The 468688-nt window shown below is 49.6% G+C and overlaps 2 protein-coding genes across 5 annotated transcripts; both read left to right on the top strand.

Annotated features, from left to right (window-relative positions):
- The first annotated feature begins 29881 nt into the window (after window positions 1-29881).
- On the top strand, window positions 29882-293440 carry MYLK (myosin light chain kinase). 4 transcript variants are annotated; one of them, XM_062208961.1, is made up of 33 exons: window positions 29882-29909; window positions 80587-80738; window positions 115457-115624; window positions 164113-164320; window positions 175738-175786; window positions 176560-176725; window positions 177978-178143; window positions 179859-179880; window positions 180998-181521; window positions 182612-182818; window positions 188734-188868; window positions 190494-190646; window positions 201817-201954; window positions 203028-203225; window positions 203885-204134; window positions 208269-208340; window positions 208730-210135; window positions 216317-216433; window positions 224478-224564; window positions 239479-239529; window positions 241468-241595; window positions 243733-243886; window positions 250362-250664; window positions 257208-257243; window positions 257335-257428; window positions 259301-259504; window positions 267835-268052; window positions 269939-270062; window positions 277435-277587; window positions 280930-281053; window positions 286442-286571; window positions 288116-288247; window positions 291346-293440. In XM_062208961.1, the coding sequence occupies exons 3-33, from the start codon at window positions 115460-115462 to the stop codon at window positions 291594-291596; spliced, it is 6165 nt and encodes a 2054-aa protein (XP_062064945.1). In that variant the 5' UTR covers window positions 29882-29909; window positions 80587-80738; window positions 115457-115459; the 3' UTR covers window positions 291597-293440. The 4 variants fall into 4 exon arrangements, with proteins under 4 accessions (XP_062064945.1, XP_062064954.1, XP_062064938.1 ...); XM_062208970.1 differs by lacking the exons at window positions 29882-29909; window positions 80587-80738 and adding an exon at window positions 109650-109823 and having other exon boundaries at window positions 288119-288247; XM_062208954.1 differs by lacking the exons at window positions 29882-29909; window positions 80587-80738 and adding an exon at window positions 109650-109823.
- Window positions 293441-317189: 23749 nt separating this feature from the next.
- On the top strand, window positions 317190-422561 carry HACD2 (3-hydroxyacyl-CoA dehydratase 2). Its single transcript, XM_062208941.1, has 7 exons — window positions 317190-317381; window positions 320053-320170; window positions 336963-336981; window positions 386813-386901; window positions 411897-412018; window positions 413887-414065; window positions 419355-422561. The coding sequence occupies exons 1-7, from the start codon at window positions 317230-317232 to the stop codon at window positions 419435-419437; spliced, it is 762 nt and encodes a 253-aa protein (XP_062064925.1). The 5' UTR covers window positions 317190-317229; the 3' UTR covers window positions 419438-422561.
- The last annotated feature ends 46127 nt before the right edge of the window (window positions 422562-468688 follow it).

Below are 468688 nucleotides of genomic sequence, written 5' to 3'. Positions count from 1 at the left end.
AGAAGTATGGAAGAATCGGGTTAAATTTCAAGTAGAACATGACCTTGGTCAAATGGATGGAATAGACAGTTTCATGGAAGTTTAAAACAAAAGGAAGCCAAGAAATAGTAGAGGAAGACCTAGAAGGGAAGAAACTTCATTTTGATCTTGAAGAATGTATAATCCTCAAATGTGAATATAATTAATCTTCAAAAATGACTATTTTTAAATGTTTACCCCATAGAAAGTGTGATCAAAACATGGGAACTGATTGAGTCTGGTGTATTAAGAGGATGGTGATAGGTGACCTTGGTTGAAAAAAAGGTGTCGAGAGGGGGTAATAATAAATGATGACACAATTAGAATATCTTGAACTCCGTGCCACGGAATAGCCATTGAACATTGGGAAGTCGTTGAAGTGTTTGGGTATCTTTGGTGGTGGTGTTGGGATTTTTGTTTTTAAATTAAGAATCACCAGATGAAATTGGGTGTTCTTAAAATTTCAGAGTGATGATAAATAGGAGGGATTAGGAGAGGCATATGATAATCCTTTGACAATAAAGGTGGAAAAGGAGGGGCAGATTGAAGATCATTTTTAAATAGGTCTGATGAGTTAATAGGAAATAAAAGAGAAGGAAAAACTAAAGATGACACTAAGATCCCCGGTTTGAGAGAGATTGAGCATTGTCTGAAATGAAAACTGAGGGAAAGCATTTGGCACACAGAAGCCACTTGGGACTCCTGCACCTCCTATTGGAGTCCCTGGGTCTGAGCCCGGCCCTGCTCTAGATTCCACCTTCCTGCTGATGTGCAACCTGGGTAGCAGCGGTGATGGCTCAAGAGGTTGGGTTGCTGACAGGCATGTGGAAAATGGATTGAGTTTATGGGTTCCTGGTTCGTTTGGGGAGTGAAGTAGCAATGGGAGATTTCTCTGATTTCTATCTCTTTGTCTCTACTACCTCTCAAATAAATTAATTTTTAAACATAATGAAGTTCTTGATTGACTTCTAAATTAAGTTCCAAGTTAAGGCTTGATAATAGCACTGATAATGAAGAATGGAATCAAAAGAGGAGAGAGTGCCCATTTTCGGTAATCTTTAGATCATCACACCAGGAGTTTTGTTGCCTCATCATAGCCTCAGAAAGGTCATTCTGGTCACAAAGTCCAGCCACTCCTTGGGGCCTTTCCAGACGTTCCAGAGTGTGAAAAGCCGATTAGGAGGGTACCCCCAATATCTGGCAGAGTAAACTCAACATTTCCCTATAGATACTGCGTATAGAATGAGAAAGAACCATGCTCTAGCATTTTGACACTATTTTACTGTCCTGGTCCATGGAGGTGATATACACATTTTTTAATGAGTTTTGTATTTGTGAATACCATTGAAAATGAAAGAATAATTCTGTTTGATCCAGGTGTAGAGAGCCTACAGGCTGAGTTAAAGAACCAGAGAAGTACTTGGCACACAGTTTCCCCTTATTCCTTCTACCATTGAAATTTATTAATAATATTCTTCCCAAAATCTTTACTCTTCATTAGTCGTGGGATTTTATTTTTGCCAAGTGTTTTGAAAGTTACAAAGCCATGATTCATCTACATGGGAAGAAGGGCAGAATTACAAAGCCTGCTTAGGTAGAACAGACATGGCAGCCGAATCACAACAAAGTATGTATCTAATGCACATATGTGCAGTGAGCCCTTCAGCTAAAAACTCATTCATTCATTCATTCAGTACATGAAATAAAAGCTCTAACATAATAGTGACTGTTACAGGCTTGAAAATACAACAGTGAACAAGACAGACATTTTCTGTCCTCAAGGAGCTTGCAGTGGGACACAAGGGACAATAAAGTGATAGGTGCTAAGAAGAAAAGTAAAGCAAGGTAAGGGAACAGTTATTGACAGAATTGGCTTAAGTTTTATTTATTATTGTAAGAGGCTTCTCAAAAATTCTGATTAGGAATCCAGAATTTAAGCATACCACTAGGAAAAATAGATTTGATTTGTGAGCTAACACTGTTAATTTTTCTTATCTGATGATTTCTAGATGTTGCATAAACGAGTGGTTTCTAAGACTATAGCACACCTTACAAACTGCAAAGTCTCTCATTTTTCTGGGATGTTTTAATATTCCATTTGTACAGAACTGAGCATGATTTTATGAAAGCAGTTGGCTTGAGCTGGACTTCCCAGAGAATCGCCAGAGATTGTACAGTCTTATTAGAGACTGCGAAAGGTCTTAAAGGTTCAATTTTCAACTCTTGTTAAATTCTGAAGCATCTGTCTCTCGTACCTGAGACACACTTCCACAGCAGTACCTACTACTGGTAAGATCACAAACATATGACATGTATTCCTTTTGCCTGTCCTACTCCTCACAAATTCTTACTCATTCTTCAAACCCACTGGTCTACCTCTATGCCTTGTATATAGCCCTGTTGATGCATGTATCCGTTTACATAGGCTGTCCTCCTACCCTGCATGCGTTTAAGGCAAGAACTAGATTTTATTCATCTTTGATTCTACCTGTGACACTTGGTGGCTATCACATAGCAAGAACTTAGTAACTATTGTTAGACTTAACTAAATCTCTGACAAATGATCATCTAGGCCTCACTCAATTTTCTCTTGTTATTGGGAAGTTCATGCAACAGCTTTTTCATGGTTTTATTACACATACCTAAGTTCCTAGTACTAGCCTCCATATAAATTTTATTTTTTTAAGATTTATTTATATTTATTGTCTGTAGAGTTACAGGCACAGAAAGAGAGAGACAGAGAGGTCTTTCATCTGCTGGTTCACTCCCCAAATATGCTCAATGGCTGGAGTAAGGCTGATCTGAAGCCAGAAGCCTTCTCTGGGCCTCCCTCAGGGGCGCAGGGCCCAAGCACTTGGGCCATCTTCTACTGCTTTCCCAGGCCATCAGCAGGCAGCTGGTTCGGAAGTGGAGCAGCCAGGGTTCAATCCTGCATAGATATGGATGCCAGTGCTGCAGGCGGAGGCTTAACCTGCCAACTTCAGGTCTTATTCCTTACAAATTTCGGGAGCAAAATTCACTTTTTTAGTAGACATTTATGCTCTACTGCTTGTGCTTGGAGAGACCTTAGATTATTAAATATTTAGAAAGGGAAACAGGACAGGAACTTCTTTTTCCAACTTTTATTTAATATAAATTTCCAAAGTACAATATTTGGATTATAGCGGCATTTCCCCCCATAAACTCCCTCCCACCCACAACCATCCCATCTCCCACTCCTCTCCCATCCCATTCTTCATCAAGATTCATTTATCTTTATATACAGAAATCAACTTAGTATATACTAAGTAAAGATTTCAACAGACTGCACCACTCAGACACACAAAGTATAGAAGTACTGTTTGAGTAGTAGTTTTACCGTTAATTCGCATAGTACAAGACATTAAGGACAGAGATCCTTCGTAGCGAGTAAGTGCACAGTGACTCCTGTTGTTGATTTAACAATGGACACTCTTATTTATGACGTCAGTAATCACCCAAGGCTCTTTTCATGAGCTGCCAGGGCTATGGAAGCCTTTTGAGTTCGCCAACTCTGATCTTGTTTAGACAAGGCCATAGTCGAAGTGGAAGTTCTCTCCTCCCTTCAGAGAAAGATACCTCCTTCTTTGATGGCCTGTTCTTTCTGCTGGGATCTCACACACAGAGATCCTTTATTTAGGTCATTCTTTATTTATTTATTTTTTTTTTTTTGCCAGAGTGTCTTGGCTTTCCATGCCTGAAATATGCTCATGTGCTTTTTAGCCAGATCCAAATGCCTTAAGAGCTGATTCTGAGGCCAGAGTGCTGTTTAGGGCATCTGCCATTCTATGAGTCTGCTGTGTATCCCACTTCCCGTGTTGGATCATCTTCTCCTTTTTAATTCTATCAGTTAGTATTAACAGACACTAGTCTTGTTTATGTGTTCCCCCCTTTTTTTTTTTTAATTCACAGGCTTTTATTGGGGTTCCGCTCCCGGGCGAGGTTCCCCAGTCCCAACAGAGCAACAGAGTGGGGGCCGGGGAAGTCGCGCGTCAGAGATTGGGAGAGCTCCTTTTATAGATTCAGGGCATGGGGGTTAAAGGTTGAGGTGGGTCTGATCCTCATTGGTTGACCTTTAGGCACCTGCAGGGACCTTGACAAGGACTTTCTTCCCCAGAAGTAGGCCTCTCCATTCCCGGAAGTGTAGGCCTTCCCTCCTTGTGGGTCCCAAAGCTACCATCCCAACCTTTTGATGATAGGAAAGGGGGCGACGATGAGTCTCTCTGGCTACTTCCTGCTGACTAGGGACGACGTCTACAGGGGCCCACTGAGCGTATCTTGGGGCTCCGCAGGGACAGGCATGTATGGATGGAGAAGCATCTGGTTGACTGCCTGGTTGCTGAAGGCCTTGGTTCATTCCATTATCACCTGCTGTAAACACTTAAACAGACACTGTAGTATACAAGTCAGGGTGAGAATAGCAACTGATGATCCTAAGAGTGGCATTAACCAGGTAATGAAAGGATTTCATAGAGGAGAGGAAATGGGGGGCCCCTGGACTCTTATGAGGATTGTTTGATGGATGTGGTTTAAATCTGATCTCAGCCAAGACTGGGAGAAAGGCCACTCAACTTTTGCAGATAGAGGGGTTTGTCTGTAGAGAAATTCTGAATAATCATACACATTAAGTGGAGGAGAGGACCATCAATACACACAGGTTGGGAGCAGAGTCAATTAAGTTTTCTGAGAGGCAAATAGAACCTGACAGAAGGGGCTTGATAATAATCTGGTGGGCTTTAGGCCTTGTAAGTTAAGAGGCCCAGACCTATCTCTTCACATAAGGTACATCCTAAGGGAGGTGTGAACCTCCTTGGGGAAGGCACCCTGTTGACTTCCATTACCTAGCTGGCCTGGGAGGAGAGCTGGCCAGGTAAAGGCAGGGGGCATCTCTAACAAGAAATTTACAGTTCTGCCTGTAATGTTGCTGACCCTACTTGACCATACCCTCAGCTGCAGTGGTCACTTTGGAAGCTGGGCCGAGTGAAAGGGCTTTTCAGCTTAGAGCCAATAAGATCTGTGGCTCTGACCTGAAGTCCTTCGACTCCAGGGCAGATCCATTTCCAGTGATCCAACTTTTGGCTGGCAGAGCTGCCAGGGCTCTTCACAAGCTGATTTCTGTTGAAGTCCAGGCTTACCACATTAAAAGCCACTGCAATGGACTGGCCTGTTGGGTCTCCTTGAGGGCAGATCACTGTACAGAACAGCCATTAATAGGTCTGCCACCCATCTTTCTGATGCCTAGCTTTTTTTTTTCCTCCTGGTTTTTGTTAAAGCAGACCAGAGGATGCAAGTCAAAGGGGTGCTCAAATCCCAGATCACTTACTGACAATAGCAATATCAAATGAAAATTTAGAAAGCAGCTTAAATCATTAGATAACAAATATAGCAGTTTCAATACTAGCTTTTTAAAACTTTCACTGTTTTGGCCGGCGCCGCGGCTCACTAAGCTAATCCTCCGCCTTGCGGTGCCGGCACACCGGGTTCTAGTCCCGGTCGGGGCACCGATCCTGTCCCGGTTGCCCCTCTTCCAGGCCAGCTCTCTGCTGTGGCCAGGGAGTGCAGTGGAGGATGGCCCAAGTGCTTGGGCCCTGCACCCCATGGGAGACCAGGAGAAGCACCTGGCTCCTGCCATCGGATCAGCGCAGTGCGCCGGCCGCAGCGCGCCTACCGCTTTGGCCATTGGAGGGTGAACCAACGGCAAAAGGAAGACCTTTCTCTCTGTCTCTCTCTCACTGTCCACTCTGCCTGTCAAAAAAAAAAAAAAACTTTCACTGTTTTTTAATTTACCAGTTGATTCGAATTACTTTCTGCTCTTAGTAACCTCAGCTAACCATGCTTTAAGTTGGTAACCATAATACATTATTGGCTTCATCTGTTTATAGCACCGCCCCAAAGTACTGAATACGATAGAAGTGGCTGGAAAAAGTCCATCAGAACCTGTAAGAGGACAGCTAAACACAGAACCAACAACACTTTAGTTTTATGAGCAGCAAATCTGATATATAAAACTGTGGATGACAAAAGACTTTCAGTTGCCACGTTTAAAATTATAAACTCATTATAAACTCAACAAGAGGCACTTGCTTATTTCACATAGGCTTTTACAGAACATTTAACTCTTTAGGCCTCTGTGGCTTTCTCATTAAGATCCAAGATTTCTTTCTTTCATAACCTTCTGTGACTTCCACACACCCTCTTCAACTTACTTGAAACATTCCATCATTTCCATTCCAGTCTAGAGTAAACTAGCCATCAGGATGAAGTCAATCTTACAAACTTTGTCCTTTCTTTATTTAAAATAACTTTCCTTTTAACCGTCCTTACCAAATGCACATTTCTATAACATTTTTAACACAAACTTAACATGCTGAGTATACAAGAGTTTACAATAAATTAGCAGTTACACCTAAATGACTTAAGATGCTGATATTAAATATCACTATCTGAATTCAATTAAAATTAAAATTGCATTCATCTAAAACAAGTACTAATTACCCATTGTTTCATTGAGTACTGATTACCCGGAAACCTGTTAAAATAAATTGCAAAAATAAGTTCAGCAAATTACAAAGCAATATTTTCAAAGGTAGTGTGGTCTTCCTAGATTCAAAGAAAGGAAACCAGAGGAGGAGGCTAGAGAGCCACGTGTCAGGAACAGGTCCTTTTAAAACTTTGCCGGAGGGCGGCCAGGGAAGCAGGAGCAGCAAATCCCATTAGGATGGGGGTGGGGAGCTTGACACTGGTGGTTGGGCCACGTGGCTACCTGGCTTCCAGCAATGGCAGCAGGGAGAGGCAGGACCCAGGGTGGGGTAGGGCAGAAGAATGCACATATGGGGGTGGGAGGTTCTTGGCTAGCTGTGGGTCCCCAGGAATTCAGGAGGGTCTGAAAAGGTGGAGAGTGGAGAGTTTGGCAGTAACACAGAAGAGGCGCCCTTAGGAGGTGGGGGCCCAATCTTGGCCAGCAAGACCTGGGCTGTGGAGCAGGCAGAGAGGAAAGTGGGAGAGAAGGGAGTAGGACGGGAGCGGAGGTTTCAGAAAGCCTGGACATATGGGACCTCTAGCCGTTTTCTCTCCCTGCGGCAGAAATTCTCAAGGTAATTAGGCCATGCCTGGGTGGAGTAGAAGATTAGGCGTTTACTCCGTAGGTCCTGGGCCAGTCCCAGTTTCTTCAAGTTCTTTAGGAGGCAGGCCAGAGGGCATTTTGAGTCCCACCCTCAGGATTGGCCAGTCCCATGGTCTCCCCAGCAGCCCGGATCTACTGAAATTCGGTCAAGGCGTCCCCTGTCCTGGACTTCAGTAGACGGATTAGAGGTCAGTCCTCTACGGGGCCAAGCCAGTGGCGGGACGTCTCCAACAGCCGCTGGGAGGCTATACAGTGGAGAACAGAGCCCACGTGCCCATGATTTGGAGGTCTCTGTCCGGACGGAGAGCTAGCCGGTGATCGCAGAGACTGGGCCAACCCAGAGGAGGGAGGGAGAGCAAGGGAGGAGTTACTTACGGTTGGTTGAGCGTGGTCCGTAGTCAGCCTGGGGCACCAGACAGGTTCAAGGAACGAGGGGGCCTGGAACCCAGAAAGGGGAGGCACCAACCTCAGCTCCCAGGTTTCGGCACCATCTGTAAGGTGTCCAGCACATAACAAATCTTCCCAGGCAGACGAATCAATTAATTCACAGGCTTTTATTGGGTTCCGCTCCCGGGCGAGGTTCCCCGGTCCCAACAGAGCAACAGCGCAGGGGCCAGGGAAGTCGCTATGTGTTCCCTTTGACACTTAATCCTATCATTATGATCAATTAGGAACTTAAACTGATCACTTTGACTAGTAAGATGGCATTGGTACATGCCAACTAATGGGATTTGGGATACAATGGCACGTTTCTAGCTCAACCATTAAGGGTAAGTCCGAGTGAGCATGTGCCAAACTGTACATCTCCCTTTCTTATTCCCACTCTTATATTTAACAGGAATCACTTTTCAGTTAAATTTAAATGCCTAAGAATAATTGTGTGTTAATTAAAGAGTTCAACCAATGGTATTAAGTAGAACAAAAAAAATACAGGACAGGAAATTTTTAAAACCAAGTCACCAGTGCAGAGTAATCTATCCCATCATCTTGTGGGAGGAATAAATGTAGCAGAGCATTTGAAAACTTAGGGCACTACACAGTCCTGATTGTACTCTTCTGAGGGCTGCCAGTTTGTCAATGACTGTCTTGAAATTAAATATGCCAATAAACAGTGAATTCCAGATGTGATTTGATCAAGCAGAATACAGTTAGATTATCTCCTATAATCTTTTAGAATTGTTTTTAAATGGATGAGATTGAATTGGCTATCTTTGCCATCATATTTTATTACAGATCATATTAGGGCTGTAGTTACTTCCCAGGTAATATTCACATTGTCATTCTTGGTGTTGAGTGGCATCATTTTAGGGCAGCTCAGGAGCTCAGGTCCTGTCCAGCTAGACACGAGCATTTCCTCAAAGACCAAGGTTCTGACCAAATAAGTAGTCTCAGCTGCCCTTAATGGAGGAGCTCACATTTTACCACTAGCTCAAAAGCATTGTTTCTCCTTGAACCCAGGTCTGCTCCTAAAGCCCATTAGCAGTGGAAATAAGAAAACCAGGATGTGGAAACCGAAATAAAAAGTAATAAGGACACTTGCTCAAGGCAATAAACTGAACACCTAAAACCAGATACTGTGGTTGTCAGTTCTTCATTATATTATCTTCCTGATGACAGCTAAATCTTATGACCACTTGAATTCTTGGAGCCCCACATCTGTCACCAGAACCCAGCTCTATGCCATTGTCTTTCTACTACTAGATCTAATAAGAAATTCCCTCTGGGGGTTGTTGTGAAGATTAAATAAGATAATGTAAAAATACTTTGTGAGCTATAAACACTAGATTATAATGATTACTAATTATGTGTAGTTGGTTTATGTATATATGTGTTATATGCATTGTACCATGCACTGTTGAATGCTTTATGAAAGACACATGGTATTTTTTAACATCTCTACTTACCAAGTGACATAGTGCTAGTAAACCAACTTTTTCATCTGACACTTGGCCAGTTCCATCAAAAGTCATTCCTGAAACTTGTTTTTAAACTGAAAATGTGGGTTTTTGTGTGTGTGTGTGTGTGTGTGTCTCCCATTGACACCATTCAAAGTAAATTGTGACAATTTCAGGACCCCAGTACTATCTTCTACTCAGCTCAAGGATAAGAGAGCTCCCTTCTCTTGGAAGATCTTCATGCATGCAGAGGTATCACAAACTATCCAGGAGGAGAGCCTGGTCCTAAATGGACGAGGAGACTGACATTTGTTCATATCTTTTACAAGGAATGTTGTCAGCTGCTCAGTAGGGAACACATAGCCAAGGTACATATTTTCAGCCCACCATCTCTTCCAGATTATTCTGCACTTGGCTATGAGCTCTGGGTCTAAAGTAGGGTAGGAGACCAGAATCAAATATTTTTATAAGTGTGCAGCTCCAAAACAAGCAAAAACAGACCCTCTTGGAGGGTAGTTGTTTGTGGTTTGGCGAAAATTAAGGAGAAAAGAAAAAATAACTCCCAAACCCAGAACTTCAGTGGATGGAGCAAAAATTTTTTTATTAGGTCAGTCAATACTATCAGACTTGATGGTGTTGTGGAAGATGAGAGAGAAACTAGAGCAAGTCAATAAATACATATTTGAATAAGTAGCTCTTCACTGTTCAGAGCAGTGAGCTTTATTCTACCACTCTGCCCTTCCCCCACCATAAACTGATTTTTTAAAATTTTGTTTTGTGGTTTTTTTTTTTTTGCCAGAGAGTCCATTGTTACCACCTCTTCCCTCCACATCCAACCAGTCTAAAAATCTGGTCAAATTTTTGTCATGATAGATGGCTGAACACGCAAAGCAACTCCTTTCAACCACCACATACCCAGGAAGGGTATGAGAATTTAAACTGAAGTGTCATGGATTTGGCCAAAATTTGAGAAAAGGTCATGGTATGTTATTGATGTTTTAAGTCTAGGGGAAAGTTCATTGGAATACCTTGGTACATCAGAAGAACAAGAATCTCTGCCTTCATATGGAAGTGACCTTCATTGGTGTACAGTTTTTTAGCTTTCTGTTGTGTGCTACATACTGAGCATCTAATGACAAGACAAAATGGATCTTTTAAGGGTCAGCATTTGCCAAGTGAGGAGACATGATCTCAAAGACTGCCCAGCTCAAAATGCTACACCAAAGGAGCGATGCACATATCTCTGACCTACACTCCTACCACATTGGTGTCATATAGAATTCTGTCTTTGGATTGCTGTTTCTGCTGTCTGTCTTTTTTTAATACTTATATCTTGGATACCCTTTTTGTATTTATTTTTTCTTTTGGTTGATGTTAATTTCAAAGAATATATTTGTGTGGTAACCCTCTGAGAACTTAAATATTTTAATTTCACCCTCATACTTAAGTGATAGTTTACATTGGTTTTCAATGTGAAGATATAAACTTACCCCTTTCCCCATTCTTTTGTAGAACCCAACAAAAAGAGTACAAATTCCATTTGTGGCTCTAAAACCAAGCCAAAAAGTAGCTAGGAGGATTGCCAAAAGCAGTATTTAGCAAGCAGTAGTGCAAGTGAGAAAACAGAGGGGATGCTATGGCTCTAGACAGCAGGAATAACTAGCAGAATGCACTTCTCAAAGATGAGCAGGTTACCCAGAGAGGGAACTTCTTATACCCTTAGTTTGTAACATTGGGAAGAAGATCAGAGGCTTTACTTCGTGTGGTGGCGGTGGTGGTGGTGAGATGACCATAGCGGTGTACTGCCACGTGGAGAAGTAAATATTAAACATACTAATGCCCAATTCTGGATATTAAGGGAAACTCCAGTCCTTACACATAAGCCTTCTATAAATAGCTGGGCTAGGAAAACCTTTCTTATCTGCTTTAAAAAAAAATCATCAAAGAAGACCAGCAGAAGATCTATACTATTTTAAGAGGAAAAAGAAGAGAGAAATAGAAAAGTAAAACTATGCAAGAAATACTTTCAGAGAAACATTAACATAGAGTAGATGAAAGTTGTGACAAAATATTTGCCCAGGAATTTTCATAGCTGAATGACTAGCTATTTATTGAAATCAAAAGCATTGAGTAGAGAAGCAGGAGCTTAGGGACAAGGTGGTGAGGTAAGAGGAGGAAATGAACCAGGAGCCTGTAGAACTTAGGAAAGAAACACAAGGAAAAATTGAACCATCTCAGGCATGAAGGCAAAACTGAAAGGAAGACAATAACAAATTTAATTGTATTTTTCATCTAACATTCTAGGTTCAAATTTGTTTTCTTTTGGTGCCATATTTTCTGTACCATTGTCTTCCAGCTCACAGCAGGGCTTGAAGTCTGTTCTAGAGCAGACAGGAACTTGTTTCTTTCAAGATGGTGCAAGTTTTCTCTCTAGAAGCCTTTACTCTTTTCTGGCTGTATTTCTCTTAAATTTCACTCTAAGGAGCATAGGTGGGTTTTTCTGTTTGGTTTGGTTTGGTTTGGTTTTTTGTTTGTTTCTAATGTCTCCTGTTAGTGCTCTGTGAGCTCTTTAAATCAATGGTTTTTTTCTGTCTAATTCTGGAAACTTGTCAGTCATTATTTCTACAAATTTGTCCTTCTTATAATTTGTTTTTTTTCTCCTTCTGATTTGTATTACACTTCAGCTTAATCTCTTAGCTTTCATTTTTTCCTTTTTCTGTTCTTAACACCTCTATAAGTTTCTTGATCTGATCTTTCACCTCACTAATTTTTTTTTTTTTTTTTTTTTTTTTTTGGACAGCAGATTGGACAGTGAGAGAGAGAGAGACAGAGAGAAAGGTCTTCCTTTTGCCATTGGTTCACCCTCCAATGGCCGCTGCGGCCAGCGTGCTGCCGCCGGCACACTGCACTGATCCGAAGGCAAGAGCCAGGTGCTTCTCCTGGTCTCCCGTGGGGTGCAGGGCCCAAGCACATCCTCCACTGCACTCCCGGGCCATAGCAGAGAGCTGGACTGGAAGAGGAACAACCAGGACAGAATCCAGCGCCCCGACAAGGACTAGAACCTAGGGTGCTGGCGCTGCAGGTGGAGGATTAGCCTATTGAGCTGCGGCGCCAGCCTCACCTCACTAATTTATCCTTCAGCTGTATCTATTCTGCTAATATATTCACTTATTCAGTTCTTAATTTCAACTGTTGAATTGTTGTTTGTTCTATATAATTTCTTATTCCTACTTCATGTTTCCAATTGTTTCCCTTATACTATTAAACATTTATTACATGTGCTTTAAATTCCTGTCTATCTGGCCCATTGATTCTACTTCCTTTAGTGTGGACAGCTAAACAATTGCACCTTCCCCCTGTGAGCTCATATGATTGGGGAGTATTAGCTCCCACACAGATAATGTCTCTCTAGGAGTGGACACTGAAATCCAGATTGTTCTGATGAGTTTATTGAGTGTGTGATGATGTGGGATGTCTGTAGTGGTGGGAGTTGCTCCTTAGGGTGGTGACCTCTGTAATTTGAGTCAGGGCTTGATCAATCCCTCTTTCCTGTATCTTTTTCCTGAGCTCTGCTGTTTATCATAACTCCTCCCTTAGGATTGGAATAGGGGTTAGAACTGACTGTTCAGGGTTCAAGACACTGGTCTGTACCTGTTGCTAGCTGACCCCTTTACCAGCTAGATGCTAGTTCTATCCTAACACTGTTCCTATATTCAGTGACTCAGGGCTGATGGTGCTCTGCCTCTGCCCCACAGAGATGAGGTGAGCAGCGACTCACCTGGAACCCTGTGTGAAAGAGAACACAAGGAGAAGTTCTTGCCAACCCATCCCTTGCATGGCCATCTATTCTATGCTGATGCTTCCTGTATATCCACTGATACCCAGCTACTTCCTGTCTCCCCAGAGATTTCTTGATTCTTTTTATTTTACTGATGTGTTTGAAAGGCAGAGTAACAAAGAAAGATCTTCCATCTGTTGGTTCACTCCCCAAATGGCTATAACAGCCAGGTCTAGGCCAGGCCAAAGCCAGGAACCAGGGAGCCCATCCTGGTCTCCCATGTAGGAGGCAGGACCCAAGTACTTAGATCATCCTCTGCTGCCTTCTCAGGTGCGTTAGCAGGAAATCAGATCAGAAGGAAAGCAGCTAGGACTCAAACCAGCCTAGGATGTCAGTATCACAAGCCTTGGCCACAAACACTGGCCCCTCAATGCCTTTTTTTTTTCTTTGATTAAAAATTTTCACAACTTTCATTTATTTGACAGGCAAGGAAACAGATTGCCATCTGCTGTTTCACTCTCCTAATGTGCTCAATAGCTGGGACAGGGCAGGTCAAAGGCCCAGAACTCAGTCTGGTTCTCCCACCTGGGTGGTAGGGACTCCTAGAACCATCATCTGGTGTCTCCCAAGATGCACATTAGCAGGGAAGCTAGAATCAGGAAAGGAGCTAAGACTCAAACCCTGGCACCCTGATAGGGTGTGTGGATGTCCCAAGCAGCATTGTGACTACTACACCAAAGGCCTGCCCCTCAGTGTGTTTACATTATATTCTGTCTTCTGTTCACCTGCCTGTCACTTGTGTAGCATTTCCAGGGTGGGTTCTGAAGGAAGGCCAGCAAGCTATGTTTATTTACTCTCTTGTCCCCTCCCCACCACCACTAATGTGTAATGTCACCTCTGTCACCAGATACATTCCCCCGTATCTGTGGGTCTGTTTATACACTCTCTAGTCTGTTTCTTGTATGTTAGCTGTTTCTATGCAGAGCCACACTGTTTGAGTTGTAGATTTAGAACATCTTGATATCTGATAGGGTCATCTTTTCTCCTTATTCATCTCTGAAATTGTCCTGTCTGTTGAGCCCTTCACTCTTCTATGTGCATTCAGGGACTAGTTTGTCAAGTTCTGTGAAAAGTTCTCTTAAGATTTTATTAGGCTTGCCTTGAATTTATAGGTTAATTTGGAGAATTGCCATCTTTATTATATTGGAGACCTCTAATCCATTAATATTGTATAATGCTCCATTTACTTAGCCTGTAAAGATCTTGTTAAACTTTTATAGAATTTATTCCTAAGTACCCTATCACTTTTGTTACTATCATAGATTTCAGGAAGTTTTTTTTTTTGTTTTGTTTTTTTTTTTTTTGCTTTTTCCACAATGAAAATACTTTCATTTTCTTCTTGGTCTTATAAAATCTGACCATTATATTAACATGCAAGTATAAAAAAAGGAAATAAATGTCACCGTCCCTGGATTACCAAATTGGTTGTTCTTTCAAGCATTCCTTACACATACATGTACACAAGGGTACTTTAGAAAATTTGTGGAGGGGCAGGCATTTGGCTTAGCAGTTCAGATGCCTGCAGTTCCTATCGGAGTGCCTGGGTTCAGTATCCAACTCCGGCTCCTGACTCCAGCCTCCTGCAGTGCAGACTTTGAGCGGCACCATGTGATGGCTCAAGTCATTGGGTTTCTGCTGTTTAGGATACCTGGATTAAGTTTTCATCTGCCTTTGGCCCAGTCCAGCGCCTGCCATTGGGAATATTTGGGGAAGGATCCAGTGGATAAAATTGTTATGTTTCTCTGTCTCTCAAATAAGTAAATAAAATTTTAAAATTTGTGGAAAATAGAATTAAAAGATAAGTTTGGAGTGGGCATTTAGCCTAGTGGTTAGATGTTCTAAAGCATCCCGTATCAGAGTGCCTGAGTTCAAGTTCAGTCTCTGCTCCCAATTCCAGCTTTTTGCTGATGCATAGCCTGGGAGGCATGAGGTGATGGCTCAAGTAGTTGAATCCCTGCCACCTACATGGGAGACCTGAGTTGAGTTCTTGGCTCCTGGCTTTGACCTGGTCTAGCCTGGGCTGTTACAGGCATTTTGGGAGTAAACTAGTGAATAGGAGTGTTTTCGCTGTCTCTCTCTGCCTCTGAAATAATTAACATATTAATAATAAGTTTATTTTGGTGCCAGAAAATTAAAATACATGCATATAAAAGAGTCTTTAAGAAATTTATTTTTAAAATGCCCATTAAAAAAACTAGAATGGGGGGCCAGCGCTGTGGCATAGTGGGTAAAGCCGCCACCTGCAGTGCTGGCATCCTATATGGGTGACAGTTGGAGTCCCAGCTGCTCCACTTCCAGTTCAGCTCTCTGCTATGGCCTGGGGAAGCAGTAAAAGATGAGCCAAGTCCTTGGCCTCTGCACCCGCATGGGAGACCTGGAAGAAGCTCCTGGCTCCTGGCTTTGGATCAGCAGAGCTCCAGTCGTTGCAGCCATCTGGGGAGTGAACCAGTGGATAGAAGATCTCTCTGTCTCTCTCTCTCTCTGCCTCTGCCTCTCTGTAATTCTGTCTTTCAAATAAATAAATAAATCTTTAAAAAAAACTAGAATGGATTTTAATTAACTTTTTGAATCAATAAATGTATCTTTTAAGTCACATTTTGAGGTACCCTCATACATGTCTAAGTAATTCTATATATATAGATTCATATAATTATTGCTATTTTTTTAATCAGCACTTTCTCCCTATACCTTCTCTCCCCCTACTTAGTCCCTGTCCTACAACGTAGGCACACAACTGAACTGTAGCCCAGATTCATAATCTAGTGTGTTAATTTCAGTATTTCTCTTACTCATAAAATCCTTTTTAGATCTGTGCACTTATCAAACTTTAGGAAGCTGGTCATTGTTTTACAAAAAAAAGAGAACCATATGCTTACTTTTCTGTATTCTTATTTTCTCATAAGTACCTCATGAAAATCTCTGGATGACTTAGGAAGTCACCTAGTTCTTTTCAATGGCTATTTAATATCCCATGCTATGAAAATAGAACACACGGTGTTTTCACATGTTTAGTCCAGTTCTGTGATAGAACAAAGTAGTAACCATAACTAGAAAGGGACTTAATGTAGGGACTTTGGGGCTTACATAGCCATTGCAAGGGCCCAAGTAGCAGGCTTCAGGTTGGGCCTCCAGGAGTCATGCCCACAACAGTCCTGCGGTACCTGTTCCCTGGGAGAACTGCAACCTTTGCCACATCCTGGAAGCTGCTGTTCCAGCTGCTGGCTCCTGGAACGTGTGATCTTTGCTGCAGGTGATCAGGAAGCTACCAACAGAACTTTGTTTTTTTTTTTTTTTTAACTTTTATTTAATGAATATAAATTTCCAGTGTACAGCTTATGGATTACAATGGCTTCCCCCTCCCATAACTTCCCTCCCACCCGCAACCCTCCCCTCTCCCACTCCCTCTCCCCTTCCATTTGCATCAAGATTCATTTTCAATTCTCTCTATATACAGAAGATCAATATAGTATAAAGATTTCAACAGTTTGCACCCACACAGAAACACAAAGTGAAACATACTGTTTGAGTACTAGTTATAGCATTAAATCACAATGTACAGCACATTAAGGACAGAGATCCCACATGAGGAGCAACTGCACAGTGGCTCCTGTTGTTGACCCAACAAATTGACACTCCAGTTTATGGTGCCAGTAACCATCCTAGGCTGTCGTCATGAGTTGCCAAGGCTATGGAAGCCTTCCAAGTTTGCCGACTTTGATCATATTTAGACAAGGTCATAAAAGACAGAGTGAGGATAGTAACCAATGATCCTAAGAGTGCCATTTACCAGGTTTGAACAATTATACAGCATTAAGTGGGGAAGAGGACCATCAGTACACACAGGTTGGGAGTAGAGCCATTGGCTACCAACAGAACTTTGACACCTGACCCACACTGAATCTGCTGTCAGATCTGCACTGAGGCATCTGGCTGCTGAAATTAAATCACAACCTAGAACCCCTACTTCAAGGCAGACTGAGAAATATGTCTTTGGCACCCAGCCTCTGCAGAAACACACAGAAAGGGCCTAACTAGAGAGTATGTGGGTCAGTCTACCAAAGCTGCTGTGAGGGTTCACTTCATGCACAGTTTGAGATCCCCTATGTGTAAAACATTTGTCTACTGCCTTCAGGAACTTCTAATTCTATTTCCAGGGAATAGAATCCCAGGAGTTGGATTGCTGGATCAAGAGATGAGTGTTTTTATAACTAGGTCCTGCCAAATTGCCTTCTAAAAAGCTTGTAACTGTCAGGAGTCAGGTGATGTCTGTGTGAGAATTCCTTTCACAAGTACCACCAGATATAAGCAGTAGTTACTATGGCTCCCTCTGTGTGTGTATGTGTGTGTGTGTGTGTGTGTGTAAAATAATAAACAGAGTCTAGTGAGCTCCATGTATCCAATAATCTTCAACCCATGGTCAGTCCTGCTCTATCCACTTCTCTCTGCTCCATATTATTGTTTGTTTTTAAGATTTATTTATTATTTATTTGAAAGACCAAGAGAGGGAGAGACAGAGAGTGAGAGAGAGATCTTCCTTCTGCTGGTTCACTCTCCAAATGGCTGCTGGGCTAGGCCAAAACCAGGAGGGTGGAACTCCATCCAGGTTTCCCATATTGATGGCAGGGGCCCAAGTACTTGGGCCATCATCTGCCGCTTCCCAGACCATGTGAGCAGGGAGCTGGATCGGAAGCAGAGCAGCTGGGACTCTAACTGGCACTATAATATGGAATGCCGGCTTCTTAGGCAGTGACTGAATGCATGGCACCACAACACCAGCCCCAACTGAAGTCTTTAATATCTCTTTTAATGTAGTTTCATCCATCATTTTCCACATAATTTATTTGTTGAAGGAGTTAATTTTTTGGTGCTATGAGACATTCCACTAATTCCCATTAGTTCTCTAGGGTTGCAAAGTGGTGATGGTCTCCATCTACCTCTTTTCATTTGTGATGTGGGCTGTATCTACAAAGAAAAGCTTCCTCAGTTCCACTATTTGGTTACCTGATGGTACAGTTCATACATATATAAAGGGCGGCACTAATGTGTGATTCTTCACTGTTACTTACCAGTCCTTGAAATAATGAACTCTCTCCTTAGCCTCCTTCAATGGGAGCTTGTGTTTTTAGTATCACTATGAAGTAATGGCTTAACTTGTTTGATATTTTCATTCTGCAGCAGTCAAGATTTTCATTGACATTTATGAGTATTGTGTCCTGTGTTTGATCAGTGGAGATTTTGCTACAGTAAAATCTTATGTTTGTCAGTGTGATGGGTGTCAAGTGATTCATTCCTTTAATTTTTATTTCCCTGATTTCTAGTGCATCTGAGCATATTCATATGTTTGTTAGCACTACTTGGTGAATTGTTTTTGTATCTTTTGTGAAATTTTCTACCTAGTAGTTGGTCATTATCAATTTTGAGTTTGTTTTGTATTGAAGTAATTCTTTGTGTGATTATAGTGGCACACACATTTTTCCAGACATATTGACCCTTGCTAATTGTTTATGGTAATTTTTGCCAGACACACCCCCACCAAAAAAAAAAAAGTTTATTTGTATGGTCTAAGATGCCTGAGTTTTATTTTATAGTTCCTTGGTTCTTAGTAAGGAAAGTCTCCCTAAATCATTGGTTGTAAATATTTTTCTTCAAGTTTAAAAATTACTCTTATTTTTATTTAAACCTTTAATTCATTTTTAATTTATTGTAAGATAGTAATCTGTCACTTTTCTTTCTTTCAGATGGGTAACCAGTTGTGTCTATGTATTTTTTTTTGAACAGTTAATCTTTTTCCTGTTGAACTACCACTTTGGCACACAAGCATTTCTAACAACCACTGTAACGTAACTATCAATTGTTTATTCTGTTCCACAAGTATATTTTGTATATCCTTACTAATACCATATTGACTTGAATTCATGCTTCATAGTATAACTGATACCTTAATAAGTTCTCCTACACACACATTGTCTCTTCTTACATTTTTTATGGTTTTACATACTTTATATGAACTTGAGATTGATTTTATCTAATTCTCAGAAAAAATCTGCTGGAATTCTAATTGGAACAACACTAAATTCATACATTAAAATTTAGAATTAGCAGTTTTATCTTAGTATTAAGTTTTCCCTCCCAGGAACATGGCATGATTCTCAATTTATTCAAATCCTATTTTGTATCCTCAAATAGATTTTTACTAGTTTCAGAATATGGATTCTGAGTCTATATTGTCATGTTTATTTATAAATACTTAGACCTCTAGCGACTATCAGAACCTGAATAGACTTTCTTTTAGCAGCACGATTCCATAAGCAAGAGAAAGAACACCCCAGACCCTGTCGGGTCACTGGAATACATAACTGAGTTGAAGGCTCCTTCTCGGACAGCCGGAAAGGAAAGGTGGATATGCACCTGTGGCCAGGTAAGTAAGTGTGGTCTTGCTGAGAGGGAGGGGCAAGAACCAGATGAGCCCTGGGACACACCCAAGAAAGAGGAATCTGGATGACTGATGTTTTAGCCAAGCCTCTCAAGTCAGGCTTCTGTTCACATGAGAGCTGTTGACTTAGTTTTCCTGGTGGGCACATAGATAATGGGAGACCATCATAAAACATGCTGGGAGAATCCAGAGCAAACATTTCTTCCGGAACAAAAATTTCACAAGAAAAGATTTCTTTTTTCCTCTCAAGTGTTTCATGTTGTAGTTATGATAGTGTCTGGTAGTTGTAAATTTTTTGCAATTAATATATTTTTTGTAATTTCCACAGATAACTAATGCAATAAATGTATTTATTTGCTCACTTTGTGTCTAGTTGTCAGATCATTGTCAGGATATATAGAAAAAGCCAGACTCAATCTTTGTCCTCAAGGCTTGCAGTCTGCTTGGGGTACACAAACGTTACTTAATATGAACCACTGGTTGTTGGAGCAAAGGGAGGACATTTAAATCAGACTGCTGACATTCAGTCAGTTTCACAGACCAGGGGTCATTAGAGTTTGGCAAAGACTAATGAGTCCTGAACAAGAAGAGGATAATGTGGAACACCCTGGAGTTGATGTTATGAGTAGTAGCTAGAGAAGAGCCCAGGAAACAGGTCAGGAGTTTGGACCACCGCAGCTGTTTCCAGAGGACACGTCTGGTAACAATATTATGCTGAGGAAGTCCCTCTGTCTGTGGACTACGGATTAGAGGGGTGAGAGATAGCAGAAAGCCCAGCAGGAAGGCTGCCACAATAGCCTAATGGACAGCGAAGGCAAGTGGAGGTGAGAACTAAGGGAGAAGAGTTTGCCATCTGCAGAGGTAAGAAATCCGAAGGCCAACAGATGAGGCAGAGAGAGTAAGGTGACTTAGGTTTCTGGCCTAGGTAGCTGGATGAGTGTCAGTGTTGTTAACCTGGGAGTCCAGAGGCTGAGCATGTCAAGGGGAAGGGGACAGTATTGAACATGAATTCCAAGTGAAGAACTGCAATAGCTGGGTGAGGGTCTGGAGCCCGGAAGAGAGAGACGAGATCCACATTTGGGGATTGGTGGTGGCAGCTGAAGCCACGTGAGTGGGTGAGAGAGGTTAGGACATTGGTAGATCCAAGAATAGAGTATACAAGGCTTAGTTCATATTCTCCCAAACCAACAGTGGTTACCAAGGGCAGCTTAAGCTAACAGAGGAATGCTTTCTACAACAGAATGACACTTGGAACACTGTTCAGTTTTTAATTTGGAATCTAAACTAATTAAACAGTAAATATGTCTTAAAATCAGAAAAGTTAATAAACTAGTTCTTTCCATTTACATGTCTACTCAAAATATTTTAAAGTAAATTCTGAATTTGTTAATAAATAATTGTAAAAATGAATGAAGGAAATCACAAAAACATTGGGAAATTCACAGGTGCTGTGGGTTTGAACTTAAATTTCTCCATTCATATCTGATCAGGATCTGGCAGATGTAGATAGTCTGTACTGTCACCTCAACCTTCCACTCCTATGGGTCCCCTGGGTTTATTTCTCCTCTCCTGCCACCACCCATCAAATCTGCCTTGATCTGAGACCCTGAGTCTCAGCTCACAGGCTCTCCAACCTGGTGTTTAATGAAGATCACATGAGTAAAGTTTCCCAAAAAAGAGGCAGCACAGAATAATGAAAGAATTTCAGTCCACCAGGGCCCAACATATTGAGTTGATTGAGCCTGATTAATGAGATACTCCATACAAATGAATGTCAACTACTCTGTGTATGTCATGCACTTTGCAGTGTATATTCTCATTCAGCCCTCAAAACAACTCTATGGGGTGGATTGGATTTATCCTGTCTGCATCTTTTTTTTTTTAAGTTAAGAAATTAAGATCAGAAAAAACTAAGTCATTTATCCAAGGTCATACAACTTTGATGACAAAGTGTCAATGCAAACCAAGTGGCTAATTCAGCAGATCTTACCACTATACTGCACATGCTCCACCCAAGGAGCCTGAGGTAGAAACGTATAGCTTACTCTCTACCTTCCGTTTCCTTTTCTGCAAAACAAGGAATCTTTCATAGATGGTATCTGGCTATAGGTTCTCAGTAAGCAGAAAACTGGGTTTATAAAATTTACATAAATAAAAGGTCTTAAATATAAGATACTTTCAATTTGGACACACAAGTTGACAGTATTTTTGTCCAGGTAAATTTATTATTTCCTGGAACACTGTGTAAATGCTTTTGGTCTCTAGTCACTAGCTGGAGTTTAAAGGGACTAGTGTAATCCAGCCTCCAGGAGCTCTTGAAACTGACCAGTCAGGGCTCCTTTTCAAGACAAGACTTCACAGTAAAGAGAAATTTTTTAAATGCTATAAAATTTATGAACTATGGCAAGGTACAAAACCAACACACACAAATCAGCTGTATTTCTGTACAGTAGCAGTGACAATCTGAAAAACAAGTTAGGAAAACAATTCCATTTTCAATAGCACTAAAAGTAATAAAATTCTTGCAAATAAATTTAACCAAGGAGGTGGAAGATTTGTACACTAAAACTATAAAACATTGCTGAAAAGAAATTAGAGGAGACTTGAATAAATGAAAAGACATTGTGTTTATGGTTTGTAAGACAACATGGTTTGTAATACTACCCAAAGTGATCCACAGATTCAATGCAATCCCTATTAAAATTCCAATGGCAGTTTTTGCAGAAATAGAAAAACCCATCCTAAAATTATGGAATCTTGAAGGACCTTAAGTAGCTCTACCCCTCTCCCCAAATCTTGGAAAAGAACAAAGGTAGAAGTCTCATACCTCCTGATGCAAAAACTATTACACAGATGCAGCAATCAAAACAATGTGATACTGGATAAGGACTGACAAATGGACCAATGGCCTGGTTACACCTGTGCCCTAAGACACCTGTGTCTCACATCATAGTGCTTGAAATCAGATCCAGCCCCTGGCTCCTGATTTCAGCTTCCTGCTAATGCAAACCCTGGGAGGCAGTAATGATGGTTCAAGTAATTGGTTTCCTTAATCCACTTGGATTAAGTTCCCAGCTCCTGGCAGCCTGGGCCAGTCTTGCCATTGTGAGCATTTGGAGTTTAAAGCAACAGATGGGAGCTGTGTTTGTCTCTCCCCACTTCTCAAATAAATTGTAAATTAAAAAATCAGCAGATAGTCACAGACATCCTCTATTTCTAGCTTAATACTGTCTTGCTCTAGTATTAATAAAGAAGGAATTTACCTTTTTTTTTTTTTTTTTAAAAAAAAAAGGAGAGACCAGCCTTGTGGCATAGTGCTTAAACCCACTGGCTGCAACACTGGCATCCCCTGTGGGCACTGGCTTGTGTCCCAGCTACTCCACTTCTGATCCAACTCCCTGCTAATGCACCTGGGAAAAGCAGTGGAAGATGGCCCAAGGGCTTGGGTCCCTGCCACCCACATGGGAAACATGGATGAAACTCCTGGCTCCTGGTTTCTACCTGGCTCAGCCTTGGCTCTTATAGCCATCTGGGGAGTGAACCAGCAGATGGAAGATTCTGTCTCCCACTCTGTTTCAGTGAATCTGACATTCAAATAAATAAATAAACCTTACAAATCATATCTCAAAGAGGATTAATCCAGAATACATAAAGAACTCTACAGCTCAACAGTAAAAAACAAACAGCCCAACTTAAAAATGGGCCAAAAAAAAAAAAATGGGTCAAGGAATTAAGCACTTTTCCAAAGATGCAGCAATAAGCATGTGAAATGGTGCTCAACAGTTTTAGTCGTCAGGGAACGGCAAATCAGAATCACAATCACATAGCACCGCATACCAGCTAACATGGCTATTATCAAAAAGCAGAAAATAAGCATTAATGAGGATGTGGAGAAATTGAAACACTTTTGTATTGCTAGTGAGAATGTAAAAAAAAAAAATGGCACAGTCACTATGGAAACAGATTGGTGGTTCCTCAAAAACATAAAAACAGGAGGAGGCAATTATGATTTCAGGTGGTCCGCCTGCATCCCATATTAGAATCTTGGTTCTTAGGAGGCAGCATCTGAAGAGTGAACCAGCAGATGGGAGCTCTTTGTCTATCTGTCTTGCTGCATCTATCTTTTTTTAAAGAGAGTTATTTATTTATTTGAAAGTCAGAATTAGAGGGAGAGACAAAGAGAGAGATCTATCCACTGGTTCACTCCCCAAATGGCCACAATGCCTAGGGCTGTACCAGGCCCAAGCTGGGAGCCAAGGGCTTCATCTGGGTATCCCCCATGGGTGCAGGGGCCCAAGCGCTTGGGCCATCCTCTGCTACTTTCCCAGGCACAGGGAGCTGGATTGGAAGTGGAGCAGCCAGGACTCAAACTGGCACCCATGTGGGATGCTGGCACTGCAGACGGCAACTTGACCCGCTGTGCCACAGCACCAGCATCCCTGCTGCCTCTAAAAATAAATTTTAAAAATGTTTAAGTTCATGGAAAAAATGGAATTATAAGATGTTTATTTTATTTTACAAAAAAAGTAAAAAATAGACAAGATTCAGCAATTCCACTCCTAGGTATATAACCAATAGCCACAGATGCATGCATGCCAACATTCATAATAGCACTATTCACAATAGCCAAATGGTGAAAGTAACCCACGTATCCATCAACACGTGACTATATCAACAAAATGTGCTATACATGAGTGTTATACAGACATAAAGTTTTGATACAATATAAATGAATCTTGAAAACATGCTTTTTAATGAAATGAGGTAGACATAAAAGGACAAATGTGTTACTATACTTATATGAATTATCTAGATTGGGCAAATTGATAAAATGAATAATATAGAGATTATCAGGGGGAAAGGGAAGAGGGAATGAGCATTATTGCTTCATGGATGCAGTTTCTATTGGGGATAATGGAAAGGTCTGGAAAGGAAAGGTTGGGATGGTTACACAACAGTGAATGTACTCAATGTCACTTCATTGTATACTTAAAGTCAATTAAAATGGTAAATTCCAGGTTATGCAGATTTTGCCACAATTAAAAAAAGTGGGAAAAATTCATGAAAAAATAAAGTTGAGAGAAAATAGGAGTTGGATAGAAGTGAGTGAGGAAAGCACAGACAGGAAATCTCAGAAATTCAGCCATCATACTTTATAAAATAATTACCCAGAGGCTGGCGCCGCGGCTCAATAGGCTAATCCTCCACCTTGCGGCGCCAGCACACCGGGCTCTAGTCCCGGTCGGGGTGCCGGATTCTGTTCCGGTTGCCCCTCTTCCAGGCCAGCTCTCTGTTGTGGCCTGGGAGTGCAGTGGAGGATGGCCCAAGTATTTGGGCCCTGCACCCCATGGGAGACCAGGAGAAGCACCTGGCTCCTGCCATTGGATCAGCACAGTGCGCCAGCCGCGGCAGCCATTGGAGGGTGAACCAATGGCAAAGGAAGACCTTTCTCTCTGTCTCTCTCATTGTCCACTCTGCCTGTCAAAACTAATAATAATAGCCGGCGCCGCGGCTCACTAGGCTAATCCTCTGCCTCGCGGCGCCGGCACACCGGGTTCTAGTCCCGGTCGGGGCACCGATCCTGTCCCGGTTGCCCCTCTTCCAGGCCATCTCTCTGCTGTGGCCAGGGAGTGCAGTGGAGGATGGCCCAAGTGCTTGGGCCCTGCACCCCATGGGAGACCAGGAGAAGCACCTGGCTCCTGCCATCGGATCAGCGCAGTGCGCCGGCCGCAGCGCGCCTACCGCGGCGTCCATTGGAGGGTGAGCCAACGGCAAAAAGGAAGACCTTTCTCTCTGTCTCTCTCTCTCACTGTCCACTCTGCCTGTCAAAAATAATAATAATAATAATAATAATAATTACCCAGAAGCAACAAAACAGGGACTTTGTGATGTGAACCAAACCTCCTAAAAGTTCAGGAAAGCAAAGTTCATGTAAAAATTATCAACAGAAAAATACTGAAGTCAATTGTCTTGCAAAGTTACTATAAGAGAAAAGTGGGAGCCAGCATTGTGGCACAGTGGGTTAAGCCGCCACCTGTAAGGTCAGCACCCCATATGGGCATTGATTTGAGTCCTGGCTTCTCCACTTACATCCAGCTCCCTGCTAGAAAGTAGCAGAAGATAACCCACATGGGAGACCTGGATGCAGTTCCAGGCTCCTGGTTTTGGCCTGGCCCAACCATGGCCATTTCTGCCATTTGGGAATTGAACCAGTGAATCAGAGATTCATTCTCTCTCTCTCTCTCTCTCTCTCTCTCCCCCTTCCTCCCTTCTTTTGTCACTCTGAATTTCAAATAAATAAACAAATAAATAAATCTTTTTAAAAAATCTTGAAATAGAAGATGAAAAGGAAAGTTACAAAATCAACAAGAAATGAGATTAAAAATATATGCAGAAAAGTATTAAATATTGAAGATAAAAGAGTCCAACAGACAGATAACAGAAGTCTCTAGGGAAAGCAGTCTTAAAGCAATCCAAAACAGGACAATTATTAGAAACCATAATTGAAGAAACTTTCTTGAAATTAAATATATGTATGTATTTGAAACTACATTTTGAAAGAACACACTGTGTACCTGAGAAATAACAAACCAGCATGACAGCAGATGTTCTAGTAAAGTTACTGGATTTCAAAACACTGTGTAAAGTTCTCTAGGGATCTAGGCAGAGAAAAGTTACCTTCTGAGAACCAGAACCTCACTAGATTTTGTATATTTAAAAAAAATTACACCCAGAGAAACTGTATATGTTTAGTTTTCTTCTTTATTTTCATTTATTTGAAAGTCCAAGAGAGAGAGAGAAAGAGAAAGAGAGAGAGAGAGAGATCTTCCATCTACTATTTTATTCCTGGCTGTCCCAGCCCCCGCCGTTGTGAGCATCTAGGGAGTGAACCAGTGGATGGAAGATCTCTGTGTGCATGTGTGTGTGTGTGTGTCTTCCTCTTTCTGTATCACTAGCTTTAAAATAAATAAGTTGTTAGAAAATAAAAAATTAGAGTTATAGATTAAAACCCACCAACTACACATAAATTCATGAATTTATAATGACATTAAGAAACAATAAATATTTTTCTGAGGATGACAGAGAACCAATGCATTATTTTGAAAACTGGATAAATGAAAGAACCAATTATTTATCCTGTCTTTTTTTTTTTTTTTGACAGGCAGAATGGACAGTGAGAGAGAGACAGAGAGAAAGGTCTTCCTTTTGCCGTTGGTTCACCCTCCAATGGACGCCGCGGTAGGCGCGCTGCGGCCGGCGCACCGCGCTGATCCGATGGCAGGAGCCAGGTGCTTCTCCTGGTCTCCCATGGGGTGCAGGGCCCAAGCACTTGGGCCATCCTCCACTGCACTCCCTGGCCACAGCAGAGAGCTGGCCTGGAAGAGGGGCAACCGGGACAGGATCGGTGCCCCGACCGGGACTAGAACCCGGTGTGCCGGCGCCGCAAGGTGGAGGATTAGCCTAGTGAGCCACGGCGCCGGCTATCCTGTCTTTCTTACATGAACTTATTTCATTTCAGAGTAATCACATAGTTAATTACAAACATCTCCTTATAAACTTAGTTCACCTAATGAGTCAAACTAAAGTGATTAGAGTGCCACCATTTTTAAGCCCTCAATTAAAGGACCTAGGAATTGAGTATCAATAGCTGTAACCTCAAAGAGGAGCAAAAGTCAAAGATGTTGTGACTTTTGATGAAAGAACTTACACCTATAATATTACACACACACACACACACAAAAAAAAAACTTTGGTGAGATGAAGACTTGGGATCCACTGCCAATTCACAGTAAATGCAAGGGACAGAGGAATATGCTGAACTCCATGAATATGCAACTCCCAAATGGTGGATGCCTCCACAGGTCAACAGGATTAAGTTCTTCAACAAATAAGTGTAAGGAAAAGACTTAAAAGGCACATCAGGTTAAAAAAACACACACACAATGCACCCATGGGGATAATCCTGGTAAAGAAACTAACAGAAATGACTACATGAAAGTCAAGTTAGTGGCTACTTTGGAGAGGAAAGAGGAGGGACACGTGGAAAGACTTCTGGGGTAGATGTCAGAGTCTGCTTCTTGGCCTGGGTACTGATTACAAGGGTGTTTCCTTCACAATGATTCACTAGTCTATATATTTGTGTTGTATGGTTTTCTATACTTTCATGTTTATTTAAAAGATTATTTCAGTTGTTCATATCTATGGAGTACAGCGTGATAATTTGATACATGTATTCAGTGGGTGGTTACCAAGTCATATTAGCATTTTCATCTCCTGAAATGTACTTACATTTTTTTTATAGTAAAAAGCCTGAAAAGCAGTGCTTGGGTTTGATTCCTGGCTCTGCTTTCTGACTCCAGCTTCCTGCTAATGCAGACCCTGAGAGTCAACAAGTCATGGCTCCCGGAATCTGTTTTCTACCCCCAGCATGGGAGACCTGGTCTGAGCTCTCCGCTCCAGGCTATGGCCAGGCCTGGCCTAAGCTGTTGCAAGCATTTGGGGAATTAACTAACAGATGGGAGCTTTTGCTCTGTTTTTGTCTCCATCTCTCTGCCATCAAAATAATTAAATAAATATGAAAAATGTTGAGTAAGCTGCTTAAAAAGGGGGCCAAGTGAAGAGATCAGGAAATTACAAATATTTTATACCAAGTGCAAATTCAATATAAGGCAAGCCCAAAAGAAAAGAATTTCAAAAAGACCATGTGGGTACCTTCAAAATCAGTAAGAAATTGTTACTGAACAAAGGGAAGATGTCAGAGGAAGTGTGGGACTCAAGTCTCAGAGCTGGAAGATGCTGGAAGAGCATCCATTGAGAATCTTGCAGCTCTGGAAAGTTTAGCTTCTTGGCTCCATGACCATTGTCATTTTACACAGTGGGGAACTCAGACCTGGAGACCTCAAGTGTTAATAACAGCTCACAAAGATAGTCTCAGAACCCACTGCACACCCAGGGCTCCCGTTCTGAGACGCCATCAGCAACAGCTCCAGCTCCTACACTCTAACCCTCTCTATCTCCTCCCACCTCAACTCCCTTCCTTTCTCGCTCCCTCTCACTTCTTCCAAGGACAAGTTCTGTTTTTCCAGAACATCCCCAAGTCAGTGTTGCAAAGAGGCATTCAAGGTTGAATTTTTGGGGGGAGAAAGGCAACACAGAACTGGACCAGGTTAGCATGTGGGGTTGCGTGGAAAAGGCTGGTCTCAACTTTCTGGGGCCCTCTGCTGTCTTGGTGATTCCCCTCTGCCCACTGCAGCCCCTCCCCTGCCTCACCTGGATGGGGAAGTCTCTCCGGTAGACTTGGATCATATCTGCCCATCTCAGATGTAAGAGTAAGGCATCCTGTGTGCACGGAGCCCTCCCATTCCTTGATCTGCTTAGACATGTTCATTTTAGAGCCAAGAAAGCCATGAACTTGCCTGATGTTCTGCAGCTAGAATCTAAGAGGTAGAGTTCTCACCTCCAGAGCTCCCCTATTTAAGGACTGTAATATCCTGGCCACATACATTTTTTATATTTCTTCAGTTGAGAAGAAATTTCGATTCATACATTGCATATATGTATTCTTAATTTTGAATGTGAACAGTATTTTTTAAAGATTATTTATTTGAAAGAGTTACAGAGTAGGAGAGGCAGACACACACACACACACACAGAGAGAGAGAGAGAGAGAGAGAGAGAGAGAGAATCTTCCATCCTCTGGTTCATCTGCAAAAGGCTGAAATAGGGCTGGGCCAGGCCAAAGCCAGGAACCAGGAGCTTCTTCTGGGTCTCCTACTTAGGTACATGGGCCCAAGCACTTGGACCATCCTCCACTGCTCTCCAGGTGCCTTAGCAGGGAGCTGAATTGGAAGTAGAGCAGCCGGGTCTGGAACTGGCGCCCATGAGATGCTGGTGCTGTAGGCGGCCCCACAAGCTTTTTACTCTGCTTTGTCCAGGAAACAGAACCAGTAGCCATTTGGGGAGATCTTTAGGACTCGTTGCGTTTGATAGCTACACTAAAGAAGAAGTCAATTTTAAGGTTTACACTGCAATTGAGCACGGTTTTCCAGCGCGTGGTCCTCTTTCGTCGTGTGGCGAGGGGTCTTCAGTGGAAAATAAAAAATAAAATTTAAAAACCACCAGACCCAGACCCAGTGGGGCGCTCGAGGAGAAACCGGGACTGCGCCGAGAAGGTCCAGGTGCACTGGAGCCTGGCGCAGGGCCGCGCGGCGGGTCCAGCGCTCGCAGCGCCGGGCCGAGCGCGGTGGGCGTGGCGGGAGAGCGGCAGGTCCATTCCCCGAGCGCTATGCAAATAGTATGCAAATCAGCGCGTGCGAGTCGGAGTCCGCGGTTGAGTAGGGACCCGAGCGCCGCCGCGCTCTCGCTCTCACCGGCCGGTTCGCTCCTCGCTTGACCACTTGCTGGCTCTCTCGCCCGGTCACTCACCCGGCCCCGCCCGGGCCTCGCCGCGCCTCGCGGGCTGACCAGCGCCGCGCGGGCCTCAGCCGGCAGCACAGCAAGCGCCGAGCCCGCGCCGCGCGCCTGCGGCCGGTGCGCCCTCGCCGAGCGCCGGTGCCCCGGTCCCAGGCCGCTTTCGCTGCGCTGGTGAGTGAGCCCGCCCCACGCTTTTGTCCCGGCGCGGACCCCGGAGTCCAGTGTCCGAGGGGTGGGGGTGGGGTCCCGGTGAGGGCCGCTGCCCCCAGGCTCCCGTGTGGGAGAGGGGATCCCAGTTGCTGCGAGGAGTCTGAGGAAGAAAGGGGCGACCCGTGACGCCGGGCAACCAGGCTTTCTTTCCACAAGTGAGGTACTTGGGGACAGTGATGCGACTGTAGCTACAGGAATCGTCCGATTGGGGTGCCTTTGACTTGAGAGTTGGGAACCGCCGCTAGCTCCCAAAGAGGAGAAGCGCGCCCTTCTTCCAGCGCCCCGCCCGGGGCAGGGGGCCCTCTCACCCCAGTGCGGTCCGGGGAAGGCAGGGCAGCGAGAGCGCCCGCGGAGCCGGGGCCTGGCTGCCCCAGGAGGACGCGGCGCGGGCTTCCTACACTCGCCCCTAGCTCGCGCCCCGGCCCAAGCCTCGCCCGCGCTACCTCCGTGCTTTGAACCGGGGTGCAGCTGTCAGGGACCCTGTGCGCAGATCGCTGCTGTTGCAAAGTTTTTGGTAAACTGATTCCCCGCAGGCGTGAGCTGTCAGTGATTGAGGTAGCGCCCATGGAGACCCAAAGGGCTGGGTTTCTAGGAGTGGAATTGCAGAAGGGAAGACAGGCTTTGGGGAGAGGGGTGTGGGGAGGCAGGGGCGGGACACCTTTTGTGTCCTGGGAGGAAGGAGAAACACTCAACTCCTTTGGGGTCCAGGGGCAGTAAACTTAGCAGTTGAGATTCAGGGAGCTGGGTGGGATGGGGTACACCTGGACAGTTGGCATGGTGCCAGGGCTCAGGCTACTGGTTCTCAGCATGGGTCCTCCCCTAAGTGCGACCAGCAGAGTGTCTGCACTGTCCCCAGCCTCCCGCCTTCCAGAGTCTGCCTTAGAGCTGCACCCCCTTCCAAGTGGGGCAGTCATCTTCCCTCGTCTGGAGTCCTTCTTGTCAAAATGCACAACTTGTCAGTAAATTAATGCCAAATTGGGGGGGGGGGGGCTTGAGAGGACTCCTTAGGGAACCTCACACACTTCAAAGCTTCAGGAATCCATCATGCAAGTTCTCTCCGGGGTAAGTGGAGGTGTTTATAGTAACTTTATTGGGTTCTGAAAAGGCATTTTGGCTTCCAGAACTGCTTTTGTTTTGCTCACTTTCTTGCCCTCGACTATCTCTTGACTTTGTTCTCAACTTCCTGACCTCCCTCCCTTCTGTCTCCTCTGATCCTCTGTGTTAACCTTGGCCTGCACACTGTAGGGGTTGTGTAGGGGGAGGCTGCTGGCAGTGCCCTAGGCCAGCATGGACTGTTCCCTCGTGCTGCCCAATGGGCCAAGACCTCGAGCCAGGGCAGGTAGGAGCCTGAGCAGTTGGTCCTGCATAGGTGGGGAGTGTTGGGTTCTGGAGGCTGGATTGGGTAGTGGGTCCTCTGGGGGACATGCACAAGAGCCTTTCACCAAGAGGTCAGATCTGTGCCCTCATTCTCCGATGAGACAGAAGGATGGTGGTCTTCATCCACCACTAGGCATGAGTGTGGAGAAGCATCCCACAGTGGGGAAGGATTCTTGCTGGTCTGTCCTCCACTGCTCAGGTTTTTTTGTGCAATAATTGGCCAGCAAGAGGAGGGGTAGCTGCGGCCTTGGAGTACAATTTCTTTGTGTGAGGTTTGCTACTCCCTTCAGCAGGACACTGTTTGCTCAGGGTCTAGATCATAGAGAGAACAGACCAGGCTGTTGGGAAGTTCCTGATCTAACTGGCAAGGGCAGGTGGGCCCACCAGCAGCCTGGAGCTGGGTAGACAGCTGAAGTCACTACAGAGTTGGGACTTCCTGATGGCAGGTGGCGAGGGGCAGTCTGCTCAGAAGGCGTGTCCTACAGGGAGGCTGGCCCTGATGGGGCAGAGGGGAGGACGACCTTTGCAAGGCCCAAGATAGGGGAGGGGTCTTGATCCCACCTTGAGGGGTAGAGACCAGCTAGCACTGGAGGCATAGATTGACTGCAGTGGGGTCCCCAAGCACTCAGTGTCTATGAGAATGACCCCTTGCTTTTTCCCTCAGAATACAAGATGAGCCCCAAAGCTGTGAAACTCAGCTAATTAGTTGGTTTATGGTCTCTTTGCCTTTAAGAGTTGCCTAAGGTGGGGATTTGAGAATGCAGCTCTGCCAGGAGGTAGGGGTTCAGAGTTCCGTGGCTAGGGGGGTCTTATTTAGTATGTTTCTGAGAACATTCCTTGGTGTTCTGGAAAATATACACCAATGCCACTTGGCAGTCCAGCTGCCACTCCCCCAAATCAAACCAACACACACAGGTTGTGAAATCGCTCATTCTTAAAAGCTTCCTGCCGTATCCTTTCTGCACATGTAGTGAAGTTTAGGGAACAATGCTTAAAAAGTAACCTTTCCTGACAGAAGAGAAGAGAGACATTGTCCTAGCTCAGCATGGGACTGGGCCATTTCCATGGAGAATGGGTCGACAGCATGGCATGGGGCTCGGAATCAAGGAGCCATCAGCAGTAATCCTGAGTGAGGACACAGCAGTGTCACCGTGGTGAGCTCTCATGCCATGGGACTTCTGCCCCTTCTCTGTGCATCCCCAGCCTCCTGCTCCACCAGCATGGAGAGCTGAACATACCAGCAGCAGTGTGTTTTAGGAACCACACCCCTTACACCTGTGCCATTCCAAAGGCCAGTTTTCTTGTGCCTTTCTTTAGCCCTGACTGTAATTTTTCCCCTCTGGGCTAAAGGTTGAGCAATTTTTCCCCTCTGGGCTAAAGGTTGAGCTCAGGCCATTCTCCTTACACACTCAAGGTGAGTGGACTTTGGCATTTATCACTCTGGGCCAACAGAGGCATCCCTTTTGCCTGGTTGCATGCAGCTGGGGTACCAGGGCTAGAGCCTTTGTGAAATTTGCCACAGCCAGCCAATGGGGCTGGGGCAGGAGAGGGGCTGGCGAGAGTTTGTTTGCAGCTGGAGTGGGGAAGGCCGAGTTTCCTCTTCATCCCAGTCCTGGTCACCACCCCAGAGTGTCTCACAATGGGGTGCTCACAATGGGCACCCCACCAGGGAGCTATGGGAATTTCTCAGTGTTGTGCCCCTCCCCCCACTGCTGGTACTTCCTTGCCCTCCCCTTTCTCCCATGCCCCTCCCCTCCTCCCCCTGGGTCTTGAGTGCAGAGCCCTCTGGAGACAGAAAGCCCCTCTGGAGACAAAAGAAAAGGGCCCAGGAGAGGATTTCCTTTTCTTTCAGATCTGCTGCTTGATTTTTTTTCCCCCTCCTGACTCTGGGCTCTCAGATCTGATGCTAATGTGTTAATCTAGGACCTTGTGAGTTATTTCTCAGAATCTTTGGGGAAGCAAACACCTGTAGCTGGGGCTTTCCTAGCCAAGGAGTGGGCATTTCTGGGAGAGAGCAGCTGGGCTTCAGGTTCCTGGCAGGAGGGAGCAGTGGGGTGAAATGTGGCCTGTGGGGTTCACCTTGGGTTCAGAGCCATGCTGTTCCCTCACTGGCTGGGTGTGCTGGGCATGGTACTTAACCTTCCTGAGCTGGCTTCAGTTTGCTCACCTGTCAAGGAGGGTGGCTATAAAAATTAAATGAAGATGCGACTATAAATAGTAGGGAGAAAACAAGGAATAGCTACTCCTATGCACATCAGGTAGCATTCTCTGCATCTGGGAGATGACCTTTGCATCCACCAAGAAACATTAAATGTGGACCTCCTCTCCTCCCAGCTCTGTGCAAGGGTAGGGGACAAAGGTATTACACACAAGAGACTGGTCTATATGGGGAAACCACTAACACATTAGAAGACAGGGACAGCACGCAATTCCCAAGTCCTGTGGTACAGACTCCAGAGAATAAGAGGGTGGCAAGAAATTCAGGGGCCGCAGTGACGGAATAAGGTCTCTCCTGGCCTCAGGGCTCTCAGCTCCTCCTATGCTGGAGCCCAGTGCATGCCTTGGACCCTGCACGGCACTCCCAGCCCTGCTGGTCTGCTCGCCTGAGACCTTTTAGGGGGTGCTTTTCATCTCTGGGTTTGTTTTTCCTCTGCTGCCCAGAATGTTCCTGGAACAGATTTGTTGAAATTTTATTCTAACTCAAAAATAATGAGAAACAACTCAACAGCCAGAGTGACAGCCCGGTCCCCAGTGAGGGCTGTTGGCTTCCTGGGGCTTTGTGCTCTCTTTGGGTCTCATTGTGATGGCTCATTTTCCTGGTTCTGGAATTGCAGGGCCTTTGGGAGGAGACGAGTCCACCATTGCTCTGGACTGAGTGCAAAGAAGAAAGTCTGGCCTAAGAGGCCAGGCAGTAGAGTCAGACCAGCCAGAGTTCTTCCCTCCTGCCTGTGCTGGCCAAGGGTGGCCGTGGGGTGAGAAGGTGAATGATCTGACCTGGGCCGTGGAATGATACAAATTGGTACTGTCTTGTTCTCTGGTCCCTGCAGGCTGTCCTCTGTAGTCTGAGGCTGCCGCGGGGAGCAGGGTGAGTGTCCCTTCCTTTATCTGGGCTATGAGCAATGTCCTCTGTGCTGCCAGGGCCCTGGTATCTGGTCTCTGCCCACACACGTTCCCTTAAAGTCCCATCCCACTGAATAGCCAGACTCACTACCTGTGGCCGATGCTGTGTTCCAGCTCAGCCCGGCCTCTGGAATGCACCATCCTTCACAGACATTTTCGCCCTTGTGGTCACTTCGGGGCTCTCACCATGCCCACTGACCCTGGCAGGAATACTGTTCTCCTTCCTGGAGCCAGACTAAGTTGGATGTCTTCCTCGACTGGGTGAAAAGCTAGGAGGATGCCTGAGGTTTGAGGTCCAACTCCGGTGCTGTTCCCTGCTACGTGACTTCATCATTCCGGGTCTCTGCTTGTGCATCTGGTGAGGCTGTGGAGAGGTGAACAAGTGCTCTGTGACCTTTACTTGCAACACAATTGTACGAGGTGGCGTCCCTCCAGGCCATGAGCTCCTGGAGGTCAAAGGCATGTTCGTCTTTGTGTCCTGACGCATAGCCTGGGCCAGCCCACTGCAGGTGCCGGCTACACCTGAGTCGAAGGACTGGCTGATGGGAGAAAACATGCTAGGAGATTTGCATCTCTGCTCGCTGAGAAGGTGCTTTCTCTCATTCGCCTCATTTCCTCAGCTATGAAATCTGAGGGGCAGATGTGACCCCATTCTAACTTTCCTCCTGAACTTTCTGCGTCTTCCCAGCTCCGAACTGAGCCTATCCATGCAGCAGGCCTAAAGCAGAGCTGCTTCTCACCTGCCCTGTCATCCAGGTTTAAGTCCCCAGCTCGTTATTTTCCTATCAGAGCCAGCAGTGTGATCATTTTTGCTTGCAGTCAGTTGGTTGCTAACCTTGTGGAAATTAGTGTGTTAATGACGAGGCATCGGATTGTTTCCAAGTGTGCCGGGGTGGACCCAGGGGTTACCTTGCAACGTGTGTCTGATTGCCACCAGAGCTTCCTTCTTTTCAGTAGTGACTTGGTGGGGAGGGGGGCATAATACAGTTAGTGGAATGGCTAACGGCTTTACCCAGTGGCCTGCCCAGCAGGCTTTTTGTCACGTGGAGGCCTGTGTGGGTGTTCACTTTCACATTGCCATCCCTCCTGACCAGGCCTTCAGTGGCTTACACTTGGAGGTATTAATCATGGCCTCTTGGGCCCAAGCACATCATACACTGGATTGCTTTGTTAATCTTATAGCACCCTCTGACTGTCACTCCACCTCCCTAAACCTCCAGTGCCTGTGTTTCTTACAGGGCAACCCTGGCCTGAAGTTGAAGGGCCCCCATCAGCTGACCTGCAGGCCCACTCTCACAGCAGCAACCAATATACTCCTCCAGCTAGACTTGTCCCTCAGCCCATCTGATGGCCTCCTGTCTCAGGCTTTGACTGGGCGTTCACCTGGAACATTCTTCATTTATCTCTTTGGCAAGTTCCTCCAACCTTAGATACAGGGATAGGGAACAGGTTAAGTTCCTAGTACCTGTCAGGTGTGCTCCCCAAACAGGTGTGCTGACTCATACCTCCTGAGCTTCAACTTCTGGAGCAAGCAATCCCAGTAAAATTCTTTCTAAGGAGACAAGTCATATATATAATGGAATGTCTCAGTCTTTTATTTAATTTCTTCTCATGCAGAAGTTATATCTGTAATGACATTGAAACGACTTGAATGGAGGACATGCCTAGTGCCTCTATTTCCTTATAGCAGTGAGTCCAAAACCAGTTGATCATAAAACTCCATTTGGGAGCCTTGTTTGAAAAATAAGCCAGGATCGGGGCTGGCGCCATGGCTCACTTGGTTAATCCTCCGCCTGCGGTGCCGGCATCCCATATGGGCTCCGGGTTCTAGTCCCAGTTGCTCCTCTTCCAGTCCAGCTCTCTGCTGTGGCCCTGGAGGGCAGTGGAGGATGGCCCAAGTGCTTGGGCTCCTGCACCCACGTGGATGATCTGAAAGAAGCACCTGGCTCCTGGCTTCAGATTGGCGCAGCACCGGCCATGGCGGCCATTTGGGGAGTGAACCAACGGAAGCAAGACCTTTCTCTCTCTCTCTCTCTCTCTCTCTCTCTCTCTGTCTATAACTCTACATGACAAATTAAAAAAAAAAAAAAAAAAGAAAAGAAAAGAAAAAGAAGCCAGGCTCTCCAGGCCCCAGCCCAGCCTGCCTCAGTGGTAGGGATTCTGTGTCTACAAAGCTCTGCCATCAACCAGATTTCGGAATCAATCTTGGTTGATTTTTTTCACTATGTAATTATTTCTTTCACTTGTTTATTAGGAAGGACTCTTCAAAACTGACAGAAACCAGCTCAGGCTAGCTGAAGAGAAAAAGCAAAGGTAGCAATTGTGTGGTAAAAGATGTTGAAATTCTCATATTTTCTTGATTCTAAATTATCATAGGCTATAAGATTCATATCACTATAGTTTTTCAGGAAAAAAAAACACTTCTTGTTTATATACATAATTATAGAAAGTTTTTCTAAATTATCCACTATTCACAAAATTACATGCCAGTTTATTCATCATTATCACAATCAAAATATAAAGATCTTTCTAAACTGGGTTTGTTTATCAGTATTACACTCTATTTCAAGACAAAATACTATTTTTCATAACTTGTGCTCATGATTTTAAAATTTTGATCCATCTTTGTATTCCTTGGATAAACACTTCATCATTATGTTTAGTTTTTTTTTTTTTTTTTAGGTACTCTGCTGGGGGTGGGCATTGTGGTACAGTGTGTTAAGCTGCCACTTGGGATTCCTCAGTCTCATATTGGAAGGCCTGTTCAAGTCTTAGCTCCTTCGCTTTCTATCCAGTTTCCCGTTAATGCACTTAGGAAGGTACTGGATGATAGCTCAAGTGCTGGTTTCCTGTTACCCATGCAGGAGACCTGGCTGGAGCACCTGGCGTCTGGCCCAGCCCTGGTTATTGCGGCCATCTGGGGGGTGAGCCAGTGGATGGAAGACCTCTCTCTGTCTTTCCCTCTCTATGTGTCACTCTGCCAGATAGATAGCTGATCGATAATCTTTTAAAATACCCCACTGGCTTTGGTTTTCTAGTGTTTTATTTGGGCCTTTCTATCTGTAGTCCTAAGTGAGCTCTATTAGCTATCTTGGCTTTCCTTGGCTAGTTTTGTCTGTGTCCACGTAACTGGCACCTTGAGCACCTGTGGCTGATGAATTCTGAGGAATATTAAAATGCACTGGGCTTTACCTACATTTCTTATTGTTCCGGTTTTTCTATGGGTAAATAATATTGCTAAAAGTTAACCAACTTTTTCTGAAGGTTAACTGGGAGATTTGAAAAAGTAGTTATTCAGAACACAGATAGTTGTCTGTTTGTCATGAGTCAGTCACAGTAACTTTTCCTAGTGTTCAAAACCCTGTGCTCTATTCTAATAAATCGAGTAATTTCCACTGCCTTTTGATGTTATTTCTTGACAGGCGATAGGCATTCTTCTGGCTAGACAATAGCTTTTCAGTGATGCATCATTGAAATTTTTTTGGAAAGCTTGTCCTTCCTTATTAAAAAGATGAAAGATTATATGAAGTAAAATTCACCCATTTTAATGCACAATTGTGAGTTTTGACAAATACAGCAGTATATAGTTGCAAAGCACCAGCACAGTTGAGATACAGGACAGTTCCATCATCCCCCAGGATTGTCTTTTGTACTTTTTAACTCACTTTTCCACCACCTGCAGGCCTTGGCAGTCACAGAGCAGTTCTCTGTCCCTGTGGTTCTGCGTTTTTCAGAGGTCATGTATGTGGGAGCAAGTGTGTGCTCTGTAGCCTTTTCCCCATGCCCTCTTGAACACAACATAATGCACTGGAAGACTCTCCCCTCTGGTGGGTCCATCAGTGGGTCCTTCCTTTTGGTTGCTATCATGTCAGCGTTTGGGCCTGTCACAGTGTGTCTTCCTGTTCACTCATGAAGGACATGTGTTTCCAGATTGAGGTGCTAATGAAAAGTTCACTGTGAATGTTTGTGTACAGGTTTTCATATGAACATAGATTTCACTTGGGTAAACACCTGGGAGAAGGATTGCTGGGTGGCATATAAGTGTATTACAACAAATTGCCAAACTCTTTTGCACAGTGACTGTTCTGTTCTGCATTCCTACTAATAAAGTGTGAGAGTTATAGTTTTTACATCCTTGTCAGCACTTGGTATTGTCAGTTTTTTTTTTACTTAGACATTTTTATAGATATAATTTCATCATATTGTTGTTTTAACTTGAATTTTGTTAATGACCAATACTGTTGAACATCTTTTTTACTTTTTTTGTCTAATAAAGTATTACTTTGGTTTAAGTCTTTTGGCTAGGTTTTGTTGGATTATTCCCTTTTGATTGAGATTTAAGGGTTCTTTTTACATTCTGGACATGAATCTTTTATTAGGTGCATGTTTGGCACATAATTTCTTACTGTCTGTGGCTTGTCTTTTTCTTTTTTAAAATTTTTCTGGCTTGTCTTTTCATTCTGTTAAAAAAAAGAGATTTATTTATTTTGAAAGTCAGAGACAGGGAAAGACAGAGAGAGAGAATGAGAGAGATCTTCTGTCTGCTGGTTCATCCCCCTGATGGTTACAAGGGCTAGCCCTGGGCCAGGCTGAAGCCAGGAGCTTCATCTAGTTTCCCACATAGTTAGCAGTGACCCAAGCACTTGAGCCATCTTCCACTGCTTTCCCCCAGCCATTAGTAGGGAACTGGAGCAGCTGGGATATGAACCAGCACCCATATGGGATGCCAGTGGGTGTTGCAGGTGGCAGCTTAACATGCTATACCACAATGTTGGCCTCCCCAGAGCAGTAATCTTTAATATTGATGAAGTCTAATTTACCAATTTTAAAAATGTATTATACTTTTGATGTTGTGTCTATGAAATATTTACCGAATATGAGGTCATTAGTTAATTAATATGAGGTCATTAAGAGTTTCTCCAATGCTTTCTTCTAGATGTTTTAGTTTTAGGTTTTACATTTGAGTCTGATCCAATTTGTTTTATTTTTGTATATGGTACAAGGTATAGAGGCCTCTGAAGGTCTGATTGTCCTAACATGATGTTGAAAAGACAAACTTTTCCCTATTGGTTTGCCTTTATACCTTTGTTTAAAATCAATTGAGGGGCCGGTGCTGTGGCATAGTGAGTAAAGTCACTGCCTGCAGTGCTAGCATCCTACATGAGTACCAGTTCCAGTCCTGGCTGCTCCACTTCCGATCCAGCTCCCTGCTGATGTGCCTGGGAAAGCAGTGGAAGATGACCAAATGCTTGGGCCCCTGCACCCACATGGGAGACCCAGAAGAAGCTCCTGGCTCCTGGCTTTGGATCAATCCAGATCTGGCTGTTGTGGCCTTTTGGAGAGTGAATTAGCAGCTAGAAGACCTTTCTCTCTGTCTCTCCCTCTCTGTGTCTGTAACTCCACCTTTCAAATAAATAAACAAATCTTAAAAAAGGAAAGAAAAAGAAAAAAAGGAAATCGATAGAACATGTTCATGTAGTCTGTTTCTGAATATTCTATTTCATTTGTGTTTTTATCCTTTTAATAATACCACATTGTGTTGATTATTGTAGCTGTAGCTTTACCATAAGTTTGGGAACCAGAAAGTGTGAGTCCTTCAACTTAGTTCTTCCTTTTCAAAATTGTTTTGAATCATTTGCCTTTTGATCTTTTGCTTTTCATAGAACTTTAAAATCATTTTGATGGCTTCTGCACAGTTATACTGGAAGTTTGAACGGCATTGCATTTAATCCGGAGATCAGTTTGGGGGAAAATTGATGTCTTACCAGTATTGTGTCTTCTGTTACATAAAGAAGCTGTAAGTCTCCATTAATTTAGATTTCGATTTTTCATCAATGTCATAATTTTTTTTATTTATTTAATTTTTTTTGACAGGTAGAGTGGACAGTGAGAGAGAGAGACAGAGAGAAAGGTCTTCCTTTGCCGTTGGTTCACCCTCCAATGGCCGCCATGGCTGGCGCGCTGCGGCCAGCACACCATGCTGATCCAAAGGCAGGATCCAGGTGCTTATCCTGGTCTCCCATGGGATGCAGGGTCCAAGCACTTGGGCCATCCTCCACTGCACTCCCTGGCCACAGCAGAGAGCTGGCCTGGAAGAGGGGCAACCGGGACAGAATCCGGCGCCCCGACCGGGACTAGAACCCGGTGTGCCAGCGCCACAAGGCGGAGTATTAGCCTATTGAGCCGTGGCGCCGGCCCAATGTCATAATTTTTAGCATATATATATTGAACATAGTTTATTAGATTTCTAACAATTTCAATATTTGGTGCAATGCATTTGTTAAAATTCTGTTTTCTATTTGCTTATTGTTAGTATATATGAATACAATTGATTTATTATTTTTAATTAATCTTTTAAAATCTAAATCAGGGGGTCAGTGCTGTGGCTTAGTGGGTAAAACCACCACCTGCAGTGCCAGCATCCCATATGAGTACTGGTTTGGGTCCCAGCTGCTCCACTTCCAATTCGGCTCCCTGCTAATGTGCCTGGGAAGGCAGCTGAAGATGGCCCAAGTTCTTGGAAACCTGTACCCAATTGGGAGACCTGGAAGAAGCTCCAGCTTCCTGGCTTCGTATCAGTGTAGCTGTGGCCATTGCAGCCATTTGGGGATTGAACCAGAAAATGGAAGACCTCTCTCTCTCTTTGCCTCTCCTTCTCTCTCTGTGTAACGCTGCCTTTCAAATAAATAAATAAATAAATCTTTTTAAACAAATCTAAATCAGAATTAAAATACAGCAAAATATCCAACTATAGAATTTAAAATGTAATATAATTAGCATTTAATTGTAGTTAACAAAAAAATATATGTAAGTCAAACAGTCTAGGAAGATGGTATACAGAACCAATTTTTAGCCTCATCTGTCTTTAAGCTATTTTCCTTAGCTTTTCTAATTTTTAAACAATTGATTTTTGCTTATTGATCTTAGATCTTGTGACCTTTCTAAATCTGATCAGTTCTAGTAGCTTTTTTTGTAGGTTCTTTGAGGTTTTGATTATAATAATATCCTCTCTTAATGAAGACTTTTTTATTCCCAACCAATTTCTGTGGTATTTATTCATTTTTCTTGCCTTATTGTGTTGGCTAGGATCTCTAATTAAACAGGAGTGATGACAATAGATTCCAGGGCAATCATTCAGTCTTGTATCATTGTTGTCATGTAGGCATTTTTGTAGATGTCTTTCATCAACTTGAGGAAGTTCCCTTCTACTCTTAGTTAGCTAAGGGATTTTTTAAAAAAAACATGAATGGCTAATTATTTTTTTTCCCAAGTGAGTGTTCATTTTTGGATCTGTTGGGCTCATCATATTTTTTTTTCTTTTATCCATGAATTGGCAAACTTTCTAGTAAAGGGCCAGTGTGATATTGTGATATAATAAAAATGTGCATTTGGTCTTTGGCCCCAGTTCTTGGCACAGAGCTTCTAAAACTGGAAATTGTCTTAGTGGTAGAAATGAGGGGAGGGTTTTTGATGATCAAAACAAGCCCCTTTCAGCTATAGTTGAGTTGAGTTTATGCTGATAAGGGGACTCCAGATAGATCCCTCCGTATCTTCAGCATGGGAGCTGGTTGTTGGAGGAGCCAACAATGTGATTAGAAAGTTGGAACTTTCAGCCCACCCCAGCCCCCAAAGCCTCCAGAGAGGGGTAGGAGCTGAAGATTGAGCCAATCACCAATGGCTGGTGATCTAATCAATTGTTCCTATGTAATGGGACCTCCATAAGAGCCCTGAAATGCAGGGTTTGGAGAGCACACTGAGGTATTGGCAAGGTGGTACACCTGGGGACAGCCTAGAAGTGCCATGCCTTTTCTCACATACCTCCTCTTGGGCATTGCTCCCATTTGGCTGACCTTGAGTTTTATAAAGGCTGATCCTTTATACCAAACTGGTCAATGTGGACTCAGAGTGTTCCTGAATTCTATGAACCATTCTAGCAAATTATCAAACCCAAGGAAGGAGTTGTAGAAACCCCATCAGCCAGAAATATGGGAGGTCCAGGGCTTGGGATTGACCTCTGTGTGACTTAACCCTTGCCTTGTGGAATCTGATGTTAACTCTAGATAGACAATCTCAGAATTGAATTGAATCGTAGGAAACCCAGTTGGTGACTGGATTGTTAGAGACTTCACTGGTGTGAGGGGAGTCAGAATTTGCTGTCAGAATTGTGGTCAGCCAGATATTTTAGACTTTGAGAGCCATAACTTCTCTATTCAATTCATTACTCAACTCTCATACAGCTCTGCTCAGTGATTCAACTGTGTGGTGTAGTGTGACAGCAGCCATAGATGATACATGAATGAGTGGGTGTGACTGAGCTCCAGTGACCTTTATTGACAAAAATAGGCTGCAGATTCTATTTGGCCTTCCAGTCATTGTTGACTGACTCCTGCCTTCGTCTACTGATAGGCTGAATTTCATGAACTGATTTTCCAGTATTGAACCAGCCTTCCATTCCTCTAATAAACTTCATTTGGTCAAGATGTATTATTAATCTTTTTATGTGCTGCTGAATTTGGCTTTGCTAGCATTTTGATGGTGTGTGTGCGTGTGTGTGCATGCGTGTATCCATATTTATGAAGGATACTGATTTAAGATTTTTTTCTTATAATGTCCTTTTTAAATTTTGATGTCAGGGTATAGATTACCTCATAATATTAGTTAAAATGTAATTCATCCTCTTCTACTTTCCCAAAGAGTTTATAAAGTATTGTTATTACTTATTGCTTGAATTGTCCAATTTGCTAGTGAAGCCATCTGAACCTGGAGTTTTTCTGTGGGATGATTTTAACAACAAATTAAACACTCTTTTTTTAGTGACAGGGATCAAATACTTGCCAGGAACCTTCATTTTTTTCCCTCCCAAAAAAGCTTTTATTTAATGAGTATAAATTTCTTAAGTAAAACTTTAGGAATATAGTGATTCTTCCCACCATACCAACCCAAATTGAGGTGATACTGGCTTCATAGAAAGAATTTGGGAGGATTCCCTCCCTTTCAATTGTTTTGAATAACTTGAGAAGAAGAATTCTTTAAATGTCTGGTAGAATTCAGCAGTGAAGCCATCCATTCCTGGGCTTTTCTTTTTTGGGAGGGTCTTCATTACTGATTCAATTTCTGTTTTGGTCATGAGTCTGTTTAGGTTTTCTGTGTCTTCATGGCTCAATTTAGATAGGTTGTATGTGTTTAGGAATCTATCCATTTCTTCTAGGTTTCCCAATTTGTTGGCATACAGCTTTTTATAGTAATTTCGGATGATTCTTTTTATTTCTGTGGTGTCTGTTGTTACATTTCCTTTTTCATCTCTAATTGTTTTGATTTGGGTCTTCTCTCTTCTTGTTTTGGTTAGTTGGACCCGTGGTGTGTCAGTTTTGTTTATTTTTTAAAAAGCCAGCTCTTAATTTTGCTGATCTTTTTTATTGTTTTTTTTTTGTTTCAATTCTGTTGCTTTCTTCTGTAATTTTAATTATTTCTTTTCTCCTACTAGTTTTGGGTTTGGTTTGCTGTTGTTTTCTTAGATCCTTGAGATGCATTGATAGCTCATTTATTTGGTGCCTTTCCAATTTCTTGATGTAGGCACCAATTGCTATAAACTTTCTTCTCAACACTGCTTTTGCTATATCTTGTAAGTTTTTTTTTTTAAAGATTTATTTATTTACTTGAAAGTCAGAGTTACACAGAAGGAGGAGAGGTGTGGGGGGGTGGTCTTCCATCTGATGGTTCACTCCCCAATTGGCCACAACAGCTGGAGCTGCACCAATCCGAAGCCAGGAGCCAGGAGCTTCTTCTGGGTCTCCCACGTGGGTGCAGGAGCCCAAGGACTTGGGCCATCTTCTACTGCTTTCCCAGGCCATAGCAGAGAGCTAGATCAGAAGTGGAGAAGCCAGGACTCCAACCGGCACCCATATGGGATGCCGGTGCTTCAGGCCAGGGCGTTAGCCCACTGTGCCACAGTGCTGGCCCATATTTCATAAGTTTTGACATGTTGTATTGAAGTCTTCATTTGTTTCCAGAAATTTTTTGATTTCTTCTATGACCCACTGTTCTTTCAGGAGCATGTTGTTCCATCTCCAAGTGTTTGCATATGTTTCATAGATTCCTGAGTTGCATTGCAATGAAGCTTCATTACATCCAAGAAGATTTATGGCATGATTTTGATATTTTTTAAGTTTTTGAGATTCGCTTTATGGCCTAGCATGTGGTTAATCCTAGAGAAAGTTTCATGCACTGCTGAGAAAAATGGTATTCTGCAAATGTAGGATGGGAAGTTCTGTAGCTATCTGTTAGGTTCATTAGGTCTATAGTGTCTGTTAACTCTGCTGTTTCCTAGTTGATTTTCTTTTTGGTTGATCTGTCCGTTGCTGAAAGTGGAGTATTGAAGTCCCGTGTTACTATTGTATTAGAGTCTATGTCTCTCTTTAAATCCCTTAACATTTCTTTTAAGTAGCCAGGTGCTCTGTAATTAGGTGCATATATGTTTATAATAGTTATATAGTCCTGTTGAATTGATCCCTTAATCATTACATAGTGCCCTTGTTTGTCTCTTCCAACAGTTTTTGTGTTAAAGTCTATTTTGTCTGATATTAGGATGGCTACACCAGCTCTTTTGTGGCTTCTGTTAGCATGGAATAACCTTTTGCATCCTTTCACTTTCAGTCTACGTGCATCATTGTTAGTGAGATGTGTTTCTTGTAGGCTGCAAATAGATAGGTTTTGTTATTTAATCCATTCAGCCAGTCTGTGTCTTTTAACTGGAGAGCTAAAGCCATTTACATTCAAGATGACTAATGATAAGTAACAACTTTGCCCTGCCATTTTTCCATAAATATTTCTATTTTCTTCTTTGAATTTTCTTTGTACTTTTCCTGGGAGATTCCCTTCCTTTACCTTCTTCTGTAGTGATAACCATGTTTCTGTGTGTAGTGCATCCTTAAGCATCTTTTGTAGAGCTGGACAGGTAGTGACAAATTCTTTCAGTTTCTGTTTATCATGGAAAGTCTTTATTTTCATTCATAAATGAGAGCTTTGCAGGGTATAGTATTCTGGTTGACAGTTGTTTTCTCTTAAAACTTGGAATGTATCTCACCATTTTCTCCTAGCCTGTAGGGTTTCTGATGAGAAGTCCTCTGGAAGTCTAATTGGAGATCCTCTGAAAGTAATCTGGCATTTCTCTCATGTATATCTTAGAATCTTTTCTTTATGTTTTACTGTGGAGAGTTTGATTACAGTGTGTCATGGTGAAGACCTTTTTTTTTTTTTTGACAGGCAGAGTGGACAGTGAGAGAGACAGAGAGAAATGTCTTCCTTTGCCGTTGGTTCACCCTCCAATGGCCGCCGCGGTAGGCGTGCTGCGGCCGGCGCACCGCACTTGTCCGATGGCAGGAGCCAGGTGCTTCTCCTGGTCTCCCATGGGGTGCAGGGCCCAAGCACTTGGGCCATCCTCCAGTGCCTTCCCGGGCCACAACAGAGAGCTGGCCTGGAAGAGGGGCAACTGGGACAGAATCCGGCGCCTCGACCGGGACTAGAACCCGGTGTGCCGGTGCCGCTAGGCGGAGGATTACCTGTTGAGCCGCGGTGCCACCCTGGTGAAGACCTTTTTTTAAGATTTATTTGAAAGTCAGAGTTACACAGAGAGAGAAGGAAAGGCAGAGAGAGAGAGAAAGAGAGAGAGATCTTCCATCCGCTCATTCACTCCCCAATTGGCCTCAATGGCTGGAGCTGCACTACCAGGAGCTTTTTCTGGATCTCCCACGAGGGGGCATCTTCCACTTCTTTCCCAGGCCTTAGCAGAGAGCTGTATCAGAAGTGGAGCAGCCAGGACTCAAACTGGCACCAATATGGGATGCTGGCACTGCAGATGGTGGCTTTACCTGCTATGCCACAGCACAGGTCCCGAAGAACTTTTCTGGTCCTGTCTATTGGGAGTTCTGTGTGTTTCCCATATTTGAATTTCCCTTTCTGTCTCCTAATTAGGGAAGTTTTCTGTTATTATTTCACTAAAAAGGCTTTCTCATCCTTTCTCTCTATCCATGCCTTCATGAGTTCCTATAACCTGTATGTTGGTCATTTGATAGTATCCTATAGATTCCCAACAGTGTTTAGTTTTCTAATTTCCTCTTCTTGTTTTTGGTTTGACTGTATAATTTCCTGTCTTTGTCTTCTAAGTTGGATATTCTTTCTTCTGCTTCACCAATTCTGCTGTTAAGGCTTTCCACTGCATTTCTTATTTGTTCTATTGATTTCTTCATTTCACTTTGATTTCTCTTTAAGATCTCAATTTCATGGGAGAAATTTTCTTTCATGTCCTGTATGGATTTCAATAGTTCATGCATTTGCTTCTGATTTCATCTATATAATCTTATGATGATTGTTTGAATTCCATTTCTTGCATTTCTTCCATCTCATCATCTTCACAATCTAGTACTGAAGTGTCATGTCCTTTTGGGGATGTCATGTTGTCTTCCTTATTCTTGTTTCTTGAATTGGTGTGTTTGTTAGTTGGCATCTGTGGAGATACTTGTTGGTTTCTTTGTATTTTTGCTGTGACAACAAATTAAACTCTTTAGTAAATGTAGGACTAGCTAGGTGATCTGTGTCTTCTTTGGTGGTTTTCAGTAGATTATGTTTTTGAGTACTTTGTTTCATTGGAAAGGTAGAATATTTACAAATGATCATAAAATTTGCTTATTAACCTTTTAATCTATTGAAAGTATACTTGTATCTGTGCTTTCATTCCTGATATTTACAATTGGTATCTTCTGTTTTGCTTCTCAGCCAATCTGGCTAGCAGTTTGTTAATTTTATCAGTCCTCTCAAAGAACCAGCTACTGGCTTCATTGAGTTTTCTCTATTATTTTTCCATTAGGTGTCTTCTCTTTATTGCTTCTGCTTGCTTTGAGTTTGCTTTTCTCTAGATCTCTGAAGTGGATGCTTACATCATTAGTTTCAGACCTTTCTTCTTTTCTAATAACCTCTGTGTTCTTTTTTTCCCAATAAGGTTGGGAAGGGGGACATGGAGGTAAAGAACCAGTTTTCCCACCTCCAAGCATCATGAGGGCATTAGTAAAAGCTTGTGCTAGATTCTTCCAGAGAGCCCTGGGGCTTCTGCCAGAGGTGGGCCCTGTGGTGAGGAGGAGCAGAATCCAGAGTGCTCCGAACTGTCTCCCTCCTGGGAAGCAGTGCCAGGTCGTCTGGCCCTCCCGGTGCCACTGCTCTTCTTCCTCCATGTGCTCTGTAGAAGCAGAGCAGAGGGATTTGAAGCTGCTCAGTTTTACGGAGGAAAGCGTTCTGCCTGAGAGTTTGGAGCAGGAGTGTGTGAGCTTTATCTGTTAAAACGCCAGATAGAAAATATTTTCATGTTTGGAAGCTCTACTTTCTCTGACACAAATATTCAACTCTACCATTATGGTGTGAAAGCAGCCATAGATAATGAATGGGAATAGATATGTTTCAATAAAACTTTATTTGTAAAAATTGACAACAGGCTGGATTTGGCCTGTGGGCCATGGTTTGTGTGTTCCCTGCGTTATTCTGTTACTATGGAGAACTACATGTGTTGACTTTCAACTGTTGAGTCAGATACATGGCATTCTGAGATGAAAGGCCACTTGCATTAGAGCATCTGGTCTGTGCTGGTCCTGGTTTTGTTTCTCAGTTTGTGCTGTCCCTGAGCTCTGTGCTTCTCAGGGGCAGGCAGAGTAGCACCAGCTCATCTCTCCACCAGGCATGGGGTAAACCTCTGAGACTGGGTGGAAACAGCTGAGCCTATGGTGGCATCTCTGCTGCTGCTCCCCGTATGGGTCCCCTCGGGTTTAGAGAAAATGAGCAACGTGTGGAAGAGTTGGGCCCAAGTGCCATCCTTGTAGTCCAAAGCAGTTCTTTTATTTTGGAGACTATTTTGGAAATGGGACTCAAGGTTTGTGGTCACTGCCTTCTAATTACTTTCCTTTCCTGAGGGTTGTGGTTGGTACCGTGGCTTCCAGCCCTGGAACTCAGGCCTCCGATGTCAGCCCAATACTGGTGTTCTAGAAGGGCTTGACTGACCCCTTCCAGGGCTGTGGTCCCTTTTATAGGGGTAGCAGAGGGGTGTTCCTGTGGGGGATGTGGAGCAGGAGGGACCACGCCTGTCTGGCTTCTGAGTGACTTTCGTGTCTATGGAGTGTGGACTGCATAAAGCCATGATGACTTGACATATCAAACAGATTGTATACAGCTTTACAGGTTCATCTCACTGACTGGGAGAGTCATGTGTGTGGTTTATGGGAAGGTTCAGGAGCTAATGGACCTGAGATTAAATCCTGGCTCAGCAATTTATTAGAGCAGGTAAACCTTAGCACATTATTTAACTACTCTGAACTTGAGCTCACTCACTTGAAAAAATGGATACGCTTACAGCCTTCCAGCATTGTTGTAAGGTTTGCATTAATCTCCCACCCTCTCTTTCCTGGGTGAGGGGAGTTGAGGAGAGTGGTAAACAAGAGTCTGTAGAATTCAAGAACTGCAAAGTAAAAAGGATTTGATTTAGGGTCTTAAGAATTGCAATGAGGGAAATGGAGGTTCAGATACTGCTGATTCAGTGTTCCAAGGATGGCAGAAGTTGGAGCTTATATAGGCTATTGAATGTTGAGAAGGAAGAGGGGCTATGTAACCAGTAGAAGGTGAAGAAAAGAATGTATAAGCAGAATGGAAATGTCCATAAGCAGGAATCCTATAGCCTCTTGATATGCAGCTTGAGCTTCGGGGCACACTGCGATTGGTCATTCTGGTTGTTCCAGAAACCTGAAGTCATAAGAGGAGTCATCCTTTGCATCAGGTCCTAGGGGCCTAACAACACCAGCTCTAGGCAGTTATGTAATTGGTTCTACCAAGCAGGAAGTGGCAAGCCCCAGGCTCCCAAACCAGCGAACCTGGTTGAAGGAGGAGATGAGGAGGGTCATCTCTGAGTGCCTTCAGAGTGCCCCTACCTCTTCATATTTTCTGGGGTCTGTGCTGTCTTCTGCCAAAGTTCCAGACTCCTGGACCTAGCTGTTGGGGGTAAGAGCCTTACCCATCCTAAAGAAAGTCATGAGTTAAGGACACTGTGGCTTCTATGCCACCCAGACCACCCAGGGCCAAGGCCTCTCTCTGGAGTAATCAGACCAAAGCTTTTCACTAGAGGGCTCATAAAACTTGGTGAGGGTTGGGAATGAAAGGCCCAGTTTTGTCACTCTGAGATGATCTTGTATTGTGAATATGGTACCTTGAAACACAGATATCCTTATAATACCCCAGTTAAAAACAGCATTAATCCTGTACTGCCTGAAAGGTAAAATGTTGAATGTTCAACCGGGCATGTGAAATCGGCCACCATTAGGCTTGCCACACAGGCATTCAGAGCTGTAATTAGAGTGGCTGTAAGTAGTTTTTATCTGGATAGTGCTTTACAGTTTACTTAATTGTTTTCACACATTTTGCATTTGATCATTGGCAACTCCATGATTGTTCTTGTTCCAGTTAATAGTTAAAAGGAACTTGCCTAAGATCAAATGACTCAAACTAAGCCCGGAGTATAAAGTAGTTCACACTTGCTACTCCCTCACTGTATGACTTAGAACAAGTTTGCTTATCTACAAAGAAACATAATGCAGTTGCCTTATAGGTTTGTGTGAGTTAAACAAGGGAATCCAAGCAAAGTGCTCAGCACAGTGCCTGGCACATTGTGCTCGACAGTTTTAGGGATTATTATGATCCTCTTTTAATTGTTCCACAATTTATGTCTCTAGTTTTTTATTCCACTCTTATGAATAATACTACCATAATTATCTTTGCCCAAATGGTTTGTTTCTTTTGTATCACTCCCTTGTATTATAGTCCAAGAAAAGCATTACTAGGTCAAAAGATATTACCCACATGTTTTGCTTTTGTTCCATGTACCCAAACAGTTCTAGAGTGAGGTGGTTCCTATTTCCAAGGCCAATACTAGACCCACAAGAGCGACCTGTCTCCCATGGGGATTTCTTCTCTGTCAGTCCATCAGAGTGCCCATTCATCATCCTTAATGAGGGTAATAATCTAAAAAAGCAAAAAATAAACAAGAAGACCAACAGATCCTAGACTGGTTGGAGCTAGGCCTTATAAAATAGGTTGTTCCTACAGCAAGACATAGACCAGCTGGTCAGTAGACTGCCCAGACTACACGAGAAATGGCTGGCCTCACACCTTGCTTCCTGCAGGCTGTGTGGGAGGTCTTTGCATGTACACTGTGTGTAGATAGGAAGGAGCAGTGTTAGGGGAAGAAGACTCCTGCACTCTGGGCCTGAGACTGCTGGGAGATTGTGGGGACCAAGGGTGGCTCCAGACTTTGTATGTAGAAGGGTATATTAGTTCATTAGGGTTGCTGTCACCACCTACCATAAACTGGCAGGCTTGATACAACAGCAATTTGTTCTTTCCTAGCTCTGGAGCCTGGAAGCCTGAAACTAAGGTGTCAACAGGCTTGTGCTTTCTCTGAAGGCCCTAGCGGAAGTCCCTTCCTCAACTCCTTTGGCTCCTGCTGTGTCAACAGTTCTGGCATGGTTGGCTTCTACATGCCTCACCCCACTCTCTGCACCCCTCTTCACATGGCCTTCTACCCTGTGTGAGTGTGTGTTCACTTGATACTCCCGTGTGTCTGTGTCCAAACTTCTCTCTTGAGGGACACCAGTCATTGGATTGGGACCCACTGTAATTCAGTATGGCATCACCTGTACTAGTCCATTTTCTGTTACTGTAACAAATACCAAAGGTTTGTAAACGCGTAACTTCAGAAGATTTATTTTGCTCATAGCTTTGGAGATTGGAAGTCCACAGAGCATGGCACTGGCTCTGATGAAGACCTCCTGGGGGCTGACATCAAAGTACTTGGAGCATGTGTGAGAGAAAAGACCTTATGATGAGACTGCAGCCAGTGTGAGGGGAGGCCAGGTCTGCCCCTATTGTAACAACCCCCTCTCCTTTTTAAAGATTTATTTATTTATTTATTTGAAAGTCAGAGTTACAGAGAGAGAAGGAGAGAGAGAGAGACAGACAGAGAGACAGAGAGAGAGAGAGAGAGGGATCTTCCATCCATTGGTTCACCCCCCACCCACTCCCCATATTGGCTGCAATGGCCAGGACTGGGCCAGGCCTAAACCAGAAGCCAAGAGCCAGGGTCTCCCACATGGGTGGTAGGGGCCCAAGGACTTGGGCCATCTTCCACAGATTTCCCAGGCACATTATCAGGGAGCAGGATCAGAAGTGGAACAGCCAGGATGCAAACTGGCATCCATATGGGATGCTAGCACTGCAGATGGAAGCTTAACCCACTGTGCCACAACGCTGGCCCCTAGCAGGCCTCTCTTGAGAGCTGACTCAGGGTCTCTGAGAACTTGTGCCCCCTCTGCCCTAAATGACATCCCACTAGGCCCCACCCTGTAAGTTCTCATCACCTCTTAATGCTGCCATGCTGAGGACCAACCTTCTAACATACGAACCTTTGGTGTGCACTTTCAAACCACAATGTTGTCTTGATTGATCCCATGTGCAAGGGCCTGGTTCCCAAAGGTCACATTCATGGGTTACACTGGTGGGACTTACACATGACTTTTTGCTGAACACAATTGAACCCACAACAGAGTGGCTGGGAAGAGAAGATGGACAATGAATGTCACAGATTGTGGAGGGGCTGCTGACAGTGCGAGCACTAGACTTGTGTTTGGAGCCAGTGCTGCCTCTACTCTACTCATCTTCAGGGTTGGTCACAAAACTATGTTGTATTAGATGGCTTTTCATCACTATAACAAAATACTTGAGGTTGTCTAACTTTTTGTTTGCTTGTTTGTATATTTATTGGAGAGGCAGAGAGACACACAGAAAGTGGTGGACAGAGAGAGCTCCCATCCACTAATCCACTCCCTAAATGCCTGCAAGGCCTAGGGGCTTGGGTCAGGACTAAAGCCAGGAGCAGGAAACTCAATCCCAGTCTCCCACATGAGTGGCAGGAACCCAGGTACCTGAGCTGTCACTACTGCTCCCCACGCTCTGCATGGCAGAAAGCTGGGATCAGGAACTAGAGCCAGGTATTCATCTCAGGCACTCCCATATGAGACAAAGGTCTTAACCAGAGTTTTAACTGCTAGGCTAAAACCTGCCACATGCCCTGGCCTAACTTTGTAAAGGAGAGAGGTTCTGGAGGTTCAAGTTCAAGGTCAGGTGGCCCCCGTGGTTCAGCTTCTGATGATAGTGTTCTTGCTGGCGGAGACCCGAGGCAGCACAGAGCATCCCATGCAAGGGACAGGGAGCACACATGTGTGTCTGTATCTTTGTAGTCCCTTATAAAGAAAGTAATTAGGGCTTATCCATGGGACCTCCACCCTGATGGCCCAATCCAGTCACCTCCCAAAGCCCTCACCTCTAAACACCACAACTGGACTATAAGTTTCTACCTTCCTAGTATTACTGAGGCATGACTTTGGGATTTAAGCTTCTGCTGGGGTAAGGGGCCAGACATTCAACACGTGGCATATGTTTATGACTACTGTGGAGGAAGGGGTGCAGATAGCTGGGAGAGGCAGCCCAGGGAAAGAGCCTACTTCCTGAGGGAAAGTGGTCTCCTAGGCTCCAGCAGAGAGTGGGAGAAAGAACACGGGGCTGGGCAGACCTCTAGTGAAGTCATGGGCTCCCTGGGACACCATGCCTCAGTATACCCACCAAAAGAGGAGACAGTGGGGCTGGATAGTGTCTGAGGCATCCCAGAATTCTTATTGAGTTGATGGTGTAGGGAAGCCATGTTCCTTCATCCTGAGGGCTCTCCTGTGGTCTCTCTGGGTAGTGGGTGTGAGCAACTGACACGGGTCAGGGGGTGCTGAGGAGGGGGCAGTCGGTGGGGCTTGGTGTTTCCCATTCCCATGTCTTTCCAAGTCACCTGCTCCATGAGGTTTTTCCTGGCCGCTCTCTCTAAAATTTCAACCCCACACCTGATACTTCATGTTCCTTCTCTTGAATGTATTGTTCTCCTTATTCTTGACCCTTATTCAGTGTGGTTTATCCATTACTTATTTCTATCATACATTGTCTGTTTCTTCCATCAAACACTGATTTTGCAGGCAAGGACTTTTATCCCATTTTTATCACAGTGGCAGCTTCCAGGGTAACAGTAGAAAAGGGACATACCAGTTATCATTGTTGGCCCCAGAACCCTAGGTTAGACTTCTCAGGGCACTGCCATCACAGCACCCGTTTCTGTAGGTATTGTTCCAGTGACCCATTGCTGGTGACCAAACACCTCCCAAACTTAGTGGCATAAACAACAGTCATTTTATTACATCCAGGGGTTCTGTGTGTCAGGAATTTGAGTAGGACATGACTAGGGTGATTGGTGAAGCCTGGAAGGCTGGGGTACCTCGAATGCTAGGGGCCGGATCATTTGGAGGCTTCTTCACTTTTCATCTCACATCTAGGCAAGGCAGCTGGAGGCCCGGACCCAGCTGGCATGCATGTGGCCTCAGGGCCTACATGTGGCATGTATGCAGTATGATGGCTGGCTTCCTAGAGGGAGTGTTCTCAGAGAGAGCATTTTAAGGGAGAACATTCGTTGAGAGTCAGGTGGAAGCTGACTGGTCTATTTATTACCTGGCCTTAGAAGTCCCAAGTTGTCACTTTTGCTATACCCCATTAGTCAAAGCAGTCAGCAGCCTGCTCACATTCAGGGGGAAGAGGAAGTAATGCCCCTCCCCTACCATGATGGGAGGTGTGTCCAAGATTTGGGGCCCATATTTTATTTTTTTAAAAAGATTTATTGGGGCTGGCACTGTGGTGTAGTAGGCTAAGCCTCTACCTGAGGTGCTGGCACCCAGTACAGTCCCGGCTGCTCCACTTCTGATCCAGCTCTCTGCTATGGCCTGGGAAAGCAATAAAAGATGGCCCAAGTGCTTGGGCCCCAGCACCCACGTGGGAGACCTGGAAGAAGCTCCTGGCTTCGGATAGGCTCAGCTCTGGCCATTGCAGCCATCTGGGGAGTGAACCAGCAGATGGAAGATGTCTCTCTCTCTGCCTCTGCCTCTCTGTAACTCTGCCTTTCAAATAAATAAAATAAATATTTTTAAAAAGAACTTTATTTATTTATTTGAAAATGTTACACAGAGAGAGGAAGAGACAGAAAGAGAGAAAGAGATCTTTTATCTGCTGGTTCACTCCCCAAATGGCCACAACTGCAGGGGCTGGGCCAGGCTGAAGTCAGGAGCCAGGAGCTTCATCAGGGTCTCCCACATGGGTGCAGGGGCCCAAGCATTATCCCGGGTACATTTTCAGGGAGCTGGATTGGAAGCGGAGCAGCTGGGTCTCAAACCAGTGCTCATATGGGATGCCAGCATCGCAAGTGGTATCCTTTACCTGCTATGCCACAGCACCGGCCTCTTGGGGGCCATATTTTAAAACTGCCACACACACACACACACACACAACCAAAAAGAAACCAAACAAACAAAAACCTGCCACAGGGATCTTACCACGTTCAAAGCAATCTCAATCTGGAATGAACCTTGGGTGAAATGTGCTACTTTCTGACCAGGATGCATGGGGAAATTCTCTCTGTAGCAACTGAGCTTCTCCAGGTCAATGTCTACCATGTTCATCATTTTAGAAGCACCTAGCAAATGCACAAAGAAGTGAAGGAAAGCTAGAACAAAGGGAGCAAGCATTTTCTGTGGCTGGCTTGGCACTGCTGAACATCTAGAGAGGTCTCAAAAGTCCTCTCTATGAAGGCTGAAGTTGTCTGACCAGCTTCGGTTCACGTGCTGAACTGTGGATTAGGAATAGGTAGACTCCTGTGAAGGAGATATGGGTGTGAAGATAGAAGGTGTGTGGCATGTTAGGAAATAAGCAAGGATCTGGTGTGAGAGCAGCAAAGAATTTCTGTATTTCCACCAGGCAATAGTAGAGTAAACCTAGAATGCGAATGCCTCATTGAAGGCTAGGGGGTTTGATGTTATTAGTTGATGGAGAGTCATCAAATATTGTTGAGCAACAGGTGCACATGATAGGAGCTCTGAACTGGGAAGGAGCTGAGAGTGATCTTCAGGACAAATTGGAGTAGAGGAAGCACCAAAGGTAGGGAGAACTGAGGACCTGAAATCCAGGTACAATCCCAGGGCCTGTACCGAGCAAGGGTGCCGGCCAGCCATCTAAGGCAGGGCTGTGAGTGATTGTGAAGTTACAGATGTTGGAGAAGATGTGATCTTTCATCTGCTGGTTCACTCGCCAGATGGCCACAACTGCAGGGGCTGGGCCAGGCTGAAGTCAGGAGCCAGGCTCCTGACTTTCTGTGATCAAGACAGAAAAGAGAGTATGGAAGAGGAAGCAGCCATCTTATAGGTATTGTTTTTTACAGTTTTGTTATGAGAATTTTCAAGTATGCAGCAAAATTGAAATACAGACACAATGAATTCCTATAGACCTGGATTCTAACGTTAGCATTTTCCTGTATCGCCTGTCTATCCAGTCCTCTATCATTTCTCAGTCTATGATGCATTTCAAAGTAAGATGCAGACAGTACATTCCCTCCTTCACACTTAAGTATATATAACATTAAATAGAGTTTGATAGTTGTGTACATTTTTTTCTTTTCAGCCAAAATTTGCATATAGTGAATCACTGGATGACTTTTGACAAAAGTATTCACTTGTGCAACCTATGCCCCTTTCAAGATTGGACATTTGGGGCCATGGTTGCCATGCTGCTGGTTAAGCTGCCACTGTGGAGCCAGCATCCCAGGATAGTGCTAGTTCAAGACCTGGGTGCTCTGCTTTTCTGCTAATGTGCCTGGGAAGGCATAGATGATGGCCCAGGTACTTGGGCCCCTGCCACCCCTGTGCGAAACCTGAATGGAGTTCCTGGCTTCTGGCTTTGGCTTGGCCCAGCCCCAACAATTGCAGTCATTTGGGAGTGAACCAATGAATGGAAGCACACTTGCTCTCTTTTTTCTTCTCCCTCTTTTTGTCTTTGTCTCGCTGTCATTTTGCCTTTCAAATAGATAAATAAATTTGGACATTATTAGCGGCCCACAAAATTCCTGTGTATTCTTTCCTAGTCAATCTCTGTCCTAACAGTGTAGAAGCAACCGCGGGTCTGATATTTAAGTCACAGATTCATATAGAACATCACATAAACAGAATTGTACACTACACTCTCTGGTTTAAAATTTCTTTCACTCAGCCTAAGGTTTTTGACATTCATCCATGTTGTTGCATGTATCAGTGATTTATTCCTTTTTTTAGCTGGATAATATTTTGTTGTATGGATATACCACAAGTTTATCCCACTTCGAATTTTTAGAAAAAGCTGTTCCCAGCTATTCCAAATAAATCCACTATGAATGTTCTTGCTCAGGTCATTTATGGCAGACACATGTTTTCATTTCTCTTGGATGAATACCTCAGGGCAGAACTGCTGGGTCACAGGATAGGCCAGTATTTAGTTTTCTAAGAAATTGCCCAGGTGGCCATACCAATTCATATTTCACAAACAATGTATCAGAATCTGGTTGCTCCACACCCTTATCAGCATTTGGTGTGTTCAGTCTTTAAATTTTTAGCTTTTCTGGAGCATACTGCTATAGTAGTATCCCCATCATGGCTGTAATATACATTTCCCTAATGATTAATGATGTTAAATATGTTTTCCTGTGCCTTTTGACTATTTGCGTATCTTTTTTCTGAAGTGTTATTTAAATGTTTTGCCCATTTAAAAACTGATTTATCTTTTTGTTTGAATTGTAGCAATTTGTTTTATTCTGAATAGCAATTCTTTGTCAAATCTGTTATTTGCATTTTTTTTTGGTAAATTTTTACTTGCTTATTCATTTTCTTACTGATGCTTTTCTGACAAGCAGAAGTTTTAAATTTTTTGGAAAGATTTATTTATTTATTTATTTGAAAGTGGAGTGGAGAGAGAATCTCTATCTGCTGGTTCACTCTCCAAATAGCCACTACCTCTGGGGTTGGGCCAGACCAAAGACTGGAGCCTGAACTCCATCCAGGTCTCCCACGTGGGTGCAAAGATCCAAACACTTGAGTCAGCTTTTGCTGCTTTCCCAGGCATATTAGCAGGGACCTGAATGGAGCAGCCAGGACTCAAACTGGCACAAGCTTTGTGATTACAGCTCCTACTCAAACAGACCTGATTTCAGGTCTTACTCCAGGCGTGGTGGCTCACTATGTGATTGCAAGCAAGTTACTTAATTTCTGTGCCTCATCTTTCCTCATCTGTAAAATGGGGATAGCACCAATCTCATTGAGTTAAACTTGACAATGGATTTAAAGCAGTTAGCATAATGCCTGATGTATACTAAACACTCAATAATTAGTGTGTTAGTTATTCAGTATTTTAAGACTGTGGTCAGGGTCTGGATATAAGCCACAGACACAGAATTATCTAGTTAAATTGTGCAATTGGCAGTTTTAGTTCAGATGACCAGAAAGTGAGAGTGAGAATCTAAGGTCATGAGCTGGATCAGGTCTGTAAATACTCAGGGTGGTGTAGGAGGCAGCCCAGATGGGTTGTGCTAAACCCACATGGCCTTAGAGTGTTCCCTGCTGGGAAGATTCTGCACAGGGCCCCACAGCCTGGATAGAGCTCTGGAGTGGGCAGAGAGGACCTGCCGCTCAGGGCCAGCAGAGGGCCCCCAGACAGCGAGTCAGAGCACCCTCTGCTGTGGGAGGGGGCACCTTGTAGTGCATTCTTGCCCAGAGCAATCACAGAAACCCATGCCCTTCTCTGGCTTTACTGCACACGCCCTGAAAGATCTGTTTGCACTCCTGGAAAAGCCTGTGTATGTGGAGTTTGCAGTACTGGTATTCTGAATTCTGTCTGTACCACATATGCACAGCAAGCAAGCGCCTGCTGGGGCCAAGGCTCTGTGCTGGGCCAGGACACTGTCCCTGCCTGCTAAGAGTTCATGACCTAGGGAGGGGGAGGACACACACACACATACACACACATACACACAAAGAGGTTTGTGGTAAATGACAGATGTAAGTGGCCAAGACGGCTTGGGTGAGCACGTGCATGAGTGCCTTCTGTGTGGTTGTCAAACCGGTGATGGACACTCAGGCTTTCTGGTGTTTTCTCCATCTGCTCTACCTTCTCCCTTCCAGTAACTGATGACGAACATTTGAACTTTTCTCGTGAGCACACTACTTATTCATTTTTTGTTTATTTGAGACACAGAGGGAGAAAGGCAGGGAGCTCCCATCCATAGGTTCATTCCCCAGTACCCCACAATGGCTGGGACTGTGCCAGGTGGAAGTTGGGAGCCAGGGACTCAATGCAGGTCTCCCATGTGGTTGGCAGGAACCCAAATACTTGAGTCATTGTTGTTGCCTACCAGGTCTGCCTTGAGGAAGGTTGGAGTCAGGAGCCAGAGCTGAGATCAAACTCGGCACTCTGATATGGGTTAACTGCTGGTGGTATTTTAGTCACTGGGCCAAATGCCCACCTAAGCACAGCACTTTAAATGTATTAACTTGGTTGCCCCAGTGATGGCCCTTGTGAGAGAGCTCAGTTAAAACCCCACACTGCAGATGGAGACTGACATGTACCAGGGCTAGCATCATGGCACAGAAGGTTAAGGAGTCACCTGTGATGCTGGCATCCCATCTGGAGCGCTGGCTGGAGTCCCAGCTACTCCCCTTCCATTCCAGCTCCCTGCTAATGTGCTTGGGGAAAGCAGCAGAAGATGGCCCAAGTGCCTGGACCCCTGCCACCCACAAGGGAGACCTGGGTAGAACTCTGGGCTCCTGCCATCTGCCTGGGCCAGCCCCAGCCATTGTGACCATTTAGGGAGAGAATTTGTATATGGAAGATCTTTCTTTTTCTCTCTGTCTGTCTGTCTCTCTCTCTCTCATAGTTCTGCCTTTCAAATAAATAAAATAAATCTTGGACACATGCTACTAAGCAATGGTACCTGGTATAAACACAGCAATCTAGTTCCAAAGACTACCTAGGTAGGCCATCAGGACCTAGTTCACTAGGTATTTTGACACTCTTGTTTCAAATATAGAGCAGGAAGGAAGATTATTGATATTTCTTTCATGATCTTAATACAGAGTCACACCATATCCTACCAGTTTAACTAAATATGGCCTCCTGAATCTTTTCAGCTCAAGTATTCTTAATTTCAGCAGACGAGGTGGCAAGACTGAACTGCCCTGTTTGTTCACCAATTTAGACTGTTTCAGGGCACAGCTTTGAGGATGGGAGCACACTGAGTATTTTAACGATCCATGGCAAGGTGACAGCATCTTGGGCTCTGACACAAGAATTACTCTCAGACAAGGCTTTTTTCAGTGCCATAAATTTAACCAGCTGGAATTCTTTTCCATTCTATTCAACCTCCCAAAGTCAAGAATTCTGCCTTTTATTGGAAAATGTGCATTTCATTGTATAGATAGAACGCTGTGTCCTTGGCTCAGCAATCCTCCAGAGGAGCTGGGCTCTATTTTATTGCAGGTTCCGGGTGCTCTAAGGGCTCAAATGCCAGCAAGTCTGTTTCAAGCATGAGAGGCTGGAGACACAGCCATGTCCTGATCAAAGAATGTGAGAGGCAAACTGTGGCCTGCCTTCCCTCTGTGCAGCCCAGGCCTGTGCACAGCATGTGAAGAGAAACCACAGGTGGAGGAGGAGGGAGCGACTCCGGCTGCACAGCAGCATGGCTTCCCCACGCTCTGATCTGGAGCCTTGTACTGGGCCTGCCAGCACGTGAGCAGTGCCTGACCATCTGCAGAGCTGAAGGAAGGCAGGCACCATCCAAATATCTTCAGAGAGTGTGTACAAGAGCACTTCATGGAAAAGGGGGATTAAAAGATAAGGTTATTTGGGGGCGGGCATTTGGTGGGCATTAACCTGCCACTTGGGATGCTTGCATCCCATACTGGAGTGCCTGCCTTCAAGTGCCGACTCCACTCCTGACTCCAGCTTCCTGCTAATCAGCACACCCTGAGAGGCAGCAAGGGAGGCACCCACCTGGGAGACCCAGACTGAGGTCTCAGCTCCTGGCTTCAGCCTGGCTCAGCCCTGGCTGTTGTGGGCATTTGGGGGAATAAACCAGTGAATGGGAGATTTCTCTGTCTCTCTCTCTGCTCTTCAAATAAATAAAACAAAATAAATTTTTTAAAAAGGTAAGTTTATTTTAGTACAAAAATTGTTAGATCCATGCATAATTTTTTCACAATATGTCTTTCCATGAACTTTTTTGTATGACCTTTTTGAAAATGATTTCAAAAAATCATTTGCATTGAAACAACCTTGTCTTTTAATTTCATTTTCCAAACTTTTTTTTTCTTTCACCAATTCCGCCATTGCTCAAAATGTTTTTGGAATTTTACTTTGAGAATTGCATTTAGGGCCTAGTAAAGTTCCCTTTTCATACCTTCTGAGGGGGAGTTTTGCTTTTTTTGTTATTGTTAACTGCATATGAAAATACTGAAGAATCTGTCACTTAAATATTTATATATCTATATACACTTATTGCTTCTACTATGTGGGGTAATTTCTGGCACCATTTTGATGCCTACATCTTACCAAAATAGATATTCTTAGTTTCTTTAATGTTTGTCAGTCTAACAGGTAATAAGTGCTGTCTCATTGTTAATTTGTCCTTACTTCTTTGTGAGGCTGGATGTAGTTCCATGTTTTGTTTTGTTTGCTATTTGTGAATTTACAGTTCTTGTCCTTGGCTAATTTTTCTTTTCTTTTCTTTCATTCTTTTTTTAAAAGATTGATTTATTTATTTGAAAGGCAGAGTTACAGAGAGGCAGAGGCAGAGAGAGAGAGAGGGAGAGAGAGAGGCCTTCCATCCACTGCTTTACCCCCCAAATGGTCACAATGGCTAGAGCTGGGCTGATTCAAAGCCAGGAGCCTGGAGTTTCTTCTGGGTCTCCCACATGAGTGCAGGGGCCCAAGGACTTGTGCCATCTTCTACTGCTTTCCCAGGCCATAGCAGAGAGCTGGATCAGAAGTGGAGCAGCCTGGACTTGAAAGGGTGCACCCATATGGGATGCTGGCATCACAGGCGGTGACTTTACCCACTATGCCATAGCACTGGCCCCTCTTTTATTTTTCAAACGTTTATTTATTTGAAAAGCAGAGTTACAGGCAGAGAGAGGGAGAGAAAGAAAGAGAGGTCTTCTATCCACTGATTCACTCCCCAAATGGCTGTAATGGCTGGGGCTGGGCCAATCCAAAGCTGGGAGCCAGGAGTTTCCTCTGGATCTCCCACGTGTGTGCAGGGTCCAAGCACTTGGGCCATCTTCCATTGCTTTCCCAGGCCATTAGTAGAAAGCTGGATCGGAAGAGGAGCAGGTGGGACTTGAACTGACACCCATATGGGATGCCGGCGCTGCAGGCAGAAGCTTAACCTACTATGCCACAGTGCCAGCTGGGCCCATTTTTCTGTTAAGCCATTGTATTTTTCTTCTTGAGTTATATAAGCTCTTCATGTGATAGTGGTATTTGGACAGTCCTTTTAATATCTTGTGTTATGACACAGCTTCGTCTTTTGAACATGGATTAGAGTTTTGGAAATGGATGACATGTGATGTGATTAAGTCAGTCTGAATTGATTTCAGTAGTGTTATTTTAGTAACCATATGTTTGGAAGAATTTTAAGCCTGTCGTGGACTTGGAGTCTGATATAATCAGGAATAGACTTTGTTGGAGGTGTGATTAGGATAAGTAGTTGATTGACAGTTGAAAAAACTGCTGCAAACTGAACCCGCACACACAACCCAAACATTTTAACTTAAAACATGTAACATTACATATGTAGTTGCCAAGCTTTCCTGAGGGTCTGCTGTTGAGAGTCTGTGTCCCCACTCTTGCTTGCAATGTGTCTGCAAGACATTTTCTGCACTTCCCAGTTTGACTCTCTACTGTAGAATGGCAGTTTGAAAGCCTTTAGAGAACACTTCTAGTTTTTATTATTCTTCCATCAATTTTTTATAGTTGTACCATTCAAATCTAATTCAACAGTAATTTAAAAAATTTTCTTTGAGAGACACAAAAGAGAGAGCAAGAACAAGACTGCCCTATCCACTGGTTCACTTCCCAAATGCCCACAATGTCCAGGACTAGGCTGGGCTGAAGCCAGCAGCTGGGGACTCAGAACAGGTCTGCCACATGGGTGGTAGAAACTCAATTACTTGAGTTACCATCATTGCCCTCTGATTGCCTACGTTGGCAGGAAGCTGAAGTCAAGAGCTGGAGATAGGGGCCGGCACTGTGGCGCAGTGGGTTAATCCTCTGCCTGCGGCACCGGCATCTTATATGGGTGCCAGTTCTAGTCCCAGTTGCTCCTCTTCCAATCTAACTCTCTGCTATAGCATGGAAAAGTAGTAGAAGATGGCCCAAGTGTTTGGGCTCCTGCACCCACATGGGAGACCAGGAAGAGGCTCTTGGCTCCTGGCTTTGGATTGGCGCAGTTCCAGCCGTTACGGCCATCTGGGGAGTGAACCAACGGAAGGAAGACCTTTCTCTCTGTCTCGCCCTCTCACTCTCTGTAACTCTACCTCTCAAAAAAAAAAAAAAAAAAAAAAAAAAAAAAAAGAGCTGGAGCTGGATATCACACCCAGGTACTCCAAAGAGGGACATGGATATCTTAACTGGCATCTCAATTGCTAGACTAAGTACCTGCCCCAACAGTAATTTTTTAAAAAAGGTTTTTTTTTTTATTTATTTGAAAGAGAGAGAGCATGTGCACTGTGACTCAGATAGGCCAAAGCCAGGAACTAGGAACTCTATGCAAGACTCCCATGTGGGTGGCAGAGACCCAAGCACTTGGGCTGCCATCTGCTGCTTCCCTGGTGCATTAGCAGGGAGTTGTATCAGAAGCAGAGTAGCCAAGACTGGAACTGGCACTCAGATATGGGATGCAGGCATCCCAAGCTGCAGCTTAACCTGCTGCACCACAACACATGCCCCCTCCCCCTAGTACTTTCTTTTTTTAAGATTTTATTTAATTATTTGAGAGGTAGAGTTACAGACAGTGAGAGGGAGAGACAGAGAGAAAGGTCTTCCATCCATTGGTTCACTCCCCAAATGGCCACAACGGCCGGAGCTGTGCTGATCCAAAGTCAGGAGCCAGGAGATTCTTCCTGGTCTCCCATGCGAGTGCAGAGGCCTAAGCACTTCGGCCATCCTACACTGCCTTCCCAGGCCATAGCAGAGAGCTGGATTGGAAGAGGAGTAGCCAAGACTGGAACCAGTGCCCGTATGGGATGCCGGCACCACAGGTGGAGGATTAACCTACTGTGCCATGCCACAGTGCCGGCCCCCCCAGTACTTTTTTTAAAACAATTAATCTTTGTGATTTAATTTTCACAGAAATAAATTTTTGTATTCTTATTTAATCACTTTTGTAATATTTAAATTATATGTCAATTTGGCCACACAATTCCAATAACAAATGCAGTTGACATAAATGGTTTTAGGGACAAGACAGTTGGCATTTGGTCACCTGGAGGGGAGAATGCTCAGGTAGACATAGGGAGGGAGAGAGATAAAGAGAGGAAACTCCATCTGTTGGTTCACTCCCCAAGTGCCCACAATAGCTGCGACTGGGCCAGGCCAAAGCCAGGAGCCTAGAACTCCATCTGGGTCTCCCATATGGGTGCAGAGAGGGATCCAGGTACCTGGGCCATCATCCACTGCTTTGTAGGCACATTAGCAGGGAGCTGAATCAAAAGCAGAGTAGCCAGGACTAGAACTGGTACTCTAATAAGGGATATAGATGTCCCAAGCATCAATTTAACCTGCTGCTCCCCAATGCCTGCTACCATAAATCAGTATCTTGTGTAGCACAAGGACAGTAAGTCTTGGCTACAAGGTTATTCTGGTAAGTGGAAGTTATGTTAAAAGACTTTTACTCAAGCAAATATTTATTGGGTGAACTGCTATGTGCCAAGAAGTAGGCTCAGTGCTTTGCCTGCATTATCTCAAATGTTTGCAAGGAAGAATATTCTATGAGGTGTAGGTACTGCTATCTCCATTCTGTATATGAGAAAACAAAGAGAGAGACAAGTTTTCTAATTTACCCAAGGTACACATCTAGTAAATGGCAGAGCCAGGGTTTGAAACTAAGTACTTCGGTGCAGAAGCTGTGCTCGGAACTTCTATAGTCTCATAGTTAAAGCAGAAAAGACAGATATAAAACCTGTGTGGGCCTAAGTAGTTATGGGGACTTTAGGGGTTTGGGTTGTGACAAGCCAACATTATGTTTTGACTAGAGAAAAGGCTACCTCAACCTTTCCACACGTGGTCTTCTAAGGATGCCTGCTCAGCTGAGGTGGTAGAAAGGAGGCCAAGGCATTTTTATTTAATCTGACTCTGGACTCTCCAACCAGAATTCCCAATGTAGTCATGTGCCACTGTTAAGTCACTGTCGGACTGTATATATGATAGCAGCCCCATGAGATTATATCACCTAGTGACATCAGAGCCACCTTAGTTTGTATACGTGCACTCTGATGTTTGCACGGTGGTGAAATTACCTAATGATGCATTTCTCAGCACATCTCTCCAGAGTTGTGCAATACATGACCATAGTTATGTTGGCAAGCCTATCAGAAAGGGGGCAAATTAGAGGTTGTATTGGCTTATCTGGAGACCTCCATCAAATGCCTGAAGGTTTAGGGAGAGGCAAACCTGAGCTTTCATATAAAGGAGAGACACAAAAGTGAGGCAAGGCAGAAGCTTAGACCTCAGTCAGTGTCATTTATTTCCTACTACTGTGTGGTCTAGAATCTCTTTTGCCCTCAGGGGACCCAGGTGAACATTATACATCCCTCAAGCAATGCATAGACATGGATAGCACATACCAAAATGCTTCTGTAAGTTATAAACAAGACAGGCGGAAGGAACTCTGGGCAAACCCAGCCTAAGACAGGTCACACAGATACAGGTAAGGATGTTTTGGGAGATCGGGTAGGAAGCAGCTGTTCAGAAGGAGTGTGGATCACAAGGATGTGTGAGGGTGCAACAGTAGATGAGGCTAGTGAGTTGGGTAAAGGCCACATCGTACCATCTGGAGAATTTGGACTTGACCCTGGAGACTGGAGAGAAAGACCATGGGAAGCCTTCACATGGGGAAGTGGGAAGGCCAGATTTACTTTTTAAAAAACTTCCTTGGTTGAAGTGAAGAATGACAAGATCAGTGCGTTAAGTTGAAGGGAGGGGGACTAAATAGCTTGTTGGATTAATTCATGTGAAATATGGGCCCTGATGAAAATGCTTGAGAGGAAGTGTTAGAGAGACCAAGACTAGATCAGGGGGAGGGTGATAAATGACCCCATCCTTGTTGAGGCAGCCCCAACACTGAATTCAGGTCTGGAGGTCAGGGTGTTATTCTGGCTCTGCTGCTAATTAGCCAAAGCTTCAGTCCCTCTGAGTCTTACTAAAGTGGAGATGGGGCAGGCATTTGGCATAATGGTTATGATTGCCGCTGGAAACCTTTAATTCCATATTGGGGTGTTTGGATTCCAGTTTCAGCTCCACTTCTTCTTCTTTTTTTTTTTGACAGGCAGAGTGGATAGTGAGAGACAGAGAGAAACGTCTTCCTTTTTGCCGTTGGTTCACCCTCCAATGGCCGCTGCAGCCAGTGCATCTCGCTGATCCAAAGCCAGGAGCCAGGCACTTCTCCTGGTCTCCCATAGGGTGCAGGGCCCAAGGACTTGGGCCATTCTCCACTGCCTTCCTGGGCCATAGCAAAGAGCTGGCCTGGAAGAGGGGCAACCGGGATAGAATCCGGCGCCCCAACTGGGACTAGAACCTGGTGTGCCAGCGCCGCAAGGCAGAGAATTAGCCTGTTAAGCCATGGCGCCAGCCTCAGCTCCACTTCTAATCAAGCTTCCTGCTGATGCACTTGGGAAGCAGCAGTAGATGGCAAGAGTTGGGTCTTTGCCATCCATAAGGGAGACCCAGATTGAATTCCTGGCTCCAGGCTTTGGCCTGGCCCAGCCCCAGCTGTTGTAAACATTTCAGAAATGAATTCATGAATGGGAGATCTCTCTCTCTCTCTCTCTCTTACCTCCTTCCCTCTCCCACTCACTTCTCCTCCCTCCCTGCCTATGTATGTATGCCTCTTTGTCTCTCTCTGACTTTAAATAATATTTTTTAATGAGGTGGATATCCCCTGTCCACCTTAAGTCCTAGGATCTAGTGAGGTTATAAGGTACTTCCAAAAGTTTGTGAAAAAATAAAATGAAAAGATAAGTTTATTTTGGCATAATTTTTAAAAAAATTCATGTGTAGTTTCTTTTCACAATACCCATTTACATGCACTTTTTGAAAACTTTTTGTATGCAAAGATTTCAAACTTTTGTTACACCAGAAATAAACTTAAGCAGCTTTTTTATTTCATTTTCCACAAACTTCTTCAAGGGTTGTCATATGTAGAGGCATTAAAGGGAGCTTTTTGGAGCCAGCTTGAAAGAGAGAGGTTCAGAATGGGTGAGGAGAATATTGGTGAAATGAGGCCTGTGGCTTCCTCAGCTGTCTAGGGAATGACCTAAGAGACAAAAGGAGTGGGCTAAAGGTTAAAGTGCATCCACATTTCTGGAGAATCAGCTTCGATTTTCTTTTCCTTAGTACTTTGAGGCCTCTCTCACTCTGGAGACTTCTCAGTTCCCCCAAGTTGCACTCTGCATTTTTCTGCCTGTTATACCATCTTCAAGGCCAAGGCCAATACCACAGGATCTGGGCACCCTTGCAAGCGATAAAAATAAGCTTGACAAGAAGACAGCTCCCTAGGGTTTCTGCAGCAGCAACAGCAGCCTCAGAGCACTGAAAAAGGCCCAGAATCCAATACCAGGGGGGCCCAAAAGTTTTCAGTCCCTCTGTCTGCTTTATGCCTGGAGCTGAGAGGGTCAGGCCCCGGAAGCACAGATGGGAGAGCTGAGATGGAAGGTGGGAAGGCAGCTGTGCAGCCAGGGTGGCAGGTCCAGTGTAGGCTGTGAGGCTGTCTTTGCCCCAGAGTTGAAAGCAGCCTTAGCTCATGACACACAATTTCTTTATAACAAAGAACAGGTGTCCTCGGTTTGCAGTAATGAAACAAGTATGTGTTTGGGAGTCATATCTGCACTCTAGCTCCAGCCCATGTGACTTTGGGAAGCCACTGAACTTCTCTGAGCCTGTTTCCTCTGTTGAAAAATGAGGATCATGTGGACCACTTTGCACGACTTGCTGTCGTGAAGGCTAGACGGGGGTGTAAAATGTACTGGAATGCATGAAGAAGGCCCCTGTTTAATAATAACTTATTATTGATAGGCATTCGATGAACGTTTGAATGGGTAGTGTAGTGAATGGACAGTGAATGGGCTGTTAGACTTGGCAAAAAGGCAAACACCGGCACACATAGGAATAGCGCCTGGTGGTTGGCCCTGAGGTTGACGGGCCATGTTCACCCTTGCACCCAGAGGGGACAGGTTCTGGGAGGAGGTCAGTGGATACACAGGTGAGAGAGTCCTGTTGGTGCATAGAAGAACATGTTCCAGGTGAGAGCCAACGTTCTCTTACCATGCTTAGGGGCAAGAAGAGTCCCTTTCCAGGGAAAGAGAAGGAACACCATTTAAGGGCTGTGAGATTCTCCTTTTCTTGGTTCTAAATTTAGTTATGTCCCTTTATTTGTCCAGTAACTGAGTAAGGACAGCGTCACAGACACTGGATACTCAGGTGCCTAGGCCCAATATACCAAGTTATGTTATGGAAAAACAGGACCTGTAGTTTTGAAATAGAACCTATAACAATATTCATTGTTTTCTCATGCCACTCTTTCCACCTGAATTTTTTAAAGAATTTATTTATTTATTTGAAAGTAGAGTTAGAGAGAGAGAGAGAGAGAAAGAGAGGTCTCCTATCCTCTGGTTCACTTCCTGAATGGCCACAATGACCAGAGCTGAGCTGATCCAAAACCAGGAGCCTGGAGCTTCTTCCAGGTCTCCCACGTGGGTGCAGGGGTCTAAGCACTGAGGCATCTTCTACTGCTTTCCAAGGAGCATTAGCAAGGAGCTGGATCAGAAGTGGAGCAGCCGGGTCTCGAACTGGCACCCATATGGGATGCTGGCACTGCAGGTAGAGGTTTTACCTGCTATGCTACAGTGCCGGCCCCCAATCTGAAAAGTTTTATGCCAAAATTTGGAGAGAATATACAGATAATTTTTCTACACAAACATAATTTTGCATAACTATTTTAAAAGATATTGAAAAAACTCCAGTAAAATGGCAACTATTAAAGAACTTAAACTGATAATTAAGAGACTTCTCCCTCATAAGCCTCAGATAATTTATATTGACTTTATTCAACTACTAAGAAATTGATAATCCTACTATTAATTGTGGGGAACCGCAGGCTGGCCTCCTGTGAGAACCTCCTCATCTGCATAGCTTGCAGCAATCGGTCGACCACGAGGCCCAGGAAAACAGCCAGGTGAAACAGATGAAACAGAATGGCCTCTGCATAAACAACTAGGAGGAACCCGGTGAAACAGATGAAGTTGAGGCAGGACGGACTCTGCATAAACAACTAGGAAGAACCAGGTGAAACAGATGAACTTTCGACCTGAGTCTATACGCGTCCTTTCATCTGACTGGACGATACCAGCGTGAACTGCACGTGAAGAGAGCCGCTATTGGCTGTGGAGCGGATGCTCCATGGGACTTGGGGTATAAAGGGACATTGGGAATTGGGCTTGGAGCTCCTCCTTCTCTTTCCTTCTCTCCCCTCCACTCTTTCCTTCTGCCCCCACAAGTAAAAGTTCCTTGAGAACTGAGAAACAGTGACCGTGTCGTGACTACATTGGGTCCGACATTAATCAAACTGTTTAAGAGAACAGAAAATAATGAAAAGCTATTTACTTTTGCAATGATGGTATAACATAAATGCCCAAATCAGTTTCATTTATAAACATAGATGCTTATGAAATAGTTGCAAATCAATTTCTAGTTTATCCAAGGAATGTAAGGATGATTCAGCATTTGAAAATACATTAATATAAATCAAATTCAAAGATTAATAATACCAAGAATCTGTTAGATATAAAAAAAGCATTACAATTTAATTTTTATTCATGATTGAGAGAAACTCCTCTGCAAACTAAAACTAGAAGGGAAATGACTTAACGAGCATGTGGCAAAATAATAAAGCAAGAAGTATGCTGAGCAGCAAGACTCTGGGGTCTTTGCATAAAATCATATAAAAGATTATGCTGTTCTTTATTGCCATTTACAGGAGGTTTTATCGAATGCAATAAGAAAAACATGAATATTAGAAAGAGAAAATGTCTTTACATGCATACAGTAGGATTTTCATGGCTTTTTTTTTTTTTTTTTTTTTTTTTTTTATTTGAAAGGCAGAGTTAGAGACAAAAAGAAATCTTCCATCTGCTGGTTTACTCCCCAGATGGTCGCAATGGCTAGGGCTAGGCCAGACTAAAGCCAGATGCCTGGAGCTTCTTCTGGGTCTTTCACATGGGTGCAGGGGCCCAAGGACTTGGGCCATCTTCTGCTGCTTTCCCGGGCTCATTAGCAAGGAGCTGAATCAAAAGTGGAGCAGCGGGACCCCCACCGGTGCCCCTGTGGGATGCCAGCATTGCAGGCAGTGGCTTTACCCGCTCTGCACAGCAGCAGCTCCTTCATGGTTTTTTTAAGGGGAAAATGCATAGTAAGAACTTGCCAAGTTCCCTAGACAAAATTCAGTATCAACGTACCAAAGTCCTCTTCACCAGTAAAAACTAAGTAGAAGAATTAGTAAATAAAAGATTCCACTTTAATAGTAACAAAACACTCAATATATCACAACAGACACCTAACCAAAAAATATCCAAGAATGTTTTTGGAGAAAATTACAATTATTGGAAGGAAAAGGGATCCTCAATAAATCGAGGGAAAGGCTGTGCTCTTGATCTGGAAGATTCATTATGAATATGCCAGCTCTTCACAAATTAATTCTTCATGTGGAGCAAAAGACTCACAGGCTGCTGGTGTGTGTGGGTCAGCACCACAGCTTTAAAAAACAGTTAGATTATACCCTTTAATCCAGAGATTTCAGTCCTAAATAATGTATCTTCCATGAATCAGGGGATATGCATTTTAATGGTCATTACAAGCAAAATTAGGAAAACAATCTAAGTTTTCATCATAAGAAAATGAATAATAGTGAATAGTGGTGTACTTATAGAATGAAATATTTACATACTATATATAACAATAAAAGACACTGCCTTTATATTTCCTAAGATGTCAATCTCAAAAACATAGAGAAGCCAACCTTGTGGTGTAGCAGGTAAAGCCACTGCCTGCAATGCCAGCATCCCATATGGGCACTGGTTCAAATCCTGGCTGCTCTGCTTCTGCTCCAACTCTCTAATGTGTTGGGGAAAGCAGCAGAAAATATCTCAAGTCCTTGAGCCTCTGCAACCATGTGGGGGACCCAGATGAAGCTCCTGGCTCCTAGCCTCAGCCTGGCTGTGTGGGACTTCCCAAAGATTCAGAGATCTTAGAGCTGGAAGGAACCTAACAGAGCATCCTGCCCAGCCCCCTTCTACAAGGAGACAAGGCACCTGCAGGCCTGGGAGGCTGAGCAACTCAGGGGGCAGAAAGGACGAGAACCCATAGGCTTTGCCTCCGAGGATAATCTTTGCTCTCACCTCATTGTCTCTCGTAATAGACAAGTGAGGTTGAATGTCTCCCCTCATTTTTTTGTTTTGAAAACCAGAGGAGAGTGACAAACTACATAGAAATGGCCTGAGTGACAGAAGACATGGAGCTGGAGGGAGGGGACAAGGTGAGGTTGGGCATCATTTTGTCTCTTTGCTTTTGAGTCCTCTTAGGATTGGAGACTGCCCCTGCCTGTGGGAAGAGTGGGCCAGGGTGTGGAGGGAACTGAGTTGTAGAATGCACCCTTGGTGTCCCTCTGTCTTTAGCCTAACCTTCTGGAGAGACCACTCCCATCTTACAGATAAGATAGCAGACTTAGCAAGGTTAAATAACTTCCCCAAGGTAACAAAACTAGCAAGAGATGGGTCTTTATTATAGGGAGCCAAGACTGATCCTAAGAAGTCATGGCTAAGGAAGACCCGTGGAAGGCAGCAGGGCTGACTTCCTCAGAGCTGGCTGCCACTCTCAGAAGACCCCAGGCTGGCAGTGATGTAGAACTCAAGCCAAGGAGGCACAGCCAGCCTGGACAGGCTGAGAACAGCTTTGGGAGGTGGATGTCTGGCTTGCCAGGGCCACTGTGGACCCTTCCCTGTGGAAGACAGTTATGTGAGTTGGCTTCCTGCCCCTCCCACCCTTCACTCTCGTGTCCCACCCCAGCTGGGGGTCCTTGTCCTTTCTCTCCCTTGAGGGTATCTCACAAACCAATGTCCTCTTGTTGTCTCTGTGGAGTGGCTATGGGAGAGGCCCCTGTGACTGAGGAGGAGCCCTCAGCACTAGACCCAGGGGTAATGTGTGCGAGTAAACCGGGTCACTCTGGGAGGGTGGTTGTCGGCTGAGCACAGAGTGAAAACCTAGGAGGTCTGTGGGAGCCAGGAGGGAAAGTGCCTTTTGAGAGAGGGCTCCCAGTAGAATAGGAGATTAGTTGAGGTTCAGTGAATTCCTTTGTTGTCAACTCCAGAAGCATATTTGAAGGGATAAGCCCCCTCACTTAGAGCAGAGCATCCCAGGCTTGTCGCCATGGCAGCAGTGCTCAGAGGCTTAAAAACCAGAAAACACCAGGCTAGAGGGATTCTTTGGAGCCATGGTTCTCCAGCAGAGGTCCCAGCTATTGTGTGCTGTGAAGAGGGGCAGGGAGTTTGAATAGCTCCCCTTCCTTCCTGCCCCTTGCTGTGGAGCTGTTGTCCTGGGCTTCCTCCCTGGACTGATGGAGTCTTCATTTGAGTCTGTGTTGGAAGCTGCAGGTGATTCTCTCTTTTTCAGACCCCTTTTCTTTTTTGTGTAATGTTAATTTGCCTTTCTGGAACTTAACAGAGTTCTCTGTAAAGGCAGGCTCCTGCCCCTGTTCCTGTTAGAAAATAAATCTGTTTGAGACAAGCTACACAAACTCTTCTTGTCCTGCTTCCCAGGTTGGATAGCCTCAAGCTAGACTGTATCTTATGCTAGTTTTTGCCTTATTATTTTTCTGCTCATTTCTTTCAGTGCCTTTGTGTGTTTTAGATTTGTCTTGTGAACACCACATACATAGCTAGACTATATAGATATAGATAGATATTATATATCATATTTAATAATATAAATAATGTTCTCTTAACTGGTAAATTTGGCCCACTTATATTTATTGTGATTTCTGGTATAGTTAGAGTTGGAATGACAAGTGAACACAAGTGGAAGAATTGCTGATGGCCATCTATGTAAGGTAAACCACCACAATATACTGATACCTAATACATGTCAGTTCTCCTTTCTAGCTGTCTTAAGTCTCTGCCTAGTGGGCATTTAGATGATTTTATATTGATTTTGTCTGATTAACTCCTTTACTACAAGTATTACATCCTCTGAAGACACTCTCAGCCTCCCTAACCTTTAGCGTTGTGACCATGTGGGTGATGCATAAAAGAACTGGACTGATTGCAGGAGGTTTAAGAGAGAGTGAGTGGGAAGGAAATTGTGGCAGAAGGTGTTGATGACTCATTGAAAATATGTGAACTGAAAGGAAGGCTCATGGTAGGATGGTCCCTGGAAGGAGCAGAACGTCTAATTGTAGGCCTCCCTCTCTTTGTTTAAGAGAAGATATGTGAGGGCAGAGAGAAAGTAATGGACAGAAAAGAAATGGTTGATGATATAAATTGGGTAAGGACTGAACTGTCACTTACTTGCCTCTTAGAATAACGGGGGAGGGGAGAGAGAAAGATTTATTTGTACATGGTGTACTATAGAAATAATGTATACATCTTTACTATGTTATCAGTATAAATTTCATCAAGATAAGCATTTTGATTTTGATTTTTGCTTTTTAAAAACATTTTAATGTTTTTTTAATATTTATTTATTTTCAGTTTTTGTTTATAAGGCAGAGATACAGAAAAAGAGAAAGAGAGCACTTTCCATTTGCTGATTCACTCTCCCAAATACACACAACAGCCAGGGCTGAGCCAGTCTGGGGTCAGGAGCCAGGAACTCAATCCCCATCTCCCAGGTGGGTGGCAGGGGCCTAAGTACTTGCTATGGTCTGCGACATCCCAGGATGTGTATTAGCAGGAAGCTAGATCAGAAGTAAAGTAGCTGGGACCAGACTCAGGAACTCTGATCCAGAACGCAAGTGACCCCAGCAGCAACTTAACCACTGTGCCATATGCTGCCCCTCATTGTGATTTTCAAAATGCATATTATTCTCATATTCCCTACTTGATTTTTTAAAATTTTTTTTAAAAAATTTATTTGACAGAGTTTTAGACAGAGAGAGAGAGAGACAAAGGTCTTCCTCCCGTTGATTCACTCCCCAAATGGCCGCTACGGCCGGCGTTGTGTCAGTCCGAAGCCAGGAGCCAGGTGCTTCCTCCTGGTCTCCCATGCGGGTGCAGGGGCCCAAGCACTTGGGCCATCCTCCATTGCCCTCCTGGACCACAATAGAGAACTGGACTGGAAGAGGAGCAACTGAGACTAGAACCCAGAGCCCATATGGGATGCCGGCGCTACAGGCAGAGGATTAACCAAGTGAGCCATGGCGCTGGCCCCTCCCTCCTTGATTCTTAATAAGTATTAGTTAAGCCAAGTGGATTTCCTTTTCCTACTTTTTGTTAGTACCGGAAAGAACTTTGAGTGTCATCAAGTCCTACCCATCTAAGAAAAGATTTCCTCCCGGCATCCCCTACAAGTAGTTGTCCAGGAATATTTGAACTCGTGTGTGTGTGTGTATGTGTGTGTGTTTAACAGGCAGAGTTAGAGCGAGAGAGAGAAAGGTCTTCCTTCCGTTGGTTCACCCCACAAATGGCTGCTACAGCCGGCGCATCGCGCTGATCCGAAGCCAGGAGCCAGGAGCTTCTCCTGGTCTCTCATGCAAGTGCAGGGCCCAAGGACCTGGGCCATCCTCCACTGCACTCCCGGGCCACAGCAGAGAGCTGCACTGGAAGAGGAGCAACCAGGATAGAATCCGGAACCCCAACCAGGACTAGAACCCGGTGTGCCGGCGGAGGATTAGCCTAGTGAGCTGCGGCGCCAGATTCCGATCCCTGGTTTATGATAGTTGGACTTAAAATATCTGGACTTTACGATAGTGGGAAAGGAGTATGCGTTCAGCAGAAACCACATTTCAAATTTGGGATTTTGCATGATGATAACAGTACAAAGGCTGGGCAAGAAGAACTTGGAGTATTAATATTCTAAGGCTTTCCTACCACGCAGGAAGAACATTATTTGAAGGAAGACTATGATAAGATATATGTTGGAGGTGTCCTTTATCTTGCTTTCCATGCTGTGAGTCCTGTGTGTGCTTCTGTGGATCAGGTGCCTGCCACAGTAGAAGACTTTCTCTTGGAGATGTGTCCCAGGATGTTGGTTGAGTGAACCATTTTGGCTTTGGGTCCACAGGAGCACAGTAGTAGAGTGTCTGTGTAGCCTCTCAGGTATAATCAAGTTGGTGATGCCTGTAGGTATCTTAGTGGCCAAGACTGCAGCCCTTTGAGGCAGGGTGGGTTCACTGACAGCTCTGGGAACAGTGTGCCCAGCTGTAGTTGAGGGATGCCTGTCAATTTCTGAGGGACAAAGAGGGAGGCAGGGCCTGAGATTGTGGCCATGGGGACAAGATGCCCATCCATGTGGTGGTACAGGGGCCTGACCACCCCTGTGAGCCCTCAGGGACACTGCCCAGTGTGTCCAGCAACAGTGGCAGGAAATTATTTCTGTAAATGTTTCTACTGCCCCTTCTCTCTTTCTGCTCATTCTGGGTTTCAGTTGTATGCACTATTAAGCCATTTGATACCATCCCACAGCTCTTATATGCTTTGTTCCTTCCCTTCCTATTCCTTTACTTTAGTTCAGATTATTTCTGTTGGCCCTTCTTCAAAACTGCTGGTTTTAATTTTTCAGTTGTGTTGAATCCGTTGATGAGACTTTGAAATAGAAAGGGGACTGGTGTTGCCCACGGGTTGGGAGTCCTTGGGTGCTCTGGGGAGGTTCTGTGAATGACTATGGGATTCCATTTTCAGATGATGAAATGTTCCTAAAATTTATCAAGCTGATGACAGCACAGCTCTCTGACTATACAAAAAATTGAATTATATACTTTATATGATTTGTGAATTATTTTCCAATAAAGTCATTGTATACATTTAAAACATTCATGAGTTAGGTTCAAAGGCTGCACTGGTGAAAATCTAGCAGGAATCAGGGAGGGGCAAGACATCTTTGAGAGTGCTGAAGGGCAGAACAAAAATAAGTTGGAAGGTGATGTTGCTACAATGGAAGTTGGTGGGAGGATACAGATTATATACATGATTGTTCTCAGTGTTGTGTATTTGAATCTAAGTGTTGGAAACTGTCTCTACTAACAGTAAGTGTTCTTAATTAGCTCATGTCTTAATCCTTTTGTGAATGTTGTGAATTCTAAGAGATGAAATATGATTTATAGTTACTAGGCTTAGATTAAAATGATCCAAGTCTTCTCATTGCTTTGAGTTCTCTGCTGCTTCTGAGGGTGCCTGACCTCTCCCTGGGTGTGGTTATTACTGTTGGCTTATGTAAGTTATATATTATATATATATATATATATATATGAAAGAATTAGAGAGAGAGAGAGATCTTTTGTCCACTGGTTCACTCCCCAGATGGCCACAATGAACTGTCCTGGGCCAGGCTAAAGCCAGGAGCTTCTTCCAGATCTCCCATGTGGGTAGCAGGGATGTAAACACTTGGTCCATCCTCTGTTGCTTTTCCCAGGTCATTAGCAGGGAGCTGGATCAGAAACAGAGCAGCAGGGACTCGAATGGATGCCAGCATTACAGATGGTGGCTTAGCCTGCTATGCCACAACACTGGCCCCATTGTTGGGTTTTTATGGTCTGGCTGGGAGTTTCCATACTGCCTCCTTGTGTTAAAAGACAGCATTCAAGCTGTGGCGAGCTCTCCAGAGTTCCAAGACTGTTTGTCTATGGCATCATGGCGTAGCATAGCAGGTGCACCTCCACCTGCTCAGGGAAGATACTGGCCCTGGCTTTTGTGTGTTTCCAAACACTCAGAATTCTTCCTTGTAGTTGTTGATGTTTCTGGTATGAAATAACCCCAACATACATTAAATGAAGAAAGCAATGTGTCTAACAGTGTTTGCAATCTGCTACCACTTGTGTAATAAAAAGTGGAGATCCATGTACCCGTGTGATTTTATAATATATGTTAGAAGACACTGATGGATGACAGCGCTGACTCTAGAAGTGGCGCTGGGTGCCCAGGAGCCCAGGTAGCTAATAGAGCTTTCACCACATACCGCTTTTTGTCTTTTCCATTTTGAACTGTATATATGTGTTGGCTACTTAAGAGAGAATTACAATTTAAGTAAAAGCAAAATTCTTCCAGGTGAGTTTATCAAATGTGAGACTTAGATTGGCCCCAGATGACTTGCACTTCACACCTGTTTCTCACCGCTTGGGTCTTCCCTCTTCAGGCCCTCTACCTCTGACCATTTACCTGCAACAGGTATCTTGAGTCCCTCTCTGACCCTGCCACCCCTCTCACACCCTCATGGAGACTCTGCCTGGGCCAAGGCACTTTTTCCAACACCTCTTCTGTGACCAATGGCTGCACTGAGCCCCAGACTCTCTAGACCAGTGATTCCCAGGCCTGAGTATGCATCAGGCATCTGGAGGGCTGTTGACACACAGCTTGCTCTGTCCCACCACTGGTTTCTGATTCTGCAGGTCTGGCTAGGACCCAAGAATTTGTTTCCAACAGGTTCCCAGGCAATACTCATTGGGGACCACACTTTGAGAAACACTGTCCTCGACTAAAACAGTTTTTCCCGTGACGAGTTGACATGCAGTTTTGGGGTGCCAGCTGTGGCTTCACTTAGCTTCTGGAGAAGTAAACTTTAGGATAGAGGCACTGCTTTCCACCAGGCATGCCTGCAGCCCACCCTCATTCAGCTCTCTGTTCAGCCAGCAAGCCCCTTCCTGCTCACAAGATGGTAGGTGCTTTACTACCTGCAGAGCACGCACATCAGAAATCTGGCACCTTCTTCCTGTGCCTTCCCAGAGCAGACATTCTTGTGGCCACCACAGTCAACTCCCTGCGTGGTGAAGGCTTAGCTGATATTTAAGAGGGGGCACTGGGAATCATGCTCATCACAGGCTCCTCCTCCAGTGTTTCTCTGTAGGGCCCTTATTCGCCTGTTAGGCCTGATAATTCTTTATAATGAGCATTCTGTTTAATGCTGGGCATTCAATCTCCTTGTCTTCCTCTTCAAATTATTGTGACAATCAGTTATCCCACTGCACACCCCAATTCCCCCTCCAGCCTTGCCCTCCCTGCCCACCTCTGCTCCCTTCCCAGGGTGAGTGGTGAGGGTGGTGCAACTTTCTACTGGGGACCACTGAGACTCGTGTTAAGCTACCAGACCCCTGTCCAAACCATTGCTTTATATCCCTGCAGAAATCCCTAGTCATGTTTTAACATTTTCCTTACTTGAATCAAATGTTGGTATTAAAAAGGGACTGAGCGGTGAATGTTAGGAGACATTTGTGTGGAGTCAGTCATGCGATTCAGCCTCCTTTGTGGAGGTCTTTTGGAGGTCGGCACTGGAGGGCTGTGTCTTCTGATGGAGCAGCTTCGTGTCCTCACGCCACAAGGAGAATCTTGTGACCTGTCCTGGTTCTTTGTTTACCTTGAGTGTCAGGGAGCTCAGATGGAATGCTTCAGAGGGTGGCAAAATTAGCTTAGCAAAGCATTTTTGCATAGGTTATCAGCATTTATACAGTCTCAATTTTTGAATAATCAGTGGCTTTATTTTGTGTTTTCTTGTAACTGACTTCAGGTCCTTTGAGAAGCAGGATACAGCGTCTGTGGTGCAGTTGAGCTGTGAAGTGATTAACAGCCTGGAGTGGCCTCATCAGCTGGGCCAAGGAATGGGCGTGGCCACTTGCCCTGGGGCCTGGTATGGGCACAGAGCAGGTGGCAGGCATGGGGGTGGGGAGCAGCGACCCAGGAGGTTCCTCTGGCTGGTGAGGATGAAGTACCAGTGTGCTCATGCTGGACATGGGATCAAGGTCAGACAACTAAGAGGCAGCAGGTACCCACTGAGCCCTCACAGGGGTGGAGAATCCGCAAGGAGAGTGGCAGCAGCTCTGTCAAGCTTGACCTTTCTCTTGGAGGTCAACAGAAGTCCCACTGGGACTGGCTGAGCCCATGAAGGCTGCAGAAGCTGTTCCACCATTCTACTTCAGCTCCCACTTTGTCTTGTAGCAAGTGGGTTCTGCCCCCTATCCCATGCCCTGCCCTGTCCTGGTGGAAAAGAGCATCTGGCCTGGGGCTGGAGAGTGGGGGGAACCCTTCCCCTCCCATCCCTCCTGAGAACCAAGACACTCCCATTTCCTGTAACCTCAAAGTGTTAGGGTCGGGGAGACCATCCTAGACCAAAGGTTTTCACCCTGTAGGTGTCCTGTGATTTAAATTTCTTGTGTATTTGTTTGAGAGGCAGGGAGAAAGAGAAAGAGAGAGAGGAGAAAGAACAAGAGAGAGAGAGAGCTTCCCATTTGTTGGTTCACTCCCTAAATACTACAGCCAGGGGTGGGCCAGGTAGAAGCTGGAAGCCAGCAACAAAATTCAATTCTCCTACATGGATGGCAGGTACCCAGTTACTTTGGCCCTCACTGCTGCCTCCCAGGATCTGCACTGGCAGGAATGCTAGATTCAGAAGCCAGAGCCGGGAATCAAACTCATGCATTCCAGTGTAGGATCTGGGCATCTTAACCACCAGACTAAATGCCTGTGCCTCCTGGGTGATTTGTTCAGGGATTGTATAAGGACCTTTCTGTCTGGAAGTCACTGTGCTGAAATGCTTCCTTAGTCTGCTGCTATGACAAAAGACCCGAGGCTGAGTGACTTGTAAATCAGACACATTGAGTCCTCAGAGTTCTGGAAGCTGCAAAGTCCCAGATCAAGGCGCCTGCAGATCTGGTGTCCGGTGAAGGCTGCTGTCTGCTTCCAAGATGGGGCCTTGTTCCTGTACCCTCATGTATCAGAAGGCAGAAGGGCAAAAGACAGCCTTGCTGGTTCCGAACCTTCAGCCCTCTCGTAAGGTTTCTGACCCCATGCCCGAGGGCTCTGATTTGGTCACCTGCTGACGGCTTCACCTCCAACACTGCTGCACTGGGGGGGAAGCTGCATGTGAATTTTGGAGGCGATACAGCGCACACATCATCGCAAAGGCCACTGTGTGAGTCCAGCTTCCCTTGGGTTTGTAAGCCGCCCTTCACAGATTGACCCACCCAGAAGGGCAGCCATAAAGGACTCAAAAGTAAATCATCGGTGCCTTTGAAAACATGAGTTTACTCCTTGCTATAGGCATTTGTTTCTCTCTCAAGGGGTGAGAGGTGTCTCCGGAAGGAAGCAGGTTTCTGAGGGAAGCAAGGAGGGAGCTCCAGAGCCCGGGCCTGCCTGAGTGGGAAGACCCCATGAGCTGCCTGGGGACAGCGAGGGTGGGGGTCGCTCACCTCTGAGCACAGCCCTCTTCCAGAGTGGAGCTTTTTTCTTCCTGTCCTGCCATTCTTTCTTCCTCTGGCATGTCAGCAAAGTCAGGGACCAGCTCCCTCCAGAAGGCCCCAACAGACGGCTACCTGCACTGCCTTTCACCTGCAGGGAGGCAGCTCCCACATCCTCCCTGCCTCCTCACCGCCAGCCTCTCCCCCGACCCTGAAACCTAATCTGGCACTGCCCAGCACAGTCCCTTGTCTGTCCTGTGTGGAGGAGGAATGCACCTGTTGCATGTTCTCCTTGTAATCTCCCTCCATGAACTCTATCCCCGGAACCTCCACGCAGGAGTAAAAGCCGCCTATTGTCACCTTTAGGAAGTCCCCTGTTTCCATGGGGCCCATCCTGGGAGTGATGTGCTCCTCCCTGCCGTTGCCACATCCCTTTTGCGTGTCTGCCTCTGATTCGGCTTTCCTGTCCTCCTTCCCGCCCAGGTGGCTCCCGCTGCTCTGCTGCAGCTCAGGACAACTTCAGAAACCCCCACCCCACCCCCAAAGGCTCCCAGAGCACCCAGGGAAGCAGACTTCAGGAAGTCTCACTGGTCCTCCCAGCCCAGTTGCCACAACAAACATCTGCGAAGACATTGGTGAGTGGGCAAGAGTTTAAAGTGGGCTGTTGGCCACTCCTCCTCTGTCCACCCAGAGGAGGCTGCAGGGAGGGGAACTGTGTGTTGTCCTGGGCACCTGGGAGAGACCAAGGTCAGACTGCACCTGGCCACCTGCCTGGGCAGGTAAGGGCAGCAGCACCATGGTTTAGCACTATCTGCTGACCTTGGCTCTGAGGGTCAGAGTTCTCAAACTGATGAAGAGGTGGGAACCATCATTGGAACCAGTCAGGAAACAAGACTGGGAACCTGCTGGGTGTCCTGGCCTCTGCTAGGACCTGTCACACTCCAGAGCATGGTACTCCGTCCCTCCAGATGGGCCCAGAACTGCCTCCTCCAGCCGCTCCAGGAGGCTGCTGTGCAGAACTGTGGTTCACTGAGATTTCTCCTTTGACTCCAAGGTTTCTTAGCAAGCAGACATCATTGGGGTTGGAGCACAGGTAGAACTCTGTGACCCGGGGGCCCTCATTCTGGCTGCTCTGTGGGGCTGAGCTGTTCCAGTCTTAACCAAGAGCTGTTGCAGGTACTGCCTCCCAGGCGTGTTCCTCTTCCTTCTGTTCAGTGAGGAGTCCTGGGCAGTAACAGACTGCCAAAGATGGTGCTTTCTTGGGGCAGGAATACGACGGTCAACATTCTCAAACACTTGTTGGGATTTCAAAGGCATGATTTGGCGGGGTCTGGGAGGATATTTCCACTGCTTTCTGACGCTCTCATTAGTGAAGAAGGTGGCTTCCTGGTGCCACCCGGGATGTCACCGTCAGAGTACTTCAGGGGTCCTCGGCCAGCATCAACCTGGGGGGCTCTTCTCTGTCACCACAAAGGAGGCTGGCTGGGCAAAGCAGAGCATGTGAAAGGGTGTGGGAGGGGGAGAGGCAGGAGCCGGTAAAAGGGAGCGCGCGCTGTGATTTATAGAGAAATGCCAGGGTTTCCCCATGATTGTAAACCTGCTAGGGTTTCCCCATGGTTGTAAACCTGCTTTGAGCTGTGGCCGCCTCACTGACATGGGGGAACTGCTTCCTAGGCTACTCTGAAAGACAAAGCTGACTCCGAAAGTTCTCTCTTTTGTTAAGGAAATAAATCCTGTACCATTGAAGGAATTTTTCCAAAGGGACTGCGAAGCTGGCCCACAGTGGCTGATAAAAGGATGTGTGGTGTCCTGCGACTGCCTGGAGGAAAACGTAGCCCGCGTGGCTGCGGCGGGGGCTTAGAGCCGGGATCTGGGGGCGGCTGGGCCACAGAGACGAACACAGCGTGTATGAGCACGGCTGCCTTTGAAGAAAAGCCTTAAGGCGTTTTGACACTGGGAAGCAGCAGAGGTAGATGATCAAAGGGTGGAAAAATGAATGCAAGTCCCTTTTTTATGTGAAAGGCAGGGTTGCTTGAGCTAAAATCAGCGTGAAGGGGGCGCCCCCCGGTGCTGCGGGGTGCACTGTGCCAGAGCACTGCTTTATCACCAGCCTTCTGCCTGTGAGGGCACACGTGCAGTGAGGAAAAGAAGTGTGCAAATGACAAAGGGCTCCAAGTCCAGTTGTTAGGACCTAGTGGCAAACAGGGCTGCCGGAACCACCCACTGTTTTCCCTGTGTGGGTGAGGAGCCCCTGGGGCCATCGTCCTGCCTTCCGCTGTGGGTCCCTTGGAGTCTGTGAGGGCTAAGGGGCCACTCACAGGCCAGATAAGAGCCTTGCTTGGTCACTTCTGACAATGCACGGTCCCACAGAGCCAAGATCTTGAGAAATTTTCTCTTCTATTAAGTTCAGATGTACAAATGAGACCTCTCTTAAATTACTGAGGATGCTTCCACATTGTACACAGGTAAACAGTGCTTACATGCAAAGCCAACACTGGGGTAATGCACTCCCAACGAGTCAAGTTTGCCAAAAGTACATGAAAGGCATTAGAGCGCCTCAAAAATCCTTATACAATTTACACACCTCTCAGATTGGAAATAATGTGAAGATGAAAAACATGGCATAAAAGTGTTTTGAAAAATAATGCTGGCAATTTAAAATATTTGGGGAGAAAAGCTAAAACAAGAAAGTACACACAGAAAAAGGAAAGTGCAACATAGGATAGGGTATGACAGGGAGCAGGTGTTTAGCCTAGCGGTTAAGATACCTACATTCCTTAACAGAATACCTGGGTTTGATTCTTGGATCCAGCTCCTTATCCTTCCTGCCAAAGCAGACTCTGAAAGGCAACAAGTAGTAGGACCCATGCTACTCACAAGGAGACCTGAATGGAGTTCTTGGTTCTCCTGGTTTTGACTGCAGCCTAGCCCCAGCCACTACAGTCATCTGCCTGTGAAACAGCAGGTGGAAGATACCTTTCTCTCTCTCTCTCTCTCTCTCTCTCTCTCTCTCTCTGTCCTGCCCCTGCCATCTTCTCAAATAAATAAATACATGGATAAATAAATAAATGGGTCTGTATGACAGCAGTACATTGTTGATAGTTGCATGGAGAGCTGGCCAAGGTCCGTGTTGTTGTGATCACTAACTATATTTTGAATCACAATGAACAGCTGTGTTTTGATCTTTTAGGGCATGGCCCTCCTCAGTCCATTCACATTCATTTTCTACGTGGTGCTGATTGCTTTGAAAGCCGTCTGTGATTCCACGTGCAGCTCCGCGAGCATTCCCTGCTAAGTGTTCTGTTCTCCTGTGTTGCTTGGTTACGCAGGGCTCCAGTTCAATGCAATCATATACAAGACTCGGGTCTGGCAGAAATGACACAAGTGTCTTCTTATCCCACTGCACACATGATTATTTTCCAGCCAGTCAGTGACTTTGCTGGCTTCTTCAGGCAAACGTGGCTTTAATTCATATAAAGCTCCTGGAATTTTGTTGGCTGGAAAGAGAGCCTGTGCAGACAAATGACACATTTTTACCTTTTCCTTGTTACTGTATCGTGTGACCAGTCCCTTCTCCAGAATTCAATTTTCTACCTCTCTTCTGTAGTCTTTTTAGTTTCCATGGGAATTGGGGTTGTTGGGATTTTGTCTTTCAGGCCTTCAGTATTTTAGATTTTAATCTTCCAGCATTGTGACTTCGGGGATTTTAGATTTCAGAGGTTTTGGTGTTTCAGGATTTCAGTATTTGGAATTGTGATTTTCGGGGTTGTATGTTCTGGGATGGTGGTCAGCACTGCTACCTTGCAAGTGTCACTCAGGATTTCCAGCTCAGCTCCTGACAAGGTGCAGAGTCCCAACAGGACCTGTGTCTAGAGAGGAATCCTGGGGTTGTGTGGGGACAGCCCTGGCCTCCCCCTAGTCCAGGGGAGCACACAGCCCGAGGGTCTGGCTCTTCTCCATGGGGGCCAGGATCTGTGGTGGAAAGGCCTTGGAGACTCACCAAGGACTGAGCAAACGAGTTAATTTAAACAGTGACAGAGATAGGTTTTCTGGCTACTAGGAGACTGGGCTAAAGTAGGATCCTGTCCTGTCTCTTACATGGAGGTACTTAAACCACATGACCCCTAATATTGTAGGACAGCAGAGGTATCATTTGTGATTGGGGCACTTGTAAGAGCTTTGAGCAGCTGGAAGGCCACCTTGGGGGAGGAAGCACTCACAGCTGAGAGCCCTCCACCACACCACGGAGACCCTGACTGTGGGATGAGGGCGGGTCCCTGGCCCTGTGGAGTTAAAACTGGTGACAGGCTCACAGGCCACCAGCCTGTCCCCTGGAGCTTTCTTTGGATCCCAATTACTGAACTTTTCCAGACACTTCTTACTCAGGGGGCCTGATACAGTCTCCCCTTACTGCTAAACTATGTCAAGATTAAAGCTGCTTTTATTCATTTGCTGTCCTTTAAAGCCATCACCCACTAATTATTTTTCAAAAGAAAGAAAACTATGCTGCAGTTCTGCAAGTAACTTATGAGCAGATGTTGAGGTCAGGATGCCCTGTCTGCTTAACAGTATTGTGAGAAATCATTAGACAGTAAAATCTAAAAATAAAGCCACAAATATTGAAAAGATGAATAATAGCACTATAGTTCAAGGGCTTTCCTGGCTTATATATTTTTAAAAAGAATCATAAGTTATAATTTAATAACAGATGCTGAGACCTAGATATGCTCAATTCTGAAGTGGGGAGGGAGGGTAATTATAGAATGCAAGAAAATACTCAAGGAAGAAAGCCATGAAAAAAAAAATCACTGGTCAGTTAGCTGAATAGCCAGTGTCTATCTACAAGCTGGAGTCCGCCATGCACATGAATCCTTGGTCTAAAAGTGGGTGACAGTGGCCGTGGTCTCAGGAAGCAAGGGTGACGATCATGTCCCATTAATTCACGGTTGCTGAGGAAGGTGCAGAGTCACCAATGGCTGCATCTCCCAGCTTTCCCCCGAGTGGCCCAGGGTGAGTGGAACTTGTATTGGGCATTTCCTGTCGTTATCCTTAACTGCATTCCCCTGTGAGTCTGGCAGTATCTGGCTTCCCTATCCCGCTACACCTCTGTGTTCTTACAGCTTGGCTTGCAGCGTTGGGAGTTCCAGGCCCAAGTTGCTGGAAGGACATGGCTGTCACTCTCCCTCTTCTGCCTGCCTGCAATGGCTGTGTCTTAGTCTTCACATCCTGGGAAGTGGGGCTTAGCTTGAGCAGGCTGCCCAGTGCTCCCGGTGAAGGTTGAGGAGAGACACTCACTCTAGGATGATGGCAGAACTTGCTGGTCTCTTGCCCACAAAGCAAATGGAGTCGTGAGTTTACCGTGAGTTTTATGCAATGCAAACCTGGCATCTGATACTGTGGATAAGGATCTAGATTTAGAGGAGCATCTACCTGGTCTGTAGGAGGAATGAGTGGAATGGAAAGAGGGACAGTGGTTTCTCATCTCAAGTAAGGGAACTTAAAAGGGGGACCTTCAAATTCAAAAGGTGCCCCCCAAAAAAGGTTTCACAAGGGCCTCAAATGAATGGAACTTTAGATTAAAATCAAGAAGAAGAAAACTAACATGCATAGATAAGGAGAAAGTCCTTGACTTGGAATTTTTTATAGCAACTAAACATGGACAGCATGTGACAGGGTTGATGGTATCTTAAAATAAAGACTAGGGAGGAGGGAGTTTATTTTGCCCCTGTCTTTTCTGTAAGCTGATATTAATAATTCTGAAGGGTCTGAAATTTCAGCTATTTGCCAGCTAAGGAGTTAACCTGCCATGGTTTCTTTTTTTTTTTTTTTAATATTGATTGATTGATTGATTTGAAAGGCAGAGTTACAGAGAGGCAGAGGCAGGGAGAGAGAGAGAGAGACTTCTATCTGCTGGCTCACTTCCCAAGTGGCCGCAATGGCTGGAGCTGTGCCAATTGGAAACCAGGAGACAAGAGCCTCTTCTGGGTCTCCCATGCAGATGCAGGGGGCCAAGGACTTGGGCCATCTTATACTGCTTTCCCAGGCCATAGCAGAGAGCTAATCAGAAGTGGAGCACCCGGGACTTGAACCAGTGTCCGTATAGGATGCCGGCCCTGCAGGTGGCAGCTTTACCTGTTATGCCACAGTGTTGGTCCCACCACCATTTCATAGACACTAGCAGAATGTGAGAATTTCAGGTCAGAGATAAAGGACTTTATGATTCACAGCAATGACCATAACCAGAGTATCAGCATTTTCTTTTTGTTGTATTGTTTATAAATATTTATCTATTTATTTTGAAAGTCATAATTACACAGTCAGAGACAGAGAGATCTTCTATCTGCTGGTTGACTCTCCAGATAGCTACATTGGCCAGCATGGACCAGGCCGAAGCCAGGAGCCAGGAGCTTCATCTGGGTCTCCCACATGGGTAGCAGGAGCCCAAACACTTGGGGCATATTCTGTTGCTTTTTCCAGGTCATTAGTAGAGAGCTGGATCAGAAATGGAGCAGCTGAGGCACAAACTGGCACCCATATCCACAACCCCCCAACCTTGGCCCCTGTCAGCATTTTCTAGTGCTGGTTCTTTGAGCTCCGACTCCCATGGGTTGATGCAGACAGGGCCAAGTGATGCCTGTACACACAGGGAAATGAAATCCCACACTTAGGGAACTTGAATCTTTTTCAGTGGACAGTGAGCACCCCTGAACTTTGCTCTATCTGGAGGGAGACTCTCTTCCGAGGCTGTTTACTCTGCCAATATCCTGGAAAAGAGAATCTGGAGCAGAGGCAGGCAGTGTCTCTGCTTGCAAGATGTGCAGAACTGTAAGAGATCCATGCAGAATGGTCTCCTGGTGGTTGCATCACTAGAAAGGGGAAGAAACTAATGTTTACAGCCTCCTTGTCGTGCACTGAACCCTGACGTTTCATTCTTTGCCTCATCAAACTCTGAAGCAGTCTTGACCATCGGTGGTTCTCTTGTTGCTTTATCAATGAAGGAATCAGGTGAGTAATGGAACTGGAACATCCAGAAGGAGTGTGTGTGTGTGTGTGTGTGTGTATTACAGGCTTGATATATGCTACACTGTAAAACAGCTAACACTTAATGAGATTCTTACCAGGTGCCACACACAGTGCTAAGAGTTCCCCATGCATTGATTGGCCTAATTCTCACACCAACTTTATCAAATGGTGCTGAGGAAACAAGACCACAGTAAATAATGGAACCAAGCATTATTTATTTTTACAATTTATTTCTTTGAAAGGCAGAACAGGGGCCAGCACTGTTGTACAGTAGGTTAATCCTCCATCTGCGGCGCTGGCATCCTATATGGGCGCCGGTTCTAGTCCCAGCTGCTCCTCTTCCAATCCAGTTCTCTGCTATGGCCTGGGAGAGCAGTGGAGGATGGCCCAAGTGCTTGGGCCTTTGTACCTACATGAGAGATCCAGAAGAAGCTTCTGGCTCCTGGCTTCAGATCAGCCCACCTCTGGCCATTGCAGCCATTTGGGGAGTGAACCAGTAGATGGAAGACCTGCCTCTTCCTCTGTCTGTAACTCTACCTCTCAAATAAATAAAATATTTTTTAAAAAATTCATGGAAAATTGAATTAAAATATGTTTATTTTGATGTAAAAAACCTTGTGAAGTCATTTGTTTTTGTTTTTCATGATACACAGTTTCTTCCGAAGCACCCTCCTTTCTGTGGCTCTGTGATTCATTCTTTCCTGGGCAAACAGCACAAGCTTTAAGAAGCAAGTGAGAACAGGTGGTTGGGTCCAGCACTGTCTGTAATGACCTGGCTGTGGCCCGATGGAAACTCCCCTGGTCTTGGGCAGCTCCAATCCTGAGCCTAGCAGCTCTGCACCAGATGCAGGTTCAAGGAGGAAGCCCAGACTGGTAGAGACAGGAATTTGGGGAGACGGTGACAAGGAGGAGGGGTGGCTGCTGGTTGAATAACATCTGTTCCACTTGGCCAGAAATGTCCTCTCTTGGAAGCCAATGACTCCTCAGATGTGCTCTTCATTAGCCCATGCACATCTGGGAAAGAATCGCATTATCTTCAAAGGGTTCTAGAGCATGAAGCTTAGCCCAGTGCAAAGGGCACGGTCGGGATCTGATCCTGAAGTAATGTCTGTGCTATCCCACGCGTCAGGAGTAGCTGAAAATACACCACAGCTCTGAGGCATTTGTGCTTTTTTGGACCCATCTCCTTTTCCTCTCAACATCCCTGCAGAAAGTGAGAGAGTGAGGAAGGGAGCCAAGCAGGCTTAATCATTCAGTCTGCTGACCTTACTTTCTCTGTGCCACCGATAGTAAATCTGTCCAGCATTCCGTTCACGTCTCAGTGCTCAGAGCAGCCTCTTGGAACTTGGGCCTCGGTCTTTCTGCTGCTCATGGCCGCCGGTCAGCTCCTGCCTGCCCCTTGCACTCCTTCCCTCCCCCAGACTTCTTAAATTCCTGAGCACTCCAGGGGGCACCAGAAAGGATCCACCTGTGGAGCACCCATCCTTCAGGACCGTCCCTGAACCGTGTGTATAGCCCCCAGTTCTGCGCCCCTCACTCTGCCCGGCCATTTCCCATTGAGTTATTGCATGTGCCTATCGGTGGCATCCATGGAGAACAGCAGGAAGTCTCTTTTTTTTCTCCCTTCTTTATGAACAAGTGAAAATTTCCCTGTTACATGCTTAATGATTCTGGCCAGTCAAATGCATCTTCCAAATTCAGTCTGATTCTCTACCAGGGGTGGGGAATGTCCGGCCTGCAGGCCATGTGAGGCCTGTGAAATTACTGGGTCTGGCCCTGCCAAGGCAACCGCAGGTGGGACTCAAAATTCAATACATCTGGGCTGGCGCTGTGGCCCAGTGAGTTAACGCCCTGGCCTGAAGCACTGGCATCCCATATGGGTGCCAGTTGGAGACCTGGCTGCTCCACTTCTGATCCAGCTCTCTGCTATGGCCTGGGAAAGCAGTAGAAGATGGCCCAAGTCCTTGGGCCCCTGCACCCACATGGGAGACCTGGAAGAAGCTCCTGGCTCCTGGCTTCATATTGGCCCAGTTCTGGCCATTGCAGCCAATTGGGGAGTGAGCCATCGGATGGAAGACCTCTCTCTCTCTCTCTCTCTCCCCCTGCCTCTCCTCTCTCTGTGTAACTCTAACTTTCAAATAAACAAATAAATCTTAAAAAAATTCAATATATCTATAGCAGGCTGATTTTTAAGTTGATCGTCTTGTGTGGCCCATGAATGATGTTATCCATATCCAAATGGCCCTTGGAAGAAAAAGGGTTCCCCAGCCCTGTGCCATGAGCCTTTTCATCTGGTTTAATGCTGATGCAGTCATCCAACAAATGGTTTATTCAGCAGCCAGTTGATACTGTTGTCATTGCTATCCCCAGGTCACATCTAAGGAGGGCTTCTAGTGAACATGTGCTGAGGGCATCATTCCTCACTTGAGGCAAATGCTATCACCATCTGCCTTGGTTTGGATGTGGTGTAAGTGCGTCCCTCAAGGACTCACGTATTGGAAGCTTGGTACTCAGTGTGGCACTGCTAAGAAGTAGTGGGACCTTTAAGAGGTGGGGCCTCCTGGCCCCTGCTTGCTCTCTGGCTTCCTGTCTTGTGGCTTGATCTCTCCTGCTGCTGCAGTGCTGTCCAGCATGAGGCCCTCACCAGAGCCAGCATCATGCTGGTTGGATTTTCAGCTTCTGACGCTGTGGACTAAGTGGACTTCTTTTCTTCATCAGTGCCCAACTTCAGCATTTTGTTACATTCATGGAAATTGGCTAATCCTCCCTAGCCTACAAGTAAAATGCCAGCTGCGGGAGATTAAAGAATTTACTGAAAGCCCCATAGCTGGGCTGGGGTTGGAGGTCAGTGTGGTGCCAGAGCTGCTGACCTCAACCCTCACTCTACACCATGCATGCACACATACACACTCCAGACACACAAGCTGGTGTCAAAACTTTCCTGGAAAACAGAATCAAAAGTTAAATTTATTTTGATGCAAAAAGTATTGAAATCCATGCATATGTGCTTCTTTAGAAAGCTAATGGAAAATGCATATTGCAAAAAAGCTATGCATGGATTTAATTTTTTTTCACCAACATAAACTAATCTTTTAATTTCATTTTCCTAAACTCTTTAAGTACTCTTATGCATATATACGCAGACATACCCTATGTCCAGATGGCATACTGTCAGTTGGATGCCATCGGTTCCTACTGTTGTATGCTTGTCATTGGTGCCTACTGTTGTATGCTCCCACTCTCCCTGTGGTGAGTGTTGGTGTCTTTGGGAAGCCCTGTCCTCAGCAAATGTATATTGAGAACTGACTGTGTGTGATGTGCTCTGCCATGATGATCCAGGTGCACAAACCAGAGCCCTGCCCATGGCACCTCGGCTAGGGAGCCACAGCCTCCACCCCTAGCACGTGAGCTGGGCTGAGCAGGGACGTCCTGTGTGTCTCATGCATGGCTTTGTCCCCAGGGACTAGAATAGAAGGTAGTAAGCTCTAAAATAATGGCGATGAATGAACAAACTTTAATGAAGCAAAAACGTTGACGTTTTTACAAATAATCTAAGGATACATTGATTCCAAAGAAGTATGAAGGACATTAACTGCCTTGAGCTGCATGAAAAACTCCCTATGTTGTCCTCAATTTTCTTTTCTGATTTTATTTTAAGGCAGTTTTAGGTTTATGAAAGAATTTAACAGAAACCACAGAGAATTCCATATACCCCCTTTTCCCTAGCACATACCATTTTCTCCATGATTAGCATCCCACATTAGTGCTGTGCCTTTGCTAAGTGGACTGACACATTGTTACCACCCAAAGTCCACAGTCTACATCAGGGGTCACTCTTGGGATTGGACAGTCTATGGGTTTCGATGAATACACAGTGATATAAGCATCTCCCCTTGTAGTGCCACTGCCCCAACAATCCTCTGGGCTCTGCCGAGTCATCCCTCCCTCCCTGCCCCTTTAACCTTTGGAAACCACTGATCTTTCTACCATCTCCATAGTTTTGCCCTCTCTGGAATGTCAGGTTGCTGGAATCATGCACTTAGCATAGCCTCATGCATTTAGCAATGTGCACCTACAGAGGCTGAGCAGTTAATGTTATTTTCTTTTTCTGAAAAAAAAAAAAAAAGATTTATTTATTTCTTTCTTTGAAAGTCAGAGTTACACAGAGAGAGAAGGAGAGGCAGAGAGAGAGAGAGAGAGAGGTTCTCCATATGCTGATTCACTACCAAATTGGCCACACCAGCCGATCCAAAGCCAGGAGCCAGGAGCTTCCTCCAGGTCTTCTCATGGGGGTGCAGGGGTCCAAAGGCTTGGGTCATCTTCTACTGCTTTCCCAGGCCATAGCAGAGAGCTGGATTGGAAGTGGAACAGCCAAGATTTGAACCGGTATCCATATGGGATGCTGGCACTGCAGGCGGTGCCTTTACCTGCTGTGCCACAGCACTGGCCCCCATTCTTTTTTTTTTTTTTTTCTTTATTCTTTTTTTTTTTTTCATCTTGTTTTCTAAGAGGAGAGCTTGAGGAGGCAGGAAAGGTCCCAGGGTCCAGGGGATTCACCCCAGACTGGTGTAGGCATTTTCTTATTCTGCCATGGAGAGGTGGGGACCTTGTCGCAGATAAGTGCATGTGAACCCGTGTCACAGGTATGGCTTCAGCCTGCTGGAAAGGGCACTGGGGTCAGAGCAGAATTTGGCTGAGTGGGAAGAACTGCGAACAGAATTCCTGAGTTGCCTCTGCTGGCTGAATTATACAGGGGAGGGCAGAGGCCTCATGCTGTGCTTGATAACAACATTGTTTTGAACTTCACAACTCCTTGGAGTTTGGATTCTTTCCTGTCTCCAATACTTGCCTCACTTCCCAGGCCTTGCCTAACCTGGCTGGATTATCTAAGTACACCTCCCTTCAGACCATGTGGGCATCTCTGGACTGGTCCTTTTCTAAGCCCTGGCACCAGATCAAGGAGATCAAGTTCAGACTAAGGCTGAAGAAAGAGTAAAATATTTGGGGAGCTACAAGTCAGCACCAAGCAGGTTGACAGCAATCAAGAGGATACAGATTCAAGAGCCATCAACATTTCATGCACTTCAACTCAGTAATTAAAATTCTTGAAATGGATATCGTGGAAATAATCTAGACTAGCAGAAAAGCTGTGTCCAGGAAAGCATGACTTGCAGTGCTGTTTTTCTTAATGAAGCTGGAAACAACTTAAGTGATGAATAACAGGAGCAGGATCCAGTCAGTCAGAGTTTATCTGCTTGTGTAATATTCTGCAATCATTAAAAAGAGGATTTATGAAGAGTGCTCTGTATCTGGGGACAAGATAGTGATTTACTTGAAGAAAAGTATGAGAAATGAAGGCAGTGATTATGAATAGGTATATATATCTACACACACATATATATTTTTTGTTTTTTAAAAGTACATATATAGAAAAAAGACTGGAAAAATATATGCAGAAAATTGTGGTGTTTACATTGGGGAAAAAGTAATTTAATTCTCACAACCAAACTTTCCATAGATATTTCTTTATGAACAACAAGAGAGGAGGAAACAAGGGAACTTGGATGAGTCCAAAATTCCTGTGAGAGTCAGCAAGCAGGACAGTGTGTAGGAAAGGAACTAAGCATTTATGGGACCACAACCGGCCCCATGTGTGCAGTAACAGTTTCCTGGACGGAGGGCATGGGGAGCATGAGTGTGCTTGGGATAGGGCGAGGGTGGCGAGGGAAGAGATCTTTGAAGGCATGTCTTGTGTCTGGACTTGGGGAGACCATCTTAGCCTGCTGTCTGACCGGGACTGGACACCACAGACTGGTCATTTATAAAGAACTGATGTTCTTGATGTGGCTCACGGTTCTGGAGGATGGGAAGTCGAAGAGCACAACTCATTATAGCACCTGCTCAGTATCTGGTGAGGGTCCCATTGCTGCACTGTCGCACAGCAAGGGGCATCACGTGGGGAGAGGGCAAGGATACCCGCCCAGGTTGCTCTTCCTCTTCTTAAAAAGCCACTCATGGGCTGGAGCCACGGCTCACTAGGCTAATCCTCCACCTGCAGTGCCCACACTCCGGGTTCTAGTCCTGGTCGGAGTGCCGGATTCTGTCCCGGTGGCCCCTCTTCCAGGCCAGCTCTCTGCTGTGGCCTGGGAAGGCAGTGGAGGATGGCCCAAGTGCCTGGGCCCTGCACCCCATGGGAGACCAGGAGGAAGCACCTGGCTCCTGGCTTTGGATCTGCGCAGCGCACTGGCAGTAGCAGCCATTTGGGGGGTGAACCAACAGAAGGAAGACCTTTCTCTCTGTCTCTCTCTCTCTCACTGTCTATAACTCTCTCTCTCTCTCACTGTCTAACTCTGCCTGGCAAAAAAAAAAAAAAAAGAAAAAAAGAAAAAAAAAGCCACTCATGCTGTCAGCAGGGCCCTACCCTCATGACCTTGTGTAACCCTGATTACTCCAGAAAGGCCCCTCCTCCAGATACCTGTAACATATGATGGGGGGAGCCGGTCTCCAGCACATGAACTTTTGGGACAATGTTCACAATGGATGAGGTTAGGTGGCCATCCTTATGTCCTGTTCCCTGTGTAAATATCCATGGCACCTCTTCATGCTCCAGAGTCCTGCTTTGGGTATTTTACGTGGACGCCCGAATGATTTAAAACGAGGAGGAGGACTTAGATGGGAATTGCTCTGCTGGTTGCCTCTCGTGCTTAGGGAGTGTGCAGGAGGCCTGGTGGAGAGGTGGCCCAGGTGTAATGGATGGATCTAGCTCTGCTTCCTGACCAGCGTGTTCCTCCCCAAGCCACCGCAGCCTGGGGCTGGAATCCACGTTTCTGTCTGGCCCAGGAACTCCTTTTCCACTCCCTTCCTCTGTTAGCCCACAGATGCACCACACGGGCATCCAAGTTTCCAATGAGCAGAAGCAGTGAGAGTGAATGATTTGCCACTCCTGAGCATTTCTCCCTGGAAGACTTCTTGAAAAATCATGGAAAATCAGTTCAAATCACAGAACCTGATCACCTTTTTGTTTTATTTTTTACTTTTAAAAATTCATATAAAGGGAACAGATTTCACATATTTTTTTTTAATTTCTTTTTTTTTTAAATTAAACTTTTATTTAATGAATATAAATTTCCAAAGTATAGCTTATGGGTTACTATGGCTTCCCCCCTCCCATAACTTCCCTCCCGCCCGCTACCCTCCCCTTTCCCGCTCCCTTTCCCCTTCCATTCATGTAAAGATTCATTTTCAATTCTCTTTGTATACAGAAGATCAGTTTAGTATATATTAGGTAAAGATTTCAACTTTTTGCCCATATAGCAACATCAAGTGAAAAAACTACCATTGGATTACTAATTATAGCATTAAATAGCAATGTACAGCACATTAAAGCCAGATATCCTACAGAATTTTTTTTTTCAAATTAATTAATTTTCTAAAACAACCTGGTGTTAAAATGGAGATTTCACATATTTTATATGTACAATTTTAGGAGCATAATGATACTTTCCACCCCACCTGCCTTCCCTCACTCCCACTCTCCCTCCACCTTCTTTTCTTATTTTTCGTCTAATTTTTATGGTAGCATACTTTCAATTTACTTCATAATCTTGAGCTTAATCCTCCTCTAAATAAAGAAGCCAACAAGTAGTAAGTAGAAAAACCACTGTTCCTCAAGAGTATATACAAGGACTATAAACAATAATCAAGTCTCAAAATGTCAATTTTGTTCATACACATTACTATTTTTATATTCTGTATATTAGTTACCACAAATCAGGGAAAACATGATATTTGTCTTTTGGGGACTGGCTTATTTTACTAAGCATAATGGTTTCCAGTTGTATCCATGCTGTTGCAAAAGATGGGATTTCCTTCTTTTTATGGCTGAGTAGTCTTCCATTGTGATTCCATCCAGTCATAAGTTGGTGGACATCTGGGTTGATTCCATATCTTAGCTATTGTGATTTGAGCTGCTATAAACATGGGGGTACAGACAACTTTTTCATATGCTGATTTCATTTCCTTTAGGTGAATTCCCAGGAGTGGGATGGCTGGGTCACATGATAAATATCTTTTCCGATGTCTTAGGAATCTCCATACTGTTTTCTATAATGGTTGTGCTAGTTTACTTTCACACCAGCAATGTATTAGGGTACTCTTTTCCCTACATCCTTGCCAGAATTTGTTATTTTTTGATTTTTGGATGATATTCATTTTAATTGGGGTAAGATGAAACCTCATTGTGGTTTTTGTTTTAATTTCCTTGATGGCTGGTGATCCTGAGCATCTTCCCATGTGTCTGTTGGCCATTTGTATTTCATCCTTTGAAAAATGCCTGTTCGTGTTCTTTGCTCATTTCTTAACTGGATTGTTTGTTTTATTGTTGTTGAGTTTCTTGAGTTCCCTATATATCCTGGATATTAATCCTTTATCAGATGCATAGTTTCCCAAATACTATAAACTGATCATCTTTTAAAATGATTTATTTATTTGAAAGGCAGAGTTACAGAGAGAAAGAGATCTTTCATCCACTCGTTCCTCCCCCAAATGGCCACAACAGCTGGAGCTGGGTAAAGCTGCAATTTGGGTCTCCTACATGAGTGCAGGGGCCCAAGCACTTGGACCATCCTCCACTGCTTTCCCAGGTGAATTATCAGGGAGCTGGATCAGAAGTGGGGCCTTCAGGACTTGAACTCATAGTCATATGGGATGCCAGTGTCACTGATGGCGGCAGCTGGGGACTTGGCTCAGTCGGCTCTGCCTACCTCTAGTGTCTGTCTTGTGTTATGTTGGCTCTGTCGAGGCAGAGAACCCTGATACTGAGTGGGGAACCAAGTTGGCCAGCAGCAATCCAGTCTGGGAGCCAAGCCTATGTTCAGCTTGCAAGAAAAATAAGATGGGATTGTGGAGGAGGCCTCCTCCCTCTGTGCCCATAGGAGGAAGGGTCTGCCTGGGCAACTTGGGAGGGCTGGGAGAGGGGAGGCAGCATCTCTACGGTCTCGCTCAGTGGAGAAGCTACACAGGTGCATCTGACTGTGTACATCTACCAACAGATTAAAGCTGCAGAGATCGCTGCTGTAAAGACCTGTCTAGATTCTTTGTGGACATTTCGTTCGGCTGTTTGGTTGAGGGGAACTTGTGGTGAGTGTTTGGGGCAAACTGTCTTCAGCTTTCCTTGGACTTTAGCAAAAAATTACCTTCTGGAACCTGGATACTATTTTGGCTTTTTAAAAGATCTCTTTGGGAGCTGGTGTCATGGCATAGCAGGTTAAGCATCCGCTTGCAATGCCAGCATCCCATATGGGCCCAAGTTTGAGAGTTGGCAGTTCTACTTCTGATCCAGCTCCCTGCTATGTACCTGGGAAAGCAGCAGAGGATAGCCCAAATGCTTGGGTCCCTGCTACCCACATGGGAGACATGGAAGAAGCTCTGGGCTCCTGGCTTTGTCTAGGCACATCCCTGGCCATTGCAGTCATTTGGTAAATGAACCAGTGGATGGAAGATTCTCTCTCTCTCTCTCTCTCTCTCTCTCTCTCTCTCTTCCCCCTCCATCCCTCTATAACTCTGCCTTTCAAATAAATTTTTAAAAATCTGTAAAAAGAAATCTATTTGAAAGGCAGAGAGACAGATTTTCCTTTTGTTGGTTCACTACCCAACTTCCTACAATAGCAGGGCTAGACCAGGCTGGAGTCACCATCCCAGAACTCAGTCCAGGTCTCCCACATGGGTGGCCAGAACCCAGGTACTTGAGCATCACCTTCTCTATTTTCAATCTTAGTTAAGAGATAAGGGGGAAAGGATTGCCACACTCAGGAATGTGCTGCTTGGAGGCCTGGCTGTATGTAGGATTGACAGGAGCCTGTGAAGGTCAGGGAGAGCATCCCTGAGTCTTTGCTGAGTCCAGACTGCTGCTTCCTTGGGCCTGAAAACAGGAAGGGACGAGGTCTGCAAGGAGGTGGAGCTCAGCCCTGACTGACAGGTGTGAAGGGAGCAGAGTCAAGGGCAGGTGTTTTTCAGAAGACCCCCTTTGGATTCTGGACTCTGAGAAGCCCCTCTGGTGACTGCTTTCTCTGACAGTCCTCTGTTGATGAAGACAAAAAAAAAATACAAACAAACAAACAAACAAAACAGGTGTGCAGGAGGCTGGTGTTGTACAGCAGGTTGAGCCTCCATTTAGAATACCTGCATCCCATATCAAAGCACAGGATTGAGTCCTACCTACTCCATACTTCTGGTCCAACTCCCTGCTAATGCACCTGGGAAGCGGCAGATGATGGCTTAAGTGCTAGAGCCCTGCCACCTACACAGGGGACCTGGGTGGAGGTCCAGGCTCCTGGCTTCTGCTTAGCCCTGTCTCAGCTATTGAGGCCATTTGGGGAATGAACCAGCGGATGGAAAATCTCTCTCTCTCTCTCTCTCTCCATTCTCTCTCCATTCTCTCTCTCTCTGTAACTCCACCTTTTTAAAAACAAACAAATAAATAAATAAACAAATCTTCAACAAGCCAGAGATGGATTAAAAACAGATTCTTTAAGCATTAATGATAAAAGCTCCAAGCAATATAATTCTATTTTGTAACTTTTAGAAGTGGAGGCTAGTAATTAATGCATTGCTAATTTAATAGATGTACTTTTACAGAAAAACAATATGGACAGGTGCACTGAGGATTCCTTTCTTGGCCTCATCAGCCCCACCTAGAGGTGCCTTGCTGGTGGCCTGGAGGTCTGCTGGGGAAAAGCTTTATTTAATCTGCCCAAGAGAAAGTGTTTTGACCGGTAGGAGTGCAGCAGCTAAGCTTTGCAGGAATGGCAACAATGTACCCCTCTTCTGTCCTAGTCATGGCTGGGATGACACCACATTTCACACCCAGAAAGGCTGGGGCCATGCTGCCCTCTAGGCTGGATACTAAATATGAATGACTGAATGAATGAATGTTACTGCTCTTGTGCTAGCAGAGGGAGCCCAGCAGGGTGCAGAAGTAGGAAAATGTAAAGGGTTTCAGGGCTTGTGGACAGACCAGTGGCCACATTGGATTTTTAGCTTATTAATTTTTATTACTTGAAAGGCAGACAGAGAGAACTTCCATCTGCTGGTTCATTCTTCAAATGCCTACAACAGCCAGGACCGGGTCAGGCCAAAGCCGGGAGGTAGGAATTCCATCTGAGTCTCCTATGTGAGCAGCAGGGACCCAAGTACTTGAGCTATCACTGCTGCCCTCCAAGGGTGCACATTAGCAGGAAGCTGGAATGTGGGGCAGAGTGGAGACTTGAATCCTGGCACTCTGACCTGAGCTATGAGCATCCTAAGTGGAAACTGAGTTGCTGTACCAATGCTCGTCCCCAGCTACTTTATTTTGCTCCCGCTGCTCTGGGCCCTGGGGCCCTCTTTTCTCCCAGCCTCACTCTGGAGGAGGTCTGGGGACTGGAGAAGAGCAGACGCACAAGTTGGCCTCGCCTCTGTCTTCCGTGAAGTCTGGAGAGGAAGAAATAGACATGACTGGTGGAAAGTGAGATGGTTAAAGGAGAAAGTTGTATTGGTCGCCAGTGACGCCCAGTGCTGCCGGTGATAAGAACAGGATGCTCTTGGGAGCATCACTGAGAGCCCTGCCGAGACACTGGAACTGGGGGTGCCCTTGGGAGGAGTCAGGTGGTCGTGGAGCATGAGGGCCTCAACGAGCAGCATCGAGGGTCACATGAAGACAGTGGAAGTCTGATGGGCATCCTGGCTGGGGCTCGAGTGGGCTCACCTTAGCACGGAGGGGCAGGAGGGCAGTGTCCTGGGTTCCCAAGCCTGGGGAGGGCACCTCTGTCCAGGAGACACAGAGGGAGCATCCCCAGTTGGCTGCTCCGGGGAGAGCCAGGGCCAGGCTCAGAGCTCGAGGTAGAGGCACCTTGCATTTACAGAGCTGAGGCTGGAAAGAGACTCCAGCACCTGCCAAGTAGCCAGGAGTGAGTGATGGGGAGCAGTGAAGGCCTGGACTGGGCTGAGCTGGGGAGGAAATAGGCAGGTGGCCATGAGCCCCCTTTTTGTATTCTCAAGCCTACCTCTTCTCCATCAGGCTGAGGGAGCGGTTCTGATGTGCAGGGGCCTCCTTGGGGCCAAGAGAGGAGGAGGAGTGCGGGCCTGCATGCTGCTCCCCAAGTCAGCTTTCCCTGATTTCTCTAACTCCCGGGCCCTTCGCCCTCCAAGGCTGTGTCCCTCCCTCCCTGCTGACTGGGCAGAGCTTGGCCCCGGGGCCCCGAATGGCACAGTCTACACTGGTGCAGCAAGCGTGTGAGTGCTCATTCAGTGCCTGGAGTTGGCATCATGTCCTCGGTTCCTAGTCTTCAGAGAGGGCTGATCTCTGAGCACTGGGCCCACCCACACCTGACCCTGGGGCCCAGAGAGCCCCAGGCTCAGAAAACTCTGGCTCCGGGCCTGAGGCTGCCCTGCCCCTCTGACACCCTCAGGGAGCGGTGCATTGAACTCTACCCAGAGATTGGCCACTTCCATTGGGAGAGAAGCAGGGACGGGGTGGAGAGGGCCAGGGTAGGAGGAGGTGGGTGGTCCTGGCTATTCCTGCAGCATTTTTATGGTGGTTGGGAGGAGGAAGTGTCCGCCACTCCCTGACTTTGCATCTTATTTATGCTCCCACTAGGCCTCGTGGGTGTGTGCACAGTGGCAGGTATGTGGCCCTAGTCCTCCCTGCTATTCTGAGAGCACAAACCTGAGCCACCTGGTCTGGCTGGCTCCGGTGATCAGTGGGCACACAATCACCTGCACAGTTGTGGCAGTCAGCAGAGAGCCCCATCTTCTCAATGTGTCTCTGTTGGTCTGGGAGGAGACCTTTAAGACAAACATCAGTGGCCTAAGAAATCAAGATCTGGAAGGTTCCTGTAGATGTGAACTAATGAACTGGAGCTTCCTTGCTGAGAGGTGTGCGTGTGCTGGGTGCCCATAGTTGTGCCCCAGGCTACTGCGTGTCCATTTTGCTTCCTGGTGTGTGAAGCAAAACACGTCACCAGCAGCCTGGCAATCTGGTCTCAGAAGCAGAAGCCACTGGGACTGTCACTTGAGTTCCCTTGGCACCTGCCACCCCACTCACTGGTGAAAGGGTGACCAGGGTTTTTCTGAGCTGCAGTCTGCAGAGCAAAGCGTGGGTGGCCTGGCAGGTGCTTGAGCTCATGAGGAGGGTGGCAAGGTGTGCACCTCGGATTGCATGTTAGTGCGTGCAGGAGCGACATGAAAATTTTCTGACCCCCAGAGGTGGGGACACTTTCCCAGCACCTCACTGCTACCAGGCGCTGTCCTTGATATTTGGCTGCTCTGGCCTTTAGTCGGTCCCTTCTCTCTTGGCCTCCGTCCTCTCATCTGTGTCCTGAGACAGTGAGCCCCCTGCCCCCTTGAGTTCTCTGAGCAATCCCATGGCAGAGCCAGGGCCTTGGACTCAGGTTCCTCCCACCTCCTCCCATGCAGGGACACCTCTGTCAACATGACTGTGTGCGGGGTCAAATCCGGCTGATAATAGGTAGCTGTTCCTCATTAGCTTTGAGACCTGGGTGGTGTTGCTCCTGTGTCTTCCTTTGTCTCTAGAATGAAAATACCACCCATTTATAGAGCTGCTTTGCCAATTAAAGTGAACTTAGGTAAAACCCACAATATGGTCCCCAGCCCCCCATAAGCATGCGGTAAATGAGTTATTTTTAAAAATGATCATAGATACTGAGGTTCGTGATCATTTCACTCATATGGATCCCAGGCTTCCTTCCTATGAAACAATAGGGTTGGGTTGGGCCAGTGCTTCTCCCAACATTGCCATCACACAGGGCTGCAGAGCAAGAACACACAGTCTGTGGGCCGGGCCCTGGGGTGTGGCCTGCTGCAGCCTGCAGACACTTAGCAGTTTTTTGAAATTCCCTATTTATTCATAAAATCTACTTACAGTTGGCAATGTGGGCACTTTGGTTCTAATAGAAAAAGACCTCCCCCAAATCTTTGAGCGAGCTGACGTTCCAGGATGGGGCAGCTTCAAGTTTCCAGAGGACAACACAGCTGTACCCTCGAGGATGGATGGAGACTGGACAGTTTCAGAGGTCCCTCCCAGTTCTGACACTGCAGATCCTTGGGGCACGTGTGTCTCACCCATACCTCCGAATCCCTAGGGAACCTCAGAGAGGCCGGCTCCCTGTGCCCCTGCCCCTGGTGGGACTGGGCAGGGCCAGCTGGGAGTGGGGCTTGCAGAAGGAAAGGGAAGATGCAGCCCCCTGGAGGGAAGAGTGGAGGAAGGGCAGGGCTGTGTTGCGGCGTGACTTTCCACCGCCGGCTGGTAAACCTGGCGCGGCTGGGTTGGCAGCCCTCCACCACCCCAGGTGATTTCCAGGGAACACTGAGCCTTTGTTTCTCGTTGGCAGCTGCAGGCTATGGTGGGAGAGGAGGGCAGGGGGTGAGTGGTGTCCTCCTGGCAGTCCTGATGCCCAGCCGGCTGGAGGAGGGTTGGGGGAGCTTGCGGAGGGAGCTGTTGGGAAGAGCACAGATTGCTGGCCTGTGAATGGGAAAGCAGCACCATCCTGACTCCCAGAGCATCGCCGTGGTGGGGAGACTGCCTACTGCTGGTGATGTCAGCCTGGCACGGGCTGACTGGCCAGAGTGTGGATCTGTGCCTCCAGCATGAGGGACTGAAAGGAAGTCACCCATTGGCTCAGGACAAGTACGTGGGGCTTTCCGTGGGCAAGGCACTGACTGTACATTTGTACGCTTAAGGTACCATGGCATCTCAGGGACTATTAACACATTTGTTGTACTGGGCAGTTCCTACTGTGTGTGGTATTTATCACAATAAGCCTTAACACATCTTGATAAGTCCTTTCTGAGCATGTTGCCAAACTGAGCCAGGAGTGTGGATTCCAGTTCTGCTTTATTAATGAGATGACCATAGGCAGGTCACCTGGTCTTTGCATTTCCATGAAACGGGGTCACAAAATATCTCAATATGTTGTGAGGTCCTCCACCGTGACATTTATCCAATGGATTCACATCGCTCAGCTCACAAAGCACGCATTTTTTAACAAGTGTATTTAACCGCCCGTTTCAGGTGTTGCAGGGCAGTGAACACGTTGACTCTGACTGTAACGTGTTGACAAGGTAGTCTGGCAGCGACTTTCCCAGAAACCTCGTTTGAGTTTGTTCAAATGTGAAGTGAGGGCCTGGTTGGGAAAGCATCTCTAGTTGTGCTAGGTGTTAATGTGACCGCAAACTCTTTTTGTCGCAGTAGCTGAGAGCACTCCTGGCCTCCAGGCCTTGCACCACAGGCCACATAGTGAGTCTCCCTCAAACTCCCCTTGGCCCATCCCTTCACCAGAAGAACTCCCCTGCTCTTAGATCCCTGCACTGCCACGAGCAGCTCTGCACCGGAGGGCTCACCGGCCTACACCACTAGCCAGGGCTCTTGCTCCGTGACTTGCAAATGTCACAGGTCCTTGTCCCCAAGTCTGAGGGTGCACTTTGAACCCACATCTATAAAGTAAGGGAGTGGACTCTGTGACTCTGGTTTCCCAGCCAGCACAGACATTCTGCCATCCAGCCGTAGTCCCGTGTGCTAACAGTAAGCAGACGTGGGAGGACGTGAGCAACTCATGTTCTCTTACTAACTGTAAGTAACTGAGAAAAAAACTAAGTCAACGTAAGGGCATGATTAATCATCCTGTGCTAGATAGGGCAATGTTTGAAGCTGTGTGTAAATGAGCCGGAACATTTAAGTGAAATGTGGCACCGCTGATTCTTCACTGTAGTTGGCTGTTATTAAGTACAGTCGTGTTTCACTTCATGTTCAGAGAATGGCAGCAGCAGGGGAATTCTGCAGTCATGCTGACATCATGGAGTGTACTTACACAAACCTTGATGGATGGATGTGTGTATGGTAACAGCCTACTGCTTCGAGGGCCAGCACCTCCAAAACAGCATGAGGTCGTATCAAGCATGAGAGAAAATAATGAACAAACACTGGATACAGAAGGGCTGCAGCTGGCACAACAGGGTGTACCGTTTTCCAGTAAGCTTTCTTTTATAAGTAGGAGGCGTGCACTCTAAAATAATAAACAGTCTAGTGAGTACATAGACCAGTAACATAATTGTTTATCAACATCAAGTATTATGTGCTATACTTACTAGTGTGTGTTATACTCTTAGACGAGGGAGTTAGGTTTGTCTGTGCCAGCATCACCCCAAATATGTGAGGCACCTGCTGTGGCATGGAGTTATGAGGGCTGTGACATCAGCAGGCCAAGGACCAGTCCAGGTCCACTAGCATCCTGTGGGGCCATCGTCGTATATTTTGGCCAATCTTTAACCAAAGTGGCACGTGCCTGTGGTTGCCATTTGGTAAGGGCTTGTTCTGCGCCTGGCATTGTTAGAAATTACTTTGCATTTTACAGTTACAATACACCGGGTATTTTGAGTATCTACTTTATGTCAGGTACTTGAAGTTGCCTCTGATCACACCACCCTGCAAAACAGATTTATAGATGGGCAAATTGAGGTGTAGAGAGATTAAGTGCATCGCCCCAGGTCATTCAGCCATTGAGTGGGGGAGACAGAGTTCAAGTCCAAGCCTGTCTGACCACCCACCTGTGATGGGCAGTGGCCTTGCAGGCAGCACCTGGCTCACACTCAGGTGGTATGTTTATTGTTCCCGCTGTCCTAGGACTGGAGTTTTCAGTGCAGCTCTGGACTTGAGCCTGGGACAGGAATTGGTTCCCTCTCTGTGCAGCCAAGGCAGCCGACCTGGCCTGGCTCTCCTTCCTTCCCTTCTCTGTACACCTGCCCGAGCTGAGCAAGGATGGAAGGAAAACTAGAAACCCCTGACACTGTCTGCTAGGCCTTGGGCTCCGGCCAGGGGAGGCAGATGGTGTTGATGGGAGCAAGTGGAGGACAACTGCAGACTCGCATCTCAAATCCCAGAGCCTGAGGCATCAATAAACCAGACTGGCTCATGCCTTACTTTGCTTTGCCCTGTCACGTGGGGAGGATTTAGAAAACAAGTGTCCCCAGGCCTTCTCAGAAGGGAAGTGAGTCAGCCATGGTGGTGCCAGTGCCAGATGGGTAGTGGCAACTGCCCCTGACCCACAGAGGTCCCCAGGACCTCCATGGATAACAGGTGGCTGGTGACAGTGCTCTTCCTGGGCCTGGGCTCTTATCAGCATCCACATCCCCCACAGCCCCTCCTGTCAGCAGTGCCTCCTGTTCCCCTCTGCTCGGAGGACCCCATCCAGCTGGACGCCTGAGGCTGGAGACCCACAGAAGCACCCCCTCTTCCCTGCTCTCCAGTTGGCCACAGACCTGATGTGTTCCCCAGGAAATATGCCACGGGATGCTGACCTCACCCCCCAGAACCTGTGGTAGGGACCATGTTAGCACCATGTTAACAGGCAGGCCTGGACAGGACCTCTCCCAGTTCCCTTGCACCCATGGCCCTCCCAGCTCAGTGTCCTCTGGGCCTCATCCCACAGGGCCAGCTCCCTAAAGAAACCACAGGGGTGGGGCAAGCTCAGGCCAGCCCTGCCCCAGAGAAGAAGGCTGCTCAGAGCCCCCTCCGGGAGGGGTAGACAGCAGAACCACATGGCTGCCACCCTTCCTGGCCTCCCTGGCCTCCCCGGTTTCCCTCAGCCTCTCTCCCTAGTGATGGAGTGCGGGGAGGGCCGGTGCCGGGCACAGACAGGTGCGCTTTCTCTTTCCTCCTCTCCCTCCTCTTTCTTGGTCTCCCCTCTGATGCCACATGCCCTGCTGTGCCATGCTGCCCCCAGAATAATGTAGATTAGAGCATGCTGGCTGACTTGGGGGAGGAGAGAAGAGGGCGGCGGCTGGGAGAAAAGGGAGGTGTTCCCAGACTTGGTGAGCCATGATGCTCCCCTGCACCCCACCCTGTTACTTTTGCTCTATGTGTTTGCCACTCTGCTCCAGGACTCTGTGAGCTATGACCACAAGTCCTTAGTCCCTTGCCCGATGCCCGGCATGTACTCAGTAAACTAGCTGTTTTTGGCTCTCCTTGTCCTGTGGCTTCCCTTCAGCTCCTCCAGCACTGGTCTTTCTCTGGACACAGCCCTTGGCACAGCCCTGGGAGCTGGCCAGAGCAGGAGCTGGAAGGACTGCAAAGGTGACCAGTCTCCAGAGTCTTGGTGGCCTGTGCTAAGGTCTCACACATGCGCCTCAAGGACCATGCTGCCTGCTGTGGCTGCCCAGCCTGTGAAGCCTTGTGGGGGCCCTGCGGAAGGGAGGGCTCTGCTCCCTCTTCTGCCATCCCCCTGCAACTGGTCCTGCTCTGGGCTTGGATCCCCCTGCTGGCATCTTTGCTCCCTGTGCACATGTCCTGTGGCAAGCAAGCCACAGCGCCAGAGACTCAGGTGCCCTCGGACAGGAGGGGTCCGTGCCTGGGACCCTGTGGGCCACGTAGAGGGAGGAGCATAGAAGGGAAGTGACACACACAGGTCACTAAGGTCACACCGCAGGTGGAGTGGAGTAACCAGCGCTGGTGTCCCCCACTCTCCTGTGCTCTGTCACCTTCTCCTGCTGTCTCCTGACTTCTCCCGTGGCCCCTCCTTGACTAACGCTGCCATGGTCCTGGGAGCATCTCACAGAAGCTTACAAAAGACAACAGCAACATGAACAATGGCAGCCACCGTGGTGCGAGCCCCTGCCTGGGGCCAGAGACAAGGCTGGGGCTGCTTTGGATACCTGTTACCACGCTCACAGTCACCACGCAGGGCAGTGGGCATGAGGAATAGCCCCATCTTACAGAGAAAAAGCAAAGGCTTCAGGAGGCTCCCCGGGCCACGGCGCAGCTGGTCCGACTACAGAGCATGCTGTTCTCCCCAGCATCCTGGGTGTGGAAGCCGTGGCAAAATTCCTGGTACCTGAGCCACCTGCTGAGTTCTGGGGCACTGAGGGCCAAGCAGCTGCCCCTTCCTGTATGGTCACTCTGTTCATCTCATAAGGTTTAAGCCTCTGAGCCCAGTGGGTACCACTTAGCAGGGGGGAGCGGGGAGGCAGTGTATTGAGTAGGCAGGTGGTGGGCATAGGACTTCAGGAAACACATCCGATTCCCGAGATTTCCTTCTGTAGGGTGCTACCTGCTCCCGAAACGAGCGAGCTTCAGCATGGTTGGTGGAAGGTACATTTTTCTAACCTAGTCATAATCAGGGTTGTGGTTCTGGCTTCGGTTTCTTTCGCATGTGACTTTTATTGCCGAAAGCTTTTCTCAGCCTGTTCTCATTAAATCCCAAATTAAGCAGGAATCCTTGCAGGAAGAAAGCAGCTCCAGGAGACCAGGTTCCACTCATTCACACTGTGAGTGCAGTGGGGTGTGCTTGCTTGATTGTGTGTATGTGTGTATTGTATCCACTTTCGAGACAATTTAAAAATAGTTCTGTGCCAAAGCTGTGGGCACTCGGCGCTGTGCTGCCGAGCAGGCACACTCCTCCCACCGTGGTCTGCTGCTCTGCTGATGTGGCCTGGCTGACGTGGGCAGCTCATCTGCCTGCAGGAGCCCAGACACTCTTTAATGTGTTTTCCAAGAGGAAAGGCCCAGGAAGCCCTGGGCAAGGAGAGACTGCGCGGTGGCTTAGGAAAGGACTGAGCTGAGGGGGACAAGAGTGAGCTGGGTCTGCACACTGCCTCCAGACTGTTCAGTGGTACCAGCAGGAAACCCAGAGAGAGCACCCCAGGGCAGGGCGTGATTGTGCCCACTTCACAGATGAGAAGACTGGGAAACAAAGACTAGACAGGAAGCCTCAGTTCTGTTCAAGTTTAGAGTGAGGACTGGCACATGCATGTCTGGAGCCAAAAGACCTGAGGGTCACAGAGGGTAGATTGTTGTCCTCATGACCTGTGCACCTGCTTCTTCCTTTTGTTCTCTAACATTCACAAGATTCCCTATTTAACTAAGCCAAGTAGTGTCGTAGTAGAGAAGTGACTTTTTAAAAAACATTTTAACACAAATTTTATTCATGCATGCATTCCATGAGTATTTATTGAGAACTTACTATGTGCTCATCAATATTCTAGGCATTAGAGATGTAGTAATGAGTGAAAAACACGCAGGATCTGTGGCCTGGTGTAGCTTAAGTCCCAGTAGGGGAGACCAATATTAATCAGATGACTACATGATGGCCAATGTGATACGCAGGGGGAAGAAATGAAGCAGAGGTCAGCATTGTGGTACAATGGGTTAAGTTGCTGCTTGTGACGCTGAAATCCATATCAGCCAGCATCCGTTCAAGTCCTGGCTGCTCCTCTTCTGACCCAGCTTCCTGACCATGCGCCTAGGAAGCCAGCAGATGATGGCCCAAGTTCTTGGGTCTCTGCCACCCATGTGGGAGACTTAGATGGAGTCCCAGGCTCCTGGCTTCAGCCTGGCCCAGCTCTGGCTGTTGCAGTCTTTAGGGGAGTGAACCAGTGGGTGGAGGATCTCTCACTCTGGGTCTCCCTCTCCCCCTCTTTCTCTCTCTCTCATGCTCTACATTTCAAATAAATAAATAAATCTTCAACCAAAAGAAAAAAAGAAAGAAAGCATAAAGCCCTCCTGACGCAGGACCTGACCTAGTCTTGGTGCGGCCAGAAGTCGATGTTCAGTGTTCTCCATCAGCTGTTGTGTGCTTGTGCAGTTGTTTTGTTTTTGTTTTTGAGTCCAAACATAGGAATTAAAAATTGTGTTTCATTTAAACTTAAGTTCTAGTCCATTTTGCCAATCTTTCAGGGTTGTATTTAACATCCAGTGTGTCAGGTATTCCTATTTGCTCGTGCAGCCTGTAGGTTTGAGAGCTACACTTCCACATTTTGATGCCAATCACTTTGTCCAACTCAAAGGGGCTCTCCAGTCCTGCCACCCACCACCACCAGCCTCCATCTGCAAACACTGAGCTCTGGGTTCACCTCTGTTCCACAGCACTGGGCAGCATTGCTTTCCTGGATTCATTTCTTCTTCTATTAGCCATAAAATATTCAAATATTTCCATGTGCGAGGTCTTGCAGAGTCTGGGGCATGTGTTCAGTCTTGGCCAGGACTTCACTAACTTAAAGTTGTTCTTTTCATTATTGTCTGTCCCAGGCATCGATTCTCTCTGGTCCCCAGGTGTTCATCCGTTGTCTTTGGAAGAAAAGATGGAATCAAATCAGGTGTTAAGTCACCCTCTTTCTCACCTGTCCCTTAAAGCTGCACCCTGCTACTTGTATAAAACCACCTTTCCCTTTCCATTTGTGTATTATAAGAGCAGAAGTGGGGGTGCAGGGCTCTGGGAGAGTCGGGGGACAGGCTAAAGCTGCAGTTCTCAAAGTGTGCCCTGGGACCCAGAGGGCCCCTGAGACTCTTTCAGGCCCTTCAAGTCCGCAGTATTTTTGCAATAGGATTTTGTTTGCTTTTTTTTTTTCTTATTGTCTCTCAAGTGTACAGTAGCATTTTCTAGTGGCTACAAATACTGTAATATCACAATAGACTAGATGCAGGTAGGAAAATCTAGCCATCTTCTATTAAAGCAGACATTAAAGGAATTTGCAACAACTCTTTTCACTAGCCTTTTTTTTCTATTTTGGAAAACATTTTTCTTTCAAACACATTACTAACATTTGGGCTTATTATTGACATTTTTAAGTGAGCTGATACTTCCCAGTTTTAATTTCTAATGCACTAAATCTTGATTGCAGTAACTCAGACAAAAGCTCTTTGGGATCCTTAGTGATTTTTAAGAGTGTAAAGGAGTCCTGAGGCCAAAAAAAGAAACTTCTGAGCTGGAGGATGGGGGGGGGGGGAGTGTTTCTCCTTGGTATCAGACATGACCCAGAGGGCAAGCTTAAGTCCGTGTCGCTCCTGACTCACACATCCAGCCTGTCCCAGGATGTGCCGGGAATGAGATGAGTGATTCCTTTGGAACAGTAGGGAATACCGCCCCTCACCTGGAGGAGGAGGTGTGCACAGGGCACCTCCTTGCTGCCGCGTTGGAGAGGCTTGGCCTGGGACAGCTCCTGAGGCTGTCCCAGGCTGGACCAGATTGCCAGGTGCTATGCTCAACACAGCCCGCAAAGCCTGGCTCCGGTCTCGGTCCATTTCCTTCCCAGAATCGCGGCACTGGAATCCTCAATCCATCTGCTCTCTGGGCTTGCCTCCTACTTGGTGTAATGAAGAGGGAGCTGGGTCTCAGGAGGCCGAGGTCTCAAGAGCCCAGGGTGGTAATCCTAGGCCAGATGTGCCAAGCCCGAGTGGTGTTCCAGGCCAGATGTGGAGCTGGGGGTGTGCCCAGCCCTATCCGAAGGCTCCGCTCTCTGCCCAACAGGGTCCTCCCTTTACTCCACACTCAGAGTGGAATCTGCAGCTCCAAGCAAGCGAAAACCTGTGAGCTTCCACCCCTGCTTCCCCTGGGGGACGCCATTGAGAGCCTCTGCAGCCACAGCCAGAGGTTTCAAAGGTCGCCCAAGCTGGGCGGATTAGAACAACACATCTCTGGCCCGACAGTGAAGTTGGCTGCCCGGCAGAAGGCAAGTTGCAACATCTGCGAGCAGTCAGAACAAAGCCCCTGAACTTTTTCTCTCTGGCCCCGGGCTCCGTGGCGTCCCCCAGCTCCTGCTTTGTCTGCGGCTCCCAGCCGGACCTCGGGCAGGAATCGCTGCTGCCCAGTGCAGGAAGCGTGGTGGCTGCCTGGCGTCCTGAAGCACGTGAGCGCTGCCGGGAAGAGGCCGCGGTAAGGTGCCTGCCGCGCACTGCCGGTGTGTGGCCCTGCCCCACTTTGGCCGGCACAGCTGAAGAGCGGCTCACTCCGGGATTAGTGGTGATTAGGGAATTTGTCAGGATTTGTGTGCCTTGCAGAGAGGATTAAGGTGGGCAGAGCGAGCTGTCAGTGCTGGGCGCATTTGCACGCGGGTGGTTTGGGTGCCTGAGGGTGCTGTGGGTGGGGAGGGTCCAGGGCACACCTCCGGGCCTGCTGGGAGCCCCTCCCTGTGGGAAGGTACGGTTTGTCCTGGAGACCCTGAGGTTTACCAGGTGCTTGGGGATCTTTTGTGGGAAGGGCACAGCTGGGTGCTGCAGGCTTGTTCTGCTGTACAACTTGATCCCCGGGTCTTTGACTTTTTTTTTCAAGTGTTTCTGCCTCAGAGTTGCCCTCTGTTTTGGCCACAGTTGAAAGCGTTCCATTCTGGGTTCAAGAGACAATTTGAAGTGCTTTTGATCAAATTAAAGTCAAATTAACTCAGCGCTTCTGCGAATGATTAATCAATTACGTTACTCATGAAAGCCTTACTTGGAAAGTGGGCTTTAGCGCAAGCATCCCTGCGGACGGCTTCCAGCTCTTGGACCACTGCTCTGTTTGACTTCTGCCCTGGTTTTTCCCCCCTCTCCCTGTCCTTTGAGCTACATTTTACTAAGTTCCACCACTCAGTGTTGCTCTGCCGATAGGGAAATGATAGACAAAATCACCCAGCCTCTCTGCTTTCCTCCAATTGTGGCTTGATGAAGGACTAGCAGGAGCAGGGATGGTTTGGCTTGATTTGTTTTATTGTTAATTTTTTTCCTGATAGAGCATTCCAAATATGTCACTGACCACTCACTGGCAGCATGGCAGGAATCTGTTTGTGCTGATGATGGCTGTGGGCAGGGCGCTGGCCCAAGGGTGGGTGGAGTTGTTTGGTGTGACCAGTCAGCTTGGGACTGGGCTCCGGTCCGACCCACGTGATCATTGAGTGATCCACCCCCAAAGCCTCCTCGAGGGGGGACTAGATGTTTCCCTGCTGTGTGGACCTGTCCGTTCCTTTCCTCACCTGAAGCCAGATCTCTTAGGGATGGTAGCTCCTGTGTTCTCTGGAGGCCGAGCACTTTGCTTCTGATGAGAGCATCTGGGATCCTCAGATTCAGGGGGAACTTAGGGGGTCTCCAGTCAGGAGATCTGGCAAGGATGGTGCACCTGATCTCACCGCTCCTGGTTTCCAGCCCCTCCCCCACCCCGCCCCTGAACACAGAGGAGAAAGAGTCTTGTGTCTTCCAAAGTCAGGCCTAGGAGTCACAGGGTAGGCACGTCCCCTGCTCCCCCTTCCTCTGTGTGACTCCCAAGCCTGTGCCTACACCTCTCCCATTACTGGAGACCATCTGGGCCATGGGAGCCTCCGGGAAGCCAGCAACTGCGATCAGACCTTCATCTGCTTTCCCCTTCCTCCCTCCCTTTCTCTCTTTCTCTCTCTCTCTCTTTCTTTCTTTCATAAATGTTTATTAACTTATTTGAAAGTCAGAGTTAGAGAGAGAGAGAGAGAGAGGAGAGACAGGGAGAAAGAAAGATCTTCCATCCTCTGGTCCACTCCCAAGGTGGCTGCAACCACCTTGTCTGAAGCCAGGAGCTTCTTCCAGGTCTCCCACGTGTGTGGCAGGGGCCCAAGCACTAGAGCCATCTTCCACTGTTTTTCCAGGCTTTAGCAGGGAGCTGGATCAGAAGTGGAGCAGCCCGAACCAGGGCGTGGGCCACAACCTCACCCTGTTTTCCACTTCTTGGCTGTGTGAGCATGGACAAGTGTAGCTCGCTTTTGTGAGAGGGGGATCATCGCAGTGCTGGGTGGTTGGGGTCTGGTGAGCAGGTGCTCAGCAGATGCTGGGTGCATGCACCTTGCTCGTTAAATGGCACAGCTAGAATGGACAGGGCAGTGCTGCAGGGAGCCGCCAGTCCTGTGCGCCCTCCTTGCCTCCAGCCACCGCTCCCTGTGGATAATTGGGCCAGCCTGGCCTTGTCACAGTCCCCGGAGTCATCACCCACGTCTGCCTGGCGGGAGACTGGCTTCCCTCTGGGAGGTGGATGCTGCTGGCCACCACCTACTGGCGCCTTTCATGCCGCACTGTGTTCTGTACACCCTCTCATCCAGACCCTCCTTTCCAGCTCGGGAGGTTGATGTTATCACTCCGACTGGATGGAAAAGGAAACAGGATGGGAGGGTCGAAGGTGCTGTGCTCAGCCCACAGCTGGAAAGCAGTGGTGTCTCTGGTTTGTGACAGGGTCACAGAAGTCTCATCTCCATGGTAGCTGCCTCCCACCTCCCCCAGCCCCGAGGTGTCCCCTCTCCTCAGCCCTGGGTCTCTGTGCAGGATATAAGGGCATCATTCCTTCCCTTCCCCTGGTTCCCACACTCAGCTCCACCAAGCACAACACATCTCAGAGAGAGTTGTTCACTGCTGTCTGTCTAGCACTTAGCTTGGCACCAGGCAGATGTCCAATAAATCTGTTTTAATTCAATGAGGGACTATGTCCTGATTTTTATCATTACCGTTATATCATGGCTACTTTTAAAAGGCTCTACACACACATACACACACACAAAACACACGATGATGCAAATATGAGAGTGAACCCCAACTGTTGAATCTAGGTGGTAGGGATTGGATGTACTCATATTCTTTTTTCTATCTTTCTATATGTTTGAAATTATCCATAGTAAATTTGTATTTAAAATGTATATATTATTAAGTTCATATCATAAGTTTATCTGGAAATATACATTCCTATAACTGAGATTCGAGTATGTTTAACCAATCCTCACTGTTGGAGATTTAGCTGGATTCATGGATGTCTAGCTTTTGCTATCAATGGTACAATTAATGTTCTTATATGTAAATGTTGGGCTATATCTCTGTTCTTTCCCTATAATGCATTTTTAAATGTAGGATTACTGGGAAAAGAAATGGACAGTTTTTCACTCTTTTTTTTTTGTTGTTGTTGTCAACTTGCTTTGCAGAAAGAGTGTAGCAATTTACAATCTCCTGTGGGAGAAGACAAGCATGCCCACCTCCCTGTGGTCTCTTCAGCACTGTGCAAAGAGCAGTTCAAGAGGTTCATGGAGAAAAGAAATGAAAAAAGTTTATTTGATGCAAAAAATATAGAAATTCATGCACGGCTCCTTCATAAGATGCTTTTTTCCATGAAGTTTTTGAAGGCTGTTTGTATGCATGGATTTCAAAACCTTTTGGCACCAAAATAAACTTATCCATGTTTTCTTTATTAAAAGAGAGATGCAGACAGACAGAGAGCATTCCCATCCCCTGGTTACCTCCACAGATGTCCACAGTAGCTAGGGGGATGAGGCTGGGAGCCAGGAACTCAGTCTGTGCCTTGCATGTGGTTGTCAGGAACCCAATTACTTGAGACATCACCTGTTGCTTCCTAGGGTGTGCATCAGCTGGGAACCGGAGTCAGGAACTAGAGCCAGGTATCAGACCCAGGTGCTCCAATGTGGGATGCATGTGTCCTATCCAACATCTTCATCACTAGGCCAAATGCCCACCCAAAGTAAATATATCTTTTAATTCTATTTCCCACAAGATTTTTTAAGTTTTTTTTTTATTTATTTGCAAGTCAGATTTACAGAGAGAGAGAGAGAGAGAGAGAGACAGACAGACAGACAGAGAGATATTGCATCCTCTGGTTCACTCCTTAAATGGCTGGGCCAGGCTGAAGCCAGGAGCCAGGAGCCAGGAGCTGGGAGCTGGGAGCTTCATCCTGGTCTCCCACTTCCCACAGACTTTTAGAAGACCCTTCCTGCATTACCTTTCCATTTAAATGTCAGTTTGGTCAATCAAAAAATAGTAGCGTGTTCTTAATTTTCACCCTTAGATTATAATTGGGTCCAGGCAGTGTTTTTTATTGTTTGCTTGTCATTTGTGTTCTGTGTGCTCTCCAAGCTGAAACTTCTGCCTGCTTATCTGCCACGCAGTTTTCTTCTTGTATGTGAAATATTCTAGTTCTTATTTCATCGCAGATTGTCCTCTGTCTCTTAGTGTCGTACCCAACACTTTAATTCTATATGGCAGCAGCTCTTAGCATCTTCTGAGTTGTCATCACGACACCTGACCCTCTTCCCATCAGCCCATGCTGCCGCCACAGGAGGCAAGCGATCACACTAGTTCACCGTGCATGTATGGTGGATTTCAAATTTCTACTTGACGGGAAAGGAAAACAAAGTAGACAGAGTTGAAGTCCTTGCCCAGCCCAAAGTACAGCTCAAGAGCACAGCCCAGGTGCTGCCAGATGCCTGGGTTCAAGTGCCAGTTCTGCCCCCTATTGAAATCACTGGGCCTTGGGTTGCTAAGCCATATGGAAGGTGACAAGGTCACAGAATGTCATCGTAAGGAGAAAGTGAAGTGAATATTACTAATAAAGTGCTTAGTACAGTTCCTGATGTCTGTGAAGTGTTTGATTTTGTTAACCTGCTGCAGTGAGCCTGTGAGTCTTATCATTTGCAAAGGAATTTTGTTTGCAAAGCGACTTTCATATCAGTGAAAGAGAAAGCCAGCTTTGTCAAGCAGAGGATGTGCTTACAAACAAACCTGGTCACTCTGTTGCTTTAATGAAAAATTCAAGAGATATAGACATATTTTTGTTAGATAGTGCTAAATTTATTTCAAAATAAGCAGACTTATTATATGCCCCAGAGACCCCTGCTCATTTGTATCGGTTCACCTGACTCGCAGCATGGGACTTAGCCTGAGACCAAATAGCTAAAGAAAATGAAAAGAATAAATTTTCCCTTCTGTTCAGCAGGTGTTTGCCCCCTGCCTGTGGTAGGCCAGGCACCAAGGATTTTGTGCTGAGTTAAATGTGGTCCCAGGCTGAGAAGGCTGCCCCCTGGACTTGGAGCCTGGAACAGGGATACTGAGGATGTGTTGCAGGTGGTGACAGCAGGTGTCCAGTGGTCCCGACTGGGGTCGGACCACCTAGCTTCTCTGAACTGCAGCCTTTTCCTCAGCCTGGCTCTCCAGGCATTCCCATGGGCCTTGGAAGTGCTACTCCTGCCCCTCTTGATGGCTCCCTCTTCCTTTATGAGAACCAGAGCCACTGCCTTCGGCTTGCATCCAAGAGCTCAGGATCACATCTGTGAAGACTCCACTTTCTGAATCTGCCCCCCAAGGTGGGATGTTCTCCCAAGCCTGCCTCTGTCCCTTCGCTCAGCCACAAGTGCTCAGTGTAGATGGCCATTCCGCAGTCACTGCACGCACTGGCTACTGCATACAGGTTTTAGAAGCCACCGTATTGTGAAACTCTGAAAATCAGCTTCTTGCTCTGTTCACATGCCCAGAAGAAGAGCGCAGTGGGCAGATGGGAAGTTCCCCGGAAGGTTTGGAGGAGGCAGCTGGGGTCTGGGACGGGCACTGCCATTCCCTGGCAACTTGTATGTCAAAGACATGGAGCCTCTAAGTTTCCAGAGAAGGAGTCCAGGGGGACGCTGCCCTGGCTGGGTGCCTACTGTAGCCCCGTGCCGCACTGCCGGACTGGGCATGCAGGTGTCTGAAGGGATGACAGTGCCATGCTTATCTGATGTCCCCTTGTCCTCTCTTTCCTTTCTGCAGGCCATGGGGGATGTGAAGCTGGCTGCCTCTTCACACGTTTCTAAAGCCTCCCTCAGTATGGATCCCTCAAGAGTCGGCTCCATGCCCCTGGCCGAGGCCCCTGCCTTCATTTCGCCCCCTCGGAACCTCTGTGTCAAAGAAGGCGCCACTGCCAAGTTTGAAGGGAGGGTAAGAGACGTGTGGCTGGGTGGGGAGGCTGGGCAGCTAGGCGGGCTGGATCCGGCAGGAGGCCTGTTTTCATGTGCATCTTCATATGCAGTGAGCAGGGCCACTTGGCTCATCCTTTTTTGTTTATGGTGGACTTGGGTCTGTGTTGGAGAACTCAGGGATAAGAGGGATGCTGCACACTGACCATTCTGAGATATTTTGCTGTTAACATGGATTACATTCTGAGTACATGCTGCCTAATTATAGAAGCAAACATGGCTCGGTAGCCTGGGTTGAAACACGTGCCCTGCCCTCAAATCAGGACAGCTGAGAACGAGCTGTGAGTTTTTTGTCACCTCTTCCCTGAGAAGACCAAATAGTCCACTGAACCACTTGTGCACCCGTGTAGTGACCCAGAGTGGGGGACGGGACACCAGACCCCTGACTATAGTTCTGTTACTTTGCAAATGGTCCCTGGTCTCTTAAACTTTATGTATTTTTTAAAGATTTATTTATTTGTTTGAAAATCAGAGTTATGGGATGAGGGGGCAGAGAGAGATCTTCTATCCACTGGTTCATTCCCCAGATGGTCACAACAGCCCAAGGCTGGGCTAGGCCAAAGCCAGGAGCCAGAAGCTTCTTCTGGGTCTCCCATGTGAGTGACAGGGTCCCAAGCACTTGAGCCACCTACTGTTGCTTTCCCAGGCACATTAGCAGGGAGCTGGATTGGAAGTGGAGCAGCTGGGACTCGAACTGGTGCCCATATGGGATGCCGGCATCACAGGCAAGAGGCTTTACCCACTGTGTGATAACGAGGGCCCTGATCTCTTGTTCTTACTGGGCCTCCATTTTTTTTTCTGCAAACGGGCATGGCAATTCCTTGTGTGCATTGGACAAAAGATGAGGAGAAGGTGAGAACATTGAAGAAAGAATATCTCATGTTGAGCCCAATGGGAAGACTTGGAGTAAGTGGCTGGGAGCCCAGCAGGGTGTGAAGTCAACCTGACACTGAGATACATGAGGACATCAGGGAGGTTTGCAAGGAATGTCATGCGATCAATCACATGGACCTACCCCCCCAGGACATGCTTTAGAAGCAAGAACACTTTGATCTGGGCACTTGCAAAAGACAAGGTTGAGAGAAACCCATGAGTTGCACTTTGACTTCATGATGCAGGAGTGAGCTCTAGGAAGTTTGTAGACAGATGGCTCTCCTGGAACAGTGCCGTGTCTTGCCTTTAATTAAGCAGCAGGTGTGACCACATGGTAGTCTGGAGAATACAGGGACTGCTGCCTCGATATTGGCCTGGGCTGCACTGCACTGTGTGCCAGGCACAGGCCTGTCTCCTTTTATTTTGTTAAGATTTATTTTATTTATTTGAAAGGCAGAGTTACAGAGAGAGATGGAAGTAGAGAGATGTTTCATCTGCTGGTTCACTCCCCAAATGGCTACAACCATCAGGGCTGGGCCAAGCTGAAGTCTGGAGCCAGAAGCTTCATCTGGGTCTCCCATAAGGGTGCAGGGGCCCAAGCACTTGGGCCATTTTCTGCTGCTTTCCCAGGTCATTAGCAGGGAGCTGGATCAGAAGTAGAGCAGCCAGGACTCAAACCTGTGCCCACATGGGATGCTGGCATGGCAGTTGGTGGCTTAACCCACTGCACCACAATGCTGACCCCAGACGTGTCTCCTTCAGACTGCTTGCTAATGCATCTGACCTCGTAGTCCTGTCTGTCTTCTACTTGGGGCATGGCTGATGATGCTTCTAGGAGCGTGCTTCTGCTTTTTGGTGTTGCCCTGACTCTGGTCCCCTGTCCTTTCATCCCCACAGCTGTGGGAAAGAAAGGGCAAGAGCAATCCCTTGGGGTTCAGAAGTGATGTAGACGACCAAAAAAGGGAAAAAAGTCCTGATGTGTGCTGCAGCATGGATGAACGCTGAAAGCGTTCTGCTAAGGGAGACAGATGCACACGGCGCAGCTTACCCTGTCCACTGATGTGAAATGTCCAGAAGAGGCAGCTCCGCGGAGAGGGCCTGCATCCTGGTTGCTCTGGGTGGGGGCGGAGTGGGGAGCATGGAGACATTCTGGTGGCGATTGTGTGACTTTGTGACTGTACTCCTGAAACAGCAAATCTCACACTGCCCACATTAAAACTAAACACCTGAGCAATGGACTAGACAGCAAAACTGATCGCATCTCCTCTCCCATCTCCCTGCCTGCTGCGTCTGAGACAAGCCCTTCCCCCACCCAGACAAGCACGCAGTGGAGAGATGGCGATGCCTTGGCCTCCTGTGCGGAGGAGCCGGCCCTCTTAGTCATGTGACGTGACCCCTTCACAGGGGCCTGGACTCTACACCGTCCTGGACTCCACTGAGCACCAGCCTGGAGCCCACACACGGCAGCGTTGTGCTGCTCCATGCTACTCCTTCTAGCAATACCAGGCTTCCTTATCAGGGGATGACAGCTTCTCTTTCTGTATTTCTGGGGTGTGAGAAGAGAAGTTGGCAGGTAGTAAAAGTACTTCGTTAAAGTCAAAAAGGGTAATAATATAGTATTTTTATTCATGGGTAGAAATGTGTGTCACATAAATTTAACCATCTTCGAGTCAACAGGAGCAGGCATTAGTTTGGCAGCTGAGATGCCCACATCCCATATTGTACTGCCTGGGCTCCACACCCACCTCTGGCTCCTGCCTGCAGCTTCCTGCTATTGCAGACCCTAGGAGGTAGTGGTGGTGGCTCAAGTCCGTGCTTAGGTCCTTGCCACCCACGTGGGAGACCTAGATCCTGCTCCCAGCTCCCAACTTCAGTGCCATTGTGGGTATTTGGAGAGTGCATAGCAAAGGGGAGCACGCTCTCTCGCTCTCACTTCTTCTCTCTTTCTCACTCACTCTCACTTCCTCTCTGTCTCTGCCTCTCAAATGAATAAAATTTAATAGTGAACAGTTCAGAGTCACTGAATGCATTCACAGTGTTGACTCTATTATCCTTAGAGCATTTTTTATGTGAGCATTCTGGTTTACTTATGCAATGGCACTTCAGAGAGTTTGTGGAAAATGTGTATTATGAAAAAAACCTATGCATGGATTTCAAAACTTTTTGCAGCAAAATAGGCTTATCTTTTAATTCCACTTTCCCCAAGCTTTTTGAAGCGCCCTTGTGTTGATGACATTGTTGATTTTGGCGTTCCGCGGGGACTGTCAGCCAGGAGAGTGTTCCTGAAAGTCACACCACAGTGCTCCCTCACCGCCTTCCACCTGCCTGGAATTAACCCAGAAGAGCACTGTGGCAGCACGGTGATGTCTGGTGTGGGCCGAGTATTTGAGAGAGGGAAATGCAGAGGCAGAAGCTAGAGAAGAAAGAGCTCAGTAAATCGGAGGGTTGCACATGCGCATTGTTCCTGCTGCAAAGGACACAAAGGAATGTTTGGCATCAGGGAACGGCCACCTCCGAGGATCCCAGAATGAGGAAGCTGGTTGTGTTGATACCAGAGATGGAGTGAAGGGGGGATGTTCCTGATAAGAGAAGATAGAAGTAAGATGACGTTGACCTGGAGTGACAAGGGCTTTGAGGGGGAATTGCCAGTTATAAAAGACCAAGCACAAATGTGGGAACCCTCTGGGCACCATCATTGGTGCCTCTTGACCCTGCCTGCTGCAGCCCCTCCCTCGGGACCCCGGGAGGCATCCTGTTTCAGGTGCTCACTCTGCACCAGCCAGTCCAGCTGGTGTCTGTCTCATGACGACCTCAGCCCCCTGGTAACCTGGCTCTGGCAGCATCTCCTCCAGGTGAGCATGCCTTCCAGCTGCTTCTTGGGCGCAGGCCAGTCCTCAGCACAGTGCAGGAAGCCTCCTCATCCTCACTGTTGCCACTTTGCTCCCCTCTTTAAAAAATTTCCACCACCAGGGGTGGGTCCAAGGACTTGCAGCTTCTTCTGAGGTTGGTGCAGGAAGCCTCCCATCTCCCTTGGCTGAGAAGCACAGTGCACACCAGAGATAGAGACAGTTATAAAGCTTCCAGTTTCCTACTGCCCTCTGAGCGGGTTCAACTTTGTGCTTTTTTGTTTTCATTCTGAAAAGAGATACAAATTATTGCCTGGCCTTCCCCTTTTTATGGGAGAGGACTTCATCCCTTCCTCCAACAAAGCTCTCTTTGTTTTTTAAGATTCTTTTTTTTTTTTTTTTTTTGAAAAGCAACAGAGAGAGAGATCTTCAATATGCTAGTTCACTCCCGAAATAGCTGCAACAGCTGGGGCTGGGCCAGGCTGAAGCTGGGAGCCGGGCGCTTCACCTGGGTCTCCTGCATGGGTGGCAGGTCCCAAGCCCTTGGGCTGTTCTCCACTGCTTTCCTGGGCACACTGATAGGGAGCTGGATCAGAAGCACAGCAGCCAAGACTCAAACCTGCACTGTGATGTGGGGTGCCAGCATGCAGGTGACAGCTTAACCTGCTGCACCCCAGTGCTGGCCTCAGAGCTCTCCTTTCTTTCGGGTGACATTAGGGTGGGACTCCAGGTGCCCCCTGTGGCTTTTCCACCTGTGGCAGATCCTCTGGCGGCCGGTGCATAACCATGTCATGGCCCTAGCCTTTTCCATGCTAGAGGTCACTGTAGAGGCTTCCCTTGCTGCTCAGTGATACATTTGGGCTGAGGTCAGTTCCAGAGCTTCTGGAAAAGCTTTTTTATAACTAAAAGAAAAATAAAAAGACATCACTGGTGCCTTCCTGTTCCATCTTCACCCTGCTTCCTGCCTTGTATCCAGATGCAATGCCTGGTGCTGTAGCAACCGTTTAAAAGCCATGAGGCAACAAGCGAGCACACTAAGGATTGCTTGGAGGTAGGGGCCCAGCAGTGGAGGGAGCAGCAAGACCAGCAGCTGAGACAAGACTCCTGAGCCCGAAGATGGCCTCAGATAAGATCTTTGGCTGTGCTTATTCACACGGGGAATTTATGAAAGTATTCATGATAAGCAGTAATGAGATGCACTTGCAGATAGTATCTCCCTAAATGATGGGAATAAACTGCGGAGAAAACATAGCACCGAGATAGATGAAAACTCTGTCTCAGTCACTTCCCAGTCTCCTGACATGGTGCAGTGCCTTGCCCATAGCTGAATGTGGCCCCGCAGTACAGTCATCCTTCAAGAATTCAGTGCTCCCCAGCTGTGGCCTTTTGGCCTGGACCACAGGACCTAGGGTTTATGTCAGCCACATGGGCTTCGGGGGGCATCACTGTCATTCCGGAGCAGCTGCCGTTGGGTGAGGGCCTACTGATCTGGCCACGGCCACCATCCCATCAAATGTGAGCTTTTTACCACATCAGTACCAACTTTTATACCAAGGCAACAGAGCCCTCACCCTGAGCCCAGGCGGATCCTCCCCACAGCGCAGGACACCTGTCTGCCCCCAGGTCTGCCCTCCCGAGCCAAGCCAGGCCTCATGTGCTGGGTGTTCAGGACCGTGGCGTTTTCTACCAAGTGGTCCTGAGCATGCATCGAAGGCCTGGGTGGGCCTCTCCCCGTGGCAGGATGTGCTAGGCCTGTGGGGGTGACTGAGGGGTGGCCACTTGCTTTGGGGACAGCAAGGGAAATGAGGTTCAGACAGGGGCTCTGCTGTGTGCTCACATGCCTAGGAGAACCCCTGCCATGCGGGATGTAAGCAGGGTGGGAAGAGAAGTGCCCAGGACCTAGCCACCACCAGTGTTCCCTGCAGGCTTCAGAGCAGCTGGGGCTCCTTGTGTGTAGGCAGCCAGGGCCCCGTGGTGGTTGTGTTGTTGCCCATGCTGGCACCCACAGTGTTGACGGGCTGCTTCTCCCACCACAGAGTCAAGCATGGAGAGGTATGGTGGGAAAATATGGACGACTAGAGGTTTCTTCCTCTCGGCCCTGACTTATCACAAAAAAAGCAAGCATAGTGACCGGCCCTGACTGTGCCGGAAATCTGATGACTGACACTAGAGTACCTCTTGAGATGCACAGCCCACAGGAGGTTTCAGGCCAGATGGTTGATGGAAAGGCAGGAGGAAGTGGCCTGTCTATGTGTAAGCCATGGAGGGTGGAGGAGCAGAGTGTGAGAAGCCCTGACCCATAGAAGCAGCAATAATTCCTCCATCTCCACCTTCAACAACAGTAGTGTCCTTCTCCCAGCCACTTCTTCCCTGTTCACTTCCAACTCGGAAGTCATCAACTGAGGCCAGTATTGTGGCATGGCAGTTAAGCCGCTGCCTGGAACACCGGCTACCCATGTAGGAGTGCTGGCTCAAGTCCTGGCTGCTCTGCTTCCTATCCAGCTCCCTGCCAATGCACCTGGGAAGGCAGCAGATGATGGCCCATGTCCTCAGGCCTCTGCCACCCACATGGGAGATCTGGATGGAGTCCAAGGCTCCTTGCTTCAGGCTGGCCCAGCCCTAGCTGTTGCAGCCATTTGAGGAGTAAAACAGTAGATAGAAGATCTCTCAGTCTCTCTCTATCACTCTGCCTTTCAAATAAATAAAATAAATCTTTAAAAAAACATTGTCACTTGCTATGTTTGGCACCAGGAGAAATTTGAAGGGAGTGTTGGACCTGCACCCAACGTGTAGGAGCCTTGGTGATGGGTTCTGAAGAAGAGTGTGTGCATGTAAAAAAGCAGATGTGACCGTGTGTGTAACGAGTTGCTTGAACTCATTCTCTGAGCCTTTGCACTGTAGGAAGTTAGAAGAGGTTATGTGAGGCTTGCAGTGGCTTGGAAACGTGTCGTGCTTGTAGCTGATGCCCTTCCAGTTCTTTCTGCTCTTACGTAAGTGACCTCCCTAAAGTGCAGGTCTGACTCTGCCACCCCTGTTTCCTGTCCTTGGACCCAGGACGGCTTCCTTTTGCGTGAAGCTCTCCAGCACCATCTGAAAGGTCATTGTGATCAGCCCCCAGCTTTCCTGCGTTGTCTCCTTGGCCTCCCTTCTCTTGTTGGACTTCAAAAAGTTCATGGAAAATGGAATTAAAAGGCAAGTTTATTCGGGCGCAGAAAGTTTGAAATCCAGGCAGAGTTTTTTCATAACACACATTTTCCATAAACTGTTTTGAAGGCGCCTGGATAGATCTGAGCTCTAGTGCCACTCCCCCAGCCCACCACCTGGCAGAGAAAGAGTAAACAAGAAAACTCCTTAATCTCTCATGTTGGCTTGGGCTAGGAGAGTGATAGGAAGGGAACCAGCGCTTGTTGATGGCTTGTCAGGTCAGGCTTGCAATCCTAGTCATCTTATCCTCGTCCTAAGGTGGCTTTCAACCCCATTCAGCAGAGTGGGCACTCAGTGACTCCAGCACTTGCCAAGGTTGTGCCAGCAAGCAGTGGAGCCAGTGCTTTGGGACCCTGATCTCCTGTTCCTTCAGCCACATGCTACGCCCTCTTTCTTTCTTTTTTTTTAAACTTTTATTTAATAAATATAAATTTTGAAAGTACAACTTTTGCATTATAGCAATCCCCCCCCATAACCACCCTCCCACCCACAAACCATCCCATCTCCTACTCCCTCTCCCATCCCATTCTTCATTAAGATTCATTTTAATTACCTTTATATACAGAAGATCAACTTTGCATATACTAAGAAACATTTCAACAGTTTGCACCCTCACAGACACACAAAGTATGAAGTGCTGTTTGAAGACTAGTTTTACCATTAATTTGCATAGTACAACACCTTAAGGACAGAGGTCCTACATGGAGAGAAAGTGCACAGTGACTCCCGTTGTTGATTTAGCAGTTGACACTCTTATTTACGATGTCAGTAATCACCGGAGGCTCTTGTCATGAGCTGCCAAGGCTATGGAGCTGTCCCCCTTTCATGTGTCTCAGCTGGCTCCTAAACTCAGTGGCCATTCCTTACTGCTCTGTGCCCCCAGAGCAGCACAGTGCCTGCCACAATGGGGCTCACAGCTGTTTGGGTCTCCCGGGGAGCACCAACGGGGTGCAGGTCTGAGACGCAGCCCCTACCCGGCCAGCCCACAGGGGTGCCTCAAGGGTCCCGTCGGGTCACCACTCGCCTGCCCCCTTCCCTCCCTCAGGTTGTGCCTGTATCAAGAATGCCCTTTTCCCTCCTTCTTACCCAGCCTCAAGATTCAATTTACATTCTGCCTCCTTCAGGCTGCTTTCCTTAAGCATGTTTATTTTTAAAACATTTCATTAAAGAACCACGGTTCTAGGATGTGGATGATTGCCAATAATCACATAAGGTCATTGGTGAGTGATAGCCACAGGAAAGAGCCGGCCACGTTGGCCTTTGAAAATATATTATTGGCTAATGATCTCTGTGCCTATAACTTTGTTATAAAGAAAAAGAGCATTTCAATGTAAGGCTATTTTTAAAACAAAAATGCAAACAAAAGAACTAGAAGCATTTTGGCGTGATGCTTGCGTCCACTCCCTAGAGGGAGCCGCTGATAGCAGTGTGGGGATCTCACTGGTTGAGGTAAATATGGGCATACACCTGCGTCCTGCGTCGGCCCTCGTGGACACACAGGGGCCCCCGTGGAGGCACTGCTCCTGCTTCACTGAAAGTCTTGCATTCTTTTTCACGTTAGCATGTAACCTCTCCCAGACCCGGCCCTGAGCTGTGTAGCCCTTGCTCTCCCTCCCCTGAATCCCTATATACTTACATGTACTTTTAGGACTCACTGTTACTATTTGCTAATTCTTTTTTGTGTGCAGGTGTGTGTGTGCATCTAGCTTTATTATCTTCATAATGAAATAGGTAAAAGAAATGATTTCCAACTTCTTTCCCAGTCCCAAATTAATTCTATGACTTAAGTTTTTTTGGGTGGTTACTCTAATGATTATTTCAAAAACTGAAGCTCATCAGTAAATTGTTCTTTTTATCCCCTCAGCAAGCAAACAAAACAAAAAAGAACAAATTATGTGTACAGTTAATATAAAAATCAAGGAAAATGACACGCTGAAATATTAATGATTAACTATACAAAAGTAGGAAATTTGGGAAGAGAAAGGTTAGTTTTTTTACAGTGTAAATAATGAGTAAGTGTTATTTTTAAAATGATTTTTAAAATCACTTTTGGCTTTTTGGCTAAGATCAAGTGTAAAATGATTTTTAAACATAGTAACAGGAAATAATACTAGAACTATATAACATCTAGATTTTACTGGCTTAGTAGCAGTTTCCAAGGTAAGCTCAGAAATCAGTTTGCACTAGTAAAGATTTCACTCCCGAGTCCGGCACTGCAGCGAAAGTTGATTTGTTCCGTGCGTGGCTGGGACGCACGGAGGCTGGAGGCGGCTTCCGGAGAGTTGTGGGTCAGGTGACTGCTGCGTGGTAAGGAAGTATAAACCGTGCAGTGTTGGGCACAAGAGCTCACCCTGGGATAAGGGAGGCCGGTGTCCTCATTGTTTTGTGTCTCCCTAAGGTCTCTCTGTGCTCCGTGGGGGTTGGAGCAGACAGGACATTCCTAGGGTCTGAGTCATGGTGGAATACGTCACTCAGTGACACAGGGCTTTCTCACCAGTCAAGAGACTATAATCTGACGCTGGTTGCCGGGCTGGCTATAGCTCAGCGGTTCCTTCGACATACCAGCTACATTGAAGCTCTAAGTCAGCACGTCAGTGTTGGTTCGAGTCCCGCGGGCGCTCCCCAGCCTTTTTATTTTATTTTATTTTTTTGCCAGTCTGTCTTTCATTTCCCTACTAACCAGCCTTTGTAGAAAGCTTTGAGACCTCTCCTCTGTGCTTCTTTTTTTCTTCTTTTAACTTTTATTTAATAAATATAAATTTCCAAAGTACAGCTTTTGGATTACAGTGGCTTTTCCCCCCAATAACTTCCCTCCCACCTGCAACCATCCCATCTCCCACTCTCTCTCCCATTCCATTCACATCAAGATTTATTTTCAATTATCTTTATATACAGAAGATTAAGTTAGTATACATTAAGTAAAGTTTTCAACAGTTTTCACCCACACAGAACATAAAGTGTAAAATACTGTTTGAGTACTAGTTATAGCATTAATTCACATTGTACAACACATTAAGGACAGAGATCCTACATGGGGAATAAGTGCACAGTGACTCCTGTTGTTGACTTAACAATTGACACTCTTGTTTATGGCGTCAGTAATCACCCTAGGTTCTGGTCATGAGTATCCAAGGCTATGGAAGCCTTTTGAGTTTGCCAACTCTGATCTTATTTAGACAAGGGCATAGTCAAAGCGGAAGTTCTCTCCTCCCTTCAGAGAAAGGTACCTCCTTCTTTGATGGCCCATTATTTCTACTGGGATCTCACTCACAGAGATCTTTCATTTAGTTTTTTTTTTTTTTTTTTTTTTTTTTTGCCAGAGTATCTTAGCTTTCCATGCCTAAAATACTCTCATGGGCTCTTCAGCCAGATCCAAATGCCTTTAGGGCTGATTCTGAGTCCAGAGTGCTGTTTAGGACTTCTGCCATTCTATGAGTCTGCTGTGTATCCCGTTTCCCATGTTGGATTGTTCTCTTCTTTTCAATTCTATCAGTTAGTATTAGCAGACACTAGTCTTGTTTATGTGATCCCTTTGACTCTTACTCCTATCATTATGATCAATTGTAAACTGAAACTGATCACTTGGACTCGTGAGATGGCATTGGTACATGCCACCTTGATGGGATTGAATTGGAATCCCCTGGCACACTTTTAACTCTACCGTCTGAGGCAAGTCTGACTGAGCATGTCCCAAATTGTACATCTCCTCCCTCTCTTATTCCCACTCTTATATTTAACAGGGATCACTTTTCAGTAAAATTTAAACACCTAAGGATAATTGTGTGTTAATTAAAGAGTTCAACCAATAGTATTAAGTAGAACAAAAAAGTACTTAAAGGGATAAGGTTTTAAGTTGTTCATCGAAAGTCAGGACAAGGGCTGATCAAGTCACTGTTTCTCATAGTGTCCATTTCACTTCAACAGGTTTCCTTTTTGGTGCTTGGTTGGTTGTCACCGATCAGGGAGAACATATGATATTTGTCCCTTTGGGACTGGCTTATTTTCCTCAGCATGATGTTTTCCCGATTCCTCCATTTTGTTGCAAATGACCAGATTTCATTGTTTTTTTTTTTTTACTGCTGTATAGTATTCTATAGAGTACATATCCCATAATTTCTTTATCCAGTCTACTGTTGATGGGCATTTAGGTTGATTCCAGGTCTTAGCTATTGTGAATTGAGTTGCAATAAACATTAAGGTGCAGACAGCTTTTATGTTTGCCAATTTAATTTCCTTTGGGTAAATTCCAAGGAGTGGGTTGGCTGGGTTGTATTGTAGGGTTATATTGAGGTTTCTGAGGAATCTCCAAACTGATTTCCATAGTGGCTTTACCAGTTTGCATTGCCACCAACAGTGGGTTAGTGTCCCTTTTTCCCCACATCCTCTCCAGCATCTGTTGTTGGTAGATTTCTGAATTTGAGCCATTCTAACCGGGGTGAGGTGAAACCTCATTGTGGTTTTGATTTGCATTTCCCTGATTGCTAGTGATCCTGAACATTTTTTCATGTGTCTGTTGGCCATTTGGATTTCCTCTTTCGAAAAATATCTATTGAGGTCCTTGGCCCAACTCTTAAGTGGGTTGTTTGTTTGTTGTTGTGGAGTTTCTTGATCTCTTTGTAGATTCTGGTTATTAATCCTTTATTTGTTGCATAGTTTGCAAATATTTTTTCCCATTCTGTCAGTTGCCTCTTCACTTTCCTGACTGTTTCTTTTACAGTACAGAAACTTCTCAATTTGATGCAATCCCAAATGTTAATTTTGGCTTTGACTGCCTGTGCCTCTGGGGTCTTTTCCAAGAAGTCTTTGCCTGTGCCTATATCTTACAGGGTTTCTCCAATGTTCTCTAATAATTTGATGGTGTCTTAGATCTTTAATCCATGTTGAGTGGATTTTTGTGTAAGGTGTAAGGTAGGGCTCTTGCTTCATGCTTCTACATGTGGAAATCCAGTTTTCCCAGCACCACTTATTGAATAGACTGTCCTTACTCCAGGGATTGGTTTTAGATCCTTGATCAAATATAAGTTGGCTGTAGATGTTTGGATTGATTTCTGGTGTTTCTATTCTGTTCCATTGGTCTATCTATCTGTTTCTGTACCAGTACCATGCTGTTTTGATAATAACTGCCCTGTAGTATGTCCTGAAATCTGGTATTGTGATGCCTCCGGCTTTGTTTTTGTTGTACAAGATTGCTTTAGCTATTTGAGGTCTCCTGTGTCTCCATATGAATTTCAGCATCATTTTTTCCAGATCTGAGAAGAATGTCTTTGGTATTTTGATTGGTATTGCATTGAATCTATAAATTGCTTTTGGGAGAATGGACATTTTGATGATGTTGATTCTTCCAATCCATGCGCATGGAAGATTTTTCAATTTTTTGGTATCCTCTTCTATTTCTTTCTTTAAGACTTTGTGATTCTCATCGTAGAGATCTTTAATGTCCTTGGTTAAGTTTATTCCAAGTATTTGATTGTTTTTGTAGCTATTATGGATGGTATTGATCTTAGCAGTTCTTTCTCAGCCATGGCATTGCCTGTGTATACAAAGGCTGTTGATTTTTGTGCATTGATTTTATATCCTGCTACTTTGCCAAACTCTTCGATGAGTTCCAATATTCTCTTGGTAGAGTTCTTTGGATTCCCTAAATAATCATATCATCTGCAAAGAGGGATAGTTTGACGTCTTCCTTTTCAATTTGTATCCTTTTCATTTCTTTTTCTTGCCTAATGGCTCTGGCTAAAACTTCCAGAACTATATTGAATAGCAGTGGTGAGAGTAGGCACCCTTTCTGGTACCAGATCTCAGTGGAAATGCTTCCAATTTTTCCCCATTCAGTAGGATGCTGGCCATGAGTTTTTCATAAATTGCTTTGATTGTATTGAGGAATGTTCCTTCTATACCCAATTTGCTTAGAGTTGTCATCGTGAAAGGGTGTTGTATTTTATCGAATGCTTTCTCAGGATGACTAGGGAAAGAACTGTTCACCAACATCTGGATGAAGAATAGTGACACTCCTGGTGTAGGTATCAGTCAGTACCTCAGAGGACAATCCTTTCACCTGGCCACAGGGTGGAGATGTATTGGATGGGCTGCCCTGGCTCCATGGCTAAGCACACCAGGTGGAGCCTCCCAGCATATGTGCCCCACCTTGGAGTTTCCAGTCAGCTCCCCACTTAGGGAGCTGGGATAACACTCAAGGGGTGGGGAAACACACTGCACTAGCCTGTACTTGGGAACAAGTTCTTCATTGGCTGTGAACAATTATTTCACTGCCACTATATATTTGTGTCCAGTATAATATTACTAAAAAAAATTTGTTCTGTTTTTTAAGAGATTTATTTTGGGGCCAGTGCTGTGGCACAGTGGGTTAAAGCCCTGGCCTGCAGTGTCAGCATGTCATATGGGCAGTGGTTTGAGTCCCAGATGCTCCACTTCCAATCCAGCTCTCTGCTATGGCCTGGGAAAGCAGTGGAGGATGGCCCAAGTCCTTGGGCCCCTGCACCCCCATGTGAGACCTGGAGGAAGCTCCTGGGCCCTGGCTTTGGATCAGCTCAGCTCTGGCTATTGCGGTCATTTGAGGAGTGAACCAGCAGATGGAAGACCTCTCTCTCTGTAACTCTTACAAATAAATATAATAAATCTTAAAAAAAGAAACATTTATTTCTTTATTTTGAAAGTCAGAGTGAGAGAGAGGGAGAGAGAGAGAAAGAGAGAGCTCTTCCATCCACTGATTCACTCCCCAAATGGCTGCAATGGCCAGAGCTGAGCCAGGCTGAAGCCAGGAGCCAGGAGCTTCATCTGGGTTCCTTAGTGGGTGGCAGGGCCCCCAGCAGTTGGGCCATCTTCTGCTTTCCCAGGTACATTACTAGGGAGCTAGATCAGAAGTGGGGCAGCCAGGACATGAACCTGCACCCATATAGGATGCAAGCATTGCAGGCTGTGGCTTTATCTGCTATGCCACTACACTGACCCCAATTGTTCTTGTTTTCAAAAAATTTTAAAATTAATTTATTTATTTGAAATGCAGAGAAAGAGACAGAGAGATCTACCTGCTAGTTTATTCCCTAGTGTTCAATATAGCCAGGGCTGGGTCAGGCTGAAGCCAGGAGCCTGGAACTACCTGCCATCCACCTGAGTCTACCAGATCTATGGTGGGGACTCAAGTCCTTGAGCCAAAACCTGCTACCTCCCAGAGTGCATTAAACAGGAACTGTAATCAGAAGCAGAGCTAGGACTCGAATCCAGGCCTCTGATGGGAATACGGCTGTCCCCAGCAGCATCTGAACCACTGTACCAAATTCCCATCCCTTGTTCTGATTTTTCAGGTCAGCCTGTAGGCATGCTCAGAAGTGTCAATGATAGTTACAGAACAGAAAGTGAATTCTGTGAGCTTTGGCAAGCCAAAAATAAAGAAACAGTGGTTAGTAAGGTAGAGACAGCAGAAGAGAAAAATATAAGGACACTAACGTCCTCATCTTACCAATTGGAAGTGAAGAAAAGTTGTCTTAACTTGAATGGGTCTGCAACAGAGGTTTAAGTATATGTGGATTAGAACCATAATGATAGAGGTGAAAATTATCAACTCATGGGCCATATGTGGCGCACAGACTCTTTGTGTTTGGCCATCAGTGTTCTCAAAAAGTTTGAGCTGAGAGGTACAGATGGAAAGCTTACATGTACAATTCACTTATAAATGACCTTCCTGAAAAAAAAATAGCATGTGGCAGCATTGCCACGTGGCCACACTTGTGTCCAAGCATGGCTTTCCCAGGTTGCTGCAGTCCCCACAAATCCCAATCATCTCTCAACACTAAGGACAAGTGTCTGCTGCCAATCAAGACTTCACTGTTCCCCTCACCGTGTCTGCACTCACAGAGGGGAACTGGGAGATGAGCAGAAAGGTGTCTCTTGTCCCAACCCACTCTGCATACTTGTGTCCTGCCCAGCTTCCGTAGGCATCTGAGTTTGTGATCTTGCCAGAAATAACCAGTAAAAGTTCTAATAACGAAATCAGGACTGGCAGGGGCAGATGTTGTGATGCAGGAGGTTAAGCCACCAGCTGGCACCCGGCATCCTAGTGCTGTTTCAAGTTTCAGCTTCTCTGCTTCTCATCCAGCTCCCTGCTAATGCACCTGGGAAGCATTGGATGACTGCTCAAATATTTGGGTTCCTGCCACTCATGTAGGAGACCAGATGGAGTTCTGACTTCAGTCTGGCCCAGCCCTGACTGTTTTGGGCATTTAGGGAATGAACCAAAAGATGGAAGATCCTCTCTCTCTCTCTCTCTCTCCCTCTCTCCCTCTCCCCCTCTCTCCCCCTCTCCCCCTCTCCCCCTCTCCCTCTCTCTCCCCTTGCCCTTTTCCTTCATTGCTCTTCCTTTCAAATAAAGAAAAGGATAAATAAAAATTTTAAAAAGGACTTGCAGGAAGGAGGCAGTGTAAGTCAGAGAAATTCTTTGGCATTCATAGTGGGACTCCACTCACTGCTCTCTAAATCCTCAGATGAAGGAAAAGACACAGAAGATGTCATTTAGAATTATGGAGTTAATGAGAAGAGGAACAGAGAGATGACTTGCAGAGTTCAAGCCGGGAAGTGATGTTTTTGCAGGCACAGGAAAAACTACAGAAGAAAAGAGGAGAATAAGTCATTGGCAATTTTATACACTCAACTTTGACCTTTTGCTTACGTTCTTTTTTTTACGTTTTTTGCTTGAATATTTTTTTTTAAAATCATAGCTAGGAATTACCACTGCAGTTTTTGAAAGGCACAATGAAAACGCCTGTGAGAAGATTTGGTACAGCTAGCTAAGTTCAGTGTCTGAATTTTCTTTGATTAATCATCCACGAGGCATACACAGTTTACGACGAAAGAAATTAAGAAAGTCTGGGCATGGGAAACTATGTAACCCTACATCAAAATATATTACACAATGCTGCTGGCAAGTAAACAAGTGGAAATTCAAATACCTTGAAAGTATTTATGTAGCTGAAATACCAGCAACTGAAAGATACCAAGATACCACTGACAGGGCTCTGAGGAAAGAGGCGACACTCTCCTCTGCTGGCAGCTCTGATGATGGGCCAGCCTTCCTGGGGCCCAGACTGGCCAAATGTCACGGGGCAGTGAGACCATCAGTGCGCTCTGCCGAGAATTCTGCTTCCGATGCTCTGCCCTGGCTCCTCCTGGGGAAGAAGGAAAGGAGTTGGTACAGAGGCCTTCTGAGCAGTGTTGTGTGTGCTCAAAGCGAGGTCATTAATCAAACCTCAATAAGGCAGCTATTACATGATCACATGCTTGTCATTTTTGGTAGATTCACCCATAAATGACACCGGGCACAGTCTGGCCACCTCCATATAAAAGCATCGACATGTTCCCTGCCTACCATGGGCAGGGGACTCAGAACCATGTACATAGCATTGTTTTTTTCTTGCACATCCTGCAAGTGTCCATGTTTCTGAAAGATCTACGTGGTGGTTCACCTCCTGGGGAAGAGAAAGCTGGCACTGTGCGGATGTGTCTGTCTCCCCACTAATGAGGCCTGTAGGCCCCGATTGTCTTAACATGTTTCCAATTATCTCTACTGTCGGCCTGGGCATGGAAACAAAGCTGAGTGGCAAAATGAGCCCAGAGAGACGGGGCGTCCAGATGAGGTCTCCTTACTCTGTCAGCATGGCCAGAGGGAGGAGGAATGAAGTGCTGGGTTTGGCAGTCGTCAGCGGGGATCGGCCCAGGCAGGGGACATAGTACCAGCATCTGCTTCATTAGCTTCCATGCATACAGTTTCTGCAGAAGTCAAGATGTTCTGATTTCTTATAATATACAACTTCCTTCCAACTTTAAAGTTAGTCATTGAGACGCTGCTTTCATAAAAGTGACCACGAGTAAAGTTTCCTCTGCGTGCCAGGCATGACCACCATCTTCAGTGATCCTGCAACCCAAGAGTGACCAACGTGGGTAGTGACAGACGGAGCTCCTCCTCCTCTGGGAAACCTTTCCCTGCTCTTCCAGCCCACTGTCTTCTTCATTGCCACAGTCTGGGGTGGGGGGTTGTATTCTGCACTCTACAGTTTAGAATTTAATTAGATGATTAACATAGTGTGTGTGGAAAGAGCCCTGGAGTGTGGTTCCAGTTCCAACATAGTTGTCTTAAAACTTTCAACACACCACTGATCCCCCCACCCCCAAGTCTCAGATTCCTTCTCACACAATCACAATCCAAGTGCTCCTTAAGGCCCTCCCACGATGGCAGATCCTGCGATCTGGTTACTGCAGTGTGTTATGCTCTGTCACAGCTCTGATTCTTTAAAACGTACCTCGTGCCAGCTCCAGGTGGGTGTCCAGTAAAGAGAGATTGTTCGCCCATCTGTCAGTTTTCTAGATATCGGTCTCTTGTCTCACTGAAGTCATATTCTGCCTATAGTTCAGATAGATCTGGAGTGTGGACCTGAGGGTTACTGAGCACTCTTCACGGAGCTGGGCACTGTGCTGGTTGTTCAGAACGGGAAGAGTGGGCCGTCACTTGGGAGGATGCTGTACCTGGGACCTGCAAATCAGATTGGCCAAGTCATTGTGACAGTGAACCTCCCCCTCCTTTAACATGGTGTTGTTTATCCAAAGTCTACTTATGTCTGGGCATTAGGGCTTTCTTTGTAGCTTGCTCTGATTATGTCTCATGTTTCATGGTTTGCCGTGCATTTGTGTAGCATTCTACAGCATATGAAGCCCTTCTAGGCTCATCTGAGAATAGAGGGTGCCAATTACCCTCTCTCCCACTTCTTAACACACGGGGAAGGAGACACAGAGTCACATGGAGGGAAATGAATGCAGAGTGGGCCAGTGACTGTGGGAGCAGGGTGCTCTCCAGGAGAGCATGGAGACAGAGACCAGGCTTCCACTCGCCTACTTTGGGCTAGATCTGTCCAAACCCCAAGGACCCCAGAGGGGTAAGGCTGGCTGGTAGAGCTGGGCTGCCTCCTGGTGTTCCCAGGGGTGCCTCTCAGCCCCTTCATCTACTGTGAGGTTCTTCCAGCAAGCAGCTTTTGAGCACTTCTTGTCTGGCCAGGTGCCTTGTTCTGAGTTCAGGAGCTCAACCTGGCATTTGGCTCTCTCTACAATGCCCAGCCTGTGCCCTGGACCCACACTCTTCTCGGCTGCTCTGCTGGCCAGGCCCATGTTGGCCTTCACCATCCCTACGCTTTGCCTTTTGGACTTCTGTCATCCTTTCTTTCATTCATTCTTTTTTTTTTTTAAGCCTATTTCTTTTAAATCATTAGGAATCTTTTTTTTTTTTCAGATTTATTTTATTTATTTGAAAGGCAGAATTACAGAGAAGCAGAGGTGGAGGCAGAGAGAGAGAGAGAGAGGTCTTCCATCTGCTGGTTCACTCCCCAGATAGCTGTAATGGCCGGAGCTGGGTCAGTCTGAAGCCAGGAGCCAGGAGCCAGGAGCTTCTTCTGGGTCTCCCATGTTGGTGTAGGGATCCAAGGACTTGGGCCATCTTCCACTGCTTTCCCAGGCCACAGCAGAGAGCTGGATCGGAAATGGAGCCGCCAGGTCTCCAGCTGGAGCCCATATGGGATGCTGGCACTGCAGGAGCAGCTTTACCCACTTGCGCCGCAGCACCAGCCCCCTGTTATGCTTTCTGAGGCTGTGGCTCAGACTCAGAGTGCTGTACTCAGATTCTTCCAAATGTCACTTCTTCTGGCAAGCCCGTCCTGCTTGTCCTTGCCAGTCATGGTCTCTGGGCCTTTTGAATCACCTGGGGTTTTCTGCTGTTCCATGCCTTTGCCTTTATGTTCTGGTTGTTTCTAGGATGAGAACCTCTTGAAGACAGGTTGTTGCTCACCTCTGTAAGCATCCAGCATGGTCCCTACCCAGGGCAGGTACTCAGTGAAGTTAGGCAAGGGTGGACTTAAGTATGTTGGGCACTGTGGTCCGCCTGGTGGTGCCAAGGTGCCATCTTCTGTGAGCTTCTTCCCCGGGTGTTTGTGGGCTGTTGTAGGGAGCTGGCTTCCCTGAAGACTCACTGCATGATCGGGGGTGGGGGCTGGACTGGGGGTCATGTGCCTGGATCTTTGTCTCCAGCTGACCCCAACCTCTGGGCTTTAGGTTTCTCCCCTGTGAAATGAGGAGGTCGGACCAGGAGACGCTGATGCCCCTCCCTGCTAGAACATCCCTTGGTGCCATAAAAATGAAGCTGAAATAGGACTGGAGAGGAGGGACCTGGTGGTTTTGTTACCATGCTCACGCGTGGACCCCAGTGCTGTGTGGAAGCACAATGCCTGTCGGGGCTGTGCCGAGACGCAGTCTCAGTGAACTTGGTTCGGTGAACGCTAGTGCCCTTGGCATTGAGAGAGGGCAGAGAACCCAGACGCTGCCTCTGCAGGCAGGGAACTCACATCCTCACCCTGCACAGGTTCTCCTGGGCCCTCTCCACATGCACCAGCCCTGGGCTCCAGGATGCTGTGTGGGAAGGGAAGAGGCCAGCTCTGACGCTGCCTTTCATACCTGAGGGTCCCTTCAAGTTGGTCCCTGTCCCCTCCTCCACTCAGGACCCCTGGCATGAGAGGGGGTGGGAGCCACGATGCTGAGTAGGCATGGGCAGCTGGGTGAGGGACACAGAGGATGAGCAGCGGCCTCGCTTGTCTTTTTCAGTTGGTGACACTTTGGGTCCCAAGGCAATTCCCCTGGGAAACACAGGCACTGTCCTCACCCAGAGAAGCCCGGCAGAGCAGGGCAGGGCAGGCCTGTGGAGGACTGGCCTTTAGGTGCAGACATGGGTCCCAAGCCAGGGTGGGCTGGCTGTGAAATGTTAATGACTTGGCTCAGTCCCGCCCCCAAGCCACGGGAAGCTGACAGGACAGTGAAAAAGGAGCCCCAAGGAGCCAGAGCCAGGAAGGCAAGGTAAATCCATGGAAATGTGGATCCTGGTGTAAAAGGCCCAGGGCTGAGGGCAGCCAGGCACCTGAACGTACTGTCCACTGCCTGTCACACTGGGCTGCGTCACCCGCCCACGGTGGGGACGTCGAGACCCACTGGGATCCTGCAAGAACAGGGGACAATGACCCAGGCCACCCTCCTTGGTGATAACATGAGCCGACCCTGCCCCATGTGTTTAGCAGTATGGACGTTTTGGAGTTTGGGGTGAAATTCTGGACCCCTGGGTGCCTGAGTCAGCAGAGACACTTGGCAGAGCGTGTTCTCCAAGTGGGCACCCGGCCCCATGCAGGTGAGGCCAGGAAACCTGCGTCCAAACACACATTCCCGAAGCAGGTGACTCTGTAACCACCCAAGGGACGAGTGCTGGTCTTCAGAGCTGGGGACAAAGGTCACACAAAGTCCCAGCTGTCTGTGGCGGAGCACGTGGGAGGCAGCTGAGCCCTGCACCTTGCTGGGCTCACTTCTGACAGTGGGGTGTCTGATGATCTGCTGTCATGGGAAGGGGTTTTCTGTGCTTCAGCACGTAGTGGGCTCATAGATCAGTGGTCTTCAACCTCTGCTTCTTTTCTCTAGCATGCCACAAGGAGCCCCTCAATTGAAAGGTAATAGGTATAGGTAATACGTGTAGGTATAGGCTCTATATCTGTTTATATAACACAGTAAATGTACATATGCACTTATGCAGAAAGAGTTAGATTTTTTTTGTCCCTTTCCCCAAAACCAATTTTTATCTCTATCACCTCCTTTGAGAATGCATCCTTCAGAAGAAATTCTTTTTTAAAAATTGTTTTATTTATTTGAAAGGCAGAGTTACAGTGAGAGAGAGAGAGAGAGAGAGAGAGAGAGAGAGAGAGAGAGAGAGTGTTTCCATCCTCTGGTTCTCTCCCCAAATGGCTATAATGGCTAAGGCTAAGCCAGGCTGAAGCCAGGAGACAGGAACTTCATCTGGATCTCCCATGTGGGTGCAGGGGCCCAAGCACTTGGGCCATCTTCTGCTAGTTTCCCAGGCCATTAGCATGGAGCTGGATCAGAAGTGGAGCAGCCAGAACTTGAACTGCTGCCCATATGGGATGCCAGTGTTGCAGGTGGTGGCTTTTCTGATTATATCACAATGCCGGCCCCCAGATGAAATTTCATAATGCCAAGAATCTTCTGTGGGAGTAGAGGTTAGGGGCCAGAGAAGAGCAAGGGGACAACCTGGGTAGGAAGTAATAAAGATGGGGAGAGAAGAGCATCAAGAAGCAAGCACTGAGCAGTCTGGTAGAGTTGCTGGAGATGGGCTGCGGATTTGACAGAAGCTTCCTAAAACTCTCCCTTCCTTAAAAACAGACCCATTGGCTCAGGAGATGCAACCACAGGTTATAGCATCTGTGGGAACTGGTAGGAACTGGAGAGGCTGCGAGTAGATATGATCTCAGCTGTGCGTAGATATGATCTCAGCTGTGCACAGGCAAGGGAGGCAGTCTGGGTTTTAAAGTTGGTGAGGGATGCTATTGGGGCCCGTGTCTCTGTCATTATTCTCTGCTCTGTCATTCTGCCTCTGCTGAACTGGGGTCACCACCGTTGTCTGCCTGGCCTTGTTCCTGAACCTGAGGTTCTTCTGCTCTTCACCTTGTCTCCTGTGTGGCCTGCATATCTCTCTGTTGTGCCTGCCGCTGTGTCCAGGTGAGGGATGTGACCTCAGGGGTGAAGAGGGTGAGGGGAGGCACTGAGCTGTGGCAGGGTACAGGTGAATGCCTCTGGGACGCCCAGTTCACCTTGACCTCTACTCCAGGGAGCAGTGGCCAGCCCCATGCTTGTAAACATGTGCTCACCGGAGCCCAGCTGATCATAAAATGCCAGGGCAGGAAGCCACGTTCCTCTATGCAGCAGGGCGAAGGGAAGAGGAGAGAAAGAGTACAGACTTTGCAGCCCATGGAGCTGGGCTTGAATTGCTTCTGTTTCTGTTCTCTGAGCCCCACTGGTGACGTGGGAATAATGCTTCCTGCTTGCATCATCGTTGCACGATGGACGCCATGACGGAAGTGCACCAGCACAGAGCAGTTGCCTAATAAAATCATGGTCAGTATACCAGAGAGGTCCCTCCATCCTCAGAGGAGATGTTTCAAAGCTTCCCATGGATTCCTGAGACCACAGAAATCACTGTCTACTATGCTTTCCCCTATGTATAGACTATGATAAACTTTATAAGTTAGGCACAGTAAGAAATTAGCATTAATAACTAATAATAAAGTAGACAGTTTTCATAATATCCTGTAATAAAAGCTATTTAAAACTTATGAATAGTTTATTTCTGGAAATTTCTATTTAATATTTTCGGATTATGGTCAATTGGGGATGACTGGAACCTTGGCTCTGGAGGGGAGTGCCACAGTAATGCGATGAGATGACTCATCTATCCGTAACACCATTCTGACGATCATGCTTCAAGAATGTTTTAAAGTACAGATACAACATGCGCACTTAAGAAAATTTAGGAAAGCAAGGTGGGTGTTATGACACAGCAGGTTAAGATGCTTCCTGGGCACCCACATCCCAGGTCAGAGGACCTGGTTGGGGTTCCAGCTACTCTGCGCTGGTGATCTTGTTTCTTCCTAATGTGCCTGGGAGGTCGTGCATGATGGCTGAAGTACTTGGATTCCTGCCACCCTCGTGGGAGACCCAGATGGAGCTCCTGGCTCCTGGCTTCAGCTTGGCTCAGCTTTGACTGTTGTGGGCATCTGGGGAGTGAAACAGCAGATGGAAGATATCTGTTCTCTCTCCCTGACCACCACCTCTTCTCCCTCTCCCCCTTCACTCTGCCTTTCAAATAAGTAAATCTTTAAAAAGAAATGAAATAGAAAAAAATTTAGAAGAGCAAAAGTAGAAAGAAGGTTAAAACTACCCTTGGTTCTGCTTTACAGTAATGGTCTATGTCATCATTTTGTTTGCCAGTTGTGTCCTGTTTCTCTTATTCTCAATGTAGAGGTAACTGCAGTATCTACAGGGGCCAGTGACTCGCTGGAGGGCTGCAGGCTTGGAGTCAGACTTGACTGTTGTTGATTCAATCCCAGCCTTTACTGGCTGTGGCCTGGGATAACCTGCTGGTTACCCTGTAAGTCGTTTTCCTGTATAGAAAATGGGGGCAACACTGCCTCTGAGGTATGAAGTACTGAAGACTCAGGTCCTGCTCAGTGTGATGAAGTCTTTTTGGAGTGATTGAACTGGCATTGTTTAAGTTGGTGCATGTGTAATATAATAGGTGCTTATGAACTGTAGTCATAACTAAAAGCATTCATGTTTTTATCCTTTTTTTCACCCAAGAAGTCAGTCATTTTTCAGATCACTCTGCCAACATAATTTTAATGGTTAATATTCCATTAAATTTGATACACTACTATTTGATGATTGAGTGCTCTGTTGGTGGTTATTTAAGTGGTTTCTAATATTTCCTCTTAAAATTGAATTCAGATGAACATCTGTACCCTTGAAGCTTTTAATTTCATATTCAATACTGTTTCCTTGGGATTGATTAATTGGCAGTAGAGAGATTAATGGGGCAAAGAGTTGGGCATTTCTATGCCCTAGTGCTTCTCCAAAGGCTGGTTCTTGGCTTGCCCTCAGGCAAGGGTGGGACATGGTCCCAGTTTTCATGGCCCATCTGCTCACTGATGTGTGAGGTCCAAATTCACCAGCTTCTTCCTGCCACAGCTCACAGACTGGTTCTGCCCTGGATCCACCCAGCAGCTCTCCAAGCCAGAACGCATCATTAGACCTCTGTCTGCATCTTCCCTCCAGTTTGCCCTCCTTGTCCTAGTGCCACACAAGGACCAGCAGGGCCTGGGATGCTGGGCAGCCGGGAGAGTGGAAATAGGAAGGCAGAGACCCGTGGTGGGGCCTGCTGCGGTGACAGGCAGGCAAGATGTGTCAAGCAGGCTCAGGTCAGACTTCTTCATCCTGGTAACCAGAGAGCTCAAGCTACCCTTGGGCTCAGAATACAGAAGTGCCTAACACAGCACCTGGTACATAGCAGGTGATTAGTCAAGGAATGCCAACATAAGAAAACCCAAATGAAAATTAGTGAGAGAGCAAAAATGCAAGGTGTATAAGGAGGTATGTCAGTGCAGACAGAACCACCTTCCTCCCGGAGGTTCACTGCCACTGACTGATGCAGATGGCACAGACCTGGAGGCAACCCTCTTCAGTCTCAAACTACTGGTTTCTCTTGTTCTCTCTTCCTGTCCACACTTCATGGCCCTGCCCCACACATTCACTAATTTCAGTCTTTCCACTAGAAATAGATCTGTATTCAGAGTACATTTGTCAGTTTGTCTTCACTGGAACCCCTGGTGGATCATGCCTCCCCCAGCAGACAGGAAGCCTTCCAAGGCAGGTGCCATGGCCACTGTACTAACTCTGAAACTGGTGCTAGGCCCTATGAGACACGAAGTATTGAAGGCTCAGATCCTGCTCAGTGCCAATGCAGTCTGATTGGAGTGATCGAATACATGTGCACACACTACTGGTGTGTAGTTTATGGGATTTGCCATCTTGACCCCATCTTCTCTGCCTGCCCTTTTGGAGTGGAGACTACTCTGTTACCATCTTTACATCCCCAGTGTCTAGCCCAGTAGCAGGGGAAGGGGTTTCAGCTGTTTTCCAGTGAAAGAATAAACACCCTGTGCTCTGTGGTCACTGTAAAATACTGTAACGTGTGCAACACAAACTACAGGCAAGAAGCACTAACAAGGCCTTGTAGAGAAGGTAGGACACTTTCCATTCCTTGCTAGGGGTCATTAACTCATTCAATTTCAAAGTAAGGGTGTGGTGTTTAACAGCACTCTCAAAAACACTCTGTGGAGCACCAGTGGGATATCTTGCCCAAAGACCATGAAGTCTCGGCATAGCTTTTCGATACGTGGAACTTTCCTGCCATGGTCCTGTTTGACTCCTCTGAAAGAGGCTGGACTATGGAGGAACAAGCATGAGTTTAGGGGACCTCCTACAAGTTCCTTATCTTCTTTGAACTTCATTTCTCTGACCTATAAAATTTGCATGGTCATGCTGACCTTGCAGAACTGCTGGGAGGATTCGATGAAATGATGTACCAGTGTGGCCGTTCCTTCCTGAGGCCAGACTCCAGCCCCTCCACCCTTGATCGGCAGCAAGAGGAAGGGTCGTTGCTTCTGGAGGCCTTTGGTGCAGTCCCCGGTGACACAAGCCCTGACCTGCCTTTAGGTTGCTTAGAAGGAAAGCTGAGAAGTGACAGGAAAAAGGTTTCATGTGCAGCTCATGAGTTAAGAGAATATTACTTAATTGTGGGTTTGATGGAAAACATTATGTGAGGTTGGTTCAGATCTTTCCAGAGGTCTGCCAGCAACCTCAGAAGTGGAGCCTTATTGAAAACAGCTGGGGAGAAGGTTGGCGCCCAGCCTCTCCTGCTTTTCCATACCCCGGAGCTGTCTCGCTCTGTGGACCCTGCTCAGCCCCGGGACTCTGCCAAGGGCCCTGGCAACTCCAGCTGGGGACGGGCAATAGCTCTGCTCAGCTTCAGACTCCAGCTCAAAGGGTGAAACCAGTTGAACCTGGGGGGAGGGTTTGGCAGGGCTGAGCCATCAGTGTTTCTTCTAGGGCTTGGGGCTACCCGCGGACTCTAGTCCTTGCGGGATGAGTTAACTACTGCAAGTTCTTGTGACGAGCGGATGCGCCTGCTGGATGCTTGATGGATGGGCTGCGTCGTCCTTTGAAGTCTTCTCGGTTGTCCCCTGGGCACCAGCCAGAGACTGAGGACACTGTTCAAAGCACGGCGCTCCTGCGTCCATTCCAGATGCTGCCAGCGCTGCTGCACTGAAGCCCCCTGGGGTTTGTTCCGACTCCTCACCAGCCTTGTTGATTTCAGCTGAATTTTCTGAACGACAAGGACGGTGTGCCACTCTCTTAGTCTGGAGGCACATTTAGTCGGTGCCAGCCTGTTGTTAAGTTTCCTTTCTAAAAATGTGCTCCTGGTACCTTGGCATTATTTGAATTTTAATAAGTGAAGTTTAAAAATTTTTATTTTACTATCCATGAAAGTAAAACACAAGGGTACTTCTAAAAGTTTGTGGAAAAATGGCATTAAGTGAGTTTATTTTGTTGCAAAGCGAAATTGAAAATCCATGCATACATTTTCCATGAGCTTTTTGAATTGTCCTCACATGTTCATTATTAAAAACTTTGTTGAAATACAGAAAGAATAAGAAAGAAAATAATTCTGCCACACAGAGATGTTGGCTGTTTACACATTGGCAGATTTCCTTTTAATTTCTTTTTTTTTTTCCTGTTGTAACAGGGAGTATATGGTTATAATTTCTTTTTTTCTGTTGTAACAGGAAGAAAGTATATGATTATTAAAAGTCGTGGCCTGGATATTAAAAACCAGAGTTTTATAAGATGCCTTGTTAACTAATAACACTTTCTCATCTTTAAAATTCCTCAAGATAATTTTTAGATTTTTATTTATTTATTGGACAGGCAGAGAGAGATCTTCCATCTTCTAGTTCATTCCCCAAATGTCTGTAAGAGCTGAGGCTGGGCCAAGCTGAAGCTGGGAACCCAGAACTCCATCCGGGTCTCCCATGTGGGTGGCAGACACCTAAGTTCTTGACCAGCACCTGCCACCTCTCACAGTGCACACTGGCAGAAAGCTAGAATAGAGTGGAGTCAGGACCTGAACTCGAGTGCTCTAATATGGGGTGTGGGCTCTTCAGCCAGCTTTTTAACCACCAAGCCAAACACCAACCCCAGAACAATTTTTAATAACGGTATAGTATTTTGTCTTATTGATGTATCATAATTATTTTAAATAGACTATATTTTTAACATTTCGGCTTCTGATATTTAATCTTTTAAATAAGTTAAACATATCACTTACATCTTTGATAGTTCCTAAGAGAGAGACTGGAAATGGAATTATTGGATCTTTTTAACTCTTTTTTCCCCAAAGGCAGGTGAATGTAGGAGTCAGATTGTTTGACCTACCATTTGTGACCTTGAACAGTTTATTTTCTCCCTCTTAACTTCTCATGGGGATATTGGGAAAAATAAACGAGATAGTACATACAAAAGGGTTAGCATCGTGCCTAGCATACACTCAGAACTCAATGCGTGCTGATTGTTGTTCGCATATTAGGGCATTTCTCACCTGTGTTGCCATAGCTTCCAAACTGGTCTCACACCTCCACTCTTCCTCTTTCCCCAACACCTTCTCCGCTCAGCAGTAGAAGGTTGAGAAGTCTCCTGTTGAAGGCGCTTTCCCCTCCGTTTTCCGGTTGTGTGGAGGATGTGTGTTCTGCCAGGGAAGCCCCCAAAATTTCACGTTGCCTGCTCATACAGCCCCACCCTGGCCCCCAGCCCCCTGCGGTGGCCCTGCTGGCCTTGGCCTCCCGTGCCTGTCCCCACCTTGCCATCTTTGATCTTCTGCCCGCACTGAAGCATGGTGCCCTGATCTCGCAGGGCTGGCTGCGCTGGGAAAGCCTTCTGAGGGCGCAGGACGGCACTGGCATGGCACTAGCTTCACAGGTGAGAAAGCAAAGCTCAGATGCGCCCCTCACTCAGTGCTGTTTAAAACTCTTTCCAGTTGTCACATTTTATTTTACATTTGCTTGATTACTTTGAAACAGTTTTTTGTGTCACTACCCCTCATGAACTTCTTGTGACTGTCCCTTAGTTTTTTTCTTTTTCTGTTCTTTTTACTTAATTATATAAGCTTTCTATATTAACAACTTTCACTTCTTTCTACATTTAATTGAAATTTTTAATCTTTTAATTTATATAAAATTTATTTTGTACAAAATTTTTACCTTTAAGATGTCTGCTTGAAATCTGTAAGGTTATATCCAAGTTTCTTTCAGATCACCTTTTATATCTTAATAAAAATGAAAGTTTTCATGTATAGTATAGAGTGTAATTGTAATAATATACTAAATATATTTTTTCAAATTATCCATGTCTACTAAACAACCCATTTTTTTCCTCTGTAGTTTGACATCACCTTCATTGTATAGTAAATTCTTACTAATACAGTTTGTTAAAGAATTGTTCTGGGTTGTTTCATTACTTAATATGCATTTTTTTTTTATCAGAGCCAAAATGGTGTTAATTGAGGTAGCTTTTTAATATTTTCATAGTTAATGGTTTAATCCCACTGATTACTTATAGTTCAAGGACAGAGTACTTATATATTTTTGATATTTCTAAAATTGTTTAGTAAATTTTGAAGCTTTAATTTTACAGGACTGTTGCCTTTCTTAAGTTTACACCTAGATGAAATGTGTGTATGTGTGCGCGCATGTGTATGTGAACCCTTTCTACCTAGTAATAACTACTACATAAGAAAAGAATCTTAATTTTCAAGTATCTAGTTTATAACTGGCTGAAGCCAATGTGAGAAGTATGTGCATAGCCTTTGATGCTTTTTATTGGAAAAAAAATACTAAAAACTAATGAACCAAGCATTCAACTCACAAAATCAAAGACTAGAACAAGCCAAAGGAAAGTAAAGCAAGACTTTTTTTAAAAAAGGATTTATTTATTTATTTGAAAAGCAGAGATACAGAGAGGCAGAGAAAGAAAGAGATCTTCCATCTGCTGGTTCACTCCCTAAATGGCCATAATGGCCAGGGGTGAGCTGATCTGAAGCCAGGAGCCAGGAGCTTTATCCGGGTTTCCCACGTGGGTGCAGGGGCCCAAGGATTTGGGCCATCTTCTACAGCTTTCTCAGGTCATAGCAGAGAGCTGGATTGGAAGTGAAGCAGCCAGGACTTGAACCAGCACCCATATGGGATGGGATGCTGGCACTGCAGGCTGTAGCTTTAATCTGGTGTGTCATAGCACCAACCCTGTATAGCAAGACATTTATACAAAAGCAAAAATGAGTTTATTACAAAGTATAGAAACAATATTAATGAATAAACTTAAGGATTAGTTTTGGAAATAGGAAATAGGCAAGGCCAAGTAGGCCAATCAAATAAAAACAGATGATGCTGTATTCATCAAATTTAGAAAGGAGACTCTAACCTCTGACCCAAAGTTGACAAAAGAGTTTTTCAGAGTCAACTCTGATATTTGAAAAATCTTGAAACAAGTAGATATTATTTTAAGAAAATAGGAACTTCCAAATTTAACTAAAAAAGAAATTGAAACCTGAAAATTTAGTGAAAGAAACTGGAATGGTTAAAGAAATACCTCCTAAAAGAATGCTCGGTCCAAACAGTTCTGTGGATTAATACACAAAAGCCTTCAAGGAGCAGATCACTTCGAGCTCTGTATTAGAAGAGCAAATTTATATACACTTCATTATTTATAGTAAACATGGGAGATTTCTTTCATATTCTCTTTCATCTTTATGCATTCTGTTCTGTTAAATTCTTGGAAAACCAGAATTTGGGTTCTAAGGCATCTTGAAGGGTATGAAGGCTTCTTCGGACAACATCCCAGCTTCCCAAGGAGCGTTCTGGAATGGGGTCTGTCACATGGCAGTTGGTCCTTAGGTTGTGCGGACATTACTATCCTTCCTTGGATGAGCCTGAATCTGCTTCCCTAGATTTTGGACTCATTTATCCTGTTCTTTCCTCTGGGGCTACACACCATGGAGACTTTTATACAAGAGCACCTCACACATCGGGTAACAGACATGTTCTCCTTTTGGTGGGTGCTATGGTTTGGATGCGGTTTGTCACCCAGGAGAACATGTGCTGGGGGTGTGGCCCTCAGTGTAACAGTGTTGAGGTGGTAGAACCTTTGAGAGGTAGAGCCCAGTAGGAGGTGACTAGGGCATTGGGGATGCTACCCTGAAGATAGTAAGATCATTCTCACAGAACCCTGATCAGTTCCCAGGAGACTGAGTTGTTATCAGAAAGTGAGCCTGACCCCTGAAGCTCTCTGGCTTCCTGTCTCACCATGTGATCTCCTGCCATTGTGATGCTGTCTACCGTGAGGCCCTCACCAGACCTGGTGCTGTGTTGTTTGGGCTTCCAGCCTCCAAAAGATTGAGCTAAGTAAATCTGTTTTCTTTATAAAGTACCCAGACTCAGGGACTTTGTTGTAGCAACAGAAAATGAACGAAGCATTTTTATGCCAAGCTAAAGATTCTTGCTTCCATCAACTAATCCTTAGGCTCATTCAGCAGCTATTAACAGCTGGATGCTGGGCACTGTCATCACCTTGCAGGTTGTGAGCCCCTTCCCCAGTGCCCTATTAACATGTGGCCCTTGGGCCTGGAAGCATTCTGTAAGCGATGCTGATGTGGCATGGAACTGCCCTCTCCTTGTCCACACACTATACTCTTGTTCCTGCAGCTTAAGATTCAACACTGCTTAGAAAACTCCGGTTCAGCTCCTTTCACACACGAGCCACCCCCATACCCTGATTTTTGCCTGGTTAAGACTGGGAATCTTCACAAGACTGTTTTCCCCTAATTTATTTTCATTTAGACCTTCATTTTAGGACATTGATTCTGTCAACCAATACGTTATGCCCCAGTGTCGATGATCATTCCCCCATGCAGCCTTGCAGTCCTCATTCAAGTAATAAATAATTTACTCATAAATTGAATAAATTCAAGTTGATGAAAAATGTGGAGCAACGGAGAAATATTGAGTCCTAAAATCCACCGGAGACCCTGCCATTAACTTAACAACACCTATTGCGCCCCTGCCACATGCCAGGCATTGTGTTGGGAGTTGGCCATCATCGATGAGCCGTGCCATTGCAGTTCATCCCATAGGCAGCTGCAGCCTAATGCTGTGAGGCGGGCAGGAGTATGTGTGCATGCAGGTGAGTTATAAACCATGGCGGGGCCTCTGCAGGGAGAGCCCAGGGCGCAGTGAGCGCCTCGTGTGGAAAATCAGCCGAGGTGTCTCTGAAGTGACACCTGAGCTGAGACATGAAGGCTGGAGAGTCAGCCATCCCCTCAGTCCAGTCTGGGGGTTCACGGCCACACCAGGCCTGAAGAGGACTTCATTAACGGTGTGAAGTCTACTCCCCTCTCTTGAGTAACTCACAGGTGTATAGTGAGCCGTGCCAAATATACCTGGAAAAAACAAAAGCGTAACCTGCTTGACTGTTGTAAGTGCTGTCATGTCGGCTCGTCATGAGCCGCTCTGCTTTACAATATTCTCCTTTTTCCAGGAAAGTCATCCAGATATCCTTGGCGTTCCAATATTGTGATGTTGAAGCTTTTATAACGCCAACTCCTCCTTGCACCTGGAAGCTGCCCATAAATCTCTCGTCAGATAATGTGTCCTGATTTTTTATGGAAAATATGGTCCCATGCTTGCTGTTGGGCAAAAGAAATATGGAAGGTGATGTAATGGTGATTTGTTGTCTCAGGCTTTCTGGGACAAGTCTGATTTTAGGCAGTCAACAGTGCGATTGGATCGATGTGCATCAGTTTGGAAAATGGGGTCAACTTTCACCAATAGCATAAGTGGGGAGAGGTCAGAGGGCGCTGGAGTGATTGGGGAGGTGGAGTGAGTGACCCTGGAGCAGGGGGCAGAGAGGGGCAGGTGAGCTCCCAGCCATCTCGGAGTTGCTCCTCTCGTGTCTCCACCAGCTGTGCACAGCTGTGGAGCGTGACCGTGTCCACCTAACAGAGTACAACGAGCACATTTCCGAAGCACAAAGTCAGGAGGGGAAATCTGGTGGATGACGCTCCCCTACAGATAGACAGAACTACAAGTATCCCCTTTTGCAGCAGGAAGATAACTGGCCCCAGGTTTATGTTTTCCAGCCTTATAGATAACTGCTGCCTACCCAGAGATGGTGCCTCTGTCCCTGTACCCTGTCTCCAGGTATGTGTAGAGAATTGGGTCTGTTGTGGCCAGGGGCAGGAGCGCTGTGGCCTTAGCCTACCTTAGAGACGGGCTAGGTAAGTCACTCAGGTCAGGGTTCTCCCTGTTGCATGTGTCTGGCTATCCATCAGCCTCCACAGCAGAGCAGGCAGAGCTGAGAATTTCAACTTGGCCATCCCCTGCACGTGTGGCTTTGTAGACCTCGTCAGGCAGCAAACCAGGTGGAGAGAAGCTGAGGGTCAAGGCAGCACTGGTGCTGTCCTCTTCTCCCTACCCCGCAAAACCACCAGTCTTAGAGAGGAGACACTGCCCTGGTCCTAGCAGTAAAATGTTTGAAGACAGAAAATGGCTTGGGAGCCAGCACTGCTCTCATGCTTGCTTCCTGCCATGAGGGGAAAGGGTCCTTGGGGCCCCAGGCATGTCCATGCCTTGGGCTGCAGACCCGCCTGTCCCCCTGCTCCCCGCTTCTGGGACAAGCACCCTGGTCTGCTCAGGCCATGCTGGGCCCCAGCACAGTGAGGTGGCCATGCTGGGGAGTTGTTGCTGACAGGCAGGGGCTGCATCAGCATTCCCAGTACCGGGGCTGCTTTAGAGGCTGAGTGGTGATGGGAGGAGTCCACTTCCTCCAGGGTGCAGCGGGTTGGTAGATCCTTCCAGGACCTAACCCAGAGCCAACCTGTTCAACAGCACCACCCGGCCATCCTCTTAGGAGCTAGCAGGATTTCTCCCAACAGCATGCCCCCACCAAGGACCCCCCAAAACCTTTTTTTTTTCTTATAGATTGCTTCTCTCTGCCTCTTCCTGACACTCTCTGTGAGACTGCCACTTCCCCTTACCTCTTCCCCATTCCTTAGACCAGGGGTGGCTAAACTTGCTTCATTCAGGGGAGGTCTTAGGGTGGCCCTGGTGCCACACAGGTGCTCATTTTCAACAGTGCTGAACTAGAAAATTGTGAGCAGCCTTTTGAGCCCTGGCCCTACCCATCAGCCCCTGACCCAGACTAGCCCGAGGCCTCGTGTGTGATAGGGGCCCCTCCTTGATTTCTTATTCTCCTCTGTAACTAGAAAAGCAGAGTAACTGCCCAGGCCTGGTGCACACTGCCACATCCCCTCATCCTTTGAAGAGGGATGTTCTAGGAGGCACAGAGAGGAGATCCTGCCACCAAACCTCAGCTTGTAGTCCTGAATCCCCTCCGCCGGCCCCGTTGCTCAGACAAAGCCCACCACACTGCTCCCTCACATGGCTTTGGGGAGTGGGGGTGGCGGGGCGGGGGCTGCAGCTGTTGTTTGTGGAACCGTCACCCCCTGGGGATGAGGATGCTCTGTGCCAGCTCAGCTGGGCCCCAGCCCCTGTGTGCCTTCCTCCCCAAGGATCAGAGTTGAAAGGGACATTGGCAGGAGGGGGAAAGGAAAGTTTGAGTTTTGTTTTTCACTAAATAACTGGGCAGCTTTTCCCTCCATTTTTCCAGATGCTCCTTCAGAAAAGATATTGCAGTGGCTCAGACTGGGAAGTCTAAATCTGCTTTGAATGTGGGTTTTGAGCTAGGATTCCAAGCCCTTTGGCATTCTGTAGTCTCTTATATATACCAACAACTGTCAGAGGACTGACGTACACACATAGACACACAAACATACACATACACACACAGACATTCAGACACAGAAATATACAAACATACAGATACACAGACACACAGAGAGACACACACAGACATACACACAGATGCAAACACACGTAGAGTACACAACACAACACCTGCTCGCAGCAGGACCTCATTGGAAGGGTGCTGGTATTTTGTTCTTTGTCTTCTCTTTCCTGCATCCCTGGGGCCCTGCCCTAAGGTCCCCAAACAATAGCTTGTGAGAGAGCTGTGCCACATGGAAATGAATTGACAAGAGCAGTAAATCAGGCAGAATGGCTGAGGAGACGTGCTGTGGTCAAATTGGAACTGCTCGTAGAGAGGTTTGCAGGAGAGGGAGTCCCAGGCTGCACTTACACCGCCCTTGAACACAGGGACCCCAAGGATCCTGCTCTGAGGTGGGCAGGGCTGTTGGGAGCCATCTGCCAGCTGGGACAAGCTTGAATGTTGGTCCCAACCTTCAGCCTCCGGCCCCAACACTCTCGGGTCACCCCTGCCCCAGCTCCTTTGGGCAGATACAGTATTGAGAAGGGCCCCAAGATGCTTGCTCAGCTCCCAGCAACACCCTCCTCCGCACTCACCTCTTTACTACATGGGCTGCACGTGTGCTCCAACAGACTGAGCTGCTCCTGGGTGGCCTGGAGAAGGGGCCTGTGCCACAGGAGGAGAGTCCTCAGGGACAGAGGAGTGTGAGTGGGGGAACAGGCAGGAGTTGGCTCCCATTCTCAGCACAAAGAGAAATCACTGGAAGTATTTGAAATGAAGTGGCTTTGGTCTGAGTTACATTATTTGTTGTACTAAAGACAGTGCAATATTTGGCAAAGGGATAAACATATAGATAATTGAAACCGAACAGAGTTCATAAATAGATCCGCATATATGGCTCATTGATTTTTTTAGTTGTGTTAAAATATATGTAACGAAACTTACCATTTTGGCCATTTTGAAATATAGAGTTCAATGGCATGAAATTCATTGGCATTGTTGTGCAGCCATCACCACTATCTATCTCTGCAACATTTCTCACCTTATAAGTTTTATAAAACTGAAACTCTGTGCCCGTGAAGCAATAACTTCTTATTTCCCTTTGCTGAGCCCCTGGAAACCACCGTTCTACTTTCTCTCTCTAGGAATTTGACCACTCTAGGAAATCTCACTTAGCATGTGTCTTTCTGTGACTGTCGTATTTCACTTAGCGTGGTGTGTCCAGGGTTCACCTGTGCTGTAGCATGTGTCGGAATCTCTTTCCTTTCGAAGGCGGGACAATGCGCCATCGTAAGACTTGACGTCCTGCTCAGCCACTATTTGGTGTGAGAATGGTTGCATGCATACCTGTTCCAGTGCCTTCCTTCTGCTCTTTGGGGTGTAAGCCCAGAAGTAGAACTGCTGGACCACGTGGGAATTGCATCTGTTGTCCACGGCAGCTGCGCCAGTCTGCATTCCAACCCACGGTTCCCTTTCCTCCACATCCTTGCTCACACTTGTGATTCTCTGTTAAAAAAACAAAAAAAGTGCCATCCTTAAAATGAATTTTTAAAGAAAGGGAAATGAAAGCTTGTAAACCTTTGAGGACTGAGAGAATGGGGAGAGACAACAGCAGAAGAGAGATGCCAGCACACCGGTGGGTGCTGGAGAATGAGTAAACAGTCGTGGGAGATGCGTTTCAGCGTCCGATGTTGTAGTTTGCCTTTGGTTAGGGGAGTGACAACAGTAAAAAGCAAGGCTGCCTGTGCCACAAGATTCCTGAAAAGGCTGACAAATTGGAGGATCAAGCACGTTGAAGGCTTGAGGTGTGAGTGAAGCTGAGGATTTGTTGAGTCATGCTGGCCAGGTGGGTGCCCACATCCCCTCCCACAGTCCACGCGCCAGGCCAAGGCTCCTCCCTCACCCCCAGGCAGCCGGTGGAGGGACTGAACCTGCCAAGCTCTCGACTCCTCCACGCGAGGGTCAGCAACAGACAGGGCAAGGGGCTGTCCTCCAGAGGGAGAGAGGCTGAGTGACAGTCAGACAGGTGGAATCGGGGTCCCTGCCCACAGTGGTCTTCCCGCACTGACAGCCTAAGTGCGAGGAGCTGACGTCAGCACTGCCTTCGCCCTCCAGCAGAAAGGAGGAAGGTGCTCTGTGCAGCCGATTGTCTGAAGACAGCAGATCCACACGTGAGCAGGGAGAGTTGGGATTTTTATTCCTTTTTCTACTGTGAGGCCCTACAAGCGGGAAGGCCTTGCCTGTGCACACAAAACTTTCCATTTCTGCACTTACACATGTGAAAACCAAAGAAAGGCCATCAGATGTCCAGAGAATGCCTCCGTTACAGGAGGGACATAAAGAACCAGAAAAAGCAAACAAGGAGAGGCAGAGGACTGCAGGAAACAGAACTTCCAACAAACTTTATTTCACTCACAGATAAGATGCTGCATCCATTACACAAGAACTCAAAATAATTTTGGACAACTGAAAAAGGGGTTTTTGATGTTATAATAGCCAAAATAATAAATTCAACTTGCTGAAAGATTGTGTCAGAGAAATCTCCCAGGGAAATGGAAAGACCAAAGTGGAAAATAAGTGAGAAAAGCAACACACAGCACCAGCTTAATAGGGCTAATATCCAACTCCTAGGAGCTCTGCAAAGAACTGAAAAAAACAACAGGAGGGAGAATTGGTAAAGCACCAAAGTTCCTTAAAACGGAAAGGCATCCACCAAAGATGACAACAACAACCAAATTAAGACCCACAGCAAGTCAAGTCATCATGAAATTCTGGACTGTCAGGTAAGACAAAGAAAAGATTCCAAAAGGAGAAACAGGGGCTGGTGTTGTGGCATAGTAGGTTAAGCCTCCACCTACAGTGCCAGCATCCCATATGGGCACCAGTTCAAGTCCAAGTTGCTCCACTTCCAATCCAGCTCTCTGTTTATGGCCTGGGAAAGCTGTGGAACATGGCCCACCTGCTTGGGTCGCTGCACCCATGTGAGAGACCTAGAGGAAGCTCTTGGCTCCTAGCTTCAGATTGGCCCAGCTCCAGACATTGTGACGTTTTGGGGAGTGAACCAGTAGATGGAAGTCCTCTCATTCTGTCTCTCCTTCTCTGTCTTAACTCTGCCTCTCAAATAAATAAATAAATAAATAAAAGGAGAAACATGCACACACACACGTGCACACACACACATACACGCACAAGTCCTGGCATGGCTTTATACCTCTGAACAGCAACACCAAATGCCAGGAAAATTGCCTTCAGTTCTCCTGCAAATACCTGCAAAATTCTGAAGAAAAAAATTTCCAGCTAGAATTCCATCCCCAGACAAAATGTAAGTTGAGTTAAAGGTAGAATTTTGACACTGTTGAAAATTCCAGGTCTAAAAATGTTAACTTCCCATGTATTCATTCTTAGGAAACCAGAGGACATGTTCTGCCAGAAGGGTGGCAGACACCAAGATATTCCCAGGGGGACACTGGGGGACTGCCCCAGAGCCACTGTGCATCAGGGCTGGAAAGCAGGAGCTCAGATCAGAGGAGGAAGACAGAATTTCTCAGGAGAGATATTTCCAAAGGAGGGAGAAAAAAATGATGAGTTATCTGTGTTTAACCATTACTGACCATTGTCATTCTCTTGAGACGCTGGGATCCTTAAACAAAGCAAACTAAAAGTAAAGGAATTAATAACACCAGCAGAAATGAAAAGCTCAATAAATTTCATTGTAATGTATCACGTGGCTTGGCAATGAGCCATGTGAAGATGTAGCACACATTCTACGTTAACATAACAGCAGTTACGATGTAATTATTGGGGAAGTGGGAAGAGAAGGGTTTGTGTGTGGGGATATTGGAGAGCTAAAGGCTCATATTTGGTACAGAGAATTAAGAAACTGTCTTGGTCTGTTTGTGCTGCCCTAACAATACACCACAGACTGAGTAGTTTATAAGCGAAGTCGGCTATTTCTCACAGATATGGAAACCAGGAGTCCAAGATGCAGGTGCCGGCTGGTGGAAGCCTGGTGCCTCCTCCAGAGGTGCTGTGTCCTCACGTGCTGGAAGGAGGCAGGCCACGTGGGGGCATACAGGCATACAGCCTTGGATGAGTCCAACTGTGAGGACACCTGATGGCATTCGTGCAGGCAGAACCCTCACGACTCAGTCACCTCCTAACCACTTCTTTTTTTATTTTATTTTATTTTTTTTTTTTTGACAGGCAGAGTGGACAGAGAGAGAGAGACAGAGAGAAAGGTCTTCCTTTGCCGTTGGTTCACCCTCCAATGGCCGCTGCGGTTGGCGCGCTGCGACCGGCGCACTGCGCTGATCCGATGGCAGGAGCCAGGTGCTTCTCCTGGTCTCCCATGGGGTGCAGGGCCCAAGTACTTGGGCCATCCTCCACTGCACTCCCGGGCCATAGCAGAGAGCTGGCCTGGAAGAGGAGCAACCAGGATAGAATCCGGTGCCCCGACCGGGACTAGAACCCGGTGTGCAGGCGCCACAAGGCAGAGGATTAGCCTGTTGAGCCATGGCGCTGGCCCCTAACCACTTCTTAATATTATTGCACTAGGGATTGATTAAGTTTCAACATAAAGTTTGACGAGGTCAAAGAAAATCACGCAGAGATAGTCCTTCAAATTAAAACACATAAAGTCATAGTTATGCCAGGCTGTTGTTTGGAAATAGTGGAAGAAAACAACAGAAGAAAAGGCTGAAAGAGTTGAAGGTGGTTGCCCTCAAGGAAGTGGAAATGGGGGTGGGAGAGAGAGGCAGAGCAGACTTGTGACTTAGAGTATCAAGAACACGTTAAACATGAGTGGCTGTTGTTTTTGCTTGTTTTAAATAGTTATGTATTTACTTGAAAGGGAGAGTTATAGGTGGGAGAGAGAGAGAGTCTTGCATCCACTGGCTCACTCCCCAAGTGGCCACAATGACTGGAGCTGGGCCAGTCTGAAGCCAGGATCCAGGAGCTTCTTCCAGGTCTCACACGTGAGTGCATGGATGCAAGTACTTGGGTTATCTTCCTCTGCCTTCCCAGAAGCATTAGCAGGGAGCTGGACTGGAAGTGGAGCAGCCCATATGGTATGTTGGTGCTGCAGGCAGCGGCTTAACCCTCTACACCACAGCACTGGCTCCAAGTTTTGGTGAGAATAAAAACATTTAAAGAAAGATTGCTTTCCCTAGCCTGATGACCAGCCAAATGCTAACACTGCACAAGGAACAACTTTTGATTCCCTCTCTGACATGATTCTCTATGTAAATCAGGATGCCATTGGGCAGCTGGGGGCATGGAGCAGACTCTCTGCCCTAATGGTGGCTGCCTCTAGTGCAAGGTATTTCCCCTACAGAGTCACAGAGATTCTCTCTTGGCTGGTGGTACTGATGCATGCACGTGGCTTGAAAGATCTCCTTTCCATAACCCCACTTGCTCAGCTCGTCTCGCAGCCACCACCTCCAAGAATGCACGTGGAGTAGGCACAAGCTCAGAGAGGTGTTTTATTATGGCAGCACAAACAGACCAAGGCAGTTTCTTAATTCTCTGTACCAAATATGAGCCTTTAGCTCTCTAATATCCCCGCACACAAACCCTTCTCTTCCCCCTTCCCCAATAATTATGTTGTGAAATTAAACCAAAAAGGCGGAGTCGTGATGTTCCCAGGTTTGGGGAACCCTTACGTCACTTTTGCTCACTCTTGCTTCTACACAGAAGTACCTTGTGTTCTCAGAGACCCTTCTTGGGACACTCTGTGGCCAGTTTCTGGGTCCTACTGCATCTGGGCCCTGCTGATGGGGGTGGGCAGTGGTCTCTGTGTGGTTTGGGGAGCAGCCTCAGCTGCACCCCTTTTGCCAGTGAAGTATGTCTGTTTCTCTCCAGGTCCAACCTTGACTGGCTAGAAACCCCAGATTTATGACCCCAATTCATTTCCTTCCTGACTCTCCCCCATACCCCCCTTGAAATTCCAGGACTGCATTAGTCAATGAGGCAGAAATCCAGGGGATGGTCATGTCTCAAAAGTGCACGTGGAAGGATGGCATGCTAAGACCTCAGACTGGGTATTTATTTTGAAATGTGCTTTGTCGTGTGGCGTGAAAACAATGAGCCCTTTGCAAATAGGTTTCAGCTCTTTCAGTAAAAATAACTAGGCTGTTCAACCCGAGCAAAAGGTGTTCTCAGAATGCTGGGGTTTTACCTAATTAAGAGTGGGACACCTTAGAGCTGTCTGTAAGAATATGAGTTATGTAATATGAGGCACACTGAGCCAAAGTAGTTTCAAAGTGATAACAGAGCTGGGAGCTGAGTGGACCCCAGGGTGCCTGCTTACAAAGAACTGACGTTGAGGAAGGCAGGGAGGATCTGAGCTTTAGAATCTATCGCTGTAATGTTGTACTTGTGCTATCTCATTTGATCACAGACTTCTCCACGTAAATGGATACTGGTGTCACCACTACCTTACAGTTGTATAAAAGGAGGGCCAGATAAAGGAGGCAGCTTAAGGCTTTCAACTGCTGCCAAGGGAGTTATTCAGAGTCTGCCCAAGGCCAGGCAGCTGGTGATTGGTACAGCCGGTGCCCACACACAGGTGTGTCCAACTCCAGAGGCCATCTACTTCCTGAATTAGTTGGGACTCATGTTTGCAGGTGACAGGAACCAACTCCAGACAGATGAAGCAACAGGAACATCCAGGGTCTATGTTCCTGAGTGGCTCCAGAGTCCACCACAGCCCCGCCAGGCAGCCATCTGCATTTCCTCTCTCCTTCACTGGGTGCATGAGCTCCTGTTCTCCACACAGTCTCCTCCTCTTGGGTGGAGGCAAGAAAATGATGGGTGGGAACAAGAGAAGGTGGCTGCAAGCAGCTCCAGGCCCCTCTTTCCCTGGCTTCAGACCCCTATGAAGAGAGTCAGCCTTGACTTGTCAGTATGCAAAGACAAAGTTGCAGGGAAGACCTCTGACTGGCTGTCCCAGATCTTATTTCTTGAGACCAAGCACGTTGGCCAGGAGGCCTCTCACTCACTGACATCCCCACCACACTTGCATGTGGTGGGTGGAGGGAGGAGGAGCATATTTCCCCAGAAGGCGGGTGGGAGATCCTGAGCAAATCAAACCCCTGCATTACCTCGTAAAACCTGTACAATGCCACCTGCCTCTTGCTGATATTCCGATATGTCTGAGAGTTGATTTCAACGTAGGAGCAGAGTGGCAGTGCTTCTAGGGCCTGCCGCATCAGCTGGAGACACCTTGTCCTTAGAGACCAAAGAATGCAGGTTCCCAGGGAGGCTGGATCCCACAGCTATCCAGGAGGATGCTTAGTTTGGATGAACACAATGACTTTGGAACATGGAGAACATCCAAGGGAGAGGTTCCCCATCACTCCCAGATTCTTTGTTGGGTGGTCTTAGATGTTTGAATATTCATGTAAAGGGAATTAAAAGATTGCCTGTATTGGTAAGGTTGATCTAGATTGGGGCGGGGAAATTTTTTTCTGCCAAGAGCCGTGTGGATATTTATAACATCATTCACAGGCCATACAAGATTATCAGCTTAAAAATTAGCCTCCTATAGATTTATTTAATTTTGAGTCCCACCTGTGGTTTCCTAGGCAGGGCCAAACCAAATGATTATGCAGGCTTTATACAGCACCTGGGCTGGATGTTCCCCCCACCCCATAGATAACAGGAGGTAGATGCTAGGGCCAGCACCGTGGTACAGTGGGGTGGTACAGCCACCACCTGCAATGCTGGCATCCCATATGGGCACCAGTTATTGTCCGAGTTACCCCAGCTTCCTGCTACTGCACCTGGGAAAAGCATAGTAAAATGGCCCAAGTCCCTGGGCCCTGAAGCTCCTGGCTTTAGTCTGGGTTCAGCTATGGCTATTGCAGCCTTTGGGGAGTGAACCAGCAGATTGAAGACTTTTCTCTCTCTCTCTCTCTCTCTCTGTCTCTCTCTCTGCCCCCCACTCTGACTTTCAAATAAATAGAAACAGATCTTTAGCCTGGGGGTTGGAAGGCATGTTTGTTTTTGTTAATTTTCAGAAGGGCCTGTGGTGAAACCCAACGCTGCCAAGCTACAACTTGACTTGTGCTTTAGTGAGTGAAACAGGAAGTCCTCAGACCTGCAGGTGGGTGTGGGGGTGCTATGTCCTGGGTCACAGGAAAAGAAAACATGCTTAAGAAGCGAGGGTCAGGGCTGGCGCTGTGCAGCACCGGCATCCCACATGGGCACCAATTCAAGTCCTAGCTGCTCCTCTTCTAATCCAGCTCTCTGCTATGGCCTGGGAAAGCAGTAGAAGATGGCCCAAGTCCTTGGACCCCTGCACCCATGTGGGAGACCCAAAAGAAGCTCCTGGCTCCTGGCTTCAGATCAGCTCGGTTCTGCTCTGCTCTGGCTGTTGAGGTCATCTGAGGATTGAACCAGCAGAAGGAAGACCTCTCTCTTTCTCTCTCTCCTGCTCCACCTCTCTCTGTAGCTGTCTTTCAAATAAATAAAATAATTCTAAAAAACATAAAAAGTGAGAGTGGCAGAGCACAGAGAAGAGCTTTAAGCATCTGAGCCAGGAGACCCAGAGGGCGTTTGATGAGGCTGGAGGATGGTTCTGTGCACTCTGCTTCTACTTTGCAGGGTAGCACTTTGGTCCTTCCTCCCTGCTACACAAGCTGGCCTGGGGGCAGGAGCAGCCAGCAGATTAAGCCTCTGCCTAATTTTCAGCCAGTATGGTCTCTTCTCTGTGGCTTCTGTGGGTTCAGTTAAGGCTTTTGACAGTTGGCAGGGGAATTATTCAGAGCCTTAATTAAGGGCTGGCCTGCCTTGAGGGCCGAGGGCCACTTGCTGACACAGATGCCGGCAGGAAGCTTGATCATGCCGTGCCCGTAGCTCGCCCTTCACTCTGCTCCCTCAAGTGCACACAGGAGGTGAGTCTCAGAGGCCATGTCTGTGGGCTGATTTGTTTGAGGAGTTAATATTCTCATTGTCTTTGCTGTGCACCGCTGTCCATTTATGACCCAAATGAGCTGATCCTTGGAGACAGGGCAGAGAAGCGGATCTCCTTGGACTAATTCCTCAGCACCACTGGGTGTATTTCCTATTGTTTTACACGTGTTAGTCAATGTCCTGTTCAGTGCTTTCTCCTAGGAGGATGTGTTTATCGTAGAAGAAACCGCCTGGTACTGGGCAAGAAGTCCCGAGTGGGCAGGCCCCTGTGAGTGGACAGACAGTGGTGTTATAGGGCTGGCCTCTGTCAGCCTCAGAGCTTTCCTGGATGTCCCACGCTCCAGACCCAGACTTTCCCAGCATCCATTCTTTCCTCAACAACCAAGCAAAATACGGACAACCCCTTGTCTTGGGCTCATGGCTCCTTGGAGCACCCTCCTGGCTCTTGTGTCCTGCGGGCATGCTTGCTTTCTGCCTGGCCATCTCTCCTTTTGGTCTGTTTCCAGCTCCAGTGTGGGCAAGGGTCTCTACTCCTCTCTCCTGCCCTGTCTGGCTGGCAGTGGGGCCACCACAGCTGTGTCCTGTAGCTGTGGGCTTGCAGCATGTGCATCAGGGCCACAGAGCACGCAGCGGCAGGGTCACCCTCTTTCTGCTGCTCCCCAAGCTCTTCCAGGGACAATGGGGACAGAGAACCTGCCGCTGCGGGCTCAGCGTTGGTATCCTGTCCTGCACAATCAGGAATGGGTTGAGAGTCTTGGACACGTGTTAGAAATTTGTTTAAAAAGCCTTGGGGGCCGGGGGTACTGGCACTGTGGTGTAGTAGGTTAAGCCTCTGCCTGTGGCACCTGCATCCCTTATGGGTGTGGGTTCTTGTCCCAGCTGCCTCTATTCTGATTCAGCTTTCTGCTATGACCTGGGAAGGCAGTGGAGGATAGCCCAAGTGTTTGGGCCTCTGCAGCCGCATAGGAGGCCCAGAAGAAGCTTCTGGCTCCTGGCTTTGGATCGGCTCAGCTCCAGTCATAGCAGCCATTTGGGGAGGAACTAGTGGATGGAAGACCATTCTCTCTGTCTCTCCCTCTCTGTAATTCTGCCTCTCAAGTAAATAAATGAAATCTTTAAAAAAAATTAAAAACTAAAAGAATCAATTTCTAATTTAAAAAATAAAAAGCCTTAGAATCATTCACATTTAGTTGTTCAGTAAACCTCAAGACAGCAGCAGGAAATGGTCTTTCGGGTGACACAGGCGGCAGCTGCCTCTCTGCAGCCCAGCTTTAGCCTCAGCCATCAGACCCCATGAGCCCCGTTCCTTTAAGGCCTTCTGAGGCCATAAAGGTTTCTGAGGACATTTTGTAGAGCCAGAGCACAGCCTTGCTCTTTAAAACTATTATTGGGCTTATGGTTATTGTATCTTCATTTTCATGACAAGCTCTTGGCTATGCCCTTGATTTATTTGATATTGAGGCTTTTGTTCAAGAACACAACCTCCAATTAAACACGGTTTCTGTGGCAAAAATATGACTCTGCTTAGAGTGACCCTCCTTGGGGCCATTTCCAAAAACTCATTATGGTGAGAAGTCAGGGCTGCCTATTCATGTCCTGGGCATTTCTCCCGTGGTCACTCGGTTTCCCCATATGGAGGATTAGAGGGTATTGAAGCTGTGGGTTGGGCCCACAGGAGAGTGGAAGGGGAGGAAAGAATCTTCCCCAGGAAGCTAAGTTGGTCACCATTTAAAACCATAAAAATTCAGAGATGGAAGGAACCTTAGATAGCAAGAGCAACTTTTTCTTCAACAAAAAGGAGGAATTACAACCCTAAGAGGTAAGGAGGCCAGGCCAGGCACGGGACACTCAGGCCCCAGATCTCCAGCTCTCCTCTCTATGTTACTGACTGTCCCAGGGGTGTCGCTGACATGTGCACAGCCCCTACCCTGTCCTGCTGTGGATCCTGGACGACAGCCCAAGATCTACTCCTGGTGTGACCGTATTGTTTGTGACCCATTTGATTTCTTTCATACATGAGGAGCAGCTTCTGCTTTAACCTTTAAGACATCGAAGGCCTTTTAGATAGCAGACATTTATCTAATAGGCTTGGGTTCTAGAAAACATGGGTCCCCCAAACCATGAATAGACAATGGAGGCAGTCACTCTGCTTGAAGTCCAATATCGCAGACTCAGATATGCCACGTGAAATCACTGGCCAACCGTCCACCCTCCAGGCCTCCTCTCAGCTGCGTGTGCTTGACGTTGGGGTCAGCTCTGTGGCTGTTGTGGATGCTCCTGGTTCCCAGCACCAGGCAGTTCCCAGCCACCTGGGGTGATGACAAGCGTTTGCAGATAGGGTCCTCTGAAGCCCTATTTTAGGTTCTGCCCTGGTATCCCAGCCTAACACACCTCCCTCACAGTGTTGCAAGAACAACAGGGGAACAACAGGGGAAGGCCTCTGACGAGGGAAGAACCAGTAGATTGTTACCACGCTCTGGATGAAGCCCTGACCATCAGAGTCTCAGCTGTGGCTTTGTAGCTGAAGGGTAGAGAGGATGACAGGTGGGGCTGCCAGGGAGGGCAGGACTGTGGTCACGCGTCCCAAGGATGTGGCCCAATGCCTCTCTTCCTTCCCCACCTAGGAGCCCAGGAGAGTGGACAGACAGTAAAAATGGGTTTCCTGGAAGCTGAATAATTTTTAGGCAATGTTAGATGGAAGTTGAACACATTTTCTCTGGATTGGAAGGACAAGGAGTGACGTTGCAAATCATTCAGACCTTGGAACTGAGCAAGGTGACAGAAATTCCTGCCTTTGCTTCAGATCCAAAATACTATATAAATATCATTGGAAAACTCCAATGCCAGTGTCAGCATATTTTTGAATTCCTGAATATTTCTTTTAGCAGGGCATTTCAGGGGTAAGTTTGGGGAACGTGTAGAAAGTGAGAGGAAAAGAGAAAGAGACTGAGGGATCGTGTCCCTGAGCTCTGGAACGCTTGGAACGTCCCTGGTTAATCATTGGTGATTCCAGGCCTAATGGGCAACCAGAGCCAGCCCTGCTGCAAGGGGGCCAGCGTGCCTGTGGATGGCCCTGCTGCAGGGGGCCAGCATGCCTGTGGATGGCCCTGCTGCAGGGGGCCAGCGTGCCTGTGGATGGCCCTGCTACAGGAGGCCAGCGTGCCTGCTGATGGACCTGCTACAGGGGACCAGCATGCCTGCTGATGAACCTGCTGCAGGAGCCCGGCATGCCTGTGGATGGCCCTGCTGTAGGGGCCCAGCGTGCCTGTGGATGGCCCTGCTACAGGGGGCCAGCGTGCCTGCTGATGAACTTGTTGCAGGAGGCCAGCATGCCTGTGGATGGCCCTGCTGCAGGGGGCCAGCATGCCTGTGGATGGCCCTGCTGTAGGGGCCCAGCGTGCCTGTGGATGGCCCTGCTACAGGGGGCCAGCGTGCCTGCTGATGGACCTGCTGCAGGGGGCCAGCTGCCTGCTGATGGAATGCAGGGAGGCCCTTGGTGCAGTTAATGATTCATCTCCTCCCAGAGCAGAGCTCCTTCACTCCTCCTCTCTGTCCCGTCCTCTCCTGGCGGGCAGGCCAGCCTTTGCGAATTCACCACGGGACCCTCTGCCAAGGCTCCTCCTTCTGCAGGAAAGGGTTTCCTCTGCTGTTCTCAACTGGGTAGTTGTTGTCTGATGTTCCTTCATGTGAGCCTGTGTTCCAAGGTAGGGCCACCCAAGGACATGATTTTACACAGACGCATGACACATGTCACCTGCAAATGCGCGCCACGTTTGTCTGTGCAGCCCTTTGCTTTCTGTTGCCAGACTCAAGCACCATGAGGGCCTCGGCGGATGCATGTGTCATGCGTTCATTATACAGACACACTAATATAAAAGGAACCCATGTTTTAAATTTAACTTTTTTTTTCTCTTTCACAAAGGCCAGGTATGTTATGTGCAGAAATATCAGAAAACAATTGTTGACTAAAAGGGAAAGAGAAAAGACCCCCAATCTCACCCACCCAGAGACAACCACTGTTAACGTTTTGTTCCTAATTGTAACAGCTGTGAGATCCTCAGTCCCCAGAACTTGCATTTGCTCTGGTGGGACTACAGTGGCCTGACATAGAGTTGACTTGCTTTGGGGGGAATCGGCTTCAGAATCCGAGCATCTCCACACAGATGCTCCATCTCTGTCGCCAGTACAGTTTAGATTCTCATAGAAAAGGGTCTTTTTTGTTTGTTTCCAAAAGTTACAAAGAAGGAAATAAGGCAGGAAATAGGATTCAGAGTTGTGTTTTGTTGCTGTTTCTTGTTCATCGAAGCCTGGCTTCAGATTACTGGGGCTGCATGGGCAGGTCTTGGGAGACTAGAGGCTGGGCTGAAGGGGTGATTCAGTGGAGTAACCAAGGCTCCCTCCAAGGGCTCTCACTGTGCTTTGAGGCTCCTTCCCCAGCAAGAAATCCACATCCCGGCTACTGAGAATTGGGTCTGTGAAGGGGAACTGAGCTCTGTCCACAAATAGTGATGCTTTCAGCACAGGTCTTCCTGTGCCAAGTGCTTGTGGTCATAACTGTAGTTGGATGCCACCCCGTGGGCCAAGACAGCATCACTCCTTGACCTCACAGGAAGGTGTCAGGAGGATTCTTGTAAGTCACTGGTGGCTTGCTTTGTAAATGCTGTATGGGATCATATAGCAAATTTTGATTTTGCTTCATCTGTACCCATTTTCCCTTATCTCAGAGGAGGTATGTGCATAAGAGCTGCTGCTGCCACCACTTTGTAACCCAATCACCTTCATCCTTAAGAGGCTTCTGTGATGTTGCCTGTACTTTCCCAGGGCTACGATCTCCCACTTCTGGGTCCTCGGCTATGCATTGGTGAGCTGAGCCCTGCTGCTCCATTCTGTGGGGCCTGTTGGGTTTCAGGTGTTTGAGGGCCTAGGGAACTTTTTGTTTCTAAACTCTAAGTGAATTATTTGCTTGTAACTGATCTCTGTATTTTCCCCTTTCTTGAGAGCCGACCTGTCTCTGAATGAGTTACTGTGAGGTTTAGATGCCTCAGTAGTTAGATAAATGCTGAACATTCAACAGCCGCCAGCTGCTATCGTCAGAGAAGGGTTCAGAGCAGTGCTGCCCCAGGGAAGCCACAGGCTGTATGTACCTATGTGCATAGCTGTCGCTCTTCTAGTAGCCACTTTAAAAGTAGGCAGAGGGGCACGAATTTAGCACAGCAGTTAAGACACTGCTTGGGATGCCCGCATCCCATATCGGACTTCCTGGTTTGAATCCTGGCTCTGTTTCCAATCCAACTTCCTGCTAATGCACAACCTGGGAGGCACCAGATGATGGCTCCAGTACTTGGGTCCCTGCCACCCACATGGGAGGCTCCTGGCTTCAACTTGGCCCAGCCTCAGCTGTGTGGGCATTTGGGGAATCAACCAATGGTTGGAAGACCTCTCCTGACCCCACCCCCCTGGCTGTGTGTGTGTGTGTGTGTCTGCCTTTCAAATAAATATTTTTTAAAAGTAGAAACAGATGAAATTAATATTAATAATTTATTTAACCAACATATCAGAAATACTATTTTTTCAACATGTAATCAATATTTTCAAATTCCTGAGTTTTCGCAGTCCTTTTTTTTTCTACTGTCTTTAAAACCCAGTGTGTAATGTATACTCATAGTGCAGCTCAGTCTCACTCACCTCATTCCAGGAGCCCCACTGCCACCTGTGGCTATGGCTACCACATTGGGCAGTGCAGGTCCCAGTCCTTGCTACTCAAGGTGAGCTCTAGGATCCAGCAGGGTCACTGAGCTTGTCCTAGATGCAGCATCTTGGGCCACAACCCAGACGTGTAGAAGCAGAATATGCATTTTAACAAGATCCTTCAGGGATTTATTTGAGTGTTAGGGCGAGAAGCACTGGCCTAGTGGTCATGCTCAGTCCCTACCCAGTGGGTTCAGATGTAGTTGGCCTAGGGTGGGACCTGGGCGCTCCCCAGTGACTTACACACAGCCAGGCTGAAGAGGCACAGGGGCAGTGGGCTCTGGGGCCAGGATGCACCTGTACCTTCAAGACCTTGGGAAATCACTCAAATCCTGTGGGCCTGTGTCCTCCTCCGTATAATGGCGGTGAAAGCAGTGTCTGCATCAAGGGTTGAAATGAGAACCGGAGACTGAGCTCACATCAGAAGCTCAGACCACAGCTGGCACAGAGTGAGTGCTCGGGAGATGGAACCTCTTACCCTTTCTGCTTCTCCTTGAAGGTCCGGGGTTACCCAGAGCCCCAGGTGACGTGGCACCGAAACGGGCAGCCCCTCCCCAGAGGGGGCCGCTTCCTGCAGGACCACGGTACCCGGGGGAACTTCAGCCTCGTGATCCACGCTGTCCAGGAGGAGGACAAGGGGAAGTACACCTGTGAGGCCAGCAACGGCAGCGGTGCGCGCCAGGTGACCGTGGAGCTGACGGTGGAAGGTGAGCTCCTGCCTCGGTACTGCAGCTCCGCCTCAGCCTCTCTTGAGAAATGCAGGAACTCAGGGCCGGCGCTGTGGCCCAGTAGGTAGAGCCGCTGCCTGCGACACTGGCATCGCATGTGGGTTGTCAGGAACATTACCTGCGAGGACTGTGGAGGGAGGTTTGAGGTGGCTGGGGAAGGTTCCAGAAGGGGCAAGGTGCACCTCTCTCTGCCCTGTTTGCCTTGCTTCCCCACACCGTGGGAGGGCACACAGGCTGTTTCTCAGGCCAAATGCACATAGTTTGCATGCTTTCCTTAAATTCTTTCATCGAGTGACTCACCTGTCGCAATGACCTCCAAATGCCATGGCAGGGCGCTCCAGATGGACAATGACCCCGGCCAGGTCTCGGGAGGGACCTCAGCTCTGCTGTGCTGGTGCTGTGCTGTCCCCTACATTACCCACTTGTCAGTGCCCAGACTTTGAGCTGAGGCCTACAAATAACAATTACCCTGTCTCCTTTTCTGAGGTCCTGTTTGCAGCCAGGGGAATGCAGACAGTGCTGAGTTATGCTTCAGGGGCTGAGGCCTGGTCCTGACTTTTGCCATTCAGATGTGTGAACTGAAACCTCCTGACCTCTGTTTCCGCAGAGTTGAGGGTTTGGATGCATGGTCTCCACAGCCTGGCCCAGTCCTCATTTGCTATGATCCATGTTAAAGAAAGGCTAGAGTGAGTAAGTGCAGGGCGGGTATATAAAACCTGGCTGATACGAAAACCTTCTCTGCCATCCCCATTGTTTAGCAAGTTGGATTTGATGTCTCAACCAAGTAGGTCCTGGCCCTTCAGGGAGGGGGAGGAGATAAGGCAGGAGGGCTTCAGAGGAAGGGGAGAAGACTCGGGTTCTTGATCCTGCTCTCTCCCCTTTGATATTAATTTGGGGGCACCCTGGCCCAGGCCATCCAAGATGCCACATGTCTTCAAGGGCTGGAGGCCCTGGGTATGCACCAAAGGCTGCTTCCAGCTGCTGTGTGCTGTGGAGTCATCCAAAGAGCACAGGCCTGGAAGGATGCACTTCGGCCATGGATTTGTTGTTGACTGCATCAGGCTAACCCAGACTTGTACAAAGGGAAGCCAGCAGCCCTTCTGCCTTCTCTCCTGCTCTCTGTGGTGCGCTTGCTACTTGGAGAGAACAGAGAGAGACCCTAGGATTAAGAACGCAAATCATACCTAGAGCCCTTCATGATCAAGTTTGGGAGGCCTTGTTGTGGGGTGGAAGGAAACTCAAGTGGTCTTGGATTAAAATTAGTTCTATTAATTTTCTAACGGGGGGAGTTGATCTTTCCAAGCCTTATTTTCCTTTCTGTAAGTTGGAGCTCACAGCTGTCCCATGGGGTGGTGCAGGGAGAAGCGCGGCCACTGGCGAATGGCTCCCAGCAGTAATTATCATAATAACTTGAACTTGCATCAGGGTCCTTGGATCTATGTACAGAGAGAAGCCTGCAAGTAGAAAGTGTCCTCACCTGACTGCCAATTCAGCAATTGGAACCAAGACGCATGCAGTGTCTCCTATGAGAACAAGCGCCTTAATGAGAGGACCACATGGCCACTCAGGGCCTTGCACACAGGAGCCAATCTTAGGCTGAGCCCCTGAAAAGGCTCCCTGAAGCCGGCTGTGATACCCACCCACCTCCCAGGGGCAGGCTACTGAGGCCTGGTACAGAGCGAGAAAGAGGCACAGCACCCATCATCTGGGAGCTTCCTCTGATGGACAGGCCCCAGGCCTGTCCTTGGACATGGTGCTGTCTGACAAGAGATACAATATGAGTCACACATGTATCATCAGTATCAACATTTTTTTTTAAATCAAATGAAATTAATTCTAATATGTTTTCTTTAACTCAATATATCCAATATGGGATGCAGGTGGTTAAACCAAGTGGTGACTTAATTGCTGTGTCACTTCTCTCCAGAGTTTTTCTTTATTTTTTTGTCAGGTAGAGTTAGACAGTGAGAGACAGAGACAGAGAGAAAGGTCTTCCTTCCATTGGTTCACCCCCAAAATGGCCGCTACGGCAGGCGCTGCACCGATCCAAAGCCAGGAGCCAGGTGCTTCCGCCTGGTCTCCCACGCAGGTGTAGACGCCCAAGCATTTGGGCCATCCTCCACTGCCCTCCCAGGCCACAGCAGAGAGTTGGACTGGAAGAGGAGCAGCCGGGACTAGAACCTGGTGCCTATATGGGATGCCGGCGCCACAGGCAAAGGATTAACCAAGTGAGCCACGGCGCCGTCCCCTCCGGAGTTATTCTTAAAATACCTTCCTGTTATTGCACTTGCCCATTGAGTGGCACCTGTACTGAAGATAGCAGCCAGATGACTGACATGTCATCAGACCTGCAAGGAGAGAGTGTCTCAAATTGGGTAAAATTTTTACTGTTTTCTTTCTAGCAAACTGATGTAAAATTAGCTTTGTGACTTAGGTGCTGCAGGGAATGCCCACTACTCAGCTTAGCGTTGTCTGGGGAGTCCCAGCGGACAGGAGCTCTAGAGAAGCAAGTGAGGGAGCCCAGGGACCTTGGCCTCTAGAAGACTCTAAGGGAAGTCTGTGATGTCCTCTCTTCTGAGTTACCTGCATTTCTCTAAAGAGGACTTAGTGAAGACAACTGAGAGATCACTGGAAGCAATTACTGAACTATTCCTCCCTCCAAAACAAAACTTTGCACTCATCCCTCTGAGCCCTAGAGTAGCATCTATGACTACCCAGTAGGTGACTGCCTTACCTGTGAATGACCAGGTGGCCACTGTCTTCCACATGGTCCATATTTCATTTCCACCCCCTGGGGAAGCCTTGGTTCTTTAGCACATGTATGGTGGGCACCCTCAGATGATGCCCTTAGCTGCTCCTTGTTACTGAGTGTCACAGCCAAGGGTAATGGAAGAACAGTCATTTCAGCCACAGTGATTGGCTCTGTAATTCCCTCTGCAGAGGTAGTAGGTGGAGAAGGAAGAGTTTGTGTAGGGCAAGACCCACATTGACATAACAGGCAACCCTTGGCAGAGGCCCCTTAGCATGTATGGTTAGGGCTATGGTTGTCCCTAAGGAGACACAGTGACAGGTGACAAGCCACCTCTCCTTAGGAAATAGGGCAGCTGGGCGACTTTACTGACCTCAGATGCTCCCCTCCCACTCCTGCATCAGACTGCACCAGGCCCTGCTGTTCTCAGGTGGCCAGACGTCTCTCCATCCCCACTGCAATGCCTGGGTCCTGGCTGCCATCTTTGCCGCTTACCTATTGCAGATGTGCCCACCTGGTCTCCTCACTGCCACTCACACCCTAGTCCAGTTCCACAGAGCTAAGTGAAATACCTTTTTTCAAACATTCACATGGGGGACGGCTGTTGTAGTGCAGTGGGGTAAGCTGCCTCTCTGGAAGCTGGCATCCTATATCAGCATGCCGGATCCAGTCTCAGCTGCTCTGCACTTCCCATCCAGTTCCCTGCAAGTGCCCGGGTCCCTTCCACTCACATGGAGACCCAGGTGGAGTTCCGGGCTCCTGACTTTGGCCCAGCACATCCGTTATGCGGCATTTGGGAGAATGAATCAGCAGATGGAAGATCCCTTTCTGTTTCTCCCTCTTGCCGTCTCACTCTGCCTTTCAAGTAGATGAAAATAAAAACTTTTTTTTTAGTTTCATTTGGATTTTCTCACTCCATCCCTTCAAATCCTCCAGAGATTTTCTTCTGCCTCTAAGCTGAAGCTCTACACCCTCACTGAGGCCCTGCCCGTGTGATTAGCACTTTACTTCTCCAGCCCCCTCCTTGCCTACCAAGTCCCAGCCTACAGCCCTTCTAGTTCTTTCAAGAATCCAAGCCCTGTGGCCGGTGTTATGGCATAGTGGGTTAAGCTGCTGCCTGCAAGGCTGGCATCCATGTGGGCACCATTCAAGTCCTGGCTGCTCCACTTCTGATCCAGCTTCCTGCTGATGTTCTTGGGAAAACAGCAGAAGATGGCCCAAGTTCTTGGGCCCCTGTACACGCATGGGAGACCTGGATGGAGTTCCAGGCTCCTGGCTTCAGCTTAACCCAGACCTGCCCAGTTGCAGTCATTTGGGAAGTAAACCAGTGGATGATAGAATTTCTCTATCTCTATCTTTCCCTCTCTCTCTGCAACCCTGCCTTTTTTTTTTTTTTTTTTTTTGACAGGCAGAGTGGACAGTGAGAGAGAGACAGAGAGAAAGGTCTTCTTTTTACTGTTGGTTCACCCTCCAATGGCGCACCGCGCTGATCCGAAGCCAGGAGCCAGGTGCTTCTTCTGGTCTCCCATGTGGGTACAGGGACCAAGGACTTGGGCCATCCTCCACTGCACTCATGGGCCACAGCAGAGAGCTGGACTGGAAGAGGGGCAACCAGGACAGAATCCGGTACCCCGACCAGGACTAGAAACCGGGGTGCTGGCGCCGCAGGTGGAGGATTAGCCTAGTGAGCCACGGCACCGGCCCTGTAACCCTGCCTTTCAAATAAATTAATTAATAAGCAATAATAAAATTAATTATTAATAAAATAATAATAAATAATAAAATAATCAATAAAATAATTTGAGAACTGGGGTGAAAACTTGGCCTAGCCATTAAGATTCCATTAGGACATTCACATCCCATATCCAAGTGCCTGGGTTTGCATCTCAACTCCGCTTCTAATTCCACCTTTGTGCAGATGCACATCCTGGGAAGCACAAGTGATGGCTCAAGTACTTGGGCCCCTGTGATTCACAAGAGACCCAGATGGAGTTCCCAGCTCTTGGCTTTGGCCTGGCCATGACCTGGCTGTTGTAGGCCTTTGGGGAGTGAACCAGTAGATGGGAACTCTGTCTCCTTGCCTCTCAAATGCATTTTTTAATATTTTTTTAATTCCAAGGCCTTTCTCACTTAGGACCTGAGCCCATGCTGCCCCCCTCCCTCTCTACCTGGATTCTGCTCCTCCTCTGGCATCCACTCAAACATCACTGCTGCTGGGGAGCCCTCCCTCACCTCTGAGTGGCTGGATTAGGCACTCTGCCTGCACACTCATCTCTTTACAGTTCTTTATGCTTGACTGTGTTTGTGTTCCAATTATTCAGTGTTTTTCTCCCTCACTAGGTTGTAAACTTCGTGAAGGCAAAGTCTTAGATCTTCTGTCATTTACTGAATTCCCAGTGCTGGAGCCCGGCACATAGTAGGTCTGGCCCACAGTAGGAGCTCTGTAAACACAAGACGCTCGTGGAAAATGGAATTAAGAGATGAGAGTATTTTCGTGCAAAAAAGCTCTGAAAAAAATTCATGCACACAAGAGACATTTAAGAAGTTCCTAGAGACGCAATCATGAAAACACTTTGCATGAATTTCAGAAAGTTTTTGCACCAAATTAGTTTATCTTTTAATTCTATTTTTCTGTGCACTTTTTGAATTCCCCTTATATTTGTCAGCTTGCTGTGTGGCTCTCTTTGGAACCTCTTCGGAGGTTCTACAAATAAGGGCAAAGCTTCACCAAGAAGGCCAAAGTGTACAATGAAAGTTGCACTAAAACCTGCCCTTTGGAGAAAGGCAAGGATTGCCAAGAGGGGAGAAGACACACCTACTCACAGAGCTTCTATACAAACGTTACCCACACTGAGCAATTTTAGGTTCAACTTGTTCCACTCCCTTTATTAAATATCAACTAGAAGCCCTGATGTCAGCATTTCTCCAGAGATGCCCCAGATGGAGGGAGCCCCACCCTCCACAAGGCACTTAGGAGATCAGTGGGGCCCCTTTGGTTTCCCAGTGGGTGGGCAGTCGCTGGCATTTAGTAGGCGGGCACTAGGACTGCACTAGGGGCTTTGTGACAGGAAGGCAAAAATTCCCCCCAGTTTCACACAGTCCTGCAGGAACAGAGATGCCACAAACACACACACCAGAGATTCCTTAGTCCTCAGTAATACAAAAAAATAACATTCCCAAGTTACAAAATCAAGTCAAACAACTTAAGAAACAGTTGTTTTGGAGGTGAGAGCTTAAAAGAAATAAACCTTATAGCCTCAAATGTTTCAAAAAACTTAACTCTGAGCACATTTGTCCACTCAATAGAATGTAGCATTTCTAGCTATAGAAGCAATTGCTTTCTATTTTTTTATAGATTTATTTATTTATTTATTTATTTGAAAGTCAAAGTTACACAGAGGAGAAGAGGCAGAGAGAGAGAGAGAGAGAGAGGTCTTCCATCCACTTTTTCACTCCCCAGTTGGCTGCAATGGCCGGAGCTGCACCAATCTGAAGCCAGGAGCTTCTTCCGGCTCTTCCCATCTTCCCACATGGGTACAGGGGCCCAAGGACTTGGGCCATCTTCTATTGCTTTCCCAGGCCATAGCAGAGAGGTGGATCAGAAGTGGAGCAGCCGGGACTCGAACTGACATCCATATAGGATGCCAGCACTGCAGGCAGCAGCTTTACCCGCTAGTGCCACAGCACCAGCCCCCAAACAGTATTAAATTAGTAGAGATACAGGAAATGTAAGTGCCTCATTGAATTATATTGCCATCTTACATACTTTTTAAAATTTGAGCTGTGGTTTAGCTCAATTGATTTTTTTAAAATATTTATTTATTTGAAAGTCAGATTTACATAGAGAAGGAGAGGCAGAGAGAGAGAGAGAGAGAGAGAGAGAAAGAGAGAGAGAGAGAGGTCTTCCATCCACTGGTTCACTCCCCAATTGGCCACAACGGCCAGAGCCCCACCAATCCGAAGCCAGGAGCCAGGAGCTCTTCCTAGTCTCTCACACAGGTACAGGGGCCCAAAGACCCAATATGGCCTTACCCATTATGCCACAGCGCCAACCCCCTTACATATTAAAAAAAAAAAATTAAGATATAGTGATAAACTAAAAAGATTAAATATTGAAGTTTCTTACTTGAGGTCCCAACTATTTGTTGCCCTAAAATACAGCTTCTCCATAGCCTCTTGTTGATGCTCCTCTGTCAAACCCTTCCACTGAGTGTTTGAAGAAATGTTAGGATTTTAAGACGTTGATAAAGTTTCTGTGATGACTTTTTGACTCCTTGATCTCGTATCATAAAACAGAATTGTTTTGACACCATATTTATACTTTTTTTCATTTTCTCCACTTGAGTGATCTGTATCTTGTCATGCCATATGTTTTTTTAAGTTATTTTCTTATTTCTTTTTAATATAATATCTCCTGTTATTCATCTTAATACTATTTTTTATTCCAGTATTCACCTGTATACCTGTACCCATTCATCTTCCTGTTCTACAAATATGGTGCATATTTTGGTTGTTCCTTTTTGGACCTAAACGTGTCAGGAGTTGATACAAGCATCTGACTGTGTCGTTGTCCTCTGATGTCCCTGAGCATTTACGTATCAAGGTAGTCACGCCTAAGTAGTTACATATTGGAAGAAGCATCACAATAATTTACTTTCCTTTCACATCTCCTTATATTTTTCAGCCTTTGCATTTGTTTTCTTTTTGAAGCTGTGCATAGGGGTGATTAGTGATAAGCTTCAATTCAGGCTGACACAGGGGCATCACTAAATGCCTTACAGGGAGGCATTTGGAATCGTGGTTGAGACGCTGCTTGGGACGTTCACATCCCACATCAGAGCACCTGGCTTTGAACCCCAGCTCCTCTACCAGTTCCAGCTTTCTGCCAGTGCACACCCAGGAAGTAGCAGGTGATAGCTCAAGTGGTTGAGTCTTTACTGCCATGTGGGAGACCTGGATGGAGTTCCCAACTCCTGACTTTGGACTGGCCCAGCCCAGGCTATTGCCTGAGTTTGAGGCATGAACTAGTGGATGGGGCACCTCCCCCCGCCCCCAAACACACTCTTCCTTCTCTCCCTTTGTTCTGATAGAGAGCTGCTATGCCAAGCAATCCTTCAGAAACACTTCGCAGTTGGCCACGGGTAGGGTGGCTGCTCCCCAGTTTGCCTGGACCCGTCCTGGTTTACTCCTGTTGTCCTGACCTGATTATTAATTGCGCCCCTTTCTGTAGTGGGAGTCCCTGTTTTGGTGATAAATTACATGACCATGCATTTTGGAAGCATTCCTCCCCCAACCCCCTTAAAATCTTGATCACATTATTCACTTCGTGAGTGGTATATTCTGTTTGCATTCTTTCAATAGGCTTCAGCTTAAAAAAATAAAAGGCTAGACCTGCTTTTATCCTCTCTTCTGTTGAACTTTTCACTCCTGCAACCCACCAGCATTCTCCTTTGCTCATCCTTGAAAAATCCATGACTGGTTAGAGCACCTTCAGTTTCTCTGTCTTTGCCTCTCCTGCACAACTGCATCCTCCCTTCATCAGTTCTCTTAACTCACTCTTCTATTTTTGGCATTTCTAACTTAATCCCCTTTCCACTTATTTTTCCACGTAGCCTTCCTGTTCTTCCAGATTTTCATACTTTTGCAAAATTAATTTTGCCTTATCTGACAATTTGAAGCTTCAATTCTTTTCCTTAAAATAGAGACCGCTGGTTTTGTTAGCCCAGAGTTTCTTTTTGTTTTGATGTAAGCTCTCCAGTGTTAACTCACATTAAAACAAGCATTCCTCACTTCCACGTTTAGCTGACTGCCTTGTGTGTTATCTTTGAATCATACCATAAATGTTCTCACCCTTTCTTTTGCTATTCTTTGGGGAAATGCCATATTTTTGCTTTTGTTTGTATTTTTAAAGAAACTAACTTTTGGATTAAGATGTTTAGATTTCAAGAGTTTTAAAACTGCTCGGTCTAATTTTTATTTTTTTACTATGGCAAACCACACATAAAACTTAGCATTTTAACCAGGTTAAAGGGTCTGCTTCAGCATCATTGAGCACATTCAGGGTGTTGTGCACTGTTCCTTGCCCCAAGTGGAAGCCCCCTACCCACTGAGCTTTCCTTCCCATCCCTTCCTCCCCCAGCTCCCAGGCAACTAATGACCAGTTTTTTTCTCTGTGGATTTGCTGCTCCTGGACATTTCATTATGAAAGGAATTATAGAAAATGTAGTGTTTTGTGTCTGGCTACCTTCACCTAGCATATGAGGTTCATGCATGTTGTAGCATGTATCACTACCTCATTGCTTTTAACGGCTGAGTCATATTGTATTGTGTGAAAACACTTTGATATAATTTTCTTGAGGTCATTTTCCTAGGTTTGAGTATTTTACTTTACTTTTTACCCAATTCTGATCACAATCAATAGTAATTTTGTATGCTGCTCTTTTTGTAGAATGTATTTATTTACTTAAATTTTGGGGTACCTGTGCCATGCTGGATCTTCTTCCAGATACCTCTGAAGAATGAAAAAGAAGTTCTAGGGGGATACAGTTTAGGGGTTGTCAGTGTATATATGGTCTTTAGAGCTCTGGGGCCATCTTAGACTTGCTGGATGGGGGTAGAGCATGCTGAAGAAGGAGCCTGGGATGCAGCCCAGGGCGCCCCAGCATGCAAAGGCTGAACATGGAAGGAGGGCGAGGGAAGACTGGCGGTCTGGGAAAAGTGGAAGAGAATGTGCTTTGAAGGGGAGTGGCCCTTGTCCAGTGTGCGCACGCATCTGAGAGGGGAATGGAGGGCTGTGGTCAGGCTGGAGCTGGGGGCGAGAAGGGATCATAGCCCATCTGGAGTTTGCCTAGGAGCAAAGGAGATAATATCTTCACAGATTTATGCATAATTTCATGCAGGATAAGGTGACTAGTTATATACTGTATTTAGCTACTTGCTGTCTTCCTCCTGGGTGGCGTTTGCTGCATTTCCAGTTTTTGCTAATACAGATAAGACCCAAGTGAACAGCTTTGCAAAGCCTCTTCACTGTCTAGCATGATTTCCTTCCAGGGGAGTCAGTCACAGAAGGGGGGTACTGGCCCAGGAGCAGAACATCTTTTTCTCCAGAAGCAACAATCAAGCTTCTGCCTGTCACTTCTTAGACATGTTCCGGGATGACTGGACACTGCACTTCCTCCAGCAAAGGCTGAAGGGCCTGTGGCATTTTGACATACAGGTTCTCCTTTGATCAGAGTTTGGCTTTTTTTTTTATTTTACATTTTTTCCATCTTTTTAAAGCCATACATATAAGGGATACAATGTGATAATTTAATAGATGTATGTACAATGTGTTGTGATCAAATCAGGGTGGGTAGCATTGCCATCGCCTTAAACATTGGTCATTCCTTGGTGTTGGGAATCTTTGAACTCCTCTCTTACCATTTCGGAGAGCAGAGGATGGAATAACAAGCACCAAGTCTTGTTTACCCTGCTCAAAAGGAGTCACATTAGACAGAAATGCCTGTGTGGCGTCCCCAGGCATTCGGAGCCGTGACTTTATGTGTGTCGTCCACAGAGGTCTGGTGAGCCTTAAAGCGAGGGTGGCTGCCCAGGGACACACGTGGTGGCCCTGCCTTGCTCCATCCTGTGCAGCTGTATAAATGTGATTGGCGCTAGAGTTTAAGGAAGTTTATCCTTTTCCTGTAAACACCCTGCAAATTCCCCAGAGCAGCTGCCTGCTGATATCAGAGAATGACTTCCACCCTTCCCATGCCTGCCTTGGGCAGGGTTCTGTAAACACTCCCAGCTTGTCGCAAAAGAACAGCTTCCAAGGTGATCACCCTCTCACAAACGTCCTCTCCTCATCCTCCCCTTCCTCCAAACAACAACAACAACAACAACAACACTACTTTATGGTTGCTTCCTAGACACATTATGAATCCGCTGTCCCCAGCTGGAGCGCTGGAATCTAAGGTGATGACCTAGCCGCCTTGCTGGGTTCTCTGTTTAACTGCTTCCTGCCCAGTAGGGCAGTGGCTCACCCGGGACCAGCAGTGCCCTGCCCAGGACTGGTGGCGCCCAGGTGGCAGCCCTGCAGACTCTGGGGAGGGACTGGCTCTGCCACAGCTCATCTCCATGCATCTTCCTGCTCCATTTGGGTTTGTTGTTGTCTGCTGGGCCACAGGGGAAGTATGCAGTGTCGCTTGTGCCCCCTGTGAATAGACACAGTGAGAGGTGTGCCTGGGCATCTCCCTCGCTCCCTTGATGGGGTCATGCTCTGGAGTCGCCCTGGGTCACCACAGGTAATCCACATGATGCAAGGCTCAGTGTGGCCCCTACCACCTCAGCAGAGGGGTCAAGTGTTCTAGAACCTGGCAGACCTAAGTGAATCCCTGCACTGTTCCTGGCTCTGTGTCCTTGCAAGGATTGCTTAACTTCTCTGAATCTTACTTTTCTCTGAACAATAGAAGGACAGTATAGTATCAGCCTCATTCAATTGTTGGATGTGATGCTGCACATGGAGTGCCTCCCATGGTGCCCTGTGCTCACCAGAGCCAACTGTTGCCATCACTGTCCTGCCCCACCTCCATCCCTCAGTCTGTCTGACTGCCACTGCTCAGCTGGTGGCTCAGACCCAACTCTAACCTTCTCCGTTTCCTACTTGTAGGAGGTTTGGTGAAGAAGCATGGTCAGCCTGTTGCTTCCAAAACCTTGGGGTAAGTTCTGGGATGTCCAAGTCGTGGGGAAGTGTAGTTTGGCTTTTCCTGCCAGCTGGGCCAGGATGCGTCTGGGAGCGAGGCTTTTTGGGCATCTAGGCTACAGTGGCTTACAAGAGACGTTGTGTCACTCACATGGCACCTCTGACCACGACGGCAGTGGTCAAAAGATTTAAGCAAGTGGACCCAGAAGAGGCAAGTAACAGTAGCTGCTGTAACAGGCAAGCCCCAGATTCCACTGGCTCTGCACAGGGGAAGCTGATTTCTCACTCCAGGGAAGTTCTGTTCAGATCGACATGAATAGTTGCAAAACCTTGCACGTTCTCTTCCAGGAACCCAGGCTTCCATTCTTTGGCTCAATCACCACCTGCCAGGGCCTTGGAGCCTCTGCTGGACCCCCTGCTCATAACTAGCAGAGTGGGCAAGAGAGACAGAGTGGAGAATCTTGCAGGAGGGTGTTGTGGGTCCGCTCTGGAAGCAGCACATAGCACTTTGCTCACAGTCTGTTGGTTAAAACCCAGACCCCTGGGCCAGAGCTCAGTAGAAATCCAGTACACCTAACAAGGGAGGCTAGTCATGAGGTCCAACTGCAGGTCCTGGAGGTAGAAGGATGGGTTTTGCCATAGATTTTTCCAGAAGGGCCCTGAGAAAGTCTGATGCATGGAGTTGGCCGGGCCACCCTCTGATGGTTTGTGATCCCAGCCTGTGGGGTGTGACTTTGGTGGGGCAGAGGGAAGAAGACTGGATTGCTGCCTTATCTGATTTCTTCCCAGGGACAGGTTTTCAGCCCCAGCAGTGGAGACCCGGCCTAGCATCTGGGGAGAGTGCCCGCCAAAGTTTGCTACCAAGCTGGGCCGAGCAGTGGTCAAAGAAGGGCAGATGGGACGGTTCTCCTGCAAGATCACTGGCCGGCCCCAGCCACAGGTCACCTGGCTGAAGGTGAGGCGTTTTGATCGCTCTGACCCTGAGCCAGGCCTGGAGACCCTGCGAGTCCAGGCTCAGATTCTTCGGCTAGTGGGAGTCTGTCTTTCCAGTCAGTTCCTTCCACTTTAGCCATGGGTACCTCTACAAGGTTCTCTGGGTGTCAATAGCAATGGTCATCGTTTCCCCTTCCCTCTGTTGCTCAGACCACACAGTTCCTAGCATGGTCACAAAGTCGCCTAAAAGTTCTGAGTCAGAGCAGACCTGACACTTCAGGGAAGTGGATTTGAAGTTACAGCCCTAGGTTTTAAAACACAACTCGCTGCTTCATAAAACCCCTGACCCTGGAGAAGCCATCTCATCTGTTGGAAGCCTGGCTGCCTCTCTGTGAGGCAGGAGTACCATCTGCCCCAGCGTATCCCGGAGGCTCCACATGGAGGTGCTCTATCAATCGTGCAGGGCTGAGTGAAGTGAAGGCGGAGGTGGCAGAGGAGGGGACGTGGAGGCAGTGCGTGGGAGTAGATGTTCAGCCTGGCAGCCAGGAATCTTGGGGAGCAGGAAGATCAAGGTCAGGGAAAGTAGGTTCTTTGGAAATGGGTGACAGGGGCTGGCATTGTGATATACCAGGTGAAGCTGCCGCATTGCAATGCTGGCATCGCTTATCAGAGTGCTGATTCGAGACCCTGCTGCTCCGCTTCCAATCCAGCTCCCTGCTAATGTGCCTTGGAAGGCAGCTGATGATGGGTCAAGTACTCGGGTTCCTGACACACACATAGGAGACCTGGATTAAGCTCCTGGCTCCTGGTTTTCACCTGGCCCAGTCCCAGCTCTTGTGGCCATTTGGGAGTAAATCAGTAGATGGAAGATCTTTGTCTCTGTCTCTCTCTGTTACTATGCCTTTCATATAAATAAATCTTTTTTAAAAATGGGTGATAGGATACGTTTTACCTATTTCCTAATTCTTCTGAATCCATAAAAAAGGACAAAGAGGCAAATAAAAACTAAAGTGATAAATATAGGGTTTCCTACCTCAAACTTGGGCTCCTTTGAAACACTTTCCAGAGCTGAACCGACTGCCACAGTACAACCATAAACCTCAGGTCAGGGTGATTAGATACCCAAGGACAGAGCCCAGAGTCCAGAGCCCAGAGCAGAAGACTCTGCTGCCAGTCCAAATGTGTCTCCTACCACGACTGGCAGGAGGCAGGAGGACAGTGCCAGTGGGTGAGCAGGCCTGTGTGTGACCACAGTGCCCCATTGCCATCCACAGGGAAACGTGCCACTGCAGCCGAGTGCCCGTGTGTCCATGTCTGAGAAGAATGGGATGCAAGTTCTGGAAATCCAGGAAGTCAGCCAAGACGACGTGGGAGTGTACACGTGCTTGGTGGTGAACGGGTCAGGGAAGGCGTCCATGTCAGCTGAGCTCTGCCTCCAAGGTACCCTCTGGTCGGGGCAGGGGCTGCTTGTCCATCGTGAGCTTGTGTGTATACAGGTGGCACGCTTGCATACCCACCCCTCTCCCAGGGGCAGGGTCTTTAACAGGAAGAAAGGGGATGAGGTGGGCGGCATAGAGCGGCCCTGCAGGAAGATGCTGTGAGCTGGTCGCCACCTCCACTAACGTCCCTACACTTGACCCTCAGTCCTTTATTGCTACGTAGTTCTCTTCATGTTTCTCTGGTTACCCATGTGCTAAGGTTTTGCCGTCACCCTGAATTTAACTTGCCTGGAACATAATTCCTCATTGACCCCCTCCTCCCCATCAGGCATCCAGCCCGTCCTGCCGGGGCTCCCCTGTGCCTTCTTGCCCTAACTCGGCCTCAGCACCCACTTTGAGCCCCGCTTTAAGCACCAGCTTTTGTCATTCTTCTTTTGTGATCTCCCTGCATGCATCTTCCCTTCAGAGCCCTTCCGGTTCCTCCAGGTCCAGCGTGAGGAAGCCGGAGCATGCAGATGGGGGGTGCTGGACGGCGCTTCACTGCAGCCGGAGCCTGGGGAGGGGGTAGGGCTCTGGGATCCGCCAGGGAAGTGACTTTCACCCCTGCCTCCTCCTGTCTTCCCCTCTCTCTGCTGTAATTCTTTTCTTCTGCATCTCCTTCCTAAATCAGAAACTTCCTCCTGTTCTCTTTTTTTGGTCTTAGTGTTTTTTCACAGCCCACAGGAAGACAGGCATTTTACCTCGCAATGTAGAACCTGCTTATGTAAATTAACATAGTTAGCTGAACGGAGTTTCCTGAGACACTTCTGACCCACACTCCACACGGTGCCCACTGATGCTCTCTGTCCTAGTCATCCACTGAAGCGAGAGCTCTGTCCTGACTGCAGACGTCCACTCTGACCCACTGAGGGTCAGACCCGCCATCCTGGCGCACCACTGACAAAATGAGATGCTGGCTGGGGTCTGCTTTGGGAATACTCAAAAACAAAGCAAAAGGGGATCAGCAGGATGGGCAGACGGTTGCTGTTCCCTTTGTCTTTTCCCTTGGGGATGACTTCCAGCATTTATTATACCTGTCTCTGTACTATTATACATTTTAAAGTTTTCCATAACAAATTTCAGAAATGAATATGGCAGGGAAAAAAATAGGAATCATGTATGCTCTTTCTTGGAAAGATTACATAAAATTAAGCTCCAGGTGTTTGTAAAACATATTACTCACATCTGTCCAAGAGGAACACTTTGGGTAACAGGGCCCAAGCATGGTGTAAGGTGTCCGGGTCTGACATCTTCAGAAGGCGTTTAATTTTGTTTGTCCCCTTTGTTGCTGGTTTGTCTGGTGGGCAGAGACACAGCCACTGTTAAAAAGCCTAGGAAGATGATCCCTGCTCCTGATCACGGCATCTGTTCACGGGGGGCACAAGTGACACTGCATTCTTCCCCTGTGGTCCAGCAGACAACAAACCCAGACAGAGCAGGACAGACGTGTGGAGATGAGCTGTGCCGGAGCCAGGGCAGGGAGGGCCTTATCAGAGCAGCCAAGTTCAACACCAAGAAATCAGGAAGGGGGTGCGGCAGGGCGGGATCCCAGAGACAGGGGGTGGAGGTGGGGGTGGGGGTGGGGATGCTTGGGAAGCCAGAACTCGGAAGTAAATGAAAGGAACTGCTGCCTGGTGGTCTCCACTAACCATCTTTCTCCCCCGCCCTCTCCTCCAGGTGTGGACAAGGCCAACAACAGGTAGGTCTCGGCTCTATCCTTGTCACACTTTCCAGCCTGCAGCGTCCCTTGAGAAAAGGCGGCCATGGAGAAATTAATTCCTGGGGTCATCATGTCGGGAAGGAGAGCTGGTTGTTTTAGCCAGGGCGTTCTGGTTGGTTCTCCCAAGGAATGGGCAGTCCAGGACCCATGCTGGGATTGCTGTTGCCATTCAAGGGGCTTGGAAACCCAATGCCGCCATCTTTCTCAGGATCTTGGTGTTGTCACCACAGTTAGCCGTCCTCAGCCAGGGGGCTCTGCTCTGAAAGGGGCGCCAGCCACACTCCTGGCCAGAACCCCTTGCCCAGTCAGCCCTGTTCACTAGGTGCTCCCTCTGCCGTGCTGAGGCTCCGAGCCGGCTGTCGAGTCTGCAGGCGGGAGCAGACAGCCTAGTGTCGAGAAGGGCATTGAATCCGTGGTATGCATACCTCTGAGGAAGAAGAACAGAGAGGCGCTCGCTATTGGAGGGTCAGGGATGCCTTTTCTGAAATCCTGAGGTTGGAGCTCAGCAGTGTCAGCTGGTGAAGAAAAGCTCAGGACGCAGGTGTTCCCAGCAGAGGGGGCTGGCGAGTGTAAGCCCTAAGATGACGGTTGGGGATGTGGGGGGGCCAGAAAAGCCCCCGTGAGCCTGCAGCTGGGCAGGCAGAGAGCAGTGTCTCATGAGGGCCCGGGGGCAGAAAGCAGCTCCCAGAGGGGCATTCTTGTAGGTCCTCTTGAGAGCTCCTGTTGTCTTCATCAGAAAGTTTCAGGGAACTCCTTGAACTTGAAATGGCACCATTCAGTTTACGTCCAAAAGGCCGACTGTGGTTGCCGCGTGGGAAGCAGGTTGGAGAGGACCAGAGTCAACACAGGAAATGGCTGGGGGCTCGAACTGGAGAAATGGGGCCCACATGGGGCCTGGGATGGGTGCAGCACAGGCAGGCATGGACAACAGCTGCTGCTGGGGCTTGGGAACCTGGCAAACTACAAGGACTCTGCCCCCACTCACTATAACTCGTGGGCTTTTGTGACCCTGGGGATCCGTGCTCGTGGCGAGTCGTGTTCACCAGTAAACAGATGATGATCATGCCACTCTTCCTCCTCCACTCTCCCCACCCAGCAGGTCATCTGTGAGTGGAACAAAGGCCTGCAGTTCAGACATCAGGAGGGAGGTGACCAATGGAATCTCCAAGGGGCTGAAACTGGACAGCCTAGAGACTGCGGCCGAAAGGAGGAACTGCCTCAGTCCCCAGAGCGGTGGCCCTCCGGCCTGGGCCACGGCCAGCCAGCCTCAAGCCCTGAGGGAGTGTGAGCTCGAGCCGGGCAGGGACTCAGCCCAGAGGATCCTGCAGAAGACTTCTAGCGCCATCACCCTGCAGCCCACAAGGGTGCAGCTGGAACCGAGGGCACCTGTCTCGGGGGCCCTCTCTCCTTCTGGAGAAGAGAGGTCAAGGCTAGCGGCACCCTGTCCAGCCACCCTCCCCACCAGGCAGTCTGGTCCAGGAAGGCAAGACGTTGTGAGCAAGATTGCCACCAGGAGATTCCCCATGGACAGCCAGAGGGAGTCAACAGTCCCCAAATTTGAGAGCAAGCCCCAAAGCCAGGAGGTCACTGAAGATCAAACAGTCAAGTTCAAATGCGAGGGTGAGTAGAGCTAAGGTTGCTGGTTCCCAAAAGGTAGCCTCTGGGTGGCCGTTCCTTTCCTGCCACACACAGCTGACCTGTACCTACTGTACCCATCTTTCCATCCATCCCTTTGAACTGGGTCCCCTGGGAAGCCACCTTCAAGAGGACGCAGCCCAAGAATGTTCCCTGTCCTGTAGAGACGCCCAGCAGTGGCCTGGCCAGTTGTTCTTTGTTGCAAAGAGCATCGACCCTGGGCCCTAACTCATACCACCTGGATGGAAAAATCCCTCATCATCACCACCATCCTCCTCTCATCTCCCTTTTCCTGACCTGTGGAGGTCTGACCATCACCCTTGGATGAGGATAGTCCCAAATGTCCATGGAAAATGGTTTTAAAATGTTAAGTTTATGTTGGTGCAAAACAACTTTGAAATCCATACATTGAAGGGCTCTTCAAAAAGTTCATGAAAAGTGCAAATTATGAAAAAGTGAGTGGCCAGCGCTGTGGCGCAGTAGGTTAAAGCCCTGGCCTGCAGTGCCAGCATCCCATATGGGTGCCAGTTCAAGTCCCAGCTACTCCACTTCCAATCCAGCTCTCTGCTATGGGCTGGAAAAGCAGTGGAAGATGGCCCAAATCCTTGGGCCCCTGCACCTGCATGGGGAACCACAGAGACTCCTGGCTCTAGATCAGCTCAGCTCTAGCCATTGCAGTCATTTGGGGAGTAAACTAGCTATGAAAGACCTCTCCCGCTCGCTTGCTCGCTCACTCTACTTCTCTCTGCAACTTTGTCTTTCCAATAAATAAAATGAATCTTAAAAAAAAAAAAAAAGAAAAAGTGATTCAGGCATTTAAAATATTTTTGCACCAAAACGAACTTACCTTTTTGTTCCGTTTTCCCATAGATTTTCTGAGGCCGCCTTGTGTTTCTCCTGCTAAGGCCCTTGCTCTGTCTTAGGGCGTGCACTCTTGAGGGGTACAGGGCTGAGGGGTGAGAAGTGGGGGGCAGCTTCAGAGTAGACAGAGCCCCTCCCCCCAGGTCAAGCCCTCCCCACGTCTCGGTTTGCCCCCCGGGGAAGGGGAGCTCATGTTCTTCCCCTGGCCCTGTAGTTTCAGGGATCCCAAAACCGGAAGTGGCCTGGTTCCTGGACGGTGTCCCCATGAGGAGACGAGAAGGCATCGTGGAGATTTTTGAGGACGCGGGATCCCATTACCTCTGCCTGCCAAGAGCCCGGGCGAGGGACGGTGGGAAGTACAGCTGCACAGCTTCCAATCCCCAAGGCCAGGCATCCTGCAGCTGGACCCTCCTGGTGCACCGTGAGTCCACCCTGCACTCACCCGGGAGGCCCTGCGGGAGGGTCACTCATGGGCTGCCTTGTGGGTTGCAGGTAGTTCACCTACAGCCCCTCACCCTTGGTCTGCAGCAGAAGCATCATCCCCATCCCCACCCACCTGCCAAGGCCAAGGGCGTTCCCCCAGGCCAGTGAATTTTCATCAGGAGTTCATATCAGGATCATACCCAGGCCCCACCCCCAGTCCAGCTGGAAGCTACCTTTTTAGGTTCCTTGGCTGTCCAAGCAGTGCCGGGACTCAAGCGCTATAACCACAGAGAGCTGAACATTCACCAAACATATGGGCAGAGAGTCATGTGAGATGACGAGAGAGCCGCTTCACTGATGGCCGTTGTTATCTGCTGGTAAAAGCAAGGCCTGCTCATTGCGGGAATTTAAACAATATACCACCTTATGACTCAGAAGTACTTGAATGGTTCTTAAGCAAAATCAGCACTGTGCTGCTTGTATTCTGCTCTCTGTCCTAATTTGCTCATGTAACATAAACATCTTTCCATATTATTGGATGTTCTTTGAATGCCCATTTAATATTGCATAAGAATGGATGTTTATAATTTAGGCATGTTCTTATGTATTGGGTATTTCAATTATTTCTGTTTTTTTCACTGTTCATAAGAAAATTGTGATAAATATCTCTCCACAAATTTTCCCCCTTTCTTTAAATGCATGTTGTGGACCTGATTTTAGAGAAACATATTAAATAATCCTGTAGGGGTAGAATCAGCAAATCAAATGCTGTGGGAAACTCTGTGTAACAAATAGACATTGCCTCCTTTAATTTTTTCAACAAATAAATAATTACAGTAAAGGGACCTTGTGTGGATCCTTATGGAGATAATTTTTTAAATTTTTTTAAAGATTTATTTTATTTTATTTGAAAGACAGAGTTACAGAGAGGTAGAGATGGAGAGAAAGGTCTTCCATCTGCTAGTTCACTCCCCAGATGGCCACAATGGCCGGAGCTGCACCAGGAGCTCCTGGGGGACCAGGAGAAGCACCTGGCTCCTGCCTTCGGATTGGCGCAGTGCGCCGGCCATGGCGGCCATTGGAGGGTGAACCAACGGCAAAGGAAGACCTTTCTCTCTGTCTCTCTCTCTCTCACTGTTCACTCTGCCTGTCAAAAAAAAAATCCTGGGTGGGAGGTTGGCACAGGAATTAACATTGCCAAAATAAAGTGCCAAATTAAAATTAAAATTTGGCACTTAGGGGGCTGACATTGTGGCAAAGCAGGGAAAGCTAACACCTGCAGTGCCAGCCAGCTGCTCCACTTCTGATCTAGCTCTCTGCTAATGCACTTGGGAAAGCAACAGATGATGGCCCAAGTGTTTGGGCCCCTGCACCCACATGGAAGACCTGGATTAAGCTCCCTCTCCCTCTCTATAACTCTGCTCTTCAGTAAAATAAATAAATCTTAAAAAAAAAAAAAATCAGCACTTGGAATGCCCACGTCCCATGTCAGAGTGCCTGGGTTCAGGTCCCAGCTTCTTGCCTGCGTGCACACATTGGTAGGTAGCAAGTAATGGCCCAAGTAGTTGAGTCCCTGCTACCCACTACTCAGGATTCCCAGAATGAATTTCTGACTCCCAGCTTTACCTCCTGGCTGTTACAAACATCTGGGGAGTAAACCAGAAGATCAATTTCTATGTACTGTTGATTACTTGCAGTTGGGATTCTGACTGTGTTCATGAACTCCTGGGCAAGGGATATTATCCACGCACTTGGAAGCGGAGGTACCTGTAGACAGAGTTCTGTCTCGTACTCCAGGCCAGGGCTCTGTGTGGCAGGAGACAGACAAGCGGTGTCACGTCCACGGTAGGCTGGGGATGCACCCAGAAAGCCATGCTTCCTCTTCTGCAAGTCTTGTAGGCCGCCGCTAACGTCTTGGGGCGGCTCATCTCAGGGAGACTCCCCATCCTACTTTGTTCTGTGTGGCAGCTTTATTGAGGCGTGATTCACGTGATGTGAAGTCCATCTTTACGGCTGAATCACATTCATTGTATGCAGTCACATGTCTTGTTTATCCACGCATCAGTTGGTGGACACCCGGAATGTTTGCACTTTCTAGCTTGTGAAGAGTTGCTGTGAACACTGTGTACAAGGTCTTTTTGAATAGTAGCTTTCAATTTTGAATGTGAATAACTCTGTGTGGAACTGTTGGGTCATATGGTGAGTCTCTGTTTAACCTGTTGGGGAACTGACAGCTGCCTCCTACAGGGGCTGTACCATTTTACGTCCACCTAAGCGATGTACAGGCATCCCAGTTTCCCCACATCTTTGCCAATGCTTGCTATTTTCTGTCCTTTAATTATAACAATCCACAATCATCTCATTGTGATTTTGATTTGCATTTCTCTGATGACTAATGATGTTAGGCATCATTTCATATCTTATTGGCCATTTGTATATCTTCTTTGGACTTGGCCCATATTTTAATTGGGTCATTTGTGGTTTTGTAAAATTAGTATTTTTGAGTTGTAAAAGTTCTTTATATTTTCTGGATACCAATCCTCATCATATTTAGAATTTGAAATTATTTTCTCCCATTGTGTAAAGTCTGGATTAATTTTTCTGTGTGGCCAATGAAGTTTCTTAGTTATCAACTAATGATTAGATGGAGATTTCTTTAAATGCCTTAGGCCAGTACATCTCCTGCCTTTGCTGAAGGCTTCTGTCTGTGTACTGCAGCACGTTGTCAGTGCTCAAACTGGCAGCTTACAAGCCGGCCTTAACCTTTACTTCCTGCTTGCACAGAGCTCCCAGGTCAGCCAGAGGTGAGAGAGAAAAACCTCACAGCTTCCGTGGGCACGCGCACAGCCCTGCACATGCACACACATGCCATCTAGGCTCCCAGGAGCGTGTCGGGGCTTTTCAAAGCCCTGGACATCTTATGCCTCAAGTTTTCCTTTTAAGCTTTTTAAAAATTATTATTTATTTATTTGAAAGGCAGAGTGATAGAGAGAGAGGGAGAGTGAGTGTGTATGTGCGTGTGGGAGAAAGAGAAAGAGAGAGGAGAATGGGGGTGCGGGGAAGGAGATAGCTTTTAGCCACTGGTTCACTCCCCAATGACTGCAAAGGCCAGGGCTAGTTCAGGCCAAAGGATCCCAGAAGCTCCATCGGGTCTCCCATGTGGGTAGCAGGGGCCCAAGCGTTTAGGCTGTCCTCCACTGCTTTCCCGGGCACGTCAGCAGAGTGCTGGATCAGAAGCGGAGCAGCCAAACCAGCCCTCCAATATGGGATGTCAGTATTTCAAGGGGCAGCTTAGCTCACGGTGCCCCATTGCTGACCCCCGTTTTAGGATTGTGGTCAGACTCTTGTTAATCCTGACTGCTATTGCTGCCGCAGTTAGCCATGACATTCAACAACTGCCACGGATTGTTTTGTTCAAACACGTTGGAGATAGGACTGTTCATCCAGAGCTGACTCTGGGTCAGGGCAGATAAAGGCAGCCCTGAAAGTGGAAGTAATGAAGGAGCTCCCAGAGAGGTTGAACTGTGACAGCTCCCCGGGGATGGCATTCACTCAGGAGCTCAGAACCCCTTCCAGCTCCTGCTCGGCACTGGGTCCCAGGGTTGCTGTTGATCTTCAAAGCCACTGCAGAGCCCGGGTGAGGGGAAGGGAGCCTCAGAGCTTGCTCTTCTTACTACCTGGGCCTCATTCTGAGTTCTGGCCATCGTTGTCTTCAAATGAATGCTCCTCCAAATGCTGCAAGCCCTTGGTGTTGTTTCCAGCATTCTGAAGATTTTGATTCTATTTGCAAGTATTCCGGTTGCTCTTTTTTTTAAATTTTTTTAAATTTTTTTTTATTTGAGAGAGAGGAACAGCCAGCCAGAGAGAGCTCCTATCTGCTGCTTCACTCCCTCAAATGCACACAAGGACCATGGCTTGGCTGAGCTAAAACCAGGAGCTGGGAACTCAACCCAAGTTTCTCTTGTAGGTGGCAGGGACCCAACTAGTTGAGCCATCACCTGCCACCTCCCAGGGTCTGCATTGTCAGGAAGCTGGGGTCAGGAACCAGAGCCAGAGACCAGTTGACTCTGATGTGGGATGCAGGCCCCTTAACTGGCATCTTAATGGCTAGGCCAAAAGCCTGCCACTCTTGTGGCTTTTATGAGTAGGTTTTCAGAGGTCTTTAATCTACTGTTCCAGAAGCGCTCCTCCACTCCCTCTCTTCTTTGCAGACACAGGGTGTTCTAAAGTCCTCCAGCCTCCCACAAAATCCCCCCATTCACTCTTGGCAGAAGCCTGGGCCGGGAGGCAGGCTTCGCCCACAGCCCTTTCTCCCTGTTTGCCCATCAGTGCAGAAAAGCCATCAGTCACTCCCGTCCCTTAGCAAGAGGCCTCTTTTGCCTCTCTACAAGCTCAGTGTGGACTTCCCTAAGCTGAGGAAGGAGAGAAATCTCCCTTCCACTTGTCAGCCCCTCAGGCCTCTACTTTGTCTTCCCCCTTTCCTCGCCCCAGACTGCCCTTGGCCGTGTGCCCAGCCTCACGGGATAAGGAGAGCTCAGGCTCCTGCTCACCAAGGGCGTTCTCTGGCCAGGCTTTGTGCTAAATGCTCTGCTTACATTGTTTCTTCTAGGCATCCAACAACGTTAGGGGAAAGGTGTAGTTGCACCCATTTTCCAGGTGAGAATACTGAGCTACAGTAAGGTTAAGTGACTCGTCCAAGGTCACATGCCTTATAAAAGAGAGTCTATTTCCCACCCACATCAGCTGGCAGGAAAGCCCAAAGGCATTTCTCTAATGAAGGAATTGGACACTGGCGAGGGAAGGGATGGAGGCTGTGGCTCTCTACCCTTCTCAGGGTGGTCTGCTTGTCCCTGGCTCAGTGCCGGCCCAGCTCGGGCACACCGTCCTCATATCTTGCAGCTGCCCTCCCACCGCCTACTTTCCCCACGGCATCTAGAAGAGAATATGTGTCTGCAGGGTCAGTGAGCTGGCTGCAAAACCTGGCTTCACCATTGGATCTGACCTCTGGAAATCATTAACTTCACCTGCCCAAAAAAAGTGCTAAAGACAGCTACCTCGTAATGCTGCTGCAATCACACTTAGAAAAGTAGCTGGCACGCTGTTGGCCCTCAAATGTTACCATTTTCCTACCCAGAAACCCCTGGGGTGTAACATGGCTTCCTCTCACCTCCAGACCGCGCAGCCTGTCCTTAGAAGCCCCAGCGACGGGTATGGTAGCTGCTGATCTGTTACCTCTCAGGGCCATCAGCACCCTCGGGGTTTCTACAGCACCTCCTGGTGGCTGAGAAGACATTAGCCTAAGTAAGGTCTCCAAGCTACAAAACGTCCCTCATTCACTGGCGCAGAAGGCATTTGCAGAGCTCCTGTCAGCCACTCCTCACCGGGACCTGCATTAAAATCCAAAGGGGGCCATTGCTCATGCTCATTCCCAGGCCACCAGCAGTTCTGAACCCTGGATTGGATCTAGGTTTGCGGCTCAAACTCTACTTGGAAAACCAGAACACCTGTGAGTCTTTGGTTCAGTCTTGGAATTGGACTCACTAGTGGCTGTGCAGTCACCAGAGAGACGTGTTAGGGGAGAGAAGAAACCCCGGGACATCCGGTGGGACCCCAGCAGGCAGGCAGAAGGAGCTGGCAGGATGCACCAGGATAGCAGAAGTCACAAGACAGGAGATGCCGGAACCACAGAGGAGGGGAGGCCAGACCGGGGCTGCTCTGGACTCCGGACAAGCCCCACTCCAGGTCTCTGCCCGGGTGCTGCTGCCTGCTCCCTAAATGTGAAGACAGACAAGGCACAGCCGGTGCCTGGGCCAGTGAGGCGTCCACCTGAGAGGCCTGCAGCGGCTGTGGTCGGTCACCAGAGCAGGCAAGCTGGGACCTGGAGTGCCACTTCTCTGTTCTCTGCTCCTGCAGGTCGGGCCACGATGGAGGTGGCCCCGTCATTCTCCAGCGTCCTGAAGGATTGCAGCGTCACCGAGGGCCAGGATTTTGTGCTACAGTGTTCGGTACAGGGGACCCCAGCACCCCGAATCACCTGGCTGCTCAACGGTGAGCCCCCACTTCCCCAGCCCCCTGCTCTAGTGCGCTGGCCCCTGAGCCCTGCCCAAGTTCTCTTCCCTCGCAGTTAGACCTCAGACACCTCAAGAGCCTAAGCAGAAAGCACAGGTAGGGAGGGTCTGCTACTGACGGGCGGAGCAAGCCAAGGTGCCAAGTGCCTTCCCCATGTACAAAAACCGGCTGTAGGCGGGAGGTGGCCCCTGACCCGCGGTTTGCCTGAGCTAGAAAGTTCTGGCAGAGCTTGGCGTTTCCACACCTTCCCACTAGAGGGCGACCATGCTCACGTTGGGTTTCCTTGGTGGCTAACTCAGGCCTGGCCCAGCTGTGGGCTGCAAGGTCCCCACTTCCGAGCCCTTGTGGGTGGGACCAGAATGAGTTGCCCCCCAGTGAAAAGAATGCCCTCGAGAAGTGTGTCAGCGCCTGTTCGGACAGCAGGACCACATCGAGAGTGAAAAGGAAATGTCCTGGTGTGCTCAAGGAAGAGTGGGTACGAGGGTGGCATTGTCACAACAATAAAATCAGAGAGTGGCAGTCGGCCCTCTCGGTGGCAGAGTTCTAACCCCTGCCTTCCCTGGTCCCCTGCCCCCTGCCCCCAGCCCCCGGCCCCACGTGACGGAGTGTACAAGGCTGCAGAACACCGCCCCTCTGGTATTGGCCCCCGCTTTGCCAAACCGCGCTGGAGACACGAAGTGTTGCTCCGCGTGGAAGAAAACCTCGCCCCGCTGGGAGAGGACCTCCTTCCCCCACCCAGCCGCCCACCCCCAATTTTATGAAGTGCAAACCGGGCCCCTGCGTCTTGGTGAGAGAAGAAACTGACAGTTGCTTCCTGCATGGCCTGGGGGACACATTCCTGCTCTCGGGCCAGATGCTTCAGTCCCGATATTTTCAGTTTTTTTTTTTTTCCTGGAAATGAGGAGTCACGTCCTGGAATGATGAAATCCCAGGAACGTATAGCATTCAGGAAAGCACTGGAGCTCATGGGATGCGCTCCAGGCCCCATGCAGGACTTTGTAAAATGTTCTGGGGGAAGTGACTTTGGAAGGAGGGTCCGGGGTCAGCTTTAGCTCCCTGCTCTTTTTTCCTGAGCCCTAAACCGCCCTCCACTGCACAAAAAAAACGCACCCCACTGCAACGTCAGGGTGGGGAGGCAAACGTGCTCGCTGGTGAACATCTACAAGGGGGAAGGGACCACTGTTCCTGGAGGCCTCACGTCCAGGCTAGGCAAGGCCTGGGCTCCGGACCAGATGACCCTGTGAGATTCTTTGCAGGCTCTGAATTTGTGTGGTTGTGGACGTGGACTGGGAGACTGTTCTTTGTTTTAACACAAAACACCCAGGATCCTGTCCATTTCCTCCTGCCTATCTCCCCCCAACCAAGGCCTTCCAGGCCCAGTCTTGCTCCCCACCCACCCCCAGCCCAATCAATCACTCCCTCTGCTTCCTTTCTCCAGCCCACAAACCTCCATGCTTGGGCTGAGGGTGGTCCTGCCACACCCTTGGCCCTCTGCGGACCTGTGCGAGCCTGAGGAGCCCCAGTGTCAGCGCCCACCGAGGGTAGGAGCCCCGGGCAGCCACAGGTGCAGCCTGGCCTGAGTCCTCCTGTGCTTCCCCCTACAGGGCAGCCCATCCGGTACGCCCACTCCACCTGTGCGGCTGGCGTAGCCGAGCTCCACATCCAGGATGCCCTGCCGGAAGACGACGGCACCTACACCTGTCTGGCTGAGAACGCCCTGGGCCAGGTGTCCTGCAGCGCCCGGGTCGCCGTCCACGGTAGGAACCAGGCAAGGCATGCTTTTCCTGCAGACATGCCTGCTCCGTGGTATTACTGGCTCAGACCTAGAGAGGTTCAGGGGGCCTGGCTCCAGCCATCACTGGCAGGCAGCTGAGACCCCCTGCTGACAGAGCACACACTCCTCTCAAAGCAGGCTGGTGGAAGCCATGGCCTCTGGGAGTTTCCAGTAAGAAGGTCTGCCACGGGAGAGGACCCAGCCCTCACCCCAGCAGGGCTGTGGAAGGTGCACGGCAAGGGGGAAGGGTTCCCTGGCTTCAGCTGCCCCCAGTCTGGCAGGGAGAAAACCACACACAGGGCGATGATGGAGGGGGCATGCTCCCAGCCCCCAGAGCAATTAGGGGTCTCACAAATGGTGTGTGGGGACTGAGGCTCCACGGGGGACCACAGGTTGTCCCCTCTGCCTTCGGGGCCTGCTTCTCCCCGCCAGCCAGGCTTGTTCGGTACATCCCCAGCCTGGTGGCCAGTAAGCTGATTATCATAGTCGTCCATGGATCAGCCAAGCAGTCAGTCCCCAGGAGTCCCAGGGAGCTTCAGACTCAAGGCAGATCTGTCTGGGCTGCGGTGCCCGTGCCCACAGAGGTGCTGCTCGGGCCCTGGGCTTTCAGGTAAGCCCGATCCCTGCCTCCCCGTGGGCCTGGGCGTGATGTGTCTGCTTTCCCCATCAGACTGGCAGGAGACCACGTCTCCTCTGTCTTTGTCCCCAGGCCTCTGTCCTCTCTGGCAGAGTGTCCCTGGGACATGAGCAGTCACCCCTGGGAGGCTGCAGGGGTTGGTTTCGCTGGAAGGGGACAAGCCTGTGCTGTCCACTGTGTTAAATTCCTTCCCCTCCCTGTGTCATCTCACTGAAACCTTAGCAGGAGGTGGGGGCGGGGGTGGTGGTGGTGGTGGTGGTGCTGTCCCTATTCTACACAGGAAGGTCCGCAGTTCTTAGGAACTCCGTGTCACTTGCCTACGTGCACCCAGCTAGTAAGGAAATCTGGGCTGCTGAGCCCCGACCCGGGGTGTCTGCATTCCACGCCTGCTGCTGCACCCTGCCCCTCTTGCTCAGTGCACATCCCTGGCCCAAAGCGGGAGGCTGGCTACTGTGAGCTGGGCAGAGTCAGTGCCTCGGGGACAGAGTAGCTGGCACCCAAGGAAAATGTGACTGATGCCTGACCCCACCCCCGCCCTGCAAAGCTCCATGGGAGCCAGTGCATACCCCCAGGACCCCGAATTTCTCTGGAAAACTGCCTCGGCATGGAGCCATCACTGATGAACTGGTCTACCCCTTCCTCCGGGAAACCTCCCTCCTGGGGCAGGGCCCACTGTGGCCCTGGGACTGTGTCCCACTTGGCCTCCCTGGTTCTCCTTGCATGGCTGCAGTGGCAGCTTCAGTGAGACTTCCAAGGAAACCAGAGCGGCTCAGAGCTGGAGACGAGAATAGCCCTCGCTGGCCCCTTCCCACCAGGCGCCCTGCTCAGAGGCAGCTTGGCCCACCCGAGTGCCCACTGGGCAGGGGGAGTGAGGACAGCATGGGCCAGGCCAAGTGACTCAGCCTTGTCTACTGAGTGCTGCTCTCGCTGGCTCTGCCACCAGCCCGGCTAATCCAGCGCCTGCCCCCCCAACCCTGCGCTGAGATTGGATTAGCAACACCCAGCCAGGCTAATCCCCGCCCCCTCGAGCCGGGGGGTCACTCAGCAAAGGAGCAAGAACTCTTTGGAGTGATCGTCCTTCTGCTGGGCTGTGAGAGGGCGGGGCGTGCATCCTCTGCCAGGCTGGACTTGCTCTAAGAGCAGCCCAGTGTGAGTGACAGCCCCTCCCCTCCCGCGCCGGCCAGACCCAGGCTCTGAGACCATAAATGGTGAAGGAGGCTGGGAGATGCACCGCGCTGGCGCCCATGGCCCTGTCTCTGCACGGGCCTGGGCCAGGGTGAGCCTGAGCCTGGCACCGTGACACCCCTGGCAGTGTGCCCAGAGGCAGCCAGGAGGCTCCAGCCACTGCCTGCACCCTCCTAGGCTATGGAGTTTTCTGACTTCCCTGGCAGCTCCCCTGGCCCCTGGTGCCCCCACTCCCACCCCCGGGGCAGCGTGGAGTAGGTGGGGGAGGGGCAGTGACCGCAGAGGGGACTTTTGGGCTCAGGCACCAGCAACGTGTGCCCGCGGGCTCCTTCACTGCCCAGGCCTGCACTTCCTTTTCCCTTGGTGGGGCGCCAGGCCGTTGTGGGGGCACGGATGGGTGTGAACCCCGCTCCCCTGGCGTACTGCCTGGAAACCAGGCCGCCCCCCGGGAGTGGTCACTCACAGCACCAGGTACGTTAAAGGCGTGGGTACACACAGCATCCCCAGAACCCGGGACGTGCTCAGCAGGTATGGGCAGTCAGGACGGTTGCCCACCGGGGCACACCTTGAAGCAACAAGTAGTTGAAGAGGCCAGGTGTCAGGAGGGGCTTTTACCAGAGGCTCCACTCTGCATCGCGTTGTTTGTCAGGTAGGGGAAGAGAGAACGAGAGGCCAGTGGCTCCTGAAGCGTAGGTTTCTGCACCTGACGCCCAGAGTTCTGGCCACAAGGTGGCGCTGCTCAGCAGTACGTTTCCCTCCGCTGCTGTAGCAGGCTCAGCCACAGAGCACAGCAGGTTCTGGGCGGAGGGCCAGGCAGGGGGCGACTCCCTCGCCTCTCAGCTTCTGCCAGGGTGTTGCAGTCAGTGGGTCCGAGAGCGGGCCCAGCACGCTGCCATGCTGCGTGTGCTGTCTGCTTCCTTCCTCCCTGGGGCTGTTCTCCCACACAGCGCTCCTGGCGGCATGCCCTGCCCTGCCCTCGGTGCTCTGTCTTCTACCCACAAGTCTTTATTGAGCACGTGGGTGTGGCCGTGCCAGGCATTGGCCAGAGGGAAGTGCAGGACACAGGGCAGACGAGGGCCCTGCCTGAAGAGGGGGACAGGGGCCCACATCAACCTTCTTTGATCTCCAACACCGACAAGTGCCTTGAAGAAGGGTGTGAGGGTACGGAAGCCTAGGAGGGGTCCTTTTTGAGTCCTGTGATGGAGAAAGCCTCCAGGACATCAGTGAACTGCAGAGAAGGTGCTCCGGACAGCCGTGCAGCAAGTGCAAAGGCCTTGAGGCAGGGACAGGGTCTATGCAATGACCAGCAAGGTGACCTTTGTGGCTGGAGCCAAGTGAGCCAGTGGCAATGAGGTAGACTGTGAGTCCAGAGACAGAGGCAGGGGTGTGTTGGGCAGGGTTTGTAGGGTAAGGGGAAAGCGTTTTATTGTGACTTGAAATTCTCCTCTAGTTGCTTGTTTAATCATCCCCCCACTCCTCACATCCCAGTCATTCGTGGGTACTGTGGATGCTGCACCACCTGTCCAGTTGGTGTCAGGTTTGCTGCCTTCTATGAACTGAAAAACTCTGACAGCAGTTCAAATGCGCATATTGATTAGAGGGCAAGGGTCAAATGTCAGGTTTAACTTCTCTCTCTCTCTCTTTTTTTTTTTTTTTTAATATATTAAGAACCTTAGTCCACCCAAAACCTCTGCTCCTAAGCCAAAGGGGGCAAGCAGCTAACTAAATGTTACAAAGTGCTACGAAGTGCGTTCGTAGCCCGTGTTCTGGTTTCATGCAGGTCAGTACAGAATTGGATTTGTGCACCCGTGGCTTCTCCATGCCACAGAACGACTTGTGGCTGTGTCTGAGCAGCTCTGCCCTGTCAGAGGACTTGAACTTCGCATCACGAGGTGGACGGTTGTAGAGACTGACAGCTCTCTACCCGAGCAGCCCGTGGGCAGTCATGAGTCCTTGGCCATCCAGGTCGCAGCATGGTGTTACCCATGGCAGATGGGCCCCGTGTGAGGACGGTGTGACGGGAGGGTGGTTTCCAGGCCCTGGCTGAGAGAGGTCCTCAGGCGGTTTGCACGCCGTGCCTGATGATAACTTTCGAAGCAGCGAGGAGGCTGTGGCGGCCGCGGTCCCCGCCTGCGCTCCAGCAATGCCGTCATTACTAGCCAGAGGCTTTCCTTGCGCCGTCACTCGTCCCGTTCCCTTCTGTCTTCTCCTTGCACAGTTGGGTTCTCGTTTGCTTGTCAGCATCTGGAGATGCTGGTGGAAGGAAGGCTGAGGGAGAGCCGGGCTAGGGAGGAAGCAGCTGTTTCATTAGGGGACAGACTTTCATGGAAAGGACTCGGGCTGTGTCCCCAGGCGTCTGCAGCAGGCGTGGAGGCCCTGGACATGGGGAGGGGTGAGCGCAGCCCTTGGTCAAGGAGCCCTCCCTCGTGAGCAGCCCTGGAGTCCAGGGGCTGGGGAGCCCCATTCCTGAGCCCTGGGCCAGGCCGGGTGTTGAGCACGAATGAACACGGGGAGGAGGACTGTCTTCCCCACCCCACCCCCCGCCTCAGTTGGTGATTTATTGAATTTCCACAGAATCACAGGGTTGGGGGGTGAACCAGATCTGCCATTGGAATGGAATTTGGCGTTATAATAGCTAAGAAAAACAGCTCATGTTCAAAGCCTGAAGGAGACCTTGAGCCAGCTCAAGATGAAAGCAAGCATGTGCCCCGAATGCAAATTTGGATGCACACATGCGGGGGCTTCCGAGCAGCGAGCTGACCAGTCAAAGTTGGCAGGTAGAAAAAGAAAGGCTTTAAGGAGAAAGTCAGAAATGAGTTGTTTGTCCTGCCAGCCTCAGAGAAAGAGAAGGGCTGGGAAGGAACGGGCGGGGAGAATGTGGCAGAGAGAGGGGCCCTGAGCGCGGGGCTCCTGCTGCCAGGTCCAGGAGCTGCTGCCGTCCTGTGTGCTGGCCCTGGCCTCGGGGAGTGGGTTGTGCGTGTGTGGGTGTGGGGTGCAGTGCAGAGGGTCACAAGCCCCTCCCGGTGCCTGGGCCTTCAGCTCTGTCCTAAATGAGCGGTCCTCGAAATGCCATAGTGGGCATCACTCTGTTTGTGTTTTTAAACTCAAGCCATCGTCAGCAGGTGAATGTGTTGCAGAAGGTGTGTTGTGTCAGAGGAGCTGGCTTGGCTTCCTGCGTTCTCACAGCCACTCTGCCTCCTGCTCGCGAGTCAGCTCCACTTGACACCTGGAGAAAGCAGCTGCTCAGAGAGGTGAAGGCAGCTGCCCAGAGCAGCCCAGCCACATGCCCAGAACGGAGGCCTCTAACTGCTTCAGCCCAGGGCTGCTCTGGGCCCTGATACGCCATGTGATGGGTGCTTTGGCTTCATTGGAGCAAGTCTTGAATGTTCAATTTCATGGCTAGGAACTGCCTTCAAAAACAACCCCTAGTGAGTCCAAAACAGCAAGCAAGGCCAGGCGGGGAATACACCGTAGTTCTGTGGGATCATAGGTAGGCTGTGTGTGTGCGCGTGTCTGTCTCTGCTCCTTCTCCCCCGCACCCCTCCTCTCCATCTCCCTCCCTCTCCCCTGCAGAACCGTTCTGCTTCTCTTTGCTCTGCTCCCTGTGCTCCACTCTCTCCTATACCCTTTCCCTCCTCAGCTCCTGGGAACAGCCCAGTCTCATTTTCATTCATCTTTGTTCCTTGTCATGCCCTCTGCTCCCATCCTTTATCTCCCAAGGGAGCGTAGCCTTATCCCTGGGTCCCAGTGAATGCTCCCCTGCTCTTTGTGTGTCTCCCTGCCCAGAGGAAGAAGGCCCAGGCTCCCTGCAACAACACCCACAAACACCACCCTGGGCACCTCTCGCCCCTGAGCGTGGCTCTCCTGCCCAGCCTCTGGGGCCTCTGCCAGAGAACACCTGGAGCACAGCCCAGGGGACAGGGTCTCTGGGCTAAGTGGCAGCCCTGGGCACGGGCAGAGTGGCAAGAAGCCCCTTGCAGGATGCAGCTGGCCCACCTTTGCTCCAGGTGAAGACGCGGGGTGAGGAAAGTCAGACCGAGCATTTCTGAGCTGGTGTTGTGCCAGATATGGTTCTGGCTGCTGAGCGGTGCTGCTTCTTCTAACCACTCCACAATGCATCACGGCGGGTCACTCCTGGGCTATGAGCAATAGCCGATCACCGTGGAGGACGGACCCCTGCTGGCGTGGGGGACGTGCTTCAGACCCCACAACGAGAGCCCAGAGCTCCAAACACCTGTTTCCTTCTGTCTCTCCTGTTTGGCCTGCATCCACCAAACCAAGACGGGGCCTGCAGGCCACGGACGAGCAGCATGGCGCTTGCTTTGACTCTGCTCTGCTTTCCTTTCCCCCACGGTCCAGGCTCTCACCTGCTAGCCACATCCTCGGCACAGTTCACCACAGACCCCCTGGAGAAGGCCCATCCCCTCTGAAGAGAGCCCTGTGTGACATCATCCTGCCTGCCCGTGCTGGCTTCAGGCCTTGGACAAGTTCTTCGCCGTAGCACATCCTGAGGGTTCCATCCTCAGAGTGGGGTGGTGGGTCGGGACAGGGGTTCAGGATTCCAATGAGGACTGTTTTTCTTAGGCTGCCCAAATAGGAACTCACTTGCCCAGACCCCGAGGTCCTCCCCGGCCCCCCGGCCCCCTGCAGTCTGTGTTTGTTGGGGGTGGACTGGTGTTCTCACCCCGATCCCCCCCCGGCCCCCCAGCCCCCTGCAGTCTGTGTTTGTGGGGAGGGTGGACTGGTGTTCTCACCCCAGGTCCTCCCCGGCCCCCCGGCCCCCTGCAGTCTGTGTTTGTGGGGAGGGTGGACTGGTGTTCTCACCCTGAGGTCCTCCCCGGCCCCCCGGCCCCCTGCAGTCTGTGTTTGTGGGGAGGGTGGACTGGTGTTCTCACCCTGAGGTCCTCCCCGGCCCCCCGGCCCCCTGCAGTCTGTGGTTGTGGGGTAGGTGGGCTGGTGTTCTCACCCCAGGTCCTCTCGGGTCCCCCGGCCCCCTGCAGTGTGTGTTTGTGGGGAGGGTGGACTGGTGTTCTCACCCTGAGGTCCACCCCGGCCCCCCAGCCCCCTGCAGTCTGTGTTTGTGGGGAGGGTGGACTGGTGTTCTCACCCTGAGGTCCACCCCGGCCCCCCGGCCCCCTGCAGTGTGTGGTTGTGGGGTAGGTGGGCTGCTGTTCTCACCCCATGTCCTCCCTGTACCCCCGTCCCCCTGCAGTGTGGTTGTGGGGTAGGTGGGCTGGTGTTCTCACCCCAGGTCCTCCCCGGCCCCCCGGCCTCCTGGCCCCCCGCAGTCTGTGTCTGGGGCGGTAGGCTGGTGTTCTCACCGTGAGAGGAATTTGGGGTGGCTGAATGCCCAGGATGCCTCCGCCTTCGCTAGCCTGATTCACCACCGGTCACCTAGTCCAGATGACTGACCCTGAGCCTGCTGGGGAGTGTCCATGCGAACAGGAACCCCGGCCTGCAGCTCCGAGAGCAGGCTCGCTCCAAACGTTTACTCTCAGTCATTTCCTTCTTCCTTTGGTTCTTGAGGGAGACGGAACAGGGCCCAGGCGGTGGGTGACACTGGCACTCTCCGTCCTTGCCTCCTGGGTGGAGGTGCAGAGAAGTTTGTCCCCAGCTTGCTGTGAGCCATACCCCGTGTAGTTCCTAACAGTGTTTGCTTCAGGTCGTGTTAAATGGGACTGTAATCCCTGGGTGAGGCCCGGTCTGCCTAGTTCTTTTGCTGCTGCTAAGCCCGTGACGGAGGTGAGCCCAGGGGCACAGGTCTGAGTGGTTCTCATGCCTGCCTTGTACAAATGTGGTCACTGGTCACGAGCAGTTGCCCAGAGGGTTCTCACCTGTTGTCTCTGCCACCTCTCGGGGCCCTGAAAGGATACTGCCCCTAGAGGCAGGTAGGGACACTGGGCATCCCGCAGATGGCACTTCCCCCTGGCCATTAGATTGCCAGCGCAGCACCAGCCATGCCCTGCACTCAGGCTTTTAAAGAACCAGAGAGGCAGCTCCCGGCCCCCTCCCACACATTCCTGGGGGGCTCCCGGGGAGAGAGGTACAGAGAAGTTTCCAGTCTCCAGTGGCTGAGACCCCCAAGGTGGCTGGGTTTTGCAAACCCCAAGAGTAAGCAGCAGGCAATGGGAGGAACGGAGGGAGGCTGGGCCCAGGGGAGGTTGCCTGAAGGAGAGCGAGCTGGAGCTCTTGATGTCCCGGCAGCGCCTAGGGGCTGGAGCCCATGTGCACTGGGCTCTTCGAGGCTGGGGACTCCGGCTGAGGCGGCACAGAGGTGGGGACAGGGAGGGTGCCAGAGTCCTGGAGCCTTCTCAGACTGTGCAAGACAGGAAATTCCTCAACTCTCCCGAGGCAGCCCGTGTCCCTCACAGCTGCTCAGCAGTCAGGGAGCCGGGACAGAGCTGTGTGTCTGCAGCGCAGTGCCCCTAAGCCCACTCCCAGACCTCCTGCCAGGGCCTGGCGACCGCCCCCTGGCACAGCCACAGTGCCTGCTCTGGGACGTGGGCCAAAGACAAGGCCATGACAGCCTGTTCTTGCACACCTGACCCATGTCTGTCTGACTGCACCTGCCCTGGGGGAGTTTGTCTCCAGCCTCCTGGGCCTTACCAGTCTCTCCCCAGCCACAGTCCCAGAGGCTGGGCTAGGTGCACTGGGCAGCGGGCCTGATTTTGTTTTCAGTGGCAACAGATAAAAGTTCAGCAGCCAGTTTGGAGTTAGGCCTTGCCCAGGCAGGTAAAGCTCCCTGGAAATGCAGCCCCATGGACCCAGGCTTCCTAAACAAGGTCTGGTACTTGTGGCTGTAAACTAGTAAGTTCCCCAATTGCCAGTGTCCCTGTCTCTCAAAACTTAGAGCTCAAGAAAGACATTCCAGCTGTCTTCATCTGTTTTCCATGGCTGTAACCAAAATCCCCGAGGCTAGATAATTGGTAAAGGAAAGAGATTGATTTCTGCTCACGGTTCTATGGGTCCAGCACCTCCTTGGGTTCTGGTGGGACCTCGTGCTGCGTCCTGTCAGGAGGGCTGAGCAGAAGGGGAAGCAGCTGTGTGCAGAAGGAGCACGTGTGCAAGAGAGACACTTGGGACGGGGCAGACACCGGGCCCCACCCTAACCACCTGCTGACTCACGCCTGCCTGAACCACGCCAGCCTCCAGAACACCTAATCTGGTCTCTTGAGAAAGACTTGATCCATCCTTGAGGGTGGTGCCCCCATGACCTGAGCACCATATCGGGAATGAAATTTCAGTGTGAATTTCAGTGGGGACAAACCACCCCCAAACCGTAGCTCCAGCCCCAGTCTCATCTCAGCGCCCACATCAGCAGCCAGGAGCTGGAAGGGCTTAGTAAAGTTCAAAGCTACCTGGCCCCAGGACAAAGGGGAAGACAGTGCCAGCCAGGCCTGGGCTATGCATGTAGCAGCCTGCTCAGCCCCTCCCCAAGCCCCTGCAAGGCACCGTCGGAGCCCCACCGGGGGCGGGGTCCAAGAAGAGGAAGAGGCTCTCTGTGTGTACATCTCCGCGGGCACTCAGTGGGTGAGTGGACCAGGCCTGCACCCCACAGCGGTCTGGGAGTGTCCTGATGAGCCCGTGTCCCCCCGCCCAGTCTTTATGGAGCTGGTGTTCATGCACAACAGACTGCGTACACGTAAGGTGCTTCCTTTGATGATGTGGGCTGATGTCCACCTCCAGGAAACCTGCACACTCTAGGAAATGAGCATCTGCTTTACCCCCAAGAGCTCCCCTGTGCCCGTTTATAATCCAGCCCCAAGCCTCAGCCCTTGGCCCCCGGCAGCCACCTCTCCGCTTTCTGTCACTCTGCTCTGCATCTGTTCTTCAGTTTTATAGAAATGGAATCATCTAACATGTAGTCTCTCGTTGGCTTCTTGTACTCAAAATAAGTTCTCAAAATTTATTTATTTATTGGAAAGGCAAAGAGAGAGAGAAATCTCCCATTCACTGGTTCATTCCCCAAATGGCTGCAATAGCTGGGACTGGGCCAAGCCGAAGTCAGGAGCCTGGGACTCCATCCAGGTCTCCCACGTGGGTGGGGTGGCCTAACCCACTGCACCATAATGTCGGCCCCTCAACATCAGTATTGTGAGCTTCACTCCTGCTGCAGCATCTCTCAGTATCCCACCCCTTTTCCTTACTTAGTAGTATTCCACGGATGGCCCACCGCTGGTTTATTTATTCCCCTGTTGGCACTATTGTGGATAACCTGCTGGGAGCACTGTGCACAGGCCTGTGTGTAGCTGTGGCTCCCGTGCTCATGGGCAGGTCCTCGGGAGAGTGCCTGGGCCATGGCGGAAGTGTGTGTTTGACCCTAGCACACAGCCAGACCATTCCCTGAGGTTCTGCAGCACCAGCAGAGCGAGCTCGCCAGCACAGATTTGGGATGTTCAGTTTTTGTCGGTGTAGCCTTGGCACTCTTGAGGGGCTTGAATCTCCTAAGATGGCAACGGAGCACCATGGCATGGTGGGAAATGATGGGAAGTGCCATGGTCATTAACTTTAAAAGCAAGATGCCAAGCCAAATGTGTAGTGTGCTCTGATATGTGTTTAACAAGAAAGAAATGGGGGCCTGTGTTGTGACACAGCAGGTTAAGCAGCTGTCTGTGATGCCAGCATGCCATACTGGTGCCCATAGCTCTGGCTACTCTGCTTCCAATCCAGTTCCCTACCAATGCACCTGAGGAAGCAACAGAAGATGGTCCAAGTACTTGGGCCCCTGCACCCACGTGGGAGACCAGATGGAGTTCTTGGCTCCAGGCTTCAGCCTGGCCCAGCCCCGGCTGTTGCAGCCCTCTGGAGAGTGAACCAGTGGGTGCAGGCTATCTCCCCCTCTCTCTCTGTAACTCTGTCTTTCAAGTACAAATAAATAAATCTTTTTAAAAAGAAGAAAACACAGGATATATGTGTTTGCTTGTGTATTGATACACCTGAGTCATCTCTGGGCAGATGAGCATGGCCTGCCTCTGGGGACAGAGCTGGGGGGAACCTTTACTCTCCTTGGTCACTTCTGAATTTCATATCATGTGACTGTATCGCTTATTCAAATTTGAGAAAAGGCATCTCACAGGATGCCAAGCATCAGCTGAGGGACGAGAGCCTTGACTGGCCGTGGCTCTGCAGCCATCTCCTCGCTCCCGCCCTGCTCTGGGGCGAAGGCGTTGTCAGGTTGTCGAGCCTCGCCAGCTGAGAGGTGCGGTCATCTCATTCCTGGTGACTCTGAATTCCAGCAGTCTCCGCTGGAAGCCGGAGTCCCGGGCGGTCGGTCAGCCTGAGTTTGTTGAACGAAGGGATGGTCACCCCACCTTGTGTTGTCTGCACACAGAGAAGAAGAGTGACAAGAAGTGTGAGTGCCTTCTGCCCGTGGCTCCTGGCAGGCCCGTCGCACCTGTCTTCCTGCAGGGCCTCTCCGACCTCAAGGTCATGGATGGAAGCCAGGTCACCATGACAGTCCAGGTGTCAGGTCTGTGTCTGCGTCTCTTCTTGGGGAACAGGCGAAAATGGTGGTGCTTCTGACACGGGTGTTGCTACCCAGTGGCCTGCTTACAATGTTGATTCTACCTGATAATCAGCATGAAACTATCAGCTGAGGGACCCACGGAGTGCAGCCTCTCACCTCTCTTTTCTGCCACTGGACAGCCCCAAGCAGAGGGCTGTGTCCCTTCCCCTGGGACCCCAACCACAAATGCCATGCCCTTCCTGAGTCCTTGAATTGGAAGAACTAGGCAGTGCTATGCACCTGACCAGCAGCCTGTGCTGCCCGACCTGGGGCAGACTGGAGGCCATCTGCTCTCTCTTGGGCCTCTCCAGGCCTGGGCCTAGCCAGCCCACCTCTGCAGCCCATTCAGAGGCTCTGCTCCGAGGAAGCAAAGCCTAGCGGTCAGTTCTTACATCAGAGGAGACCCTCAGCAATGGCCGTTGTCTTATGGCCCAACAAATCCCTAGAAACTGCCCAGAGAAAAGAGAGCAGTGCATGGTGACAGTGTCATCCTCCCAGAACCCTGCGTGGGACCCCTAGGCAGGCTGACTACCTTCCTTACCCAGGAACAGCAGTGGTAGGGCAGCAAAATGAAGCGCTCCCCGAGCTGTCTTCCTCATGACCATCTGCAAGAGTTGCCACGAGGCGGCCATGGCCCGGATGTGGACGCGCTGCAGCAGGCAGCGTGGAGTGGAAAACACACTCAGACTGAACGCGGTGTTCCACTACCATTTGGTGTTATGAAGCAGTTTGAAGCTAATTATTAAAAGCATTTGTCCTGGGTTTTCTTCCGCTTCTTTAAAATCACGTGTTCACTTCTGTGTTCTTTCTGGTCTCTTCAATCTGTAGTTAAATGAGCAGAATGAGCATGTATTAGTGCCCAATGCCACTGCCAGCTGCCCTTCTGATGGGCGGTCAGCAGGGAGATGAACTCACTTCATCTTCCTGAAGCCAGGAGGGCTTGAGAAAGTGCCCGTCACGGTACAGCGGCCAGGGCAGAGCTGCCACCAGCCACGGAAGCCCCTGGCTGACAGCTGCCCCGCCCCCTCTCGGTTCAGGGAACCCGCCCCCTGAGGTCCTCTGGCTTCACAATGGGAACGAGATCCAGGAGTCCGAGGACTTCCACTTTGAGCAGAGAGGCACCCGGCACAGCCTTTGTATCCAGGAAGTGTTCCCGGAGGACACAGGCACGTACACCTGCGAGGCCTGGAACAGCGCCGGAGAGGTGCGCACCCAGGCTGTGCTCACGGTGCAAGGTGAGAGGCTCGGCCACTCGGAGCGGGTGGGGAGGGTGCTATGTGGCCTCCTCTGCACAAGTGAGTAGAGGGTGTGGAAACCCCTGGAGCCTTCTTGGTGGACAGCTGGGGCCCAGAAGCCAGCTCCTTATCCAACATGTCGCACTCTGGCTGAGTGGGACTGCCCTTCCGGGCTCTCTGAAGTCCCTGCGCTCCCTGGGCTGCTGGTGACAGGCCGTGCAGAGTGCTGAGAGGGAGCTGTGTGAGACACTTAGCCATTTGGCAGCGGGCGCATTTGCAGTGAGTTATGAGCTTATCCGGGTCCTTAGCTTTGGAGAACCCACACTTAAGAGGGGAAGCAAGTGAAGTACCCAGAAAGCAAGTGGCAGCTCTCAGTCACACACAGCTGGCACAGAGCACTAGCACCCAGCCAGTGCCCCACGCCTGCTGGGATGCCCACCCCTTGCTTTGGACATACAAGTTCATGTTCACTGTGCTCTCTGAGAATGGAGACAGAGCAGCCGCAGAAGGATGTGCTGTTTATATATACAACCGAAGTGCTTTCTGGAGCAGCTGGTGTTCGGGTAACATGCTGCCTCGGGCCCTTCCCCCAATGGAGAGCTGTGTGGTGGACGCTCTGATGCAGGGCCTCTGCAGCTCTCCCCTTTGCCAACTTCCAGAGCCCCAGGATGGCACCCAGCCCTGGTTCATCAGCAAGCCTCGCTCCGTGACCGCCTCGCTGGGCCAGAGCGTCCTCATCTCCTGCGCCATCGCTGGTGACCCCTTTCCCAGCGTGCACTGGCTCCGAGACGGCCAAGCCCTCTCCAAGGACACCGGCCACTTCGAGGTGCTGCAGAACGAGGATGTGTTCACCCTGGTCCTGAAACACGTGCAGCCCTGGCACGCTGGCCACTACGAGATCCTGCTCAAGTGAGTCGGCCTGTCCTGCCCGTGCCCTTGACCCTCTGACCCCACATCCCTAGCTCCTGGACCTGGGTATGGGAATCCAGAGGCAGCACCACAGTAGGGGGCTGGACTCCAAAGGAAAGCAGGTGTAGGCTCAGTGCTGCTGGCCAGCTCTTGTGTGCCCCCCCCAACTGGGGCAGGTGTCCCCTGAGAACCTCCCTTCTAAGCTCCTTTTCCCAGAACCCTCTGTCTGGATTATCCGGAATCCTGTGCCCCATTACTTGGTGAATGGAGAATATGACATAAGGAGGGAAGGAGGGAGGGATTCAAGGTGGAAAAGCAGACAGAGAGAAGGAATGTGCGAGTCACCAATCGCTGTGTAACAAATCACCCGCAAACCTAGCAGCCCAAAAGAACATGCGGTTATTATCTCGCAGTTTGTGTGCGCTGGGAATTTGGAATCAGCTTAGCTGGATGCTCTGGAGTTTGTGCATCTCTGAGGCTCCAAGAAGGCTCTTTCACGTGGCAGTTGGCCAAGGGCCCCAGCTCCTTGCCACGTGGGCCTCTGCTGGCCACTGGAGGGCCCTCGTGGCACGGCAGCTGCTTCCCCAGAGCTAGTGATCCAAGAGGGGGCACCCATGGGAGCCATACATCATCACTGTAGATATCCTGCCTGTTAAAAGATGAGTCACTAAATACAGCCCATATTCAAAGGGAGGGGGGTTAAGGTCCCTTCTTGGACCGCCACAGGGAGGCTAACGTTCCCCATTCCTTGTTCCTCCCCCTGTTTGAGGTCTTGCTTAGGTTACACAAGAAAAGAAGCACCACAGAGCACTGTGCTGTATTTGCAGGCCCGGAGCCGGTCGGGCCGGTAGTCAGCGTCGCTCTAGTATAGGAGTGGGACCCAGAAATGTTCCACTTTTTCAATGCTCCAGCTCTTGATTTTCTCGGCCGGCCTAGGACTGATGGGGACAGATTGCCTGCCCTGGCTCCTACGGTAGTTGTAAACATTGAAAAAGAGCATTGGCTGCACTTCAGAGGGTTGGGCCCCAGCCTGAAGGTGGTTAGACATGTCCTGCCTTGGGTACCTGGCTCACAGACTTGATCATTTCCCCAGAGTCCGTTCAAGGCTCTGAGCTGAATGCCAAGGTCACAGCCATGATGACACACTGCTCCTACAATGCACAAATAAGTACCCTGTCCACTCGGGGCCTTTCCAGGCCTGTGCTCGTATACTTGCATCAGCTTCTGCTGCCTCCCAACCCACCCTACTACTCACTGGCCTTTCACTATTATTTCTGAGGAATCCTTGGGTCTGCTAGGAAGTTCTGCTGATCTGGTCAGGGCTCGGTGACTCTCAGTGGAGCTCCGTGATGTGCCTGGTGTCAGGTGATGGGATGGCTATTGGTTGCTGCCAATCCTGCCGCCATCAACAACGTGCCTGGAACACACCCACTGCCTCTGCCTTATGCCTCGACCAGGTATCCCCAGGAAGGCTAACCTGCCTCCCGAATGAGGAGCAGGTACCCCCACCCCGGAGAACAGCACAAGGCACGGAACGTGACATGGGGCATCATCTCAAAGTTTATGGAAAATGGGATCCAAGGGCAGTTTATTTCTGTGCAAAGAAATTTGAAATCCGTGCATGTTTTTTTCATAATACTCATTTCCCGTGAACTTGCCCTTGAACCTGTGTGTAGGAGTCCTCATTCCCATCAAGCCAGCCTCCTGAAGAGATGAGCTCTGTGGGGGACTTTTGAGGAAGAAGAAGAGGGGCTGAGTCTTGGCATGTGAGAGAAGACTCAGGCTGTAGAGCAGGCTGAGCAGGAGAGGGCGAGGGGTGGAGAGGGGGAAGTGGGGGGCTGTGGGAGGCTCTCCAGGCCAGAGGGGAGGGGAGCAGGGGAGCGCGGCAGGCAGACTGTCTGGGGCCAGCAGGGGACAGTCGTAAAACTTAGCCCATCCCAGCTGGAAGGGCCCTCAGAAGTTATGCAGCCGAGGGGAAACCGAGCTCTCGAGGTCACGGACTTGCTCATGGCCACCCAAAGGCAAGTGGCAGAGCCTGCGTTTGAACTCCTGTCCTGTGCCATCAGATGCTTTTCTGTCCCCTGTAGCTCAGAGTTTCTCTCAAGTGCACCGAGAACTTGGGGGACCTGGGAAATGCACTGTTATCCCCACCCATGCAGCCTGAACTCCAGCCTCTTCACTCCTCTGGGGGGGAGGCGGGGTCCTGGCTGCTGCTCTGTCCCCAGCAGAGAAGGAGCAGGTTGGTGCGCAGGACAGCCTGACACTGGCCAGCAGCAGGTACCAGGGCACTGGGCCTCACCCCCAGAATGACCTCACGTGGTTCTTCTACAAGCTGAGCCAAGCTCCAGCAGCACTTCCCAGAGCTTCTGGGGCCCCTTGGTCTCCCCAGCATCTGGCACTAATGAGCCTCCTAATTGCTGTTTATTGAGCAAAACTACATGCCCCCACCCCAGTTTTCCAGACTGAGGCTCCCCGAACTTGGGCTCTGAGGAGGGTGGCAGAAAGGGCCAGGCTGTGGGACCAGTAGCTGGGACGCAGAGAGGAGTGAGTTAAGGTCCCCAGGAAGGCACCTGCATGGGCCCAGAAAGGGACAAAAGCGGGAGACCCCAACAGGTGAGGAGAAGGTTGGAGGACAGCATAGATCAACCTTTCCTTACTCCAGAAGGGTCCCAGCGCCCAGGGTGAGCAGTGGCCCGAAGTGCCTGAGACTCACATCCCTGCCCTAGACTGCAGCGTCTGTCCATTGGGAGGGGGGCCAGGCAGAGCGAGGGAGGCGACCACCCGTGATCAGAGCACACACGACACAGGCTCGACATCTGGTCCTGTGGATAAGATGTACACCTGCACGCATTTCCCACGACCCAGACCACCAGGGCAGGGTGTTTCCACGAGGGCCCTTCAGAAAGTTCAAAGGAATTAAAAGGGAAGTTTGTTTGGCTGTAAGAACTTTTGAAACATGCATGGTCTTTCCATAGTCTGCATTTTCCATGAGCTTTTTGCAGACCCCACATACACATGCAGAGACACACACACATCCTAGAACAGACGTGTGCTGATGAGACTGCGGGAAGGAGTGCGGAGGCCACAGGTGTTGTTCAGGTAGACCCGGGGCTCGGCCCCTTTCCCACCAGCTAGCTCCTTGGAGTGAGGACCTTGGCTTCCTTACCTGTAACAACGGTGCTGACTCCAGCCTCGCAGAAATTGCCCAGGCTACAAAAGAGATGGATTGTGGAAGGAGAGTGTCACAGCACCTGGCACCTCTGGCCAGGTCCTCGTCATGCCCTGCCCTTCCATCCTGGTAAGAGGGATGGACCCAGAGCCTCCTCTGCCTCTCTAAAGTGGGTGTGATCACGTTGCATAGGTCCCTGGCGTATTGTGAACAAGATGAAAGTTGTGGATGCTGAAGGGTGCATAGGAAATGCAGTCCTTAGCACCAAGAGTTCCTTTGGTTCCCAGACCTGCCCCACCCCTTCTCTCTAGTCTGAGCTAGAATCAGGCTGGAGCTCAGAATCGCCAGCAGGTGGTGCCCTTGTGTGGCTGGAGGGGAGAGCTAGGTCCCCCTCCCCTCTCCTAAGCAGAGGGGCCTTGACTGGCCAGCCCTACCTTTGAAGACTCTGAACAGTTTCATAGACAGGAAGAATACAAACCCCTCCCCACCTGCAGGAAGAAGAAAAAGGGGCCACCCACATAGGGGGACACTTGGGGTTTTAAAAGAAAATTCTGATCAAGGGCATTGGCCTGAGAGGCGAGGTAGCAGCCTCTGCGAAGAGGCCACCGTAAACAGACGAGGGTCCCGGGCAGGCTGGCCAGGATCCGCTGTCCAGACCCGGCATCTGCATCCCAGGCCAGCCTTTGTTCTCTCATGGACCAACTGCACGAGGGCATCTGCTGGATGTCCGTCTGAGCTGCCATCCAGTCTTCTTTGCTTCTTTTGAAACAAGAGCTGAGAAAATAAAGAGTGACCAAGGATGAGAGGGCCCCTGCCCTAAATCTGAGTCTGGGATGGACATCACGGCTGGAACCGTGACCTCCATCCTCCTGACTCCAAGTCCATACTCAAGCCCGCACCCCTCACAGCCCCAGGCCTAGCCCCTCACAGCCCCTTGATCTGCATTGATCCCCTGAATTCTTCAGGAACCGGGTCGGTGAGTGCAGCTGCCAGGTGTCTCTGATGCTACAGAACAACCCAGCCAGAACCCCTGTGCGGTGAGTGCCAGCCCCGTGCCACACCCCCACCTCCCTCCTGGCCCCACAGAAGCCCCCTGAGGGTTTGTATCCTGCAGCCGAGGCTGCCAGAGCCAAAAGGGAGCGATTGGAAGGGGAATGAGGGAGGGAGAGCCAAGGAAAGGAGGGGGTGAAATTTTTTTTTTTTTTTGCACACACCCTTATAAGGCTACTGAAGTCATTACCGATGTAATAAACCAACTAAGCGAGCGAGAGGCCGCTCACCAATGTTCCCTTCTATAAACACAGCCTGGCCGGCCCCCCCACACCCCCCCACCCTCCGCCCTCAGGGATTTGCTCTCCCCTGACGTAGCTTTCTCACCCGGCCCCTTTCCTCCTGCCTCTTTCCTTTCTCCCTTCACTGGCTGCAGGGGGACGGAGCCTGCCAGCTGCGAGGGCCTCTGTGGTGCTGATGGTGGTGGCAGCGAGCGCCATGGGACCCTGAGGTCCTGCTGGCCAGCGAGAGGGCACGGTTGGCCCGAGGAGGAAGACGGGGAGGACGTGAGGGGGCTGCTGAGGAGGCGCGTGGAGCCCAGGCAGCACACCGAGGAGGCGATCCGCCAGCAGGAGGTGGAGCAGCTGGACTTCCGTGAGCTGCTGGGGAAGAAGGTGAGTACCAAGACCCTGTCAGAGGAAGCCCTGAAGGAGATCCCGGCCGAGCAGATGGATTTCCGCGCCAACCTGCAGCGGCAGGTGAAGCCCAAGACCGTGTCTGAGGAGGAGAGGAAGGTGCACAGCCCCCAGCAGGTCGACTTCCGCTCCGTCCTAGCCAAGAAGGGGACTCCCAAGACCCCCGTGCCTGAGAAGGCGCCACCTCCAAAACCTGCCACCCCGGATTTCCGCTCCGTGCTGGGCAGCAAGAAGAAATTACCGGCAGAGAATGGTAGCAGCAATGCTGAGGCCTTGAATGCCAAGGCAACAGAAAGCCCCAAGCTTGTGGGCAGTGCACCACTGTCAGGGTCCCTGAAACCAGTGGGCAATGTCAAGCCTGCCGAGACTCTGAAACCAGTGGGCAATGCCAAGCCTGCCGAGACCCTGAAACCTGTGGCCAACACCAAACCTGCCGAGACCCTAAAACCCATGGGCAACGCCAAGCCTGCCGAGACCCTGAAACCCGTGGCCAATGCAAAGCCTGCCGAGACCCTGAAACCTGTGGCCAATGCCAAGCCTGCCGAGACCCTGAAACCTGTGGCCAACGCCAAGACTGCAGAGCCCCTGAAACCCATGGGCAATGCCAAGCCTGCCGAGACCCTGAAACCCGTGGGCAATGCCAAGCCTGCCGAGACCCTGAAACCCGTGGCCAATGCAAAGCCTGCTGAGACCCTGAAACCTGTGGGCAACGCCAAGCCTGCTGAGATCCTGAAACCTGTGGGCAACACCAAACCTGCCGAGACCCTGAAACCTGTGGGCAACGCCAAGCCTGCCGAGACCCTGAAACCCGTGGCCAACGCCAAGCCTGCTGAGACCCTGAAACCTGTGGGCAACACCAAGCCTGCCGAGACCCCCAAACCAGCAGGGAAAGAGGAACTCAAGAAGGAGGTCCAGAATGATGTGAACTGCAAGAGAGAGAAGGCAGGAGCCGCGGATAACGAAAAACCACCTGCGAGCCCGGGAACAGCTCCAACCTTCAAGGAGAAGCTGCAGGACGTCCGTGTGGCAGAGGGCGAGAAGCTGCTGCTCCAGTGCCAGGTGTCCTCTGAGCCCCCGGCCACCATCACCTGGACACTGAACGGGAAGACACTCAAGACCACCAAATTCGTCATCCTCTCCCAAGAAGGTAAATGAGGGTGGGTATGGGGAAGATGGGGCCCTGAACCAAGCCACTGCCAAACTCGTGGAGCCTTGGTCTTGATCATGGTGCTGGAGGCCCATAGCCTGGGTTGGTAAGCCTGGCCCTGCCCCTATCAGGGGCCTGGGGCCCATGCTCTGTGGCTGAGGATGAGGGCTGGGATTCTGGCAATGCTGTCTCGTGGCAACCCCATCTGAGGCTCCCCGAGTAGACACGGGCCTGAGTTGATGCCCCCACAACTGCCGTGTGACAGGGGCTCCACCCGCAAGCTGGGAAGTGGGGGCACAGAAGCTGGGGCCAGTCATGGGCTCTGAGCCCCGAGTCGCCCAAGCAGCAGCGTGACTGCTTTGGGGAAGGTGCAGCGACGGGTGGCACAGGACCGTGAGCATGGTCAACAACTTAGGTCCAGGGAGCCCTTGTGGGTTGGAGGGGACTTGTTGGGAAGCCAGAGGCCAGAACAGCCCCGACGGCACGCACTTACAGGCAGACGGAATGACTTGCTTCCTAATTTGGATGAGACTTTTGTTTGCTGGTATTTCACATTCTTGGGTGGTGGGGAGGGGGGGCAAATCCTGCCATCTGTGGCCTTTTGGGGTCTGGGGTTCTGAGCCAGGCCAGTTTATACCTGGAGAACAGACAGGAGTGAAAGGAGTATTGTCCCTGGACCTCCTTTTGGTTTGGAGGAGACCCCCAAGCCTGGGCAGGAGCTCCAAGGCAGGCAGACAGCCCATGCTGACCCTTGGGGCTGGAAGAGCCTATGCCAGGAGAGGGCCCTGCCTGAGCTAGGGCTGATGCTGGCGGCTGAGAGAAGGGTGCAAAGAAGTTCCCCAGAGGTGACATTTACTCATGAGGAGCAGAGGCCAGAGTGGCCAGGTCCTGTTAGTTCAAGCCAGTGGAGACATCAGAGCCACTGTGCCCTGTGCTCCCTCCTTGCTACCAGGTTACCCCCTCCCTCCCTCCCTGCCTGCCTGCCTTCCTCTTCAAGACTGGAAGAAGGAGGCATTGCAGACCACGGGATCCCTCTGGGCTCAAAGCAAGGCTCCCTCTTCCCTCTGAATCTCGGACAGCAAGTCTGGAACCACTGAGAGCACTGGGTCTCAGTGCCAAGGGATAGTGGGGGTCTTGGCAGACAGAGGCTAATGTGTTGGCCTGGAGACCTTCTCATGTGGATGGCCCATGTTGGCAGGGCCCTCCGGAACTGGTCTCATCCATCCCCCTGCCTCTGCTAGCTCAGCCCCCCCAAGGCCCACACACGGGTCTGGGGGATCACTGTGGTAGAGCCAGATGTCCAGGAGAGTGGGTGCCATAGCCTTCCCTGCCACCCCAGGGTTCCCTGCCATCTGAAAAACAGATGGGAAACCTGACTGGGCACATGTCGTAGGTCACCCTGTGGTGCTGTCTGGACAGGATGGGGGGAGCACTGCTGTCCCTGGGCCATGCACAGTCACAGGCCTGCGCATCGTGAGGTCCAGGGCAGCAGGGGGCAAGGCTCAAACCATGCTGTGGCTCTGGGGCCTGCACGGGTGTCAACTCGGGGCAGCTGAGCAGCAGAAAGCAGATCCCGGCCCTGATCTCAGACGCATACCCCAAGCCACTGGCCACTGGCTTCTCAAGCCCAGGGTGCCCGAGTATTAACCTGCAGGAAGAGGCCCACTCCCCACCATCGTCTCCCACAGAAACTGACCCAGAGGGAGTCATTGAGGTCCAGTGCAGAGGACTGATTCAAAGAGGGCCAGCACCAGCAGAGATGTATGGGGTGGGGGAGAGGGGGTCACGGAGCTCGTCCCAAATCCCACTTCAGAAATATGCTAGATACCAAAAGAACTCATCAGTAAGCAAGAGCAGTTTGCATCTGTTAAATACCCTGGCCAGCCCTGACCTCAGCATCTTACAGCGTCCATCACGTCACCCACCCAACAGCCACTGGGCATCTAACAGAGCAGTTGAGCATCTTGCCCGAGTGCACAGCTCATACGCAGCAGAGCCAGGGTGTGGGCTCAGGTGCCCAAGTTCCCATGCTGTGTCCCCTAGAAAATCCTAGGGCAGCTGAGAAGTTATCTGTCTACAGCAAATGCTAAGGGCTACTTATTATGCATGTGGTCAACAGCTGTCAAGAGACTAGATGACCCTGGTGCACCCCTGGGCTGGCCAGGCTTCTAGTATTTTCCCTACAATGGAGGGAACAGATCTGTTTTACTGCAGAGGGGGTTGCCTTGTGTTAAAACACGGGCCCTGCCTTCTGTCCCTCCACCAACCACACCTCCAGGAGCCTGTGCTTTGTTGGGGAGAAGCGTCTCGTAGTACCTTAGCACCTGCCCACCTGCGTGTCCCTCGAGGGCAGCAGGGTGTTTGGAGAGGTGGAGTGGGTCTTCTCCCATAGGTCTGGACAGAGGACACAGGCCGTCGTAAAACCACAGGAGCCACGTGCAGGAGGAGGTGCCGGCAGCAGATGGGAGGGGGCATGAGTGCTAGGGGCCAGGGAAGGGCTCCTGCTGAAGGAGCCCGGGCTCTGCAGGCAAGGGACAGGGCACACGGCCGGGCTCTCCAGGCAAGGGACAGGGCACATGGCCGGGCTCTGCAGGGTGAGAGGGGCTATGGCAGGAGAGGCAGGCTGTTCACAGCCCGTTCTGGCTGGAGCCCATGACTTGGCCCCGACTGCACCCTCCATCAGGCCCAGGAACAACAGGGAGTCATGAAAGACAGTGGACTGAGGAGCACTGTACACAGAACTTGACTTTTAAGAGTGTTGATGGACACTGTGCCCAAAAGACACGTTCAGAGCCCTCTGCAGAGGTCAGGGAGGAAGGTTGGTGATGCCCGCACTGATGCAGTAGCCATGGCCACAGGGGAATTAGCCAGCCCACAAAGCAAGGATCCAAGCACTAGCACCTGTTGCTTGGTGGCATGGAGATGGCAGGGCACTGAGTGTGGTGCCTGGGGTCCCAGCACTGGTGTCAGTGGAAATAAGGGAGCTGATGGCTTGTGGGGGATGACAAAGGGATGGGCTGCCCTGGTCTCCTTGTCTTCGCCCCCCAGCTCCCTCCCTGCCCCGTCCCCTGACGTAGGGTGCTTCTTGCCGATCGTCATCCTGTCACTTCTTCTGCCATTAAGAGTCACTTCCTCCAGGCCACCTGCACAGCACATTGGTACCACTTTGGATCACGAGAGACTCTTGTTCTCTCCTCCCTCCCCATGTGCACTGAATGTTGGGGTACACTGCCTCGGGTTTTGGGGGGGCTTCTCTGATAGTCTGATGTAGCTTCAGAGGCCTCACAGCCCACAGGCCCCACCACTACCACCACCACCAAGCAGGAGTCCGTCCACTGTGTTTAGGGCGAGGACAGCAGGGGAAGAGGTGTAAGCTGTCTCTTGGGGTTGACCGTTAGTTAATTCCTGGGGGGAACACAGGTATGTGTCAGTGTCCTTCCCCTGTCTGCACCCCCAGAGCTACAGGGCAGGTGGAGCTCAGGTACCACCTGTGCGTCCCAGGCTGTCTCGGCCCTGTGGACCCGGCTGCCAGGCTGCTCCTGAGAAGTGCCGTCACCTGCCTGCTCCACTTCCCGCCTGCAGGCCAGGCTTCCCCAGCAAAACATTTTCCAGTCTGATACTGAGGCTTCGTTTTTCTGGCTGTCATCAACAGATGATTCATTCCTAACTGTCTTCAGGGCAGAATCTTGCAGAGGCTTTTCTGGAAGCCCATGTGCGTCCATCCTACAAAGCATGGGTGTCCACAGCACCTACTGCGTGCAAAGCAGCTGGCTAGGTGGTCCCTCTCTTTGTGAGGGCAACTCAGGTGGACAGCTGAAACAGGAAGTCGTCTTCCCAGCACTAGGTTGCATTGATGACAGGTTCCTGACCAGACCCTAGCAGGCCACCTCCAGAGTACACTGCATTCCAGGTGCAAGGAAAAAAAAACGGGATTGACGTGGTCCCCGCCTTGACCAGCTGGTGAGGGACACGGGCACAGGCCTATGTATCAGCTTGGTTAATGGGGAGCTCAGAATCCAGCCAGGGCTGGTGGCCTTAAGATCGCATGGTGGAGGACGCCAGACCTGAGGCCCACCGCTCAGCCCTACTGGACCTGTCCACTGGGCTGGCTCAGGAAGGCCCTTCTGCCCCGGGGCAGTCTCCTCACAGAGTGTCCAGGGCTTCAGAGGAAGGCTCCCTCCATCATCCATCTCCTCCCCCCACCTCCCACACAGGGAGAGAGCCAGGATCCTCAGACCCCAGCGGGAGGGGCTCTCCCAGGCCCAGCTCCAGCTGAGCCACTCCGTGGATTCCTGCTTCTGACCTCTCCCTTCCCCCACCCCTCCCTCTCAAAATTCCCCACCAGGCTGAAGCTTTTCAAAAAAAAAAAAAAAAAAAACCCGCTGGGAAACAGCTTTTCTTGCAGAGGTCAGGAATGAGCTGTCCCACAGGAAATACCGATTCCTCTTCTGGAGGGCGCGGGGCCCTCCCCCAGCCCATGCTTGTGGCCGGGGGGTCCAGGAGCTGGGACTTGGAGGGGCTGCCCCTCTGATGCCTTCACGAGGTGGGGGGATGGGGGTGTGTGTGGCACACCTGCTCCCCTGTTCTCCCAGTAGTCCAGTAGTCTCACTACTCTCTCTGCAGATTATCTCATTTTGGTTTAGGGCTGAAGGCAGCTCAGGCACAGAAACTGAAAGAAAATCAAGGATTTGAACAGGATGTTCCTTGGGGGAAGGGTATCAGCTCTCAGGGCTTCAGCTATGCGCATGCGCTTGGTGACCAAGGGGGTCAAACTGGGGCCGGAGGTCAGCTCAGAGTCCTCCTGTCTACCCGGCAGGCAGCCTTCTCTGCTTCCCAGGCCTCGTGGTGCTCACTCCCAGGACACACTTCCTAAAAATCCAAATTTTGTCTCCTGGTCACGGTGGAAAGAGACTCTGGGCTTGCCCCCAGGGGCTGGGTCTCTGAGGGTGCAGGAGGTTGAGGGGCCGCGTGGAGAGCAGCCAGCCTGCACCTGGTGCTTTGCTGGACTGAGCTTTCTCCGTTGAACACAGGACCCAGGTGCCAAGGACTAAGGGCACCCTAGCGCCTTTGTTTTCTGTTCCAGTCTCACCGAGGCTCCCTGGGCAGAGCTGATGTCATCCTCCCCTGTGTTTTTGGTCGCATCTTCACATGCCTACCAGGGGGGAGGGGCGTGGGGGAGGTGCCCAGTGGGATGGCCTGCCTTCCTGTCATGCCCCCACTGCCTCCCCAAGCACTCACTGGGAGGCACTCAGCTCTGCTCTCCCCCCAGCCAGTAGCATGGGGGCTGTGAGGGGTGGGGTTCTGGCTCAGGCCTCCTCCTCCTCCTCTTCACCTCTCACCCCCACCCCCACCCTGTGACACTAGGGGCAGCCTTGGGCAGAACACCTCTGCTTGTTGGTGTGTCTGAAGGCAGGAATGGGTGACGTTGCCTTTCTGCCTGCCCTAGCAGCTGACCGAGTCTTCAGCTGACTTCTCGCATCCTAAGGGAAACCCCCCAAGAAGCAGCCAGCGCAGGGGTGAGAGGGCTGGATGAGCGAATATCAGAGCCCAGGTTCCTGTGTGCACCCCCTGACTGCTCTCCCCGACAGGGGGCCTGGAGAAAGGGCTATCACCACCCGCACTCTGAGGTGACCGGAGGTCCTGGCACGGAAGGGAAGCAGCCCCCAGCTGCCCTCGTTCAGACACAGACCTGAGAAGCCGACTCCTGAGTCTCTGCCCGCAGTCACCTTTTCCTCCCAGGCTCAGGGCCTCCTGCCCTCCATGACCCACCTCTTTGCTCAAAGCTCCTTTCCCAGGGGCCTGCCCGGAACCACTGCTGCAAGCAGTGCCATAAGGCCGCTGTCCCTAATGCAGGGGTGAGAACCTGGCCTGGTTCCTCTCCTCTCTCAGCGTGAGCCTGGGTCCTGTGAGCCTTCGGCTGTAGCTGGTATCTCCCTTCCTCTGGAGCTGTCCAGTGTGTTCCCAGCAGAGGGCTGTCCGGGTCTGGGAGGGGGGTCCCATGGTAAGAGGGCAGCTGTTGCAGACGTGGGTTCTCAGGAGGGTGCCCTGGCTTCCTGGAGGAGACAGGGTCGGTTCCCATGGGACCTGGGGCTTCTGCGCTCCCAGAGGCTCCTGTGACAATCACCTGAGTGTTGCAGGTGCTGGGACCCACCCATTCACCACCTCCTCCTCTCCCCGCCAGGCTCACTGTGCTCTGTCTCCATCGAGAAGGCACTGCCGGAGGACAGAGGGCTGTACAAGTGCGTGGCCAAGAACGCTGCAGGCCAGGCCGAGTGCTCCTGCCACGTCACCGTGCACGGTAAGTTGCACCCATCCCTGCCACGTGCACACAGGACACCACTTCTCAGCCCTCCCTTGCAAGCTTCTCGCGATGTCAGGTCACGTTTCACAACAACAAGGTGAGAACAAATGCAGCAGCTCCACCTGATGGCTCATGTGGCCTCGTCCTGCACTCCTGAGCCAGGAGGAGGGGCCGCTCGCCCTCCACGCCCAGAGCCTTCTGAGCAGGGCAGCCGGGGCAAGGGGCACGAGGCGGGGGAGAAGACACACCCACAGGAAAATGACTACAACGTGTTTTCCAAGCCACCACAGCCAGAGTGGGAGCTGGCAGGTCAGACCCAGGCTGCGGGGCTCTGGGTCCTGCGAGGAAGAGGGAGCAGAGCGGGGTCCGGGTGAGGTGAGTGGGGGCTGAGTGTCTGGGCAGGAAAGGAAACAGCCCTATTGCAGCAGAGGGAGGGAGAGGCCTGCCCAGCTGAGTGGAGGGCCCGTGGGGGGCAGGGGCTTGGGACTGGACCTTCAGAAACCACCCGAGTGTAGCTGTGAGTCTTCCCTCTTTCTCCTTGTGAGGCGTGCAGAATGAGGGACCCAGGAGTAGCACAAACCTCATGATGATTCAGGCTAACACTCACCTCACCGGTGAGAACCCTGAGGCCATTCAGAGAGCGAAAGCATTCCGCAGGCGGGCTCAGCCACAGCCTGACCCCCATCTGGGGACTCGCAACCCAAGGCCCTTTCTTTGAATTGAATTTGCCTGGAAATATCTAGAAAGGTAGATTTAGAAAACAAGTGTCTCGCCCTTGAAATGCCTGGTTAATAGCCGTACGTGACATGTCAAGAACCAGTGTCCAAATAAGGCGTCTCGGAGGACAGCTGTGCTGCTCGGGCTCCCGCGGGCCATCGCCTGAGCTCTGAGGTTCCCACCGGTGTCGCTGCCGTTGCACGGGAGACGGTCTTTGTACTCCTTCTGGGTTTTTTATCATCGGATTTCCTGATCACAAAACCGAGGTTTACCCTACGTAATGAGTGGCGTGGAGAGGGGGGAAAGTCCTTTTTAAAACAATACACACACAATGACACAGTTAGATTGCTGTGGCCAACAGCTAGGCTAAGAGTCACATCCATCCGTCTCCTGTGAGTTGTGTGACTTCACTTGCCACCAGGCTGTGAGTCTGATGGTCAGAGGTGCCGGTCAGCTCCGAGGGGGGCTGGGGACATGTGTTGAGGCTTTGTGCAAGCTGCTACTGTTGCTTCCCCTGGTGTGGGGGTATCCTCACCCACCGCCCACGTCAGGGTCCTAATCCTTTCTATATGGGTGTCGCCTTGAAACAGAATAGCATTCCTGGGAACTTGACCCTGGGAGCCTATTTCTGACAGCCCCATTGCCTCTCTGGGACTCACGCTGATTCCCACTGGTCTGCAAGGAAGCCGGCTGCTGCTGAGGTCCTCTGCTGTTGGAACCTCAGCCTTTCAGGCCCCGTTGTCAGGGCGGGCGGGCATGCCATTCATTCTCCTTATCTGGGGAGTGTCAGCACCTTTCCCAGATCTGTTTGCAAAATGGAAGTTCCTCTTCCCGTCCAGAAGAGGTCTGGGAGCTGTCCTTTCTTAAGGTTTGGGGAATTCATTCTGCAGCTTGCCGGGCTGTGTCCACACAGAAGTCTGCTGGAAGAGCCTCCTGCCCTCCCCTGATCCCTCAAAGGCAGGGCGTGGCCTCTGGCTTTTAGAACAGGAGCCGCTGAGATAACAGGACTGACTCTGGGATAATTGGGTTGGGTTTGGTTTTCAGAGAGAAAAAGGGGCAGCCCCTGCACCCCCTTCCCCTGCAGGGCTGTCTGTGAGACGGGTTAGTGCCCTGGTACACCTGCGGGCTTCTAGCCACATTTAGCAAGCCATGAAGGAGTGGGATCTGCCGCCACATTCCAGCACCTGGCTGCCTCCTTTCAGCTGGTGCTCCCCTCCATCCCCTCATCCCTTCAGCTTCTCCCAGCCAGTCGACTCCCCAGGCATAATATCCCAGTGGGTCCCAGCATCCTTAGAAATAGGAGGCAAATCTCGGGGTGTACGTGGTTTGGAGCACCTTTCCAAAGAGAGAGGACCAGAGTTTTCCAGCAGATTCTCATGAATCAAAGTACAGTGAAGACACACCTGTCCTAGGGAGTCATCACGGCTGAATTTCCAAGTCCAGCCATTGTGTGGGCTCCGCCCACCTTGCTCCACCTGCAGCTGCCAGCCCGACCTCGGCATGGGACTGGTCCTGCTTCCCTCCCAGGGGGCAGCGAGGTCCCTCTCCACTGGGTGTGAGGACCACAGCTGGCGCTGACCTCCGGTTGGCTTCCCCCTGCCATGCTGAGGGCCTGCCCTGCCCCCTGAAAGTTACACGCTGTCACTCAGCCTGTACCCACACCATGACGACCATGCGTCTGTGGCTGTGTTGCCCTTAGAGAGTGAAGAGGAGGGAGGTGCCTTGACCGCGCAGCACGTCTGGCTATTCCTTCGTGACAGTTGGGGCTTTTCCTAAGAAAAGGGGTATCCTGTGCCCCTCCCTCCAAGGGGCACTTGTGCCACACAGAGGGGAGCTGAGGTCGCCTCTGGGTAAGGACTTGCCAGGCAACTGAGCCTGGAGGAGGAAAGACTGGACCTTCTGAGCCAGCATGGCAGTCACGGCTCTGCACTTTGCATTTTTCGTCTATGCTGCAGTGGGCAGGGTGTCTTGCTCCATGAGCAAACCAAGGCTCAGCAGAGGTCAGCTGCCTTCCCAGGTCACACGGTTTACAACAGGGCCCGCATTGAAGCCCCACCCGACATGGTGAGTTACAACATGAATCACCTGGCAAGCCTCAGGTGTGCCTGATGCATAGCCCACACCCTTCTGCAACCTGGTGCGGCCTCCTCCAGCAGGGCCCAGTCTCCAGGAGAGTCCTTCTGGACATCAGACTGACCCCTTTCCTCCCACTCAGCCCCAGATAAGAGGTGAGGCAATGAAGCGCTTCTCAGGCCGAATCCTAAGACAGGCGTCAGAGGGCACCCGGACCCCCTTGCTGAGCCCAGCACCCCCGGCCGAGGCACCCAGCCTTTGCTGTCCATGAGACAGGGCTTCCTGACCATGGAGGGCCATGCGTGTGTATGTAGGAGAGGGGGCTTTCCAGGGGGCACCCATGCCGTCATTCCTTCATTCAACAAATCTCTTGTGCCTACTCTGTGCGAGGCACTGCTCTAGGGGCTGGTGTTAAAAGCAATAAACAACAGGAAAAGTCTCTGCTCTCAGGATGCAGCATTCTAATGGGGGGGGTGAGGTGATGATGCAGATGGAAGACGTGTCAGGGTCTCAGTAACCTCACCTGTGGCCAACAGGGGCCCCCAGGGTAGTGGTACAGGGAATGCCATGTTCAGAGAGGGTGGTTGCCAAGGCCTCTTGAGGAGGGGATGTTTGAGCAGAGACCTGAAGGGATGAGAGAAGAGGTAGCAGTGAGCGCACAGTCCTGAGCTGAGACCCGGGACGGTGCTTGTGGCCTGCCAGGAAGGAGCAGTGGGCCTGGCCATGAGGCTGAGGGTTGCAAGGCCATGCGTTCAGAGTGTGATGGGACCACCGGGACACGTGTGAAGGCTCACGTTTGTGTGTGTGGTGACCAGAGCCAGGATAGGTAAAGGAAGAGCAGAGACCTCAATGAGAAGTTACTGGGGCAGCCCAGGCGGGAGCCTTGGCAGCTCAGTCGAGACGGGAGACAGGAAATGATCAGATTCATGGTGCATTTTGGTGGGGAGCTGATAGGACTTGCTGATGAACTGGATCTGGAGAGAGAGAGACGGGAAAGTCGAAGGGGATGACTGGTCTTTGTGGGGGGGTGAAGGTCAGTGACAACGCCCTCCCACTGGAGTTGGAATGCACAGGCTGGGTGAGTTTTGCTCATGTGTGGTTTAAGATGCCCAGGGGACACGTGCCACATAGGCAGGCCAGTCTGTAAGTCTGCAGTGGAGGAGGGAGGTCAGAGTTGGCAGCAGGAATGGATAGGATTGAGTGAGGTCCCTGGTGGGTGTGGAAGGAGGTGGGGCAGGGGAGAGAGGCGGGGTCCAATGTGAAGAGGGAGGAGGCGGGTTGGCGTTGGAGGGGGAGGGGAGTCCCGAAGCCAAATGCTGAGAATTTCAAAAAGACAGGGCGATGGTCAAATGCTGCTGCCATGTTAGGCCTGGACACTGGCCTTGGGGTTTGGCACTGAGAGGTCATTGGTGACCTTGACAAGACGGTTTCTGGGCAGCAGCCCTAACGTTTGAGACATACAGAGATGGAGTCACCTACTCCCGCCAAGCAACTGGGTAGGAATCTACATCCAGGCTTCGGCTCCTGACCACCCTGGTCCACTGCCGCTGTGGCCATCAGGCACTTCTGATGGCCCCTGAGCTGACTTGGACCCACCTTTCCTTTGCAGCCTCACCCCTGCCGAGTGCCTAAGTCCGTTCCCACTTTCACAGTTCTCTTTCAGTCATTACAGGCAGCTGATGAGTGCTAGGTGGAACTACACTCCTGTTTGTGCACATGGTGTGGTTCAACCTGACGCAAGCATGCAAATGATGCAGGTGTAGCACATGCACAAATGCGTGCCAGCGGGGGTCAGTTGCTGATTTTCTGCTCGCTCTCTCTTCCACTGGGGTGTCGTGATCCCACGCTTCCTAGTGAGCAAGAGCAGGCTGAGAGAAGTGCAGGAGCTTGCCCAGGGACTCAAGGCCACTGAACAGCGGAGCCAGTTCCCGATGAGAACTCTCTCAGGCTGGCATGCATGTTCCCAGGCAGAGAGAGGCAAGGAGGAGTGAGCCATCTCAGGGAGAGGCTGGAGCCCAGGCCCTCCCCCCTGCCCTCTCCAGGGAAGCCCCCAGAAGCCTCCCAAGACCGCATTCTTCTCCCCAGGGTCAGGGCTCAGGGAACCAACCTCACAGGGAAGACAGAAGACACAAATGCTACCCTCGGGGGGCCCTGAGTCCAGAGCTAGCCCAGGAGTGGAAGGGGCGAGGCATTGTCCATATAAGGAGAAGTTCTCTCTGCGGAGGCCCCCCACTTCCCCACACCTCCGGCTCCCCTCATGTCTCTTTGGGGGCACAACCAGGCCAGCAGGGGACTCCAGCCCAGGGGCCCAGATCTAGAAATGGAGTTCAGTTTCATCACAGAATGATTAAAATAGACAGAAAACACAAGCTGCCCTTAAACTTTTATTACTATTATTTTTATCCCCCAGGCAGCCGTGTGAGCAAAAAGCTGGTTTTGATTAGCACACGGCCCTTCCAGCCCATTCCTCGCTGTGGTTCTCACGGCGGTCTCGTGGCTCACATCCCCGGCCAGGCCCCATGGTGCATGCCCAAGCCCCCACTGTGCTGGCACTCCAGGAGAGGAGGCCAGGGCCGCCCCCATGGGGCTCCGAGTCTGCAGTGGGCCTGGTTTGAAAGGAAACTTGAGCCACTTTCCTCCTGGCCAGATGGAAAGATAAGAGTCAAGGGAATGACTTCGAGGTGGTGCACTCCCACGCCCCCGCCCGTGGGTGAAAACCTGCACCCCAGGGACTGCTCTGGAGCTGCAGGGGCTGCTCAGGGGCCTTCCTGGAGCTGGAGAACTCTCAGGTCCCTGCAGAGGGAGGCAAAGGTGCAAGGCTTACAGGAAGAGCGAATTCACCCGTGATGAGCATTCCCAGTGCTCCCACTCTCGGCTTAGGCCTTGGAGCTCTGTGGGGTAGAGAGAGTGAGAGCCTTGTCCATGGCCTGGACATGGGCACAGAGACCCAGGGTAGTACCGGGATTGGCCTGAGTTCCGGAGTTTGCCAAGGACGACTCAAAACTGGCTCTCGCCTCTGCCAGGCCCCACCATGGATGTGCTTAGAAGGTAGCCCAGCACAACGCCATGGGCAGAGAAGGACTCCCTTTGCTCACTGTCCTTTCGGGAACCCAGGAAAAGCAGGCTCTCAGCCTTCACTTGCTAGCGCCTGTTTGCCCATCAATTTACAAAACAGAACAGCCTACTCCTCCTGGTGCTTCCTCCTCTGTGCACTGGAGCCCACTGGGAGAAGGCAGGACTCTGCACAACCCCGCCCTGCACCCTCCTCTTGTACCAGCACGTTTCTGGGTGCCCCTTTCTGTAAATTGTCGCTAATGACTGTCACAGTGCTGGTGCTGAAGGAGAGGAAGAAGGGAGGGCCTGGGACCAGGAAGGCTGAGGCTGGCCTCACGTCCCTGCCGCATGGCACCCTGGTACCCAAATATCCAAGGAGAGGCACTGCCAGGTTTTTCTGGCTCTTGGAATAGTCCCTGAGGTGCCCTCCCGAGTGCACACACACACACACAGAGCTTGAGGAGAGACTGCCATTGGCCACATGTTAGAGACATATGTGGACCTCCTGGGTGATGTTGCTGCCTGGATCCCAACTCAAACCAATTAACCCAGAGCCTGAGTGCAGGTGCTTCTAAACATGTGGCCAAAGCTGAGAGCCACTGAGCTGACAGGTAGGTCCAGAGGGCTTGCCTGTGGCTGAGAATGACCACGGTCCCTCCCTGTCCACGTGGAACTGGCGCCCAGTGGCAGCTCCAGAAGGACGGACACCTGAGTCACCTCTGGGGCTCCTTTGCTCCTACCAGGGTGACAGGAGGCAGCAGACACCCCAGGGCTGCTTGAGAGGCTCTCTTCCAGCTTTGAGCCTCCTCCGATCCCTGCCCTAACTGCTGGATCCTGCCCGAAAACCCCTGTAATCACAATTACAGTTGTGTGTCTGCAGCGGGGATGGCCCGGCTGCCCCTGGCCTGCACCGTGCCTGTCTGATGGTGACTGGGCAGGCGCTGGGTGGGGAAGGAGGCCCAAGGCGTCTTTAGGCCTCAGTGAGGACCCTGTGTGGAGGGTTTCATAGGGGCAGAGCAGGCGAGGGACCCGCATGCCATCTGGAAGAAGAAAGGCATGTGGATGCCTCCAGTCCCTCCAGTCTGTGCTCCCTGGGCCCATGCCCTCACAGGCCCAGGAGCCAGGGCTAGGCAACATCGGCCAGGACTACCCCATCCTGGCAGCTGGGCAGTGAGGGGGCCCTGCCTCCCCAGCCAAGCCACAGGAATGTGCTGAAGCCTCCACTGGAAAGTCCCACCCCCTCCTTCCTCCCTGTGAGCTTCCTCTCCCTGAGCAGGAAAAGGATGGACAGGAAGGGGGCCTGAGGAGGCGCTGCCTCCAGCATTGTCCCCCGGAAGTGTTTTCTATGGTCGGGGGGGGGGGGGGGAGGGGGGAGGAAAGTCTGTTGAAATTCCAGAGTGTAGTGACAGCCACTAAGCCCGCCCCTTATCCAAGTTCCTGGGGGGTTTCCCCCACAAGTCCTTAAAGAACAGCCTCCAAGGGGCCCAGTGAGGGCCTTTGCCACCCATGACAGCCCAGAATGACCTTTCCCTGCTGCCGGAACAGGGATGGTTTCCTGTGGCCTGGCGCATGCTTTGCATTGACACAGAGGTGGAGTAAAGGCCCAAGCAGCTGGCGTGCACCTGCCCAGAAGGCAGGGGCTGGGGGTTTTCCTGGGCCTGCTTTGTGGGAGGGGCTAGCAGGAGTCCCCAAGAAGGGTGAGGGGTGAGGCCTGCAAAGGCGGTGCGCTGCTCTGTCACCTGTGTTCAAGAGGAAGTAGAAGAAATCAGAGGTTGAAGCCCTGCAGCCCAGGAGCCCAGCAGGACCATCCCCTCCTGGCCCTGCCAGAGAGCCTTCTTGCTAGACAGAGCAGCCTTCCGGGGAAATCCAGAACGTTTAGCCCCAGTGAGTCCATGCTCAGCTGAGGACAAGGACGGGGAGAGGGAGGCAGAGGGAGGCAGCTCCTGGCTCCCCGCAGAGCCTGCCCATCCATCTTGCCAGGGCGGCTGTACTCTCTCCACCTGATTTATCAGGCCCGGCAGAGCAGGCTCTCCTTCTTTGGTGCTCTCCCAGAGGAAGATGGCCAGCCGCAGGCGCCGGGGGCACAGAGGGCCCTCAGACTGGAATGCGGGCTGAGGGAGGCGCTGGAAGTGCACTTGAGGTGGGATCTTGCCTGAGGCGCCTCTGACTGATGTCCCTGTCACCTGTTTTGTTCCAGATGCCCCGGCCAGCGAGAATGCCAAGGCCCCGGAGATGAAATCCCGGAGGCCCAAGAGCTCTCTTCCCCCCGTGCTAGGAACAGAGAGTGAGTACTCGCTCCCCTCGCCCACAGAGGCAGGGCCAGGCCGACCCAGAGCCCTGCCTCCTGTGCACCTGTTCTCCCCTGGGCTCCTCCAAGTGCCCCGTGAACTCCTGGTGACCAAGCCAGTGTCATTTTCTCACTCCACCCTGTCCACAGCCTATCTTGCTTTTCTTCCTACCCACAGCCCTCTCGCCCTCTCTCTTTCTCTCCCTGTTTACTTCTCCTGACTACTCCCCTATGGGCTGGTCTGCCAGAGGGAGCTTTCTTTTCTTTCCTTTTTTTTAAAAATTTATTTATGCATTTGAAAGTCAGAGGGAAACAGAGAGAGAGAGAGTGAGAGAGAGAGAGATCTTCCATCCACTGGTTCACTCCCCAAATGGCCACATTGGCTGGGGCTGGGCCAGGATGGAGCTAGAAGCCAAGAGCTTCATCTGGGTCTCTCATGTGGGTTCAGGGACGCAAGGACTTGGGCCATCCTCCTCTGCCTCCCAAGTGCATTAACAGGGAGCCAAATCGGAAGTGGAGCAGCCGGGACTCGAACTGGTGCCCATATGGGATGCTGACCCTGTGGGGGGAGCTTCCTGAACTGTAGCTCTGATCCTTTTGCTCCAGGTTAAGATATTGAGTGGCCCCACACCTACAAAATCCTGTACAAATGACCCTCTTACATGTTTGTGTACTGGACACACCTGCCACACGGGTGCCTACAAGGTCCCACACGTGGCCCAGCTGCCACCCATCTTTCCCACCTCGGCTCTAATCTCCCTTGCTCCTATTTTATTTTCAAGCCACACTGAGCTGCTCTCTGTACACAGGATGTGCCCCAAGTTCCCTCCTGAGTGCCTGTGCTGTGACACCTCTCTCTCTAAGGGACACCTTGCAGGCAAAGTCCCGCTGAAAATCCACCCTGCAGTCCCCCTCCACTGATCATTTCTTTCCCGAGTCATGGGATGTGCCCTGTCTCATCCTCCTGCCTCCACTCACTCTCTGCCTCCACTCCCCTGGTACCCACCAGGCATGGTGCTTGTGGTCCACAGTGCTCAGACAGCATCTCTTGTTCTATGATGTGGTGGTGTGTCCTGGCTTCACATTATTCTGTTCCCTCTGTTCTCTGAAAGCAGACTGTCTCCCTTCCCCATGCTGAACTGGGGGGTGGCCTGCACATGCATCGGCCAGGCTGTCAGGGGCCGCTCTGCCCTCACTGTGCTGGGGCAGCTGAATTGGGATGACTGTTTCTTGTGGATGGTCATGTGTGGACATTTAATGAGCTCTTGGAAATGTACAGGTAGTTGTAAGAGAAGCCTGGTGAGAACAAGTTCACAATCTCCTTGTCTAAAACTCTGGCTTGGGCCCATGCTGCCTGAGCTGAGCAGATCAGAGCCACCTCAGGCTGTGGTCAGGTGTGGTCAGGTGTTGCCAGGGCCAGGACAGGAGGTCAGCAGCCCCCAGCCCTGGCCCCACTTCTGGCCCGTCATCCCAGCGAGGTGAGGCAGGGTCAGAGAGAGCTGAGCGGCAGCAGAGGCACAAGCTGGAGACACTGAGCAGTCACGGAGCTGGGCTTTCTGCCCTGAGAACAGGAGGTGTGGAAAACCCCCATCAAGTTGCCATCACCTGACTCAGGATCAGCAGCTGTCGCCCCGGCTACTGGGAGAGTCACCTGGGGAGCTTTGACTCCACACTGCCCAGCCACACCCCTGATGAATCCAATCAGGACCTCAGAGTGGCAGCCAGGCCTCCGTCTTTGTTTGCATCCCAGGTGTTACCAGTGCTGGCCAAGATGGAAACCAGCTGTGGCAGGGGGTGCCCATGCTGTCAGTCTTGGGCAGCAGAAGTGGGGTCTCCTTGCTGCCTCTGTTAGTGTGAGCCATGTGGGGCCACTCATGCACACATCCTCAGAGAACAAGGTGCCCTGTGGTGTGCAGGTTGCAAGCAGAGAGGGGCTCGGTCAGTGTTAAGTAGAAGAGGAGCAGGGCTGCCCCCCCCCCCCGACAACACACACATACACACACACAGGACCAGCTGCGGGAGGCCTGCTCATCTGTTGAAAGGGGGACACCTCTGTGTGCAGAGAGCCGCTGAGCTGGACTTACAGACATCCACGCCCAAAAGCACAGGGGTGTGCGTCTGCATGTACCATCCCTGCCCCTTAATGTCCCTCTGCGGGCCCATGCACTCAGCCCCAGCCCCTACACCTGTTAGCCCTGGGCACTGAGTGTTAGCAGGGCAGGACCAATCCCCCACACCGACCATGCACACACCTGTGCTCTTGACCTTCAGAAACTTGCTCCCTGGGTACCCGAGGGACTCCCTGGGGCTTCATTCCTCCACCCTCCTAAGGAAGTGACTGCCCAGAGATGGGAAATGAAGGTGATATCTTTGATGCCCGCACTCCAGTTATTTTCTCCCTTTTGGGGGTAGTTGTTATTTATTAATTCTATAAGTTATGCAAGCACGTGCATGCATTCTTTTTTTTTTTAACTTGACCAATGCAGGTCATTCTCTCTCTTTTTTTTAAATTTTATTTATTTATTTTGAGAGGCAGAATTACAGACAGAGGAGGGAGAGACAGAGAGAAAGGTCTTTCATCCTCTGGTTCACTCCCCAAAGGGCCACAATAGCTGCGCTGGACTGATCCAAAGCCAGAAGCCAAGAGCTTCTTTCCCACATGGGAGCAGGGGCCCAAGCCATCTTCCAGTGTTTTTCCCAGGCCATAGCAGAGAGCTGGATTGGAAGAGGAGCAGCTGGGACATGAACCAGCACCCAGATGGGATGCTGGTGCCTCAGGCAGGGGCTTAGCCCACTGTGCCACAGCACAGGCCCCCTGCATGCATTCTTAAGCATTTTAAACAGCGTGGAAATGTACCAAGTACCATGTGAGAGTCCTCTTTCATCTACCCCCGATTCCACTCAGCCCCCTCCCAAGTACATTCACAGTCACTCTTTTCCAGGCAAACATAGTTATGTAAATACGCAAATGCATCCGATGGGCGCCCCCTGTCCCCACCAGAAACGGGACCACACAGTCTGTGCACCTCTGCCGTGCAGTGCCAGTCAGCTCTGACTGCGGGAGTGGTCGGCTCTGTGTGTGTGCGTTTCTGCCCAGGGCCAGAAATCTCCTAATCTAAGTAGGAAATCCCTCTTTCCTGAGGGAGGGCTGGTGAGTTTCTTGTCCAACAGATGTGGCATGCTCCCCTGCCCCAGCTGGGACATCTGTGCTGTGTGTGAGAGAGAACAGCTCCTATCCGCAGGGCCTGGGAGCCCCCCACTGCCAAGCTGCACTGAGCGGCCAGAGGGGAAGGCCCCTGGCACGGGATGGGAAAAACTGAAGGAATCACAACTGAACCTGCCAGGCACCACCACCTCCCTGTGCAAATACAGGGAGGGGGGCTTTGAGGAGGAGGGACACTCTGGGCCTGGTTATGAGGGAGAAGAGCGGTAACATTGCAGGGGGGCAGAGAGGCCAGCTCCAGCACAGGCTTGGGCGGAGCCCCACAGAAGCTCCCGGATGTGGGTGTGAGGGCTCCAGGCGCGTCCACACTAGCAGAGGCAGTAGGGAGACCCCCTTCTGCTGGTCAAGACCAGCAGTCTGCGGGCACCTGGCTTCTCTCTGCAGCAGCTCCTCTCCAGGCTACACCCTGGAGTGACCTGGGAGCTCGAGCCTGCGTTGTGAGGGGGTCTGACTCCACATCAGCTGCTGGCAGAACCAAACCGGAGTGCCTGGGCGGCAGGCATGTCCCCAGGTGCTCCATCCAAGGGTCTTCAGCTTCCGCCAAGTCTCACTCCGCTGTGCTATAGGTAGTTCCCATTTTACAGGTGAGCAAAACTGAGCCTTAGAGACATCACTTGCCCTGCTCAGGATGCCCCAGCTGGTGAGGTGGCACTGTGAATCCAGCCCTGATCTGTGTTCCTGGCACAACACCCTCTCCTTGCCATAGCCCTGGGGCCATACTTCGTGTTGTCCACACAAGGCCGGGCAGTGCTTCCCCCAGCCCATAGTGGGAAGCAGGAGGAAGCCGAGACAGGTTGATAGGGCTGCTGGGAGGAGGGTGGCAGCCAGCATACTGCCTTGGACTGTGAGACATGTCAGGCTGTTTGCTGTGTGCCTGCCTCGCGATGAGAATTTTTTAAAATAACTATTTCAACATAATTTCAAATTTATAGAAAAGTTATAAGAATAGTACAAGGACCTCTTGAATACTCTTTAAAAAAAAAATTATTTGAGAGGTAGAGTTACAGATAGTGAGAGGGAGAGACAGAGAGAGAGGTCTTCCATCTGCTGGTTCACTTGCCTGATGGCCACAATGTCCAGAGCTGGGCCCATCCGAAGCCAGGAGCCAGGAGCTTCTGCATGTGGTTGCAGAGGCCCAGGCATTTGGGTCTTCTTCTACTGTTCTTGGATACTCTTAAATCTATCAGTTGTTTACATGTTGTTCCATTGTTGATTCTCCTCTATGCATATGAGGATACTTCAAAATGTTTGTGGAGCCAGCACCGCAGCTCACTAGGCTAATCCTCCACCTGCGGCGCCGGCACCCCAGGTTCTAGTCCCAGTTGGGGCACTGGATTCTGTCCCGGTTGCTCCTCTTCCAGTCCAGCTCTCTGCTGTGGCCCGGGAAGGCAGTGGAGGATGGCCCAATTGCTTGGGCCCTGCACCTGCATGGGAGACCAGGAGGAAGTACCTGGCTCCTGGCCTCAGATCGGTGCGGTGCGCCAGCCGTAGTGACCATTTGAGGGGTGAACCAATGAAAGGAAGACCTTTCTCTCTGTCTCTCGCTCTCTCTCACTGTCTAACTCTGCCTGTCCAAAAAAAAAAAAGTTTGTGGAAAAAAATGAATTAAAAGATAAATGTATTCAAAGATATTTGAAAATCTTGCATAGTTTTTCACATTACACATTTTCCATGAACTTGAAGATCCCTCATATATGCATTTATGTAGATAGATACCATTTTAAACCAAACAACTGACTTAGTTTTCTGTCTTCTTCTTCTTCTTTTTTTTTTTTTTTTTTTTTTTTTGACAGGCAGAGTGGATAGTGAGAGAGAGAGAGACAGAGAGAAAGGTCTTCCTTTTTGCCGTTGGTTCACCCTCCAATGGCCACCGCGGTAGGCGCGCTGCGACCGGCGCACCGCGCTGATCCGATGGCAGGAGCCAGGTGCTTCTCCTGGTCTCCCATGGGGTGCAGGGCCCAAGGACTTGGGCCATCCTCCACTGTACTCCCTGGCCACAGCAGAGAGCTGGCCTGGAAGAGGGGCAACCGGGACAGAATCGGTGCCCTGACCGGGACTAGAACCCAGTGTGCCGGCACTGCAAGGTGGAGGATTAGCCTAGTGAGCCGCGGCGCCAGCAGTTTTCTGTCTTCTAAGAATGTAACCATAATGCAGTTATGAAGTCAAGAAATTTGACAGTGAAACAATGCATTATCTAATCCATAGTCTACATTCGATTTTTGTCAGTTGTCCCAATAATATCCTTTATGGCCGTCTATTCCTCCCCTTGATGTGAATGTAATACCATACTTCTGGAACCCTGCATGTGTTCCTCCAGCCCAGAGCAGGTCCCTTGCCTACTTGAGAGACAGGTGCACTGGCTCAGCAGAGAAGTGCCCATGACACCTCCACCTGAGCTGAGTTGGGCTTGGGGAGGCAGGGACATGCTGGTGGACCTTGCCGGCCCAATTTACTATGTTCAGTTCTAGAGCAGTGCTCAGGTGTGCAGGGCGTAGGAAGAAGGCCCTAATAGAAAGCAGGAGATGAAGTCTGGGTTCTCTCATTCATTAAACAGGTGGCCTTGGGCCAAGCCTTCCATGCGTCTGGACTGTGGCTTCTTCTCTTCTTCCAGGGGGAGGGTCCCTGGCCAATCCCAGGCCTATTCCAGCTTTGACAGCAGACCACAGGCTGGAAAGCTTTGGAGGGGCATGGGTCTAACAAAGCTTGAATCACCTGGGTGGAGGAGGCTGAGGCTGCAGCAAGGATAGCTGGGGTGACATAGCAGCAAGAGCATCCGGCCAGGGAGAGGCCAGGTGCAAGGTGTCCCGGTACAGGGGGTCTTGGGAGTCCTTGGGAGTCATGTGTGAGGCAAGACAGCGTGGTGCTGGTGTGAAGAACGGGGGCTGGCCAGCGCCACGGCTCACTAGGCTAATCCTCCACCTGTGGCGCTGGCACCCCGGGTTCTAGTCCCGGTCGGGGCACTGGATTCTGTCCCGGTTGCTCTTGGAGTACAGTGGAGGATGGCCCAAGTGCTTGGGCCCTGCACCCGCATGGGAGACCAGGATAAGCACCTGGCTCCTGGCTTCGGATCAGCACAGTGCGCCAGCCGCAGCGCACTGGCCATAGCGGCCATTGGGGGAGTGAACCAACAGAAAAAGGAAGACCTTTCTCTCTGTCTCTCTCTCTCTCTCACTGTCCACTCTGCCTGTCAAAAAAAAAAATAAAAAAAAAATAAAAAGAACGGGGGCTTAGAAATGGCTGTAAAAAATGGAGACGTGGCAGTGCCACTTAGATGACAGACTCAGGGACTGCTCCTGTCGGTGGGGAGAGGCTGTAGGTCTTTGGGAAAGAGATACATGAGCAATCGCAGGGGCTCTTACAGCCAGAGGAGTGGTTGGCCCCTGAGCAGGTTTACAATGAATATTTCCGATTGGCTCGTGAGTGTCCATGGTTTAAGGATCTCTGCCTCAACTGTGAGTCTGTGGCTTGGGGATGTAGAGCATCCTTTGTATTTCCCGCCCGGCCTTGGACCAGCTGGTCACTGTGATGGGTCACTCCAAGTGGTGGTGCTCTGATGGGTATGTCTCTGCCTCTTCCATGTGTCTCTCTCGCAGACCCAGAGTCATGTCAACTTGAAAGCGTCTCTGGGTACCAAAGACAGTGGCCAGCCCCCAAGAAGGTTTCCCCTGGATCACATCTTTCTTTTAAACCTTCTCTGCAGGCTAGAGAAGTGCCCAGTCCTGGAGGAGGCAGGATGGGGAGGAAAGGCTGACCAAGCTGGGTTTGGACGTCGAAGTTTGTCTGATAGTGAAAGATATGGGGCCCTTCCCTTGCACAGGAGCTGGGGTGTTGCACAAATGTCTCTGAAAGCGGGCACCCACCCCCGTTATACTCCAATCTGAAGTGTCGGCTGTGTGTGTGTGTGCATGTGTGCATGTGTTGACCCCGTGATGGCTGCCTGCTGAGCTACCACCCCACCCTGCTCCCTCCCATGCTTTCCCAGTGGGCCTTAAGCCATTGAGTGGCAGGATGGGCCCTCTGCGGGGAGCACCTGGAGGGTACCTGCCAGACCTTGCTGGCACCACTGGGCTGCTTCCTTCACAAACATCCTGACACTGTCCTGACAGCCTTTGCTGTGAGGGAGGCGAGTGGGAAACTTGCCCAGAGCTGTCACTTCTGGGAAAACAACTGCTGCTTGTCCCCCAGTCTGTAAGGGCGAAGGCTGTGTGTGCAGTCGGGGAGGGGGTCAGATCCCTAGGCTCCTGCCCCTGCCCCCAGCACATGGTGGGAGTGTTCAGCCTTGCATCCTCACCAGCCACCCTCCTGCCCCAGCACAGCGCCACTGGGCGTGTGATCCCCCACTTTGTGCCAGCCTGTGTTCCTCTCAGGAACCTTTGGCAGAAAGCTAATGCTGATCTTAGGGATTGTGAAGGGTCTCTAAAAAGGGAAATGTCCCCAGAGAGGCAGAGATCCTGGGGACCTCAAAAACACCAGCTCCCTGCTTCTCCTCTCTGCCCTTCTGCACTCTGGGAGGGACTGGAAGGCAGAGTGCAGCTCTCACCTGCAGGCTGGGTGCTCGGATGAGGCCCTGCCCTGCTCCCGGGACAGAAGGAGGGCTCAGGAGACCAGGACGAGGTTAGGGCCCAGCAGGCCGGGGTAGAAGCCAAGGAGAGGTTACCCTGCCCTGTCCCCACTTCTCCTGGAGGCTTCCAAATGCGGTGCTTTGATCAGGGTGTCTTGATATTGGGCTGCTTCACTTCTCGCCTCGGTTTCCTATCTAAAGCAGAGGCTCAGCACCTGATGGCTTTCATCTGGGAGATGTTGGAGCGGAGACTTCTTTTCACAAAAAGTTGTGCAAAGATTCGGTCTCCTCGAATTCAAGGCCCAAGTCTCTCAACATCAGGGCCCCCAGGTGGGAGCCGAATGTTCCTTGGGCATTCCCAGGCTAAGGGAGACCCTGAGAGTTCTGCTCACCCATTTAATAGTATTCATCAAGCTCATGTTCTGGGTAAGGTGGGCGGCACTGGGGATGTGGAAGCTTGCCCAGTGCAGGGTGCATGCATGCTGGGGGCAGGCTTCTGCCTCGTGCTGGGCGCTGTGATGGAACCGTCTTGGAGGGCGTGATTGCAGCCTGGCAGTAGTGTACACGAGAGGAGACCTGCCTGAAGAAAGTGCAAGGGTCAGCCCAGGGACGGAGGCCCAGGATACACAAAGGGCTGAGAGCCCGAGGCTGGCATTGCAGAGATGTAGAGTGTTGGCCCAAAGATAGCACAGACCAGCAGCTGCACCGGAAGCCCAGGATCTGTGTTGATAAGAAGCTTCCAGGCACCCATAAGGCACACACTGAAGTTTGAGAACCAAGAGGGAACAGCGAGAGAAGGGTGGGGATGAATGCCAGGCACAGATCAGGCAGCCCTGCAGGGTCTTGAGTGGCAGTGGGCAGCTGCTGGAGAGGTTCCAACAGTGACATCAGATTTGCATTTGAAAAAGATCACTTTGGGTGCAGGGTAACAGATGTGTTAGGGTGTGGCTGGGGAACCCCAAGCCTAGAAGGTGGCACAGTTCGGACTGGAAGGTGAGAGCAGGGATGTGGAAAGTGGCGGACCAGGAAGGTATTTGTGATGGAATCTGCAGGCATCGGTGACTGCATGCGGGCAGGAAGGGAGCTGGGGGTGTGGGGACAAGGAGCTGTTTGGGGATTTGGCTTTGAACATTCAGGCTTGCAGTGTGTGGCTGGCATCTCCCAGGGAGGGGATAGTCGGGTGGGTTGGGCTTAGAAGAGGAGGCTGACTCCCGGGAACATGTGGACAGAAGAGAAGGCAGGGAGCAGAACTGTAAGAGCAGCTGTGAATGAAGGAGCCCAGGAGCAGCAGGGCAAGGATGGGTGTGCTGCTTGGGGCTGACCTCCCCGAGAGAGAGGGGCCCCTAGCCTAGTGGCAGCCAGCATGGGATTCGTGAAGAAGGGTGGATTTCGTTCTCCTGCTACGAACTCTTCTGCGGCAATGACTGGTGCAAAAGGTGAGGGGTGTCGGAGAAGGGGCGAGAGAACGAAGGGCGGAGGGGGTAAGAAAGGCCCCGTCTGGAGGAGAGGAAACTCAGCGGCTAGGCATCTCCAGCAGGAGTGTCCCGCTGCTGAGGACCTGAGTCGGGGGAGGGAGCGTAAGGGGCCAGTGAGAGGTCTCCTGTGGGTCTGAAGCCAACAGGGTGAGGCCCTAGACAGAGGGCCAAACCTATCCCGGAAGGCAGAGATGCCCCCGGGGGTGTACCTGCTTGGGGAAGGGATGAGGAGGGCAGTGGCTGGTGTTAGAACATGCGCTCTATGCTCCATGCTCTACTTTCTTGACAATGTAGCCTAATTCTTTATAACACGGTTTATTTATTTTTCTCACGTTCTCCAAACCAGGAAATTGACGCCCCGGGAGGTTAGAGTGGGTGTCTTAAGCCAAAGCTTAATGAGTGACAGCGCAGGATTCAGACCCAAGTCCCACTCCAATGCCCGTGGTCCCTCCGCCAAGGTGCCTGGGTTTGGGGAGTGAGCAGAGTGCACAGCTGGAGGGAAGGCAGAGGAAGGAAGCAGCCCCCCACTCCGGGCGGCGGCAGCTGTGGGCCTCCTGCCAGCTCACCCACACCTGCTTTTATGAGTCTGGCACGTCACCTGACTTTTATGAGATTCTGACTCCTTTTTCATAAAACGGAAACACAGCGAGATGCCTTGCTTAGGTTTGGTTGGGATTAGAACCAAGTGAGAAAAGAGTGATGAAATCATGGGTTACAACCCCAGCTACTGAGCCCAACTTCCTCCAAGAATCCAATTGGGTTTGGTTTGGTTTGGTTTGGTTTGAATCCGAGGGACCTATCTGCTGCTTCACTTCCACAAATGCCTACAAAAGCCCAGGCTAGGTTGAGGCCGAAGCCAGGACCTCGAAACAGATCCAGGCAGCTTACATGGGTAGCAGGAACCCAGTCGCTTGAGCCATCACCACTGCCTCCCAGGGGCGCATTGGCAGGAAGCTGGAGTCAGGAGCCAGAGCCAGGAACCAAACCCAGGCGTGCTGATTTGGGAGGCGGGCATCTTCGCTGCTAACCTAAATGCCTGCCCCAGCCCAGGTTTTAGAATCAGGTGATTCTGCATTTCCTTGTAGGCCTAAAACCAGCAGATGGTCATATGAAATATGTATGGAATAGAATAGAGAACATTGTTAACATTTAAAACTGTGTTCACTGATAGGAACCAAACCAGTTTCAAATGGCACCCAATTTGAAACAGCAGTAGCTCCAAATTTATAGAATAAACAACAACAAAAATGGCCTTCAGTGCTATAACAGCAAACGACAGATCTTAGTTAGGGCTGTTCTAGCCACATAGGTTCGTCCACCAAGTATAGCGCAGGACCTGGGTGTTCTGCCACTGCTCCCACAACTCACTCGTAGCTCAGCATCCAACTTGTGAATGGCGTCTTCCCCCATGCATTCTCATGATCTCCCCTCCATGTGTGTGCCCGTCGGCTGTGTCTATCTGTCTCTCCCCATCTCCTCTTCTAGCAAGGACACCTGTCACATACCTTAATGGCCTCATTTTAAACTTCATCATCTCATTCAAAGCCCACTGTCTCCAAATACAGTCACAGTCTGAGGCATTGGGGGCTGCAACTCCAGCAAATGACTTTTGGGGGCACCCAGTGCAGCCCGCTGCAGCAGCGCCTCACACAGCCTCCATGAACAGTCTGTCCTCTCCACCCACCTTGAGTGCCTCCCCCCTCCCACCAGGCCTGGAGGAAGATGCTCCATCACCAGTGTGCAGTGAAGCCCCACCCCAGACCCTCCCGTGGGCCGTGGCTCCCCCACTCTGCCCTCCACCGGGTCCTGGCGTCTGCCTTCCAGCCCATCCCCTCCTGGTGCCCTGTCTCTGTCCTCTCACGTCCGGCCTTCTTGACTGACTCATAGACCTCCGGCCCCCATTTCCCCATCCATCTCTGCACCCTGGCCCGGAGCTCTGTGCTGGTCACCCCCAGAGCCCTGCCCCGTGGCGGGCCCCCACCCTTGCTTGTGGTGACTTCCTCCTGCCCCCCGCACCTCTCCACCCATCGCCTGGGCTCACACACTGGCCCCTTCTCTCCTACATTTTCTTCCCCAGAGAACTGACCAGTCCAGCCCACAGTGTCCATCATAACTGCATGTTGGTGCTGGAAGCCTTCACTTCCTTTCTCCACCAGCCTCTCTCTAGGATGCTGAGCTGGGCTTCCAACCTACACACAGATTCGGGTCGTTCAGCCACCACATTCCCTTGGCCAAGCTAGACCACGTGCAATCGTCCCCATGTGACTGAGCAGGAAAAGCCTCCCTCTTGTGCAGCCCCGGCCTCCTTGCAGCCTCTCCTCTGCCACTCATGGGTGTCTTCTTTCCTGCATGGACCTGGGGCAGTGCCTTCCAAGATACACCAACAGCCTCCTCACCGACTTCCTTGTCCCTGATGCGGGAGCCTCCAGCCCTGGCTGCCTGCCGTTCTGAGGCTCCCTGTGCACTCAGGACAAAGGCCTAGCTTTGGGGCTTGGCACTCGAGACCAGCACTGTCCAGTGGAACTTCATACGGAAATATTCTGTGTCTGAACAGTGGGGTAGCCATGGTCACCACTCAGTGGTGTGGCTCTCAAGCACTTAAAATGGGACCAGCGTGATGGAGGAACTGAATTTGTTTTCTGTATGTTCTTCATAGTTTTATTGTCCCACTGCCTTCACAGCCCTGCCCTCTCTTCCCAACCCAGTGCTCTGGTCAAGCCCTCCTAGGCGTCACTCTGACCCTCAGCCCTGCGCCACTGCCTGCTCCTCTCCTGTCTCCATGCCTGACCTTCCCCGGCCTGCAGGTCCCTCCCGGGCCTCCCTTGGCTCACTGCCCATCTCAGCAACCACAGAGCTCTCTTCCCCCTTCCCCCAAGCAACCACGTCATGTTGACTGCTGGGGAGCACAGCTTTGTCCTTCCTACCTTCTATCCACGCACACAAGGCTCTCTAACCGGCTCATGGAAGATGCGTGTTATGAAAAACTATACACGGATTTTGGTATTTTATCTCTTAATTCCATTTTCCACAAACTTCCCAAAGTCCACTGGAACTTAATTTGTACTTTTAAGAAACAAGCATGATCTCTTATGAAACCACAGTTTGGTGATCAAAACAGGAAATTAACATTGACGAAACACTGTCATCTAATTTATTGGTCTTATTCAGATGTTGCCAGTTCTTCCACGGATATCCTTTATGGCAAAAGAAAAGCAAAATCCTTTCCTCTGGACCACACATCTTGAAATTTCTTGAACATAAACCCTCATTTCTTTTCATTTTTTCTTTAAACACTTTATTCTAAATGCAATTATATTCTAATAACAACTGAAAAAACATTGGGGATTTGTCTTTATTTTTATCCATTTGAAAAGCAGAATGAGAGAAAGAGAGAGAGAGAGAGAGAGGAGCTATCTGCTGGTTCACTCCCCAAACACCCACAACAGCCAGAACTGGGCGGGGAACAGGGACCTCATCCAAGTCTTTCACGTGAGTGGCAGAAGCCCAGGTTTTCAGGCATCCTCTGCCACCTCCCAGGGTGCACATTAGCAGGAAGGTAAGTCGGCAGCAGAGGCAGTGGTGATCTCAGGCACCGGATGTGGAATGCAGCTGTGGCCTGCTGCACCTCGACACCTGCCGCAGGCCGCCTTCCTTACATGTGTTTGGTTTTCTTCTCAGTGCCCACGTCAGTAGTGCACTGGTTGGCATTTCCCTGGCCCATAGCAGATCCTCAGCAAATTTTTGGTAAAGGACAGGTAGGTCAACAACGGCAGGTAGCCAGCATGAACGTGGGGGAAGCAGGCCTCACCTTGGGCTTAGAACACAACTGGGAGTCATCAGCTCTGGGATCCCAGCGTGCCTCTGTCAGGGCTCCCATGCTTACACCATCCCTGGGGGCACTCAGCCGGGCAGTAGCAATGCGCATCGTAGGAGAGCACAGCCAGTCATTCACAAAGCCAGTAGCTTGCCGGCAGTCTAGAGCGGCTGCAAGCCAGCTGCCCCTCCGGAACCTGCAGAGATGCAGCTGCACTGAGCAGGAAGGGGTCACACGGCGGGGTCTCTGAACTGTCAATGAATGGAATCACACCGTACATCATAGCCTTGGAGTCTGGCTTCGCTTCTTTTTTTTAAGATTTATTTATTTGAGAGGTATAGTTACAGAGAGGCAGAGGCAGAGAGACAGAGAGACAGAGAGAGAGAGAGAGAGGTCTTCTATCCACTGATTCACTCCCCAAATGGCTACAACAGCTGGAGCTGTGCTGATCCACCAGGGACTTCTTCCAGGTCTCCCACGCGGGTTCAGGGGCCCAAGGACTTGGGCCATCTTCCACTGCTTTCCCAGGCCATACTAGAGAGCTGAGTCAGAAGTGGAGCAGCTGGGACTTGAACCAGCACCCATATGGGATGCCTGCATGGCAGGTGGTGGCTTTTTTACCCCCTGGCTTCTCTTAAGTCATTGTGATTCATCTTTGTGGTATGTACCAATGGTTTGCTCCTCTTGATTGATGATAAGTATTTCATTTAAGACTTTATTTATTTATTTGAGAGGTAGTTACAGACAGAGGGAGAGACAGAGAGAGAGAGAGGTCTTCTATCCGCTGATTCATCCCCCAAATAGCTGCAATGGTGGGAGCTGTGCCGATCCGAAGCCAGGAGCTGGGAGCTTCCTCCAGGTCTCCCAGCTGGGTGCAGGGTCCCAAGCACTTGGGCTATCTTCTACTGCTTTCCCAGGCCATAAGCAAGTAGCTGGATCAGAAGAGGAGCTACCAGGACACTAATTGGTGCCCATAAGGGATGCCGATGCTGCAGGCAGAGGCTTAACCTACTATGCCAAGCACCGGCCCCAAGAGGTACTTTGCTGTATCAGTCTATACCACAGTCCATCCATTTGCCAGCTGATGGACTTCGAGAAATGTTTAAGGTTTTGGGCAACTCTAAGTAAAGCCACTGTTAACATTTGCATAAAGGTGTTGCTGTGCCTGTAGGTTTCCATTTCCCTTGGATAAATAGAATAAATGACTTCTGAGCAAAGACCCTCTGAGAAAAGGTTCTGTGTATGGATCATGTTGTTATTTTGCCAAATGAACAGAATTGTGCTGCAAACACAGCTTGAGTCATTTTTCTTATTTGAGTTATTTGGAGGAAGTAGGGTGGGAAGGAGGATGGAGGACACCATTCGTCGACTCATTCGTTCCATCGTCCAACAAACACTAAGAAAAATGAAAGCTACTGGTCCACAATCTAGGACCCAAAGGAAGCCTGGGACCCTTGGATCCACATCAAAGGCTAATTTTAGTCGGTTTATCTTCCGCGAGTTCCTCTCTGAGCTTCCTGAAAGTTAGCGTGGGCGAGTGCGCAGGGGTTTGAAATGATCCTCTTTGACTAGGACTATGGGGGGTAAGCAGTTTTGAGAAATTCTTTCTCATTGGAGCTTGCAGGGACTCTGCCAGCCCCCAAAAAGTCCCCTGAGAACTGATACTCCCTCGATGGTGGGGCTGTGTGATGAAAGGGCACAGCCATGTCTGCAAAGACCGAGTCTCAGGAGGACTCTCGGGTGAGGGCCAGGGGGCAGGACTGTGTCCTCCTGGGGCTGGGAAGCCGAGGGGGACACCAGGAATAACAAGAAATAACTTGGGGCCTCCTCTGTTCCAGGTGACGCCACTGTGAAAAAGAAACCTGCCCCCAAGACGCCCCCGAAGGCAGGTAATTGCTCACCCAAGAATCAGGGGCCAGGGTGATAGCCACCAAAATGGCTTTGGCTTCCCTGTACCCTGCCGCACTGAGCCCCTGGGCATGTGGTCCCAGGAAACCGCCCCTGCATTTGCCAGGCCAGGCCTGCACCCCAGGGGCCGGCTGCACACCTGCTGCCTCACACCTGTCTCCCTCTGCTGTGTCTCCTCTTGCACTTAGCCCTGTGTGGACTGCAGCTTCCCCGTCCTCCCGTGCCATTCCGCCCCCCAGCCCACCCCCACTCTGCCCCTTGTGCTCTTCTGTGCCCTGCTCTGGGTGTCCTCCCTCTGTGGATGCCCTGAGTTCCCCAGATCCAGCCTGGAGGCCAGGGTGACCCAGGATCAGCTGCTTAGCCCATAGGTTCCAAGCCTCAGGGTAAGACATAAGCTCCAGCACAAGCGGAATCATGCCCTGGACATTGTGGGGGTCACAGGTGAAGAATAAAGAGGTGAACAAAGCCAGCAAGTCCCTGAGCTCCAGGGTTCTGGAGCAGAGTTCACTGCCCCCACTCTTACCCTCCAGGCAGTGAGAACCAACAGTGCATCCACAGAGCTCAAAGGTCTCACTGTCCCCACTCCTCACTCACTGTCCCACTGTCTCCCTGTCCCCCCACTCACTGTCCCCACTCCTCATTCACTGTTCCCCTGTCCCCCCACTCCCCACTCACTGTCCCCACTCCTCACTCACTGTCCCCTGTCCCCCTCACTCACTCACTGTCCCCACTCCTCACTCACTGTCCCCTGTCCCCACTCCTCACTCACTGTCCCCCTGTCCCCCTGTCCCCCCACTCCTCACTGTCCCCACTCCTCATTCACTGTCCCCCTGTCCCCCCACTCCCCACTCACTGTCCCCACTCCTCACTCACTGTCCCCACTCCTCACTCACTGTCCCCTGTCCCCCCACTCCCCACTCACTGTCCCCACTCCTCACTCACTGTCCCCACTCCTCACTCACTGTCCCCTGTCCCCACTCCTCACTCACTGTCCCACTGTCCCCCTGTCCCCCCACTCCTCACTGTCCCCACTCCTCATTCACTGTTCCCCTGTCCCCCCACTCCCCACTCACTGTCCCCACTCCTCACTCACTGTCCGCACTCCTCACTCACTGTCCCCTGTCCCCCTCACTCACTCACTGTCCCCACTCCTCACTCACTGTCCCCTGTCCCCACTCCTCACTCACTGTCCCCTGTCCCCCCACTCCCCACTCACTGTCCCCACTCCTCACTCACTGTCCCCCCACTCCCCACTCACTGTCCCCACTCCTCACTCACTGTCCTCTGTCCCCCTCACTCACTCACTGTCCCCCTGTCCCCCCACTCCTCACTCACTGTCCCCTGTCCCCCCTCACACTGTCCCCGTCCCCCCACTCCTCACTCACTATCCCACTCCTCACTGTCCCCACTCCTCACTCACTGTCCCCTGTCCCCACTCCTCACTCACTGTCCCCACTCCTCACTCACTGTCCCCTGTCCCCCCACTCCTCACTCACTGTCCCTACTCCTCACTCACTGTCTCCCTGTTCCCCCACTCCTCACTCACTGTCCCTTATCCCCCCACTCCTCACTCACTGTCCCCACTCACTCACTGTCCCCCTGTCCCCCCACTCCTCACTCACTGTCCCCACTCACTCACTGTCCCCCTGTCCCCCCACTCCTCACTCACTGTCCCCACTCACTCACTGTCCCCTGTCCCCCTCACTCACTCACTGTCCCCACTCCTCACTCACTGTCCCCCATCCCCACTCCTCACTCACTGTCCCCACTTCTCACTGTCTCCTGTCCCCCCACTGCTCACTGTCCCCACTCCTCACTGTCCCCTGTCCCCCTCACTGTCCCCACTCCTCACTCACTGTCCCCACTTCTCACTGTCCCCTGTCCCCCTCACTCACTCACTGTCCACCTGTCCTTTCCAGCCATGCCCCCTCAGATCCTCCAGTTTCCTGAGGACCAGAAGGTGCGCGCGGGAGAGCGTGTGGAGCTGTTTGGGAAGGTGGCCGGCACCCAGCCCATCACCTGTACCTGGATGAAGTTCCGCAAGCAGGTCAGTAGTGGGAAGGGTGGCCAAGCAAACCCCGGGCCCTGGGTGGGGAAGGGCTGGGATAGGCTGTAATGGACAGGACTTCACTCTGCATGATGCCTGGCCTGGGAGAGGCCCCTGGCCTGCCCGTTAACGCCAAGTGCTTAGCAGTCAGCCCTGCCTTCCAGACTGTTTCTACCACTGAAAACGCCTCTGGTCCCCTTGTCACTTTGCCCTCATCCTGGAACCCTACTCGCTCCACACAGCCCAGCCCGTGCCCTTGGATGACCTGTGAGCTCTCTGTCATTTCGTGCTGGCCCACAGATTCCTGTCTGTGGCCACAGCTTAGACTTCCACATGTCAAAGGAATCAAAGTGAAGCTGAGTATTTGGCTAAATGACATGTTAAATAGGAGTCCAGCTAACTGATCCAGAAATCCAGCTACAATTGATTTATAATAGCGGCACCCATGGAAAAATGAATTTCCAAACAGCCGTGCCTGCGTCCCCTGCTGGTAGCATGGGCCCATGTGCAAGACCAGCGGGAGCAGAATGGTGGGCTGGTCGCGTCTCTGTGGGGTGTGGCTTTATTCTGAGCCCTCTGTCGCTTCTTTCCAATCCATTCTCAGCTCTTCATTTGACAGATGAGCAGCCAGTGCCAGGGAGGAAGGTAGAGATGGTCTCAAAAGATGGATAAGGCAAGGTGGCCTCTGGATCCCAAAGTACCTTTGCCCTGAGCTGTGCCTGGGCTGCGTTGTCTTCAATGAGATGGAGTCGCATCCCTTTTTAGAGACATGAGCACGGTCCCCACTGTGTCCATCAGAACTTTCTGTGATGGCCATGTTCTCTACCTGTGCTCCACTGACCTTATGTGGCTCCCGAGCACTGGAAACGTGGCCACTGCAACTGAGGAATGGAACTTTAAATTTTCATTAATTAGAAAGCAGCTTTGCTGAGATATAATTTACTTATTCTGTTGTATATTTCTTTTTTAAAAGAGAGGGAGAGGGGCACAGATGAGGAACTAGACACTGTTGGTGTCATTTCTCTCTCCTTCTATTTTTAAAAATATTTATTTATTTACATTTATTTATTTATTTATTTATTTATTTGAAAGGCAGAGTTACAGAAAGGCAAAGGCAGAGAGGGAGAGAGAGGTCTTCCATCTGCTGGTTCACTCCCCGTATGACTGCAACGGCCAGAGCTGGGCCAATCCGAAGCTGGAGCCAGGAGCTTCTTCTGGGTCTCCCATGTGGGTACAGGGGCCCAAGTACTTGGGCCATCTTCACTGCTTTCCCAGGCCATAGCAGAGAGCTAGATCGGAAGTGGAACAGCTGGCACTCGAACCGGTGCCCATATGGGATGCCGGCACTGCAAGCGGCGGCTTTACCCACTACACCACAGGGCCGGCCCCTCTGTTGTATACTTCTAAAGCAATTTTTAGTATATTCACAAGGTTGTGCAAGTATCACCATTATCCAAATCCAGACCATTCTTATCACCCCAAAAAGAAACTGCAGACCCATTAGCAGACCTTCCACTTCCCGCAGCCCCTGACAGTCACTGATCTCCTTTCCGGCTGTGTATGGATTTGCCTGTTACAAGACACGCCACAGAAGTGGAAGCTGCAATTTGTCGTTTTGTGTTTGGCTTTTCTCTCCCTTTAGTGTAACATGTCCAGAGCTCATCTGCCATTCCTGGACAATAGTTGGGTAATAGTCCCTTGTTTGGGTGTATCACGTTTGGTTGATCAGCTGACAGACGGTCACTTGCGCTGTTTCCACTTAATTAAAATTGAAATAGCCACATGTGGCTGCTGGCCACTGCCTCGGGCAGCCCAAGAGGACAGAGCACACAGGGCTGGGCTTGCCAAGTGACTGCTCAGGTGTGTTCACCCCTCATTCCATCCCAGAGCAGTGGAAGGAGGCCAGGACACCCAGGACCTCTGTTCTGGCAGCACTGGGAGGGGTCATCCTCCCTGCCCACCCCGGAGCTGGGCCCTCTCAGGGAGGCAGGGCCCCGGATGCAGGCGAGAAGGGGCCTGAGGGGGAGACTCAGAGTCCAGCTTTCCCAGCTGCACTCGCCAGGGAGCAGGCGGTGCAGAGGCGCTGCCTCCCTCTCCTGGCCCAGGTCTCCAGCACCTGCTCCTGTCCCCCCCGCAGATCCAGGACAGCGAGCACATCAAGGTGGAGAACAGCGAGGCTGGCAGCAAGCTCACCATCCTGGCCGCGCGCCAGGAGCACTGTGGCTGCTACACGCTGCTGGTGGAGAACAAGCTGGGCAGCAGGCAGGCCCAGGTTAACCTCACTGTCGTGGGTGAGTAGGGGGACCGGACCAGGGACCGTGGGGGTTGGGGGTGGAGGGCAGTGAGTCTCAGGAAATACACGGGATGCTCGGGCAGGAGACGGGAGCCTCAGCCAGAATACGGGCGCCTCAGTTGGGATGTGTGAGCCTCAGGCGGGCTACATGAGCCTCAGGGCCTCATCACCATCAGTGCCTTTCTCTCTGCACGCCACCTTCCATCCTCCCAACTCTCACTCCTCCGTGCCTGTACTGTCCCTGCCCTTCCAAGCTCTGGCCCCTGCACTGCCCCTCCCCATGCATACACACACTTTGCTCTCTCTGGGAGTTCCCTCCGGGCTCTTCCTGGACTGCATTGGAGACTGTGGGCTCTGCCACTCCGGGGCCCTCTCCTGCTGGCACTTGAACTCCTTCTCTGATCTGCCTACCCCCACCCGCTCTGATGTACCCCTTTGCAAAATCCTCGCCTTTTCACTTCACTGCTCCTGTGCCTGATCCCGGGGACGCCGCAGAAGGAAGACCGCATCAACCCACAGACTCACAGCCAGGCGCCAGTGCTGGTCAGAAATCCCTTCCTCGTGTCTGGTCGGTGCTGTTCCTTGCAGTCTCCCACCCGCTTCCCTGAGAAACAAGGCATCAAGCACCCACTTGCTCAACCACGTGGCCACACGCCTCCAGGGTCCATGTCGGTCCCCGGCCTGATTTCCTCCTTCAGGCTCTGCCAATGGCCCCCTTTTGTCTGCTGCCTTCTCCTGTGCCTTCTCTCTGGATCTCAGGCTTGGGGCCCCCACCACCCGCTTTCCCTCCTCACCTCCACCTCTTCTCTGCCGGCTTCCCTCCCTACCCCCACCCCCCCATGTTGCCTTCACAGCTGCTACCCAGGCTTCTGCACCTCCTGCAGTGCTTTGTCTTGCTCCAGCCCCTCTCTGGCCACGCCCTCTGACAAGGGAGTCTCTCTACTCCCAGGGTGCACCTTCAGCTGCCTGCAGCCTGGCTCCCACACCTGTCAGTCTGCCGGGACCACGCTACCTCCTAATCCTGTCTCCTTCTCTCCCGGCCATGCCTGACTGATTCTCAAGTCCACTTTGTCCTCTTTCCTGATTGTTGTCTACATGCCCCGCTCCACTGTCTCCAGAAGCATCGCAGTAACCTGCCAGCTGGCCTCCTGCTGCCGGCACGCTCAGCCCCGGTGGCTCCCCTTGTGGCAAGTGCAGGGGACAGCAGAGGCACAACCAGCTCAAGGAGCAGATGGAGGCCACATGTGTGTCGTGCGTGTCTGGGCCTCCACCTGTGGTGCCCAGGGAAGCCTTTGCCCTGGTGTTTACTGACACGTGCCCAAGACTGTGTGGGTTTTCTGGTTGTTAGTGGCTTTCAAGCTTGTAGGGCACCTTTGTGAACGTTAGGAAAAAGGGCCCGTCTGGGCAGAGTGAGTAGGAGATGCTGTGCCCCCACCCTCCTAGTAGGGCTCAATCCCGGCCTTGGGGAGCGGAGGCCACTTCAGACCCCTCTGCTGGGCTCCTGATGCAGCCCACGAAGCTCTCACCTGGCCGTGCCTTGAGACTTTCCAGCTCTGCACATGGAGCAGACAAAGGCCGCACACGGGGACCCGCTGGGCACTAGCTTTTGCTCACTCGCCCTCTCTCTCTCTCTCTCCTACCAAGCCCCTGGCCTCCACATCCTCTCCTGGAAAGGGCACAGGAGGCCCCAGAAGATGCAGGAGTCCTCAGATTGGAGAAGTCACCTAAAAGGCAGCATGCAGTCCCCTTCTTTCTCTTTTTTTAAAGATTTATTTATTTATTTATTTATTTATTTATTTGAAAGGCAGAGTTACAGAGAGCCAGAGCCAGAGAGAGAGAGATCTTCCATCCACGGTTTCACTCCCCAGATGCCACAATGGCCAGAGCTGTACCATTCCAAAGCCAGGAGCCACAAACTCCTTCCAGATCTCTCCCATGTGGGTACAGAGGCCCAAGGACTTGGGCCATCTTCTACTGCTTTCCCAGGCCATAGCAGAGAGCTGCATTGGAATTGGAACAGCCAGGTCTCCAACCAAACCGGCGGCCATATGGCCCCTTCTTTCTCACACCCAGCTAAGCCTCAGGGGGGAAAGGAGCCCTTGCCCCCCCCCCCCGGGTGAGGGAGGGGAAGAGGAGGACAAGGAACAGTGCAAAGCAGAGGTGAGGTGCCCCGAGAGCCGTGCCCAAGCCAGTGTGTAGCAGCGTGGGGTTGCAGGCTGTGGCCCCACGCCCTGCACAAGTGCTGCAGCAGCCCCGGGGCTGGCCCCTGCTCTCCCTCACCCCGCCCCTCCTGCTCTCCTGTTTCCTCACCCCGTGAAAGAGACTGTCCGGATTTCTGTGTCCCTCGTTCTGTCCCCTGCCTCTGTTTCCTGCGCTCCGGGGTTTCCATCTGGGCGGGATGGGCTTTTATCCTCTGGTGGGGAGCGGGACCTCCTCCTGCTCCTACGCTCTGTGGGGACTCCAGGTGCTTAGTTCACCGACTCCCCCCCCACACCTGGCAGTCAGGACCCTCAGGAGCCTGGTGTCAGTGGCCGCATTTGCCTGTGCACTTGGACCCAACCCCGCAGTGCTGACCTGGCCGGCACCCCCTCCACCGCTTCTCCTGGGTGTTCCCCCTGCTTGGGGGGACCCTGGGGTCAGCTTCTCTGAACGGCCTTTTTGGCCTCAGTGCCCCCCAGCCCCCACTCCGGCTTCCCGCCCGGTGCCACACGCGCCCCTCCCCCGCTGCCGCACGGGCTGCAGATCTGGCCTTTTATGGTTGAGTTTCTTCTCCATGGCCGGCACTGACAGGGCCATTGGCGTGGCTGCCCGCCAGCTGGCAGGAGCAGCGCGTTAAATGCCGTCCTGGGAGGGGAATGGAATGGAGGAGAACCGGGCTCTCTGTCTGCCTCCCCCTCAGGGAGCTAAGAATAGAATTGCTCAATAAAACCCCTCCTCGCTCGGATGGGTCCCGCAGAGCCGCCTTCACTCAAAGCCCGGGAACTTTGAGTTAGCTCAGAGTAAACCTGGATTAAGCGGCCGCACCTGCGCGGCCACGGGACGTCTGCGTAGTGTCTGATCAGGGCTTGTTAAGCACACGCAGCAGGAACGGCAGGAAGGATGTGGCCTGCTCCCCACAGTTTTCTGGCACCTTAGAAGCGTCCTTTGGCCGGTGGACTGAGACAGGCAAGTCAGGGTGTGTCCACTGGTCAGTGTGCATTCTGTCCAGGACCCTTCCCGACAGTCCCTAGCTCCTGCTCCAAGATGATAATAAAGCCAGCCTTGCCCCAGCTAGTTTAGTGAGTGATGTTTGGCCATCTTAGAGGATTAGTGTCAGTATATGCTGAAAGGCAGCCCAGGAATTTGCGATGCTGGAGCCTCTGCCTGCACCTGCGCAGCACCGCCTCTGCTGTCTGAGGGAGGGGAAGGGCTGCCCCCGGAGGAGGCAGAGAGCTGCAGCCTCTGTGGCCGGATTCCTTAAAGCCACTCACCCAGCGCGGGAATACGGGTCTCTGGGCATCGCTTGAAAGGAGGGAAATGAAGTCCAGAGAACCCCAGGTACACAGTCATTCCCCAATACTTGCACTCCCTGAGTTTGAAACTTCTGTGGGAAGTTTTGTTTTTTGTTTATTTGAGAGGTAGAGTTACAAAAGGCGGGGAAGGTGAGAGAGAAAAACAGAGAGAGAGATCTCCCATCTGCTGGTTCACGCCCCAGATGGCTGCAATAGCCATAACTGGGCCAGACCAAAGCCGAGAGCCTGGAACTCCAGGCAGATCTCCCTTGTGGGTGCAGGGGCCCAAGCACTTGGGCCATCACCCACTGCTTTCCCAGGCATATTAATGTGGAGCTGGATCAGAAGTGGAGCAGCCGGGACTCGAACCAGCGTCCATATGGGTCGCCGCTATTGCAGGTGGCAGCTTTACCTGCTGCACCACACCAGCCCCTCACATGACTTTTACGGGCACAAGAGTTCCATTCCCAATTCTCCACCCAGGCTTAAGCAAGATGTGCTCTTGAGCTCAGCTTACTGATAGTTTGGAAAGCACCAAGCCTTGGAGCAGGAGTTTGGGGACTTCGTGAAGTCCCCTGTGGGCTGTGCCACTGACCAGCTGAGTGTCCTTGGTAAGCGCAGTACCCTGGCCTGCAAGGGCGCCCAGCTGCAGGGCCAGGGAGAGGTCATCTGGTTGGGGACAGACACAACGACACATGTCCTTAACATGTGGGCACAAGCGGAACTAGAGGGCCCTGGCTCTAAGGGGGAGCTCTAGAGACCAGATCCTGTTTTCCCAGGAGGGAGAGCATTTGCTGAGCAGAAAACCCTTGAGCTGCTGCCAAGAGAGACCCTTCCCAGTCTGTTGGCCAGGTCTCCAGGGAACCCTGGGAGAATTCTATGGAAGCATGGAACCCATGGCCCCAGATACCCAGCCGGCTTCTCCTGTGGCAGGCGATGCCCAGGGCCTCCCTCCCAGATGGAATGTGTCATGTCTTTAGTATGGGAGAGAAGCTCCTGGAAAACTCCTGTCCTGAGAGTTTTCATCCCTGTCTGGTGCAGCCTCTGTGTGGGGCTCTGTGGGTTGGGAAGAATGGGACATGGGGACAGACCTGGGGGAAGGGGGTGGGGCCGAAATCTGGCATCAGTGTAGACTTGGTCTTTTTTTTTTTTAATTTAAAGATTTATTTATTTATTTGAAAGGCAGAGTTACAGAGAGGCAGAGGCAGAGGTAGAGAGAGGTCTTCCATCTGCTGGTTCACTCCCCCATAAGACCACAATGGCCATAGCTGTGTTGATCTGAAGCCAGAAGCCAGGCACTTCTTCCAGGTCTCCCTTATGGGTGCGGGTGCAGGGACCCAAGAAATTGGGCCATCTTCCACTGCTTTCCCAGGCCATAGCAGAGAGCTGGATAGGAAGTAGAGCAGCTGGGACTCGAACTGGTGCCCATATGGGATGCCGACACTGCAGGCGGCAGCTTTACCCACTACGCCACAGTGCTGGCCCCAACTTGGGTCTTTTCTAAACTCCTTCATTAGCATCAGAGCCCTTGAAAGTCTTGATGTTTCCCTGCAATTAAGGTCCCCCTCCCCAATTTTGCTCCCAGTCTTGTGTCTTGTGTCTTGTGCCACAGGAAGTGATGTGTGCTGCATATCTCTCTCTCTCTCTCTCTCTCTCTCTCTCTCTCTCTCTCTCTCCTTTCTCCTCTCTCTCCTCTCTCTCTCCTCTCTTTCCTCTCTCCCTCTCTCTCTCCTCTCTCTCTCCTCCCTTTCTCTCCTCTCTTTCTCTCCTCTATCTCTCTTCTCCTCTCTTCTCTCTCCTCTCTCTCTCTCCGCTCTCCTCTCTTTCCTCTCTCTCCTCTCTTTCCTCTCTCCTCTCTTTCCTCTCTCTCCTCTCTCTCTCCTCCCTTTCTCTCTCTCTCTCTCTCCTCTCTTCTCCTCTCTCCTCTCTCTCTCCTTTCTCCTCTCTCTCCTCTCTTTCCTCTCTTTCCTCTCTCTCCTCTCTCTCTCCTCTCTCTCCAAGAGCCGTCTGTAACAAGCAACAAGCAGCACCTCTTCTGCAGTACCCATTTCTCAGCTTTCCTTTCTTGGCCAAAGCAGGGGGCAGAGAGCGAGCCCGTAACGTGCACCTGCACTCATTGTATGAACGTCTGTGACCCTGCACGTGTGCAGGCCCGTGGTTGCAGCGAGCCTCTGCGGGCTTTTTCCACTTCCTTAGCTGGTCTTGAGAAGACACAAAGCACTTGCCTCTAAGAGAGCAATAAACATCTTAGCCAACACCAGAAATGTTTCTAAAAAGACCAATATATCTTTCAGAGCAAACAGCTTTCCTAAGAGAACACATTAGACAGCCAGTGAAAGTGGTTCCATCACAAGAGGCCCCCAGCATGACTGCAGACACTGCAAGTGGCTCTGTCATCATCCCAGGCTTGTTCCCAGGGCGAGGTCCAGGCTTGGGTTGTTGGGGATGGACGGCTTCCAGCAGTGCATCCTGGGCTGGTGGGCAGAGGACGCAGGACTGGGGGAGGGGAGAGAGTGAATAGGTAAATCTGTGTCTACGGACACGAGTACTTGCTCACACACACACAGAACACAGGTCACAGCCTCAGGCCTGCAGGACACACACGCGCACACACACACACACAGGCTGACCTCTGTCTCAAAACATACGTTTGATGGGAAACAGTGCGCGCCTCTGGGCAGCTTCCTAGATCTGCTTACTCTTGAGATGTGTGTTTATGACTTGGGCGCAGCACAGGAAATGTTCACTTGCAGACTGAAACTGGGCCCTAAAATGTTTTTAGTTCTCAAGCGGATAGGTGTAGGTGGGGCTTTCTCTACAGGTGGGCCTGTGCAGGCCCATGCTCATGACTGTGGGTGAGGGAGAGAGCCAGGAGCCCCGGGGGTGTCTAGGCCCTTCCTCCTAGGACAGAGCTAACTCAAGCACGTTCTTTTCCCTGCCATTCGGGAAGACCTGGGTAACGCTGAGCTTCTCTGTCCCCAGATAAGCCAGACCCCCCCGCCGGCACGCCATGCGCCTCTGACATCCGCAGCTCCTCTCTGACGCTGTCCTGGTACGGCTCCTCCTACGACGGGGGCAGCGCCGTGCAGTCCTACAGCGTGGAGATCTGGGACTCAGTGGACAAGATGTGGACGGAGCTGGCCACGTGCCGCAGCACCTCGTTCAACGTGCGCGACCTGCTGCCCGACCGCGAGTATAAATTCCGTGTGCGCGCAATCAACGTGTATGGCACCAGTGAGCCGAGCCAGGAGTCGGAGCTCACGACGGTGGGCGAGAAGCCCGAGGGTAGGCTGCCTGTGCTGCTTCTCGGGCTGTGCATGAACCTGCGCGACTGCCCTGTGTGTATAGCAACTGTGCAGGGAGGGCTACAGAGGCACTGAGAAAACCTAGGTCACCTTGTGATGCTGATCCTGTGGTGAAACACTGAACCAGCAATTTGTGTGCACCACCACCAGGGGGTGATGTTGTGTGACTCAGGAGCAACGTCCTCGAAGGCAGGCAGGCAGGCAGGTAGACTTCAAGTTCCTGTGTTCCTGCACTTATAGGATGGGGTCTCCAAAAAGTTCATGGAAAATGCATGTTATTAAAAACTATGCACAAATTTCAATTTTTTTTGCAACAAAATAAACTTACCCCTCTAATTCCATTTTCCATGAATTTTTTTGGAAGTACTCTCATCTTTGAGTGTCTATTTGGTGTCATATACCTAGGACAGAAAGATAAGGCCAGAAGATTGAAATCCAGCAGGACAGACCTGTACATGACTAACCACAATGAGATGGGTGCATCCTGCCATGGTGGTATAAACAGGGGCCACGGGACAAGGCAGAAAGCATGGAGAACTTTGCCATGGAGACTGGAGGGCTTCCTGGCAGAGGTGGCATTTAAGCTGAGTCTTGGGAAAAGGGACTGGGATTCTGGGAGGCAGGGGAGATAAGGAAAGGTAGTCCATGCAGAGGGGTCCGCAGCAGCAAAGACGGGGAGTCATGGAAATGCCCGGCTTTGTGGGGAGCTTGTGTGTGCGGCCAGGTGGTGTGGAGTGTGAGGGAGAACAGGAGGAAGTGAGACGAAACAGGCAGCATGGGTGCAACTGCGGAGATCTTCCAAGGCCTTCCAGGGAGAGGACGGACAGGATTCCGTCTGTTCCGAGGGAAAGAGCAGGGCTGTGTTGCGCTTCTCCGGGCATAGCTGTGAGAAGCTGTGAGAAGCGCAGACTCCCCGCGCCCGACCCCCAGGGGTCCTCTGAGCCTTTAACCAGACTCCCGCCCGGGGGCATTCGTGCACAGGTGAAGTCAGAGGGCGTGCAGCAGGGATAAGGCTGGAGTCGCCTAGTCCAGGCAGGCCGCTGTGGCCACAGCCCCGCGGGCAGCAGGCAGGAGGTGGAATTGATCGTTCTCAGTGGGCTTTGGGGCAGAGAGTTGAGACGGAAGCGGGAAATGTACAGCTGACTCCTGGTTCCCGGCTTGGGTTCCTGAGTGCCAGTGCAGAAGCCTGGGAAAGGTTGATCTTTGTGACTTCACGGCCAGCATGCACTGGGCGCTCAGTCTGTGCTGACGGGATGCTGACCACTTCGCTTGCCTGCTTGTTCTTGCCCGCATTTTGCACATAAGGGGCATGAGGTTTAGGGGGGAAGCTACTTGCCCAAGGTCATAGAGCTTGAACTCAAAGCCCCCTGGTCCAAAGCCTGTGCCCCCCACCAGTTAGATTGAGGGGAAGGTCAGGCTACCTCCCAGGCCCCCACCTTGAGTGCACTGGGGGTTAGGCAGCGGGAGCCTGGGAGGAGGTGGGAGCTGTGGCTGCAGGCCCATTGAGTTGAGGGGTCCAGGGGATGTCTGAGGCGGGGGCCCATCAGATGCTTGGGTCCGGAGCGCCAAAGAAAGGCTTCCCTTGTGCCACAGACCTGGGAGTCTTTGTTTTGTAACTGGCGGTTGAGGCCGTGAGCACCGATGAGCTCTCCAAGAGGGCCGCAGAGAAGGCCAACTCCTGGGCCGTCATGAGGGAGCTTGCAGGACCAGAAGGCAGGACTGGGAGGGAGAGAACCACGAGGAAGCTGGACTCGCTTGCGGGGACAGGATGAAGAGCCATGGCTGGCAGCTCAGGGACCTGCGTCACCTGTGAGGAGAAGGTGAAAGACACGAGCACTCGCAAGGGGCTTTGGGTCCGGGCTGGTGGTGGTTGGTGGTCAGAGCAACCTCCACGGGTTGCTCTGCGGAAGGAAGGAGTGGATGGAGAAGCCAGGAGGATGGAACTTGGTTTCAGGATGTGCGGTGGGAAGAGCAAGAAGAGGGTGGGGGTGGGGAAGCAGGCTGGGGGCTCCGGGGTTAAGGAGAGGGGAGGGCTAACGGGGCGGAGCAGAGTGGCGGTGGGAGACTCGGTGTCTGAGAGGAGACCACCCGCAGGTGCTGTGAGTATGGGGCCCAGCCCCGCCACACACGGGCACACACTTGAGGTGAAGAAGTTAGGCATGGAACAGGTGTTAGAACTTGTCCTCCAAGTTCAAGGAGGGCTGCAGACAAATTCGGAGAACTACTGGAGAACACTGCAACTTTGCAGTCTCGTCTGAGCAGCTGTGTGCTGGGCAGACTTCACCCACTAAACCCTGGGAACGCACAGAGCAGGCACTGGGCCCCTGGGAAGCATAGCTGGGCCCCAGCTCCTGGGCTGGGCTGGGGCTTCTAGACGCTCTCATGGGCTCCCACCCACCAGCCCCTCACCAAAGTCTGCTGGGGATACTGAGGGACAATGATGCTGCCCCCACATACATACATGATGTCTCTCTGAAATGAGCAGAGTGGGGGCAGGGAGGTTGAATGGGGTGTCAGGAGGGTCAGCCAAGCTCCAGCCTGTGTGTTTGGGGACTTCCCTCGGGACAGTGACAGGACAGCGAGACAGTGCTGCGATGAGCAGGTGGCCCTGGCCTGGAGAGGGGACCCTTCCAGGTACGTGCCAGGTGTAACCCGGGAGGACCTACGGAGTCCCTGATTCACTCCTGGTGCACGGGGAGGAGGCACTGGGCCCTCTGCGACAACATCCCCTCCCCTACCACACCTCTCAAAGGAGCAGATAAGGACAATGTTGAAATCCTTGAGATCCGAAGAGGGGTCCAGGCTACCCAGGGCTCCCAGAGAGGAAGTGGCTCCCTCACCCCCAACCCAGCTGCAAGGTCCAAGGTGGGCGGCAAGGGAGGGAGGAAACAGTGGTTGGCCAAGCCTAGGCCTGAGGGCAGAGGACTTGCAGGCAGAGTCTGGGGGCTGCTCAGCTGTGTCTCCCGATTCCTCAGGAGCCTGGGCCGGGGGCCAGCGGGGGGCTGGGGGGCTGAGCAGAAGGTCATGTGGATCCTTTCTTTGAAGGTGGGGTATGAAGGTCTTCTAGAAAGGGCAGCTCTAGTCAACCCTCATGCTACAAAGCCCAGCTGATGGTGCCCAGCTCCGCCACCATCTCCCAGCACCATTTGGGCCTCCCCCGCTCCTGCTCTTTCAATGCCATACCTGTTTGCAAGCCAGGCTCAATTGCTGTCAGTCACCCCCATGTGTCCTGCTCAGGCACTCCTGTGGGCACGGCAGATTCAATGGAGGACAAAGTGGGGTTCCCCCTCTAGCTCCAGGGGCTTCCCTAGCTGTGCCAGGGCCACCCCTGACTCCAGGGTCCCTGACCTGAGCACTCCCCTCCCAGACTGCCCAGACCCAGGTGAACAGAGCCACCACCTGGACAAGACCTGCCCCTCCACCCCCCACCCTAACCCAGCTCTGACCCTAAAATGCAGTCCACCAGGCTTCTAATCCTCACTGGTTCTGGTCTGTGTAGGTTGTTGGCAAACAGCCCCCACTGAGGCTCCTGCAACCCACGGAGCAGTGGAGGTGGAAAACTCGCTGGGCCTGGCCCCCAAAGCCATCTCTGGGGTTGGGGCGCCCTCTAGTGCCCACTGGGCATGTGACCATCCTTGGCCCCAGAAGGGTACAGCTCTGTGCCAGAGAGCCCCTCTCCCAAACGCCACTCCAGGGTGGTGAGCCACAAGAATACAGGAACTTCTCAGGTGCATCTTCCAAGCAAGCCTTCCATGTAGCTCTGGATCGCATATCCCACTCTGAATAGAGGCTTTCAAGTGTCCACTGAAGGCCCTTCTGCAAGTTTGGCTCCCTCCTCAGTGGGAACAGGGGAGCCAAGGCCTCGCCTCTCCCCTGAGTCCAGCCCCTTAGGCTGCGGAGCTCAGCTCAGTGAGCTGTGGTCTCTCCTCCTCCTCCCTCAGCTGCCCTGCCGGTTGTCCTGCTCCATCAGGCAGGATGGGGCAGGACACTAGGAAACAGCCAAGGGGTCTCCATCAGGGTTTCCCACAGAAGAGAGGTTGCTGTGCAGCTGTGGGCTAGACAGAGGTGTCTGCCTCCCCTGGTAGCCCTGGTGCATCAGGAGAGCCTTGTGTGCCTCTGCTGCCCCAGGAGACAGAGGCAAGGGGCAGGTGTTGGCGAGGGAGACCAGAAGCCCGGCTCTGTGGTTCTCACTGGATGATATTGGGAAGGGGAGAGGCAGTTCTAAAACAGGTGGCCCCTCAGGCTCATTAGGAAAACCCCCTGGTGCCGGTCACTGGAAGGCCCTTCACCCCCAGGCTCCCAGCTCTGCTGCTCCTCCAGGAGCCGGCACAGAATGTCCTGCAGACACCGTGCCAAGAAAGCCTGCCTGCCTTCTCAGTCACCCTGCTGCTCAGGGCACTCCAGTCCCCTTGCACAGGCACTTAGACCACCTGCTGCTGCCTTCACAAGTATGCATTAGCGGGGAGCTGGATGGGAAGTGGAGTAGTGGGGACTCCAGCAGCCCCCCCCCCAACCTTCAGTACCCTCCACACCCACTCCAGCTCATAGCAGTCTTCTGCCAGCATTCTGGAGCAGGGACCCAAGCCCCAGCAAGGGCTGGGCGGGTAATACCTGTGTGTAGCCAGGGCACGTTCTCCCCGGTGGCAGCCAGAGCAATGAGGAGAGGCAGTGGCCCCATCCTAGGTTCTAGCTAAGTGTTCAGGGCTCGGCACCCAGAAGGGCGGAGTGGCTGGGTTCTCCCTGCACACTGACAGTTAAGGGCATACAGCACACTGCACCCCAGCTGTCCTCATCATCTATGCACTGGACAACGTCACTCCCAGCTCTCAACTCAGTAGATGAGGAAGGTTGATGAGGCCGGCCCGGGTCCCAGCAGCATCCATGGCACCCACACCAACCCTCCACCAGCTGGCTCCGACAGTCTTCGTCCAGCTCGCCTGCTTGTCTGGGCACACGGTTCCAACAGCACCTTCCTGCCAGCCCACACCTGCACAACTTGCTGCCACATAGCCCCTCCCTGCCAGGCAGTGCCTGGCCATGCCTCTGCCCCCGCCCACTTGTGGTCCCCACAGGAAGTGCCCTTCCTGTCCTCTGTAGAGCTCTGCTGGGGCTTCAGCAAATCCCACCCTTCCCCTCGATGTCTTATTCACACTCAGCACACACACACACACTGTTCACATATTGTCACACACTGTCACACATGCACACACTAACACAATCACACATACATATATTCACACCTTCACACAAACACATTCACATGCTGTCCTACACATTAGTACTCTGTCACATACACTGTCACACATGTACACACACACAACCTCACACACTATCACACTCACACACACTGTTACACATATACAAACACACAGTCCCACACGCTCATACTCTCACACACACACATTCTCACACTGGGTCACACGCACATACACTCACCTGCATACACACCCTCTCATACATATGCACGCTCACACACTTCCATCTCACAAGCTGTTCCCCCCCATGGTCTCTCATCTGTCCCTGGCCCCCAGGAGGCTGCCCCAGGTCCCAGACAGCGAGGGGCACAGAGCACATTGCAGAGCTTGGCGTCCAGAGCCAGTCAGGACCCTGGACACCCCCCAGGTGCAGCTCCCTCCTCTTACAGATGAGGAGACCGAGGCCCAGGAAGGAAAAGGCACTAAGTCGTGGTCACCAAACCAGAGCACCTGCTGCAGGGGACGGATGTGCAGCAAGGCCAAGGAAAGCTGGAGCTTGGGGCAGACGTGCCTGCGGAGTCCCTGCCTGTCCCCTGTACCCTCCTGACACATGCGTGTGGACAGCAGCTAGCACGGGCTGCTTGGTCCCTCCCCACCTGCCTCGTGAACATCTGTTGCTTCTGCTTGTAGGACATCAGTCACGCCCTTGTGCTACTGCGAATCCCCCAAGACACTGCTCTCGGGCGGCTTCTGAGAATGCCCGCTCTGATTTCACAATCGCCCCCTTTGTGTCTCCTTATTCCACGGTGGATCCCTGGGCTCAGTCTGTGCCATGACGGTCTGGGCTTGACTAGGCACACATTGTAAGTGATGCTTCAAGTGTGCTTTTGCCTCTTCAACCAAACTGTCAGCTTCAAGAAAGACAGAGCGTGTGCTTACGCTAACTGGCAAGACGCAGTACACAAGGGCCTGCATGGAGATGTTCAGCAAGAGGATCGTGGATTTGATGCTGGAAGCAACTGGCCATTGCTGAGTCTGGAGTCAGGGTTGTGGGGAGTTGCTGGAGTTGCTGGAGTTGTGGAGTTGCCGGAGTCAGGGTTGTGGGGAGGCTCTGAGAGGCCAGAGGGGGAACGTGGGAAAGGGTGCATTGAGGGAAATGGGGCCGGACAGCAGGGGTGCTGAGAGCAAAGCTGAATCTTCTGCTCCAGGCTGCACCAGCTAGGGTGGCTGTCTGGCACTCTGGCCTGGGTGGGCTTGTGCCTGGCAAGGCCCCAGCATGGCTTCTGCTCCAGTCTTCAGTACTGATCTGTGTGTCCTCTCTGTCCCAGAGCCCAAGGATGAAGTGGAGGAGGTGTCGGATGACGGTGAGTGCCGGGCCGGCTCTCCAGGGTGGTGACGGGGGTGCTAAGGAAGGGGACCTGGCAGCTCACGCTCACGCTGCCCCCTGCCCTGCAGACGAGAAGGAGCCCGAGGTTGACTACCGGACAGTGACCGTCAACACCGAGCAGAAAGTGTCTGACTTCTACGACATCGAAGAGAGGCTAGGATCGTAAGTGGAGTGGGACGCTGCCTTCGCCCCAGGGTGAGGGTGGCACAGGGCCCAGGTTAAACTCAGGGCCTCGAGCTCCCTTCTCTTCCTTGGCTCTGCCTCCTCCCCAGGCCGAGATTCCTACAGAACCAGGAGGGATTGGCCCACGAGAGTGTCACTCACCCCTGGCTCTGCCCTGGCCCATGTCTTTCAAAGCCTTGGGCCAAGTCCTTCGTTTCTGAGCCTCCACTCACAGCACAGGACTGAAGTGAGGGCGCAGGGTCTGGATTGGATTGTGTGTAGGATCCCTTTGGTTTGAGCCTGACCAGTCCTCACTGTCCAGCAATGCTAGTTAATGCTTCTTTAAGCTGCACAGTGGGAGCAGGTGTTGTGGCGTGGTGGGTTCAGCTGCCACTTGCAACTCCATCATCCCATATGGGACTGCCGGTTGGAGTCCCAGCTGCTCTGCTTCCAATCCAGCTTCCTGTTAATGCACCTGAGAAGGCAGTGAAAGGTGGCTCAAGTACCCCCGTGGGAGATCCTGATGGAGTTCCAGGCTCCTGGCTTTGGCTTGGCCCAGCCCCAACCATTGTGACCATTTTCTGTATCCCTGAAGAAGTGTAAGGAGTGGAAGAAAAAGGAATGTGGCTTGGGATTTACTTCAGTATTTTCTAGGAAATATGAGAGCACTTCACAAAGTCCGTGGAAAATGAAATGTAATCTTTTCAATGTTCTAGAACCATTTTTTCTTTATTTGGGAAGCAGAGATACCGACAGACAGAGCTCCCATCTGCTGGTTCACTCCCCAAATGCTCTCAATGATCAAGACCAGAGCTAAGAACCAATGATCCAGTCCAGGTCTCCTGCAAGGGGAACAGGGACCCAGCCACTTGAGTTATCACTGCTGCCTCCCAGGGTCTGCAGTAGCAGGAAGCTGGAGCCAGGAACCAGAGCTGGCATTGAACCTGGGCCCTCCAAGGTGCCAATTTGGTCATCTTAGGCCAAATGCTCACTCCCAGGAAGTTTACTTTTCTGCAGAGGAAGTTTTGAAATCCACGCATACTCACAGCTCTATGGAAGTGGGGTGCTCACAGGGCCCCTGTACTCCCATCACCTGCACTGGGTAACAGAGTCCTCCCCGGGCTCCAGCCAGGGCCCAGTGCTAGAGAGTAGAGTAGAAAGAAGGGAACTGCTCAGCCATTTTCTGTTTAGGAGGAACAACCTCAACCCAACACCATGTCCCTCTGTAGGAAAGGTCAGAGGTCGAATGTCAGCATCACAAAGGTGCTTTAGGGGTGGACGTTAGGCTCAGCAGTTAAGACACTGTTTGGGATGCCCACAGCCCATACCTGCGCCTGGTTCAAGTCCTGGCCCTGCTTCCCAGCCAACTTCCTGCCAGTGCACAGCCTGGGAGGGAGCAGATGATGGCTCAAGTACATGGGCCCTTGCCACCCCTTGCCAACCCAGATGGAGTTCCAGGCTGCTGACTTCTGCCTGGCCCAGCCCCAGCTTTCTGAAAACATTTGAGGCATGAACCAGTAGATGGAAGATTCTCTCTCTCTGCCTTTCAAACTAAATGAAAATAAATAAATAAAAAAGAATGTACTTCCTTGCTCCAGAGCAGAGCCTGCAGGCTTTTCCTGTGAAGGGCCAAGTTGGTTCTGTAGGCTCCGAGGGCATGCACCGTGTCACAACTGTGCCGTTCTGCTGGCACAGCGCAGGACCCGCCAGCGATGACACAGAAGCCAACAGGCATGGCTGCATCCCAATGAAACTTCCCAGACAAAAAGAGGGGGCCCCCTGCTTGTCCCACAGACGCTGATTTGCCAACCCCCAGTTCAGTGGAAAGCTTAACTCAATGTGGCCTCTCTCTCCTGCCCCTTTCCTTTGCAGTGGGAAATTTGGACAGGTCTTCCGACTCGTAGAGAAGAAAACTGGAAAAATCTGGGCAGGGAAGTTCTTCAAGGCATACTCGGCCAAAGAGAAGGAGAACATCCGGCAGGAGATCGGCATCATGAACTGCCTCCACCACCCCAAGCTGGTGCAGTGCGTGGACGCCTTCGAGGAAAAAGCCAACATCGTCATGGTCCTCGAAATGTGAGTGGCCCTGCGGGCACATCCCCACCTTCCTGCCCCCTGCCCCCTGGCCACCCCTGCCCCAAGAGGAAAGCACGTGCTCACAGGCCACGGGGCGGGGCTGAGCGTGGGGATCCAGAAGGTCTGTGCGTGGCGCTGGCCTTGACCCACAATCACCAGCCTGGCTCAGTGGCTCCTGGACGAGCCCTGCCCCCTTCTCAGCCTCATCCCCCTCAGAGGCCAAAGCCCTCCCAAGCTCCCTGGCTTCAGTCAAGGCCATGCTGAGCTGCAGGTGGTTTTGAGTGGAAGGGAAGAGGTAGAGTGACTTTCTGACTTCCCCGTGACCCAGGAGTGCGAGCCGGGGATCTGGACCCAGGGAGTGCAGCCCTTGCTCCCGGCCTCCCACTCTGCCTCTCCGTGTCCAGTCCAGCTGTTTGTTCTCTGCTGCCTTCCCACTCCCCAAGAGCGGCTCCTTCTCTCCTGGCGTGGACACAGTGCAGGGGATGGACCAGGTGGCCTCCAGCCAGGGCTTCCCCGGGATTCCTCGTAAACTTTACCTCCCAGTCCTCCACCTCCCTCACCTCTGAGCTGCTGGTGTGCACTCGCACAGGTAGCACATGCCCCACACACGTGTATACCACCGCCACACACATACATATACCACACACACCCACACATACTACACACATGTACCACACCCACACACATCCCCACACACCCCACATCACACTCAACCACCCACACACAATACCCCCACACACAAAAAACCACCCACACACAAAAACCCACCCACACACACATACCACCCCCACACACACATACCACCACACCCACACATACCACACATGTACCACCCCACACACATATATACCACCCCACACACATACATATACCACACACACCCACACATACCACACACATGTACCACCCCACACACATACCCCCACACACACCCACACACACCACACACATGTACCACCCCACACACACACATATACCACACACACACATATACCACACACACACATATATACCACCCCCACACACATACATATACCACACACACCCCACACATACCACACACATATACCACACACACACATATACTACCCCTGCACACATACATATACCACACACACCCACACATACCACACACATGTACCACCCCACACACATATATACCACCCCACACACATACATATACCACACACACCCACACATACCACACACATGTACCACCCCACACACATATATACCACCCCCACACACATACATATACCACACACACCCACACATACCACACATATATACCACCCCACACACATATACCACACACACCTACACACACCACACACATATACCACCCCACACACATATATACCACCCCACACACATACATATACCACACACACCCACACATACCACACACATGTACCACCCCAAACACATACATATACCACACACACCCACACACACCACACACATATACCACCCCACACACATACCCCACACACACACCCAGCACACACCACACACATATACCACACATACACATATACCACACACACACCCAGCACACATACATACATGTATACCACCCCCACACACATACATGTACCACACACACCCACACATACCACACACATATACCACCCCACACATACACCTAGCACACACCACACACATATACCACACACACCCAACACACATATACCACACACACACACACACCCCACACATATACCCCACACACACCCCACACACATATACCACCCCCCACATATACCACACACACACATATATACCCCACACACACATATACCCCACATACACCCCACACACATATATACTATCCCCTCACACCACACATATATACCACACACACCACAAACACCAATCACACCCCTCACACCATACACACCACACACACACACAGCCCACACACATATACCTCACACACACAACACACACATATACCACCCACACACATCACATATATACCTCACACACACAACACACACATATACCACCCACACACATCACATATATATAACACACACACCCAGCACACACCACACACATATACCACCCCCCACATATATATCACACATACACAGCACACACCACACATATACCACACCAAGCACACACCACATATACCCTACATCCCCACCACCACACATACATACCACACATACATATACCCCCACACACAGCACACATACCACACTCCCACACAACACACATACCCTACTTCCCCTCCACACACCACACACACATTACATACCACATACCACACATATATACTACACACAGCACACACATATACCACACCCCCCGCATACACACCACAAACATCACATACCACAGACATACCACACCCCACACACATCATACATACCATATACCACACACACATACCACACACACCCCTCACACACATATACCACATACACATATACCTCATACACATATACCACACATATACCACACTCACATAACACACACACCTCAGACATACCACACACACACCACGCCTCACATACACACACAGAGACACCACACACACCCTACACACCACAGACATAGCACACACACACCCTACACCTCACGTACACACCCCACACCACATGCACGCGCGCACACACACATACACATACACACAAACGTCCAAAGCCAAGCACTCTCCATGGTGTCTGCATTTTTTTTAGTTTCCTTTTTTTTTTAAGATTTTATTTATTTATTTGAGAGGTAGAGTTACAGACAGTGAGAGGGAGAGACAGAAAGAGAGGTCTTCCATCTGCTGATTCACTCCCCAATTGGCCATGACAGCCAGCGCTGCACTGATCCAAAGCCAGGATCCAGGAGCTTCCTCTGGGTCTACCACATGGGTGCAGGGGCCCAAGGACTTGGGCCATCTTCTATTGCTATCCCAGCCCACAGCAGAGAGTTGGATTGGAAGTGGAGCAGCCGGGACTCGAACCGGCGCCCATATAGGATGCCAGCACAGCAGGCAGAGGATTAACTCACTGTGCCACTGCGCCGGCCTCCTAGTTTCCTTTCTTGACTTAATATGTTGAATACATGGAACAATCACATCAGAAAGCATAAGAAAAAATACAGTGAGAAGTCTCATGACCAGCCCTGTCCCTCACTCACCCTGTCCTAACCCCTCTCCCCTACGGGTGAACCTTTTCACTGGTTTGGTCCGTAGCCTTCCAGAGTTTCCTTGTGGAAACACAGGCAGGTGTGATTCCATATGTTCTTGGTTTTCCACAACTCAATGCCAGAGGTAACTGTCCTTCTTCACCAAACCACTGAGCCAGAAGGCCCCTTGTCCGTGCTGCCGAGGTCCGCGGTCCCCCTGCCTCCTGGGAATGCCGAAGCGTGTGTGCTCCGCAGTGTACAGGAGCCGTCTTACTGGATCATCCAAACAAGCACAAATGTAGCCTTGTGTGGGCCTCTTTCCCTCGTGCCTGTGTAGATTGGTGGGGGCATAATGGGCCACGTGGCAAGTTGTTTGCAGCATGTGGGGGTGCTGTGGAGTTGCCTTCTGTGTCCTTGCCCTGCCTTCGGGGACTCTGGAGAGACCCTGCCGGCGTCTCAGCATCCTTGTGTGGAGACACAGAGCGCAGCGAAACAGCCCAAGCCCCAGGTGTGAGTGCAGGATTAGCCTTTCTCTCGCTGTGCCCCGTGGCCACTCCGGTGTGTCTCCACAGGTCTGCTCCTCTCAAGAGGCATTCGTGGTTGAGAGTGCAGACTCCAGTCAGACAGCCCTGCCCCTCACTTGCTGTTTAACCTTGAATTGCTACTCAGCTGTGCCAACCCTTAGCCTGACTATCTATAAAAGAGGACATCAAAACCTGCCTCGAGAATGCCATGGGGGATTGGAAGGAACAGGGCGTGGAAGGCACAGTGCTCTGTCATTGCCAGTAGCATAACGTGCTTGACTTTTTCTGGAGCCCGCTCGTTTTTCCGCCTCTGACCACGCTGTGAGCCTCTCTAGCCAGCGGCGTGGTGCTGTGGAACAAGTGCTCCCCAGCGTTCCACATGAACGGCCTCAGAGTCTGCCACCGTGTTGCTGCGGTGGGCTGGTGATTCACTCAGCCCAGCAAAAAGCAGCACCGGACCGGAATCATCCACATCACAGCTCCCTTTTTGGCTACAAAATTCTACAGTGCTGTGCAACCACGAGAGACTCGGAGGAAACCCTGAGTTTTCTCCTGTCTCTCTGTCTACTTGCAGCCCCAAGTTCAAACTTTCGTCCCCGCTTTCGGGAAATAGCTATGCCGTGTCCGTGGCCTGTTTTCATTCCGCCCCCCCCCCCCGCCCCGCCCCGATCGCCTGTGGCCTGCAGCTTTCACCTTTGTTCTCGAACAGGTTGCCACGTCCAGGCAGCGTGGGCATGTGAGGACATGTGGCAGAATGTCTTATCTTTAGAACTCAAACCTTGAGCGAGTTCGTGAGAGGGCGCGGGGAGGGGCAGGAGGCGGCCGGGCCCGGGGAAAGCTGGGCAGCCGCAGCAGTGGGCAGAATACCATACTTAGCTTGGAATTGGGAGCTGGCACGCTGGATGGAAAAAGTAGGGAGGAAACGTAAGAAGGCTTCGCTGGTCTGGCTTTCATCCCTCCGCCTCTGGCCTCCCCCCATAGACAGGAGCAAGCCTCACACGCACGGATGCCAGAAGGCTCCCCTACACTGGGCTGAGGAACTTGCCCCTTGAGAAGAGCTCAACCCGAGGAAGGGAGCAACCCCGACCCCCACGCAGCCTCCCTCCCAGCTTCTGCATTCCAACCCAGGGCCTCCTTGTACAGGGGAGGCTGGGTTCTCAGCAGAGCGATGGCTCTCCTCCTGGTTGGATGGAGAAACTGAGGTTAATCATAGGACAATGCCTGGGGATAGAGAAAAGGGAGAACCCGTTCCAGGGTCCCCAGATGTGCTGAGAATTAGGAAGGAAGGTGTGTCTGCAGCCTTCTTGAATTCCGATTACTGGACAAGCTCCTGTCACACAGCAGCCTTGCTCAGAGGTAGGGGCTCCTCCAGACCCTGGCCTGGAGCTGGAGCTGGTCATTTTGGAAGTGCTTGGGACCCCGAGCACTAAGGAAGGTGCGGCGTTGAAGCTGAGCCATCCGAGGCTGGCCCTCACCTATGTGCTTCCACCCAGATGGCTGCCATGAGCTAGGAGTTGAGGGTCTGGGGGTGGAGTTCCTGGGGAGCACCATTCCTGCTGGCTGCCAGTGAGGCCTGGCCAAGGTCTAGAGTTCAGGGATTGACCTGACCCGTTGGAATTAGGTGGGCTTGGTGGCAGTGGGTATTGGCTCATGTGTTCAGCATTTGTTTATTGAGCCCACACTTCCTCTGGCACTATCCCATCTCTAGGGGCAGTGGCTTCTCCCTGCCAGACCAATACTCTCCACCCACAATCTTGAACAATTTGAAGAGAAACCGACTTTCTTCCATCCAAGAAAGTGCACCATGGGAGCAGGTTTCAAACTATACTGAATGCCTTTGGATAGGATTGAGCCTATGTGAACTGATGTTGAGTAAGCCACCTGCAGAAGTGCAGTAGGAATGATCCCGGCGGCTCGGGGTCCTGCCAGGCCTCCCAGGGGCACTGAAAGTCCTGGCTGCATACTCTTCCAGACTGCCTGAAACTTGAAAATGCACACCTGCGGCCGCGTTGTCTGTGCTGCGTGTTGCCAGATGCTAATAAGGGTCCAACGACAAGGCAGACCTTTTCCAGACACGTCCACAAACGTGACACTCAGACCCAGGGCCCACAGGAGACAGAGGGTGCAGAGCAGGGGCGTGACCACCCAGACAGGGCAAAACCCCTTCCCAGCGGGGCGTAGGGAGAGGCTTCTCGGAGCCGTAGTTGAGTAAGCCAGGATTTCCCAACCATGTCTGATCGTAAGAGTGACCTGGGGTGCTTCTTAAAAATACCTGGCCTAGGCCGGCGCCGTGGCTCAACAGGTTAATCCTCCGCCTTGCGGCGCCGGCACACCGGGTTCTAGTCCCGGTCGGGGCACCGAACCTGTCCCGGTTGCCCCTCTTCCAGGCCAGCTCTCTGCTGTGGCCAGGGAGTGCAGTGGAGGATGGCCCAAGTGCCTGGGCCCTGCACCCCATGGGAGACCAGGAGAAGCACCTGGCTCCTGCCATCGGAACAGCGCAGTGCGCTGGCCGCAGCGCGCTACCGCAGCGGCCATTGGAGGGTGAACCAACGGCAAAAGGAAGACCTTTCTCTCTGTCTCTCTCTCACTGTCCACTCTGGCTGTTAAAAATAAAAAATTAAAAAATAAAAAAAATACCTGGCCTCAGATCCCTATCCCTCCCAAGATTTTCTCAGTCAGAAGGGAGAGGATCTTGGGGCTCTGTATTTTCAACAGGAGCCCCTGAGTGATTCTTTGAAATACCATGTTGATTGTGGACATTGAGCACTTAGTGTGTGCCAGGCACACCCCTAAGCACGTCTGCAGTAACTCAGGCTGTGAGGGGACACGGTTTTTATCTGCACTGTACAGCTGGGTAGACGAGGCACTGAGCTGTTAAGTCCTGACTGAGGGCTAAGACTGGAGACTGGAGTTTGACTTGGAGCTTGCTGGAGAGCAGTAGAAAATGAAGGCTTCAGGCCAAAGGCGCCACCTGCTGACCGTGCAGGGACCTTCTCCAGTTGCTTCTAAAGTCTCCGCTCCAGCTCCCCCCAGTGGCCGCTGGCTCAGCCCTTCCAGGAGTGCCTTCTGTGATGGCCGCAGAGAGGCTGGGCTGTGCTGGGCCCCCAGTGCTTCCTTGCCCGTCTCTCTCACAGGGTCAGTAACAAGACCCACCTGCGCACCACAGGATGTAAAACTGTGATTAGCACGTGCAGAGCCCTCCTGTGCATGGTATTTCCCAAAGGTTCCCACATCCCTAACAACTCGGAGAGGTGGGGACAGATTAAGGGGCTCAAAAAGGCTAAGTCACTTGCCTGAGGTCACACAGCTCATTAATTCAGAGACAGGCCTCAAACTCCAGTCCTGTCTGAATGCTGACTCCGCTTAGGAGAGGGGTAACTTTGTGAGAGAGGCCCCGGATGAAGCCCACCCCGCTTTGTGCAGTTGGTAAACTACTGGCCCTCATGGAAGTGGCCTTTCTGATCTCTGGGTAGCCTATGAGTTGACAGGGAGACACTGTCAACTTTCTGGGCAGTGAGCAAGGAAGGTGGTCAGAGGGCTGGGGCAGGGGAACAGAGGGGACTAATACAATGGAGCCCTGAAGGGCCGGATGCTGGCTGGCTGAGGCCTGGGGCAGAAGCAGAGTTGACTGGCCACGGTTTATAGTCTAGCCAGGGGGCACGTGTTTGGTGCAGTGGCTAAGACACTGCTTGAGGAGCCCACACCTCACATCAGAGTGCCTGGGTTCGAGTCCTGGCTCAGCTTCAGATTCCAGCTTCCTGATTCCAGCAGCAGGTGATGGCTCAAGTAGTTGGGTCCTTGCCACCCACGTGAGAGATCCGGATTGAGTTCAAGACTCCCGGATTCAGCCTGGCCCAGCCCTGGCTATTGTAGGCATTTGGGAAGTAAACCAGCAGATGGAAGATACCTCTCTCTCTCCCCCGTTTCCCTCTCCCCTATCTCTCTTTTCCTTTCAAATAAATCAAAAATAAATACATAATTAATTATTAATTAAATAAAATCTATCCAGATAGAAAGAATGATACTTACAGCCTGAGCAAGGTGGGGGACCAGTGAGAGGAGCAGGCTATGGCTGCAGGGAGTAGCCTGGTACCGTAGCCCTAGCCAGAGTCAGCAGATCCATCACATTTGTAGGTATAATGGGTTACAGCTGACTAATTTTAGAACACTGGCCGACACTCTTTTTTTATTGAAGATGTTTTTCCATTCCCAGCTGTGCAAGATAAATGATTATGGGAACTGTATTTTAAACCTCAGTTCTCCATGACTAAAGGACATAGCTTGGGTACAGGAATGTTCCCTTATGCATCTTTCGTCATTTGAGGGGTAGACACTGCCCAGTGGTCACCCTTTTGGCAAAGATGGTCACGTCTGGATCTTCTCATTCACACCCACCTCTGAAGCTGCCTGGCCCAGTTGCTTCCCTGAGTCCCCCCACCTCCCTCCCCCCCAGCAGCTGAGCAGGTGCAGGGCAGTGTCCCCCAAGCAAGAAACCAGGAGGCCCTGGTCCAACTTCCACGACGGAGTTCAGAAACTCAGGGAGCTGCAGCGGGAGCCCGTCACCCCCAAACCCTGTGCTTTCCTGCCTGGGGCCCCCTAGTCCCAGCCCGCCCTCGGCCGGCCTCGCTGCCAGCGTGGCCCTGGGGGTTCTGGGGGGCTGAGCGTGCTGTGCCTCGGCAGAGTGTCAGGCGGCGAGCTGTTTGAGCGCATCATCGACGAGGACTTCGAGCTGACAGAGCGCGAGTGCATCAAGTACATGCGGCAGATCTCGGAGGGGGTGGAGTACATCCACAAGCAGGGCATCGTCCACCTCGACCTCAAGCCTGAGAACATCATGTGCGTCAACAAGACAGGCACCAGGATCAAGCTCATCGACTTCGGCCTGGCCAGAAGGCTGGGTAAGGCCCGTGCACCTCTCCCTCCGTCTGCCCCCACCAGGGCCCAGGTTCAGGTCCCGCCCCCGCTGCTCCCTAGCCCTGGGACTGTCAGCCTCTGGTGCCTAATCCTGCAGCAGTGGAGTGGGCAGCAATAGAGCCTGTCTCAGAGCTGTTGAGGATCAGCCGAGTCCCTCCAGGGGACGAGACAGCAGCAGGGCCCCGCCCACAGGACAAGCGACTCTTTATTTGATGATGATGATGATGACAGCGACAGTCATTGCCTCTTTTGCTTTGCACTCTGGTGCCATTAGTGGCAAAGCTCGTTTTGGTGACGGCGGCTGCCCACACCTGCACCTTGCTCTGCGGCTGCCAGGGCGCTTTCATGTTAAAAAAAGCTGGGGGGGCGGGGAGCTCCCTGATCCTCACAGTGAGGTCAGCAGGGCAGTTGTTAATGGTACCCAATTTGTGGAGCAGGAAGCTGAAGTCCCGCAGTGAGCCAGAGGAGGTGCTGGGTCTGGAGGCAGGACGCCGGGCCTCGCTCAGGGTGCTCCCTGGCGCTTCTGCTGCCCCTGTGCTGAGCAGGAGGGAGGGGATAGGGGACTCAGCCCTGAAGTCGCTGGAGCTGGGGACTGGGCCTCGCATGTCACCTGCCCGCTTCAGCCACTGTCCTGCTAGCAGGCAGCCCCGGGAGCTGCCTTTGATTCACCATGCAGTGGGCAGTGGGAGGAGCTGGCCAAGCTGATGCCACTCAGCCGTCTCCCAGGACTCGCAGTCCTGGGGGGCCTGGGTCCCATCCGTCGTCCGAGGGCAGGGATGGAGTGGGGGTCTGCTGGGCAGTGACTTGCCTCTTGGTCAGCACAGGTTGGGAGAAGCAGGCCCCGAGGTTGGGCTGTTATGCCTGGCCCACTGTCTCCTTCTCACGGGATGGGGGGAGCTGGGGCTGGTGAGCAGGACTGGCTCCCACACAGTAACCACTCATTAATTAACAAACAAGGAGATCCCTGGCCTCAGTAGCTGGCCACATCAGAACCCAAGGCACACAAGTGCAGGCTCGCTGGGCACAGGGTCACTATGGGGGCGCCGTGTCAGTCAGAGAGCCAGGAAGCGGTTCCAATGCAGCGGGAAGGGTTAGAGTTGGAGCGGAGCTTCCACATCTCCAGGATGCCGGCCTTGGCTTTAGAACATGGGCCATGCACTCTGCAAAGCTCAACGAGACCAGAAGTAGCCCCAGGCGTGAGGTCCGCAGCCACCCACTGCTGGCAAGGCCCTCTTGCAGTGCCACCCACACCAGCACCCTGCCTCGGGTGCATGCCAAGGGGCAGCTCTGGTTCTTTGTGGCCAAGGGTCACCAACTTGGGTTACAGCCTCTCCCGACCTTGACCATGGTCCCTGCAGACCCTGCGGGCCAGGCATGAAGCTCCAGGACGAGGAGGAGGAGGGCGGTGGGATGGGGTGGGGAGCACACAGCTCAGGAGCCAGACCACAGTGGGTGAGTCTTGGGGCCATTAAATGGGCAGGGAAGGTCCTTCACCCACTGGCCTCACTTCCATCCTCAGTGGTTGTAGGTATCACATGGCCTCCTGGGCTTGTGGAGGGTTTTGAAGAGGAGAATGAGGACAGCATGAATGACAGTTCAGCATAAAGCCCCTTTTCTGCCCCTGGGCCTACTTCATGGGAGAGACAGGCATGAAAGGACCAGCAGGACGTCTGAGCTGAGTGTGGCCCTTTGGTTCACTGATGCGCTGATGTGTGTGTTTAATGAGAAGGCCGAGTGTCTGTGCGGTCATCGAGAGAGAGCTCCTGAGGGCGGCCCCGGTCTGTGTCCTCCTGGCAGCTGTGTCCCTCGGGGCAGCTGCTTATCTGCTTATCTGGAGCTGGCGCCTGATCCCAGTGCATCCTGGTTTCAGAGAACGCCGGGTCTCTGAAGGTCCTCTTCGGTACCCCGGAATTCGTGGCACCCGAAGTGATCAACTACGAGCCCATCAGCTATGCCACAGACATGTGGAGCATCGGCGTCATCTGCTACATCCTGTGAGTCCCCACGGCTCCTGCAGGAGTGCCCTGGTGTAGCAAGGAAGGGCCAGTGTCAGAGTCGGGAGGGTCCTGAGTGGGTCGCCAGCATGACACTTCTGTAGCCACGTGTAGCTAAACCCAGACCCCTATTCTGGGCCCTCACTACCCCCTCACTGGCTAGCCAGGGCTTGGGTAGGGAGGAAGGGACATGTGGCCAGCACCCTCACTGTGGGTGGTCTGTGGAGGGAGGGGAACAGCGTCCAGGTAGACGTCTCTGGGCATTTTCATTGCCTTCAAGGCCAGTGTGAGCAGGGGGACCCCAGTGGCTCCCATTGTTTCTGAGTCCAGTACACAGAACCGATTAACAAGCACTTTTAATGACAGAGCCTTCAGTGGGACCAACAGGAAGCAGCACAGTAATTACAATTGGGACATCAGGGGGAGGATGTGAAGCTGTTTGCATTAACAATGCTGGCGACACGAGGCAGGGCCCGGCAAACTAGACCTAGGCATGGCAGGTGCCTGCGTGCACAAAGCAGCCAGGTGGTCCTTAAGTCACAGGCTCTGGTCCCAAGGTCCAGGGGACCCAAGACTTCGTGTTCCTCGCACGTTCTAGGTTGAGGTCACCAAGTTCTAGAACATTCTATCTCAGCAGATCCCCCTGACTAGTTCCTGAAGCCGCAGGCTGCAATCAGTTTTTAGCCTTCAGAGCCAGCTCTGACCTTGTGTGGCCTGCTGGGTTTGTGGGATGGTCTCCGGGAAGATGCAGAGAAACAGGTGCATCCAGTAAAGAAAGAAATTCTGTTGTCAAAGCAAAAGGAAAATGAGCTGTTGTCCTAGAAGACTTGGAGGGGCTTGCTCAGAATGCTTTACTAGACACCGGGCGTCTCCAGCCCTGAGCATGGGGGAAGGCCCCAGGGGCTCTGACACTCAGCCAGCTTTGGAAGCCACTGTTAGAAAAGCTGAGGCGGGCCGGTGCTGCGGCTCAATAGGCTAATCCTCCACCTGCGGCGCCGGCACATCGGGTTCTAGTCCCGGTCGGGGTGCCAGATTCTGTCCTAGTTGCCCCTCTTCCAGTCCAGCTCTCTGCTGTGGCCAGGGAGTGCAGTGGAGGATGGCCCAAGTACTCGGGCCCTGCACCCGCATGGGAGACCAAGAGAAGCAACCTGGCTCCTGGCTTCGGATCAGCGCGGTGCGCTGGCCGCAGTGCGCTGGCCGCAGCGGCCATTGGAGGGTGAACCAACAGCAAAGGAAGACCTTTCTCTCTGTCTCTCTCTTTCACTGTCCACTCTGCCTGTCAAAAAAAAAAAAAAAAAAAAAAAGCTGAGGCGGTGGCTGGCACTGGGCCTCGTGGTTAAGATGCCAGTAAAGACACCCACCTGCTACATGGGAGTGTCTGGGTTTGATTCCCGCCTCTGGCTCTTGACTCCAGCTTCCTGCTAATGCAAACCCTGGGAGGCAGCACCGATGGCTCAAGTGACGAGTTCCTGCCACTCGCATGGGAGACCTGGATTGAGTTCCTGCCTCTCAGCTTCACTCCAGGCATTTGGAGAGTGGACCAATAGATGAGGAAGCTCACACTCTCATTCTTGCTGGCTCTCTCCTCACCTCCACTCCTTCCTCTCTGTCTCTCAAATAAATCTTTAGAAGGAAAAGACAGGATAGGGCAGGGAAGGGAAGAAGAAGGAAGGAAGGAAGAAGAAAGAGAAAGAAAAGGCTTGGCAGAAGTAGGGCAGTTCTGAGCTATGTAGCTTTCTCCCAGGCTCAGGAGTTTCACTCCTGTGGGGTGCACGGTTAGGGCAGCCTCCCTCCGAGCAGCAGGGGAGAAACCCCTGGCCAGGCATGCAGCTCCAACCTCTCCCTACACCAGCCCCACTGGGTGGAGACAGCTGCCGTGATGATGCTAGGAGGGTAAGGAACAGAGGGCAGCAGGCCTCGTCTGCTTCCTCCAGGGCTTCCCCAGGCCTGCAGCTGCTCACACTGACCTCTGGCCGCAGGGACACCCCGGACCCCTGCGAACTGTTCTTCCTAGCACAGGGATCTTCACAGGGGCTCGTGCTTGGTCCTCAGAACAACTTGGAGTGGGTCATGCTTGCATTCAGTCTTCATTTGGCATTGAGATCACAGGGGCCAGGAAAGTCCCTATGGCTGGCTGCCACCCCCCAGTCTGGGCAGGGTGACCAGCTGTCCCAGTTTACCTGTGGCTGATAGGTGTCCCAAGATTCAGGACTCTCAGTGTTAAAATGGGCACAGCCGTGGGCAAACCAGAACCACAGGGCTGCTCTGTATGGGTCACAGTCCAGGTCAGGAAATGCAACCTAGCCAGGGCCCTTGCAGCCCTCTGGTGCCCCCTCCTGGTTACCTTCAGAGGTCACCATTATGTTCATGGGTTAGCTTTGCTTGTTCCTGAACTTTCGTTTTGTGTGTGTGTATGTTTCTAAGATTTATTTTATTTATTTGAAAGGCAGAATTACAGAGAGAGAGGTGGAGACAGAGAGAGGCAGAGAGACAGAGAGAGAGAGAATCATCCATCCTCTTGCTCACTCCCCAAATGACTGCAATGACAGGGGCTGGGCCAGGCCAAAGCCAGGAGCCTGGAACTCCATCTCAGTCTCCCATGTGAATGTAGGGTCCCAAGTACCTGGGCCATCCTCTGCTGCTTTCTCAGGTGCATTAGCAGAGAGCTGGATCAGAAGTGGAGCAGCTGGGATTCAAACCAGTGGCCAGATAGGAAGCTGGCGTCACAGGTGGCAGCTTAACCTGCTGCACCACAGCACCAGCCCTTGTTATTGAACTTTCTGTCAGTGGAATCATACAGAGAGAAGTGTCTGGCTCTTCCTATTCACAGTAGCGTGTGTGGCTGTGGACGGTTCACTCTCAATGCTCTGCAGTGTCCCTTTGTGTGACCGTAATCCAGGGACTCTGCACTCTTCCTTGGTGGGCTTTTGAGTGGTTCCCAGCTTGCAGGCATTCGGGTCCATGTGCTTCAGTGGTCTCTGCATTTCTGAACATCCTCTTGGGACTCAGAACTAAGACTGCTGGCCAGAAGAGCACTTTCTTTTATAATGCAAGTTCTTTTCACGGGAGGCCCTGGGCTACATTATAATAGAAGACTTCCAAAGCCAAGACCAAGAACTGGGGAAGAGTCTTTGAAACAGGAGAAGGTGCTGCGATGCCTGGGGCACCAGGCTGAAGGTGTTTGGGCAGAGAGGTGTCAGGAGGCAGGCTGGTGAGGAGCAGGCTGGCTTAAGTGCTGGCTCAGCCCTGTGCAGCAGCTCCCGGACCCAACCACAGTGGCCAACCTGACTCTCACAGTGTGCATCAAGACCTCAGAATCCTCCTCCCCAGCCAGAGCCCTGGAGAGAGCATGCGGCATGGAAGCCATGGGGGCCAACCCGATGGCCTCCTTCCGGCCTGGCTGTGCCATCAGCCCTTGGGGCACTCGCATCAGTTCTGTTCCTCTCTGCAGCCGGGTTGCCTGCCAGGCCATCCTTCATGCTAGGGAACTCCTCCTGGTGTGTGGCTGGAGCCGGGTCATCACGTACTTGCTCCTTGCCCTGTATCGGCTGAGGTCCTCCTAAGCAGTGAGCTGTCAGCCCTGGGGGAGCTGGCATCATTGGAGGCGCTCCTTCCCGAAGATGAGAGGCCAGGACTGCACCACTGCCCGGCTGGCCTCCAGCCTGCCTTCCCAGGGCGGGGAAGGGAAGGAGCAGGTGGGCTTGTGGAGCCCGCCTGATTCTGAAGTGCAAGGCAGGATTGGGTGCTCTCCCGGGGGCACGCTTGGTTTCTGGCAGAGAGTGTGGAGAGCTGGAAGCCACACTTCCATTGGAAGAAATCCAGGCCTGCCTCCTTTTCCAAAGGCCACCACCCCTCTGCCGCCTCCCTGCCCTCCCCTACAACCCCAGGACGAGGACATGGTGTTCCCTGGCTGCCTACGGGGACACCGGGATTCTTCTCCTGGCCCTGCCCTCCTCCCTGCTCCAAATTCCTGCTGCCCCTCCCATCCCCAACCCCAGGGGCAGAAGCAGCCCCCGCCTCCTTCCCCCAGGCCTTCTCCAAGCAGGACTTCCCTCAGCACCAGGAGCCACCCTAGCTGGTGCGTGGCCGGAGGTGCCAGGATGGAGGAGAGGTGTGTGAGTGGCAGCAAGGCCAGTGAGCAGTCCTGGGAACAGAGCCCTGTCAGCTGGGAGGAGGCGTCCCTGTGCTGGAGCTCTTCTCGAGGAACAAGTCTTCCCCACCCAGAGCTGGCCCTGCCGCTCCACTGCAGAGCCCAGACGTGCTCTCTGCTTCCAGCCCTCCTGCCTCCGAGCTTGCCAGGCCTGGTCATCACCTTCAGGCCCTGCTGTCCAGGGACCTGGGCTGTGGTTCCCATGTCTGAAGCCCAGGCCTCTGCTTGGTTGGCCATGGCACAAAACAACAGTTAGCTGCTCCTAGGGGCCCACCCAGCCCTCTCCAAGCCCCCACCAGAGAATCTGAGGGCCAGGACGAGGTGGAAGTCTAAGCCCATCTAAGCACTCAGTAGCTGTGCTGGCAGACACACGGTCCCCTTGGCTGGCCGCTGGTGCAGCCAGGCCACGTGTCTGTGACCTGCAAGGCTGCAGGGAGAAAGCATGGCACAGGAGGCAACTCCGCAGCCCATGGCCTCCTGACTTTCTGCCTGGGCCGCAGATGCCCTGGGTGAAGCTGTGCAGCAGGGGGATGAAGAACTGATGCCCCTGTGCCCTGCCGGATGGCCAGGCAGTCACTCCCTCTGTGACCCTGCGGCACAGACACCAGTACTCGGCCTTGCAGAGTGAGCAGGGAGACTTGGTATGTGCTCGAGATACTGTGTGCAGAGAAAGTGCCACGGCCGGGGACTTGCCCTGGCCAACTGCAATGTTGTGAAATCCAGATAAATCCATCGGCTAAAGCAGGGAAGACCAGGAGCTTTGTCTTGATGCTGACGGTTTGCATTTGTGGATTGGGTGGTTCTTTTTTATCTTTTAGCAAATCATGATTTTTTTTTTAAATGAAAAAATACACAATCCCTTATGCGAATTTTGGCAATGGAGAAAAAGTCCAAAAGAGAAAATGTTGGGGTCCTATGAAATCCCATCACTGAGAAATAGCATCACTACAAATTCAGATGCTCTCTTTGCCACCATGCCATGTACTTTAAGGGTGCTTCAGAAAGTCCCCGGAGGAATGGAATTAAAAGGTACATTTATTTTTGTGCAAAGCAGTTTTGAAATCCGCGCACAGCTTTTTCCTCATTGTGAATTTCCACTAACTTTTTGAAGACCCTTTGTAGGCATGGATCTCAAAACTGCACCAAAACAAGCTTATGCTTTAATTCCATTTTCCCTGAACTTCTGAAGTCCCCTCCTACCTCAGGTTCTGTTCTGGAGAGGTGCTGTCCGCCAGGGAATGTGCTGGGGAGCTCAGGCAGGCTGGGAGCCAGCCAGGGGAGAGGGGGCCGTTTCTGATGGATGGGCTGCCAGGAGGAGGGGTGCCAGAGGCCGGAGGCGAGGAGCGAGCGTTGGGAGATTAAGACCCATCTTTGCAGGATTACAGCTCCTAATTAGGAAAGGAGGCTCGCCAGGGGGACCTCGCAGCATTCCACAGTGGGACTACTTGCTTTTCCTGCTGTCGTCTGGAGTGGGCAGGGCTTTCCCTCTCTGGCTTCCAATGGAAAAGTGTCAGGGACAGGGAGCAGCGCGCAGCTGGCGAGCAGGAGACAGGGTGCTTCTTGATGGGGCTGCTGAGGCCACACAGGATGGCAGCAATTGGGTCCCCTGGGAATTCCAGCCCAGTCTCCTGTCTCCTCGGTGTATAAAAGGGGAAACTGAGACCTGAGGAGGGGAAGGAGAAGCACACACCAGTGCAGACTTGGATACGTGAACACCCAGCCTTGCCTCTTGGGGTCATGGCCAAAACCATCATCCCTTTGCCTTTGTAAAATGCAAATCTGTGTCCTGCTTTTAAAAACACCATCTACAAAAATCTATCACTCAAAACACAAATGTGTTCATCAGAGTGAGATAATTCACGGTTCTTCCCGCTGCAAGCTTTCTCCAGGACATCAAGGGGGTTCTGTTCTGCCAGTCGTGGTTCCGGGAGGGGTGGATGCCTTAAGCGGGAGCCTGTCTCTCGAATGCCAGGCAGCTCTAGAATATATACCTCATAGCCATATATGGTGATGAACTCATAGGGGCTTGGGAGAAGGGCCGTAAGCAAGGCCCTAACTGCAGATGCCAATGGCTTGGGGGCCTCAGAGCAGGATCAGGACAGGATCTGCTACATAATTTGCAAGGTCAAAAGCCGGGGCAATTTGCTCAAACATCATTAAGAATTTCAAGATGACATCAGGAGAGCATTAAACCCAGAGTAAGACCCAAATAAGGGCGGGACTCCAAGATAGCTGTGCAGGCCACACAACCACAGGGCCGACCCCAGGTCAGTGTGTGTGTGTCTGGGTTCTCTTGGGCTTTGAGATCCTTTGCTTTGCAAACATCAGCCCTGGGGTCAGGGATGGTGAGGAGAGGAGGGGCACGGCAGATCCGTCTCACATCTGTGGTCCTTGCTGAGCTGCTGAGCTCACCCGGTCTCCATAGCAATGCCAGCAGGAAGTGGCAGCTAAGAGGACAGGCTCTGCTGACCGACACCTGCGTGCAACTGTGGCCACCTATGAGTCCTTGGGAAGATTGCTTATCCCACTGTGAGCTTTTGTTTCCTCTGTGCTGCCGGGAGGTTAAGATGAAACAAGTGCTTCCACTTGGAGCCCTTTGCCTGGTGCCCAGCACGTGGTCAGTGTTGGGGGTCGTCTCGATTAAGTGCCCACCTTGCAGTTTAGCAGGGGTTCTCCATTTCATAGAGAACTGTGACCCAGAGATTAGGGGGCTTGCCCAGCCTTGAAGGGATGCCATCTAGCGGGGCAGAAGCGCCCGAGGGCCCTGAGCCCACACGCTGATTCCAAGCCCGCCTGCCAGGCCCGCCTGAGAGGAGCACTCCCTTCTTGGAGCTGAGGGTGCAGAAAAGGCGGGAGACAGGTGCAGCAGTGCTCACCCACCAACTAGTCCACGGTGAAGGGGCAGGAGCATGGGAGGAAGGGACCTGGAGAAGCCGGCGCCTGCCTGGGCTTCAGTGAAGACTGGGACCGGGACCCACAGGCTTTTCAGCCCTGGTGTGGACCACACAGAGGTCTGCACACAAAATTGAGGTCCTTTGGCACAGCCTCGAAGGAAGGCAGTGCCAAGAAACAGGTGAGACCCCACAGAAGATGAGCAATGGAGAAGGGCAAAGGGTGGGGGCGTGTGTGTAGGGGGAGAGGAGAGGCAGGCACAAGGGCTTTGCCCTCCCCCTCCCCAGGGTCTCCCCTCTTCACCCCTGCTCTTCTGCTTTTATCCACCAGGGTCAGCGGCCTCTCCCCCTTCATGGGTGACAATGACAATGAGACCTTAGCCAATGTTACCTCAGCCACCTGGGACTTCGACGACGAGGCGTTTGATGAGATCTCTGACGACGCCAAGGATTTCATCAGCAACTTGCTGAAGAAGGACATGAAGTAAAGTGTAGTGATTCCAGCCGTGGTGGCTGCCCCCTCCCTGCTCTCCTCCTCCTGTAGGGGCTCCCCCACCTCCCTCCCTGGCCCCGTGTCCTCGAGGAGGGGTGGGCGGGTGCTGCCAGGCCCGCAGCCTGAGTGTGCATGGATGATAGGGGATCTAACCAGGCCCTGCTCTCCAGCACTGGCTCTGTGTCCATCTCCAGTGTCTCAGAAACCTCACTGGAAATGAGGCACCGACCCCACGGTGCAGGGAGAGGGTGTCCCCTTGTTTTCTGGGGGTGGCTGAAGCCCTGGCCCCTCTGCAAGGGAGCGGGATGGGGGGTGCCCACTGCACAGCAAGAGCAGTGGCAAGGGCAACCTGAGAGCCTATTTGTGGGTCCTGCTCAGGTGCCTGGGGGGTTCTGGCTTGGTGTGAGAACGGCCAGCCTGAGTGTGCCCAGGTGCCTGTGTCACCGCCAGAGGGAGGCTATAGCCCCAGACCACGAGGCCCAGCCCTCTCCACACCTCTACCCCCTCCCCAGGCAAAAGAGAACAGGTGCACAGTGGGATTGCAGTGCCAGGGTGGAGGGTGGGGTCCCGGAGGAGATGAGACTGGAGGCGGTCGAGCAGGATTTGTTGGTGAGGTCTGTCCTGGGCAGAAGAATTGGCTAAGGACCAGAGAGGGACTCTGTGCACCTCGGGGAAGGAGGCACGGGGGTAGTGGTGGTGAGGTTCTTTTGCCTGCTGGGCACCTCACCCATGTTGTGAGGCGGAAGACAGGTGGAGCAATGCTCGCCCACCCACTAGTCCTCGGTGAAGGGGCAGGAGCATGGGAGGAAGGGACCTGGAGAAGCCGGCGCCTGCCTGGGCTTTGGTGAAGACTGGGACCGGGACCCGCAGGCGAGGCTGGGCTTTGAGGAGCTTGGCAGTAGGGTCCAGCTGTAGCCTTGCCTGAGAAGGGAGGTGACATGGCTGGCATTCTAGAGGGTGGCAAGGCAGGGCAGCTGCCCTCCAGAGCCAGGCAGGTGGCTCTGTGGCCGGGCTTGTGCCTGTGTGTCTGGCCCGCAGAGCCCTCCGAGGCTGCAGCTTGCGCCCCTCTGGGAGAGGTGCTGTTTAGGACAGGAGAACCTGGTTGCTAAAAGAGCCATGTTGGAGTCTTGTGGATGGTTCTGTCTGGTTTCCCTGTTCTCCACCACCTCTCAAGGCTCAGCTGCCCTGTGGGCCCCACTCTCTACTCCTTGACCATGAGGCCTCAGAGCTGTCACGGTCTTTGCATCAGAAGTAGGTGGGACCCAAGGAGAATCTGGATGGGGCTGTAGAGGCTCCCTCCCACTGTGAGAGCTCCCACATTCCCAAGGTGAAAGCACCCTGCTGGTAACTGCTCCAGTGATGGCAACCAAGCCTCCTTTACACTGAGGACTGGGCGAACGAGCTCATGCATGCACTCCTTATTTTTTCATCTGACCTTGACCAGTGATAGTCAAGGTGGGCCTCTCTGTGCTCACAGAATGGAGCCACCGGGGGCTGGTGGTGTGGCACAGTGGGTTAATCTAACCTGTGAAGCTAGAATCTCCTATCAGAGTGCTGGTTGGAGTCCTGGTTGCTCCACTTCAATCTAGCTCCTTGCTCATGCACCTGGGAAGCAGCAGATACTGACCTAAGTACTTGGGCGTCTGCCCTCTGGGGGAGACCGGGATGGAGTTCCACGTCCCTGGATTGGGCCTGGCCCGGCCCGGCTGTTGTAGCCATTTGGGGCGTGAACCAGACGACAGACAATCTTCCTTTTGCTTTTCCTCTCTCTCTGCCCCAGCTTTTCCTCTTTCTCTGTTGCTCTGCCTTTCAAATACATAAATCCATCTTTTTAAAAACAGAATCACCAAAGAACTGATATTTTTAAAAAAGTATCTAGATCTTTTTTATTTTTTTCAAAGATTTATTTATTTACTTGAAAGGCAGAGTTGGGGCCAGCGCTGTGGCATAGCTGGTAAAGCCGCCGCCTGTGGTGCCGGCATCCCGTATGGGCACTGGTTCGAGACTGGGCTGCTCCACTTCTGATCCAGCTCCCTGCTATGACCTGGGAAAGTAGTAGAAGATGGCCCAAGACCCTGGGTCCCTGCACCCGCATGAGAGACCCAGAAGAAGCTCCTGGCTTCAGATCGGTGCAGCTCTGGCTGTTGCGGCCATTTGGGGAGTAAACCAGTAGATGGAAGACCTCTCTCTCTCTCTCTCTCCCTCTCTCTCTCTCTCTCTCTCTCTCTCTCTCTGCCTCTCCTCTCTCTGTGTAACTGTGACTTTCAAGTAAAATAAAATAAATCTTAAAAAAAAAAAAAGGCAGAGTTACAGAGAGAGAGGGAAAGACAGAGAGAGAAGTCTTCCATCCACTAGTTCACCCCCAAATGGTCACAATGGCCAGGGCTGGGTCAGGCTGAAGCCAGGAGCCAGGAGCTTCTTCCGGGTCTCTCACATAGATTCAGGCACCCAAACATTTGGGCCATCCCCCGCTGCTTTCCCAGGTGCATTAGCAGGGAGCTGGATTGGAAGTGGAGCAGCCAGGACTTGAACCAGTGCCCGTATGGAATGCTGGCATCATAAGCAGCAGTTTTACCTGCTATGCCACAATGCTGGCCACAAAGAACTTACATGAATTAGATAAAGACATTAGATTCCCACTAACTCTCAAACCATAAATCTCCACCTATTGGCACTCTTAAATTTTCTAATCATAAAATCAATATGTGTAAATTGTAGAAAATTTGAAGACCATAGGAAAATGCAAATCATCCCATATAATCCTCTTATCTGAAGCTCACTATGCTTCTTTCTTGTCGAGTTTCTCTGTGGATGATTGCACTTGGTATTTGATGCTTTGGGCTTCATTAGTCCTGTTCCAGTGAAGACAGTGGCCCTGAAAGACTGAATGAGTGCCAGGCCTAAGGCTGTCCTAAATCACAGGTTGTATGTAGGGCACACTGTTTTGGGTTGTAACAGAAAAATCTTGATCCTCGGCTTCACCACAAGACCCAAGGGTTGAGTGACACTCACAGGTTTTGTCCTCATGTTTCACTTCCCCTTTTCCAGAAGGGGAGGCCCCAGCCCCCACGCTGGACTGTGCCACCTGAGACAGGTGTCCCAGCTGTGGGCCTGAGGTTGCCTGCCTGGTGGGGAGGCCTCTTGGCACTGACCTTTGCTGGGTCTGCCCAGACCAATGTGAGGGAAATGGTGGCAGGGACAGTGTCTCTGATCCTGGTGAACACGTCCAGAGAGGGGTCCTGGGCTCTGCCCTGTGTGACAGGAGACAGCTGTGACCACTGACGTCTCTGGTCCCTTCCTGGTCAGAAAGCCTCTGTTCTCTTCCCTCCTCAGAAACCGCCTGGACTGCACCCAGTGCCTCCAGCACCCGTGGCTAATGAAGGATACCAAGAACATGGAGGCCAAGAAGCTCTCCAAGGACCGCATGAAGAAGTACATGGCAAGAAGAAAATGGCAGGTAATGCAGGTGGCACTTGGACAGGAGCGTTGCCCACGTGGCTGCTCTGTTCCAGCCACTGTCATTCCTTGCTTGCCTGGCCTCACTCCAAGAATCTTTAAATCTGCATCTGAAACGCGCTGGGACTGATTCAGGCAGCCGACTCAGGTCCGTTGTTGTGCAGCGTCCTGAGCACCGAGTGCTTGCTCGGGGGAAATCATCTCTCTGGTCCTGCTCAGCCTTGTCCTCGAGGGACCGATCAGGGAGGCCACAGAGCCTGTCCCGCACCCACGTTAAGCCTCTGGTGCCCCATCTCTTCGTGGCTAGGGTTGAGCGACTTCACCTTGAGGTCTGCTGGGCGACCCTAGAGAATGCCTATTCCCTGTGGGTGGCGCGATAGTCCTACGCTTTTCCACAATGGAGGAGGTGGGTGTATGATCCAAGGAGATGGACACGGGTCCCCAGCCGGCGGGAAAGCTGTGTGCTGTGTTACTAGCTACGCCAACAGCTGGCCAAAGGCAAGTGACTCCACCTTTCTCTGGTTTCAATGGCGGTGGTGGTACCACCTTCCTGTCATTGTTCTGAGAGTGACATCTTCATGTGGCCTTCAGCTCAATGCCTGGTACACGGTGAGTGTTCCAGAACAATGCCTGTGGCTAATGTGTGCTGAGGGCTGGCCATGTGTCAGGGGCCATTCAAAGCTCCGTTCATGTATTGAGTCTTTTGATCTCTGGAGGCAGGTACTGTTGTCAAGTCTGCTTCACAGACAAACTGAGGCCAAGGAAAGGTTGGGAAAGTCACCAGGCTCACACAGGTGATAAGTGGATTCAGGACCCAAACTCAGAGCCTAGCTCCGAAGCACAGTCTTTCCAACAACACAAAACTGCCTCTGATAGCAAGACAGGTGAAATTAGCACCCAAAACCACAGTGTGCTTACCACTACCGCCATCTGGTTTCCAGTTTTTATTGTCACACTAGTATCCTGAGATTCCTGGGCTTCTGAGAGGGTATAGCTTCTGTCCTCAGGGAACGTAGAGTGTAAGGGGATGGACACACACAGAGATGGCAAAGGGAATGAGACACACCAGGAATGGAACTACCCATGTGGCTCTCCATCCCCGTATGTGAGTACGTGAGTGTGGACTGGGGGGGGGGGGGGGGGCAGCTGCAGCCAGAGTTGACGTGGCTCTAAGGAAAAGCTCCCAGGAGCAGTGGGTCGAAATGAAGCCAGAGAAGAGGCGACAGCCGCACAGGTGGAGGACAAGGCACAGTGGTGGGGACTGAGCCTACCCTGGCTGTGTGGGGCTGGACAGCAGCAGAGCCTTTTAGCTGGGCACTCAGGGGACCTTGCGGGCGTTGAGACTTTGCCTGGGTGGCCGAGAAAAAGGAAATCACTACTGGGGGTGGGGCACTGGAAATTTGCCAGGTGGGGTGACTAAACCACAGTTCCTTTGGAACCTAAGCCTCACAGGTTGGGAGAGGGCACAAAGATGACTGAGGGCCAGGGGGTGGGGTTCAAGGGACCACCGCCCAGACTCACCCCAGCCAGAGCTCCTGTGCAGTGGCAGTGGCTCTTGGTTAGGCAGCCCCCTCCCCAGGTTAATGGTTACAGAGGTCTCCTGGCCTCCCTCAAATGCAAGGTGAGCTGGAACACCTGGGCTGCTGACCCTCTGGTGCCACTGGGAGGGATTAGAGGGGCAAATATTAGAAAAGAGGGAGGAGGGGCTACAAGGCCAAAGGTTGGCTTTGCTAATGACTCTGTGGCCCCAGTGGGTCTCAAAGGAAGGCAGGGAGGCTGGTGTTGGGGTGGGGCAGCTCTCAGAACAGGGAGTTCACTGGGTTGTGCTCCAGTGGGGCTGTGGGTTAAGGAGCAGCCTTATCACTGGGGAACATCTGCAGGTGGAGCCACCTCAACCCAGGGGGCAGGTTGGGAGAAGAGATAAGGAAATGGGAAAGGAAGCAAATGGAACTGCTCAGCCATTTGAGCCAGGGACCTGTGATTTGTGCTGCTGTGTTAATCAGGTCGATTTTTGTTGCTGTTGCTTGCAGTGTCATTAGTCATGGGATTTCCTGGAGGGGGCAGCTGAGTGTCTGAACACTGGGACAGGGTGCAGTGGCATGGATAGAGTGGGGTGACCCATGCTGAAAGAAGAGGGTTAGGCAGGGCAGACACAGGTGGCCCAGAACATTCTACAGCAGCACACAGGCTGCCCCGTTGTTGTTCTAGTGTGACTTTCATCAAAGGCCCCAGAGGAAACATAACATAGGTGGGAATCCCTCCAGGCAGTCCCACCGCGGACAGGCTGGGCATGAATGATCAGTTGTATTAGCAACCCTAGAATGAAGTTATTCCCTCCCCCCCAAGAAAAAAAGTCTATTTGACAGTTCTCTGAAAAGAACTTTACAAGGGTGTGTTGGCGAGGAGTCGATGGGGCTGGGTAGGCTGAGCAGGGTAACGGGGCTTCTGTGTGCAAACTGCAAGGAAAAGCCTGCGACTCAGAGGTCAGTGGGCGGTGCTGCTCCAGGAGCCAGCAGCACTCTGGTGGTATGGAGCGAAGGCCAGTGGGGTGCAGCACTAGGCTCAGTAGAGCGCAGAGCGCAGAGCGCTCTCGGACGTCGCATCAGGATGTAGCGCACTTTCCGGGCAGAAGAGTAGTCTTGGGGCTGGTGAGGGTGTGCTGGCTGTTTGTAGCGTGCCCAGCTTGCCTAGGTTTGCCACAGACTGCGGATCAGCGCTGAAAGACCCTAATCTTGGGATGCCCCAAAGTCCCAGGCATGCCAGGGAGGCTGGGCACCCGCAGGTGGCTCTACGGTGGGTGGGGAGTCTGCTGGGTACGGAGGGGGCTGGGGCAGACACCACCTACCAGGAACACAGGACCCCAGTCTTGAGGATCACCCCCAAAGGAGGAAAGGAATCTCTGGATACAAGGATCGGAGTTGAAACTTTGTTGTTTTGCTTTCCAACAATTCTCCAAAAGTCTTAGTAAAGCACCTCTCAAACACATGAAGCCAGAACACCGCAGCACACCAACTGCTTTCTTTTCTAGTGCTGACAGATAACTTCCCTAACAATTTTTCTCCCACAAATCTGTCCCAAAGATTGAATCCTGCTATAGATTTTTTTTTTTTTTTTTTTTTTTAGATAGGCAGAGTGGACAGTGAGAGAGAGAAACAGAGAGAAAGGTCTTCCTTTTCCATTGGTTCACCCCCCCAATGGCTGCTGTGGCCGGCACACCGCGCTGATCTGAAGCCAGGAGCCAGGTGCTTCTCCTGGTCTCCCATGGGGTGCAGGGCCCAAGGACCTGGGCCATCCTCCACTGCCTTCCCGGGCCATAGCAGAGAGCTGGCCTGGAAGAGGGGCAACCGGGACAGAATCCGGCGCCCCGACCGGGACTAGAACCAGGGTGCCAGCGCTGCAGGTGGAGGATTAGCCTAGTGAGCCGTGGCGCCGGCCACTATAGATTATTTTAAAATATTTGCTTATTAAGCACTTATATGTTTTTAGAATTTAGAAATTATACGCTGCATGTCTCCATGTGCAAGGCTTATTTGTTAATACGTTTGCAATAGTAAACCCTTTCGTTTGCTTCATTCGGATAACTTTATTTGGGTAATTTTGTTACAAAACAAAACCTACAAAAGACATCAACTCAGTGCTCTGCACAGACCAAGACAGTCCTGAGGCTGCTGTGGGGTTAGGGAGCTTTCTCTGCTGCGCTGTCTGCCGTGGGAGAGGCTCCTCTTTGGGTCTGAGGACACAGAGCCCCAGAGAGGGGACGTGACCTGCACAGGGTCACGCAGCGGTCAGGGGGTCCCAGGACGAAGCCGCCCCTTGTAGGGAGTGAACACTCTGGGTTTAGAGACTCCTGACCCAGGGCAGGCCGATCTGGAGAAAGAGATGGATGAGCGAGCAGAGAAGGGCGGAGTCCAAGAGTCTGGCTGAAGTAGGCTGGTCTGGCTCCGACTCCGGCCGCGCAGGGAGGGCAGGTGGACTCCAGGGGAAGGGCCAGGCTTCTACCCTCAGGTAGTACAGCAAACACACCTGTCCCAGAAGAGCAGGCATCCGTCCGCAGGGCGTCCTTACGCGGCTGCCCAGAGTTAAGCGGGTTGTCACTCACCACCTTCAGTGCCGCCTCACCCGGCTGCAATGTACCCACCCCATAAAGTGACGTGCGTGAGGACTGAGGGCTAAAGGCCAGGGCAAGGTGGAGCCTCTGCCCAAGTGAACGAAAGAGTGCAAGGAGGCAGTGAGGGTGTAACTGGGGAGTGACACGGCGGGGTGGGGGTGGCTGCCACCATGGGGCCCCCTTAAACTGCATGCACGCAACTTTCCATGCGCTTCCTTAGCATCCGGGAGTTCTTTGGAAACGCTTGGTATTTCTGGCTTAGAGTGCGTCCCTCAAGTCCCTGGGGTATGGAGCTAACCCACGAGGGCCCAGCTAAAGTGAGCTGAGTGAGTGCAGGCCACGCCCGACCGCTTCCACCAGGCGCACGTCCACAGGGACATCTGCTCTCTGGGGCGCAGCCTGTGGTGGCAACACAGAAGTTGCCTAGTGTACTGGCGTGGGACTTGGTTACACCTTAGTGTTCTTACCTCACTGACCACAGAAAAGGGGGGAAAAAAGTGAGAGAAGAGGCACAGCTGTCCATTATTGGGGATTTCTTGACCTAAATCCTCTGCTTGGTCGAATTTTCACAATGCAAAGAAACTGCAGCTCCCCTGAGCCTACTCGGCAGAAACCCTGCCTGTCCTCTGCCATGCCACCCAGAAGAGCCAGCTGCCCTTGCTCTTCATTTCTTCATGTGCTTCTTTGGGATGCCTGAGTGTCCCCTGGGGGAGAGTGCCCCTCTGAAGCCGCACCATGCGGTCAGGGACTCGGCCTGGAGTAGCCAGCGTCTCCCAGATCAGAGACAGAGAGGCATGGGCCTTGGAGGTCCTCTTGTCCAGCCCCCTCTTTGTGCAGAGAAGGATCCTGAGGCCGGAGGGGGTTAAGTGGACTGTGTGGCCTCGCTGCTGCCCCAGGATCAGTGGGATCAGTAGTAACGATTCTCTTGACCAATGACAACGCTGTCACGGGCATTGTTTTACGAGAAGCAGGCCCGCGGAGCCGGGTCAGCAATAAGTCTTCGGAGCTGTCTCAGCCTGCAGTTGCTTTATATAAACTATCCCTTTTATGGGAGCTGAAGCACAGTATGAAAAGGCTTTTTGTCTCATGTTGACCTTGTTTAGTCACATTAACGCACACATCAGTTCCAGGCCCCATTCCATTCCCCGAACATCTTCCGACCCGCCGAGAGTGCTCACTCCTCGCTCCAGGACCGGCTGCCTCCCCTGGGCCGGGTCCCCAGCACTGCCCAGCTGCAGCCCGGGACACCGCCTGAGCCCAACCCCAGTGTCTCTTTTCCAGAAAACGGGCAATGCTGTGAGAGCCATTGGAAGACTGTCCTCTATGGCAATGATCTCAGGGCTCAGCGGCAGGAAATCCTCCACGGGATCACCCACCAGCCCGCTCACTTCAGAGAGACTTGAAACCGAAGGTGAGGCACCCCGGGGGATGCAAGAGGCGGGCGGGCAGAGGGGCCTTTTGCCTTTAGGGATTTTTTTCTTTCCTCTTTTTTTTTTTTTTTTTTTAATCCATTCTACAAGGATAAATTCAGAAGGTTTTTTTTTTTTTTTTTTTGGTTGCCCCAACAGCAGTTACTAAGTCTAGCGATTGTTGTTTAACCTGAGGCTTGCTTGTTTTCAAAGCAGAAGTCATTATTTATCGGACAGAAATAGGTAGCCTGAGTTATTCTTTCCCCTATGCTTTGTGTGAGAAGCAGCAACAGCTATTGCAGAAGTGTTCTTGTCTATCGATGGGCAAAAGTAAAGCCACATCCAGCTGTTCGATCAATATCCTTCCGTGTCCTGTCTTTGTGTTTTTGTTTTAAACCAAAACTAACTCACAGAGTTCGTGTGAAGGCACTTCAAAAAGTTCGTTTAAGGGAATTAAAAGTTAAGCTTATTTTTTTCCAAAACTAGTTGGAAATGCATGCGCAGGTTTTTTTCATAATGCGCAATTCCCGTGAACTTTCTGAAGACCCCTTGTGCTTTGCTGGCGTTGTTCACGCAGCTGGAACACGTCACTTGCACAGGGGACATGGGGATTGGCAGCACCCCTTCTGGAGCACAGTCATGTTGATTCCTAGACACCGTCTCTGGGATGCTGCCCCGGCCATCTCAACTTCTCCCAGCTTCCAATGCATGCAGGGGCTCGCCGTTGTCGGCTTGAGGCGCTGCCTTTGGCCAGAGACAGCCTCCGACCCATGCTGTCTGGGGCTTTTAGTACCCCCAGGTGAGAAGCCAAGTCTAATCCCCATAGTGCACAGAGGTAGGGGCACGGGCACGGCCAGCAGCTGGCTGCTCTGCAGCTCCTTTGTGGCTGGGGACAGAGTCTGCTGCACGTGGGCCTGGCCCCTCCTGAGCCACTCCTGCCACTCCCTAGATGACCCAGAAGTGACTTCAGTGGGAGTGAGGGGACCTGGGAGCCGCCCAGGGTTACAGCTTCTCCCTGGAGCAGCCCCATGGCCTGGTCCGCAGTCTCACAGCGTGAAGGCAGCGTGAGTGTGGAGGACAGAGTCACAGACAAGAAGGCGCCTCTAGGACCTGCGGCTGCCCCAGGGAGCAGGTGGAGGACCTGCTGTAGCGGCGGGGGAGGGGCAGCGAGCAGAAGGCTGGAAGGCCTCGGAGGCTCTGTCCTCTCAGACGCCCTCAGCCAGTCCTGAGCAGCAGGAAATGTAGCCAAGAATGCTTTTTGAAGATGACTTCCTTTTCTAATGTGTCAGCAGAAGGGAAGGCGAGGAGGCTGAACCCTTCCCTGGTTCGGGCAGTTCTCTCTCTGCCAAAACCCATCTGGCGGCAGGCCAGGCCATCCCCAGGAGAAAGGCGTGTGCGTGATTCAGATCTCTAGGCTGCGTTATTTGCTAAATTATAGCAATCCCTTTGTATATAAAAAAAAAAAAAAAGCTTGTTCAAGCTGGTGGGGAGGAGGGAGAGGACGGAGCGAGGAGGCAGTGACCTGGCCTCCCTCTCTGTCTCTCAGAAGATGTCTCCCAAGCATTCCTGGAGGCTGTGGCGGAGGAGAAGCCGCACGTGAAACCTTACTTCTCTAAGACCATTCGTGACCTGGAGGTGGTGGAGGGCAGCGCCGCCAGATTTGACTGCAAGATCGAAGGTGAGCCGCGGCGGGGCGGGGCAGGGCTGGGTGCCCGGGTCCCTGCTCTGGGCCTCCCCCTTCCCCCCACCCCCAGCTGCGGTGTCAGGTCCTGCAGCCCCAGTCAGTAGAAACAGCCAGCCCTCAGGGAAACGGGGTCAGAGGGAGCAGGCCCTAGGGAGCCCTCCCTCCTTTCCCAGCTCCTGAAGGCCGGCCGCTAGACCCGGGTTACACGCGGTTTGTCACGGAACATGCTTAGTGACACGTGAATTGCCCGCAAGAGGGTCCCAAAGGAAAGCTGGCACCACAGGTGCAGGGCACAAGCTCGGTGGCTCTGCCACTGGTCAGCAGGCTGTGTGACCTCGGACAGGAGCTATTGGGTTCAGAGGACAGCCAGGGCCAGGAGTGACTCTGGGCCATGGATGTGAAAAGGGGAAACCTTGAAAGACTTTTTAAGATGGCACAGGGCTTGATGTTGTGGCGTAGTGGGTTAAGCTGCCACCTACAGTGCCAGCATCCCACATGGGTGCTGGTTCAAGTCCCTGCTGCTGTACTTCCTATTGAGCTCCCTGCTAATGAACCAGGGAAAAGTAGCAGAGAATGGCTTAAGTGCTTGGGCCCCTGCACACACGTGGGAGACCCAGATGAAGCTCCTGGATCCTGGCTTTGATCTGGTCCAGCTCCAGCCGCTGTGGCCATTTGGGGAGTGAACTATCAGATGGAAGATATTCTCTCTCTCTCTCTCTCTCTCTCTCTCCCTCTCTCTCTCCCTCCCTCCCTCCCTCCCTCCCTCTGTAACTCTGTCTTTCAAATAAAAAATAAATAATTAAAAGAAAAAAAAAAGATGGCATGGAGAAAAAAGTTGCAGGATTGCTAAGTGCAGAGAGAGGGCACGTGCTGGGTGACTGGAGACTTCAGAGTCCCACCCAGGCCCCTGGGGCGCACCATGCAGTGTGCCATCTCCCCCTGTGGCTTCTCCGCCTGCCAGCAATGATGCAAACAGAAGATTGCAGGTGCTCAGGGCTCAAGAGACCTTAAAGGACCTGAGCACGCCCGTCCCTCCAGAGTGAGCACAGTGGATAGCACAGAGCATTGTAGTTTCCAGGGACTGCAGCATTCCAGAAAGATAAAGGGCAAGATAAGCCAGGTGTTGGCTGTAAGCCTTGGTTTTCATGTGCCAGCCAGAGTCAAGGGTTAGCGCCCATTCTGCTCTGACCAAATAAAGCACTGAGATTATTCAGCAACTTTCCCAAGCATAGCACAGAGGAGCGGTCAGGACAAACCCACCTCCCGCTTTGGCCGATGCCGCAGCCGTGTGACCAGACGGTGGCCTTCGGGTAAAAGAACCCTATCTAAATGCCTTGTAAAAAGCTTTGCCCTCCGTAATCTCTCAGTGTTTTCACTCAGTTAAGAACAGAAGTGGATGCGCTGCTGCCGCCACTGTTGAGCGTGGCAGTTCTCAGCCCCGGGGGGTTCTGGGGCATTCTGGACGCTCTCACCATCACCACTGTCCCTGGGTCCCCTGCTTTCCTTTGTCCTGCTATAATTTTTGAAGTTATAACAACGATTATTATCTGCAGGTGGGTTCCTCTTTGGGATTATTTCTTTGGTGTTTCTATAACTTTTGACAGGGGCTTTGAGGAGAAATTAAGGCACATTGACCCTGTTTAAGTAAAAACAAAATTCATGGCAGGCTTTTCCCTGGGGTTCAGCCACCCATTGGGACACCAGTGTCCTATGGCAGAGTGCCTGGGTTTGAGTCCCAGGTCCACTCCCAACTTCAGCTTCCTGCTAATGGCAGACCCTGAGAGGCAGCTGGTGATGGCTCAAGCGGCTGAGTCCCAGCCACGCACGGGGGAGAGCCTGCTTTGGGCTCCCAGTTCCTGGCTTCAGCCTGGCCCATCCCTTTGCAAGCATTTTGGACAGTGAACCCAAACTCCGATCTAGGCACTCTGAAATCGCACACAGACATGTTAAGCAGTGTGTGAACAGCTATACCAAAAGCCTACCTCTGCCTGGCTTGGTATTTTAATGAGTCCTGTGTGTGCATCATAAGGAAAGGGGGATGTGATAACCCTTCCAGAATGGGTAACAGGATTGGAACTGTAATTGGGAAACTTTAGAACACTATTTGGAGATTCGGATGCTGGTACCTACAGTACATACCCATATTCTAATGTGTATATCAAAACAGATACTAAAAGTCATATTATAATTTTTTAAAGATTTATTTATTTATTTGAAAGGCAGAGTTACAGAGAGGCAAAGGAAGAAAGAGACAGAGAAGTCTTCTATCTGCTGGTTCACTCCCCAAATGGCCGCAATGGCCTGAGCTGAGCCGATCCAAAGCCAAAAGGTTCTTATAGATCTCCCATGAAAGTAGCAGAGACCCAAGGACTTGGGCCATCTTCTACTGCTTTCCCAGGCCATAGCAGAGAGCTGGGTCAAAAGTGGAGCAGCTGGGACTCAAACTGGCACCCATATGGGATGCCGACACTGCAGGTGGTGGTTTTACCTGCTACACTACAGCACCAGCACCAGAACCAACATTATAATTTTTGCCTTGACTCCCCTCCTCCCCCATCATAACCAACAGAGGTAGCTTAGGGGTTGTTTGCGTTAAAAAAAAAAAAAAAAAAAAAAAACACTTGAGGGTTGGTGTTGTGGTGTGGCAGGTTAAGCCACCATTTACAATTCTGGCATCCCATACCAGAGCACTGATTCAAGTTCCAGCTGCCCCACCTCCAATTCAGCTCCCTGCTAGTGTACCTGGTAAAACAGTGGAAGACGGCCCAAATTCTTGGGCCCCTGCCATCCATATGGGAGACCTGGGTGGAGTTCCAGACTCCTGGCTTCAGCCTGGCCCAACCCAATGTTGTAGCCATTTAGGGGGTGAACCAGCGTATGGAAGATGGCTGGCTGGCTGGCTGGCTGGCTGTTACTCTGCCTCTCAAATAAATAACAAATTTTATTTTTTTAAAAAAAGGAGGATTTGATAAATCTTAAAAAAGAACTCTGTCTCTCCCTCTGTGTCCTTGTAACTTTTTCAAATAAATAAACCTTTAAAAGAAGAATTGAATAACAGTTTCTGCAACCTGTGTTCTCTGCCTGTGACGCAGGATACCCAGACCCCGAGGTCGTCTGGTTCAAAGATGACCAATCAATCAGGGAGTCTCGCCACTTCCAGATAGACTACGACGAGGACGGGAACTGCTCTTTAATTATCAGCGACGTGTGCGGGGATGACGACGCCAAGTACACCTGCAAGGCTGTCAACAGTCTTGGAGAAGCCACCTGCACAGCAGAGCTCATTGTGGAAACCATGGAGGAAGGAGAAGGAGAAGGGGAAGAGGAGGAAGAGGAGGAGTGAAGCAAAGCCAGAGGGAAGCAGTTTTTAAGTCATGTTACAAGGACTAATTCTCTAAAGCTCAAAAACTCAAGATAGCAAAAGCACCTAGTGTGGCAGGGTCTCTAGTTAGGTCCCTTGGGGGTTGATGGTTCGCCACAGCAGTTGAAACTCAGCAGCATCGCTGATGGGCATTAATCTGAATTAGCTGGCACCTTAAGATCCTGGTGCAGCGGGATTTCATTTAGGGAAATTTCCAGTAACTTGCCTGATGAATTCAGTTCAGAGAGAAAGAGCTACTCACCTGGGCCCACCATAAATTTCCCAACTGCACCCACCCGTGAAAAATAAGGCCACAGTAAGGACTCTGGGCTCTGCAGCCCCAGTTTAGCCCAGAGAGGGCCTGGAGATGGAAGGCCTCTCTCTCTCTCTGTCTCTCTCCCTTCCCCGCACCCCCGCACCCTCCCCCTGGACTACAGACAGCTGGGTCTTCTCCAGGAACACCTCGCTTTATTCTGAAAGCAGTTGAGCCATTCTGATTTACGAGGCGCACTTCCTTCCAAAGTGTACTGCAGACATCCAAACCTTGCTTCTCCCTCCCCGGTCTACCTGCAGGCTTTCCTGCATCTGATCTTGTTGCGAATTTAAGCACTAAGACCGTTCATTACACCTCCTAGATTCTGAAAACAGGCCCCCTGCTCTCGGATGACTCTGGCTTCCTTAGGAAAACTAAGATATCCTTTCTTCTGAAATCAGTAGGAATCTAAAGTTATCCCCCTCTCTGCAAATGTCTAGCAGCTTCAGACATTTGGATAAGAACTCACAGGGGAGAAAAAAAATCCTTGTTCACGTGCTTTTCTCCTTGAACCGAGATTCGTCCTTGTGCTGTTACAGACTGTCAGCTCTGTGTGTGTGGAAGAGATTTCTGTGTTTGGATGTAGGAAAAGCCAGTTGGCTGAAAAATTAGTCTTCATTATTTATTGGCCACTCTGAGACAGACTTCAGCTGACAAAGAGCTATAGGATGCCACACATTCTGGACTCTTTCAAGATAGTCTGAGTTGAATGCACCTGCATTTCAACATCTCCGAAAAGCTCAGCCTGCCTATGGGTTCACTATCTTTTTCTTCTTGAGTGTAGATCAGCTATGCCTTGCCCCCAACCTTGAAATGTATCTTAGACCTCATAAACTCACTGACTCTCGCAGCTTTAGGAATTTTTAACTTTTCACGACATTGGCACTTAAATTTTTTGCTTTATAAATCCTTTTGAAGTTCATGAACAAAGAACATAAATTGTTATGCCTAAACATTTCCTCTGTGTGTGTGTGTGTGTAACATTCCAAATATTTTGTTTTCTTTTCCACTGTTTGTAAAGTGACACATTTCATATTTCAAAGGACTTTTTACTAGTTCCTCAAGAACCAATTTGAAATAATTCCAGTGCAATCCTACACAGTATCAACATTAGAACCTTGATATTACTTAGTTTTATGTTATCTTCCATTCTATTTTTATCTGCTTTTTGCTGCTAGTTTCAAGTTGCCAGTATTTTTCCTTTTTTGCTTTTTAAACAGTTATAATATTTTTCATAATAGCCACAGTATTGCCACAGTTTATTATAATAAAGGGTTTTAATTTGACTTAGAGCAAAGATTTTCTTCGTCACTTAATTATGTTTAGCCTATAACCTTCGTGTGCATGTACGTTGCGTGCGTGTGCAGGTGTGACGTATATGCGTGTTTACAAGTTAATGCCTTTTTGAAATTGTGTTCCTGTTCCCTCCGTTTGTGATGCCGTCAGAATGGTAGATGAGAACACTACAGCGTAGTCAGCTCACCGTTTTTAAATAAAGGATTACCACAGTGCATGTAGACTTCTCTTTCTTTCTGTGACACCACTTGTAAAACACACAGATACATCTCAGAACTAAAGCTTTACGTCACGCTGCACCAATGGGAAGAATTGACGACTCTGGTTGTGTGTTACCAAGAAGCAGGATGACTTCAGTTGTTTTTAGTGATGCAGGTGCCTAATTTACACGGAGTTCCAAAGCTGTCTTGAGCATGAGTTTCGTACCACCACATTCTATAGTCTCCGGTCCTTATGTGAGTTTTTTTTTGTTTGTTTTTACAGGTGACACAGTCACCATTGTCCTTAATATTACCAGGGCTTGGTTTGAATTGGTGACCTGATGTAATTTATTCCTGGCTGGCAGTGTTTTCCCTGTGTTGATAGCGAAGTGTTTGTATCAGGAAACCGTCACTACTGCTTTACAGGAAGCTGTTACCCGATACCAGACTGGGAGTTCCTCATGTCCTGGGATATCCAAATGAGATTTTAGATATTCTGTTTTTTTAAAGATTTATTTATGTATTTGAAAGTTAGAGTTACACAGAGAGAGGAGAGGCAGAGAGAGAGAGAGAGATCTTCCATCTGATGGTTCACTCCCCAACTGGCTGCAGCAGCCAGAGCTGCGCCAATCTGAAGCCAGGAGCCAGGAGCTTCTTCTGGGTCTCCACGCAGGTGCAGGGGCCCAAGGACCTCGGCCATCCTCCACTGCTCTCCCAGGACACAGCAGAGAGCCAGATCAGAAGAGGAGCAGCCAGTCTCAAACCGGTGCCCACATGGGACACCAGTGCTTCAGGCCAGGGCATCAACCTTCTGTGCCACAGCACCAGACAGAGACTTTATAAATTCCAGAAAGAATTCAAGACGTGCTGTTAAATATTAGATTAGATGATTCTGTAGTTCTACAGTGTAATCTGGAAAAAAATGATCTTGCATCCAGTTAATATTTAGAATTTAGATTTATTTATTTACTTATTTGAAAGTCAGAGTTAGAGAGAGAAGGCAAGACAGAGAGATCTTCCAGCCACTGGTTCACTCCCCAAGTGGCTACAACCAGCAGGGCCGAGTCAAATCAAAGCCAGTAGCCAGGAGCTTCTTCCAGGTCTCCCATGTGAGTGGCAGGGGCCCAAGCACTTGGGCCATCTTCTGCTGCTTTTCCCGGGTGCATTAGCAGAGAGCTGGGTTGAAAGTTGAGCAGCCAGGATTTGAACTGGCACCCATCTGGGATGTTGGCGTCCCAGGTGGCAGCTTTACCTGCTATGCCACAATGCCAGCCCCTTTTATCCTATTTTTAAGACTATCACACTCTACCGATGTTCCTAGCGAGGAATGTGTTGTATTTAAATTTCAAGACTTTGTATCCCTTTTTAGTGAAAAACGCACAATATATATTCTGCACCAGGTAAAATAACAAACAGACTCTTCCAATTTATTTTCACCCCCAAACATATAAAAAAAAAAGCCAATTGATCCTTCTTGACACGTCAGATCTACATTTAAAAGATGTTTCTCTGTAACTAAAAGACTTCTGACTTTGTTTCTAGAAAGACTGTCTTGTTCTTTGTATTAAAATGATTGAGATGGCTTTTGATAAATCCGTGCTGATGAGCATCAGGGAAGTGATGGAAAATTGAATTCCGGAGAAACTCAGTTCTGCACAAAGAGTGCCACTTCCTTTGTCCCCAGCCCCTCCTTCTCTGCATATAAAAGAGAAGCTTATTTGTGTTGGGGTGGGGGGGACTGTCCCCTGGGACACAAGTCTTCAGCCCTGGCTCCCTGGTAAGGTGGGGCTTGGAACTCTTCCTGGAGGGTAACAGCCTTGAGCAGAAGTGATGCTTGTCCCTTCTGAGCCAGGGCATTTCATAAAGTGCTGGTGTAAAACTCTCCATAATGACTGGCAATACATCAGACAGTGGCTGCTCTATGCCCCTGGATCTCAGCCAGCCCCAAATGGACACAGAGCACAAGCAAGGAACAAGCCTTTCTTTTTATAAACCACCAAGGCTTTTGTGTGCTTTGTGGCTGCAAAATAACCTAGACTGTCCCGAGGCAAGGTCACTACCATTTTCTAGATCTGTGCTGACCACTGTGAGTTAACTCATCCAAGTAATGACTTAAAGTAAGAAGGACAATTAGAAAATTTGGTCTCTCAGTTGCATGAGACACATGGTAAGTGCTCAGGAGTCACACGTAACCAGGAGCTACTGCCGGGTAGCACAGATTAGAACTTCCTGTGAAGTTCTATCCCAGAGCTCTATTCTAGATGGACCAGAGGAAAAGAGAAGTTCCAAATTTTTGCATTAACTATGCATGTCCCCTTTCATGTTATTGTGAAATTAAAACTTCAGAGTTGTGTGAAATCAGTCTGGAGAGTAGGGTGCATAGGTTCATCAGTTGTCCTGGGTAAGAGAGACTCAATACTCAGGTATTCTGAATTCATTATTTATATTCACATGTCAGTTTTCACTGCTTTAATCAACGTAAAATAGCCAGATCTGTGCTTCTCCCCTTGGAATCTAGACAGATGTGCCATCCACAAGCAACCATCAGATCACTTGTGAATGAGCATCTTTGGCACTTGGAGCTCCTTGAGATAGGGGAGCATCCAATGGGGAACCAAAGACCGATGCTGGAAGGAGCGAGGCAAGCAGCCGCTCCACTTCCGACCCAGCTCCCTGTTAATGTGCCTAGGAAAGACAGCAGGAGATGGCCCAAGTGCTTGGGCCCCTGCTACTCATGTGGGAAACCCAAATGAAGCTCCTGGCTCCTGGCTTCAGCCTGGCCCAATGCTGGCTGTTGCAGCCATCTGGGGAGTGAACCAGCAGATGGAAATCAATATCTCTCTCTCTCTCTCTCTCTCATCTCTCTCGCTGGCTTTCAAAATAAATAAATAAATAAATCTTAAAGACAAAAACAAAAGTCTCTAGCCTCAAAGAACTGATTACACTTCAGAAGCAAAGCAAATACATGAAAAGGTTATATACTAACGACAGATGGATTTCAATTTTACTTATTTCCCCAAAAGGATCTTTGAAAGTAAGAGTGCCTGTTTGGATTGTACAAAGGATACTTGCTGTGAATTTAGGAGTTGATACAACTGCCCTCTTGTCCTAAGGAACAGCTTTGATTCCCAGGCCCCAAATACTCCCTTCTTCATAGCCAAAGGAAAAAAGTTCATCTGGTTTTATAAATCTAATTTCCGTTAATAGGAAATTCCTCAGTTTGACTTTAATCACACTTAACCTTTATCCCAAAAATGTTCTCTAACTTTTAATGGCTATTTACATGATATTTCACAGTAATTTGTTTCTGAGTGCATATTAACCACAGAACAAACAGGGCCCTGCTAGGCAGTCCTAGGGAAAGCCTGAGTAGGTAACTTCTTCAAATGGTCCAGGAAAATCCAACCTGAGGCTCCTGTGTCCCGGGAAGCAAGATATTAAGGGTTTAAGAAACTGGAAGCTAGGGGCCGGCGCTGTGGCACAGTAGGTAAACCCTCCGCCTGTGGCACCAGCATTCCATAGCAGTGCCAGTTCTAGTCCTGGGTGCTCCTCTTCCAATCTGGCTCTCTGCTATTGTCTGGGAAAGCAGTTAGAAGGTGGCCTAAGTCCTTGGGCCCCTGCACCCGCGGGAGACCCAGAGGAAGCTCCTGACTCCTGGCTTTGGATCGACACAGCTCCAGCCATCATGGCCATCTGGGGAGTAAACCAGCAGATGAAAGACCTCTCTCTCTCTCTCTCTCTCCCTCTAATTCTGACTTTCAAATAAATAAATACACCTTTTTTTTTTTTTTTTTTTGACAGGCAGAGTGGACAGAGAGAGAGAGAGACAGAGAGAAAGGCCTTCCTTTGCCGTTGGTTCACCCTCCAATGGCCGCTGCGGCCGGCGCACCGTGCTGATCCGATGGCAGGAGCCAGGTGCTTCTCCTGGTCTCCCATGCGGGTGCAGGACCCAAGCACTTGGGCCATCCTCCACTGCACTCCTGGGCCACAGCAGAGAGCTGGCCTGGAAGAGGAGCAACCGGGACAGAATCCAGCGCCCCGACCAGGACTAGAACCCGGTGTGCCGGCGCCACAGGCGGAGGATTAGCCTAGTGAGCCGCGGCGCCGGCCTAAATAAACCTTTTTTAAAAAGTCATAAACCCTTCAAAAATGAGGACAAATTCTCATATTGAAAATGATAAAAAAAAATCAGAATTTTGAAAGTTGGAAAGCAACTGACTGAGAGCAGAGAAACCAAAACTAACTTCCTGCATAGGAAGACGTCAACAGGAGCAGAAATCATTTTGCCCTGAAGAGTTCTCCAAAGACTAGAAACTGGAGGAAGAAGTACCTACAAAGGGAGCCTCACATTGGCAGAAACTGACAGAGCACACCGAGGTCTTCAAGGTCACAGCAGGTCAGAAAGGAGGGAGTGCTGGCCTGAGTCTCTGCTGCTCTGTGCTTCTGATCCAGCTTCCTGCTGGTGTGCCTGGAAGGCAACAGAAGACGGCCGAGAGCTTGAGTTCCTGCCATCCATGTGAGACCCCGCTGCAGTTCTGGGCTCCTGGTTTCGGCCTGGCCCAGCCCTGGCTGTTGCAGGTACTCTTCTGTCTTTTCAAATAAAGAAATGAATGTTAAAAAAAAAAAAAAAAAAAAAGTGATCAGTAGTCCAACTAAGGAACAGACTGCTGAATTAGAACACACAGGATCCAGAATCAGGTCAGTGAGCACACATTCATAGTGCCCATGTCACAGTGTAGAAGACCCTGGACAGGCATTTGCTTGCTAAAGGCATTTTAAAGACAGACCAGCGTCCCTGACATGAAACTGGTTGTCCAAGAAGCCAGATCACTCAGGCTTGCAACACTGCATCCTCTGACATTTGTTTCTGTTAAGTCAAAGTTCAGTTAACTAATCGCCCTTTATCTGACTGCCTGTCTTAACCACAATGTCCATCCCCTCTGTAAAATAAACTCACTGATGCCTACATATGTGTTTCTACCAAGACAATGAGCTGTTCTTTGTTTAATACTTTTTCTAAAAAAAAATATTTGTTTTTATTTATAGAAAGGCACAGTTACAGAGAGATAGAGACAGAGACAGAGAGAGAGGTCTTCCATCCCTGGTTCACTCCCCAAATGGCTGCAACAGCAAGAGCTGGGCCAGGCTGAAGCCAGGAGTCAGGAGCTTCTTACAAGCCTCCCACGTGGGAGCAGGGGCCCAAGCACTTGGGCCATCTTCCTCCATGCCTTTCCCAGGCAAATTAGCAGGGAAGCTGGATCAGAGAGGAAAAGCAGTGGGGAATCAAACCAGCACCCATTATGGGATGTTGGTGTCACAGGCGGCGGCTTTACCCACTACGCCACAGCACCAGCCCCAGTGAGTTGTTCTTAAGTTTGTTTATGTCACTTGTCATCGTAATCACATAATTTCATTATTACCCAAAGCAACAAAAACTGAGTGCAAGGAGGAGTAGTTGTTTATATGGAGTCCAACTGGAGAGTACTGGGCGGGCATGGCAGATTGAAAATCTGCGTTACTTCCCATCGTCCCTAAACCTTGCTAAAATGAAAGTAAAGGAACAAAAGGCATACACTCACAGGGTAAGGAATGAGAGAGGAGATAAAGAACAGCCAATATTTTGGGCTAAGCTCCTGCACACAGCAGGCTAATAATCAGACTGCAATCACCCACACTTAAGTATCCACACCACCATGATGAACCTGTTGTTTACCTGACCCTCGGGGGCTCCGGATTAGAGAGATAACAGCTACATTTCTTCAGCAGGCCAGTGTCAGCCAGCACAATAACGAACTTCGGCCTTGATCCTCATACACCCAAGCTCACACGGAGTGCCCTGGTGTCAACCAACCAGTTATTTTTCTTTTGTTCGGCCTCCCGAACTTGGAGATGACCAGGCTGCTGTTTGTTTTTATTTCTGCTGTCTTTAGCCCTGTCCTTACCTATAAAACCAACCTCCTCTGCTCGGCCTGTTGGAACGGTTGCCCTATTTTGTGAACGAAGTGTCGGCTGACCCTGGTACTGAAAATAAGGTCAATTAAGATCTTTCAGCCAAACGGTCATGATTTTGCCTTTTGACACAGTAGACTTGAGATGTCAACAAAATCTTGGTACCGCTTAACAGGTCGTTAAGTTTAACTTCCAACTTGTTCTACTCTGCAAGCGTCTGCAGGGGGGTAGAAAGCCTCAAACTACAAGGTCATTCCTGCCAGAGAATTAGCAAAAGTAGGGGAACAGGACACCCCACCCCCCTGTATGGCCAGCTGCCCATCCCTCCCCAAGTCCTGCCAGGTGAAAGGACCCGGAACTGCCCGCACTAGTGGGCAACAGGCACAGCGGAGGGTGGGAGGGAGGAAGCTCAGAAACGCGGGGATCCGGGAAAGGCTGCATGGCAAACCTGGAGACCCCACTCCTCTCCCATTGCAGGGCCACCAGGTGTCTGGCCACCAGGCAAGGCTGGCTGTAGAGTTTGCAGGACCCTGTGCAAAATGAACATGTGGAGCCCTTGTGGCATGAAGCTATTAAATGTTAAAGACAGCAGTAACATCACGAAACTGAGTCTGAGATCCGTGTGAGCTGTGTTGCCCTGAGCTACGGCACAGGCTGCCCCGGGGAGCCAGCCCTGCTGCAGTCAGAAGACGAAGGGGCGGGGTTTTCCTGGGGAATTGAACAGTCCAAACAAAGGACCCCCAGACACCCTAAAACATTCCTACTCTCTTGAGGCCAGCGCTGTGGCATAGCTGGTAAAGCTGCTGCCTGCAGCAACGGCATCTCATATGGGTGTGGATTTGAGCCCTGGCTGCTCCACTTGCAATCAGCTCTCTGCTATGACCTGGGAAAGCAGTGGAGGATGGCCCCTGACCCATGTGGGAGACTTGGAAGAAGCTCCTGGCTCCTGGCTGCCATTTGGGAGTGAGCCAGTGGATGGAAGACTTTCTCTCTCTCTCTCTTTCTCTCTCTCTCTCTCTCCCTCTCTCTCTGCCTCTCTGTAACTCTGTCTTTCAAATAAATAAGTGAATCCTTAAAAAAAAATTCCTATTTTTATCATATTGTCAGTGAGGATATTTTATGCAGTCAAGGGAGATTTTTGTGCATATAAGAAAAAGATTGTTCAGAGAACATTCTCCATTTTAAAATTAATATTTTATTTATTGTAAATAAAATAAATTAGTTTTTCCTTAAGCTTTTAAATTCAATTTCCAGATCTGATTTTGTAGATTTATAAATCTACCAAAATTTAATACTTTTTTAAAAATTTATTTATTTATTTATTTGAGAGGTAGAGTTACAGACAGTGAGAGGGAGAGACAGAGAGAAAGGTCTTCCTTCCATTGGTTCACTCTCCAAATGGCCGCAACAACAGGAGCTTCTTCCTGGTCTCCCATGTGGGTGCAGGGGCCCAAGCACTTGGGCCATCCTCCACTGCTTTCCCAGGCCACAGCAGAGAGCTGCATTGAAAGAGGAGCAGCTGGGACTAGAACCAGGCGCCCATATGGGATGCCGGCACCGCAGGCAGAGGATTAACCTACTATGCCACAGTGCCGGCCCCCCAAATTTAATACTTTAAAGGAGATTTTAGCAGCTTATTAATTCCCTAAAACATTTAAAAACTGCTTTCAGAAATGTAATGAGCTCCTTTCATTTTCATTCTAAGTTCTTTCGTTGTCTTATAACAAAACTTCCAAGAAAAGTGCTTCACAAATACCTTCCCAAAGCAAGTCTCACAAATGAATCTATAAAGAGTAGGAATTAATTTCTACTAAATGGTCTAGTGCTGCTATAACTTTAGTAAGAGTTAAAGTTTGAAAAACAAATCAATTACACAATTTACACTTTAAATTAGAATCATAGGCTAACCTGTTTCTCTAATGTACCTAAATTTCTTAAACATTGAAATAATTAAAAACAAAAATTTTACTAACATTTATCATAGATTTTATATACTTCATGCCTTCACTAAGTTAAACATTTTGTGTGCTGGCGTAGTGGGTTAAAGCTCCTGCCTGGGAAAGCAGTAGAAGATGGCCCAAGTGCTTGGGCCCCTGACCCGCTTGGGAGACTGGGAGGAAGCTCCGGGCTCCTGGCTTCAGATCAGCCCAGCTCTGGCCGTTGCAGCCATCTGGGGAGTGAGCCAGCAGATGGAAGATCTCTCTCTCTGGCTCTATCTCTCTCTGTAATTCTGTCTTTCATATAAATAAAATAAATCTTTTTAAAAAAAAAAAAGTTCTACATTTTGTAAAGTTAAAGTTGTTGGGGTGGATGTTTGGCCTGCTGATTGAGACACCTGTGGCCCACATCAAAGCATTGGGGTTCAATCCCCACCCCAGTGCTGGCTCCAGCTCCTCCCCCCACCCAGTAGAGATTCTGGGAGACAGCAGTGATGGCTCAGATCACTGGGTTCCTGGATTGCAGGTCCAGCTCCTGGCTTTGACCAAGGGCTGCAGGCATTCGGAGAGTGAATCAGTGAATAGATACTCTGCCTCCCTCTGCCTCGCAAATAATTTTTTAAATCTGTTTACTTAAGGGAACATTACCTTCCCACCTAGGGCACCATTACCTCTCAGCTGGCCGAGTTTGCTCTTCAGCAGGAGACTAACTGAGCACGAGACTGGGAGCTGGGAGACTCATTGCCAAGGTCCTTTCTGTAGTTGTGTTTTGGACCCCAAAATCCAGTCCTTGGGTTCAAGTACTAAATGTTCCTTTATTCCTGGAAGTCAATACCCCCAAATAAGTTGAAATTCATTGGTTTCACACTTTTTTTTTTCAAGTTCTTTAGCCACCTCTAAAGATACTTGTGGCCATTCCACTGGATCTTCAGGATTTTTATGTAGTCAGTTAAACCCTTGTTGGCCTTGGTACAATCCCCCAAATGTTTTCATATCCTTTTATTCTGGTAAGGCCACACCCCAATGGATGTTGAAATGACTGCCATCTGAATTCTGCACATGATAATGGTCTGCACATGACAATTGTCTGATGGTGCCAAGGTCATTCACATGACCTGAGCACCCCACAGCCAGGCTCAAGTCTACAGGCCCCTCCTGACACAGCCACCCTTCTCAGTGCCTCATTCTTAAATACAAGCAAACAGCCAAATACCACCAGATATTTGAGGAAAGGCTCTGAAACCAAAGACAAAGAACACAGCCAACATGAAAAAGAGCTTGGAAGAAGTACAAGGGGACTTCAGACGTTCACCAAAAATTTGAATTAACAAGATTCACTTGTGAACAATATTTAAACAAAAACAGGATGCTGTTTATAAAAAATAAAATTAAATAAGCATTCAAAGATTTAGGTTGAGGGGCCAGTGTTGTGGTGTAGCAGGTAAAGCTGTACCTGAGAAGCCAGTATCCCATATGGTGGCTAGTTCATGTCTCTCTGATCCAGTTCCCTGCTGATAGCCTGGGAAAGCAGCAGCAGATGACCCAAGTGTTTGGCCCCTGTGCCCATGTGGGAGACCTGAATGAAGCTCCTGGCTTCAGCCTGGCCCAGCCCTGGCCATTGTGGCCCTCTGGGGAGTGAACCAACAGATGGAAGATCTCTCTCTGTAGCTCTTTCAACTAAATAAATACATCTTTAAAAAAGATAAGAAATAGGTTGTAAGGCAAATTATAGAAGTCTTCCAGAAGGAAGAAGAAAAGGACAATGAACAAAAGGCAAGAAGAGATCAGAGGATCGAAAGAGAGCAATGAGCAAGCAACAGGGTGGGCGTGGGGGCAGAGGAAACAGCAGAGGCAGAAGTCATGGCTTGCCTCCAGCTCAGTGGTTCTCAGGGCCTGGCTTGGGCCTGCTGGGGCTCCCCAAGACCATCCCAGGGGACACAAAGTCAGCAGTGTTATCGTAATGATGCTACCTTGCCATGTCCCCCCCCCCCCTTTTTTTTTTTTGGCCAGGTTTCACCTACATGTAGAGGGGGTCTTCTAGAAGGCCACCTGCTGAGTGACAGCGTCATCATCCTGAGAGGTCATCCTCGTGTGTTCTGGGGATTTAAAACGCCTTTTCAGTTCCAATAGTTAAAATGGTATGTATCAAATAGTTATGGGCCGTGTGAATGAAGCTCACTGGAGTCTTCAGTCATTTTTCAGAGCTCGAGGACCACTATGGCAGGTGATGACTGAACCCTACACGTGCACATGCAAGCTTGAGGACCCCAGGCAGCACCCCAAGTGCTCCCCACAGCATTGTTGTCTGCTCCTCCTTTTCTGGAGCCTCCCCACTGAAGAGCCCTCTCACACCAAAACATCAAAGGGTGTGTCGATTTTGTACGGGAGGAGGATAAGGAAGTTTATATCCATCAGCTTTTCACTTAAAAAACTTCCCCAGACCTGTCTCTTCTCCTAAGTTTCTCTTTACTCCCCCGCCCCCATGCTACCTCTTAATATCTTTATTTTTCTCTCATCCACTTGCCTTTCCCTCTCGAAGGGCAGTTTAAGTTCAGTTGCTGTCTGCATCCATGGGTTCAGCATCTGTGGGTTGAACCAACAGAATGGAAAATATTCAGAAAAACTGGCAGGCATATGTGAAGTAACACCTTGATGATAGAGACTCCGTTTTGGAGCACCAGAGACTCCATCTTGAGAAAACATTCCCGCACCACCACCGTGAGACTCTGGTCTGAAACTATGACCTAAAGCACTCAGACAATAGCAGCCCACTGTGTCACTCTTGGCAAACTACATCACACATCACACGTGGCAAGGCATAGAAAGCCCCTAGCATGATCTCTCAAGCTTAAACACGGAGAGGCTGCACCTGGATTAATGATAAGCTTGTAATTTGTCTATGTCTAAAACCTGGATTAATGTCAAGATTATCATTGAAATTGTTAAGATTGTAACTGGTATTGTAAAGATTATAATTGATAATAGTTTCGTATAGGCTTTAGGCTAGCTTGACCCTAGTAACCATGTATTCCCCCCGATCCTAGCAACCGTGTATTCCCCCTCCCATTTTTGTGATTTGTAAATCCTGTTGCTTAGGGCTTTGAGGTTGAGAGTTCTTTAGGGCATGCGCCTGCTCTCTACCACTGGCAATAAAGGACCATCCAATTTTATCAGTGTGTGGTGCTCCTGTGTTTGCACTCGCTCAGGTACAACACTTGGTGTGGTGGTGAAGATGCCACATCCCATATTGGAGTACCTGCGTTCAAGTTCTGGCTCTGCTGCCGACTTCAGCTTTCTGTAATGTGCACCCTGGCAGGCAGCAGGCGATGGCTCAAGGGCTTGGGTCCCTGCCACCCACATGGGAGACCCAGATTGAGTTACAAGCTCCTGGCTTCAGTCGGGCCCAGCCCCAGCTGTTGAAAGAATTTGGGGAATGAATAAGCAGATAGAAGATCTCTCTCTCTCTGCCTCTGTGTGTCTGTCTGTCTCTGTCTCTCTGTCTGTGCCTTCCAAATAAAATACTAAATACGTAAAATTTTTAAAAAATATTCAGAAAAAAATTGCATTTAGAATTAGAATATGATTATATATTCAATATAGCATTATATCAGTGTTGAATTTCCTGGGTACGGGGTGTGTGTTGTGGTGCAGCATGGTAAGCCACTGCTTGGGACAGCCACATCCCATATCGGGAAAGCCTAATTTAAATCCAGGCTACGTCACACTTCTGATCCAGCTTCCTGCTCAGACACCTGGGAGGTAGTGGGTGATGGCATCGGTACTTAAAGAGCTCCCCTCCCCTCCTGGAGAAGCCTTGCTTCCCTTCCAGAAGAAAGACCAGGCTTCTCTCCCTCTGGAGTGGGGGGCAGGTAAGCAGCCCCTCACTGGGGGATCACAGTTTCTGGATCCTTCTCTGGGAATGCGCCCTGCGGACTGTGTGGGTTCCATTTGGCCCTCATTGTCTGGCCCCAGTGTGGCTGGGGCTGGGAACCCCACACGATGTTGTCTGGCTGCTGCTTTTGCTGCAAGTGACGAACAGTTTTAGTTTCTGGCCAGAGACTTCGTTTTGTATGCAGAAACCCTATATTATTAACTGCATATTACATAGTCATAATACACATTTCCCATACATACATATCATACATCTACATGACAGGTCTTCAAAAAACTCACAGAAAATGCGTATTATGGAAAAACTATATATGGATTTCAAAATGCTTTGCAGGCAAATAAATTTTTATCTTTGAATTGCATTTTTTTCATGAAGTTTTTGAAGTTCCCTTGAACTAACCTAACACCTGTAAATAGAGCAAAAAATACCAGACTCTTCATAGTTTCTGACATCGTATTTCCCCATTTGCTCGTTGCTCACAAGTTCTCCCTCATGCTAGCTCTCTCTATTACGCACAGACATGTGCTATTTTTGCTGAGTCATTTTAAAGTAAGCTGCAAAGCCATTTTTAAATGAAAAAAAATTTTTCATTTTATTTCAAAGGCAGAAAGACAGAAAGATATTCCATTTTCTGGTTCACTCCCCAAATGCCCACAACATCCAGGAGCCCAGAACTCCATCCCAATCTCCCACGTGAGGGGCAGGGACCCAGCGTGAACCGTCACCTGCTGCCTATCAGGTTGTGTATTAGCAGAAAACTGTATCAGAAGTGGAGGAGCCAGGGCTCCAACCAGGTTCTCTGATACGGGAAGCGGGTGTCCCAGTGGTAACTTAACCCCTTGGCCAAATGCCCATCCCTGCAAAGACCATTTTTAAGGCATGAATTGGCCACTTGAAGCCTCTATCATAATTTAACCAGCCTGGACTGTCAGACATTGGATTGTTCAATTCCATAATTGGGAAATTCCAATTCAGAAGCATTTCTCTTACAAGTAACCTTGATGAGCTTTTATAACTAAATTTGTTTCCGCATCCTAAATTCTTTCTTCATGATCACTCCCAAGTACAGTTGCTGGGTTGAAGGACATGTGTGGTGTTAAGCTTTTGGTGTGTATTGCCAAGCTGCCTACTAAAAAGTGTAGCAATCCAGGCTTTCTGTAGCAAAGTTTAAGAAAACTCAGTCCTTACCCTGCCAACAGATACCCTGCCAAGAGTATCATTTCTATCTTTGGCATTTTGAATAAGCAAAAAAAAAAAGTGGGGGGGCATCAATGTTGTTTTCATCAGCACTTGTTCATGAAGGTGATTGGGCTTCACTGGTGCGTTCGGTAACCATCGTCAAGGAGACCGAAGACCCGAAGCTGACAGTGCACACTCGTCCAGTGCCTCGGCAGCTGCCTCGCAGCCTCTCCCCGAGAGTCTCTTGTCTCTCCCCATCTGTTCAGGCCTGTTTGCCCAGGTGCAGGTTCTCTAAAGAAGAATCTGATAGAACCGTCCATATCCGCATGTCACTCACTGGCTAGCCTAAGGAGCGTCTTAGTCCATGTTCCGTTCCTATAACAGAATGCCCGAGACCGGGTTACTTATAAAGGAAAGAGGTTTGTGTAGCTCCCAGTTCTGGAGCAGATAGCACTTCCAGCTGAGGGCCTCAGACTGCCTCATCACAGGGTGGAGAAGTGGGAAGAAAAGAGGGTGTATGCCAGAGAGAGAGAGAGAGAGAGCGAGCGAGCGCAGGAGAGGCTGGGCTGGCTTACAAGCCACTCCCCGCAGAAAGGCGTTGGCTCCTCTTAACAACCCAGCCACCCCTTCCAGGGTCCACTTCCCGATTCCGCCACAGTGCAATCCAGTGTCAACAGTTTTGGAGCGGACAAACCATTTTTGACCATAGCAAAGGGCTGGCTAATGGCAAGTTCAGGGTGGCATTCACAGCCTGAATCCTATCACCCAACCCTGCCTTTTCTCGTTTTGCAACATGGAGAAACTACATCATTGACCAATGGGACTTCAAACGGCCGTTGTCTCCATAGTTGGTCAGGCACCCGGAAAATCTCCCTGGAGGCTCCCTGACAACGGCCAGGCAGGAGGCGGGGCTGAGGTCACGCCGCACCTTCCTGAACTGACGGTAGCTACTTGGTCTGTATCACAGGTCTGATGGGACTGCCATGCCACCTCCCACTCCCAGTCACAGACAGAGAAGCCAGCAGGGAGACATGGCCTGGCTGTCAATTCAGTAACCCCATGCACAAATCTTCTCCCCAAAGAAAAACACAGCCAATGAATTTTGCGGCTCTTAAGTAATCATATTACTTTTTTCCCATCTCCGTCTCTAGCAGAAGCCAGATGTGTTTATTTCTTAAATGCCTCATGACAGATATTTTTCAGTTTTGGCCTCTCAGTATGCAAACACTCTATCTAGAGAGAATTCCAATAAAGGGGCTCTGGTGTGGTGGGCTCCCTCATCTCTGGAATGTGGGCATGGAACCTTCTAATCACGTGTTCCTAGCCACGACCTGGACTCTGAGGTAACATGGAGCAGCAAGTGGGGCATTTAGAATCTTCCAGGGGTGGCAGAGGAAGCAACAAGGGCAGCACTGATGTCTTGAAGTAGATGTGCCAATGACAGAAGCCCTTGGATGCTAACCAGGTGCTTCCGGGGTATTGATTGAGGCTCTATTTCGGACAGCCTGATCTCTCACGGCTTCCATCAGTGCTCCAAACCTCACTCTGCAGTTTTTCCATCTGTTTTGTGAGCCACCCAATGTCCTTCCCGTCAATTCCTTCTCTCTCTAACTAGCCAGCTGGTCTCCGTTGTTTAGGAACCTGGACATCTGATGGGCACAGAAGCTTTGTGCAGAGGTTGCTTTTTCTATGGAGATGAAGCGATGAGGAAGGAGTGCCTACCTCTGTTCCCAAACTATCCACTATCCTGACTTTCAGGATCAACAGCTCAGGGCTTTGCTTTATATAGTCTTACCATCTATAAAGGTGCTTCAAAAGTCCATGGAAAATGAAATTAAATATAAGTTCATTTTGGTACCAAAAATTTTGAAATCCATGTATAGATTTTTCTTAATACACATTCCTCCTGAGATGTTCACAAACCCCCTCATGCACACGAATTTCAACATTTCTTTTGTGCCAAATGCACTTTCATATAATTTAATTCCATTTTCCACAAGCTTTTGAAGTACCCTCATGGGTTCACAAAATATGTCCACCAACAGGGCTTCCCTTACAGTGAAGTGCCAGTGAACTTGGCCCCAAGGGTCTTTATTATACTGATTGACTATCACAATTTCCCAGAGAGCAGCCCTGGTGCAGATTACCCTACTTCCTGCTCTCGGGATTCTTCTTTTAATTTATTATACAACTTGGGGCCGGCGCTGTGGCGCAACAGGTTGAAACCCTGGCCTGAAGCGCTGGCATCCCATATGGGCACCGGTTCTAGTCCTGGCTGCTCCTCTTCCTATCCAGCTCTCTGCTATGGCCTGGGAAAGCAGTAGAAAATGGTCCAAGTCCTTGGGCCCCTGCACCCACGTGGGAGACCTGGAAGAAGCCCTGGCTCCTGGCTTCGGGTCAGCGCCGCTCCGGGGAGTGAACCAGCAAATGGAAGACCTCTCTCTGTGTCTCTACCTCTCTCTGTAACTCTTTCAAATAAAATAAATCTTTTAAAAAATTTTATTATACAACACGAGTGTATGTTTAGCATATAAAGTGTATGTAAGTGATAAGTGTAACAATTAGCACCTGCGAACCACCCCTAACTTAAGAACATCACCAAGAACAATGACTACCATGTGCTTTCTTGGCTAACAGGCCCCTAATGACTACCATGTGCTTTCTCGGCTAAGAGGCCCCTGCCTCTCCTTGTGGCTTAGCATTCCTGTCTTCTAAAGCATACTGATTATGAAACACAACCAACATGCAGAAAGTACTCAAAGTGTAGCTATACACGTTAATGAGTCATCAGGGAGGAAAACCCACATACTCACATAGCCCACATAACATTTCCAATACTGCGAGGACTCCTCTGCCTTCCCTGTCCTGATCCCTGCCGGGGCCAAGCACTCTGCTCTCCCCCACCCCGAAAGGGCCCGCTATCCTGACATTTGTGATAATCATTTCTTTGCTTTCCTATACAGTGTCCTATATACTTGTGTATTTACCCCTATGCAGTATCATTTCATTTAGCCTGATTCTGAGTTTTGGGCGAGTGAATCACGCTGGTTATGTTCTTTTGCGCCTCACTTCCATCACTCACTAGTGTGTGTACGAGATTCACACATGTTGTTGCTGAGTAGAGCTGAAATTTGCATTGCTGTAGAGCATCCCATGGTAAGAATTTACCATGATTGGCCGGCTTACTGATTTAACTGTAGATAGCACCTACTGCCTGCAGTGCAGGCCTGGGGTGAGCAAGGCTGCTTTGAAGGTCCCAGGAAGGCTTTAAGCATGTCTGCCTGGCAGTAGGACAGTCAGTCAAAGGATAAGTGTATCTTTAATTTCCCTAGACAGTGCCACACTGTCTTCCCAAGCGGATGTATCAATTCTCCACCAGCAGCCTACACCAATTCTTAGGCACAGAGATTAATGACGAATAATAAAATATGATAATTACATAACAATATGTTGTAATAAAGTGGCCTGCATCACTCTTCTTGTACTTTGGGGCCAGGGGTTACTTCGACACAAGCACTGAGATATTGAAATTGCAACAATCTGATAACCAAGATGTCTGTTAAGCTACTATTGAATGGGTAGCAGGAACAGTGTGGAAATGCAGGGCAAAGGGATGATTCATGTCCTGGGGGGATGGAGCAATAGCATGGGATTTCATCATGCTACTCAGGTAAGTGAGCAATGTAAAACTTATGAATCATTTATTTCTGGAATCTTCCATTTAATATTTGTGGACTGTGATTGTAGATAATTGAAACTGTGGAAAACAAAATCACTGTTAAGGTAAGACTACTGTATGATTTTTTTTTTTTTTTTAGAATTAAACTCTAATTCTTACCCATTTAGCTCTTCCATCTGCTGGTTCACTTCCCAGACGGCTGCAACAACCAAGCTGGGCCAGGACTGAAGAGGAGCCAGTAGCTTCATCTGGGTCTCCCACAATAGTGCTGGGGCCCAAGTACTTGGGCCATCTTCTGCTGCTTCCCCAGGTGTATTAGCAGGAAGAGGGTCAGAAGTGGAGCAGCAGGGACACAAACTAACATCCATATGGGATGCTGGTGTTGCAGGCAGTGGCTTAACCTGCTATGCCACAATGCTGGCGCCTCAAAGTTGAATATTAATCAGTGCCTTTATTGTCTTCGTAAACAATCCCTAGAACTTTTCAAATCTGCCTGGTCACTTTTTAAAAATGTTTTTCACCTATTTGAAAGACACAGCAACAGAGATCTTCCATCAGCTGGTTCACTCCCCAAATGCCTGCAACAGCCAGGGCTGGGCCAGGCTGAAGCCAGGAGCCAGGAGCTCCAGCCTGGATGGCATATCCTGCAGTTGTAGCCCATCACCAGCCCCGGTCTCTTCTTTACATGCTGAGAGCATGCTTACACAAACTAAGATAGCTATGACATTATTAGGCTGTACTAAGGGACCATCACCTGTTGATTGAAATGTCACATGGCATATGAGCACAGCTGGAATCGCACAGTGTATAGCCTTTTCCAGCTGACTTCTTTCCATTAGCTATATGCATTTACGATGCCTCCATGACTTTCAATGATTTCATAGCTCATTTATCACTGGATAATATTCCACTGTCTGAGAGTTCCACAGTTTACTTATTCATCTATTGAAGAACATTGTGCTTGCTTTTAAGTTTTGGTAACTATGAATAAACCTGCCTTAAACATTCATGTGCTATTTCATTTCTATTTCCTTAAACATTTTACATATGCTTATTTTATATTCTCTACCTGATAACTCTGGTACATGAAGTTCATTGTTGTGGTGGTTTCTGCTCCTTAACCCACAGTGGCTCATCTCCCTGTATACTTGGTAATGCATGTGTGCATGTGTGCCTGTGTGTGTGAGTTTATACTTCACTGGTGATAATCAAGGGGGAGTCGAAGGGCCTACACTTGGATGCTTTCCTCCAGAAGGACATTGGCAGACCTCTGCCGAAAGCCTGGTGGCACCTGGCCCACTTCAGTGCCCTGCAGAGGGACCCTGGGTGTTCATGGGCTCCAGGCTCAGTTTCTCAGCGCCGGTGTTGATGTTAGCATTCGTCCCCAGGGCAATCTTGGTGTTCACTTCTGTGACCTGATCATTGTCCTAGCTTCAGGTTGCTACTCTTTATCACCACCACGAGTCCTCTCCACTGTCCCCTCCCCACTTCTGGCCCCACTTTGGAGATATTCCTTACTTTCCCGCAAGTTCAGCAATGATTTGAAAAGCATGCCATTTTTGAAATCTTTGGAGTTTTTGTTTTCTGTGGTTTTTGCTTCATTTCATTTTGTAGTGGAATGTGGTGGGCCTGAATAGGCCCATGTCTTAACCCCCAGAATGTTGCTTTTATGGCAAAAGGGGCGATGCAGGGGCTGGCGCTGTGGGGCAGTAGGCTAAGCCTCTGCTTGCGGCACCCTTGCCATGTGTGTCTCAGCTGCTCCTCTTCCGATCCAGTTCTCTGTTGATGGCCTGGGAAAGCAGCTCAAGATCTGCATGGGAGACCCGGAAGAAGCTCCTGGCTCCTGGTCTCAGGATCGACTCAGCTCTGGTCGTTGCGGCCATTTGGGGAGTGAAGCAGAGGATGGAAGACCTTTCTCCACTGCCTTCCCACGCGATTTAGCAGGGACCTGGAATGGAAGCGGTGCAGCAGGCACTTGAACAGTGTGCCAGTGTCACAGGCACACTTAACCCCAACACTGAGAATTCTGACATGGGGAGGTGATCCCGGGTCATCTGAGTAGGCCCACTACGGTCACAAAGGTCGTTAGGAGAGAGAGGCTGAAAGATCAATGTCAGAGGCAATAATGCAACAACAGAGGCAGAGATCAGAGTGATGGGGCTGAGAGTCGGAACGCAGGCAGCTTCTGGAAGCCAAGAGAGATAAGAAATAGATGCTCCTGGAGCCTCCAGAAGGAACTGGCCTGACTGACTCCTTCAACTTCTCCCTGTTAGGAATCATGTTGGACTTGTGACCTCCTGGACTTTAAAGAGAACACATTGCTGTTGTTTTAAGCACTGAATTTGTGCTGATTTGTTACTGAGTCAATAACAAATTGGTACATGGGAGACTTTTCTTTTCAGATACTGCTTTGAACACATAGCTATTTAAGAACCTCCAGGGCTTCTTCATCGTGTCCTAGTCCACATTTAAGTTCCCCAGCGAAGCACTCAAGGCTTATTTGCACTCATTTTTGCCATGACACCCTCCCTAGCCTTCTCCAGACGTGTTTCCTACCTGTCCTTTCCTCTCAGAATGACTTCCCACCTTCTCACAATGCTCCAGCACTCCCTTTCTAATTATGTGCAACGTTTTCCGAAGCCTTTCTCTGCCTTGTCTCCCCTCACACCAAGAACTGGTCTACAGGCCGGCGCCGTGGCTCACTAGGCTAATCCTCCACTTTGCGGCGCTGGCATACGGGGTTCTAGCCCCGGTCGGGGTGCCGAATTCTGTCCCGGTTGCCCCTCTTCCAGGCCAGCTCTCTGCTGTGGCCCGGGAAGGCAGTGGAGGATGGCCCAAGTGCTTGGGCCCTGCACCCCCTGGGAGACCAGGAGAAGCACCTGGCTCCTGCCATCGGATCAGTGCAGTGCACCGGCCGCAGTGGCCATTGGAGGGTGAACCAACAGCAAAAGGAAGACCTTTCTCTCTGTCTCTCTCTCTCTCACTATCCACTCTGCCTGTCAAAAAAAAAAAAAAAAAAAAAAAAGAACTGGTCTACAGTCCCCAGAAAGCTCTGTGCGTGCTCTGCCATCCCTAATGTGCTTCATGGCCATGGTGTCTCTCTGAGTGTCACTGCTCTCTCACACTCCACACTAGGCTCTAAGACACGGGGCGCAGAGAGGTCCCAGTCAGCATCTATTTTAACCTGCTGTATTGGTTTTCTGTGGCTGCTGTGACAAATTAGCACAAACAAGGTGGCTTAAAACAAATGTGTTGCCTTGTAATTCTCAGCATCTCGGCACTGGGGCATCAGCGGGGTCTCACTCTCCTGAGGCTCTTGGGGAGACTCCGTCTTCCAGATTGGGGTGACTGTCAGCTTTCCTTGACGTCACCCTAGGCCTCTGTGGCCACACTGCCTCCACCTTGTCAGTGTGTCTCTTACTCCTCCGTGTGCCTATTTTATTAGATATATGTGATTGTACTTAGGGCCCACGTGTAAAATCCAACATCGTCCTCACATCACAAGATCCAAACTTAAATGCTTCTGAAAGATCCTTTTCCCAAACATGGTAACATTCATAGGTTCCAGATATTTGATGTCATTATCTTTTGGGGAATCACCTTTCCACCCACCACACCTGCCTGGCGTCCATTCCCTTTTTCCTGTATCAACTCTTTTTTTTTTTTTTTTAAGATTTTTAAAAAGTTATTTATTTAACAGGTAGAGTTATAGACACTGAGAGGGAGAGACAGAGAGAAAGGTCTTCCTTCCATTGGTTCACTCTCCAAATGGCTGCTACGGCCAGCACTGCCTCTATCCGAAGCCAGGAGCCAGGTGCTTCTTCCTGGTCTCCCATGTGGGCGCAGGGCCCAAGCACTTGGGCCATCCTCCACTGCCTTCCTGGGCCACAGCAGAGAGCTGGACTGGAAGAGGAGCAACCGGGACAGAATCCGGTGCCCCAATCAGGACTAGAACCCAGCGCCCATATGGGATTCTGGCACTGCAGGCGGAGGATTAGCCAAGTGAGCCACAGCGCCACCCCAGTATCAACCCTTTTGTAGTAAGAAGGGGAATCACATCTCCCCCAAACTCAGTGCACGCCCCTCCCCCACCACAGTATTAGACCTGACCAATCAGCATATTTTGCCCCCTTTGGCCACAATCATTGGCTCAGTGATGGGCATGTGACTCAAGCCAAATTAATGAGATGAATTTCCAGGACTTCTGTTTGAACAAATAGGAAATATGGTTTTTGTTCCAAGATTCTTAAACAAAAAGGATGCATTCACTCACTATCTGGAAACAATAATGGGCTAACTCCAAGAAAGTTGAAGGAAGAGCAGGTACCAGGCCTCAAGGACCAAAGCCAAGACTCAATGCTCCAAGACCCACACTCCCCACTCACAGCTGGTTTCTTTCCATCAGAGATCTTCCTCCAAGGGGAAGGGAAGGTGGTTGCTAGGAGCCTCAGGATGGTACCTCTTCTCTACAACCCCAGCCAACAACCACTCCATCTTAGCATCTGCTTATCAATGTCACAGAACTCTGAAGCTGTCTACTTGTGTTGGCAGAAGCCTAAGTCTTGAAATAATTACTTTCATTAGGGAAACCATGATTGATCTAGGCCATAACATGTTGTCAGAGGGTGTGTCAGGCAACAAACAACTAAACAAACCACCATCAATAAGAAAATGCCTCTGTCCTTGTCTTATAAAATCTGTACTTTAATGAGAGAGAGAAATCACACAAATGAATGTATATGAAATTACTGAAATATATGTCATGAGAAAAAGTACATAGAGACCATAGCAGGGAGTATATGTCATTCCAGAAGTTTAGGGAAACTTCCCTTGAGAAAATAACATCAGAATTTAGGTCAGGAGGAGGAAGCGTGGAATGGAGATTGTTCTTGGCAGTGGGAATAGCATGTGCAAAGTCCCTGTGGCAGAATACTGCACTGTTCCCTAGGAGAATTAAGGTAAGACCAGCATGGTCGGGGAGAGCATGGTATGGAGTGACACTGAAGAGCAGGGTAGGGGCCCAACCATGCAGATCATCATAAGCCACATTGCATATTTTACACTTGATCTGAAGTGTCATTGGAAGTCACTCAAATGTCTTAAGGTAGTGGGGAGGGAAAGGGTATTAGACATGAACAGAGTTGTATTTGGAGAAGATCACTCTGCATTGTGGAGAAAAGGCTGGAGTTGAGTCTAAGCACTGCAGGAAGATACATTAAGTTTTAAATTGATTTCCAACTGACAGAGATTTATGCATTCCTACTTCCTCCTACTTTCCCATTAAGCAGATTACATTGGAAAAAACACATCCGTTAAATTAATGAAAGAAGCTTTTAGATGAATGGTTGTTTTGCAAATGGATCATTTCTTTATTTCTTTTGCAAAAATTATCCCCCTCCCTCCATCATAGTCTGCAATTTGGGTCTACCAACTTGCTTTATAAAGAAATCAGGAAAATAAGGCATCAGAATCTGTACAAAATCTGTGAAGGCAGTAAAGAAAGAAGTCAGATCATTGTTTAGTTCCTCTCTCCAACCCTCACAGTGGCTCTCAAATTCAGATCAGTAGCCCACACTTCTCTGAACCTCAACTTCTCCACTTAGATGACTCATTTTAGAGGGTAAATCCTGACACCAGCCTTCTTCTACAACTCAGCTCTTTTATTTTATTTTTTTAAAATATTTATTTATTTATTTATTTGAAAGTCGGTTACAGAGAGAGAGGCAGAGAGAGAGATCTTCCATGGCTGATGGGTGCAATGGCCAGCATTGGGCCAAACAGAAGCCAGGACCCAGGAACTTCTTCCACATGAGTGCAGGGGCCCAAGTACTTCAGCCAACTTCCATTGCTTTCCTCAGGGAAAGCAGGGAGCTGGATCAGAAGTGGAGCTGCCGGGACACAAACTGGGCACCCATATGGGACATCAGCATCACAGGCAGTGGCTTTACTGGCTATGCCACAATGCCTGTCCCATACAACTCGGTTGTTCCAAGTTGTTCACAATGCCTCTTTTACCTCACCGTGTCCATATACTATACCAACAAGTCCTATGAGTTTGCAACCACTCTGGCCCAAACTATCACATGGCCTATATTACCATATTAATTTCCTGATAGAACTTTTCGTCAACTAATAAGGATTCATTTTCATCTAGCTCTAATTTCCGGGAGACCAAGAGAGCCCTTGCCTTTCATTTAGTGCCTGGACCCCAGGGTAACCTTGTAGACGCCACCACAAATAATTGTTGTAGTGAATACTTGGTATTTTTATACTGCTACATACACAGTAATTCGTTTCAGGATGCTTGGATGTGTGAAAATTGATGGTGAAGGCCTTTCACAAATGAATCCCCTAAAACAATGGATGGGAAGTGGGGTCAGCCATCTCCACAAGTTGCTCCAGTTCCCTTCCAAGCCAGGTTTTCTACCTAAGCCAACAGTCTTCCATCTTTGGACACGGCGAGTATACAGCTACTCCTTCCCCCACACTGCACTGCATCCTGCCTGGCTGGCACAGCCCTCACAGGTGAGCCTACACAGAGCCGGCACCAGAACACCACCAGCCCTTATGGCGCAGCACTGGACCCTAGGCCATATGGGCTTTGCCATTACACAGCACTCGTGACAAAATCAAAGCACTGGGAAGAAACTTGCTGGGACTGGATCTGCAACCTGGCTACGAGTTAAAGAGCAGGGTGTGCGCTGCTAAAAGGTCCCTGCCGGTCCCTAGGGTTGGTGGGATGTGAAGATGGCGTCATCGCCCAGATCCAAAATGGCAGGATGCTCGGGATGGAGACAGGACCCTCGGGCGAAGCGAAGACGAGCGCGAGAGAAAGCGTAATTGGTTTGCTCCAACACTAAGGAGGCGGCTGTAAGAAGAGCCGATGGCCGCACTGACCTAATCAAAGATGGCGCCAGAGCTCACTACCGGGAGCGCGCAGGAAGCAGGGCTGACCCTGACCAAGATGGCGGCGCCGACCGAGGGGAGCCGAGGGGTTGGCGCGCCAGGAGCGTCGGTGCCCTCATTCAAGATGGCGGCCGCCGTGGGCGCTGTCCCCGGCTCCGCCCCGCGGCCCCGATCCCGCCTCTCTCGTCCCTCTCTCCGCCCCCTCGCCTTCCTGAGTCCGGCCCGGGGTGCTCGCGCACGGAGAGCGGGCTTCTGGCACTGGACATGGCGGCGGCGGCCACTGCGGCGACCAAGGGGAATGGGGGAGGCGGCGGTCGGGCCGGGGCCGGCGAAGCCAGCGGCCCTCGGAAGAAGAAGGGCCCAGGGCCTCTGGCCACGGCGTACTTGGTCATCTACAATGTGGTGATGACGGCGGGGTGAGGCTGGGGCTCGGGGAGGCGGGGAGGAGCCCGGCGGGGAGGGAGCGGCGCGGCCCGCCGCGCTCAGGGCAGCGGCGGCGGTCGGTGTCCGGGACCCCGCGCGCCTGGTCGGCCCCGGTGCCGCGAGCTCCCGCCTGCGCGGGGCGCGGAGCCCAGTCCCGCAGCACCGGGGACGGGGAGAGGCGCCGGCTCGGGAGGGCCTCGGAGGACCGGTGGGCTGGCCGGTCACAGGTGCAGCAGGTCTGGGGGCGGTGAGCCGGGCCACTCCGCAGCGCAGCTCCCGTTCCGCCGTGCACGTTGCATCCGAGGGGAGGGCAGGGAGCTGTGGCCGCAGAGCCACCATTCCTGTAAGTGCAGCCTGAGCTTTGCGCCGAAAGGCAATGGGAAAGCGTTCAAAGTTTTTGACCAGGGACAGGAGTGCAGCGGTGCTCGGGATGAAGCCAGACTTCCTGGAGGGAGTGAGGCTGGGGTGGAAGGCAGAGGTACCAGAGAGGGGGGAGTGGACGCTCGGGCCCCCTCCTTTCAGCCCAGCCCTTATCACAGCAGGTGTTTCGTTCTGGTTCGGGTGGCCAGCCGAGCGTCTGTGGGTTGGTGGGTCGCTTTCTTCCACCTGACCTCCCTCGTTCTGTAAAACCAAAGAGTTGGGGTGAGTGATCTTCAGGGTCCTCCCACTCCGCCTTTCCTGTGGCTTTGGAGAGGATCGATGGATCAGACCATTGTCATGTATTTTGAAATTGTGTTCACTGGTTAGAAAAAAATTTACCAACATCTTATAAAAAAAATCTCAAACCGAAAAGTTGGTTAAAGAACCTCACTGGATGTCCTGTTGCTGTTTTTAAGAGTAGGTAATGAGTGCATGGGCAGGATGAGCGGGAGGCTTCCTGCCCTGTGTAACCCTCAGCCGCTGAGCCCTGCACACCTGTGAATACACTACACTCCCCTCCTTTTTCTAAACACAAGTGCTAATGCCCACTGACAGCTCAGCACCTGCTTTGTTTTATGAAAAAAATCTAGCTAGCTAGCTGGCTAGCTGTCTGTGTCCTTGGAGGACCAGAGTCTTATTGCTAGTATTAGAAATGGTGTGTGTTGGGGCCCGGTGCTGTGGCACAGTGGGTTAAGCCTCCACCTGGGAAGCAGCCATCCCATTCTGTATGGGCGTGGGCTGCTCCACTTCCCATCCAGCGCCTTGCTCATGTGCCTGGGAAAGCAGCAGAAGGTGGCCCAAGTGCTTGGACTCCTGCACCCACTTGTGAGACCTGGAAGGAGTTCTGGTTCCTGGCTTGGGCCTGGCGCAGCTCTGGCTGTTTTGGCCATTTGGGGAGTGAGTGAGCAAGCAAATGGAAGATCTGTCTCTGCTCCTCTCTATGTAACCCTGCCTTTCAAATAAATAGGAAGTAAATCTTTAAAAAAAGAAATGGTAGGTGTTGAAACCTAGACTCAGAGAAGTGTGTCTTGCTTGAGATCATAGCAGCTGTTAGTAAAAGTTCTGAAACAATAAAGAACTATTAGTTACAAGTTTTCTTTCACATAGAATGGCCACACAGATGATTTTTAAAAGAACATTCTGGAATCTGTGTTTATACATAACATTCTTATTTTCTTAGCAAAAGCATTGCGAAGAGCATTGCACTGAGGAGGGATTTGAAGATATACTGGGGAAGAAGAAAAGAAGTCTTTATTTGTGGGCAGAGAACCTGGAGCCTGGGGTGGAGGGTAGGGCGTGGTGTTTTAAACCAGGCCGAGAAACAGACTATGGAAGTAGAGTGATGCTCTGACCTACCGCTGATAGATCAGAGCAGTAACTGATTGCTGTTAACGCTGACCACTTACACCAGTAAGGATTTCATTTCTCTTACAAGCTCACGTTTGTGCTTGTGTGATAGTTTCTAGGAAGGATCTAGACCACATCCCATTGCCGTCCCACTGCCTAGCTGGCCTTGCACCCTCCAGGCAACGTGTGAGTGCCTCGCGGGCATACCGTCATGCTAAAGGTCCAGTGGCTTCAGTAGGGAACTGAGCACATTCAGAATCACAGACCAGTTCTGGAAAGGACAGTGGGACAGAAGTGTGGCGTTCACAGCTACATGCCAAGTGGCCCGCCTGTTTTGTGTTTTCCTACTCAATAAGACCGTCGATCTGCTTTTCTTTTCTGAGATGATTTTGGAACATTCTGGTAGAAATCTTTATTCTTTAAAAAAGCCCAGAACCTTTTATCCTCACTTCATTTGCAATTTTAAAAGGATTGATTTTAAGATATGGATATGTTCCAGTGAGACACTTACAAAAGAGTTTTGAAACATCTTCACTCTGTTAGTATTGAGATCCTTTACCCGCATAGGCAGTTAGAATTCCTTTTCTCTTGTTTTAGACTTTCCGGTGCCTAGCTTTAGCTGCACACAGGCGATGTTAGCGTATTCCCTTCACGTTGGCCGTGTTCTCCGCAGGCCAAGTTGCCAAAAAGCCAAGCTCCAGCTGGGGGAGGCGAAGCGCTGCTGGCACCAGGGCACTCCGTGTGTTCCTACTTGGTGTCGGAGAGCTACAGGCGAGAAGTCCGGGACCCTGACGGCTGAGGTCCTCTTCAGCACCACCTGCTATTGCCCTTTCTTCATGTTACTTTAAATTCTATTTATCATTTTTTGTCCCTGATTATGTTTTTCTCTTTTATCAGGTGGCTGGTTATAGCGGTTGGTCTGGTCCGAGCGTACCTGGCTAAGGGGAGCTACCACAGCCTTTATTACTCCATTGAAAAGCCTTTGAAATTCTTCCAAACTGGAGCCTTATTGGAGGTAGGTCCTGAGACTTGTTATTGTTGTTCATTTCAATTGTCATAAGGAAAAAATGTGCTACTAAATTATATGGAAGTAGCCATAGCTCTGTTGGATTGGCTTTAAATTTTAATTTTTGTCTCATAGCATATTATAATGACTTTTTAAAAATTTCCAATTAAGGGAAAATTCCATTTGTGTTACTTGGAATACATTTCAGATTCAACTTTTATTGGAAAACAAATGAAGCAAGGTTATAGTGGAATTTAAAAACATTCTAGGGCTATCCTAGGGAAGTGTTGGCAAACACAGATCCCCGAGGGGCCACCCAGTGGAGGAAGCACAGCTGGTAGCTGTGAGACAGTAGGAGTGAGACATGGGCATCCAAATTACAAAAAAGAATTTGTTTCAACAAGTTCCGTGATTTTCCTTATTAAGGGCAGTGCATATCTGGTTCTCTCTCCTGGGGCAGAAACCCATTTCATATGATTTTATGCAAAAGAGGCACACGCTCGCTTTGTGGTTGATAAAGATACAGGATGAATTTACAGTGTCCAAGAAGCAGCCAAAGAATGAGAACCCAGGGTTTGATATTGCCACACTCAAACCATGCAGCTCTCCTGCCTCCCTCCCTTTGAATGCTGGCCTTGGGCTCTGCTGCTGCAGAGGGCTTTCTCCCTGGGGCAGGAAGCAGGTGCCAAGTCTGTGTCCTTCAGCCCCTAGTGTCACAGGCAGTTCCAGGGAAGGGTTCAGGTTGGCCCTACTTAGAACCACTTAGACTCTTGCTGATGATGAGAGGTACCTAGTTGCCAAGGCGTGGGGCGCACGTCCCTCTTCTGGCCAGGAGACTCTAGGAGGGGAGGGGTGGCAGTTTGGGGCACCCCTGGTGCCATGGGGTGGTGATCCTCAGGGTGCAGGAGGAGCTGGGCTTCAGTTTCATTCCACTTGGCCCTCCCTCATGTTTATACCTCAGGCACAAATTTTAGAACCTGAACTATGGAGTCATTGTTAACAAACTGTTCACCTCCATTAAATAAGATATGACGCCACTACTGCTCACCCTCACTTTCAAAAGCAAAAGGTAGAGTTTGGGGCTTTTCGTTTTCTCTTGGAATGCAGAGGGATTTTAGCGCTGTCAGTCGGCATTTAGGAGGTGGCGTGATGACACCCCCTTCCAGCTCAGACTCCGAGTACCCTCACTGGGAGCGTGCTGCTTCTAATCAGCGTACTCTGTGACGCCACCTTCAGCAGGTTAAAGTGGACGTGCAAAGTCTCCTCCTGACCTAACAGTGCGAGTCTAAGAAATGGCAGCAGATCCTGTGGAGCCATTTTTGAAACTCAGGGGCTTGGCTTTCTTTTGGAGGGGGCAGGGGTGACTGAGTAGCACCTGGTGTCTCAGAGCCTTGGCCGACACAGTTCCCTCGAGCTGCAGAGGAGCAGCTTGGGTCAGCCCCTCAGAAGCTGCACAGTATTTGTGCCCAATGGGAATGCTTCCATGATTTAAAGGATTTACTTTACTTTTTAAAAGATTTATTTATTTTTTATTTGAATGGCAGAGATACAGAGAGAAGGAGAGAGAGATAGAAAGAGAGAGAGAGATCTCCATCCACTGGTTCACTCCCAAATGCTGCAATGGCCAGAGCTGGGCTGGTCCAAAACCAGGAGCCAGGAGCTTCTTCCAGGTCTCCCACATGGGTGCAGGGCCCCAAGACCTTGGGCCATTTTCTGCTACTTTCCCAGGCCTGTAGCAAGGAACTGCATTGGAAGTATAGCACCTGGGACTCCAACCAGTACTCATATGGGATGCCAGCACTGCAGGTGGAGGCTTAACCCACTGTGCCACAGCACCAGCCCCAGGAGACTCTATCTTTTTATGACTTTGTAATGTTGGAAGTATGATTTAAAAAAATTTAAGTACATCTCAAGGAAGGTAGGGGCATTAAACAGTGGGAGACAAAATCCATTCAGGAACCAAGTCTTAGACTTTGAGAGATTATACTGTTTTTCCCTATTGGATTTTTAATAGGGATTTAAGAAACTATTTTTGGATTTTTGGTTTTATCTCTTATCCCTACTAAGAAGCAATTAGGTGACAAATCCTGGATTTGATTTTGGGAGGAGAGCTGTGTATAAGGAAGCGAAGACTCCCAGACCCATACAGGGAATGAGCACAGCATGGGTCCACGGTGGCAGGAATCCCTCAGCCCACGGTAGTGCAAGGTTGCTGAAACTACTTCCTGTGCAGCAGGTCAAGGAGTCTGTCCCCTGCCCACCCCAGCCCCCCAGTGCACATCGGGTCAGAATTAGATACTTGTGGTGGTGTGAATGGATGGTGCTTGACAGTATATCCTGTTTCCAGGAGGAGAAAATGAAGGCAGGACATCAGCTACAGAATTTGCTTTAGAAAATAGAAATCACTCATTCTCAAACTTCACATCTCCTTAGGAAAACATAACACTTTGCTTTATAAACGACTGAGAAAGTCTTAAGCAAATGCAAATGGACATGTAGTAGTATAAAACAGGAAGATGCCTACTGTCCTAGGAGACGAAATCAGTTTTCGCAAAATGTGTATGGGTACAAAGATATGTCGAGTTGATGATAAGATCACGTGGCCTTTTTTTTTTTTTTTTTTAAGATTTTATTTATTTGAGTGGCACAGTTACTGACAGAGAGAAGGAGAGATAGAGAGAGAGATGTTCCATCCGCTGGTTCACTCCCCAAATGGCTGCAACAGCTGGAGCTGGGCTTATCAGGAGGCAGGAGCTTCTTCTGGGTCTCCCACACAGATGCAGGGGCCCAAGGACTTGGGCCATCCTCTACTTCTTTCCCAGGCCATAGCAGAGAACTGGATTTGGAAGTAGAGCAGCTGGGACTCGAACCAGCACCCATATGGGATGTCGGCACCACAGGTGGAGGCCTAGCCTACTAGGCCACAGAACTGGCTTTTTATAAAATGGTCATAAATCCTGGTATTTTTTTCTCTGCATATTCATCCAAGAATGTGTTGAGTGTTTTTGGTATAAATTTTACAAATTATCCCACAGGTAATATTTTAAATAACTATAGAGGTACTTCAGAATGTTCTGGCTTTCAATTTTGTTTCACCAAACAAACTTAGCTTAAATTCCATTTTCTGTGAACTTTTTGAAGTTCCTACATATATATTTGGGTAACGATGGGCGCTGTGGATGTTGAGCCATTGCTGACAGGGAGTGGGAGAGCTCCCTGGCTGGATGATTACGTTAGAGCTGTTGACCAGAGAGGACAGACGCCTCAACTAACTTACCCATCCAGAAGGCTGTAAGGAAGCATATAGGACATCCTGTGGAGTCCAGGGAATGGCCTTGAACCAGAGACTGGAGGACCACACGGGGCTCAGGAGTTCTGGCTCCATCTCTTATCTCTGCTCTCTGCTACTTTCTCCTGGAAGCTGGTTTTCTCAGTTTCTTAGTGCACCGGGCAGATAATAATGGTCGAAAGTCCTGACTGTCACTCCTGCAAGTAAGAGAGCAAGTGGTTGGAAACAAGGTCACTCCCTGTCCCACGTCCCCAGTGAGGAGCCCCGCTGGTCCAGCTAAAGGCAGGTGCTCCTTCCTGAATCAAGTTCAGGAGCAAGGGCACAGTAACCGTGTAAGGGGCTTGGAGAGCAGGGGCAGTTCTAGAAAGAGGGGCCCAAGATGGGAAGCCCAAGAAGTATTTACTAAAGTACTCACAAGATGCAATACAATGAGGATTGTAATATGTGGGATGATTTGTAAACTGATAAAAAAGTACAATGCTAATAGAGAGTGTTGTGATCTGGGAGATCAGTGTGTAAATAATGTATGGTATCTTGAGCTGAATCTTGTGTAGTCCTGAGAGTTGATGTGGGTGGCAAAAATAGATTTTAAAACAAGTGTGCCATTCATGGATGAATAATACACGGTAGGCCCCATAGCGGAAAAATGAATGAATTGCTGATACATGTTCTGCTTGAATGAACCTTGAAAGCATGCTAAGTAAGAGTAGGCAGACCCAGGAAATCACAAATGGACTGATTCCATTTATGTGAGGTATCGAGGAGAGACGAGCCCATGGAGGTGGAGTAAGCAGATCACTTGTTAGCAGGGACTTGGAAGGAAACATGGCAAGTGACTGCACATGGTCACACCACTTCTTTTGTTTTTTTTTTTTTTTAATAATTAATGGTTTTTTTTTTTTTTTAAAGATTTATTTATTTATTTGAAAGGCAAAGTTAGAGAGGCAGAGGCAGAGAGAGAGAGAGAGAGGTCTTCCACCCGCTAGTTCACTCCTCAAATGGCTACAGTCACCCAAGTTGGGCCGATCTGAAGCCAGGAACCAGGAGCTTCTTCCCGGTCTATGTGGGTGCAGGGCGCCAAGGACTTGGGCCATCTTCTACCGCTTTCCCAGGCCATAGCAGAGAGCTACATCGGAAGTAGAGCAGCTGGGACTTGAGCCAGCACCCATATGGGATGCTGGCACTGCAGGTGGTGGCTTTACCCACTGTGCTGCAGTGCTGGCCCCATGCTACTTCTTTTCAAGGTGAGGAAAATGCTCTGGAAATACATAGTGGTGATAGCTGTACAGCCTTGTTAGCACACTGCAAACCGCTGAATGGTATATTTTAAAAGGGTGAATTTCACAATTTGTGAATTATCTTTTTTTCTTTAAAGTGCCATTCATCTTTATTGATCTGTGGAGACATTTTAATTTCTTTACTCTTTCCATTCTTTTTGGAGGGACCCATGATATTCATTGATGAGGCAGACTGTCTTTCCAGCTTTGTTGAATGAAGATTTACAAATAGGAGGTTGATGCTACGTGATGCTAAGTTAAAATCTTTTCTGAGAGAATTTGCATTTTGAAGTTATCTTTAGTTAACCTAAGACCGCAGTTACAGCAAAGACGCTTGTACGTGCCCAGGATTGGCTTTGCCTCTGTGATGGACAGTGAGGGTCTGGACGGGTTGAGGTTTGTTTTGTGAAGACATTCGCTGCTGGGACAGACACAGACCATCTTCAGCCTGTGTGCATCACCGCACCTCCCTGAACTGTCTCTGCTTCTGGAGATGCCCTAGGCACCATCGCGCCTCCCATTCTCTGCAAGATCCTCCTCCTACTGACAGCCCCGTATCTATAGAACAGAAACACCCAGTGTCTTTTCTCATCTCTCCCTAGAGCAGGTGTAGGGCTGGGTCTGAAGTGGCAGAACTGGTTCTGGAGGGTGGTGAGGGAGAGCAGAGGAGCAGAGAGCCTTTGCCATGTCTTCCAGCCTCACCACCCCTTTCTCAGCCCATCTCTGTATTCTGATATCTGTCTCTTCCTCTTTTTTTTTTTTTTTTTTTTAAAGATTTATTTGAAAGAGTAACAGAGAAAGGGGAAGAGACAGAGAGAGAAATAGATCTTCCATTGGCTGGTTCACTGTCCAAATGCCTGCAATGGACAGGGTTGGGTCAGACTGAAGCCAGGAGCCTGGAGCTTCATCCAGGCCTCCCACATGGGTGGCAGGGGCCCAAGCACTTGGGCTATCTTCTGATGCTTTCCTAGGCACATTAGTAGGGGGCTGGATTGGAAGCAGGGTAGATGGGACTCAAACCCACACCCCGATACGGGACATCTGTGGTGCAGGCGTTGGCTGAACTCACTGCACAACGCCTGCCCCTCTGGTCTGAGTCTTCATGCCCCACCTCCTGACTCTCTTTCTGACGTGTAACGAAACAGTCAGGAAACTGATTTTGGATTTTTCTCTGAGATAAAGCAGGACCTCGAGAGCTTGCAGCGCTGTTAAGAAGGAGAGGGCCCTGTGTTGTCTCCCTGCCGGCTTTTTGTTATGGCTCAAATACTGTGGGGGCCAGGGGGTGGGGCTCCATGGAGATGCTCAGTGGATAGGCTGTGCTGTTGTTGCTAACAGCACATTCTAGGTTGAGTTTGCTTCTGTGAACTGCTCTGGGCAGGTAACCATCTGTAATGTTTCCCTGCCTTGTGGAAACATGGCGATTTCCTAGTAATACTTAGGCCTTAAAAAACAACTTTTGAGACACAAGCTAGGTGGACTTTGTAGCCTGCCTTTGTTCTGAAGATCCGTTCTAGAAAGCAGATCTCTAAGAGAGATCTCTGAGAAGCCTGCAGGGTGGAGATACCGAACCCAAACTAGAGTAACAAGAAATCCCAGAAAAAACAGTTTCAAACGCCATGTGAAAACAAGAAGTGGGGAAAGAACTGGGTGTAATTCACCAGTGTCACAATGTTAGAAAGGAAGATGGAGTGTGTAGGAAACAGGAACCCACCCACACAGGCATCACCTCCTGGCAACTCGGCTGACTAGGAGCAAAGGCGCGTGGTGTTCAGAGAGGTGAGAGGAGCTAATGACCGGACAAGAGCGCGCTGAGATTTTAAGCAAACTAAAAATATAGATGGCGCCAGCACGGGCCAGAAAGGAGGCCACAGTGCAGACAAAGAGGTGAGCCTGAAGATTCGAGAAAGGCAGAAGTGCCCAGTCCCAGTGTCACATACAATAGCTTGTGGTGCAGAAGCCACTGAGAGATGTTCAGAATTCATCCTCTGAAATGTAAAAGAATGTCCAAAGTATGAAACCCCGAGCACATCCGAGAGCCACATCCGAGGGCAGTGTGTTGCTAGACTCAGGGTGTGTGAGGAGCCAAACAGCTGAAAGGAATAGATAGAAGAATAGTGGCACCAGTGTATCTAGAAATCCTATTGAGAGTATACAAGCTAGAAAAGGTGGAAGGCATAACTCTTAAATAAGCAGAGAGAAAAATTGTAGCAAACTTTTCTGAATTGAAAATCTGCCTCCAGGTGGCTGAGAGTGTATGGAGTTCCATAGAGGAGATCTTTGCCAAGAAGAAATTTCCTGCTCTTCCTGGGCATCTGTCTACTTGCTAAGTTTTTAAACTTAAACAAAGAAACAATTTCCAGCAGAAAAGAGATTTAAAAAAAATTATAGAGAAAACGAATTGGGGCCTTAGACTTTGAAGGAAAAAAAGCCCACCAGAAGCTGGGTGGGGAGGCACTGGGTTCCTAGGTAACGGACACGCAATTTCTAGAGGTGGAGACATTTTGAAACCTTTTGCAAAAAAGTAATAAAACTGGCGCCAGCATTGTGGCACAGTGGGTTAAGCTACTGCTCGAGCTGCCGGCATCCTTTATTAAAGTCTTGGCTGCTCCGCTTCTGATCCAGCTTCCTGCTAACATGCCTGGGAAAGCCATGGAAGATGGCCCAAGTGCTTAGTCCCGTGCCACCCATGTGGGAGACCTGGACAGAGTTCCTATCTCCTGGCTTCAGATCGGCCCGCTATTGCGGCCATTTGGGGAGTGAACTGGTGGATGGAAGACCTCTTTCTTTCTGTTTATCTCTCTGTCCCCCCACCTTCACTCCATCACTCTGCCTTTCACACAAATAAATATTTTTTTAAAAAATAAAACTTTTCACAAAGTTCTTTCAGGTTCCATTACTTTTTTTTTTTAAAATATATAAATATACAAAAGACAGATAAGAAGCAGCTGGGACTCAAACCCAGGCAATCCGGTAGGGGATGCCAGTGTGGCAAGCAGTGACTTCGCCTGCTACACCACAGCATTGTGAAAAGATACTTAACTGTTATATGAATAAATAAAGCGAGTCAAGTCTGCAGGCTAGCGCTGTCCAGTGTAGCATCCAGCAGTGATTACGCTGCAAATCGGTGCTATTCCACACAACAGCCACTAAGTCACAGGTAGATGTTGTGTCCTTGAAGTATAGTTGGTGGACCTGAGAAACTGAGCTTTAAATTCGGCTTACTCTTAGTTTCAATAGGCACGTATCCCCACTGTAGTGTAGCAGAATAACTTCGGACCATGGTGTAGATTTGCAAGGTGTGCACATGGGATTTCCTAGGCTGTTTCAGGTCTTTCTAGAGTAGAATGACAACAGAGGGAGGTAAGCAAAGGAAGACAAACATAGCAATGTAAAGTGCCTGTCACTGCAGAGGAGAGGAGCTTCTCAAGTCAGAAGTTGAAAACAGTAAGAATAATCACTCAAGTACATGGATGTTTTCTGATTAGGAAGATCAGTGGATAAAAGCAAAGTTGCAGCTATTGGAAAAGGTGTGGGAGGGTCCATGTCACTGTAATTGGTGCTTCCCTCTGGGTGAGAGAAATAGGACAGATTTTGAAATCCACACTTAGTGTTTCATAATAGATATTATCCATAAACTATTTGAAGAACCATCATATACATGGATTTCAAATTTTTTTGCACCAAAATTATCTTTTAATTCCATTGTCCACAGACTTTTGTAAGTATCCTTATATACTACTGACTTGAATCTTTTATATATACATTTATATATGCATATACTTACACATAAAAATGGAAGTATGTATGTGTATGTATAATGTGATAGAAAACAGCAGATGAATAAGGGAAATAAGAGTTAGAAGGGTTTTTTTTGGACAAGAAAGAAAATGAGCAGCCCAGGAAGTTTATCTTTTGATTTAAAAGACAAGTACAGAGTTTTACACCTGCTTTACGAATCCTGTTAAGAGCAAATGATGAGCAATGGCAAATCTGTATGAGGATCTGTAAGTCTATCGGAGAACAGCCCAAAATTCATTGTTCCTAACATTTCTGCAGATGGACTGATTAAATTTATAAAAATCTAAAGTTGTGATGATGGTGATTACTGGTTTTAAAAAGAAAAAAATCAAAATCTACCAGTCCGTTGCCCATAAGGGACCCACTTATATTTGCTAAGGACAGATCGGCCTGCCATGGCCAGGCATCAGGAAGAGCTGTACTGCCCAGTCACAGCATAAGATACAGTGGACGCCAGAGCGAAAGCCAAAGAGAAGTGCTCAGAATTCCCAATTTGTCATGTAGCGGGCCTGTGGGACACTGTTCCTGGGGTCAGGTGACGAGTGAGCGCTTGACTACAGAAGCAATAGGTGCAGAAGCTGACAGAAGTGCTGTAGAAGTGAAAACAGACTTGTACTTCACTGGTGTCACAGTACCTGTAGAAACACTGGAGACGAGAAGTGCAGCCACTGAGTCTTGGCTGTGCGTTCATTAGCCCTGTCATCTCACGAGGCTTCAGTGCTTTGTAGCAGTACATTGGACTAGAGGACCATAACTGTCCTTTCCAGTTTGAAGTTCTGCTATCAGAATATGAAAATTAAGCAGGTAATGAATTAGTAAATCATAGAGTTGAATACAGCAAGTAAGCTGAAATTAAATGACAAAGAGAAAATAATGGTAGTTAAGGAAATTTCACTTATTTCCTCCTTATAATCAATGGCTATAAGAGACTTTTGGAAACATGTCTGACATCTCGGAAGAAGCCCAATAAATAGCTCTCTTTTTCTTGCTGTGTTTTGAATGTTGAGAAATAACTCGGGGGCAGGCATTTGGCACAGTGGTGATGACGCTGCTGGGTCACCTGCATTCCATACCGGAGCACTTGGGTTCGAGTCTTGACACTGCTTCTGCAGGAGCTTCCTACTAATGTGTACAACTTGGAGGCAGCAGGTGAAGGCTCAAGTAGCTGGGTCCTTGCCACCCGTGGAGGAAACCCAGATTGATTTCTAGGCTCCTGGCTTTGGCCTGTAGCAGCCCTAGCTGTTGCAGACATTTGGGACTGAATCAGTGGATGGAAGATGCCTCTGTGTGTCTGTGTTTGTCTGTATATCTCTCTACCTTTTAAATAAATAAATAAACATTTAAAAATAAGTGAGTTACAATAAGAATCCTAAAAAATCACCTATGTTAGGGATCAAGGCTGACCCAGAGGGCCTGCTTTTTTCAGTGTGTGGGTCAAATGGGTTTGCTGACTGGCCCCCAGCACTGATTGCCCACCCACCCGGTCTGAGGCATCAGCAGCCAGGGCGGCACTCAAGAGACTGCAAGAATTTGGACAGTTTCTTTAATTTCTTTATGGAGTTGTTAGGATGCTGCTAAACTGAGCATGCTCCATTGGTCCTTCCATATATACCATTCAACTAGGTTGTCTTTCCTTTCCTAGAGTGAAGAAATTAAAGGGCTGGGAGAGACCAATAATAATTGGTAGAAGTCCATCACTATGGAAATTGAGGGGAGGGGAAAGATGTTGCTTTCTAATAATAAGTACTACATGTCCGTTGTAGAAAAGCCCCAGATAAGCATCATTTGGTATAATTCACCTCAGTTCTGGACCCTTCCACAGTAAGATAACGCAGACTCACCTGGTGGAACTACTCAGCTCGGGAATTTTGTCTTCTCTGAAAAATCTTCCTAGTTCTTGAGGCTGGACCCATAGTTACATCTCTACACACGGACTCTGCTTCTGATTCCACCACTGGCTGATCCAAGGGTGCATACTAACCCAAACTGAACTTGTTAAAAATTTTTTCCCAAAACTGTTGGAATTTTGTGGGTTGCCTTTTTATTTGAGAGAGAGAGAGAAGGAGGGAGGGAGAGATCTCTCATTCACTGGTTCACTCTCCAAATACTCGGGACGCAGGAACTCAATCCAGGTCTCCCTCATGGGTGTCAAAGACCCAGCTACTTAAGCCATCACTTACTGCTTCCGGGCATGCACGTTAGCAGGGATCTAGAACTGGGAGTGGAGCACGGACTCCAACCCAGGCACCCCATATAGGATGCAGGCAACCCAAGAGTGGTCTTAACCACTGCCCCAAACATTTACCCCGAATTTGGAATTTTGAATTCAAAGACAGAGGTCTGAATCACATTAAATCCACCGACTGCAGTTGAGTCTCCAAAGCTTCTTGTGTTTCTAGTCTTCCTGAGACTTGTTAAACTCCTTGTGGGGCTTTGTTGTTGCTTTACTTTGGATTAAAAATGAAATCAAACGGATTTGTTGGTAACTTAACAAAAATAATTTCCATAGTTCAATTCTTGGAAGATTTTAATTATTTTAAAGATTTATTCATGTGTTTTAAAGGCAGAGCAACAAAGAGGGTGAGACACAGAGAAAGAGATCAACCTTTCATCTACTGGTTCATTCCCCAGATGCCCACAACAGCCAGGGTAGGCCAGGCCGAAGCCAGGAGCCAAGAACTCCATCTGGGTCTCCCACGTGGGTGGCAAGAACACGAGAACTTGGGCCATCTTCTGCTGCTTTCCCAGTTGCATTACCAGCAAGCTGGATGGGAAGCATGGTGTAGCTGAGACACACCAGGCGCTCTGATGTGGGATACGGGCAGCCCACGCAGTGACTTACCCTGCTGTACCACAACTGCCGCCCCTCAGAAGCATCTTCCAAAAAGATGTTTCCAAGTAAGCTATTATGCAAGATGGCATTTGATATTGAAGTTACATTTTAAATGTGAAAGCAGTTTATTGCCAGTTGATGGAAATGGAAAGGGCTCAAGAAGGGAAAGGAGTTCAGGACGTGGATTTTCAGGGGAGATTTTGATTGGCACATGACCTCTACATTTCTCCTGCTGAGCTGTGCTTCTTCTGGCCCAGTGATTCTCTGTGGATCTCCGTAAGAACCGTGACCGTCGGCTGGCGCCACAGCTCACTGGGCTAGTCCTCCGCCTGCGGTACCAGTACCCCAAGTTCTAGTCCTGGTTGGGGTGCCGGATTCTGTCCCACTTGCTCCTCTTCCAGTCCATCTCTCTGCTGTGGCCCGTGAGGGCAGTGGAGGATGGCCCAAGTCCTTGGGCCCTGCACCCGCATGGGAGACCGGGAGGAGGCACCTGGCTCCTGGCTTTGGATTGGCGCAGCACGCCAGCCATAGCAGCCATTTGGGGGGTGAACCAATGGAAAAGGAAGACCTTTCTCTCTGTCTCTCTTTCTCACTGTCTAACTCTGCCTGTAAAAAAACAACAACAACAACAAAAACACACAAAAAAAAAAAAAACAACAAAAAACCGTGACTCTCGTTGGAGTGCATTTTGGAAATTTGCAAGTGTATTCTGATCGCCATAGTGCCTGAGATGCTACCGGCTAGACGTCCTACAAAGTGTGAGGCCGTCCAGCTCGGGGAGACTCACTCTACATTCCTGGGACTTCTCTCCCTCCCTGGGCCAGCCTCTACAGATAGAAAACTACAAGATGGTTTTGTAGTATATATAAATACTGAAAAACTCTTCATGACAGATTAAATACAAAGCTTCTCAGAAGAAGGGTGTTTCTTTCCCACTTAGTAGTGAAAGAGAGCTCCCATCTGCCAGTTCACTCCCCTGGTGCCCCACAACAGCTAGGGCTGGGCCAGGACTGAAGCCAGGAGGTAGAAATTCAACCCAGATCTCCCAGGGACCCAGTCGCTTGAGCCGTAGCCAGTGCCTCCTAAGGTCTGCAAGAGTAGGAAGCTAGACCAAAAGCCAGAACTGGGTATCAAACTCAGGCATTCAGATGTGGGATGCAGGTGTCTTAGCTACTAGGCCAAATGCCCACCCCTATTTTAATTTTCTTTTGTTGTATAACAAAAGATCACAAATTTAACAGCTGCAAACAGCATTCCTACGTTAGCCAAGTTGGGCTTGGCTAGGTTCTCTGCTCAGGGTCTCATCAGACCAAAATCAAGGTATCAGCCAGGCTGACCAGTGTCTTATCTGGAGGCTCCAGGTCAAGAATCTGCTTCCAAACTCATTCAGGTTATTGTCAGCTGGGGTCGCTTCCAGCTCCCAGGGACTGCTGTGTAGGCCTTGCACTTGGCTGCTTCCGGCCTCAAAGCCAGCAGTGGTGTGGCGAATCCTCTTGTCCTTTGAGTATTTCTGACTTCCCTTCTGCTACCATCCAGAGAAAAGTGCTTGTAAAGATTTTGCATGGTTGGGTCAGATCGACCCACGTAATATCTGTACCTTAGAATCAGTTGACTTAGGCCTTTAATTACAGCACAGTACCTAGATTAGTGTTTGATATAATAGCCGAGGAACTGGGAGATCATCTTTAGAATTCTGCCTGCTGTCACCATTGGGGGTAGGGAAGCTTAAGTGACATAAAGATATTGCCTCAGAATAATTAAGTAATTTATCCACTTGCACATTCTGCTCTGTAAGAAAGCGTTTCCAGCTTGTGTATTTAGTTGAAAAGGATTTCAGTGCAGTGATGTTTATTGCCACAAAAGCAAAGAAACTGATTGAAAATATATACTAGTTGGAGATTTCTGTTCAGACTTTAATTATTAAACGAGTGGAGATGCTTGAAATGTAGAGATCTCATTGGATTTGATATAGATTAATAATACTTCATATTGTTGCCCCTGTATGTGTGTATGCTTGCGCACATGCACTTGTGTAATGAAATCTAGATTGTGAAACGGAAATTTTACTTTGGGATAGCCACAGTTCTTTGTCTTGTCCTAAAAGAGTATTGAATCTATTATAAAAACTGCTGCCTCTTTCACTACTGTTTCTGTGTGTGTGCGTGTCTAATCCATCTGCTGTTCTTTGTTGCACCATTTAAAGCACATGATCCCTCAAGAGACCTGTGAAGCCCAGTGGTTAAGGTGCCCGCATCCCATGTTAAACTGCCTGGGTTTAATGGAATTCTGTGGAATTGAGGAGTGAGCCACCAGATATGAGAGTTCCTCTTTCTCTCTCTCTTAAATTTTTTTAAAGTTTTATTTATTTATTTATTTATTTATTTATTGACAGGCAGATTTAGACAGTGAGAGAGAGAGACAGAGAGAAAGGTCTTCCTTTCCATTGGTTCACCCCCCAAATGGCCGCTACGGCCAGCACACTGTGCCGATCCGAAGCCAGGAGCCAGGTGCTTCCTCCTGGTCTCCCATGCGGGTGCAGGGCCCAAGGACTTGGGCCACCCTCCACCGCCTTCCTGGGTCACAAGCAGAGAGCTGGACTGGAAGAGGAGCAACTGGGACAGAATCCGGCACCCCAACCAGGACTAGAACCCGGGGTGCCAGTGCCACAGGTGGAGGATTAGCCAAGTAAGCTGCGACGCTGGCCTTATTTTTTTATTTTAAAGGAGAGTATGGCCTCCCAGGTCTTTTCACAGACTGCACATAGATTGTATGTCTCCTCAGGATTTCAAGACAGAAGGATAGCTTTTCTGTGACATTTTCTTCCTACCCTATCCATGACTTAACTTGGGAGATTTTTTTTTTTTTTTTTTTTTTTTTTGACAGGCAGAGTGGACAGTGAGAGAGAGAGACAGAGAGAAAGGTCTTCCTTTGCCGTTGGTTCACCCTCCAATGGCCACCGCGGCCGGCGCATTGCGCTGATCCGAAGCCAGGAGCCAGGTGCTTCTCCTGGTCTCCCATGGGGTACAGGGCCCAAGCACTTGGGCCATCCTTCACTGCACTCCTGGGCCACAGCAGAGAGCTGGCCTGGAAGAGGGGCAACCGGGACAGGATCCAGCGCCCCGACCAGGACTAGAACCCAGTGTGCCGGCGCCACTAGGCGGAGGATTAGCCTAGTGAGCTGCGGCGCCGGCCTAGGAGATTATTTTGATAGCACACTTTATAAATAAGTGAGACCTAACTCATCCGAAATCATTTTATGTGGCTTCTGTTGGTCTACATTGACAGTTACTTCTCTTGGTGTATTAATCCTACTTCAGGTCCATTACTACTTAATAATACTATTTTTTCTAGTGTTGGTCTTTATCTCTGCTTTTTTAATTTTTCTGGTACTTATTCAGAGGAGATTCTGGTATTTGCTTATTTGTAAATCCAAAATTATTCCTCATAAACTAGTGCATATGTCTGCCTGCTTCTTTATGTTCCCACACACTTATATATTGAAATATGCTTTTTAAATAAATTATTTCTTTTTATTTCTTGTTTACATGTCAGTTAGGACAGTGTTAAGTAGCTGATATTATCTATGAATTTCATTTCAGCATGGTAAAAGGGGCATTGTGAAATATGTATGATCAAAAAGGGCTAGTATGGGGCAAGCATTGTGGCACAGTGGGTTAATCTGCCACTTGGGACACTTGTATCCCATACTGGAGTGCCGGGGTTCAAGTCCCACCTCTACTTCTGATCCAGCTTCCTAGTGGTGTGCACTCTGAGAGGCAGCATTTGATGGCTCAAGTACTTGGGTCCCTGCCACCCTTATGGGAGATGCAGATGGAGTTCTGGACTCCTGGCTTTGGCCTGACCCAACCCTGCCCTGGCTGTTGTAGGTGTTTGGGGAGTGAACAAGCAGATGGAAGATGTTTCTCTCTCTTTCTTTCTCTCTCTGCCACTCTGACTTTGAAATAAATTAAAGAAATGTTTTGAAGGTAGTCTGGTAGACCTGAGACGCCCTGTTCTATCACACAGAGAAGAAGGTGATAAGCCCTGGATTGCTGTAAGTCCTTTCCTGCGGTATGCCCCTGTCAGTCAGCAGCCTGGGTGACTTGCATAGAACATGGCAGGAGGAGGAGTTCCGTCTAGGCCTGTCCTGTGTCCTCATGTCTAATGGATGCTCTTTATTAACGTCTCTCATTCCTCATTTTAATCTAGGGGTATCTTTTACTTTTCCTCAAAGTGAATATCACACATTTGAGGTTCTTAGCAGTAGTTTCTTTTGAAAAAGATGGTAATATTTGCAGTGTAGCAATTCTTTGGTTCTCTTATCAGTGACCAACAAATTTGAGCAGCCTGGTTTTTAATCTAAGACCCTTCCCCCAATAAAAACAGAATTAGTGAAATACTTTTTGAGCAGTCTTTTAGATAAGCTAGGTCTTGTCAAGTTCTGGACTCTCTAGATCTTTTATAACTAGTGTACAGTGGAATCATAGCCTAGGAAAAGCTATAGAGTAGGAACAGAGCCAGGGTTCTCGTTCATAGCCATCATTTACTGCCTTGGGCAAGCCTTGCAGCGTCTCTGAGCCTTGGTTTTCTCATCTGCTAGTACAGATGTCTGTTCTTGTCTGTTCGGCCTATCTGCCAGGATTGTTGTTAACATCAGTCCGTACAATGACTGCTGGAGAATCACACCAAAAATTCTCACATGTAGTATGACAGCTGTTAGGCTCTGTCTTCTTAGAAAAGCTTTGGTCATGAAATCAACCTTGGAGATGACTTCAGATCACTTTTTCCCTGCACCATCAGGGTTAGACAGTGCTGTCAGCCTCTGAAGGATGAGCAGGGAGAGTGTTCGAAAGACCCTGAGAGGACGGCCAGGGAGGTGGTGGAGGTGGCGGTCTCACTCACGGCCTGGGAATAAGGTTGGGAAAGACAGGGCCCAAGAGCATGGCAGGACTTACACACAGGTTAGGCTTGGGGAAGGGGGAAGGAAAGACCGCTGAACCCCAGAGGCTGGGAGGTTGGTGAGAGCTGTGGCAGGCAGGAAGGAAGGGCGGGCGTGCTTCCCTTTGAGGTGGCCATGTTGGAGCTACTGCTGCTGCGCCTAGATGGAGGTGTCCCAGGGCACTGAGGAACGTGGGCCTGGAGCTTGGAGAAACAGGGAACACTTCTGCAGTGTGGTCCCTGACTGAGGCAAGATGAGCGCTGCGGGTGGAGCCTTGTACAATGAACGTCTGCACTGAAGGCGCCACCCGAGGCTGCTCTGACCCAGTGTTCCTTAGTCTCTGGCAGTCGCGTTCTGCAGGCTGTGTGATGTGGGAGCTGTTGTTCGGTTAGTGCATTCGCCAATTTGTGATACACCTGAAGAACCGAGGTGAAGACTAATGTCTCTTAGGAAATCTCCCAAAGATACACGAACTAAAAATGAACAAACAAGACCCTGAATGAGAATTTACATTTTGTTCCACAGCCCGGAATGTTCATTTTCCAAACTCGGTACTGCTAGCAGACACTGTTCCATAGGTAACTGCAAGACTTGTTTATATGAGTAAAACTGTAATATTATTGATCCTTACTAATTCTCCTCTTCCCCCTTCTTTTTCTCTCTAGATTTTACATTGTGCTATAGGTAAGTGTGGAATTTTCTCCCTAATATATACAGTGGGTTCTGCTTTTTTTTTTTTTCTTAAGATTATGGATTTGATTTGATTCTTATTAAATATTGAAAAACCAAGCCATTTAATTATGATAAATAGAATTGTTCAAACTGGAGTGGCTTTTGGTTTCTAAAGTTGTAGATACCACGTAGTGTTATCCCTGGACATGTTATTAAGTGTCACAGCTGTTTTGCTCTGTCCATTTAAAAGATGTGCCGTCCACCTTCTGGATACAAGGGAATAAAGAGACCGAGCGTCTTTCTGGAGGGTGGCCTCGGTGCTGGTGCTGGCGAGTGTGGGGAAAGCTCCCCTGTGGTTGTTGAAGGGGTACGTGCTCTCTCCTGAGCCTTCAGATGGGAGTGCTGTATTGTCGTCCACCTCCCGGGTGAATCTTGTATGTCTGTAAGCAGGATGGAAATGTATAATGGGTTGTCCTCTTGTAAGGAATTTCAACCAAAAGCAGAGACGATGCAGTTTTCTCTTTGTGAAGACAGGAGAGTCCACATTTTGCTCTGGACCCGAGGCATAGTTTCTGGTCTGGGGTGACTGAACCCCACTGATTAGCTACAAATCCGTTTGGAGAAGTTGATGGCCCCCAGGGAGCAAGCCGCTCATGACTGCTGTGCATTGGAGGTTGATACTCACCAAAGGGCTGAATCCCAACTGCGTGGCCAGGACAGTTCAGTCCACAGCTAAAGCGGGTACTTGTGTCCATTCAGGGCATTGGGCTTGGCACCCGCGACCTCAGAGGACAGCAGACTTAGGGTTCCCAAGCACACACAGGTGGCGACCCCGCAGGCGGTCCACCTTGGGTCTTGCAGAGGTGGCCGTGCAGGCCGCTGTGCTGCTGCGCGCTGGGTGTATCCAGTGCGTTCCCCACTTCTGGTATCTTGACCTCACTTTGTTGAGATGCGAGTCTGTCATAATCGAAGAGCACCTACTCCATGGACTGAGAGGCTCAGGAAAGACAAACATTTCTTCCTCCCCGCTCTGGAGGCTGGGAAGTAGGAAGTCCAAGCCCATGGCGCCCGCAGATTCAGTGTCATCCCTCGTGGACGGCACTTCCTGCCGGTCCTAATCCCTCCTGGAGACCCACTGCTTGGGACCGTCGGGTTGGGGCCTGGGTTTCAACACGAGACAGAGGTTCGTGGGGACACAGGCATTCTCACCATAGCGCCAAGCGATTGCTATTTTTGTGAATATCTAGTTGTATTTGAATGCCCCAGATCCCTTTGTCTCAGAATGTGCTCCTCAACCCCTTTATTACGTTTCCATCCCTGGAAATAAAGTTGCCGGCAGGTATATTCCTTCCTTCACACCAGGAATGTTACTGGGCACCCAGCGAGCCTGGGTGCTGCTGTGTACAGTGCTGGGCAGTGGGTGCAGAGAGGTGATGGGCACAGATGCGGGCTCAGGAAACCTCAGCGAGGGGCCACCCCTCTGAGGCTCCCTGGCGCAAAGCACCTAGGGGACTGGCATCCATGGTATGCCCTGCTGGGGGGCTGCGGGCGGGTTTGCATCCCCAGAACCCGACGCACAGGAGATGCTTAGAAGATCCCATCTCCTCCAGGGCCTCGCCCTGTCCCTGGTTCTCCCTGTCCTGGGTCAGCACCCGGTGCCCTCTGCCTTTGCCGTCTCAGCTCAGAGTACCCAGAGCACCCCACGTTGACAAGGTCTGCCCCCACCTCCCCCTCTCAGCGCGATTCCTCTCCATCCTTGCCCCAGACCAGTGGGGGATTCTCTCCCCTTCCCCGTTCCCATTTGCACCTGTTCCATCCGAGCAGTTGGGCTTAACCCCCTTGCCCCGTGAAAATTGCCCTGTGGTCTAAAGCCAGCAAGTTTCTGCTGACTGCCAAGGACACCCCTGGAACTTCCCCGAGCCCTCAGCTGCCCTGGGTGCCCTGAGGACCCCCTCCTGGACATCCTGCTGCTTTCCATGGCGTCGCCCTGAGCGCCCCCCTGGTTCTTGTCATCTCTGGCTCTTTCCTTTCTCCTCTTGACCGGTAATCATGGACAGCCCCAGGGTTCTGTGCCAGCGGCTGCCCTTCTGACTGAACAGGCCTCTGTGGGCGGCGTCTTCGGTTCTCATGGAATGAGGTGCTCACCATACCCGCTTCTCTGATTTCAGGCCACACCTGCACCCAGACCCCAGACTCAGCCATGCACATCCTGATACCTGTGCCGGGAGGCTCCTGGGCCCCTCCTCAGAAGGCCCCAGTCCCACCCTGGCTCTGCCTCCCCTACTTGCTCTGGGAGGGGTGCCATCAGCCCCCCGTCACAGCCATCGAGGGCCTGTCCCTTACGTTACCTGCCGCCGAGTGGTCACCAGATATTCCTCAGCTTGGCTTGTTGGTTCAGCCTGCTGAAGCCCATAGTGTGCCTCATCCGGAGTCCCACTGGGTCTGCCTGAGCTGGGTTTACAGTGTTAACAGCATCACCACTCGTTAGCTGTTTACCGCGTTCCAGTGCAGTGCATCCATTGTCTCATGTACTTCCCATTCTACAGCTGGCAAGACTGAGGCTAGGGAGTGTCTTAGCTCTCCTCACCACAGATGTCTCAAGTAGTTCGCTAGTCATCAGCTTGATTGAACCATTCTACAGTGGGCACACATTGCAAAACATGTTGCCTACCATAACTATGTATCGTTATAAATTTATCAATTAATAAAAAAGAGAAAGTTTTTGTAAGCCCTGGGGCCGAGTTGGAGCCAGGGCTGTGTGGCTCTAGGCCTGTGCTCCACACTGGCCCTGAGGGCTTCCGGGAGGGGATCGTTATCAGCGGTCCCCTCCCTGCTTATAGCACATCCTGGTTGTCCAGGCTCCACTTTCCTTGTGGCCTGGACCCTGCCCACCTCTCCAGTCTGTCCTGTGCCCACCTGTGCCTTAGCCGCTCTGTTGCCTTCCCCTCCAGCAGGCCCCTTCTCTGCTTCTTTCCCCTGTGGCCTCCCTGCCACCCTCCGGCTGTCCTCTCGCCCTGGCTCACCACAACCCTCACCCTTGTGGCCACATAGCCTTCCATGTGGCGGTCATCGTGGCCTCCATTTCCCAGTGCCTCGTGGTATGCAGCCCCTAGCAGGAGTTGGTATGCCGTCACGACCTTAACATGTTCTGGTGGAAATTTCCAAAATTGTCCAGACCATTTTCAGTTCCTTGAGAGAACCGATGCTAGCAGCAGTAAACAGGCTGCCTCCAGCGTGAGCCACATGGCCACGCGTCACGCTTTCACTCTGATCACTCCGGTTTATTTTTGGAATGGTGGTTTTATTTTCCTGTGGCATCTTGCACATCTCACTAAAACAGCTGGGCCTCTTAGACGTGCATCTGGGAGCCTTGGGCTGCCTGCCGTGTGCAGCTTAGCCAGGGACAAGTTAGGGACCTCGGTCAGACTTGCTTGCCCCAGCTGTTGGCCTTCTAGACGGAGCACAACTTTTGCGCACCTTTATTTCTCCCTCGGAGCTGAGAACATCTGCTGCATAGAGTCCCTGGGACAGTTCAGTGGCACAGCGCATGAAAACCTCTTAGAGCACAGTCTGCCACGTGCCCCTATTGGAAATTGCCAATAACACGGCAGCTGTTGGTGTTCAGTTCAAGCAACATGATGCTGGACAGGATCAAAGTTCTGCTCTGCCTCTAATGTCCAGCATGGAACCGTGACCTTCTTATTTTCCTTCAGTTAGAATCTTTGTAAGTGAGGGCTTTGGAGCCATGTGTTCACAGCAGGGGTTGGAGTTGGCCAAAATGGCCTCCAGCAGCAGGAAGCTACAATTCCACTTGAGGGGCTCATTTCTTGCAGGAAGTCGAGCCTTTTGTTCTTTTAAATGAGTTCCGCCTCCAACTTTGTAAGCAGCTGGTTGGCTCTCCATCGTATCACAGGGACAGGGTTCCTCAAGTGCTGTGGTCGTGGCCCTGATTTACTCGGTGTTTTTCATGTTAGAAGTGAGACTTTTCTTAAAGAGAACAGTAGAAACCCACCTGGAGATGTGTCTTTCTCAAGACCGCCAAGGAGAATTGTGATTCCCTTAATCCTGCGGTCCGAGTCGTGTTGAAGGAGTGGCATCTTCTCCGGGGGGCGTTGTCTGTGGTGAAGGTTGGCTTGTGGATGAGCCCTAGGGGACGGGGTGTGGTGTGATCAGAGCGACTGGAGCTGCCACTGGGAAGACGTGCCGTTGTGCCTTTAGTGGCACTTCGCATCAGAAGTCAGACTGTCAGTATAAATAACTGGGGAAGCTTGCTTTGGATTGAAAGCTGTGGAACAGATGTCGAGTAGGAGCTAGCCCAGAGGGAATTATGTCTAAAATTGAAAATTAGCATTTTGATTTCATTGGCAGGCGGAGACCTTTGGTTTGGATATCCTGGGCTTGCAGTTCCAAATGTTTGCTGTGTTTGCCGGCTCGCACTCCCCTCCCAGACTGATGCCCCCTTTTATTAATATCTTCCTGAAGTCAATTTCAATAAAGCTCCTAGGTACCTTGACATTGGCTCACAGTGTGCAGCCCCGAGCTGATGTGACTGTGCATGGTGGCAGGTGGAGTTGGAAGGGCTGCTGCACAGCCCCCTCCTCCTCCCTGCCACCAGGGGGAGCCCACTGAGTCCACTGTGGAGGGCCAGACTCAGCAGTTGCTCCCACTGCAGTGCCGCAGTGCCATTGAAAGCAGACACAGGATACTCTGCGTTTTGGCAGGAGAGCATCCTGGCGGGAAGGGGAGAATTCCTCTAGGTCTCTCTCACCTGGAATTCTGTTTTCACACCTGTACCCAGCCTGCAGTGGGACGACGGGGCCCAAAAACCATACTGCTTTCTTTGGTTCCACGTAGCTTAGCTGACTGCTTAAAAATGAACTTATTCAAATTGTAAGGGAAAGGGGAGGGGATCTTAACCTAAAATACAAACTGTATGAAACTTGCCACACTCCCAGAGGACAGGCTGTGGATTCTAAGCTTTAACTCCCTTTTCATTATTGGGAGCTGGCACAGTGTCAGCCGTGCCTTGGGAATTTTCTGTAAGCCTCATATTTACTGGGTCCCCCTCTTCCCCAACCACATTTTTTAAAAAAGATTTATTTATTTGAAAGGCAGAGTGATGGAGAGGGAGAGGGAGGGAGGAAGGAAGAGGGGGAGAGAGAGAGAGAGAAAGAGAGAGACCGATCTTTGATTCACTGGTTCACTCCCCAAATGGCTGAAATGGCCAGGGTTTGGCCAGACTAAGGCCAGGAACCTGACCTCCATCCGGGCCTCCCATGTGGGTGCAGAGGCCCAAGCACTGGGGCTCTCTTCTGCCTATTCCCAGGCCCATCAGCAGGGAGCAGGATTGGAAGCAGAGCAGAGGCCCGTGTTGTGGTGCAGCAGGTTAAGTCAGGGCCTGCAATGCCAGCATCCCATATGAGTGCCAGTTTGAGTCCTGGCTGCTCCACTCTGATGCAGCTCCCTGCCAATGCACCCGGGGAGGCAGCAGAAGATGGCCCAAGTGCTTGGGCCCTTGCCACTCTCATAGGAGACCCAGATGGAATTCCTGGCTCCTGTCTTTGGCTTGTCCCCGCCCCAGCACCTGTGGCAATTTGGGGAGTAAACCAGTGGGTGGGAGATCTTTCTGTCTCCACCTATGTCTGTGTCAGCTTTGCCTTTCAAATAAATAAATATTTTTTAAAAATAAATAAAGTGGATGTTGATGTCGTAGGTGGTGGCTTAAGCCCTGGCACCACAGTGTTGGCCCCCAGCCCCATTTAATCCCCCCCCATAAATGTGAATAAAAGATGCTTTTTGCCCAGCCTCACACATTGCTTTGTGCTTGGGGTGAGTTTGGTGTTGGTGATGGCAGGGGAAGTGGGAACGTGGGGATAACTGCCCTGCAGGCCAGCCTGTCCCGCCCAGACTCCTGAGGCTCCGGCTGGGCAGCTGCCTGGGTGCAGAGCCCTGGATGGGGCATTACCATAGCGGCCTTTCCCTCCTTTGCAGTCTGTCCTTGTCCTTTATTCCAGCCCAGTTTGCCAGCATGCTGACACCAAAGCTCTGTCTCATAACCACACTGACCACAGTCATCCCTGAATCTGTCCCAGGTCAGTTAAGCCCTTCCAGCCGGCCTCGCTTAGCTTCCCCCACCTGGGCTGGAGCTCGCTGTTGCTTCCTGATCAAGTCCCGTCCCCCCCCCCCCCCCCCCCCGCTGAGTGAGAGAGAAGAGAAAGGACAGATGACATCTTCTGCTCCCGACGCACAAAGCTTCAGCGCCTGTTCTCTGAATAAACTTTCTTTTTCACACCTCTGTGATTTTGTACACACACTTTCCTTTGCCAGGAACACCCGCTCGGTGAGTTGTTCCTGCTCTGTGTGAATGTCCCGAGACGAAGGGGAGGAAGAGAGAGCGAGCACGCTCCTTAGCAGCCACGGCACCGGAGGCGCATGTGTACCACCTGACACCCAGCAGGCACTCGGCCAGCAGTCCCCAAGTATTGGGCAAAGCACCCCCGTGGGTTTCTGTGCCTAGTGGAGTTCAGAATGGAAAGCCATAAAGAGCGGCTCAGATGATGGCGTTGTTACCTCTGCTGTCCTCACAGGAGCAACTCCGGAGCTCGTTTGAATGGAAGCCTCTAGCTTGCTGTGCAGTCCATCAGAGACCAAGCTAGGGCAGACCCTGCTGCAGGTGTTACTGAGGGTGTGCAGTCAGGCAGCTTCCCTCAGGGCTGTTTGAGCATCTGAAAAACTAGGGTGTTGGGTTTAGATCTCTGTTCATCTCTAACTTTCCTTACAGCCAGGTGTCCTGAGGGTCCAAAAACTGTGACCGTGTCACTTCAGAGGTGAATGTTGGTGATATGAGGAGTGATATCTAAGGGTATGCCAGATGTCTGAGCGTGTCTGTGTGGGTGTCTGGAAACATCAGAAAGCAGAGCTGGGAGAGAACACACATTTTCTGTAACATACACTTACCGTCCATCATCACTAGATGGCGCCCTTGTGTCAGCAAGCCGACTTACTTTTAAGTGACAGGACTTCTGGAGGACTTGGAGTGAAAGTACAGAATCAGTAGCTGAAACTGAGGCATGAACAAGTTGACAGAAGACAAATGCATGTTTTTCTGTCACTGTCTGCTGACTTGATTAATATTTGAGGTAAATAAAATCTGGAAATTTCTACATTGTCCTGAAGATTCGCTAATAAATATTTCTTAAATATAAGGTGTAGGATTTTTGTAAAACTTAGCTCAGTTTGCTTAATGAAAAAGTGTGCTATAGTCAGAAGTTCTCTGCTCAGATGTTTCATGTCAGTGTGAAATCAGTAAGCCTCCCACTTATTCTGTTTGTATTTTCATTTTTACTTACTTATTTGAGAGAGAGAGAAATCTATCATCTACTGCTTCACTTCCCAGATGTTCATGATGACTGGGGCTGGGCTCAGCTGAAGCCAGGAGCTGAGAACTCCAGCTGGGATTCCCCGTGTGGGTGGTAGGGATGCAAGTACTGGAGCCATCACCGGCTGCCTCTCAGAAGCCAGGTATTGAACTCAGCCACTCCAGTGTGGGGTGTGGGCGTCTTAATCGCTAGGCTGAGCACCTGCCCCAGACCTTCCACTTTTGTTCTTAGCTTCAAAATGAAGGTTAAACCAACAAAGTCAGAAACTCCGTCTAGTGACCAAATGGACTGGATTCTGTTTTACTAAAATGAAAGCTTGAGTCATCATTCAACCAAACAATGCTTTGATTTATGACTCTTTGGCAGGAGTTGACTGGCGAAATAACGTGTTAATAAGGGAGCGAGAAAGCTTGGGAATAGTTGCTTGACAGTGATGTCTTGCTTTATACTTCTGTACAGCTTTTTTGGGAGAGGATTTTTTTCTCCTAATTCATGGTTAATACCCTTCCATAATTTTTTAAAATAGATTTTGTTTTATTAGAGCAGTTTTAGGTTCACAGCAAAACTGAGAGGAACCCACAGAGATATTCCACATGTCCGCTGCCCCTACACGTGCATAGCCTCCCTAGAGACCAAAGGGTGCCTTTGTTACCATGGGTGAACCCACACTGCTGCACCACTCGTGCCAGAGGCCATAGCTACTTGAGGGTTCAGTCTTGGTGTCGGACATTCCAGCGCTTGGACAAGCGTCGCAGGACATGTACACACCATCACAGGGTCATCGGAATGGCTTCATTGTCCTGAAAATCCTCTGTGCTCTGCCGTTCACCCCCGCGGTCCCTGGGAAACACTGACCTCCTCACTGTCCCCATAGCCGGCCTTTTCCGACTGGCACCTCTCACTCAGTGACCGGCATGTAAGGCCCCTCCATGTCTTTCTAGCGCGGAATAATGTCCCGTTGTCTGGATGTTCCACCAATTACCATGCACTACTGAAGCCCTCTTGCATTTACTTCCCAGTTCCGGCAATTAGGGATGCAGCTGCTAGGAACGTTGCTAGGGACATTTGTGTGGACATGCTTTCAACTCTTCTGAATAAATACCCAAGGACTAAGAATGTAGTTAGTTTTGTAAGAAACCACCAGCCTTTCTAAGTGACTCTGCCCTTTCGTGTTCCCTCGGCTGTCTGTGTGTCTTTTTTTTTTTTTTTTTTTTTTGACAGGCAGAGTGGACAGTGAGAGGGAGACAGAGAGAAAGGTCTTCCTTTTTGCCGTTGGTTCACCCTCCAATGGCCGCCGCGGTAGGCGCGCTGCGGCTGGCGCACCGCGCCGATCCGATGGCAGGAGCCAGGTGCTTCTCCTGGTCTCCCATGGGGTGCAGGGCCCAAGCACTTGGGCCATCCTCCACTGCACTCCCTGGCCACAGCAGAGAGCTGGCCTGGAAGAGGGGCAACCGGGACAGGTTCGGTGCCCCGACCGGGACTAGAACCCGGTGTGCCGGCGCCGCAAGGCGGAGGATTAGCCTAGTGAGCCGCGGCGCCGGCCTTTTTTTTTTTTTTTTTTTTTTTTTTTTTTTAATATTTATTTATTTGAAAGAGTTAGAGAGGTAGAGACAGAGAGAAGTCTTCCATCTGCTGATTGACTCCCCAAATGGCCACAACGGCCAGAGCTGAGCCAATCTGAAGCCAGGAACCAGGAGCTTATTCCGGGTCTCCCACATGGGTTTAGGGGCCCAAGCGCTTGGGACATCTTCTGCTGTTTTCCCAGGCACATTAGCAGAGACTTGGATGGGAAGTGAAGCAGTCAGGACTCAAACCAGCGCCTGTATGGAAGCCAACACTGCAGGCCAGGGCTTTAACCCGCTGCGCCGCAGCACCATCCCCTGTGTGTCTTTTTTAGTGAGGTGTCTTTTAAGGTCTTGAGTCCATCATTAGATGCCTTCTACTACCAAGGCTGGGCCAGGTGAAAGTCAGAGGTCAGGAACTCCATCTGGGTCTCCCATGTGGCAGGGGCCCAAGTATGTGAGCCGTCTTCTGCTGCCTTCCTAGGCGCATTGGCAGGGAGCTGGGTTGGAAGCAGAGAAGCAGGACCTGGAACGGGCACTCCAGTATGGGACGCCGGCGAGCGGTGGCTTATCCCACCGCACCACAGTGCTGTCCCCTGCCCGTTCCTAATCAGGCTGTTTGTTTTCTTATTGTTGAGATTTCAGAATTCTTGGCATATCTGAAGGAACAACACGCTTATTTTTTTTGTCAGATATGTCTTTTACAAATATTTTCTCACACACGGAGGCTTGTCTTTTTATTTTCTTGATGGTATCTTTTGCAGAGCAGAAATTTTTTTCTTTTAATGAAATCCACCTTGTCAATTATTCGACTTTAGCCATTCTGATAGTTGTGCAGTGGGAAAACTTTCACTTCTGTTGCGTAAATCTCATTGCTTATTTGCAGTCTGTATATTTATTTTTGAGAAGGTGTCTGTTTAGATCTTGTGCCCATTTTTAAATTGGGTTGCTTGTTTACTTCTTGACATTCAAGAGTTCTTTCTGTTGGATACAAATCCTTTACCAGATAAATGTTTAGCAAATGTTTTTTCCCATTCTGTAGCCTGCTTTCTCCTTCTCTTCATAGTGTCTTTTATAAAACATAAGTTTTTAACTTTAATAAAGTATAACTTACACAAGTTTTTTCTTTCATGGATTATATTTTTGGTCCTGCAAATTCATTACCAAACATAGTTTTTTTTCCTATGCTGTCTTCTAGAAGCTTTATAGTTTTGCTGTTTGCAGATATGTCTGTAATCCATTTTGAGTTAATTTTTGCAAAAGATGCCAGGTCTTTGTCTGGGTTCATTTCTTTTTTAAAATTTATTTGAAAGGCATCGTGTCAGAGAGAGAGATCTTCATCTGCTGGTTCACTCCCCAAATGGCAGCAATAGCCAGGCCAAAGCCAGGACACCAGAACTCCATCCAGGTATCCCACAGAGGTGGCAGGAGCCCAAGCACTTGAGCCATTTTCCATTGCTTTCCCAGGCACATTAGCAGAGAGCTGGATCAGAAGCTGAGCAGCCAGGACTCCAGCCTGTACTCTGATATGGAATGCCGGCATCATAAGCAGTGGCTTAACCTGCTACTCCACAACACCAGCCCCAGGTTCATTTTTTTTACATACAGTCATTTATTTGTCCCAGCATCATCTGTTGAAAAAACCGTCCTTTCTCCTTTGAATCACCTTTGTGCCTTTGTCAAAAGTCAGTTGTATGGATCTGTTTCTGGGCTGTCCTGTCTGTTTATCTGCGTGTCTGGCGGGATTTTAAATCTTAAAATCCAATAGTAAAAATTTTCCAATTTTGTTCTTTGATTTGGTATTGTTGAGGTCTATTGCCTTTCAGTATAATCTTTTTTTTTTTTTTTAAGATTTATTTATTTGAAAGTCAGAGTTACACAGAGAGAAGGAGAGGCAGAGAGCAAGAGAGGCCTTCCATCCGTTGGTTCACTCCCCAATTGGCTGCAATGGCCAGAGCTGTGCCAATCCAAAGCCAGGAGCCAGGAGCTTCTTCCAAGTCTCCCACGTGGGTACAGGAGCCCAAGGACTTGGGCCATCTTTTCCATCTTCTACTGCTTTCCCAGGCCATAGCAGAGAGCCAGATCAGAAGTGGAACAGCCGGGACTTGAACCGGTGCCCACATGGGATACACCAGCATTGCAGGTGGTGGCTTTACCCACTATGCCACAGCACAGGCCTCTCTGATTAATCTTTAGAATGAGTTTCTTAACATCTGCATAGTAGCTTCTTGAGATTTTGATTGGGATTCTCTTGATGCTATAGATCAAGTTGGGAAAAACTTACATAACAATAACATTGAGTCTTTCAGTCCAGAGACTTGGAATATCTTTTCATTTACATCAGTCTTCTTGATTTTGTTCATCATTATTTTCATAATTTTCCACATACAAACTGTGTACTTTTGTTACATTTATGGCTCAGTATTTTTTTAAGAAAAAATTTATTTATTTATTTATTTGAAAGGCAGAGTTACAGAGGCAGAGAGAGCGAGAGAGAGAGAGAGAGAGAGAGGTCTTCCATCTACTGGTTCACTCCCCAGATGGCAGCATCAGCTAGAACTGTGCTGATCCAAAGCCAGGAGCCAGGAGCTTCTTCCAGGTCTTCCATGGCAGGTGCAGGGGCTCAAGTACTTGGGCCATCTTCTACTACTTTCCCAGGCAACAGCAGAGAGCTAGATCAGAAGTGGAACAGCTGGGACTCAAACCAGCGCCCATATGGGATGCCGGCACTGCAGGCAGTGGCTTTACCCACTACACCACAGCGCTGTTCCCTCAGTATATATATATAGGGGCCAGCACTGTGGCATAGTATGTTAAACCTCCACTTGTGGTGCGGTCATCCCATATGGGCTCCAGTTCAAGTCCTGGCTGCTCCACTTTCCATCTAGCTCCCTGCTCTGGCCTGGGAAAGCAGTAGAAGACGGCCCAAGTCCTTGGGCCCCTGTACCTTCATGGAGACCTGGAAGAAACTCCTGGCTCCTGGCTTTGGATCAGCCCAGCTCTGGCCATTGTGGCCATTTGGGGAGTGAACCAGTGGCTGGAAGACCTTTCTCTCTGTTTCTTCCTCTCTCTGTCTGTAACTCTACTTCTCAAATAAATAAGTAATAAATAAATAAATAAAATATATATCTGTATATATTTTACTTTCAAATTCTGTTCCTTCACTTTTGCACCTTGATAGTAAACTGTGTATTCCTTCCAAATTGGTTGGGGAGAAAAACTAAACTGAGAAAAACAACTGACTTTTTAAAATTTATTTGAGACCCAGAGAAAGAGGGAGAGAGAGCTCATGCCCATCTGCTGATTCACTCCACAAACACCTGCAGTGGCCCTGGGCCGGAGGCCAAAGCCAGGAGCTAGGATTCAATCCCGGTCTTCCATGTGGATGGCAGGAACGCAAACACTCGCACCATGTTGAGTGCCCGTGAACAGGAAAGTGGAGTTGGGAGCAGAGCCCGGTTTTGAACATGGGGCGTGGGCATTTTCACCCGCGTCTTACCTGCGGGCCACATGCCCGCCCCTCCTTGACCTTGACCCTTATAGGTTGACCTGGTATCACCTGACCTTGCTGTGCTTGTTTGTCCTGCAGGTTGTGTGTGTGTGCGTGGATTTGTGGGTTTTCTATATAGATAATCATCTTTGAATAGTGACAGTTTCACATCTTCCTTTCCATCTTTGTACCTTTTGTTTCTTTTTCTCATCTAATTGCACTAGCTAAGACTTCTAGTTCACTGTGTCCCTTTGGAATTTTTTTTCCACTGTGTTCTTTACTCAATAAGATAAAAGCTTTTCCCAGTTCAGTCTTATGTCCTAACCAGTTTTGTGGGAATACACACTTCCTACTTCAGTTTTACTATCAGGATGTAAAATTCAGTATGTGTTCTCTTTTAAAAATGTCTTCTATATCCTTACTTAATTTTGGTCTGCTTGACTTGTCTGACACTGAGATTAGGAATAAGTCTCCAGGTTTAAAAGTGTTTCAAATTTTCCTTGCATCTTGTTTGGTGTTGCTTTAGCAAAAGTGGTTTCTGTGTTATTTGGGACTTAGGTATTTGTAACTGTTAAATCTTTATTGTAAAATGTAACTGACTTAGCATTCAAGAATATCTTTTTTAAATTTTTGTCAGATTTAATGCTGTTTTTGTTTAAATTCTACTTTGTCTGATATCTGGGTATGAAACTTTGTTTTATTCCCACTTGCCGATACACCTTTGTCCATTCTTGTTCCCCTTTTGAATCATTTTTGTCTTAGCACAGTCGTGTCTGGTTTTGTCAGCCAATTGAAAATTTCTGTTTTAATAAATGAGTTAAACGCATTCAGTTATTGCTATGATAGGTATGTTTGGTCTTACTCTGTTGACACTTACGTTATAATTGCAATATATACTCTGTTATATTTGCTGTTTACCTACTTGATATGTTTTCATTTCTTTTTTTTTTTTTTTTTTGCGTATGTAGGTGTTCATTTTTGTGTTGGTTTTGGTATTTTATTTTTATTTTTATTTTTTTAAATTGACAGAGTTAGACATTGAGAGACAGAGAGAAAGGTCTTCCTTCCATTGGTTCACCCCCAAATAGCCGCTACGGCCAGAGCTACACCGATCCGAAGGCAGGAGCCAGGTGCTTCTCCTGGTCTCCCATGCGGGTGCAGGGCCCAAGCACTTGGGCCATCCTCCACTGCCTTCCCGGGCCACAGCAGAGAGCTGGACTGGAAGAGGAGCAACCGGGACTAGAACCCCGGTGCCCATATGGGATGCCAGCGCCACAGGTGGAAGATTAACCAAGTGAGCCACGGCGCCGGCCCCTGTTTTGGTATTTAGAAGGATTTTTTGTCATGTTGTTCTAATGGTTACCTGTGTACTTACACTCTTTTTAATTCCTTTAGTCCTCTCTTTTCTGTTTGTCCATTTTTAAAAAAGATTTATTTATTTATTTGAAAGCCAGAGTTACGCAGAGAGAGAAGGAGAGGCAGAGAGAGAGAGAGAAGTCTTCTATCCACTGATTCACTCACTCCCCAGTTGACTGCAAAGGCCGGAGCTGCGCCGAAGCCAGGAGCCAGGAGCCTCTTCCGGGTCTCCCATGTGGGTGCAGGGGCCCAAGGACTTGGGCCATCTTCTGCTGCTTTCCCAGGCCATAGCAGAGAGCTGAATTGGAAGTGGAGCAGCCGGGACTCGAATCGGCGCCCATATGGGATGCCAGCACTGCAGGCAGCAGCTTTTCCCGCTACACCACAGCATTGGCCCCTGTTTGTTGATTTTTAAAGGAGTCTTTTGGCTCTCACCTGTTGCTTATACAAAAATCAGTGGGTTTATTCTTATATATTATTCTTCCTCCCTGTCCCAACTTTCATTCCAGTCTTAAGCCCACTCTTGAATATATTAAATGTTCTGCATCAGTCCTTGAGCCCGAATTTCCTGTCCCCTTTTAGCTGAATGAAGGTCACGCTCTGCCGGCATCCAGAGCTGTGAGAGGTCAGAGACCTGACTCTCCTTGTGGGCTGATGACTCGGCTCCATGCTGGGTGCTGGCAGAAGGTGCAGGCCTCCTGGATCAGAGACTTTATAAATGACTTTATACTGATGGCAAAAGCAGTAGCCACACTCCTGTTCTCCGCTTAGCTCCCCATGTCCCACATGTCCCATGGGTACAGCACAGGTGGGCTAGATGGATGTCTGAACTTGGTGGTCTGTGTTTTGGGAGAACACAGAAGCGTTATAGTAAGTGGAAGCTCTTTGTTTGGGCACAGATGCTACCTTATCCCTCCAGCCTACTCCCTGAAACCATAACTCTCAGGAAAGATCTGAGGAAAGTGTGGCGAGGCCCTTGCCTGCTGGCACACGAGCTGGACCGTGCAGGGGCTGCTCAGGGCCCGTGGCAGATCGCCCCTCCCAGAAGTAGGTTTGCAAGAGGGCTGCAGGCATAGCACTCCTTGAAGCCACACATCTTGAAGGCTTTTTTGTTCTTTCTTGCTCTCTCTGTGTAACTCTGACTTTCAAATAAATACAAAAGACTTTGGTATCTGAAGGACTGATTTGCTAGAGAATCCTAGTTCACTGTTTCTTCCCTTGGATTTCTTGAAAATGCTGCTGCGTAATTGCCTTGCTTGGATGTTTCTCTTGGGAAGTCTGATGCCAACCTAATTATCTTGCCCTTCGGAGGTATTTGGCCTTTATGTCAGGCAATCCGGAGGTGTTTTTTAATATTTAAAGTCTAATAGTTTTATTAGGCTGTGTCTCAGACTGGCCCAGTACATGGCAGACTCTTTCAGAGTGCAGATTTAGGTCTTGTTTCTTTTTTGGGAAGTGTTATTGAATTATAGTTTCAAGTTTTCTTTTTCAAGTTTTTTGTTTGTTTACTTTTATTTCTTTAAGAGGCAGAACAGAAGGAGAGAGGAGACCAAGAGAGAGAGCTAGAGAGAGATCTTCCATCCAGTAATTCATTCTGCAGATATCCATAACAGCTGGGGCTGAGTGAGGACAGCCAGATCCCAGAACTCCAGGCAGCTCTCCCACGACCCTGCTGCCTCACAGGGTGCACATTATCAGGGAGCTGGATTTTAACCAGGCACTATGACATGGAATGCAGGCGTCCCAAGCTGCATCATGACTGCTTTATTTGTTTGAAAGGGGGGAGAGAGAGAGAGAGAGAGAAAGAAAGGGCTCTTCCATCCACTGGTTTACTCCCCAAATGGCTGCAATGGCCTTGGCTGGGCCAGGTGGAAGCCAGGAGCCAGGAGCTTCCTCTGGGTTCCCTACATGGGGGGCAGGGGTGCAAGCACTTGGGTCATCCTCCACTGCTTTTATTAGTATTAACAGGGAGCTGGATTGGAAGTGGAGCAGCCAGGAGACAAACCAGCGCCCACATGGGATGCTGTCGTTGGAGTGGTGGTTTAATCCACTACACAGCAGCACCAGCCCCTGCCCCAATAGTTTTAAAGTTGTCTGTTTCATTATTCTATCTTTCAAGGACTCCAAATAAATAAATAAATATTTGGGGGAGGTGGGATGGTCTTTGTCTGCCTTCTCTTTTAACTACTTTCTCTCTGATCTCTTTTACTTCTTTGTCCCATTTATATTTGCTTGGTTATTTTGCCTCTATTTTTGATGTCCTTTTATTCAACTTTCATTTGAATTTAGTCTTCTTTTCAGATATTATTTTGTCTTTTTTAAAATATTTATTCATTTTGAAAGGCAGAGTGAGAGAGAAAGGGAGAGACAGAGACAGAGAGAGAGAATCTTGTGTATGCTGGTTCACTCTCCAAATGATTGCAACAGCCAGGTTTGGGCCAGGCCAAACCCAGGAGCCAGGAACTCCTTCCTGGTCCCCTTGGACCGTCTTCCACGGACTTTCCAGGCACATTAGCAGGAAACTGGATCAAAAGTGGAGTAGCAGGGACTCAAACTGGCACTCTGATATGGGATGCTGGCGTTATAAGTGGTGGCTTAACCTGCTCCACCACATTTTTAAAAATTAATTTTCTTTTAATGTGAAAGGCAGAGAAATGGAGGTCTTTCAACCACTGGTTCACTTCCCCACTCTCTGTAACAGCCAGGGCTGGGCTGAAGTGGAGCCAGGAGCAGAGCTCGAATTCATTTCCTGTCTCCCATGTGAGTGGCAGGGACCCAGGTACTTGAACCAGCACCTGCTGCCTCTCAGGCGCACGTCGTCAGCAGGAAGCTGGATTGGAAGTGAAGCCATGACTTGACGCCAAGGACTCTGATACAAGATGCGCACATCTTAACTCCTGTGCCAAATGCTTGCCCCTTTCTTAGGTTTCTTTATTTAGCTCAATCGACTTTTACTTCACTTCTTCCTGCTTTTTGTCCATTTCTAGTCTCAGTTGTTGAACTTCTAACTAAAAATATATTTTAGGTGCCATTGTTGTCATGCAGTGGGTTAGGCTGCCACCTGCAATGCTGACATCCCATATCGGAGCCCTGATTCAAGTTACAGCTACTCTGTGCTTCTCGTTCCGCTCTCTGCTAATGCCTGTGAGAAAGCAGTGGAGGATGGCCCAAGTACGCAAGCATTTGGCACAGGAGTTAAGATGTCTGCCACCATGTGAGAGCCCCAAGGGAGTTCCTGCCATTAGCGTAGCCCAACCCTGGCCATTTCAACCATCTGGAAATGAACCAGAGGATGAAAGATTTCTGTCTGTCTCTCCCTGTCACTCTGCCTTTCAAACAAATAAAATGAAATAAATTTAAATATATAATATATATATATACTCATATCCCAAATGCCCATCTAAAGATATTTAGCTCAGTTTGGAATGTTGTGTTAAGGTTTCCTTTGTGATTATTATTGGGGGACATTTTCATTAGTAAAGATTTTTTATTTATTTATTTGAAAGGCAGATTGACATACAGGGGTGGGGGGAAGAGAGAAAGAAAGAGAGAAATCTTCTATCTGCTGGTTGACTCCCAAGATGCATACAACAGCCAGGGCTGGCCAGGCCTAAGCCAGGAGTTAGGAACTACATCCAGGCCTCCTATGTAGGTGGCAGAACCCAAGTACTTGGGACATTATCTAGTGCCTCCCAGGTCCATGAAGAGGAAGCCAGACACGTACCACCGAGTAGCTGGGACAAGAACCAATGGAGGATGCAGGCATCCGGAGCAACAGCTTCACACACTGTGCCACCTGCTCGCCCCTGCAGAGTGTTAGGATGCGCTTGATTCTGGTGATAGCTTTGTGCAATTGTAAATTGCTTTCCTTTGTTCATTTTGTGGACTGGGTTGGAAGTTTGGGTTGGTTTACAAGATTGCTAGTTGTAAAATGCTCCTATCTGAGAATGTGGTGAGGTGCCTCTTCAGGGGCTGGCTCCTTGCGGTCAGTGGAGGGGAGAGTTGTGTGTCGGCATTGTTTAGGCTCCTTTGTGATTCAGGACTCTACATGTCCTTCTCCACCATCTGTCGCTAGAGGGCACCCTTCGCTTCCTTTTGATCCACTTTTTCCCCAGATGCCAGCCCCTGGAGTTGCACAGAGTTGCTTCTCTATGGTCAGTGCTCAGCTGTATAGTATTTTTCTAGTTAGACTGTCTTTTTTTTTTTTTTTTTTTTTTTTTTTGACAGGCAGAGTTAGTGAGAGAGAGAGAAAGATCTTCCTTTTTCCATTGGTTCACCCCCCAAATGGCCGCTCCGAAGCCAGGAGCCAGGTGCTTCTCCTGGTCTCCCATGGGGTGCAGGGCCCAAGCACTTGGGCCATCCTCCACTGCACTCCCGGGCCACAGCAGAGAGCTGGCCTGGAAGAGGGGCAACCGGGACAGAATCCGGCACCCCAAACGGGACTAGAATCTATTGTGCTGGCGCAGGCGTAGGATTAGCCTATTGAGCCTCGGGCCAGCCCTTAGACTGTCTTTTTAAGGGGTGATTTTTATTCAAATTTAGGTACTTTTCTCTCTTTCCAAATTTTCCTCTTGCCATAATATTGGGGTGGGGAACTCTGACCCTATGGGCCATATTAGACTGGCAAAATTATTTATTCTGGCCCTGCCAAGGCAACTACAGGCAAGACTAAAAATTGATCAAATCTATAGCAGACTAATTTTGTAAGCTGATAGTTTTGTGTAGCCCATGAATCATGTTTTTAATATCCCAATGGCCCTTGGCACAAAAGAGATTCCCTACTCCCATAGCATAAAGGATTACAACTGGAGCTCAAGAAATGGCTGTCTAGAATTTGGTGTTGACTTCCTACTTACAGGTGGTTTGAGCCTATAATAGGCTGTCTTAGTTGCGCTGAGGGTGTGGATTTTGTATAGTTTTGTTATTGTTGATCTGTATAGATATTTGGAAGATTTCTAGTACTCTGTTATGTGGATGGATTCTGATTTTTAACAGAAGTGGTTTTAAAATGTGCAAGTTGTCACTGTGCCTGCAGGTAGATCTTTGCACAGCTGTGAATAGTCCCTGTGAGCTAATCCCTCGGTACCGGTTACAGCTGATATCCTGTAAGCCCTCTGCTGATGCATTCTTCCCAGCTGCCCTCCAGCAAACCTGCTCCAGCACCTGCTGAGTTCCGCTGGGTGGCAGGCACTGCACTGACAAAGCACTTAGGACACCGAAGTAGTCAGACCCAGGTGACTTGGAGCAGATACCACGTGACATTTTGCCCGAAAGGCTAAGTTAAAGGGAATCAGAAGGGGAGAGGACACTGTGCTCTCTGGATCCCTCTCCCAAGCCTCCCTGAGGACAGCACTTCCCCCACTGCCCTTCAGGGGGAGCCCTTTCACTCTCCCACTCCCCTCTCTCCTGCTCCATTCTGAGATTGTTTCCCAGGCTCTTCTTTCTCCCCGTCTCCTTCCAGTGTTGCTGCTCCCTGGACTTGGGCCCTTACCATTGCCTTTTCTTTCCCGCCACCGCCGCTCGCCATGCGCTCACCGCACCTTGCCCTTGGCTCCAGCAGCTCCCACACATGCGCCTCTGGGCCACGTCCTTCTGAATTTCTGCGCCAGCTGCTCCCCTGAACCTCTCCCCTCGGTTCCCCTACAGACATAGCAACTCGTCTCAGTCTCCCAACATCATTTTACCCCAGACCTGCTCTTCTCTGTTCTCAAGAGAACATGTTGTGGTCAGGAACCTGCGGGCTCGCTTTGCCTTGTTCACCATTGCTTTTTTTTTTTTTTTTAAACTTTTATTTAATGAATATAAATTTCCAGTGTACAGCTTATGGATTACAATGGCTTCACCCCCCCCATAACTTCCCTCCCACCCACAACCCTCCCCTCTCCTGCTCCCTCTCCCCTTCCATTTGCATCAAGATTCACTTTCAATTCTCTTTATATACAGAAGATCAATTTAGTATAAAGATTTCAACAGTTTGCACCCACATAGAAACACAAAGTGAAACATACTGTTTGAGTACTAGTTACAGCATTAAATCACAATGTACAGCACATTAAGGACAGAGATCCCACCTGAGGAGCAAGTGCACAGTGACTCCTGTTGTTGACCCAACAAATTGACACTCTAGTTTATGGCGCCAGTAACCATCCTAGGCTGTCGTCATGAGTTGCCAAGGCTATGGAAGCCTTCCAAGTTCGCCGACTCTGATCATATTTAGACAAGGTCATAAAAGACAGAGTGAGGATAGTAACCAATGATCCTAAGAGTGGCATTTACCAGGTTTGAACAATTATACAGCATTAAGTGGGGAAGAGGACCATCAGTACACACATGTTGGGAGTAGAGCCATTGGTGGTAGAGTAGAGGTTATGATTACAAAGGAATGAGGCCCAAGTGCACTAGACAGGGCCTAGAACAAAGGACAGAGTCATTATTAGAGGAGCTAAGAAAGGTGCTGTCTAAGCTACAATTAAGTTTTCTGATTGAGAGGCAAATAGAACCTGATAGAAGGGGCTTGATAATAATCTGGTGGGCTTTAGGCCTTGTAAATTCAGAGGCCCAGACCTATCTATCTCTTCACATGGGGTATATCCTAAGGGAGGTGTGAACCTCCTAGGGGAAGGCACTCTGTTGACTTTCATTACTTGGCTGGCCTGGGAGGAGAGCTGGCCAGGTAAAGGCAGGTGGCATCTCTAACAAGAAATTTACAGTTCTGCCTGCAATGTTGCTGACCCTACTTGACCATCCCCTCAGCTGCAGTGGTCACTTTGGAAGTTGGGCTGAGTGAAGGGCTTTTCAGCTTAGAGCCAATAAGATCTGTGGCTCTGACCTGGGCATCCTTCGACTCCAGGGCAGGTCCATTTCCAGTGATCCAACTCTTGGCAGAGCTGCCAGGGCTCTTCACAAGCTGACTTCTGCTGAAGCCCAGGCTTACCACATTGAAAGCCACTGCAGTGGACTGGCCTGTTGGGTCTCCTTGAGGGCAGATCACTGTACAGATCAGCCATTAATAGGCCTGCCACCCATTGCTTCTGATGCCTAGCTTTCTTTTCCTCCTGGTTTGTGTTAAAGCAGACCAGAGGATGCAAGTCAAGGGAGTGCCCGTTTCCCATCTTTAATCTTTGGTGGCCTGAACTACAAGTCTATAGTCACAGGCATGTTCTGTAGTAGTTTTTCCAAGGTAGACAATGCCCATGAGGAAAATTATATTCTCACTTTAAAACTTTCTTTCCCTTTGGTCTGAAAGGGAGGTTTTTTCTACTTACTGTATACTTCGCTGATGGCGAAGTGAATCTAGCTATGAGATTATTATTTGAGTTCTTATTTTGGCTATGCTATTGCAGAAAAATGTTAGCCATCTCTTTTATAAGGTCTAAAGATTAAATTGTGCATCCTACAGATTCCTTCATAATAGAATTAGTTTCCTACCTTGAAGAGAATAGAGAAATGAAAGAACAAGTTGGGCTTAGAATAGAGAAATGAGGGAGCAAGTCCTAGATCGCTTGCTGACAATAGCAATATCACATGAATACTTAGCAAACTGTTTCAACCATTAGATAACAACTTAATAAAACATTTACCAGAAGGTCCAATGCCTTCTATAAATTTTAAGAATCATGTATTTAAAAACACCTCTTAAATATCTAACATGGTGTAGTTTGTTTAACCAGTAAACTTAAGCACAACCATATAAAATGTTTTTAGTTTCTCTCTACCAACAAGTTTAAAACATATGATACACAGATTCAGGTCACACAAATTAAAATGTATCTTTGATTGATTTTAGCAGCTTAAATTTATGGACAATCTTATCTATAAGCCATTTAAAATAAAACTCTTAATAAAATTTCCCCATGTGGACATACAATATGTACACACATATAACATAGCATAGTAGACCAATATAGCAATTTTAATAATAGCTTTTAAAATCTTTAACTCTTTTTGTAGATTGCCAATTGATTTGAATTGCTTTTTCTTTTTAGTAACCTCAGTTAACCATACTTTCTCTCAGTTGGTACTGTTAATACATTATTGGCTTCATCTGTTTACAGAGCCATCCCAAAGTACTGAATACAATAAAAGTGGCTGGAAAAACTCCATAGGAACCTATAGGAGGACAGCTAAACACAGAACCAACAACGCTTTAGTTTTATGAGCAGCACATCATATATAACTGTGGATGACAAAAGACTTTAAGTCGCCATGTTTAAAATTATAAACTCATCAACCAACAAGAGGCACTTGCTTACTTCACAGTATTTTTGAAAGCACCTGTAGGATTTTACAAGTATTTAACCCTTTAAGCCTCTGGGGCTTTCTCATTAAGATAACTATCATGTCTAGTAACACAAGATCATTAGACTTTTTAATTCTCAAACATTTGTATTAATAGCATTTTCCATTATAGAAACTTAAAGTCTGGTACCACATCACATCTTGACAGTACTTCTAATATACTCCAAATAGACTGATTAGTTGGTGTCTCTATAAGATGAGAGACATAGGTCCTTCGATTTTTTCAGTTGGGCCCAAACTGGAAAAACCAAAGTCCAGGATTTACTGGAAATTTTAGAGACCAGATTGTTTGAAACTTTGATTTTTTGAATGCCTGTCAAGAATGCCAAGAAGGCTCAAAATCCAAAATATCTGGTTGAAATAAGATTTCTTAAAATCATGACATAACATAGACCAAATTTGATCATTGTTACAAGGCGATTATTCAAATTTTTGAAAAAAGCACATATTTAAATAACCCATAGCTCTTAATAAAAATTCAGCTGTTTTTGAACAATTAGAATTTAACAGACATCAAGAGAACATAATAGATTACTTTAACACATTGCTTTAACAGCATCAGAGTTTAATTCTATGTCAAAGAGAAATTGAGCTTTCTGTGATCTTTTGCTGTGAGGTTTCCTTCCTTTACCTTCTTTCATATTGGTGACCATGTTTCTGTGTTTCTGTGTATAACACATCTTTAAGCATCTTTTGCAGGGCAGGATGAGTGGCAACAAATTCTTTCAGTTTCTGTTTGCTATGAAAAGTCTTAATTTCACCTTCATTCACAAATGAGAGCTTTGCAGGATATAGTATTCTGGGCTGGCAGTTTTTCTCTCTTAGTACCTGGGCTATGTCTCGCCATTCCCTTCTAGCTTGTAGGGTTTCTGATGAGAAGTCTGCTGTGAGTCTAATTGGAGATCCTCTAAGAGTGATCTGACGTTTCTCTCTTGCACCTTTTAGGATCTTTTCTTTATGTTTCACTGTGGTGAGTTTGATTACAACATGTCGTGGTGAGGATCTCTTTTGGTCATGTTTATTAGGGGTTCTATAAGCTTCCTGTACTAAGATGCCTCTGTCCTTCTCCAAACCTGGGAAATTTTCTGCTAGTATCTCACTGAAAATGCCTTCTAATCCTTTCTCCCTCTCCATGCCTTCAGGAACTCCTAGAACCCGAATGTTGGGTTTTTTAATAGTATCCTGTAGATTCCCGACAATATTTTTTAGGTTTCTAATTTCTTCTTCTTTTCTTTGGTTTGCCTGTTTCCTTTCCTGTTCTCTGTCTTCTAAGTCTGATATTCTCTCTTCTGCTTCGCCCATTCTGTTTTTAAGGCTCTCTAATGTGTTTGTCATTTGCTCTATTGAACTCTTCATTTCATTATGATTTCTAGTCACTATCAGAGTTTCTTGTTCCACTAGTTGTTTCATTTCATTTTGATTCCTCCTTTATATTTCACTTTCACGAGAGAGATTTTCTATCTTGTCCATGAAGGATTTCTGTAGTTCAAGAATTTGTTTTTGAGAACTTGTTAATGTTCTTATCAATTTTTTGAGATCCGCTTCTTGCATTTCTTCGATCTCATCATCTTCATAATCTTGCATTGGGGTGTCTTTTTCATTTGGGGGCATCATAGTTTCTTCCTTGTTCTTGTTAGCTTGGTTTTTGCGTTTGTTGTTTGGCATGTTGGAGATATTTGTTTTCTTCACTGTGGTGTTTTTTCTTGTTACACTATGGCTCTATATTAAGTGGACTGTCTGCTTTCAGTGGAGCCTTAGAGGCTTGAGATGAGTGTGGACTGAGAGCTGTGTTTGGTTCCTCAGGGTTGAGGGTGTGTCAAGGATGACACTCCCAGGTTAGGTGTGGTAAATCTCTCTTTCTTTTTTTGATTTAAAAGGGAAGGAATTCCGCACAGCTGAACGTACTTGGAGGTAGTTAGCAGGCAAATGATATACCCACAGGAGCCAGAGATCAGAAGCTCTTTCCCAAGGACCACACAGGGAATCTCTGCTGCCCTCAGTGTGGGCTCCAGTTCTCCTGCAGTCTCCCACTGGGTTGCCAAGTTAGATGCTAATCTCCTGTTATTCCACCCCTCCCCACAGAGTCAGGTTTTTCTGCTAGGCTCAGGGCTGGTGCAGACCTGAGGTCGCCCTGCTTATGACGTATGTCCAAAATGGCGCCTGCTCTGTCTTGCTCGCCTTTGAGAGGTGAGCGGAGAGAGAGAAACTTGTGTCCGTATCAGTCACTTTTTTTATTTTTTTTCTCTCTCTTCTAGTTAGCCTGGTGAACTTTTCCCCACGGAGTTTCAAGCCTCGTTCCCTCTAGCCTCCTCTTTCCGCTTGCCCGCTGGTGTCTCGGGCTATTGAGGTTCGGCTCACCTCGCGTTCCAGCGCTGGTGCGTTGAGTCTGCCGCTGGTGTCCCGAACTTGGGCTCCCACGCTCTCCACGCAGGTCCACTGTGAATCACTAGTTCCGGAAGAGTTTCCTCTGCTGTTTCATCCCCTACTCTTCCTTGACACTGCAGTATCTCCACTTATATTAAACTTTCTCTCCCCCGGACTAAGTGTGCTTCCTGCCTATTCCGCCATCTTGCCGCCTCCTGAACTCGCAACTCCACCATTGCTTTTTGCAGTCTCTGCCTCTTCGCCTTCAGGGAACATGATTTCTCTGCCTCTCTGTGTTTTTATCCTTGAAAGAACCTCCTAGTTGAATTCCTGTTTTACTTTAAAATCTCTCTAGCCCTTTCTCTTCCTTCCGTCTTGCCTTTCTCCTCTGCATTTTTCTTGCGTCTCCAGTTTTGCTCACGTTCTCCATTTCTTTTTCCTCTTGCGTCCCCTTGCCCTGTCTGCATTCCCTGGTCCAAGACTCTGTGCAGTGCTCAATACCCAGACTCCAGTTGGTCCTGCCCCTGGGCTTCTCTAGGGCATTTGAGCTCAGCTGTACATTTCCAAAGCCCGGGCAGTGGAGTATCAGATACTTCCCCATCAAAAAGGAATGTGTTCTCCCTCCCCTTCCCTCCAGGAGGGGAGGCCAGCATGTGTCCTAGGAGCATACGTGGGTTCCCACGTGCCAGCCCTGGGCGCCGGAGAGCAGTTAGGACTTTGGGCAAGAAGCGCTCCAAGGAGGCCTGCAGCCCGATGGCAGGCTCCTGGACAGCAGGGGACCAGGCCGCGCGCAGCCGCCGCCTTGGTGTTCTGAGTGGCGGGCGGCCTCCTTCCAGCCTTCAGCAGGCGCACTTCGTCTGCAGCTTCTCCCGCAGCTGTGGCCTGCGGAGCGTGACTCACAGTTCCAGGAGGCAGTGGAGTTGAAGAAAGTGTTTTGAATTCCAGAGTTGCTCTATTAGTGACAGCTGTTCCGAAAGGAATCAAGAGCCTATAAATAATGGCAGATTAGCACCTTGCATAGACTGTCAGGAATCAAATAGACAGCTTGTTCTTATAGACTTTTGGAGGTAGACCATGTTGTTTCCTTATTGACTTACAAGAAAAGAAAAGAAAAAAAGCGTACGTGGCAATTTAGGCTGAAGTCATCTTCCAGCCTTTATATACTCCTTGCTGAATCTTTGCTAAAGTAAGGAGGACAGAACTGCAGGAATTAATGCAATACATCGTGCTTGTGGTGACCAGACTGGCCGTGGCTCCCAGGGAGTGAGCAGACGCCCAAAATCATTAAAGAATTACGCAGTTTACAGCCTGCCTGCAGGAGATTTGATGTGGGAAATAAGGTCCTGATGAAGGGTTGCACTGTCATTTTTTTATAGTAATAGTAGTTGTTATCTATCTGCTATATAAAAATTACCCCATAACCGAGTGGCCTAAGACCCTAAAACAAAGATCTACGATGTCCGCCTGCCGTCATGGGGGGGGGGGGGTAGCGAAGGGGGGCTGTGGGGGCTGCAGCCTGCGGAAGGCGGCCGGTGGCAGGGCGTCAGCCTCTCCAGAGCAGGGACTGGAGGAAGCTGCTGTGTGCCCTCTGCTCCCGTCACTTCTGCCGTTTCCTCTTTGGAGAAGCAAGTTGGTAACCACACCACCCTTTCTTAAACTTTCTTGGTGGCTCTCTGGAGGCTGCCTCCTTGCATAGAACATCTTCATCGTAGCTCTGCAGCTGGTTTGCTGGGATGGTTACAGTATAGCATGGGTGGAACTTTTTCCTTAGAGTAATCTGTGTGGAGGAATGGGTAATCCTGAGTACAGCACTGTTAAAAGGAAAATGATTTATTAAAGGGCCACAACAATTTTTAATAGTTAAACACTTTCACTCAATGCTGCATTTGCATGTGGTAGATCATGACCTGGCATGGAGTTGCCACATTCTTGGCTCCAAAAAGATGTTTTTAAAAGATGCTCATGAATTCCACATGTCAAAATTGCAAAAGAAAGCAGATTTTTAAATTTGTTTGCACATAAAATACTAGTGATTTTTAAAGATATGAACTGTGTTTTATAGATGATTCAGAAAAAATGTTCACTGAAAGAAATGATTATACCAAATATTCACTGTGTTCTTTCTTAATGATGCCATTGATTTTCTTGGCTGGAAAGTATAATTGGAATAGCTTCTTTTTTTATTTACTTATTTATTTGAGAGAAACAGAGAAGAGAGAGCTCCCATCTGCTGGTTCACTCCTCGATTACCCACAGTGGCTGGGACTGGGCCAGGCCAAAACCAGGAGCCAGGCACTCAGGTCTGCCCTGGGGGCTGGCATCGAGTACAGCAGTTAAGATGCAGTTTGGGAAGCCCACATCCCGAAAAAGCATGCCTGGTTCAAGTCCTGGCTCTGCTTCCTGTCCAGCTCCCTGCTGATACACATCCTGGAACATAGCAGATTCGTGCTCAAGTACTTGAGTCCCTGCCACCCAGGTGGGAGACTCGGATTGAATTCCAGGATCCTGGCTTCAGTCTGGTCCAGCTCCAGTTGCAGGCATTTGAGGAATGAATGGAAGATCTGTCCCTGCCTATCTCTCTGTATCTCTGCCTTTCTGATAAAATGAAAAATAAAAAAAAAAAGAAAATTAAAATAAATCAAGATGTTCTCCCTTGGGGCCGGCGCTGTGGCTCAGCAGGTTAACGCCGTGGCCTGAAGCACTGGCATCCCATATGGGCACTGGTTCTAGTCTCAGCTGCTCCTCTCCTGATCCAGCTCTCTGCTATGGCCTGGGAAAGCAGTAGAAGTTTGCCTAGGTCCTTGGGCCCCTGCATCCACGTGGGAGACCCAGAAGAAGCTGCTGGCTCCTGGCTTCAGATTGGCACAGCTCCGGCCGTTGTGGCCAATTGGGGAGTGAACTATCGGATGGAAGAACTCTCTCTCTCTCTCTCTCTCTCTCTCTCTCTAACTCTTGACTTTCAAGTAAATAAATAAATAAATCTAAAAAAAAAAAAAAAAAAAAGATGTCATCCCAGTATGAGTGGCAGGAACCCAGCTGGTTGAGCCATCATTGCTCTCTGCCAGGGTCTGCAGCAGTGGGAGCAGGTTGTGAACCCATGTACTCCAGTGTCAGCCTTGGGCACTTTTGTTTTGTTTTTTGTTTTTGACAGGCAGAGTTAGACACACAGAGAGAGAGAGAGACAGAGAGAAAGGTCTTCCTTTTTCTGTTGGTTCACCCCCCAAATGGCCACTACAGCAGGCGTGCCGTGCCGATCCAAAGCCAGGAGCCAGGCACTTCCTCCTTGTCTCCCGTGCGGGTGCAGGGCCCAAGCACTTGGGCCATCCTCCACTGCACTCCCTGGCCACAGCAGAGAGCTGGACTGAAAGAGGAGCAACCGGGACAGAATCTAGTGCCCCAACCAGAACTAGAAACCGGAGTGCCGGCGCCGCAGGCAGAGGATTAGCCAAGTGAGCCATGGCACTGGCCAGTCTTGGGCATTTTAACCACTAGGCTAAATGCACACACACCCCCGCCCTGGGTTCTTTTTAAAAACTTTACCTAGTCCTGCACTCTGATGTGACTATTTGATCGCTAAGTCTACCCAAATTCCCTTCAGGTTTCCCTTCTGAAAAAGGATGCCTAGACTTACATTTGGCTGTCCATGCCAGAAATCTGACTACTGTGGTTTCACTACATAGGGACTTATTTTTCCTAGATAAGAAGCAATTGCTCTGCCATCCTTAGTGAGTGACTTGGGTCTTTGTGCTTGTGGTCCCATGGTTTAAGATGACTGTGATGACTTATGTGGTGCCACATTCACATTCCAGGCAGACAGTGGGTACACCACAAGGCTTTCTAAAATCTGTTTACTTCTTATTGGTCAGGACCATGCCACATGGCTTCCTGGAGCTGCAAGATCCCAAGGGAGCTTGGGTATTCGTAGGGTATGTGGCGTCCTAGTCTTCTGTTGGCTAAGCACCTAGCAGTGTCTGCCACAAAGGATTTGGATGTAGCTGAAGTCCTGGGTAGTAGAATATTCAGTGCATCCATCTGCTTGGCAAGACAGTGTAGTGAGACTATAATACTTGATGTGAGTGACTAATCTACTTTATATATATATTTTAAAGATTTATTTTATTTATTTGAAACACAGTTATAGAGAGAGGTAGAGACAGAGAGAGAGAGAGAGAGGTCTTCCATCCACTGGTTCACTCCCCAAGTAGCTGCAACAGCCAGAGTTGAACTGATCCGAAGCCAGGAGCCAGGAGCTTCTTCCAGGTCTCCCATGTGGGTACAGGGGCCCAAGGACTTGAGCCATCCTCCACTGCTTTCCCAGGTGCATTAGCAGGGCTTTGGATCTGAAGTGGAACAGCTGGGACTCGAACCACAACCCACATGGTGTGCCGGTGCTGCAGGTCAGAGCTTTAATCTGCTATGCCACAGTGCTGGCCCCAGCTTTATATTTTTACTACAGTGTTTTATGTTTGACTGTTTTTATTGTTGTTGTTTTGTTTTGCTTTGCTTTTTGAGAGAGAGAAACATGGAGAGAAAAAAAGCACTTCTTTTCAATGGTTCACTCCCTCTTATGTGTCTGCAACAACCTTGGGAGCCAGGAGCCAGAAACCCAAGCCAGGTCTCCCACGTGGGTGCCAGGAACCCTTCCCGCCACCCTGCCCCCCCTCACTTGAGCCACCATGGCTGCCTCCTGGAGTCTGCATTAGCAGGAAGCTAGAGTCAGGAGCCAGAAGTGGGCATCAAACCAAGGTCCTCTGATACAGGACATGGGTTCTTCATTGGTCTCCTAACTGCTTGGCCAAATGCCTACCCCTGCTTTATATTTTTGAGGTTGGAGTTGATAAGCAAAAATACAAATTAGTTTAACCCTAAATAATAATACATGATCATAATCCCAGTAATGATCTTGTACATGGTGTCATTTTCCTCCCAGCAAAGTCCTCATTCATGTAAGGTATACTTGCATAAATGCTTCCAAAAGCTGTTTTCAAGTTAGATTTTTGAACTATATATACTTATTTTGCTAAAATGATTATTAATCAGGTATATACATAGTTTTGATGGAAATTGTACCTATTTAAATTTTTTTTTAATTTAAATTCATACGCTTTTAAGGGAAAGTAGAGAGACAAAGGTATCTCCCATTTGCTGTTTCACTCCCCAGATACCTACAATGGCCAGGGCTGGGCTTTGCCAGAGCTGGAAGCTGGGAACTCAATCCAGGTCTCCCACATGGGTGGCAAGAACCCACCTACCTGAGTCATAACCTGCTGCCTCCCACTGTGTGCACAAGCAGGAAGCTGGACTTGGGAGCAGAGCTGGGACTTGAAACTGTACGCTCTGATGTGGGATGCAGGTGTCCCAGGCCACATCTTAACCTCTGCCACATGCTCCCTCTCACATTTTTATTTACGACTTGGTGGTTGTTAAGTTGTGATTGTGTGTGTGTGTGTGTGTGTGTGAAAAGACTTTTTTTTAAATATAAAGTAACACATTGAAAAAAAACTAATACACACATAAAAAAGATAAAAATCATTCTTGATCCTATGAGCAAGAAATAATTTTGGTACCATCCTGAGATCCATGTTTCTATGAGTTATATTTTTAAAAAAATGGATGTTAGGATTTTAGGAACTATATTTTGGACTCATTTGTAAATATAGGACAGTGTGAATAAGAGAGTGCTTCAGGGCCAGTGTGTGGCACAGCGGTTAAGCCACCACTTGCTATACCAGCATCCCGTGTTGGAGTGCTGGTTGGAGTCCAACTACTCTGCTTCTGACCCAGCTCCCTGCTGAGGCTCCTGGGAAGGCAGCAGAAGATGGCCTAAGTGCTTGGCTCCTGCCACCCATGTGCAAGGCCAGAATGGAGTTCCCAGCTCTTTGCATCAGTCTGGCCCAGCCCTGGCTGTCTCAGGCATTTGAGGAGTGTACCAGCAGATGAAAGATCTCTGTGTCTCTGTCTCTCCCTCTCTCTCTCTTTCTGCCTTTCAACTTAGTACATTTAAAGAGAGACAGAGAGCACTTCAAAGTGTGCGGAAAATGGAATTAGAGAGTAAGAGTTTATTTTAGTCAAAAAATTTTGAAATCCATGCATAACTTTTTCAGAATGCATTTCCATGAACTTTTTGAAGTACTCTCATTTATTAGCTGTGAATTAAAACTTTGAATAAATAACTCTACTTCCACCTTGAAAAGATAAATACAGGATCAGGTGCGTGGCACAGCAGGTAAGTCGCTGCTTGAAGGCCCAAGTTTGTGTCAGAGTACCTGGCTTCCAGTCCCATCTTCGCTTCTAATTCCAGCTTCTGGGAGACAGTGGTGTGGCTGTAGTGGTTAGGTCCCTGCCCCACATGGGCACTGGTTTCATACCGATCCCATCTCAGCTGTTGCAGACATTTGGGGAGTGAACCAGCAGATAGAAGCTCCCCCTCTGCCTCTTTGTCTCTCTGTCTTTCAAATAAAACAGGAAAAAACCCACAAACCTTACACCATGTGTGTATCTGTGTGTGTGTTATGTGAGAGAGGGAAAGAGAGAGAATGTACTCTAGATTATTGGCACAATTAAAAAACGAGTAAATAAAGTTAATACTTGATTTTCTTTTTTTCTTCTTTTTTTTTTTTTTGACCGGCAGAGTGGACAGTGAGAGAGAGACAGAGAGAAAGGTCTTCCTTTTTGCCGTTGGTTCACCCTCCAATGGCCGCCACGGTAGCGTGCTGCGGCCGGCGCACGGCGCTGATCCGATGGCAGGAGCCAGGTGCTTATCCTGGTCTCCCATGGGGTGCAGGGTCCAAGCACTTGGGCCATCCTCCACTGCACTCCCTGGCCACAGCAGAGAGCTGGCCTGGAAGAGGGGCAACCGGGACAGGATCGGTGCCCCGACCAGGACTAGAACCTGGTGTGCCGGCGCCGCAAGGCGGAGGATTAGCCTAGTGAGCCGCGGCGCCAGCCAGTACTTGATTTTCATTATTCATAGCTGAAAAACTCTGAAGTAGCATTTCTGAACAAGTTTGACATTAATAAATTCTTACTGATTGTCATTTATCTTATAACAAGAAATAAAAGCTTTTTCCCTGAGCATGGGATGTCTATTTCGCCCTGTGACCATTTATTTATTTGGGGGGCTCACAGCTGAAACACGATCATCGCGTAGAGCTGACTGATGAGAAGATGCACGTGTATACTCTACAGTGACCACTTAGAAGTCCGTGTGGGTCGGGTCCTTTTGTACCTGAGCATTCATTTGCCTATCGTTTTCAAGCTGCAGATGGGTGCCACCTCTCTGGTTAAATTTAGCTGAGGAATTGTTAGGTTCGGCTTATAATTGCTCCTTCTCTTCTCTTCACTTTCCCAGCCCCTGCAGCACTTTGACAAGCTTCACTCCTCCTGCGAGCCGTGTTTTCAGTGTGCGTCTTTTATGTGCTGTCGACAGGCTCTTGCCATGTCCCCCTGCCTCCTACTCAGTGAGCGCGGGCACTGCCGCCACCCCCGGCTCAGGGCGGGCGGAGGGGCAGGCATGTGTGCTGCAGCATCTGTGTGAGCAGCCCCCGGGGGGCCTCGCTCGCCCTTCCTGGGTCTCTTGCTCCAGTCAGAGTCCAGTTAGCCCCGCATGGTGCTTGTGCCGTGGCAGTGGCCGGGCTGCCCCAGCAGTCTGGACCACAGACAGAACCGTGTTCTCCGCTTCAGGGCGGGGCCGCCTTCACGTTATGTGTTGGAAGAAGAACAGTCTAAATGTAACAGGGTCTATGTACTAGGAGAAGGATGCCCCCCCATTCTGCAGTTCCGGTCAGCATTTCACTTGTTTCCTCCCAGACCTGGTCTGTGTACATACACATGTATGCATAGTTATGATTAGAGTGGCAATCATTTGAATTCTGAGGGTTTTTTTTTTTTAATACAATCATTTTCCATTTTGTTACATAATCTTTATACTGATACTTAAGAGTTTTTGTTTTGTTTCTATTTGAGAGAGAGAGAGAGCGGGTGCTCCCCTCTGCTAATGCACTCTCCAAATTCCTGCAGTGGCTGGCAGCCAGGGCCAAAGCCAGGAGCCAGGGACTTTTTCCAGGTCTCCCACGTGGCTGGAAGAACCCGGTCATCACTGCCTCCCGGGACCCGCGTCGGCAGGAAGCCGGAGTCAGAGCCCAGAGCTGCGTGTTGACTCAGGTGCCCCAGTGTGAAATGAGGGCGAGGGGACTGCGTCCTAACCCCTAGGCCAAATGCCGGGCCCTGGAGCTTGTTTCTCACGTGGGAGAAGAGTCCAGTGCGGCGGAGAATGAGTCTGTCCTCCACCCCGGCCCCTCTGCTCAGACGAGCGCCCCGTTTCCTGGAGCAGACATGTTCTTTTCTTTTGTCTAACCTTGATTCTTCCCCTGCTTTACCAGTTTCAGAATACTGTGTTAGTCTCCCAGAATTCCCTAAAGAAGACCAGTGTAACTTTGTGGGATTTTTTTCCCACGTAAAATGTTTTCTTTTTCCTTCTCTCTCTCTTTTTTTTTAAGATTATTTATTTGAATGGAAGAGTGACAGTGAAGGGGACAAAGTGAGAGAGGTCTTCCATCCGCTGGCTCACTTCCCCAAATGCCTGCAACATCTAGGACTGGGCCAGGCCGAAGCCAGGAGCCAGAAGCTTCATCCACGCGTCTCCCACGTGGGTGCAGGGGCCCAAATATTTGGGCCATCTTCCACTGTCTTCCCAGGCACATTAGCAGGAATCTCGATAGGAAGTGGAATAGCCAGGAGCTTAAACCTTTGTGCCATATCAGCCACCCCTTATTGTACTTTATAAAGGTTCAGCGTGGGCCAGTGCTGTGGTGTAGTAGGCTAAGCCTCCACCTGCGGCACTGGCATCCCATATGGGCGCTGGTTCCTGTCCCGGCTGCTCCTCCTCCGATCCAGCTCTCTACTATGGCCTGGAAAAGCAGCAGCAGATGGTCCAAGTGCTTGGGTCCCTGAACCTGTGGGGGAGACCCAGAATAAGCTCCTGGCCCCTGGCTTCTGATGGACTCAGCTCTGGCCGTTGCGGACATCTGTGGAGTGAACCAGCGAATGGAAGACCTCTCTCTCTCTCTCTCTCTCTCTCTGCCTCTGCCTGTCTGTAACTCTGCCTTTCAAATAAATAAATAAAATCTTTTAAAAAATACACTATTCTAAGTAGGAAATTCATAAAAATGTTTAATTTTTAAAAAGTTCAGCATTTAGTTTAAATCTGAAAACAACACGTCTCATTGGTCTGACATCTCTCTGTCACCAAGTCAGACTGCCTTCAGCTAGCCTTCCTTCATTAAATAAAAAAGAAATCGGTTTTGAGGGAAAAAAATGAGAGAATAATTAAAGTTATTCTGTAATTTGAAAGAAAATAAGGGCTAGTGTTTTACCTTTCTTTACACACTATTCTCATATAAAACCAGGAATGAAATTTTTCTATCTGAGGCAGCCACTGATACGGAGGGATGTCTCTTTCACACACACACACACACACACATCACACATATATATCACATACACACTACACATATTGTACACACACATACACATAACATACCGCAAATACACAAACACAAACCACATATACACAACATACACCACACCCCACACTTACACATCATACACCACCCACACACACAAGATACACTGTAATCCCCCAACACATACATCCTCCCCCCAAAAAGGCAAAAATCAGAGCATGGCAAAGGGAGAATAGCTTTTGTTCCTTTGTTTTATCATCAAACTCATGGATTTTAACATAGGTGATGTGATTTGGTCCATTCTCGTAATTCTTTTTGATGCTCAGAGTTGGCCCGCCCTGGCCCAGGGTGGCACATTCAGATGGTCTGCTGAGTCCCTTCCGAGGAGACCCAGGCACCTCCGATTGCTCTGCTTTCTAAGATGCCAGGAACTTCGCTGATGTCTTACATCACTGCAGAATATCTCCTTCAGGGAGATGCGTCTCGGGTCTCCCTGTGTGCAGGATGTTTAGCCAGTAACTCCGGTTATATATATATATATATATATATATATACTTCTTTTTTTTTTTTTTTTTTGACAGGCAGAGTGGATAGTGAGAGAGAGACAGAGAGAAAGGTCTTCCTTTTTGCCGTTGGTTCACCCTCCAATGGCCACTGCGGCCGGTGCATCTCGCTGATCCGAAGCCAGGAGCCAGGTGCTTCTCCTGGTCTCCCATGCGGTGCAGGGCCCAAGCACTTGGGCCATCCTCCACTGCCTTCCCCGGGCCATAGCAGAGAGCTGGCCTGGAAGAGGGGCAACCGGGACAGGATCGGTGCCCCGACCGGGTCTAGAACCCAGTGTGCCGGTGCCGCGAGGTGGAGGATTAGCCTGTCAAGCCACGGTGCCGGCCATATATATACTTCTTAATCTTTGTTTATGCCCTTAGCATCTTTGTTGATACGCTTTTTATTCTTTGGCTCATACCTTTAGCATAAATGTTCACATGTAATTACTAATTCAAAGCATATGAATATTATTTTAACTTTTAAAAATATTACCAGATTGAATTGTCAAAGAATTGTGTTCAACTGCAAAATGTGAGTCCGCTGGTGGGTTCAGCATAATGCCAACATTTGGATAACACTTTTAAATATTCACCAAGTTAGTCATGTAAAATTATAGGGACTCTTGTTTATTTGCTATTTACTAATTGTGAAATTAAATATAGTTCCATATGTTTGCTTATTAATTGTGTTCATTTTTTGGTAAGTTGTCTATTCCCTTTGCTCATTTGCCTTTTAGGGTCTTGATTTCTTTTTTTTTAAGATATGAAAAACAATTTGTATTCTTGATATACTAAATGTTAGCCTGTTGTCATATTGGCTGCAAACACTTTACATTGCAAACATTTGAAATACTGTTTGCAACAGGTTTAATTCTATTCTGGTTATGTAGAGAGCAGTAATTAATATTCTTAGAGAGTGACCACCATGTCTTAGATAGAAATGGTAATTTGTTGTATGCCACTCTCTGTGTAAGCTTGGCAAATTGCTTTACCTTCTCCAGACCTCAAATGTATCAAATGTTGGATTAAACTTGACCTCTTAGATCCTTTCCAACTCTAACAGCCAAGAATTTCCTAGTTAAAAATAATCCTTGTAGTTCCTTTCTCTCCTAAACAGAGGCCCTTCCGCATAGATGGCCGGCTTTCACCACCCTGTAGGAGTTACACTTGGCTTTGCCCAGTCTCCCCTCCCTGCCTACGTGGTTCGCACAAACAGCATTGCCAACAGGAGTGTGTTTCCTAGTTTGCTTAAATGAAATCCTCTGATTATTGGCTTTTCCATGTCAAATGAGTATGAGTCTAATCTCACTCAGCCTTGTCACCTGTAAGAGCTTGAATTTTTCAGGCACCGCCTGTTGATAAACCTTCCATAAAAGAATTTTTGGAAGTTTATTAAAACTTAATAAAGTTTTAAAACAGATTCTAATAAATTGGATTTTTATCCAGAGTGTGTATGGTTGTTAGTATAAATTAGCAAAAAGTATAGACATCATGATTCAACGATCATTTCTGTATGCCCCAACAGTTTAGTTTTTTTTAAGAGAAATACTTAGAATGTGGTCCTCCTGGTGAAATAGATGTAAATCATTCGCATTTTGCCTAAAACACCTGCTGTCTGCGAACAATCAGGATAATGAGGTGGAATTTGTTGTTAGAGTGTTAAGGTAACACAGAGTGGAGTTAGGGTTGGCTCCCTGCGTCCTCCTGGAGCGGCATCTAGTCTTGGCATTGTCATCTTTGCCTTGTGTACGATCCTGAGAAGGGCAGGAAGGATGCGCCACTTGCTTCAGGTCTGTATGTTGCTGTGGTTCAGAGATTAGACTTTGAGAGAGCAGACCCCACAGGGAAACAGGGCGGTGAAAAGTGAGTATTTATAAAGCCCTCACGGGGCTCCAGCCTCCGGAGGCCCCTGGGCCTCTCTGGTGTTTTCCGCGTGGGAGTCTCAATTAAGAGGAACAACCAGCTACTGGTGGCAGACGCCTGGACAGCTGGCCGTTTGGAACAGGGAGGAAACAGTTTAAAAGCCAGGCTGTGTAAAGCCATGGAGCATACAGGGCCATGGCTGAAAACAGGAGCCCTTGGGTTTCTTCCTTTCGTAACTGGGCTCTGTCCTCGTTGTGTGGGCTCTGAAGGAGCTCAGAGCCAGGAGCGGGCTCCGCTTGTATCCATCGAGGCACCAACTTCTCTCGTGCCTTCCCCACCCCGATTGTCCTGTGTCCTTACCAGGCGTTAGCGTGCTTCCCGGCTCTCTTCCCAAGTGTCCCCAGCAACAGGGAGGAAATCCGTTCCACCCAGAAGGCTGGAAAGTGAAGGCAGCAGAGCCCGCCGTACTGCGTAACACCTCTGAACCCCCCCCCCCCCCGTTCTGTGCCCTGATGAGAAACATGGCATCTCCCTGCCCCCAGAGTTGAGTGAGGATGTGCTGTGTCCGTCCTTGTTCCATGTGACTGGATCTCTTCAAGGTCACTTGTGTGGCGGTGAGATCGCCCTCCACACACACACACACACACACACACGTACCCACATTGCTCAGACATCACCGTATGACCTGGAATCAACTCCCAGAAAGGCCAGCTTTTTAGAGCTGCCTTCTTCTCCCATGTCGTGAGTGGTCAGTCGGCTATCACTTGAATGCTGCGTGCAGCAGGTGACTGGCATTTGGAGACTGTGTTTGTGAACAGTAAATCACGGTTGGTGTGGGGAGAGGCCAGGGTCCGAGGCCGGCCCGCTGTGGTGCCGCAGACACGTGCTGAGACGCTGGGTGGAGCTGCCCACACTGACTCGGTCTTGTGTCTGCTTTTCTTCTGGGTGAGTGTATACGGTAGAGCTGGAGTAGATCGACTGCAGTGGGATGTCACTGGATTGGACCCTGGTGTACATTTCCAGGAGTTTTGCCATTTTAAGGGAACAGCTTTAATTCTGACTGCACATTTCTTACCAGTGATGACACACAAAGGGTCATTGTATCTGACCTCTTGTGTATTTACCTTTATTTTCCTTTCAATGTTGTGAAAATTAAGCATGAATGCACCTAGTAACACTGTCCTTTTGGGGCTGGCGCTGTGGCACAGCAGGTTAAAGCCCTGGCCTGAAGCACTGGCATCCCATATGGGCGCTGGGTTCTAGTCTCGGCTGCTCCTCTCCTGATCTAGCTCTCTGCTATGGCTTGGGAAAGCAGTAGAAGATGGCCCAAGTCCTTGGGCCCCTGCACCCACGTGGGAGACCCGGAAGAAGGTCCTGGCTCCTGGCTTCGGATGGGTGCAGATCTGGCTGTTGCGGCCAATTGGGGAGTGAACCAGTGGATGGAAGACCTCTCTATATCTCTCTCTCTCTGCCTCTCCTCTCACTGTATAATTCTGACTTTGAAATAAATAAACACATCTTTAAAAAAAAACAACACTGTCCTTTTAGCACAAAGAGCATGCATTACTCTTTCACAGTTCGGTACACGTTTCAGAAATGCCAGCCTCAGATAAGTCCATAGACTTGATCGTATAAACACTGTCACTTGCTGTTGATTTCCATCTCAGACGAATTTTTTTTGTCAGCTCAGTAACATTAGGTGTGGTTATGTGAAACACATTAAACTGCTTTCTGGAGGTGAGCGGGGACTGTGTTCCAGAAAGAAGAAAATGGAATCGTCTGTGGATCCCTTAGAAAAGCCAGTGTGTTCGTTGAATGCGGGGGCTGTGCGAATCTGCCCTCCCTCTGGCCTTTCACCATCACCCTTGTCTTCCTTCGGGCCAGAAGTACTTTCTGTTTCCCTGAGATTGGCCAACGCTCTAAGAGAAAGTGAGAAAATTGTTTTAGATTGGAATTGGTTCAATTTCAGAATTATCTTTGTGCTAGTGCTAAATGTTTCTTGTTCAGAATATGATTTTTTTTTAATTTTGAAAGATGAATTCCTGTTCTTTATAAGGAGCTCAGGCAGTGTGGAAAGATACAAAGAGTAAAGCTTGAGATCGTTGTAAGTTCAGCCCGCAGAGGCGACCTTATTAATCGTGGCACCGTCATTCCACAGGGCACCTTATTCCCAGGGCTGGACATAAGGAAGAAGACGGGGATGCATGAGGGAATCAGCATGTTCTTTTCATTAAAACCATTGCATTTATCCAATATAAGTAAGGAAAATGTAACAAAAAATGCTTACCACAACACATACGTTATTTACTAAAAGATCCCTCTAAGAAAGAGATTATGAAAAATTTAGGTGAGAATTAAGTTTAGCTGTATTTTGGTTTTAAGCAATATTATTAGTTCTGTTAAGGATATTTGGACAATACCTCTTAATTCTATTAAGGAAATTAGTATTGTCACACTTCCTTTCATCTTTTTTCCCCTGACTCCCATTTTTAAATTGTTATTAATTTAATATTATGACTCATAACCATTTATTTATATTCTATGACCATAATTACCATAATTGTTTAGTTTTTACTATTAGTCAGTGCTTACTATGGGCTGCTTTTTTTATTATTATTATTATTTTTTATTTTGACAGGCAGAGTTAGACAGTGAGAGAGAGAGAGAAAGGTCTTCCTCCCATTGGTTCACCCCCCAAATGGCTGCTACGGCCGGTACGCCGCGCCGATCCGAAACCAGGAGCCAGGTGCCTCCTCCTGGTCTCCCATGCGGGTGCAGAGCCCAAGCACTTGGGCCATCCTCCACTGCCTTCCTGGGCCACAGCAGAGAGCTGGACTGAAAGAGGAGCAACCAGGACCAGAACCTGGCGCCCATATGGGATGCCGGTGCCTCAGGTGGAGGATTAACCAAGTGAGCCACAGCGCTGGCCCTGCCTTTTTATTTATTTATTTTTTTAAAAAAATAACCTTCTCCATTTCTGAGTTCATTCTTTCTTTCTCTTTTATTTATTTGAAAGAGAGAGAGAGAGAAAGACACACAGACAAATCTCCCATCTACTGGTTCATTCCCCAAATACCTGCTGCAGCAAGGCTGAGTCAGGCTGCATCCAGGAGCCAGGAACTCAGTTCAGGTCTCCCAAGTGACTACAGGGACCTAAGGACTTGAGCCATCAGCTGCTGCCTCCCAGGGTGAGCATTAGCAGGAATGCTGGAATTGAGCACATATCAGGCACCCTGATATGGAGTGTGGATGTCCCAAGCAGTGTTTTTTAACTGCTGTGCCAAATGTCCACTCCCTGGGTTCTTTGCTTTGACTTATCTCTCATTTGGCTGATTTTCTGACAACCTGTGTTTCTCCATCTGGGTCTCCCCTGTGGGTGCAGGAACCCAAGGACTTGGGCCTCCTTCTGCTGCTTTCCCAGGTGCATTAGCAGGGAGCTGGGTCAGAAGTAGAGCCGGCGGGACCCCAGCTGGTGGTCAGATGGGATGCAGGCACCTGCTGTGCGGTCCCGCGGTGTCGCTGAGGGAGTCGCTGAGGGAGGCCGTGTCTTCTGCAGGGATGTCTCCTAGCCCTTTGGCCATGTGCTTGCGCTGGCTGGACGTCGCTGGCTGGACGTCTCGGGTGAGGGGGTGGTGCAGACCTTCCTAGTGTTGCTTCCTCATCTTCCCAGGGTGGATGCTGCTGGGGAGGAGGAAGCCAGGCTGACTGTCCTGTCACTTTGTAGGTAACTTTGGTTTTTGTCTGGATCCCTAAAGTATTATTTTTGAAGCCATGAAATTTCTCAGTTTCAGGCGCTCACTGCCAGTTGTCTGGAGCACAGTGTTCCCTCGGTGCAGATTTCGTCCTTCCGTGTTCAGGGAAGTTTCTTGGATTCCACCCTTGGATACTTTGTTCCATGTCTTGGGCGCTCTGTTTTGGGGATAACGGTTTTCCTTGCCTTTGTCTTCCTGAATGCTGACCTTCCTGATCATTGCTTTATTGTTGCCTTTCCCCCCGATGCAATTCCTGCCTTATTTTTCTCTCTTTCTTTCTTTCCTCCTGCCGTGTTCATATTGTTGCCATACCTTTTCATCGTGCTGAAGTGTTGGCCATGCTGGGAGGTCACCGATCTGCTGTGAGAGCCATCCCAGGGCCCTGCCCGGCAGCACTTCCACACTGTGTGCCATTTGGTCACTCTCCTCTCTGAGCCATGGTTTCAAGGTGGAGTCTTCCTGCTCTGCACATTTTCAACACCCTGATGACATGGAGGCAGAGCTTAGAAAATGCTAAAACATCATGAAGCCTCAGTAATTAAAATGTACGTGCTGATAAAGAAAGATCTTGATGTAAAATGCTGCCATGACGTAAAACAGGCTGGCGGAAAGATGGTGTTGCAGTCCATCAGCATACGCTCACCTGCGTGTTTGCTTTCTATGCCTAATGGACCTCTGGAATCATAGACCAGGAATGCAGTGCTGTTGCCCGTGGGAAAGGGGCCTGCGAGGCAGCTGGAGGAGATCGGGAGGGGCACTTTCCTCCATGCAGCTTCTTATACTCTGAATTTTAAACTACGCAGGTGAATTCGGTATCAGAAAAGCACATGGGCTCCTCTCTCGTTCTGAGGTTTTGTAATTGCCCGGTCAGGGCATCCTCCCCCTCTGGAAGGAAGTCTGCCCCGTTCCTCTAGGGTGCTCTGGATCCATCCTCCCGGTGGGGCTCCGGATGGGACCTGCAGGCCCGGAATCTGCTGCTCGGCCACCTCCCCGCCACCACACAGCCTCTGTGCCTGTCACACTGCTGTCAGAAGTGTGCATTTCCCTCCCAGCCGGGCCTGTGGGTGAGCGCTCTGAGGAGTCTGTGGATTCACTGACAGCACTTTGCAGGGTGTGGACAGGGTGGGAATTGTGCTGTCATCCCTTCCTTCTCTTGGATAGCACTTTCTAAAATGTATGGCACGAAGTTGTGCCCATTCTTTTGGTTGCTTGCTGGCTATTTATGCTCTTTTGTTTAATGCTGTAACTTTTCATCCAGTATGTTAGGTATTTGACTAGGGAGATTCTGTGTCCAGATTTCACTTATGAACACTGAGTTAATTTCTGGTAGTGACTGTGCCTTCCCCTTTCTCTAGTCTGTTCTCTATTACCCCTGTGTTCCTTGAAGTTGGCCCCTGTCCTGGTGGTGGCCACTGGTTCCACCCTGAACACCACTGGGGGAGAGACAGAAAGAGAGGTCTTCCATCCACTGGTCCACTCCCTAAATGGCTGCCACAGCTGGAGCTGGGCCAATCCAAAGCCAGGAGCTTCTTCCAGGTCTCCCACGTGGGTGCAGGGGCCCAAGCACCTGGGCCATCTTCCACTGCTTTCCCAGGCGTTAAGCAAAGAGCTGAATCAGAAGAGGAGCAGCCGGGAAACAAACCTGCACCCATGTGGAATGCCAGCAGCACAGGTGCGGAAGCTCAGCCTACTAGACCACAGCACAGACCCCATTTCTTTCTTTTTTAACTTTGGTCTCCGAACCCCACTGAGGCGGCCCGGCTAAGGACTGCACTAGGCCAGGAAGATTTCCAGTGCTGCCCAGCCTTGCAGCGATCTGGGGAGTCCTCAGGAGCCCTGCTTCTGGGCAAGCACACAGCCCATGGCCAGATCCCCTCTCTACAGCTTTTGGCACGCACACACACACAGGCCTTGCTGCCTTCTTTCATCTGCCAGTGTTTTGCTTTAAAAGTTCATTGCCCTTTACACATACATCCCCACGATCATTTCTCAAGTTACAACCTCGCCTTGCCAGAGATTTGCACTGCTGACAGACACAGCTGTTGGCAACCAAGACTCTTTACAGGGACCCGTAGCCTCTGGCAAAGGCTCTCAGAATAAGTGTCCCGAAGCAACTCAGCCATAGCCCCGGGCTGTGAGCTCCTGAGAATCCCTAGCACACAGTAGGCTCTCCAGAAATAATCTTGAATAAAGCAACGAATAATAGATGCTAGCACAATGGGTTTTAGATGGAGTTCGACGGAGTGAGAGTTTACCACGGAGATGGCAGAATCTCCCTGTATCATCTGAGAACAACCAGTTGAAGTAAGTGATCAGCAACAACAGAAAGCCTGCGGTTTGGGTTTTCCCATGCTAGCCTGCTGTGTTCAAGTGAGAGATAATGGCGTGAAAATGCAAATGCAGTGGCATTGATTTCCAGAGTGGAGAAAGGGGTGAGGCTCCAGTTTGCCTTCCCTATCGCTGTGCCACACGCCACAAGGACTGTGGTAACTCCTTCACAACATGCAGAACACTGCAGACTCGGCTTGATGCTGTCGGGCTACCAAGTTGAAAAGAGCAGCTGGGTTCTATAATACTGATCGTTGGAAAGGAGCCAGTGTTTGTTCTAAAACACCTTTCCCCCAGGACTTCACATACGGGACCCTGAGTGGCAGGGGATATATTAGTCTGCGTGTAATTCCTACAACAAATAAGATAATGGGTTGTTTTTTTTTTTTTACAGTTTCTTACAAAATCTACCTGATCATAATCGCCCACATCAATGATGCCAGTTGTATTCAGAGCTGAGATACCATGATCCATCTGTGTGGCCCTCTGTAGTTCCAAGGATGGACCCAGAGCTCTTGGCCCTGACGGGCTTCCTTATAAAAGGGCCTCTTCTTCTGACTGGCCCTTTGACCTGGCCAGTGCAGCAAGCACTCTAAGATTGTACTAGTGGCCAGGCCTGAAGTGCTGTTTTTGGGTGACTGGTGGAGGTGCATGCATATGCTGTAGAAACTGAGGACTGAGTTGAATGACATCATTTGGGGGAAATTAAGGTGCCTCTGTAGGCAGATTCCTGGAGAGGGACTGTAGCACACCTACATGCAGGCCAGAACTGTTTTGACATCTGAATCAAATTAGAAAGCATAGATCAGCTTTTTATTCACTAATTATTAAAATTTGAATTTAACTGCTAGGGTGTGCTAAAGTCAGGCGAGTATATTGCTGGTGGGAGTGTAAACTGATAGCAAACTTTTTTGGAAAGCAGTTTGGCTGGAGCCGGAGCCATGGCTCACTTGGTTAATCTTCCGCCTGCAGCGCTGGCATCCCATGTGGGCGCCAGGTTCTAGTCCCAGCTGCTCCTCTTCTAGTACAGCTCTCTGCTGTGGCCTGGGAGGGCAGTGGAGGATGGCCCAAGTGCTTGGGCCCTGCACCCGCATGGGAGACCAGGAGAAGCACCTGGCTCCTGGCTTCGGATCAGCATAGCTCCGGCCATAGCAGCCATTTAGGGGGTGAATCAACGGAAAGAAGACCTTTCTCTCTGTCTCTCTCTATCACTGTCTAACTCTGTCAAATAATTAAAAAAAAAAAAAAAAAAAGAAAGGAAGAAAGAAAGAAAGCAGTTTGGCAATATATTTCCAGAACCTTAAAGACATTCATACCATTTGACCTAGTACTTCTACTTCTGGGAAACTGTCCCATGGAAATACTCAGAATCCTTTAAAGAAAAAGAAAAAAAAAATCTAAGCCTCAAAAAATGTTGTGTTATTTTAGTACTTCATGTCTTCATTTATTCTCTCAAGAAATTAAAGGCAACCTGAATGTCCCACAAAAGGAGCAATATATCAGCTCGTTACAAGTTAAGATGCTTTGAAAAGTATAAGATGTAAAAATCTTGCAATATTAAATGAGAAATCAAACTATGAAGAGTAGAAACAATAAAAGTTGACCTGTATTTAAAAATTTGCTTAAAAGGAAGCCGACGCCGTGGCTCAACAGGCTAATCCTCCGCCTAGCGGCGCCGGCACCCCAGGTTCTAGTCCTGGTCAGGGCGCCGGATTCTGTCCTGGTTGCCCCTCTTCCAGGCCAGCTCTCTGCTATGGCCTGGGAAGGCAGTGGAGGATGGCCCAAGTGCTTGGGCCCTGCACCCCATGGGAGACCAGGAGAAGCACCTGGCTCCTGCCTTTGGATCAACGTGGTGCGCCGGCTGCAGCGCACCGGCCGCGGCGGCCATTGGAGGGTGAACCAACGGCAAAGGAAGACCTTTCTCTCTGTCTCTCTCTGTCCACTCTGCCTGTCAAAAAAAAAAAATATATATATATATATATATATATATATGCTTAAAAGGAAAGGAAATATGCCAAGAGTGTATTGTTTTTGGATACCGAAACTTTTTTTAAGAAAAAATACCCCGAACAAACATTCAGAGCCCTGGGTGCTTTGTGACAGAGAAGGGATCATCAATAAGCTTTTGCTCAGCTAAGTTGCAGGATTCTTCCTCCAGACCTTCCAGATCCCTCTGTGTTTGTTTTTAAATATTTATTTTATTTGAAAGGCAGGGTGACAGAAGAGGAAAGAGACAGAAAGAGAGAGATCTTTCATCCACTGGTTTACTCCCCAGATACCATCAACAGCTGGAGCTGGGCCAGGCCAAAACCAGGAGCCTGGGAATTCTGTCCCTGTCTCCCTGACGGCTGAGGAGCCCTGGCACTGGAGTATCAGCTGCTGCCTCCCAGGGTGCAGCAACAGGAAGCCAGATGGGAAGTGGACACTCCAGTATGGTAGTGGGCCCCGAGTGATGGCTTAACCTGCTGCACCACAACGCCTGCCCATTAGGATTCCTCTAGGTGAAGTCACGTTTACTGACCACTCTGATGTTGATACCAGAAAAAAAGTACCCTACGTGAGGGTCTCCAAAACCCTCATCATTCAGTCATTAGAAAGGCTGTCCCTCTATTACAAGGAATGAAGTGACATTTTGAAGTATTATCTAGTCTCCTGGAGACTGGTTCTTGCTGAGGAGTGAGATAAAATCTTTTTTTTTTTAACTTGGCAATCTGAAATCCAAATTCTGGACTTCATAATGTTCCCTGGGGATACAACCACAACGCCAGAGCATTGCTGGAAACAAGTACTTTGGTGGCAAAAGAAGAAAGAGAAAAAAAATGAAAGAGAAAAACCACATTTTGATGTGATGAGCTAACCTTTAAGTTTAAGAAAAGCAGCAGCCAGTAGAAATGGACGCAGTCTTTCCTTAAGCAGCAAATGCTTAATAACTCATTTAAGAAATCTTTTAATCCACAGTCTTCTTTTTATGTTTTTAACGTTTTCTTCTCTGAAGTGTGATCCGGTTAAGTACATTCACTAAATGCTTGACTCCCTAATTAGCTTCTTTAGCTGCATTACATAATTATATAACCAGGCTTTGTACTTCACTCAAACATTTATTTTTTTTTAATAACAGCCTTATTCAGATATAATTCACATGTCATATAATTCACCTACTTAGAGTGTATAATGAATTGTGCAACCACTTACCACAATCAATTGTTGAACATTTTCCTCACCCCCCCAAAAAATTTTATACCCATTGGCAATTACTTCCTATTCCCCCCAAGCCTCCCAGCCCCAGGAAGTTCACCTTTTGTCCCTAAAGTATGCCTGTCTGCATGTTTCCCATAAATTGAATCATACAGTATATTGGTTTGTGTGTTGTTTTTGCTTGTTTGCTTGCTTCTTTGTTTGGTCAGTGACTTCTTTCACTCAGCATAATGTTTCCAGTGTTCATCAATATTGTAGCATGTATCTTTACTACTTTTATTCTGATTTTCCATTATATGGCTAAACCACATTTTATTCATCCATTCATCTGTTTATTGACACTCTGATTCCATCTTTTTAAAGATTTATTTATTTAATTGAAAGAGTTACACAGAGAGAGGGGAGGCAGAGAGAGAGGTCTTCCATTTGCTGGTTCACTCCTCAATTGGCTGCAGTGGCTGGACCTGCGCCGATCCGAAGCCAGGAGCCAGGAGCTTCCTCCAGGTTTCCTACATTAGTGCAGGGGCCCAAGGACTTGGGCCATCCTCCACTGCTTTCCCAGGCCATAGCAGAGAACTAGATTGGAAATGGAGCAGACAGGTCTCGAACCGGCACCCATGTGGGATGCTGGCGCTTCAGGCCAAGGCATTAACCTGCTGTACCACAATGCCGGCCCCCTGATTCCATTTTTTGATTTGCGTAAATATTTCTAGCTCTGAGTATGTTGTGCAAGTTTATGTGGGCATATATTTTCATTTCTTGTGTGTGTGTACTCACGAATGTGTACTTAGGAGTAGAGTTCCTGAGCCCTGTGGTGATTCCATACTTAATCTTCTGTGGCACCAACAGACCAGGGTAGTTGTACTCGTGCACAACCCTACCAGAAACATTTGAAAGTTCCATTTTCTCTGCATCCTTGCCAACACTTGTTATTGTCGTGTCTTTTTTTTTTATTGCCATCCTAGTAGGTGGGAAGTATATCTCATTTTGGTTTTGATTTGTATTCCCTAGTGATGAATGATGTTGGGCACCATTTCTTGTTTCCTTTTGGGTATTTTTATGTTTTCAGTAGAGAATTACCTATTCAAATTCTTGGCCCATTTTTTAAAAATTGTATTTACATTCTTGAATTCTAAGAGTTCACAATATGTTTTAGATAAAAGTCTTATCATGTATGTTTACAAATACTGTATCTGTGGGTATCTTTTCACTTTCTTAATGGCTTTTTTTGATGTAAAAGTTTTTAATTGTGAAGTCCAATTTATTTACTTTTTTTTTTTAATTTTCCATTTTGTGTCATGGTGTTATTGCTATTCAACCATTGCCTAACCCACAGGCACAACATTTACTCCTGTTTTCTTCCAGGAAGTTTGTGATTTTAGCCCTTACATTTAATTCTTTGATCCTTTTTGAGTTAATTTTTGTGTGTGGTGAAGGAGTGGCCCAACAATGCCTCTCTCTCTCTCTCTTTTTTTTTTTTTTTTTTTTTTTTGCATGTGGCTATCCAATTGATTGTTTCAGAGTCAGCTGTTGAGAAGACTGCTATTTTCTCTTGAACTCTCTTGACAACCTTCTTGAAAATCAACTGCTTGTAAATGTGAGGGTTTATTTCTAGATCCTCAGTTCTATTGCATGGATCTGTATGTCCCTACACTTACCTTTTCTTTCATTCATTCTGTAAAGATTTATTGGGCACCTCTTTGTGCAACAGTTAAGCTTAACATATCCAGGTTACTTGCTTTTTGGAACCAAACCATCCCTCTTCAAAGCCTAGATTTTCTTTAAATAACCCATGCCAGCAGGATATAACGTCTCTTTTTCTTAGCGAGATATGAAGTGACTTCTTCTCGTAGTCAGGCTTTCCAGGGTGACAGTGGATGGATCTGATCTGTGCATGGTCTTGTGGCAAGGAGTAGTCTGGGCAACTGTGCAGGTCTAAACGGCAGAAGGGCGAGTGTTCTTTTCGAGGGCTCGGGCAAATGAGCGCTGCCCTAGAACAGTTCAGTGGCTTCGGAAGGTGTGGTTAGTTTTAAAGTGGAAGAAGACTCCGTGACCATGATGAGGACTTCCTGGTGGGTGATGGAGTTGCCCACGTGCAACCTGAAAGGCCCAGGGAGTCGGGAGGTCTAGTTGTTGGCACCAAAGAGGACATAGAGACAGAGGGGACTGTTGGATTTAATATCTGTGATTCTGCCTCCAAATTTTAATTTTGGTAGTGGTTCCTTGCCTGTGTAAAGTTACAAGGATCATATGTGTATAAAGTTAATTGGAAATAGATCAGTAAAAAAATAAGAATGGGAATAGGAGAGGGAGGAGGAGGAAGAGGGGTGGGAGAGTGGGTAGGAGGACAGGTACAATGGGAAGAATCACCATGTTTCTAAAGTTGTAATTAAGAAATATATGAAGTTTGTATTCCATAAATAAAAGGTTTCTGGGGAAAAAAGTTATAAAAGGAAAATTATGATTACAAATAACGGCTTATTGCTAGACTTAAGACTGGTTAAAGGAGCCAAGAATTCTATACAATGGTGCTGGCTAATTTTTAGAGATTGTGAATGTAGGAATTGAAGGCATATACCAAATAAGGAGAAAGTTGGCAGAATTTTGTGATTATCTAAAAATAATTAAATATGATTCTAGTATTACAGCTTGAGGACATTGGGAGGATAATTGTACCAGCACTTGTAGTGTACAGGATGATAAGAGATGGTTTAGGCCTGCACGGCGGCTCAATAGGCTAATCCTCCGCCTGCGGTGCCGGCACACCGGGTTCTAGTCTTGGTTGGGGCACCGGATTCTGTCCCAGTTGCCCCTCTTCCAGGCCAGCTCTCTGCTGTGGCCTGGGAAGGCAGTGGAGGATGGCCCAAGTGCTTGGGCCCTGCACCCGCATGGGAGACCAGGAGAAACACCTGGCTCCTGGCTTCAGATCAGCGTGGTGTGCTGGTCACAGCGTGCCGGCCACAGTGGCCATTGGAGGGTAAACCAACGGCAAAAGGAAGACCTTTCTCTCTGTCTCTCTCTCTCACTGTCCACTCTGCCTGTCAAAAAAAAAAAAAAAAAAAAGAAGAAGGAAAAAAAAGAGATGGTTTAAAAGATAAATTTTGGGGCTGGCGCTTTGACACAGTGAGTTAAAGCCCTGACCTGCAGCACTGGCATCCCATATGGGCATGGATTCGAGTCCCAGCTGCTCCACTTCCTATCCAGCTCCTGCTAATGCACCTGTGAAAGTAATAGAAAATGACTCAAGTGCTTGGGCCCCTGCACGCACATCGGAGACCCAGAATAAGTTCCTGGCTCCTGACTTTGGATCAGCTCAGCTCCGGCCATTGTGGCCATTTGGGGAGTGAACCAGGAGATAGAAGACCTCTCTCTGTGTGTCTCTACCTCTCTTTGTAACTCTTTCAAATAAATAAAATAAATCTTTAAAAAAAAAGATAATAAATTTTTATCTTGCTATGCTGTTTGGCAAAAATATTTAAGTAGATAATAAAAAACATCCACTAATCGTTAGAGGTAATAATATATCAGGGCTGCTATCTGGGAGCTTTCAACATTCAATAGATACAAATAGGACTGATTTCCTAGCTGTTCTTATGTACTTTGAAGATGTGATTTACTTATTTACTAATTTGAAAGGCAAAGACAGAGAGACATCTTCATCTGCTGGTTCACTCCCCAAATGGCCCCAGCCAGCGTTGGGCCAGGCTGCAGCCAGTATCTCGCATGCGCAACAGGGACTCAAGTACCTGAGCCATCTTCTGCCACTTTCCCAGGCACAGGAAACTGAATGAGAAAAAGAGCAGCCAGGACTCGAACCAGTGCTCTGATATGGGGCGCCAGCATCACAGATGGTGGCTTACCCCACTGCACCAAGCGCCAGCCCCAGTTGTTGCCTACTTTGAAACCCACATGATAAAATGAACTTTCAGTGTCTAATTTTGTTAGGCAGTGTTTTTGTATATGATAAGTGCAAAAATATTGTTCATAGTGGTCTTGACAGGCTTAAGAAAGAGAACAAAATTCCACAGTTTTGTTGTGCCATAAATATATTACTGTTTTGAGAGGGGAAGGAAAGAAGTTGTTGCCATTGACTACATTGAAAACGTATGCATTAACAATATAGGTAAGCTTCAGTTGCTCGAGATGGTTTTGGCTGTAAACATTTAAGCTTGAACGTTTGAGAATACTTATTTTAGGTTGAAACTTAGTAAAGCATGTTTATTTACACATCTTAAAATTTCTTTCAGGAATTGTCCCATCTTCTGTTGTCCTGACCTCTTTCCAGGTGATGTCAAGGGTTTTTCTCATATGGGCGGTCACACACAGCGTCAAAGAGGTAAGCGTTCCTATAGACTGTCAGCACTCACACACACTCGGCAACTTGCCTTTTCTCGTATTTGTGGCCACTGCACATGGGACTCCAGCTCACACTGATGCGGCAGAAATGAAGTCCGGATTGGCTGTGGAAGTCGGGTCAGTAGTGGGAAGCTTACCCCGGCTAGGCAGTGCTGTGAGAGAGAAGACTGGTGGGCTGCAGAGCCCTGTGGCCCTCAGCCCTCGGAGGTGGAGGGTTGGTGTGGGCATGGTCTGCAGCTCAGTTCCATGCTTCTGGTCTCTTATTTGTATCCAGGGCACTGACTCCTGGGCATCTGCACCCAGATGGCAGGAGTGGGTGATGTCCATTCTTTATAGGAACAGGAAAAAACAAGCTTACTTCTACACAGCCCGCAAGAACTAATGGATTTGCCAAATGTGCCAAGTCTGGCGGTTCTGACTGGCAGATACCCTGTGGGGGCCTAGCAGGCTCGGAACCTGGACAGGCCCCCGGATACTCACTGCAGGAACTGGGAGAGCACCGGCATCACCCCAGGTGGGGACCCGGAGCTAAGCTTCCATCTCGCGGAGCAGGGGGTGATTTTCGGCTCCCTCAGAGTCAGTTCTTCTTGCCAGTGGCATCTTGCAGGAGGGTGCCGGCAGCCCCCGGAAGGACTTGTTTTTCAGTGTTTCCGTCCCATGCAGCCAATCACCCGCATGCCTGGATTCTTGGGAGCTCATGAAAGTGCTCATCCAATCACATTATTCCCATGTTCTCTATTCTGAAAACCCTGTCAAAACATTTTATTTTTTAGGATTTTTGTTTTGTTTTTGACAATTTCATTTCATTTGTATTTCAGCAAATGAGATTTTCTTTTAACTTTTTTATTGGTCTGTGATATACATACAGCAGAATGCACATAGCTGATCGGTTTTTAGCCAGAGTGAAATCAACGGTGGTTAATAAGCTAGTATTGCTGTGCGTTCATCTGGGGCTTTGTTGCTTCATCTGTCTCACCCCCTGAAGATACCTAAGCTGCCCATGCAGGAAGAATATGCCTACTTTGTGTGTGTGCGTGTGTGAGTGTGTGTGAGATCATGTTTCTTTTCTAGCAAGTTAAAGAAAACCAGGCAAATGGTTTTGAAAATAGCATGCGGCCCCTTGTACTCACTGGTGTCTATTGAGGTGGGCAGTAGCTTTATTTATAACACCACATCATGTCTTCATTCATTTCCAAGTCCTCTCTACGAGTCGCTGCTTCCTCCCATCCTTTTGTGTATATGCCATTTCCTTTTCATTGTAAACAGCAGCTCATAATTGTATCTCACAGTGATCTTAAGGGACCTGAAATTTTTTCCTAGTGGTAACTCATTCAGATCCTTAAATAAATCATTATGCACTTTTAGTGATTAAATGGTACGTGGAGCCAGAGAACTGTGCACTGTGGAGTGTTCAGTCACTTTGCCAATGCAGCCAGGTGTTGATTGTCTGGGTGTTAATGGTCCAGCTGACAGGATATTCAGGACCTCAGCTTCTCTTTTGCTGCTGCATCAGTGGCCACCTGTCTGCTTATCAGCTTGTCTGCCACAGGGATAGACCACTAAGTCAAAAATGCCCACAAGGGCAGGCATCTGGCCTAGGGGTCAAGACAGTCACTTGTGCTGTGACCACTGCCTCCCAGGTCTGCACTAGCAGGAAGCTGGAGTCAGGTGCAGACCAGGTCAACACCCAAATTCTAGCTGATATCCTAACTGCTAGGGTGAATGCCCACTCCCTCCACCAGACTTTTTAAAGATCGTTTGCCATTTCGTGTAAAGCATCGCAAGTTAGCTTTATAGTAATTTGCATTATATACTCATTACATTTGCAGATTTGAAATTATTTCTTGGTGACCAGAGTGAGCCAGTGTCCGCTAACATTAGCAGATCATTTTCTGAAGAACTCATGCAGTACATCTTAGCATCCGTCACCTCCCGTGTTCCCCATACCCTGTTCCTGTGCAGTAGTGCTGATGCTTCTGCTCTTTCTAGATCCACGTTCTTTTCTCCTTGTTCCCCTTTTCACTGATCAGAACTCCTCGTTCACTCTGTTCCTAGCAGCAGGTTCCTTCCCCGGCCCTGCCCACAGTCTGAAAAGCCTGTTGCTGTGGCATGCCAGAGGCCGGCTGCTGGCTGCTGGCCCCTGTTCCTTGGCCCCTCAGCACAGCCGGATGCTACTTTTCCTGCCTTAGGGTTTTGTGTTAGCCTCAGTTCAGCGTGGTCCGTACAGCGTTACACCGGACTTGGCACGCCATTTCCTGAGCATCTTCGCTGCTTTATCATCCTCCTATTGAGCTCTGCTTCCCTTAATGGTGAGAACCAGGTGACCCATGCGTATGCAGATGGACCTCAGCTCAGCAAGATGTGGCTGTCAGCCCTGGCTTTCTCCCTAAGCAGTGCTCATGTTCTGTCGTGCTGCTATACTTGTAATTCCCGATTTCTTTCTGCACCATAGTCCTCTCTGAAGGACACGAGAAGGGGCCTTCATCTTGGTCACATTATATTTGGGTTTGGACGTCGGCGCCATGCTCTCCGCTTACGTTTTCTGTGCTTGTTTCCCATAGTTTTCTGTAACTAAGGTATGGCCTATATACCCTGTAGTCTAGACCCTATTGTTTCCACACTGAGATGTATTTCCTTGTAAGGAACCCTGTAAGACACACATCCTCATTTATCATCTTAATTCTCTACCCCATGAAGTGCTAGTCACATAATGTTACCGTGTACACTGTGGAACTAAAGAGTGATCAGATGGTATTGTTTTAGGATACGTAAGGATCTACCCGTTAGCTAGTATGCACTTTGGTAAGCACAATATTTTTTGAGGGGGTGGTTTAAAGATTTATTTATTTATTTGAAAGGCAGAGTTACAGGAGGCAGAGGCACAGAGAGAAAGAGAGAGAGAGAGAGAGGTCTTCTATTTATTGGTTTACTCCCCTGATGGCCTCAATAGCTGGAGCTAGGTGTTTCTTCTGGGTCTCCCATGTGGGAGCAGGGGCCCATCTTCCACTGCTTTCCCAGTCCACAGCAGAGAGCTGGATTGGAAGTGGAGCAGCCGAGAATCAAACTATGCCCATACGGGATGCTGACCCTGCAGCTGGTGGCTTTACCTACTACACCACAGCACAGGTCCCACACAATATTAAAGAAAGAATTTTCTATATACTCACAAGCTTTTTATTACCTAATACCTTTTCCCATTCATTTATTTATTTAAATTTATTTGAGAGGCAGAGAGACAGAGAGCTTCTGTCTGCTGGTTCACCCCAGATGCCCGCAACACTGGGCCTAGACCAGGAGCAGGCACTCAATCCTGGTTCCCCACGTAGGTGACAGGGACCCAATCACTTTGAGCCATCACTGCTGCCTCCTGAGTCTGTGCCAGCAGGAAGCTGGAGTCAGGAGCCAGAGGTGGGCATTGAACCCAGGCACTTGAATTTGGGATGCAGCTTCCCCAAGCAACTTGGCCAAATTCCCATGCCACTTTTCCCTCCCTCCCTCCCTCCCTCCCTTCCTTCCTTCCTTCCTTCCTTCCTTCCTTCCTTCCTTCCTTCCTTCCTTCCTTCCTTCCTTTCTTTTTTTTAAAAAAAGAAATTGTTTTATCTATAAGCAAACAAAAATGACAAAACAAGCAGTGAAGTGAGAGGTCGGGTGGGGTGGGTGCAGGAGGGAGTCAGCACTGTAGCCGACCTGTGTACAATTACTGTGCACCTGTTGACAATTTCCTCATCCTCAGCCAGGCTAACCACTGCCGCTGCCAGGTTTGCCTCTCCCAGCGTGTGTCCCCATGTGTCTGTGCACCTTTGTCTCCTTGTTGAATGGAGCTCACGAGGAACTGCTGTAGGAAATGCCGGCTGCGTCCCTCACCATGGCCCCTCACAGGCACACACTCTTCCTTGTCCAATAATTGCCAGGGGCAGTTCCAGATTCCTGGACACAGAACCCCTGTTCTCTTGTCCTCCTGGCTGGCCTCTTTGAAGAAGCCACCACAAATCCTCTGCTGAGCCCTGGTATCAGAGCACCAAGTTCACGGAGCAGAAGTCCCCAGTCCTCCATGGAGCTGCCTGGCTCTCCCCACGGCCTGAGCCCCAGTGCCGTGAGGAGCCCTCTGTGAGAAGGGGTGATTGGCATAAAATAAAACCATATCCAAGTACCGAGCCTCGTCTCCCCTCCTCCTCACCCTTTGCCACCATTGGAGAAAAGGATGTTTTCCCACATTCTTCTGGAATGTTCTGTGGCTTCTCCTAATGTTCCCAGTCAGCTGTTTCCACCTCTTCCTGGCATGCTCCTGCGCTTGTCTGCCATCCTTGCCAACTTTGCAGCAAGATGCTTACAAAAGTTCTTGCAATCAGTGTTTGCCTATGTTAGTCAGCTTCAGGTTCTTAGATTTGTCCTGGGTTTTGTTTCATGTGTTACCATTTACAGAGGACTTTGTTAGGTTGTATTAGGGGCACTTGCCCTTGACAGCATTCCTCGGGGGAGGTTGTGGGCCCTGTTTAGCATTTGGAAGCTGGGAGGCATAGTGGCTCAGCCATCCACAAAGGGCAGGCTTGCAAGTGGACTTCTGAATTCAGGGGCTTCCCACTGCACACGAGCTGTCGTCTTCTTCTTCTTCTTTTTTTTTTTTTTTTTTTATTTTATTTATTAAAGAGAGACAGAGAGAAAGGTCTTCCTTTTGCCGTTGGTTCACCCTCCAATGGCCACCGCGGCCGGTGCACTGCGGCCAGCGCACCTCACTGATCCGAAGCCAGGAGCCAGGTGCTTATCCTGGTTTCCCATGGGGTGCAGGGCCCAAGGACTTGGGCCATCCTCCACTGCAATCCCGGGCCATAGCAGAGAGCTGGCCTGGAAGAGGGGCAACTGGGACAGAATCCGGCGCCCCGACCGGGACTAGAACCCGGTGTGCCGGGGCCGCAAGGCGGAGGATTAGCCTAGTGAGCCGCGGCGCCGGCCAACGATCTGTCTTCTCACCCATTCAGAACGTTGCCTGGACACGTCCTTGTTTTTGTTGTGCTGACTTTCTCCCTCGCCTGTGGCGTGGAAATCCCTTGCTCCAACCAGAGTCAGTTTCCTGCTGCACGCCTCCGTCACACCTTGCACTTCTCCCGTTCCGGCATTCACACCACAGACGTGCGCGCTGGTTGTTGGTGCCCGGGGCTGATCTGCATCCCTTTGCTTCTACTTTTTTGGTGGCTCATGTGGCTGTGGTGAATCCTCTCCAGTTAACTGACTTTCTCCTTGACAATTCCAAGTCTTCAGATTGGGATTAATGGACTCTGTGGTCCAGAATATCCGAGAAGCCTATTAAAAACGCACATTCCAGGTCCCAGTCCATACTTGATACCAAATACCTGGGAGTGGGGTCAGGGAATCTGCATTATTCAGAAAATTCCATGAATTCTGAGGTCTGAGAAGCACCATAAGATACCTGTACGTTGTGCTGTGGGTTTTGGCGTGGCCTTTACTTTTGGATTATAGTTCACACTTCTGCTCCATTTACTTGACGCCTCACCGGATCCCAAGTCCGAGAGCAGTCCTTTCGTTCTTGAAGGACGAAAGCCTTAGGGGCTCCTTAAGCTGCTGGGCACACCTATAGTACAGCTGCTCCTGTCTTTTCCAAAACCCAGCATCTTTGCTGACGGCCAGGTGAGCAGATAGTTGAGGAGCCACCTGGGAGGCAGAGAAAGCTGGTGGATCGCCACATTGAGGACGCCAGATTTGATTTGTGGAATCGGCTGGGGTTTCTGAGAAGGCTGTGACGGGCGCTTGCCTCCTGTCGCCTGCCAGAGCCACTGAAAGGGCTGAAGAGATGACCTCCACCTGAGGAAACGCAGTGCAGGCCTCGCTCTTCCTGGGGATTCTCAGGAAGTCTCATCCACCCCGGGCGGTTCTGGTGTCTTCGAGGGAATCGCCTCGGCACGCATCACTTGTGGGACAGATTGATGAGTTCCGGCTTAGACACTTCCCCTGGGACTTGGGACAAACCACTTGAACTCTCTGGGCTTTGTCGTTCTCATCTGTGAAATGGTAGCACTTGGATCTGCACTGCCTGTGACATCGGAGAGTGTCAGGGAGCTTCGCCGAGAGGGGCCTTGGAACGAGCCACGGTGCCAAGTGGCCCAAGTCCTGGCCTGCGGCTTTCGTGGAGCAACTGGGACAGGCCCCGACTCGGGATGCCGCTTCTGGCACACGTGCACCAGTTCTCCTTCCTGCCCCGTGCCTCTTCTTTTGCCCTCACGTGGAAACCAAAGCACTAGAGAAACTCCCACTGTAATGCCACCTTGCCAGTGCCGTGCTGCCTGCTTGTCTGGGGTGCTCGGGCCAGGGCACAGCATGCCCGCAGCGTCTGCTGCCACCGCCCAAGGCCACTTCTCCTGTCCCCATGTTTCCTGTGGCCACACGTGCCTCTCGCTGACCCTCATGGCCATGTCATGGTCTTTCCGGCACACACCACCCGCGCCACTCCAGTAAGGTGGTGAGATGCCATGTCGGGCAGGGCGCTGTCACTTCGGGTCCTGCTCTGGCCTCTGGTGCCCATGCCCTTTCCACAGAGACAGTCCCTCCCAGTTCACAGGGCCCCTTTGGAAGCTGAATGTCAGAAATCCCCCGCCCTGCTCCATATCTTGCCTTCCTTGCTATTTTAAATCTGTCTGGAGGTGGATTTGCATCACCTTGGCATTCAGAATTAGCACCACTCCTCGAGGTAGATGAGGCTCTTGTTTGGCTGGGACTCGGGGCCTGTCAGGCTTTCGACAGCTCCCAGCCCAGTGCAACAGCAGGGAGTGCCGTTCCCGCCGCCGGTGCTTCCGGACCCCCACAGCGGGCCCCCGGCTCCTAGCTGGGGGCTCCAGTTGCCATGACCTGGACTTAGCACAGGTGACTTTGCCAAACGAGAATGTCCATTTCTCAGTGGTTTTCTACCAGTCCTTTCCGTCATCTTCTTGTACTATGTAAAGAGATTTCAAAATATTAGGGAATTTCAAAATACTGAAAAATCTGAGACCCTTGAGGTTCCACAGAGCTTCCCTGCCACCCCCTGTTGCATCTTTTCCTCTGTGTCTTTGTTCCTGTTTAGCTCTTGGAAAACACCGGAACTCCCTGGCTGTTGATAGTGAAAAGTCAGGTGTAACAACAAACCTCCTCAAAGCCTGCAAACCTGCACTTTGTCACTGCTTCGTGCACAGCAGAACCCCTCTTTGTCACTCCATAGTGGAGCAGGCTCCGAGCTCAGCAAATCGGGTCATCCTGAATGTGGACCTCTTCCTGCTTTGGGCTGCACCCTCCTCCCCAGGGCACTGTGCCCCCACCAACACCCCATACACTCGAAGCTTCTCGGGGTCTTTCCTTCTGCTTACCCCAAAGGCTACAAGCTGGTGTATACTCTTCCCAGCTGTCAGTTCAGCCTGAGAGAGGCAGTTGCACCAGGCAGGCTCCCCAGAAGGCTGCACGGGTATCTATTTGGGAAAATCTCACTCAGGAGAGGAAAGGCCAGGGCTCAACTGCCAGCCCCGGAGCAAAGTGTCCTCCTGTCGCTAGGTTCCTCCAAGACCAGGAACTGGACCTGCCCCAGCTTGCCCTCTCCATGCTGTCCTGCTGATGTGGGCTCTGATCAGCCTCTTCCTTCCCCTATGCCCTAGGACTTAGAGATTTTACGATTTTTGGTGCATTTTACATTTTAGCCTTTTAAAATATTATATTAACCCCTTTCCCATTTAACTGATATTTGGAAGACATCAGTGGAGTTTTCTCCATGGGATCCTTATTTTTTTTCTCAAAGATTTATTTATTTGCGTGGTGTAGTGATAGAGAGGAAGAGACAGAGAGAGAGAGAGATCTTCTACCTGCTGGTTTACTCCCCAAGTGGCCACAACGGCTAGGACTGGACAAGAAGCCAAGAGCTGAAGCTGAAGAGCCAGAAACTCCACCTGGGTCTCCCACATGGTGTCAGGGGCCCAAGTACTTGGGCCATCTTCCACTCCTTTCCCAGGTACATTAGCAGGGTGCTGGATCAGAAGTGGAGTAGTTGGGACTCAAATCCGTGCTCCATTATGGGAGCTTAACCCACTGCACCACAATGTTGGCCTTTCCACCTGTTTCTGATAATGCAGTTTCTGACAAAGTAAGCTTATTGATGGCATGCATCCTCTTCAAGCAACAGATTGTGTCTTTACTGTGGTAGTATCTTAATAGATGTATTGTAGCCTGTTTAGAGCAAAATCTGGTTATCTGCAGTCCTGAGATTAACAAACATGCTTGGCATTGGACATTTGGAAATGTGTGGAAAAGGAATGAAAGAGAGAGAGAGAGGCAGGCTGGCAGGAGGGGCAGGGAGGGAGAGAGGGAAGGAAAGAGAAAGGAAGAAAAGCTGGCTTGGACTTAAAATGTTGGTTTTTCAAATAAGCCCCCAAGATTTGCGGGCCGGAGCCTGCGTGGTTTCAGCTATAGTGACGTGTTACTGCTGGGATTGGGGAACAACAAGTCAGGGAACCAAGCTCTGTGGCCTGGGATGTGCATCAAGTTGTATTGAAAGGGGAGAGTCACCAGTGAGTGAGTTCTGACATTCAAATCAGCTTTCACCCTGGTTTCCAAAGGAAATGAATTAAGTTGCGTACTTAGAATATTTATTTCAAGCCAAAAAGTCTAACTTTTGAGAACTGTGTAGTGATGAAAGGTGGTTACTGACACTTTCCCTGGGAGTTTCTTTTGGTTATTCTTGCACCCAGCACTGTCCAGTGGAAGAGCACCTGCGACGCTGGAAACCTTCTGTAGTGAGCGCTGCTGAGGGCTGAGGGTAGCCGGGGGGCTGCAGAGCTGCATTTCAGGGTGACCTAAGTAGCCACCAGGGACTGCACACTCCCACCTTGGACAGAGTACCTCTGGCCATGGAGTGTGGCATTATTTGCCATTTTTCCCTCTTGATTTCAGTCACTTAGGGTTTCCTATGTTTTTCAGATATGTGTGTGTGAATGATTGTGGGTTTTTTTTCCCAGAGAAACATTCAAAGCACATATTAAGTGTACTTGGTATGCTGTGTTCTTTATTGAAGGGATTGTTTGAAAACATAACTGTGAATTGCTGCAAAAGCTGATTGCAGGTGTGAGAGATGGTTGGTGGTGTTTCCCTTGTCCACTGCAGAGGTGGCGGCTGTCGGCAGCACAGGCTGGCCTCCCCTTTCATAGGCGGGCAGTGTGGCCTCATGGTCCCAGGTCCCAGGTCCCAGGTCCGCCCTGAGAAGACCTTTCACGTGCCTTTTCTCTCCTAAGTGACTCAGAGATGTCATGGGGGTGCCAATGAGCTGAAGAGTCTCATTTCGTGCCGTATAGGTGTTGTGATCAGCGTGCATCGTGACCGTGGCTAAAACACACCTGCATCACCAAGGAAAGTTAAAAATTGATTTCTATCAATAGCTTTTAAACATGTGCTCTACAGTACAATGAGTGGCATTTTTTGAAGCATTGGTTAATATTCACTTGAAAACCTTTAATATGTGGGAGGAGGAGCTTTTATTACCTGCTTCTTCACCAGAACAGTCCTTTATATCCTGTAGCTTTTTTGAAGTAAATTTATTGATTAAAAATTTATAAACTTGAGACAAATACTAGTACATTCAACTCCTGGCAGGTGTCCTGCACAGTGAATGCAACTGGGCAACTGGTCTCATTGAGAATCTTTTACTATTTATTGATTTTTTAAAATATTTGTTTATTTGAAAGGCAGAGCAACAGAGAAAGGAAATACTGCTTCCGCTGATTCACTCCCCAAATGCCCTCAACAAATGGGGCTGAGACAGGGTGAAGCCAGGAGCCCTGAACTCCCTCCCAGTCTCCCACATGGGTGGCAGAGGCCCAAGCACTTGGGCCATCATCTGCTGCCTGCTGGGATGCATTAGCAGGAAGCTGGATCAGAAGTGGACTAGCTGGGACTCGAACCTGCACTCCAGTAAGGGATGTGGGCGTCCCAGGAGGCAGCTTAACCCATCGCATCACAACACCCTCTCCTCACTGAGAACCTGAAGACATCATTCCCACCTCCCTGTTCCTAGGAAAGATGAAAGTGTATTTCTGTTTCTTCAGGGAAGAGGGTTCAGTAACCTTTTTTTACTTACTCCTATCAAGAAATCCTCTAGTCAGAAGCTTCCATGCAAGCAGTGATGTGTCACAGAAAAAGTAAAGCGTATCACTAAGTTATCTGCATTTTCCAGAGCGAGGACCCCTTTCAAGTCTGGAGTCAAACCCTGGTGCACTTCTGGACTTTGTAAGACTTGACTTGGGATATGTGTGTGTGCATGCAGAGGGCCTGCTTTGTGTGTTAGAAGAGAGAGAGAAACTAATTCTTAGTCTTGATACATTACAGAGTTTTAGCTTTTGTTTTCTTCAGATTGCTGCCGTGTTTGTCTTTAACGGGACAGATTTTGTCATTTTCTGCCTCTGACCTCATTTTGCTCTGGCTGACTACCAGAATAACCAAGATTTGCAAGTTATGCATCTCTTTTGCCATCTGCATTGGTGCTGTCTTGTTAGGTCAGGCTGAAGGTTTAAGGAATCCCACATTCAGGTTGTTGCCTCAAGTTATGTTTGGATCTGAAAGTGTAAAAAATAATAAAAGAAGTTAATAGTACTTTAGCATATTTAACACGTCAGAGTCTTTCAAATACGTTGCATTACATTTGTGTGATACTTGACCATCTGGGACACAGGTAAGCAGCAAATGTCTGTCTCACCTCTGAGTTCTAGAAAAGCATGGTGAGTGGAGAGTGTACAACATCTCCCAAGAGCAGGCAGGCTGCACCCAGCTGAAGATTGCCAGTGAGATCCAATGTTACCTGGTCTGAATTTTTTAAACAAAAGCAGAAATCCAGATTTTTGAGAATTCGCTCCACTTTCAAAAACTGATTGAATTATTTTTAAAGCACTGTACAAACCAAAACACAATTTCTGTCCATTGGTTCTGATATTTCTGCCAAAGAGATGGTGTTTACAGTCTTTATTTTTATTTTCTAGCCCTTGAAGTTTTTGCAGTTATCACACACTGTCACAGAAAAAAAAAAAAAAAGAGCCATGACATTACACCATATCTGTCCACTTCATGTTCTTTTGACATTTCAGTTACATTTCTGACTATGATAAATCCCCTCTGCTGTCTTGGGTGGGCACAGTGGGCACCACACTGGGAGACATGGGCACAGACTGGGGGCGAGTCTGCCCGATGTCCCCTGAGGCTCACAGGGACCTTTTGCTGGGGATGTTGGTCTCTGGGCTACTGCTGTACTTAAAGGTTTATCACTTCATAGGATACTTAGACCAGACTAGCTATACGAGGGTACTTCAAAAACTTTGTGGATTAAAAGATAAACATTTTGGTGCCAAAAATAAAATGAAATTCATGTACTTTTTTCATAATTTGCATTTTACATGGACTTTTGGAGGACCTTTGTATGCATAAATTTCAGAATTTTCTCATCAAGATGAACTTACCTTTTAATTACATTTTCCATAAGCTTTTTGAAATAACTTTGTATCTGATCAAGATTGAGACTAAATACCACCCCTTCTGAGGCAGTGGAATTTTGATGGGTTGGGTTGAAGATAGTAGTTGCATGAACACTTTCCAGTTAACATGCTATTGGAGGAGAGAATGAGAAGAATATTGCGGAAGGCCAATGAGACCCTCAGACTTCCCAGGATTGGTAGACAGACATTAACCATCAAGGAGAGGGAGAGATGGCATTAAATAATACTTTCGCAAAAGAAAGCAAACCAGCACTACATCACATTTTCTTGATAGTTAAGTCCAAGAGGCACGTACTAGGTTGTGTTGAGTTGCATCAATGACTAGCATAGCTGTGGGAACTCAATCGCTATGTGTTGAGTTAAATTTTTCCTTTCAAGGAGTAAGTATAACTATTGCTATTTATTAAACTGCAGGTAGTTTGCTAAGCACTTAATATGCTTTTCTATGCAAAGGCTGCTGTCTCCAATTTACATTTGAGGAAGCAAAGGCTCAGAGAAACTGAGTAACTTGCCCCAGGATATACAGCCAGCAAGTCTGAAAGTCTATTTGATTGTCAAGTAGCACTTGGTTAAAGAGGCAAGATACAGTGCCTTGCTGGGCTAGGGGACTTGCTTTCCAGAAAATTGGCTGACCATATGTAAGCATTAAAGTTGAGCTACTGAGAATTTGGCAGTCAGATCTGCATGTGTGGCTTTGTCTTAAATGCAGACTTGGCCATGTGTTGTGTGTGGACTGCATGCTTATACAGTTTTCTTATTGCACGTTCCAGAAAGTTGCTTTCATGATGAGTTCTTGTTTGGGTAGGCTAAAACATTAATTCGGCCTTAGTTATTATGTTGGGATGGTAAATTTTTAACCAGTTCTCTTTGTCATTGTAGGTATAAAAAAACCTGTAGATAGTTGTATGGTTTTCTCTCCTTTAAGGGGAATGAGTATTCATTTTCTTATAAAAGAACATGTTTTTCATAGAAAAGGAATAGTATTTTCTGGTTTGATTGCCATGTATTCAATGTGTATTTTTAATGAATGCTAAATCATACAAGATATTTTATGCACACAACTGTCATGTGAAAAGACTAATATTAATCCAGATATCTCCTTTTTATATTACTGCATCAATATTTTTAAAAAAATTATTTATTTATTTATTTATTTGAAAGGCAGAATTACAGAGAGGCAGAGGCACAGAGAGAGAGAGAGAGAGAGAGAGGTCTTCCATCCACTGGTTCAATCCCCACATGGCTGCAATGGCCAGAGCTGGGCCGATCCCAAGCCAGGAGCCAGGAGCTTCTTCTGGGTTTCCCATGTGGGTGCAGAGGCCCAGGGACTTGGGCCATCTTCTGCTGCTTTCCCAGGCCAGGGTAGAGAGTTGGATCAGAAGTGGAGCAACCGGGACCTGAACCGGCACCCATATGGTATGCCAGCATTATAGGTGGAGGCCTTACCCATTACACCACAGTGCCAGCCCCTGCAGCGATACTTACTGCCTTTCAATATCTTTATTATGAAGAATAAAGCTCCTTTTAAATAGATAACTAAATGAGTTAACATTTTTGTTTGAAAAACCTTAAGTTAGAGAAGACCAAGATTGTCATCACAATTGTCCTGTTCTGCAGCCTAAGGCCTTGGCTGACCTTGCCCACCAGGCCCCAGCACCATGGCCCCTGGCCTCACTCTCACTAGGGTGCTCTACTTCCCACCCAAGGCTGTTCCAATCAAGTGGGAGAACACGCAGGCGCAGAGGGCAGATGGGTTATCATCGGAGATTTCTTCATTCTTTCCCCTCCAGCAAATACCTGGCATCTTGTGTGCCAAGCACTAGGGTGCAAGAGAGAGAAAAGGTGAGACGTCACTGGTGCCCACACGGGACGTCAAGCCACCCAGTGCAAGTCAGGCGGAACCAGGAAGGCAGCAAATACCATACAGAGGGCCCTGATAAAGCGGAGGGGAGACAGGTGTCAGGGCTGCTTGTCAGGCTCAGTTACCCGAACTGAGGGCCTGCTCTGGCTTGCTCCAGGTCCTAAGGAACCCACTTGTTACCCTCCTGGGGTGGTCTAGGGGGTTCTATGAGTTAACACATACACTTAGAAAAGTACCTGCTGCTCAGTAAATGTTAGCCATATAATAGCGATAATATGGCTTAATCTTTTAAAAGAATTTTAGTGACAAATTTCTGTATCACTGTTTTGAATTCTTTTCTATATCCTGAGGTTTACAACAGAAATATAATTGACTTTTCACATAGAAATGAATATGTTCTTTATACTTATTAAAATAGTTTCACAGTAGCTGGTGAAAATGTATGCATAATTACTCTTATCTTACGCAAGGAATAATTAGCCCTGCTAATGGGAACTACCATTAACTTAATCATCGTTATTATCCTAATCTAAAGCGCTTATTAAGAACTTGATTTTGCGTTTTAACTAAGCTGGCCTTTCCTCAGAGCAAGTTTGTGGACCTGCCCTGGGGGTATTTACAGTCAGGGACGGGAATAATGGGGTGCAGATAGAGCTCAGGTTGGACTGTTTTGCTATGGGTGCTTTGGTTACGTACGCCGCCTCTCCCCGCAGATTCTGAGGCTTCACATCCAGCCCCGTTTGTCTGGAAACCAGATGATGGCCATACCTGCTTCTTTTTTCTGACAGGCAGAGTGGACAGTGAGAGAGAGAGAAAGGTCTTCCTTTTCCATTGGTTCACCCCTCAATGGCCGCTGCAGCCGGCGCGCTGCGGCCGGCGCACCGTGCTGATCCGAAGCCAGGAGCCAGGTGCTTCTCCTGGTCTCCCATGCAGGTGCGGGGCCTAAGCACTTAGGCCATCCTCCACTGCCTTCCTGGGCCACAGCAGAGAGCTGGCCTGGAAGAGGAGCAACTGGGACAGAATCTGGCGTCCCAACCAGGACTAGAACCCGGGGTGCTGGTGCCGCAAGCGGAGAACTAGCCTATTGAGCCGCTGCGCCAGCCCATACCTGCTTCTAATCGTATCTCCTAGAGTGGTTGCTTAGTACTTAGGTGATTTTAAAAAGTAACTTGCACTCACATGGGAGACCAGGAGGAGGCACCTGGCTCCTAGCTTCAGATCGGTATAGCTCTGGCTGTAGCAGCCATTTGGGGAGTGAACCAACAGAAGGAAGACCTTTCTCTCTGTCTCTCTGTCTCTCATCGTCTATCTCTATCTGTCAAAAAATAAAAAAGTAACTTGTTTTGAAATAATTTCAAACTTAAAGTCTCAAGAATGGTACAAAGGACTCCTACGTTCCCTTCACGCGGATTCCCCCGCCATCGTGTTTCACGGTTGTGTCGCATCACCTACCATCTCTGCTTGTAACCCCCCACCCCTGTGACCTTTTACCTTTTCTGGCGTCGAGGGCAGGCTGTACCAGTGCCCTGTCACCCCTGTGTCCGACACTCCCAGATCACCTGCACCCAACTCTCCAGAGCAGGAGGTCAGCCTGGCCACAATCCTGCTGACCAGCCACAGGCACTGTTCCCATCTCACTGACAGTTTCCCTTTCTGGGAGAGCAGGTGTTTCACTGGCATCTCCTGGGCTGTGGGCCGGTGCCAAGGAGATGTGGGAGATGGAGCCGCATATGTGTTACATCTCGGTGTCAGGTAGCTCCTTCGGTCTTGCCCCATCCCTCATGCCCTTCACAGTTCTAAAGAGAAAGTTCTGTAGGGGACCAGCCTCGATCCATCCAGTATCCCTCAGAACTAGTTCAGTCCATGCATTGTAGGCAGGAATTCCACAAAAACAAGGCCATGCTCTTCTCATGGCTACCCACCCCACCCCTGGTGACAGCGGTCTCCATCGCCTGCTCCTGTTGGTGTTGGCCAGGTCTCTCACTTCCAATTCACCATTTCCTCCATTTTATTGATGGGCATTTTGTGGGATGGGCTCCTGCCTGTATCAGCCAGCTCTATGATGGTAACCCAATGATAATCATCTATTTCTATTCTTTTGCACCTGTTATTTGACATTCTACTGTAAAGAATTATCTTTCTTCTATCGATTTTATTTCCATCAGTTTTTGAGGCCGTCCAGTGGGTCCAGGAGTCCAGGGGCCCCTCAGACATAGGTAGAGTGTGCTTCACAGCCCGCTGCCAGCTGTGGCTGGAAAGCTTGTTTGCAGACCGACTGGCATCGCCCCCACTAAGAGCTTCTTGTGCTGCAGGTGCGACCTTGCAGCTTTAAATCGCACCTCCAGGGTGGGGGCAATCTCTTACTCAGAGCTGGCAGAGGAGGGGGCCGAGCCCCTGGGGAGAGTCGGACTGGCTCCAGGAGATCCAGACGGTCTTGTGCAATCCTTGTGGCTTTAAATCATGCCTTCAAGTTGCAATCTTCTACCCAGAGCTGGCAGAGGGGGGGCTGAGCCCCTAAGGGGGAGACAAGCTGTCTCCATGAGACCCCCACTATCTCCATGAGCCCCAGGCCAATCCACATACAGTATGTGACACCCCGGTCCAATGGGCTCCCCCACAGAACGACCCAATGAAAGAAGCAGTAATGCCTTAAAAACCCGGACACTCCCTCAAAGCCAGTGTCCAGCTCAGGCACTCCGCCTGCTCTCCTCTCGGACCAGACGCTTGTTCTGTCGCTTGCCAATCAATTAAAAGTTTCTTTTCTGTCTAATAAAAGTTTCCACCTCTTTGCAAATTGTTTCCCAGATTTTAATTTCTTATTTATTTATTCATTTGAAAGAATTATAGAAAAGCAGAGATAAAGAGAGAGACAGAGAGGTAGGACCAGAGAGAGAGAGAGAGGTCTTCCATCTACAGGTTCACTCCCCAGATGGCCACAATGGCTGGAGCTGTGCCGATTCAAAGCCAGGAGCCAGGAGCTTCCTCCAGGTCTCCCACACAGTTGCAGGGGCCCAAGCACTTGAGCAATCTTCAACTGCCTTCCCAGGCCATAGCAGAGAGCTGGATCAGAAGTGGAGCAACCAGGACTCAAACCAGCACCCATATGGGATGCCAGCATTGCAGGCAGCAGCTTTACCCACTACGCCACAGTGGCGGCCCCAGCTTTTTTATTTTTATACTAAGCTGAGGAAAAGAACCCACGAAACTCACTCTGGCAACCATCCTCCCCTTCATGACCAGTAACAGTTTGGACTAATGAATTCCTATAAAGTTCAATGAATTTATAATGTTATTTAATTTGATGCAAAAATTGTCTGTGATTTGGCCAGTGAAGAGCCCTTTGTCCTGGTCCATTTGATGTCCCTCCATCATGCATTGAGCATCTCCTTACGTTCTGGCACAAAAGGATTTCCAGACTCATCTTGTACTTACCTTGTCCAGCTCTGGAATCAGCCATTTTGCCAAGAAGCCCTGATTTCTTTCAGTCAAGGGTGGTATTTAGGAACCAAGATCTGAGTAGCTAAGGACTCATTGCTACTGAGTTGGCATTGCTTCCAGGCCTTTCAGGAGAGAAAGGTTGGGCATGCCATATATGTCTGTATATCTATGTGTATACATATATCTGTATATCTCATATACATGTATTCTCACTCACCCAGGTACACATCTGAAAGTGCTTATATAGCTACATAGTCATGTATATGAATGTGTATGTATATAATGTAGAGAGATATCATGAGTTCATATCAAGACCTCTAACTGTAGCCTCATAAATACCTCCGTGTTCTTTATACCATTCTCCCTTCCATGTTTGTAAATACCTCCTCCTGTAGTGATAAGTTCATTTTTCTTAATATATTTATTGACTTATTTGCTCAGTTTGTATATTTACAGCATGCATGGTTTATTCATAATACATATTTCCATGAATATTTTGAAGACTCCTTGTAAGCATGAATTTCAAAATTGTTTACACCAAGATAAATATCATTTAATTTCATTTTTCCCTGAACTCTTTGACATACCCTCATATACAAAAAGAAATATTATTGAGCCTTAAAGAGGAAGGAACTTCTGATCCATACTACAAAATGAATGAACCTTGGAAGCATAGTGCCTAAAAATAAAGCAGGACAGACACAGAAGCACACAGCTGTGAGTCCACTTGTGTGAGGCGCTGAAAACAAGCACATTCTTAAGACAGGAAGGAAATAGTGGGTGCTGAGGCCTAGGGAGGAGGGAGAAACAGGGAGCACTTGTTCCCTAGGTATATGGTTTATTTGGGGGATGAGAAACTAATTCTGGAAATGGATGGTGGTAATGGCTGCACAATGAATGTCTTTCATGCCAATGAATCATATACTGCAAAATGGTTCAAGTGGCACATTCCATTTTATGTCTGTTTTGCCCCCCAACACACAAAGAGAGGAGTGGGATTTAAGGTGAGTTACATCACAGCCCTGCCTGTTCCTGATCTTACAAAGGTGTCCTTAGTGTCCATAGGTAACAGACACATTGACACCCTCCCACTCCACATGCGCAGCTGGCACAGGACAGCTGGAGAGTGTAGCATCCAGAGGGCCCAGGGAGAGAAAGCTGGGGTAGAGCTCAGATGAATCTGGAACAGGCTTTGACTGTGGGCCATCTAGCCCGCAATATATAATAGTTTGTAAATGACAACAAAGATGAACGTGTGACAAAGGCACGTGTGGCGCGAAGTCTAAATTATTCACCGGCTAGCCCTTCACAGCAAGTGTGCCAGTGGGCCAGATCGCTGCTGCAGACTGAAGTGTCTCTCTGCCCCTCTCCCCTCGCCTCAACTGCACGTGTTGAAGGCCTAGTGAGGAGAGAGCCCAGAGAGCTCGCTGCCCCAAGCCCTGACCGCACGCGAGGACACACGTGCAAGTCAGCAGAGAGCCCTCGCCAGACACCCAGCCTGCCGCCATGCTGGTCCTGAACCTCAGGCTCCGGCCGGCGCCGTGAGGAAACGCCTGGTCACGGCAGCCTGAGGAGACCCGGACAGACTGACTGCCGGATTTTACCAGGCTCCTGTCTTCACAAGCGAAGGGGAGCTTAAGAGGAGAAGGAGTGCTGGCCGTGAGGCTTGGTCAGGGAGGTTCTTTGAAACAACCAGCGTGGTAAGCAGTGGGCTCCAATGGTGGGCTAAGGAAAATGGGTTTCTACAATAGTGACTTTCTTGTGTGCCACCATCTGTTTTTCTTTGAATGTAATAAAAATGACAGCTTTTCATGTACTGATACTCCCTGTGCCTTTTAAAGACAAACATATGATGCTATTTGTGTGTAAAGGTTTTTCTCTTGCTCTCATTTGTTCCTCCAGCTTGAATTTCTATGTAAACTCCCTTGGCTAAATGACACAAGCCGCCCACAGCCCGCCGCCTCCTCCCTGGCTTTGGAGCAGGGGTGGGAACCCACCGTCGGCAGCGTGGCATAGCCAGTGCTCGGTGAGCTGCACCAAGCACAGGAGGGCTTCCCCAGGGGGAAGGGCTACCCCGCACCCACTCTGCTGTTCGTGCCCATTGTTGTAAAGATGCAGCTCAGAAGCCTGGCTTTCCAGAGTTTTTGGCACCCTATCCTAAACCTGCCCTTTTGTCTCCCCTTCTTCCTAAGCCTTGGTAACACCCCATTATCTCCCTTCTCCCCCTTTCCCCTTAAAAGGCAATGATATGTATTTAAAGCTTATTTCCTTACTCTTTTGTAAAAACAGCTTTATAGAGGTATAATTTGTAAATTCGCCTACTCTAAGTCTACTGTGTGGTGCTTCATAGTGAATTATAGATATGTGCAACCATCCCATAATCTAGTCTTAGAGCATCTCCGTCTCCACACCACCCTCAGAGTTAATTCCCACTCCCAGCCCCTATACCACCAGTCTACTTTCAACCCTAGTTGCCAGTACTGGGTGTTTCACATAAATGAAGTATCATGTGTGGTTGTCTGCATTGAGGTTCATGTGTGTTTTCACATCTGTCAGTATTTTTGAACACTGAAGTAGTGAATAACTGATTAGTGTTCCATTGTGTGAGTATATAGTGTGTTGTATTACTCAGTTGCCACATGATGGATATGAGTATTTAGGTTGTTTTTACGTTTCCACTATTATGAATAATACTACTATGAACACTTGTGTGCAACTCTTTGAGGACATTTAAAAATTTATTCACTTATTTATTTGAAAGGCAGATTGATAGAGATTTTTCCACCTACTGTTTCACTCTTCAAATACTTGCAGCAGCCAGAGCTGGGCCAGGCTGAAGCCAGGAGCCAGGAACCCTACCTGGGTCTCCCACATGAGTGGCAGGGACCCAAGTACTTGAGCCATCACCCGCTGCCTTCCCCAGTACATTAGCAGGAAGTTGGATGTGACTTGAACTGGCGCTCCCATACAGGATGCCAGTGTCCCAAGTGGTGGCTTACCCTGCTGGGCCACAGAGCTTTCCCCTCTTTTCTTGATAAATAATAAAATTGTATATTTTTAGTTTTTAGCTCAAAAAGCAGCAGAGTTGAACTTTTTACTTCCTTGGTCCTTTGCTCCTCAAAATTCCCCTTCCTAAGCTAAACTGGCTTTTCTCGGCATGGCTCTTAGTCAGTTCTGTTTCTCTGAGTCACTGGCTCTTGATGAAAGGAGGCTCCCACTTGTTAAAAGATTCCCAATTCTTACTTTTGAAAAGGAAATACAGTTATTCTTTCATTTTAGGGACACTGATTCCATGCCTCTGTGGCACATAGACCCGGGTCAGGGCTGAAGAAGCTAAGTGATGACATGTGGGCCCTGAAAGTACTTACCATCAAGGGGACGACAGAGCCAGAGAAATATCCCCATGGTCCCCATTCAGCCATCAGTAGGTCTTCATCACTGTTGCCTTCTGTTTTACATTCTTTGATAAGGAAAAAATTTAATGTTTATTTATTTATTTTACTTGAAAAACAGACATATTCTTCCATCTGTGGGTTCACTCCCCAACTACCTGTAACAGCCAGGCTGGGCTAGGCCCAGAGCCAGGAGCCCTGAACTCTATTCAGGTCTCCCATGTGGGTGGCAGGGGCCCAGCACCTGAGCCATCATTTGCATTAGCAGGGAGCTGGATTGGAAGTAGAAGAGCCAGGACCCAAACCAGCACTCCAATATGCAATGCAGGTGTCCCAAGCAGTGGTTTAACCCAGTAAATCACAGTGCCTGCCCCAGACAATTATTTTTAAGAAGTACTATTGAAGCCTGTGCCCATTTTCCCCCCTAATTATAGCGAATTTAACTCAAGGAAGTTAGTGGTAGCTCGTTTCATGCCTTTTCTATGTGTAGGACACAGGTGCACACCTGTCCATGGCCCAGCAGCTGGGAGTCCTTACTGGCCACCATCCAGCTCAGCCTTTCGTCCTTTGGAGAGTGGCCCTAGGCAGGCTCAGTGTGGGTATGTCCAGGGCCTAGCAGCACAGCAGCTGCTGAGGGCGCCTGACTTGTTATACAATTCTCATTTTTTGAAGGAATAGTTTTAAAACTAATGGTTTGACCCATTATCTTTTTTAAAGATTTATTTATTTGAAAGTCAGAGAAGGAGAGGCAGAGAAAGAGAGGGAGAGAAGGTCTTCCATGCATGCACTGGTCCACTCCCCAATTGGCCGCAAGGGCCAGAGCTGTGCCGATTCGAAGCCAAGAGCCAGGAGCTTCTTCCAGGAGCTTCTCCCATGCAGGTGCAGGGGCCCAAGGACTTGGGCCATTTTATACTGCTTTTCTAGGCCATAGCAGAGAGCTGGATCAGAAGAGAGCAACTAGACTCGAACCTGTGCCCATAAGGGATGCCAGCATTGCAGGCGGCAGCTTTACCCACTACGCCACAGTGCCAGCCCCCTTGACCCATGTGCTATGCCTTTTTTTTTTTTTTTTTTTGACAGAGTGGACAGTGAGAGAGAGAGATAGAGAAAGGTCTTCCTTTGCCGTTGGTTCACCCTCCAATGGCTGCCGCGGCCGGTGCACCGCACTGATCCAAAGGCAGGAGCCAGGTGCTTATCCTGGTCTCCTGTGGGGTGCAGGGCCCAAGCATTTGGGCCATCCTCCACTGCACTCCCAGGCCATAGCAGAGAACTGGCCTGGAAGAGGGGCAACCGAGACAGAATCCGATGCCCCAACCGGGACTAGAACCTGGTGTGCCGGCGCCGCAAGGCGGAGGATTAGCCTGTTGAGCCACGGCGCTGGCGTGCTATGCCTCATGCACATGGTATCCTTACATTTCTTAAAGTATTGCCTTTCTCCTTTTCTAAGGTAAACTCAGCTGGTTCCAGGGTCCTCTAGCAGACTCTGGTCCCAGATATAGAGTCTACTCCATTTAGATAATCATTGGAATGAGACTCAATGTGGCTGAGTGCTGGGCTGTGTGTGTTTTAATAGCCGCCTGCCACCACCTTGGTTCCTGTGAGGCAGGAGGCCTCTCCAAACCCCTAGATCTCTTGATGTTACAAGTTGGATCTTTACCATTCTGTCCTACAATTGTTTCAGTGTTGCTGAATCATAGGCAACTTTACATGTAGCCCTGTTAAATTTAATCTTACTGAGGATTATTTTTAAATGTTTTTTATTGTGGTAAAACATACATAACCTAAAACTTACCTTTTGTGTTTTTTTTTTTGAAGAACAGAGCCAAAGATACAGACAGAAAGCTCTCCCACCTGCTGATTCACACCCTAAATGTCCACAAAAGCAGCAGCTGAGCCAAACTGAAGACAGGAGCCCAGAGCTCAGCCTGGGTCTTCAAGGGGGTGGCAGGGGCCCTCCTTGAGCCATCGCCTGCTGCCTCCCAGTTGTGCATTAGCAGCAGGCTGAAATCAGAAGCAGAATCAGAACTTGACCCCCAATACTGTAACACGACATGCTGACGTCCCAAACAGTGTTTCAACCACTATGCCAAATGCCTACCCCATTTTCACCATTTTTAAGTGCAGTCCAGGTGCATGAAGAATATTCCTGCTGTCGTACAACTATCACTATTGTCTATCCCCAGAACATTTTTCACCTTCTCAAAGTGAAATTCTATACCAGTTCAACATAATTTTTTATCTGACCCCACCCCATCCTAGCCACCTTCTGTCCTGAACTTGACTGCTCTAGGTGCCTCACTTAAGTGGAAACATACAGTCTCTGTCTTCTTGCTACTGGCATAGTTCACTTAGCATATCATCTTCAAGGTTCATCGTGCTGCAGCGTGTGTTAGAATTCACTTCCTGTCTGAGGCTGAATAGTAGCCCATTATATACACCTTACGTTGTTAATTCATTCGTCATCCCTGGATGGACATGTAGTGATGTAAACATGAGTATACAAATGTCTGTTGGAGCCTTATTGATCTTACTGATTATAGAACCCATCCATTACATTTTGCCCTTATTTTGTGTTATTGAATAATTATCTGCAAATGAGATGATATTGACCTCTGGTTTTAACCAAGTCCTTCCCCCTTTTAAAAGATTTATTTATTTATCTGAAAGGCAGAGTGACAGAGGAAGCAGAAGACATACCCTGTACAGAGAAAGGGAGAGCGCATGCTTTCATCTGCTAGGTCACTCTCCAAATGCCTGCAGCTGCCAGGACTGGGCCAGGAGCCAGGAGCTCCATCCAGACCTCCCACATGAGTGGCAAAGACCCAAGTACTTGGTCTATCATCCACTGCCTTCCCATGGGCCTTTGGAGGAAGCTAGATCAGAAGCAGAGTAGCTGCCACTCAAACTGGCACTCCAGTATGGGACACGGTTATCCCAAGCAGTGGCTTAACCTGCTGCACCACAATGTCCTCCCCTTAAGTCCATTCTTGATAACAGTGTTACATTTCCTATTGGTCTGAAAATGGTGATTTCTCACATTCCAGCCTTTAAAAAAAAAAAAAAAAAAAAACAAGATGTATGACGTGATCTTCACAGCTGGACTGTGGGAGCAGAGTCAGACTAGGTGTGAGAGCAGTCTGCCCCAGTTCAGCCTTGCAGGCCATGCCTCAAGGCTACGACAGAGCTGGGGGATGGGGAGGGGGGCTGCTTGCTGGTTACCTGTCTGTTTGAGGGTCTCTAACACTGCAGAGGACCAGCTGTTGGGCACCAAAAGGAAGGGAACTGCGTCTTTGAGTGACCTGATGAAGACTGAATTCCCTTGCTCCACAAGTATTTATTGAGCTCCTACTTGTGAAAAGCACAGCATGCTTTTGGAAAACAAAAAATGAATAAAACACACTTCGTGCTTTCTAGATGATTACAGCACAGAACATTAGAGGAACGTCCCTATTACAGCCTGGAGATCTTCGGGCAAGGCTTCAGCCATAGCTACAAGGACCCGTCATCTTGAGGTGAAGAGGGTTACAAAACACATCACAGAGCAAAGTGCACTCAGAAATAATGTGTTCATATAGAAAGGGACACACTGAAAAATCTCAACATGAAAGCTTTACAGGTGTTTAGCTTTTACCTTACTTTGACTAATAGAAAAGCCCAGGGAAACAAAAAGTACTCTTGCTCTTGACAGTATAAGATTCTTATTATTTTTAGAGAATAGTAACTATGCATTTATGAAGTTCTTTGTCAGAGCAATTTAGTTAATAGCTATGTAAATGACGACTTACTTCATTGTGTAGGTGGATCGCTCCATGTACACTTTCTCGGAAAGAATATAAGTGCTAAAACTATTAACATCGCAAATGGAACGAAGCAAGTTAAGGCTAGGGTGCCAGACCCTCGCTGTCTTAGTGTGTCAGGAGACACAAAGTCCCTCTTGTGGTTGAGGTTTGGTGGGTTTATCAAGTGGTCATTTTTTTGTTCACATCCAACTCCTGGGCTGAGGTGGATGCATGGAAACTAAAGTGAATTGGGTGCAAGTTGTTTCTTACTGCTGATTTTGAGCACAAAAACGCCCTGTAATGAACTCAGCTGGGGTGGGATGGGGCGAGCTGCTGGAAGTTAGTGCTGCAGCATAAATTTCCATGCACAAGAACATCTCCTTAAAAAGCCCCTGAGGGCTTCTTTAGAAAGGTCATTGTTTTTTTCAGCCTAAAAACAGCTTCGGAGGAGGCTGAGAACGCCAGAGCCCTCTGGCCCTGGCTGCCTCCTGTGGCCAGCATGGGAGCGCCTATTCTGGTCCAGGAGCGGAGCGCAGGCCTAGTCTCATACCCTCACCTCACTGGGATTCTTCCCACCCAGTGAACTCACCTCTCACTCAGCTGTGCTTTAATCATTCTATTCCGCTTCTTTGAAATCTCCTTGGATTCCCAGTTGTCATGCAAACACATTGAAATGCTCCATAATGGATCCCAAGCTTCTAACCAATTTGCCCTCCCTCCTTAACTGCTCTTACTCCCACTAACCTCAGCTCCCGTCCCTGGCTTCAGGTAGCAGAGGAAGGAACAGGCAGGGAGTCAGTCGCCACGTCTGTTTCTTCCTGTAGGCTCCAGCTCTTTGAGTTGGCCTCACCGGTCAGGCCACCCAACCCTCCCCTCTTGACTCCACACAACTGTTGTCACTTCCCTTTGCTGGGAAGTTCTTTCCTGCTGTGCAGGGAGGGCCCCTGGTTAACATTTCTTAGATGTTTGCTTCTGTTTTTGTTTTCGCTTTCCTTCAGGTGCAGAGTGAAGACAGTGTCCTCCTGTTTGTCATTGCCTGGACAATCACAGAAATTATCCGCTACTCTTTTTATACCTTCAGTCTATTGAACCATCTGCCTTACCTCATCAAGTGGGCCAGGTAACAAGTCCTTGGGACCAAGACTAACTCTTGCCGTCGTCCACCACTGCATTGCCCCATATGGCTTAAACACTGCCTCCAAGTTTCTAAAACTAAAATTATCTGAGACAGGTTGGGTAGAAATCTGGTGTGTAGATTCATCATAAGGGGCTCTGCCAACCTCTGATTAATAGAAACACTGTTTTAAATTTTCTACATTTCACTTAAGTTACTTTTATTGGAATCAATAAGATTAAATTATTCAATAGAGATTTGATGTAAAATCCCTTTGTTGTCTATAGTAAATTTTACTGATAAGCTTCTGACATGATTTTTTTGGACCTAGTTTAGTTTTTCTAGTCTCAATGTTGGCAAGAGCCTATATGACTCTTAAGTTAATTTTTAGTTAATAATAAATATCACCATAGCAGTGTGAGCTTATCAGTTTTATTTTTATTTCATTTTCCCCCCAGCAAAAGTGATTATAAATTAGATAAAAGGTTAATAGTTCATCAGTTTGTCTTAACTAGTCCATGAGGCAGCTGTGAACGGATTTCTGAAACTGGAAAAGACCACAGGGGACGGGGAGTAGGGAGCCGGGGAGGAGTGACAAAGTAGAAGACTCCACATTGTCCTTGGGGCTAAAATGTCTCCCTCTGGAGAAGGCAGACTGGTTCCTGGACAGTTTACCAGTTTGATGGTTAAAATAGGGACATAATCCAGTTGTTGACAGTATGAGAGCTCCTTTACTTTTATCACTTTCTTTTGGCAATAAACATCTTTATCAGGAAAAGGGAGATGGGGACAGCCTTGGTGAAGCCCTCTGCCACCACGCCCTGATTTTACTGTTGGAGGAAGCGCTTTTGTCCTCCTTTTCCACCCTCCTCATTCGCAGTGGGGAAATATGTCTTCCCTTCATCTTTGTAGATGTCCCAGCAAAATTCCCACGCCTGGAAATTTAGAGTCCAGTGCTTGTCATAAGCCATGAGCTGTCAAAGCCTTCATAGTGCCTGAGCTAGTGATCCCTTTAGCAGCCATACTTCTGCCTCCAAAGAGCTTCCAGATAGTTCCATGGGGTAGTAACTGCTCCCATGTGACAGTCAGTTGTGGGGTTTTTGTAATTGGAAAATCATGTAATGACCCAAAGCTGTTAAGAATTTTAAATGAATGTTCTAAATTAGAGCACACTTCATTTTTCACATGCACTTCTCTCAGTCCACAGACCAGACTGGCTGTGTGTTGTAGCAATTCCAGTGCCTCCCACCCCTACCAACCCCACCCCATCACCCCCCAGGACAAGAACCATCAGCATGGCTCTGTTTACCTCTGCTCTTTTTTTTTTTTTTTTCTAAGATTCATTTATTTATTTGAAAGAGTTACACAGAGAGAGAAGGGGAGGCAGAGAGAGGTCTTCCATCCGCTGGTTCACTCCCCATTTGGCCACAACGGCTGGAGCTGTGCCAATCCAAAGCTAGGAGCCAGGAGCTTCTCCCATGTAGGTGCAGGACCCCAAGGACTTGGGCCATTTTATATTGCTTTCCCAGGCCTTAGCAGAGAGCTAGATTGGAAGCGGAGCAGCCGGGACTAGAACCGGCGCCCGTATGGGATGCCAGCACTGCAGCCGTCGGCTTTACCCACTACACCACAGCACCAGCCCCTACCTCTGCTTTGCCAGCATTCCACATCACCCTTTTGTTTCAGAACATTCAGAAGCATATATCTGCTAGGAGCCCTTTTCAGAAACTAGCTTGTAAAAGCTGAATCTAAGCAGCAGGTCCACAGGAAAAAGGCATCAACAGGAGCTTTCTGAAAGACCAGTGCCGATTGGGAGATAAAGCTGGCCTTGCGTGTGGGTGGTGAGTGAGTGGTTTCATCGTGTCTTGTTTCAGGTACACACTGTTCATTGTGCTGTACCCAATGGGGGTGTCAGGAGAGCTGCTCACCATCTACGCGGCGCTGCCCTTCGTCAGACAGGCTGGCCTCTACTCCATCAGTTTACCTAACAAGTACAACTTCTCCTTTGACTACTATGCGTTCCTGATTCTGATCATGATCTCCTACATTCCAAGTAAGTAAACACTTGTGCATGTATTTAATTCCGGTTTGAAAAAATTGGCACTACAATAACTAGAGAAGTGTCTGATTGGGTTTGCACCACATGCAAGTCAGAGTAAGTCTGACTTACTGAGAATGCTTTGGTTTTGATTGTGAATGCTGTCAAAGAGGATTCTCCCTGGTGATCATTGACTGAAGATGAACCCTTCTCAGTACAGCTGCCAAATGCAGCCCTTGTTGGTGCGTGGGTTTGGAGCCATGACTATCAGGATCGGGGGGCGGGTACTGACTGGAAAACAGAAAAGCCATTAAAGACATTCCCTTGAGTTTATCTTTCTGTCTCTTGAGAAGTGCTTATTGTGATACGTGAAAAACATTGTAGAAAGATGTTTGCATTGCTTACCATATCAAAATAGACAGTTTACTTCATTGTAAGAGGTTGGTAGTTAACTGGAAACAAATAACAAAATAAAAATAGATTTGTTCTCTCTGTGCCTCTCCCTTTCCTGTTGAGCACTCAGCCCATCTGAATGGGATGAAGTGTCCTCTTCAGGATGGTTCCCAGGCGCTCTGGTAGCACTGCTGGCATCTAACTCTGCGGCCAATCCAGCGGGCCTAGGGCCCCCGGGGACAGAGGAAGATGTGGCTGATGCTCGCATGGGTGCTGAGTCCTGTTGGCCCAAGCCGAGTGCAGTCCTTTTCTTGAATTCTGATGTTCAGTTGTAGGTCCTGTGATTGATCTCTATGTACCAAAGGGATCTCATTATACCAAGGACAGAGAGTGTTGGTGTTTCTTCCCATTTTGCTATTTCTGTAGCCGTTGTAACTCTGAATCTTATTTTAGTTGGTAAAGGATGCTATATTCTTCCCCAAACCTCAAGCTAAATTCACACAGACTTGGATTTTTCTTCAGCCCACAGCATTATCTCAGTGAATCATCCTAACAGTCATAAGTGACATGTTTGTGTCCCTCTGTGGAAAATTGCATTTCGTGCATTGTGAGGGGAAAACTACGTTCAGACTTCATGTGAACGTTTATCTTGGAGAAGGTCTTGGTCACAGTTCTGCTTCATGATTCATTTTCCACTCTTTTTTCATTATCAAGCCCCCTCCCTTTAGTGCTGGAACCATGGTGGCTAAAGGCCATCTGTCATCGAATGAAACAGTAGTTAATTTTCAAACAAAGGGTAGGTATAGAGGAGTCTGAAACTTTAATAAAAATTAACATAGCTTTTCGCGTTTCTAGTTTGGTTTCCTTTGAGTTCTGTCTTCTCTCATCTCTAGAGAACAATGTGTGGTTGTAGTTCTGCCACACCTGGAGTAACACCTGCTGTCTCAGGGGCACCACCGTGTGTCTCTGAATTCAGCGCAGTTGTTGAATGATGAGGGGAGAAGTACCGTATTGGGTGACCAGGAAAGAGATTGGAAGAGTACCATGAAATCAAACCCCTAGGAAGGGCCTTCAAGGGACCCGTTGCCACCTGTGGTGCCAGCATCCCATATGGGTGCCAGTTTGAGTCCTGGCTGCTCTACTTCCAATCCAGCTCCCTGCTAATGCCTTGAGAAAAGCAGCAGGAGGTGGCCCACATGTTTGGGAGACCTGGATGAAACTCCTGGTTCCTGGCTTTTGTCTGGCTCAGCCCTGGCCATAGCGGCCACCTGGGGAGTGAACTAGCAGATGGAAGATCGCTCTGTCTCTGTCTCTTCCTTTCTCTCTGTAACTCAAGTGAATAAATAAATATTTAATTAAAGGGGAAAAGAAGGGTCCTCCACACTGACACACACCTGGGATTCTCCATGTCCCTCCAGACTTCCAAGCTAAGAAGGGGGCAACCTGGGGCTGGCGCTGTGGCATAATGGGCTAAGCCTTCCCTGCAGTGCTGGCATCTCATATGGGTGCCCGTTCAAGTCCTGGCTGCTCCTCTGCCAATCCAGCTCTCTGCTATGGCCTAGGAAAGCAGTAGAAGATGGCCCAAGTGCTTGGGCCCCTGCACCCGCATGGGAGACCTGGAAGAAGCTCCTGGCTCCTGGCTTCGGATCAGTGCAGCTCTAGTCATTGCAGCCATTTGGGGAGTGAACCAGCAGATGGAAGGCCTTTCTCTGTCTCTCCTCTCTGTCTGTAATTCTGCCTCTCAAATAAATAAATCTTTAAAAAAAAAAAAAAAAGCAGCAGCAGAAGAAGGGGCAGCTCAGTCTGTGTGCACCTGCTTGTGCCCTAGCAGCTGAGCCTGCTGACCTTCTGTGGCAGTGACGAGGCCCTCTCAAGATGACAGGATTGCAGTTCTATGAGGTTTTCCTTCTCGTCCTGGAAAGAGAGGGAGCAGAGAGAGCACACAGCCCTTGGGGCAGCCATCTCTTAGGGACCGGGGCAGGACTTTCCTCCCGACCAAGCTCTGCTTTTGTTACCTGCGTTCCATCTTTCTCCCAGTCACAGCCTCCTATAGGTAAGACAGCTTGACTTGGCTCAAAGTTAATGTATTTTCTTCTTATTTATTTGAAAGATAGAGAGAGAGAGACAGACTGACAGACAGACAGAAACAGAGAGATCTTCCATCTGCTCATTCTTCTAACCAAATGCTCACAACAGCTGGGCTGGGCCAGGCTAAAGTCAGGGGCCCAGAACTCAGTGGGGTCTCCCATGTGGGTGGCAGGAACCCTGGCACTTGAGCCGTTGCCTGCTGCTTCCCAGAGTGTACATTAGCAGAGAGCTGGCATCAGGAGCGGAGCCAGGATGCAAACCCAGGCACTCCGAAAGAGTCGCTGCGAATCCCCGACTCCCCACCGCACCCCAGGCCCAAGATGGCAGCGCAGACCGTACCTCTTGCTGCAAATCACCATTTGTATCTGCCGCACCCTGTGCTTCTGGCCTGAGCCTGCTGCCCTGAACAAGTTAGTTCTGCAGGTTGTTAACGCTGAGACCAGCTTGTACAGCTCATTGCAGACCACTGCACATTCCCAACTTTCCAACACTGCATTTGTAAGAAGAAGGAGAAGGTGCCATTGCCATTGATGTGCGGCCTCCTGTCCCAAATCTGGTTTTCTTTCTGCAGCTTATGGTGCTTTTACTCTTCTTCAGGAAGCTGGTGGTGCGCACTTATTATATAAAATAACACCCCTTATGCTCCTGATCATTGTCGCACACGTTGCCCAGGTCCTGGCTCATGAGCTTTGGGGCGAGAGTTCTCGTACTGGGGTCCTTTGGGTCCTGGCAAGGGGCTTCTCTCTGCCTCTGATTCCCCTGCAGGGTATACAGTGTCCATACGATGCAGCATCTGCAGGACGCAGTAAGCATCTCAGTCTGGCTTACATTTCCCCTGCAATTGGTGAAAATTGCTAGTGGGGGAGGGGGCCAAAAAGAAAGGTTGAGAAACACTAACCCGGGGAGGGCCCAGCGAGGCTGGCTCTCTGCAGGCTGTCAGTGACTGCAAGCCCCTCGCCTCCCAGGCCCCTCTCCCGACATGGTAGAGAAGGGTCCACCGCACCTCCAGCACACAGACAGCCACCCAGGCATGCACCTCAGCTCCATACTCTGAGCCCTGAATCAGGAGAGCAGAAGGTAGGATTCTCTGGTGGGTTGAGATTTTCTTAGCGTATGTCCTCAGTGTAGCCCCGTATAGTTAAAAATAGTACGGAAGCATCTGGAATAGTTTTAGCTGTTATACTGGGGTTCAGCCTGAGCACATGGACATTCCAGCAGAAGCAGTGTCCACATTCTGGCCACCCGGAAGTCAGGCAGACTGTGGGGAGTGGCCCGAGCGCCCCCAGACGCCGGCCCCCACACACATTCCTCTCTGAGGAGCTTGCGTGCGATGTAAATGGATGGAAGCGGCTCATCTGCCCCCACTCCTGGCCTCTGAGCCCGGGAACAGGCCTCTGCCAGTGGACACGAAGCTCTAGTTGCCACAGCAGGCCTAGCGGACAGCTTTAGGCCATGTCCTCTCGTGCCTGTGGGCTGGCTGGGAGGCCGCACCAGCCTTGTGCACCTGCCGTGTATGCTGAGCCCGCCAGTGGGGACTCCGCAGCGTCCTTGGCTCACCGTGTCCCTTCACCGGAGCCCATCTAGCGAAATGTCACCGGCCCGTTTCTAGATGATGACAATTAGCATTCTCTATGGTATAATTATATCCTTGCTTCCAGTTTTTAGGTCCTAGAGCTTGCCAGATTTCCTGACTTTCATACCAAAATAGCCCTCTCACTGTGGAGTTGGATGTCTGGAGACAGCCAGCGGAGGGAGAGCTCCGCGCTGGCCTCCCCTGGGTTGTGGGATCCAGAGACCCTTGGGAGGAGAATTTGTAGTATGGCCAACTTGGAACCTGTTCGAAAGGAAGAAAGTGCCAGGGGAGGGTTGGCAGTGAGAGTCGTCACCTCCCCCAGATACAGGGTGCTGTTTACAAAGCTGGGAGCAGAGCAGTTGTCGGGGGAGGGGGGAGCCCGCATGCCTCAGCTGCCGGTGTCTGCATGGTGCCCGGTGCTCGGTGCTCAGTGCGCCGGTGTGCGCACTGTAGTCTGCGGGTGTGCCGCGGAGGCCAGGGCACCCACACCGCCATTTGTCTGCCGGCAAAAGCCGTGGGCATTTTGCGTGGGCCCTTCCTTCGCTGTGGGGGGCTGTGGCACATTGCAGGATGCTCTGGCGTCCCTGGCTCCGTATGCTGAATGCCAGTGACCCTTCCCCTTATTTCCAGATGCTCCCTAGAGAGGGAGCACCACCCCGTTAGATGGAGACCTGGGACTTTTCTACGCAGCCTGCAAACGGAAGACTCCAGGCCCTGGCTTATTTCCATAGGGCTTTGCTGACAGCCATACCAGGCATAGTTGGTTCAGCCCAAATGCTCTAGCACTCCTTGCCGCCTTGTAACAGCCACGGTGGTGAGAAGGAGGGTTCTGACTCGGCCGTGATTTGCTGTGGGACCCCGGGCCAGCTGCTTGCCCTCCTGGGGGCTCGAGCTCCTCCTCCATCCCCAGAACTCCTCCCCAAGTTTTTGTGGAATTTACCAGAACAGTAGGACTAGAGTCTGAAAGAGGGTAAGCAGTATTGGTTGGCAGCTCTGAGGCTTCTAGACCAGTCATGGTGGTGGCTAGAGCATCCATGCCTGGACTCCTCGCCGGCTTCCCCCTCGGCCAGGGCAGGAGAAGGTAAGTCTCCCTGTCCCCCCACACACCCCACCCTTCCTCTTTGTTGCCTTCTTTGGTCACTGGACAAGAAAGCAGTCCGAGGGGCAGTGAGGACCTGGAGCCCGTGTGCTTTAAATAGAACATGCAGTCGTAAATAATCCCTCTAACCAATTCTCTCCTTTCCTTCCAGTTTTCCCCCAGTTGTACTTCCACATGATACACCAGAGAAGAAAGGTTCTCTCTCATCCGGAAGAGCACAAGAAATGTGAATAGTTCCTGCCGCCTGCAACTCCCCCTCCCCTCCCAAAACACAACTTCAATGATCAAAAAATGCTGCAGACTTTTTGAGTTCCCAATACGTTTCATAGAAAATAAGTAAGAACTATTTTTAAAATATTAGAAACAAGAGTCCAGTGTCACAGGGGACTGGGATTTTATAAGAAAAACAAAAACAAAACCAAAAATATGTAAAAGGCTGTTAGGTAAAACATCCTGAACGGTCCATCTCGGCATGCTGCTTCCCCCAGAAGCCCCCAGGCTTTATGGCAGCAGGAGAAAGGGATCTGGCGTGTACAGCCTCCCGTGTCCTTCCTGGAGCTGAGAAGTGAGGGCCGGTAACCTGAGTGCTGAGAGTTCCCGTCTGAGTCCTGGCGCCCCAAGCTTGCAGCACGGCCACGTTTCAGTCTGCAGCGTTCAGCGTTCCTTTTGCAAAGTGCTTGAGTGCATGCTGGAAACCATTTGTATGTTTGAAGCAGCAAACTCTGTTCTCTGGAATGCTCCGAAGTCTTGGCTGGGACCCCTCCCCCCCCTTCCCCTGCGAATGAACCATAAAACGCCCCTGCCTGTGAAGTTTTGGGGGAGTGCCCATAGTCAGAAAACAACTTGAACCCTGTTGTTTGTCTTCAGTTGAGTCCTTACTGCCTGCCACTGAGAAATGTGCTTGAATTTAATAAGTACGTGTGCATCCTAAGGAACCTACCTTCTCTGGAGCTCAGCCTCCGTCATCTTGTAACACAATGACAGCCCTCAGAAAGGGAAGCTCCACAGTCAGTGTCAAGTACCCCTCCCAGAACACCTCTGAGTGATGTCTGCCAGTCAACACATCTCATGTATGGGCCTGAAGCCAATCTGGTCACACACGAGTAGGGAACACACACGAGTGTGAAAACACACGGAAGGTGTTGCTTTAGCAGTGGTGTCTGGGGGCGGGCACTGTTGCGCAGCAGGTGAGACCAGACTGCCCTACTTCCAGTCCAGCTTCTGCTGATGCATTCTGGGAGGCAGCAAGTAGTAGTCAAGTGTGGAAACTCCTGCCGCCCATGTGAGAGAGCTGGATGGAGCTGTGGCTCCTGGCTTTGACCTGGCCCAGCCCTCACTATTGTGGGTGTTTGGGGAGTGAACCAACAGATGGAAGTTCTTCTCTCTCTCTCTCTCTCTCTCTCTCTCTCTCTCTCTCTCTCTCTCTCTCTCTCTTTCAAGTAAGTAAAAAAAATTAATGTAACTAAACATTTTTCTTTAGTGATGCCTGGAGGACTGTTCAGGAATGGGTTTACACACCACAGTTTTCAGTTTTCTCTCACTCTTCTGTTTGGATACTTTTCCTCATTATGATCCTGTGTTCATTCTCACCAAGTTTTAAACTCCGAGACAGTGAAATGTTTCAGGCGGGCAGCCATGCGCTAGAAGCAGTGTCACCCCTACACGCTGGAACAGCCACCAGAGAGAGTGGTCGTGTGTGACGTCTTCAGACCGGTCCGCTGCCCAGCCAGGCGGCCAGATCCCCTCCGAGAGCTGGATGAAAACGTGAAGCCAAGCGCAGACGCACAGATTTTAACACAGGATCTTTTCATGGAGCTGAGCCCCACCCCACCCCCAGCCTCTTTTTTTTCTTCTGGGGCGGGGGGGGGGGGGTCTTTAAGACTTTAAAATTCTAGCTTACTGAGTAGCTGTCATTTAAAGTGTAATTGTTCATATCAAAAGAATGTCATAATGGAAAACTAAATTTTTAAATGCTTATTTTCATAGAAGCTTGAAAAATTAATGCAGGCAGGAGTGTAATAAATTATTTTTGAATTGAACATTAAAGTTCTTGGGAAAGTCAGCACTCCTAAGTTAGGTGTGTTGAGATTAGAATCTATTCTTGTATTTGGTAGATAAAATATGTAAGAAAAGTTATTTTTCATGCTTTTTCTTTCCTTTTTATTCTTCCAAAGTGTATTTCTACTGTAAGATAGAATCAGCTTTATTTGGTTAAGATCTTTTATCAGTTATTTCTGGAATAGTTCTAGAAGATGAGACGGGGGGTTGGAAAAGTAGGTTTTCCAGGATTGCAGGACTGGGGGGGGTTGTATTCAGGCCTCTGGGTTATAATTTGTCACTGTGTATGAAAACATTGTGTTGCAAACAGAGGTGTTGCATCAAATTGAACTTTGGCAATGAGCACAGCAAACAGCTTCCTTCTCCAAAAGGTTTTCAGCCCGAGTATGTATTTCTGTGCATCCACATTTACCATTCCTGTGGGAGACCGTGGGACGCGGTGTGGCGACCTCCGGCCACCTCTCTCCCTGGCTGCATGTTCCCTTTCTCGAATTCCTTTCTCCAGCTCTGGTGGTGGTCTTTGAGAATGCACGACCCCACCCAATGGCACAGCTCCTAGGCGTGAGCCAGGAGCCTGTGAGCCCAAGCAGTGCGTGCTGGGCACTAGGTCAGCCCTAGCAGTTTGTGTGAGGGCACGGTCAAAGGCAGCCTCTTCCCAGCTCCCCACCTGAGTGCGGGTCCCACGTGCCCACTGCGGACAAAGGATTCCCAGAGGCGCCTGCCGGGGAAAGCCGCTGGCCTACGTACATCATGCCGCGTGTGCCCTGTGTGGAGGCCCGGGTTGCTCGCCTCCCCTGTACCAGCACCAGCCGTTATCAAAGGCCCCGTCCTCCCGCACCGGGAGGTGCCCCTGACGTGAGGTTGGGACGGCCCTCATTTTCTTGCTTGTTTTGATTACTCATTTGTAATAAAAGATTGGCACTGATGGGGTGCAACCTGCAAATTATTTTCAATTCTGAGTTGCAGATAAAGCATTATAAAACATCAAAAGTCAATGCTCCTTTGAAATTTGGGTAAAAAATTATACAACCGTCTATATAATCATTTTTGTATTTTTTCTATGTTGTCAAAACCAAAATTGTAATTTTATAAGTCTTTGATTCACTAAAATTATATAATTTAAATGTATTTTTTGTATATTTAGAAATAAGGAGTTCAAAGACTATGCTTAACTTTCTACGCATGCATTTGAAAGCTGTTTTTACCTGATAATGTTCATGTAGTCATAAGATGTATTCATAAAATACTGATCTGTGTCGCATTTCAAAATAAACCGCTGTGCGCTCTGCCTGGATCTGAAACCCTGGCCAGCGAGTGGAATGCTCTCTCAGGGGCACCTGCGCCGAGCGCGCTGTTGCGGGAATACGGGAGAATCTGGATTCTCTTGCGGACTCCAGCACTGCCTTGGACAAATTTAAAAACAATCTATTTCTGCTCTCCGTGATGGTTCTGCACTTACAGGAAAGACATCCTACCGAGAGGTTTCCCTGAAGCCCCTCTTCCGCGGCCGCAGTGGGCTGAGGGCTCCCTCGTCCGCCAGTGGGGTGCCTGCGAGGGCGGGCGGCGCCACCCCCAGAGCCTGGGCTGGACGCGCGAAGCCCCCCGAAGCGGAGGCCGCTGCCAGGGCTGTGGGACGCGCGGGCCACTGCTCCCCCGGACCCCCGCGGACTCCCGCGCCGGCCACTTCCGGGCGGGTGGGCTCTCCTGAGGCCGGCCCCCCACCCCGGGCTGCGGGGGTCTTCCTCCCGGTCCCCGGGCCGCCAGACAGCGCGGCGGGATCCTAGGCCCGGTCACCGCCTCGCGGGTGGGCGCTGCCGCCGTGAAATGAGAGAAGGAACGGAGCCGCGGACGGGGCACTCACGGTAGAGGCCCCCGGCAGACTCAACCTTGGGTCCGCGGGAGGCAGAGAACCTGCGGCGCTCTCGTTTGTCCAGGCCGCATTTTGTGGCAATTAGGTGTACTATGTTAACACCAGGCTTAGCCTGGAGGACTTGCCATCGGTATAATTAAGTCCCTCTTAGAACATTCCAGAAATACTGCTGGGTTGCCCCTGTGCCCTCTAATGAGAATCAAAACTAGCTTTGCAATTCCTCATATTACTTAAATTTAAAAAAAAAAAAAAGATCAGCCTCACAACTAGCCTGGCTCATTGTCATAGGGGTTAGTGGTAAAGAACCTGCTCCGAGCGGCTACTACCAAAACTAGCCATACCTAGTACCATCCCGCTGCCTGCAGCCCCAGCCAGTTCCAGGAGAGCCGTGTGCAAGTTTGGACCCATAGTTTCTTTTAAACGTGTGAGAGATCATTTCGCCTTCCGTTTACAGAGATACCCTTGGTGTAACAGAGCAAGGCGCGTTCCCAAAAAAATAACCTTTTCCCCAGCAGACAACTCACGCTAACATTTGCTCTCATTTGATGAGCGGAAACAAGGCTGTGAGCGGCCGTGCCTTTGCACCTCGAAAGTGCGTCCTGCCTTCCGCCCCTCAGCCCCTAGTAAGGCCTTCCGACCCCGGGCAGCGCTCCGCGGGCGTCGGTGGCCGGCGCTGCAGGCAGTGCGGGCGCCTCTGCGGACGCGGCGCCGGTTCCGCCCGGGACGCCATTTCCGCCTCCGTGCCGCCGTAGCCCTGCGTCGCCGCTGGGGGGCAGCACGGCACAAGCGATCCGGCGCCCGGGGCGCCGCGGGAGTCTGGAAAACCGCTTCGGGCCCCGGGCGCCCGGGGAGGCAGAAGGGCGCACCCGGGGAAGTGACCCGTGGCTCCTGACGGTCCGAGTGGAGGAAAAGCAGGCCGATTTCGAGGCGCGATCTGGAGACATTCGGGAAGGAGAGGAGAGGAGCCAGCCTGGGTGCGGCTCCGCCTGTCTGTGGCTGCCTCAGGCTCCCCATGGCGGGCTGGGTGGCAGAGCAGGTGTTGGCGCTCCGCGTCCGGCGGCGCCCGGCCTGTGAGCGTTCGCGGCGCTCGGGGAGGTCAGTTCCGTCTCATGCTGTCTCGGGGTATTTTTGGATGGTGGCCTGGGCCATGAGAAAATGTCAGGCCACCTTATAAGGCGGCGTCTGGTCCCCGGCGTGCTTGTGGGCAGCGTGTTCCCAACGCCCTGGTCTGGGGGTAGCGGCGTTCTCACAGATGGAACTCGCTTCTGTCCGTGCCCAAAGCTGTTTGAATGATGACCATTCTGAGCAAACCAAATACAGGGATGCTTCGTAAAATTCATGGAAAACGGGAAAGATAAGTTGATTATGGCACAAAAAGTGTTGAAATCTGTGCATAAAGAGGGTCTAAAGAAAAGTCATCGAAAATGCACGTTGTAAATAAGCTGTGCAGAGATCTCAAAACTTTTTGCACCAAAATGAGCTCATCTTGCAATGTTATTCTTCCACAGACATTGTGAAGCGCCCTTGTAGAGAACCAAGGAGCGATGTCAATCAGGCAACATCCGCCGCCACAGCCAGTGGGTTCCGCTGGGGCTGTCCTCACTGTAGGGATGGTGAGTCTAACTAATGAAGTTAACGTGAAACCCACAGGCTTGATTCTGAGCGATGGTAGGCATGTGGGTAAGCTAGGGAGAGGGGTCTGCGGTTCAAAACCTGGGAGCCAAATTAAATGCGCTGTTAAGCTTTCCCGATTCCTCTGTGTAGGGTTGCACTTGTGAATCTCCATGAGAAGGGGAAGCTAAGGTTATATGTTCCAAACCTGTTTTTCACCTTGATACTTGAAATGTCTGCGGAACCAAGGCTGTGCGAACAGACCTGGAAAAACGCTAACATGCTGGTGGTCCCCCCCCACCCCCTGCGGAGAAGTAATGTTGACCCATGGGGCAGGGGTGGGGGGGAGTGGGGGGAGATGAAGATGAAAGCTCAAAGGGGACCCAGCAAGGTTTCTCCTTGTCCCCACTGTCATTTCTAGGGTCATTTTCTTGTCAACAGAGGCCACCACCATGAAATAGATAAAGGGATCAACAGGGTGAGGCCCCAGGTGTCAGCAGCCCTGGTTGAGGTCTGCCATTGGCTGCTTCCCCACGGGAGCCACACGTGCCCACTGGGGAGGAGAACGTGTCTGAGCAGACCAGCCGCCAGTGCCTCACGCCCCTGGGCTGCCTACCTGGCGCGCTGTCTGAGATTCCCTCTAAACCCCATCCTGCCTAAGCCTCTGGTGTCCTCTCAGCCCAGAGCATCACCCCCAGCTTTACAGAGGAGCCGTCATCAGACAGCAGCTTTTGGCCACCAAACCTATAAACCTGTCTGCCCTAGGCTCAGTCTTCCTGTTACAGTAGAAGAGGTGGGGTGCGCTTCCTGGCACTGCCGGTTAAATGGCTGCTTGTTATTTGGGGTAGGGGTGGGGGGTTAATTTGAGAGGTGGAGTGACAGAGAGAGAGAGAGAGAGAGAGAGGTCTTGCATCCGCTGGTTCACTCCCCAGATGGCCACAACACCCAGGGCTGGGCCAGGCTGAAGCCAGGAACCAGGAGCTTCCTCCACCTGCTTTCCCAGGCATGTTAGCAGAGAGCCAAATGGGAAGCAGAGCAGTAGGCACTCCTGTGGGATACCAGAATGGCAGGTGGAGGCTTACCACTGGGCCACAACACCAGCCCCGAATCATTGCTGTGCGCCTGTTTCCTGTTAATGCCCCTGGGGGCAGCAGGTGGTGGCCCTCTGGGCCCCTGTGACCCACATTGGAGACCCCAGTGGAGTTCTTGCCCCTGACTTCGGCCTGGGACAGCGCTGGCTGTTGCAAGCATTTGGGGAATGACCCAATAGATGGAAGATCTCTCAGTATCTCTCCATTGCTCTCTCTTTCAAGTAAATGATAAATAAGTGTTTAAAATAGATTTTTAATAAATATGTATAACTTTTTTAATAATGGAGGAGATGACCCTTTACCCACAGCCAGTCCTAACCTGCTTTACCTCTCCCAGGGGACCTCCTTCCATCCAGCCTCCCTGGGCTTCCTCTTGCTGCCTCTTGGTCCTGGTCTGCTACTTCCCTCTTCTGATCCCTGGGGGAAGCCACTACAGGCACTTCTTGCACTCACTTGCCTCTGCCCCCCCCCCCCCCCCCCCGCTGCCCTACCGTTGACAGCTCTGATCAGGGTCACGTGGGACCTCCTTGTTCTGAAATCCAGAGCACACTCTTTAGTCCTGGCCTCACGGTTGGAATTGGAGTGCAGTCCTGCTGGATGTTGTAATAGTAGACCGCGGAGCCCAACAATGCCCAGTCCTGGCCCAGAACCCTCATTTCTCCTGCAGGCATTCCCAGTGAAAGTGGGTGCACAAGCAAGCAGAATGTGTCAGAGGGGGAGCTGTCACACCCTGGGCTGGAGTCCTGGTAGAGCTCCCTGATCCCAGAACCTCCCAAATCACTCGAGTGGCAGAACCAGAGAGAGGCTGAAGGAAGCTGCATGGCCTGCTCCCCTCCCCTCCACCTCAAGGTCTGGACCGCTGTGATGGGGAGAACGGGCGTCTCCCACAACCACCAGCTGCAGCGGACACTGAGCGCCTATGCCGCCTCCCTTGGCAGCTTGTGGCCCTGGCTGGTGGAGGCCCAGGCTGGGAAGGACAGCCAAGCATCCAAGGAGAGAGCACTCTGCTACCCGCTGAGGACCGGAAGAGGCAGCTGAGAAACCACACCCCCGCGCACAGACCTCTTAACGCCCAGCGATTGCTCTCAGTCTCACTAACAAATGTAGCTGCATCAGGACCCACAGAGAACAGTAAGATCAGCAAGCCTCCTCCTTGGGGAGGAGCAACGCTGAGCTGAGCGGGGTGGGGGGGACTGCAGGGACCTTGGACTCCTTCCCAGGAAGCCAGCGTCTCTCCTCTGCCGTCAGCAGCCATCTTTCTTGAAAGGTTCTATCTCTTGCTGGTTTCCTCCCGCCTACCCCTTCCCCAGCAGCTCTCACACTTGCCTGTGCACCCAGAACCCTGCAGGTCTTATGGAAGAACACACCTTCCAGCTTCTGACCCTTGGAGCTCTGACCTGGCCCCTCCTGTCTCTTCAAACCCAAGGCCCCTGACCAGCAGCCCCCAGAGCAGAGGCTGTGGACATGTTCTTTTGGGCCCACTTTTTTTTTTTTTTTTTTTTTTTTTTACAGATCTATTTATTTGGAAGGCAGTGATAGAGGGAGAGTGAAAGAAAGATCTTTCATCCACTAGTTCACTTCCCAAATGACCACAGCCGCCAGGGCTGCACCAGGCTACTGCCAGGAACCAGGAACTCTGCCTGGTCTCCCACATGGGTGCAGGGGCCCAAGCACTTGGGCCATCTTCCACTGCTTTCCCAGTTGCTTCAGCAGAGCGCTGGATTGGAAACAGCAGCTGGGACTTGAACTGGTGCTCCAGCATGGGATGCCGGTATCGCAAGTGGCAGCTTAACCTGCTGTGCTGCCGTGCCTGCCCTGGGGTTGGTTTTTTGCAAGTTGAACGGACTGCCTTAAAACTGTGAGATGGGGGTGGGATTTGTGGTGCAGCGGGCTAGCCGTGCTTACAATGCTTTCATTCCATATTCCAAGTGCGGTTTGAGTCCTGGCTCACCCACTTCTGTACCAGCTCCCTGCTAAGGCATCCGGGAGGCAACAGGTGATGGTTCAAATGCTTGGGCTCTTACCATCCACATGAGAGACCCAGTTGGAGTTCCTGGCTCCTGGTTTCAGCTTGGCCCAGCCATAGCTATTGCGGGCATTTGGGGAATGAACTAGCAGATGGAAGATATCTCTTTCTGTTCCTCTCTACTTCTCTCTGTCACTCTGCCTTTCAAGTAGACTGAAATAAATAATAAATTGTGAGATGTTATGCAGTCATCTTAGGAAAAATCTCCAGGTGAGGCTGCAGGAGCCCACACTCTGCCCTGGCAGCTGTGGGGAAACCAAAAACCTGGGAGTACTGGATCGAGTGCTAGGGGAGGGCGGGGCTGAGCCCTGTGTCACCCGTCCAGAGGACTGGTCCACTCCTGTCCCTGCCTAGCCAGGCCCCTGCAGGCCTTGGAAACAAGAGCTGACGAGGAAGAGCCGGCTGCCGCGGCCGGAGCTCCAGCACCACGGGGAGGACTCTCAGCTTTTTGCTTGGTCTGCATCTCCTCAGAGCCTACGCGCCGCGCCGTCGCCACAGGCGGGTATCCACAGGCACCTGGAGCCCAGCCTCTCCACACGGAGGCTCCTCACGTGTCTGCAGGCTGCACCCCGCTCTCCCTCCCCCGCCCCTGCCTCTCTGTCTTCCCCAGCTCTCTGAGTGGCAGCCCCACCCACCAGTCCCTGGAGTCAGGACCTAGAGCTGTCTTCCCCTTCACCTCCTCACTTCACTTTTAATCGTTGGCTAAATCCTGCCGCTCTCCTGGAGATCAGCTCAAGCTGCTGCCTCCTCTGGTCTGAGCCCCGACCTCCAGGGCTGGCAGAAGCCTCCTGACCAGCCTCAGTGCCCACTCTTGCCCATCCATTCTCCAGACCACTACCAGGATAACCTTACAAGAAGGCAAATGGTGCCGCACTGATCCCGTTCAAAAGCCTCAGTAACTGCTGTCCTTAGGGAAAGTCCAGACCCTGGGCATGACCCAGTGACCTCTGTGACCCGAGCCTGCATGTGTCCCCAGGCTCTGTGCTCTCCCTGCTCTGTGGAAACCCATTAGGTCCTTAGGACACTGGCTTCCACCTCCTGGCCCTGGTCCACCACGGAGCCTGGGCCTGGAGCACTCTCATACCCTCTCCACTGGCCAGTTCCTCCGGGCCCTCCAGGTGTGGCTATGGCTCTGCCTCCAGCAAGCACCTGCCCAAAATCTAGAGCTGGCTCTTCAGTGCCGGGGATGCTGGCCGCAGGGACAAAAGCAGGAGTCTGACTTTCAGGTAAACCGTGCCTCCTGCAATCTTTGTAATTTGCAAATTGACTTTGTGGCTGCCCATGTGTCCCTGTCGTAGTGCTTGTGGCCAGCTCTCCCACTCGTGGGCCTGGAGGCACTGTGGGTTCCTTAGTGGCAGGTCCTCCTCCAGCCTTGTTCGTGCCGTGTCTCGGTGCCTGAGTTCGTCTGGGGTTTGACAGGCTGGCAAGGAACTCATTGGCGGATGATTCAGTCGGGCAGTTTCAGATACTGAGTTCTAGGAAGAAATTGAGGTGATGTGTTGAGAGTCCTGGTCATGCAAGCCCACTGGGAGGAGTGATGGAGTAAGATTCGAACCACACCCCTCAGACGCCAAAGGCTGTCCTTCCACCTGCTGCCCACCCTGTCCCCTCCAGAAGCTGGTAGCCCTCTAAGCACTTGGAGCGCCCTTGGCTGGAACTCCCTTAGTAGCACAGTGGGTGTGATAGGAAGTGGATGTCCTGGGCAAGCGCCCCCTCCTGGATCTCAGGCTGCAGCCCCCATCCCAGCCCAGGACAGCTGAGCTCCGAGCTGTCCCCAGGCCTCAGCGTTTTTCTCAGGCACTTGTCATTAGCAAAGCTGCCGCCAGCCGGAAGTCTGCTCCCAAGGTTCTCCAAGGCCTGCAGGCTGCTCGTCTACAGCAGCCAGGACCACGGCCTTGGCCTCAGGGCGGGCGGGGCCAGGCCAGGCAGAGTGACCAGGCATGCAGGTGTGTGCCCACATGCCCAGGGCATCCCTGGCCTTGGCAGAAGCCCATAGCTTTGGGTCGTCTGCCTCTCTCCCCAGCTCCTCCTGAGAGCTCTTCTGGGCAGCTCCCCCTGCTCCAAGGAAGACTCCTTGTGAGCCCCCCACACCTCCCTGAGCCCTCAGCCCCTGTGGTATAGGAGGCCCTGTGACACATCGGAGCTGAAGCCAACTCTGTAGCTGGAACAGGAGGCCCTGGAGGGAAAAGGGTGTGGCTGGTTAGTGGCAGGACAAGGCGCTCTTCATCGCCTCCCCACAGCCTGCAGGACGCCACTGGCTGTGCCCATAGGAGATTTCCTGCTCTTCTAGAACTTGGGCTTCCCACAGTTGAGGGCAGAGTCACAGCTGCCTACACCGTGGGTTCAGGTGTGGACTTTCATGGCAGAACTGGGGGAGCCCCTCCCAGGCCCCGGGAGGCTGGCATGGGTGCTTGCTTATTTCTGGGAGCTTGGAGCACACAACCAGGCCTCTGCCCTGGGCAGCCCTGGGAGGGTTGAGAGCCACAGGAAGGGGAGGGGTCTGCCATGGGGTTCATGGGACCCCGTTCACAAGCCCTGAGGTTGTACAGGTTAACCCCCCGGGCCTGGGAGGGTTCCTGGAGTTCATACAGGTATTTACCCAGGAACAGAAGTGTGTGGGGTCCTTCCAGAAGCCGAGGCTCCCCGCAGCAGCCCCATCCACCGTAGCCCACAGACTCGGCTCCAGGCGCAGACCCAGCCTCCCGCAGGACGCTCAGCTCCAAGCCAGGCTGCTGTTTGGCTTGCCTGGTATATTTAGAAAAGTCAGGGTCTGCTTGCTCCCTGCTGCCTTACAAAGTGTGAACTGCACCCATCACGTGTGAATGTGATTCACTGCTCAGCAGCCAGGCTGAGCTGCTTCCCACCGCCTCCAGGCGCCCCTCCCTGCCTCCCCGCCTCACCCAGCCTCCCGCACCCGCGTCCTCATCTCCACCACCAAAGGCAAAGTGCCCCTCAAGTGTGTGCTGGTATCGATGCACTGGTCTAAGCCTGTTTCCTTTCTCTCTGGAAATGTGGGTGCTGTCCTCACAGCCCTTGGCTCTCACCCTTGGCGTGCGTGCACACATATGCACACACACTGCACTCCTCCTGGGGTCTCGAGGCCCAGGACCCACTCAGTATGCTCTGGTGAGACCTCCTGTGAACTCGCACAGTGAAACAGCGCTTACATCCTGGGAACCTGCAGGTTTTGGTTTTTGGTTTTTTTTCCCTAAAGTGATATTTGCAATTGTGATATTTGCATTTTAAAATAAGAAAGTTTGCTTTTTAAAAAATTAATTTCCTGGAGCTGGCACTGTGGTGTAGTGGGTAAGACCACCGCCTGTAATGCCGGTATCCCATATGGGTGACAGTTCAAGTCCCGGCTGCTCCACTTCCAATCCAGCTCTCTGCTATGGCCTGGGAAAGCAGTGGAAGATGGCCCAAGCGCTTGGGCCCCTGCACCCACAGGGGAGACCCGGAGGAAGCTCCTGGCTCCTGGCTTTGGATGGGTCCTGCTCCAGACATTGCAGCCATTTGGGGAGTGAACCAGTGGATAAAAGACACACACACACACACACACACACACCGCCCCACACCTCTGCCTCTCTGTAATTCTGCCTTTCGACTAAATAAATAAATCTTTAAAAAAAATTAATTTCCTGTTTCTCTTGAGCAAAGATGTGGAGCCTTGCCACCCTGGGTCCCGTTCCCAAGGGCCCTGGTGAATCCGCAGGGCCTGTGTGGAGGAGCCTTTTCCGACGGGCTCCCTGCCTGTGCTCGGAGGGTCCTGGATTCAGCCCCACGTATCTAGGGCCTTCTGTAGCTACAGATGTCCTGCAGGCAGGGCCAGTGCTGAAGGGGCACAGAGCAGCACCCTCAGCTCCCTCATGTTCCCTCCCTCAGTCCCCAGGGCGGCATCCTCCGTCTTCAGAGCCGGTCTCCTCCACCCCCACTCCTTCCCGGGTGCCCTGTCTGACTGCCCGTGCACTACTATTTTTGCCCAGCAGCAACCTCCCCAGCCCTGCCTGCTTCCCTGGAGACAGAGCCTCACGAAGCTTTGGAGTCAGGCCCGAGTCTGACTCCTGCTCCACTTCCTGCCTTCCCCACCTCCCTGAGCCTTTACCCACCTGGAGGGTTGCCGTGAGGATTAAATGAGCTGTTACTCAGCTCCTCAATGGCAGAAGGCGCCTGCATTTGCCTCACAGAGAGCAGAGCAGAGGCTGGGGCCTCGTGTCCGCCCTTGCAGGAAGCGCATTCCTCCCCGACTGTGGGTCCCTGAGAACAGTGCCAGGGTGCAGACTGCTCCCATGGTGGCCACAGGCAGCCGTGCCTCGAACCTGCCAGGGATGAGTCTTGTTGGACAGATGGACAGTGGTGAGGCCCACGCTGGGCTCCAACCAGGGGACTAGGCCACAGGAAAAGCCAGGGCATGAGGCCTTGCTTCCCCAGGAGTCTGCCCCAGCCCAGGGCGACAGGCATACCTGCCCCCAACACTGGCCCCCCGGTCTTTCCATAGAGCCCAGCCATGGGGTCAGAGTCCTGCCTGCCCTGCATCCCAGGAGCAGAACAGTGTCAGAGTCCCTCTGTGTCCCTGTCTTGCTCACTGCCACTCTGAGCAGTAATGGGGCTAACTTGCCGTCTCCAGCAACGTGGTTTAGTGGGGAGGAGAGGAGGAGGCATGTTTGAGAGGCACAAGCACTGCTTTGAGAGCACTCATGTCCAAGCCACAGGCTGGAATCTAGGCATGCATCAAGAAAGGCTGTGGGGGCAGAGAGATGGCCTGGAACAGAGCCACGTGGGCCACACCCAACACCCCAGCTTCCCCCAGGACGCCATCTGCCAGGGTGGGCTTTATTTTATTTTTTTAGATTGATTTTATTTATTTGAAAGGCAGAGTGACACAGAGAGAGAAAGATATTCTGTCCACTGGTTCACTCCCCAAATAGCCTCAATGGGCTAGGCCAGGACAAAGCCAGAAACCTAGAACTCCATTCAACTCTCCCATGTGGATGGCAGAGGCCCAAGCATTTGGGCCATCTTCGCTGCTTTCCTGGGTGTATTAACAGGGAGTGGCCTGGGAAGTGCAGCACCCAGGACTCAAATTGAACCCCTGCGCCACAACGCTGGCCCCCCCAGGGAGGGTCTTTGATCGTATTATGGTAATGTTGATATTGCCAGAGGACCCAGGAATGTGGGAACCTCTCTAGGCCAAGGCCACCCCTTCCCTGGACAGTGCTGGGAGAGTAGAACCCACATGGCCATTGCTGTGGGGCTGAAGGACTGTGTCGCCATTGAAACTCTAAGCTGGAATGGACTCAGGCAGGGCTTCAGGGGCCCCTTCTGGCCCCCGCCACCACGCCCAACCTTGAATCTTATAGCTGGCAAGAGAAAGCCTGAAGCCAAGGAGCTAGGTGGCTGGGAGGATGCTGGGCAGAACGAAAGAGAAAAGAGCTCCCAGGAAGGATTGTGGACCTCTCCCACTGCAGGAAAGACCTGGTTAGCCTTCTGCTCTTGGGCGTGGGTGCAAGGGAGGAGGTATGAGCTATGGGCAGATCCTGCAAACTGGGGCTGGGTGGTCTTACCTTTCCTCAATGCAGGTGTGAGGAGCCTCAGGGGTGAGCGTGTGTGTGTGTGTGTGTCGCAGGGTGGGGGCAGGGGGAGGGTGGTGATCACTCACAGTGACCCAATCCAGTGGTTGTGCAGAGAACTTGTTGCAGTTGAAAGTGAGAATTACAGAGAGAGGTCTTTCATCTGCTGGTTCACTCCCCAGGTAGCCTAAACGACCAGCGCTGGGCCAGGCCGAAGCCAGGAGCCAGGAGCTTCATCTAGGTCTCCCATGTGGGTGCAGGGACCCAAGCACTTGGGCTATCCTGGGATGCTTTTTCTAGGGCATTAGCAGGGAGCTGGATCAGAAGTGAAGCAGTCGGGACATGAACCAGTGCCCATATGGGATGCCGGCATTGCAGGCTGTGGTTTTACCTACTACACCCTGCAATGCCGGCCCCTCAAGAGATGAGTTCTCACCTCCTGTAGCTTCTGGTGGCTCAGGCTTCCCAATGGCAGCATCACTCCAGCCCTGCCTCCGGCTCCCCAGAGCCTCCTACCCCTCCTTTCCTTTCTCTCCTATGAGTACCAGTCCTTGGACTTAGGGTTCCCTAAATCCAAAATCATCTCATCCAGCAATGAGAACATAATCTCATTTTAGACCTCAGCCTTTGGTGATATTTGCAGATCTTGCTTCCAGTTGCATTCATAGGTCCCAGGGGTTAAGACTCGAACATACCTTCTGGGAGGGGGACACAGCTTCATCCCCTGAAATGGGGAGCGCAACACCTGCCCGGCAGCATTGCTGTGAGGATGATGGGTTCAGACCCTTTGTACCTGCTCAGCGCCCTACCCCACCTGCCCCGCTCCTCCTCGCCCTCCTTTGCCCTCCTCCTCCAGCGAAGCTCGCTCTGAATGATGGCCCTGGCGGCCCCTTGCTCTCAGCTGAGTACAGGCGTCGCTGCCATTTGCTTTGGCGGCCCTCGTAGAGCCCTCCGGCACTGCGGGTCTTGGGGACTGTATGAGCTGTGCAGAGGCTGCTTTCTCTGGGACCCCTTTAGATCCAGAACTGGTCTTGTTCATCTCTCTCTTTCTCTCTCTCTCTCTCTCTCTCCCTCTCTTTGAAAAAATAGCCCTTTTTGAGTCCTACGAATTTGTGTTGGTTAAGAGCAATACTATGAGTGTAGACCTCTCCCAGCATTTCCTCCCCACCAGCCCGGGGAGTTCCAGTTCCCCCAGGCATTCTGGCGGGGGCCTGAACCTGAGCTGCTGAACTGGAGGAGGATGGCTGCCTGGAGGTCAGAGCAGGGGCATGTTCTTCCCTGGGGCCCCCTGTGGGGTGCACAGGCGCAAGTCCTGGAGCTCATGGGAGTATGAAAAGAAGGCGTGGAGCCCGGAGAACCAAGATGACGGGTGGGTGTCAGCAGTTGAGTGTGACAGCAGCAAGGCCAGCTCTCAGCCCTGATGCACCACATCCCAGAGTGCTAACAAGAAAGAGGGGCCACTGCCTGCAGTGCCAGCATCCTGCCTGGGCGCCGGTTCAAGTCCTGGCTGCTCCACTTCTGATTGAGCTCCCTGCTAATGTGCCTGGGAAAGCAGCAGAAGATGGCTCAAGTACTTGGGCCCCTGCCATGCATTTGGGAGACCTGGAAGAATCTCCTGGCTCCTGGCACCTGCCTGGCTCAGCCACAGCTGTTGCAGCCATTTGGGGAGTGAGCTTACTGATGGAAGATCTCTTTATCTCTCTCTCTCTCTCTGTATCTCTGCCTTTCAAAAATAAATAAATAAATAAGACAAAAAGAGACACGCTGTGCTGTCGGCCTGGCTGTGGGAAAGCCACACTTACTTTTGTTTACTATTTATGACTCATTAGCATGCAGTGTCATAGCAGTTATGTCTACAATTTTGTGGCACATTAATTTTGTTATTAGCTTTATTTAATTATATTGTTCAATTTGCCTCTATCCAAAAAAAAAAAAAAAAAAAAGCAAGAGCAAAACAACAACAAAAAATAGAGCTGCTCACCTCTGCTTTCACAATGGAGGTGGCAGGTAGGAAGCTGGCCCCGCCCCTGCAGTGGGAGGAGTGCCCCCACCCCTGCACAGTGGCTGCTATGGCCACCACGGTTAAGTGTTGTCTTGCACTGAGCGTTGGTTGTGGGGACACAGCAGCCCTGATAACACCCAGCTCACGCACACACTCCCTGCAGGTGCCTCTCACAGCCTCGGAGGGGTGATTCTCTGTCTCAGCTAGAGGATAGGTCATTTGGTGCAAAGCCGGGAGGGAGCTAGATGGCTGGGATGACCTATGAATTGCTGCCTGGTGTCTGAGTTCACTCCCGTGGGGTCCATCCTGCCCCCAGTGGCAAGGCCATCGGCCGCTTCACCCCGCCTTCCTCAAGCTCTCTTGTTCTTTCTGGGTCTCTCCTGTTCCTGGTTTCTTCAGTGACAAGCACCAGCCAGAGAGGGGAGCAGAAGGGAGGAGCCAGGCAGTGGCAGAGAGAAAAGCCAGGCAAGATCTACAACCACAAGGCTGTGACCCTGGCGTCCCAGGAGACAGACTCTCACGGGGAGTTCCTCCTGCAGCCCTCTGCTCACAGAGTTCAGCTGGTGGAGGTGGGGGATCTCACTGCGCTGAGTCAGCCCCCTGTGGGGAGGAAGCCCCAGCCCCAGCTGCCATGCACTAGGCCTTGCTCTGGGCTGCAGGTCCGGGTTCCTTTAAGGACCGAAATCCCAAGACCTCACCTTCAGCAAACACCTGCAGTGGCCGCTGTCTGGGCCGACACTTGTCACCCCTGGCCTGGCTCATTCCCCCAGCAGCCCCAGAGCAGGTGCTGCCTTTGCCCCTCCCTGTCACAGACAACAAGAACCAAGCCCTGCCCAGTAGGGGAGCACCTGAGACAGTGGATTTGAACCCTGGAGCCCACGGTGTTCACCTGTACCTGGTGGCCCTCCTGTCCTGTCGGTTGCTCACCGAGCGTTTGTTGAGCACCTCCTGGAGGCCAGCACATGTGCCCAGTGCTGGGACAGGCCCACGGGCAGCTGAGTCGTAGCCCCTGTGGCACTCCTGCCAGGCCCCCCAGGCTCTCCTGGGTGAGCCTTGTTCTGTGGCTTCAGGCGGCCAGTGGAGGGTTCAGGGGGTGGGAGTCAGTAGCACGGACCCTGCCCCTGGCTGAGAGAGGTGTCACCTGGAGTGACCAGCACCGCCACTGCGCCTGGGAGTGAGTGCTGGCACCAGGAGTCCCGGGCTTCCTCTCCTTTGCTCCTCGACCAGACTGAGGTCCAGCTGGAATTGAGGCTGCACAGTTGAGCCACTCTCCACCTGCTGCCCACCTCCCTGGCAGAGCCTCCTGGCCCCAAGGCTGCACCTGTGGGTAGGGGCACTGAGCAATGGCCAGGCAGCTGCTGTCTGCTGGCACCTCCCAGAGAGCTGCCTGTGGAGCCCGAGGGGTTACAGCGGGAAGACAAGGGGTGCTGTCTGCACTGAGCCACGGGCTCTGCTCCTCCCAGCCTGAGGGCCACCCTGGGAGAGGAGGATACAGGAGCAGTGGGCAGTACGCACTCCCCAGAAGGACCCCAGGCTGGCCGTGGCTTAGGAAAGGGCTCCCCTTTGCCGTGTTCTTGCCCTGGGAGAGCAGGAAGCCGAGGCTCAGAGAGGTCAAGTCATCCCCTGAATCCACACAGTAAGCCAGTGATGCTTCTGCTGGGTCCCGCTGCAAAGTCAGTGCCTTCCCACAGTCCCACGTGGGCCCCTTCGAAGCCAGGACCAGAGAACGGTTTCCAGAGGATGTCCCGCTCTGTAGAGAAAAGAACAAAAGACCCGGCACATATGGAGGGGCTCCGACGTGCCAGGGTCACCCACTACCCCTCCAGCAGCGGCACAGCAGCCCGGGAGGTGGTGGTAAGCAGTAAACCACAGCCCCAGGATGGCGGGGGCATCTGGCCCGACCCGGTCTCTGACAGGTGTACCCCGTGTGGCTGTAGGAGGGAGTTTACCAGGGACAAAGCAGTCGGCACAGGTCTCTGGAGAAGCCCCCACTCAGATGTGGTTAACAGGTGGCAGCTTCAGCATTACCAACCCTGAATCTGGGGTGAAGCCCAGGAATCTGTGCTTTGACAAGCACCCCAGGGCATTCTGATGCACACACAGGAGTTGATTCATTGACACAGAACTTGGAAGCGAGCTGGAGCCACACAGCACGGTCAGCATGGCAGTGTGTAGTGGGGGAAAGGTTGCCCCTGGGGGCGCCCCCGGGGCTCTTCTTCCACTGGAGAGGGTCCTCACCTGCCAGGGGGATCCTGCCCTCTCTCCGTCACACAGCCCTCCTCAGGGCCAGCCCCATAGTGCTGGCTCCTATAGAACACCGCACAGGAGCCCCTGGCTGATTGCCTGGTTTGTGGGTGGGGCAGGAATGGGGGCTCCGGGGGGCGGGACTTCTGGCCCTGTCTCCAGGCTCCCGCAGGGTGTGGCACCTGGCAGGCACGCAGGTTGGAAAGCTAGGAGGAGTGGGTTCAGGTGGAAGGAAACGAAAGTGAAGACTGGATTGTGCTTGTGGTCTGCAAGACCTTTCCCTGTTTAGGAATTGCTCAACCCGCATAGGAATTTCACAGGACCCTGGGACCATCTCGTCCAGCCCCAGCCCTGCTCTGACACTCTCTCCCTGCACTCAGCCCGTCTCTGCCCTTCTCCAGAGATCCTCACAAAGGAACATTCCTTGCAATGGTTGTTTGTGCTCTTTGCTTTTAGGGAAGTTCTTTGAGTCTGACTCATATTTCATGTAACGTTTTTACTCCCTTTCCCTCCTCCCCCCCTTTTTAATATTTATTTATTTATTTATTTGAAAGGCAGAGAGAGAGAGAGAGAGAGAGAGAGAGGTCTTCCAAGCACTGGTTCACTTCCTAAATACCCACAACAGCTAAGCCTGGGCCAGGCCAAAGCCAGGAGCCAGGAACTCCATCCTGGTCTCCCATATGGATGGCAGGGATCCAAGCACTGGGGCCATCATCTGCTGCCTTCCCGGGTGCATTAGCAAAGAGCTGGACTGGAAACAGGGTCGCAGGGTCATGAAGCAGGGCTCTGAAATGGGATACGAGCGTCCCAAGCCAAGGCTTAACCTGCCCTTCCTCTCCTTTTGAACAGACTCTAACAATATCAGAGCTAGATAGGTGCTGAGAGACGACTTTTGGGGCCGGCGCTGTGGTGCAGCAGGTTAAAGTCCCAGCCTGCAGTGCCAGCATCCCATATGAACACAGGTTCGAGTCCTGGCTGCTATACTTCTGATCCAGCTCTCTGCTATGGCCTGGGAAAGTAGTGGAAGATGGCTCAGGTCCTTGGGCCCCTGCACTGGCGTGGGAAACCTGGAAGAAACTCCTGGCTCCTGGCTTCAGATCAGTTTAGCTCTGGCCGTTGCGGTCATCTGGGGAGTGAACCATTGGATGGAAGACCTCTCTCTTTGGCTCTACCTCTCTCTCTAACTCTGTATTTCAAATAAATAAAATAAATTTTAAAAAAGGAAGTGACTTTCAAGGTTTTATTTTTCCTACGCAGGAAAATCTCTTTTCCAAAAAAATCATAATCAACTCTAATCCTTGAGGCTGACCCAAGGGGAAGAAACTCCAGTTGATGTAAGAAGTGGGTGCCTCCCAAGGACACCCCTGGAGCTTCAGGGAATCCAAGTAGAAAACCACTCACGGGCCCAAGCCCAACGCTGTGCGTTTGAGGAAACCCAGAGAACTGAAGGGACCTGCCCTGCCGTCCTGAAGCCGGCACTGCTCCCAGTCTGGGACGATCTGCACATGCACCTTCCGATCACCGTGCTCCGAGGCCACTTGCACGCTGTGTTTCCTGCTTTCTCCTTTATGCTATTTGGTACTTCAGCGTTCCAGAAAATTCACCAAGAAGCTGGCAAAGGCCGTTATACAAGCAGTGTTTCGCAAATCTCCGAATCTCTGAACAAAGATGGTCATCACATTTTCCCAAACATTTCCACATCGGGCTGCGGAGTGAGGCCCATCTTTTTCATGTTATTCACTCATTTATTTCTTTTGGAGTGCATCTGGAGTGCAAATACGCGATTGCAAGAAAGATCCAACTGGAACAAGAAATGGCGGTGCCCTCTGTCCTGGGACTCATTAAGTCTCCTGGCCCCAGGGATCCGGGGATGTTCATGGATCCAATTTCCTTCTCGGGGTTGTTAATAGAATCCCCTAACTGGAGTACTGGGTGGGTGGGGGGTCCTGTAAGGGCCAGCGCAGTGGGCCTCTGCACTATGCATTCCTAAGGACCCAGGGGAAGGGCCAAGTCTCTTCTTGGATTTCCCACGAAACACAGACTTTCCACCCGGCACCCTCGGCCTACCCTGCACCTTCACTGGCTCCCAGGCCCCAGAGCAGCGGGATGTGGAATGTCCCTAGGTCACAGGGTCAACAGGAGTACTTACAGGGCCCCCAGCTTCCACGCGCCATCCTTAGAGCATATCCCTTGGCTTGCTCATATGTGCACAGTGACCAAGCCAGCCACCGTGAATGGCATTTATTAACTTTCTAGTACATGCCAGGCACGGTGCTGGTTCAGCCAGTCCTGACAGCAAGGAATGACAATATCTTTGCTGTCATCTTGTGGATGAGAACACTGATTTTTTTGGAGGAGCTTGAGCCAAATGTTACTCCCTGTATGTTTGGGTGCATCGCTTCACCCAGCACTAATGACGGCTAACTCGTCCTGAGGGTTCAGTGTTACCCAAGTGCTTTGCATCACATCACCTGTTTCATCTTCATAGCAACCCTATGAAAGTGGGTATTATTGCCATATTCATTCTAAATATGAAATCTGAGGCACAGGCTGGTTAAGAATCTTCCAAGGTTAACCACCAGCTTTTGAATTTTTAATGTTTATTTATTTTCATCCACTTGAAAGGCAGAGCAAGAGAGACAGACAGAGACAGAGAGATCTTCCACCTGCTGGTTCACTCCCCAAATGCCTGCAATGGCCAGGGCTGGGCTGGGCCGAAGCCAGGAGCCTCAAACTCCATCTGGGTCTCCCATGGGAGTGGGTGACAGTGACTCAAGCTCTTGAACCATCATCTGTTGCCTCTTCGGATGCTTTAGCAGGAAGCTGAATCAGAAGAAGGGTGACCAGGGTTTGAACTAGTACTCTGATATGGGATGCTGGCATCTCAAGCAGTGACTTAACAAGCTGTGTCACAACCCCCACCCTTGGCTTTGTCATCAGTTCAGGATAGTCTCAGTTCAGTTCAGTCATGGATTACTTTTCCTGTGAGGCAAGGAAAGCAGTACAGTGAGACTTGAACTTGAAGTCAGACATCCCTCTGTCCAAATTCCAGCTCTGTCTCAGACTGTGTGCATATGGGCAAGTGTGTTAGTTATCTACTGGTGGGTAACAAATTACCCCAGCATTTGAGGGCTGACGTAGCAGAACATATCACCTGTGACAACAGGTTCCCATATGAGCACTGGTTGGAGTCCCAGATGCTCCACTTCCCATTCAGTTCCCTGCTAAAGTGCCTGGGAAAGCAGCAGAAGATGGACCAAGTGCTTGGGCCCCTGCCACCTATGTGGTACACCTGGGATAGGGTTCTAGGCTCCTGGGTCTAGCCTGGCCCATCCCTAGTGGTTGTAGCCATCTGTGGAGTAAACTAGAGGACAGAAGATTGTGTGTGTGTGTATGTGTGTACGCGCGTGCGCGCATATATTTGTGTCTGAAGCTCTGCCTTTCAAATGAAATGAATAAATCTTTAAAAAGTTTACCCCAGTATTTGGCTGCTTAAAGCAATCACCTTTTATTGTCTCATGGTTTCTGTGGGTCAGGAATCTGGAAGCAGCTTAGCCGTGAGGCTCTGGCTCAGGGTCTTTTCTGAGGTTACAGTCACAGTATAGGACAAGGCTGGGGGGTGTAGGAACTACTTCCAAGCCACAGCATGGCTTCCCCCGGAGGGAGTGAGGGGAGAGAGAGCACCTGAGATGGAGGCCAGTCTTTTTATAACCCAATCTCATAAGTGACATTCCAATACTCCACCCTATTCTATTCAAGTCAATAAGTCCCGCCCACACTGAAATGGGAGGGGATTATGCAAGAGCAGCAGTACCGGGAGGTGGGATAATTGGGCTGTCTCAGAAGCTGCCTACAGCAAGTCACTTAAATTTCTAAGCCTTGGTTCTCTGGGCTTTAAAATGGGCAGCAGAGAGTTGCTTTCAGACCACAGCAAGACGATGTCTGTAAAGAAATTGAAGCATGGCCGGCGCGCCGCGGCTCACTAGGCTAATCCTCCGCCTTGCGGCGCCAGCACACGGGGTTCTAGTCCCGGTCGGGGCACCGATCCTGTCCCGGTTGCCCCTCTTCCAGGCCAGCTCTCTGCTGTGGCCAGGGAGTGCAGTGGAGGATGGCCCAAGTGCTTGGGCCCTGCACCCCATGGGAGACCAGGAGAAGCACCTGGCTCCTGGCTTTGGATTGGTGCAGTGCCGGCCGTAGCGGCCATTTTGGGGGTGAACCAACGGAAGGAAGACCTTTCTCTCTGTCTCTAACTCTGCCTGTCAAAAAGAAAAAGAAAAAAGAAAAAGAAAAAACAGAAACTGGAGCAGCGGCGAATGCTGTTTGAGGGCAGGGACGTTGCGTCTGCCTTGATCGCATCTGTCCTTTCAGCTCCAGCCTGGTGCTTCCTTCTCCTCGTTCCATGGAGGCCGGGTGCTGATAGTGTCAGGTGCAGTGGGGAAGAATGAGGCAGCACGCAGCAGACACACACGTGCACATGCACGGAAGGGGCCTCCCCAAGGGCATCAGGAAGACCCTCAATGAGCTGTCCAGGGCACAGGGGCTGAGAGTATCCATGGGTTCTGGTCTCCGCTGGTACTTAGTTCACTCTGCCTGGAGATGGTCCAGCAATGCAGCTAACCAGGAGCTGGTCCTGGGTGCCCGTTCTCCTGCCCTCCTCCTAGCTTGGCAATGCCCTTAACCACTGCCTACCCCACTCCTAAGAGAGGTTGGCAGAAGGGCAAGGGCAAGTTCCAGGATACCAGACCACCCACATGCGAGTGACTGTAAGTGCATGGCTCCCTAAGGCTCGTCATCAAGGAACAACATGCTGCTCGCTAGGGTGCTTGGCCGCGTGGCAGCTGCTCCGCCCGACCAACTTGGAGCTGAGAGAGAGGAGTGGAGGGAAAGGGGCAGGGAGTAGCCAGATGCTTGGCAAAGGTCCTCTTACCCCGGCTGCAGCCCAGGGAAAGACATCAAGCTCAGCAGAGAGCACCGAGCTGCACTGGGAGGGTGCATGCACACAGTCTCTCAGACCTGGTCTGACTCACGGCTCAGCCATGTGCCCTCTCCGTGGCTGTGGACGGGCTGCTTCCCATCTTCATCCCTGGTGCCTCACCCACAGAAGGAGGTGAACCTCCTCCCATCTGGCACAGAGGTCATGAGACTCGGCAGCACGGGGTGTGCAGTGCCTGGCGCACAGCAGGTGCATCATTAAGATTAGTGGGGAGTGGGTGGGAGGGTGCTTAGAGAAAGAAAGATTGAAGCTAGTCTGCTTTGTTTTTTTCAGTTTGACTGAAATAGACATGCATAATGAAAAGTCATCGAAGTGTCCCGCCAGAGTGAGCACACGGGTGCTAGCAGCAGCCCGATCAAGAGACAGCAGGTGCTCAGCACCTGAGACGCCCCCTTTGGCTGCTCTTCCAGTTCCTGGACCCCTGTCAGAGGAGCCGCTATGCCAGTGGCTCAGCTCCTGCCTTTGTGGTTTAGATATGGAAGTGTGGTTTGCCCTCTTTAGGGTCTGTCTTTTCTGGCTCCACACCATGCCAATGACATTCATTCATGCTGTTGATGTACCTGTAGTCTGCTGACTCTCACTGCTCTGTAGTGTTCCATCGTGTGAATATGTCCCAATTTATTCATGCTAAATATGAACATCTGGATCATTTTCTGTTGGGGATTAGTTTTTTTACAATTTATTTTATGTATTTGAAAGGCAGAGACACAGAGAGATAGGGAGAGATCAGAGAGAGAAAGAGAGAGAGAGAGAGAAGAGAGAGAGAGAGAGATCTTCCATCCTCTGGTTCACTCCTCAAATGGCAGCCAAAGACTGGGGCTGGGCCAAGCAGAAGCCAGGAGCCCAGAGCTCCAGCTGGGTCTCCCACATGGGTGGCAGGGACCCAAGTACTTGGGCCGTCTTCTGCTGCCTTCCCAGATGCATTAGCAGGAGCTAGATTGGAAGCATAGCAGCCAAGACTCAAACTGGGTGTTCTGATAAGGGATGCTGGCATTAGAAGCAGCAGCTTGGGGCCAGTGCTATGGCATAGCAGGTAAAGCTGCCACCTGTAGTGCTGGCATCCCATATGGGTGCAGGTTTGAGTCCCGGCTGCTCCACTTCCGATCCAGCTCTCTGCTATGGCCTGGGAAGCAGTAAAAGATGGCCCAAGTGCTTGGGCCCCTGCACCCACAGGGGAGACCCAGAAGAAATTCCCAGTTCCTGGCTTCGGATTGGCAAAGCTCCAGCCCCTGAGGCCAACTGGGGAGTGAACCAGTGGATGGAAGACCTTTCTCTTTCTCTCTCTCTCTCTCTCTCTCTCTGCCTCTCCTCTGTGTAATTCTGACTTCCAAATAAATTTTTAAAAATCTTTAAAAAAAAAAGAAGCAGCAGTTTAACCCTTTGGGCCACCATATGAACCCCTGTTTAGGGCTCCTAAAAACACCAAGGCAAGCCGGCGCCATGGCTCACTAGGCTAATCCTCCACCTGTGGCACCAGCACACCGGGTTCTAGTCCTGGTTAGGGCACCGGATTCTGTCCCGGTCGCTCCTCTTCCAGTCCAGCTCTCTGCTATGGCCCGGGAAGGCAGTGGAGGATGGCCCAAGTGCTTGGGCCCTGTACCCGCATGGGAGACCAGGAGAAGCACCTGGCTCCTGGCTTCAGATCAGCGCGAGGCACCAGCTGCAGCGGCCGTTGGAGGGTGAACCAGCAGAAAAGGAAGACCTTTCTGTCTCTCTCTCTCACTGTCTACTCCAAGGCTGCGAACATTCTCAGACATGTTTTCGTTTCGTTTCTGTTTTTGATGGATTCAGGATGGAACTTTTGGGTCATTCATACTAATATCTTTTTTTTTAATTTAATTTTATTTTATTTTTTATTTTTATTTTTTGACAGGTAGAGTGGATAGTGAGAGAGAAAGACAGAAAGAAAGGTCTTCCTTTTTGCCGTTGGTTCACCCTCCAATGGCTGCCGCGGCCGGCGCATTGTGCTGATCCGAAGCCAGGAGCCAGGTTCTTTTCCTGGTCTCCCATGCGGGTGCAGGGCCCAAGAACTTGGGCCATCCTCCACTGCCTTCCCGGACCACAGCAGAGAGCTGGCCTGGAAGAGGGGCAACCGGGATAGAATCCAGTGCCCCAACCGGGACTAGAACCCGGTGTGCCGGCGCCACAAGGCGGAGGATTAGCCTGTTAAGCTACGGCGCCGGCCATACTAATATCTTTATAGGCACTGTCACAGAATTTTCCAAAGCTTTTATATATATAAATAAATATATATTTAATGAGAATTAGTTGCTCTACATCCTTGCATACACTTATTGTCACTTATTTTAGTTTTAGTCATCCTAGTATGTGAGCAGTACTGCTTTAAAAAAATATTTATTCATTTAGTGACAGAGAGACTGACAAAAAGGATCTTCCATCCACGGTTCACGCCCCAAATGCCCTCAGCTACCAGGACAGGACCAGGCCAAAATAAGAAGCCAGGAACTCAACTCAAGTCTCCCATGTGGTGCCAGGAACACAACTGCTGCCTCCCGGGACCTGCACTGGCAGGAAGCTGGAGTCAGGAGTTGAATCCAGGCACTCTGACATGGAATGCAGGCTTTTTGTTTAATGGCACTTCATTTTTTTTTGTTTTATTTATTTATTTGAAAGGCAGAATGACAGAGAGAGAGAGACAGAGAAAGAGGGAGATCTTTCATCCCCTGGTTCACTCCCCATATGCCCAAAACAGCCAGGATTGGGCCAGGTTGAAGCCAGGTCTCTCACATGAGTCGTAGGAACCCAAGTCTCTGGGCCGTCATTCTGTGCTTCCCAGGTGCATTATCAGGAAGTTGAAGTGAGGCTCCAGTATGGGGCGTGGGCATCCCAAGTGGTCCCCTGAGATTTGGGCATTTTAATTACTGGGCTAAATGTCTGCTCTACTAGCAGTGATTATGATTATGCCTTGATCATGATTTAATTTTTAAAATTTCTTTGCATTTTATTTGAAAGGCGGAGAGACAGAAAGAGATCTTTCTTTCTTTCTTTTTTTTTTTTTTTTTAATTTATTTGACAGGTAGAGTTACAGACAGTGAGAGAGAGAGAGAGAAAGGTCTTCCTTCGGTTGGTTCACACCCCAAATGGCTGCCACGGCCAGAGCTACGCTGATCCAAAGCCAGGAGCCAGGAGCTTCTTTCATGGTCTCCCATGCGGGTGCAGGCGCCCAAGCACTTGGGCCATCCTCCACTGCCCTCCCGGGCCACAGCAGAGAGCTGGACTGGAAGAGGAGCAACCAGGACTAGAACCCGGTGCCCATATGGGATGCAGGCGCCGCAGGTGGAGGATTAACCTAGTGTGCCACCGCGCCGGCCCCCAGAAAGAGATCTTTCATCTGTTGGTTCACTTCCGAAGCTCTCACAACAGCCCGGGCTCAGTGAGGCTGAAGCCAGGAGCCTGGAACCCAATCTGAGTCTCCCGTGGACGTGTCAAGAACCCAGGTTCCTGAGCCATCATCTGCTGCTTCCCAGGATGCACATTAGGGGGAAGCGGAGCCAGGACTTGAACCATGGACTTGGGCCATCTTCCACTGCTTTCCCAGGCTATAGCAGAGAGCTGGATCAGAAGGGTAGCAGCCAGGACTCGAACCTGTGCCCATATGGGATGCTGCAGGCTGGGGCTTTAACCCGCTGCACTACAACACCGGTCCCAGCAGCCACAGGATTGCCAGTGAAAGCAAATACCATCAGGGACAAACCCCACAGCATGGGTCACGTAACTCCATCCCATTCCTGCAGCAGGCTTATGGCTCCAGGAATACACCCACAGCCCTCTGCCAGGCCTAGGATTTGCAAGGCGGCGGAGTAGCCAGGCCTGTGCTTTTGCTGCGTCTGTAGTTTCTCTAGGCAAGCTCAGCGATGGGACAGTTGCAGTTCCTGGGGGGGAGGAGGGGCAGCAGATGGCTGAGGCCCAGTCAGGAGGCCTGGGTGTCAAGAGGCCACTCTCATGCATCCATATGGCTGGTGTGGATTCCAGAGGAGGCGATTTTCTTTCCCTTTTAATAAAGATTTTTTTTTAATTATTTATTTGAAAGGCAGAGGTTACAGAGAGAGAGACACAGAGAGAGAGAGAGATCTTCCATCTGCTGGTTCATTTCCCAAATGGCCATAATGGCAGAGCTGAGTCCGTCTGAAGCCAGCAGCCAGGAGCTTCCTCTGTGTCTTTCACGTGGGTGCAGGGACCCAAGCACTTGGGCCATCCTCCACTGCTTTCCCAGGTGCATTAGGAAGGAACTGGATGGGAAGTGGAGCAGCTGGGACTCTAACTGGTGCCCATATGGGATGCTCACATTATAGGCAGTGACTTTATCTGCTGCATCACAATGCCAGCCCCTGGAGGTGATTTTCTGGCCCCCAGATTCCTGACCATGGCAGCAGGCAGCATTTCGGGTGGATCAGTCCTGCTGTGTTTAAAAGGCCTCCCTGGAAACACAGCCTGAGACCATACCCTGGCCCTTTGAGTGCTTTGGTAAAGACCCAAATCCCGGTATTAAATTCTGTTCTACTTTGAATAGCAAGAGTCATTGTTCTACCTGCAAACCAACCCATGGTGACACGTTGGTACCACCATTTCATGAAAGAAAAGCAGCTTTAAGACCAAAAGGAAGGAAGAATGAGATCCTAAGATAAAAGGATAGCTTCTTAAGTTTTATTAAACCCATGAGAAGCCCATTTTCCTTTTCTAATTTTGCCAGTAGAAATTTCAACACTAGAGCTGGCTCTACAGAATGAACCATGTTTTTCAAAATTATTTATTTATTCATTTGCGAAGCAGAGACAGAGATACATACAGACACAGACACAGACACACACACACACACACACAGAGAGAGAGAGAGAGAGAGAGAGAGAGAGAACACTCCCAATAAGGTTCATTCCCAAGTGCCTTCAACAGCCTGGGCGGGGCTGGGCGGGGTCAAAGCCAGGAGCTGCAAGCACAATTCAGGTCCCCCATGGGAGTTGGTGGGAACCCAGTCACTTGCGCCACCACTGCTGTCTCCCAGGATGTGCATTGGTGGGAAGCTGTGGTCAGGAATCCAGCTCAGGTTCTCCAACATGGGATGCAACCACCAGGTTCAATGCCTGCTCCAGGACAAAGTGCGTTTAGAGGACGATTTAAAATGAGAAAAGTAAAGAGGCCCTGGAAATGGGACATGAAGAAGTTGAAAGTGAATAAGCTAACATGGACGGACTTTTTTTTTTTTTAAGATTTATTTATTTATTTGAAAGTCAGAGTTACACAGAGGGAGGAGAGGAAGAGAGAGGTCTTCCATTTGCTGGTTCACTCCCCAGTTGGCCACAATGGCCGAAGCTGCGCTGGTCCGAAGCCAAGAGCCAGGTGCTTCCTCTGGATCTCCCACGCAGGAGCAGGGTCCCAAGGACATGGGCCATCTTCCACTGCTTTCCCAGGCCATAGCAGAGAGCTGGATTGGAAGTGGAGCAGCCAGGACTCGAACTGGTGCCCACATGGGATGCTGGCGCTTCAGGCCAGGGAGTTAACCTGCTGCACCACAGCTCCAGCCCCATGGATGGACTTCTTAATCATAGCACAATCCTGGCAACAGCAATGTCCAGAACCCATTTAAAATGCCACAAATAGGGGTGGGCATTGTGGCAAAACAGGTTAAACTACCTCTTGGGACACCTGTATCCCACATCAGAGTGCCGGCTTCGAGTGCTGGCAATTCCACCCTTCTGATTCAGCTCCCTGCTTATGTGCCTGGGAGGCATCAGATGATGGCCCAAATACTTGGGCCCCTGCCACCCCTGTGGGAGATCCAGACAGAATTTTTGGCTCTCTTGGGGCTGGTGCTGTGGCGCAGCGGGTTAAAGCCCTGGCCTAAAGCGCCAGCATCCCATATGGGCGCTGGTTCTAGTCCCAGCTGCTCCTTTTCCGATCCAGCTCTCTGCTATGGCCTGGGAAAGCAGTAGAAGATGGCCCAAGTCCTTGGGCCCCTGCACCCATGTGGACAACTCTGAAGAAGCTCCTGGATCCTGACTAAGGATCAGCACAGCTCCAGCCGTTGCAGCCATCTGGGGAGTGAACCAATGGAAGGAAGACCTTTCTCTCTGTCTCTCCCTTTCACTGTCTGTAACTCTACCTCTCAAATAAATAAATAAATAAAATCTTTAAAAAAAAGAGTTTTCAGCTCTCGGCTGTGGCTTGGCCTAGCCCTGTTGAGGTAGTTTGGGGAGTGAGCCAGAGAATGGAAAATCTCTCTCTCTCTCTCTCTCTCTGTCTGTCTCTCTCTCCCCAACTCAGTCTCTCCCCATCTGTCACCCTGCTTTTTGAATAAAGAAATAAATGTTTAAAAATAAACAAAATGCCACAAATAATGTTATTTCTATGGGTTCTTTTGTCCTGACCCAGAGTTGGGGACTCAGTGAGAGCTTTTGATGAGAAGCAGCGTTGGGCAAGAGTCACTGAGACTGTCCAGGAAAGTAATTTGATTGACCATTAGTAGCATTTGAGTAGCTATCTGGAATTTCACATGGAAACACAGGACTTAGAGAAAGCAACCGTAAGAGAGGAGCTGGGTGGAGTTATCTGTGGGGACCTGCTGAAGCAGCCAGGTGGCCATGAAGCTGGCTCAGGCCCCCCAGTGCCCCCGAGCCAGCCCTGCTTGGCTTGGCTGTGGCTGGTCTGGCACTATGAGGCCTCAGGACCTAAGCCTGCCGGGAGAAGGAAGGCTCTGGGCTCCAGGCTGGCCATGGAGTCTGGTGACCATGGTAGCAGTGCGTGTAGGAAGTGGCTCTTGGTGGTGTCAGTGGGGCTTGGGTACAGTGATGGCAATTCCTAAACCATCTTAAAGGCCAGTGGTGTGGAGTATTGTTTCTCTCTCTCTTCTTCCCCTGCTAACAGTTTATAGTGGAACATTTCAGATCTACACAAAAGCAGAGAGGACGGTCCCACGGTCCCCAGTAGACCCACTGCCCGACGACAAGTGTCAGATCACCAGCCCAGCGGTTTTTACAGTTTTCAGCCTCCACTTCGCCGTCCAAATGACATTTCACCTGTGTGCCCCCCTCTTTCTCTCCAGCTCGTGCAGGTGGTAGTCTGCGATGGCTGGGAGAAGTTCAAGCATGTGCAAGGGAGGGGAAAGGGAGAAGGGATCTGCATGCGTCCCAGCGGGTCCCACACAGCAGGGTCCTGTGTTGCCAGGGCTGTGTCTTCTGAGGGCAGAGGGAGGGCTCTGCGGCAACCCCTCTCCTCGGCTTGTGAGCAGCTGGCCTTCTGCATGGAGCTCTGAACAGCCTCTCCTGTGTCTGTCCAGGTCCAAATCTCGCCCTCTTTCAAGGACACTGGCCTCAGCAGATTAGGTCAGACCCTAATGACCTCACTTGAAGTCGATTGTCCCAGTACAGACCTTGTCTCCAAAGAATATCATACGTGGAGCAACTGGAGATCAGGATGTTAGTCTGGCCCAGATCCACACATGCACACACTGAATGCATGTCTTGCAGAAACACAAAGGGAGAACGTTTGAAGGGTTTTTCCCAGTGAGCAGTGGGCTGGGAAGAGGGGCCTAAGGGATAAGGAGACAGAGGAGGAGGGGACACTGGTCAGCTTCCAGAAAGCACTTGTGTCATGCATAGCTTCTGCTGAGTTATGACAGCAGACTCCACGTGTGTGACATGTGTCATGATACACACATGCCATGAACGTTCTAAAGTACCTGTGTGTGTTAAATTGCATGCTTTAATATATGCCTTTTACTGTATGTCAGCTATTCAGTAAAGCTATTTTTCAGAAGGGAAGAGAAAAAAAACGATCCTGAGCTCCTAATTTCTCTCTTGAAGCGCTGTGCAGATGCAGGCAGTCCCCGGCCCGTGCTTCATACGTTGTTCTTACTCAGTGGCCAGCCCAGAAGCCACTGTGTTTCCTAAAGCTTTGTCTTCATCCCCGGGGACCACAGATGCCGCTGTGCGATGGGAACCCCTCAGTGCTCTCTCCTTGCTGCCTTCCAGTGCTACCAGGTCACACAGCCAACCTTGGATTCTCATTTCCTGGGGAGCCTGGTGTCAGTTGTGGTATTGGTGAGGGTTAGCTGGAGAGAGCAGACGTCACCAGTGAGTAGTGGAAGCAGAAAGGGGATGTGTTGAGAGATGCTGGAGACAAGCCCGGGAAGTCTCAGTCACTTCTGTATAAGGGAATTATGGCCGGAAGTTGGAAGCTATGTGGCTGTAGACTGATGAATTCCCCACTAGGTAAGCCCTAATTTAATGGTGTCCCCCTAACACATCATAACCTCCCAAGTCTTCCCCTTGTCCAACGTAACCAACACTCAACCTCAAACCGGGGGCCCTTTGGTAAGTTGCTTATTCCGGGTCTGGAGTTGGGGGAGGAGTCTGTGAGCCTGGAACGCCTCACTGGGCTTAGAAAGCAAAGGCACCCTGAGATGGATAGGGCCCGACACAGGACACTCTGTATCAGTTAAGAAGGTTCAGACAAAACAACAACCAGACAGGGTCCCAGGGGGGTGACTTCAGGCCCACTCCAAGATGCAGCAGGGAGCCAGCTGTTCTGCCCACACTGGAGTGCCTCCCAGATGGGACTTGGATGTGGATCAAAGATGCTGCATCAGCCCCCTGGGGAACCTTAGAGGAACCACCAGGGGACTGTCCTGGTGGCAGTCAGAAGCTCTGAGTCTAGGCTGGCCCTGCTGCTAACCTGCTTGTCCGTTTGTGGCCAAGTCTCTTCCTCTTCTGAGCCCCTGGGTCCCTGTGTGTTAAGTCATAAGGGGGAGGGCGGGACTGAGTTCCCTGGAAGATAGGACTCCTGACTGCTTGGGTGCTTCCAGCCAAGGGAAGCTGGTAGGGGTGGGGGGCACCCAGCACGGTCTTGCTTTGATCTGTTTTACGTTTGGCAGGTGTAACTCTCAGTTGACCAACACAGGGGATGCAGAAAAAGTCAATTCTTAAATTTTCTTTATTTCTACATTAATTTCTGACTCCTGGGACCCATCCTAGCTGCTGGGTGAGAAGTTCAGCTGAGGTGATCCTGGGGTTCTCCTCTTGGGCCATGCCTCACTTTGGGGACAAGGGTGCCCACGAAGAAACTGCTTCTCTGTCCCTGCCGATTCTGTGCCGTTCCTGGGACACAGGTGCTTCACGCATCATATGCATGGAGTCCCTGCTTGCATAGCTCTGCAGGAGGTGCTCAGCGATTTTCAAGGGAATGCCTTCCATCCTGACCATTAGTCAAAAAGCATTTGTTTTTTATGCATCCTAATAAACGTGTCTCTTAATTCCATTTTCCATGATGTTTTTGAAGTGCTCTGGTATTTTATGCACGCACCCCTGGGAAACATCACCAGAATCGAGAGGATGACCTCCACGGCTGCCCAAAGCTTCCCTGTGCCCCTCTATGTCACCTCCCCGGGTCTCCCTCACCCTCCACCTCTCCCAGCCCAACCACCCATGTGCTTCTGGCACCATTAGTCTGTGTTTTCTAGAGGTTTCATAAATGGAATCAGGCAGTGTGTATTCTTCCACTCAGGGTAACTAGCCTCACTCATGTTCTTAAATTTATCAATAAATAGTTCATCCCTTTTTATTGCTAAGTATTGACCCATTGCATGAATACACCACAATTTATTTTTCTCTTCACTTTTTTTTTTAGATTTTATTTATGTATTTGAAAGGTAGGGAGAGAGAGAGAGCGTGAGAGAGAGAGAGAGAGAGAGAGAGAGAGAGAACTTTCCATCTATTGATTTAGTCTTGAAATTCACACAACAGCCAAGGCTGGGCTAGGCCTAAGCCAGGAACCAGGAACTCCATCCTAGTCTCCCATGTGACTGGCAGAGGCACAAATACTTGGGCTGTCTTCTGCTGCTTTCTCAGGTGCATTAGCAGGAAGCTAGACAGGAAGTGGAGCAGCCAGGACTCGACTAGGTGCTCTGATATGGGATACCAGTGTTGTAAGTGGCAACTTAACTTGCTGTACCACAATGCCAACACCTGTATGCACTTGTTAATGGATATTTGGGTTATTTCCAGGTACAAATAAAATTGCCACAAATATTAGCATAGAACTCTGCGTGTGGACATATGCTTTCATTTTTCTTGGCTAAAGGCAGATGGGTAAAAAAGATGGATTATGTGCTATGTGTATGCTTAACATTTTAAGAAATTGCTAAGAGGTCAGGTGTCATAGCCCAGAGGGCTAAGCTGCTTGAGGCACCTATGTCCCATACTGGAGTGCATGGTCAGGCCCAGGCTGCTCGGCAGCCAACCCAGCCCTCTGTTAATGCACCTGGGAAGCAGCAGATAATGATTCAAGTACCTGAGTTCCTGCCACCCACACAGGGGACCCGGATAGAAACCCTGGTTCCTGGATTCAGCCTGGCCCAGCTCTAGCTGTTGTGGCCATTTGGAGGGTGAATCAGCGGATTCTCTGTCGCTCTGCTGTTCAAATAAACAAACAAACAAACAAATAATTCTTTAAAAATAAAAAAGAATTGTCAATCTGTTTCCCAAAGTGGTTGTGCCATTTTCCATCCCTCCAGCAGTGCATGGGAGTTCCAGCTGCTCTGTCTTCTGTCCAACACTTGATACTGCCACTCTTAAATTTTAGCCACCCTAATGGGTGTCAGTGACATCTCATTGCATTTTAATTTGTTTTCCCCTAAGGACTAATGATGTTGAGCATCTTTTCATATCCTTCTGTGTTATCTGTATATCATCAGTTATGTCTGGTGAAATGTCTGTTCAAATCTGTTGCCCGTTATTATTGACTTGTTTTCTCATTCCTGAGTTTATAGAGTTCTGCCTAGAATCTACATGCAAAGTTTTTATCAAAAACGTGATCTGCAAGTCATTTCCCATAGTCTGTGGCTGTCTTTTCATTCATTTACAATGTTTTCAAGAATAATACTTAATTTTAGTAGAGTGTAACTTATAAAAATTTTTATTTGAAAAATAATAAGCTGTGCTTTTGGTGTTCTATCAAAGAAATCTTTGTCTAAGCCAAGATTACAAAGATTTTTCTCCTACATTCTCTTCTAGAAGATTGTTTTAGGTTTTACAGATAGGTCCACGAAAATTTTGATTTGGGGTCGGTGTTGTGGTACCATGAGTGAAGATGCTGCTTGTGACATCTTCATCCCATATCGGAGTGCCTGGTTCGAGTCCCAGCTACTCCCCTTTCAATCCAGCTCCCTGCTAATGCATCCTCTGAGGCAGTGGTGATGGCTCAAGTGTTTGGGCCCCTGCCACCCACATGAGGGATCTGGATGGAGTTCCTAGCCCCTGGCTAAGACTTGGCTGCCTCAGGCATTTTGGAGGTAAACCAGTGGATGGAAGATCTCTTTCTCTCTCTCTTTCTCTGCCTTTCAAGTAAATGAACATCAACATTTTTAAGAATGCTATGCATGATGATGGCTTCAAATTTTTTTTGAGCTAATTTTTTGTGTGGATGGTATATAGCAAAGCTCAGAAAACTTTTCATTTAAAAAAATTATTTGAAAGACAGAGCAACAGAGATAAACACACACACACACACACATATACACAGAACTTTCCATCTGATGGTTCACTCCGTAAGTGGTTGCAATGGCTAGGGCTGGTCCAGGCCATAGCAGGAATCAGGAATTCCACTAAGGAAGTAGGGCCTGGAAGAAGCTCCTGGCTCCTGGCTTCAGCCTGGCCATCTGGGGAGTGAACAAGCAGATGGAAGATCTTTCTCTCTCTCTCTGTTTCTTTCTTTCTTTTTTAAGACTTACTTATTTATTTGAAAGAGTTACCACAGAGAGAGGAGAGGCAGAGAGAGAGAGAGAGAGAGAGGTATTCCATCAGATGGCTCACTCCCCAATTGGCCGCAATGGCCAGAGCTGCACCCATCTGAAGCCAGGAGCCAGGGTGCAGAGACCCAAGGGCTTGGGCCATCTTATACTGCTTTCCCAGGCCATAGCAGAGCTGGATTGGAAGTGGAGCAGCTGGGATTTGAACCGACGCCCATATGGGTTGCCGGCGCTTCAGGCCAGGGTGTTAACCTGCTGCGCCACAGTGCTGGCCCTCTCTGTCTGCTTCCCTCTCTTTCTCTGTAACTCTGACTTTCAAATAAATAAATAAATCTTGAAGGAAATAGAAAGAGATAAAAGAAAAGAGAGAGAGAGAAAGAAAAGAGAGAAAGACAGAGGAAGGAAGGAAGGAAGGAAGGAAGGAAGGAAGGAAGGAAGGAAGGAAGGAAGGAAGGATTTCAAAGTGTTTGTTTTGTAAGCCACAGGCAATGTGAGTTAAGAAGAGGCAGTGGAAGCCGAGCGAGTTCTGGGTCCCTGTGGGCGGACAGGGCTGACGGCACCAGCTCACCTTGCTGTTCCCTTCCTCCCTGGGCCCCCTTACAGAGGCTTCCCACCCAATGACAGAACAGTCTTTCCACCCAACGCAGAGGTGCTTTAAGGGAAGAGCACTTTGCTCAGTCATGGTACCTGGAGGCTCTCCTCCAGCTCTGCCACTTTCCAGCTGTGTGAGCTCTGACAGTCACTTCACCTCTCTGAACTGCAGCCCCCAGCAAGGATAACGATGCTCTCCTACCTCCCATGACGACTTCTTAGGGGAACAAGACAATGATGTAAAGGTCCTTTCCTTTCTAGGTTTTGTTTTGAGTAACAGAGAGATGAGAGAGAGAGAGAAAAAAGAGAGAGAGAGAGAGAGAGAGAGAGAGAGAATGTATCTTCCATTTGCTGCTTCACTCCCAAATACCTGCAACAGCTGGGGCTGGCTCAGACTGAAGCCAGGAACTCAGGACTCCATATGGGTCTCCTATGTGGGTGGCAGGGACCTAAGTACTTGGGCCATCACTTGCTGCCTTTCCAGGTGCACCTGCAGGAAGCTGGATCAGAAGCAGAGGAGTCAGGACTCAAACGAGTATTGATGCTGGCATCCCTAATGGGGGCTTAACTTGCTATGCAACAATGCATCTCTGAAAGTCCTTATGAAAACATTCACCATAAAATGGGAGTCATTAGTAACAATAACAAGTTCATGAATTCCTTCTTCATAAACCCAAATGTTCATTTTCAAGGTGACCACGGGATGCATTGTGTCTCTGGGTCGCAGGCTCTTGCATGCATTTGTAGAGGCCTATGATCCGTGTGTTCATGTCTGGGCGGCGTGGGTACCAGCTCTTCCAGTCGTCTGGGAGATCTGCTCTTTCATCTCCGCTGTGTTCAAAGCACAGGTTGCAGCGCCAGGCAGAGGAGGTCTCTGGTTCTCAGAGGCACTGCCTGGGTTAAGATTCTCACAGGCTGCAGTCTGCCTGCAGTGCCACAGCGTCCTCCCGCAGGCGTGGGGGGCCTGCCTGGTGCTAAGTGTTGTTTCTCCCTGCAGCGGCCACTGCCTGTGACTCTGTGGCCAGGGACTGCGAGCCAAGCTGTGGTAGAGACCGTGCTGGGGCTGGCTGACCTTCCCCAAACCCGGATAATCTCTCTCCCTGGCAACAGGCTGGGGCACCAGGGGACAGTGACAGATTGTGAAATCCTGAGGCTGGGCTTTCTAGAATTACTCTGAGAGAGAAAATACTAACAATACCTTGTGTTCATATAGTGCTTTCACAAGAGAGCAGACAAGCAGTCTTTAAAAGCTGTTCAAGGAGAAGGCGGCTTTGGAATTGTCTGGAAGACAGAGACAGCCAGGTGGGGAAGAAATACATTGTCTCATTCTTGCCTTTTCACAACATACAGAGTGGTAGGGGAAACAAAACTGTTTGTTTTTTTTTTTTTTAAGATTTATTTATTTGAAAGAGTTACAGCACGAGAAAGAGAACAGAGAGGGAGAGAGATTGTCCATCAGCCGATGCACTCCCTAGATGTCCACAACAGCCCGGACTGGGCCAAGCCAAAGCCAGGAGTCAGGAACTCCATCCTGGACTCCCACACGAGTGCAGGGGCCCAAGCACTTGGGCCATCTTCTGCTGCCTTTTCCAGGCCATTAGCAGGGAGCTGGATTGGAAGTGGAGCAGCTGGGACTCAAACCAGTGCCCATATGGGATGCTGACGTCACAGGTGGCAGCTTTACCTACTATGCCACAACACTGGCTCCTGGATTCTCTTTTTAAAAGGAGTCACGATGAAGAGCTTCGAGTAGTGGACATTTAAATGAGGGTTTAAACTATAAAATGGTGTGCAAGCACAGTTTGGGGAAACCCACTGGAGCCATCCAATATATAGCACAGGGTCCAGCCCAGTGAGTGACTTGTATGGTTAGCCATTAGGGTAACTGGGGATGGGGGAGGGACAAGATGCCCTCTGGAGAGATGGGGGCTCTGCTTTCTGGCTTTGTCGCTCCTATGCACTCACTGTGCATGCACTCAGGGAAGGGGCTGGGTCCACCTCGGGAGAAGCCTGGCTTTCACTTCCAAGCCCCAAGTCCAACGATGCTGCCTTCCAAGAAGGTTGCCTCTGACTTTTCTAATGAAAAATTAATAGGCACTTACTTGCTGCTGCCTTTAATTACATTTGCTAGAGATGAGTGTCTGCCAACGGCACAGCTCTGGCTGGCGTCCGTGCTGGGTCTGCTCTCAGCAAAGCCCATCTGGTTTGGGAGGAGCAAGGGTGCCATTTTGGCTGAGTAGTTTCAAGTGGCAAAAATGGCCTGGGAGGGAGCCTGGATCAGATTTTTTGCTCACAGGCTCTCACCCACCAGCATTCTCCTTACCAAACTGAACCAAATACCTTGGTTGAGGATGGACCAGGATTCTAAACTTGTGGAGTGGGGCCAGAGCTGTGGTGTATAGGGTAAAGCAGTCGCTTGCAGTGTTGGCATCCCATATGGGTGCCAGTTCGAGTCCTGGCTGCTCCACTTCCAATCCAGCTCCCTGCTAATGTTCCTGGATACCTGCACCCACGTGGGATAGCTGGAGGAAGCTCCTGGCTCCTGGATTTGGATGGGCCAAGGTCTGGCTGTTGCAGCCGTTTCGGGAGTGAACCAGTGGATCTCTCTCTCTCTCTCTCTCTCTCTGCCTTGCCTCTGCCTCTCTGTAACTCTACCTTTCAAATAAATAAATAAATCTTAAAAACATAAATAAATAAACTTGTGGACTGAGGACCCGAAGGGGATCTGGAAGCAGGGCCAGTAAGCCCTATGTATAGGCATAAGAGATGGCCTCTCCCACAAATACAGGAGCATTTTTCTAACATCTGTAGATACTGTTGGGATTGCTAAACTATACTCATTTAAATTAATTACTAAACTTATAATAGCCTCTTACCATTAAAAACTTTTTAAGCTAATACACGTACACGCGCGCACACACACACACACACATAAAAATACCACTACGGCTTGAGTATGCCCCTCAAAAGTTCATGTGTTGGAAGCGGAGTTCTTCAGTGCAGCAGTGTTTGACTCATGAGGCTGGAGTCCTCACAGCTGAATGAGTGCTTCCCTTGAAGGGATGGGTTGGCAGCTGTGGGAGGCTGGCCTCCTCTCCTCTCCTCTGCATATGCCCGCTTACCCTTCTGTTTTCCACTGTGAGTTGAAGCAGCACAAGACCCACACCAGAAGCTGGTCAGGTGCCAGTGCCATGCTCTCAGACTTCCAAACCCCTGGAAATCTGAGCCAAGGGCCCAGCATTGTGGTGCGGTGGGTTAGCTGCCTCTTGTGACTCTGGCACCCCACAACAGAGCGCCAGTTCCAGTCTTGGCGGCTCTGCTTCCAGTCCAGCTTCCTGCTAATGCATCTGGGAAGGCAGCTTTTGATGGGCCCCTGCCACCCACCTGAAAGATCCAGATGGAGTTCTGGGCTCCTGGCTTTGGCCTGGCCCATCCTTGGGTGCTGCAGGCATTTAGGGAATAAATCAACAAATGGAAACATGTTCTCTCTTTCTCTGTCACTCTACCTTAAAATTAAAAAACAAAATATGACCGAAAAGAAACCTCTTTCCTTCATAAATTACCATCTCAGGTATTCTGTTATAACAACATAAAATAGGCTAAGACATATACCATAATGAGATTCTTGAAAAATTTTTACTGTAAAAACAGGCCTTCATATAGGAAAAGACTAAGAACATTCCTTCTATAACTGTGAAGCCAGGTCAAGAAGGAATGGTGGTTTTGAACCCCAAATTTTTCCTTCTATTTTTAAAGCAATTTTACTTAGATGCAATTTACATACCATAAACTATGCCCATTCAAAGTGTGTAATTCATGGTTTTGATTTATTTACACAGTTGTGGAACCATCACCATAATCTTAGAATTTTTTTTAAGATTACTTATTTATTTGAAAGGCAGAGTTTGAGAGACAAAGAGGAGAGAGAGAGATCTTCCATCCACTGCTTCACTCCCCAAATGGTCGCAACGGGCAGGTCTGGACCAGGCTAAAGCCACGAGGTGCTTCCAGGCCTCCCATGTGAGTGGCAGGGGCCCAGGGACTTGGGCCATTTTCTGCTCCTTTCCCAGGCACATTAGCAGGAAACTGGATTGGAAGTGGAGCAGCCGGGACTAGAACCAGTACCCCTATGGGATGCCGGCACTGCAGGTGATGGCTTAACCCACTATGCCCCAATTCTGGCCCCCTAGAAGAGTTTTTACCACCCCACTGAATTCATTAGCAATTAATCCCTTTCCCATCCCCAAGCCTCTCAGACCCCAAGCAAACACTGATCTACTTTGTTTCTGTAGATTTGTTTCTTTTGGTCATTCCATATAAACAGGGTCACACATGTGGCCTTTGCTGCTTAGTGAAATGTTCTGAATCCAACATCTGCATACCCAACTCCTGTGCATACTAGAAGGCCCCTTCTCACCCATCCCCAGCCCCGCCAGAACCCTTCTTGCTCATGGCAACCTACGGGGATAGTTTTCTCCTATGGCTCTGCCATCTGTTTGGAGTGTCCAAGAAGCACTGGTCATGGGCCGCACGGCCCATCTCTGCCGACACTGCACTGTTGGTTCTCCAGCTCTGTGAGGTCCTCACGTGTGACATCTTGGGCTTCACCACACCCCAACCAACCCTAGTGTTCAGCTGAGTTCTCTGCTTCAAGTGGGTAATCAGCGAATGTGTGTTGAGAGAATAAATGACTCACGGGGAATATCCTGGACTTTTAGGAAAAAGGGACGCAAGGAAGAAAGCAAAATCTAGAAGAGGAACAGAGACAAAGCACAGGGTATGGGTCTCAGAGTCCTGCGGTGCAGTCCTGGTGATGCGCCAAGAGGGATGTGAAAAGGCCCTGAGCCACAAAGGGTCTCCCACCTACCTCCGAAGCAATTCAAAGAACATATTAGTCACTCCTGTAGCTGGAGGCACTCACCGCCTCCATTAAAATGCAAATGTCAACACCTGGGAGAGAGGCAGATCGAGCTATTACCAGCCATTTCCACCTCAGCTCCAATCTGAGCTCTTCCAATATTTCCTGTTCTTTGCCGCCCAAGGGTTTAGTGGTGAGGATGGGGTTTGGAAAACTCCCAGGCCCAGTTTTCCAGGTGGCTAACTGCAAATCTATCACCCTTGATTTCGGAAGTGCAGGTAGCCAAGGGTCAGGAGTGAAAGGGCTGATGTCCTAGCTTCTTCTTCAGAGCTACCAGTGTGGACTGGCTGGTGTGCGCCAGGCTCCAGGGTTCCCAGACATGTGTGCCCAGTGGCTAAGACAATGGCTCTAACCCCCCACGGATGGCCAACACTGAAGACAGCTGGTGTTCTACCTGTTAGGTACCCTGTGGCTTGGGGAAAATGAGTAATAGTTCTCTTGGAAGGAGCATGGGGCTTGCTCTCAAAGTGCAAACGTCCAGGAGAGGTTGGTACACTTTTCGGACTGCATCTACCTAATTTGGGGAGTGAGATGACCCTTGTTGTCCTTGATAGGGTTCCACAGAGGAAACCCCAAAGCAAGCTTGGGGCACAGGCATGCTAAAGGAACCAGTGTCTCTGCGACCTTCTCCCAGCTCCTCTACCATGTCTTGTCCCTGTTTCACACTTCTGGGTTTTCTGCCCACTGAGAGGCTGGATCTGCCAGCAGGAAGAAAGAGCATGGTGGGCACCACACTCAGAGCCCAGGTGCATTCTGTCACAGGCCCTTTCACTGCCCCTGGAATCTTCACTCCGCTTCTAAGAATCTCATACAGCCTCCACTTGGGTCTGCCCAGGAAGAGGGCTGCGACCATCTGACCGGCACTTCTTTTGGCTTTCACACTTTGTGTGACTCCTAAATCCCTATGCCTTTTCTCCTGTGGATTTATCTATTGTCAGTCGGTTTCGTAAGTCTCAAACTATGACACCTTCAGGGGTGGAAACAAAGTTCGTTTTGCCCCACGCCCTTTTGAAGAACTCAGTGTATAGGCAGAGCGTTGCCCAGAACACCCATGCGGTGGGAAAGGCTCCTTGTTGATCTCTAATTCCCCAGTGGGTTTCATTCCTGCCTTGCTCCTTCTTGCACGCTGGTGCCCACACCCTCTTCTACCTAGTGTCCCTGTTACATGGCTTCATTCACCCCAAGAGTACTCTGTGGTCCCAGGGGCTCCCCCTTCCTCATGCCCCTTGTCCTAGACCACAAGCATCCATTCTCCTAGTGCCCCCAACCCTGGCTGGGCACCCGATGGGGAGGCCTGCTCGTTAAACTCATCAAAAGGACTTGCTCATGACAGTCCTGCCACAAGTCTTTCAGTCTCCCTGGGGTAATCTGCATTCAGTTTTCAACTACTTTATTGAAATATAATTTACATACCATACAGTTCACTCAGTTAAAGCGTGCAATTCAATGGTTTTTGGTGTATTTACAGAGTTGTGCAATCACCACCATAATCTAATTTCAGAACATTTTCATCACTCCCAAAAGAAATCTTGTACCATGAGCTGTCACTCCCATTCCTCTTCTTCCCCAGACCTAGGCAACCACTAATCTACTTTCTGGCTCTAAATTTTCTGTATTCATTTTTAGCAAATGGCTGTTATCCCAAAGCATGACTATCTGATAGTGGAATTTTAAGCAGTGTGGGGGAAGGTATTTTGACGTAGGGAGTATTACTAGTACCTACTTCTACAACTATTTTTTAAAATTATATATTTACTTATTTATTTACTTATTTATTTGAAAGACAGAGAAACAGAGATAGGCAGAGATCTTCCATCCATTGGTTCACTCCCCTACAAAAGTCAGGACTAGGCCAGACTGAAGCCAGGAGCCAGGAACTCAATCTGGGTCATCCATGTGGGTGGCAGGGATGCAAGCACTTGAGCCATCACTTGCTGCCTCCCAGGCAGGAAGCTGGAATCGGCTGGGGTTGGCGCTGTGATGCAGTGGATTAAAGCCCTGGCCTACAGCAACCGGCATCCCATATGGGCGCCAATTGGAGTCCTGGCTGCTCCACTTCCAATCCAGCTCCCTGCTAATGTGTCTGGGAAAGCAGTGGAAGACGGCCCAAGTACTTGGGCCCCTGCACCCATGTGGGAGACCCGAAGAAGCTCCTGGTTCCTGGCTTCATACTCAGCTTCAGCCATTGTGGCTGTTTGGGGAGTGAACCTGAACCAGTGGATGGAAGATTTCTTTCTCTGTCTCTCCTTATCTCTGTAACTCTTTCAAATAAATAAAATAAATCTTAAAAAAAAAAAAAGAAGTAGAGCCAGGACTCAAACCTAGGCACTTGGATGTGGGATGCAGGTGTCCCCAGTGGTATCTTAACTGCTGCACCAAATGCCCTCCCCTGTAAGTATATTTGAATTGTCTAAAATATTAATATTCAGATTTACTTTTTTATTTTTTTTATTTTATTTTATTTTTTATTTTTGACAGGCAGAGTGGACAGTGAGAGAGAGACAGAGAAGATTTACTTTTTTGAAAAAGGATTTACTTATTTATTTGAAAAGCAGAGTGAGAGCAAGAGAAGAGCGAGAGAGAGCAAAAGAGAGAGAGAGAGAATTATCCATCCACTGGTTCATTCCCCAAATGGCCACAATGGTCAGGTGTGGGCCAGGCAGAAGCCAGGAGCCAGGAGCTCCATCCTGGTCACCCACGTGGGTGGCAGGGGCCCAAGGACTTGGGTCTTCTGCTTTCCCAGGCACATTAGCAGGGACCTGGATCTGAAGTGGAGCAGCTGGGACTCAAATAAGTACTCTGATAAGGGATGCTGGCATCACAAACACTGACTTAACCTGCTGTACCACAATGCTAGCCCCTAATATCCAAATATTCTTATGTCTAAAATAGAAATAGTCTTCTAAAAAGTGGCCCCGGGGGATTGAAGAATGCAGTTTGGAAGGGTAACTTAGGCCAAAGGGGGACTGGGCTGGCGGGGAGGGATTTGAGCATGCGGGTCTCCTGGGGCCTCCTGTGCTCTGGGCTGTGGGCTCCACACCCCTGGCAAAGCAGGCATTCCCTGCAGAGGGGCCCAAGACAGCACTGCCTTTGCAACCCAGCTGCACACTCTGCAGTTCATTTTAAAAACCTCTGCCCTGCCTTCCTCCGATGCCCAGGTTTCTTGGTCTCTTCTGACCTTGAGAACTCCTGCACACAGAGGTTGACCCTGGGTTTCCTCCTCACCTCTCCTTAGACCTCCTCCAACCAACAGCATCACTCCGATAGCCAAGCCCCTCTGGGACCCAATCCACACCTGCTCTGGCTGTTCTCCTGTACTCTTGGCTCTTGCTTGCTCATCACTGTCAGAGTTCACCTTCTCAAACTGAACACACCAGAGCATCCTGTCCCCAATTTCAGGGGCTGATCAGCCTCTACACTGATGCCCCAAGTCCTCTTTGCTACATTCAAGAATCTAATCTGGGGGGTCAGTGCTGTGGCACAGCGGGTAAATCTGCCATCTGCAGTGCCGGCATCCCATATGGGCTCTGGTTCGTATCCTGGCTGTTCCGCTTCCAATCCAGCTCTCTGCTATGGCCTGGGAAAGCAATAGAAGATGGCTCATGTCCTTGGGACCCTGTACCTGCATAGAAGACCCAGAAGAAGCTCCTGGCTTCTGGCTTTGGATCAGCACAGCTCTGGCAGTTGTGGCCAATTGGGGAGTGAACCAGTGGATGGAAGAACTCTTTCTGCCTCTCCTTCTCTCTGTGTGTGTCACTCTGACTTTCAAATAAATAAATAAATCTTAAAAAAAAAAAAAAGAATCTAATTTGGGGTCTGCATTGTGGTGCAGTGGGTTAAGCCACTGTTTGCAAACATAAGTGCCAGTTCAAGTTCCAACTGCTCAGCTTCCCATTCAGCTCCCTGCTAATGTGCCTGGGAAAGCAGTGGAAGATGGCTCAGTGCTTGGGCCCCTCAAGGGAGACCCGGGTGGTGTTCTGGGCTCCTGGCCCAATCCTGGCTGTTGAGCCATTTGGGGAGTGAACCAGAGGACAGAAGATCCCGCTCTCTGTCTCTGTCACTCACCTTTTAAATAGAAAAAATAAATCTTAAAAACAAAAGCAAACAAAAAAGAATTCAACTCCACCTATCTTTGCAAATTCCCTCCCCCACACACCTGAGACTCCAACATGCTTACTATTCCCCAGAGGCACCCCTTGTTTATCCAACAACTACTAGGTACCTCTTATGTGCTAGGCACGAGGCTAAACATCAGGCACAGAAGAATGACACCAACTGTGCTCTCAAGGATTCTGGCAGTTCTGTACACAAGCACTGATAATCCAGCGTGGCAGGTGCCACACAAGATGTACTGGGAGTGGGGGGGGGGCACTGGCCAGGTGGGGTCAGTTTGGTTGATGGAGGAAAAAGGGAAAGTTCAGGGTGGCTGGATGGCATGGGGACACGCGGGCAGTGAGAGCTGGCAGGAAGCGGTACTTGCTTCATAGACAGTTTCCAGTAGGGTGTGATCAGATGGGGACAGAGTTGAGGCTAGGAAGGGGATAACCTGGATGAAGGTGGTCAGAAGGAATGTTAGCAGGGACAGGTGTGAGAAGGCGAGGGTGGGGGTTGGGGGGCAGACCATCACTCTCACAGATTTGGGGCAGCTACTTGGAAGATGACCTTAGTTTTAGAGAAATTGGGTCTGGGGTGCTGGTGGATCCCGAGATAGCATAGGGGGCTCTCCAGTGGCCGAGGAAAGCTTGCATCTGGGAAGGGAGACGAGGAAGGTACAGACTTCAGACAGATCTTAGAGGAGAAACATGCTTTACCTCTGACCTAGCAAAGCTACGAGTAGCAATTTTTCCTAAGAACATAACTAAGAATGTCTGTGAAGATTAGCTACAAAAATGCTCATTATGTATAACATTAAAAGAGTAGAAACATTTTATAAACTGCCTTGACAGTGAAAATGGTACAACATTAGGGGACTGGGGGCTGGCGCTGTGGCATAGCACGTAAAGCCACTGCTGTAGTGCTGGCATCCCATATGGGATAGCTCTCTGCTATGGCCTGGGAAAGCAGTAGAAGATGACCCAAGTCCTTAGGCCCCTGCACCCCCATAGGAGACCAGGAAGAAGCTCCCAGCTCCTGGCTTCGGATCCACCCAGCTCCAGCCGTTGCGGCCAACTGGGGAGTGAACCAGCGGATGGAAGACCTCTCTCTCTGCAACTCTGCCTTTCAAATAAATAAATAAATAAATCTTTAAACAAACAAATGAAAAACATTAAGAACAAAAACAAAAAGCTAAAAAAAAAAGAAAGGAAAAAGGCAGACAATCAAACTATTTGTAGAGTATGAGTCCCAGGGGCCAGCACTGTGGCACAGTGGGTTAAGCTGCTATCTGCAATGCCTGCATCCCATATGAGTGCCAGTTGGAGTCCTGGCTGCTCCATTTCCTATCCAGTTCCTTGCTAATGTGCTGGGGAAAGCAGTAGAAGATGGCTCAAGTGCCTAGGCCCCTGACACCCATGTAGGAGACTTGGGTAGAGTTCCAGGCTCCTGGCTTTGGTCTGGACCAGGCCTGGCTGGCGCAGTCATTTGGGGGAGTAAACCAGTAAATGGAAAATCTCATCTCATCTCTGTAACTCTGCCTTTCAAATAAATAAATCTTGAGAGAGAGTGAGATTAAGAGAGAGTGAGAAAAGAAGTCCCAATGATTGTTTAAGGAAAAGTGCAAGACTTTAATTCTGGTTCTTTCAAAGTGGCATGATTATGAAAGTGTTATCTATTTTCTTTTCTCAGTTTTCTGTACATCAGTCATACATGGCTTTTGTTGAAAGGTGGTAGTTCTTTTTAAAAATTATGAAATGAAAAGGAATGATGTGGGGAGAGGAGAAGGCTAGGGAAGGCGAAAGGAAAACCAAGAATGGAACCTTGAAAAATACCTTGATTCCACTGGCCCTGCATCCTGATTGCCCATGTCCTGAGCATCTCTCACAGAGCCTATTTCCCACAAGGCTGCGTGGTAGTGTACAAGGAGCAGATGGCTAAAAACTGGGCCTTGGGAAAACTTAAATTTTTTGGAGGGTGGCATGGGGGTTGGTGTCGTGGTCAGCAGGTTAAGTTGCTATTGCAACACCAGCATCCCATATTGGAACTTGGGTTCAAGTTTTAGCTCCTCTGCTTCTGATCCAGCTCCTGCTAATGCTCCAGAGAAAGCAGCAGAAGATGGCCCTTGTAGTTGTGTCCCTGTCACCCCCATGGGAGACCTGATGGAGTTCTGGGCTCCTGGTTTTGGCCTAGTCCAGCTGGGGCCACTGTGGCCATTTGGAGGAGTGACTAGTAGACTGAAGATCTCTTCTTTCTCTGTCTCTCCCTGTCTCTCGGACTTCCAAATAAATAAAATAAATCTGAAAAAAAAATTTTTCTAACTAATTTATTGAAAGGCAGAGAGACAGAGAGCTCCCATCTACCAGTTCATCTCCAAATGTTCACAATGGGTAGGCTTGGGCCAAGGTCAAAGCTGGGAGCTTGGAACTCAATCCCATTTCCCATGTGGGTGGCAGAGATACAAGGATGTGAACCATCACCCAGGCCTCCCAGACAGCCAGAGTCAGGAGTCGGAGCCAGGTACTGATGTGGGATGTGGATGTCTTACCCACTAAGCTAAAATGCCCACTCCTTTGGGCAAACTCTTTGATTTTCTAAATCTGTTTTCCTGTCTTTGTACTTTTTTCACAATGGGTATCTGACGTTAAATACAGTTTTTAGGAGGCTATTGGTTTGGATTAATCTCCCGCATGGGATCCAACAGAGCAAACCAAAATGGAGTCACTCACGCTGAAGGTACATACCAGCAAACCAAAAGGGAGCGGCTTACGTGACCTTCTCAGGGACCAGGAGAGAGAGGCAGAAGACAGGCCAGTTTTAGCTTGCACAACGAGGAACCCCCCTCCGCTCTAACCTTTACCGGGAAAGTAACTGTGAAACGGCCAATCTGCTTTTTGTGCTGTTTCTGCTCTCTCCAGTCTTTTCTGCCTATAAAGCTAATCTCCCCTGCTCAGCTAATCGGAACACATTCTATTTTACAGAAGGAGGTGGCGCCCGATTCCAGAACTGCAAACAAAAGCCAACTGAGATCTTTAAATTTCTCGTGATTTTGGCTTTTGACATCGACACGAAAATATTTGTGGACACACAGTGGTTGCTGGATGCTAATCCATCTTCTGTGTTTCTTACTCTGGCCTCCCTGCTGGACACGGACTGAACCTGCTCAGAACACCTGACAAGGGGCGTTGGCCCTGGGTCCCACACCAAGCCTTGCTTCCACCTGCAGGTGGTGGCCGGCTCCTCCCCCTCCCTGGCTCTTGGCCGGCTCCTGGTCCCGAGTTCCGGCCTTTATCCTGGGAGCCCCCACCGCAAGGCTTGGCACTTGGGGAGTGCTTGAGAATCTTTGTTGACTAAATTTATGTTGCTTTTTACAGCTTCGCTAATCGGGGATTACTCAAAGGTTGGATTACTCAAGGGTTAGTTTACTCAGATCTCTTGGAATTTTTCTCCTCCCAGTCTGTAGCTCTGGCAAGGTTTATCTCTTGCACTCTGCACAGAGAGAGGACCAGGAGAGAGAGAGAGAGAGAGAGAGAGAGAGAGAGAGAGAGAGAGAGAGAGGCTCACTCAGACCTGGAGGCTTCTTGCAGGCAGCTCTGGGGACAGGGCTGGAGGATGAAGCAGGCGATAGTGAAAGTCGGTCCTCCTCCCCTGGGGCGGTTCGCTCTCCAACCTCTGCGGGGGTTCAGACTGTCAGAGCCCCCGGCAGGGTAACTCTGGGGCACAGGGGTGTCAGGCAGGAGCAGCCGGCCATTCACCTCCGGTCCCGCACCTTGCGCGGCGCGCGCCCTTACTGCTAATGCTGCCTCTCCGCCCGGCAACCCTGCCAAGTCGGTAAAGCTTTCCGAGCCTCAGTTTCCATATCTGTCAACTGGGAACACCACAGGGGCGCTGTCTCGTCACAGCCCAGGGTGACTGAGCAGAAACAAAGGAGATTTTTTTTTTAACGTCCAAAGAGCTCTTCACAAATGCCAGGCGTCCCCTGGTGCTAGGTGGGGCCTTCTCTCCGTAACTCCCCACCGGAGCGCTCCTGTTCGCCCGGCCCTGGCAGCCGCCGCCTCGTCCCCGGCATCTCCATCTTTGCTGTCACCGCCTGCGTGCGCCTCACGGATCCTCGGGCGGCATCTCCCCCGGCCATTTCCGGGCCTGGCTCTCGGGCCGCTCTGGCCCCTGCAGGGCTCCAGGCTCCGGCTCCACGCGGTAGCCGCGGCCAGGCGCCCCCAGCCCGGTGCACCCTCCGCTGGGTCGGTCGCCGGGCCAGAGAATCGCCCAATAAGCGCGCCGGAGTCGAGGCTGACAGCGGAGGCAGCGGCCAATCGAGCCGGGCCAGGGAAGGGGGCGCAGCGCCCGGCTGAAGTTGGGCTAATAGGGGGAGGGGGAGTCCAGGGGGGATACAAAAGAGGGGCGCTAGGACCGGGGCGCGGGAGCCCGAGTCGGGGGCGGGGGGACCGCACGCACCCGCTCCCCCCTCCAACCCCAGGTCCGGCGAAGGGACCGCGGGCGGGACGAGGCTCCGGGCGCCAGGGAGGGAGGGGAACGGCGAGCATTTTAGGTGAGAAAGGGGCGCCGGGGTCCCCGCGGCCGGGGCTGAGGATGCCCGCGGGGTGCCCGGGCTGGGGCCGCGGCCCGGCCGAGGGCGGAGGCAGCCGCGCGCCGCTGTGAGCCGA

The sequence above is a fragment of the Lepus europaeus genome, chromosome 2, assembly GCF_033115175.1.
Source record: "Lepus europaeus isolate LE1 chromosome 2, mLepTim1.pri, whole genome shotgun sequence".
In the NCBI taxonomy this organism is placed as follows: Eukaryota; Metazoa; Chordata; class Mammalia; order Lagomorpha; family Leporidae; genus Lepus; species Lepus europaeus.
Note: the sequence above shows the minus strand (reverse complement) of the source record. Positions and strands in the feature narration are given on the sequence as shown.

Coding starts and splice junctions, on each gene's coding strand:
- HACD2 (XM_062208941.1), top strand. CDS start 317,230: ATGGCGGCGGCGGCCACTGCGGCGACCAAGGGGAATGGGGGAGGCGGC. Junction 317,382..320,052: donor AATGTGGTGATGACGGCGGG/GTGAGGCTGGGG, acceptor CTCTTTTATCAG/GTGGCTGGTTATAGCGGTTG. Junction 414,066..419,354: donor CATGATCTCCTACATTCCAA/GTAAGTAAACAC, acceptor CTTTCCTTCCAG/TTTTCCCCCAGTTGTACTTC.
- MYLK (XM_062208961.1), top strand. CDS start 115,460: ATGGGGGATGTGAAGCTGGCTGCCTCTTCACACGTTTCTAAAGCCTCC. Junction 208,341..208,729: donor CCAGCCAGAACCCCTGTGCG/GTGAGTGCCAGC, acceptor CACTGGCTGCAG/GGGGACGGAGCCTGCCAGCT. Junction 288,248..291,345: donor ATTTGACTGCAAGATCGAAG/GTGAGCCGCGGC, acceptor CCTGTGACGCAG/GATACCCAGACCCCGAGGTC.